Source organism: Planococcus citri, chromosome 5, assembly GCF_950023065.1.
Source record: "Planococcus citri chromosome 5, ihPlaCitr1.1, whole genome shotgun sequence".
In the NCBI taxonomy this organism is placed as follows: Eukaryota; Metazoa; Arthropoda; class Insecta; order Hemiptera; family Pseudococcidae; genus Planococcus; species Planococcus citri.
The window spans coordinates 45673748-46250463 of NC_088681.1; the positions used below are offsets into that span (position 1 = coordinate 45673748).

Genomic DNA, 576716 nt, shown 5'->3' on the forward strand with positions numbered 1-576716 from the left:
TTTCTCAAATTGCCCTGTAAAAAAAATTCACGCGATAAATTCTTCTTTGTGAAGCCGCGCGACCTTGAAGATACGTATAATCGAAGAGAAAAGGGGAGGAAAAAGGCGTCGAAAAAATCCTTCCACTTTAATGTGGAAAACATCTAAATTTCGAGTTCATTTGTAAATAAAGCCGAAGCCGAATAAGAGAGATTTTTTAACTCGTGGAGCCAACTGCCGAGACATAAAAAATTTTACGTCTGTACGAATAAATAACGCTGGGTAACAATTCACTGATAAGTTAGCATGGAGCTCTATTAAAAAAGAAGAAAATCATTGAAGGCGGCCGAAAAAAAACCTTATATTTTAGTTTGAAATCTCCGACTGGAGATTTAGACTGTGGATTTTTTTCCTTTACCGTCGCAATGTTAGGAAATTTTCATCACATGGCGAAAATTATGGTACCTAGACCTATCACGTAGAGTATGTTACTGTGTAATATGTCTTTTTTATCTGCAGCCTGGCTCTAAATGGTATACATTAGGTGCTTTTTTTACCAAAAAAATGATACCTAAGGTATTTATGTGTGCTTACGTCTTGTGAAAGGAACGAGCGAAAAATTCGTGTCGTATTTCTATAAAAATGTTCCTCGCACAATGTTGTTATGAACTTGAAAAGTTCAATTCATCACTTTTAATTTCAGCTTTTTTGGTGCCATCCGAAGTCCTTTCGGAGTGGGTAATTTTCTTCGCGAATTTTTTCGAAAACGTGGAAATTTCAAATTGAAAAAATTCATTCGTTTTTGATGGGAAAAATGAAATTTGAATATTTTGCCTCATCTATAAAAACACATTTTTGCAATTACATCTTTCTCAATTCGATTTGGTATACAATTTTTCAAAATTCATCAAAGCCAGAAATTTTTTGTAATTTCCCCCCTAACTCTTTCAACGTTGATGAAAGCTGTCTACAAAGTTTGCAGGGGTGACTGAATTTTTAGCTGAGCTATTTTAATGAGTATTTTCCAAGAAATTGAATTCAGAAATCCGTTTGAGGCTCCAGGGTGTCTCAAATTTGCCCTAATTTAGTTTGAAAAGTCTAGTATGTGACTACAAATAAATTCAAAGGGGAAATATTTTTTGCACGACGAAAAAGGGCGTCATCACGACAAGCATTTTTTTCGTTCATAAAATATGAATGAACGACAAACAATGATGAGGTTTCACGCCAGATGAAGCCCAACAAAAAAGTATTTTTGAACGACTACAATTTAAAAACGAAATAAGCAGTATTCACGCCAAAATAATTTCATACACGACAGAACATTATCAATTCGATTACGGTTAAATTAACGACTTTACAGTTATAATTTTGTACAAATTTTGACAAATAATCAACAGAGGGTTTCTTTCAAAAAAATGTTGAGTGAAATTGTAACTCAGTAGAAGAGAACCAAACTGGCCTAAGCGAAGCGAGGGCGAAAGCTTAGGGAAAAAATGAGAATTTTGAGGATAAGATCGGTGATTTTGTCGGAAAATGAACGATAATTTAATACATGATTGTGAAAAATATGAATTTTTGAAAACTGAAGCTAAAATATTGTTGGAATTTTTGTATTTTCTAAACATTCTGGAATTTCTCACAATTTCCCAAGTTTTTCCTACTTTTGCGGAACCGGAGGGGTGCTTACTGTCACCCCTTAGCGCCCTTTCGCTTCGCCCCTGAGGTCAAAAGAGGAAGAGGGGTCGCCCATCAAAATCCACAAAACATTACTTCTATAAACAGCAATTTTCTACATACCCACCTACTGACAGAAAAACTTTGTCGTGCATGGCCTTATACTTATAGCAGTTGCGAAATTATCCCCGCAGGTCAAAAGAGGAGAGGGGTCGCCCAACGAAGTCAACAAAAGCTTTACTTTCATAAACACTAAACAGAAATTTTTCTAATAGATACTTCGTTTCTTTGTATATTTTTCAATGCAATTTTTATATTTTTCAAAAATTAATTTCTGTCGGTGAAATGCCTGTTTTTGATAGAAAAATTTTGTCGTGCATTGCCTTATATAGCAGTTGAAAGTAATAAAATGTCGTGAATTTTTTAATTCGTCGTTTGATACATTATTTTGTCGTTGGAGTACCTTTTATGTCGGGGTAAGCTCTTTATAGTCGAGAATTTCCAATTTAGTCGTGGTAATGATTTTTCTGGCGTGAAAGTGGCTATATGCTTGTCGTGCTGATGCCCTTTTTTGTCGTGGTATTAAATCGGGTTTTCACCTTGATAGGGTACAACGTTTGAAATTGTTTAAAATCTAAATTATATATAGTTTAACGTTTTTGAATAATTTCAAGCCCAAACTTGGATCATCATTTTTTTTGTTTGAAATGTACCATGTGAACATGGGTATTAAATGAGCTACAAATCAAAAAAAATTATAAAAACTTTTTGGAACATTTTTGAAATATTGCAGCTCAAAACTTGGGTTGATTTTTAGAAATTATTATACTTCTTAATTACTTACAAAGAAAATTAATTTAATTTCAAACTCTAAATTTTTCAAAATTGATCTAAAAACTTTTGTATAAATATTTTTGAATTTTGCAATATTTTTACCCATTTTCATAGGTTGTGCGTATGACAATTTTTGAAAATCCCAAAAATCAAGGCTCCATTTAAGGCTCAAAATTTAAATCTATTCAAAAATGCTCAAAAAAGTTTCGTTGGAAATTTTTTCAATTTTTTGTGAAAATTTCAACACATTTTGGCCCCGAAAACATGGCCCAATTTCGAACTCAACATTCTTCGAAATCAATCAAAAAACATTGTACCTTAAATTTGAATTCTTTGAAAAATTTAATCTTGTTTCAACAGATTTCATGATTAGGACAGTTTCAAGAATTCCAAAAATTGTAAACAAATTTTAGATTCAAAATTCTTCACGAACTATCAGTAAGTATCAAAAAACATTTTCATCAAAATATTTGAATTTCTCGCGAAATTTTAACTCGCTTTGATAGATTGCATGACACTTTTTTCAAAAATCCAACAAATCATGATCCAAATTTAGACTCAAAATTCTTCAAAATTGGCCCAGAAACATTTCAGTGAAAATATTCGAATTTCTCGCAAAATTTAAATCCATTTTTTTGATCGGTAGGCTTTTTTTGAAAATCCCAAAATTCATGACCAAATTTTTCACTCAAAATTTTTCAAAATCAATCAAAAAACACTTTGGTTGAATTTGTTGAATTCTTGGAAAAATTTAAACCCATTTCAACAAATTCCATGATTCATTTTTGAAGAAGTTTCTAAAATGTTGACCCATCCAAATCCAAACCCCCCCCCCTTACGGGTGTAATAATCTTGTAATTATAAACACCCAAAAAAAACAAAAAAAAAATGTTTTTTGCAATTTTTTATTACAATTGCTCAAACAATAACTTCATCAAAAATTCAAAATATTTGAGTTTTTCCGAAAATTTCAATCTACTTTGCTGGATTGCACACTTATACACATTTTTCATCAATCAAAAAAATCATGATCCGATTTGGCTTTTGAAATTTGTCGCAAATGCTGAAAAAACATTTTAGTCGAAGCATTGAATTTCTCCTAAAACTTTATACCACTTTGACAAGTCGCATGGTACTTTTTCAAAACATCCAAAAATCATAATCCAATTTTGCACTTGGAATTTTCAAAAATTTATCAAAAAAAAATACATTAATTTATGTAAATATTTGATTTTTTTTTTCAAAACGTCAACCCATTCTGATAGGTTGCATGACACTTTGAGAGGAGCAGGATGCCCGTAACCGCCTTAGCGATTATTAGTATAACTCCCTTTTGCACAATATTACTCGATCAATTTATAGAGAGAGACTTCGTTACTTACTCTCTCTAAAATTATATCTATACTGGAAGTAAGGGGAACGTGGGGGATTCTCTGCTCGTGGATCCGGCAACTGTTGCAAGATCGCGAGCAAGGCTCTTCACTTAGCACCCGAATCTCGAGCTCTCTGGAGCTAAGTCAATGTTGTAAATATGTATTCTCGCTTGGGCACTGGAAATTCTAATGTGGTAATTAGTGTTTTCCTGAACCTATTGATTAATTCTACTTAATTAATATGGCTCTTTTGGATGCATATTTTATCACCCCGGGCATCAAAGGCATTTCTCACATTACATCGAACCTCGTGTAGTACGTACCTATCAAGTACCAGGATTTAGTGAGTACGTCGATTGGATAGGTAAAATGTACATTGTCTTTGGTAAGTATTGAGAAATACTTATTTGGGCCTGATGGTTCCCTCAATTAATTATAGTTTAGTATTAATTAATTGAGTTAGTCGAAGTAGGAATATTATGTACCCAAATTAACTCGTAATAATTGTAACTACATCTCAATTATTGGTGTTATTCTGATCAGTTAGGTATTAGGTACTCACCTAATACGTAATTGGTTAGAATTCTTATATTTATCCAGGTCGTAAGTGGCAGGTAACGCGCCTGACCATTTCATTATGTTCAATTGTGCAGTTTGTAATTTCCCTCTACGTACCTTCTTATATGTAACTAATATTTAATAAAGACATTTTAGTAGTCATCACGAATGTGTTTTATTATTATTAGAGTACATACGTGATTAGTTAGGAAGGATTATCTACCCCATATCATCTCTCGAGCTATCCAGGTAAGTGGTAATTATTCCCCACTTAGGGAATAATTATTGTCCCGATCCAGTAGGAATAAAATACAACTATTCCCACCATCTAGATAATACCTAATCAAACCATATCAACTTTTTCAAGAATCCTGAAAATCAAGACCCAATTTTACGTTTGGAATTTTTAAAAATTGATCAAAAAAAGAGAGAGAAACTGGTACCTAGGTAAATTTTATTCCTTCCAAGGTTACGGCAAATTTTCAACCAGCCCCTCTATATTGTGATCATTACTTGAGTAAATCACTGCGAATCGAGATTTTCGATCAACATAAAAAAATCACGTTGACAATTCTTAAACAAAAAATGAAAATAAAGAATGAATAAAGAAGAATCGTATTTGTTTGTTGTTGTTTTTTTTCCAACTCTCGACGACAAGTCCGTTGCTTTTTTTTAACACGACGTTTAATATCTTCGTCCTTGTTCAATTTCCCACAGTTCTTTTTGGAAACCCTGTTCGGAAAAAGGGCAAAAAAAAGGTGAAACTTTCGAATTATTTCCAAACTTAAAACTCTCGAAACATTTTTACGTATTCCAAGAAACTCGTAGCGATTTGCAGTTTTCCGCTCGACTTTTCCTAATGTACTTATAAAAATTGTTGGAAAACTAGAAAATTTTAAATATGTAGGTATTTTTCCCCTTCTTCATGGGTGATAGAATCTTAGCTTTTTTTACCAACGAAAAGTGTACGAAACGAAGGTTTCAACGTAGAGATAAAAAAAATTGTATTTTTTTCAATTTTTGTGTAAAAATTTAAAACCCTCTTGGGTAAATGGAATGTATGCTGTTTGAATCTTCTGTCTATCTATCGTCGCAAAAAATAGAATTATTTTCACAAAACTAATTAAACTGTGATAATCCTGCAGGCATTTTGAAATAGTAATTTTGGAATAATTTGCAACCCTGCATAACATAAAATTGTCTATTGTGAATTTTTTTTCGTTGCTTTGATATACGTAGGTAGGTATGCTTTTTTTCATCCAGTTTTTTTCTTTTTCTTTTTTTTTAAAATAAAAGCAGGAGTTCAATTTTTTTCTCAAAATTTACGTCATAATGACGTAGTTCTTTTCGATTTTTTTTCAATGTAGGTCTAGGTACATGAAAAAAAAAAATGTATTTTGTTTCGCTTTGCTGAATGCTGTTGAAATCATTATTGAAAATTTCAAATAGGAAAAAGATGAACAATTTTCACTCCATTTCAGTACATTTTTTCCAATAACCATTACATCGCTAAATATAGGATGAAAAGTGAGCTTTCATTTCGATAGTGAGCTTAGCTACCGAATTCATTTTCTAATTTATAAGTTTCGAACATGGCAGTAAATAAAATAGCCCCGAAGCAATCACCTTGTAAGTATTTGAAGGCCGCAAAAGTATCAAATTCGTTCCAGTATACGTCGTATACCTACCTATACACAAGGTTCATTAAGAATAAAACGTGTTCTAGAATAAAAGAATGAACAAATACCTACGCTATACCTTACATTTTCATTCAATTAGCGTTTTTTCCGCAACCTTCAAGTTTTTCGAAGTCAGCTACAGCCGCGGTATCGCTTTTTTTTTTTACATGGTCCGATGAATGAGGAGGGAAAAAAATCGCAACGGCGAAAAGGTGACAAAAAACCTCAGACAGTTACGAGTACATTTGGCATTTCGGGATTATTTCGTTGAGATGAGATGAGAAAAAAAAAGGTATACCTACGTATAAAGTTTGTGCGAGTGAGAGAAGCAAAGAAAGAAAAGTATGTCAGCGAAATTATACGAACAACAACCACGCAGCGTATACAGGACGTACGGTTAAAGAGAAAAGAGAAAAAAACCGGAAAATTTCTCTTTAGAATCGTTTACAAAAGCAGCATTTGTAAATCCCTTTTATCCTTTATGACCTCTTCTTATATAAACGTTAAAATAAGACTTGTCAACGGGATGGAATGAGAAAAGCGCGAGAAAAAAAACACCTCGGAAAAAAAATGAAACGGTGTGGGAGCTAAACGAAAATTTTCGCAGAAGTGTATTATTGTCCACCTTTGATGGTTGCTCTTTGCCGCACTGTCATCGTCGTCGTCGTTGACGTTGTTGTAGCGAAATACGAAACGTGAAAACGAGACAATGACTCATTTTTCATAATGCTTCTTAAGTCTTTATTAATTTTTCGTTTTTTAGTCACCCTCGACTTTTGCGCTTTTTTGTCGGATTTGCCGGTTTGAAAAGGAAGTGAACTATTTTAAGGTGCTATAGAGTATTATTTTTTTTGTTTCGTTTGGATTTTTTCCGCGAGTTTTCTTCCCAGTGCTAGCGATCTTTATCCAATCGTTATTTTTTAAGAGAAACAGTCAAATTTTGAAGGATTAGTACCTACCTACCTAGGCCCCTATATCAAAACTGGTCAAACTTTAGAAAATCTCTCTGCAGGATTTCTAACAGAATGGATAGAATATTCAGGATCAGTGATACTTGAATAAAATTCGACAGACTCAAATTCGATCTTTTCAAGGTGAAAATTCAACCTTTCACGATGCACATAAAAAAAGTAAAGCTGCATTTTACTTTTCGGTATTTTGACCATGTTTAAGAGCACATACAAAGTGGGGGGAGGAGTATTTTGGAATTTTTATCAATTTTAGGACCTCTTTTGCCCTCGAGAGATATTGAGATTCCATTTCAGAAATTTGTTTTTCAAAAAAACATGGAAAATTTATCTTTACCAAAATTTTATAAAAATTTTAAATAGTGGGCTTGCATTTTTCCTGTTCATTGTGAAAGGTTGAACTTTCCTTCGAAATGTTCAAATTCAAGTTTTTCCGAACTACATATTTTCAATTTCTGCGGTAAAATTCTTTTAAATACGCCAACTCCCTCTTTGGGGGGAAAAACAGGTCCCCCTGAAAATTCTGGTTTTTGTGTGTATGGAAGTCCCACCATCATACCCCCTTCCCTTTAAATTTGAAAAAATTCGAAAAATGAAATTACAATTTTTAAACGAATTCTGGATTCTTGAGTTACAACGCAACCTTCAGTAAGTACAGATACTTCAAGGCTCAAAGAAATGAAATAAGGACATTTTTTCAAAAATTTTTTTTTTGACAATTTCAGTAGAATTTTGATTTTTAAAGCATGATTTTAGAGATTTTTGAATGGGTTGGAAATTTTGTCAGAACTCTGAATATTATTAGATATTAAAATGTTTGAGGTGTCCGAGCCTCCATCGCGATTTTTCAACTTCTCCAGAAAGCGTGAACATGAAGTTGGGCAGCTAAAAATGGAGCTGTGCTTTATACTTGACCTGTTTAACGAGTTTATCCACATTTGAGCCAATTTTGAGAGGAACGTGTCAGGAGTGGTTTTTTGATTTTTATTATAGGGCTGATAAAAGCAGGTCAAAAAACCACTCTTCAGGTGTCCCTCCCACAATCGACTCAAACGTAGATAACCTCGTTAAACGGATCGAGAATAACACAAAACTCGATTTTTAGCTGCCCAGCTTCATATTGACGCCTTCTGGAGCAAAATTCTGGAGAAATTGAAAAATCGCGCTGGAGGCTCCAGAATGGCTGGAAATGGTTAAATTTGGATTTAGAGAATTATTATCAGTTTTAGGACTTGATTTGATCATTTTTACTGATCAAGTACGTACTTTAAAAAAAAAAAAACATACTTAGGTATATCACCAAAAACAGTCAATTTTGAATTTTCAAACGTTCGCCAAATATCGAGACATGAATTTGGGCAGCTGAAACATTTGGTTTGGGGGGGGGGATTATACAATGCTTTTTCCAAAAATCGCGTTCCCGTTTAAATTCTAGGCGGACAGCTCAGGCGGTTCCCTCGTAAGAAGAATTTTTAGTTCAAAATCAGGTAATGATGTTTGGGTTTTTTCGGAAAATGTGTCTTGTGACCTATCAAAGTAGCGTGAAATTTGGCGAGAATTTCTAATATTACAATATAAATCTTTTTTGAGCAATTCTGAAGAATTTTGAGTTTGAAGTTGGGTCGCTTTTTGGGGGGGGGTGGGGTTAGGGGGATTAGGATAATGTTTAAGAGCACTACTGGGGTTTTAGAAAAATACATGAACATTAAAATTTTGAGCAGTGCATCATCTTTTTGTTAGTTTATTTTTTATTAGATACCTATCCAAATTTTTAAAAAAATTGAATTTGAAAAATACAGTTGCCTACAGTAACTGAAAGTTCATGGAATACAATTATAAAGCAAACCAATGACTAAAAAAAAAAAAAAAAAAAGGATGCAGCATGAATCGCTTAGATCATTGGAAATCACGTAAAATCAATCATTCTCAAAAATTTAATGATACAATTTGTCAAAAATTCAATACGTCTTATGAAAACAATTGCAAAAATTAGCGCCTCCTGCAGTTTAAAAGTTACCATTAATGATTAAAATCGTGAAAAAAATACATAGATAGGTAAGTACCTATTGTAAAAACTGCAAAATTAGGTATAGAAATCACTTAAAAGTTAACAAAAATTTATGGAATTTCAGTGACAATAGCGTCGTAAAGCCTGAAAATCGTGAAAAAATTCTGACTTGATGGAATTTTCTCATAATTTTTTTCGTATTCAGAGCAAAAAGTTCTATTAAAGTCACCCAATATCCAAAAAAAGTAATCCAGAAGTGCCTGGAAATTTGGTCATCACAATTCTTACGTCACTGAAAGGTCATGATTTTTCACCTTATTCTATTTTCTATGGACTCCTTGAAAAACGAATTGGCGAGGCTGGAAAACATACCTACTTTCCATAGAATGAATGGTCCACGTGATAACTTGAGTTTGTAGTTGAAAGACTCAAACATCTTCTAAAGGAACCGAGAATTTCATTTTCTTGTCTCAATGAACTAGGTGATTCTAGTTATTATATTTCATTTTGACCAAGTTTTTAAAATTTAGGGGCATAAGAATTGGTCAAAATGCATCATCTAGGAATTCCCATAGTTATTTGCAGATGATGCTACTTTAAATTAGAAAAAAAAATGCACTTACCTGGTTCTTTTCGTGTACAAACCCCTCACTCCTCATATTACATTTATTATGTAATGCCAATTTTTCTTTGACCAGACCAATCAAGGAGAAAATCATCATTAAATTTTAAAAAATTGCCATTGACCTGAATTTTTTAAATGTCTTATCTGAACCTTCATTTAAGGGTGTTTCCCTTAATTAAGGTAGGTATCGTAAATTAATTTTTTATTGTTTCATTTTTCAAAAAAAAAGTTGGAATTGAAATTTTTTATCCATCTAGAATATCACTGTGAAAAATTTATAATTTTGTTTGCCTTATTTGACAGAAACTCATATTCTAAGTAATTTATTCTTGCAGCGTGAAAATTCGATCGTTTTGATACCTGCTGCGAGAGTAATTTTTTATTCTATTTATATTTTGTTTATCGTGCCAGAAATAGGAGAAAGTGTTGACAAAACGGATAAAAAAATCTCATCGTCGTGAAGAATTAATTTTTTTTCCCAACCAAGTTTTAAAAATTAAATGAAATCCTCGCTTTTTAATGTAAGTATGTGAAAAATTAAATATACGATTTCGAATAGGCTACTTGAAAATTAACAAAATTTACTCATTGTGTTTTTTTTTATTCTATGAAAAAGGTAGGTACCTAATAGCAAGGTGCAAAAACCAAGAAACGCGGAAAAAGAAAAGGGTAAGACGTGAAATCGACCAAAACGAGTATTACAAAACGGTATCTAGCTGAAATTTAATCGTTAATCTTACGCCGAATAGGTGCTTTTTTCAAAAAGTTGTTCCAGTTAAGATAAAGCACCTATCGTAGGAGAAGGCAAGTATGAGAGAAGAAAAAGCAAAGGCAAAAACTCCAAGTACTCGAATGTATTAAAATGTTTCGGTATTTTAAAACGTAGAGGTTGAAGCCTTTACCTTTTACGAGGTTTTTCGCCTTTATCCCTTGTATTTTTCTTTTAAAATCGAACTCGTGGAACATATTCGATGTATGAATAGTGCGGTACGTTCTTCTTGTCCACTTACCTTTCCTGTGCCGCATTCGTTAACTTCAAAGGCTTCTGGGTATCGGACATTAGGAGGTCTCTTCTGTAACCGGCTTTTTAAGAGTTTTTTCAAATGCTAAATTATCCTGGTACTTTCTCCACTTGGTAGCTTTCTATATAGTTTAAGGTTTTTGTTTCGAGCTGGTCATTTTTTTCAGGATCACTTTAGGTATGTACTCGATCGTCGTGCTCACATTGAAAAAAAAAATTGAACAAAAAAAATATATATATATTTGTACATTTGAGATTTGTATAACAATTGATTTAAAAAATTTCCTATCTATGGTTCCAAAAAAAAAAAAATACACGTAAAACAAGATTGTATAATACAAACGGGGAAAAAATTACATCGAAAGCCGATTATCACATACAAACAATTTCATCGTATTTACAATGGGAAAAATGTAGTACTTTTTTCATTTATACTTACTCGAAATATTCAGTACTTAAAAATTTACAATCGTTAACTATCAAATTTGGTAATGTAGAAAAAAAAATTACAATAAAAATTGAAACTTGGTATGGCAAATGCTGCTTTGTCGCATGGCATACTAATTTCTTTTTTCGTTGGTATGTTCTTTTTTATGTATTTTTTCCAATGATTGTCCTTTTAAAAGTATTACATTCATTTTTTTTTCATTCATCGCCCCAGAGAAAATAAAGAAACCATGATTGGGTTTTTTTGTACTGAAAAAAATACGATAGCAGCTTCGAATTTTTTTTTCTTTTGTTGGTTTTTTCATCCGATCGTGGTAACGCTAAACCCCACACAGTACTAGAAAATTTCGCCTACGGTGACGTCTCTCTTTCATTTTTTTTTTTCATTTAATATTCGTGTAAAATTGTATAAATAACTACTTACTCGTAATGTATTCACGTGTTGGTGTCTTTTTTTTCTTTCTTTTTCATTACTCAACTTTGGCGGTGATGATTTTATTATCTACGACGTGTGTTAACATCTCCATATATGATGGTTTTATTTGATATACACTTTTACTCGCACGAAATATACATTTATATGTTGTGTTTTTTTTGTTGTTGTTTTGAAATAATGCGCACGATGTTGCAACAAAAGCCAATTTCACGAGTTGACACGGTATTTCAACTAGCGAGGAATTTTTTTTCGTCGTCGTCGTTGTCGGGTTTATTGTACTCGATACCTATTGAGCTTTTTCTCACACTGTTGGTACGCTATCCTCCCCTCCCACTGCCATCGTTCTTTTTCCTCGTCGTTATCGTATCCTAAATCTCCCAATAGCAACAACCAGTCAGAATGATAACGTGTATGTTGATTCGTTGACGATGGTGAAATTTAAAGGGATTTTCTGTGTCTTATATGTTTTTCGCTTTCTCTCCTCTCTCCTCTGTCTGACGTTGCAATGTGACAAGTTGCTGTTGGTAAGTATCTACGATTGAAGCTTTAACCGAGGTGTGTGAAAATATGAAACATAAGAAGTTGAGACCGTGGTGATGTAGTCGTGTATCTACGATGTGAGATTGTTTTTCGGGCTGAGGGATGAGGGAGAAAGGGAAGTTAACGGTTCGGAAATGTATTGACGTTGAAATGTTTATTAGAAAAAATAAATATCTTGTTGAAAGGAGTATTTTAAATCGTCTCGTGAGAGTTTTGGTTTTTGATATTTTTACGCTTATTAGGTGTGCGAATGGGGACGACTGAGAGATGGGTTTTTCGAGTTTTTTTTTTTCGAGGAGGGAGATGGTGGATTGATGTACGAGTATTAGGATTGCTTATGAATGAGTGAGAAGTGAGTTTTTGAGTTTAATGTTTACATTTGAAAGATCTCATGTGATCGAGGTTGAAAGATCTCATGTGATCGAGGTGTTCTGTTATTGAAGGCAGACAATTTTTTTATTTTTTTCGAAAATTTCAAATAAAAATTCAAGATTTTTGGAATCACTGGAACGAAAATAATTTTTAAGTTTAATGCGTAGATACCTATTGAATATTATCTGAAGTAAGATGAGGTGATTTTTTGAAATAATTACCTACCTATGTTTTGGAACAAAAATGCATGTAGAGGAAAGGGGGAAATAGAATCACTTTCTGTGTTTATTCTCCCCCCCCCCCAATGGCCATTTTGTTATGGCTCAATCTATAAGGTGGTTTTGTGTGAAACTCTCCAGCTTGTTCATATACGCATTGTTTTTCATCGTAATTAGTTCGTTTCAAAATAGATTAGGTACTGCCCTTTCAAAAATTTTCAGGGAAAAATTCACTTTCAGACTTGGAACAAAATTCGCAAGCGCTATGAAAGAGCAAACTGGATATAAAAAAGACAGTTTGCAATTTTTCCTTACAGATCGGAAAAATAAAAAAATAATTTTCGACGAATCCTGAAAAAAAAACAGGTGGAAACAACCGTTCTCAATTCCTCCTGGCGCAGAACTCGCTTGAAAATCGCTTACAGACTGGTGAAGCAAAATACGATATTTCAAGCATCATGAACCAGTGAAAATTTGTGAAAAAGAGACAATTTGTATTTTCTCCAGGTGTTTGACTCGCTCAACACTTCATTACATGCAGGTTGGGAAAGAAGAATAAATGATTTTTTTCACACATCCTGAGAAAACAATTCGGATGAGAAAAATCAGTCTGAAATCCTCCAGGCGCAGAACTCACTCGAGAAAAAAATGATTTTTTTAAAACCAATATCGGAAAACCAAACTACATAGATAGGAAAAACTATATGATCCGTTTTTCTTGACGTATGATCACTGACCATTTCTTTACTACAGATTGTAAAATGAATTTCAAGAATCTTGAAAATGAAAACTAAATTGAAGGAAAAGTCTATTCTCAATTTCTCCTGTCGCAGAACCAATTTAAAAATTCATTCGTGGATTGGCAAAGCAAAAAAGATTTTTTTCAACGTCTTGAAACAGTGATCTCAGTGAAAAGGATGATTTGAATTTTCTCCTGGCGCAGAACCCGCTTAACATTTCTTTCAGGTTGGAAATTTTAAAAAAGAAGTTGGAAAAGATCATTCTCGATTCCTCCTGGCGCAAAACCCGCTACACATTTTTTCACAGATCGAAAAAGAAGAAAATGAATTTTCAAGCACACTACCCGATTCGCGCAGTGGCAATTTGATTGGCACTTTTTTTTGCCATTCTTGGCAAAAGAGTGGTAAAGCTCAAATTGAAATGAAAACCAGACGAAAATGCCAGTGATGGCAATTTTGAAAACTTGCTACAATACAGATTACACTCTGCTTATGCTAGTTTTGACAAAATTTTGCCAACGTTTACAATATTTTGCCAATAGTGACAAAACTTTGTCCGTTAAATTTCAAAAAATAATCTATTCGCAGAAGTGGGGAAGATAAGATGAGATTAGGCAGAGTCGAGCGCATGTTCTACTCTGCCTCGTTGGTTACTTCATACTTTGGTTCAGTTTTCAGTTGATGGTGAAGTAGTGAACACGTTGTACAGAAATTTGGTTATAATTGATGCGTGAAAATGTCGTCTGGAAGTCGAAGATGAATCGGTAAGTACCATACATCTGTATACATCTATCATGGGATAGGTTCCATGACTTTTGTTTTATCTTGGTGTGGGTATTTGTAACTTCCTATACCTATGCACGTATGTATTTTGCGAATTGATTGCAAGTGATTCAGACGTTATGTTACAGTGATCGTTGAGGAAATCACATCATCTGGTAGGTATCATAACTTGGGTGTATTTATGCTCACCATGTACCAGCCAAGTCTTTAGATTATGCAGTTTCCATAATGATAGTCTAATGAAAACAATACTGTAACAACGTCTGAATCACTTGAAAACCAAATTACATAATATGCGTGTACCTACTTACAACAAGATAAAACAAAGCATATGGTACTAATGCTACAATGAATGTATACAGGTACATATAATTAGGTACAGATTGATTTTCGACTTCAGACATTAATTGCATCATTCCCTGCAACTTTGACCGTTAAAATAAACGATTTTCAAATTTCAAATGTGTTCTTTACAGGTACCTACATCAATTGCCATAGGATTGCCACTGAGTGGCAAAATCATTGGCAAAATAATTGCCAATGAGATTGCCAGCAGTGGTAAAACAGAGGCAAAATAATTGCCAATTAAATTGTCACTAGTGGCAAAACGGTGGCAAAACATTTACCAATGAGATTGCCACCAGTGGCAATCTTATTGGCAAAATTTAATCTTTTGCCACATTGGCAAAGTTAAAATGCTGTCTTCTCATTGGTTGGAGCTTTGCCATTATATTGCCTTTTTTTTGCCATTAGTACACCTAGTGGCATTGGCAAAATATTTTGCCATTTGCGCGAATCGGGTACTTTGACAAAAAAGGCCATGACCAGCTTCTCCTGGCGCAGAACCCATTCAAAATTCACTCGTGGATTGGAAAAGCAAAAATGTTTTTCTTTTATTGTTCAACAACATAAAACAAAGATCTTGGTGAAAAGGATGATTTGAATACTCTTCTAACGCAGAACCCGCTCAACATTTCTTTACAGGTGCATGACATTGAAAAAAGTGAAAGATTGAAAAAATTATTCTCATTTCCTCCTGGCGCAAAACCCTCACCATTTTTTCACAGATTAGAAAAGAAGAAAATGATTGTTTATAAGCAGACTACTTTGACAAAAACGACCATAACCAGCTCCTCCTGGCGCTGAACCCGCTCAACATTATTTTCCAGATTGGCAAATGAATTTTTTTTCAAGTGGTGTGAAAAAGCAAGAGTTAAAGTGATAAGTGTAAAATGTTATGTTCGAAGCACATCTTCCTCTCCCCTCTTCCCGCCATATAGGACCGAATCAATTCAAATTTTAAATGGTCGAGATCAGATTTAAAAAAAATCATTTTTCCAAATTTTTATTGATTGATTTCAGCACCTATCCCCCAAATACAATGTTCCAAAATTCAAAATTTGCCCTTAGCTATCGTTGAGAATTTATGATTTTATTAAAATCAGATTTCTAGCTCTGATAGAGACCGAATGAAATTTTTCAAAGCTTTTTCGTCTTTGTTTTAATGATAAAATTATCATTTTTGTTTTTTTTTTGGAAGGGGGAATGGAATTTTATTGCGAAATTTGATCTGAATGTATAACATATGATAGATTTTTCACCATAATCATTTTCGTATGTGTGTACATAATTAGTGTTTCTCCCAAAGACATTAAATATGGACCCCTAAATTTTTGTTCATCTAATTTTGATTCAGTGGTTTTTATAGAATGCCAAGAAAAGTGTTTCAACAAAGAAGACAAAGTCCAAAGCATCGAAAAACATCTTTAAATATATTTTTGTAGAATTTTCAGCAATTTTTAGACATTTTTTGAGGGGGTCTATATTTGTACCCGCGTCAATATTTGTACCAATTTTTGCAACTTTTTTAAATTTCAAATTTCTCCGTGAGTTTTCAACATTAAAAAAAATGTATTACCCAATAAACTAGAGTCTTTGGCCTTTCGAATGATTTATTTGAAAAAAAGTTTTAATGATTTTTTCTACCCTTTAAAGCCAAAAAGCTAGAGAGAATCCATATTTGTACCTTCTTATCTATATATTTTTTAAAAGTTGAACTCAATACCTACTTTCACCCTCTCTGTAAAAAAAGTACCCACTTCTAAAAAAATCGAAAAAAATTTCATACATTCACCTATGAATTTTATTCAACATTTTTGGGGTCTTCCCTTTGCTTATCTTCTTTCCTTTCCCTTCCCTTTCAACGATGAAAAATCAGGAGTGAACAGGTTCACATAAATTTGAATCAGTTTTAATCACCAACCTTCAAAAATCACTTGAAAAATGTATAATTCAAATCATCACTAGTTATGTTTCGAATCACGAATCACTAATTTTTTCGAAAATTTTTCAGATTGAAACAATATGTTTTAAAATGTTGCCGTCAGATTTTAAATTTTTCAAGTGGGGTACACATTTTATTAAAGGTTGGATTCTTTTTTGAAAATTTGAATTTGCCAACATTGGGTTAAAAATTGGCTAAACAACAAGATTTGAATCATGAATATGAATTTTCAATATTTTTAAATCGTCGATGACGAATCGCATCCCATTTATTTGGCAATAGGCTAATTCAAATTGATTCAAAACGACCGCCATTCTTCAAAAATAACTTGAAAAATAATTTGAATCTCGTCCATTCATGTGAAGCAAATATTGAGTTTCAAGCATTTAAAACTCCATAATTTATGGTGGAGTGTAAATAAGGGGGCTGCAATTTTTTTGGGATATTTTTCATCAGGTGTGTGATTTTTGTGTCTGCAGTTAGCCACTTTTACTGGGAAAAAATCTTTTTGAAAAGTCATCAGTTAGATTGCTCGACTTGACTCGAGCATACTTCGCAGAGTTGAGAGGAGTTGAAATTACAGAAAAAATCTACTTCAATATTTCTTTATGAGGTGGAGGAATGGTCGACTTTGATGCTTGATGCGAACTTTTGAAAAGTATGAGTATAAAAATAGGTACCTCGGATGAATTCAAAGGTTTTGATTTTTGGTTAAAAAATCAATCATTTTATATGTTCTATTTTTGGAAAAATTTTATCGAAATTTGGAAAGAGCTCCTAATTAATAAATATTTCTTTTGTTTTTTTTTTAAATTTTCGATTAAATTCATTCACAAATTTGAAAGTATAAACTTTTTGAAAGGTTGATGAATCGTCAGAAAATAGTGGTCGACAAAATTCCAGCACACTAAAATTTTTCAGTTTTAGAATCCAAAACAAAACTCAATCATTTAAAAAAATGAATAATGAATCGGAGATCAGATTTTCAATGGAAATATTAAAAATGCAATTAATTTTTCAATGTTTAGAAATTCTCCCAACACCGAAAAAATCAATCACGCGGCCACTAAACCTTTTGTAAACGAAAATTGAAAACTGTATAATTTGATTTCCACGTGCAACTACATGTAAGCACGAATTTCATCATATAGTAAATTTTTTAAACTCAAAATTCGAGTCATTTATCCAACATCAGAGTTCACGCGAAAACCCCCGTTATCAAGTACGATACCATCTGAACAAAACAACAAACCAACTAATCTCATCTCATCGCTTGAAAGATAAAATTGTAAACAAGACTTTTATTTATACCGAGTTAAGAACGAAACCGAAAAAAAAACATTGTCACCAAAATACCGCGCAATTCTATAAATTATCTCACAATCTCTCTCACACGAAGCGAAAATCTAATCCCAAAGGGAAGAGGGTTGCCATGTTACGTCTTCGTATGTACGAAAGATATTAGGTACATCGCAAAAGACCGTCTCTAAATTCCCATTCTCGTTCGGTAAAAAGTTTTTAATCTACGCAAATGATACGCAGCGAGAACTATACCTCGTACCCATTCCACATGCCAACAATCTTATTATGTACTCGTTTTTCAGCTCCGAACGAATCTATGGTAAATTAAACACAGAAGGATAAAAGAACCTGTTGAAAGTGATTCGCTTTCGTTTCGTATTAAGATTAGGCCGATGTGTGTGCGCGTCTCTGTAGAATATAAGAAAATCTCGTAGAGAGGCGAGATGAGGCAATTTAGAGTGAAATATTGTGCCACATGAGATAACAACAAAGCAACAATTATTATTGGCTCGTGTACGTATATAGTTTGTTATATTCGAGAATGTTTTCACGAGCGATGAACCGAACAAGTCGCCATGCGATGGTGAAAAATATTATAAAAATGAATAGAACAAAGACGTCGTTTTTAGACACGATATTAAGTACTTAGACGAAGTGTTTTCGATGGTCCAAAAAAAAAATTGAAAAATTAATTCATCTATCGTATGAATACCTAAATAAACTTTAACGTATCTCGAGAGATTGAGCCGATCATAGGCGTCTAGTTGTCCGATGAAATTGGCGATGAGAAGAGAAGGTTTACGCGTTACCTGGATTCGCTCAGAAGATGATTTTTAGCAGTGATACGATTCCGGCGATCAGGTAAAATGGTAGGGTGAGTAAGACGGCTGCGGACGAGTCTGGCCTTTGAATGGCTGCGGTGTTATCACCTTCTGTAAAATGAGAAAATAGTTTGAAATGAGAATACGCGGTCATGTTAAGACTAAAAGCATGTAAGATTGAGCGAGAGGTATTCTACGTAATGTATAGAATATAACTTTGTATTTACCTTGCGAAACAAATACATAAGTGGTATCCGGTTCGGCATTCGATGAACGACAAGAGTAATTGCCGGAGTCTTTAGGCGTAGCGTTATTTATAATCAAACGGCTATGAGTTTTGAGTCCAGGTTCTGTGGTAACGGTTACACCGCCTCGGGTTGTTTCATAATTCATCATTTTATCGTTGTGGTACCAAAGGACATATTGCGGCGGTATCGGACTCTGTAAACACGTAGTGAATTTTTATTCGACTGCGTAGTTTTACCCTTCTCTCTTCCTCGCCGTCTTATATGCTACAATTCTAGTTATACAGTGTAGTGTACAATGTATAAATGTGTGTGTAACTTATTCTCTACTATGCTATGGTCTGGTCGCATTTCCTACCCCTGCAGTATTCGAGCTCTCTCTCTCACTCTTGGTACCGTTAACAAATTTTCATACATTTGTAACGAACATCAACCGGCGCAAATTGTGGTTTAGCTAGGTACGTATTTGGCTCGTGCATCGAGTGTCGACGTTCCTCCTTTCCCCTTCGTGCCTTTCACGTCGTTTTCATTTCACAAGGTGGTGAAAACGGTTTGTCAAATGAGCTGTTGTAGCCTACCAACCTACATATGTTAGGAGTGCATTCCTAACATACGTACATACCTATTCATATTTGAACTTTTTGCAGAGTGGAATAGGGGGGAGTTGAGGAGTTTTCTGGGATTACATGACGATATTTTTTTCGCGATTGTACCTAATGTCGTACCATAATAATTAAGTATGTTGATGATGTTTGGAATTTTTTCCTAATAAGTTGACAGTTGAAAGGGCGTTGGAAGTCATTCCACGTAAAATTCGACCAAGAAGTGGTGAAGGGAGGGGGGTCGACGATTTTTTGAAATTTATCCTGTGGAAAGACCTTCCGAAGGGATGACTAATAGCGCAAATTGCAGCCCACTAGCCCTATTTTAAAGACTTCTAGGGGGTGTCAAAGTTTTCAGTGAACTTGAAGTATCATCCATTTCAGCAGTGGATTACTCGATAACCGCAATACTTACCAAAAATGGAACTTTTTCCAATAGTTAGGGGTTTTGAAAGGCTTTTTGGTGATATCATGAATATCAGTGTTGCCACTTTTATTCGGACGGAAAATCAGTTCGAAAAGTTTCAAAACGTAGTTTTCATATCGTTCCGATTCTCAAAAATTCTGAAAACAATATTTTATGGACAACTTTTCATGCTGAACAACATACTTATTATAAAATTGGGATGGCATTATTTCGTAAAGTCGATTTTAGAAAATTGAAAGTTTTCGAAAAAATGTGATTTTTTGATTTAAAACATGAAAAAAAGTTTTGATAGGCGAAGTTGACCCATTTGACCCTTATTTTTCCGTATATCCGTTGAAAAAGTTGGAACCCCCATTTCACTCAATGAAATGAACTCATCAAAAAAAGAGTCAAAATTCGAAAAAGTTCAATTTTCAATTCCAAACATCAAAAAAAATTTGAATTTGTTCTGTTGTCTAATTTTGACCTCTTTCTAACGTATTTCAAGAAAAAGTTGATAAAAATTATACTCATACAAAAAAAATTAAAATTTGTTTTTTTTTTTTTAATCACTCACACTTTGATTTTTTTTGTGATGGGCTTTGAACTGGACAAAGCTAATATAGATCGAAAAATGCCACCAAAATATGTTTGTACATAGCCAAAATTTCAGGTGCCAACGTACCTACATTTTTCGATTTTTGGTGAGTTTTTAAAATTGTGATTTGGGCTTAAAATGAGGAAAAAGTCAAAATTCTACCAATCCTACTCGTATTTGCAACCTTCTGAATTGATTAGACGAGGTTTCAAACTGTTATTTTCAGCAGTTGTGAAGCTTCCAGCCAGTTTTAGAAAAATTGAATTTTCCACAAAATTTTACCAACTGAAGGTGAAACAGCGTTGCCAACTGATTTCTTGGAAAATCCCTATTTTCACCATTTCGAGTGAAAAAAAATTCCCTAAATTCATAAAAAATCCCTAATTTTTTAAAAATCGTTTCTGATTAGTAAAAAGGCACAATCAATTACTTTGTTTGCATTTCAAATGTATTTATATCATAAAAATGTGAGCCAGTTGCTCACTAATTAGTTAATATCAAAGTATAAAAATTGCCTGTCCAAATTTAATTTAATATTATTTTCTTCATAATTTTAGTATTCAAGAATCAGTTTTAGCTTTTAAGGCCATATTCATAGAAGTTATACTTAGGAATCACTTGGCTAATTGATGAATTTTGAAGCAATTTTTCCAGGCATGATTGAATTTTTGAATAATTTTTTATTAATGAATTGAAATATAACTCTAAAGTATCGATTCATCAGTTTAAGAAATATATGAAAATAAACACACACACCATTTGATACGAGTAGATACTTGAAATTATTGGACAAATTGAATATTACTAGGGACAAATTGAATATTACTAGGACATATTCCCTGAAAATAACAAATTCCCCAGGAAAATTCCCTTGACATTCTAAAAATCTGAAAAATCCCTTGATCTAGGGACATTTCCCTAGGGTTGGCAACACTGAGGTGAAAAGCTAAAATTCACTTTATAACTTGATTTTAACGTGCTTAGTCTATACTGAAGGTGATATTTTGAGTCATTCTGGAACCTTCAGTGGTATTTTAGGTATTCCAGTTTTCCCAAAAACGTCGACATAAAATCTATTCAAATTTACTTTAGCACGTAGGTATGCTCGAGGGCCAATATAACAAGCACTAATCGCCAGCATATTATGCGCTGAAGTCAATTTAAACCGATTTTGTGTCGTTTTTTGGAAAACTGGAAACTTCAAAAGTCACTGCGGAGGCTTCAGAATGGGTTACTACCACGTCAAATGGGCTCATCACGTTGAAATCAGCGTACAAAGTGGATTCCAGATTTACAACTTCATTTGCCAAGATTTTCTACAAATTTGAATTTTTCAAAATTCTGCTGGAGGTTTCAGAACTGCAAAAAATGGTTTGAACTCGTTTCCAATCGATTTGACGGGTCAGAAATAGAGTTTATCCCAAATTTTAGCTTTCTGAGTTAATTCGATAAAATTTTGATTTTTTCACATTTTTGGCCTTTTGATTTTCAAAAATTCAACAAAAAACAAATCTAAACTTCAATTTCTAGGTATATGCTGAGTTAACTGGAGGTGGTCTCGAGTCATTTTGGAACCTCCAGTGACATTTTGAATATTCTAGTTTTCTCCAAAACGAGATAAAAATCTGTCCAAATTCAACTTCAGCATAGTTAGATGCTCAAGATTGATTTTTCAAAATTGATGTCTGCCAATTCAAAACCGTATTTTTCTCCAGTGATTTCATGTTTTAAAATTTGTAAGATTCTTGTTTCCCGCACTATCTAACGAAAAAAGAGGAAATTATTTGGTATAGGCACTGAAAATGTGATTGCAGCTTTCCAAATTTCAATTTTGAAGTTGAATTCGAAAAATTTTTATTTTTTTTTATTTTTTAGCCCTAAATTTGATTTTTAAAAATTCATTATGAGTCGAAAAATGCGCCTGAACTCCTAAATGAGATGAGCGGGTTATGCGCCAGGAGTGCGAAAGAGCACAAGAGCACACCTCTGTGCAGTCACCCAACTGAACTTGACTGAACTAGACACAGCTATAGGTCGGAAGAGCGTGCAAAAATATATGTATCACCAGTCAAAACTTCAGGGGCTATAGTGCATTTTCAAACTTTTGGCAAGTTTCTGTAAATCTTCGGGCCAAAAATGTGGAAAAAATCAAAATTTCACCAAATTGACCTGGGAAGCTGAAATTTGGTGCATATCTTAACAAACTTTGACCCACCGAATCGATTGGAATCGCTTTCGAACCATTTTGAGTAGTTCTGGAGCCTCTGGCAGCACGCTATCAAGTAAACTGCAGGTGGTTTCATGTCATTTCAGAGCCTCCAGTTATACTTTTTGAAATCTAAATTTTCCTAAACTACATAGTTTGGAACCATATTTTTTAAACGATTTCAAACTTGAAATTTTGAAAAAATCACATATTCACCACTATTTGAAGAAAAACACTTAAATTCAGCTGACACCGAATTTTTACATTATTCAGAGTCGGTTGCAGGCAATTTCACTCCGTTTTAGAGTCTCCAGTGACTCATGATAGGTATCAGAATTTTTCAAAAAAAAACCATAGGTATAATTGTTTTGAATTAGCCTTAGCACATAGCACGCATTTTCGTGATCCATTCTTGTTAGTGACTTAGATGACTGATTACATACTAAAATATGGGTACTCATGGTTCCGAACTGGAACACACCGTTTCGGAAAAAATGACGTGTACTTACCTACCTAATCGGTCAAGTGGGACACTTACTACATATATGTATAAGCACCAATCTAGTGCATATTTGCTCAAGATAATTTGCACAAATTTTATGACTTTTTTTGGAAAACTGGGATTTCCAAAAAGTCGCTGGAGGCTTCGAAACGACTTGATACACCTGTAGTCGACATGATAGCGTGTTAAAATTGAAGCACAAAGTGAATTTTGGCTTTCCAATTTCCTTTGATAAAATTTTGTGAAATGTTCGAGTTTCAAAAATCTGCTGGAGGCTCCAGTAATTTCCAAAAAGTAGCTTGAGACTTAAAAATAATTTCGAACCACTTGCAGTCAGCTTAATACCGTGTCAAAATTACAGTGCAGAGTGAATTTCGGACTTCCAACTTCCTTTGGTGAAATTTTGTATTACGTTTCAAAGATCTACTAGAGGCTCCGGCACAACTGGAAACGGTTCGAAACCATTTTCAATCAATTTGGAAGATCTAAAATAGGATATCTCCCAAATTTCAGCTTTCTAGGTTAATTCGGTGAAATGTTGATTTTTTCACATTTGTTTGGTCTTTTAATTTTAAAAATTTCAACAAAAATCAGAAAAATTCACTTTATGTCCTGAAATTTTGGCTTGTCATACGTTATCGCACGCTCTTTTGATCTAATCTTGTCAAGTTCAGTCAATTTCGGTCAACTGCCTGCGCAGAAATGTGCTCTTGTAGATTCTTTGGTGCGCTCCTGGCGCACAACCCGCCACCCTCATCTACTCGAGTATCCGAGTCGGAGTATTTGAAAATGATGCGTGACACATTGTTTGTAAAATGTTACTCATACTGATGACTCATGCGTTCGAATCAAGATAAAATAAACTGAATAGTCAGACACGAGCCGAGCAAAAGTTTATCTGAAATGTTAAAGGAGGAGATTTGCTATAGTTCTTATGAAAACCCATACCTCGATAGGTACCTAATATGAACATCACAGTCGTAATTTTCACCACCAAAGTTGGTTTACTTGTGTAGGTAGTAATAAAACTATCTACATCTCACTAATATTTGTACAGAAATAACTCGAGTAACAAGTAATAAGATAAGCATTATAAGCATTAGCCTTATCAACTCTCAACATTTACCCAACAACGTTCGAAGGAGGCGTCGTACGTAGACTACCTACCTCTGGTAAAACTTTAAACTTACACGCGATTACGATTAAATTGCTCCAGCATCGTTTCACCTCTGATCATCGAACTGGTTAAATACACTCGGTACTACCTACTCGTACATTTGCCTCGAACAACAAATCGTCGTTTAACACACCATTCTCGTTCTTGGCGAACGAATCTTTCAAATCGACAAACAGGAAATCGCTCGAGTGGAAAAAATGTTGAAAATTATTTCCAATTCTTACAGCTGAGAAATACCTCGTATTCCGTATCTTGGCTTATCGTTTTTACGTATATCGTATACACTTATTCGTATTAAACTCGTCGTACGTACCTTTGGTGGAAGAAATCCAACAACAGAAAACCAATATCATCGTGTCATCGAATACGATACGCGTCTATACGTAAACGTATACCAAAACCGACGACAACGACGAACGAGCAAGAAAACAGAGAAGAAAATAGATTAAATAATAAGACGAGGGGTGAAAATAGGGCGCCACGCTTCTCTCCGGCACCCGATTTTTATACTATAAATGCTCGGCACACAACGATCAACTCGACGAACAACGCCAAACTTCCAACTTCCTTTTATGAGCTTTACTAGATATCGTCGCCACCACCGCCCCCTGCCCCCCTGCCCGCCACTTCCTCGATACACATTTATTATCTGTGGAAATAACGAATGCCATCACGCGTCAATTTAATAATATTATATTCTTTAGGTAGACGAACGTTCGTCCTGCGTCCCGAAAATGAACACAAGGCGAATAAAGACAAGGTGTAGGGAGGTTCGCGGAAATAGGAAATGACAATTTTTATACTCGCTAAACGGGTATCGTGTTTTATTATTTTTCTTATCCAAATCAACGCGCGCCAACTGAGAAATTTTCACACACGCGAGTTTATAGCGATAATTTTTATCTTACAGCGTTGTTTTCTTCCTAGGATTATTTTTTTTAAGTTTTGTTGCTTATTTTTACCCTGTGCTAATTTTTTTTCAGCGTCGATGATTCGATATTTTTACTGTTTTTTTTTCTCTTACTCCCCCACACTTTCAGCATTGAAAAATCTTCGTTTTCGCACCTTTTCCCGGTATTTGTACGAATTTATACCGCATAACGATAAGTGTTTTGAAGAATAAACCTTTAAGCCTTCCGAGTAATGGATTTTAAATTTACTTTCTTTTAATACCTACCAACGCGCGACAACAACAACGTAACAGAAAGATGAGGGATTTTGTTTTCCTATTGCTGCTGCTGCTGCTGCAGCCGATGTCGAATAAAGACGTAAATATACCTAATATTTAAAAATCTCTCGTATTTTTCCTTCCTTATCCCCATCTTTTTTAACCCTTCACTCTTCCATTGTAAAATCTTCCCGTTTTAATATTTTCTTTTCGTATTTTTAAATCTTCAACTCGAGCGAATTAACCATGTCGATGCGAGTGCACTTCACAAAGGTGCTTGAGCCACGTGAGAGATACAGGTGTTTTTGTAGCAGAAATTCAAAAATGAAAGAAAAATGAAAATACGTTGTTGGTAAGCCATGGTCGATGAAATTTTGAATGAAAACCGTAAAAAATATACGAAATTGATATTTTATTGTTTTCGTTGCTGTGTATCGAACGAATGAGATGACGGGAAGGGAAAGGGAAAGGGTTGTGGCGAGACCTACAGAGTAAAATATTGAGCATCAAACAAATCATTTTTTTCATCCATACAATTCTCATCTTCGTAAATATTAATTTAAACGGTTGTTTTTTTTATATGTAGGTACTTTTCTATTCTCTCAAGCCATAGAAAAAGATGCAAAATCAAAAATTATCACAGATAGGTGCCTTGTTTGTTTTTTAGGCAATATTTTTTTTTTTGCCACAGAATTAAAACCTAATCAAGTATTCAAATAGGTAGGTGTAACAGTCCTACTTTTTTACCCCCTAAGGACATTTCTTGGAATTTCTATTGATCTGATGAAGCTAGAGAAAAACTAAAAGATTGTTGAAATCAGCGTACAATTTGTAGTAAGGGTCAGTATCTATTTTTACATGTAAAAGTTTCAATTTAATCAGGTTGGTCGAAAAAAATTACCAATAATATGTAATTACTTACAAAAAAATGAGTTTACCATTTTTTCTCCCACCTTCTAATTTTTTACCCTCGCTCGTTTGCTCATTTTTTAACCCTCCTAACCATTCCCCATGTTTCGCCAACCTTATGTAAAAGGCCCGACATGATATATATTTATAAGTTTTAGCCCAACGTCTCGGAGATCATATTTCAGCCTTGGAATGAGGAGGGTCAAAGTTTGAAATTACAGAAAGATCATTTTTTTGAAAGAGAATATTTTGGCTACCAGCGGATGGAAAGGATCCAAAATCATACCATTAGTCAGTATAGCCCCTACAATCAACATATCTGAATTTCAGCTTCCTAAGTCATCCCCGCCTCACTTAAGATAGAATTCTTCTTCTTCCTCGCTTGCCCGTATCCAGACATTGCGGCTACAAAATCCCCGCAACCAGTTCCCTCCAGCTATCTCTGTCCTCGGCCTTCCTCGTGCATTCTCCCAGTGACATTTTGGCAGTTTTCTTGATTAAGTCTGCGTATTGGGTGGGCGATCTTCCCCTTCCCCTCTTGCCTTCTATGTGGCCTTGGGCTGTCAGTTTTTCCAGATTGTCTTGTCTCACAATGTGTCCGAAGTAGCATAATATTTGTCTCCTAATGATTGTGCTTAGCCTTTCCATTACACCCAGTTGTTCAAGTATTGACGTTTTTGTTCTTTTCTGGACCCAAGATATCCTTAGCATGTGGCGCTGTAGCAGTACATCTCGAATGCGTCAATTCTATCTTGATCTGCCAGCTGCCTTGCAAAATTGTCCAGCATTCTAATGCATATAGGAAGATGGAGAAGACTAGCATTTTTATGATTCTCAGTTTTGTGGCCGTCGTAATGTTGTGGCTTTTCCATATCCGATTGAGCTTTCCCACTGCTGTCTTTGCTATAGCCGACCTTCTCCTGATTTCCCCAGCTGAGCCTCCCTGATTCGTTATTAATGACCCAAGGTACACGAAGTCCTGTACAACCTCCATACCATCAATCTCCAAGATTTCAGGTATGTTCTTTTGCTCCCTGTCAATTATCATTATTTTTGTTTTTCCTTTGTTGACCCATAGACCTGCCTCATTGCTGGCCTCTTCAATGTTCTGGAGCATTTCCTTCATCTCATCTGGTGTCTCTGCTAGCAGGGTTGTATCATCCGCATATTGTAAGTTTGATAATGTCTTTCCTCCAATTCTGACTCCTTTCTCTCAATCCTCTAATAGGGCAGTTCTCATTACCCATTCTCCATATGCATTGAAGAGGATTGGGCTAAGTATGCATCCCTGTCGGCTGTCTCACTCCTTTTGCTGTATGGAAATGATTGGTGGATCTCCTCACCTGCGCCACATTGTCCTCATACAGACTCTTCATGAGACTGACCAGGTGTGCTGGTACTCCGAGCTTTTTGAGGTTTTGCCAGAGGATCTTCCACTTCACATTGTTGAATGCCTTCTTGTAGTCAATGAAGCACATGTACGCTGGCTTGTTGAATTCTCTTGCCTTTTCAATCACTTGGTGTATATTTAGGATTTGTTCTCTTGTGCCTCTTCCTGGCACAAAAACTGCCTGTTTTTGTGGGATCTGTGGAAGAATGTACGCCTTGATATGCTTGTGTACGATTGCCAGTAGTAGGTACCTTGCTTGCGTGTGCTATCAATGATATAGTTCTATAGTTCGAGCAGCAAAGTTTCATTATAATTATGTACAATGAGAGGGTGCCACTTGAGTGCTTTTTGCAGGTTTAAACCTTTCAACCCCATTTGATCCCTTTCCAGAGTCAAAAAAGCGGATTTTTTGATTATTTTAATGTTTTTCAACGTTTAGGGAAGCTTGCAGCCCCTCCAAATTGATCTAAAGAGTCCAAATTTTTACAGTACAATGAGAGGATGTGCCTGAAGCGCCTTTTGTAGGTTTCGACCTTCTAACCCCCTTTGACCCCTTTCCCGGTGTAACAACATAATTTAAGGTTTTCTCAAAAATTATTAATCAATTACCTACGCCAAAACATGCTCTTTGCATTAGCATTTGGTGTATTCATTGCTTGAAAAAGATTGCAAAATCAAATTGAGATTTTGTAAAGATTATTTGCTTGAATTTTTATCGAAAAATATTATACTTGGATGCCTTTTTGGGCTTCTAAACCCCTGACCACCCAGATGAATACGTTTTTTTTTTTTCACAAGAAAATATTTTTTGGAAATTTCTTCCAGGCGAAATTGGTCAAAAATTTCTGTGAAAGTTCTTTCCCTGATTTTTAAGTACCTACCTACGTGGGGTATTGTCTAATGATTTAGGTAGGTATCCAATTTTTTTGGACAATTGTTTACATTGATGTATATCCACTGTAGCAAGAGTGTTCTTTGGACGCCACTATTTGCAACAGTTTAAGACCATGCATTCACATACTTCCCAGAAAATTAATATGTAATATTCATTGTCACACCTTTAAACAGTCGTCAGCGAGCTAAAATTCTGAAAAAAGGTAGGAAGGGGGCAAAAAAAGTAGAAAACTGGGCTCGAATAGTTCTCTATTTGTTAACCCCCCCCCCTCCCAAGAAAAAATTACCGAGCAGCTGCATCTAATGAAAAATGACTTGCTCAAAGTTCATCGTATGGACCGTCGAACGTGTAGAATTCAGTGATGTAGATACTCACAAACTCATTTTACACTCATTTTACCTAACGGAAATTGGCAGCTGACGCGTCCAATCCATAAAATTGAACACACTTTTTAATTTCTTTTCAAAGAAATTGACTGAAATTCGTATCATATTTTTCAAAGTCTCCTGAAACATGCACATTTGAATGGGAAATAAAGATTTTCAAGAGCCTCGTTTTTCAAAAGAAGCACAAAACATATTGATATGGTTTTCAAATCAATGTGTGACTTTGGAAGCTCATTTTTCACAAAATTCCGGTAGGGGGGAGACTGAAAAAAACTAGAGAGAGTAAAAAAACTGGGCCAATACCCCTACCTTATTGCAATTCCCCTCTTTTTTTTAAAAGAATCGAATCAATTCCTGAAAATATTTTTTTATACGCATCATTAGCTTCAAGCATCTCAACATTCGGCTGATTTCATCATTTTCAAAACACAACGTAGGTACCTATCTCATGGAGGGCTGAAAGAGTGAGAGGAATACAACATGGTATATAAGCTTCGACCTCGATAACTTACTTATTTATGTACAGTTGATCCGGAGACAATATTGAGCCTCATCCGAGTAAATCAACAACCCAACAAGAAACACGTGAAACGAAACAAGAAGTAAAAAAAAATCGGCATAGAAAAGCCATAAAGAGAAAGTATTCAAAAATAAAAGCCATTTTACCTTTAGCAGAAAGTACCTATAGCATGAGGACGTTAAATCGTTTGCACGCATTTGAAATACTTATACAAAGTTTACATAAAACCGAGCTATTTAAAATCGACGTTTTATTGCTCTATGAGGAGTTTTTTGCTTATACATTCTCTATTTAAAACTATATCTTCGTTTTATTTCGTTGCAAAATCACTCGTTAAAGAACAGGAGGAAAAAAAAGTTTTCCAAGATTGAGAAAAAATTCACGGTCTTGTCGTAGTCGTCGTCGTAGGGCCATTAACTCTAAGATGAAAACTTTCTTTATTAGACTATTTTTTTGTTTGCTTTTTTTCTCTTGATTTTTTTTCTGGTTCGTAACGTGGTTAAAATTTGTAATATTTCCTTATCGTTGTAAGAGTAATACGTGCATAAAAACAAAGCAAAGAAATGGTAATGGAATAATTTGTATACAATTTTGTAATCTGTCTGTATTTACCTTGGTATAACTACGTGTTGTTAACAGCAGAGGGAAATTTAAGCTGGTTTTCAGAATTCGAATTTGTGAAAAGAGAAACGATTTTGGGACTTGTTTTTTATGTTCATATTCAGGGGAAATCCCCCCCCTCATTTTGGATAATTCCCCATTTCGAAAGTACATACTAAGGATCAGGATATCAGAACAAACCCCCCCCCCCTCCAAAAAAACCAGAAATGTTATAAAAATACATACTTATTTTTACCAATTTCTCTGAAAAGCAGAAACTAAAAAAGACCACAACCAGACTTTTAGCAACAAAGCTTTTTCAAGGTAACAATTTTCGATTCCGACCCTCTTTTCCCCTCCAATTACTTTTAAAAAAAGTGAAAAAAAATCGAGTCAAGTTTTCTTTAAGTTTTGATTGGCTGGAGATATCGAATATTTTTGAGGAAGTCGAAAACCATAAAACTAAAGGCACAGATTCGCACCAAATTTTCTGTCACGAACATTTGAAAACCGTTGGTCGATGCGTTGCAAATCTCGTTATCATAGTCTTTATTCACAAGTAGCCCTACAAACTGCATAAGAAATTACGTACTTTATTTTTATATTCGATGGCAAAAAAAAAAAAAAAGCTCATACTTAATGCACGAAAATAAATACGCTTTCAATATACGGGGAGTTTGCTATACATATATTTATTTATTTTCCTATGTAATAGACTTTTAACTCGAGATATGGTATTAGGCTGCATGCCGCTACATATGGCAGATATTTTCATATAGCTACAGCCTATAAGCTTAGGCAAAGTTCTCGGGTTTATGTTTTTAATAACGTGCCTTACCCAACAAATATCCTTCAATGAAATGATAAAATTGGATGATACGTAATTTCATCGCGTATCCTACGATATTGTTTTTTCAATACACTTTAAACCTATCCTAAACTTTAATACGAGTAGAAACCTTTCAAAAACAAGTTCAGAGAGAGATTCTGTCTTGATGGATTTTCATCCCCTCTTTGTAGAAATTCCAACGTTGAAAATATGAGTGGTTATTTGTTTGAAATTAATGCATTATGTCAAGTCTAAATGTCAACAGTCTTTTGTAAAGTTATCAACTACATACAATAAGAAGGACGACGATAAAAAAGCATAAGTTGAATTTATTGTAGGTACTTGTATGTACAAGAGATGGAAAAAAAATTTAAGCATTATTTTTAATAAATTGCTCCTTCAATTTATTCGAAGAATGGAATTTCAACTATTTTTTAATATTTTTTCATTTTTGTAGCGTCTTTTTTTTCTGTTCTTATCATTGTTTATTATTCTTCTTAGAAATTGTATTTCGAATTAATTCGAGTTTAATATGATGAAAAATTTTAAAAAGGAAAAAATTTCAAACAAATGAGTAGAATGTTTTACTGATTTATGGAAAAATTATGATAATTTATTAGCATAAATAAAGTATTAATTGTAATGACCAATTTAATAATAACGATAGTTTATTGTATTTCATTGTTTCAGATTCCGTTGAAATCGAATAAGATGTTCGTCAGAAGTAATTGGTAAGGCATTTATTTTTCAAAGGATATTTATTTTTTATTTTTTGAAAGTGGGCACTTTTCAAAGATCGAGGAGAAAAATGTAAAGAAATACTAAATCGAGAAGTATTAAATTTTCCATTTAGAGTACCTACGATGTATTTAATGCTTACAAAGAAGGTATCCCAACAGGCTCTAAAATTCTCTAACAAACAAATCTAAATCAAAAAAGGGTGCAAAAATATATAACCAACCTTAATTTCAGGTGCTGAAGTGCATTTTTCGATTTCTGTTGAAATTTTGAAAATCAAAACACCAAAAATGCGAAAAAATCTAAATCTTACCTAAGTAATTAACGTGAAAACCTTAAATTTGGAGTGTACTCTATTTTTGATCTTCCAAATCGATTGGAAACAGTTTCAAACCGTTTTGAGCAATTCTGAAGCCTCCAGCAGTTTTTTGAAAGTTCAAATTTACACAAAATCTTGGCAAATAAAGTTGGAAAGCAAAATGCTCTTTGTATTCCAATTTCAACGTGCTGAACGTGCTTCAAATATAAGTCATTTCTCAAAATAATATTTTTTGTTGTCTCAAAAATTTACGTGAGAATTCACCTTTAAAGTCAAAAAATTTCAACTTTCAAAAATTCAGAGGAGCTGGAGGTTTTTTTTCAAAAATGTGATTGCTTTACTCAACCCCTTTCTATGTGTATTTTAAAGATGAATAAATGGACTAGGTATTTTGTAAAAGAAACTTTATTGTTTGTCTAAAAAAGTTGAATCAAAAATTCTGGTAAAAAATGTCAAATTTTGTTAAAGGTAGCTGCCCTCTCAATTTCCAAAATAGTCAAGTTTCAGAGAAATCAATTGGGCGCGGGTTATCTCGACGAAGGTAAACAAGGCCGACTCTGGGGTAAAGAATTGTTCGAAGGCTGGTTCGTAATTCTTGGTTGACAATAAAATTTATTTTTAATAAAATCTATTCAGAAAGTTTCTATTTGCATTTTGATTTTTAAATGAATGATATAAGAAATTCAATTTTCCATTGAACAGATTATGGTTTCTTCATTGGGGGGGGGGGAGACAATAATGTTTAGATTTTTGTAAGTACTTTGTGCAACTGCGAAAAATCCTTACAATTAGAATACCTAGGTCCTGAAAGTTGGTTCAGTGGTCCACGAGCATATTTATGTGTTAAAGCTAATTTTGACTGATTTTATGACGATTTTGGGAGAACTGGCCCATTTAAAGTATTACTGGAGACTCCAGAATGACTTGAAACCGCCCTCAGTAGACTCAGCATGTTGAAATTATTAGGTTATAAAGTGAATTTTAGCTTTCCACTTTCATTTGGTTATTGGTAAAATTTTATGGAAATTTTAAATTTCTGAAATCGGCTGAAGGCTCCAGAACTGCTGAAAACAGTTTGAAACCGTTTGGAATCAATTTGGAAGGTTGAAAATTGAAAATATACCAAATTTCAGCTTTGTAGATCATTTTGGTAAAATTTTTATTTTTTTCACATTTTTGGACCCAAATTTAATTTTCAAAAATTCATCAAAAATACATTTAATAGCACCTGAAATTTGGACTGGTGATGTATTACTGCACTCTCTTTTGATCTAGCTTTGTTCGGTTCGGTCAAGTTTGGTTAATTCTCTGCACACAAGGGTGCTTTGTGAGGTTTTTTGGTGCTCCTGGCGCAGAACCCGCCCATCCCATCCAATCTTAGGATTGAGTTGAAATGGAAGATGATTTGATTTTTATTCGATAGAAATGCCCGCAGTAATGTCTGCAACAATTTTCTCTCTTCTTGTCGAGTAAGTTGCCTACCCTTAAACACCTGAACTTATTATCCGTCGTATTGTGTGTATTAAGTTGCCTATACACTTGATGAAAATTCAACATAATTGATAAAATTTTGCACCATCTCGTCAAGAAATTTAGCGAAACCGGGTCGTCTCACGAGTCGAGTGCGAATAAATTTAATAAATTTTCTTCGAAAGATACCAATTATACGAGTAAATTGCTCGTTGACTGCGGTGAAGGAAAATTTCAACATTGTCGTTTCGTAATTTTCATCGCCAAGAGTGCTTCGTCGTTCATCACACATACTTGAGCAGGCTGCCAGCGAGCAAAAGGTGAATTGAAAATTAAGATTAATAGAATCGTCGATAAATATATAATCACGTACGACTAGGCTGCCTTTGCAGCCTTTATAAATACATTATTTTACGATTTTACCTTGTCACTGGGTATTAACGGTGATATGTGCGTGTGGGAATGAGATAGAAAGGTGTGGAAAACACGACGACGAGCGACGCATTGCCGCGTTTCGTGCATTTTATAATACGTAGCTTTGGTGTGCTACGTGAAAATAAGTTTGACGCGATGAAAAATCTGCGCTGGGGATGAAAATGATGACGAGTGACATAGTTAATGTTACAGTGGTTGCAAGTGTTCCGATGGTTACGACAGCTGCGAAGATGAGAACGGTGGGGTACGTGCGAAAATTAACCAAATAGGTAATCCACTCGAAATTTTGGGATAAGCTCGAACGAGTGGTTTATAAATATGTACAATTTTCTTCCGTAAGATGCGGTGACTGCCAAGTTGGCGAAAAATTTGTTGACACTTTTCCTTTTGACGTATGAGGTCGTCGCGAAATCAGGGATGCGTAAAATTTTCTCGATTGTTTGTTATAGGTAGTCTTGATAGTCAAAAAAAGGGATGAATAATTTACCTGCGCTCATATCTCGAATGAATTTTAGAGTAATTTGAAATTCCACAGGCCTGCCTCTTTTTGGAGTAGGAAATGCAACAGATGTGTGCGTGTGATAACATATCTAAGGGTGTGTGGTAGGTCCAGTAAAATTGGTAGAAATCTATTTTCCAGTGAATTTCTCTTTTTGAGTGGACTTTCAAATAATTTTGAATAGATTTCGTGAGCCTCATGGCGAAGAAATTTCTAATTAGTTTTGAAGTACCTGAGTTTTTTTTTTTTTTTTTTTCATCGTGAGTTTTGGATTGCTTTTGTAAGTATATCTTCATCATTACAACTCTTTACACGATTTGAAATGCAATTTTAGGCAACATTTTTGATTTTAAATTCGTTTTCAAGTGAAAAAAATGTTCAAATTTTGGCTTTTTCAGAATATTATAAATCGAGTATGAGCCTACGTAGACAATTTTTAGCAAATGTTTCCATTATTTGAATGGTTTTCTTAAAATTTCAAGTCATTTCACTGTTTGTAATCAATTTTTAGATAATTTTAAACGGGCATCATTTTAGAAGATGGGAGGCAAAGAGAGAAAGATTCCTTATCTGTTTATATGGCAGTGCTTTCAGTCAATTTTTCAAGTTTCACCCCAATTTGTAAGTGAGTGCAGGTGATTTAGAGGAAAGTTTTGTGTTTTACAAATAAATGAATTCCCAGATTATTTGATTGAAAATCTTGATCAATTTCGAGATTTTTCTCTACTTTGAATAGGTAGGTTTTCAGACGATTTTTAGATGGTTCTCTGATTTCAAGGCAATTCTTACAATGTTGAGTGCATTTTGGGAAAAAATTCTCGTCCTGGTGGAATTCTCAGATCAATTTTTGAAAATTTCGGCAGATTTTGAGATTTGTTCCTATTCTTGATGGATGTTCTGTTGATTTCAAAACTTATCACTGATTTTAAGATCATTTCCAAAAAAAAATTCCAAAGGAATTTTTCAGTTATTTTGTTGCAAATTGTGATCGAAGGATTTTTCTCGACTGCAAATAAATTTTTAGCTGGTTTTCAAATGGTTGTCTGATCTGAAGTTGATTTTTAGAATAATATTTTGCATTTCATGTCAAATGGTTTCTTCCCTCACAGAATTTTTTGATTTTTTGCGAAAATAATGTTCAGTATCAAAATGTTTCCGATTCTAAATGGATTTTTTGTTAGCTTTGAAATGACTCTTCAATTTAATATCATTTTTACGAAAAGTTTTTTTGATTTTGGTGGGAACATTTTTTCTTTTTAAGTCGGTTTAAAGACTTTCCTCTGATCCTAAATGGATTTCCAATCAGGACTCTCATTTCAAGTTTTATTTTTGTGATTCCTGTTTTTTTTTTTCTTTTTTTTTGCAACCACCTAAATATATACCTAATTTTGTAAAGGGAACATTTTCAAATTCATCCACATTGGATTCCAAAATGATGTTTTTTTCAAGTTTGACTTTTTCTCTCTTTTTGAAATTTATTCTCAATTGAGTAGGTAATAATTTTCTGTTTCTGTGTTGATTCTTAGAACACTTTTTGCGTGAATTTCTAGTTATTCTTTGGAATGAGCTTGAAAAATATCTTGAAGAATTTCCATGTTCTAAACAGATTTTCACTCGAGGAAAAATGCATGCCAACTTTTTCGAATTTGTTAGAAGGGCTCCTGCTCCTTAAAAAATTGAATAGTTCTGATAATAACGTCAAAAAAGTGGGAAGATTTGTTTGAACTTCGGAAAAAAATCTTAAGTATCGAAATTTAAAATTTTTAAAAATCCATTAGAACGTTATTTTTATCCAAAAAAATTTCTTGTCAATATTGAGATTCATATCAAAAAAAAACTTTTTAATGAACTTCATGAAAATGGGAGAATCAAGTACCTAGGTAGTTGAATTTTTCGAACAAATGATTCAATTGTGATATGTAAATGATTTTGTGATAAAAATATGATAAAATTACATCTTTCGTACTCTTCTAAAAATTGTATCCAACACAATTGAGGAATCAGTGATTTTTTTTGGAGGGGAAGGGGGTGAAAATATTTATTCTGTGCTGGTTTTTTTCTGAATTTAGGTAATTGAAAATTTCGGGATTATTTTCCTAATTAAAAATTTAGACTGACGACTTCAAGGAAGAGACAATTTTTTAATTATTCAGATTAGCACTCACTTAGATCATTCACGTCACCAAAGATGAATTTTTGCAGAATTAAGGTTCAAAATGATGAAGAAATTTTCATTGATGTGCGATGATGAAGGTTTTATGATTCGAAGTCGAATTGTGTTATTTTCTTTGAACTCGTCCGATTCGCCCTTTGAAGTTCTCTTAAATTCTGGGTATTTTTCAGTCACAAAAATAGTCAGTTAAAAATCAAAAAAAAAAAAGATGATCAGAAAGTCATGAAAATTTATAAAGTGTGATGTAGTAGTCTAATGTAGTAGACTCTCCCCTCTCTTCAATTTATGAATACATGTAATTTTTCAATGAACTGTAAGACAATTTTCTTTGAATTTTTTCTCACGATTCAGTGATAGTTCACGGATTCTGAATTGAATTACAGACATGTGTACGAAAAAAAACTCCTAGGACGAGAATATTATTTTGTGTGCGATGAAAGGAAGAAAAGAATGTTCGAACCATGAAACAGTTGAAAATAGATCACCTAAAAAAGATTCCTCGAAACCAATTAGGTACCTCAAATTATTTCTGGGGATATGAAATGAACTCAATAATCAAAAATCATCCTACTTCTGTTCACTTTTTCACCCTCTATCCAAATTTCACTGGACCACACATCTTTTTGGCATGAATGTAATATTGTGTAATATTATGTAATGCTATTTAATGTACATGTACGAGTACTTGTATTTATGAAACATCGAACGTACGGGTATACTCACGTTTTCGATTATACAAACTAAATTAATGGTGCTTCCGACTCCGACGTGATATTCGTCGCTGCCCAATATATAGGCCTTTGGAACGAGCACGAACAGATTATACATTTGTGAAATTTTTCCTTGCGAATGCGATACCTGCAACATACATAGAAGGAAAAAAATGTATAAATCGAGCGACAACGTACTACGTCCACCATTAGAGTAATTTTTTTGCTATTTTTTTCTCACGATAAGCGAAATAGAAAGGAAACGAGTCTTTGAAACGCGTTGGCATTTCGTCGAGACCGAGGTACGAAATATATATAACGTTTCCAAAATGACCGTGCGGTAGAGGGGGTCGAGGGGGGTGGTTTTGAAAAGTTTCCAAGTATACGAAAGCATGAACGAACGCGACGAGAAGAAGGAAAAGTTATATAAGAAACGTAGATTATCTACTGTGTACATATATATGTATAGTTTAGTTTAGTTTTCTTTTATAGATAATCAAGAGACGGCATCAATTACAATGACGTATTCGGAAACGATCGGTGTATTTACTCGTAGTTTTCTTACGTACTTTGTACTTATATTTTATAAAGGGAAACGGGTTAATATCTTATATAGTCTAAAACCTCCCAATAGATGGAAAGTTTTCAGTGGGTAAGGGTATGGCTGAGGGTCGTTTGTTTTTTTTTTTCAATTCTGAAGTCGCTTTTGAATACTCGGCGAGTAGATATACTACCCTAAGGAAACGTATTCTTGGGTGTATTTGTACGCGAGCTCGAATGATCGCGATAAAAGTAATGAATTAAAGGCGAGAAAATTTTTATCTAGCTTGGTACATTTATTTTAAAGAAAATACTAAATCTTTCTACGTTTCATTGAAATTGCTGGACTGCGGCTCGTAACTTTCAATATAACCTTAGACAGCGCGTATTCGTTAAAAGTATAACTAACCGATATAATTTAACTCGTATATAACTCGACTGCGCACAAGTTTAGCCAATGAATTTTACTCGTATCGCTGACGTATTGCGTTGAGAAGATACAGAATGATGCAGAATGTTACCGCATGTACATGAACGATACAAGGTGTCTCATAAATGGTATAGTGAGGCAATTGGTGGTAAATTGGGTGATTTTTCTCAATTTTCAAAGTTTTTTTTTTGGTGGTCTCACATTTTTTTGTGAAAGGGTCTATTTCAATAGGATGTTGAAATCGGGCTTCGATTCGAATTGAGTTGAATGTGACGCACAAAGTAATCATTGGTGTGAAAATTCTCTAAGCGAATACATTTGACTTCCTATATACCCTTGCCTTTCGGAATTCCCCCTCCCACCAGTATGAGTAGGTACCTCCAAAATATTCAACTTTGATTATAATACGCAAAAATATAATATAACAGCAATATGGGTATCAATTTTCAGATTTTTAAACCACCAATTCATTGCTGCATAAATAATTATATTCTCAAGTGTTACCTACACCTACACTCAAATCAGAAATTGCATAAAATTATGATAGATGTCGAATTACATAGGTATTTTTGAATGCACTTATTTTTTGGAAAATTTAAATTTAAAAAGTACATACAAGCCAGTCGTATTGAAATTCATTTGCAGAATGGATTTCGGCTTTCCATCCATCTTCATTGATGAAATTTTGGTAAATTTCAAATTTCAAAAATCTACTGGAGGCTCCAGTAATTTTCAAAAAGTCACTGGAGGCTCCAAAATGACTCAAACCAACCTAAATTTGTCTTCAGCGGGTGTTAGAATTGGAGTGCAGAGTGAATTTTGGCTTTCCATCTCCGTTTGCGATGAAATTTTGTGGGAATTTTGAGTTTCAAAAATCTGCTAGAGACTCCAGAACTACTCAAAATGGGTTGAAACAGAGTTACCAATCGATTTGACATGTTGAAAATAGAGTATATCCCAAATTTCAGCTTTCTTGGTCAATTTGGTAAAATTTTGATTTTTTTCATCAAACGGAGATAGAAAGTCGAAATTTATTCTGAAAACTAATTTCAATAGCCTACACTACGAAGTCGACTACTGATGGATTTAAAGTAGTTTTGGAGCCTTCAGAAACTTTTTGAAACGTCGTTTGGCGTTTTTTGGAAAATTGAAACTTCCAAAAAGTAGCTGGAAGCTTCAAAACCATTTGAAACCACCATGTAGTCGAGTTCATAACGTATTGAAATTAGTTTGCGAAGTAAATTTCAGCTTGCCAACTCCATTTGGTAAAATGTTGCGGGAACTTCAAGTTTTAAAAATCTACTGGAGGCTCCAGTAATTTTCAAAAAATTGCTGGAGGCTCCAAAACGACTTGAAATCCTCCTGCAGTTGACTTCGTAGCGTATTGAAATTAGTTTGCAGAGTAAATTTCGGCTAGCCGACTCTATTTGATGAAATTTTGAGGGAATCTCGAGTTCCAAAAATCTGCTGAGAAGGCTCCGGAACTGCTCAAAACGGTTTGAAACAGTTTTCAATCGATTTGGCATGTCGGAAATATGGAGTATATCCCAAATTTCAGCTTTCTTGGTTAATTTGGTTAAATTTTGATTTTTTCGCCCATTATTCTTAGTTTTTGGTCTGAATTTGATTTTCAAAAATTCACCAAAAATCGAAAAAGGCACTTTAGCAGTTGAAATGTTGACAGGTGATAAAACTTTTGCCTGATCTTTTGATCTACCTTTGTATGGTTCAAAAAATGTCGTGCAAGTCCTACGTTGGAACGCAAAATCTGCGATTTCGGCTGACCTGTCAATCAAAATGGCCGCCATTTTGTGAGTAGGGCTACTTTTTTTGAGTACAAGGGCTATAAATGTTACTTACGACTTCCCCTTTAAGAAAAAAATGTCTTGGAGGATCGACGGGGGGAGCAATAGATCCTTATGCGGGCTCCCCGACTAATAGCAGTGTTCGTCCTCAAAATCAAAACTGAGTTCCAGAAGCGAGGCAGGCAGGCTCAAAATTATGAAAAATATATCAAGGAAGCTTAGTATTGAATTTTTCAGAATCAGAGCCCCTGAAACAATTTGATTCTAACATCACTTTTTTCATTGGTTTGGAATTTTTTCAGTTTGCTTGTTTCTGTACTTAGTTAGGGTTTTAGGGAAAATTCTCAGGATCGAAATTTCAAGCTAAAAAAGGAAAAAAAATCGAAAAAAATATCCTCATTAAGGGAAGTATTCCAAAACGACACTAATCTTTTCAAATAGAACAAAGGAGGATCAAAAGAGGACTTTCAAAATACACCACATGCAAAAATGTCAGTTGCAGATGAATTTTTGATGATTTATAGGAGTCCATTTCTCATGAAAAGAAATCAAATTACCATCAAATTGGCACAGAAGGCTAAATGTTGGTTTGTACTTAATTTTTGACTTTTTGAGTCGATTGGTGATGGTTTCAAACTGTTCTGGAGCCTCCAATGGATTTTCGGGTCTCCCGTTTTCAAAAAACTCGGCAAGCGAAGGTAGACTAGAATGAAAATGAAATTCAATATCTACCTATAAGCCCAGATTTCCTATTTTTCTGACCATTTTGTTAGGTTTTGGCACATGTTTTAAAATTTTTTTGTAGTGGTTCAGATCCAAAATTTTCTCCTTCAATCACTTTTGAGCGAACAATACTGAATTTCGAAAATTTTGAATTTTAATATTGGTAAAAAGAGGTTTTGAAAGTATGTGCCGAAATCAATCAAAAGGGCAGTCAAAAAAGATGTGGAATCCGAGCTTATAGGTGCTGAATTTCGCTTTCATCCTACTTAGGTATAGGTAGTGTTGTTCGAGACTTCTGGGGTTGAAAACAGGGTACCAACCAGATTTTCGCACCTTCTGTTGATTTGATCAAATTTTGATTTCCTTTCATGAGAAATGAACCAAGCTTAAATTCGCAAAAAAACGAAAAATCAATTTCAGCGCCTGAAATTTTTGCTGGGGGTGTATCTTAAAATCCAATTTAGATTCCTTTTTGTATTACTTGTTCAAAATTATTTGTCAAAGTTGGAATTACTTACTTATCTCGTCAGATGTTCGTAAAACTTTTCCTAAAATTATTCTATATTTTAAACTCGATCATCAAATTCATACGATGGAAATTTTCCAAACAGTTCTCAACGTACATACAAGTAACCTCATCAACATGCAGTCGATTGCACGAATAGCCCTATCAACTCTTAACTGTAACGATATCGACAACGACACTTTAAAAAAAAAAAGCAAAATACACTTGAGAAGAAACCCTCACCTTGAAATTTTATCGCATCTTATATACCTATAGGAAAAAACCTACGGACTCCTCGAAACGGTTTTTTTAATTCTCGATACACTTGAGAAATGGTTTTCGTTTATAAAACTTTGAACGCCATAGGAAAAGTAGAACTACTAAACACTCGAGTGTTATTATTTCAAAGCATAGAGAGAGTCTACCTATAAGTTATGCTTTTTTTTGCGATGAATAAACAGTGATTTCATTTCTCGTATTTCAAACGATGAAAAAGATGAAAAAAAGATTGCGCGAAATTTAATAATCTTTTATAAGCTATTTATACGCTTGTAAATACATATTTATGCGGCCAAATCGTTTTTGTCAAGCTTTTCAAATGTTAATTAGGCATTTGAAAAATTTTTTTAAAGTAAAATATGCCCGGTTAAATTATCAAAAGGGATAATTACCGCTTCGGTGGTGAATAAATTCTAAAATGTGACACTGTGACCCAAATGTTCGCTTGTTCGATGACCTGGAATTTTTCTACAATCACGTTCGTATGCCTATTATTATTATTTTTTTTTTTGAAAACTATCTCAGAATTGATTCTAACGTTGAAAAATAAAAATGTCGTACTTAAAAAATATTTTCTGAATACTTCAATGTAACGTCATCACCTCCTCCTCTCCACCGAAAAAAAAATCTTCAAATTTATCTCAGCTAGCTTCACTTTGAAAACTCCTTAATTGAAATAAACACCTGTTCATGGATATAAGGACGATGTACGTCGAAAAACATTTAAAACAGGAGAATTACGAAACAGGCGGGGTTAACCGCTTCTTCACATGCTACATTAACCTTAGTTAACCTGACACTGGAATATTATCCTTTTGATACACGTAGCCTAAGCCACCAAAGTTATTAAGAAAGTGGAAATAAAGTTATGCGGTATAATTTTCATCCTATAGTAAAACTTATAACTTGGCTCAAATAAACGGTAATTAACCCGAGCAATACCCGAGCAAGTAATAGAATTTTCACGGTCATTATAAACGAAATCGTGTGGTTACAGTTCTGGTTTCATAAACACACACACACGAACCAATCACCTTCAAAGTTTAACCCTCGACCCCTCAACGGATACAACACTATAACCTTTACTTTAACATTTTAAAAGTTCCTAGGTGTAGGTACCTACCCGAATGTAAAAGAGTAAAAAATGGTGAAAAAATTACCGAATTATATGTAACGGAAGTTAAAGTACGAAATATTTTACAACGATTTTTACCACTCCATTTTACTGCATGTTACTCGTAACTCGACTCCTCCGCACAATTTGAATATATTTCGAAGAATATTCGGATTTATTCGTAACTTTAACTCCCTATGAAAACAGAGCTCTCGTTCTCATGTATTCGCCCCGCAGACAAACGTCATACTAAAGTAGATTACATTTGAACCTTTGACTAAATCAAAAGTTGTAAGTCACTTGGTTGTTTTAGTTACTTTCTACTTAGGTAACCTTATTGTAGTACGTATTACGTTGTCGTTGTCGTTGCCTTATGGTAACACTGTTATCGGCAAGAAAAGTAAACTATATTAACTAAGATTATGCAAACTTCATGTAAAACAGTAGCACGAAAATATTCACTATTTTTCACTTTCTATCCCACAGCATCTTCTTCATCTTCCTCTCGATGATATCTTTTTATTTATTTAGGTAACCGAATTTACAGAATTGATAATAATGTACAATTCGTACAACCATAGGTAATTTTTTCCAATGCAATTGTTTCTCATTGAAAAAATATCAATCAACAAAGGTAATTAACTTGTGGGGCAAAGTGATCCTCATTCTAAATACTTTTTCACGTCGAACATTCCTCGCAAAAGTCGAAATAAATACAAGAAACGCAGGTATACATACAACACATTATCAAAAACATTTTGAAATGTATTCCCATTGTTAAAAATAAAAAATACAGAAAATGTTCGAAGCACGCGAACATCACAAGGGATCACAAATTTTGCAGAAAAGTAGTGAAAATGGTCCAAAATTCCACAATGACGCCACCCTCTCCCCTCCAAAAGATGATTCAAATGCAACCGATCTGCGATTCATATTAACTCGAAATACTCCAAAGTTCATCTCTTATGTGAAACCTCAACACATAAACTGTTGACCTCCCACTCACTCCATTTCCTCAAATATCACCTTCCATAAATAAATATCAAAATTTCAGTAGGTACCTGATTCAAAATTTTTGAGAAAGGAAAATGACGCATGAAAAATTTTAAAATTCTCAGTGATTTTGGATATTATGTGAGAGTCTTGAACAGAGCAATGTTTTGAATTTTTCTATCACATTTTTTACATTCAAGTTTTCAATTTTTCAAAAAAAATTGAAGTCGATTTTTAGATGGCCATGTTGATTTTACTCCTCATAGATAAATTTTAAAATCTCAAAGCAATCAAAAATTGTGTCGCTGGAGGCTTCAGCAAAATGCACAAAAATGATGAAATTTGGTTCAGGGGAGTTGATATTAGTTGCATGACTACTTTACATCATTTTTATAGGTACTTACTAAATAGGTGTAAAAAAAACAATCACTGAAAATAATCCATTTTGAATTCTAAGAAATTCATCAACAAATGGAAAATCAATCAATAGATCAATCAACATCCATGTGGGGCAAGAGATGAGCCTCCGCAAATGCTTTTTTTAAGAACTGAATAATAATTTTGCTCAATAAGCTGGCGCCCCCTGGAAACAGTAGTTCAACTACTGGCCAATCATCTCATCACCAGTCGATCATGCACCCTACACCCGGGTTATGACGGCCCTTCTCAGGGCCTCTGATGAGGGCTCCTCCCTTAAGGATGATGTCCATAAATATAGAGGGCCTATCAGGGCCAAAGGAAGTTATACTAGCTGAAATGGTCAAGAACCTGAGCATAGACGTGATTGCCATTCAAGAAACACATAGGCACAGAGGAAGCCAGAAGCCAAAAATCAAAGGAATGAAACTTATTATTGATAGACCTCATGAGAAATATGGAAGTTCCAAACTAGTCTAGAAAATCATGCACTGGCCAGATATTACACCTAACACAGCACATTGAAGATGGCTTTGAAAAGAAGAAAGTCATAGAGTAGTGTTTGTCAACCTCACAGTAGCTTTTAACACGCGTATTTTGACATCGCACGCAAGATGTGACACTCCGTTCATTAGGAGTGGAAATTCCGATTCTTTTTCGCTCGTATCTATTATCAGTATGTATTATCAGTTTTCTGGACTTGAAAAAAATTTTCTATCGACTATGAAAGAGTTACGACACCTGTCAATCATTAAAAAATAAAAATGTACATGGAATAATTAATCATTTTCAATTCTGAACTATGCAGAAGTAGTTTATTGTATATCAGACATTGAGGAAGTAAATTCCATGCTGTTTTGTTGCTTTGTAGTTTGTTAATTAAATAAATTTCGCCGATGAATTCTGTTCCAGTGCTACTTAATGCTGCTCTACGTAATGCATGCATATCATAATAATTGTGTATTCTCATATGATTTTTCAATTGTTGACCAGCAATCATTGATTTACACAATATTAAATTACATTTTGCTCGTAGAATGGTTGTAATTATCATTTTTGCGTTGGCAATGTTGGCATATATATGAATATCTGTCATGTGGTATTGAGGGAATCGCAAAAATAATACAGCCATTTTACGAGCAAAATATAAAACAATATGTTTAATGAATTATTACATTATTAGCGATGTGTGATCAACTGATTATAGAACAAACGTGATTTCGATTTGAAATTTGAATGGGTTGATTGTTGGGAAGGCGAAGAGCAAAGATGCTACATCACAATTTCATCATAGCGTTACTGTTTAGTGTTTTCACATTTTAATAATTATGTAGTTCTCGAACTTAATAAATAAATGTCAATGACAACATGAAAGAAATTTGAGGTAAATGAGAATAAAAATTAATAAATAAATGTCAATGACAACATGAAAGAAATTTGAGGTAAATGAGAATAAAAATTCATAATTCGGCATCGCCGTGCTTATTCCGTGTTGATAGTAAAATTTTTTCAAGTCCAGCATTCCAGCAAAACAACAGAAAGTAGATAAGGCGAATCGGTCCTCTGAACGACGCATCTGATTGGTCGAGTGTCACATCTTGCCTGCGATGTCAAAATACGCTTTTAACACAGTGTCAAGGGTGCCCCCGACTACTCCAATATAAGGTGTACCAACTTACAAATGGATTTTAAATTTACACAGATGGTCACTATGTTGATGAAAGACCAAAGATTGTATGTGACACTCAATGGTAAAAACTGCACCTGGAGGTGGTAAAAGAACTGATTGCCCCAGGGCAGTGTTCGGTCACCAATTCTTTTCAACATTTTACACCAATGACCAACCAATTGGGCCAGATACTAACCACTTTCTGTGTGCAGATGATCTTGTACCAACTGCCCAACATAATACCCAGTTGGGTGAAAATCTGCTCTTCCATGACGTAAAAACGCGGGCAGGAAATTTAACACTTTACGCCTACCTATGCTTCTTCTGCCCATTAATCGGCGCGTATTTTATTTACGCGTAAAAATCTGCCATTGATCAATATTCTTGAAAAAAATTTTGGCACCAGCAGGGATCAAACTCGAGTACCCGGATCTGTGAGCAGAATCCTTGCTACCTACGCCACCAGAGAACTTGGTAGAAATGAATAAAATATTTATATACTAGTCTAAAACACACACGCAAAATACCACATTTACGCGCGTTTTTCAGCAAATATGCGAATAAATACGCTACAAAATATTTGCGTAGCGTATTTTTGTGGCTGGTTTTTTCAACGTGCAAAAATACACCACATAATTTAGAAGCGTAGCGGCTTTAAGCAATAAAAATACGCAACAAAATATTCTTGTGGCATGTTTATCAGCAGAAATTTTCTTCTGGTGTGCAGAAAATGTAACAACCTGAAAAGTTGCTTCAAATCATGCCCATGAATTGCAGTGTGAATTTGAAAACTGTAAAATCTGCTGCATGACAGCAGTTTAAAGTTGCGTTGAAGTACATATAAAATGCCAATTAAACTGCTCTTTACCGCGTATTTATTGGCAGAAGGGCAGATTTTCACCCAACTGGGTACATTTGCAGAGGAGGAGGACACATTAAACAGGGCTATAGAGAAACTAGACACATACTATAAAGATAACCACCTCAAACCAAATCCAACAAAGAAAGAAACATGCTCTTTTCATCTCAGAAATTGTGAAGCAAAGTGACAATTGAATATCTGATGGGGTGGAACAGATCTGAAAAATGCAGATCCCAAATACTCAGGTGTAACCCTAGATAGGTAATTGACCTACAAAAGCCTCTATGAGACAACTAAAAGGAAAGTTGCAGCAAAAACAAATATAATTTGCAAACTAGCAGGCAGCAGTTTTGGGGAGCTAAGCCCTAAGTTATGAGAACATCTGTGCTGGCACTGTGTTATTCAGTGGGAGAATATGCCAATGCCTGCTCTGTTTGGAGTTGTTCAGCACCTGCAAGTAAAGTTAATATACCCTCAAACAAAACATGTACAATGGTGACAGGGTGCTTATGCCCAACACCATTGAATAATCTGTATGAGTTGAGTGGAATTGTCTCACCAGCAGTCAGATGTGAAGTTGCATCTATGACAGAGAAGACAAAGATACTAAAAAATCGGCTGAGTCCTATGTACGGATATGAAGAACTGGCAGAAACCCGCCTCAGATCAAGACACAGTTTCATGAAAACAGTTGAAGAACTAAGAGATACTCCAGCACAGATAGATGTCGCATATGGAATGCAGGTACTGAGGAAAGAACTAGGCAGGAAGCTTTATCAAGTGGAGAGTACCTGAAATATGGACTGTGGAAAACATTTACAGATTGAGGAGCGAAGTCACACAATACAGGTACAACCTTCATAGATGGCAGTTGGCTGATGATGATCTGTGTGAATGCGGCGAAGTTCAGACTGACAAACACTTCTTCAAGTGTGAATTATCAGGAAAAATCAATCCTGGAAAATTAAATAGGACACTTGACGATGAGACAGTTAAGTTCCTCAAGTACTGGCAGGAGAACGGTATTTAGATTTAGATTTAGATTGAGTGTTTTTTTTTTTTTCATGTTAAAAGTTGGGCATGTCAAAAACATCGACATCCCTACTTATTCTTAAAAGCATAATGTACAACATAGGTTTTTATGATAACCCCTTGAATGAGCATGGGTAAGCATTGGGGCGCTGAAATTTTGGTTAGGTATATAGGTGCTTCAGTCCTTGCTTTTATCATAAATTGAGGTCCCATTCAAATTGGAGATGCATACCTCAAGAGAATCCTTTGCGAGAATTTGAGCAAGATAAATAATCTTTCAAGATTTAGAAAAGATTCGCAAAACATTTTTGGAAAATGATGAAACACTATACCATTATGAAGTATCAATTTAAAATTTTATGGGTACTTATTGCATCTTCTGAGGCAAAAAAACTGAGGGGATGGAACTGTTTAAAATTTTACTGATTCATGATGATCTACTTTTCTTTCGAAGCTGCAGTCAGATTTTTGAGATTGTTTTACTTTCAGTCTGCAACTTCTTCCGGAAGAAGAGGACATATGAAATCCAACCTCAAACATATCTTCTTTTCTTCACCCATTTCGAAAATGTCAATTTTTTCAACTTGAATTAAGTAATAGACGCACACTCAATTTAGTTCAATATTTCCTACCTTCAATATCAATATAGTCCACCATAAAAAGAAACATCTGTACAACGCTTATAACATTCTAAAAAAAGAAAGAAAAAAATTCGTTCAAGTTTGACCAGCAGGTATATTACCTACATGGTATTATGATCAAAACGCAATAAAAATTCAACTTTAATTTAGCATTATTCTCAAAACAGCGGAAACGAACCCGTTTAAAAAATTCATCGCATGTTCAAACCTTAACTGTAGAAAATGAAAGTAGAAGGAAAAAAATGAATCTAATCCTCGGGGACCTGCCTCTGAAATTATAACCTCCCATAACAAGACGAATATCGATTTCGGAAAGCCCTTTTCTCTAAAATTATTCAGGTATACTTACCTATGTATTGTGTATTTACGGAAAGAGCCAAATAAAAACAAACCTCTAATATTACCTTTTGAGAGAAAAAAATTCCACTACGCCACTCTAAGTAAATGAAAATATAAAAATAAAAGAAACACGAGTTGTTTGAAAAAGTAGGTCGCGAAAGTTCCATTTTTTTTTTTTTTTGCAACTAACAAAAGACATAAAGACGCGACAATTGTTGGTCGTAAATCGTGATGAAAAAATTTGGTCATCGTGCTCGAGTGAAATTTGATCTTAAATGCAATCTTCGACGTTCGAACCTCTATGTGAAAGTCAACGACCTGCCAAATATTGTATTTTCCAAGATATAACATAGGTAGGTATATCGTACAGTCAAGTTTGGAAAAACTTGGATAATGTTTGGTAATTGGTTATTACAACGAATATTACACCATCGTGTTGGCCCTAATGTTTTATGTATGAGCCATAAATAAAACACCGTTGGTAAGGAGTAGAGCTGCAGTGGAAAAAAATACCAGTATAATCGTAGCTGAAGATTTATTACCCCTGGGGAAGCTTGTTTAAAGACCAAAAAATTATGAAAAGCTACAGTTAAAACAAATAAAACGCCACATAAAAGCTGAGTGTTCAACAATTGGAAAAATTTTTTCGCTGCGAAATTTTTGGCTCCTCGTACTATAAGCAAGAACTAACTCTTGTCTTCCTCTTCACGATGACGTCACGTTATTACTCGACAACAACGACGACATTGCGATGCTAGTACGAGAAAGATACAGACACACCCTCATCGTCGTCTCCATTTACGTGAAAAATTTTATCTAAAAATGCAAAATAACAAGCTTCAACGCTGTTGTTATGTTTTTTAAATTAAACTTCATAAATATAAGTTTAATACTGTTTATCGTCTTATTTCTTTCTTTTTCCTATCCTTTTTTCGTTTATTCGCGCTATGGCTTTTTTATTATGTCTTTATATTAGCTTTTTAGCCTTCAACACTATGGCAGCTTTAGGGTTCACTTTTGCTATTTCCACCGTGTCGCTATAAAAACCTGGTAGATATGCAGCAATAATAATATTAAGCGTCGACGTGTATGTGTAGTATGTACTTTGGCGGATTTCGAAATTCTATTCTCATGTTGTCATTTTATAGATAAAATTGAAACTGATTTTCGAAAAATTTTAAATATACATTCGATCGTCTTCATCGTCTTCGTATTCGCCGTTCGCGTTTCACCATTCTCGTATTATATTTTACCAGAATTTCTCGACTTCGACGCGGTGAAATGGATTTAAAAATATCACACATAAGTAGAAATTCAATCGACTTCAGAGGTAAAGATGATTGCTCTAATTTGGAAAAAACAGGATGGCATATCCAACCGTAGAAAGGAAAAGGGGGTAATGCCAGCATGATTTCCGATTTTTCCAGAATTTTAAAATTCACCCAAAAGACATGGAAATTATTTAAGGCTGCAAAAAATAGAGTTATTGCTTATTTTGAACTATTCTGAAGCCTCCAGCGTGGTTTTCAATTTATTCAAAGTTTTAAAATTTCTTTGATGGGTGGAAAGTGTTTCGGGCAGCTAAAAATCAAGTTGTGGCTGATTTTAAACTGTTCTGGAGCTTCTAGCGCGATTTTCAATTTCTTCAGAATTTTAAAATTTATCTGAAAGGGCGGAAAGTATTTTGAGCAGCTAAAAATCACGTTGTGGCTTATTTTTGAACTAGTACTGGAGTCTCTAGCGCGATTTTCAATTTCATTCAGAATTTTAAAATTTCATCGAAGGGGTGGAAATCTCTTTGCAAAGCTAAAAATCGATTGTGGCTTATTTTGAACTGTTCTGGAGGCTCCAGGGTGATTTTAAATTTCTCTAGAATTTTGAAATTTCTCCATGAATAAGGTCGAGGATAAGCCACAACTTGATTTACAACTCCCAAAATTGATTTCCAAACCTTCCTGGAGAAATTCCAAAATTCTGAAGAAATTGAAAATTTTGCCAAAGCACCAGAGTTTACAGGGTAAGTATCTACCTAATAAGTAGGTACACAAAAAAATCTCCAAAAATGGACAATTTTCAATTTTTAAATAGGTATTCATCAAAAAATCTGACAACCAATTTGAGCACCTGAAATTTTGGTTTTATGGGGTTTCAGATCACACTCTTCAAAAATCGTGGTTTCGTTCAAATCGAAGGAGGATATAGTCAGGGAGCCCGCTTAAGGATCAATTGCACCCCCCTCACCCCTCCGTCGATCCTCCGGTACAACTTTTCTCTTGCATATTAACAAACCCTACCCCGTTGGACTGCACATTTCTTCAAGTCATTTTGGAGCTCCAGTGGATTTTTGAAAATTGAAATTTCCCCAAAATTTCATAAAACGGAGATGTAATGTCGAAATTCATTCTAAAAACTAATTTCAATACGCTACGAAGTCGACTGCTGGTGGATTTCAAGTCGTTTTGGAGCCTTCAGCAACTTTTTGAAAGGTCGTATCGTATGTCGTTTCTAGGAAAATTGAAATTTCCAAAAAGTAGCTGGAAGCTTCAAAACCATTTGAAACCACCATAAAGTCGACTTCATATCGTATTGAAATTAGTTTGCGAAGTAAATTTCAGCTTGCCAACTCTATTTGGTAAAATGATTGCGGGAATTTCAAGTTTCAAAAATCTACTAGACGCTCCAGTAATTTTCAAAAAGTCGCTGGAGGCTCCAAAACGACTTGAAATCCACCAGTAATTGACTTCGTAGCGTATTGAAATTAGTTTGCAGAGTAAATTTCGGCTATCCGACTCCATTTGATGAAATTTTGTGGGAATTTCGAGTTCCAAAAATCTGCTGGAGGCTCCAGAACTCCTCAAAACGGTTTGAAACAGTTTCTAATCGATTTGACATGTCGAAAATAGCTTGGTCAATTTGGTAAGATTTTTATTTTTCCTTCATTTTTGGCCTATAAATTTGATTTTCAAAAATTCACCAAAAATCGAGAAGTTTCGACAGGTGATAAATTTTTGCCTGATCTTTCGATCTACCTTTGTACGGTTTGAAAAATTTTGTGCAAGTCCTATGTTGGAACGCAAAATCTGCGATTTCGGCTGACCTGTCAATCAAAATGGCCGCCATTTTGTAAGCAGGGCCACTTTTTTTGAGTACAAGGGCTAGAAATGTTCCTTAGGACTCCCTCTTTAAGAAAAAATTTGTCTCGGAGGATCGACCGAGGAGTGGTGCAATAGATCCTTATGCGGGCTCCCCGACTAATACATTGAAAGGTTCTCTGGTCATTCAAAATCTTGAATGAAAATTTCTTGAAAAAATTTTCAGGTCCAATCAAGCGGTGCAGTGGTGAGAAAAATGTATATTATCCAAACCTTAAGATTGTCTTGTGATCTGAGAACATTTCTCTTTTAAATAATCGAAGGTAAGTGCAGAAGGGATTACATAAATGTTAAAGACATTTATAACTAACTTCCTTTAGTTTCCTTTCCATGACAAGTATCTTAAATTGATCACAAAGGAGCAATTTGTGAACCATGAAACTGATTCTGAGAATATATGTTTCATTAGATTCCACACCTTCAAAACAAATCACATTTATCGATCCAATTAAAAAGCGAAGAGAAAATATTTTATTTTGGCGACAAAAAAAAGACGACCTTGAATATACCAACAATTTTTGTTCTATCGAAGCAGAATACTCATCTCAAATCTACATTCTGAACCAGCCATCTACACCCACCTTTTACAGCAATACAATACTTACTTTTAATTAAACTGTATTGATTTTAAAGCGACTGGAATCATTGTGCTTACTCTCCTATACTGGTAAATATACATGTATTCCAGCAAATTGGAATCTCCCTCATAAACGGAATAATTACGAGGAAATAATTACACAATCAAAGAACATCATATTGCTACACTGTTATCAAAGATTACATGATTGTGAATGCAGTCTACCATACTTAAATAGTAATCTAAACGGAGAAATGCAGGAGGTTTTACTTCACTACACAATCATCGACATCATCGTCGTCATCATCATGGTCGTCGTTGTTCTTGTAAAAACAATTTTACACCACGAATACCTATGTAGGGGGGATGAAGTTTTATTCAAGCACACATTGGGATAGAATTGAGCAGGTTTTAGGCACAGAGGGCTACAATGTCGCAAGGGAATGGCTCGTAGAAAGCCAGGAAACAATACAAGGTAACCTAATGATTAAAATTTCACGCCGAAGGGTTAACATGTTATCGTAGACTGTACACTAAACCTGCGACTGTGGTGTTGGTTCGGTATCGGCTTAAGTACAAAAGATGATACCATTTTACACGCGGCCAAACATCTACGACGTGATCAGTTTAGCTAAAACCTTTGACTCGAAGCCAATTTGGTTGAATTTAATTTACACGGTATCGCGAATAATAAATCTTGTACAGTACATTTTACAAGCACAAAATGCAAACCAGCAACGTCAATATGAAAAAAAAATATTGAAAACTAAACTATACGTACCTATCAAAAAATTATACGAAAATCCACCTAGGCAAATTATTTTTCAATTTTTCCAATCTTCCCACAAGTAGGTAGATAGTATTATGCTGATGTAAACGACCCAGGAAGATCGGTGAGTAAAAATCTTTGCGATTCTTTGACGTTTTTGTTTTGAAATTTCTCGTTCGTGCGTGCAGAAGAAAGCATCACAAAGTGAAAAAAAAGCAAAGAAACGAAGTAGGGATCGATGTGACGTACAACTCGAAGACGAAATTATTGAAAGAAATATTCCGGTGTCTGTGAGACAATTCGTGCGTGAAAAGGGCCTGCTAAACTGACACGAAGGTATTTTAAAATTATAATTCTTTTCGCGTTTCCAACAGTCTCGTTATCAAAGTACACGGCGAAGAAAAAATCGTATAGAAGTTGGAAACAGCTTCGCTGTCAATGTGCGAGATCTTCTTCTTACCCCATCTATAGGATTTGAGGGTGCGAATGAACATTTTATTTCTCACAAGTTACTCTTCGGCTGTGCTCGGCCACACTCTACTCTTCCTTGATGGCTGCCTACCCTGTCCTAAAATCTATCCTATTTCGCCACCGTCACTCTTCATTCCAGTTCGACTGTTGAGTTTACAAGTAGTTTGTAAAAAAAAAATAATAATAAAACTCGAAGGAAAACATCTTTTCACGTAGAGAATCTTATTGTAGCGAGATTGAATATGGTTGTGGCGTATTTTCCATATAAAAGAAACATGTCCATACGAACGTGAGTTAACCAAAGTGACGAATTCGTTTTCCTTTTTACCTACTTCTTCCCACGCTTCTGCCTGGTTCTTCTCGTTTATTCAATCGAGCCGACGAATTCGTGCTTATTTTTCCCAAAATGGTCATCGTAGTACGTCAAAAACGATGATTTTTTTTTACCACCATGAAATTCCAACCAAACGCGTATAATTCTTCGAATGTGCCGAATGGTGCGAAATTGAACTACAGCAGAGCAACAGTATAAAAACGTCTAAATCGAATCGTTCGCATTTTACAACGTCGCTCATTTATTATAAAATGGCGCGCCACAAAATCAAGAAAAAAACATAATTATGTACCGAAAGAATTAGCTTTATTATTATTTTTTTATATCCGATATGACGATAACTCTGAGAAAGGGGAATAGTCTGTAGCAAAGACGTCGGGAAAAGAAAAATGGCAGAATTAAATTCCTCGTCATAAATCAACATCGTATCGCAGTGTGCTAAAAAGATTTTACACCAAGGTTATTTAGATGCTTTATTGCTTTTCATTCGCATGACGATATCAACAGCCCCATCAAAAGGAGAGAGGAATTTGGTTATCAAATTATCATAAGCACTAAAAACTGTGATTCAAATAGGTAGGTATTCGTAAAGTTGGAATAATTCTTTCTTAATCAGGGGTCATTCCATGTCAATTCGACCAAAAAAAAATAATAATTCTCCCCTTGTGGGAATTATTCCAATCTAACTACCTTAGGAAGGGGGTCAATTAATTACTACTTCTATTATTGTTTAAGCGGTGCTAATTACAACAGCGTATTCATCCTAATTTATAACGATTCTGCCAGTTTGGATATAATGCGATTTTGAGTGTTATGTCTTATGTCTACCCACCCAATTAGTGAGAAACCCGCAATCAGTTTGGTCCCAACCCCAGCTCAGGGGGCGAATGGGGGGCTTCAGTTATTTTCACGTTGTCTCGAGGTACTCAACTTCAGCAATGCCTTTAAAGCTATGATACTTTGATCAAAACTGATTTCACAACGTTCAAAAGGACATTTCATTTTCAACTTTTCAAGTATTTTGAAACTTTCAGAAGTTGAACTTTGAAATTGAAAGTTTAAATTTCAAAATGGCGCTGTAGGCGGCAGCTACCATTTAAAACTCTGAAAACATTTCCACAGTTGTACCTTTTTTATGTTTTTTCGAAATATTAGGGGGTGGGGGGATCAGCCTTCCACTTTTCAAAATTTTGTTATCTGACCGCTTTTGGGATAATTTTCATATAATTCAACCCCGCCAGAGATAGGAATAATTGAACAATGTTTCCACCTCTGAAAAGAAATTACACAAGTTTACTTACTCACATTACCTGTGAATTACTTGCATTTCTTTTCATTTCATTGGTGTTGATAAAATTGAATAACCAGTTCGCCATAAGCTGGGAACTTCGATTGATGTTCCCAGAATGTCTCAACCAACTTTTGCTTTGTAAAATGCAACATTCTCCTCCCATGACCCTAGAATTTTTTTTTGAATGTCTGATGACTCCTTGGTGCATTCTGGTGAGTTTTTGGTGAAAGATTTACCATAACATCACCAAGTGAGTGTTCTGTCATTTGTATGGCAAATTTTTCATAAAGAAATCACCAGAATGACCTCATGGCTTTTGACAATTTTTTCGAATGTTGGGCGACTTCTCGGCGAATTCTGGTGACTTCTTGGTGGCAGATTCACCAGAAGTCACCCAAGTGGGTTTTTTGTAGCAAATTGTTGGTGAATAAATCACCAGAATGTCCTCATGTCCCTAGAAATTTTTTTCAAATGTCTGGTGACTCTTTGGTGAATTCTGGTGACTCCTTGGCGGCAGATTCACCAGAAGTCATCAAGTGTGTGTGGTAGCACCCATGCCAGTATGTGATACTATAATTGTGACTGTATATTCTCCTCCTTGGTCTGCGTGTTAACTCCCATTTAAGCCAAACCCATAAGTGACTGGGACAGTTCAAGGCTTCATGCACCAAACTGGAGCTATTCTTTCATCACTACATAAGTAGCTGTGGCAAAGAAATACAAAGGAGAATTCAGTCTGTTATGCTTGTGTATGTCCTCGCACTATAGGTGACCAAAGATGGTAATCTCGGGTACCTGATCAATACTTGAGCCCTTTGTGAGTGTCATTGTTGTTATATGTGATTCTATTAATTGCTGCAATATACCCATACAACAGTTGCTGATGTCGACATTTGCATTGACTTATGTTTTTTTCCAACATCGTGATGGAAAAGTCACCAATTAGTTATTTAGTAGGAATCTTTTGTCCATAAAGAAGTCGGGTTAGGTAATGAAAACTTTTAAAAAAATTTTATTTTGGATACCTCAACATACCATCTCGACATGTAGATGTTGATTTTGATGCTTGAAATTTGCATCTACAACTATGTTAACCAATTTTTCAGAATTGAAATTTTTGTTTTAGTGTTTAAAAGTTTGGTAAACATTTAAAAATATTATCTTGCTTAAAAAGGATAAGGTAAAGTACCAGTTGTGGATAGGGGTCCCGGTTGTGGATAATCGTTCCTATGGGCTAAAAAAAAAAATTATCGCTCGTATCTTTTTCTGTAACATTTAATCATTTCCTTGCATTCATGACAACATGAAAATTCACCCATGAAGTCTATGTACAAAAGCATTGAAGTTTCAAAATGATAAAAATGCAGATTTTAAAATTTTTTAGAAGGAAAATTTCAATGATGGAGAAAAGCGAGTCAAATATGTAATTTTTCATAACTGCGGAAGTTTTTGGATAGTAATAAGATGAAATAACCACCTCTGCATATTTTTGAGAATTTTTGATTTCATTTAGTACTATTTAGAGCAGTCTTTGTCCGCAACCGGGCCAGGGGGCCCGGTTAGCGGATAATTGGAAGTTTTTAAGATTCTCTACTAAGAAATGAAATATTCTTGATTTTTTTTTCCTCCCAAGTATTATGTAGTTCAACAGTTACACTACACAACAAAATCAAAAAAATTTGAAAAAAGTTGAAATTTGGGCTTCTCAGAGCATGTTGAAAAAAGTATAACCACAACTGGTACTTTACCTTAGTAAATTTTTAATTGCATTGATAAAAATATTCACTTTTCCCTAGTTTGGAGTTGTCAATGTTATGTCGATGTGAAAGTTGATTGTCCACAAATACATCAACACCAACATAGACCAAATTTTCAAATATTTCTCAAATTTGGAAAATCATGTTGATGTTGTGGATGTAATTGTTGATGTCAAATTCCATATCAACATTAACATTGACATGTTGTCAACATGAAAATGTATTAGTTAGTACTCTTAGATGAAGTATTGCACCTTTCTCAATATAAAGACTTTAACGATCAACTTCTAGATTGTATAGACTTTCTGTCTGTACTTCTTGGGGGTGGCCTTCTTGTCTGTGCTGTTTTCAGCACAAGCAATAACTACCTTAGAGAAATAATTTTTGGAGAAAAATTTTCAATTTTGAAACTAAAATTTCACAACTTTATGTAACAGGAGGTCGATGTAAATTTCAATGCCAATGTCAATCCATCCACATCCGTCACATTTGAATCCTACATGTTGATGTAAATATTGACCCTGTGTGTAGAGCCAATTGTTGACATGAATGCTGATCAGCATTGGTTGACAATTGCATCAACAATTGGCTCGACATAGGGTCAAAATTCACATTGACATGTGGCATCCAAAAGTGATGGATGTGGATGTGGATGGGTCGACATTCACATCAAAATTAGCATGGTCATTGTTGTTTGGGTATGTTTTTTATGTCAAGCCCTTAAATTGTTGTGATATATGTTACTATTTTGAAAGGTCTACTGCGAACACAGATTCCTTCCGATCATTGTTGTGGCATGTGTAGGTATATAGTCTCTATTACAGTGGGCCCCGCTTATTATGGTCGCATTTGTCCGAGGAAAATTGATTTTATTAAGCGGGTGATTTTATAAAGCGAACTTTTGAAAAAACACAATTTTCACATAAAAAAATTGACTACAACTTCACAATGTACATGCACACTAAAAATATGAATTAAAATTACGATAGGTACTCCCGAATTTGCGATTTAGGTACATCACACATCTATTTTTCAAATTTTCAAATGTTTAGACCTTTTTCCCTTTATCGTCACTTGAGAGAAAGTTGTTAGAAATCAAAATTTAAAAATAAGAGAATAGTAAGTGAAAAATTCCAAAATTTTTTATTCAAAGTATGAAAAAACAGGCCATTTTCCCAAAAATACCTCAATATTTTCACAAAATGATTCTGCTAAGCGGGGAATTTGATTACAATAAACGAGTGATTTTCTGTGTAATTAGGTACAAAAAATGGGGACCAAGCCATTTGATTGCATTAAACGGGTGATTTTATTAAGCAGATCCATAATAAGCGGGGCCCACTGTAATTTAGGATACAATTAGTTATAATTACCTCTAGCTAATCTGTGAGTTGTTATAAGTTGTATATTTGTAAATTTATCGCAAATATTTATGTACAAGTGTAGATATATGGTAGTAGTTTTGAGTTCTCATTTCATTGGTATAATTAAAGAGACACTCCAACTAGTACACATCAGCTTTGTGACCTCTCCAAAGCTTTCGACAGAATAAAACATAATATCCTTGTGGCTAAATTAGAACACTATGGTATTCGGGGTGTTGCCAAAAAACTCATCAAATCCTACCTAACCAATAGAACACAAAGAGTGAAACTAGTGTCTAAAGAAGGGATTGTTATATCTGACCTAGAAAACATTACCATGGGAGTACCACAAGGTTCAAACCTAGGGCCATACTTTTTTATTATGTATGTAAATGATTTTCCCCACTGTACCAAAAACAAAACTATACAATTTGCAGATGACAACACAGCAATTACAAAAGGACTCAACTGGACCCTAGCAGTTGAGGAAGCTGAAAAAACCATTCTAGAAATGCAAACTTGGTTCATAGTAAATGGAATGGAACTAAATCTAAATAAAACAACAATTATGCCATTTTGTACATCTACTACCCAACCCTCATCTTTGATCTCTTCTCTTGACCTCATCCAAACCTGTGAAAATACCACATTCCTTGGCACTATAGTTTCTAACAACCTAAGATGGACAGCACAAACTGATAAACTAGCTAATCGCCTCTCTACAATAGCTTATATCATGACCCAACTACACCATATCACATCAACTCAAACTAAAAAAATTGCTTATTTTGGGCTATTTCAATCCATTGTAACCTACAATTTGGCGTTTTGGGGAGGTACCCCCACCCTGTTAAACAGAATATTCCTAATACAAAAACGAATTCTACGGAAAATTTATGGCTTAACTTGTACTGAATCATGTAAAGATCTATTCGTTTCAGAGAAAATCCTAACCCTTCCCTCGTTATACATTCTTGAAATCGGAGTTATGGTGAAGAAAAAAACAATAAAAACATCCACAACAAGCCATCAGTACCCCACACGAAATAGAAACCAGCTTGCAATAAACTACTTTAAAACAACAACTTTGCAATCCAATATCGATACGATGGCAGTAAAAATCTACAACTCTTTATCCTCTGATCTAAAAAACATAAATTCTACAAAAACATTAAAAAAATATCTGAAAGCATGGCTAGAGACAAAAGCTTTCTACACAGTGCAGGAACTTTTAGACCCTCAAACACTGTAACCAATTATACGTCTACACCTACTATTACCTACCTGTATATTTATCTATATTTATGTATAACTTGTACAAGGCCAAAAGGCATAAATGTACTAAATAAAGAATTGAATTGAATTGAATTGAACCTATAAGTAGTAGTTCTAATAGGTGAGACTATTTTAATGCAGAGTTGAATTGGTGAAAATCCCGTAATCTATCTAGGAAAACCAAAGGGAACGATACGTCTATTCTTTGTGAATATATATTCCGACCTTAAACCACCCCTCAGACTGATAATAATAATCAACCCCAATAGCATTGTCGTCTATTTTGTCCGAGTACAAGTGGGCTTTTTTTTAGTCTTTTATATAGCGAATTGTTTGCCAAAAAAACACCGGAATGTCCTCATAGCCTTTAAAAATTTTGTTGAATGTCTGGTGACTCCTTTGATTTCTTGAAATTGTGTCTAATTTTTCTGAAAACAACAATCAAAAACCTTGGAAAAGAAATTGAATAAACGAATATTGAAATATTATGATGATTCATCTTTTTGTGTAAAAATTTAACTATTAAGCAAATTATTTATTTTTTCATGTTTTTTTTTTTTTTGCAAAATACCTACCTAGTTGAAATTATACTCATTACATATTTCAATAGTTGGTCAGTTTGGTAAATTTTGAATATTTGACTGAAATAAAATGAAAAACATTGTAAAAGAAAAAATCAAAAATACTTTTTCATGACCAAGAAATGAAAACAGAATATCACATTGTGACTATTGAACAAATCAATGAAGGTGTGATGTCACAAAAAAATTCAAAATAAGTTATGTTAATTTCAAATTTTGGTCTAGAAAAAATGTATAGAGTCCTGGCGAGTAAAATGAATTGCAGCTATCCAATTTCAATCATTTTCATCGCAAACTGTGATTTCTGTAATAAGTGTTCTCAAAAAATAAGTATAATATGCATCAAGTTTATAAAATATGTACCTTCAGAATATTATCGTTCAGTTGGAAATATGCAGCAACATCTGTATCGCGAATCACTTCCTAGTACCTACATACATTTACGTCGGTTATTTACGAGGCTTATTTTACCAATAAACGAAGCAGATAGAGCACACCACATGTCGTAGGGTACAAGTTTGACTATATTTAAGAGTATGGAAAAGTTAGAAAACGCATATTTCTCGCAGAATACTTACCGTAGTAAGTATTTATACTTACGATGGGTGTATTCGAATGAAAGTAATACGGTTATACTTTCAAGAAGACGAGAAAAAAGTTCGTAATGCATACCTAAGGAAAATCAAAAGGTCGATTGAGGAGTAGAAGGGACAGTATGCTGGCGAGAAAAGAGCACCACACATATGCAAGGAGCGAATAAAAATCGCAACTTTTGTACATCTCGTAGCATAATATAGTATATATGAAAGAAATACATCTCTCTTTCTAGTACCTATGCATTAAGTTTACTTATACGTAGGTACGAGTACAAAGATCAGTATGGGTTAAAAGGAGAAGAGGTGAAGAAGATAGGGCAAAACGAATAGAAACTCCATAATAACACACTACACGTTGTTGGGGCGAGTTCCTGTCGGACATTCTAAACGATTCGGAAAACGCGTAATGATAGCTTTAGCATCGTGATTCTTTCAAGTGAGAGGGAGAAGAAAGATGAGATTTAGAATTAAAAGTTTATCCGTATATTGTACGAATATACGAAATGTGGCGCACGTTTTTCGCTTCATTTAATATTCTCAACTCGCTTAATAAATTTTTCCACCTCAAAAATATCCCGAAAGCGGTGCGAAATATTCCGGTATAAATTAACGCGCTGCTTCGCACAGCCAACCGACCAACCGACTGAACAAGGTTTAAATTACGAGACCTGGTTCGACCCTCGTCTCTCGCCTCGTCTAACTCGGGCCTATATTTGGACGATAGATGCTTATCAATGGCTAGGTTAGGTAACTCGACTCATCTTTCGCTACTTAATTGCCAGATAAAAGTGGATGATAAAAATTTCAATTTTAAATCTTGGCCCAGCACTATGAGGCAGTCAGCATGATATTCTCGTAGACCCAAATGGCTATACCTATTTCGACCCTGAAAGATAAACGTAAAAATGACTTCGCCAAGAAAATTGAACGGTTGAGTTAAAAATCCGACTTATTTTGTACTATAAGCGAATAATCGAGAGTTTTAAAAACCCGAGATATCGTTTTGTATGGAACTTCTAGGTATTTTGGTACTTTCGTTTATTGAAAATGTTCGTGAAATTTAACGCTCGTCGTTCGTTTATTGCTTTCTATAGAATTTGCTGCATTGTGCACCCCAAAAATTTCGATAAATCCCCTCCAAAAAAAGGCGCCAAAATTTCACGAACCTTAGCAAAAAAATTTAGCTAACTATAGGTGTTGGAAAAGATTGAAAAAAATTCGACATGTTTGACAAAATTAAATCCACGTCGTAAATATCGATTTAATTGAGGTCTTTTGAGTCGTTTCCCCCTGCTCGTATGTTTCAAATCGAGAACTTCGGACCATGAAAGGATTTTACGAGTTGGATTTTTGTTCGATTCATTCGTAGAAATTGTCGTTATCCGGAGTGTTAATTTTCCTTCTCATCGTACGGGTGTGAAGTACGAAACGAAAAATATCTACTCAACGATGTAGTAGTAAACGATTTGGTGGTGGGAATTCATTTGAATAAGGGTATTCGTGTAAAGAATAGGCAAAAGCGTTTTGTTCTGTTCGAGTGAAAGTTGAATGCGAAAATGTTGATATTTGTGTTTGAGTTTCATTCTTTGCTACAAGTACCTACACGACCTAACACCGACGGAAAATTTTTGTGTGAGGTTTTGCTACTTTAACGTTCCCAGAAACGTGGGAAAGGCGACAACACGACGTTAATTTTTTATGATTATCGTTGCGCGAAACTAAATGAAAAGGACACGTTACCGGTTACGAGTTTTAATTTGAAGTGGCGTCGTTTTATAAAATTTTCGTCTCTTTTGAGATGAGACATTCTTACCACACGTAAAACCAGATGTGTGGGATTTCGAGAAACGTTCACCACGATGTGATGGATTCTCTGTGACGATAGATAACTGGAATTATGTAGTTTTCTAATGGGAAAACCACGATGTGGAAAAAAATTGCGTTTTTTTTTTGTATATTCACAAAGGGAAGAAAAGGGGAAGAACTAGGTACACCTATTTATGCTGCACTCAGAAGCATGACGAAGCAATGTGTCGTGAGGGGAGGGGGAAACTGAATTTTTTCCAACTGAATGTCCAGAAGTGGTTTGAACAAAGTTTCGAAGGGGAGATGTTGGAATCAAAAAATTATAGTGATTTTGTTGAGTATGTTACTAAAATTTCTCAAGGTAGGTACCTAATTTTTCCATGCTTGGAAATTTTTTAGAATTTGAGCAGCAGAATATTTAGATGTGGAAAATTGATAATTCGAAACATCAAAGATCATACTTCTTGATACAAAAAGTTGAGTGTCGATTTTTCATGGCTTCAACATTTTCAAATGTCGGAACAACCGGTTACTAAATAGTTTCCAGGAAGTTATAATTTTGAAAAAATGAAATAAATAAGCGTCCGAGCGAAGCGAGAGCAAGCTTTTCAAAATTCACAAGTACATAACATATTTTTCAGAACCAAAGTAAGGAACATTATTTTCGATGGCCTATCCAAATTTTTCCTCCCTCAAACTTATATCAGATAAGTAAATTTTAGCTTTTCAATCTAATTGGGCAATTCTGAGAGTGTTAGAATTGCTCAAAATGACTCGAAACCACTTCCAATCGATTTTGGAGTTTAAAAATAAGATGTACATACGTAAAATTTTATCTTCGAGCTCACTTGAATAAGATTTTTATTTTTTCCACTTTTTTTGAAAGGTTTTAAAAAATTCAGCATAAATTGAAAAATGAATTTTTATATTTGAAATTTTGGTTGATGGGGTATTTTTGCATTCTACATGCTATTTTGATTTAGCTTTGTGTCCGGTTTAAGATTTATCCTCTTGACAGAAAAATCCAACAAGCAAGAATAAAAAAACACTTTTTACGAACAAATTGAGTCACTTTTTTTGAAACATTTGTGTAGCAATAATTGATCTGTTACAATCGAATCGAATTGTATTCACGAGCGAGTTGATTAACAGTTGATGAATCATTCGCGAACAAATCGATTCATTTACTTGATTTTAGGTGAATCATTCGCGAACGAATTGATTCATATAAGTAACTCGTTAGTGAACGAATCGATTGATTTACTTGTTTAATAAATCACTCGCAAACGAATTGAATAATTTTTGGAGAATTATTCGCGAACGAATTGATTCGTATGAGTGACTCGTTTGCGAACAAATCGATTCATTTACTAGGTTTTAGACGAATCATTCACGAACGAATAGAATAATTTTTGCTGAATCATTCCCGAACTAATCGATTTGTGACTCGTTCGCGAACGAATCAATTCATTTACTTGATTTTTAATGAATCATTCGCGAACGAATCGATTCATTCGCTTGATTTTTGTTGGATCATTCACGAACGAATTGAATAATTTTCGGTGAATCATTCGCGAACGAATTGATTTGTTTAAGTGACTCGTTCGCTAACGAAAATCGATTCATCTATTTGATTTTTGATGAATCATTCGCGAACGAATGGATTCGTATAAGTGACTCGTTCACGAACGAATCGATTCATTCATTGATTTTTGGTGAATCATTCACGAACAAATTGAATGATTTTTGGTGCATTATTCGAAAATAAATTGAATAATTTTGGTGAATCATACGCGAATGAATTGATTTGTATGAGTGACTCGTTCGCGAACAAATCGATTCATTTGCTTGATTTTTGTTGAATCATTCACGAACGAATAGGATGATTTTTGGTGAACTATTCGCGAACGAATCGATTCATTTGCTTGATTTCTAATAAATCATTCGGGAACGAACCGAATCATTTACTTTATTTTTAATGAATCATTCGCAAACAAATCGATTCATTTACTTGATTTTAAGCGAATCATTCACGAACGAATAGAATAATTTTTGGTGAATCATTCGCGAACGAATTCATTCATAAATTGAAGAATTGATCAATTCGTTCGTGAATTGTTCTGGTTAATAAAAGTAAGGAAACTAGAACGATTTTCCAGTTCATTTTTTCAAATGTAGGGGGGGGGGGGGTCATTTCCCCTTTTTTCGAAAATGGTCTTGGAAAATACGAAATCCAAAAACAAGAAAACCGTGTTTCAAAAAACAATTTGAGGTCTTCCCAAAACATTACTCTCTCTGGCATTATTGGATCCACTCAATGCATAATTTATCGAATTGTTTGGGCTTTTGAAGATACATAGAAGGGTAGTTATGAATCCTGAATATTAGGATTTGAAAATTTTAAAGTAGCTAGATATTGGGAAGGTGTGAAGTAGATCTCAGAACTCAGATATTTAAAAGTTGAATATTTTAAACTTTTGGTTTATTTATTCGAGCCCAATTTGGGCAAATAAACATAGCAGAGAAAAAAAACTGAACCTGATCCCGATTGTTGTTAGATCCAGAACCGAAACTTCAGCACTGGATCCGAACTCCAACCATTGATCCTGATCCTTTATAAATTGTGAAACCGAATCCCTGACCCAACCATCCCTATCCCTACTCCCAATTTTAAATCTGGCTCATGCAGTTCACTGTGCAATTCCTTGTCAATTTTTTTCTTCAGTGGAGTCTGGAGCTGGAGAGAATCACCTTGAAGATTTTCGATTAGAGAGGAGAACATCGTAGAACATTCGCTTCATATCGAGTTCATTTTCCAACGTTGAGTACGAATAAAATTTTGATTTTATGCTCGTAACTTTTCTGAGGCATTTTTAACGAAAGAGAATCGAAGGTTGAAAGTCCTTGAACCATTTTTATGACATCGTTATCACGTAGCAATCTCAAAATGAAATGAGTGTTAACAGATGGTGCGGCAAAACAGTCTGAAAATTCATGTACCTACCTAAGTATACATGAAGCATTCTGCATTACCACCTTGTTTGTTTTATTTTCCAAATTTTTCAAACATGTTTCAAAATATTTTCTTGTATGTGATTTTTCTAGATTGAATTTTTTCCCGATAAATTGCCATCACCTTGAATTTATTTTGTTCTTTCGATATTTGTAGCCTATTTATTCGTCTGGAATTTTATTTCCCGCTGTCAAAGATAAACGGCAATGTAGGCGATATTAAATTTCGTGAAAATTGCTATTTTATTTTCGTTTTTGAAAAATACGACTCTCCATGAGTCCATGTTCCAGATCTAGTACGTTACCCTCGTAATTTTACGAGAGGAAAACGTACAAAAAAATTCCTACTACTAAAAATGTCATTTAGGTATGCAAATTGCTTGGAAATTTGGCGTTAAATTTATGTCTCTTTGGCCAACTTAGATACCCATGGTGGACATGAAATTCGACCTGGTCTGCATGATCCTTTTTCAAATACAATAGAACTGTCTGCAAATACCCAGATAGCCAACAAAAATATGGCTAACTGTACCTAGGATAGTAAGTTGGGTAGGTACAACGTGCGTGTAGATTTAGCCAAAAATTTTCGTTACATTTTCAGAATACGATAGGCCAGCTTGAACAGTATTGAAAATGAAATTACGAAAATAGATAGAATCAGATTATATTACCACTGGGTCGAATTTACGAGCATATATTTGTACGTATGCATCGATATAATATAGGGAAGGAATGGTGTCTGGGGGATGGAGAAATGGAAGCGAAGGGTGTGAAAAACTAACTCATTCAGATCCACAAACGATACGATTACTATCAAAAACGAATGGCGTATAAGTGTACGAGTTTAATGTTGTATAAAATACACTGTATAATACATAGCGTAATATAAAACAAAAGAGAGAAAAAGAGTCAACGGCGACATGACTTTTCGTTCGTATACAAAACAAAACGCCTACTTGGTTTTAGTATTAGAGAGAAACGCCAACGAACACGTCGCAAAAATGCTGTTATCGTAATACACAACATACACAGTATATGTATACTATACATTATAAACACTAATTTTCAACGTATATATACAGTATAAGCGAACACAAAACAAAGTCGGACGCGAAAAATGAAAGCAGATACTATTTTAAAGCTGCGAATAAATTTCTACTCGCGAAGCTGCTTTTAATACAAAAATTTTGCTCTCTCAAAGAGAGAGAACAGTGGCTTGGGTTTTCGGTGGGCATCTTGTTTACAGCACAACAACAGAAAACCAAAGACTTGTCTCCATTTCGGCGTTAAATAGCTTTTTGTTTAGAGTTTAATTTTTATGCTATTGTTAAATTTTGGGCGAATAAGACATGAATGCAAATACTTACGGTATGTACCTTATAAGACTTGAACATATAACACCTGTTAAAAGTTCCTTGTTAAGCGTATATATAGCATATAAACTTGACGCCGAATTTATAATTAAAGTTGAAACTTCGGCGATACCGTAGGCGCAGCAGGAGGCGGTGTTTGAGGCGTTTTAACAGAATGGGAATCCGCTTTACTAAAATCCCATCCAGCCATCAGTCATTACTCGATAATAAAACGAATTTACATATTTACCAGTTATCGTGTACCCTCTTCTCGCCACCAATCCGTTATATCGCGGTTTGGAAATTATTTTTACAGCATGCGAAAGCTTTTCGACGACAAATTGGCGCGAAAAATTTTATCGAATTGTGGCACCGTCACGTGCTACGTTCCGTATTCGTTTTTCAAATCAGCTCGTGATGATGATTCCGCGATGTGCTGAAGGTAATTTGAATAAAAAATGTTAATAGATGGTATTTTATTATTCGTATTGTGGCTTGGTTTATTGCTCCGGCGAGTATAAATACCAATTTTAGGATCGGTTTTATTATTATTACGTTTTTTGCCTCGGTTTTGTACGTATTGATTTTCAACGTGCGGTGGTGAGGATTGTGACTTTGGAAGGTTTGAGAGGAATTTTAAAAGGTCCTACGAGAACTCGTTTGGAAATGTGAATATTTTTCAGTTGCAAATTTGAATTTTGGTTTTAAAAAATTCGAAAATTGGAAAATTTTTATTTCTTTTTGAAAATTGGTCAAAAAATTATATTTTTCTCGAATTCCATCTTCGAAAATTGTAAGAGTATGGGAAAATATTCAAGCCTGTCTACCATGTTTTCTACAAGGTCAAGGATTTACAAATAATAATTCATCGTCTTCACCACACCTCTGGTATAAATTCGACCTTCGAATAGTCTCTATGTTAAAAAATCTCACATACATCTCACAATGGATGTTCAGCTCACAGCTGCACCGCGGTCCTCCTTATTATACATACAGCACTTTCCCAACCCCATACATTGTCACACATATTATAATCGTCATATGCTCACTTCACCATCTAAAACTCGCAAGTTTCAGTAAAAACAATTTGCGCAAGACGACAAAAGCGACGCGACATTTGTTTATAATGCCCAAACTCGCGTGTGTATTTTGTACATTTGCACACACTGACGCAACGTTTTCAACTCCATTAACACAAATAAAGGCCGAAGCTGAGTCTCGAGCCGAGTCTCGCCATCGCCACCGCACAAACAATTCATTGTAAAATTGCCTTCCACACGCGTTTAAAGTTTACACCATTCTTCCTCCATCCTCGTGTCTCGAATTCGTGATAAAAATTCGTTCGACATAAACAAGCATTCATATTTTTTCACATTATTTAGAAAGTTTTCGTCAGCTCGGCCCAACTCAACGAACGCACTCGCAGCACACGCCTTGAACATTTCTTGGCGAATAAAAATTTTCGTCTTTTATAAGTACATTATATATTTTCTAAAAATGATGACTTGGGCATTGATAGACCGACCGTGGTCAATGTAAATCATTAGCCATTAGGTACATTATTTTATTGTACGAATATGAACTTGGTCGTTTTCTCGCAGTTTGAGATCTTCTTTTTCACCTTAAATTGGTTTCAAATATAATTTTTTTCACTTGCCTTGGATCTAGAAAAATAAAACTTGTTTTGTAAAAATTCAATATCACGTTCGAGTAACCTATAATAATTGCTGTCAGTCAATTTTTGTTTCCTAACTGAAGAAAATTTCAAGGAAAAAAATAAGAAAATTTGAGATTTATTTGTTTTTTTACTCTTTCTTATCCCCCCCCCCCCCACAAAAAAACCGCGAAGATTTGATAATTTTCGAAAATATTTTTCCACGTTCCAATAAAACAAAATTCCAGCATAACCTACTCGCATTGTTTTGAATTTCGATATTCGAACGAAAACAAATCCGATGATTATCAATTTGATGATTCTGTTATTCCGAAAATCGTATTACATCTGAAGAAACATTTCCTTATCGTATTAAGTCATTTTCAAATATCTCGAATAGCGAATTCTGTCATCGATATTTTTTCACTATCTGAATTCCAAAGCAAAGAATGTGATGTATGTAAAAAAAATAAGGAAAGAAAGAAGAAAACAGCCAAACATTTTCGCATAGCGATTGATGACGTTATAGGTTTTTGCGTATTTGGTCGCGATTTAGGGAAAATAAAAAGAAATAAATGTTATTTATTATTTTTTTTTCAAAATATCTCTCGGTCTTGACCTTTAAAAACTAACAAATCTCATCGAATAACAAAACTGAGAAAACGTGAAAATTCAGATTTGAAATACAAAAAAAGTCGAGGAAATTTCAAATGAAATACTATAATTAACATAATAAGACTCATAATGGAATTCTTCGAACTGGCACTTTTCTATTTGAACTACACATAAACCAAGCTAGAACGAAAGAGCATTGCCTAAAAACGCCATAACTGAAAGTTCAGATCCAAAAGCCCAAGTTTGGGTTTTTGAAGAATTATTGAAAATTTTAAATAAAAACTTTTATGAGGAAAGTGAACCAACATGAATAATTCCTTCAGTTCAACTCCCACACATCAACAAGTACCTACTAAGTAGTTTTGGGACATTCTGGAGCCTCCAGCGATTTTTCGATTTTCTCCAGAAACATTAAGTTATTCTGGACAGGCCAAAACATGAGTTGACCCTTATTGCGTACTCTTTTGGTCGTTTTAGGTGATTATTCCGAAATTCTATAGGAGCACCGGTTCAAAAATGAATTTGGAGCGAATTTGTAAATTTCAGAAACAGGGGGAGGGGAGGGAATTTTTAAACAAGGAATATAAGGAGCCGGTTTCTCAGTAAACTATCAATCTGGTTTGTCTATAGAATCACATGTCTCGAAAACAATCGCTATTTTGACCTATTTGGAGTCTCCAGCGACTTTTCAAGTTTCCAATTTCTGAAATTTTCTTCTTGAACTGAGTTTATTTTTGATCCCTCCAGAGTAATTGAAATTCGTGGAGAAATTATCTAAAATTCTCTGAAGTCCTCGAAAATTCTAAATTGCAATTGCTCTCGAGTCAGGTGATAATGTGAGCATATCAAATCATCATAATTTCCCGAAAAATCTGCTTGTTGAATGCCTTTTTTGAAAATCTGACTTTTTTCCACTTTTCTAAATTGAAAGTCACGCTAAGGAGCTTTACAAAGCTCAAGAAAGGCGTTGAAAAAAGAAAAAAAAAAGTAAAAAAATCACCAAAACAAAGTGTTAGAACACCATCCTTGATACTTTTGCGACGTATTTAGCCTGTATTTTGATCAATAATACAGTAAAATGTTAATGTGCATTGCTTCACCAAAAAAAATCCAGATGCTGCCAAAAATTGCTTGAAACAGTTCAGGATGTGAACTAGAAATTGAAAAGCCGACTGCAAATAGATTTTTATTTGTAAGCCACGAGAGCTACAGCACTGTGATGAAAAATTTTGAAAATAAACGACAGTGGGTTTTGCGCCAGGAATGAAAAATTTTGACGTCAAATTGCTCTAATCAGAACAAACCGGAAAGGCTACATAGGTGGGCGGGTTCTGCGCCAGGAATGAAAAAAATCCGACACGCAATTGCCTCAATCAAAACGAGCATGGAAGGCTACAGAGGTAGCTGGGTTCTGCGCCAGAAGTTGAAAATTTGACGGTCATTTGCTTCAATCAGAACGAATTTAAAAGGCTGCAAAAGTAGGCGGGTTCTACGCCAGGAATGAGAAATTTGACGCTAGATTGCTTCAATCAGAACGAACATGAATTGCTACAGATGTAGGCGGGTTCTGCACCAGGAATAAAAAGTTTGACTCTCAATTGCTTCAATCATGAACATACAGGAATGAGTACAGAATTGGGGGGAGGCGGGTTCTGCGCCAGGAATGAAAAATTTAGCCATTTTCAGGATGGAACATTCTTTGGCCCCCTCCTATTCTAAACACAATTCTTGTCATGTTCCATGAGTGAGCAAATTGATTGAGATTATATAATTTGACTCGAAAGATGGGCGGGTTCAACTCCAGAAATCAAAAAATGTGCTAAAAACACAAGCGAGGAGCTTCTTTTTTTTATAAGGTAAATTGCCAATAGTGTGCGGAATGAGGAAAAAATTTCATTATTTGAATTTCAAAAATACTGCTGAAGCTTTTTGAACAATCGCCTACAATTACCAGTAAACTTACAAAAAAGTATTCAGAAATGAGTTTAGAGTAAACAAAATTCCATCAAAAACCATTGAAAAAAGTGAGAAAAATTATCTATTAAACCATTAAAAAAATGCTAAAAATCGTCAAAATTAGCATAATTTTTCTGAAAAAAAAAAAAAAAAAAAAAAAAAAAAAAAATAGGAATAAAACCAAAAAAAATTATTTGAAGAAACTTTTAAAGTCAACTCAACTCTATAAAAAAAATAATAAAACTGACAAAAAATTGTTTAAAAAGTCACCAAAAATTTTGTTACTTACTTTGAATTTTTCAACAAACTGAAGCTTTATGCAAATAACGAATTCCTAAAGCTAAGTAAATATTCAAGTAAGTAATCAAGAAATTTTTTCAAAATTTAAATGAAAAATAGAAAATTGAACGCATTGGCTCATTACACTTTGGGTTATTTTTTTATTCAGTTACAAGACAATTAGGTACGTAGAATTATTGGTGTATCCGCATACCTAATCAGAATTATTTCTAGCTCAGTCAAATAGAGGAAAAAATAGGTGAATCCAAACATAAATTGCGAATCTGCGACCAAAGGTTTTTTGGTGAACATTATCCAGGTTACTATGGTGAACAACATACTAAAATTTCCCGCAATTACTCTTAGAGTCAATCCCCCCCCCCCCACATAGTTGATCAAAGCCCCAAAATCATGTTTTTTCCAAAAAAAAAAGTTCTAAAATATCTACTTTTGAGTACAATGAGCTCAGTAATCATTTCATCTCCTCTTCAATACCTATAAAATGCGACCCTTCAAAATGACACGTGATTTTAATAATTGTACATTTTTAAAACTTGGGACTTGCCGACTTGGAACCTGTTCCAATTGATCAAATGAAGTCAAACTTGGGGAATGGGATTATTCGGAGAGCTGGAGTTGACCTCTGGAGTTCGGAGGGTCAAAGTTGAAAATTACAGAAAGGTCATTTTTTTGGAGTGGCATAATATGGTCTCAAATGGATGAAAAGGGTTAAAAATCATACCATATTGGTCATTATTTCCATTGTGATCAACATATCCAAATTTCAGCTTCCTATGTCATCCCCACTCCTTTTAAGGTGGAAAAACCATCTATACCACACTATATAGCAGAAAATGAAATTCAAGCAATTCTTTACATGGCCATCATTGAAGAAGGAAAAAAATCAATCACTTTCGAGCCTCTCATCTGATAAAATTTGTTTTCTGCGTTACCTGCGTTGAAATTGCATTATTCAATGATGTAAATAAATAAATAAACCAAACGAGAGAAAAAAAAATCAAATCCAGGTAAGTAAGTACTCCTTCGTTTCGTACTTCATCGTCGCAAACTTTAAACCACGAAATGGAGAAAAATCGCACACACTTGTTGGCACGTGGCGAACAAAATCCCACCAATAAAAATTCAATCTATTAAGATAAATTTTAAAAGTCAATTTCGCCAAACATCCGTGGACTTTGCGTTCGTGTTAGAAGACGAAGACGACGACGACGGACGCGACAATTCGCATCGCGCTCCTTAACAGCCTTCTTTATAGTATCCGTTGATTGCACAACATCAACACATACACAACGATAGGTACTCGGGGAAGCGAGGAGAACACCAGCGAGATGAAATTTCCACTGTAAGTATATTTGTAAGAACGATTACGTGCGGTTTTATTGCGGTCGTAAAGTCAAAAATGGCTCTATCGAAACGATGTATAAATGTATTTGAAAATTGTTAACGATGCGACTGTATGTAGTATAGCTTCGCATGCTACCGTACGTAAAAGGCATACTCGAACATGTCTGCATCGAAGGGGGGGGGGTCTAGGAGGAGGTTTCAGTTGTACTCGATGTGATACAGTATGTGTAGTAATTTTCGTCTCATTTGTCGCGAAGAATAACGCCGATGCTTATACGCTGTAGGATTTTATAATTGCCTGGCGGGTTTTTGTAAAATGCTACTGTATATCCATATAAGGTCACTTGGGAAAAAGGTCGCCTTCGTATAATATCACACGTAATCAATTTCTCATTTAAAACTTAGCGAGAAAACGTTAGACTACACTTTCAACACGATGCTGCCCTGCCTGCTCTATGTCCTATGTGTACTATACCGCAGCAGCAGATAAGTAATTGTGAAAATGAGACGTTAAAAGACGTGCCCGCCAAAGATGGTCGAAGAGGTGGCAGAGGTACGAATCGGGCAATCATTAAAGAACCGTTCTATCGCCCTCATAATGTCTTATCTTTTAGAGAACGCCGTAAATGACAACATATTGGCGGCAATAAACGTTACCGTCGTCGAGTTTAATCTGTAACTTTATCTGGGCGTTTGTCGGTTTTACTATAGATAGATTTTCTAAATCTAGCGTACTACCTACTGTGCCTCGTCCCGTCGCTCATCGTATACTATAGTCCTATGCTGTAATAACCCACTCGAGTGGGTGAAATGGTGTGCTGCGGCTTGCAAAAGTTTGCAGATGTCCAGGTAATTATACTCTAGCCAAGAGACCCGGTGCGATGGAATTGGTGAGGATGGGGGTAATGGGGGAGGAAGAGTTTGACGATGATCTCGACCAACGTAATGTATACGTAGGTAAGCATATGGCCTAGTGTAGGTGGCTAAAATTTAGCTATAAGTACTTCGAAATAGTTACATAATTTGGCCCCGATGCCTGATACGTGGCTGGGTATTGAATTGAGTATCGAGTTTTGAGTTTTCACAGCTATAAGTATCTAGGTATTTTTCACGTACCTGGCATTCGTAAGTACCGTTATCTCGCTTCGTAGCGTATTTAATTTGCAAGTCCCAATTGTCCGAATCTTCGTTGTGGACTACTTGATACCTGTCGTCAGTACTGTATGTTAATACGCCCGATGTTATGATATGCCAATCTCGTAGCCGTATCCACGTAACCTGTAATTGAATTTACTCTTGTTAATGATGGATGATCAGTTATTCTGTTTTGATGGTAGATGAAAGGGAGAGAAGTGAATGGAGGTTGCTGTAATGAGACAGGTTGATTAACATCTGGTTGAGAGGGTTTGCACGAAGGGTTCGACCTGGGTGCGAATTTACATAGATAGTTGTATTTGACTTTACAAGGTGTTCAAGTTCACAGATCTACGAAATTTTGAAAAGTACAGGAAATGATAGTTAATTTTTAATTCTTGGAAAATGGTTAAGAAAAATCAGTTTTTCTTATCCTTATGATAATATGATTTTTTGGTCATGTTTGTCTTCAGTTCTTCGATCACTTTCTTTGAATTTAAATATTCGTGTTTTTCTGATTGAAATTTCAAAATGATCGAGCAGCCAAATTCATTTTATTTTTAGCAAATTTTTTGAAAATTCAAAATACTTGAAGAAACTGTCTGTTGAAGAAGTTTAGTTGCTTTCAATTTCTTTCAAAAAGAATAGGTAAATTCATTCAATTTGAGGGTCTCAATATATATAAATTATTACCTATTTGACTTTGTGCTACTCTGTCCTCTTCCAAAGCATTTAGAAATTGTGAATTATCCTCCAGGAACATGTAAATTTCTTCAGGATTAGGTGAAGGGAAGAGGTGGTGTAGGGTATTGGTTATTGGTATTGGTAGAAAACAAATTGAATCGATCATGAGTTGTTATTGTTGCTCAAGAGTTTCTCATGCATTCAGAATTGCTTTTGAACCTTTTATTTTAAAATTTTAGATTTTTCTTTTTTAATAACACATCTGAGTACCTTAGAGTCAAACCCAGAATTCTCCACTTTTCACCATTTTGAGAAAAACGCAAAAAACTGATGAAAGGTGGGAATCAGCAGTAGCAGGTTTCTGATCTCGCCTATATATAGTGCTTCGGGTAACAATCGAATTAACAAAAAAAAAAATTTTTTCAAGTCTTTCCATAGCAGTAATTCACGATACCATTTTGGAGAATTCTGGTTTTGACTCCAAGTCTGTAAAAAATATCGAAAATACACGAAAATGCATAATAAAATGAGGGATAATTCTAGATTCAAGTCTGTTGAAAGTATCTCAAGGTTGTTTATAGTCGACTAGAATAAAAAAAAAAAATTTTTTGAAGTATTTTTTTCAAAGTTTGACTTGAACGGGGTATTTTGGACCCCCTAACCATTATGGGATCGAATGGGGTAAAATGTTGAATGGCAATTGATGCGTACCTACTAACTGTACCCAAAACGACCATAATCTCATTTTTGAAAATTTTGGACATTTTTCGGAATTTGACTCTGACCTGGTACTTTGGACCCCCCTGACTGCGTCATTGTGTCAGATAGGTAAAAACGGAGAATGGCAATCGATGCGTACCTACTAACTGTACCCAAAACGATCATAACCTCATTTTTGAAAAATTTGGAGAATTCTGGGTTTGACTCTAAGGTACTCATCTGTGGGTTGAAACGAACATTTAAAAAAAAATTGCGTGAATTTGGTTGGTTAGGACAGATGAGACAAAATTTTATCTTTTCATATTTTCAGAATTTTAGGATCCTTTTAACATGCTTAACACACAAACTCTCCTCTGCCATCTGAGGGATGGAAAAGAGGTTTCTTTCGATTTTGGCAATAAATGAAAATTTTCTAAAATAGGTATGGACAACACTTTTCATGCTGAAAAACATATCAAAAAATTAAGATGGCATCATTTCGTAAAAGCGATTTTAAAAAATTGGAAGTTTCCGAAAAATACAATTTTTTGATTAGGTAAAACATGAAAAAAAGTTTTGATTGGTGAAATTGACCCATTTGACATCGTATGCATTGAAAAATACCCTTTCACTCGATGAAATGAACTCATCACAAAAAAATCAAAATTCTGAGTGAATTGAAAAAATAAACGAATTTTAATTTTTTTGCTACGAGTGTAATTTTTATCAACTTTTTCGTGGAATACGTCAGAAAGAGATCGAAATAAGCTTCAACTTTTTCAATGGATACGTAAAAATAGAGGTCAAATGGGTCAACTTCATCAATCAAGACTTCTTTTCATGTTTATAAAAAAAATCGCACTTTTCCGCGAACTTTCAATTGTTTTAAATTGATTTTACGAAAAAACGCCATCTCAATTTTTTAATATGTTGTTTAGCATGAATAGTTGTCCATAATACATTTTTTTCAGAATTTTTGAGAGTCAGAACGATATGAAAACTACGTTTTGAAACTTTTCGAGCTAATTTGTCGTACAAAAAAAAGGGGCAACGTTGATTTTTATGATATCACCAGAAAGTCTTTCAAAACCCCTAACTATAATTGGAAAAAATTCCATTTTGGTAGGTATCGTGGTAATCGAGTAATTCCACTGCTTGAAATGGATGATATTTAAAGTTCACTGACAATTTTGACACCCCCTTAGCAGCCTTTAAAAAAGGCCTAGACGGTTGCCATTTTCGCCATTGGTCATCCCTTCAAAAGGTCTTTCCACAGGAAAAATTTCAAAAAAAAATCAACGACCCCCCTCCTTCCCATTCAACACTTTTTGGTCGAATTGGCCTGGAATGACCCTAAAAATCAGAAAAATTCAATTTAGTATTCAAAAAATTTCTTTCGCCATTGGTCATCCCTTCAAGAGGTCTTTCCACAGGAAAAACTTCAAAAAAATCGCCGACCCCCCTCCCTACCACTTCTTGGTCGAATTGACGCGGCATGACCCTAAAAATTCAGAAAAATCCAATTTAGTGTGCAAAGAATTTCTATTTATGAGCCAGAATTTTTCAAGTACCTACCTAGGTACTGTAATAATATAATCCTCTTTTTCTTCGAAAAAAGCCCTCTTGTCCACAGGTTATAATAATCTCTTTGTAAAATTAAGTCCACCTTGTAGACTTTTTTTTTGAAAATCCATTTCATACCTATCTAGAACTTTTCTAAATAACCCCCCTCTCAAGAAAAAAATCTCTCTCGATCCTTCAAACAATATCACGTTCTTAAGTGTATGAAGCTCTCAACAAAGAAAATCAAGTGTTTGAAAACATGAAAAATATTATTCTGGAGGCCGAAGTAGGTTTCTTTTTTTTCATTAAAAATGGGGTTATTTTGAAAAAATTCTATTGAAAAATGAAAAATTTTCAAAAAAACACGGGTCACTCGAATTTTTTAGCTTTTCTTTTCAATTTTTTTTCTCACAATGGGAAGTGCTGGAGCCAAAACGTTTTTGAAAGATTGAAAAAAGTTGAAGAAAAATTTTCAAAAAGAATTATCGACTTTGATTCGTTCCATTTTCAAAATAATTTTTCAATTTCTGAAGGGAGCTGTATTCAAGGGGGACCAAAAAATCTTGGAGACCAGGGGAGTTCTTTCTCTCAACAAGTGGACTATTCAGAAGAACTTTCAAGTGGAAACAGAAAATTTCTGATTGGATTGGTTTGGAGTTGAAAGTTATTCATACAGGAAAAATCCCAGGCTCGGAGGTGTCCCTGGAAGAGGGATATGGGCCTCCAAAGATGCAGAAATTCTGAAAAAGTTGTTCTACTTAATCTGTTGTGGTTAAAATGGTGCAATTTTGAAACGTAGCTACCTAATAGCTACCTAACTATTTGAGATTCTATGTTGACTTACACTATTTATACCAAAGTATCAATTTTTGAAAATTGCAGTGGTGCCGCAATCTTTTGATCATCATTGAGAATTTCAAAAAAACAAAAATTATAGACGAAAACTTATTTTTTTTAGTTTTTAGTTTTTGAAAATATGAAGATAGCAAAAACAGTGGCTGAAAATTGACGTCGTCGCTGCATTCCAAAACAGTTTTTTTTTTTTGTATTATCCTTCTATCCTTCTTTTAGAAATTATACCTATCTTTCAATTTTCGGTATTTTCAGAGTTTTCCTACAAAAATTTGGGTATTTAGTCAAAGGATTTCTTCTTTTTGAAATTGTATCATGTACTGAATTGAAAACATCCGAGTTATTAAAAAATTGACGACTAGATCCGAGAACAAAATAAATTTTCACCCCATTATACTCGACCCATTATACTCGACGTTCATATGAACGAGAGGTTTGCCAAGCATAGGTACCTACTTAGGCTAAGAAGTACCCACGTTTATAAAAATAGGCAGTCAAGCGTTCTTCTAGACTTCTAGAGCAATTAATTACACACGAGTATCCGATAAGTTGCCTATACAATACGTGCAGGTACATATTACCTATTAAGGAATCGAATTAACGGTATCGTATAGTCTTAGGCCACCGCACACTTTCGAGTAGATATACACAATATATAAACAACTCATTTAGCATACAAATGGGTGCTAATTGCATTATAGGCTACGCTACACTTTATGTGGAAGTATAGGTAAATGATGGTAGGTAATATAGATACCTATATAATATACAGTGTGTACTGAATACGCTACATGTGACAAATAAGCTAGCTCTTACCGGTCGGTCTCCGAGGTTGCGTACATGGCATGGTAACAAAGCTATACTTCCTTCTTGCGTCGTTACATTGGTAACCATATTATTTTCAAATACTGGAAAAGGATTCACGTCTTGGTTAGTCGAACCCGTGGTTTTTTTCTTAGGTGTATTCTGCTGTATCCGGTTACGATTCGAACCCGAGGTAGTCTGTTTCTTGGTGGTTATCGTCGGCGGTACTAGAATCGGTTGGTGAATTTTTAGCTCGGTTTCTATACACAAGAAAATGAAAAGAAAATGAAATTCACTAGTAAAGAAGAAAATGGAAAAGTAAACGAGAGAAAAATATATGTGTGTTGTTTTCAAGTTCAAATTACTTATTGAGTGACTACATATTTTTAGAATTAGATTATTAGTGTCAGGTTTTAAAATATGGATCCATATTTATGTATTTGGGAACAGTAGCTTGTATATGCTAATTACGATAGGTACCTACATATATGAACGAGCAGATATAGGAACTTCATTGTAAGTAAGAAGTGTACTATAATTGTGATGAGAGTTGATGGTATCGTGTATCCTATGTACTTGCAAATGTTTTATCAAATTAACAGCAAGATAATTTATTCTGATACGTCAGTGTATTCCCAACGGATTAAATATGATTCGACGAGTATAATATTAAGTGAATACATATGTATTATTCTCGCTGATATCGAAGTAACAACTCACTTTGGGGAAAGTTTCGTCAGATTTATTATAGATAGGTACAGTGATAATCGAACCCTACATCTCACCTCGGATATTCAAAAAAAATTTCATGAATATCCATTTTAATTTTTTTTTGGATGAGTCTTTGGTTCAAAATAATTATACCTATATTGTCTGAAGTCAGAAGATTGATTGTTTGTGTTTTGACATGATTATTCAATTTTCAAATTTTGAATCATATGTTTGAGCTAAGTACTAGAAGGGCTCAAAATGTACAATCTGCATGAGCTAAGTCTGTTTTAGCGATAAGTTTTTGTTGATGGCTGAATTTTTAGACTCTCTTGATTTCCTCAAAGGCGTTCAAAGTGCAATGTATAAAAATATCAGATTTGAAATTTATTGGCTGAAAAAAATCATAGCATGAGTTATTTGCAACTCGATTAAGTATCCAAATATCAAAGTTAAAGTTCGAGTTTGGGCTGATCGGAAATCTAAAAAAAATACATTCTGAGTCGAGTCTTTTTTTTAGGGATAAGATTTTGTTGATGGCTGAATTTTCAGGCCAGCTTGAAACTCTTCAAAGGTGTTCAAGAGAACGAAAAAGTGCCAGATTTGAAATTATCAATTGTTTTATGATTGGGATTGAACTTTGAGATTCATTTGAAATACCATATTTGAAACTTATCACTCGAAAAAATCATGTTCTGACTTTAGGACCCTTGAAACTGTCCAAATCAAATCTTTGAAAGATCACACACCCCTTCTCCCTCCCTTCCGCCATTCATACACATAAACCTCCAAGAGATAGGTACCAAAAAATGTCAACTTCGTTGAAGAAGGCTTCAGAAAATAAATCTAGCCCAAAATAAGGAAAATAAAATTTTTCCCAGTTTTCGTCACCCATTTCCAGAAATTTTCAGAAATAAAAAAAAGAACTCAGTTTTGGAATAAATGGTTAGATTGTTCGAAAAATTTGGCCAGTTTTGGCTCGTTTGCCTAAATGGTACGTAGTTTGAACGCGTTGATGAAGAAAAGAATCTGAAAATATCGAGGCCAAGGTCAGAATTTCCGGATCATATTTCAACCCAAAAAAACACGCATACCCCAGCGAGGCTCGAAGGGACAAAGTCAATCGATGTGCATCATTTTCCCAAAACATCAAAATTAACGATTGTTTATGTTGAAAAAATAACAATTTCCGATACGAAAAGTCCTCTCGATTTATGAATGGCCTTTTTTTTATAAAGGGTTTCTGGGACCAGGAAGAGCGTGGAAAAGCCAGCGAGAAAAACTTGTCGAAAAAAGTATCAAATTACTCGTCACGTTTGTTGTACTATAGTCGTCGAATAATGCGAATAATTTAAAAAGCTCGAAATTCAACACCCGCCGAGGCAATCCGCTCTTTTGTACAATACATTTTAGATACAGCGACGAAGACGACGTGAACTGTTTACGATAACACGTTAAATTTAGGATATCGAAGTTGCAAATTGTTTGTGTGTGTAGAGTTTTCTATTTTTTGCGACGAGCTTTGGCGAAAATAGTTCGTATTTATGCAAGGTTTTTTTTTTCTCTTAACTTTTCTTGCACTGTAGGTAGGTACTTATAAGAGTATGGCCTTTTTTTTTTATTGTGTTTTGGTTCGTGTTTTTGCATTAATTACTCGTCCGAGTCGTGGCAAATGTACAACGTACATAGTTGATTTTTAGTATTTCAAATTAACTTAGCGTTGCTGAGAAAGTTGACAGAATCGGGTTAGTTAGAATTTTTGTTCATTTATGAAACGACTGCGAGAGATATCCTGCGAATTAGAAACGAAAAATTTAAATTGTGCAGGCTGCTCGAGCGCGATGTCGTCTTAGGTACTAGACGAGTACACCTAAATGATGTTGGGTACTTTTCTTAATGATGGAATTTTTTAATTAAAGCGCCGAATTTGAATTCAATTACGAAATGTAGGTGCCGCTGGTGCAATATTCGTCGATGATTGGTATATACCGAGTGTTCTATTCAAGGTTACGAATATTTGAAATGAACCGATGAAGGAAGGTTTGCCTAATTTTTGAAATGAAGGAGCAATTTTATGAGCTTCAAAATGCTATTGTTTCAACGTGATAAAACAGCCTCATCGCCTGGTAATATATTCGAAACCTTGAACTGAACGCTCAGCATGAACAAACAAGGGCAATCTAGGTTTTTCTTTCAATAACAAATCCGAGTCATTTGTCAGACAGATAACTCGACTTAATCATCGAATAAAATTACCATCGACATAATTCATACTTATATCCCGTGAGGCCTTTTACGCTGATAGGTACGCTGACGTAACAAACGCCTAAAAAACGCCATAAAAACCATGGTAAAATTGTGGTATAATAGTCGTATACACGGCAATTTTACGTTCGCTCAAAATACTGCGATATTGCGAGTAGTATTTTTGACGTAAATTTGCACTTTTTACTATTTTGCGAGTACGTCAACTTTACGCCAAAGTTGCGAGGAGTAATTTTGATGTAAATGTGTCGTACCTACATCATCATTTTTACTCTTGAAAAATGCTTTCATTAGGATGTAGTATTTTCAACGTAAACTTATGGTACATACGGCATGGTTTTGTAAGACGTATTAACGTCGAATTTGGAGACGTAATTTTGACAAGAAATTGCTGTAAATACTACATCATCAATTAGCCTAAAATACATCGAATTCGCGCGTAGTATTTTTGTGATATTTTTATGGTTGATACGTCATGAACTGAACTCTGAAAAAACGTCTGATTTTGCATGAGGTATTTTTGACGTAAATTTGGAATTTTTACTACATCGTAAGTACGTCAATTACACGTCAAAGTTGTGAGGAGTAATATTAGCGTTTTTCAAGAGTAAAAATTATGATTTAGTTACCACACATTTACGTCAAAATTACTCGTCGCAACTTTGGCGTATAATTGACGTACTCGCAATGCAGTAAAAATTGCAAATTTACCACAAAAATACTATTATGTGCAAATTCGACGTATTTTAGGCTGATTAACGATGTCACATTTACTGCAATTTTTTGTCAGAATCACCCTGACAAATTTGACCTTACTACGTCTCAAAAACCATGGCGTACATACCACAATTTTACGTTGAAAAAACTATATCTTAATGAAAGCGTTTTTCAAGAGTAAAAGTTATGATTTAGTTACCACACATGTACGTCAAAATTACTTGTCGCAACTTTGGCGTATAATTGACGTACTCGCAATGCAGTAAAAATTGCAAATTTACCACAAAAATACTATGAGTAAATTCGACGTATTTTAGTCAGATTAACAATGTCACATTTACTGCAATTTTTTGACAGAATTACCCTGACAAATTTGACGTTACTACGTCTCAAAAACCATGGCATACATACCACAATTTTACATTGACAAAAACTACATCTAATGAAAGCGTTTTTCAAGAGTAAAACTGCCGTATTTTCGACGTAAATTCGCATCACAGGTATGTCAATTATACGCCAAAGTTGTGACGAGTAGTATTGACATAAATGTGTGGTAACTAAATCATAGTTTTTACTCTTGGAAAACGCTTTCATTAAGATGTAGTTTTTGCAACGTTAAATTGTGGTACATACGCCATGGTTGGTGAGACGTAGTAACATCGAATTTGCCAGGGTAATTCTGACAAAAAATTGCAGTAAATATGACATTGTCAATCAGCCTAAAATACGTCAAATTTACGCATATGGTATTTTTGTCGTAAATTTGCAGTTTGTACTACAGTAAATTTTGAAAATCGTTTGCCCTCGCTTCGCTCGGGCCAATTTGATTTGTTTTACACTTCACAATTCCAAGAAACTATTGATAAAATTTATGTAACTTAAATACCTTCTTTTTTCACCCAGCTTGGGAATTTTCAGTCGAATAAGTTGAGAATTTTCAGTCAAATTAGTTGAAAATCTTAGGGGTTTTGCCCCCCCCCCAACCAGAAAAGTCACTTCGCTACGTCCCTGGCCTTAAATAAGCACTAAATCACTGCATACTGACGTTTCAAAAACATCAACTTTTGTGAATGGTGATTTTGTCGTTTGAGCATATGATGTTTCCATCATAGGATCGTAGTTGAGTGCATGGTATTCATATACCTATTCTTACATGAGTACAAGTTTAGTGTCCAAATAATAATATCCAGGTGATGGCTGCATGCACAAGATTATGGTATACTAAACCAAAGGTCCTGGGTTCGATTCCCAGCCAAGGCAAGAAATTTTCGTAAGTATTTAAATTTAGAAAATTATATAAATGTGAATTTAATATCTGGTCAGCTATCTTTGAGTGGCTTATAACTGGCGTTGAAACGACAAGTGTACACTGGTTTATACGACAAAATATACAATGGCTTATGCGACAGTTATATGATCATTCTACAGTATTGGAGATCCCTTATCAAATTACGTATGTATGACGTTTCATTGGCTCATACACCAGCATACAATGATTTATGCTGAAATATACAGTAATATGGGCAAAATTTTGATGGTTTTCTGCGTGCAATGACGCTTAATTTACGTCAAAAATACGTCAATGATACGCTTGGTTTACCACAATTATACGTCAGCGTATTATCACCCATCAATTTCGCTTTTGCACGCTGAAAATATGTGGGTGAATACGTTAGTTGAACGCCCAACTTACGCTGTCGCAAAACTGTGGCTTATAAGCTTAATATTCAAGAGTAAATCTGCAGTAAAAACGTCAAAAAAACCATTGAAATTTTGCCGATGTTACTATGAAATTTCAATGGTTTTTTTGTCGTTTTTACTGCAGATTTACTCTTGAATATTAAGCTTATAAACCACTGTTTTGCGACAGCGTAAGTTGGGCGTTCAACTAACGTATTCACCCACATATTTTCAGCGTGCAAAAGCGAAATTGATGGGCGATAATACGCTGACGTATAATTGTGGTAAACCAAACGCATCATTGACGTATTATTGACGTAAATTAAGCGTTGGTGCCTCACGGGATACGACTACTTCCTAGTCAATAAAACGATATTACGACTATTTTTAAAGTCAATAAGAGTATCTAAGAATTGTATTCCAACTATCCTGCGAATCCGCCAACAGTATAATTTTTTGAAAATACCTATTATTTATTTTATAAATATACGTTCCAAGAATCGAAATAGAAAATGTGAAAAAAAAACGATCCAAACTGTACCATAAAATGTAAAAATTATATAAATGATAAATTATATGTGAAGCAATGAGCATGGAATTAAGATATACGAACAGTGTTCTCATACTCTCGTGAGCAAGTACTCGTACATATAAATAACGTGGTTGCCGAGTGCAAAGATTGAAATTTCATTTGAAAAACATTTAGTCGTAAAGTTTAGCAAAACGCAAGGTGTGCTCATGCTGCTCACTTTGCGAAAACCTTGGCAAATGAAAATAAATGCGAGAGTTAAGTTTTTATATACGAACACCGAGTATAGCAGGAAGGCTGAGTTAGATGCGCAGGGAGGTAAACTTGATCGCTGTTAGCATCATTTTTGACATTTAAATTTAAAACTTTTCTCATTTTGTAAAAATGTCTACACTGATTCGGCTTGTAATTTTTTACAAATTTATCGCCTACGAATCTTGTCAAATGAAATGGTAATCACGAAAATGGCGAAAGGGGTAGATAAGGGTATGAGAAGGGCACCGATAAATCCGCTACCTTTTTACTTCCGCGTGTATAAGTATTTTTGAATGAAATTGCTCGTACACGAGGAAGAAAATGTACACTAATACAAGTACATACATATGATGGATTTGAAATTAAAGTGAGAAATAAGTGTCAGATTGTTGTAGATGATGGGATGAGGAGAGTGAAGGCCGAGGAGAGAGGAAAGACATGATGTGAAACACGGATGCCTTTGCAAAATACGTACGTTATAGGAGGAGGATGATTATACAGACTGATAGATTGGGGAATATGAAGGAGGAGTACAAAATGGAGAATGAGTTGGAAGTATTTTAAAGACGATGAATAAGCAATTTTATAAAAATACATTAAGTTAGGTACACAGATTCTTCGGAGACGTTTTAATTTCTTTAGAAGAATCGATGTGCGACTTATTTCGCATCGTGTTGTATTGTAACATTTTGCTGACAAGAGTCGAATCGAGCGGGTTAGATTAATGATGTATGTATTTTGAATTCGGATTTTGTCTAGTGAAAAATTAACATATGAATGAGCTGTGGGATGGTTTATTTATTTTTTTCATCCTACCGGGAACTCTTTTTGGAATTTTATCTCTCCAAGGAAAGAAGAATGAAGCTGAAGGAGGCCCCACTTTCTGATATGAACTTCCTCGATGAAGTAAACAAATTGTGGAGTTGGTATTTTTTTCAATTTTTGGCGCATTTTTCCTACGATGATGGTATAATAGATCAAAAGAGCATGTGCAGTAGAGTGTACCCTATTTATATGTATGTATATGGTGATATTTTTTACATTTTGGCACCCCAACCTTGCGACAAAGCCAGAGAGCCCACATAAGAATCTATTGTACACCCCCTCCCCGTCAATTCTCCGGGACAACTTTTTTCTTAAAAGGGGAGTCCTAAGGAACATTTTTAGCCCTTGTCCTCGAAAAAAAGTGGGCTACTTACCAAATGGTTGCCATTTTGATTGACAGGTCAACCGAAATCGCAGATTTTGCGTTCCAATATAGGACTTGCATGAAATTTGTTGAACCGTACAAAGATAGATCGAAAGATCAAGCAAAAATTTATCACCTGTCAAAATTTCAAGTGCTAAAGTGCTTTTTTAAATTTTTGGTGAATTTTTGAAAATCAAATTTGAGCCAAAAAAGAGGGAAAAATCAAAATTTTACCAAATTGTTCAAGAAAGCTGAAATTTGGGATATACCCTATTTTAGACATGCCAAATCGATTGGAAACTGTTTCAAACCGTTATGAGCAGTTCTAGAGCCTCCAGCAAATTTTTGATACTCGGAATTCCCACAAAATATCATCAAATGGAGTTGGAAAGCTGTAATTCATTCAGCAAAATAATTTCAATACGCTACGAAGTCAACTTCAGGAGGATTTCATGTCGTTTTGGAGCCTCCAGCAACTTTTTGAAAATTACTGGAGCCTCCAGTAGATTTTTTCAACTTGAAATTTCTCCAAAATTTCATCAAACGGAGATGAAAAGCCAAAATTTACTCTGCACTCCAATTCTAAAACCCTCTAAGACGGTTTCAGGTGGGTTCAAGTCGTTTTCGAGCCTCCAGCGAGTTTTTGAATATTACTGGAGTCTTCACCAGATTTTTGAAACCTGAAATTCCCACAACATTTTTATCAAATGGAGTTAGCAAGGTGAAATTTACTTCGCAAACTAATTTCAATACGGTATAAAGTCGACCGCATGGTGGTTTTAAATTGATTTGACGCTTCCAGCAATGTACTTTTTGGAAATTTCAATTTTCCAAAAAACGCTATACAACCTTTAAAAAAGTCGCTGGGGGCTCCAAAACGACTTGAAATCCATCTGCAGTCGACTTCGTAGCGTATTGAAATTAGTTTGCAGAATGCATTTCGGCTTTCCATCTCCGTTTGATGAAATTTTGGGGAAATTTCAAGTTTCAGAAATCTACTGGAGGCTCCAGTAATTTTCAAAAAGTTGCTGGAGGCTCCAAAACGACATGAAATCCTTCTGAAGTTGACTTCGTAGCGTATTTAAATTAGTTTGCTGAATAAATTTCAGCTTTCCAACTCAATTTGATGAAATTTTGTGGGAATTCCGAGTATCAAAAATTTGCTGGAGGCTCTAGAACTGCTCATAACGGATTGAAACAGTTTTAAATCGATTGGGCAGATCGAAAATAGGGTATATTCAAAATTTCAGCTTTCTTGGTCAACTTGGTAAGATTTTGATTTTTTCCCTTATTTTTGGCCTAAATTTGATTTACAAAAATTCACCAAAAATCGAAATCAAAAAGTCGCTGCAGGCTCCAAAACGACTTGGAATGCACCAGAAGTCAACTTCGTAGCGTATTGAAATTAGTTTTCAGAACGAATTTCGACTTTATATCTCCGTTTGATGAAATTTTGGGGAAACTTCAAGTTTCAAAAATCTACTGGAGGCTCTAGTAATTTTCGAAAAATCGCTGGAGGCTCCAAAACGAATTGAAACCCCCCTGCAGTTGACTTCGTAGCGTATTGAAATTGGTTTGCAGAGTAAATTTCGGCTATCCGACTCTATTTGATGAAATTTTGTGGGAATTCCAATTTCCAAAAATCTGCTGGAGGCTCCAGGACTGCTCAAAACGGTTTGAAACAGTTTCCAATCAATTTGGCATGTTGGAAATAGAGTATATCCCAAATTTCAGCTTTCTTGGTCAATTTGGTAAAATTTTGATTTTTTCCCTCGTTTTTGGCCTATAAATTTGATTTTCAAAAATTCACCGAAAATCGGAAAACGCACTTTAGCACTTGAAATTTTGACAAGTGATAAACTTTTGCCTGATCTTTCGATCTACTTTTGTACGGTTTGAAAAGTTTTGTGCAAGTCCTATGTTGGAACGCAAAATCTGTGATTTTGTCTGAACTGTCAATCAAAATGGCCGCCATTTTGTGAATATAGGGCTACTTTTTTTTGGAGGACAAGGGCTAGAAATTTTCCTTAGGACTCCCCCTTTAAGAAAAAAGTTATCCTGAAGGATTGACGGGAGGGGGTGGAATAGATCCTTATGCAGGCTTCCCGACTAATAGTGGCTATTTTAGGCTGACTGGTCACATTTAGGCATTTTCCTTTGGTCGGAATCAGTCTGGGTTTCACATAATTTTTTCCTCATTTTTTTAGGGGGGGGGGGGTGTAGTAAGAATTTTACATCCGCATTCATTTATTTCATCGTACATAAAAATTTATGGAAATAAAACTAGGCCATTATCTATGATAAATAACCTCGCCAATTTCCAAATTACACAAGGCTAGCCGTAATTGCCTTGCACAACACAAAATATTTTTACTAAGTATACTCGTACATACATTCGATCCAATAAGAAACCTACACCAACCCAAAGCTGGGTGAAATTCACAGTCAGTCGTCGATTACACTACACCAACGACGCGACGATGATAGGATATAATGCTATATTATTCAATTCGGTGTTCGCAGCCCTAGTTTTTGTATTGTACTATAAACTCCAAAACTTACTGAAAGAAGGACTAGGGTAGTGGATCTAAAGGTAGGGGTGGTCGTATCGTACTACGAGTAAAAACGCAGGTGCTGACAATAGGTTTTTCTGTGAGCGAGACCGAAACGTATACTTTAAAGGAATCTGCATATAACGTTATACTATACATAGTCCTAAGTCCAAAATCCGGGCCCAAAATTTACACTAACTCATTCCTCATGATCGTAAATTACCCAGCGTACTCAAAAAGCCGGCCTATTATAAAGATATTCGTATTCGTTTCCGTTACTTCTAAATCACCATTGTAAATAGATAAAAGCCAATTTATTTTACACCCTTGGTTCGGGTTGATTTATCGAAAAATTCTCGACCAAATTAAAAATCGTATTGTTTATATCCCAACGACCGCGCCATATCCGAGCACCCATTGACGATGAGGGCCGCAAAGGGTTTATTTACCTACAGAGTCTATCTTTTACGTTTTTGAAAACATTTTGCCTCTCGTATGGTAGGCTAAATGTAGAACGAGTTATGCATGAGAGTATACGCCACAGTCTACTCGACACAATAAAATAGAGAGAACGTGTGGTGGGTAATTTGCAACGTTAGAAACCCACCTCGAGATAGGTGAAAATTCGAAAAATTCATGTTGAAAATTTATTTTTCGCTGACGGCTGTTTTGAAAAATTTTGTCCTTGGAAAACAAGAGACTTCCAACTGCGTCGACATATTTCACTTTTTTTTATGTTAGTTGGTTTTCATTTTCAATTCTCTCGTTCGTTATCGAGGCCTATGTGTAAAAACGTTTGTTTTTTTTCGAATTTTTATTTGTATTTTTACATTTTTTTTAAATTTCTGATGCGGAAAAAGAGAGGAATGGTGTTTTTTATTCTATATCTTGGAGTATTATTCGAAGTTTTGTAAACGTGCGCTCTCTCTCTTCCCTTTTTTACAATGCTAGGTGATGGTTGGGGTTGGGGTAGGCGTTTTTCTTCCTATCTTATTGCCTTACTCTACCTCTCTCGCGTGCTTTGCACAATGCAATATGTATAGTGGCACATTATCAGGCAGTTTTACGCGTTCTTTGTACAAATTGCCAAGAATGGTATCTAAACTTCATCTTGTATGTATTTACGTATCGCCATTATCATTTAATAAAATCTCAGCAGCGCGACGACTCTTTTGAGTAATTTCAACGTATTCCTGCCTGCGAATCCTGGCTTGGTTTATGCAGAGATCGGTTTTTGTGGAAATTTTCAAAAGGTTAGGCAGCGTTTAATGCGGGATACATGCACGATAATGGGGATAAATTTTATTTATACAATGACGCAATGTATTGGAGAATATCTCCTTCCATATGTACCTAATACATATACCACAATTCTCTCATGTAAGTAGCGCTGAAGATTATGCTTGTGTGTTGATTGAATGTTGGTCCATTGAGAGAGATTTGGCGATACAAAAAAACGCTCACTACCACTAATCAGTTTGGATATTTGTACTCCAGCTGGTAGGTTAAGGATTGAAGACATGAATTCATTCGAACTTATTTTGATGTCGGGTGAGTCAGTCTGAGGTCAATTTCCAAATCAACTGAGGTATTTGGGAGTTGAATTCAAGAAGTTCGTCATTTAGCTCATTCGACTCAAAGAATTGTAGTTTATAAAAAAGTTTGAGGCTTTTTGAACTTGAAAAATGTTTAAAAATCCGTCAAATATCAATACATGAACTTTAGGACAAAAATGGAATTCTCCACCTACCACCACCAAAGTTGCTACCTCGGGCGAACTTTTCCCTACCCTTCAAGCCATATTGTCCCAATTTCAGCTCTCTAGGTCAATGTGGTGCAATTTTGTTTTTTACTTTTTGAGTGACTCTTTTTGAGTACCTACCTACTTTTGGGTGGCCAATTTTGGATGTTTGCACTTTCAAAATGGCTATTTTTGAGCGAGGCTATTTTTGAGCGAAAAATTGCAATTTTCAAAGGTGTTCATATATGTAAGAATTGCAAGATGTAAAATTCTCTCTACTTTAATTTGGTATGATTTTGAAGCTAGTTGTATTATCTCTATGTCTTCCCATATTGCAGTTATCTGCAAAAAAAAAAAAAAAACTCAAGATGTATACATTTGGACACTTAACCCTTACCTCAAAAAACAAATTTTTGATTTTTTGAACCTTCCTGTAAAATTTTTAAGAATTGAAACACAACTGCAAGGGGATGTGTAGTCATTTTTTCTTCAATTGAAGAGTGATATTCCAAAACTTGCTTTGTCCATTTTTATCGAAGTTGGGTTTTCAGCAGTACCGGGTAGATGAAGTATCAACTCACATTCCTACATCATCAACTTACCAAAATGAGGTGTTAAACTCACCTAAATAGCCAATTTACTAAAATTTTTTAAAAAAATAATGTTCCAAAACGCGCTTGAAATTTTTTTCAGCAGTATTTAGTGGATGAAGTGTATACCTACACTCCTACATCATAAATCCACCAAAATAAAGTGCTAAATTCGCCTAAAAAGCCAATTTACCCGTTTAAAGGAAAATGGTTTTTCCTCTTTCCTGAAAAGTTGTGAAAATGGACAAAGCGAGTTTTGGAATATCACTCTTCAATTGTTTAATTTTTAAACAACAAATTAAAAAATAATATTATCGGGGGGGGGGGGGAGGAATACATTGTGAAATTGCTCATTCATCATCATCAGCGTCATAGTCGCAAGCGACTAGTGTGCCCCCAACAACGACCGCCACTCCTCTCTGTCTTGAGCTAGCGTGGCCGCATTCGCTACTGAACCAGCTATTTTCCAGACTGTATCAGTCCACCTTGTTGGAGATCTTCCTCTCCCTCGTGTTCTGGGGACCTTGCCAAAGAGAATTCCTTCCTTCTTATTCTTGATCACCAAATCGCGTTTCCTTTGGATTTCTGCCTTCATATTTTCCCATAAGGTATTTGGGTCCTCTTCATCTGTGTAATCAATATTTATTTGGGCAGCAAGTGTTTTCCTTTCTTGGTCAGTAAGGTACTCGTATATGTGATTTTTCTTTGTTGATTTCTTCCCACTGCAAAGACGCAATTTGAAGGAAGCCACTAGCAATTGGTGATCTGATGCAACATCTGCTCTAGGATAAGTCTTGGACTGTGTTATCACTGACTTCCACTTCTTCTGTACTAGTATGTAGTTGATTTGGTTTTTGACACCACCACCAGATTTCCATGTGTACAATGGTTGACTATGATGCTGAAAGAGCTTGTTTGTAATGACCAATCCTTGTTCAGCACAAAATTGTAACAATCTTTCACCCCGCTCATTCCTTGCACCTAATCCATGGCAGCCAACATTACCATAGAACCCATCTGAGGCGTCAGATTTTCCAACTTTTGCATTGAAATTGCCCATTACCAGTTTCACATCACATCTAGGTATGTTGCCCAACATCTCCTCCAAGTCCTTGTAAAATTCTTCAATTTCTTCATCTGTTGACTGACTTGTTAGAGCGTAAACCTGTATAACGCTTAGTGGGCTCTGAACTGCATCTATTCTTACTACAGCAATTCGGTACCGTATCACCCTCGTCCCAATAACATTGCTCATTACTGGAGGATTATTATAAAATCAACTTCACTCGACAAAATAACAGTACTTATAACTTCAGGAATTTAATAGTAGGCCCATAGCCCATGGTACAACAATTGTTGACGTCGACATTTACATCGACTACATTTTTTTTCAACATGATGATGGAAAAGTGACCAATAAGTTATTCAATAGGAATCTTCTATCTGTAAAGAAGCCAGGTTAATGAACATTTTCAAAATTTTCTCATTATTTCTTATACCTTGACATGCAATGTCGACATGTTGATGTAAAATTTGATGCTTGAAATTTACATCCACAACTATGTCCACCAATTTTTCAGAATTAAAATTTCTGTTTCAGTGTTTAAAAGTTCAGTAAACATTTAAAAATATGATCTTTATTTGAAGGGAGAAAAATTTTTCAATGACCTTGATAAAATTATTCACTTTTCCATAGTTTGGAGCTGTCGATGTTATGTCAATGTGAAAGTCAATGGTCCACAAATACATCGACACTAACATCCACCAAATTTTCAAAGATTTCTCAAATTTGAAAAATTAAGTTGATATTGTGGATGTATTTGTTGATGTCAAATTTCACATCAACATTAACATCGACATGTTGTCGACATGAAAATATTGTATTAGTTTAGTACTCTTAGATAACCTATTGCACCTTTCAGTATAAAGAGTTTAATGTTCAACTATACTGAATATGGGCTTTCTGTCTGTACTTCTCGGAAGTGGCCTCTGCGTCGATGCTGATTTCACTTTCAGCATGAGCAATGGCCACCTAAGTGTGTAAGAGAAAATGATTTTTGGAAAAAAATTTCAATTTCAAAACTAAAATTTAACAACTTTGCGTAGCTGGAAGTCGATGTAGATTTTGATGCCAATGTCGATCCATCCACATCCGTCACATTTGGATCCCACATGTCGATGTAAATGCCGATCAACATTGGTCGACAATTACATCAACAATTGGCTCGACACAAAGTCGAAATTCACATCGACATGTGGCATCCAAAAGTGACAGATGTGGATGGGTCGACATTCACATCAAAATTAGCATGGTCATTGTTGTACGGGCCCCTCCCTCTTTTAAAAAAGAAAAGGAGAAGGAACTTCAATTCAATTATATGCAGTATGACATATCATTTGTCAGGTTTTATGAGATTCTGAGCTCGAATATATCGGCTTATTTTTTCGATTCAACTTTCACATCCCTCAACATAAGGTTCCCTCCCCCCCCCCAAGATTCAAAAATGAAAAAAAAAGTGAAAATTTTCTCTCACAGCAACTCAATTTGGCCTAAAAATGAAAAAAAAAAAAACAAGATAATATTGCGTGGTAGGTTTTTGAGTACACTAAGTTCGAATGTAGACTTCGTTTTTTGAACCAGCCCTCATCAACTCCCTTCACAGACTCTTCACTGTGGTACAAAAATTTGAGAATTTGTATTGTTTTGGTGATTAGGTATGTATATCGTATGCAATTAAAAAATATAACCTTTTTAGCTCCACATTGACCATTTAACCATATCAGGTGCACTATAGGTTATAATAGGTATACGAGCATCATCAGGGGTTGTATGTATCTATTGTATGTACTTGGCCACTATAATATAGATAGAGGTAGGTACATTGCACATGTGCGCGCTATAAATTCTAAATGTTTAAATAATAAAGATATTTTCCACGCTAAATAATCGTTCAATTTATTCCATTAGAAAATGCGATCGTAAAAATGATCATTAATTTTTGCATCAGGTATGCGAATTTTTACTCCAAATACCATAATGTTACGTTAAGGTTGGTCGTGAATTAGAAATTATTACGACAATATATACATATGACGAGGAAGCCTTTTACTCGTGTAAGTAATAATACGTTGTATCTCTGTATTCATACATTGTAGACGTACTTATAATAATGGCTTTCACGTGAAACTGGCAGAAGATTATTGCAAATATGGTTCAATATGTGCATATTTTTTTTTTTTACACAATGTAGGTATATGAGTATTATGAAGAAGCCAAGGAAGAAGGGGTCGAATATTTACATGTTCAATGTATCTAGTCTACATTATGCACGATATAGGTAGGTACCTATGAACGAATATATACAATATACTTAGCAAAGTACCTAATTAAGATGAGCGAACAGAGGGAGGGGTCGATTTGAGGTCGATCCATATTTGGATAAATTTATTTTTTGGCTCATTAAAAAATTACGAGAATTTAGGTGATATGTAAGTATTTTATTAGAAGTGAAAAAGGGATCAGGGGATTTTGGGTGATTTTTCCATTTCTCATTGTCTACGATTTTAAATTATTACACAACGTAACCTATTTCTGAACAGTGATACATTGAATTGGAACACTTACCAATAAATTTAGAATGATCGAAATTTTCATATTTCGATACATCGGCCGATTCGTTAAACGTCCAAATGAGATTCTGCTCGCTGTTGGCCAACGGTAAAGCTTCGGGTTCACTGGGCGTGGAATCGTCGTTAGTTTGATTTAATTCGACGGTGATTCCTGTAAGCAAAATATACATACATGCATAATACGTACGTTTAGGTATTGTATTGTACGAGTAACTTAGCTTGTTTATGTAAACACAAAACACACTAGCGAGATGTGATGCTAAAATTACATTATATACGTTATTAGTAATTTTCAATTTGAATTTAGTAACGAATCTCGAGGCAGCCGGTATCGATATCCCGTATAAAGAGTCCACGTTTATTAAATTTGTCACATACTATGCGCACGAGAGGGTAGCCGAAGGGTGAAGGGAGAAGGTAATGAGGATACGAGTATGTGAGAGCAAGATTGGTAAATAGGTAGCAGAGGAGGAAATGGTTATAAATTGTTTCATATGCGGTATGTAGTGCCATAAAGGTATGCAGGATAGAGGTTTAGATATAGACAACTTTATACTTGTGTATGTGCTGTTTGTGCATTTTCTTGTAGGTACTACAAATATAAGCCATGGTAACTGCTAACGTATAATAACATACCCTAGGAATGGATTCTCGCACCCCTTCACTTCCACCTTGTTATCTTCCGATAACCGGAATATTTACCACACGTTAATAATAGTATTAATGCAAAAATCGAACTCGACGAGTGAATTTTAAACGAACTATATCTAGAGCAACATCCCAGTTGTATCGTTGTCGATGTCAAGCAGCCAGCATCAAGTTTCCATTGCATCTACTCGTACTTACTAAAACGTGCTCAGTTGGAATAAAATTTTCTCTATCATATAAAAAGATTCTTGGTACGAAGATGCAAGAAAGGAGAAAAAAAATAATCGTAATAAGGTATTACTATTCCGCAAGTGATGAAAAGTGTTGTTATCTTGCGTTAAATCTACTCGTAATCCGTTAAAATTCCATTGTTACGGTTTCGAATTCTCGGCTCTCATCGCGAGCAGCCGGCAAATCGCTTATGCAAATTTATCACCATTTATGTATTGCATTAAATAGACACCGATTTCGTGAACGGGATGCTAATAATTTATAAATTCAGCCTTCGCTGCCGGCGAGGCGGATGCTGTTGTTTTAATTCTATTACTGTATTAAAATGTGCATGGATGAGAGGGTGGGCTGGAGGGGGTATGGAGGGAAGATAAACCAGTGTGGGTGGGTGTGTTGTCTGTGTACTCGGGGTTGTATAGCTGTGCGTTTATTCCAAAGAATAATATTGCACTTTGCACGAAATGTCCTCCAGATACGAATTTTACACTACAAACCCGACCTTATACAGTAGCAAGATCTTTATTTATGATTTTGGAATATCGTTTGGAATGTTGAATGCGAAAGTTGGATAATTTTTTGGTAAAATTGGTAGATTTTTCTCAGTTTTTAAGAGGGGAGTGAGTTTTTGATTCAGAATTTGAGCTAACTACGTTTTTAGCATGGGTAAATTTTCTAGTGAATGAAACAAGTGCCCAGATCATTGAAGGTGAGATGAAATGTCTATTTTTTGATATTTCTTGACTAATCCAGCATTTTTTTCAAGAGTAAAAATTGAGATTTTTTTGACAATTTTTCAGAATTCTTCAATTTAACTTCAGGTTTTTATTGTACCTTTAATTTGTTATCGAACAAGGTTGTAATCCAATTGCATTTCTGGCAGGTTGATCTACATAAGTAAGTACCTACATCAAAACTACGAGTGAATGTAAGCAGTTTAAGAACGAATTAAATTGAATCATATCACTTTACTTCACTTCGTGTTCCATTCTTGGCTCATCTCTCTTACCATCTCCTACGGTTTGAATACACTGTACAAGATTTTAAAACCTTATAGGTGTATTTGCGCTGCAATGTTGAAAAGTAAGTAAGAACAGAATTTTTCACTTAATACGTCAAACTTCTCTGCGACTTCGAGCGAGGTAACTTTCAACAGATACTAGAAAATCGCATCTTATTCCGTTTTTCACCCCTCTCCCTCGCATTAGCTTTAAACTTACACCCAGGAAAAAATTGTCGTAGAAAAGTGCGAAAGAATTTTTATTTTCTCAACATCGTGTTACTTAATACACTGTCAGCTCTTTGTGGGTATCCTAATTGTACCATGATGTGTTTGAAAATAGGAAAAAATATGTACATTGTGATGCATATTTATGTGGCTGCGAATTCAAAAAAAAATCACAAAGTTTTTAATTTGCAAATTTTTTATATGTATTAGTCCAATCAAAATAGCGGAAAAAAATGGGTGAACCCAGACATAATTCCGACCAAAAGTTTTGGTGAATATTACAGGGTGGTGTACTGAATAACATACTAAAATCCCTCGCCCTTACTCCTGGAGTTAACAGTGGATCAACGCCCCCAAAAATCAGTTTTTTTGTCAAAAACTTCTAAAAAATATCAATTTTTTTGAGTAAAATGAGCTAATGATTATTTCATTTCCGCTTAAATATCCATCAAATGAGCTATCGACCAACTCCCTAGCGCCAAGAGGGTGGTGCTAAGACCCCTCAAAGTATAGTTGAAATTTAGGAGGGGGCTGAGGAGTCCGGAGGGGATGTGCGAGTGTAGCGGAAAATCTGGCGTAATATTCGTGCTCAGCAGTATCGAATCGTAAGAAAATCACACGAAAATCATCAAAGTAAGTTTATTTCTAAAATCTTAAAAATTGAGGGATGGCTGGATGGGGATGAGTAAGGAACTAAATACCAGGTATGGAAATACGCCATTTTTGTTTATGGATTTCATAGTTTTGACGGTGATGTGATTTTTTCATTTCAGTCATATAATGAAATGGAATCACAAAAATGGTGGGAAAATGTCTATTTTGCGTACCTATTAAAATGAATATGACGTAAAAAAATAACGTAAATTGGCAGTATTATTAATAAATTGAGAACTTGAAAATTTTTTTCTATAACCAAAGATGGCGTATTTCCATATCTGGTATTTAGTTCCTTAGGGTTGAGGGGTCCGGAGGGGCCGTATGGGTGTAAAACAAAATCTAACGTCATATTCGTGCTCAGTGATATCGAATCATAAGAAAACGACACTAAAATCATCGAAGTAAGTTTATTTTTAAAATCTTTGAAATTAAAGTTGGGGACTGAGGGGTCCAGAGGGGCTGTGTGAGTGCAAAACAAAATCTGACGTCATATTTGTGCTCAGCGGTATCGAATCATAAGAAAACGACACCTTCTACTCATTGATATTCATGTTTCACAAAATTCCAAAATCACCCCCACCCCCCCCCCCCTAAGACACATTTTTTTCACTTTTCAGCACGGCGCACCAAAAAAAAAATTTCGAAAGAAGTACATGATGTTTGGGAGTCAAAAATACATCCAAAAAACGTGTTTATAAAATTGTACCTCACAATCTTGATTGTTACAAATGCATAAAAAAAAATTTTAAAAACGCCGTTTTGAGGGGTAAATATGAGGGGAGGGGGTTGAAAATTTTGTGGGGATACCTACTATACATAACTTCCAGAAAAATTTTCAAAATCAGTTACAGTGGGACTGAGAAAAGTGTTATTGAAATTTCAGAAAAGGGGAGGGGGTCCCCAAAAAGGGGAGGGGGTATGGATCTGAAATTTTTCACGCAAAAGTTTCTCCATCGTACCCACCTTCCATGCTGATATCAACTCGAAAGCTTTCGGGGACCATTTCCCCCCTCTTAGGCGCCTATAGCCTTTATGTATTTTTCAGGAAACTCCCCTTTTTTGAATGGTTCTAGCCCCACCCCCTTGGGGGTAGAAGGACAGTTGTTGATATAACACTAGATAGGAAATTTGACGTAGAATACAAAAATAAAGCTATTTTCGATGTAAAATCAGCTCCTCGCGAGAAAATTGCGAAAAACTGTGCTAAGGGGCACAAAATGTGGGTCTGGGGGGAGAAGCACCACACGGATTTAGGGTGGGTTTTAGTATGTCATTTAGGACATCATCCTGAGCATTTTGGCGCAAAAAAAATTTGTCCCCAATTTATTCCAGGTTGAGTTCTCATGAGCTAATTTGACTAGATTATTAATAGTTTAACCATTTTTATGGTGATTTGTGACAAATTTTTATGGTAGGTATTTTTTTGTTTTTCCAGTAATTTTTTGATCATTTGAGTAGTTTTTTTTTCTAATTTGCCCAAATTTTATAGTTTTTAGTAGTTTTTAAGCGTGTTAATGTCGTCTTCAATATGTTTAAACCCACTTTTACAAGTTTGCTTCAGTGTTACCAACTGAAATTATTTCATGTTGATTTTGAAATTTTAATGAACCTTTTTGTAGTTTTTATAGAGGTTTTCATTCTATTTTATGATATTAATTCGTTTTTCAGCCATTTTCAATCATCTACAAAATGAGCACATCTTACGCTTGGATTCAGTCTCAAAAAGGAGCCACTTTGATTAGCATTCATTTGTTAATTGGGTACCCACCAACCTATAGGTTATGTTCTATTTTACTCATATTTTTTTGATGATGATGAGAGGTTTATTACTTGGGTCAGTCCTTTTTAGACTATAATTCACACAAAGTTCCACATTTTTTTCAAACTTTTTCAACTTTTAAAATGTTTTACAAATTTTGCAGTTTTTTTTCAAATTTACTCGAATTTTTTATTTTTAAAATTTTTGAAAACATTTCAAAATGTTATTTTCAATCTTTCAATTTGAAAATTGTTACAAACTTTTCTCAAATTTTTTCCACTTTAAAAATTTATTTACCATGATTGTTAAATTTTTTCAACAATTTTGATTTTCAATATTTTTTCAAAATTTTTCCATTTACTAAATTTTTACTGAAATTTCATCAAGTTTTTCGGTTCCTTATGCTTTGGGTACGTAATTCTCAGTGATTTCTATGTTGGTTTTACGATTCATACTGACACATTTGGTAGGTAAGTATGCATTGTGTAATTTTTGCAAAATTTCGTGGCGATCTATAAACTCCGAGCTCACAAGAATATCATTACAATCAATTTTCATAACATGTCATTTGATTTATATTTTTTTTAGAAACACAATGGTAGGTACATAGAACAAAAATAATAGGTAGAAAAAATATGGAAACCGGAAGATGAGGCTCTTCAAACAAGGCAACAATACAAATAATGAATATCGAAATTGAAAAGAATCACGCGATAGATTTTCGGATCCGGAGCTTTTTCAAACGTTTTTGTGTAAATATTTTATAAGATTCCCACACCCACATTATACTACCTATATTAATATACATGATTCACGTTGCAGTGCTGAAAGCAGCATTTTATTTTATTAAGATAAATAAAGGGAACCGCGAATTAAATATGACAGTAGGTATGATGAAAAAAGAAAAACGCCACGTGTACATTATTGTAAGTGCAATTCCAGCATGGTTAGTTTTCAGCATGTTTTTATTGCTTTTAGTTCATTAGGTATATGTGTCATTCCGTAGGTAAAGGGCCCATTTGGTCGTTTCTATTTATCGAGATAATTGTGTTTTTAGTGAAACAGTTGAAAAAATCGAAAATCGAGGTTTTGATGGATTTCAATGTAGAACATATCCGACTATCTCTTGTCGAAGTATCAAGGCCGCAGGTGCGCCCCAAGCAGAGAAAAACGGAACTTAAGTTTTTCTATAAAGGGCCCATTTGGTCGTTTTTTCTTTTTAGCAGTAAATTTGCTTCCAAAAAAATACCCTACAAATTATACTGCACCTAGTTGCCAGTGGCAACATGTATACCATTCAAAAACACGTTTTACGTTGGTGTAGCGGTAGCCCTGTGACACTGAAAACGGATTGCGGAGCAGGAAATCCGGGTTCGAGTCGCACCCGGGGAAGAAATTTTTTGAAAATTTTTTTTCACGATTTTTATTTTTACAAGTTGAATTTTGACAGAAAATGTAATTTAATCATTTTTTTCTGCTTTTGAACAGAGTAATGAATTTTTATGCAAAATTTAAATTTATTAATCATTGTTTTTCAGGCTTAAAATACTCATAAACATGAAAATATTGAGTAAAAAAAATCGCAATTGCAAGTGGGTAGTAATATTTGACATCAGAAACAATAATCTTCAATTTTAGGTATGAAGATTTTCGGATTACGTGAAATTTCAGCTTTTTTCAGAAAAAAAACTTTGAAGGCAATTTTCTCAAAAGTTGAGTTTTTCAAATTTTTAGTTCTGGATTTTTTTTGGAGGTTTTTTTTGCACTTTTTGGGCTTCTATCCAGCTCATATGATTGCTCCGGAGGTCTACTTTACCCCCCCACCCCTAACTCAATATCGACCAAATGGGCCCTTTACCTGCGGAATGACACATATGGTTTTGAGAAAAAGTTCGGTGCATATTTTTAATTTTTAGGTAGGTACTCTGCTTCTTATCTCCGTAATCGGAGCAATAATAATGTTAAAGGTACCCATTTTGGCATTTTATAAATTTAGAAGCACTTCAAATTCAAATTAAATCATTCACTTAGCTATACGATATAGTAATTTTAATTCGATTTTACGACGTAGCCCTAATTTTAGTTTATTACAATACACGTATTTTATTATTCAATTTTCTTATTAAAGTTTTTTTTCCAATACCTAATTTTACACTGTTGGTAATTTTAAAGCTGCGTGACGATTTTTAAGTCTCGCATAAAAAGTATATACTGGCAACGTGCTATAAAAATGGTAAAATTGCCTCACGATGAAGACAAAGATAACATTGGTATCCAGCGCAGTGGTTTTAATGTGCCAAAAAAAGAGAGAAAAAAGGATAAGGATACCGCCTCTAATAAAAATATGAGAAGGAAAATGATAATGAAAATAAAAATAAGGCAAAGTAAAAGCATGGTAGTGGATACCTAGAGTAGAATAAAAATGAAAAAAAAAAAAGAAAAATAGAATGAAAGTCACATAATTCATAAACGGTAGTTAAAACGTCAATAAAGTTTGCGCTTTGCTGATAGGTTGTAAATTATGGCTTCATGAAGCCGCAACCTTCTCTCTCTTTATCTTGTCTGTAATAATCAAATTTTAAATCCGGCGCACACGGCCGTAAAAATATAAATCATCGTATTTTCCATTTAGGGCTTTATATGTATAAATTTTCAAACTTGAGATGGTCATTGAGGATGGAACAGATTTTTTGGTACCGTGTATAACGACCAAGTGGTTTGTAACGAATAAATCAAGTGGAAAGATTTTTCTCTTCTTGGGTTCTTGCCCTTCTTCCCCCCCCCCACCACCCATCCATCTACCTATCATGTCTCGAGCTTTTCGATAACTTTATGTTCGATATTATGTTGTGTAACTATATAGCAAAGGGGTAAATTTTGTTTAGAAATTGCTTCTTTTTTTGGGTGTTGTAATGGGAAATGCCGAATTTCATTTTCATGTGCTTCGAATTATATACAAAAATCGCTATTTCTCTATCTCTCTAAATGACTTGTCTTTTCTTGGACGATGCCATTTGAGGTGGATGTTCTCTTTAGAACTAAACTACTCGTATATTTCCAGCTGCCTCTTTTTTTTTTTCAATACTGTTCGGTACGAAAACTCGACGTCTAACTGACGAACAAAAAAGTCGGTAGTATTTTTGAAAAATAAGCTTTCATTACGAAAAGAAACGAAATTTGGAGAAAAAAACGCACAAGTTCGTTGTGTTGCCGTTGAAAAGAACAAACTTAACGACTTACGGATCGCGCAAATATTTGAAAGATAGCGTTTCACCAGAGAGAGTCCATAAAGGCGGCCATTATAGCGAGCTTTTTGTCTATTTCTAAAATAGCTTAGACAATAAGCTCAGCGTGTGTAAGACTGTGTAAGGAGTATACGGTATCATCATCATCATCTTTACCCGGGTATCTTATTTTATCGGTATCGAGATATCGAGGTCTGCTACAGCCAACGACGAAGACGACGTCCACTTAAAACAAATTTTCACTCGTGATTGAATCTATTCGTACGAATTGTCAGTTTTTCCCTTATATAGAGTTGGTCGGTTGTCTTTTTTTTCAATATCGAGCCCAGGCCGCCTTTATCTTGTTTAGGTATTTTTCTTACGTCTCCGGATATACTCGCAGGATATTCTTTAACGACGAATTTGAGTGAGAGTCTTGATTTTTTCCTTCTTTCTTGCGCGTAACTTATTCTTTCTTTTACTCTCCTAATTCACGGGTGATTTATTCTTTACGATGGAAATTACACTAGGTTCGAGATCTGTGTCGACGTAGTAATATGACTCCTACTACGGTGATCCGAATCGAGCTATAGCTGATGGTCAAATTGCTGCTGTTATCGCCGGAGTGGTGAAATTTTCCAAAATTATTACTCTATTTTCTCTCGACAATGTGCTCTTTGACGGCATCGTTTATGTATCTATATGCGATTACCTATATCCTTGAAAAGATTACTTTGGGTAGAATGTGTTGCCTAGTTACATGGTAAAGTACCTATACTCGTTTTTGAAGACCAACCGTGGTCTTGCGAGCTATAAGCGGAGAAAAAGTTTTAATATGTATAGAGAGATGAGTTGAACACCGAGCAGCTCATGCATGTAACGAAATTCAGTGTCGTCGTCTGTATAGATAGGGTATGATACGTAGCTAAGCTGTACCTACCTATCGAATATATATGTACATAATGCTGCGAAAGTAACCCGAGTGATTGATTTTTAATACTTTTAAAACTATACGATATTAGATGGTCGCATCGAGTCGTTACGTTGATGTCTCTGGTGATACGTTTAAATTGAAGTAGGTACCTACCTATTGTACCTATCGTATAGTTTATGGTGGTCCATTTTGATGGAAATTGATTTGAAAATATAGGTATCTAAATTATGTTCGAATTTAATTCCTCCTAATTAACTTTTAATCAAAATCATAATTTATGTTTTTGTTTGTTCGCAGATGGCCAGGATTACTTTTTTAACGGAATTCTACAAACAGCAATGAAAACTTTTCAACGTAATTACCAAGTATAATTACCAAAATTTTCACTCGTATAATTTTTAAAATGCATTGCCAACCATATGAAGCATTTCAATTTAATTTCATGGAAAATTTGAGGTCGGTCATAATGCCTACTTGCACCTCTCTCCCCCTCCCCAAATTAAATTACCTACCAAAAATCCTAACATAATTATAGGTTTTTAATGAAGATACTGAATCAGAATTTAGCCTTATACATTATTTTCTTGCTGCCCCCTATAATTAGCTCCAGCCTGCTATCCTCCCTCTGATTTCATTTATTCTTTTGTCGTTGATCTTGAATCCCATTTGTTCTATTCGCGCTTCTCTCATTATTTCTTCTGCATACACATTGAACAACCTAGGTGAGAGGAGGCATTTGCCTCACACCTCACTTTATACCACATCAATTTTCCAAGTACCCAATTTCAATCTTGATGTTAGTACTCTGCTCCCAGTAGGTACAGGTTCTTGATTATTCACAGGTCTTTGTTATCAATAATGTATTTTTTTAGGATCTCCATCATCTTCTCATGGTTGACACAATCAAATGCTTTATTTATTTTCATAATCAACAAAGCAAGCAATGATTTCCCTATTTGCATTCAGTACTCTTTGAATATGTCTCTCGGTGGCATATAGTAGGTAGAGCCGCGGACCTCCGTTCACAAGGTACCTGGTTCAAACCCAGCTACAGAGGCAAGCTTGTGCGTGTAATTAAAAATCGTTCGTGCAATTATCAACATTACACGCCAAGTACCGGGGGACTACCAGTTTAGCCGAGCTAACAGATGATGCACGCCATCTGTTGGCAGAAGCAGAATCAAAAAGCTGAAACTTGTTCAAGTGTCTATCGAGGTCAACACTGAGGAGCTCAGGGTCTCTAAACTACCCGGCTAGCTCCAAGGTGCTTCTGTAGATGTCACTAGAAAGCAATGGGAAACTACTAGTGGAAGCTCGAAACAACGTCGATTCCCCAGAATAATCGCAGTGGCAATAGGCATTCACCTCACCCTGTTAGGGTACCACAAAAATGCGATTTCCAATGTCCTGTAAAGGACAAGGAACCACGACGACGACGACTCTTTGAATGATCACTTTCAGCAGGGTGATATTGCATCTCACATCCCTTTTTTCGCTACTAACCCATATTGCATTTTGCTCAGATTTTCATCTTATCTTCTTTTCAATTATTCTGGCATTTATGATGGTGAGTAGTAGCTTCAGTGAGTGGCTCATTAATGCGATGGTTCTATATTCAGAGCATTTCTGCAAGTTATTGTTTTTTAGTATTGGTACAAAATTTACCGCTTTGAAGTCATTAGGCAGTGTACGTTCATCATATTTCATTATCTTCAACAGCTCCTTTTCATACTATGGTGTTAAATGATTAATCAAGTCAACTGGTATGAGATGAGATCTTCCCCACTGCTTTGTGGTTTCTGTCTCTTGTCGCCGCGTTCCTCAGCTACCACATTTCAATTTGTGGTGCCTCCTCCATGGATGAAACTTCCATTTGAGCCTAGCATGTGTCATCTCCATAAAATTCTTATATGTATAGTTGATCCAGACCTCTTCTGTTTCTTGATTGTTAACACAATACTTTCCATATTTTCCTAGCATATATGCTATTTCACTTCTGGATCCTTTTCTTATGGGCTGCCTTCATCTGCTTCATTTTGGTATGCATTTCTCTGGAGTTGTGCATTTACTCCAGATCTTTTATTTCTTAGCACCTCTCCTCATACAACTCGTTTTTGGCCCTTCTGCACATTCCCATGATCTCTTTGTTTAACACTGTGTATTTGCTACTTGGCCTACATTAGGCAACAGCAAATTTGTGTTTGGGTTGAAAATGGGCAAAATCAATACTTAAGACCCTAAAACAGAAAAATAGAGTGGGGTTTTTCAATTTGAGTTGTTTTTGTGATCAGGAGAGATGATCAAAGTTACAAAAATGGCCGTTTTGCCCTACTTCAAGAGTTTGTAGTGACATCAGAGTTTTTTTGCGAAAAAGATTTTCGGATTATACTTACTTCTGTAAACTACTTTCCCCAATTTTTGATTTTTGAAGTTTTAAGGGTATTCTGAAGATTTTCATTTGTAGGTAGCCTACACATAATATTTTAAAACTCAGAGCGCGCGATGCTGGTTATAGCCCAGTCAAATAGCAGAAAAAAATAGATGAACCCAAACATTATTGCGATCAAAGGTTTTTTTTGGTGAATATTGTGTAGGGTGGTATGCTGAACCACATAATAAAAGTCCCCGCCCCTACCCCACGAGCTAGCCCCCCACAGTGGATCAAAGCCCCCCAAAATCAGTTTTTTGTCAAGAACTCCTGAAATATTGAATTTTGAGTAAAATGAGCTCAGTGATCATTTCATCTCCTCTCCAATACCTATCAAATGATCTATCGACCAAATCCTTAGCCTCAAGGGGGTGTCGCTACGACCCCTCAAAGTGACAAGATTTTAATAATTTTACATTTCATGACTTGGGACTTGTAGTTGTAACCTGTTCTAATTGATAAAATTAAGTAAAACTTGGGGAATGAGATTCTTTTGGGAGCTAGAGTTGACCTCTGGAGTGGGGAGGGTCAAAGTTGAAAATTACAGAACGGTCATGTTTTGGAGGGGAATAACATGACCCCAAATGGATGAAAAGGGTCCAAAATCAAACCATCAGATAGTATTCCCATTGTCATCAACATATCCAAATTTCAGCTTCCTAGGTTTTTCTCCCCCCCCCCCCCAATTTAAAGTGAAACCAAGGTGAAAATCCCCTTATTTTGCCCCTATTTTCGATTTTTTTCTATCTTAAAAGGAGTGGGAATGACCTAGGAAGCTGAAATTTGGATATGTTGATGACAATGGGAATACTATCTGATGGTTTGATTTTGGACCCTTTTCATCCATTTGGGGTCATGTTATTCCCCTCCAAAAAATGACCGTTCTGTAATTTTCAACTTTGACCCTCCCCACTCCAGAGGTCAACTCTAGCTCCCAAAAGAATCTCATTCCCCAAGTTTTACTTCATTTTATCAATTAGAACAGGTTACAAGTCCCAAGTCATATAATGTAAAATTATTAAAATCACGTCACTTTGAGGGGTCGTAGCGCCACCCCCTTGAGGCTATAGAGAGTTGGTCAATAGCTCATTTGATAGGTATTGAAGAGGAAATTAAATGATCACTGAGCTCATTTCACTCAAAATTCAATATATCAGGAGTTCTTGACGAAAAACTGATTTGGGGGGCTTTGGTCCACTGGGGGGGGGTTAGCTCGTGGGAATTAAGCCCGTTTTCAACCCAAACACCAAAAAAAAGTTCGAAATCGTTATTTGATAAACTTATCTGTAGGAACTTACATTGTCCCATTTTCAAATTCCCACTTTCGCATTTTTTAAAATCGTAGTGTATAGGTTCTATTGAGTCTATAAAATGTGTACCTACTCGTATAGTGGCAGGATAAAATGCATAAAATATATGTATTAGGATGCCATAACTTTCTTGAAACCGATTTCTTGTAATTATTGTTTTATCTTTGACCTTCCCCAATATTGTAATCACATCGATGATGTTACCCAAACTGTCGCCCCGCCTGCCTACATTTCAAACTTCTTCCATATGAAGAAAAGAAGCAAACGGAAGCTGACGCAGAAAAGCAGTCGAGCATCCGCCTTCCGAAATCTCCATAAATTTCGCGCAAATTTTGGGTCGTTCGCGTCGGTCTTTCTTGTTAAAACCACGTCTGCGTCTAACTAATTTCGAAGAAAAAGCGCACCAGATGCCTACTCATTAATAGGAAATTAAAACTATACGATAAATATCAAAACAATTCGAACATACCACGTAGTAATAATAATTTCAAAAGAACACTTCTCTTATCTAAACGTGGAATATTAATGAGTTTTCCTCGTTTTTAAAGCGTTAGTATTACAAATTTTTACAGTTTTCCTCATTCTCTCTCCTTTCTCCATCTGTCTATTTGGATGATGGAGAATCAGTAGGCACTTTTGCTTGGTACCTCTACTCATGTGCATAATGTACTTAGGTATGTACCTACTTATACAGACTGCAGATATGCAAATCATTTTATATAGGTACTATAGGGAAGTTCATTCATACAAATTTCTTTAGTTTGCCTAAGACAATCGAGTGTATAACGAGATTTTTACAGTGTTTCTTTATAATGACCCAAATGTTGTATATTTTCGTGGTGAAGGGATGTTTCGAGAAGAATTTTTTTACCCGGTGCATCACGTAGTTGGGCTGCTTCGATAAGAGAAGATTAAATGTTGCACTGTCGCATTAATTAATTGTACTTGTATTAGACGTTTATCTATTCGTAATACGAATGAAAAACTTTAAAAATTAATTACAAAATCCAATTAGTATACATCGTATCTATTCGACGCCAAAATAAAGAGTATGGTACTGAACGCGAAGAGAGATGGAATTAATGCAATGATGTGATGATGAGGTAATCAACCAATGATACTTTTTCAAGCATTTTTACCCATTTATCTCACAATAGAAACGTCAACAAAGCTCGTGCTTTTTTTAAAAAGTATAACGAGTGACCTGAATCAGTTCTGATACTGATTGAAATCGACTTTTTTTTTGCAACTGTGCTTTATATATATATACATATGTTGTAGAATAACGCTGAAACACGATATATTCACTGCTCCTTACCTAGCTAATTCACTCCACATAATGGTAACAAATTTCGCAATTTATTCTGAATTTACCAGCATTTTTGTTTCGTATACTTACTTAATTCAACTTTTATCAGTACCGATGATGCAAAGTGAAATTTTTATTTTTTCTGGTTTGTGTTTGTTTTTATTCCAAATATCTAAGCGCGAATTTAAAAATAAACACAACAAAAAATATCTCACGCCAGTTGCGAATCAAAACAAAAACTCATCGCATCGAAATCAATTAGAGAAATTGCAAAAAGTACCAGAAGGAAGAGAGAAAGGAGCCTATAAGAGACAATAGACATAAACATGGATACCTACATATCTATACAAAACAGTGATAATATGTTGAAAGAGCGTTGCAAAAATCTACGCAACAGGAAGTGTTATGATTTTTTTTTTGTTTAAATATTGGGTTGAAAATGTCGACTTTACACCTTCGTCCTTCAGGTGTACTTACCTATTACTTCTACGTCGAACAGAAAATTCAACCTATAGCTTCTCTGCAAATGATCTCATAATTTTGGAAATTTGAAAACTCATTGTTCCCCTGCCCTTTAACGTAAAAAACTTAGAACGCAGTTTAAATCATATTTTCAACATTCGAGTTTATTTCCGGTAGGTAGTTTAAAATCGTTTTGGAGCCTTTCAGCGTCATTTTTGGTAGGTAGTTTACTTTTTTTTTTTGCAACCATGAATCCGTAGGGGAAAGTCTCCCAATAGTGCGCACTTAGTACCAAAATCGCTGTCATTCCGCCGCAAAGTTACCTAGGATCGTGATTTTTTGATATGTTGTAGCTGTATCATTCAGCTACATAATTCCAGAGTTTCAAAATTTTTCATTGATAACTGACTGAGAAATCCTACCTTGAGTAAAAAATGTCAAATGCGCACTATTAGGAGCCATGGGCTCCTTCAAAGTGCGCAGTAGGGTTCCTAATAGTGCGCGATGTGTAAATTTACTTCGAAAAAATTAATTCTTGACAAAAATCGCAATAATACGTTTCATTATCACGAGAACACTGAGAACAGATATAAAAAACATGAGTATCTTGACAAAAATTGCGAAAATATGTTTTACTATGAATAGGGGTTATGTGTGAGCTTATTTCTGCAAAGAAAGCCCATTGTTCAAGTATTCTTTCACTCTTAGGAATGTTTCTTCACTGAAAACTAACACCCTGACCCTTTAGCCTTTTACAGGTATTTAACACTCCATTCTATCAAAACAAAAGTCAGGTAGTGAAAAACACAAGCGTATTTACAGATTTTCTAGGATGCGCACTATTGGGAATCCATGGTTCAAAAATATCCTCTATTTCTTTAAAAATTATTTTCAAGAAAACGAAAGGATGAATTTTCAAACTTTTACAACAATTAGTCAGGTCTCAATTGCATATCCGCTCGCTATTCGTGCTAAAATCAATTTTATGATTGATTCTTGTTCTACACACTAAAGCGAATAAATTTAGCTTGTATGCCTATTTTTCCCCCTCCCCCTTTTCCGAGGGTCCACCCCCCAACATTTGAAATTCGTGTATCTCCTAATCTATGGGTTGTACAAAAAAAATTATCGAACAAAAATTGTTCCTTGACATCAGATCTTTAATTTGAGCTCATCAAAATTTGTTTTGGAGCAACCCTTCTCCCTCAAATTTTGTAAATACCCCCCCAGAAAACATCAATATATTACGTTTTTCACATTTTTAATGAAAAGTTTCAAAATTGAAGAAAAATCTGTAATAACTAACAAAAATTGTTCAGAATTGAATTTCTTTTCCAACTAATTATATTACGACCATTTCCACCTGGCCCCGCCACCATGGTGAACCCACCTCCCCTGGTTACAAATACCAGACAACAAGGGGGAAAATCCAAAGCAAGTTGTTTTGGGTTGAAATTTGCTCGGTAGGTGAGTCTGGGTACCATCGAGAGACTTACGCGTGGAAAGTTTTGGACCACCAGACCCCTCCCTTTTTGAGAAACCTCCCCTTTTCTGAAATTACAGTAAAAATAATAAAATGAGAATTTTGAGAAAAGTAACCAGGTTCGCAGGTTCGCAACTTGCGAACTTGAAATTACTGTTGCTGTGTTCGCATGTTCGTAACTTGGACTTGTAAAAATTTTTTGGACTTGCAACAATTTTTACTTGCTAATTTGCAAACCTGCGAGCGCTTCATATACTGGTTCGCAGGTTTGCAACTTGCGAATCTACGAATACTACCATGCCTTGTTCTCAGGTTCGTAACTTGCGAACTTAAAATTACACTGTTGCTGTGTTCGCATTATCGTACTTTGGACTTGTGAAAATTTGCGCTCGCCAATTTGCAAATATGCGAACGCTTCGTGACTGGTTCGCAGGTTCGCAAGTTACGAACCTGCGAACAAGGTATGGTAGTATGTTCACAAGTTGCAAACCTGCGAACCAGTATATGAAGCGTTCGCAGGTTCGCAAATTGGCACCAAGTTACGAAGTAAAAATTTTTACGAGTCCAAAGTAGATAATGCGAACACAGCAACAGCGTAATTTCAAATTCGCAAGTTAAGAAACCTGCGAACAAGGTATGGTAGTATTCGTAGGTTCACAATTTGCGAACCTGCGAACCAGTAAATGAAGCGTTTGCGGGTTTGCAACTTGGCACCAAGTTACAAAGTAAAAATTGTTACTGGCCAATTTGCGTACCTGCGAACGCTTCATATACTGGTTCGATGGTGTCGTTTTGGCATGATTCGATACCGCTGAGTATGAATATGACGTCAGATTTTCTGCTACATTCATCTAACCTCCTCCAGAGTTCCCAGACCCCCACCACAAATTTTACCATTTTTGAAAAGAATTACCTACTTTGGTGATTGGTGATATTGGTATCGTTTTCATATGATTCGAACCCCCTGAGCACAAATATTGCGTCAGATTTTGTTTTACACTCATACAGCCCCTCCAGAGCCTCAGCCCCCTCCTCAATTTTCACTTTTCTTGAAATACGGCTACTTTTACAGTAGGGGTCAAAAATACATCCAATAATTGTGTTTAAAGAATTGTGCCTACCAATTTTTATTATTAAAATGCATAAAAAACGCCATTTGAGGGGTAAATACGTATACTCAGCGGTATCGAATCATGCGAAAACGACACCCTACTCCTTAATGATTACTTTTCTCAAAATTCTCATTTTATTATTTTTACTGTAATTTCAGAAAAGGGGAGGTTTCTCAAAAAATGAGGGGTCTGGGGGTCCAAAACTTTCCACGCGTAAGTCTCTCGATGGTACCCAGACCCACCTACAAAGCAAATTTCAACCCAAAACAACTTGCTTTGGATTTTTTCCCTTGTTGCCTGGTATTTGTAACCGGGGGAAGTGGGTTCACCATGGTGGCGGGGGGGGCGGGGTGGAAATGGTCGTAATATAATTAGTTGGAAAAGAAATTCAATTCTGAACAATTTTTGTTAGATATTATTACAGATTTTTCTTCAATTTTGAAACTTTTCATTAAAAATGTGAAAAACGTAATATACCTATTGATGTTTTCTGGAGGGGTATTTACAAAATTTGAGGGAGAAGGGTTGCTCCAAAACAAATTTTGATGAACTCAAATTAAAGATCTGATGTCAAGGAACAATTTTTGTTCGATAATTTTTTTTGTACAACCCATAGATTAGGAGATACACAAATTTCAAATGTTGGGGGGTGGACCCTCGGAAAAGGGGGAAGGGGAAAAATAGGCATACAAGCTAAATTTATTCGCTTTAGTGTGTAGAACAAGAATCAATCATAAAATTGCTTTTAGCATGAATAGCGAGCGGGAGCTTTTTTTTGTCAAATTGAGACCTGACTAAATATTAAAGAGGATAAAATTCCCTACAAAATGATATAATATAAGTTATCTCATAAATTTTTGCAATTCAACGAGAGCAATACAAATTGTCAACTTTTCACAAAAAAAAATTACATCAGAAATTGAAAATTCACATTTTTTGACTTTGCACGCATAAAATTTAGCCAAATGGCTTGTATGATACATCAAAATAATCGTCACGACACGCTCTTTCAAATGAGCTACCTCACGAATTTTTCAGTGGTGCCAATCGCGAGATATGGCGCTGCGCACTATTAGGAGACTGCGCACTTTTAGGGGACTTTCCCCTATAGGACCAAAATATAGTTTCGAACTCGCCCAGCGATCTTGGAAAAATATTTATGTAATTGGTCAAGTGGGTCATTAACAACCGTCAATCGCAAACATACGTGCTTTTGAACAGATTTCAAGAAGTTTTTTGGAAAAAATTTCCAACATGTCGATGGAGGTTATAGAACGCTTTAAAATCACCTGTAATCCACTCAAAATGTCAAGAATAGGATTTAGACTGAATTTCAGCTTTCGAACTTCATTTGGTGAAATAATGTGGCTAATTGAAACTTTGAAAAATTTTCTGGAGGCTCCAGAACTGCTCGAAATGGTTCGAAACTATTTTCAATCGATTTAGCGGGTCAAAAATAGGGTATCTTAGACATTTTTCGCTCTATTGAAAAAATTCACCACAAACCAAACAATGCTCTATTCAGAAAGTGGAAATTTGACTGATGTGATGGGGTGATACATTTTCTTCATACACTTTGCATTTAGCTTTGTCTGGGCTAAAAATTCCTGTGCCACTTGAACTGTGCTCTGAAAATTGACATTCTTCTTTTTCAGGGAGAGCTTTCAAAAACAATTAACACAAAAGGACCTTAGAAATGAATAGTTTAATATATTTTTTCACGTTTTAACCAAGAAAATATTACATAGCTAAAACAGACAAGACGAATATGAAAACAAAAAAACAACAAACTAAAATGACTGAAACAAAAGGTCTCACGAACTTTGTTTTTAAATTCAAGAGTTTCAAGCTGAAAAGTCTGTTCCTCAAAAAGTCAAATTATTGTGCTTTTTGGCATCAATTTTCACCTTTTTTTTCCTTCATCTTTTTGTTTGCACTTTTCCTCGCTAGTACCAACCTTGTATTGGTTTGGTTACCTATGTTTATTGAGTTTCTGAAGTTGAATTTTCAATTCTTGAAATTTGTTGAAAACGGTCAAAAGCTTTCAAAAAATTGATACCCAATTCAAAAAGTAAAATAACTGATGCAAAAAGTTGATTTTCGCACCTTCAACATTTTAAATTGTCAATAGTACTTAGTTTTGAGGAAATTATAATATCTTCAAAAATAGCTGGTTCCAAAAATCACAACTTAGACTTGGCACAACATTTTTCAGGACTGCCCCCAAAAAAAGTTCTGAATGAAAATTTTGATTTCCTGCAGTCAAATCTTAGAACTACTTTTTGATAGGTTTCATGATAACTTTTTCATAAATATCATAAACAGTGAACCAATTTTAGATAGGTTCCGAGGGACATTTTTTTCAAAAATCCAAAAAATCATGACCAAATTTCGGACTGAAAATTCTTCAAAAATGCTGAAAAAAAGTTTTCGTGAAAATTATTGATTTTCTTGATAAATTTCAAACTATTTCGATAGGTTACAGGGGACATTTTTGAACATTCCAATAATCAGAACCCAAGTTTGAGCTGGAAATTCTTCAAAAAAGCCCAGAAAAAAATTCCGAATGATCCTTAATTTGCGAATTTTAGACCCATTTTGATGGTTTTCATGCCACCTTTTTCCAGTAATACCAGAAACCAAGATCAGGAAAATATTTACAATTGTGATAATTCGTTAATAAAGACGCCATTCAACTAAAACATTTTCATACGAATAAATAGATATTCAAATGAAAAATTCCAAAAGTTTTCGTAAATTAATCGTCCCGCCACACAATGGAAAAAAAAGCAGTAAATTATGATGTAAACTTTTTCTGGTATAAAAATTAGTCCTCCGCCTTAATTAGTCGATTTTAAATTAAATATTAATAAAATGAAAAATTTTCGTAATAAGAATAAAAGTAAATTACGTGAAAAGTCGTCATTTCTTGTAAAGGGGGTAAAAAAAGAGAAAACAGCGGCGCGATCACAACGCTACTGGCGACTGTTCTGATAAAAGAAAAACGCCATAACACGATGAGGAAAAACTCCAACGAAAAAAAAAAACACCTTCGAATGAAATATTAAATTTATACATCGACGCAGCATCAAAACAAGAAACGAAGAAATATTTACGCCTAAAAATATTTAGTAAACAGGATAAGTAAGTAAGTTTAAAAAGCACAAGTACATAGTAGGTCTAGGTACATATCAGAGCAATGTGTTTTCATCAAATTGATGCCCAAATTTAAGTAGAAGTTGAAGAAAAAAAAAAAAAAAACCTCTAGCCATACCTAAGATATTATAAAAATAACAAATGGCTGGTTATAAAAAATAATAAACGAGTATTTCACGAAGTACTGAGTGGTTGATATTAAACCTTTACCATACTACGTGTACTTCTTACATGTACAAGAGACAAAACAGCCCTTTCGTACAGCGAATATGTACCATAATTGCTCGATGAATTTGAAACTGAGAAAGCACGAGCGAAAAAAAAGCCAAACATAGAGAAAAATGGCAACAAAAAAAACACACGTACAAAAAATAATGTCGCATCTAATTAATTCAGTGTATTTGTTAAAGGTAGTTTTATATAGTACGCGGCTAAAGGATCCGCGGCAATTACAATAAATTCTTTCCTAATCCGACTAATCTGTTTTCCGCATTAAAACTTTTCAGTTGTTTGCTTCCACGCGAAGCACCGAAAATTTATTTCGACTGGTGTTTTTATGTATGCATTTAGATGCGGCCTTTTCACCCCCTACCCGCCTCCGCAGGTTCAACCAAACCTAACCTAAGCTTCCCAACACATCGTTCACCGATTCATCGGCCCCATTAAGCTCCCATATACACACAGGGATTATTGAATTTTTTGCCGTTCATTTGATTCCGACTTTTTCACCTCCTCTTCCAGTCGTTTTACTCGACCTATCAATTGTTCGCGTATATGGTGCTGTAGAGTATAGGTCTAGATATATGAATCGCTATTAAATTGTGTAATGTTCATCGTGCCATTGTGCAGACTGCACCAATCGTCAAACATACGTTATCCTATTACTCCCTCTTATATATACCATCTGTCTGCTCTTTTATATGTCTGCAATCCTCCAGCAACGCAGGTCACCAGACGGATACCTACGTTTTTGCACTAACGACCTGAATTCTGCGGCTGACAATTCGTTATTCGATAAATTAATCGTGAACGGACATTTTTCTTTTTCACTTCTCCAAATACGCGAGTAGAAAAAAAACCAGACGTATCAGCTCATTCGGGACGTGCAGTTCAAACAATATCATCCGTAAATTAACCCAGTCGAAAGTTTTTCCCTTTCGGTGCTTGCTTTTCAACACTCATCCATATTGTTGTCAACACGTTTTGCGGATTTTTTTATTTTTTCCCATCTCTGTCTGTGTGTAGGTATCTATAGGGTGTTCTGCAAAATATCGGACTTGAAATTTTTAGAATAATCTGTCATGGAGGAATCAATGTTTATTTTATTGGACAAAACTGAGAATTGGAAGTCGCCCTGAGCATCCAGAATGAACTAGAGCTGGAGCAATCACCTCTGAGACATTCTCAAACGAGAGTATACGCTTTTTTGGGATGCAGATTATAAGATGAAAAAATATATGGTTAAATTTCTTTAAAAACCAAATTCTCATATTTATGTTTTTAGATGAACGGATTCACTTAGAATAATAATGAAAAAGTTGGCATTACTTATCGTCTTTGCGGCAGCTTTTTGTATGATTTTTTAGCATTAAGTTTTTCGCACATGATAAAGAAGGAACGCTGTGTGCTGTATACTGTATAGTGCTACTGGTGGGTAGCCTGGATCGTCGGGTCGCATTTTTCGCTCACTCCCTTCTTCGCCTCCTTGTCTCGCAACATTTATTTTTTCTTTTCTTTTGGCTCTATCGCGAAGCAAACGTTTTGAATTTATTACGGGGTTAAAAGTTATCAAGGGTGTGGGATTTTGCCTTTGCGAACAAATTATTCATGCGATGTGCTGTGGCCTGGTGTGTATGTGTGTGGGGAACGAGTGTGAGCCAAGATGAGCGCTACACTATGTAAATTATGGTAGCAGGGGGCTACGGAGTAAGCATAAAAGCCATGCTGTGAAACACAGGTACTGTACTATGCCATATCTGCGACCAAATTATTTCTCCAAAAGATACTTACTTACACGTGAAAATAGACCACGTCGCGAGTTTATAAATGATGCACATAAATGCATTCGAACAACGGTATACTTTTAGTATTTTCTATCTGCTTGTTGGCTTCTCACGTGTTTGGGTCTTTTGAACGAGAAATTCAAACGTGACAAGTCAGTTACGAATTCAATTTGCTCGAATGATTGTACTTGTAGGTGGTATTGGTTGTAAGCGTGTTCTAATGTATTTTTTGTAGTTTGAGATGAAAATAAGATATGTTAGCAAGGTATTGCAGAGTTTTTGGATTGGGGAAAAACTTTCTGGTAATCATCCCAATTGACTGTTTGAATATAAAAATATTTGCTGGGCACATTTTAAGAATGTGAAAGATTGTCTTTCACTGGAGGGTTTAACAGTATCCTGGATCTGGTCATCAAGACGAGTGCTCCACAAAGTCATATTCATATAGCATAAAAGAATTCTTTTGGAGCCCAAATTGCACCAAAGGGTGCAATCGAATTTTAAAATTTTGCCCTCCTTCAATTTTGAGTGAAAATGAATTGTTCTAGAATTGTTCAAAAGTAACCTTGGCGTGACCTATCAAAATGGTAGGTACCTATTTTGAGCAATTTTAAAGATTTTTTGCTCAAAATTGGGTCAAGTATGGTTTCTGAAAAAGTGTCATGTAATCTATCAACATAAGGTAAAATTTCATACAAAATTCAAATAGCTTGACGAAAATGTTTTTAAAACATTTCTGAAGAATTTTGAGCACAAAGTTTGGTCACGGTTTTCGGGGTTTTTGGAAACGGAGTGTTGAAACATTTCGAAATTAGATGAGATTTTGGGAAGAAAACAAAAATTTCAATTAGAATGACATTTGTTGAGGACTTTTAAATAATTTTGAGCCCAAAATTGCATCATAATTTTCAGGATTTGTGAAACAGGTGTCAAATGACCTGTCAAAACGAGTTGAAATTTTGAGATTTCTAAAAATGGTTCCATGTGGCCTACCAAAATGAGTCAAAATTTTGACTAAAAAAAAACTTTTCCATCAAAACTTTTTTTGAGCACTGTTGAAGAGTTTTGAGCTCAAAGTTGAACCATGATTTTCAGGATACGAGAAACAGGTGTCATGTGACTTTCCGAAATAAGTTAAAATCTCACGATAAATTCAAATATTCTGACAACGAAGTTTTTTGAGTATTTTTGAATATTTTTGGCTGAAAATTGGGTCACAATTATTTTTGGGATTTCTAAAGAAGGTGTAATGTGACTCGCCAATATGAGTTAAATGTTGACTGAAAAAAAAACTTTTCCATCATAACTTTTTTTAGACACTGTTGAAGAATTTTTGAAACTAATTGGGTCATGATTTTCAGGATAAGAGAAACGGATATCATGTGATCTGTCAGAATAAGTTGAAATTTTACGAGAAATTCAAATATTCTGACAAAAATGGTTTTTGAGCATTTTTGAATAATTCTTAGCCAAAAACTGGGTCACGATTTATTTGGGATTTCTAAAAAAAAAAAAGGTGCCATGTGACTCACCAAAAATGAGTTAAAATTTTGGCTGAAAAATGAACTTTTCCATTAAAACTTTTTTTGAGCATTTTGTAGAAGAATTTTGAGTCTCAAAATTGGGCCATGATTTTTGGGATTTCTGGAAAAGAAGTCGTGACCTATCAAAAAGAGCTAAGATCTCGACAGAAAATTAGGTAGTCTCACAAAAATATTTTCCAAGTATTTCTGAAGAATTTTTGAACTCAAAATTATGTCATAAACTCATCAAAAAAGGGGAAAAAGTTTTGATTAAAATTTTTGATTTTGATTTTTTTTTGGAACATTAATCCAATTTGATAGATTACAGGGCATCTTTGTCCAAAACACTAAAAATCAATTACCCAATTAAAAGTGCTTACCTAGTTAATATTTTCGTCCAAATTTTTGATTTTCTGTCAAAATTTTAACCCATTTTGATAAGTCATATGATATGATTAATTTTGCAAAAAAAAAAAGTTAGGTCATAACTCGTCAATTCGGTACTCAAAATTCGTGAAAAGTGCACAAAAATATTGATAAGTAATGGATAGATCAAATGACACTTTTTTCAAAAATTTCGGGAATCATGTGCCAACTTTGGGCTTAAAAGTATTCAAAAATGCTCAAAAAGCATTGCCGTTGGGCTGATGAGCTCTTCAACAGTGCTTCAAAATATTTTTTGGTAGAAATTTTTCACTTTTCTTTTGAATTCTATCGATTTTTTAACCCATCTTGATAAATCGCTTGACACATTATTCAGAAACTCTCAAAATTTGTGACATAATTTTGAGCAAAAAAAAAACAAAAAAATTTATCAAAAATGCTCGAAAAAAATATTTATTTTATTGGAACATTCAAATTACTAGGTACCCATTTTGATGAGTTGTATGGCGCCTCACGCCTTTTCAAAAATCTCAAATATCACGACCCAATTTCAGGCCAAAAAGTATTCAAAAATGCTCAAAAAGCATTGCCGTTGGGCTCATGAGCTCTTCAACAGTGCTTCAAAATGTTTTTTGGTAGAAATTTTTCACTTTTCTTTAGAATTCTATCGATTTTTTAACCCATCTTGATAAATCGCTTGACACATTATTCAGAAACTCTCAAAATTTGTGACATAATTTTGAGCAAAAAAAAAAAACAAAAAAATTTATCAAAAATGTTCGAAAAACATATTTATTGGAACATTTAAATTACTACCCATTTTGATGAGTTGTATGGCGCCTCGCGCCTTTTCAAAAATCTCAAATATCATGACCCAATTTCAGGCCAAAAAGTATTCAAAAATGTTTTAAAAACATTGCTGCTGGAATTTTTGATTTTCTGCCAAAATTTTATGTCATTTTAATGAATGACATATGTCTCGTTTTTTTCAAAAATCTTGAAATTCATAGTCCAACTTTGGGCTGTAATCTTTTCAGAAGTGCTCAAACATGTGTTGATAATGTTTTTGTGCTGAAGTTTTATCTCACTTTGTTAGGTCACCTGAATCCTTATTCCAAAACCTCAAGATTCATCATTATCTCTATAAATTTTAGAGATAAAAATTTTCCAAAAATGCTAAAAATATTGTCATTGAAATTTTTGATTTTCTTCCAAAATTTTAACCCATATTGACTGATCAAATAAAATATTTTTCAAGGCTCTCAAAAATCGTGACTCAATTTTCGACTGAAAGTTTTTCAAAAATGTTCAGGAAACATTTTCGTCGGCCAATTTGAAATTTTTGAAAAATTTTAATTTACTTTGATGGGTTATAAAGTTATTTTTTAATGACTCTCCAACAGTTCATTACAGGGAAGCACAACTTTAATGTCAGACATTTTCTTATTGTTCCAGCTGTTTTTCAACAATTATTTTGGTTCAATGTGTGAGTATGTGGAACGAATTCATTCGTTCATACTACACTATTACAGATATGAATTTTTTAGGTGCACTCACGAGTAACCATTTGTGTGCTGCCCAAAAATCACATACAAGAGGCATAATTTTGGGCCCCGCGAGTAACTACTTTGAAAATTGGTAATCTTTACAAGTAGACTCCATCTCTTATTTTGCAACTATGAAAATTCAAAATGGTTTCAGTTTGACATTTTAGACTCACCCAATCTATATAAAAAGATATCTGACAGGGACCTCATAATTTTTTAATCACCCTGTATATTTAGTCATCAGACCACTGGTTTTTTTATTCTTTTTGAAGGGGATCCATTCCACCACCACGTTGAAAATCAATGACGAAAGTATACATCGTATAAGGGTAACCGTTGAATATTTTTTCTCTCCGTTAATAATACCTTGTCGCTATATCCATCTAATTCCAACAGTATGTTTGTTTAAGAAAAACGTGACATTACTTTCAGTGGTCTGTCCACAAGACGACATTACGCGTTTCTTTACACACGCAACCAAAAGTTAACGAATAAAAATCGAAATGAACGTCGACGCGTCTGCCTTCTCGTTATATAGCGAAGTAATCAAAGGACATTGTGTATCCTACATAGCAGAAGAGAAGAGAAAGATAGGCAGATAGACAGACAAACTGAGTGAAAGAAGGACGCGTGTAGTATACTGTACATAGCAAACAAATCTCAATTTAAATTAAATTTCCTTTAATTTAAATTACAGCCGAAAGGGTGTGGGAGGTGGAAGTGGAGGATGCCGATTCCGGGAGCTTGGCGACGACGTTCTACTGTAGAATAAGATTTTATACGTCGGCTTGTCGCGATTCATCAATTAACATCGTACAAAGATTATGTGCGAAAAGCATTAAGAGAATTTTTACGCCAACGAATGTCTTCCTTTATTTAAAATTATACTCGCGAGAACGAATACCATAAAGGTAACAGTAGAGTATTCTTAATTCAATGCTGCCGCGCGAACTGGTATAAAAATTAAATTTGCTTTTGTTCTTTGAACACAGAGAACTCGTTAATAAACAAAAGTTTTTCGCTACAGATTCCTAAGGCATGGCAGCAGCACTACCGTATTTTTGTCAGCACTACTTACTTACCTATCTACCGAATTAAGAACTAGAATTATGCTTCGGTTAATGTGATTATCATAAAGAAAATTTTTTTATGTACTGGTACGAACTTGAAACCGTAAAAGAAACTGTGTTACGTTCTACGAGGTATAGGTACGTTTTACTCTTACGTCATACCTTTACCTACCTAACGGTTTAATTAGACTTACCTAGGTATTGTTAAGTCTCTTACTGTCGCTGACGAATTTGTTCTTATGCGTTAACCTGGATCATGATCAAACTTTTAAAGCTCTCAAAGTTTTCAAACACTGATGTATTGCGGAGGAATATTACCTATTTTTACAACAATATTTTCAAGCTTCGTGATAAAAAGTAATATTCTGCTGAAAGGAATAGGCTAAGTATTGAGTAGATGCCTATTATGTTGGAAAAAGATAGGAAACAGAGAGACGAAAGCATAAGAAAAAAACAAGTTGGTAGGTAGATCGATTTCCGGTCAAATAATAGGTAGGTATGCAAGTATTTCAGGTAAAAAGAAAAACAAACACGTATTATGCATGAGAAGACCTACTTTTCATCAAATGCAAATCTTTAACGAACAAATTGAGTCACTTTTTTTGAAATTTTTGTATAGCAAATCGAATCGAATCATTCCCAACCGATTGACGGTTGAACAAATTTATTGATTTCTAGGTGAATCACTCGCTCGCGAACAAATTGAATAACTTTCGGTAAATCATTCGCGAACGAATCGAATCATTTTTGGTGAATCATTCACGAACGAATTGAATAATTTTTGGTGAATTATTCGCGAACGAATTGATTGATAGTTGATGAATCATTCGCGAACGAAATGAATAATTGTTGGTGAATCATCCGTGAACGAATTTATTCGTATAAGTGACTCATTCACGAACGAATCGATTCATTCACTTGATTTTTGGTGAATCATTCACGAACGAATTGAATCTATTGAGCACACCAAAATCAAAAGTTGAACTTTGTAACTCAAAATGGTCCAGAAAATAATAAAAAAGGATTTTGGGAAGTGAATTGAAAAAATTTGAAATTAAAGAAGTTTGGTCTGCAATGGAAAAATTAATCTAAAATGTAGAAAATCCCACCTTAAATCGATAAAATGAGAAATTCTGGTATGAAACCTTATAATTTCCAGGAGGTACACGTCGCCCTGATCAGATTTTACGAATGAAAAAATATTCGAGATTATTTAATTCGGAATAAAAACATTCGGGATTTTGAGTTTTGGAAAAACGAATTAGAGAAATTGTGGGTGGGTGCTCAGGAAATATTCCATTCGTGAAATGTCTGTTCGGAAACTTGGATTCGGGATTTTGGGTGGTAGGTAATTGCTCAAAAGAATGACCATTTTGAAATTTCAAAAATCCAAAATTGCCACCAGAAAATCACCAAAAGGTTCAAAATAAAGAACACTATTTCATGCAATTGACCTATATGTAGCGGTAGAAATGATCACTTTTTCCTCTATAGGTGGTAGAAAATGAACGTTTCTACGTAATTCTACAAGGTAGTCGTGACGTCAGCCGCGAGAATATTTGCGACTCATCAACCCTTCCACAATACCACCACCAATTTGCTGCCGCCAATGAGACCTACGCGACGCGCGCCATTATGTCCCTACTTTCACGCCAAATATCCGTCATCCCTGCAGCTTTTACGCTGGACTTTCATCTATAAAAGCTCCTGCACAAGCGTTTTTTCCTCAGTTGTTAGTTCCAACAACTCACCACGCTAGCTGTTCCAGTTGTTGTACACATTCCTCCTCACGCTTTCGACTTCTTGCTGCCCAGTGGAATACCTTGGCGATCAAGAATTACAAATACTAATTTATGCTGTGGATACGCTTTCTAAGGACGCTTGGAACTAATCCCATTCATCATGGACCAACATATCGAGTCACGCCTTATGCCTTCTCATATCTCCACCGTATCGTGGGATATAAGTCATGAAGGATCATAAATGAGGAACCCTGGAATGTAACTAGCACTCGGGCATCGGGGTTAAAAGCTCGTCAGTAGACACGGCACTCCAGAGAACTCGATGTCCTTAACCAAGACCCCAACAGGGGTTGTATATGAGCTTTTCGGTTTTGGGCTCAATATACCACTAAAAACGTTGAAAGCCTGCCACCATATTACGCATTCGATTTATTACGTTTTCTACTAGAAGGTTATAATTATCATTTAATTATAGAAGTCTCATTAATGTATATGATTTGAGCAACCTGTGATATTACGTGTTTACGCTATCAATACATGAATTTATCATTTGGCTAATTGATGTCATAATTTCCTCATACGCTTTCTATCTGTGGGACAATTTACCATCAGGGCTTCCTACCTGGACAACTTATGACGTATTCTATTATTTTATGACTTCGCGCTTCACGATTTCAAGTTCCCGGTTAAATCGTGTATTTGTTACGGTTCATGAGGCTCCTTAGGAAAGAGTCAGAGGACATAATGTTGGTGGATAATTGTGTTTATGCGAAGAAATGCAATTATATTGAGAATCAACAAAAGTAATGTGTTCGATTTTGAGATGTGCCCCCCACATTTTGGACGCGGATGTGTGCATTTTACGAGTACAACCATAGACGAAGAGAGAAAATGCGCTTAATTACTTTCTCCCCCTACATATAAAACACTAAAAGTAGGTAAATACCGTATAGCTTTACAAACATTCCTTAGATGAGATTTTGCAAAAATTTAAACATTCAAAAGTTTTCTGAAGGTTTCTGTTCAAAACGGTTCGAAACCAATTTCCATCCGATTTGGAGAGTCGAAAATGGGGTGCATTGCATACCTATACCTCTCAAATCTCAGGTAAAATTTTGATTTTTTTTCATATTTTCTGGAACTCTGCAGATTTGATTTTTAAAAATTCAACAAAAATTGAAAAATGCATTTCGGCGTCCAAAATGTTGATTACAGGTGTTTCAGAACATGCACTTTTGATCTACTTTGGTTTCATTAAGATCAGAGATCGAAAGTTCGAAACGTTTCCCTTGTCAGTATAAGAACGTAATTTCATTAATCATAGGTATGTAAATAAGGTTAAAATCGAAAATTTGAAAACCCTGCAAAAAAAAGCGAAAGACATTGAACAGAGCATTATATATCGCAAAACGTCGACAACACGTTTGAAAAAATTATAACAACGCCAATTCGACGACGAGAATTCCAGTTTCCAAACAAATTACTTACACTAACGATGAGTTTTAGTTTTTCCTCGTAGCATTTAAAAATGATGACAATTTTTTCATTAAAAACGTAATTACGAGTAACTTCGTCTCCCTCTCAGTCGTATCGTTCGTTTTCTCCGTCTAATGAGAGAGAAACAGTAGGTAGGTACCTTCGACACTCCACAACACTCTGTTTTATATAGGTTTGATTCTGTGACACTAATTAAAAACTAATAAAATCGTTAATCGGTACTAGTTTTTTCATGCTCTCCCTCTCCTCTTCCTTTGTCTCATTCCAACGGGGAAAAAATATATCGCAATCGTCGAATCATCGTCGTCGTTAAAAGCACTAGGTACCTAGTTTGGCGTTAGCGAATCGAATTTAATTCGACGATGACGTACTGAGAAGAAAAAAAAACAACGCCATCGCCATCACCAGCCACACCAGCACCAGCTCGCTTGAATCTTATTACCTTCGTTCTCGTAGACGCAAATGGCTCTCGAATCGTTAATTAAATATCAAGCGCGAAAAATTCGCTCGTATTTGTACCTTACCTACCTCTTGTACCTATCTGTCTAGGCCTTAAGTCAAGTCGCGAGTATACGGGGACGCGTGGCTGAAATAAAATGCCAGCGTCGTAAAAACGCGTTTAGGAAAATTGACGTTGACTTTTGCCCGCCAGCACAATCATCCATCACTTTTTAGGATATTACAGGACGACGGAGAACTGTCATCCTATAAATATATATACAAGCACACTTTATAAATATACACCTCGTGTATACGTACAGGATAGACAGGCAGGTAGGCTACGTAGTATACAACACATTGAAAAAAAGAGAGAAGCCTCCATACAATATATTAAACATACTCAACTTTTATCCTTAAAATTGTATGAAATATTTCTCCACCAGCATCATCACCAGAGCAACACAGGAAAAAGAGACGAGAGCATTGGAGGGAGGGGAGGTGACGCGGATTAGCGCAACTTTTTTTTCCTATAACGACGACAAGAGCGGAGGTGCAGGTCTTTTCAGTCGCGTAGATAAGATGGTCGAACTTTGAATATAATGGAAAATAAGAAGCATTAAAAGTTTATAAGGCAGCACAGTGGCGCGACGCAGTACCTCTGAAGCAGCCGAAGAGAAATATTTCTAGCCTACGTAGTGACAGAAATTAATGATTTATGTAAGTAACAATAGAATGCTTTTTACGTATATGAACACCCGGTTCGAATTTCTTTTCGTTTGCTGCCCTTCCTTACCATATCCTGTCCTCTATGGCTCATCTACTTGATAGTATTTACTTGTTGAAAATTTCACGCTATATATCTCATCGTCAACCTCGTCCCCTTTTGTGCAGATCTTCGCCTGTATTTTCTCTCAAAAGCGCAATCAGTAATCAATTCTCATACCCGGAGTCTCCAACTCTTTTCTTCCTACCTCATCTTGCAAAGGACAGCAGCGTTCTTACGTCGAGTTTATTAAAACAGAACACCATAGGTACATACAAGGTGTCCCACAAATATCACTTAGAATCTTTTCCCAGTCTTCGCATGAATCATGGCAAACCTTTGATGGGACACCCTGTATAATTGTGATACGTTTTCTACGTTATTACTGGCGCAATATTCATTCGAGCCAAAATCTATATCGTATATCAGTGTGTAAAGATAGTAGACGTATTCGCGAACTCAGATCTTGTTTTTTCCTTTCGCTAATTATACTTAATTACTGGATTTCTTTCGTTTAAATTTACATTTTTGCCTCGATTAATTTCCACTTTAATAAATACCATCGAGTCTAGAAAGTTCTCTACGAGGCGAGTTTTCTTTCGACGTCGTCGTCTTGGTCGGACATTAATATTCATTTGGTGCTACTATGCCCGCTGCAAAGGATTCGCCAAGCTATACCAAGAAGAAACAGAAGCTGCAACGACGAGTCGAATTTCTAAACGAATCGTACTCATCGCTACAAAGTGTAAACCCGCCGCTGAGCCTTCTCCTCCTCCTCTTCCCAACTATAATCGCGAGTCTAAGGCGAAAAATTGATAGATTTGAATTTAACGAACGAACCGAATAAATAAAAAGCCGTTTGTGATAAATGGAAAAAAATTCTAATTTAATTAGAAACCGTTTAATCATTAGTAAATTTACATTAAATAAAAAGAAAGTAAAAAACCTCGCAAGGGTGTTATTGGCAGCGAGGAAGGAAGGCGAAAGAGGAAAAAGTAAGCCGAATCAATTAAAGCGGACCGCAGAGCGAACGGAATATTTCCAACTGTGCCTTTGCCTTGGCTGACTTGTGCGTCAGTAATGAAAAAAATCAACCGAACTGGAAATGTCGCCGCCGGCGCCGATCCTCGCCAACTCTCTATTCTACAATTTATTTGAAATTTGCATTTTTTTTTTGTTTTTCGTTTTTGAAGCGTAGGTAGACCTATAGTTTTTTTGCAGCGGGGGATGATCTGATCGAGATGAACCGAATGGTTATTCACAGATTCGTCATGCTCTTTTCGCAAATGGAATTTTATGTATATTAATACTTACGAATACCATCAACGAACGAGTACGTGACATTAATTCATTCAAAGGAATCATTCATGAACGAATTGATTAATTTTTTGAAACAACAATTCGCGAACAAACTGACCAATTTTTCAATTTATGAACCAATTCGTTCGCGAATGATTCGCCCAAAATTATTCAATTTGTTCGTGAATGATTCAACAAAAATCAAGTAAATGAATCAATTCGTTCGCGAACGAGTCACTCATACAAATCAATTCGTTCGCGAATGATTCACCAAAAATTATTTGATTCGTTCGCGAATGATTCACCAAAAATTATTCAATTTGTTCGTGAATGATTCATCAAAAATCAAGTAAATGAATCGATTCGTTCGCGAACGAGTCGCTTATACGAATCCATTCGTTCGCAAATGATTCACCAAAATTATTCAATTCGTTCGTGAATGATTCACCAAAAATTATTCAATTTGTTCGCGAATGATTCACCAAAAATTATTCAATTTGTTCGTGAATGATTCATCAAAAATCAAATAGATGAATCGATTCGTTCGCGAACGAGTCGCTTATACGAATCCATTCGTTTGCAAATGATTCACCAAAATTATTCATTTCGTTCGTGAATGATTCATCGAAAATCAAATAGAGGAATCGATTCGTTCGCGAACGAGTCGCTTTATACGAATCCATTCGTTCGCAAATGATTCACCAAAATTATTCAATTCGGTCGTGAATGATTCGCCAAAAATCATTAAATTTGTTCGTGAATGATTCACCAAAAATCAATGAATTAATCGATTCGTTCGCGAACGAGTCACTTATATACGAATCAATTCGTTCACGGATGATTCGCCAACAATTATTCATTTCGTTCACGAATGATTCATCACCTATCAATCAATTCGTTCGTGAACGATTCACCAAAAATTATTTGGCCCGAATTTAATTTTCGAAAAAGAAAAACTCTGTAGTCGAAATCAGAACTTTGTAGTAGGATTAGCAATAATTCTAACGCACACCTCACACTCTGCACAAAGAAATGAAACCTTTACACTTTACAGGATGAAATATTTCTGTTCGAGGGTAAAATTTGCACCTGAATGGGCTTCTTTTAGCAACAAGCGGTGTGGTGCGGCACGATGAAAATCGGCGTTAAAATTGTCACCCGTTAAATGAGCCATTTAAAAAAGTTTTATCAAAAGAGGCGCGACGCAATCTCTGGAAAAAGAGCTTTTTTCAATTTCTTCATCGACTATCTTTATCAATTACTCGACTATAATCGTCGTATTCGCTCGTCATTCTAGCACATCAAAGAGGCGAAATATACTACTAATACTACCAAACTTTTGTCGTTTATTCAAACACCCGCGAGCCTTTACGAAAAACTTCGACGATGAAAATATGCCCATAGAAAAGTCATCATCGTCGGCGACGCTGTTGTGCTTTTGTGTTGTAGGAAGTATTCGGGTAAAAAAATTCCCAAAGTAGAATACACGCACGTCAAGCGCAGAAGAGAAAAAAATTACCGAGGAAGAAATAACGGAAATAAATAAAACTATTCGAGTATCTCTGCGTGTGCCATTTTGTAAAGGCGCGGCAGCGACGACGGCGGCCTTGTATCGCCTGCTGTCGCTTGTACAATTTCGAAAAACTTTAAATTCTTTTAAACGTCTTATTCTGCCAGCACATAGATAGGAAGAGGAAGATGTAAAGAACAAGAGGTTGGGGAAAAAAAAGGTACGTCTTTAAAAAGGAAAGGTATAGCATGGTTGTTATTTTAACAGTTTTATTATTATAGGTTACGCTTCAAAGAAACCAGCATCATTTCTGCCAAAAGCCACTCGCCCCTATAACAATTGCCATTTCCTTTACAGAATCACATTTCCATTGCATCTCTTTTAGTTAGTTGCCTGTGCTCAATTTGCCTGCCTGCTTTACTACATTCGTCTTCGTTGTTGTTGCCTAGCGAAAATTCATTTTCTTTATTTGACGTTTGCTGATTTAAATCTTTCGTAAACCCCCCTTCATCTCTTCCGACCATTCCTCCGCATCGCTGTTCTCATTCTTTATGTACCGTTTTGTGCTCTGGTATGTTTAAAGTTTAAAATTACGTCAAATTACGTTTAATTTGCTAGCTGCTTTTTGCCATTTTGAAAAACGAACCTCTCTACTGGTCTTGAACCTGCTCTCCTCTCTCTTCTTGTGCCCATCTGCATCGGCGACTGTTGTACTATGCCCGGTTGGGTTTTCTTTGGACCACGACTACGCTTTACAGTTTCCAATTATTCTTTTTAAATTCTTGTAATTATGAATAAAAACCTCCTCACGTTGTCGTCGTTTTGCTGCGGATCTTGTCGCAGTAAGCGAGCTTTTTCCATTTTTTCTCCGTCTTCTTTCGTTCTCGATCTTCGAGTGTCTTGTACTACTATTTCCGTAAGGCTTGGTATTTAATTTTATTGCCGAGCGTTTCCGTTTTTTTTCTCTGCTACCAGTTTTCACCATCACCCTCTCTGTCTCTTTTTCTTTAATAACTCGGTTTGTAAAATTGTATTTTTTTGGAATGAGATGATGATTAAGAAGAAACTCGGGAGAAAAATATGCTCGTTTTTTTCCTCCGCGACGCGAAAATAAAACAGAGGGGATATCATTACTGCGAATGAAAACGACCATTTATATTTTTTTACACTGTTTTGCCGAGTTTACGATGTATTTTCGTCGACTGAATTCAAATTGCCTATTTATAGCGGTTATTTTCTCGGATACCGGGATGAACATCTTAATGTTTCGACATTATGCGAGCTTAGTAATTAGATTATTGGAAATTTTTGTCAAATTTTTTCGATACTAATTCAAGGTCAAATCCGAGTATTCATCTGACTGTAGGTTTGAACTCGTCAATATTTAATAAATTTCGATGCTCAAAAAAATAAAAATCGAGTATCCAACTTGAACTTATAAAGGTTTCCTTCCAGCTGTATTAAGTTTTTTTTTCTTCGTTAAATCTCGGTTTTCAAATTTTTTTAGGCATCGTATACTTATGTTTGAATTTGAATTTTGTTCTTTCGTGACTTTAACAAATTATTCCCCTCATCTTCTAAATTTGGACTGTTCGATTATATGGTGATTTTGATGAGAAATTTCGAACACGTTTTGACTTTTTTTTTTAAATTTTGGCCTCCAAAAGTAGGTCTACTTCAGACCCACTCGTGTCAAAATTGGGCTTCTAAATACGATTGTAATTTATTATTTGACTAGAAATGGGGTTTTCTCGGAGAATGATTTGCTTCACTTATAATTTTTTTATCAATTCGTGCAATTTTTGAGCAATTTTGAAAATTTAAACCCGCAAAACCTGGTCAATTTTTTTAGAGCTGCGCTATGGGTCCTCATCCCATGCTCTAGTTAAAAAATGAGTCAAATCGGTCATTGGGTGACCGAGGTATTCCCTTGCGAGACCTTTTTGTTCACATTCATCTGCAGAAATAAATTGTGACTTACTTATTCTCAAACAAGGGCAGGTACTGTAACTTCAATTGTAATAAACCATGCTCACCTGAAACAACACAGAAAAAAATGCAATGTCGATTAGTTAAATTTCAGCTATAATAAACTTTCAGAGAGGGGAAAACATACTTAAAATTAAGTTGTGGTTGTTCCTCTAAATTCGAGTAAAAATATCATCTTGTCCCATTCTCTTCCAACTGAATCATTATTATTCTCAAAATGGCTTTAAAATGTGACTTACCTATCTACGTTCAAAAAATGTTGAAAAAAAAAATTGGAAATCCGAAATCAATTGATTGACATTTTCACAAAAATCAAATTTTGAAAAAAAAACTGAAGGTTCCTAGTTTTTTTTTCAAACAAAATAAAAGACAAATTTGAAAAGATCAATAAGTTTGTTGGCATGTGATTGAAATTACACTTTGCAATATCTGTAAAAATGGTGTGATCTTTACTTTTCTATTATCAAAAATCAATCCGTCTAAAATATGTAATAGTGAGAGTGAGAATGACTACGAATGGGAAAGATATGGATAATACCATGATAAATGAGATATTCTAATAATGTTGTTATAGGCGAAATTCTGAGAAATATTTGTTAGAAAGGAAATATTTCTCAGGTGCCTTCTTAGTTCAAATTGGAGAGACTTCGTCAATCTACTTCACTATTCATCAACACATATCCTCAGTTTCTTTTACAATCAAAAGCGAAATGATAACTCAAGGAGCAATTATGTACAATAATATTTTAATCGGAAATATATACAATAATTGAGATGTCTGTACCAAATAATTTACAAGAGTTTAAACATAAATTATTCTGTATCGCCATGATGATACAATGGCGACAGCATAATCGGCCAAGATTATGCAGGTGTCTTAAAACGCACGTGAGAATAGCTCGGAAGATGGTTATAAAGCAGTGTAAGACAATGAGAGATGAATTACAACAGCATCTTTAAATTAAGTAGATCAATAGATAGATGACTAACACCTCGTCACCTATAGATTGATAAAATTACGCTTAATGATATAATTTACGTAATTAGGTAAATTGCAGGTGCACGCAACCCTGAATAAAAGGTTCAACAATAACCTGAGGAGATGGAGTACATTTCTAAATTAATTGTTCACATTGCCTGCCTCTCCAGTGCTAACCCCAAATATTAGTTGCTTCGGCAGGTATGATTAGTAGCTCCCATTTTGTAGGGTTATCATCCCTGATTTCCAGATAAATCAACGGATGAGCCAAAAAAGTACCATGATCTTACCAGGAAATTAACAAAGTATCGCATTATTTAAAATAGTACCATGTCGAGGGATTAACGATGCGACCCATTATAAGTTCAGAATTGCCATCTACGGATGGGTACATTGAATGTGTGGTTTCCAGAGAGCCGAGTCAGGGCTCCCTAGTCACCTATTTAGCTAGTTGAGCTTAAGAGGAAACTATTGCGAACTGTTCTGTCAGAAGACTGATTTTTTCAATACTTTGTACGAAGCTGGAGCTGGACCCCAGCTTCGACAGAATTATCACATGATAGCCTTGAACACGCCCCTACAGTAAGATTCGCATAATCTTGCCTAAGGTCGGCAAGATCATAAAACTACGTAGCGGAGGGATTATGTTATGAAACAGGCGGTCAGGGCAGTCCTGCTCATCACAAATATCCACTTTTGAAGAAAAAAGTGTAATTTTGGTGAATTTTTTCGAACAAAAATTAAGAAAAATTCTTTTTTGACAATTATATGGAAAAAATCTGAACTTTTTAGCGGTTAAGGCTTCCTGAATGCTTTAGCAAAAACAAAAAATAAACACACACTAAAAACATGGCTTTCTTGGTAATTTTGGCAAAAAATCAGGACAACAGGAAAGCATGACATGTTTGGCACCCTGTAATCACTCAGTACTCCAAGGTGCCTTCTGCCTGTACCTCTATTAAAATAAATTTATAAATTGGATACCATATTCGATAACACTGCTCGGAATAGATCGCAGTTCTGAGAGTCGGACATTCGAATGTTCACCGACCAGGGACGAGAAAATTAGAGTAAGAAAATAAGTATAGAACTTTTTACTCGATATTGTTTGGTTTTTTACTCAAAAAGAAATAACTTTTGAAGAGTAAGTCGTTGCTTTATTAGGAAAAGGTCGTAACTACATGAAAGTTCATTTCTCAGAAAACGCATTTTAATTTTCAAAGAGCATTCTATCAAGTAAGTACACTTGATAGTTTTAGATGAGGTAAGAGAACATTTGGTTATTGCAATCATTTTCCTGCTAATTTTCAAAATAAACATCTTGGTAGCACTGATTTTTCATTTTTTTATTTGAGGAACTCTGAACTGAAAAAAGTAAAATTCAACAAAGGAACTTTCACCTTAAGTCAAGCTTTTTTCATCAAAAGCCCATAAGAAATACACAGGAACGATATCCTTAAGGTGATGAGGTTAATTTTCTGCAATTAATCAGTGAAATTACGTGAAATTATGTGTTTATAAGGACTTTTCTTACCAACAAATTACAAAAATCAAAAGAAATAGGTTCAATCTGAGAAACAATATCATTTAGAACCTTTTCATTGTAACAGTTTTGAAAACGTGTATTTTAAACCATTTGTTTTTGGCTATTACGAGAACAAAAAACATTGAAATTCAATTTCAAGTGTTGCATCATGTAGAGGACAAAATTCTCTTTCCAATGATACCACTATCTCATTTTTTTTTGAAATTGTAGTTACGACCTTTTCCTAATAAAGCAACGAAGTATTAGATAACTTTCTAGCGAATAACTTGGCATATATGCTTTTTCAAAGTCAACTTTTTCTTTGAATATTTAGTTCATTTCACTACTGGTGGGTAGAGGCACCAAATATGGACCACTTTTTTTTGGAGGATTGCCACTTGAAAACTATAGGAGGTAGAAACCTCCACAAAGGCTTAAAATGAAGTTCCATCCTTCCACCAACACTGTACAAAACTTCAGGGGTGAAGGTCAACTTCAAGTATGTTTTTTTTATTGTTGAGTGATGAGTGTCAAAATGACAGCAGTTCAGGTTAATTTTGAATATTTTTTTCAAATTGTTGAATGACGAGTGTCAAAATGACAGTTCAAAATTTTGGACATCTAATATAGACCACCTAAAGAATAATTTCAAAATAAACATATTTTTACGTTTCAAAACATCATATTTATTAGTAGAAATGAACAAAAAAAAGTATTTCAAGCATTCCCCTTTTCAGCGGCTGTAAAAAATGAGTAAAAAATTCAATATCACAGGTGGTCCATATTAGCGCACCCCATAAAAAAAAAAACTTTGCACCAAAAATTTCTGTACATACCCTCATTTTTAGCAAAAACTGATCACTCCAGCAGAAAGTACATCCTTTTTTGATATTATAAACATCAATGCCATTTAGAAAATTACACCACATATATATTTTAATAAAAGTTGAAAAACACACTGAAAAATTTTTTCAGTGTCTCAAAACAGTTTTTTGTAAATTTCTCAGCGAGTTTTGACTTTACAGTTGTAATTTTTGTCTCATTCGTTTTTTTGATGAAAAATACATCAGAATACATTTTTTCCTGACACATTGCGCTAATTACCAATGAGAACGGGCGCTGGTCCATATTGCGGACTGGTCCATAATTGGTGCCCTTACCCTTACTGGTAAGATTAAACAATCCGAACACGCTGTTTAGAGTCATCTACTCTTGAAAAAATCGAATTTCTTCGCAGATTATCAAAACCCTATGAATTCAATTTCGTTCACCTTTTTTCTTCGTAGTGATTCCACCTTATTCCTGCACCATACACTTAACCCCTGTTTGAAAAGTACGCTCGATTTTCTCACAGCGTGCTCAAAAATGTGAAATAAATTGCCTATTTATTCGCAAAAGGAAAAAAAAGTGGGAAAAAAGTATAGAAAAGAGAATCAAACTTGCTCCGTTACGCGACGAAATTTTCACACCGGAGACGTGTTATCATCGTACATAATGCAAATACGTATTAACCAAGCATCTTAAACCTTTTTAAAGTACTGTTTATTTGATACCGGGCACCTCATCGTCTTCGCTGTCGTCCTGGTAGCCTACATGGATAGCGTAGCAGGAAAAAAAATATATTTAAACCTAATTCTCTACGCAGAAGAGAAAAAAAAATGAAGCTGTGATGAGCAAGAGAGAAAACCCGTGTTATAAGACTACATTATTATACAATCCGAGCGCGCCAACGAAGTAAGAAAGTAGAGAAAAAAAAATCATCGCGCGAGGTATAATAGGGTTGTATTTTTAAAAGAGATCTAGCGTAATTTCTTTAGACGACGGGTCTTCGCCCCCACCAGTCGTAATAAAGTGTCGGAATTTACGATTTTATTTAAAGGTAAAAAGCCCCCATAGTGGCGTATAAAACGTAGGATAATCCCGTAGAAAAAAGAGTATCTAGTTAGCGCTATACGCGTATATATGAGACTACCCGGTACCCAGCAGGAAAAAAAAAAGGTAAAGTCGCACAGAGTATAATTTGAGCTCGCGAGCTTGCATCGACACGACGACGATTTTTTCGCCAATTGCCCAGATTAAATAGCACCAATACGAGTCGATTATATTGTAAAAGTATTCGACATGTTCACGAAGCGAAAGCAAAAAAAAATTTAGTCGATCGGTGTGGCAAAAAAAAAATGAATACAAGTTATCCTCGCGAGACCACACGTTGATTTTTTATCCGTATAAATTCATTTTTGTTTAGGGCTTCAATTGAGGAAAAGGGGCGGAAACGGATGCCTTGTCCTCTTATTATTTCACGCCGCCGATGTAACCAATGACGCGTAAATTCCACATTGGCAAATTTATCGCGTAATTAATGCCCGCCATATCGGTTCGTGATTCATTAACTATTAACTCGTTCGTGAAAAAATTCGTACTTTTTTCCACCACCGCCGTCGCGTAGCCCTTCATAGTTTGGCCAGCAATTTGCTAGCCATCGACGAGAGAGTAAAATTGATTACGCTCCTGTAGGTACTCGTCGCGATGTTTGCTACGAAGCCCCAGGTTTTGTAATTGTACTAAATCAATTTAGTTAACTGGACTAGCGATACAAGCGAACGATTCGAAAGGTTCGGTATATGAGGTATGCGAATGCTGACCATGTCTATTCCAATATTTAGAATGATTTTTTTCCCCATGTGTTCTTTTTTTTCATATTTATGTGCAGTGGAGTAGGCTCGGTTTGTGGGTATATCGCTGTTTGACAAGATTCGAGGATAGGGAGGGTATCTGACTCTGTTGTATGCGGTCTTTCAGCGACGAGATGTTCAACATTTCAGGTATTGTAATGTTAATATTTCACGACCGGAAAATTCGTTCAATGGCGATAAAAGGAACGAGCCAGCTATGCCAGGGTGGTATAGGTAGGTACTAGGTAGGTATTCTATTGGGATACACGTTTGTTTTATGTGCGGAAAATTTTCACTCGTGTTCGAAGTAAATGACTCCGAGCAGCTTTCGTAATTCGAATTTTTGTATTTACCTATTTGTATACAGGTAAAATCTGATTTCTTTGTTCCAAACTGTTGTTCTGGGTTTGAAAGGATACTATCGAGTTCGCGTAATAAGCCTCATCTGAAAATGAAAGTAGCACATAATCAGTTCATTGAACTACGTATATTGGCATGAATATAATTTATGCGCCGAGAGTCGAATTCAAATTTTTCAAGAATTTGATCAAGAGTGACGCTAACATTTCAAAATTTTAAAAAAAATTTTTAAATTTTGAATAGTTATTGCGTTAGAGTTTGAAAAATTTGAAAAAATGTCGATCCAAGTATTTATAACAAGATTCCAGTACATTTTTTGCTTCAAAAATTAGAAATGGCCTTGTTAGGAATTAGGTGTTTTTGAGTTCCTAATAAGGCTATTTGATTAAAATTGATAGAGGAGTGGGTAAATGCAATCTGAGAAAAACATCAAGTAGGCCACTGTTAAGTATAGAGTTTGAAGTTACTTCCATAAAATATCTGTCTGCGCTTGAAACTTCAAAAATCAAAAATCGGGGAAACTGAAAATGCCCTTGTTTTTTCTCAATAAACAATACTGATATCGCTATAAACTCATAAAGTAGGACAAAACAGCAATTTTTGCGACTTTGATCATCTCTCCTGATCACAAAAATAACTCAAATTGAAAAACCTCACTCTGTTTTTTTGTTTTAGGGTCTATGGTATCGATTAAGCCCATTTTCAATAACACAGCACACTGAAGATGGCTTTGAAAATAAGAAAGTCACTGGAGTAGTGTTTGTCGACCTCACAGCAGCTTTTGACACAGTGTGCCACCGACTACTCCAGTATAAGGTGTACCAACTTACAAAGGATTTTAAATTTACACAGATAGTCACTATGTTGATGAAAGACAAAAGATTCTATGTGACACTCAATGGTAAAAACAGCACCTGGAGGCGGCAAAAGAATGGATTGCCTCAGGGCAGTGTTTTGTCACCAATTCTCTTCAACATTTACACCAATGACCAACCAATTGGACCAGATACTAACCACTTTCTGTATGCAGATGATCTTGCAACAGCTGCCCAACATCATAGGTTTACAGAGGTGGAGGACACACTACAAAGATAACCATCTCAAATCAAATCCAACAAAGACAGAAACATGCTCTTTTAATCTCAGAAATTGTGAAGCAAAGCGACAATTTTGAATATCTGATGGGGCAGAACAGATCTGAAACATGCAGATAACCCCAAATACCTAGGTGTAACCCTACATAGGTCCTTGACCTACAAAAGACACTGCGAGGCAACTAAAATGAAAGTTGCAGCAAGAACAAATATAATTGGCATACTAGCAGGCAGCATTTGGGGTGCTAAGCCCCAAGTTATGAGAACATCTGCACTAGCACTGTGCTATTCAGTGGGGGAGTATGCCTCCCCTGTTTGGAGTCGTTCCGCACATGCAAGTAAAATTGATATACCCTTAAACACAGCATGTAGTTTGGTGACATGGTGCTTATGCACAACACCATTGAATAATCTGCATGAGTTTAGTGGAATTGTCCCACCAGCAGTCAGATGTGAAGTTGCATCCATGGATTTGGGGACAATTTACTTTGCGCAATTTACCCCGCGCAATTCATCTCCAGAGACAATTTACCTCCAGAGAAAATTTACCTCGTAAGATGATTGATCTCGTGAGAAAATTTACCTTGTGAGAAAATTACCTATTTGGAACATTTAATATCTAAAAACAATCACGATAATTCAGGAACACAAAAAGGTAAAATTATCCAGTGTATAACCAAGGCTCAGTATGAGCAAACGATTGCTGGTGAACCTCCTCAGAAAAAAAAAGAAAGTTTACAGAGATGCCACCCAGAAGCATGAAAAATGTGGTTTCGAAATTTTCAGAAACAAAAGATGAAGATCTGATGGAGTACCTGTGAGGAGTTGCTCATAATATTACATATTGAGTACTACGCTTTCCCCTCCCCTTTTGACAATGGGTACCAGATTAAATATCCCTCAATCACCTGTGCAATTTTAATACTTCATTTTTAAAATATGTGATGCGATCTGGGATAGGGTACCCAAAGTCGGAAAATTTTTTTTCGTTTTTATTGTGTCATTTGAAAGCTTAAAATGTCAGCTTTTTTTAAAAAAAAAGATATTGAGTCTAGCCCTTTTTGCGGCTGAGCAATGAACAGTTGAAGTTTCTGCTTAAAAAAAGAAAATTTTGAGAAAATCAAAGTTTAAAGTGAGGAGCTTGGTTACAAAGTTAGACAAACGCCACAATGTTGATTTTGAGAAAATCTATGTTTTTTGTTTTTACAAAAATATACAGCATTGTAAAGGAGGGGGATTTTTGACAAATTGTAGTGATGATACTGAGTAACAAAAATACAAAAAATATCCTTCCACCATCACCCCCCACCACTAATAAAAAGAACCTGAAAATGCACTTGTCTGATTTTGAAACCAAGATGAAGATAATTTGAAATGGAAGCTGTCTAGATCAGTTAGGTTTTGATACGTATAGGATTTTTAACCCTCTTTCCATTTCTGAGGTCCCTCAGTTTCAAAATAGTACATAAAAGGTCAAAAAACGGGATAAAAGTTGCGCCTTAGTTTCAAACACGGACATGTAAACTTTATCTTAGTTTCAAAATGAGACATATCCTATCATCTTAGTTTCAAAAACAGACATATCCTGGATATGTCTGTTTTTGAAAGTAAGACAATTTGCACATGTCTGTGTTTGAAACTGAGGCAAAACTTTGAGCGCGTTTTTTACCGTTTTATGTACTATATTGAAAATAACAGACCTCGGCAATGAAAAGAGCGTTAAAAATCCTATAAGAATCAATATCTAACTCGATTTTTGTAGAAGTGGCGTTTGTCTAACTTTGTAACCAACCTCCTCAAGTTTTTCTTTCAAAATTTCGAAAAAAAATTATTTTCTCGACTTCTACTGCACTAAATTGGCTGAAATTTTGATATGATACTTCAAAATTATAGACAATCAAATTTTAAAAATTGTGTCAACATTTGTTGACTATTTGTTGAATCATGTTGAGGGAAACACATTTTTTGTACAGAAAATTTGAAAAAAAAAACATTAAAATGAGTAAAAAATGAAAATTTTACCGAAACTCGCGACTTTAAAAAGAAATAAGTGAAAAAAATTATAAAAAAAATTTTGGCCCGGAGGAGGACTTGAACCCACGACCACCGGCGTGATGGTCCGCTCTCTAGGCATCTAGCCACCAAAGAAGATATGTAACATTTGTTTTCTAATGGTATACAACTAATTTTATTGTGAATTTGACATAACTAACAGGAAAGAACAGAAGAACATCGATTGGGTAGTAGCAAGCGGAATGGTAGTGGAAGCGCAAGCGGGGGGAAACAACACGCCGACTTTGGGTACCTTTTGTTTTTTAACTGCGTTCGGGTATTTAATAGGGAAAAATATTTCTTTCAGAGGTAATTTTTATGCTAGATGATAGCCAACAGTGTCTAGAACAAGTTTTCAGTGTAACCTGAAAATTGACATTTCTCAATATCTCAACTGTTTTTTGCTGTAGCACGAAATTTACTTTTCCGACTTTGGGTACCCTATCCCAGATCACATCACATATAATTCTACCATTTTGTGTTCCTGAATTGTCGTGATTGTTTTTACATGTTAAATGTTTCGAATAGGTAAATTTTCTCACAAAATCAATCATCTTACGAGGTGAATTTTCGCGTGAGATAAATTTTCTCTGGAGGTAAATTGTCTCTGGAGATGAATTGCGCCAGATAAATTGCGCCGGGTAAATTGTCGAAGGTAAATTGTCCGGATACCCATCCATTAGGGTGACCCTTAAAATGCAAAAGTAAATATTTTTTCGGTCTGACCCCCTAAATTTTTTAATTATATCATAAAATTCTCGAATACAAAATTTTAGCCCATTTGGAGGTCATTAACCCGTGCCGAATTGACTAGAATGTTTAAATGGGATTTAACATGGGTTTTTAAGTGAAAATTGCATTTAAATTCCTCTTAGGCGCCTAAAAAATAATTCCGAGGGTTTTTTACAAGAAAATGCTACAAAAGCATGTCAAAAACCATATAAAACAATAACAGGTTCATGGGGACCCCCTGCCCTTCCTTCCTGCCCTAAAAATATAGGGGAAAATTCAATATTTCCAGGGCGGGAAGGAAGGGTAGGGGGTCCCCATGAACCTGTTATTGTTTTATATGGTCTTTGACATGCTTTTGTAGCATTTTCTTGTAAAAAACCCTCGGAATTATTTTTTAGGCGCCTAAGAGGAATTTAAATGCAATTTTCACTTAAAAACCCATGTTAAATCCCATTTAAACATTCTAGTCAATTCGGCACGGGTTAATGACCTCCAAATGGGCTAAAATTTTGTATTCGAGAATTTTATCATATAATTAAAAAATTTAGGGGGTCAGACCGAAAAAATATTTACTTTTGCATTTTAAGGGTCACCCTACCATCCATGACAGAGAAGACAAAGATGCTAAAAAATCAGCTGCATCCTATGTATGGATATGAAGAACTGGCAGAAACCCGCCTCAGATCAAGACACAGTTTCATGAAAACAGTTGAAGAGTTGAGAGATACTCCCAGCACCATCGACCTTGTAAATAATCTTGTTGCCTCCTCTAATAGACCAATTGTGTATATGGATTCTAACATAATGAAATGGCACCAACATCTCACCACTACTAACACAACGTTTTACACGAAGTCTAATGTACTGGGTTTGGGAATGGGAGTGCGCATGTGCGACTTGTGAAGAAGAGGTGAGAGGAGGCGCGTCATCTGGTTTGTCCTTGTTATCTTCCCCTCTCTCCGAGCGGGTAACCATGGGGAACCGGCGCATGACTATTTCCATTCCCAAACCCAGTACATTACACTTCGTGTAAACCTTTGTGTTAGTAGTGGTGAGATGTTGGTGCCATTTCATTACCATTGCACAGTTGGTCTATTAAGAAGTGAACATAAAGCGAACTGAATAAGCTGCAAGGTCGATGCCCAGCACAGATAGATGTCGCATATGGAATGCAGGTGCTGAGGGAAGAACTAGGGCGGCTATTCCCAAAATATTTTTGCCTCCGCAATCTCCGCAAACAACATAATGAGTGTTGCAAATTATTTGTGTTATCTTGAGAAAAAAAATTTAATTGTTATATTGGGCTTTATAAACATACTAGGGGGATACGCCCCCTGGCCGCTTCGCGGCCCAACCCCCATACTCGTTCCTCGGGCTTCGCCCTCGGAACTCGCTCTTGGGGGCGCAAACCCCCCTTCGCTCACTCTCAGAAGAGGTTTGCTCCCAAGTATATGCTTCGATTAAAACTTTGATTAAAATGATAGATGATAGACGCAAAAACAAAGCACGGAAGATAGACGGATTAACATTATAACATCAGCAATAATATTTCACGCTTCATCGATATGCATAAATCATAATCCTCACATTGTACTTGAGAATTCAGTTGTTGGAGGAGTGGGAGGTTTGTATGCGCGCGCATGTCGCGTGATCCTGTCTGGAATAACAACGACATGGCTTTGCGATGCGTTGTCTGGTACATTTACATTGGTGGTTGTGTGTATGCTTGTGTGGGTGTATATGTACACGCACCATCTTAACGGTTTTCTGTTTCAAGATACCATAAAAAACGATCAAAATCGCACGATCTGAGCAACTTTTTTCTAATCTGTTTTCACCATTTTACGGAGCATGAAATTTCGAACATTTCCCTCGCTGACAGTGCCCATCTAGCGTTTTTAGTTCTCGAGATAATTTAATTCAAAATTATGTAACTGAAATTCGAAATTTGAATTCAAAATAGCTCAAAAACTAAAAACCCCAGAGGGGTAATGTAATCGAGGGAAATGTTCAGAATTTAATGCTCTTTAAAATGAGGTATTAACCACCCTTCTAACCTTTTTCGTTCTTGATATATTTGAGAATAATCAAAAAAACGGCAAAAACAGCCCATTTAAACTCAAAATTTGGACCCTTTAATTTCAAAATTTTTGCCCCCGCGTATTTTTCCTATATTCTAGAGACGTTAAGCTGTCGATTAAAATAAAAATCAGCTCTCTAGGTGCCATAGATCGGGCTCAGGACTTCTTTCCGATTTTTCGGGTATTTTTTAATTAATTTTTTTCGTATTTTTCACGTATTTTTGGGGTATTTATTTTTCTTGCAGCTATAGGATAGATTTGTTGCTCAAATATTAAAATAACGCACATTATGCCGAACACGGTTGCTTTTTGGCGACACAATCTTTTACGTTCATCACATTCAATTACGTCGATTGCGGAGGAAAATTTATTTTGGGAATAGCCATCCAGGCAGGAAGCCCTACCAAGTGGAGAATATCTGAAATATGGACTGTGGAAAACACTCAACCGATTGAGGAGCGGAGTCACACAATCTAAGTACAACCTTCATAGATGGCAGTTGGCTGATGATGATCTGTGTGAATGTGATGATGTTCAGACTGACAAGCACTTATTTGAGTGTGAATTATCAGGAAAAATCAATTCTGGAAAATTAAATGGGACACTTGATGATGACGCTGTTAGATTCCTCAAGTACTGGCAGGAGAAAATTGTTCCTCAATCACCTCAAAATATTTTCCGATGCCGATTATACTCCAGAATCTTTATTTAGGTGCCAAAGAAGACCTTTTTGTGGAAAAATTTTTTTTTACTGCATCCAGCCGAATACAGGACTATGGAATATGCGTGTCGGGGAAAACACGAACAACGCCGCGCAGCTCTCGTGGAAAATACAACGGCTACGCGGTCTGTCAGTTCTAAAATTTCAGATGCTCTGCGGCACTGGTTAATATTATCCGATCCGACTAAAATTTTCAGGGATTTATTTTCTCATATAAGGGAACAACTTTGGGGGGAGGAATCAAAAAAATTGCAAAAAAAATTTTCGACCATGTAAATAAGGACCACCCTAGTATTTAGATTTAGATTTAGATTGAGTGTTTTTTCATGTTAAATTAGGCATGTCAACCGGATACGAGAAAAAAAACAAGCACAAATGTGCAGTTGCCTAGTGTAACTGACTGGCCAATTTAACATTTTTATTGGACCCCAAATTTTGAGATATTTTTTCAGCTTTCAGTCGTTTTTTAAAATTTTATTCATTTTTTGAAACTTTGGAGGATTTTTTAAAACCAGTTTCACAGTTTTTATGATACTTTATGTATCTACAAAATAGATAAATAGGTAGATATTTATTTTTCGCGCTCTATCGAACGTTGAGATCCTCAAAATTTACCTAGGTACTTACTATCCTCGTCTGCCATTCACGTTCCTTATTAATGCTTGTATTTTTCACATTTCTTTTATTTTTTTTTTCCAATTATGATTCCAATCATATTTTTGTGATTTTACCCAACTCTGGGTTTAAACAGGTACATACTTCAAGTGCTAATCTTCAGTGATAAATCCAAAAATAAAACTACTGTGTAGGCTACGAGTTGATGACAATCCGACGTAAATTACATTTAGGCTGAACATCTTTATTTAGTTTTCACCAGTTAAGTGTTGGCGTTGCGGGTACCTACCTATGAAAATACTGTGTTCGCGCTGTCGTCGAATTTCGTGGCACAAAAACCTTGAATAAAAAATTCATTTAAAAGTGTCGCTAAAGATTAACGCCGGTACAAAAGACGTGTCTTATTTTAAACGGCGACGACAAGACACGCGACAGGATGGAGAATGGAGAAGAGATAGTATACGATGCTTACGATGTCTTCTTTGTCGCAGACTCTCTAAATGATAATTTCATTAGGCCTGGTCGTTTTTATCAAATGATTTTAAATTACATTAGACAAAAGTCGAAGGAAAAAGGGAACAGAACGTCGGTATCGCGATTATTCCCCGCTAACTTTTTATTTAAATATTTACAACTTTTATTTGTCGAGAAAGTTCATTGACGATGACTATACGCGACTACAACACGAGCACACAATGTTAACACGCGAGAAAGCTGCGCTCTCCGCAGAACCCTGCTGTAAAATAGCAAATTAACCAGTAACCTATTTGAAAAGGCACGATAGAAAAGCTTCACAGTGCTCTCACATTGCACCTATTACGATTAGGTAGAAGTACATACGAGATAGTACAATTCGAAAGTCGCTTTAAAACAGTTTAGCCAAGTATTTCATTTACTAATGAAGCGCGAAAGTCAACGACATTTGTATCCTTGAAAGTAAGTATATTATTCCGACGAACGAACAAGGAAGCAGAAGATATAAACGCAGCTTTTTACAGAATGGCCTGTGGTAAAGATCGAGAGAATTTTATACGAACAACTTTCGAATTGAGTTTACATTCGGGTTTACACGTTTCCGTTTAATTGGATAGCGCGGTGTAGTTTTGAAAAGTTCTTTTCCTACTTCGTCTGCAGCTTCAGTAGTCCCGCCGAGGTTCTCGTTCTATGTACTATTTTGCAAGAGGAGAGGTACAGGATAGAGAAGAGCGTACAGGAGTTCGTTTCATGAAAAATATGCCAACTTTGCGAAAAACTATATAAAATTTCTTAATAAACTGTTCATCATGTTCTTTGCAACAAGATGCTGGTGTTCTCCCTCGTACCTTTATAAGTAAGTGAATATATTATACAGGGTGATTCACAAATGACCTAGTTCCCCTCTAGTAAGGCGAATAGACAACGCTGTCTGCAAGCAAGATGAGCTTTAAAGTCACTCGAAGAAAGGTGCCTTATAACGATGAATAAGCTCATTTGAATTTCCAGGGGTTTATGTGAACTTTTAATAAATTATGCTAGCTCGAAAAAGGCGAAAACGAATGATGGTCGTCGCAGATTACGAGTCTAGTTGCATAATATGTGAATCAGCTAATTTTTTTCTGAATTGATTCCTTGGTTTGAAAATTGATTTAGGTAGCTGTGTACATCCTCCAGAAAATCAAAAAGATCCGAAACATAAACTAATCAGCTAAGCTTAATTTCGCTGCTAAGTGAATTGTGTAGTTGAAAATTGAATCGGAAGTCTCAAAATAAATTGAAAATAAAAAATAAAATCGAAAACTGAAAATTGAATTAAACATTCAAACATTGAATCAAAAACATAAAATGGGAATGAAAACACTAAAAATAAAATATCAACTATATAACTGCAAAGAAACCGAATCTCTGAACACTTCAATTGATGGGTGTTCAAATCTTCTACCAAATTTCTCGGACTTACGTTTGATAAAAAAACTAACTTGAACCCCCCATTTTCTAAATGTAAAATCAGAACTGTTGAAACGTATCAATTTATTAATGATAATTTAAAAATCTTAAACATGACCCTTCCCGTAAATTATTAATCCATCTATATAAATCTCTCATACGCAGCAAAATTGATTATGGTAGTCCATGCTTTACAAAAATTTCCAATAAAACAGCCAATATCTTGAAAACTGTTCAAAATTCTTCTTTACAGATTTGCATTGGAACTCTTTACTCCTCACCCATTGATAGTATCTACTGTGAAGCTGCAGAACTACCCTGAAATTTCAGAAAATCACTAGTAACAATTAAATTCATTACATCAGCCTCAGCTAATCCATCACATCCTCTCCAAAATCGTATTTCAATATTCAGCATACATCATTTCCAACAAAATGACAACCCACTTGTAAACTTCATCTCTGAAATAAAAAACCTTGAAATTGATCTCAAAAATCTCATTCAAAAACCCATAACCCACCCTGCTTGGCTATTAAAACCTCTACAAATTGATTTTCAACTGAGAAATTATCCAAAAAGAAACTGTTCCCCATTAGAAATCAAAAACCACTATCTTGAACTCATATCAAACTACACAGAATTCAATTTATGCTTTACTGATGGTTCCAAAATCTTTAACCCACATACGGGATATGCTTTCTCCATAAATGAAAAAATTAAATTTTCAATTTTAAAATTCATGAGGTCTCTTCAATATACTGCCGAACTTCTTGCAATTCACCATTGTCTTTTGAACATATCCACCACACAGCTTGAAAACAAAACCTTTTTAATACAAAGTGACTCTCTTAGTTCTTTGATATCCATACAAAACATTTTTTCAGATCACCCTATTGTTCAAAATATTCACAAAATTCTGCTATATCCCAAAAATTCAAACCACACCATCCACCTTATGTATATTCCTAGTCATGTCCGCATTGAAGGAAATGAAATTGTTGACACCTATGCAAAATCAGCCACTAACTCCCCACCCTTCACCATTTTTACCCCTGACGATATAAAATCATTCTTTAAACAAAATACTCACTCTAAATGGCAAAATTTCTGGTCATCACAGACATCAAACAAACTCTTTCAACACAAAAAAAAAACAATCTACCCCTGGAAGAATCTTGATCACCTAAACAGAAGAGAAGAAATAATTATAACTCATCTAAGAATAGGTCACTCTAAAATCACACACTACCATCTATATCAAAAAATTCCGAAACCCCCTGTCAATTCTGTGAAAATGAACCTACATACATCCAAAATTTACTATTTACCTGTCCTAAATTACAGCAAACAAGACTATCTCTCCAAATAGACCCAAATTCAATGACCATCTCAGATAACCCTTCTGAAATCCAAAAATTTATAACCCTAAAGGTACAGAAAACAGATCCGAGAACAGCATGAATGTAAAATTGAAAACAGAAAATTAAACGGAATATTCTAAAAATGGAACTGACAACTCCAAAAATGATGGATATTAAAAACTGAAAATGAAATTGATATTTTTGAAAATAAATTGAAGGTTGAATTTTGAACCCTCTCCCTGAAAAAAAAAATAAGAACTAAAAATGAAACCAAAAACTGAAACTGAAAATAGAATCAAAACATGAAATTGAATGAAGAGTGATGATAAAATATCAAATTTTACTGAATCAAAATTAGAGGTAATTTTCTGAAACCTTTTGACGATGTGTGATGATTTTGTATCTTTTTTAGAAAAAATTGGTCTGAAAAATTAAACGTCTATTTTTGCATGTTTTATTTGAAATATCCGCTCGCAAGAGGAAAAACGATGGCCCCTTTCGCCCCCCTCCATTGACTACGCCACTGATTTGATATCTTGAAGAAGAATGAAAAATCATCTGCATAAACGAATCATTCTTGATTGAATTATTTTGTAAGTGAATACATGATCGCGTCGGTGAATGATTTTCAACGAAACAAGTGGAACCGTAGCATCAATTTGAGCTTAAAGAATGATTTAAGAGAAATCCGTTAGTAGGTATTCCTGAGTATGAGAAAAAACTGAAACACCTAAAGAGGAAAATTTGAATTCTAAAAATCTTATCAAAAGCTGTTGCGCACAACTGACGTTGCAATTGTTCGTAGACCAAGTCTCGAAACCTGAAACTTTCGTAGGCATACACAACGGTATAATTAAAGAGTTTTACCATTCGCCACCGTCATTCCACCCACACTCTCCTCATAATCCTTACAAAGGCAGAGAAAGAAAAAGGCCGTAATAAGCCTGTTAGTAAAGCAATTACAAAAAATAATAATTCCAACGTCCAAACGAGAAAATCCCATAATCTCGCAGTTTCAGCTGAAATCTCGTTAATAGCTTGGTAACTCGTAATTGTTAACCCTACTTCGCTATGTTGTTTTTGTTTTTTTCACTGCCGAGCGAATGCCATTAAATTACCATAAATAAATCAACGGTAACGTACCATGGGAAATTATACAATTGAGGAATTTCGCCAAATGATTCTCTTCTCCCTTCATCTATTCGTGGTCACGAACTTCGCCAATTATGTTGGGAAAGTATTGAAAAAATTGGTGGAATAATTTTATAGTTTGTTTGGGTCAGTGGTGGTTGTTTTTTTCTCCCTTCCCCTATTTCAGGAATTATTCTGGACATACGTAGAAACAAATAAATAAAATGGAAGGTATGAAAAAAACGAATTAGATAAATCATATTTTAGACTTTTTTTTTGGTGTAAGTATTACTCGTAAAATAGTATTTCATAATGGTTTACTGATTTCGTGATAGAAGAAAATAATTAGTTACTAAATGAAAGATGGTCGAGATTTTCACAAAAAAACGTATAAAATAATATTAGTTTTAAAGAACATAATTATTCATAGTAGATTTTACCTATGAGAGAAAATCTCTCATGTGATCAAAATTATCGCATTTATTGCAAAATTTTCTCATTTGCTACTCTACAAACATACTCCAAGAAACATTCGAAAACACGTAATTCCGAAAATGAAACATTCAACGCTGTCCAAATAGCAAAAATTTGATGTCTGTGAAAATAATAACCTCGATCCCATCGCACTTTCCTTTACCTATATCCGAGTTAATTATTCAAATACAAATATCCCACAGGGAAAACCTGTTGATAAAACGAGAGAGCAGTTGCATTTACCTCGTTTGAAAAAAAACTAATAAAAATACAAGCTAAATAAATGCAAAACGTAAACGCGACGAAGTCTTTTAGAAAGACGCGAGTATTTTATGCAAAGAAAAATTTCCCTTTGAATATCGAAATAATTTTTCAACTTGGAAGAAAAACGACCGACAATGTTGGTTTGTTTAGTATTTATACGCGACGAAACGCAGGCCAACATTTGCATAATAATCTTTGTGTAGAAGAGCGCAAAAAACTAAAAATTCATTTGCCGTTTGAGAATTTATTAGAAAAGCCTATGCGATCTTAGCAAAAGCCAAAAGGTAAAAGCCACAATCGTTTGATATTAAATTTAATGTATTTCAACAGGAAAACTTCTATATCGATAAAAGCTGCAATTTAATTTACGTTGTTTGGCGTTCTTAACCATCGTCGTGCAAAAGCTAAAACAATTTCATTTAAAGTTAAAAAAGTAAACTAGTTATTCGACGTTGGTTTTGCGAGCTTTCAAAAGTTGAATTATGATTTTCCAAAGTTCTTTTGCATTTTTTAGTCGATGTCTTTTTATATGTATATCTCTCGAGTTGCAATCTAATGTGTACTTTTTGTATCGTGAACTTTCTTTTTGGTTCGTTCTTTTTTATCATTTCACTTCAAAATCTACTCCCAAGTACTTTGGTCACATCACGTGAAAATGCCTTCCTTTTTTTTTGCAAGCAATTCTTCGTGAAAAAAAAATGAAAAGCATTTTCATCCATCTTACATACGAGCTTCACGTGGCAGTACCTCCTTCCACCTCCCTCCAGTACTTAGCCATCCTCTTATATATATGAAATTTCATGTCGTTTAGAAGTTTAAATCAATTGACACATTATTCTCGCGCGTGCAAAGTTTTTAACCTATACTATATTAGGTTTTTTTTTTCGCTTCGGCTTGATGCCTGCTTCGTGTTAAATCGCGCGAATTAGGCTTTATAGTAGTTTTAAAATAGTTTGACTGGTTTTTCGATTCAATATTTGGAAATTGCATCCAATAACTTGCCATTTTATAAAGTTTTGAAGCTCTTTTTCCCCCCTTCTCTACCGTCGTCTTAGTCTCCCTCTCTCTTTCTCTTATTTCTTCTGGTATGGAAACCTTTACCGTAATAAAATATCTCTCGGTAATGTTTGCGTAGGTATTATACCAGAATCGTGTAGGTACTTTTTCTGCTGTATACCATCTCTTATTCTAAACAGTTGGGATGTTATTTTTTTTCCTTGCTTTGCTTTTCTGAAACTTAGCCAATTCTCATTCGTTTTAAATGTACTGTGAATGATCACGTCAAAATCGAATCATTCGAATTCGTGCCCGTTAATGCGTTCGGTAATATACTGCGTACCTACTTATACAGGGTGACTCGAAATTAATGCGGAATTTTGAATATAGGGCACTGGGGTAACCTTGCGTCGATTTAACAGCTGTTGCATTTTTAGATGCAATAGAAGGGATATTGAAAAATTCGAGATAGCTCATTCCAAACTGATTTTATCTCTCGAGGTCCTCTCAAGATATCAGTTGCTCACATTTTTTCCAAAAGGGAGAAAATAAATATTCGAAACCAGCAAATTCAAATTTGAAGAAGGGGATATTTTCTTGTCCCATTCTCATGGGGAGCCCTTTGTTTTTTCATCAAAATTAATGTAGGTAAAATTCGTGATCGAGAGGTTCAGAAACATAATTTTGATTCCTCGCGTGATTTCTTTGAACATTTTTCATTCACTTCCCAAAGAATCCGGGGGGGGGGATGCTGATATTTTGACCAGTTTGAGAGCATTGGAAGAGGGGTCTGGAGATGATGGTCAAAAGAGACCAATATTCAAGTTCAGCATCTTCAAACAAAGTTCAATTTCGAGCTTTTCATCTGACTTAATTTCTGATCATTTCATATTTACAGCAAACTAGTTAGGCAATTTTATTAACATCTACGAATCCAGGTCCATTAGTTTGGAAGGCAGTGAATCAAAAATCAGGGGTACTCGTTGTGAACTTTTTTTTCGGCGATGAATGAAACATCCGAATAAAAGTTTCACCCACCCCCTCACCATTAACCCACCCTTATCACTTTATAATTTACTTTGAATCTGACAATATTGAAAATGTCTTTCAGAGTTTAGTGCTTTTTTATGAGTAGAAAAAATTGAGGGAAATCGCAATATTTGACTTGATTTTCTGTCCAAGTCGGTGAATTTTACTAATAATTTTCGATGATCTGAAATAACAAAATTTTTGATCCATTAGAAAAGTGTCATTGCCTAATTTATTTTAAATCCCAGCTTTCAAATTTGGACAGTTTTGAGAGAATATACTGAAGAAAACCCTCACCCTTCCACCCATTGTACAATTCGTTTGGTTTTTGGTATTGTTTTGTTACATTACAATGAAGAAAATCAGGAAAAATACACTTTCTACACATTGAGCTATTTTTTCATTTCTTTTCAAGTTCTTTTCCTTTTTTTGTGCATAGCAAACGAATGTTTCAATATTTTTGACATTCTGGAACCAAACACTTATAGAAATAACGTGATTTCTAATGGTGAAATTTTTATTTTATGTGTATTTTCTTCCATCTTTTCTATTTTTTTCATCGAGTTTATATTTTTTTTCTCACCCACGAAAAAAGTTTGAACTGACTTTCTTTGATTTAAACGGAATCAAGCTGGATCGAAAGAGAAATATATTAATCCTAAAACCCTTGTAACCAAGATTTCTGATTCTAATGCTAAAGTTCATTTCTGGATTTTTGACGAATTTTTGAAAAATTTAAGAAATTTGCTTCACAAACAATTTTTAAACTTTTTCATGATATATAAATTTTTTTGAGCAAAATGAACCAGTAGATATGAATAGTTCTTTCAATTCGATTTCCACACCTCATTCATCAACAACTTTCAGCTTTATGCTATTCGCGAGTCTCCAACGAGTTTTTAATTTTTCCAGTATACCTATGTAATTTCGGATCATTCTGGAGAAGTGAAAAATTGACTAAGATATATTTTGTTCAGAGGTTATTAGGCATTCTCTTGATCATTTTAGGTATTTTCGCCCTTTTCAGAGTGATTTGAAGTTTCTGGAGGGAACTGAAGAATCACCTAAAGGCTCCAGAATGGCCAAAAACTACTTTGAATGATGTATTGTATGTAGTTGAAAATTGAAGGAAATATTCACGTTAGTGCACTTTGCTGAAAAAAAATTGAATTTCAGGAGGAAGTTTCAAAAACACATGAAATTTTGGTTACCTACCTTCAGTTGGGTCTGTTTCAGTTTAGGTGTTTCAGTTTAGGTACCTAGTTGAAAAATGCTAGTTTTTTAAAAAAAAATTATGTGATTTCACTTTTTTATTTTGCTAGTTAGCCCTTTTTTTTTGAGTTTTTTAAAACTTTGTTCTCATACTTATTTGAGACTTTCGGCTTGAAAACCCCGCGAGAAAAATTTGTGTGAATAGTTGAAAAATATAAAACTTTGCCATCCGTTAGATCAATCTCAAACAAAATTGTTTTGTATACATCTATCAAACAATTTTTGTTTGAGATTGATCTAAAGGATGGCAAAGTTTTATATTTTTCAACTACATATTTTTTAATTATTTTTTTTGTGAAGTGGAAAATTTCATTATTTGTTTTCAATTAAGCATTTGTGTTGAATTTATACATGCATGGTTTTAATGATGCAACTAGATTACTAAATTGACTAAACCTCCTGTTTTTGTATGTACTCAGGTTAAATTCATTTTTAAAAAATGGATGAGACTTCGAACCAATTTCCAAACTATCGAAGTTTATCCTCGTTATGCTGCATTATTGGTGAGTGATGGTTTTTTGCTTTCAATTTAATTGTCAATCAAATATTATCCTTTATTCTTTATACATTCCTACCTATGCCTTCTGGAATGGAAAATTACTTAAAATTAGTATAGCAATTACTCGATAACGTGTATTGTTTGGGCATTGAAATACCCGATAAAGGTAAACCCCGTATTGGCGATATTATATAGGTGAAAATACGATACCTACCCAATGTGTAAATTCGTAGATTGTGGGAAAAAAATCGTATCCAAACTGAAATAATAACGCATCATTTTGAAATACGTACGTAAGTACATAAGATAGGTAAAGAATTCGAAATATTATATAGCACTACGTATAGTATTTGTACGTACATAAGTATAAGGAGAATAAGAAAAAAGATTGTATATTTATGAGATAAACGCAGCAGATGTTTTATGTTGGGTGAAAAGGCAAGCAGGCGCGAACACATAGTGAAAGATGAAAAGAGACAGTATATAAGCTGAAAGAGAAGAGATGTAGAAATGAGGGTGAGAAGATGCGGAGCAGACATTCGGTATGGTTTAACCTTTCAGTATTCATCCACTTGACCTTTCGCCGACACTTATTTTCATTTTATTCGCCTTTCAACTGCATATATGTGTAGTATGTTTCACGTTTGAATTTTAGCAATGCGAGCGAGTGAGCTTTGAATTATGTGTATTTTTGCACCTTTTTTCCCCTCTCTCAGCTTTCTCTTCCTCATACTTATCAACTGGAGAAGTGTGAATGTGTGGATAATGTGGGAATCGAGTATAAAGTTTGTTTTAGTATAATAGGAGCTTTTAATTTTTCAATGGTACTTGAGACTTGAGAGAGTCGAGTAATCTGAGTCGAAAGAGTTGGCTTCGTTCAAAGAGATGGGTTCCCCCTGCTTGTTTCTCGTGTCTATGGGTTTATTGCATGATTTATTACACAATAAGCAGTTTAGTGGATCGAGTCAGGCGATTGTTTTTCCCTTCCAGGAGGTACTTTCAATATTGATTGATGGGTTCGCGCTGTGTAGGTATACTTTTTTGCGCACTTATTGATATTAGTGAAACATGCGATGAATTAGCATCGAATCAAATATGTAGTACATACATAGATTAAACTATGAGGTAAATTTTAAACAAAGAGAAAAAACAACAGTTTCCGGTATCGAGCTGGATAAATATCGAAGAGTTTTAGCGGTAAGCAGATACTGAACTCGAACATACAAATTCGAATATGCTTACATAATATACTTATAAAATAATATCTCGAAGCGGTTATTTTCTATACTTATTTGAATTTCCTGTAAACAAAATTCAAACTTATTCATTTCATAAAATAGTGAGTAAGTAAAGTCTGCTAGGGAGAATATAAATACAGGTTGATCCAGGGTAGAGTTTAAAGGTCTTCCATCTAAAAACTATGAATCGTTTAATGAGTTCACGTTAGCGTGTTTACCTAATCTGCTAGCCGCAGGGATTGGGTTATGTCAACTTTGAATATTTTTAATGATGGTTTTATCGCCGATTTTTAACCTTGGGCTGTGATATAACTGGGTAGGTACTAACTTATATCAAGGATTTGGGGTAAGGAATAATTATCTTGCTGAGCGAGTAAGGAAAGCATTAGCACGTTTATACAGTTTCCTGTGTTTCCTCACAATCACAGTCGGTTTTGTGAAGGTATTTTATTGCCGGGCATGTTCAACTGCCCACAGATCCCTCTCTGTTCAACGCAGGTACTTTCTGGGAGTAGGAACGTCGACATCTGGTAGATTAGTTGGGATCATGTCCGTTGATCTTGCTGCCTGTTTCACCTATCTTACCTTGGAATACCCTTTGAATTGGTGGAAATAGTGGCGGTTTTCAGGATCATTGAAAATAAAAGGTTTCAGTTTCTGGTTTCCAAAAGGATTGTGTTCTAAAAGGGTTTTCAGCTGTTTTCAAATTCAAACGGTTTTGGTTGTTCTGGTTGTTCCCTCTGTTTCGTTATTTGCTCTGCTGGTAGTTCCACTGCCTAAGGAATTGTTTCAAACGTTTCCAATTTCCAAATAAGACAAAAAATTGAAAATTATAGAAATTCTCCCTTTTATGATATTTCACTCATTCTGACTAAAAAACTCAAGTTTGGTAAAAAAAAAATCATATGACAACCAAATAGAACAGATTCCTGAGAAGAATTTTGATAGTTCTTCCTATTAAAATCTTTTTTGGTTGTATGTGCAGGAACAATTTGTTGACATTGACGTGTATGAATTTTTTGTCCTTGAGAAGCCAGGTAAATATGTAAATATTTTCAAAATTTTCTCACTATTTCTGATACCTCAACATGACATCTCGACACGTTGATGTAAAATTTGATGCTCAAAATTTACATGTCAACAACGTGTCAATGTGAATTTAAATCCTGTGTAGCACCAATTGTTGATGTGCCTACTTAATTGTCGATCAATGTTGATCGGCATTCATGTCGACAATTGACTCGACGCAGGGTCAAAATTCACATTGATGTGTGGGATCCAAAAGTGAAGGATGTAGATAGATTGACATTTACATCAAAAATGCAATATATACACTAATGACTGGCCAATCGGAGACCAGACCAGACACTTCCTGTTTGCAGATGACATAGCAGCAAGAGCTCAGGAGGATACACACATAGAGGTACAAGAAATGTCGCAGGAAACCCTGAACAGACTACAGACCTACTATGTGGATAATGCCCTCAGACCAAATCCATCCAAAACTCGAGTGTGTAGCTTCCACCTGAAGAATGCAAAGGCAAAATGCACATTGAAGCTGGTGTGGGGAGGAGTGCAGCTGGAGAACTGTGAAAATCCCAAGTACTCAGGAATCATGCTAGATTGAACCCTGACATATTATAAATGACACTATGAGAACACAAAAATGAAGGTGGAAGCAAGAAACAACTTACTGTGGAAACTGGTATCAACTACAGTGGAGTCTCGATAACTCGAAGCTGAAGGGAGAAGGAGTTGACTTGGAGTTATCGGAGTTTTTGAGTTATCAGAGTTTGAGTTATAGAGGTTACTTTTGGTATATTTCGAGTTAGCGAAGTTTTGAATTAGATGAGTGTTTTTTTTTTTTTTTACTAGAATGAAATGGAAACACGTATTATACCTGGTAGAAAAGATTAAAGTATGGAGTATGGAATGAGATTGTACAATAGGTACCATTGAAGATAACCAATATGTGAATGTGAAAGAGTTTTGTATCAAAGTGATTTGAATTTACAAGTGTTTTCAACTAGAAATTCGATTTATAGAGGCAAAACGTTTGCAATGTTCGACTTACAGAGGTTTTTCTTGTCTTTTTCAAAAATTTTACTTCGAGTTATCGGAGTTTTTGGACTTTTTACTTCGAGGTAAAGAAGTGAATTTTACATTGAGTCTTATGGAGAGTTCAAGGGAAACAGACTCTGCTTCGAGTTATCGGAGTTTTTGAGTTAACAGAGTTTGAGTTATTGAGACTCTAGGGGAAGCCCGGGCAAGAAGAACACCCCGGGCAAGAGGAATACCTTGAATTACATTTTTTCTAATGCAGTTAGGAAGTTGGTTAAACTGTCATTTGATAGCGTTTTGATTGCGGAATATTTTGCAACTAAAAAATTTGCAATAACTAGGTTTGTTTTTTTCTGAGAACCCACTTTGTGATTTCGAGTAGTTGAATTTCATAAAAGGGGTTTTTAATTTTTCGAATGATTTCAATACCAGAGTACCTGCAAATGTAAGTAAGATCTCAAATTAAAGTGAATTTTATCTACTTTCCAAAAATGTAAACACCATTTCTATCAGTTTGACTCTTATGGATGTAATTTTGAAAAAAGTCAAGTCATGTGGTTCCGGGCAAGAGGAACAGGGCAAAAGGAATAATTAATTAGATAGGATTTTGTAATTGAAAAAATGAAAATTTCAAAAAAACAGGATTTTGATGATGTGTTACTACCAAAATTAATTTAGAAGGCTAGGGGATACTCAAAAGTTCCCTTAACAGATCCAGAGGCGATGATAATCGTATCACATGCAACTCGTTTTTTTCTGAATTATGTGATGTATTATTACTATGCAATATCCACCAAAACTTACCCACGACACACTCATAAATTTTTTTTAGGAATTTTTTTTAACACTAATGACCTTTGTTTATCACCAATGTAATCTCCTTCACAATAAATTGAGTTTATCCTCCCCCTTTTTGACCAAATTTCATTGGTTTTCCTTTTGCCCGGGGTGATTATTCCTTTTGCCCGGGTGTTTTGAAAAAAAATTGAAAAAAAGTTGTTCTGGGAAAATGGGAATTAAAGATCGAAAAATATATATTTTTGTTATTGCGAACACATTTTTGAATAGTAGAAGGTTTGAGGTTTATTTTGATACTATTACATCAAAGATTAAACAATATCAACATATGTTTTTGGCTGCTTGAAGAAAAAATTGTGCATTTTGCCCGGGCTTCCCCTACTGTAGATCGGGAGCAAAACCAGACACTGAGGACAACAGCGATGGCACTGTGCTTTCTACAGCAGAGTATGGATGTACTGCCTGGAGGTGATCAGCACATGTTAAGAAGATAAGCATTGCTCTCAACAACACCATGAGAATTGTGTCTGGCTGTCTAAGACCCAGGGCTTGCAAACTGAAGCCAAAACCAAAACTAAAATCCTCAAAAAGTGATTAAAATTGCTGAAAACTGAAACCAGGAGTGTTATTTTCCCTCAACTAAAACCAAAACCAAAACTGGGAGCTTCATTTTCTCAAATTCAAAACCAAAACCGAGAGTGTAACCGATTGAAAACTGAATTGGTTTTGGAATTTTTCAGGTAATTAGCCCAATTATTACTGCATTTTTGGTACAAATAAAGTAAAAACTGATGCTAAAGGGTAAAATGCCTGAAAACTGAAAAAGCTGACAAATTCGGCACTGCCAAAATGCCGCTTTCTAGTCACACACACAAAGTATTAAAAAAAATGATCACTTTCTTGGCCTTCTTCCCTCTAAAAAATTGAGAAAAAAAAGCCAAAACCGAAACTGATTCCTTTGAAATCAAAACCTTTAAGCAAAACAGGAATGAGAGAGATAATATTTTGAAAAACCTAAACCAAAACCAAAACCTTTACGTACATTTTCAAAAAACATAAAACCAAACCAAAACCAAGAGTGATATCTATCTGGCTTTCAAGCCCCGCTAAGACCAACCAGTGTTAAACACCTACCAAGAATATGCGGCATTGCACCCCCTGGGATAAGATAGTGTGTGGCGGCGGATGTAGAGAGAACGAAAAAAGAACAAGACCCCAGCCATGTTCTGTTCAACCAGAATGAGGTGACCCTAAGACTGAGGTCCAGGAAGAGTCTTATGAAGGGGACCCATGTGATGAAAGTGGTTCCAGTGGAGGAGAGAGAGAAAATATGGTCGGATCTGGAAAAGGCCACGTGTAACGAGAACCTGGCAAACAGACACGAACTGCTGTATGTAGAGTGGCTCACATTGAATTGGATCCGAGCTGGATGCGCCCAGACAGCAGTAAACCTTACTAGATGGGGCATTCAGGACGATGTGAAGTGTCCGGACTGCGGACAAAGACTGATGACCACCTCCTTGTATGTGGCACAGGCACTGCATATATGTATAAGAGAGGAGCTGTGGAGAGAAATGAACAATCGCACAGAGGGCCTGGTGCAGAGATGGAAGGGGAGAATTTAAAAAGATCCGAGTGTCCCGGAAACACGAAGAAGAAGAAGAAGAAGCATGGTCATTGTTGTGTAGGTAGTTCTTAGGTGGAAGATGGCATTTCTGCATTGAAACACCCTGTATTGACTACGGCGGAGTAGGTAAATAATCAGCTTATAGGGTGCGCAATAATATTGTGAACCCCAAAAAAAGTTTTTCAATAAAAATATAGGTTGGCAACGTGAAATGGATGCATATGATTGATGGAATGTTATCATCTCAGTCCAACAGCCAATCATGTGCCATCATTATTATCATTCACTGTGACCAACAAAAATATTTAGCAGGAATCTTTTTTAGGGGTACACGATATTTCTGCGCACCCTGTATGCTCTCACAGTCATACCCTCTCATATCATAAACATTAGGTACCTATAAAGTCTCTTTGTATTTTTTCTCTGACAAAAAGTGCGGTTTCAATATTAATCGACCTTTACACGAAACGATATTTTTGACAAATTGAAATTTTCCATAAAGACTCTTACCGCATTGTTTACGAATATGGTCGGCTAGTATAAAAGTGGGTGAAAGTTTCAGTGCATAACATGTCAGTCGAGTTTTAGATATCTATCCTGGGGATCATTTTTGACCGATTTGAGATGGGAATTAATCGGTGGAAAAAACCGCAATATGACGTTATGGATTCGTGTATTATGTAGGTTTGTAGGTATTACGAGTACGCTGTGAGAAAAGTTAGGCGTAGGTATGTTTTGCCTATTTTTAAAATTGAATGCGACGTGAAAGTTTCCAAGTTTGTCGTTTCTTTTTCTCGCCGGCAACGTTTCCGAGACACTTACTCGTTGTATGTAGGCGACGACTGTCGCTCGTACGTACGAGTAGAATGTGTTTTCTCGTGACAAGTAACTTTTGCGCTCGATGGATTGATTGTACCTACATGTGTGAAATGTCTCGAAGATATGTCTGCAAATCGGCTCGAAAAATATCTCTGAATTCACGTAAAAATTTCACACTGTACCTTACACTACACTTCTAATTTTTCTAGTTTTGTTGGTAATGTTGGCCAACGTCGATTATTTTTAAAATTTTCCAATATGGTCAAATTTGAGGACAACATTTTGGTCAAACACATAATCCAGGAGAAAAGTCCAACAAATGAGCGATCTAAACTGGCAGAATTTTTTTTAAACACCTGCCGAACCAAAATATATCATTAGTGAAATTTCTGATGCCAAAGCGCATTTCTCGAATTTTGGGTGAATTTTTCAAAATCTTTTGCCCCCAAATGCAAAGTGCAAAAAATCAAAATTTTACTTAATTGACATAAAAAACAGAATTTGGTATGCATGCTATTTTTGGTCTTCCAGAACGATTGAAGATAATTTCAAATCATTTTGAGTAGTGCTCGTCCTTCATCAGTCTACTGCCAGTAATTAAAAATTAGAAAAACACTGCTGAAATAAAATCTATAAAATACTTTCCGGAATTTAAGCCCGACGAAGAACTCTCATCTTATAAAATTCACAACTCCACAATTCTAAATAAGTACTCTCAGTGGTTGATTTGAATTTGTAAAATCTATTTTTCCTCTTCGTCTCGTCCTGAGACTCTGCTTTGTGCCAAAATTTACAATAAATACCAAGTACTTTGGTTAGTTTGGTCTAAAATACTGGTAGTTTTTTCCCTAATAAAAATGTATATCGTTATTTTCCTTATTCTGATTCCCTATGTTTCCATGAGACTTGCACGATACCACCAACGAGTGGATTTTTAAGATTTTCGAGGGAAAAAAACAACAACAAGAGCGGAAAAGCGAGCTGAAAAAGAGAAAAAAGATAATCGAAAGCACTCAAACGCGATACCATTAAGCTTTCTTCTGCATCAGTTGCGCCACACAAAAATTAAGCGATTAAACTAGTACACGAAATTTTCGCGACCAAAAATACCAAGAAGAAAGAATTTTAAATAAACATGGCGCGTGCTCGACGCTTCTGTGTTTTTTCCCTTTTCTTTTGCGTACCCGCAACGTCGACTCGATCAACCTGAAATGACCTTTTCCACAACCGGTGCAATAATCGTGCTCGGTATAACGACGGATAAGAAGTTTAAAAAATAACCCGAAAAAAAAACACAAGAAAAAGAAGAAACAGTTTACTTACTATTGTTTCGTATTCATAATTCGTAATTTATCGTTGTATCTTATTGCACGTTTTCAAGTGGAAAATAAGAAACGTGATATTGCGAATGGTGTAATACAACACCGCGTTTTGTGCGTCGACCAAATGTTGAGAAAAATTTTATTAAATAAGAAAAAAAAGTCGAAAAATATTATCTTCGTTTTGCTAAATAAAAAAAAAAATGAATAAATGAAAAAAAAAACCTGAAGAGGTACAAAATCGTAAATCGACAAGCCTCTTTAGTCGACTTTTCCAACTTTTCGTGAAAAAGAATCCGAGAATTTTGCCGAACGTTTTGAGAAACAAGGTGCACCACTTCCAGCCATGGCTCAATTTCTTTTCATCTTTTTGCTGTATAGATTGATTTACACGCGATCGTAACCTTTTCGGTGATTTTAATTTTGTAACGTGATTTCATTGGATGTTTCTTTTTTTTGTTTGCTGGATTTAAAGAGAGAGGGAGAGAGAGAAAAAAGGCGAAGATTTTCTTTGAAATTTGTCTGTCATATATATATATTTTTATCGAACAAACAAAAAATTAGATTTCCAGCCTTATATTTGTAGTAGGTTTTTTGAAACGCTTTTTCGCTCGACGATTTTTCAATATAACTTATAATCTGGCTAAGGAAAGATTTTCATTGTGTCTTTTTTGTCGCTTTGTTCGAGCGACGATTAATTTATCACCGAAGAACTTTCTGTCCGGTACCCGCCTCTTGTTCCTCAGCGCCAAAAACGGATTAAAAAAGTTTCGCATATTTTCAACAGCTTTCGATATCTACTTAATACTTACGATATGAAGAAATCGCGAACATTTCTTCACGCGTCAGCTGAAACTTTGTTTTTGGGTGTTCGAATAGCTCGAATTACACGGGCACGGGCAAGCCGCATTCGACGGCCCAAAAATACATAGATAGCTGATTTGCGAATCCCAAATAATTCACGATCAGTGAGTAAGAGTTTGACCTATTTTGTGGTTCAAAAACTCGTTTTTCGAGTTTTTAGTTCCCCATGTAGGCCCACTTTTGACAATTCCAGCCATAAAGTAGGACCTAGAGATCGCGTCGGCAGAAACCAGGGTTTTTTTGTTGGCAATTGTGGCAAAAATAAGACCTTTCCAACAATTTTGGTTTTGGAAGAAAATCAACACTTTTTTTGGGCAATTTTCGCCAAAAGTATGTCGAAAACAGGACTTTTTTGCCATTATTGTCAACAAACAAGACTTTTTTGGGGAAATTGAAAACATAAATCAGGATTTTTTGGAAATTTAATACCCTACATGCAGGGACGTAGCGAAGTGGTTTTGCTGGAGGGGGGGGCAAAGATTCTAAGATTCCCAACTAATTCGACTGAAAATTCCCAACTGATTCGACTGAAAATTTCCAAGTTGGATGAAAAAAGAGGGTATTCAAGTTACAAGTAGTGAGGGGATTGTATCACGACATTTGTAGCCAAAAAATTGTAACTTTGCCGACTAGGATCAAAATTTTAACGTGCTAAACACTCTGGTATTAAAAATGTTTGAAAAGCTAGTGGTTCTGTTCCGGAAGAAATGAAAAATTTGCATTTTTTATAAGCTTTGAATATCATGAGTATTTCTGGAATTTTTCTGTTTAATTTTCATATTCTTAAAATTTTTCAAAGTAGCACTTTGAATGGCCCGAGCGAAGCGAAGGCAAAAGTTTTGGAAAATTTATGATTTGAAAAGTAGAATAACATGAATTTTAATGAAAGAATTCGGTTTTTATAATCTCAACATTTTTCATATTCAATCATAGGTTTTTTAAAATGATTTAACTTTGCAGAAGAGAATCAATTTGGGCCGAGCGAAGCGAGGCCGAAAGCTTTAAAAAGTTTGTAGTTCGCAAATTAGAACTACATCAATTTTAACGTAAGAATTGTTTTTCTGATCTCAACTTTCTTTTAATTTTATCAATGGTTTTGTGAAATTCTTAGTGTGAAAAAAAAAAACTAAAATTGGCCCGAGTGAAGCATGGCAAAAGTTTTGAAAAATATGTGACTTGACGAAATGGAAAAGTAGAACATCAATTTTAATAAAATAATCCAGTTTTTCTGGTCTATATATTTTTCAAATTCAATCATATGTTTCTTAATATTGTAACTTAGTAGATGAGAATCAAATTGGCCCACGCGAATCGAGGCTAAAAGCTTTGGAAAAATTGTAATTCAAAAAATGGAAAAATATCAAAGGGTACCCCCGGATAAGATAGGCAAAATGCCCTTAACCTCGGATTTCGATGAAACTCACAGGGTATGTTTAGTACCCCCAAAAAATAATTTTGGGCCCATAACCCGCTCCCCACCCCACCCCCCTCAGGCAGGGGGGCCAAAAAACGCGTTTTTCAGGGGAAAAATTCTGCATCAGCGAGTAATTTAGATAAATTTATTCTGTAAACGAATATAGTTAGAGGATACATGGGGGTACCTCCTTGAATTTTTTCAGAATTTTTCATCGCATGGGGGGAGAAGGAGGGACAAAAGAAAACTTTAAATGGACATTACTCCGGAACGAAAAAACATACCAAAACGATTTTTTCGTCAAATATGTATTTTTAGGTCTACTTTCCATAGAAATCATCACCCGGCCATTTGGAGTGGTGGGTCAAGCTCAAAAGCTCAAAAAACTCTCAAAAAACCACGTTTTTCACGTTTTTCTCCAAAAATATAGACAAATGGCCGAAATCGAAGAGAACCAAGTTGTTCAGCGTGAAATTTTACCTCAGAATGTGTAATTGAAAATTCATTTATACCGCGCGATCGTACGGTAAAAAACTACACGCGCAGAAGTATTTTTGCTTATTTATGTAGGTACATATGTATCAAGGTAGTTGAAAGGGTATTCCTGAGTAAAATAGGTGAAATGCCCCGTCCTCAGATTTCTGAAACTTTGATGAAACATCGTTGGGTACCTCTTAAAAAAATGTTGGAGCCAAAAAAAAATTCCCCCACCCCACCCCCCTTGCTCACAATAGCGAAAAAAACGTTTTTTTGGGGAAGGGATCATGTTTCAAGGAGTTTTGAAAAAAAAAGATGTTTTAAATTCACTCAAAATGTGTACTTGAAGAAGATGTGATTCTAGCAACGTAAATTTTTTCAAAAATTGTTGGCTCCCCAGGGGGAAGAAGTTGACAAAAGAAAATTTGTAACTGCCGTATCTTCAAACCTAATTCAAGCACATGAATTTTTTTCAAAAATATATCAGCATGAGTACTATAATTGGTATTTTTTTCAGATTTTCCTTTCAGGTGGTCCATCTTCAAAAACTCAAAAAACATTCAAAATTGTGTTTTTTGGGTCACGGCACTACCATAAAAAAGCGATCTGTAATTTTGCATTCTGGCCTCCAAAAACAATAGAAAACCAACTAACTTCTTGAAACTCCAATTTTTGGGCCATAGGCACCCCCTCTCACAAATTTTGTGGCGAAAGAAGATTGACAATTTATGGGTATTGTTATTATATGAATCGAACTCGCTGAACACGAATATGAAGTTTTATTTGCAGTTGGATCCTCCTAACGGTCACATTGTGGAAAGGGGTTGACCAAAAATTAGATTTTTTTGTGAAAAATGCTTCATCATAGCGCAATTAACGCCATGCAAGTTCTTAATCAAGATTTTCTTGAATTACAAGTATGTTTCAAGTACATAGTATGTATCTAACTCAAAACTATCAGAAAGGTTTCTTTTTGGTGTCGACCATTAAATTTTTATGTGAGTTACCCACCAAGTACATTGAAAACACAATAAATATACCTACCTAGTAGATTATTGGGTGGATCGCGAAATAACGGGGAAAAACTGTGAATTTTTATCAATTACAGCAAAAACCGTCATTTTGAGTTGAAAGTTGCACAGAAAAATTCTAGCACTAGAAGTGCCCCTAAAAGGAAAACATGGGCCCTCAAAGTTGGGGGTATTTTCGAAAAACCCGTGTTTTTTCACTGAAGGACCTGTAGGTACCCAATTTGTTTTGAGAAAAATGACGACCCAGTCCCAAATGAAATTATTTGAGATTTTGCGTCCATTCTATGCTATCATTTTTGATTGTTATTGCCAATTTCGAAAAATGACCCACATTATAGGAATTTTTTGCTTTTTTGAAACCTAAAATATTGGCGTCACTGCGTCTCAAAATATTTCCTCAGTTTCAGAAATACCTATATCTTTCAATGTTTCTTCTTCATTATAGCGAAACATTTGCGAAGAAAATATTTTCAAAACACCAACTACTAATACCCCCCCCCCTAAAAAAAAACGATTTGCAAATTTTCAATCGCTCAGTAGAACTCTAAAAGTGCACTTGGATTTTGACGGTATTAGCATAGATCGACGCAGAATCTCAAATACGTATGTACTTTCATTATACTGTCTCCTCTATATATTTTGAGTGAATTTAAAACATCTTTTTTTTTCAAAACTCCTTGAAACATGATCCCTCCCCCAAAAAAACGTTTTTTTCGCTATTGTGAGCAAGGGAGGTGGGGTGGGGGAATTTTTTTTTGGCTCCAACATTTTTTTAAGAGGTACCCAACGATGTTTCATCAAAGTTTCAGAAATCTGAGGACGGGGCATTTCACCTATTTTACTCAGGAATACCCTTTCAACTACCTTGATACATATGTACATAAATAAGCAAAAATACTTCTGCGCGTATAGTTTTTTACCGTACGATCGCGCGGTATAAATGAATTTTCAATTACACATTCTGAGGTAAAATTTCACGCTGAACAACTTGGTTCTCTTCGATTTCGGCCATTTGTCTATATTTTTGGAGAAAAACGTGAAAAACGTGGTTTTTTGAGAGTTTTTTGAGCTTTTGAGCTTGACCCACCACTCCAAATGGCCGGGTGATGATTTCTATGGAAAGTAGACTTAAAAATACATATTTGACGAAAAAATCGTTTTGGTATGTTTTTTCGTTCCGGAGTAATGTCCATTTAAAGTTTTCTTTTGTCCCTCCTTCTCCCCCCATGCGATGAAAAATTCTGAAAAAATTCAAGGAGGTACCCCCATGTATCCTCTAACTATATTCGTTTACAGAATAAATTTATCTAAATTACTCGCTGATGCAGAATTTTTCCCCTGAAAAACGCGTTTTTTGGCCCCCCTGCCTGAGGGGGGTGGGGTGGGGAGCGGGTTATGGGCCCAAAATTATTTTTTGGGGGTACTAAACATACCCTGTGAGTTTCATCGAAATCCGAGGTTAAGGGCATTTTGCCTATCTTATCCGGGGGTACCCTTTAATGAAAAAATTCGGTTTTTCTGATCTCAACTTTTAAAGAAATTTATCAATAGTTTCTTGAAATTTTCAAGTGTGAAAAAAAAACAAATTGGCCCAAGCGAAGCGAGGGTAAACGATTTTTAAAATTTGTAATTTCAAGAAGCAAAACAGTTGTAATGTTGATGTGAAAAGGCACAACAATTTTGCCCAAGTAAAGCGAGGGCAAAAATTGTTGAAAAAAATGTGAATTTTAGTTGGGAAAATCATAGATTTAGAAACTGGTTTGGCTTCAAAAGTTAGAAAAGTTTTCAACTTTGATGAATGTTGGAATTTTTGTATTTTCCCAACTTTCTTGTATTTCTCACAATTTCCCAACTTTTCCCAACTTTCGCGGAACACTGGGGGGAAGACTGCCCCCTAGCCCCCCTCCCCCCTTCGCTTCGTCCCTGCCTACATAAATCAGAATTTGTTGGCAATTTGAGGCAAAAATTAGCACTTTCTGGATATTTTTCAGAGGCATTCTAAACGGGGGGAGAGGGTGTGTCCTCCCCCCTGACAGAAGAATTTAGGTAAAATGTTGAGAATTTCGGGGGGGGGGATTGTGTAAGCAGGGAAACTCAAAGAATTACCAAAAACCGCGGCTTTTCACTTCTTGAAAAATTCAAACTTTTGAAGACTTTCCTATAATTATTATAAGTCTTCAAAAGTTTTACACTTCGCTTCACTCGAGCCAGACCATTTCCTTTTTCCTGAAAAATTGACTTCTCACATCAAAAATAATGTTGTTTCACTTGAAATTTTCCACAAAAAAGTCTCTCCAATGCAATCCAGACAAAAGTGCTGGAAAGCCCTAACTTCTGCAAGAATATCAAAAAATTTCCAATTCTTCGCTAAAAACTTGAAAATTATTTTTTCCAATTTTCGTTGAAATTGGTTGTTTTTGAAAATATAAAATTGGGTCCTGAAAAAAATGAAGAATAGCCTGAGATTTATAACACACGTTTTTCAAATTAGTTTTAAGTTTGTTCAATATACCAAAGTTTTTCCAGTTTTTACTTCTTTTTTCAATATAAGAGTCACAAAGGAGGACCTGAAACTCCATGGATGAGGTTTAATTAGAAAAACTATAAGGCTATATTCGTGTTCAGCGATTTCGAAAACATATATGTCACTTGAATGAAACCATTTCTTTGACTTTTACCCAATTTGGGGAGGTGCTGGGGACCGTAGATGGCCCAATCAACAATCTGACGTCATATTCGTGTTCAGCATCACCAAAAACATACAATTCAATATATCACATGCTCCGGATTTTTTTTCGAAAATTTTGCCCAAATTTGGGGGAGAAGGTGCTTCCTCTCCATTAAAAGATCCTAATATTTCAAAAAAGCATCGAAAGGTTCATCTATGGAAATTTTTTCAGAATTTTAAATGGTAGCTTCCACTCACAGCGCTATTTTGAAATTTGAACTTTCAATTTGAGAGTTCAACTTTCAACTTTTGAAAATTTCAAAATACTTACCTGAAAAGTTCAAAATACAATGACTTTTCGAACTATGAAATCAGTTTTGATCAAAGTATCATAGCTTTGGAGCTTTTCTCTGTTGAAGTTGAGTACCTCGAGATAATGTGAAAATAATTGAAGACCCCCACCCGCTCCCTCAGGGAGCTGGGGCCAAACTGATTGCGGGTTTCTTACTACATAACTGGGTGGGTAGACATTGTAAAAAAAATTGAGCGAAATCAAAGGACATGATTCGAAAACGTTGGTTGAATTGAGGTTGAATGACCCTGGGGTGAAAAGTTGAGGAAACCTGGCGAAAAAATTAGGAAAATTTCGGAACCCCTCCCCCCTCCAATGATACTCACTTCGTCACGCCTCTGATGTTTTTCGCCAAAAAGTAGGGCTTTCTTGGCAATATTAGAAAAATACCAGAACAAAATCAGGATAGCAGGGCTTGTTGGGCACTCTGTACCACTCCTATATATGTGAGGGCGCATACGGAAAGGGTCCATTCGACCAAAAAAAAAAAAAAAAAAAAAGTTCTCTGAAATTGCTGTAGGAACTCTGTAAAGGGTTCCTACGACAATTTCAGAGAATTTTTTTTTTTTTTTTTTTGGTCATAAGGACCCTTTCCGTATGCGCCCTCACATATAATTCCAGGTGCTTTTTTGCCTATAATATGCGATTTGAAAATCCATGTTGAAATAAATTTTATAAATCGAAGATTCAGATACATTATTTTTTCAGAGGGGATAGTATCTTCGATTTCGGAGATTCGGATTCCACTTAAATATAATTTTTTTTCGCTTTGGTCAAACAAGTTTGCAAAATATTCTCACAGTTATAAAGTCATCCATGTATTGAACATGCGTAAAATACTCTTAGAAATACAATCAAAAGGAACGAGGAAATCATCATAATTCATACTAAGTACATACTAGAAATAATGGTAATCTGATACGAAGGCAAATCCGGACCAAGTATTGTTTTTGTCTATAGCGAATCTAAATGACTCGGCATCTTTATCAGATGGCAAAATCATCGTTAAAGTTTTATTTTAACTATACTCGTAAATAGCGACTCGAGTCATAAACAAGCCAGTTAAAGATTAGAATACAAAGTATACGGGGCAAAAGGGGTAAGAGAAAAGCGCGATGACGACGATTCATCGAGGACGAAAACAATAATCTTTGGCTTGGGTGGCATGTGCGGGGAAATATTATCGTTTTAAGTAGGCTATACCTCAAAGGGCTTTGCTGTATAAGTTTTCACATATAATTAAGCGAATGAAAATGTTATATCAAAAAGCCGGAAATGTGGCCGTTCGATAGAGAAATACAACTCTACGAGCGATATTATCTTCTATGTAGAGCTGACAGTCGAAATGAGTTAATGAAAAAGCGTTTCGCGAACGATTTTACGATTTTTTGTGATTAATTTGCTCCGCAGTTGAAAAGCCTCTCTACTGAGTACAATTATCGTTAAGCTGTTCGCGAATGGGTTAAAAAATCATACATGTCTGGCCCTCCTTTTTTTTTATTCAAAGGACTCCAGCAATAGATGAGTACGTAACATTTGGTGTAGATGGCCATATTTCAAAATACATATCACGTCTTAAGAAACCCATTTTGAAAAGTCATTTTTCTCCTATCCATTCATTGTATACCCTACGTATATACTATCTGAACGCATCTATCTAGGTGAGAACGGTATTTTTCGGGACATTTTGTCGTTAAGTCGAACAATACGTCAGGCTTGGTTGATTTTCCATATGTGACGGAATTTCAAGCCCGGTTAAAAGGATCATTTTTTAAAACACATACTCCCTTATTCAATTTTCCACCTTTTGATCTCGGCGTGATGTTCTTTTGCTGTGAAAATGGTACTTTTTTTTGGTGAAAAAATTATCAATAAATCATCTCACCTCTCCGCCATCTCTGGCTCGCTGCGGGCTAACTTCACCACGTACATTTATATCGACAAATGGTTCTCATTGTTTGTACATTCGAACACAAAGGAAATATAATACACCCTCGGGAACAATATTGTGCGCAGGAAATGAGTAGAAAACTTGTCGGAAGAAACGACGGAAATTCTAAACATGTAAACATACTTCTGTCATGTGATGCGACGTGGGTGCTCGGTCGTGGTACGAGTAAGATAGACGTTAAATTTTCATGTTGCACTGATATCCAGATTCTAGTTCGCTTACCTCTCGCTGCATAGTTATTGAGTTTAAACTCACAGACCAATAAGTCAACTTGCAAACCTTAGCGTCGCCTTCATCGTAACCGATCGTCGCCTTGGTTGCGAACCTTTTCCTCTCGTCTCCCCCCTCACGATCTTTCTCTGTCTACGAATAAGATATTTGACACTTGCACTCGGCTTTTAATTAATCTCGCCAATATTTTACCTAATATCTGCACGTTTGACTAGGTTTAAATAATGCCTGTCGTCGGCATTCGTTTTCAAAAAATATTTCCGTATTAATACTTAACTCGTATTTGCCCTCAGATATTCGCTTACATTTTGAATTCTCATTCGTGAAAACGTTCGCTCTCGAAAACTCGTTTCGATAGGTATCTCGAATTCGTCGTTATAATGAATGTCAATTTTCGAAGTTTTTCCAGACAATTTTTTTTCTTCATTTTAAAAAAAATTCTTCCATCGTGGAATAATTTAATATCTGAATTTTGTAATGTTAGATATTATTTTCCCAACTCGAATTTTAATATCGAAGGCTATTTTTTTATTCAACGAGAAACTTTATTTCAAGCTTCCACTCCTCGCGCTATTCCAGGTAATTTATAAATTTTCAAATGTTTTCAGATTTTTGAAGTTGCCAACAATACTTGAAAACAGTTTTATCCATCAAATTTTTCGCCACTCCTTCTACGTACTTTCTGCCCACTCTTCCAACTCCTCAAAAAGTTCAGGAAATGTCACCACACATCCGCTAAAACAAGTTTTTTCCTAAACCTTGAAACACGATCTTTTCGCTTAGTAATACTAGAAAAAATAATTAACCTCTCAGTTCTAATATCCGTCCAGTGAAGTGCATTAAATTCGCTCGGCCTGCTCATACATATCTAAAATGTATGGTTTTTATTTAGTGTTTATTTTTTTTAACACATTCGCCTCGTCGAGCAGAATTTTCGATTAAAACTTCTTACAAAGCGAGTAATATCGAAAGTTTTATCACGTTTTCGTTTTTCTTTTTTTTTTTTGCCAACTTGTCCGACCCTGTTTCCGTCGACAGCGACGGCGACGTACTAGTTTACCTAATTTTTCCTCGTGTCGATGAAATTTCACAAACTGTCACCTTTTGTGTTAAATTCAGAAACAATTTTTTTCTCTTCGTGAAAACTCGTACTTCGACCCTTCTTCAATAGGCCACCCTCGAGCCAGCCTTTTTTCTTTTACGTTAGGTAGCTTATATAATATGATCAAAAAAGTTTTTCAAGTCTAAAATATCGCGTTAATATTGTTTCATCTCGATCGGTTATTTAACGCTGGGTTCTTTTTTATTTTCTTTCAATTCAATTCGAAATACGTTTTACAGCGTACAATATTATTTATTTGACTGATATGTATTCCATCGACACTAAAACACATTGTAATTTATCAGAAAACTCTGGCGAATATGTAAAATTCAAAGCTGGTTTCATAAACAGAAAATTTTCAGTGCTCCTGGCGCACAACCCGCCCATACCATTTCCTTACATCATTGCCCAAAAACAGCCCTTGGAAAACCAAAAATGAAGCAGGAACGTAAAAAATCTTCATCTTTGCTAGAATTTTCCCTCTTTCTACCACCCCTCCCATGAATTGACCGCATGTAGGCCCAAGAGTAAAAATTCCACATCCACGCACAGAAAAAAAACGACACAAACTACAAACAACCGAATCCAATAAGACGTATAAAAAATTCTTCATCGAGTTTAATTTAGACTTGAAGAAATTTTATCTTATATTCGTGTAAGTATTAGAAAGGAACCAAATACCACAAACACGAAGGTATAGCCACAGAGAGGTACCTTTACCCCTTGTTTATACTCATACTACCTACGCACGCATTGGTATCTCTTACAACTCCGGCACATCGTATACACATTACACAGGGTGGGTAAATGTCGTACCGACGTTCTTTCCAGTCAAGATTAGAAGCACTTACGTATTTATATAAAGAATGGCGAATCTAAAGTTTCCGACTTCCATCCATCGTATAGTGAAGTATATAACTATGTCAAGGCGAATTCGCTATTTTCTCATCTTTGTAACGGTTTTAATTCATTACTTGAAATAAATAGTTGTCTCGAAGCAGATTCCTAATGCCTTTTTAGTGACAAGACAATTTAACAAAGCTTCTCGTAATAATGAAATAATATCAGGTTACCGAAGAAGTTAAGTACTTTCTCTAGACGTTCAACGTACGATAAGCAAGAATGTAGGTATAGTACCCTACGTTTCAATCCATACGACAATTACCTTTCCTATAAATATCGTTGCAGTAGATGAAAACTACTGGTGCCAGGGTTGAAAACCGTTTTAAAGGGCATTACCGAGTAAGATAGCTGAAATGCCAATGTCCTCGGATTTTTGAAATTTCGATTGAACATTGTTGGGTACCTCTAAAAAAATATGTTAGACACAAAAAAAATCCCAGTCCACAACCACACAAAAATGGGTTTCAGGGGAAAAGTATAGGACCATAGATCAACCTTGTTCGAAGAAGTTACAAGAGGTATACCTATAGGTAGCACTACTTATACAGTATGACACAAAAGTAGGGCCTGGTAGCTTTTATTTCTACGTGGAAAAAACTAGCGAGATGATCAGATGAATGCAGTGGCGTTGAGTAGGGAAAAATAAGGGCTTTCAAAAGCGACCTTGAAAATTTCAAGCCCATGGACAGGGTGTCCACAAATTGAAAAACTGGTTTGGTAAAAAATTCAAACTGATTTTTACTGGCGCAACGTATTCTACACACTAAGGTGACAAAAACGTTACATGAATTTTTTGAAACAGGTTCATTAATTTGCAACCAGTTAACAAAGAATGCTCAGAAATCGTGGATAGAGAAAAAAGCTTGCAACAAAAGTTGTAGAGCGTGAAAAATTACACATTTCTGTCTCATCACATTTTGCAACCGGTTCATTGGTTTGGATTTAGCAACCAGTTTTTGATTTTGAAACCGGTTTATTGGTTTGGATTTAGCAACCAGTTTTTGACAGTCACCTAAAAATTAGGAATAGAGAAAAAAAACATGAAACAAAAGTTGTGGAGTGTGAAAAATTGGACCATTTTCGCTGATCGGATTCTGAAACCAGTTTAATAATTTGCAACCAGTTATCAAAAAATTACCTAAGAAAAGGGAGGTCGAGAAAAAAGGTTGAAACAAAAGTTGTAGGGCGCGGGGCGTAAAAAATTACACAATTTTGTTCAATCACATTTTGAAACCGGTTCATTGGTTTGTATTTAGCAACCAGGCTTTGACAATCACCAAAAAATTGAAGATAGGGAAAAAATGAAAAAAAAAAAAAACTTGAAACAAAAATTGTAGGGCGTGAAAAATTGAACTATTTTTAGTGAAAATAGTTCAATTTTTCACACTCTACAACTCAGGTTTCAAACTTTTTTCTCTATCTCCAATTTTTAGGCGATTGTCATAAATATGATTACTGAATGCGAACCACTGAACTGGTTTCAAAATGTGGTTACACAGAATTGTGTTATTTTTCACACTCTACAACTCTTGACGTCTTGAGTAATTTTCGAGAGCTGAGCTGGCTGCGAATTAATAACAGGTTTTGAAGTCCGTTCTGCAAAAATGGTTCAATTTTTCACACTCTACAACTTTTGTTTCAAGATTTTTTTTCAACTTCAATTTTTTGGTTATTGTCGAAACCTGGTTGCTAAATGCGAACCAATGAACTGGTTTCAACATGTGATTGAACAAAATTGTGTGATTATTTTTCATGCCCTACAATTTTGTTTCGAGCTTTTTTCTCAATCTCCAATTTTTAGATAGATAATTTTTGATAACTGGTTGAAAATTAATAAACCGGTTTAAAAATCCGATCAGTGAAAATGGTCCAATTTTTCACACTCTACAACTTTTGTTTCAAGCTATTTTCCATATCTACAAGCTTGGAGTACCACAGCACCTTGTCAGTCTCATGGAGAGTCTTATGAGGACAACATGGCACATGTGAGAGTTGAAAGAGAGCTCACCAGTCGTTTCCATACAGCAAAAGGAGTAAGGCAAGGATGCATACTCAGCCCAATTCTCTTCAATGCATACGGAGCGTGGGTAATGAGAACTGCCCTAGAGGATTGGGAAAAGGAAGTCAGAATTGGAGGAAAGACATTTACAATATGCGGATGACACAACCCTGCTCACAGAGATACCAGATGAGATGAAGGAAATGCTCAGGAAAATTGAAGAAGCCAGCAATGAGGCAGGCCTGAGAGTCAGCAAAGGAAAAACGAAAATAATGATAATCAATCGGGAGCAAAAGAACAGACCTGAAATATTGGAGATTGATGGTATAGAGATTGTACAGGACTTTGTGTACCTTGGTTGATTAATAACTAATCAGGGAAGCTCAGCTGGAGAAATCAGGAGAAGGTTTACCCACCTTTAAAAGTATGAACTTTCAATACATTACCTACAACTTCAATTTAAAGTTTTTTTTTCATGCTGGAAATTTTGTATAAAATTTTGTATTTTTTTTCTTAACATCTGTATAAAAACCTAATACTCGTACATCATTCCAACTTCACACTAGCTTCAAATTGAACGTAAAATTCCCAATTTGCCTATCGCTCAGCTTCAAGCTTATACAAAAAATTTTTCAAATTTCAACTCGCATCTCGAGTAAAAAAATTTCCCATTATAGTTTTTTTTCTCTTCCAAACTAAAATATAACCATTGTTGAGCCATCTGCCCTAACGAGATCGGGATGGAAAAAGGTCAGAACATCCAGTATCCACACGCCCGAGTATACAAGAAGCGTTTAAAATGTAACTAGAAATTATGCTAACGGTTTTATTAGGTACTCGTAAATGTCTCTGTAAGTGCGGCATACTGCTCGAGAATATTTTGTCGAGAGGCATCCTCCTCCTCGTTCGCCTCACCCAACCATCATTTCAAACAACACAGACACTGCTGCTAGTGATGAACTTGTCCTTGTATATTTTGGTATAATTCGAAACAGCCTTTAAATATCTGGTACGATGCCAAAGGTCCTAAAAAAATCTATTTCATACTTTGATACTGCCTCATCTACTACCACACTTCCTTTCTCCATTTCGCGTATCGTGGGCGAATTTATTTTTTTCAAATGCCTTTCAATCTCAATTTACTATGACGAGTCTGTTTTTTAACGTACGAGTATAGAAAGCTGCTGGGTGCTATGGTCGCATATCCATTAATGTCATTTGCGTAATTTATCAACTTTTTACTCGCGAAGTGTTGACCACAACCATCCACGTATCGTTTTCGACGAAAGGTTTTCTTGTTGTGTTTTTTTTTTTCATCGTCGTGTTTTTTATTTATTTAGGTACCTAGGTGTTTTTTTTCTAAAGTTAATTTTATCGAGCTTTTTATACTACGAAATAGCGACGAGGTAATAAGCTCGGGATACGTTTAAGTGGAATATCATATAACGTCTTTTATACGTACTTGTATTTTATGTATAGTTTCAACTCCGACACGACACCATCATTATGGTATTGAGGTTGTTATTATGTAGCTACATTGTATTCTCGTTTCCATTACATACGAGAGTATGTGTATAGATACACGTTTTACATTGTACATGGTGTCGCATAGTTTTAATATTCTCGAGCACGTAATGTTCCCTTTGCAAGTTCATAAGTTGAGAGAGATGTTGTAGGGATTATTTTGAAAAAAATTCTGATTATTTGGCTCGCTGAAATTTTACATTGCCCTGGGGGGGGAGGGACCACCTAAGATAGAAAAAAAAACTCGATTTTCACTTTTCCTTTACATTTCGAAAGTTCCTAAAAATATCACTTTTTTCATTATTTCGCATAAAATGAACCGATTAGTGCTATTTTATGATATTTTTGATATAATCTTTAGCGAACATAATATTTAGTCTACATATAATCCTTTCAATGAATTATGCATGAATTTTTTATCCATTCATTAATTCATAGCACTGGTTTTCTTCTCGTTTCCCTTATTTTCTCTCTTCTTTGAGAAAGTTTTTCGCTCGAGAAAGCCTTTAAATGCTATTCAAGGTCACCAGTGTAGGCCTATTCACTGAGACGAATTACATCAAATTCAGACTATGAGAAAATTTTTGATAAAATTGCGCGTAGAAATTAACCCCGATACGATTGAGAAACGCAACATTGATAGGAGAGGGGAGGGAGGGGGAGAAAAAATTGGAATTTATCGCGTCGCGTCGCTCGCTCGACTTTGTATAATCCTGCGGCATTTAGTAGTTTGAAATATTAAATTTTTAATACATTCAATAGCAAACAATTAACCTTCGTTATGACCTTTTTCTCGCGATTGAGGCAAGAAAAAAAGCAATTAAAATAATAATTTTTCGCGAGAATTTTTTTCACTATAGTGATCTACGCGTATTGCGACTGTACATGCCAAAAACCCTTATACTTACTGTGAGAAATTATACAGAGGGAGTTCCAACAATATCGAATAATTTTCAACAGTCGAAAGGAATTCATTCGGTTGCGAGAATTCTTTATTCAAACGAAAATTTAATTTTTTAGTCGCAGATAAGTCTGTTAAAAAATTTTTCAACGTTACCTACTTTATTACATTTTTATTTACGGAGTAAAGCTATGAATATTAATTTCTAACATTGCAAAGTTATTATTAATATTTTCAACCACGTCCAGAAGCTCACCAATATCGCCTTAAATACGCTATTTTTTTATTAATTGAATTTTTGAGCTGTTTTTTTTGGGGGCAATTGAGACGAAAAATTGTGATTCTGTACTTTATTTCTGTAGTGGCAAGGACGAATGCTAGCATTCCTTCTTCTTCATTTTTTTTGTGCTTTCCGTTAGGAGAAAATAATACCCGAGATCAACAAGGACAAGGACACCGAAACAGTAAATTTTTCAACGACGAATTTCAACTAGATAAAGTTTTGATCATAAAATAACATCGAGTACAAAATGCACTCGGCTTGTTGACCGGGAATTTCATATCGATGAAAAATCTTCAAGTATGTCTGAGTCACATAAAATTGTGTTGTAAAAAATTCGCCGAAATTTTCATTTAAGCATTCATGTCGTGTATTGACTGAAGCCTTTTTTTAATAAATTGAGCGCAAATTTTTATATACTTATTACTCGCTGAAACCAAAGATACAACTTTAACGCATTCGTAATTAAATTTTTTTTTCATTGAATTTTTTTCGAGTTGAAAATGACGTTATTGACGTTGGTGGATTGGAAGTAACGTAACGAAGATAACCATGAGAGATTTTTTTTTTAATAGAAAGAAAAGAGATGAAAGATTTTGTTTCATAAAATATCGTTGAAACGACCACGTTTAAATTTTTTTCTGTGAGCGAAATTCGATCACATTTCAAGCTTGAAAAATTCATTTATTAAAAAAAAAATTGAAAATAAACGAGTAAAAGATGCTGTAATCTTAAACTAAGCAGGGGCGAAGCGTGCATGTAAGCCAGTAAGCCGGGCTTACAAGAGAAAAAGAAAAAAAAGAAAAAAGAAAATAACAAGCTGTGAAATCAAAAAGTTTTTTGCAACACTGTTTTTAATTTACAAATGTTGTTTGGTTTGGCTCATATTATTGTAATTGTTATAAATCGAACTATTATAAGTATCATAATTTTAGGGGTCATTTTTTCAAATAAAATAATTGATACTTTCAATTTTGATTCTTCTGCAGCTTTCTAGCTTACATGCCAACTTTTTCACGCTTCGCCACTGAAACTAAGCCAACTTTCTTGATTATTCAAGAACTCAGGACGAGTCAATTACCATTCAGTCAGATTATTTTACCAAAGCTTACATTTTTCATCTAAAAAAAAAAAAGATTTTGAAGAAAAATTAAAGGAAACAGAAGCCAGGTGCGAATAATTTTTTCCTAATAAAGGAACTTTTTGAACTGAATCTCTCCGATGTGAACGAAACTAAGATATTTAGATTGAAAGAGCATACCTTAAAACCCTCGTAACCAAAATTTCAGGTCTTGAAGTTCATCATTGGATTTTTTTAGACTGTTTGATTTGATTGAAACAATCACGAAGAAGATTAAGTGGGTAATTTGAGTTAATGCTGAATTCCAATTGGACTTTTTTTAAACACAATAATTTCAAAACTGGACAGTCTAAAAATCCGCTGTAGGCACCACAACTTCTCAAAACCATCGCTAATCGATGGAGAGGGTCAGGAATTAGACATGCTTACAAAAGTGGATCCCCTAAAAAAAAGTGCACTGATTTCGACCGAATTCAACAAAGACCTTCATTCTGAGTTGAAAATTACTCAGTACATTTTTCTAGTTCCGGAGGTATTCTTGGAGGGCAGAAATTAGCTCTTAGAGAGGGGGAATTTTCGACTGTCGCAACCCAGCCTGTTTTCAGGAGAAATGGTCCAGTGCCAAATGAAAATATTTGAGATTAAGTCGATCTATGCTATTGCTATTGTGGTTAAAATCCAAGACCACTTTGGAGTTCTTCTGAGCGGTTAAAATTTGGCAAATGGCTTATTTTTGGATAAATTTGTGTTTTGAAAATTTTTTCTTCGCAAATATTTCGCAGTAATTTAATAAAAATACTGAAAGATAGCATTCCTGAGATTAGGGAAATATTTTAGAACGTAGTGGTGCCGATGTATTGATCATCACTGCCAACTTGAAAAAATTGCCAAAATTTTGTAGGTTTTTGGGCTACCAACTTTTCTTAATTTTTTGAATTTGGCTAATTGGCCAAAAAAATTGGTACCACAGCATTTCAAAATATTTCCTCCGTTTCAGAAACAACATCTTCCGTGTTTTGCAATAACTATTGCAATATATTATTTGAAAAGAAAAAAATTTCAAAACACGAGTTCACCCCAAAAAAACACTCACGCATTATTCGTGAGAAGATCGACTTTTCTTCAAATAGGTACAAATCTTTTACGAACAAACTGAGTCACTTTTTTTGAAATACTCGTATAGAAATTGATCTGTTTACAATCGAATCGAATCATTTACGAACAATTGGTGATTTTATGATTTATTCGGTTTTTGTGAAACTATTGTGTAGGAACTGATCAGTTTTTGAGCGAAATGAATATCATTCACGAACAAATTGAATAATTTTTGGTGAATCATTCGTGAACGAAATGAACTTTTTAGTGAATCATTCGCAAACGAATTCAACTTTTCAATGAATCATTCGCGAACGAATTAAACTTTTTAGTGAATCATTCGCGAACGAATTGAATAATTTTTGGTGAATTGGAATCATTCGCGAACGAATTGAACTTTTCAGTGAATCATTCGCGAACGAATTAAACTTTTTAGTGAATAATTTGCGAACAAATCAAATAATTTTTGGTGGATCATTCGCGAACGAATTGATTCGTATAAGTGACTCGTTCGCGAACGAATCGATTCATTTACTTGATTTTTGGCGAATCATTCACGAACGAATTGAATAATTTCTGGTGGATAATAATTTTTAGTGAATCATTCGCGAACGAATTGATTTGTATAAATGACTCGCTCGCGAACGAATTGATTCGTATAAATGACTTGCTCGCAAACGAATTGAACTTTTCAGTGAATCATTCGCGAACGAATCGATTCATTTACTAGATTTTTGGCGAATCGTTCACGAACGAATTGAATAATTTCTGGTGAATTACTCGCGAACGAATTGATTTGTATAAATGACTCGCTCGCGAACGAATTGAATTTTTTTGGAGAATTATTCGCCGAACGAAATGATTCGTATAAGTGACTTGTTTGCGAACGAATCGATTCATTTACTTGATTTTTGGCGAAACATTCACGAATGAAATGAATGAATGGTGGTGCATTATTCACGAACAAATTGAATAATTTTTGGTGAATCATTCGCGAACGAATTGATTCGTATGAATGACTCGCTCGCGAACGAATTGAATTATTTTTGAGGAAACATTCGTCGAACGAATTAATTCGTATAAGTGACTCGTTCGCGAATGAATCAATTCATTTACTTGAATTTTGGCGAATCATTCGCAAACGCATCGTATAATTTTTGATAAATCATTCGCGAACGAATTGAATAATTTTTGGTGAATCATTCGCGAACGAATTGAACTTATTAGTGAATCATTTGCGTACACGAATTGAACTTTTTAGTGAATCATTTGCGAACGAAATAAACTTTTTAGTGAATCATTTGCGAACGAAATAAACGTTTTAGTGAATCTTTCGCAAACGAATTGAATAATTTTAGGTGAATCATTCTCGAACGAATTGATTCGTATAAGTGACTCGTTCGCGAACAAATCAATTCATTTACTTAACTTTTGGTGAATCATTCACAAACAAATTGAATAATTTCTGGGGAATCATTCGCGAACGATTTGATTCATAAATTGAAGAATTGTTCAATTCGTACGCGAATGGATCTTTCAAAAAATTAATCAATTCGTTTAAGAATGATTCCATTAAATGAATCAATATAGGTACTCTCACGAACAATTCACTGAAAAATAAATTAATTTATACGTAAGCAATTCGTTTGAAAATAGATCCACTTTTAATTAATAAACGATTCGTTAGGAATAGTGGAAGCTTTGTGAGATTTCAAGTTCAATAGAAATCGGTTCAGCCATTTTCTAGGTAATGAGTTTTTAAAAATTTTGTCGTTCGATAAGCTCGGACACTTTGAACTTTCGAAACATGATGATAATGACAAAATGTCCGGCTAGTAGCCCAGTGGTGAAATTTTAAACTTCTTCAAAATCGGTTCAAAGGTTTCTGAGAAATTTAATTTTTAATTAATTTTTTATGCAAATACATTATGCAACATCGATCATCACTAGTTTCTGTGTTCCACTTCAGCAAACGCGTACAGGTAATATTTTGAGACACCCTGGCATACGAATTCGTCGTCGTCATCACGCTGCTTTAAATCTTATGATTTATAAAAGTCAAAACTATAAGTACGCTTGTTCGAGTAAGTATAAGAGCGGATTTACAATACTCGGGCATTAAGTTCGGTATACCTAGAATTTGACGCACGACTCGCGAAATGGTATCGAAACAGCAATTTATTACCGATGAGCGTACCAAACGACTCATTTGCTAACTTTTGAACTAATTTTCAGATTGCCAATGCTGTCGTTGTTGTTATTGTTGTTCTTGGCCAAGTCTTTATCGTCGTTAGGGAATTCGCAGGTGTGTAATTTTTCACGTACCTACGAATTTCCGCAAGACTTTTCCAACCGTAGTAGTAACTTCCTCACTTACTCATCCATCCTTTTACTTGGTTTAGTGTACAACCATCTATTCTATATGAGGCGAATTTTTGACGCGAGGTTTTTGCTTAAGAAGTACGAAGATGGGCCGGAAATGAGGCGTTTGATTGTCGTACATGCTCAAAAGTCCCGAAGGCATTCACTGTAAGCGTGCATTTTGTATACCTTAGTGGATACAAGAGACCAACGGGCTATTTCTCATGTTATATGTGATGTTTCTCTCCGATCATAGACCTAATTCCAGTCTAAAAAAAGTAATTTTTTTTTACCCCATTTCTTCTCCGGCAAGTATGATATTTTTTCTTCGCAGCTGAGCAAAGCAAACCAGAACTTACTAAATGTATGCCAGGGTCAAGACGACGAGGGGATGAAAATCTCGAGCTGCACAGTCCGTTGGTATCATAATTTACACGGGGGCCGGGCATAGCATATTTTCGCTATTAAGCCATAATAAATGATGCCATAAGCGATAACTTAACCGACCAAATAACAAGCTAATTAACAAAAGTGACTTATAAAGTAAACGCCGAGCCTAGCCTGGCCCCGCCACCTCCACCTCCATCGGCTCCAAGTTGTGTACTTTAATCAAAATACCATTAAGTTTAACGAATAAAGCAACGGGTATCGTTCACTTATGCATTAGGCCGAAATTATTAAATTTCAGCCTCGGATAAGTTTCCGCATGAAATATGAGCATTTATTTAAATGGAATTCTCATTAGTAATAATCTTAAGTGCTGAATATACCTAATCGTAAGATTTAGACTGGCTGGATGCCTTCTTTCTTCGAGCAGCCGTGAAATTTCTAGATCAAAAATTCACAAGGGATATGATTCCGGTGTTATTTGGTACTTGACATGCTTTTGTTTACATCGTCTGGGGTGATTGGTCATTATGTGGGTGTATTGCTTCGTTTTATTGACAGATTTTGAAAGAGCTTATAAAAAATACATCACGAGTGGCGATGTCGTAACCTTTAAACACTTAGGTGCTGGATTATTCATTTGGAGTAGCATTAGACATAGGTAAGTACTCTCTAAATTTGAAACAGTCAATTTCACTGCTTAGCAGTCACGACATTTTGCCTTTTTAAAGCAGTAGTTTTTTTTTTACTGCAAAACAGTGAAAAATTACTGAATTGGTCAGTCAAAATGCTTTTTTACTGACCAATTCAGTAATTTTTCACTGTTTTGCAGTAAAAAAAAACTACTGCTTTAAAAAGGCAAAATGTCGTGACTGCTAAGCAGTGAAATTGACTGTTTCAAATTTAGAGAGTACCTATTTATAATCTCAGCTGACATTTTCCAACTGATTATGAACCATATTTCTCATCCTTCTTTTTTTTCTGATGCTAATTAAAAATACAATTTTTGTTATTGATTCAAAAATACTTGATCAAAATTGAACGAGCTAAAAATCAATTAATTGCAAATGGTATGTACCTTTCGCCTCCATTTCTAATACAAAAAAAATACAATTGCAACTGTAACTCACACAGCTTGATAAACATACCACGATTTTAATAAAAAGTCGACAAATTCCTACCAGCAAATTTTGAGAAACCATCCTCGCACGAAAAAATTATCAATCATCTGTAACTATATAAGCTGCTTTTTTCCAACGCGAATTCGTTTCTCGAAACGACAACGACACCGGTGTTGACAGCTCGTTTACGCAGATATACGTAGACGTACAGTAACGTACTCGCGATTCTTCGAGCATTTTTAACGCGATCTAATATTTCTTGCAAAGTGAAACCAAAAAGTGTAACTTAATAGTTTTTAAGCAGCTAATGTACTAAAATACCACCACCATCCCTTCCACCATCACCCTACATAATACCACAGTGTCATTTAAACACATCATCACACACAGCTCTCGGAATGTGTTAATTTAAATAAATCGTGTTCGTGTTATAATTAATTTGGAAGATATCCAAATAACGTGTATCACATAGTACCAAAATACTACTATACCTACTACAGCTTTTTCCCTTTTTTTCCCTCCATCATCGCACAAACCAGAAAAAAAATTAAAAAGTCTCTTATCCGGTCGAAAGCATAATATGGTAAAAGGGAAACGGGTCGGATATCGTTATCGTAAAATAGACTATTATAATCCACTTAATTACACACATCTATGCGAATGTGAACCCTTGACTTGAAACGTTCGCGCTCGCTTGTCTATTATTTACCCTAAAAATGACTACACATATCGACATTTCACTTACTAAATTATTATGTATCCTATATACACATTGTACACATATATAATTCCGAATCCCATAACCTACATATATAATTATGCACTTATGTCTGTAGAGCATGCTATATTCATTTCTGGTTTCCAGTGTTTAATGGATATTACTTTTATGGATTTTATTCAAGAGCCAGATATATTGTCCTGAAAAATCGCAGAGGAGAGAAATTAATTTTGAAAAATCTCACAGGAGATTAATACAAGTTTATAGGCATAACATTTCAATTTGGTCCTTTTTATGCGAATTTCCCTCAAATTGAAAAATCCAAAAATCCACTGGATCCTGAAGAACAACTCGAAATTTCCACCGATCAGCTTGAAAGGACAAAAATGAAAGTTGAATAAAATTTCAGCAAAGTATATCGTCTTTATGAACGACTAATTTTTCATTTTTAATTTCTGATTTTTTTTTTGGTTTTTCAAAAAGGAATCATGCTGGAGAAAATTTAGAAGACTGAGAAGATGTATTTAGAAAAATACCGAAATTGATTGAACGGCTTCCAAGAGATGGCGAACCCGATTTTACAGATACCGAATTTCATTTTAGATTTTTTGTAGGCACTGATTCTTTGCATGAAAAATGAAGAAGAGTTTTGAAACTAATACGGCCACTCATTGTTTTGTTTAAAAACTTTATTAAGGGGTATTAAGCCGGATTACAAACAATAAAATTTGCTAATATTTCGCTGGAATTACATCTAGCTTCTTCAGAGCAGATACAAAAATTTGCTGAAAATTTAAGATGACTCCAAGTCATCAGCAATCAATTTAGGAAGGAAATCAAAAAAAAAAAGAAATGAGCAAAAATTCCAGCTGTTAGCCTCATTTTAATCACTTCTTTTTTTCATGCAACTAGGGGGCTCCGCCCCCTGACTGCTTCGCGGCCCAACCCCCGGCTCGTTCCTTGGGCATGGCCCGTCAACCATTCTTCAATTCCCCCCCTTGTACTCTGATCAGCTACAGGGTGCCCAGAAATATCGAGTACCCCTAAGAAAGTTTTTCATTAAAAAAATAAGTTGGCAACGTGAAATAGATGAGTATGATTGGTGGAATGTTATCTCTCCAGTCCAACAACCAATCATGTGCTATCATTATTATCATTCACTGTGACCAACCCAAGTATTTTAGTAGAAAACTTTTTTAGGGGTACTCGATATTTCTGGGCACTCTGTATGCTCTAGAACACGCGCTCACATTCTCATTTTTTTCAGCACAACAAAACATACACAGCGTCAAAAATGCCATTGTCTAACAAAAAAAACAATTTTATGACATAGGTATAAATTCATGCAGTTTACCATTAAAAAATAACAATTTATTTTTCAAGCATAATTACGTATTACAAATCAAAGATATCCAAGTATAAGCTTCCAGTAACGAAACATCTTCAAAATCTGAAAAAAAAATTCCTTACCTCAAACACCTATGTTCTCACTCAAAATTTCGTTTGAATTGTATTTTTTTTTAAATACAAAAAAACAATTTTTTCCAAGAGTTTTACAATTCTGAGCATTTATAACTTTTTTTCCATCGCTCGGATAACTGTCAGACGTACCTAATTTTGTAGAGAATTTTACTTTTCTTGCATTTTTTTTCTTCCTTTATAAAACAAAAAAAATCAGTGCATTACGCTGTGACATCAGCTCTAACAGCCTAACATGCTTGAATGGGCTCACCACTACAAATACAGTACTATGTAATACACGTCACGTTGCAATTCCACCACTCGAACATTTTCAGTGTATTTCAACTCTCACTACCACAAACATACAGCGTCTTGTAAACGTCTTGTAAACACCTTACTAACACTTCTCCGACTTTCGAGTCCGTTTGCTCGTCCACTACCTGACAATCCTTGATTTATAGATAGGAGGGTGGGTAGAAGCACTACCACAAACACAGATTTCTGTGTAAATACAACACTAACATTTCCTTGCGCTTGAGAACCCTCTTCCAGAAGGTGTTGGATGGGTTTTGATTTTTTAATATAGAGAGAAATGGACCAAATTTTTAATGTTTTAAAATTTCATCAGAAATCGAAAAATGGAATTCCAAGTCTGAAATTCAGTGCAATGTTCGTTTATTTTTCAGTTTTTGTAGTCTTGGATACCATTGCCCATTTTCCTCTCCTGGTGCTCAGTTTTAGGGTGTCCAAAAGTCCTGCTCGTCCTGCCAGTCTTCCTTCTGTCCCACTTTTTATCAAGATATCCTGTTTTTTTTTTCAATCAAACTCTGAATTTCTCAAATCATCTTCCTCCATTATAAAATTTTTGGGGAAAAATCATTGCGAAATTCTCTATTTGCCAACTTGAAACTACCTGGTTGGCAAAACGGCATTTTTTAGACAGTACATCTGAATAGGGATATGACCACATATTAGTCAGAATGTATTTTCTGACTGCCAAAACGGCAATATCTGACTGTGGTTCTGAGTGTGGATCTGACTGCTCAGATCTCCACTCAGTCTTCTGACGAGTCAGTGCCATCCATCTGGGAATATCAAAAAAAATACTTGTTTCTATTGGTTGATTGTAGTCAGACTGCGAATCTGACTGTCAAAACGGTAATTTCTGACTGCAGAAATGAATAGTCAGATATCACCAGAAATGTGCCAATCGGGTCTAAATTCAAAATTTGCCAAGCTTGTTTAGCAAATGAAAAATTGCCAACAAAAATATTCATCAAAAATGTTTTGCCTCGCTCTGCTAGAGTGCAACACCGTGCTCATTTTCCTGTTCAGAAAAAATTTTCAAAGAATTCCTTTACTTTTTTTTTATTAGATAATATGTATTTTTTTTTTTTTTAGAACAAAATAAAGATTTACGTTGAAAAAGTATTGTAACTTCATTGAAAACACTCGAAAACTAAGTTTACAAATTTGAAAAACAAAAAATTATATACTTAGAATGGTAAAGGCATTTAATACGTCTCTCCCCCTCCTCGAAAAAAATTGAAATGTCTGAAGAAGCGAAGACACTGGGAAAATGTGATGGATAAAATGATCCCTCTGCCCTTCCTCAAAAGAAGTCGTGTACTGTGAAGTGTTCGCAAATTATCCTACCATAATAAAAAATTGAAATGGTGAAGGTTTTTTGATCCTTCCCCCTTTGAAACGTCTTGGAATATTCAATGACATCGGAAAATTGAGAAATTAACATGTAGGTAGAATTTTGAACCCCCCCCCCCCTTCCCCCACCCAGTCAAAATCCTGTGAAAGCCCTGCTTTTTCATTTAAAATTTTTGGAATGATTTTTAAAACGAAAACATTAGTAGGCCTTTGCATTATGACCTTTTTTGGGTCTTTGAAATCATTCTAAGTAATGCCACTTGACTTTTTCAAATATTTAGGTGCCTGATATTTAGGTGAGTATAATACGAGTAATTCCAAATAAATAAATAAACAAACAAACAAACAAACAAACAAACAAACAAAATTTTGTTGCGATGCCTCGAATTTTCTTATGAAATTCAGGTTTCATTTGTTATGATTAGGTATGTGATATTAAGAACATTCACTTTACGAACCTGTACAGAGTGTTACCTGGTGGGTGAGGAGGTGAAATCAAAACACCAATATTGCAATATCGTAGGTTGATTGAGATTCCGCGTCAGATTCGCTAACTCGTGGCATGAATCCCCAGATTAAGGAATTCTTGAAAGTTGAAAAAAGTGGGTTGAAATTTTTTAGAGATTCTGTAATTTTTTGGAGTTTTTCTTCATTTTTAGGAATATATAAGTTAATTTAAATGTTGGCATCGTTTTTTCTAATAATATAAAAATTTGAAAAAGTAATTGTAATAATTGATAGTTTATCGAATTTAGCACCTATTTTATTGTTGCGTGTGGTGCGCGTGCGCTCCTTACTCATGTTTGCCTATTCCAAAATTGGATTCTAAAAAGTGATTTTTAAAAAAAGCTTGAAAGAATGACTTTTCTTGCATCAAACCATTTACAAAACTTTAAAAGTGAAAAGAAAATCTAAGATTTTTGCTCCATTCTGGGATTTGCTTTTCATCAAAATTTAAGAAAACGAGGGATTTTTGAAACTCGTTTTAAATCTAGCCTTATCAATGTTTAAATGTTCAAAAATATGTACTTAAGTGGAATTTTACGTTTCAAACGCACATTGCGCTGAAAAAAATTTAGTAGATGAAGTCTCTACTAAAATCAATCAATCAATCAATATTTATTAGAACGATATTTCAAATTACAAAATACAAGATATCCCCCCCCCCAATGCGCCATTGCGCGAGCGAAGATCCACTCAGATTTATACACTTGACTGTTATCAAAGATCTGAAAAATTTTCGTGTCCATTCCAATGCAGGTAGGTACTTTGAAAAAAAAGAAAACATTCATCTTTCGTGAGTACAGAGGGGGGGGGGGAGGGTGAAAGAAACACAGGTTGAAAATTTGAATTTTGACTATGTATCGAAATTTCTTACAGATAAGTAGTAATTGACGAATACATATTTCCAATAAAGAAATGACCTTTAAAGTTTGGACTTTAACTTTGCTCGACTTGAACGATGATTAAAAACACGACCAATTTGTAACGTCTCAAAAAAGTCTACGTACTTATAGGTATAGTTTAGGTGCTATATGATTGGTTCATGTTGCTAGCTTGCTACCTTCTAGTCGTTTACATTTCATAAATTTGAATTGGAAAAAGGAACCGAGGAAAAAAAAATCGACGGATACAGACGACGACGACTTTTGTTTTGAGAATAAGTAGCTACAACGTAAGAACTACGAAATAATAGGTAGGTTACGTCGTAAGAATGGATGCGAAAAATCGTCGACGTCGTCGTCATCCTCATCCTTGCCGGGAGTGTAAAGGTTTAAATTAGCGTCGGAACGGAAACTTTATCTCTGGCGAAATTTGCGCCGAGCTCTCGTCTTCAATGAACTGGAAATTTCTATTGGTTGAGTAAAAATTAACGAAGTAGTTTATCGAAACGAGGCTTCTTTTTAACGTTAAAGTGTCTTTGAAAAGAATGCTCTCACGGTTATGGAGATTTTTTTCTCTTATTTTTTTTCTGTATACTTATTGTACTTTGTGTGCGTGCATAAAGTGGCGGAATAAGAGATACTCTTTTTTATTTCTTCTCGCTCGCTCGTTCGCCATTTTTTTGCCGCTCGTATCGTGTGGCAGTTTTACATTGGTATTTTGCTGCAGCTGCCTCGATAAAAAGAACAAAAGCAAGAAATTAAGTATTTCTCAAGGGTCCGACTATACGCCAGTTTGAGGATATAAGTTTTTGTAAATTAACTCATCTTGACGTATTTACCTAATTATCATATTTTTTTTCACTAGGATTATTCGAGGCAGTTAAGATGGTACTTTGGAGTAGTTTCATTGCCACGTTTTGTCGTCATTGGAGTCTTATTATTGGTGAGTGTGGGCGAGTTTTCTCGTTCTAGTTTCTTTCGCCGTTGATTTGTCTTTTTTTCATATTCTTGAGGTGAATTGTAGAGTATAAGGTACCATTCGGATTCTCGTTAATTAAATATTTTTTATTTCGACGATGATGCTCGTAATTATTACACAAATTGACGGATTAGAATGAGTCGAATGAGGAAATTGAAAAAAAGAGTAAATCACGTCATCGATGAGCCCTCTCGAAATCATCCCGTGCGGATATTTTCATTAAAAAAAAATTATCATTACGTTTTATTCGAAAAAGCACGACTGAAGCACTCGTGTTTTATTTATAAAATTACCTGCATTGATGAAAAAACACCATAACATGCAAAGTTTCACCATCAATAATTTGCCCATCGTAGCGACTACTCTTCCAGCACGTCGAATGCAGCAGCAATCTGAAAAAAAAGGGGAAAAAATATGAAAATTACACAATGAATTCCAACTAAAGTAGACAGATAGGTATATTTTTTAATTGAGAATTAATTTATCATCTCCTTCTCCCCCTCTTGTTGTATAATTTCGCGTTCAAAACTTTCGTAACTCGATTTTCATTCGATAATAAGTTGGAAGAAAATCACTGCCATCAAAGGCGTGCCAAGGTCGACGTCGGTTTCGGTGTCTGCGTTGTCGTTGAAATATTTGAAAAGTTTTTACTCCATACAATACCTACGAATATATAGCCTACGATAGGGTGCTATGTTTTATGTATCGTCAAATGCGTTCTATATACACCGAAGTTTCTGCTAATTTAATATACGTTTGAATAACTAAGCCTGTTCTCGGTTTCCTGCCGTATACGTAATGAGAAGAGGTTGAATTTTGCTTCAGTTTTTTTTTTTTCATCTCGCTTCCTCAACCCTTCTATTTGGTTTGAAATTTGTGATGAAACTTGGCATATTTTCTCAGGTGACGGATGACGAAAGGCTTGAAATGTGGGAGTGGAGTAGTCAGACGGTGCCAAGAGGGGGTATTTGGAGTGGAAATTTTGAAGAATTTGAATTTCAGGGGAATATTTTGTCGAATGGGATTCATTTGTGAATTAAGTGAAAATGCATATCTACCAGGGATGGTATCCCAACTGACTCGACATTTTTTTAATTGGATAAAATTACATTGATCGATAGTACGTGCAAAAGTCACCAGAAAAAAATTTCAAATACCAAAGTGTATTTCTTGGTTTTTGATAAATTTTCGTGCCAGAAGCGTAAAAAAAAGGAAAATTTTGCCAAATTTCTTAAAAAACTTGAATTTGGTATAATTTGTAGGTAGGTAAGTAGGATACGTATCTTCTACCTTCCAAATCGATTGTAAATGATTTCGAACTGTTTCAAGCAGTTCTGGAGTCTCCAGCAGATTTTTGACAGTGGAAATTTCTACAAAATTTTACCAAATGAAGTCGATTGGAGGTTTGTGGGGCAGGAACGAGAGCTGGGATGCCACAAATTGAGGTTCAAATGAAAAACAATCCTGGTCTCGTTGAATTGTTGACTTCAAAATTAGAACATTCATGTGAGGACGATGAGGTGAACTTTGTGAAATGATTTTGACCTCTCATATAATTGGATCATTTAGGATGATCTATGGACCTTGGAATGTTCTTACCGAATGATGAATTTGTTCAAAAATATTTTTTGACCAGATAATTGAAGTACCTAAAAATTCCAATCATATTTGAGCTTGAGGAAAAATAAAGAGTCTCCAAAATTTTGAAATTAGCATCACAGCGAATTTGTTGGTACATTATTTCATGTTATGGGATTGACCTCATAGGCCATAACCAGACAATATAATTTAGCTGATCCTCATTTCAAAATTTGGCATTTTTATGCTCTAATTTTCAAAATTTTATGGACTTTTTTGAGAAATAATAAGTAGCTTATAATTCCATACTTCGGATTTTTTCAAGTTGAAAAAAAAACACCACAAAATTTAATAGGTACCTACCTAAATGAATTTTATTGAAATATTTGTAATTTCCGTGATGAAAGCTTTCTTAATAACTCTTCCCCACCCCCCACCAGAGGAACACTTCTCCCAGTCTTTCGAACAGAATTATTGTTTCAACTGCTAGGTACACTGACACCCCCTTCCCCCCTCCCGAAAAAATAAATACATACTTGAAAATAGAGGTATGCAAAGAAGTTTTTTTTTCAATTCTCAATTCCTGCATCGTCGGAGATCTTTCAAGCAATCTTTTTTCAAATAAGGAACATTTCCCCTGGTTTATCAAGCAATTTTGATTTTTCTGTGCAGTTGGAACAATCAAAATCGAAAAAAAAAATGAAAGTTGATACAAATTTTTGATTCAGTGACTTTATTCCAGAGGAAAAGACCTTTCCTACTCTTTTGGAAAGTGTTTGAAAAATTTCGATTCTTTGATTTTTTTCAACTCTGAGGGTTTTTTGAAGAAGATGCAACATTGTTCAAGAGACTATGGTAGATTTGAAGGGGGAAAAAACAAAAAACTAACCGGTTAGAACACAGAAATAGGTATTTATTGAGAAAACTGGTGATTTCACAGGAATGAGGCTTTGTACAGTGGTAATTAGTGAGATCGAAAGTTTTTTTTTTTGAAATAAATGCATGGGCAATTTCTGGCACAAAAATTCATAAACTTTGAAAAATTTTCATCGACCTTTTTTTCAATTTTGTTTATTTAATTATTTTTAGCTTTGCAAAGAGGGCAGAGAGTGATTCTTTTAATGCATAAAAATTTAGAATTTTTGATACTGAAATTTTATTGCATTTCTTATTCAATTTTGGGTGCCCTTCCTGCCACTTTATTTTCAGTCAAGGGTTTACAATTTTTAAGAGAGGTTATAAGAGCAAAAAGATTGTAAAAAATCAATACATAAATATAATAAGATATTTTTATCACATTTTGTTTGGTTTTTTCGAATTTTGAGGGCTTCTGGAATCATTTAATTTCTAACGGGGAAGAGGCTGAAGTTATCAAGAATATTTCTTCAGAGAAATGATCACTTAGTGAGGAAGGAGAACAGATAGCAAAAACATTACGAAAAAATTGATGTATGAATTGAGAATTTTCAATAAGTACTATAACTAATCATTAGTTTTCAACTTTGAAGGACCTGGGCTTTGCAACACTTTGTTTTCAGTTGAGGGGACAAAAATTTCGAGGAATTTTTTCATGAAATCCAGCAATCTTTGGAGATCGAAGCAAAACATTCCAAAAAATATTTTTTAAAGTTTAAGTAGAATCAAAATTCTGAGTGAATTGAAAAAATTAACGAATTTCAATTTTTTTGCTATGAGTGTAATTTTCATCAAATTTTCATATTGATCGATATACGCAAGAAAGAGGTCAAAATATGACAACTGAATAAATTTAAACTATTTTTGATGTTTGGAATTGTCGAATTGAAAATTGAATTTTTTCGAATTTTGATTTTTTGTGATGACCATTTCATCGAATGAAAGTGATTTTTTCAACTTTTTTCAACAGATACGTAAACTTTCTATTTCCTTAAATCGACTTTACGAAATAATGCAATCCCAATTTTTTTAAATGTTATTCAGCATGGAAAGTTGTCCATAATATGAAAACTACGTTTTGAAACTTTTCGAGCTAACTTTCCATATGAAAAAAAGTGGCAACACTGATTCTCATGATATCACCAAAAACCTTTTTAAAACCATTAACTATTAGAAAAAGTTACATTTTGGTAGGTATCGCGATCATCGAGTAATCCACTGCTGAAATGGATGATATTTCAAGTTCACTGAAAACTTTGACACCCCCTAGCAGCCTTTAAAAAAAGGCTAGAGGACTGCGATTTGCACCATTGGTCATCCCTTCGGTAGGTCTTTCCACAGGAAACATTTCAAAAAAAATCGCCGACCCCCCCCCCTTACTACTTCTATGACATCATAACTTGAACAAAAATTTACCTACTTCAAATGCAACAATAAGTAATTGAATAATTTAGCTCCAGTCCTCCTTCCTTCAAAGTCTTTAAATATAGGGTATTAAAAATTCCATTTTTGAATAAACATTTTGAATTCTCCTCCCCCCTCCCACAAAAAAATACTAACTTTAAAACTGCTATAATTACATAGTATTTCTGCTGATTTTGTAATTTTATGTTAAAATACTCGTATAAGTAGGTAGATACATATAATAATCAGATAGATAGGTAATATCAATACTTGTTTGAAACTATCGATATTTTAAAATCAGAATTATCAACATCACTAGATAGTGCTTATTATGGAAGAATTTTTCGAATAAAATATTGGAATGCGTGATCTGAAGACATGTGAAGTGATATGAGAAAAGGGGGTGAATAAGTTTTATTTTTCGCTTGGAAAATCTCGAGAAATTTTCAATTATCCAAATTTATAAATTAATCCAATAACATTTCTTATGGGCGGGCTTTTATAAACTTCAGATCTTCAGCTTCGAATTTTGATATAAGTTTTTGTTTTTTTTTTTAATCCACCTCTCCTCCTCACCAACTACAAGAAGGTGAAAAATTGATTACGATAAATACGCATGTCAGAACTCAAAAGATTTTCGTTGAAAAAAATTTCCAATTTTGAAACACACCTACCTACTTATACGAAAATACCAATGCTGTAACATACGTTACTGTGATGTGCGGTGTGCGGTGCACTTTACCGTCTAATATTACTCACAGCTTCTCGCAGTGGTATTTTTCAATCTGATTCGCTCTTTCGTCTCGTATGACCTAAGACAACACGATGAAATATTTCCTCCTTCATGTCGAATATCTTGAGAATTTGCATTACACCTTTGTTTCGCGACGAGATACCACCTTCGTGTATTCGCAGATAGGTATTTTTTGTTCGTGTTACCCTCTTTCTCTCTCGTTTCGTCGCATATTCACGCGTTATATGTACTATGTGTGTAGGTATATAGGTACATTACACGTTGGCTCACCGATGTTATTCAATTTCAGCTGACAAATAATAATGGTATTTTGCAGTTCGACAATCGGTCTAACGAGTTTTCAATATATGTCGTGCATATAGCTTACGTAGACGTACCGACTGTGTAATAACACCGTTGTTTTTTTCGCCCCTTTTCCTCCTCCCAGCCACCTCATATAAGCGTACTATTCTGTCTTTCGTTGTATTTTCTCTATATGCAATGTGCAAGTGTTAGGTAGATAAGTACCCCATGAGAGAGCATCTATTTTTCATAGCGGATCGCTTTACACGTCTCGTCAAAATCGGTCCACTGATGGAAGAAAACTCGAGTTTATTTCACAGTTCACGCTTTAATGACTTGGACGCTGGTACAGGTTTTTCGATCCGTGTACACGGTCAAACAACTTGCGAGCAAATTGTCTCACCAGAACACCTGTATCGACGATAAAATGATACGAAGTATATACGAACTAGTGCATCGTAATCTACGTATTAGGGGTATGTTTAGGTAAAGAAAGTACATTGGGTGCCAATATTGATAGGTAAAACAAAAACACATGCATCATTATAAATGAAAACTTTCCAAGTCGGGGTTTTCTTCGCTCCAGAAAGTTTTCCCTTGACACACGTGTACGTATATATGAGACGTAGGTACCAATGCAGAAAACGATCACAACGGTCTGTCCAAATAGGTATGGGAAAATGGTGGATTTTTTCCCTGTATTTTGTTTACCGTTTTTTAACACATTTATTTACTTTCTTATTTGCGTGTTTTGTTTTCTTCGAATTCGATAAACGATCGAACGAGGAGAGAGATGGAGAAAGAGAACAAAAAATTTATATGGTGAAGAATAAAATTGGCGAGGACACTGAATTGCGTACGAGATCTCATTTTTGATTGGCAGTAAAAGTATATTTTAATTTTTACATTTTTGGTCGACTTTAATGAAATCTTATCGGTGAGGAATGGAAATACCTACTTACTTTGTGCCAAAGATGAATGCTGATATAGTATTTTACTACGTGTTGTTGTCGTAAATAAATATAAGTGTGAGTAGGTGTAGGAAATGAGTAGTGAAGTGATGGGTGAAGGGGAGAGCTGAGGAAGAAGAAACAGGGGATCTCTTCTCGTAACTAAACTTGTACCTATATCTCAAGGAAGAAGTTTTCTAACAAATTTTCGTATTTTCCCCTATAGTTGTACCTCTTCCCTCTTTTATCGTGTACATTCATTTCGCCTCAGTCTCGCTGTTTGGACGAATAATAAATTTGCGGTAGGTACGTAAAGAAGATGTTTTTTTTCTTTTTGGTTTTTTGGCTTTTTGGCTCTCTATCTTTCTGTCTCAGTCTGTTTTTTTTTTACCTTTGATTTTATCGGACTGCGCCATACTAAAACAAAAGTTTGAAATTTTACCGGGTCACCGCTGTGGCCGAGGATGCGACTTGATAAGCAATCGGCCAGCCTTTGTTTGCAAATGCGGTAAATTTACGACGACGACGACGATCTCGTGCAAACGATATAGTAAACTATTTCGTTTATTTTTTGTTTACTTTTATTCCTTATTTTGGATGAATTTTCCTCGAGGAATTTGGCTATTGGTGTACCTACCAGTAACCATAATGTTTTTTTTTGTTTTTTTTTTTGCAATTTTGGAACCTTGAAATCTGTTTTTCGAAGTGTCATTCTGCTACTATACCTACTCGTAATTTGGTCATTTTTTTTTTACCTGAGCATGGCGAATCATATCGGAAAGTCCAGAGAAATTATTCAGCTGCCAAATAAAAAATGAAGGTGTTGCAGGGATTTAAAATTATCAAAATGGTCCCAAAATTTCACAAATTGGGTATTATATTTCAAAAAACGAATCTATGATGGCATTAATAAAGGCCCAAGTTAGACATAAATGTGAATCGTGGCATTTTTGAAGGTCCGATTTTTTGTAAAATTGGCTCAAAATCTCGAACTGTGCGATTGCTTTTTACTACAACCGTGATAGAAATCTATTTTTTGGCATAAGTGAAAAGTAGTCATATCTACCTAACTACCTACTCATTTTCTGGGCCCAAATTTTTCTAAAAAAATACTATAAATTTTAATTAAGGATGCTGCAATTTTGAGAATTTTCTCGGTCACATTTCACCGCGTTTTGAAGGCTGGTTTCAACTCAATATTGAAAAAGAAAATGTTATTGAGCTTAATTATGTAAGAGGGTAAAAAGACCTAAAGTGGACAGTGGGACTGCTTAGATATATCGTGTTGTTTCCTGGAAATATACCTAAGAGTACTTCTAATAAATCCTCTATAGAATATAACTACCCCAGCTATGGTCGTGAGTAGGAAAGTACTGTATTTACGCTCTTAACAGATGTTCACACACACCATAAATAACAACACAGATAAATATGCAGAAATATATAATGCGTGTAATATTTACAACACAGTTAACATGTACAGTATGAATACATCAATGAATGTAATTATACTAGTTGACATGTGGATAATTGCTAAAGCTAGTACACTCGAGCGGTGTATGATGTAAAAAGGTACTCTTCAGTGAGAGTTCCCAATAGTATTCAACGATACGATCTTACCTTGGTGGAATGGATCACTGATCCATTCCTGAGATGATGTGAGTAGATCGTTAATCCTTCTCACTGGTGGAGTAGATTACTAATCTTGCTCCTTAAACCGTACCTTAAGATAAATAACACTAACTAGAACTAACTGAGGAATTAAACATAAACACTTAACAACTCGAGAGTAAAACTTATAAACTAACTGAAGAATTAACTGATTAGCAGATGAATAACATGCCCGCGTCGACTCGAACACATTACTGACATTTCCTACACTTGTAGCTCAGCTCATGCGGCTAGCTTACAAGTATAGAACGCAGTGTTGCCAGTACAACGCAGTGTTACCATGTGGGTTCCCCTAAACATCTCACGTATGGCATAGTAGTATATCACAATTATTAATCTTTCAAATAAATTCCCTGACAGCTCAAACTGTGTGATTTGAGCAGCTCGTACAAAACCGGAAATCTTCATTCTAGGTCATATTTTAATCAATACCTACACATTTGAGGATCTTTTCAACACGAGTGAGAAAAGGTGCATTTTTTGGGGCCTAAATATATTTTTTGCAAAATCATTTCCCTGTTTCAGCTACCACCATGTTTCAGCTTCTCATTCAACTCGAGTTAAAAAAATTGTACATATTTTTTTATAAGTAACTAAATTTTTTTCAAAACAATGCCTAAGAACCTAGAATGCTACTGCAAGTCTGAGAATTGCATTTCAAAGGCTTCTTCTAAGATATGAGCAAAAAAAATTTTTTTTGAGTTTAAAACTGATTTTTTTCTAGAATTGAGCCCTTCTCCCTCTTCGATACTACATATCTTTGAAAAATTTATTTGTATTTCTACTTACCTACAATAATTAAGGAGTTGCCCTACCCATGCGGAACAGTATTAGTGGTAATTTCCATTGGGCACCACTGGTACTTACTTTCGTCAAATATCAGTGGTATTTACTAGTGATGACCAGTGGTGTATTCAGATCCAAGTTAGGACCTGTGTTTGAGACAAACACTGTTTCAGCCAGTGGGTATGTTCAGACCCAAGTTAAGACCAGTGTTTGAAACAGTCACTATTTCGATCAGTGGGAGTTTTCAGATCCAAGTAAGGCCGGACCTGTGGTTGAAACAAACACAGAGAGAGTTTCAAATTCAATATTTCCAAACATTTCAAAAAACGAGCCAGAAACCTCTACCCCACATTGTGGCAAAAATCAAACGATCAGAATTGAAACAACTGTGGTTGAGACAGACACTGTTTTAATTAGTGGGTGTGTTCAGACCCAAGTAAGGACCTGCAGTTGAGACAGACACTGTTTCGATCAGTGGGTGTTTTCAGACCCAAGTAAGGCCGGACCTGTGGTTGAAACAATGAGTTTCAATTTCACCAGAAATTTCAAAAAATGGTCAAGAAACCTTCTCCACATTGTGGCCAAAATCAAACGATCAGAATTGAAAACAACTGTGGTTGAGACAGACACCGTTTCAATGAGTTGGTGTTTTCAGACCCAAGTAAGGAGGGACCTGTGGTTGAGACAGACACTGTTTTAATTAGTGGGTGTGTTCAGACCCAAGTAAGGATCTGTGGTTGAGACAGACACTGTTCTACTCAGTGGGATTGATCTTAAAATCGTATTTTGAGAGCTCAACTGCCCTGGAGAACATTTTTTTTTCAATTTGGTTCAATTTTTCGAAATTTGATATCTTGACTACCTGCTTTGTGGGTAGATATCTACATGCCTTGATTTTTTATAGAAAATGTAATCTTTGACAAAAGAGTAAAAATTGAGGTGATTTGACTCACAGTCTGAATATGGTAATAAAAAAAAATTGTTGCCCAAATGAAGCTGTCCTCAAGACTGAAAATGCTACGTATTGAAACACGTTTTCTTGATCATTTTAGGCACGTTTCACTGCTCAAAAAGTTAAGAAAATTGATTCGAAGGTGGGAAAGTTTCGAACAGAAATATTTACTTATTTGAAAAAAATGAAATTTTTCGAAACCGAACTAAGGGCTTAGAGGGGGAGGCTCGTATTGATAATTTCAAAACCATTTCCGAGACCATAAAAACTTCCAAAACAACGGGAAAACTGGAATAGGTTCTTGTACTTACTGGGAAACTCTCATCATGCCAAATTTAATACCATTTTGACCAGAAAATGACCAAAATAAAACTGAAAGTGTGAAAATGCTAATTTTTGAGGTCGTTTTACTTTTCCTTTCCTCAAGAAAGTGGCAAGATTCTAATGATGGACTCTAAATTATTTTTATCGCCACAATATATAGGACGCTGGTTTCAAAAAAAATCGAAAAAACTTACACAATAATATCGATATGGGCTACAACAAAAAAAGCATCGAAGTCACGTCGAGAAAAAAATTCGGCTCTTGAAAAGTAGTGTAGCTGGTATGTTGTTTTTCTACGTTTTTATTTTATTTTTTTATTTTGCCCTCGCGAAATACCTTTTTTCCCTTTTGTTTTTCGTTGTTCCGCATTTAAGGATGGTTCCATTTAAGCTGCGGTCTGGTATTTACATATATGGCCAAGTTCGAATTGAAAATAGGATAAAATTTATAGGTTTAGAGGTAAGACAGCTTTTAGCGTGTAGGTATGCGATATTCGAAGATTGGGTAGTGCTTTTGTATCAATTTTGCTAAAAGGAGATATTGCATGGTTTTTTTTTAAAACATTTTTTTATGAGCACTTATCAGTTCTTAATTTTTTTGGAGGAAAACTCTGTATGGATTGAAAAAAGAAATTGATTTCTTCAGCTCCTCAAATTCTAAATTCATACTTCTACAGATTTTCAATTTTTTTAAACTTTTCGGCAAAGTGTCGTTTTTTTTTTTTTTTTGTTTTTTTAATTGAACAAACTGATGAAATCTATTTTTTTAATTAACAAATTTCAGAGATTTGTACAATTGTGACAAATTTTCCACTCTTTTGAGATATTAAAAAAAAAACGAACTCAGCTACCCCCTATTTCTCCTCCCCTTTCCTCTACCTAGCTCGAAAACCAACCCCTTTGGCCCATCCTGTAGCCTTCAGTCATTTTCAGTTGCTTGAAATTGGAAAAATGAAATTTTCTCATGCATAGTATATCACAATCGATGAATTAGCTTCCCTCGGTCTTGTTAGCTTTATTTATCGTTCAGCATTATTGGAAACTATTGTGGGAAAACTCGTTTGCATTTAATTCTCTCATTTTTCTCAGAACACGATTCAATATAATATGTAGATAAGTATACAGGTATAGAATGGGTAAGTATAGTCTAGGTATTACGATACGTTTACGGTTTTTTTTTTTGCCTCCCTTCTCTTACGATACGTTTTCTCGTTCGCGAATTCGCGTCGCTTTTCTTAATATCAACACGTGATATGTAATGCTACTTCGTGCGTTGGTTGCCTTGTTATAATATGAGGTAAAACACCACGTCGAAAAGACGAACATAAAGGGATGGATGGCAGTGCAGTCGTTCGTAAACACTCCGTTAATATAATTTTTCTTCAAGCGACAAGAACGTCTCGTATTTTTGCGTGTACTCGACGATGACGACGACCACAGCACCGTATACCTAGTCGTCTTCGTATAGATTGAATATTTTTCGCTCTTCGAGAATATGTGATACTGATAGGTGTCTGGTTATACGTAAAAGTAGACGTTTATACGGTTACAGTTGAAGGGTGTGTGTGTTTTTTCATATCTGCGGCATGGCACGTCGATTTAATATTTTTTATCGATGATATTAAACAACCACCGTGTAGAATACGTAAGAATATCACAAATGTTGTCGTTTTGTCGCAGTACCCAAAGGTAGGTATTTGTCGCGTAGTGTTGTTATGTTAGGATGAGCATTGAGTTGGTGGTTGAGAGGGATGACCTTGGCCTACAGAATTGGTTTTTTTTTTAGCACGGAGTATGCCGCATTTACGATTACGACGCACCTACAACGTATGTGGAAACTGAACGCATTATTGCGAAAATTTATCAAATTCACGAGATCTTTAATTCAGCCGGTGAATAGAAAAACAGATGTAATGAAATTGCCAAGTCGAGTGTTTGAAAATTATTCGAAAAATCGAAAAGAAAAGACGAATTCGTGAGATGAATTAAAATTGCGTAGGCGTAAATGAAGGAAATTGAAAAAAAAAGGGTTCCATATGCTTGAAAATTTGAAAAAGAAAATGGAAAAATGGAAGAAAATAATCGTGAGTGAAGAGTAGAAAAAAACATTGCGATAAATTCAACATCAAATCTAACAAAAAACCGTTCTTAAAATCTGGAGATGGGTTTTGGATGATGTTTTTAGGTTAACGGAAGGAACATCATTTTACGACATTTTTTTCCCCCAAATTTTGAATCGAATCGTCCCTTATAGGTAGGTACCATAAAGAAGGTTGTATATTTTGTAGAAGAGCAGAGAGGGAGTGAAAGGGAATTGCAAAATGATCGCCTGAAGTCTCACAGAAACCCTAAATCAAATCTTGTACCTATTTCGAATTGCAATTTTTTCTAGAGATCCTGTTCACTGTATCAGATTCTCCTCCCTCCCTTCTTCTTTTAAAACTTCACCATTGCGCCATTCCACGTCAATCAGACCAAGAAATAGTAAGGGGGGGTGGACGATTTTTTTGACATTTCTACTCTGGAAAGACCTTCAGAAGGGTAGACCAATAGTGCAAATCGCAGCTCTCTAGCCCTTTTTCAAAGGCTGCAGAGTGTCAAAGTTTTCAGTGAACTTGAAATATCATTCATTTCAGCAGAGGGATTACTTGATAACCGCGACACCTACCAAAATGGAACTGTTTATTCCCATAGTTAATGGTTTTGAAAGGCTTTTTGGTGATATCATGAAAATCAGTGTTGCCATTTTTTTTCGTACGGAAAATTAGCTCGAAAAGTTTCAAAACGTAGTTTTCATGTCGTTTTGACTCTCAAAAATTCTAAAAAATATTTTATGGACAAACATGTATTAAAAAATTGGGATGGCATCATTTCATAAAGGTGACTTTAAAAAATTGAAAGTTTGCAAAAAATACAATTTTTTATGAAAAAAAGTTTTGACTGGTGAAGTTGGCCCACTTGACCCCAATTCTTATGTGTTCGTTGAAAAAGTTGAAGAAACCCATTCACTCGATGATATGAACTCATCACAAAAAAAATTAAAATTCAAAATAATTCAATTTTCAATTCCGAAGATACAGAAAAATTAATTTATTCGGTTCTCATATTTTGACTTCTTCCAGACGTATTTCATGAAAAATTTGATTAAAATTACACTCTCATAGCAAAAAAAAAATTAAAATTCGTTTAGGTATTTCTTGAATCTTTTCGAATTTTGATTCTTTTGTGATGAGTTCATTTCATCAAGTGAAAGGGTTCTTTCAACTTTTTCCACGGATATGTAAGAATAAGAGTCAAATGGGCAAACTTCTCCAATCTCCAATCAAAACCTTTTTCCATGCTTTAAATCAAAAAATTGAATTTTTTCGCAAACTTTCAATTTTTTTAAAATCGACTTTATGAAATAATGCCATCCCAATCTTTTAATATGTTGCTCAGCATGAAACGTTGTCCATAATATATTTTTTTCAGAATTTTTGAGAGTCTAAACAATATTATGAAAATTAAGTTTTGAATTTTTCGAGCTAATTTTTAGCACAAAAAAATTGGCAACACTGATTTTTATGATATCACCAAAAGCCTTTCAAAACCCCTAACTATTGGAAAAAGTTCAATTTTGAAGTTCCCTGAAAACGTTGACACCCCCTCACAGCCTCTGAAAAGGGGATAGAGGGCTTCGATTTGCCCCAGTGTGGTCATCCCTTTGGAAGATCTTTCCACAGGAAACATTTTTAAAAAAATCGCCGACCCTCCCCCTTACCACTTTGTAAAGAGGGGGCTTGGAATGACCGGAGATGGTAAGGATTATTGTAATTATTGTGTAGAGATTTTCCAAAAATTATTCCTTATAGGAAGGGAATATTTCTTTTCTACCTGACTAGCTCGGATGGGTAGGCTACAGATCACACCAAGTCTCAACTACACCAGAAATGTCTTGAAATGTAATAAAACACCTCGACAGAACAGTTTATACTCCTATAATGATAACTATAAACAGTTCAGCTATTACGAGTATACCAAATAACTATTAATACGTAATTATAATTAAAATTATTCTGTGTGTGAGCAAGGAGAATAATTCCTTGCTGCTATGGTCATATAGGCCAATCTGACTAGATCAATCAAAACGTTCACAGGAAAAACCTGGCAATTGCACAAAATGCTATGGTAGATTAATCGGAGATGCGTTAAAATCACATTTCTTGACCAGATATCGAATTAATGACTGATAAACACTCACCATTGCAATATCCTGATTAATTTAGGATGGGCGAACGCAACCTGTAGGAAAAGTGTTTCAACCTCTCCCTAACACTGTACACGTTGACTGTCTCTCCCTTACATCCTGTAACACTAGGTTCGGTGGCAGTCATTGGTAGAAAGACGACATATAAAAATTGGGTACATCTCTTCTATGTCCAGATAATAGAGAGATGGTTTGAGAAACCATAAATCAAATCGGCATTACGTTAATATACGTTAAAACAAACACTTATTAACCAATAAAATGGACTACATCACTTCTAGGTGATGAGGGGGGGTGGCCCTTGCCTGCCTTTGTATCTTCATCGTTGACGATCAGCATTGGCTTACTCGCAAGATGTCAAACCAAGAGTGATTCGTGTTGGTTTAAGATCCATGCTCGGAACCGCAGATCGTAAGAATTGAACACGTATACCTGTTTTTCCCACTCTTATGAAAGCAGTACACTAATATTTCCCATACAGGAATTACATTATGAACCACCTACAGCAGTTCAGACATAGGTACCTGCTCATCACAACTTCTTGGTTGAATTGACGTGGAATGACCCCATATGAAGAATGGAATTCTAAAAATAAAAAAAAAAAAAAAAAAAAAAAAAAAAAAAAACAGACAGAAATACTAAAACTTTGAAAATTATAGATCCAAAATTTGTTGAAATTTTTTATTTCCAACATGAAATGAAACTTTTTGAGTGGAATGTAAATTTAGAATATCTTTTTCAAGGTGAAACTTGATGTGAAGAAATCAACAAACGTTATGTTACCCCGAAAACAAACATTCAACATTCAACGTGACAATTGCATATTGAAATATGAGATGCTTTGGCATGGCTGAAATTTGCAATGCCTTTTGTCCATCCTTCTCACCTGTGTAGTGAGATACCCACATATGTTGTAAAGGATCCAACGACAACTACGAGTGTAGGTCTATGTCTATACTTACTATACCTTTTATCGTTGGACCAAAGAGTAAAAAAAATGTAAGTAAATGTTGCCTTTATAAGTGGTTTCCTCTCTATTACCTTAGAAACAACTTATTTGCGTTGGCAGTTACAAATATACTTTGGGGATCAGCTGGCTTGTTTCATGTAGTGAAAAACAACCAAATGTAACGAGGCAGCAAATGAATATTTCTTATACGGTTCACCTACGAGTATCTACAACGATTCACCAGGACACATTTATAAATAGGTAGAAGTATTTTCTTCAATAGGTAAGTACAGAATAATGCACACATGCATGCTATCTTTGCTAGATTTTTTCTGCAATAGGCACTTCTAACTATAGGTCGTTTTAGATACATAGAATAGATGATAATTTTCAAGAGCGAACTTAATTGTGAAATGAAGGTCATTTTTTTCCTGATTCGAAGTTACCTATTAAAGTAGATATGATTTTTATGCACCTCACGAAATTTGGTACAAGTTTGTTAAAGCAAAACTCTCCAGTATAAACCTCGAAATAAATCACTAATGTGGATTATTAAGAACAGAATAACTGGCTGATAAGGGAACATATATAACACGTATTGTACTACAGCAGCCCATAAAGAAAAACGTACGTGGAAAACACGAATTTATACCCCCTTGACCACCCTAAGGATATATTTTTGAAGCAGGTTCTCTTTCTGGGTCATGGTTAATCCTTTTGTTTTGTGTGTTTTTTTGTACGGTAACGAGATTGAAGATAATTTAGCTTAAGCTGCGTTTATTTCGTACGGTTTTGTAAAGCAACAAGTGCAGTTGACGAGGGTGTTTTGTAGAGTTTGTTTGAGACGTGATTCGGTAGGTTTAATAGCCAAATGGTTCCAGATGATGTGGTTTTGGAAAAAAAATAAGAAGATAGAAGAAAAAATCGTTGAATAATTTTTAATTTGAGATTGCGAATTTATTTTTCTGTTTATTACTCACATTTTCACATTTATTTTGCAACTTTTACCCACTTTAGTTCAATTGCCAAATTGAGAAAAACGACACTCACAACATCAGGTGCATTTTATAGGATGCCTTTGAGTTTATGCAAAGCAACCAAGCTCACTATCAAATCTCGGTTGTTGGGTACACCATCTGGCTCCTGCAAAAATAACAATTGATCAACTGAACCAGTCTCATGGCTTTTGACTCACATTTGATTCAATTTTCAGTGAATTTTTGACTAGCTGGCCCTGGCCAAAAAAATATTAAACCTGTTGTTTACAATACCTAACCTTTTTCATTTTTTCCATCTGCAAATCTCCGTTTCGCCTCTCGAATAGGTACTCATCTACCTGTTAAATACGAGTAAATTAAACGATCCTTTTAAACTTGAACGGTGAACTTTCTGCAGGCTAGTTTCCTTCACGGAAATCATTTACTCGAGAATTCAACGTTTAGCTTTGGCCTGAAAAATGGGAGGAATACAGGCCGCATCTTCGTCATTGAGAACAATGCGACATAATTGTCAAAACGGAAAAGGCTTTTGCGAAAGTATTTCCTCAGTTCAACAACATTCTCATTCGCTGCAAAGTCGTTATTATACGTATTATCATTTACCCACTAAAATTTAACCCACGCTTGGCCTGCGGTCAGTTTACCATTATGTAGTGATGGTCACTGGTGAAATTGAAATTACACGACTAACCCAGCTATTTATTTTTGGTATAACATAGTTACTGTCGGTGGGTAACATAGGTAGAGATAGGCAGTAAATAGACAACAGGCTGGAACCGCGTGAAAATAGACTACATCAGTCTCTCGTGTAATTGTACAAATATGTTTTTATCCAGCTGGATGTTTTTCCGGCGAATTAATGATGAGGTATGCTTTTTGATTAATTTCTCGGCAGCTTGCTCCTTTGTTCGGTTAAACGTCGGTTGGTTGCTAGCTAGCTTTGAGAAATTAAAAATCTTGTGAAATGAGACTCGAAAACGTTTTGAAATTCGAATAAATCCGCAGCCTATGTACGAGCAGGTAGGTACACTACAAAATATAGTATCGTGGAGTATTTTAGAGCATTTCTATTAGCATTTCATCTGTATTCGAATTCGAAAGAGTTAAATTGTTAATCAACTTAATACGGATCATATTAAACGAAGCAACGAGTTTTATTGTTTGTTTTACGCTTCATTTGAATTTCATTTTGTTATTCGAAGAACGTTTTCCTGGATTTACAATCATCGTACGCTACAAACACCAACACCAGCATCACAACGTGTAATTTACACTTACGTATTGCACGATGACGATGAGCTATGCCGAAAGCCTAAATCAAAAGACCACTACCGAAAACGTGATCCTATATTTGGACTTTTTACATCGCTAATTCCTACTCAGCTATAGCCTTGTTTTGGTGAGTTTAGTACGTTTTCCTTTGTTTCTCTGCGCCAAAATATTTACCTCGCTGATCTGATTTTTTTTTCCAAATGGAAAATTCAAAGCGAGAAAAATTTTGTTCGTATTTTTTGCATGTACGCTTTGTGAGCCGAAGAATAGGCAACTTTTGCTACGTGTGTGCAAAAATGAATTCTAATATTGAACTCGTATGACCATTTTCATCGAACGATGTAGCTGCTGTTGTTGTTGTTATTATTATTATTATTATGCAGTCGAACAATGTAACGGGCAGATTTTCCTACCTGCGTCGATTCAATTTTAATAACTGCATTAAGTAGGCGGTCCAAAATTTCGCCTGAATTACGAGTACTCGAACGAAACGTGCGATTATTATTTAATTCGACCCGTATTTCGTGGCGTATTCGAGGTATTAAGCGCAGCCCGGCTTCATCGAATAGAAAATATTTTAGAGGAATGCTCTGAATTATCTACGCTGATTAGATCATCGTTCGTAAATTTTTTAAAAATGTCAAAATTGGTACAATTTTAATTTATAATAATATGGGCATTTATGAGGTAGGTACACAAAAAGGATTTGTACCTGTCCTAACTGAAAGAAGAATTTTTGAACCGGGCAGAAAATCATGGAAAGAGCGTCTGATTCTGATGAATCAAAATTTCAGTGACTACATTCAATCTTTTAATTTTTGGCAGTTTCTAAAAATTTGAGCACTTTTTATTTAAAAAAAAAATCACGCCAATTCGGTTGTCCGAACTGATTACCAGTTGCAGTTTTGAGTCATCTTAAAGTCCTAATTGAATTTTTGATGTTCAAGATGGGTATCACTTCAAAAGAGCCCAAAATAGTTGAACTAAATCTCAGTTTTGATTTTAAACACTTTTGGGTCGCTCTGCTGACCTCAGAAAATTTCAAATTTTCTCAAGGAAGATGAACTTTAACGCGTAAGAGTCAAGTCAATGATTAGGAAGAATCCTCTTGATTGGTTTATGTGCAATTTTCAGATGTGTCAGTTCAACAGTCAATTTTTCACTTACAACCCACAGAACTGCTCAAGGTGCTTGCCTGTGATTTGAACAGGATCATAATTTTTGAAAATAGAGCAAACTTTCTGCTATTCCAACCAACTTGATTTTTTGATGTTTTTTTCCCCCATTAAAAATCCCTGTAGAAAATTAAAAACTTACCAGAGGTTCCAGAATGGCTAAAAAATAGTAAAGCGAAATGCTGAAGTAAATTAATATACCTGAAATAGCGTTTTCGCTTTTCGCTCTCAAAAATGCTCTGTGATAAAAACTGGCAGTAGCGTTTTCGCTATCCGCTGTCATTTCCGCCATGTGAAAAGAACTCCAGATAGCGTTTTTAATGGCGAAAAGCAAAAACGCTAGCGACTTTTTAGGACAAACTAGCTATCCGCCAGCGTTTTCGCTAGCGGATCGCGTTTTTCGTTGTCAATTGGGGAGAGTTATCCGAGTTCATTCGAGTAGAACTAGCTGAGCCCCTAGCGGACATGTTCCCTTCCAGGAGAACAATTCTGGGAGTCTCTATATACAAGGAATATCCCAGCTTCATTCCATATCCCAAACCCTCGGCCAGAGCATTAGATTATCTCTCATTGGCGCCCAACGTGAATTTCTCATTATACATAGATTACCTAAGTAGGTATAGCACCTTTTTTAATTTTTTTTAATTTTTAAGAATTCATCAAAAATCCAAAAAGATGGTTCAGCACTTGAAATTATTTTGGTTGCAGTAGTTTTGAATTAATGCTTTTTTGATCCAGTTTTGTTTTATTGAACTCTTTTCTGACCCATTCATATAATAATATAGAAAAAACGCGTTTTTAGAATGATCTGGACTCCTTCCTCGAGGATTTATTTCAACTTTTCACAGCAAATTCTGAAGCCATTTTCACAGTTGAAAATCTGGATCGAAATTGCATGAAAAAAGAACAAATTTGTGCTCTGTTTTGGTAGTTTTGAGCAGTTTTGGAGCCTTCTGCAGATTTTTGAAAGTTTAAATTTCCACAAAATTTCACGAAATGGAGTCGGAGCTAAAATTTACTCTATATACCTTACTTTTACCGCACTGAGTTGACTAAAACTGGTTTCAAGCCGCTCTGAATCCTCCAATACTTTTTTTGAAATTCCAGTTTTCCAAAAAATGCCATAAATCTCTCCTAATGAGCATATAAAATGGACCACCTGCAATCATACGTGCTAATGGTAGTTTCGACAAACTTTATTATATCTAGCGTTGTTGTTTTTTTTTTGGAAAACTTTAATTTTTAAAAATACTTTAAAACCACCTGAAATCAACTCAGTACCTATCTAAATAATTATGAAATCGCAAGAAAAAAATACGATTTTGAAGTAGCAGACACCAATTTTGGAAAAATATTGTGTAATTGGTCAAGTTGTTCACTAACAAGCACCAATCGAGAGCATATACGTGCTGAAGTCAATTTGGAGTGATCTTATGGTTTTTTTTCTTTGGAGAACTGGAATTTTAAAAATGTGCTACAGGCTCCAGAATGGCTCGAAACCAGCACCAGTTGACTCAGCGTGGTGAAATTAAGGTGTAAAGTGAATTTGAGCGTTCCAACTTCATTAATGTCAGTTTTCAAAAATCTACTGAAAGCTCCATGAACTGCTCAAAACGGTTCGAAACTGTTTCCAATCGATGTGACTGGTCGAAAATAGGGTATACAGGTACATGTGGATAGATCAAATTTCTGCTTCTCAAGTTGATTTTGTAACATTTTGATTTACCTATTCGAATTTTTGGGCCAACGGTTTTCAAAAAATTATCAAAAATTAAAAAAAGCAATTTTTGCGTGCTCTCTTGTTTAGCGTTTCGAAATTATTTCTTCCAGTTGAGCCAATTCCATTTGTAAGGAAAATCAAACCAATTGAAATATTTTAATAACCTAGGTACCTACCTAAATTTTGTCAGTCTAATCCCTGTACAATTATATTGAACTCTATTTATATCTCGAGCCCTTGCACGAACCCATTGGAAATTCAGACCCCGGGCAAACCGCTCCCGCTTCCCTTCATCCACCTCCTCTCTACATCCCTATTATTGAATACCTTCTTATTTCAATTTTTTTATGTTCTCAATCGCCTAAAAAATTTTCTCCATGAAATCAACACAAGTTTACTTGTCAAATTTCACATGAAAAAATATCGGAAATTTATTCACCTCAAAAAGACGACCCCCTCCTCCAATAATACAACAATCTATGTCAAAAACAAGCCTCTTATTCAAAAGCTTGATACGAAGTAAATTTGTCAGAAAAAAAATTGTTTACTTATATGGTATAAAAATAGGTACCCTGGTACCTACATAAACGCATATTAAGAATACCTAAACGCTATTCGCTGCTTTCCAACCAATAAGTACATCTATAATACTCGTATATTTCCACACAGCCATCACATATTTCCACACAGCCATCACATATTTCCTGTATGTGCACATGCTGCTATTTCTATTCTTAATAACGATGGCGAAAATTGAAATTTTTTTCTCGTCTACATCCAGCGCGAAAAAGAAGGAAGATCAAAGAGAGGGACGGAAGCTGAATGACGAGGAGAGCGTTAACGAAATCGCAGAAAACACTGATTTTAATACGAGGTCGCGTGCTACGGTAATGGTATTTTTCCTCATCGTCGGTCGTAAAACCATAAACGTGTTGTTCGGATCCCTTTGAGCGAAAAATTCAATCAAATGGAAAAAATTCCGCGACTCGAGTATACATATTCTAATCAGCGCCGGAATGTACCGCATAATTGCATATGCTACGTGTAAATTCGCGTTTACACGTATGTACCTACAGCTATATGGATGCTTTGATCTTGTACTCTATGATGGCTGAGTAAGAGAGACGGAGAAAGAACACAAAAAATCCATACACAGCCAGAGCACATATACCTATAAATTTGAAAATTGAAAGGGGGAAAGTAGGATCGTAAAATGAAATTTTACCTACGTGGCGTGGTGCCCGCCAGAGGAGGAAAAAAGAGGATGAGGAGTTCGATTGGTTTAAGTATAATAGGTAAAGGTACGATGATAACGGTTATCTGGCGCAATAATGGGATAAGGGGGGGGGGTGGTTGAAAATCGCCTCCCCGAATGACCCGTATTAGCGGCGGATTTTCTGGCAAAAAGAATAAATAATTTCGAGGTCAGCCATTTTCTCCTCGTATATACTTGAAAATACTGCTGCGTACACAACAAGATGAAGAGTAAGAGACGCACAATCGCAATCGTACAAATAGGATAAAACTAGGCCCTACGTTTTTATTTTATAAATCTTCGATATTGTTATGCTTTTCTGTTCTGTAGCAATCCCATATAGAAAGTTTTTGGGTTACATTCAAAATCATCTATTGTTACCACTCTCGTAACAGTATAGATAAAAATTGACGATGAAGCGTTTCGCGTGAATTGTTTTTTAACCATTCGACCTATACTACAACAAATAGGGACTTTCTCCTCCTGTCTTTTTCTTCACCATGTCGCATTTTTCAGGGGTGAAAGTAAGTGGAGGAGAGTGTGTGTTGTCGTCGCTAACGGAATTCGTTCGTTTGCGTTCTTTTGCTGTGTGCTATAAGTGTACACATTACTGGAAAGTTGTGTCTGCTTTAAACGTACGTAGACGTACCCTACGAATGTAGTTTCGCTGCGTACGAATTCAATATCTTTTAAACGTAAAAGAAAATTTTAACGATGGTAAAATTCGAGCCCTGGAATGAGATCGTTTTAATAATTTGGCTTCCTCCACCCTCTCTCTTCTTGCAGTCGGTCTTTTATACGCGTTGAAACCTAACCTATTTCAAAAAATATCCTACGAATTGAATTCAAGTTCAGCTTCTTACCCTCTGCTCCTTTTCAAACTCTTCTTTTTGGTCGAGTTTCCACGGGAAGAACATTCGAAAAAAAGTTTCGTTTGAAAATGCAAATTTTAATCAAGATTTGTAGGTCATTGAGACTAGGTACGAATTTTGTGGAAACTTCGAAATTTTCCTTTTCTCGTTGACAGAATGCACGATAAAAATTGGAAAATAATTTTACTACAAGATTGAATGAAGTTAAAGGCAAAGAGGAAATCTTTTATCTCAGTCACTTTCAGTTTTCCGGATCATAGGGACCCATAAGGTAGCTCTTCAGAAATAATCAGCTCTTGAAATAGAAAATTAAGAGCTCTTGCAGAGTTTAGAATTTTTAAGAATCGGTACTTCAAAAATTATGTGAATTGATAGGATAATTGAAGGGCCAGTCATTGCCCAAAAAATTCACAGTTTTGGCTACCTACATAATACTTGATTTCAATATTTGGGAACCTAATTTTGACATGATTGAGAGAAATAGTATCTTCGAGAAATTCAGTTTCTTCAACCAAAAAAAAAAAAAATAAAAAAAAAATAAAAAAAAACAGCAAAAACAAAAACAAGAATAAAATTTTGAAATTCACGGTTGGGCCGCTGCAGTTCTTGAAATCTTCTACCTAAGTCATATTTTGACTACCATGTGTTTCGAGAGCCATTTTCGACATGAGTAAAAAAAACTTGTATTTTCGAAACAAAAATTTTACAAAAAAGTTCCCAAACCAAAATTTTTAAATGGGCGATTGGGTGATTGAAGTTCTGGGCTGGGTCATATTATAGCTACCAATGCGTCTTGAGGGCCATTTTCAGAAAAATTGGGCTTTTTAGGAACTCATAACTTAATTGAAAAACAAAGCCCAAAATTTCGAAACCTGATTTCCAATGCATTTTAAGATCCATATTCAACCAGGGTAAAAGAAAATGTGCCTGGTTCGTTGACCCGAAATTTTTCAAAGAAATGTTCCAAAATCTAGAAATGAGCAAATGAGCAATTGAGCAGATCTAACGACAGGAATCTTTTTTCTAGGTAATATTCTAAATATCGAGGTGTTTTGGAAGAAAATTTCATTATGAGGGGAAAATATTGTAGGTAGTTTCTAAATGTTTAATTTCTTTAAAAAAGTGTCCTAAAATCTTTAAATGGCATTTTTGGACAACTACAACTCCGGAAATCATCTTTTTATGTCATATTCTGACAACCGACACGCGTTTTGAAGACCACTTTCAACATTTATGTAGGTAAAAAACAGTGTACCTGTTTTTTGAACCCAAATTTTTTCAAAAAAATGTCCCAATATCTTGAAAGGTGCAACTGAGCAGTTGAAACGCTGGGAACATATTTTGTATTATATTCTTATACCATCAGTAATATCAGCATGTTTTGAGAGACACTTTTCAATTGAGTAAAAAGTTTATTTTTGAAGTCTTGGGTTACAATCATACCTACCACTTTGAGTACCAGCACAAAATTTATCCAGAGTAATGTAAGGAATCATCATGTACAGTGTTATGGCAACGTTTGTTACTTATAAGTATATAAAAAAAGGAGGCCCAAAAATTTGAAAACCGAAAACGTGTTGAACTCTTCTTGAAACCAGCTAGCTGTATTTTTATTTATTTATTTTTATTTTTTTTTGATTCATCTAATGGGTTCTAATGTTTTTGTTCTCAAAAATGAGCGAAATTGGTAACTGCAAAATCAAAAAATGAGGGACTTTTTTGTCAGCTCAATTTTTTCAAAAAAATTATTCAATTGTTTTTTATCATAAATTCAAATTCATTGTAGTTAGCTACCTAGGTAAGGCTAGTTTTTTTTGTACCTATTTTTTCCTAATTCAAGTCATGTAATAAAATTACCTACATTTGAGGTGTCTATAGATAATGCCTACCTATCTAAAGTCACCAAAAATAGTGGATTTGGGTAATTCTCAAAAAAGGTAAAATTCGTGTACATCGAAAATTTCTCAAAGGTTTTAGCATGAATTTTTTTTTTTGATCCATGGAAGGATCATCTCCCCCCCCCCCCCACACACACACACACACACACACATTTCACATTTGGTATTGAGATTTTTAGCCCCTCCTTTCATTGGTGTACATTCGATTTTATGCCCCAAATGTCCTTCGACTTGCCTGTCATACGTCATATTTTTGAAAAAAATGTTATAAAGTGTCATGAACTTAATTTTTTTTAGAAAAATTGACACATTCTCATTATCATAGAACACAAAGGTATAGATACGTATTATTGTGTAAATTGCAATTGCAATAAGTTCATAGGAAGCTCACATTTCACATTTGATAATTGTCACACAGTTTTTGCACCAATTTTAGAGTAATTTTTAATTATTTTTGCTAGCTTTCCAATCCAAAATATTTGGCTGAAAATCCTATTTAGAGCTGCCCAATTCAATTTTGAAGCCTGAAATTTTGAAAGGATGCACTAAATTCTGCAGAAAGCTTTCGATATTAGGGTGAAATAATAAAATTTGGTATTGGTAGCCCAATCACAAGGAGGGATCTGAAATTAGTAGTGAAATTTCAAACCTCTCCCCTCCTCGCACAAACCAAACCTTCAGGTCCTTTAATTCAATTTGGGATTCTAAGAAAATTTTATAATTACCTAATAAAGTCAACCTAATGAAATTTTCTTGATTTCGCTCAAAATATACAAATTTTATATGAGAACGCACCTATAGGAACAGATTGCCTAAAATTGCACATTTTTTCACTTTTGCAAAAGCTCTCATAAAGTCAAAAGTTGCCGATGGATCTTGGTGAAAAGTAGCCAAGGAATTGAGGCTACTTTCCCCTATCGTATTTATAGCTAATCATAGGTTAATATTTTGAACTCTAGACGCAACGTGACCCTATCTAATGGTACTGGTATGTGACGAAAATGAACCGTAATTGAAGGTCTTACTTCTTACATACAAGGAAAAACATTTTTGTTTTAACAAATTGTACCTAATACACTCAAAGAAAGAAAAAAAAAACTAACCTAATTGGAATCCGCTCGAGGATTGCGTAAAGTTTTATCTATTTTTTGAAAAAATGACGTGTTTGCGACTTGCGTGTATATTGAAGAAGCGACAACGACTAGGAAACTAAAACCATTCCAATTCATCGAAAGTGTGTCTATTTTTGCGTACTTCTTAATTCAACCCACAAAAGTAATTTCTAGATTTTGAAATTTAAGTTTAAAAAAATGAATCTGCTGATGGGAGTTTTTACTTCTTTAGATGTGTTCACTTTTTTTTAAAACCAGTAATTGATTAAAAAATCTAATATAAAATAATTTCTCACCGATTTTACATGCTGACTGACGGATACTCTGCTCTGGGCGAGATATTTTCAACGTGAATCCCGAACCTGAAACAAAAATGACGATCGCCTTATTATTAGCTAGTACAATAAGCTTAAATAGAGCACAATAAGGCACCTACTCGTACCTACAAAAAATATGTTATAAAAGCCAATATGAAAAATATGTATGTATTCGGAGTAAAATTCAGAAAAAATATTTACACTGTCAAGTCGCCGCTAAAAGTAAACGTTAGCAATAAAAGTTTTTAGAAGGGTTGATGAGGTAGGTAAGAAAGGGGTGGATACTCAAAATTATAGTCGTTTCGAAGGTGAAATATAGTTACTACAGGACGAATATCTTCGTGTCTTGATTTTTACATGGCGGGTATTTGAAGTGGAAATAAGAGAAAAAAGTTGACTTGAATTATTTATTTACCTGGAGATATCTTGGCGGTCACGATTTGAAATCTTCACCGATAGCGCCAGCAGCACAGATTGAAAATCAACTCGTGAAATGTTTATTTTATCGTGTAAAATCGTCGATATAGAGTTTACATCTTTTCTTTCGCCATTCGCCAGATGAGAAATAGAATAAAATAAGAGGGGAATTCAATTATATTATTTTCTTTTTTTATTACAGGTGGGAGAAAAGTGACAAAAGTTTTTCTTTTGAAATTTTCTCGTGATAGTGACCTTGATATAGAAAGGTTATTCGAATAAAATAGAGGTTAGCTACCTCGAAAATAATTGTGTAGGTAAGTATAGCGAATACTCTGTCGTGATGGGCTTCAATGAGAAACTGAATTGGTGAATTAGCTTTTTTTTTTCGTGGAAAGTTTGGATTTTTTGCAGATATACTAGAAACTGAATTTCAATAAATTGCTGAAAATGAATTTTGAAAATTTATGACGACTCAAATAGGCTAAAAAAATTAAAATCTTCAACTTTCCTACTGGGATTAGAATTTTTTCCTTCTAAAATTAATGCCTTCAATTTACTCAACTCTCCCAAATCAACAATTACAAGTTTTGAGTCATTCTGGAGCCTCCCGCGTCTTCTCCAGACATTTGAAATGGCTCTTTTGAAAGCTGCAAACCAATTCTGAGTCTTCGAATCAAAAACCAAACATGTTTTATCAACTGTCATGGCCTCGGGAGTTTCTCGAAAAAATATCCATATGTCCAACCAAAAAGGTAAGTTAATGGTACCTTTAATTTCACTGTTTTTTGAATTGCAATTCCATCGAAAAGTGTAATTATAACGTGTCTTCTATAAATCGAACGAAAGGTAACCCTAGCTGGGTATAAAAGTAAGAATTATCAGCAGCGAGTTTTCATCAAACAATAAACAGTGAAATCTGCTGCAGCTGTAGCCATAGCCAGAGCAGAAAAGCTCAACGTATACCAATTAAGGTCGAATGGTTGTAGCATTAAAATACTCGCCAACTCGCAGCGAAGCTAAATTACAAATGTAAAACCTCACACTTTTCGTAAAAATCCACCGCTTAATTCAACTTTCTCGTAGAAAATGGTATTTTCGCGCCTTGTGAGCTTTGCTTTGAAGCGTTAAAAACATGAATGAATGTTTAATTAGTCATGTTCAACCCCTCGACTCTCGCTCCATCTCTTGCTACATAAGTACTAAGTTTTTCGTCTCGTCTCGTCGTCTCCGAGTCACTCGTTGTGTCGAATACGAGTGTACCTACTTTTTCTTTAGAAAGCAAAGGTCCCATCGCGACATTGCTCACGTTGACTTTACATCAGCATCAATTTCACGTTCAGGGATTTGAGATTAAAAACGGGTCATCTCTCGATAACTTGGAAATTAAGTTAGATGTTAGGAACTTGGCTATGGTTTTAAATTACCAGTAAGCGTAGCGACGAATATTCTTCTCTGGTTGTGTCACGACGAAGCGAGGTGATTTTTATTGCTAGGTTTTTTGCCATTCGTGCGATTGTTTGTTAGTTTTCGAGTTTACTTACTTAGTATGCTTTGTCGTCTGATTACTTGTAATTAGTTGTGTAAGCTGAAAATTAACTTCTTTAAATGTCTCGCGATAATTTAACGAATTCACGTTGGAAGATGAGATGAACTATTAAATTGGATTGAGATTTTTTATAATTCATTATTTATTTGAAGCTAATTGGTTAGCGAGATGACACATATTGAATTTTACCGTTTTTATACGTTTTTACGATGCATAAGGATGCTGAAAAAGTAAAATAAAATATAAGATAAAGGAAAACACTCGTTGGGAATTGACAAATTACGTGTTTTCGAGTTTCCAAAGCTTTGAATTTTTTATTCTCTGATTGTATTTTATGAGGTAATAATCATATTGTTTCAAGTACACGAGTGGGAAGGTATACCTACAAACATCGATAGGAATAAAAATACAATTTCGAACCTTCTTTCATTTAATAACATAAACTAAAATTCAATGAAAATTGAAATAAAACATACAATTTAATCATACGGCTCTGAAATAGGCCCGAATCAAAATACATATTGATTGCTGGTAAGCTTAGAAAATAAATGTCCATTTATTTTGAAGGAATTTCAAAATCTTGAAGAAAACTTGCAGCGTCAACGTTGCAAGCTTTAGATTACCTATTTGAGAATTATGAGAAATAGATGGGTAGGTACGAGAAGTGAGACGTGGATATTAGGTAAGTAATAGTGGAAATTGAATTTAAAATTATATTTTATTCTATACATTTTATTTGCAATCAGGTAATACAGAAGGTCACGTAAGGGGAGGGTGAAAAGAAAAAACCAAAAAATAACATTATTTTCAATTTTGTACAAATTTTGAAAATGTTGAGCTGACTTGCATTTCAGATGGATTTCGCCATCCCTATCGGTCTCACAAGGGGAAGGGGCCACTTTGAAAGGAATAGAGCATCGAAAAGAAGCAAATTAGAGCACCCAGCCCGGACTTTAGAACAACCCCCTTCTTCTCCTTTAATAAAAAAAACTTTGATAGGGCTTGCGAAAAGACAGCTCTACTAATGGAGCCAGAATCAGGAAAAATCATGTTAAAGGATAGAGTACCTATTGATAGAGCTGTTTAGAGCACTCACTCACTCAGTCCTGACGTTGGAGCATTTCTCTCTCCTCCCAGCCCGATTTTTTTTTAAATCTTCCGACAGGACTGGCGAAATGGTAGTCCTACTAATGCTGCCAAAGTCTGTGAAAATTAAGCTAAAGGATCTAGCATCGTAAGAGCTGTTGAGAGTTAGGTAGGTTCTCAGTCTCGACATTATAGAGCACTTCCCTTTCCCCTTCACCACAGAGCAATCTGATTAAAATCTCAAATTTGTGTGTACGCCTGTAAAGTCTCTCAGGAGCATTGGCACGTCTGTCTGACATGTGAAGGTCTTCAATCTGTTTCTTATTTGCTCTCTCGAGGTCATTTATCTGCGTGTCTGGCCTCTAGAAGCTGTTTGTCTGAATTTCTTGCCTCTTGGAGGTCATTATTGATCAGTGTGTCTGGACTCTCAAAGTCACTGACCTACCTGTCTAGTTTTCCAAGTGTCTGTTCTGTTCAGGTCATTGACTCATCAGTATGGCTTCACAAGGTCGTCTATCTGTCTGTCTGTCTGTCTGTCTGGTCTCTCAAGGTTGTCTGCGTGTCTGTCTGACTTTCCAAGGTTGTCTGCCTGCCCGGTCCTTCAAGGTCATTGACCTGTCTTTCTGGCTTAACATGGTCACGTCAGTTTCTCAAGATTGTATCTTTGTGTGACTTAGAAAGGTCATTGACCCGTTCGTAAGGCCTCTCAAGGTTGTCTACCCAGCTCTGTAAGGTCATTGACCTATATCGCTGGCTTTATTGCAATGTCACTTCAGCTTCTCAAGGTCATATGTCTATGTGGCCTCGAGAGGTCATTAAACCGTGCATCTGGCCTATTTAAGGTCATTGACCCATTTGTAAGGCCTCTTAAGATCGTATGTTCACCACACCTTTGGGGCCTCTCGCGGTACTCAACCCACCTATCCATCCTATTAAGGTCATTGACCCGTGTGTCTGGACTCTCATGGTTACTGAACCTCCGCAGGGTCGTTTTGTTCGCCTGTTCGCTGATTTTACAGCACCTACCTACCTATGCATAAAGCAATGTCTTGTAACTTCAACGCTCAAATGATTAAAATTTCGAAAAAATTGAGGAAAAGTTTGAAACAATTGAAAATTTAAAAAAGAAACATACTTAAATTGAACTGAAAAATGTAAAGATAAGGTGATTCGAAGCTCATAGCCCAAAATTTCGGCTCAAAATTCTTCAAAAAATTCGCTTAAACATTTTTGTGATTGTATACCTACTTTATTTTCTCGCAAAATTTACACATATTTTGATTGGTCACATTGTTATCAAGAAATTAACACCCATTTAAATTGGTCACATTGACATCTTTCTCAGAAATCTTTAAAATTATGACACAATTTTTGGCTTAAAATTTTTCAAAAATGTTCAGAAAATAATGTTCTTATGTATTACTTACATATTTCCAAAAACTCATCAAAAATCGGAGAATCAGCTTCACAAACTCAAAATTTGGTTTCAAGATGTAAACGTCATGTTCGTCCGGCGAGTTAAATTGGGAATATATATTGGCATGGCAGAAAAAGTGATATGAATGACAGGACATTGGAACAACAAAATAGGGTATCATTTCAAAAAAAGCTTCAAAAAAGCAACAAACCCGCCAAGCTAGAGAAAAAATTCAATTTGAAAAAATGGAATTGTATCCCAAAAAATGAATTTAAAGCAAAAAAATTCTCCCAGTTAAAAAAACAAGTTTTCAAAAAAAAATTTGCTTAAAAAAATAAGTGATATAAAAAAATTGCCAAGGCTCATCAACAAATTTTCATCACTTTCACACAAGTTGTAAAATTTTTGAAAAACGTTCTTTGAAGTTATGAAATTTGAACTTAGTTTTACAAGTTCAACAATAAATTTGAGGGGGGGGTGTGGGGGGGACCCGGTCCCCCCCACACCCCCCCTTGGGCTTCGCCCAAACCACTTTCTCCTTTCTTTTCCTTCTCTCTCTTCGTATCAACTCACCACACTCGCAATAACCGTAAGAAACATACAAAATACAGCCACTATACATATTCCGTCGTCAGACCTACAGCTTCTCAGAAGCAACCAATTCTTTTCAAATATTGCACAATTATGGTAAATTTATCACAGATTGTGCTTTTTCCATCAGATTTACAAAATATTTATTCAAAAATATGATGTCACGATGTTTAGTAATGAAAATAATTATGATTTAAAAATTTACTCCAAAACGCCAACTTCAGACTAACAAAATGTCGCTATTTCTAATCATGCAAAGTTCATTAATAGCTCAAACTGAAGAGCTTGAAAAGCTTAATAATATATCAAAATTTCAAACCCCTATGTTAATTGGTTAGCGATTGCGGCAGAGTCAAAATCTGTGATTTGTTGTTATTTAACTTACTCTACGGTCTCTACGTACTGCAAAAATATGCACATCATATTTCCGTTGTCAGACCTACAGCTTCTCAGAAGCAACCGATTTTCTTCAAATTTTGCACAATTATGGTAAATTTATCGTAGATTGTGCTTTTTCTATCAGATTTTCAAAATATTCATTCAATAATATGATGATGACGATTATTAGTAATGAAAATATGATCTAAAAATTTACTTCAAAACGCCAACTTCAGACCAGCAGACTGTCGCTATTTTTTATCGTACAAAGTTCATTAATAGCTCAAACTGAAGAGCTCGGCGAGGTTAATGATATATTAAAATTTCAAATCCCTATGTCAATTGGTTCGCTATTGCGGCGGAGTCAAAATCTCCGAATAGTTGTGCACAGAATATAAGCAGTAGTGGTCGGACTGTTTTGTTTTTTCGTTTTGGTATTTTTAACATTTTTTTTTATGTCATATTTTTTTTTCTCTACCTTGTCGGGCAGTCCGACCGGACTGCTTGATTTTAACGACAATTGTTAACGACGGTTCAGCACAACAATTTAGGTAATACGAACGACAATTCGATTCCATACCTACATATAACGACAAAAGAATTGTAATCCATGTCCAAATAAAATTTTGACCGCCAAGAAAAATTATTGCTCGGAAAAATAAATGATTCTCCGCCAAAAAATTTTTCCCAGAAAAAAACTCATTTTGTAATAACAATAACAAATTTTTTGGTAAAAATGAATTAATAAATTTTACGAATAGGAAGTCCTTCATTTTTCGAAAAAACTCCTTTTTCGAATTGAATTCAAAAAACTTTTGCTTTCTAAAAAAATTTGATTACTTGCAGAAATTGCTAAAAATGATTTAAAAGTTGTGTTTTTTTTTTAATTGCTAAAATTGTGAAAAAGTTTTGTTTTTTTGGTCTCAACATTTTCAAACATTTTCAAAAAGTCTTTCATTTTTCCCGAATTTTAAATAAATTTTGTTGTTTACAAAACTGCAAAAAACGTTTTTTATATAAAATTCTAAAAAAAAAAAATACTTAGTCCAAATTGCTAAAAATTGATAGAAAGTTTCATCTACTGCCTTTTTTGTTTTTTTTTTTTGTTTTCATGATTGCTAAAATTGTGAACAAGATTTGCTTTTTTAATCAAGATCACCAAAAAGATCTTGCTTTTTATCGAATCTATCAAAAAATATTGTGTGTTTTTTGAAAAAATAAACTGTCAAAATCTTACTTTTCTTTAAAACTGGCCAAAAGTGTGTTTAAAAACTCTCTGGTGACATTTTTAATCCTCCAAATTACGCCCATCTCTTCCTGTTGTCCAAAAAAGCAAAAAAAAAAACACTACTTGTGCTATGTCGATGAACTGTTTATTTTTGTATTCTTTTTTTTCTTTTTTTTGAAGTGCTATTTATCAATTTTTGTATGTTTGATTCGAATTTTTTATGTCATCCAATATTTTATTTCTTTGGCGTGGACAATTTGTCGTTGAATGTACCTATTATTTCTAAAAAAAAAAACAATAAAAAAAAACAAGTAAACCCATCGTGCAATACTGTGTCCGGATCCGAGAAATTTTATAGGTATTTCCGAATTGAATTTTGAAGGCAAAAAAATAATCATTGTGCGATTTTGTGGATTAACTACGTAGAGTAAGCTGAGAGAAAATAAGAACGATAAACAATTCCTATTTTATCAACGGGGGAAAAAATCATCAAATCAAACACATATCGAACCAGGCTTCAAAAAAATTATCACAACCTATTGGAGACTTTTGCGACACACTGTACCCTATACACCGCGTACGCAAACATGTAATAATACACGATACAGGTCGAATAGCCGGGGTTGATAAATTAATAAGCAGCATTTCTATATTCGAGTTAATTACACGGCTTACGCCAATTATCCTTTACTTCGGCCTTAATGCCTCCAAGAATTAAATCATTTTTACGATGCTATTTCGCCGGCTTTCTGGCGTAAATCTCATTAAAAATTCCCGCCATTTTGGGTTCCGTTTGAATAATACATTTATATCGAGACGTTTGCCGCGTTTATGTAAAATTCTACACGCCCAACCGCGTATACGAAAAATAATAGTATACGCTCTCGACAAAAATATGTCATCGCTGGGGCAAGAATAAGCGGCTGAAGTTAACACCACCACCGGAGCAACAATACTTAGCGAAACAGCCCAGCCAGGTGAACTTTTCGCTTCGATACCTACCCTTCACGGTACGCCAAGTGAATAAGAAGGCAGGTAGATAGTACAAGTACCTGCGAATAATTCCAAAAGGCAGGCTGAGTTAATAATTTTGACAAATCCTCTCTGCCTTCGCTCTCTGCTTTCTCTACAGTACATAGGTAGGTATACAGTCTACACACCCTAAGGATTTATTGACCTACGAATTATCTGCTGCCAACCACCGATATCTTTAAGTTTCACTGCCGGATGAACTTTTTGATTATCTTTAACACCGGCGGCGGTGGTGGTGGAGATGGCGCGGTAACCGAATAAACACCAGGTGGGTGGTGAAGGTGGTCGGGTTCCAGACCCCGAAGCTGGAAGAAAACTACATCGCCTAGATAATACATACCTACACTCGGTATTATATATATTATGTAGCCTACATAATACCTATATACATAAGTTTACATTATTTCTTGTTTCTCATTGAGCAAAGTTCCAATTCAAGAGTTAAGTCTACATCTACACGTTATATGTAGTTGAAAGTTTACTGTAGCATTATAGATTTTAATTTTCCTTCAACAACAATGGAATTAACTCGCGAAGGTGCGTGTATTTTTTTCCTCCTCTTGTTTGCCCTGTCTGCAGGCTGGTTGGTTCGGTATGCTTCACTTGTTCGGATGGTGTTCTTCAAAGCACCATAGATGTATACGTAGCAATGCCATAGCAAGGGGGTAAGGGGCTTGAAATGTGTAAGCTTGCTGGCGCGAGTCTTAGCATATATTTCTGCTCTCTTTTACTGTAAGTACGATCTCTGTGTGGGTATCTTATATGTGTATAAGGCGTCTCGAGCTTTTGTCTGCGTAATTAAACCCGAAAAGTACGAATACAGAGTTGCGAAATTTCGCTCATCAACTCGTTACACCCCGAATAGTAGCATTAGACGTTTTAATGGCCTATGCACGAGTACATAGGGTGGTGTGTACAATACTGTTGCTCAGGCTGGCTCATTTCCTCAGCCTCCTATTCCACCTTTGTTGTTTTTCGCCTTAGTTCTGGCCAAATTATATAGGACTACGAGTTATATGTACGTATCATGTCCATGTATTTTCTAAACATGGTGTACCCAGCATACACACACACATATATTTTAGTGGCTTTTTTGTTCTACTTGTAATGCTTCTTGTACAAGTACATTCGTTTAGGTACATTTAATAGCTGAGCTCTTTATTGTGTGTAGTACACATTCTTCCTCTATGCTTTTTTCCACCATAGGTATACCGTGGCATAAAGGCGTATTTTTTACACGCGCGTGGTCCACGTATAATACGCGATTAAGGCTAATGAAATAATATCATCATCGTCTAAATGGAGTGCTTTTACGTGATACGAGTACTGTAATAGTATACCTCATCGTACTACCTACCTACATAGCCTAATACGAAATGTACTCTTCTGTACTCGAATCTCGCGCTTAATATTCCAACGATGAGAAAGTGAAAATTATTTCTACGATGTGCCGCGTTGCGCCGCACATTTCTATGTATAATAATGGGCTCGTAAAATTAGACTAATGAACTTGAACCCTACGTAAGTATTAAATGCAAGCGAAAATCACGTTTATTGAACCTTCGTCGTCGCGTGAAACGGATTAGAATTTTAAAGACCTTGAATCGAGATCTAATTCGAAAAGATGGCTGAGTGAGGCGAGCAGTGAGGAAGAAGAGGTGTAGACTGCGTGAAAATTTGCTAAGCTGGAAAAATTTCAAGTCTGCTGGGAAAACTGAGGGTTGAAATTTAGATTAAAGATAGTAGAAATGAGATTATTGCAAGCTTAATAGGTACATGTTTCATACCTAAGATAGGTACATTCGTTTTTAATGATTTAAGATCACACGAGTGAAAGTAAAAATCTCTGGATTCTTTACTTGCATTTTAAAACCGTTGAACGCTTGTATGTATCTAAACCCATTAAACTATCCAGAATTGCGATATTTTTTCTTTAGAAAAAAAGGGAAATGAAAAATCACTCTCGAAAAAAATTTTTAAATACATAAAAAACGCAGCATATAAGTAAAAAATTGACCTGAAACAGTTTTCCCCTCATAGAAAATCACTACTAGCGTCATTACTAAAAAAAAACACTAGTAACTTTTTCGGCAAGTAGCGTCACTACTACTACTGACAGACGTTACTAATGACTAGTAACGTTTGTCAATAGTAGTGACACGCGCAAATTTGCGCATTTTGCACTGAAAATCATGGCAAAAACATGTTAATGGCAGCTATTTACTCGTAGACCCTCCTAGAACAACGAATTCTCCCCAAAAAAATTTTGAAAATCAAAAAAAATTTGATGCCTGGGATGGGGTTTGAACCTGCCATCCCTCACTCTCTAGTCACCTGCCTAACCAACTAGGCAACTGAGGAAGTTGGAAGGTGAGGTGTTTGAAACATTTATATGCACTTTTTAGCACTCTGGACTTTAAAAAATTTCAAGTCGGATGATTTTTTACAAAATTAAAACTGAGTTTTTGGTGTGTTGATATTTCTAGATAAAAATTAAATGGATATCATACACTCGTATTCGATATTCCTTTGCGAAAATGGACCCTTCCTCACCCCCTTACCCTCGTCCCCCCTCCGAGGGGGCTGGTACCTCGAAATTTTTTTTTTCATTTTTCGACTGGAATTTAGGCTTTATTCGCAAAAATGGACTTTTTCCGTTCCTCTCCCCTCCTCTCCCCCTCCGAGGGGGCTGGTACCTCGAATTTTTTTCATTTTTCGACTGGAATTTAGGCTTTAATTGCAAAAATCATGGACTTTTTTCCGTTCCTCTCCCCTCTCCTCCCTCTCCGAATTTTAAAAATATAAATGAGGGCCGAGCAACTGAGCAAGCCATGACAAAAGCTCTTGACAATTGACAATTCTTCATTTTTTCAGGATATAATTATTTCTATATGCAAGAAATTGAAATGTTAAATGATTGTTTCCAGATATTTGGTGAAAAATAGGGAGTTTTAGATTGAGGATTTCTGGTAGTTTGACTGAAATGCAGCAGAGGACTCTTTAAAAAAAAAAATCAAGTAAAAAAATAGCATTATTTGTGATGTGAGAAGTCAATTTTGCAAAAAAAAAACATGGTTTTTGGGAATTCTTTAATTTTCATTTTTCACTAATTGTAGGTGCCTGCCATAGCATGTTAGTAGCGTCAGTTTAATCGTTACTAGTGTCGGCTTGGTCATTAGTAGCGTTAAGTCATTCACTAGTAATGTTGAGACAGTCGCTAGTAGCGCCAAGCTGATCGCTAGTAGCGTCGAGCTGGTCGCTAGTAGCGTCGAGCTGGTCGCTAGTAGTGTCGAGCTGGTCGCTAGTAGTGTCGAGCTGGTCGCTAGTAGTGTCGAGCTGGTCGCTAGTAGTGTCGAGCTGGTCGCTAGTAGTGTCGAGCTGGTCGCTAGTAGTGTCGAGCTGGTCGCTAGTAGTGTCGAGCTGGTCGCTAGTAGTGTCGAGCTGGTCGCTAGTAGTGTCGAGCTGGTCGCTAGTAGTGTCAAGTTGGTAGCTAGTAGCGTCAGTACAGGCGTTAGTAACGTTTTTGATATCACTAGTAACTTTTTCAGAAACGCTAGTAATTTTTTGAAGTCGCTAGTAGTGATTTTCTATGAGGGTCTTATAAATTTTATCCCATTTTTTAAGGCAACATTTTTTAAAAAATTCTTTTGAGGGTGATTTTTTTAAGTCTAAATCATTATCTTTTTTCAACTAATCAAGATAGAGTAAGGGGGTTGCGCCATAAAAAAGAACACTTTTTTCTCGAAGGGTCAGTCCACGTCAATTCAACCAAGAAGTGGTAGGGGGGTCAGCAATTTTTTTGAAATTTTTTTAGTGGAAAGTTCTTTTGAAGGGATGACCAATGGCGCAAATCGCAGCCCTCTACCCTTTTTTTGAAGGCTGCTAGGGGGGTTTCAAAGTTTTCAGTGAACTACCCACTTGACAATAGATTCGCCGATAAAAAAAGCCAGTGAAAAAGCCGGCTCAAATATGACAGTAAATTTGCCATTAAAAAAACGCCATGAAAAAATTGGCTGCTGTTTAAATACCTAATGCATTAAATCGCTGAATAAAAACCTGAAATCTACAAAAAACTTCCAGCCCAAGCTGGGATCAAACCCAGGACTCTCGCTTGACAATCCAATGCTCTAACCATGCAGCTATCATTGCAAGATGAAAATTTCTGTTTTCAAGCGGTATACATGTACCGCACTTTGTACTTTTATTCAATTTTTTAAAAAGAAGTTGTGAATACCCATTGTGCATGTGCACTATAATCGGTGAATAAAAAACAGCTGATTTGTGAGAACCCTCAGTTCGGCAAATAAAAAATTCTGCCATTCACTGGTCAAAAACGGCTGTTTAAATGGCTGTTTTTATAAAAAGTAGCTTTTTCTAACCAGCGTTTTTTCTACGGCAAATACTGTCATTTTTGCGGGCCTATTAAACGGCAAATTTACAAAAATCAACCGGCATTTCGGCTTAACTGGCAAATCTCTTGTCAAGTGGGTAATTAATATCACCCATTTCAGCAGAGGAAATTTGAAAAAATTCAATTTTTAATTCCAAACTTCAAAAAAAGTTTAAATACCTACATAGATATAGGTACACATTTATTTAGTCATTGTCTTATTTTGACCTCTTTCTGACATATTTCATGAGAAACTTATTAAACTCAATCATAGCAAAAAATTAAAATTCGTTTATTTCTTGAATTTTCTCAAATGATTTTTTTGTGATGAGCTCAAAACTTTTTTTCATGTTTATGAGAGAGTGATATATGCCTTAATCGTCTTAGCAATTCTTAACATAATCTCTCTTTAAAGATGTACGTGATTTATGTACATCATAACATGACATGATTTATCTATACTGGAAGTATGAGAACGTGGGAACTATTCCACCCTCCCTGGTGTTCACTGCAAAATCTTAACTTTACTTAGCATCAATATCTCGAGCTTGTCGGTACTAATGTCACCAAAAAGTGTATTTTCTCAAATGTATAGGCAGAAGAGTTCTAACCTCTTCCCCTCTTTCCTCGTTTTTGCCCACAATTCTGTGGATAATTTGTGATAAAATAACCTTTTTGACAAATTCAATCAATTGTGGTGCAAAATGTTATACTCTGATCCTGCCAGCCATCAGTTTATATGAAACAATACAACCTAAGTCTGTTGTCACTCTTAGTATGGGTAGAGCACAGGAGAGGCAGAAGATAAGAACAGTGTGGGTAAGTGATGAAATATCATATACCTTGAGTCGAAAGACTCAAAGTTAATTAACTGCAATTTCATCGTAGTTAATTGATGAATACCTGTCTGCGACATGTGCACAAGATAAGCTCATGCCAATGATAGGTATAAAATCAATGTAAACCTTTAAATATCATTTTAATTAATGCTTGATTCACTAACTCGAGTCGTCTAGTTGGAAGCTGTCCCCCACTTAACTATAAAATATCTGCAAGTATTTTATATGGATTTCTCTTAATTGTATTTTCTATGAAGAATAAATAGGTAATATTGACATGTCTGGAGATATCTATTTATTTGTGTTTAAACCACGATTAGTAATTTTGATGTGTATACCTAGGGTGATCTGGTTTTATTCTAAAAAGCTCTCCGACTCAATCATCTGTCTGGCAGATAAATCTCACTCTCTGGGGAATGAAAATTATCTTAACCACCTTAGGCAAAAATTAAATTAATCCCACTCTATCATAATAATATTAGATTTCACTCTATCATTTTGAATCAAAAAATCACATTTTTTCATGAACTTTCAATTTTTAAAATTTATACTTTACATGATAACGCCATCCCAATCTTTTAATAGGTATGTTGTTCAGCATGAAAAGTTGTGCATAATGTATTTTTTTCAGAATTTTTGAGAGTCGGAACGATATGAAAACTACGTTTTGAAACTTTTCCAGCTAATTTTTGGTACGAAAAAAAGTGGCAATATCTACTGATTTTTATGATATATATCACCAAAAAGCCTTTCAAAACCTCCAACTATTGGAAAAAGTTTCATTTTGTTAGGTATCGCAGCTATCGAGTAAACCACTGCTGAAATGGACGATACTTCAAGTTCAGTGAAAACTTTGACACCCCCTAGTAGCCCTATAAAAAAGGCTAATGAGCTGCGATTTGCGCTATTGTTCATTTTTTCAAAAGGTCTTTCCACAGAAAAAATTTAAAAAAAATCGCCAACTCTCTTACCACTTCTTGACCAAATTGACGTGGAATGACGTTCGAGAAACAATAATAGTGATACGTGAAGAGGACTTTTTTGAGATTTTCATGAAAAAATGTAAAAATGACCAGCTTTTGAACACGTTTCTTTCAAACTTTTCATCTCCTAATCATCTAGCTTGAAGGTTAGCCACACAGAAGAATTCTAGATAAAATAAGCAATTCGATGCCACAAAAACGCAACTTTATATTCATCAAGGTTCTTGAAGGACGCAAAGTCAAAATTGCCTCGAAAAATCGAAAACAAAAATTGTTTAAGTGAGTAAAATTCAGCTCCTTCACACACCAGGGTACGGCTCGCGGCTCCTGTGTTTATTTTCTCAATTTGAATTTTTAAAAATATATCATTCAAATTTTAAGAAGTGTTCGAGTCAAAACATTGTTTTTACCTTTCGAAACCCAAATTTTTGAAGCTTTTGCCCTGCCTCAAGTTGTGTTCGTGGAATGTTGTGTGATAAATATATTTGCAGTCAATAAGTACTTTTTTGAAGTTAAAATTCACTCCAAAGTTGAAGCATTCTATTACTTCAAATCTGGTTCTTTCCCTCCACCCTTTAATCGTGTTGTTTTAGTAAAAAAATAAAAATAAAGATATTTTCTGCAAGATTTTCATAATTTTATCACCTGGTCAAAATATATTTTCATTTAAACGCCTCCTGACGCAGAAACTTTTCGTAATTTTAATTTTAAAAATTGTGTAGCAGCATTTTGGGTACCCCTGATCCTTCAGGATAGAATGGATTTAAAATACAAGTAAGTACATCGTACACGTTGCAATTTCAGAAAAATGTGAAATCTTTGAGTTTTTCCCTCTCATTTCATGAAATTTGATTATTTTTCAATTTGGAAAAATTTGTACCACAAGGGCCAACTTGCACTGGTTAATTTCAAAATCACATACCTACGGGGGCTCACTCGTCATTCTCGAGCTGCTAATGTCACAGTTTTTGGCGTCCCAAAATTCGAATTTATTCAAGTACAGCTCTAGCTGACTCAAAAGAACTACAACGAAAATGGACCAACCAAGTAAATAAATATAAATAAGTACAATCCCAGAGTGTCCTTCGCCTTCGATCTATTTGTCTCCATAACCTATAGCCTTTCAAGCCTTACTCACAGCGAATTTCTCCTATCGAGCATTTGTTTGGAAGAAAATTTACGTCCGGCGACCTTAACCAGATGAAGTAGTATATCGACGACGCGATGGTGTAAAGTGGCCGGATACAAACGGATGGGGCGATGAGAATGGTATACGAGTACGGTATTAAATAGGCTGCCATCTCTGGTGTATCGTTTCTAGATGGCTCTTCGAAGCGTAAATTTCTCTGGCTCGAAATTACACACGCCCTCGCCACCTCCCCCAACAAAATGAACTTTTCAAACTAACTGTGCCTCGATCGCGTTCACGCGTTTTAATCTAATTTACCGTGGCAAATGTTTATTTATCGAACTCGGCAAGTTTGCGGCCAAGGTATCGCGACTAGCAATGGAATCATATCTTCCTTATAAATTACCTACCTTCTTATTCTATAAGGTCACGATTCAGACAATATAGGCTCAAGAGGGGGAAAAATGCCTCGCTTTTTCATTCGCGATTTTGAAAATCTTTTCAATTATACGGTTTAGTACCGCAAGAGTCACGACTGCGGTGGCAAAACACGCAGAAAAACGAGACAAGAAAACCTTATATCTCCAGCCTATAGCCGAGATTCAACATTCTCGTAAATTGTTTTACGCCTCGGTTCGGATCCGATGTGAGATGGGATGGGTGTACATGTGGAGCATTCGTACAAACGTTTCGTTTGGTTGGTATCTGGGGACGATGGATAAGCTACATTATCTTCAAATGCTACGTATGTATGAGTATGCTTGTGTGTTTGTACTTTGTACAACACCACTGTACCCTGCGCCACCGCGCCGCTTCACTGTAAACCATATGGGAAATGTATCTACGTATCTCTCTATGTGTCTTGCCAATTTCGAAAACCTTCCTTTATTACGTGTATCGCGTGCTGCTGCTGGAATTTAATTCGTAAACCTTACGTGTAGAGGTATTTTAAAATTGCGTTGTGGTAGTGGTCGCGATGTGGAGACACATCGTCGATGATAGCATCGCTTTTAAAATATTTATCGGTGTTGTATTTTGTATATTGCTCCTCAGATCCCTTCCTCGACCACCGTATTTATACGACTTGCCTTTAAAACATATATCAGCACCAAACGGAATACCCAATTTGGTGATTAAGTATTCGTATAGGCATACGATACTTACCTATACTACATAGTTACGTATTCTGTTGAATTTCACCAAGTCCTGTGTAGACTTTACCTCGGTCGTGGAGAGTTTCAAAATGATACACTCTGACACCAAAATGCTGGGATTTTTCTATTGCACAGCTTTAAAATATACGTGGAAATTTTTTCTGATCAATTTTTCAGCTAGAAAAATTATGAGCATGCATGGAAACATCGGTTTAGTATGATCAAAATTGATCATCCATGATCATAATATGCTCAGCATTTCGCGGAAAGAAATGTGAACCCTCAGAAATTTGCTGTAGGCTTCAGAACTGCTGAAAACGGTTAAAAACCATTTCTAATTGATTTGACAAATTAAAAATGGAGTATACCAAACCAACTTTCAGCTTTCTTTTGGATTTTTTCAAATGACCACTTTGGGGGCAAAATATTACAATTTTCAATAAAAAATGTTGCCCAAAAATGGTAGGTATTAATTTTTTGAAAATATTTTGTTCAAAAGATGCGAAATTCTCTTCATTTTTAATCGATGGGCAGAGGCTATGATTCTGAAGCCAGTAAGAATGATTCTATGCCTTGCCAAGTTGTACCTAGGTAATTTTCTCTGAAAAAAAAACCTTAAGGTGGCTCATTTGGGCACTTCACCCCGAAAAATTATGTGTCATTTACGAATAATTATCAGGTAGTAATTTATATAAAAAAACAGAAATTCACAAAAATGACTATTGACGATTGAAAATAAATTTCTATAAACTTTGTACACTCGAATTTTGGCGATGAAATAACTCCTCTACATTCCACTATGAGTAATTCCACGTCAATTGGACCAAGAAGTGGTAGGTGGGTTCGGTGATTTTTTTGAAATTTTTCCTGTGGAAAGACCTTCCGAAGGGACGACCAATGGCGTAAATCGCAGCCCTCTAGCTCATTTTTAACGGCAGTCAGGGGGTGTCAAAGTTTTCAGTGAACCTAAAATATCATCCATTTCAGCAGTGGATTGCTCGATAACCGCGATACGTACCAAAATGGAACTTTTTCCCATAGTTAGAGGTTTTGAAAGGCTTTTTAGTGATATCATAAAAATCAGTGTTGCCACTTTTTTTCGTATAAAAAATTAGCTCAAAAAGTTTCAAAACGTAATTTTCATATTGTTCCGACTTTCAAAAATTCTGAAAAAAATATATTATGGACAACTGCTCATGCTGATCAACATATTAAAAAATTGGGATGGTAACTTGTAACAAAGTAGATTTAAAAAAAATTTAAACTTTGCGAAAAAATGTGATTTTTTGATTTAAATCATGAAAAAAAGTTTTGATTGGTAAAGTTGACCCATTTGATCCCTATTTTTACGTATCTGTTGAAAAAGTTGAAAAAACCCCTTCACTCGGTGAAATTAACTCATCAAAAAAAAATCACAATTCAAAAAAATTCAAAAAAAAGCAAATTTCATTTTTTTTTTTGCTGTGAGGGAGATTTTTATCAACTTTTTCATGAAATACGTCAGAAACCCTATTGACAATTTTACTAGCAGAATGCTAGCATTAGTAGCACCCACCTAGCATGAGTAGCAGGAAACTAGCATGATACTAACGTTATGCTAGCATGAAATGAACTAGCATAACATGCTAGCAAAATGCCAGCTTATTACTAGCATGATACAAACTAGCAAGAAGTATGCTAGCAATGAGCAAGCTATAAGCTAGCAACATGACTACCGAATGATGCTAGCATTTCCCGCTAGCAAAATGCTATCATATATCTAGTATGAGATGAGCTAGCACAATGCATGCTAGCAATATGCTAGTTAAACCCTTGCCCCTTAATTACCAAGTGATGCTAGCAGTTCATACTAGCATGATCCTATCATATCGCTAGCATGGGGTGAGCTAGCAAAATGTATGCGAGTAATGTGTTAGTCAAACCCTTGCCTCATAATTACCTAGTAATGCCAGTTGTCCATGCTAGCATGATGCTATCATATTGCTAATGTGAAATTATCTAGCAAAATGTATGCTAGGGATATGCTAGTTAAAACCCAGCACCATAATTATCGAGTGATCCCAGCAGCTCCTGCTAGCAAAATTCTACCATAATACTAGCCTGAGATGAGCTAGCACAATGTATGCTAGCAACATGCTAGTTATATCCTAGCATCGTAAAATTATCGAGCGATGCTGGCAGTTTCTCCTAGCATAAAGCTACCATGTTGCTAGCATGATATGAGCTAGTAAAAAGTACACTAGCCATACACTAGTTAATCCTAGCAGAATAATTATCTTATCAACAATTTTACTAGCAGAATGCTAGCATTAGTAGCAGAATACTAGCACGGTGCTAGCATGGAATCAACTAGCTGATTACCAGTTAGAATGGTTTTAACACTTAGCACTTTGCCAGTAAACATTTTATTGGAAAATTCGTCCTAGCATACAACTGGCAAAAGACAAGCCAGCAATTTGCTGGTTACATGCTAGCAGCATAACCACCGAGTAAAGCTAGCAGTCACTACTAGCCTATTGCTAGTGCATTGCTAGCACCCTGTAATGGTGCTAGCATGAGGTGAACTAGCAAAAGGCATGCTAGAAATCTGCTAGTTACATGCTAGAAATACAATCACAGGTAAACTTGCACTAGTCTACTGCTAGCGCTATTCTAACCTTGGTAAAGCTAGCAGCCAAAGTACTAGCATGGTGCTGGATTTTTGTTAAAAGACTTCTTATCCAGGTGCCAGAAGTCAAGTGCTAGCATAATGCTAGCAAATTGCTAGCGTTGTTTTTCTTTATCATGATACACTTAACTTCTCTTAGATGAAGTATGTAGTCAAGTCGAATATAAGCTCAATACAGTTTCCTGTTTAAATTAAGAAGAGTGAAGTTGGCAAACTAATCACTCAGTTTATACTAGCACAAGATGCTAGTGCAATGCTAGTTCTAAACTAGCATTGTAGGGCAATTGCCCATTTTTGGATTTTTTTGGGAAACGTACCATAATTAAAAATACCCTATTCTTTTATAAGGAAATTAATGCACTTCTAGCATTATACATATTATACACATGCTAGCATATACTAGCAAAAAGCTAGCAAGATCATGCTAGCACCAGTAGCACCATTTTGAACACCTGCACTAGCATATCTACTAGCAAACTGACGCTAGCATAATGCTAGTCCCCCTGCTAGAATTATGCCAATTGTATGCCAGCATATGCTAGAAATATGCTAGCATGACTATGCTAGCACCAATGGCACCGTTTTGAACACCGAAAAATGCTGCTAGCATGGTGCTAGTACCATTTTCCTAGCATTGTGCTGGCAACAGTTTGCTAGCAGATATGCTAGGAAAGGTGTTCAAAATGGTGCAACCAGTGCTAGCATGGTCATGCTAGCACTGTTGCTAGCATTCTGCCACTTGAAATTGTCAATAGGGAAGTGGTCAAAATAAGACAACTGCATAAATTTAAACTTTTTTTGATGTTTGAAATTGAAAATTGAATTTTTTCAAATTTTGATTTTTTTGTGATGAGTTCATTTTATTGAGTGAAAGGGGTTTTTTCAACTTTTTCAACAGATACGTGAAAATAGGGATCAAATGGGTCAACTTTACTAATCAAAACTTTTTTTCATGTTTTAAATCAGAAAATCGCATTTTTTCGCAAAGTTTAAATTTTTTTAAATCAACTTTGTTACAAGTTACCATCCCAATTTTTTAATATGCTGATCAGCATGAACAGTTGTCCATATATTTCTTTCAGAATTTTTGAAAGTCGGTACAATATGAAAATTACTTTTTGAAACTTTTTGAGCTAATTTTTTGTACGAAAAAAGTGGCAACACTGATTTTTATGATATCACTAAAAAGCCTTTCAAAACCTCTAACTATGGGAAAAAGTTCCATTTTGGTACGTATCGCGGTTATCGAGCAATCCACTGCTGAAATGGATGAAATTTTAGGTTCACTGAAAACTTTGACACCTCCTGGCTGCCATTAAAAATGAGCTAGAAGGCTGCGATTTACGCCATTGGTCTGTAGAGGGTATCCGAGGACCACAATTACTCGGCATAGCAGGGAACTTTATGCCCTTGGTCGGAGGCAGCACTGCTTAGCAGCGCGCTCTGGTCAGATTAGTTCCGCCAGAGCAGACGACGGCCGAAACGGATGGCTATGTCCGCCTCGCAGTTTTCTGATGGTTGCTTTAGGTAGCAGAAGTTATAAGTTCATTGTTGTTCTTATACAAAGTTGTAATCGAGTATTGTGCAATAAACCTCTGAAAGGAATATTGTGTTGACTTGTTTACTGTTAGTTAGTGGTGAATCCTTGTCTAGGTGTATACTAGGAAGGGTGGATGCGAGCTTACTCCAACCCATTTGTGGAAGAGTAAGTCAAAGTCAGTGTTTACCACTACAGGTCATCCCTTCGGAAGGTCTTTCCATAGGAAAAATTTCAAAAAAATCGCTGAACCCACCTACCACTTCTTGGCCCAATTGACGTGGAATGACCCCTATTTTCAAGGTGTCCCAGGACATAATAAGACCCTTTCACTTGCAGTAACATCGGCAACCCATCCTGAGTTTAAATATTCATATTTGCCACCCCCCCCCCATTTAAAGGGGTTGAATTTTACTCACATGAAAAAATTTTGTTTTCGATTTGGCGTGGCAATTTTGATGTCTCGTCATTTAAGAACCATAATGCTTAGAAAATTGCGCTTTGTTGAGACGAATTGCTCATTTTGTCTAAAATTTTTCCATGGAACAAAAGTATTTCAACGAAATATGCTCAAATTTGGTGTATTTAGGCTTAGAGTTTGACTTTTAATTGGGGCGGGGTGGGGGTCTTTTTTGAGACAAAGTAGAGAGGTCAGACGCGTACTGGGTCAGTTGGAAGCCCTTCGTGGATGCACCGAAAGAGACCCTCAAAAATTTTACCCCTTTTTCCCCAGAATATTTTCCCTCTTCTTTTTTTCTCAAGTTCGAATACTTGAATGTGAGTTGTACAATTGTTTTTTCCTGCCCTTTTCATTCAATTTTGCGAAAATAAATCACCCTGACAAAAAAACTTGAGTTTTTTTTGGAGGGAAGGGAAAGGTTGCATGAAAATTTGCAGACTGGGTATCATTAAAAAAATCCAATTTTGCCAGATGAAATGACAATTTTGCCAATTGATATAAATATTCACATTGAGTACAATCCATTAAAAAATTGTTATTTTCTCTTTTGAATTTAATGTACTTAAGTCCAAAACAGGGATTTTTTTCAGTTTAGACAAAAGAATTAGCCCGAGTGAAGCAAGGGCAAAAGCTTCCAAAAATTTGGTTTTCGAAATGTAAAAACAATGTTTTGAAAGTTTGTTTATTTTTTTTTCTACCCAAAATTTTAAAATTTTTTGAATGATGAGTTTTTATAAATTTTAATTTCGAAAATGAAAAGCAAACAGACTCGAGTAAAGCGAGGGTATTGACCTGAAAATTTCTTAAAATTTGAATTATACATATTTTTTTAAAACTTCAATTTTAAAAAAACACAGGAGTCCAAACGAAGTGAGGGTGAAAGCTTTCAAAAATTTGTATTTTGAAAAATGAAAAATAATGTTCTTTCATGATTGGTAGGTATATTTTTTTGTGGCCACAATTTAAGAATTTGAATATTTAAGTGATTAAAAATTTCAATTTTGAATCGAATGAAAAGTAAACAAGCCCGAACGAAGCGAGAGCAAATCTTACAAAAACTCAAGTCTAGAGAGAGTGAAAATAGTATAGGTGCCTATTTTAAATTTAAACATGGGGCCTTCGAGCCCCTGGGGATCGCCAGTCGATATCCTGGAAGGGAGGGGGGTTACTGTGAGAGGAGTCAAAAATAGTCAAAATAGGAAACACACTGAATTTGGTCAAAATGCTTGACTTTTTTTCAACGGTTTTCAATTTTGGGTACCTGCTGGAACCTCCCTAAATTGAGGCGAAAGACTGAAATTTACTAGGTGTGCTTTTTGGAGAAGAGGTTAATTTTTCAGCCTCTCCTCACACCTCTCCAGCAACAAAAAGTGGATTTTTGCTTATTTTTGTGCGGTTTTTGATCAGGGCGAGCCTCGAAAAGGGTGAGTCACTTGTATTAATGAAGGGGGGTTGACGATCCCAGTGAAGCGAGAAACAACTCTGGACGCATGTACAAAAATCAGGCTTATTTTTTCTCTTCATTATCTGTACTCTGTAATCCATTAAATGAGTTCATCGATTTCGAAGAATTTTTCAGTTTTGAATCAGCTTGTCATATGAAGGCTTCGCAGTACTTACTTATTAAATAAGGGTTTTAAATTATTTGCACATAGTGATACGATTGCCAATTCATTAATAAGTACTTAGTTATATTTTGTTTTTTTGTTCCAGGTGAGTACAAAATTTTATCATAGAAGTAAACAAACGAGTAGGTTAAGTCAACTGCTTTAAAATTAAATTATTCAAGTATCAACCTTATGCATAATGCACATTTATGTACACATAATAGTGAGGTACCTACTTTTTGAAACACCCTATCTGTGTAAATATACACACAACCATCGAGAAGAGAATTTCTATAGCGTATCTGCAACGACGAGGTCGAACTTTAAAATGGAAAATATTTACCTAAATGTGACATTATTGACAGTATGCGTGTTTCTATTCTGCGCTAGAAAATTTTCCACTTATCTTTTTCCTTTTTCCTCTTTGCGGGTTTGCATACTGGGTGTTTTTCTATACATAATTCTAATTGCTTTAGAGGCAAATAAAAGGGAGAAAAACGAGCGCCATTATCGTATTAATTTTTATATCCGTTATGTTAATTTTGTTCGAATTTATACCCGAGTATTATTTACAGGAGAGGAACTCTTCTCTCCTATATCGTATAATTTTTTCACCCAACTTACCCCGTTTCGCTTATTCCACCATTACATCGTGTTTTATTCGCTTTTTATCTTAAGCTCGGCTAAGAGTACATAAATTATTTTCGTGTTTTTTCTCTAAATTTTCATTTCCTCGAATTTTTTTTCTGCTTTTGCGAAGAACGCATTTCGAAGTAGTTTTTATTGCCGCTGGCTAAGTAATAAGCAACTGTCATCATTAAAAAAAATTAAATTATTAATGCGTTTTTGTGGTACGCGATGCGGTACGCGGTGGACTGTGTTGGGTTGCTACGTACAATTGTAGTATGGTACAACTACAAGAAAAGTAGGTACTATACAGTCTATGCCTGTGATGAAGAGGAAAGGGAGTGAGAGGGGCTAAAAAGTAAAGGAGGGTACATGCTGGTTAAAAATTTATAATTTTTACGTCTTGGCGAAGATAAAAAAAAAAGAACAGAAACGGGAGGGTAGAAAATAACGAAGTAACAACGATTCTTTCGAATGTGTGTATGCAATGTATAGAATTAATTTTTTCTCGTTTTTAGCAATAATTTACTGGTAAAAGACGTATATGTTGAGTTTCGCTTTTTCGTTTCTTTTATTTTTCTGTTTCTTTTTTTCTCCTTCTACTGCTTCTTCTTACAAAAGAATAGAAATCATAAGGAATTTCTTTTTGTACGTTCGCGTATTTATGGTGCTCTTTTGTCTTTTTTTCTGTATTTTTTTGCCTTGTACGTACTGCACAGAACACCTAATAAATTAAGTTACGCGAATTTCTGCACGTGCAGACTAAATGGATTTTAGGCATTATGCTATACACTGTGTTATTTGTAAGGAGGACAGTGATCTGTAAGCACTGAACAGATGACCTAGACAATGAGGTGTGTATGTGGTTTCTTTTATATATATGTATAAGAAGTAATATCGAAAGCATAAAATCCGATTTTCGAATTGAACGGAGATGATCTTCAATAATTACGAGTTATTTCTGTGCCACGACCTCCAGTATATATTTTTCTATTATTTTTCAATTTGGAACATTGCTTACTTGGATTCAATTTGCGAGTATATATTTTTTTTTGCTTCGTTATAGGTTTTTTCAGAGGTGGGTTTTCTAAAATAAGGTGCAAATAAGAAGTTATTGAAAATATAAACGGCTGAGGCTGGTCATATTTATTCAAAATTTTATTGATGTCGAAATTTTTCTCAGCATGTCGTGGATCCTCAAGTTGAAAATGATCATATTGTGAAAGACTGAATTGACTAAATTGACTAAATTCGATACTAATCTTTAGAATCAACTTTTGGTCCGATGAAAGTGTCTGTGAAAAGTGCTTTCTCGATGAGTTCAATGAAGTATTCGAAATAATCGAAATCGTTGCCTCTTCAAGTGCAATTTTTTTTTGGTGAAAGTTCGAGTTTGATTTTTTTGAGTATAGAGGGAGGGGTAAAAAAAAAACTCAGTTCTTGTAAAATGACTTTTTACTCTATTTTTTTAAATGAGGAAACAATTTAGAACAGCTAGATTGCTTTTTGAAGTAGGTAATTATTTTTCACGTGAAAACATTTGAGTTTTGGTTTTACATAGAACTTGGAAAAAAAGATCATTTCGTTTTTCATGTGACTATTTGGAATCTTAAGGTCATTGACCCGTCTGTCTAGTCACTTGAGGTCACTGACCTACTATGTCTATTTTTTTAAGTCCTTTGTTTGCCTGTCTGGCTTCTCGATGTTGTCTATGTGCCTGTCTGCCATTCAAAGGCCGTATATTTGCCTGTCTGGCCTATTGAGATCATTGACCCATCTGTCTGGCTTCTCAAGGTCGTATGTCTGCCTATATGGCCTCTTGAGGTCATTAACTCGTCTGGCTGGCTTCTCAAGGTTGTCTGCTCGTCTGCCTGACTGGATTCCTAGGGTCGTCTGTCCGCCTGTCTGACCTCTTAAGGTCATTGACCCATCAATCCGGTTTTGCAAGGTGGTCCATGTTCCTATCTGGTGTCATAAAGTCATTGACCCATCTATCTGGCTTTTCAAGGTCGTATATCTTACTACCGAGTCTCTCGAGGTTATTGACCGGTCTGCCCGGACTCTCAAGGTCACTGACCTTGGTAATTGTCAAGTCTTCCGAGGTTGTCTATCTGCTTGTCAGGTCTCTCAAGGTCAGTGACCCGTCTGTCTGGCTTCTCAAGGTCGTATGTCTTCTTGTCTGGCCTTTCAAGGTCATTGACCCATGTATCAGGCTTCTAGAGATCGTCTGTCTTACTGCCTCAATTCTTGAGGTCATTGGCCCATGTGTCTGGACTTTCAAGGTCACTGACCAACCTGTCTGACTTCTCATAGTCGTCTGCCTGCCTCTCTGGCTTGTTAAGGTCATTGACCTGTCTGTATGGCTTCCCAAACTTGTCTGTTTGCCTGACAAAGTGATAATTTTTCGCAATCCATGTTGAAAAAGCGATTTTTTTGTACTTTTTGGTTGAAAAGCGAGACTTTTGGGTGATTTTTGGAAAAAAATTAGGGTAAAAGTCTATTTTTTAAGGTAAGTAAGTTCTAAATCATGAATACTTCTGATACGTATTACTTCGGTAATATTATTATTTTAATCGATATAGCGCGATCTATGTCTTCGTAGGCGCAACTTATTACTTTTATTTCATCATCTTTTTAGTTTGGTACCTTTATACTTACGTGTGTTTTATTATTATAAAGTTTCATTCGTTTTGTAATGGTTTCTTGTTTTATTTCTCGTGTAAAGACATTACAACTGGCGACGAGGATGCTTTTTAAATATGTTCTTATGTGCGAATTGTTATGGTCGACGATGTAAGAGATAATATCTCCGATTCCGATAGTTCCTCCGAGTCCGGTGCGTCGTTTTCTTCATGCGAGATGGCGGCTAATATTCCTCCTCCGTTTGGTCGCTTCGATGCTACAAAAGAAGATTTCGAATCATGGTTGGAGCAATTTACCAGTCATCTCAATTGCTACAAGGTTCTCGATGCCGACAAAGTTAATTTTCTAATTGCGTCGGTTGGACCTGAAACTTACTCTATTATGAAGAAAATTTCAGTACCGAAAAAGCCGAAGGATATGGATTTTAACCCTTTCGCGCCGGCTGGGACAGCATATGTCCCGGGACACTAATTATTTTCTAGCGGGACATGGCGTGATGCTACGAATACGGCAATGTGTCCCAGACGTACTAGGCATCATATACTACCCATAAAAATTTTTTGTCCGGCTCAAAAGCAGCACTGATTTCGTATTTTCGTAAAAAAGTGTGTTATCCAGTACATTTTTGAAATCTCTGAAAATCACACGATTGATAAGAATTTTTTTTTGATAGTTCGGTGTTTTCGTTCAGACCGCGAATTTTTTTAGTAAAAGTAGATGAATTGAGGAATATTTTGGTGCAAAAACATTGGAGTTCGGATGAAAATTCGTGCTGCAAATGAGACCTGAAAAATTGAGTAAATTTTGGTTCAAATTTTCATGAATTTTTAGTCGTTTTTTCGATTGTTTACTCAACGTTGATGATTTTTTTCTTTCATATTAGGATCGAATAACGATCCATTGACGACGACCAAATCGAGAAATATAGTAAGGAATTAGATGAGGATGGTGATTTTACGGAAAGTGATTGTGTCGGATGTTTTGCCAAGTATCATAAAAAGTGATGTCGTTTTTTTCAATCAAATTCAGTAACTTTTTTACCAAAAACTTCTGCCAAAACTAGTAACTGAGACGTTTTTTATTCGTAATTTCATTTTTTTTAATCCAATCCAATTGGGTATTTTTTATAAGAGAAAATTGTGCCAAAAGTAAAAAAAAAGATTCGTTTCCGGTGATTTTTGTGCCAAAAAATGGTGCTAAGATTAAGAAATAAGACTAATTTTTAACTGTGTTTTTTAAAAATAAACAAAAGTGTTGTTTCTTTATTGAAATCTAGTTTATTTTACGTAAATATACGTATCACTATGAAGGGGAGTCCCATGTGTCCCATGTACCCGAAACACTGCGTGGGACATACGCTGTCCCAACAAGAAGAGTTCATCACGCCTGCTGGGACATATGCTGTCCCAGCCCCAAATTTCAATGTTGGGGGTGGGGGAAAAAATCGGGACAAAGGGATATTGTTTTGGGTGGTACAAGGAACACATTTATCAAAAAAAATCAGAATTCTGCTGTAAAATGAAAAGTCGGCGCGAAAGGGTTAAAACGTTGACTGAAGCCTTAATCGAACATTACAACCCATCACCGCTTTCAGCAGTATGTCGCTACAAATTTCGCTCCCGTGTTCAACAAGAAAACGAAGATTTCAATTCGTTTCATGCTGCTTTAAAGGAACTTACAATCGGATGCGAGTTTGATACCGATGCACGTTTAGACGAGGAGATTCGAGACCGCATTATTGCGGGAGTACGTGATACGAGTTTGCAAAATTATTACTTCTCTACCCCGAATCTTGCGTTGAAAGATGTTATTGCTCGTGCGAAAGCTGCTGAACAAGCAGGTAAGGGTGTTACTCAGTTACAATCTGCTCCGACTGGCGAAACTGCTACCAATTCGTCAAGGTCGAATAGTGATAACTCGATGAACAAAATCAACGAGACAGTGCGTAAGAAGAAAAAACCCCAATCTGCCGCTGCGTCGAATACGTCTTCTTCGAAGAGTGAAAAATCCAAATCTAATGCCTCATCGAATTCGTCATCTCAAGTCATTGTATGCTACCGTTGTGGACGAAAAGATCATAAGGCAACAGAGTGCAGGAATTGCAGTAAAAATACGAAATGCAAAAAGTGCAGTAAAACGGGTCATCTTCCTAGCGTTTGCGGTATGTCTAGATCTGAAATGATACGTGCGTTAAACGAATCTCAGTCAGCTAGATCCGTTAAAGTGGTTGATATCGCTAGTATTTCCGCCTTAAGCAGTGCTCCAATGCCGAAGATAAAACTTACTTTATCAGTAAATGGTCGTGATGTACGTTTCGAAGCGGATAGCGGTTCTGCTTACACTTTATTATCGAAGAGTGAAGCACGTCAGCTTGGTTTGTTATCAAATATGCGAGCTGAAAATATCCCACTTACTTCGTACACTGGTGGTGAACTTACTATCATCGGTATTGTACCTGTTACGGTTTCCTACAAACAAAAATCACTCGATCTCGAACTGCAAATCGTCGATGGTGATTATTCAAGTGTTGTTGGTCTCGATTGGTTGCTACCTTTAAATATCGATATTCGAGATCATTGCTACAAACCTGCTGATTCCGAGAACGCTATCAATCAGACTGTTTCTGAACATGTCGAGTTGAAAAATGGTATTTTACGTTTAACCGAAGAGTTCGCGGATATTTTTGCCAGCGGTATTGGACGAATTCCAGATGTCGAGGCTGAAATTTATTTGAAACCTGAGACTGTTCCGATATACTGTAGAGCTAGACCAGTTCCATATGCGCTTCAAGCTGCTGTTAATGCTGAAATTGATCGTTTGGTCGCCGAGGGAGTTTATACGCCGGTTACTTCTTCAGAATGGGCTACTCCAGTCGTCCCAGTGATTAAATCTGACGGTCGTGTTCGTTTAGTAGGCGATTACAGTGTTACTGTTAATCGACATATCGTCCCCGAAGATTACCCAATTCCCAACGTGGAAGAAACATTTCATGGATCTGGTAATTGTCGTTATTTTTCGAAGTTTGACATCAGTGAAGCTTATATGCACATGTGTACTACGTTGAACGCTTCGAAAATTTTAACGGTGAATACTCCAAAAGGTTTACACAACGTGAATCGTATGAATTACGGTGTTCAATGTGCCGCAGCGAAGTGGCAAAGATTTATGGAATCTATGCTGAAAGATCTTCCAGGATCGTGCGTTTTCTACGATGACGTTAAAATCGCTTCTGCTACTGCTAAAGAACATTTAATGCGAGTTCGTAAATTTTTCGAATTATGCCGTAAGTTCAACATTCGTCTGAATAAGAAAAAGTGCGATTTTCTTACTGACCGTTTAACCTACCTTGGTTACGAAATTGATTCCAATGGAGTTCATAAAACGCAAGAGAAAATTGAGGCAGTTTTAAATGCTAAACAACCTCGTACTGCTGCTGAGCTGAAATCGTTTCAAGGCTTAGTGAATTACTACGCGCGTTTTGTTCCTAATATGAGTCAATTATTTGCTCCTTTGGGTAAACTTTTGCAGAAAAATGCCAGATTTAAATGGAATAAAGCTTGCAGTGCTGCGTTCGAGAATATTAAAAAGGAGATAGCTAGTGATCGCGTTTTGACTCATTTCGATCCGAGCAAAAAATTGATTCTAGCAACCGATGCATCTCCAGAAGCGATTGGCGCCGTTTTGAGTCACGAAGATGAAAATGGTGAGCGCCCGATTGCGTTTGTTTCTCGTAAGCTTACTCCTACAGAGCAGCGTTATAGCCAGATTGATAAGGAGGCACTTTCGATCTACTGGGGAACGCGTAAGTTTTTCAATTACTTGTTTGGAAGAAAATTTACGTTAATTACTGACTGCCGTCCTCTTCAATCGATTTTCGCCGCTCATGCTGCTAAACCTTCTCTCAGTGCTACCAGACTTTTGCATTACGCCATTTTTCTTCAAGGTTTTGACTACGAAATCAAGTACCGCCGTTCCGAACAGAACGCCAATGCCGATTTTGTCAGTCGTTTTCCTTACAACGAAGTCGATGTTAACCAAATCGATACACCTACGTTTCTACAGAAAGAGTTGTTGCAGAAAATTCCAGTTACTGCTGCTCAAATTGCCGAGGAAACTTTGAAAGATCCTATCACAGCTTCTCTACTTCGTCAGCTGTCCGGTGAAGAGCAATGTTTGTTAAAGCCCAAGGAGTTGTGCGAATACTCTTTGTATAATGGCTGTATTTTTCGTAACGAACGTGTTTACATTCCTGCCAAATTTCGCGATGCGGTTCTACGCGAAATTCATTCTGGTCATCTGGGAATTGTAAAATGTAAACAACTCGCTCGGAGCTACGTTTATTGGCCGAAAATCGACCAGTGCATCGAAAAAATGGTCGCTCAGTGTGAAATTTGCGGTAAAAACGCTCGAAACGCCGATAAACTTCCGCCTCATCAGTGGGAGAATCCTAAAGCTCCGTGGCAACGTGTGCATTTCGATATTGGTACACTCGATGGTACGAATTTACTCATTTTGGTCGATGCTTACTCGAAATGGGTAGAAGTTTATCCGATGCAGTCAATTACTACTGAAAAGGTCATCGAATGTTTTGTCGAATGTTTTAGTCGTTTTGGTAATCCTACTGTGCTCATTTCGGACAACGCTCCTCAGTTTGTTTCATCGGAAATGAGTACCTACCTGCGAAGTATTGGCGTAAAGCATGTTACTTCCCCTCCGTTTCACCCTCAATCCAACGGACAAGTCGAGCGATATGTACAGACGGTGAAAAATGGTTTAAAATGCGACACCAACGGCACTTTAACTCAACGATTGGCTCGTTTTCTGCAGTCCTATCGTCGTGCGCCTAATTCTACTACAAATAAATCACCATTCGAATTAATGTTCAGTCGTTCAATGAACACAACGCTCGATCTACTGCTACCGAAGGATTCTGAGACCAAGGAGATTGCGGACGAACCTAGACGATCATTTTGTCCTAATCAAAAGGTTCAATATCGCGTCTATAATAAAAGCGAAAAATGGGCCTATGGTTTTATTCATAGTCGTCTTGGTAAAGTGCTGTATTTGATCAACGATAATGGTTCCATCGCGAAGCGACATGCCAATCAAATTCGAAGTCGTTCATTCGAGGTTGCCGGAGGTGTTTCCTCTACTCCTTATTCATTTGCGGATCAATTCGAAGATCAAGAGCTTCATGATCACGATGTTCATGAGCAATCCTTTCAAGAGGCTCCTGCTTCGCCTCCTCCGGTTCTTCGTCGTTCTACTCGTGACAGGAGATCCCCGAAACGTTTTTCCCCTTAGTGAGGGAGGTTGATACGTATTACTTCGGTAATATTATTATTTTAATCGATATAGCGCGATCTATGTCTTCGTAGGCGCAACTTATTACTTTTATTTCATCATCTTTTTAGTTTGGTACCTTTATACTTACGTGTGTTTTATTATTATAAAGTTTCATTCGTTTTGTAATGGTTTCTTGTTTTATTTCTCGTGTAAAGACATTACAACTTCTTTCACTTGAAAAGTTTCAGAAATTGACAATTTTTTCAGATTTTTTCAAAAAAGTGACAAAATGCCAAGAATTTTATGGAAATTTTTTCCAACTTCTTAAAAGTGAGACAAAATTTGTGAAACTAGATTACTTTAAATTAATCAAGTTTTTTTCCAAGTTATTATTGGTCTGACATAAAAACAATCGATAGATAAGTCAAAGACCCCCCCCCCCCCCCAACGAAAAACATATATCCATGTAAATATATTTTCACAGTTTCAGGAATGATGTGAGCAGCTGTTTAATTTGAAAAATCCTTGTAAATATTAATAAAATAAAAAAAGGCTTAATGATTGGAATTTTTATAATTTATCAAAAAAAAAAACACCTCTACCAACAGAACAAAAAATAATATATTTTAACTTTCACTAGAAATGATAAATTACCTCTAAATTAACTATCTTTAAGACGAAAATAAAATCTCGGTGTTTTTCCCTCTTTTTATTTCTTTCTCCTTTTTTAGTAGGACAAAATTGGAAAGGAAACAAGAGGAGAAAAGGTCCTTGAAAAAATACCTACACTTTTAGGCTGAAGAGTATAGTGCAGTTATACTGCGTCTTATGGTTTGTTTATGGTAACGGTATCTAGAACTAAGGAAAGGGGCGAAGAGCGGATGATAGAGCTTTCGAAACAAAAATTACGACAGGATTTCACTTTTTCGAACTTTTAATACGACCAGAAAAGCAGTTTAAAAAGTCGAAATTCGAACTAGTAAAAGTATCGACGTTGTAAATTAATAGTTCGTCCTAGTTGTGAAAAGTTCACCTACAACAAGACAAACGTCTGCTTGTGTGTGGGCTTCAGACTGTATCTGAGAAGGTGATTGGTGGTACCATAGATTAGTCCTAGTGTACGAAACAACGTACATTTTGTTATTTGGTATCCGATTGATAGGTTGTTGTAGTACATCCTAGCAAATCTACGAGTACATCCGCAATACAATATAGCCAACTAACAGATAAAGCTTATAGCACAAAATCGAGCAAGAAAACCAAGTCATCGTCAGGCTTTTACACATTATATACGAAAGCCAAATACGCACACATACGCAATTTTGAAAACAACTCTTCCTTATTATCTTTTGATAGTTGTTTCTTTTTTGTTGGTTTGTGTTGGTACGACGAAAAAAGAATTTATTGCTTTGCGAAAAAGTATTCTAAGCTAAAAACTGGGCCAAAGAATTGGGTTTTTAGCAGTTTTATTAATTGTATAAACTCACTATTCGCCGAGGAGGTAGTTTTTTTTCACAACGAAATTTGACCCGCTATCCGAAAACAGGAGGTAGGCAAACACAACACAATACTCGTATTTTTTTTCGGTCCTTAATTCGAAATGAAAAAAATTCCCGAGCGACCGGTTTGTTTGCTACGGAATTCGCTCGAGATCAACATGATTCATATTTAAATCTAAACTTTTATCAAGTTGCTCGTGAAAGAATGCGAAATAAGGATAAAAATTAAATACTTTAAATTGCGTATATTTGATTTCCGCAGTGTTTTTTTTTTCGTGTGGGGTAGCTGGGTTGGTACGAATTCTTCGTACCTACCAAATTCGTCGTTGTATTTTTCCAACAGACTATTTCGTTTCATTTTTGGGCTCGTTTTTACCGGTAACCCGAGCAGCGTGAAGATAGGTAACTATGGAAAGAGTAAACGTAAGTATATTTCGTCGAGTATTTTTAAAATTTAAAGTGTTTTTTTTTCACCGTTTGGTTTGATACTTGGAAGATTTTTGGAAACAACGTCGCAGCCAGAAAATAAGTCGACGAATTTTTGAAATTTTTCCTCACGTCGTTTCGTTCTGAAGAACTTGGCGAATTCCTCCTCGAAGTGTACTCGAGTCGAGATAACTCAAAACTCAACCGGAGACTGATTCGTTTAATTATTTGACTTCGGGATACACGAACTGTAACGAACAGAATTAGATTACCGAACTAAAAAAAAAAGTCTGTACTGTTGGGTTTTTTCTCCTTTTTTCGTAAAGAAAATTCGAATTGAACTATAAGACAAAATATCTACTTTGATTTTTTCCCTTTTTTTTTGAATTTCAAATTCTTTATAAAAAAAAAAAAAAACACGACGATACTTTTGGTAAAAAAATTTATTACCGAGACGCCATAACACGAGAAGAAAAAAACCCATCGTCATCAGTGTGATTCAGCAATCTCCTAATAGATGAAAAAAAAATCCGAACGAATGCTACAAAATCTCGGTCGTATCTGTACTATTTCGACGATAGAAAGAGAAACGCTACACTATAAACCTAATTTGAAATTTTATTCTGTACACAGAGTAAGTATAGACAACGACATCGACAGTGACAGTGGCAATGGCAATGAGGCGAGCAAATTAAATGCAAATATAGCCGAATTTGGGGATAAATTTTCATTTTTTTTTGCGCTTTCGCTCCAGCTTGGCTCGCCAGCTACAACGTTAGTTATTTCATCAAACTCGTGTCGGTCGTTTGTGGTACCACCTGCTTCCCTGCCTTTGATATAGAGCTGATGTTTTGGCTGGTTGTTCGAAGAATACACGATGACGAAGACGTGTTGTTCCATCGCTCGCTTATAATTTCCTGAGATAATTTTTCATTGTTGAGCTTTGATTACGAAAATGCTGGTAGACGAGCGATTCGCGTACAGTCGAAGATTTAAAATTATTTTACCCCGAGGACGAAGCACGAGCTGGAGAAAACACGATGACGTGGTTTACTAAATGACTTTTGAGTGAAATAGCGCAGCAACACATCTGCTATTTGCTCGAATGCTAGAATTTAAAAGTGTTGGAAATTTTTGGCAAATCATTCCTCGATGTTATTTTTGAAAACAATCATCGTTTGCGAAGGTGTGAACGAAAAAAGCTGAAATTTCGTTTGCAACTCAATTTTGACCTTTCGGGTCAATTGGTGGTGGTTTTGAACCGATTCTAGAGACTCTAGCAGATTTTAATTTTTTTCATTCACCTATTCCAAAAATAGGTTTTCACTGGAAAAAAATGGATTCGAACTGAACATTGAATAATTTCAAAATAAGTACCAAGATCGATCGAATGAGCCACAAAGATGGTAAATCTGAGTTTGGAGTCGCTGAATTTAATTTTCACCCTGTCTAGGTACCTATTTGTTTTCCAAATCAAAAATTGGAGAATCTAAAAATATGCTTGAGGCTCCCGAACAATTCGAAACTATAACCAATCGACTCGGAATTTCGAAAATAGGGTACAAACCAAATTTCAGATTTCCTGGTCAATTTGATAAAATTCTTATTCCCCCCCTTTTTGACCCAAATTTGAATTTTCAAAAAATCGCCGAAAGTCAAAAAATGAATTTCAGCACCTAAAATGTTGGTTGGTGGTGTATTTTGGAGACCTTTGTTGATTTCTTCATGCCTAGTTCAAAAAATTTTATTCCGGTTGGAATGCTTACTTCCTTATAGTTACTTTTAAAAATATTTCCTTTTGAAAAAAAATACATATGTACATTCTTCAATTTTACCAACTCTCAAACCTTTTTTCTCTTTACTATTAGAAAAATAAAAATAAAGAAATAAAGTAACCTTGCGCAGAAATTGCTTATTCTTACTTATTTATGGCGAACTGATTAGGCAATTTTATTAACACGTAGGTTCGAAAATTCGTTTTGGAAGGAACTTTTTTCTTCTGGTGTTGAGCAAAATGAAAAGGACACACTCAAGATGTGAGGGCTTTGAAACGATCGGATTTGTTAAACTACTTAAACTCATTCTCTTGAAAATTATTATTCAATCTCCAGCAAAAATTTAGAAATTTTGTTAGTGGAAGTTAGTCTTCAAAATTGTGTTTATTGGGCTCCACTATTTATGCACTAAAATCTCAAAACCTACGATTGAGCATGAGCAGCTATAACTTCGAAGATCCTCTGTTTAAATATCGTTCAAACTGTTGTCGTTTTTTTTTTTTTTTTTAATGCCACTTTTAACCTTATTGAAAAAATTAATAACCTACGTTTTGGGTCTCAATTTAAAAAAAAAAATCATCATGATATTCATGTTTAAATTTTTTATTCCTTTTGTAAATAAATTTTGCTTCAATGCATTTACATTTTTGGAACATTGGGCGAATTTCTGCAGTTTACTAGGAAATTTTCTGAGCTGACTGCACTCTCGGATTTGAACAAAATTGAGCTAGATCAAAATAGCATAAATCCTAAAACCTACGTAACTAAAATTTCAGGAGCGAGAGCTAATTTTTATATTATTAACAAATTTTTGAAAATTAAAAAAAATTGAAAATTTGAAAAAACTGTTTTTAGGTACGATTTTTGAACTTTTCCATCAAATGTGCATTTTTCAAAAGCAAACAGAACTAAGTAATGTGAGTAAAATGTTTTTGATTGAACTCTCAGACATCAACAACTACTAGTATTGGGCCATCTTGAAGCCTTCAGAAAATTTTTAATTTTCTCCAGAAATTCAAAATTGCTCTGGAGGGGTTGAAAATCAACGTTAGAATAACTTTTTCCAGGCATTTCAAATGACTCTGGAGTAGCCCAAAATAAACTTCGGAATTTTGTAATTTTGGCAAGTTCTTGTTGGACATCCTCTTGATTGTTTTAGATGGTTATCGCGAATTCTAGGAGTGTCAGCTCTCCAAAAAAAATTTAAAAATCTAAGAAATCAAATCTCAAAAAATTAGGTTTACCAAAAATTACTAGTAATTTACCAGAAATTACTGGTAATATACCAAGAATTGGTATTACTATAGTGATTTGCCAAAAAATACCAGTAATTTGTCAAAAATTACCTGTAATTTACCAAAAATTACCAATAATTTACCAGAAATTACCAGTAATTTACCAGAAATTACCGGTAATTTACCAGAAATTACCAGTAACTTACCAGAAATTACCAGTAAATTACTAGAATTTACCAGTAATTTACCAGAAATTACTAGTAACTTACCAAAAACTACCAAAAATTTACCAGAAATTACCTACAATTTACGAAAAATTACCAGTAGTTTACCAGAAATTACCAGTGAATTACCAGAAATTGAAAGTAATTTACCAAAAATTACCTGTAAGGTACCAGAAATCAACAGTAATTTATCAAAAATTACCAGTAATTTACCAAAAATTACCAGTAATTTACCAAAAATTACCAGTAATTTACCAAAAATTACCAGTAATTTACCAGAAATTACCAGTAAGTCATCAAAAATCACCCAAAGTTCACCAAAAATCAAAAATGGACTGTCACTTTAACGACTGTTTGGGTAAGATATCGTTTGACTCGAAAACAATTACAATCTCACATTTTTGGCACTTCCAAAACGATTTAAAATTCCAGGAAAGTTTTGAAAAATCGCTGTAGGCTCCAAAATGGTCCAAACGCCAAAATAGTTTTTAGTGGGAGGGAGTTGAATTAAGGAAATTGCTATTACGTTGGTTAATATCTTGCTCAAAAAATTACAGGCAACAATTTTGAACTTTTTTTTAGTGTTTGAGTAGAAAATGAGCTTAATTGATAATTCAGACCATAAAACAAAAAACACAGTGAGTTTTTTAAATATGAATTGTTTAGATGTCGCTACAAACTGTTGAAGTAACCATAGTGCAAAACCGGCCATTTTCGCAAATCTGGCCATTTATTCCCCAAACTGCAAAAACAACTCAAATTGAAAAACCTCACTCTGTTTTTTGTTTTTGGGTCTAAACTGTCATTAAAAGTTTTCGCATTAAAATTTAGGTACACTAATTCGTTCATATTCATTTGGCGTTTTAAAAGGCGTCTAAAAAATCTCACCAACGAGTGTATTATTCGTATTACCAGAAAATGAGATAAGAGAGATAAAGAAAAACTGTTATAGAAGCATTTTCCGCTGAGTAAATATTGGAGAAAGGTACCTTACTTTCACCTACTATATACTGAAAATCTCATCATTGAAATCGAAATTTTCATACAATACGAATCACACAACCATATTCGCCTGTGTCAAATTTTCCCTCGCCTATTTTCAACTCTCGTTTATTGAGTCGTCCATTTCCAATGCAAGACTGGGTTTTCCAATTTAACCTACATGTATCGACGCCAAACACATACCTAGGTTGTATGTAGATGCCTCCTACCGGTGTAAGTAGACTCGTGAATATTGAATTCAAACGTCAAACTTGACTAGTCTAAATGAAAATTTCAAATTCGTCCCTGGCTCTGTTGCTATCCTACTCTGTGCTTGACGAATAGTCGAAATTTTCCATCCATTTATTGGTACCAAATACGAGTACATTTTCGATATAGTTGTGGGCTTTCAATGAGACTTGGGACGAGAATCGTCGTATTGACGCGTGAAATTTTTATTACTACGCCTTACTGGATGACGTTGGTGGCGTCGTCGTTGTCGTTGCTGCGAATAATTATTTCGAGTTTTTTGACACGTTTCGATTGAAAAAATTTTACTCCTGTGACGAGTTCGACAGAATCGTAATTTTACTATATTATAGTTTGGAATTTGATTCGAAGTATTGGATGGTGGTTTTTTTACTCGAGCATAGTATTCGGATTACTCGACGGAAATGATTTAATGACGCGTCAGTCAGTTTTGTGATGAGGATGGTGAGACGTCAAGACGCGGTGTTATTTTTTTGAAAATGATGAATTGACGACGTTAAGATAGGAAATTTGTATCTTTGGAAGATGTCGTTGTCTTATTTTAAGGTAAATGTCTTGTTTTTTTTTGTTTTTTTTTTTTTTTTTAGGAATGAACGAATGATCTATAATGAATGGGTTGAGGGAATATCTGAGCTTCTTTTTACTCGTGTTCTGAGAAATATTTGCCAAATTTCAATTACCTATCTAGCAATGAAGCAGCAGGAGGTGAACAAAAAAATTTATAATGTGATTGTTTTTTGATTTGAAGTAGCCATGGAGGACATGGCGACTTGTTTGAATTATTATACCCTTATTATCATTTTTTTGGAGTAGAACTGTTTAAAGAATTTGTATTAAAATCAAGATTTCGATCAAAAAATATCAACTTGAGCTCTTAAAATTTTGGTCATACAGGGTTGTACACTTGTTACAGGGATTGTACTCGGTTACTTTTTTAGTAACTCGGTTACTATTAAGTTAGCAATAGTAACTTTTGGTTACTTTCTGAAAACTTTGGTTACTAAACGTTACTTTTTCCTAGTTTTTTTCACAAATTTCCTTTTTTTTTTTTCAAAAACATAACCAGAATTCTTGACGAAAAAAAGATGCTCTTACTGCTTTTTCAGCGTTTTGAATTTTATTTTTCTAGATTTTATGGTTCTTCTTTTGAAATTTTTCCAAGTTTTTCCTGATTTTAACAAAGTGTTACTCATTAGTCAATACGCATTATTTTAGAATTTCTCGATAGTTTTTAGTGGATTTTTTCCTGTTTTGATCGATTCTTACAAAATACTTATTTTTTTTATTCGAATTTTGATATTTTTTTCGCCTGAATGTTTGCTGAATCTTATCACCTCGAGTATTCGTGATTTTTTCATAAAAATGTTGTCTTAAAAGTTTGTATATTTTTATTGTTCAAATCCCCGATTTGGTGATTTTTCTTTTGAATTTTCGTAAATTCTTTTTTCTAGTTTCCCCATGATTTTTCCGGAATTTTCATTTTTTTTCCTTTAAATGTTGGCGAAGTTTCTCTCCTTTTCCCTTCCCTTCAGTTATGGGAAAGATTCTCAAAATTTCCTCTCTCTTTGAACATTTTTTTGTTTCAAGTACAAATTATTCGTTTCTCTTGAATCATCTCGAGTTTTGCTTGAAATTTTTCGATGATTTTTCTCAATTTTTTTTTTTTTTCATTTTTTCCGAATTCATGCTTTTAATTCTCGCGAGTCCTCTGTTCTGAATTTTTAGTGATTTTTCCGAAATAAATTTTTGAGAGTTTTCCATTTTTCATTCCTAACACGATTTTGTTTGAATTTTATCGATTTGTTTTTTGTTCTTAATTTCAACAAAAACCATTTTTCTTGAATTTTCGAGATTTATAGGTTTTCTCCTAATTTTTCGCCAAATTTTAGTAATTTTTTCTGCTTCAATTTTTACGGAATTCTCCTTTTTACAGTTTTTTTTAGAGTTTTTGAGAGTTTTTGGATTTCAAGACTTGATGTTTTTATTTCAAATTTTTTTTGGGGGCTTTCTTGAATTTTTTCACGTCGTATTCTTTTAAATTCTCGTAAATTCTGTTTACTAATTTTTCGACGATTTTCCCCTAATTTTCGTGTTTTATTTTGTGCCTAAATTCGTGTGAAGTTTCCGCAATTATTTATGTATTGTGAGTTTTCGTGAGTGTTTTTTTTCAATTTTTACGATGTTTTTTCTTATATTTCAGTGCTTTTATTTTGAATTTCGCTCTTGAGTTTTATTCTTGAGGATTTATGATTTTGATGTTTTCCGCATTGTTCTTTGACTAATTTTTTTTTCTCTAGATCTTGATCTTTCCACTGCTTCCTTTTTTGGTCATTTTCTCTCAATTTCAATACTCAATTTTCTTGCATTTTTCCCTTTTTTTTTTACTGTTATCAATTTTTTCCTGGTTTTGATGTCTTTTTCTCGCAAAAAAATGATTTTCACAAATCACTATTTCCCGAAATTTGGATTACAAGCTCTTCTCCCCCTTCCTTTACCCTTGATTTCAGTAAGTTTTCTCTTTTGAAGTGATTCTTCCTATTTATGAAATTTTTTACAATTAGTGTTTATTTTTTTCTCAACACTTGAATAATTTTTTTCGTCTATTGCTCGTTCGGATTACCGGACGTTTTCCCGAATCCACTTCCCCGAAAGACGTTTTCCCGAATGACAAAATCCCGATTTGTGTATTCCCGAATCCATTTACCCGAATGCCCTGTACCCGAACCAGTAACTCGAACGTCCGAAATCCCGAATGCCTACATCCCGAATGCCTCGGTGTATCCTGAATAATACATAGTACATTTACCATGGAAATAAAAATGATCAGGTGTAATAGGTACCTATACCCTGTAAGCACCTCAGGTTACTCATATGAAAATTGAATATTCCATGAGTATAAAAAAATGGCCATCAGTGACAGGAAATTATTGTTGCGAGGATGCCTATATATGTGAAATCGAAGATGAATACAGATGGAACCAAAACATATTGAGAGATCAGACAGACGGATCAAAGACTTTAAGAGGCCAGATGGGCACCTTTGGGAAGCCAGACAGACGACCATGCGAAGCTATGGAGACAGTTCAGAGATCTTATGTGGCCTGGCAGGAAGACTGATGACCTTGAGAGGTTGAACATACCGGCCAATGACCTTGAGAAGACTGATAGACAAACGACCTTTTCAAGCCAGATGGACGGGTCAATGATTTTGAGAGGCCAGACAGGAGAACATTTATGATTTTAAGAGAAGTTACTAAATTGCTAAGAGGTCCGAGAGGAAATAAACAATTTTTTAAACTCAATTTTCTTTCAATTTTCGGGTGTAGGTCTTTCGGGGAAACGGATTCGGGGAAATGGATTCGGGATTAAAAAAATCGGGATTTTGACATTCGGGAAAACGTCTTTCGGGAAAGTGGATTCGGGGAAGTGTCCGGTTACCGCTCGTTCGTGTCAAAATTTCTGCAATTTTATAATTGGTATTTTTGTGTTTGATTTTTTGAAATTATTTTAGATAAGATTAAATTTAGTTTCTCCCAATTTCGGTGGACTCCTCCCCCCTCCATACAATTTTGCAATTTTTTCATATTCCTTTATATGTTTTGAACTTTCACTATAGTTTTTATTTGAATTTTGATGATTTTTTTCTGGTTACTTTTTCCAGCTTTTTAGGGTTAGGCTACTAAAGTTACTTTTTTTGAGAAAAATTTGAGTACAATCCCTGGTTGTAAGACACGCTTTTTCGATCAACTAACTGGGTTTCGTTCAAATCAAAAAGTGCCCGTTCGAAATGTTCCCGTGTAAGTTTAACCAGTTTTGAGGTATTAGTTCTCAAAATACATAATCACCAGACTAAAAAATATTCCAAAGAAAAAATACATTCCCACATGCATTTTAACACATTTAGTACGATGACGGCATCATTTTTTTACTTCCCCGATTCGTACATACTACAAAAAAGAATAAATTCTCATCCTTTCGCATCTCTCTCTTCTCTTATAATCTCAAGTAGGTATATCTAGACCTATCTACATACTATTTTGATGATACTGGATGCATCGGGAAGAAAAATCCCCTCGTCGTAGGATTTCTGTTTTTAGTGCATTACAAAATGGTCGGGTATTAAAATGTATTATACTCTTGACAAAATATTTCGCGTTTTTGTTGGCTTTCACGCACAATTCAACAATTTACGATTGTTTATAGTTCGCTTTCTTTATACTTACTCGTGTTCGTGTATACTCGTACTTGTATTTTTGAAACCGTATTTTCTCAATGGGGAAGAAGAATTACGACAATTCGTTCGTTCTTTTTCGACGTCATCGTAGTATACTCGTCTCTATGGTAGGTAATTCTTTAAATTCGCTTGAAAATTACATCATCGTTAGCTTATTAAGCATAATATACTCGTACAAGTGAAAACATCAATCATCGTAATACTCTCTACTCGTACTCGTACATTATAATTATCGCTGACTGAAGAAAAAAAAGAGGGGAGCACGTAAAAGCAGCATTTGATGCTACTTCCTTTGCATAAATGAATTTCGGGCGCCAGCGAACGCCTTCTGCGTTCTTTCCCACATTAATAGGACATTTTATACATTTATTATTTGCATACTCGCTAGTTCGCGGTACATATAATACCTCGAAAAGTCTACCAAAACAACGCGATCCTATATTATTATTTATTAATGTTTTCAAAAGTCGTAAAACCATAACACGAAGATGACGATGAGAAGCTGACTTTCTTCATTATGCATAATATTCGATATCAATATGCGAAATTCTGAAGTTTTTCTGCCAAAAAAACGCCCCCTATACTTAGTTATGGACTCGTTAATTTCATCGTATATGGAGTAACAACAGATATCAGATACTACGTCATTGTCACTCGAAAAAAGTTCATTTTACAGTCCGACATGAACATTTCAAACTTTTTCATTTCCACGTTGTGATTTTTTTTTTTTTGCTGTCATTTCAAACGGGAAACGAGCAATTTTCTACTTCTCATGCGACCAAAGCGAGTAGATTTTCGTATGTGTGTGGGTGTAAAGACGTAAAGAGGTTATTATAGGAAATCCGTGGCGATTAAACAACAAACACCCTTATGATACTATGAAACAGGATGAAAAAGATAATTACCAAAGGGATCTGCGCTTCCTGTATCGTCTCGTGCTGGTGTTCTGAGAGGAGAAAACCTTTTTATAAAAATATAAAATTCTGCGTATATCTGCACTAGAATGAGATATTGGTTTTTTCGGTACGATGAATGACGTACCAAAGCATTAAACGTTTAATTTGACACGATGGAGCTGAAAATAGTGGGCGTTTATCGAGTTAATTTTCAATTTACTGCATGCGATGTTGTTTCGGATTTTCTTTAATTCTTATGGGAGCCAGAGATAGTCTGGTGGATGATATTCAAATATTTACCTACAAGTATGATCTCTACAGAACCATCGTAAAAATATTGAAATTTGTTCAAAAATACCTACTTTCAGAATGTGAAAGGCCTCGAAAGACTATTTTTTTCAAGGCACAAGAAAAATCCCTCAAAAAAAAAGAAGAAAAAATAGTGAAAGTTCACATGAAAGATGCAGATTTCAGAGCTAATTAAGTAATAAGAACTAAAAAATTGATTTCATGATTTTGTAGATTTGTATAAAAAGTTGAATGTTCATTTATCGATTCAACTCTCAAGGTTCCAGCCTTTTCTCCATCCAGATACGAGATAGACACCAAGAAACTCCAAATAATCCAGCAGCATATTTCGCTCTACAACCAAACCGTAGAAAAAAATGAATACAACGATTCGTTACAACGATTTTAACCTCGCTGAGATAATTTTTAAACGTGTAATAAAGAAGCAACAACACCACCAACAACAAGAACAACACCAGTAGTAAAAAACAAACGGCCTACATTAAATGAGAAAATATTTTCGTAAATAAACCTCGACGACGACGAGTACTACAGTCGTGATTTCAACATAGCGAATTTTTTTCTCTCTCGTTGGTTTCAACGTGTATAATAATCCAAATCAGCAAAAAATAAACCAAGTGGAAGCTTTAACGTTATCTGCAAACAAATTGATAAGAATCTTATTCGCTCGGTATGTAGTGTTATACTAGCGTGAAAAAAGCGCGGTAAAAAGTAAAAATAGGCTGAACAAGTGGAAACAATGGCGAAATAAGGTTAACCATTTGGTGGTAATCTTGGCGTGGTTGCGTATTTTTTCGAAAACGAAAGTTTTTTCGAAATGAACAAATTTTGGTAAGTTCATCGTCATTATGTGATCGTCATCGTCACCGCACAGTCTTTAAAGGTTATGTACTTCAGCTTTTTACTGTGTTGTAATCACACTATAGGGATTCAGATGTCCATTCGCATGGCTCAATAATGATTTTCTTGAATAAGGACCAACGCAGAATTACGTCACAATATTTCTTTCTGTGAAATGTTGACCAGCATTGGAGGAGGAGGGTGACTGAAAAAAAAGTGTACCCAATAAGTAGGTACTGCTACCTGGTTGCAAAGTTCTAAAAGAGCTGTTTTCATCTCAAAAACCCTCGAAGAAAATATGAACATTATACCTAAGAAAGAATGCCAAACTTTCAACATCTGATCAGACTCAGAACGATAAAATTGGAAAATGACGAATATTGAGAAAAAAAATCATGAAAATTTAACATTTTCGAAAATAACAAAAATAATGTCGAAGGATGGTCAGCGTGTCGTTAAGAGTTGAAAAATGTGTAATTTTGGGGTATTTTGGAGAAAAATGCGAAAACCTCACGCAGAAAATCCAATTTGAGGCCTGCCTCTTCCTCAGATTTTGAAAGTAATGGTATTTTCGAACTCAGCGGAGTTCAATCATGTGGAATTGACACCAATATCGCGCCGATAGTCCCATTTTTATAAAGGGGGGGGGGGTTGAACCCTCCTCCAACTCACCCCCTTCCCATTGGATGAGACTTGGCGACTTATCCTCCCGAGCTTAACATTTTTTTTGCTGTCCTCGTTCATCACACCAAATTTCAAAACATTATTATGATTTGTCGCCAACTCACAGTTTGCTGTGTACCTACTGATCGTATGTCGTTTTTACGGCAAACGAGTTATGCAATTTTATTAACACGAATGGTGAAAAAATGAATGCGGATAATTCGCAGGAACATAAGCACGTAAACGGTATTTTCAGGTTGTAAAGATTTCATGGCAAACGAATTGAATAATTTTTGGCGAATCGTTCGCGAACGAATTGAATCATTTTTGGTGAATCATTCGCGAATGGATTGGATAGTTTTTGATGAATCATTCGTGAACGAATTCATTAGCATAAGTGACTCGTTCGGGAACGAATCGATTCATTTACTTGATTACTGGTGAATCATTCACGAACGAATTGAATAATTTTCAGTGAATCGTTTGCGAACGAATTGAATAATTTTCGGCGAATCATTCGCGAAAGAATTGACTCTTACAAGTGACTCGTTCGGGAACGAATTGATTCATTTACTTGATTACTGGTGAATCATTCAGGAACGAATTGAATAACTTTTAGTGAATCGTTCGCGAACAAATTGAATAATTTTTGGCGAATCATTCGCGAAAGGAATAAGAATTGACTCTTACAGGTGACTCGTTCGGGAACGAATCGGTTTATTCACTTAATTATTGGTGAATCTTTCGCGAGCGAATTGGATAATTTTTGGCGAATCATTCGCGAAAGAAATAAAAATTGACTCTTACAGGTGACTCGTTCGGGAACGAATCGATTCATTTACTTGATTACTGGTGAATCATTCATGAACGAATTGAATAATTTTCAGTGAATCGTTCGCGAAATTGTATAATTTTTGGTGAATTGTTCTCGAACGAATTGAATAATTTTCGCCGAATCATTCGCGAAAGAATTGACTCTTAGAAGTGACTCGTTCAGGAACGAATCGATGTGAACTTGAAATAGACACTATCCAAGACTATGTAACACAAGCTACATTCAATTGCCTTCGAAGAGTGTTTAAACAAGATTCCTTTAAAGAACTTATCCTGAACAAACCATAAATCGACGTCTCCGTCCAAAACTAGCACAAGACTTTCTAAATTTCCCATAATTTTACTGATCGCGTGAAATAGCGTTACCGCTGAACCGCGTATTACCAGCAAAATAAAAATAAATAAAGACTTGATTACCGGTGAATCATTCACGAATGAATTCAATGATTTTTAGTGAATCGTTCGCGAACGAATTGAATGATTTTCAGTGAATCGTTCGCGAACGAATTGAATAATTTTCAGTGAATCATTCGTGAAATAAATGACTCTTACAAGTGACTCGTTCGGGAACGAATTGATTCATTTACTTGATTACTGGTGAATCATTCACGAACGAATTGAATAATTTTTTGTGAATCGTTCGTGAACGAATTGAATAATTTTTGGTGAATCGTTCGCGAAAGAAATAAGAATTGACTCTTACAGGTGACTCGTTCGGGAACGAATCGGTTTATTTACTTAATTATTGGTGAATCGTTCGCGAACGAAATGAATAATTTTTGGTGAATCATTCGCGAAAGAAATAAGAATTGACTCTTACAAGTGACTCGTTCGGGAACGAATTGGTTCATTTACTCAATTATTGGTAAATCATTCACGAATGAATTCAATAATTTTTGGTGAATGGTTCGCGAAATGTGGGAGAGTTTTGACCAAATTCAGTGTGGGCCTTCGATTTGAGTTGAAGTCATTCAAAAAAAAATGAAGGGGAAATGTGATATTTTAAAGAGGCAGCATTTTCGAAAAAAAATCGTGTTTTTTGCTCTAGACCTTACCCAACCTATTTTGGGGTCCACAAAATAGTATTATGAGATTCTGCACAGACCTCTATAGACCATTTCCATCAAAATCCAATACCACTTGTAGGGTTTTGCAAATTTTATTTTCAACATTTTTCAAAACTCATTAGGTAGGTATCTATCGAGAAAACGGCTTATTTAATTCATTTATTTAAGAGAATTATTCGTGAACGGATTGATCAATTTTTGAAAGAACCATTCGCGAATGAATTTGATCAATTCTTCAATTTATGAATCAATTTGTTCGCAAATGATTCACCAAAAATTAAAATTTCCGCTCCTCCCTCGCCCTCACCCTTTATCTCATACCTAAAAAAACAGGTTTCCGTTGTTTCATTCCTTTTCCTTAGTTTTGATTTTATAGTCAAAATGTTTCAATTGTTTTCGATTTCACGTTTACTCTCGATATCTAGTTTCACTTAGGTATAGTTTGGAGCAAGGAAAAAGTGAGCGAAAAACTGATTTTTGGAAAACTACGGAGAAAAGAGCACTGAACACATTTGTCTAAAATTCAGGAAAAAAATTGAGAAAACAAGAACCTCAAAAAAAATTGAACGAAAATTTGACCTAAAAAAAAGGTAGTAGTCGAATAATGAAAATAACACGAGGAAAAAAATCCGGACGAATTCTCTTCGGAGATGAGGAAATAATTGGAAAAACATAGGTATCCAGATACGTAGTTACGTACATGGTCGGGATAAATATAAAATCACGATTTTTACTCGAGATATTTTTATTTTTCTCGTATAGTAATCATAAGAACTGAGATACGTGATTGCGATGAGTAATGAAGGCTTGACTCGAGACACGGTGCAGTGCAAAAACGTTGTAAATATCTTATTAAAAGTTTTTTTCTTTTTTGGGAAAAAGTAAGACACTACAACCCGAACACGTGGACTTCCACGTATCTATGTAGTTGGAAACACCAGCACGGTGGAGGAGGAGGAAGAGATGCCTGTACGTGAAAATTAATAATATTCGTGTTCGGGATTTTTTCTGACGTGTAATCAAAGGGCGGATTAGCAGAAGAGAAAGTTAATTTCTAGTTAGCACCTTGGAAACGTCGAATTGTTTACCGTCGAGAATACATATAATTTTTTCATTGTACCATGAATGGTAAAACTGTAAGTAAGCTTCCAGAAAGGATTTTAGATTCTTTCTCGCGCTAACGTACACTTTAATCTTTGGATTTGGAAGCTTTTTCCAACAACGAAATACTCGTGGAAGAAAAAATTATACAAAGGAGGATTTAAAATAGTGTTCGTTAAGACTTCTTTATCATTTTAGACTTAATTTTCATCGTCGCCTACTTATCTCGGTTGAAAAAAAAAAGTTTCGGTTTTTCACTCGCTCGACGAATTTTGACGCACGAAGCGTTGAGGTTTTTTCAAGTTGAAACGTGTGGTTGAAAAAAAAACGTTGACCTGAGCACCCGAGGAGACAGGGGAAGTTGTCGTCCCGGTGTCAGAAAATCAATTGAATTTTTTAAAATTCTCGACACGAATTTTTTTCAATGGTATTTGCTTTTTGTGTCGTTGACTAAATGATGCCTCGAGTTTTAACCTTTTTTTCCCTCCTTTTTCGAAAGTGAATCAAATTCTAAACCGACGAGTTGAAAGATTCGACTTGCAGGTGGCAGTTTTTCCGGTGTAAATGTCATTTCCGCTTTAACCTATTCTGCAGCGTATAGCAAGGTATTCCAAGACGAAAAAGTAACGTCAAATGTACCCTAGTCAATTTTTAAACCATTTTCAACCATTTGGGTGATGAAAAAATAGGGTGAGATTGGAATATTCAGGCTTGGATTGGTTTACTGGAACCTCCCTGTATCGTGAAAAAATGTGGGAGGGTTTTCACCAAATTCAGTGGAGACCTTTAATTTGAGTTGAAGTCACTTGGAAAAAATTTTGGCTTCGAGGGTGCCCTGGAGGGGAGTACAGTGTCTCAGAGAGGGGGCATTGATTCATCAACTATTAATCAAATCGTTCGCGTGCGATTCACCTAGAAATCAATCAATTTGTTCAATTTCCCATCGATTGTGAATGATTCAATTCGATTCGATTCACTTCGCTTGAAAACAGATCAAATTCTTATACAATAGTTTCACAAAAACCGAATCAATCGTAAATCAATTGATCCGTTTGCAAATGATTCACCAAAAAATCAATCAATTTATTTAATCACTAATCGTTTGTAAATGATTCAATACGATTGTGAACAGATCAATTTGATAGATATACAAATGTTTCAAAAAAAGTGAATCCATTTGTTCGTAAAAGATTTTTATTTGAAGACAAGTCAAGTCGGTCTTCTAAATCCTTATTCTTCAATCTAACCCACAATTGGCTCACAGGAAGATACACAGAAAGTACACATAAACGCGGTAGTTAGAGCCATGAAAGAAACTATACGACGACAACAGTTCTACACAGCAAAGAAGAAGGAAGAAAACTGCGAGTTATAAATATAAAATATTTTTACGTCGTCGTCGCCATCGTCGCAGCCGTTGCCGCCATCTCCATCTCCACCTCCACCTTCAAACGCCGAAGAGGGTTGAAAGTGATTGTAAACTTGTTTCGGGCTCATAAAAACCGAATTATCCATGAAATACAACGTAAAATTTCGCCAGTCGTTAAATTATTTTGAATTTACGTTATTTTTGACAAGTTCAACGCGCGATTTTTTTCCTCCCCTCGTATGCCCCCTCCACCGCTCTCAGCCTTCGTACACGTATCGTTGTCGTCGTCGACATCGTCATTGTCGCCAACAAATTAAATAAACGATTCGAAACTTTATGTTGTCGCTTTTGTCGCGTGTTATTTTTCCCTCCTCTTTTATACGTCGTTTATGGGGATTTCTTTACCGAAAAAAAGGGTAAGTTTGACTGGAAGCCGAGGCAAATAGGTTTATACGCGTGAAAGAAATTATTATTATATCGAGAAAAGTGATTCTTTCTTTCTTTTTTCCCCCTGATTTTCTCAACGGATAGAACGACTAATACGATTATTTGTATTTTGTTTCGATCTTGATGGTTACACTGCTTGCGGAGAAAGTTATCGAAAACTGTGTTCAAGGGGTTGGTTATATAGTTAGATGGACGTGGTTTGTTATTTTTGGCACTTTTTTTTGTACACGAGTTATTTCTTGTGGAATGAAATGAGCGTGATTTTTTTTTCTTTACAAAATTGAAAGTAAAGAAAGAAAGCTCGACGTAATAAAATTTATGCTGCTTCATCGAGATTTTGTACGTGAAATTAAAATAGGCTGTGAGAACAAAGAAGGCAATATTTCGAACGAAAATTTTTTTACAAAATTTTTGTCTTCGCTTCGTTTGAGTTTGATACGTTACTTGATGTTTCATTCAATTTTAAATTTCAATTTATGAAAAATTCATCACAGTTTTTTTTCATTACTTCGAGTAAACATCGCTTGTGCCATTTTTTCATTTTTTTTGTGGCTGTGAATAAGCACAGGTTTATTGATTTTTTGGGAATTGGTTTTCTGCAAGAGTCTTGTAGTTACGAGGTCAAGTACCTATTGGTGAAGTATTTGAAGGAATACTGTCCTTCTAATTCAAAATAGAAAAATTCACGATTTTTATGGGAAAAAACTGTAATTTTTCATGGCTTTTTAATTAATACTAGGTATTGATATAGTGAAGATGGTAATAGATGGCAGTGGTAGAAAGTAACTAATTACTTTTGACGGTAAGAAGTTTTGTCTAGCGGCTCATAAAAAGGGAATCAAATAATTATTCCCTGGGAAGGGAATAATTGCCTGATACCTAACTAGCTCTGGAGGCAGGCTCTTTCTATTAGCGATTCACTATCATTTATAAAAGTTGAGCTTTACGTACCATTAAATAAAACTCGAAAGAACATGTATAACTCGCCTATATTGTAATTATACAATTATACATGGAAAATACGTAAATCACAGTAGCCAAAAGAGGATTTACATAGAAATACATCTCGAATGAACAAATATTCGAGTATGCGGTAAAATAAGCAACATCTGACAACACGTAAATACTTAGTTGTCAATTAAGGAAATAATAAAGTTATGAACATAGACACGGTATAATTATGTCTACTCACTATTAGTTAGTCGTAATATTAATTATGATTAATTAATAAAAGGAGTTAACCACAGCAGAGTGCCAGACTCTACGAGTAAGCTTTTTTCATTACTTACCCAGAACTATTCACTTTAAATTATCTCTCCAGTGGACTCACCAATACTAGGTCCGATCGATAATTCTGTTAAGTCTGAGGAATACATTTTGAAACTAGATCACAGCCCCAAGATCCGGATTATGGGACGTGATCCAAAATACCATAAAAACGATATAACGAGACGATGTATCTCACGATTTACATTACGTTTAAAAGACATACAAATTCACACCGAACAAGCGGGTAATAATTAGAATAAAGTGCAAGAAGGATACTGTGTAACCCATTGAACGATATGAACAATCGTTTTGGTGACGAGAAGTTCTACCCTGGCCAGACGTAAAAGATCAAGTGAGAATCGAGTGCGGTTCGCCTAGAGACGAGCCCTATGCGAAATCGGAAAAAGTCCTTGACTGACGTCAAGACTTACACACACACACACACCACAGTAGAACAATACATGAAAATATCATGTACTGGTTTTTCATAGAAAAACCAGTATAACGAAAAGATACATTAATACCCGCGAGTATAGTGGGTATAGGAATACCCACGATACGCGGTTAAGGCATTCCTGCTCCTCACAGTATAAATTTGTGATTCAAAATTAAAATCTTGGTTTGCCCAGATGAGGTTTAAATCAGAGATTCTGTCGGATGTACTATGAAATCTCTGTTCCAGAAAAACAAATCTACTCATAATTAATTCAAGTCGCCAATTAGCTAATTCCAAACTAAAAATAAACACATTTTGAGGTGATCCCTTCCAATTTCATCGGGATTACGATTTTGGAAAGAACATGGTCTGAAAATCTCATGATCATAATTTCAGCTAACTGAACAGCTGATTTTTTGTTTTTTGCTAAATTTTTAAAAATTCAAAATTGACTATTCTCCATGACCTACTTATGCTTTTCAGAAACTTAATAAGTTATACGGTATCTACCTTTAATAGATAACATTTTTAGCTATCCAAATTCATTTCTACCCTTTGAAGAAATTCAAAAATTCTATAGAAATTAAAAATCGTGCTGGAGGTTCCAAAATGGCCCAAAAGTGATGAAATTCAAGTAGAGGGTGTTGAATTTAGACAAGATACAGTCATATTCCAGCAAACTTGAAAAAATGCTCTACCAACATAAAAATGTTGACTTATTTTTGAATAATCCTAAAATATGCGGTTTAAAAAAACACACTCGAGGTGTCTGCCTAGAAATTGGCTTAAATGTGAGTAATTTTGTGAAACGAGCTGAGAATAATGCCACAACTCGATTGTTGGCCCCTCTAAGTAATTTTCACACATTTTCCTGCATAAATATATGAAATGTTTTTTCAAAATTGTAAATTGCCAAAAATGACTGATTTTGAATTTTTAATAATTCACCAAAAAATCGAAAAATCAATTTGAGTTATTGACATTTCGGTTTTGGGATTTTCAGGCCCAGTTGTTTCCTAAAATTGCATATAGTCCCGTTCAAATCTGAGACAGAAGCCTTGAGTGCCAATTTTTTGCCTCTCATCTGGTCCTTGAATTTATACTCAATCATGAATTAAAATCTCTATAATTTTCTCCACAACTCTCTTAATATTCCAGAATCACGAAAAAAAGGAGGGAAAATATGTGATTATGTTGAATTGAAAATAGCACCGTTGAAGCATTTTTCAAAATTTTGGTCTCTAGATATACTCGTAAATTTCTCATCTGAGGCTTACTTTTGAGCCCCTAGTCCTTTCTTGAGGCTTGGGGGAAGGCTAAGTTGTGATTTTGGGGTTCAAACTTATTTCGTTCAAAAGAGAAAAGGAAGAAAGAAGAATCATTTAAATTTCAATCTTTTTTTTTCAAAAATGAAGGGATGAGGAAAGAGGAGACTTGTAAAATTTGAAAAATGTCTCAAAATTCAAACTTGGCATCCTGAAAATTTAAGATACCTAATTTGTCTTTTCCTGTTATAATTTTTTCTTTGCAAAACAGTGGAATTTGAGAGTGATGGGGGGGAGAGAATTTTTAAAATTGAGACCTCTCACAAAAAAACGACCCTCGAATAAAAATTATTTTTTAGAGGGAGAAGGAGTGATTTTCATATTGGGTGATTGCTGCTTTTCTTCTTAATTTAAAAATTTGCATCTGTCTGTAGATTTTTCAAAGGTGATGGAGAACAAAGTAGAGCAGGTCGAGGTGAAATTGAGAATCATCCAACACTATCTGCTTGAGCTGAAATGTGATCACTACGAGTAATATGTACTTGGATGGAAATTTTCCCAAAAATCATTTTCGTCAATTTTTCAAATCTACTTTTCAAATCAAAATCTCAAAAAAAAAAAACAAAAAAAAACTCCGAATTTTTTAAAGATTTTGAAACGATATCGAAAATTGATCTGTGACGGATAAAAAGTGAAAATTGAGTCGTCGATTATTTTGTTTGTATGGTTTTGAGATCTGATAAGAGAGAACGAATTTCCGGATAATCATCGAAAATTTTCTCATGAATTTTCCACTTTGAGACTCCCTGAAACCATCCAACTCGACCGTTTTTGTGCCAGCAGCTTCGGACATTTTCAGGTCAAAGCTAACGAATGGTTCTTGATGCTCGAGCATTGTCCAATGATCCAAAGTAGGTCATTGAGTGCATCAAACTGAAGATTTAAATCAAACGATCCAATCCAATACAAAATACCCCCTTAAATGGCGACTTCTGGCGACTTCTGGCGACAAACAGGTGGCTTCCATAAAAGCGACGAAAGAAGAAATATGGGTGTATGGGTGATTATTGAAATACGGTTACGAGGTCTTCGTCCTCGTCTTTGTCCTTATCGCGAAAAAACCGACGACGATGGTGAAAAGTTGTACTATGTAGCAAATTGCAAGTTGAAAAAGTTTCGCGTTTCGATGACGTTATCGGAATAATCGATCTTGAAAAATGAAATATTAACGTTGCTTTTTTTTTTTTGAAGCCTGAAAAATTTGGTCTTTTTTTCTCCTTCGCTTACAACAACGTCCGTGATGTATTCTCTCGCTATAAGGTCATCGTACCTGGAGCAAGGTTGAAAAAAAAACGATTACTGCGGTACAAATTAGAAAGATTAGGCAAGTCAGAAAAGCCCTGCAATGTAAGAAATAAGAAGAAACAGTGTGAAAAAGAGCAACCTGAAGCCTGATGAACGATTTTGATCTTGAAAAGAACGCAACGAAAGCTCATTAAAAACTTTGGATGGAAAATGTTATCCCTTCTTTCCAGTCCTATTCGCGAGTTGTTTCTTTAACACCTTGAAGAATATAACAATGATAAAGAAGTTATTGGAGTATAAATTTCGAGTTTTTTTTCACTCCTCTAATATTCCTCCGATGTAAATTTTCTCTTTCGTGTTCCACTTTGTTCAATTACGAAAATTTCTTCAGTTTGAAAAATGAATTCGTCGGGGTTTTCGGAGACGAGCTAGGAGCGACGCGAGAATGGCGGCTGAACTTCTCGAAATCGCCCACTCGGAATTGGGTAAATTATCATAAAGACAAAAATTCAACGATACTACGATGAAAACTTTTCGTATAAAAAATTTTTCGTCTACGATTACGAACACAGAATCGAACGGAATTTCTTCATTCGCATGTACGATTTCGGCAAAAATATACCACACTGGTAGGGTAGTTTAAGACGAGTATTGAAAATTTGCAACTATTAACCGAGTGTAGATTTGGTCTGCACGAGATGCTGCACATAAAAATCTTTCGAAATTCGTCGATGATATAAAATACTCACGCATAAGTATAACAAGAACGACAGAGTGGGAAAAAAAAATTTACCAAAAATTGCAATAATTTAAAATTTTTGCAACTTTTTCTGACGTATTTAGCGATAAATCGCGAAATACCCCAGAATACAGCGAAATGTGTAATCTAGATAAAAACTATTTAAATTTTTTACCAGCTCGGTCGAAAATTTATACCAAGCCGGTGGAAAAATTTTATTATAAGGAGTTGCCTTCCCTCAGCTCTTCCTGCTCTACAGCATTCGCTCCTCGGAGTTTATCGATTTTCAAGTAGTATACCAAAGCCGTAAATGTGTTCGAAAGTCATTTACTCGGCAACTTTCGCTATTTAGAATGGACTAGCTGGAAATATTTTTCGAGCCAACTTTTATAATACTTAATTCATTTTGATTCGAGACTGATTTTCGTTTTTTTTTTCCTCGACATTATCGTCGAGTTTTACTATTCTAGGACACTTAAGGCGCTTTATGATGTTTGAAAATAAATCAAATACGTATAATAAAAGCGTTAAGATTTTATTGGCGATTGAAAATTCACGAGTGTGCGCTGATTCGATGGCGCAAATTTTGCTTCCAGCGTTTTACGATCCGAGCTGCCGATAGATGGATAAGATCAACTGTACGTTGAACTGATCGAAAACTGATGTATGGTTTGGCGAAGCGTATCGTCTTGTAGCTGTCAGCGAATGAGAAAAATTTACGAGAATATTTCGAGTAGAAAATTTAGAATGTTGCTGTGAGAAAATTTTTCGACAAATTTTTGTTATTTGAACAACTTGTATACCAAAGAAGTTAATTATAACGTGAAAATTTGATTAAAATGTAAAAAATTGACATAAAAGAGTGTACGAAATACAAATAGGTACCTATTACCTGCCATCCATAGGTATTAATTGAAACATTAGCCAAATCATGAAATTGTGCCATGTTTCCGTCCTTTGCCACAGGAATATTGTTCATGATTTTGAAAAATGAATCATCCTGAATTAAAACCGTCCCCTTTTAGATAAATACATAATTATTTTAAACGTGTGTCGACCCCATTTCCCTCCATTGGAGCTCCTTTAGGTAAAAGTGAACTGATTTTTCACTCCCCCCACCATTTTTCAAAATTTTATCAATTAATTTTTTCGCATATATATTGGACAAATAATATGGAGAAGAGATGACGAAACTGAGAATTAACTGAATTGCACGAAAGTTGCAAGAAACTATAATTTTTACCGCAGAGGGAGAAAGTGAGGGAACACGTTGTCTTGAAAAGTGGACAAATACTTACGAGGGAGGCATTTCAACTGGCACCACAATTTTTGAATAGGACAAAGCTATATCAAAAGAGAATGCAAAAACATATCACAAACCAAAATTTCAAACAATAAAGTGCATTTTTCGATTTTTGGTCAATTTCATTCAAAAATTTGAATTTGGGGCAAAAATACGAAAAAAATTACAATTTTGCTAAATTGACCTAAAAAGATGAAATTTGGTGATATACCTATGTAGTGTAGAGGGTAAATAAGTACCCAAAGTACTCAGCATAGCAGGTAATATATGCCTTCAGTCGTTGGTAACACTGCTGTAACAGTGCTATCTAGCGGATTACTTCTGTGAGATGCGGCGACGACTGAAAAAATCCTCTCTACATTGGCGCCCAACTTTGGACGCCAATGTAGAGAGGATTTAGGTGAGGAACTGGTTCTCCAAAGGGTGGAGAGTTGTCCTGGTACCTGTCCCAGGTGTGCTAGGCTAATCAATACCCTTCATAATCCCTCATACAGGTTGTGTGTGTCCCTAAGCCTCTTTGCAGTAACATAAAAGACAATAAATTGTTTTAACACTTTATTGGGGTTCTCCTAATGAACATACAATGCACTACTATTAGGTGATAGCTATAGCTATTAGTACACATGCGTCCGAGCAGTTCTACTCAAAGCTTGTTGTCCAGACATCTGTCTAGAGGAGTGATTACCCTAAGCAACCTATGTAAGACAACTGCGAAGCGGACACAGCCGGCTGTTTTAGTCGTTGGCGCATCTCACGGTACTAATCCGCTAGATAACACTGCTATGGCAGTGTTACCAACAAGGCAACAACCAAGGGCATATATTCCCTGGTATGCCGAGTACTTTGGGTTCTCATTTTACCCTCTACATACAGCATATTTCGACCCGCAAAATTGATTGAAACCGGTTACAAAACATTTTGAGGAGTTCTGAACCGCCAGAAGATTTTTGAAAGTTCAAATTCTCACAAAACACCAAATGAAGATGGAAATCAAAATGCAACTTATACCTACTCTAATTTACACATGCTAAAAGTGAACTAGAGGTGGTTTCAAGTCACTTTTTGAAGGCTCCAACCATTTTTGGAAATTCCAATTTTCCAAAAAAAAAATCTTAAAATCTGCCCAAACTAACTTTGGGATATGTTCTTGCAAATATAGTGTTATTTAGTGTCCCTATTGACCAATTACCCTTAATTTCAAAAAGATTGGGAAAACTACAACTTCCAAAAATGTCTTGGAGGCTCCAAAATGACTTGAAACAACCTTCTCAATTGACTTGGGCAAGTTTGAATTGGTGTATGAAGTGAATTTTAGCGTTCCAACTTTATTTGGTACAATTTTGTGAGAATTTCAAATTTTCAAAAATCTGCTGGAGGCTCCGGAACAGCTCAAATCGTTATGTAACCGTTTCCAATAAATTCGAAGAGTCAAAATGAGACATATCACCAAACTTCAGCATTCTGGGTCAATTTGGAGAAATTTTGTTTTTTTTCGCTTTTTTTTTTACCCCTTATTGATTCTCAAAAATTGGAAAATACAATTTTTTGCCTAAAATATTGACTAGCTGCTATATGTTTCATTCTCTTTCGATCTGGTTGCGTCAGGTTCAAAAATGTTTGTGTCAGTTGGGATACCTACCTACGAGTACTTTCCTTGTCAGTTATAATAAAGTGTTGTCACGAACGTACGTATGGAATGAACATTGGATGATGTAATCGTATGATAAATTGAAAGACAATTTTTGAAGAGTTCTCTTGTTGGAGGGGGCGCGGGACGGGGGTATCAAAGATCGATTTGAGAGGCAGATTCGAGTATATCGAATAATTACCTAACAAAATATTCAAACCATATCTCGACATCTTTTAAACGTGCTTTGTGGCTGTGTATTTCGCATTTCTTTCTTAGGTATGTGATTCATAACAAAAAAAAAATAAAAATATTCCTTTCATAATTTTTTTTTTTCTAGAGGCTATGAGGCATGAATACTTACATTGCATCGAATACTAGGTACTGCTGATATCGATCATAACAATCTACTCAATTAAGACTTCAACTTCACATCTGAATACCTTGATAATTATCAAAATAAACACATCATCATAACGACGCGTGTGTCTCCTGAAAGTACCCACTTGTTGAACTGCGCATTTCGTGTACCTACCTATCTTACTTATGAATTATGATTTACATATAACCACCGTACCTTCTCTTCAACGTACACTTTCTACTTTTGTTTGTTTTTTAGATACTTACTCGTAAAATGCGAACATGTGCCATTCGTCTGCTCTTCCAGACCATATCAAAATCATAAGTTACTCACTCAACTTCACCGAGTGAATTTCTTCGTAAAACATTTAATCATCCAACAAATTACGTTTTTAATATGTATACTTACTTAAGTAAGTAAAAAAAAAAAAACAAAAGTCAAAATGTACTCATAAAAAATAAATTCTTACCTTTAGATCCATCCCAATTCTGATAATAATCGTGTGAGTACTTATGAGTGCATTATGACTGCTGATGTAAGTATCTATTCCATGAACTCTCTTAATTGAGTACCCAATCATCAAAACAATATTGAAAGCTCAGTCAATTACTTTAACAATTTGGTACAAATGAATATTCTATATAATATGTTGAAGGCGGACACTTCATCCTCCAGTTGTAACGTTTAACTTGAAACTTAAGCTAGATACTTACTTAGGAATTTGAAGAATATGTTATTTGATGAAATCCGAGCTGAAATGAAAATCTTATTGTTTTTAACGTTATGTTCGTTACCAATTTCATGGTGCGTAAAAGATAAGACATGGTGGAAATACACCACTATATACGAAGTATTTTTACCATCTTTTAACGATGGTAATGGTGATGGAATGGGTGACTTGAAAGGTATGTTACTCGTACATATATTGTATCCTTTGCTTTTGTAAACGTATCTACTTGTGAGGTTTTCTATTAATATAATTATAATCTGGGTTAATCTTCAAACTACATTCTGATTTTTTTTTCAAAGGGCTGACTTCAAAACTCGATTATTTTAAGGATATAGGCGTTGAAACAATATACATAACTCCTCAATTACCAATCACCTATGGTGGATTCCGGCTATGACATAACTAACTATACTGCTGTCAACCCAATGATGGGAACAATGGAAGATTTCGAAACATTAATTAGAGAAATGAATGCTAGAGGTACTTAGACATACCTACTCGATATCCTATATATGTACAATCGTTATTTACATGCATTATGCATAGCTTTGAGAAACACTCCAATTTCTGATACTCAACTAGATATGTATTATATTATTAACATAGGTAGGTACTGTACGAGTATAATTATGTTATTTGCACTGAGAGTATGTCTGGAAAGGTTCCTAGAAATTCCTCCGAAAATATTTTACGGAATGCACAATAATTTCTAAATTGTCATTTTATCCAGTTTCCCCAAACCCAATTATCCCAAATGCACAAAAGTTGACAAAAGTTCAGTTTATTTGTTAAAATCGTAGGAAAACCTCTTTTTTTTGTGAAACTTCTCAAGAATTCTTGTTTTTTGTCAAAATTGCACAAAATGCTACTTACCTATTTTTTTTTTTTTTTTTCGAAAATTGCTAGGTAATAAAAATCTTTTTGTTGTCAAAATTATCTTTAAATTTAAAAAATAAAATCAAAATTAACAACAAAAAAACATCCTTATTTTTTGTAAAAACTTTAAAAAGAGATCGATGATTTGTCAAACTTGTCGAAAACGACTTTTTTGAATTAAATTTGCCAACTTTTTTTTCTGAAAAACTCTTTTTGTGAAAATTTTTAGAAAGTGTTGTCGCCGAGAAATAGATTCCCACCTATGTTTTTTTTTGCCAAAATTGCAAAAAAATCAGTTTGTATCAAGACTATTAATAGATCTTACTTCTTTCCCAAAATCACAAAAATTGTCATCTTTTTAATACTTATCATTTTTTTGCCAAAATTTCCAAAAAAGCCTGCTCTGTAATTGCCAAAAAGTCTAGTTTTTTTTTTTTGAATTCCGAAAAAGGTCTTTTTGCAAGAAATTTTTACTTTTATAAATTGAGTTTTTGGGGAAAATCTATGGGGCCTGAGGGAAACACCCTCTTCAAGGACCCATATCTTCCCACGAGAGGCACCTCTGAAGCTAGAAATTTTTCTAGATGATTTTCAACCTCAAAATAAGGTCTCCATTGCATTTCGTCAAAATCCTCCAACATATACTTTTCGCGAGACAGCCAAATATCCATGATTAAAATTTTTTGGAGAGGGAACTTCACGTTTCATTTTATGTTCAAGGCTTGAAGTTGATAATAGATACGGTGTTCAATCACTGCAGCGATGAACATCCTTGGTTCATCAAATCAATACACAAAGAAGACCCTTACACTGATTATTTCATATGGAAGGACCCAAAAGGATACGACAAAGATGGAAACCCATTACCACCCAATAATTGGGTAAGAGTATAGATAAACATCCTAAGAGTTGAAATCGCAAAAATAGGTACCTGATTGTTTTCTCCGTTTATGCTAATACTGAATTACCTACAGCTCAGTGTTTTCTCTGGAAGTGCTTGGAAATGGAACGACCGACGCAAGCAGTTTTATCTTCATCGATTTTCTCCCCAACAACCGGACTTCAATTTACGTAATACAGCGGTGAAAAATGAATTGAAGGTCAGTAGATGCATGAGTGACTTGTCTCAATCAAAATAGATAAATATGCGACGTTATGGACCCACTTCATCCACTCTATTTTAGATGCATAATATAGTCACACTAGTTAGAACTTATATCATTGTTTTGCAGAAAATCATGAAATTCTGGGTGGAAAAAGGAGTAGCTGGATTTAGATTCGACGCAACAAAGTTTTTATTGGAAGATGAGCATTTCAGGGATGAACCTGTTTCGTCGCCTGACGTTGAAGTGCCATACCAGTATAGTGATTTAAAACACATTTATACGGATAATTTGCCAGATTCCTATAAATTACTTCATGAATTACGTACTTTTCTGGAAAAGCTTACCCAAAAGTATCAAGATTTTGAGAGGTATACTCGTACCTACGCAGATATATGAGTGAAATCCTACTCAAGCACAGTAATCTATACCACTAATGGGTGAATTTTTCTTAAAATTTTGACTTTTCCTCCAGAATTATGGCTAATGAAGATTACATCGATGGAAGATTGCTGTACCAATATTACGGTTCTGACACGTACAGAATCATGCATTTACCTTTAAATTTCATTTTAACTCTTACCGTTCATTATCATAACTCCTCGCATTACCATAAAACAATCAATACGTATCTTAATGGCTTACCAGAAGGAGCTGTTCCCAATTGGAATGTAAGTTGTATATACACCATCAAGTTGCGTTTTTCTTTTTAATATTTTCATTCGATTTGTCTATTTTTTTTCATTTTTTTTTAGACTGAAAATCATGATAAGGGTAGAAAAGGAAATGTATTCACTGAAGAATATGGGTTCATGCTGACTGCAATGGAGATGATGTTGCCTGGTATGCTGTATCTTTACTATGGACAGGAAATAGGTCTAACTGGTTCCAAGATGAGACCGGATCAAGAGATAAATCAATTCCACGACTCGTTCACATTAGCTAATCGCGATTCTTATAGACAGCCTATGCCTTGGACTGACTCGATTAATTGAGGTAAAAAAAGGAATTTTTTGTATTGCGATCGGTTAGAATGAAATGATGAATTTGTTCGTTATGTTTAATGCTTTCGACTGATTTGTCGTTGAAGGATTTTCTACCAATGAGAACGTGTTTCTACCATTGAATCCTGGTAATTGGAAAAATAACGTGAAACGTCAGAAAGCAGAGTCTCAAAGTTACTATCAAATATTTAAAATATTAATGGATCTGAGAACTACTGAAACCGTGAAGTTAGGAGATTTCAAGTCTTACGTGATTTCCACCTGGGTTTTTGGGTTTACAAGGTAGGTTCAGGCGTGATTGACAATTATTCAGTTTCAATATAGGTACCTATTTGGTTTCTGTTCGATGTATTTTGATGAATAATTTTATGCAGGACATTGGAAGAACATTCATCTTACCTATGTCATGGTTTTCAATTTGGGAAGCGAAACTGAATTCATCGACATCTATAATAACGTTGATAATATCAAAGAACTGATGACAGTTGAAGTGGCCAGTCCGAATTCTGGTTACAAAATCGGGTTTGTAAATTTTGAAGTTCAAACTAGCCTATTATAGGTACTAGATAATTTCTAATAACCTAACTTTCAATATTTTATTCATTGCTTTATTGCAGTGATCAAGACGTATCAGCAATAGGTGCTTCAAAAATATTAATGCTGAGGCCTTCAGCATTTCTCGTGCTTAGTGAAAAATGTTCATGCGCTTAGTGTCTATCCACTCTACATCATTGGTCCGAGGTGAAGTCCACATATTCATGAACAGACAGACAACAATAAGGTAACAATTTTTTCAACACGAAATTGTCTGAAAATTATTAATAAATAAATTAAATTAAATCAGAATTCAGTATTTTTGAATTATTAAAATGGGTATGCAGTTCTTAGTTCACAAAACTTGGAAACAATCTGAAATTTGTTATTGATAAAATGCCATGATTTGTATGAAAATTGTTGAAAATGAATCAGAATCGATCACGTATTGTAACATGCTTGGTGAATCAGTACCCAGGAGGTCTCCAGACAGCCAAATATGAGTATGCTATGCTTCGGTGACGTTTTGGTGACTGATTCACCAAAAGTCAGAAAGATTCGCCAATAGTCATCAAGTAAAAAATCAATCACAACGAATATCAACTGCACATAAGCATAAAGAAACAGAACAGAAAGAATGAACTTCTTTCGGAGGCCATCAGCAGGGAATTTTAATCAGGGAAGGACTCGAGTTTTTAGTATACATTTCAGTAATTTTCGGATATTAAGACATGGACCTGACTTTTTTGAAACCAAAAACATTTTTGAAAACAGCACAAATTCAAATGGATAATCTGAAGATAATATAGGTAATTAATTAATTGAAATATGAGGGATCCCACGGAGATTAGAAACGAAGGGAAATGGGTTTGAACTATTCCAAAATCCAGGGCTGGTACCCAATTTTTTCCAAAAATAAAGTGACTTTAGTAATTAAAAAGTAATGAAAAAAAAAATTACAAGACGCGAGCAAAAAATTTTTCCTTGAAACGTTGAAAATTTCAACAAAAATCAGTACTTTTTGTACCAAAATTATTGGCAAAGAAAAGATGTATTTTTACAATTTTTAAATTTTTATCAAAAACTTGAGATCATTTCAAAAGCTTGTGGCAACAGAGGAAGCTTTTTTGGAAATTTTTTTGGGGGAGGGGGAGGAGGAAGTCAAACTTTTGGAAAATTCTTGCAAAACAGCAACATTTTTTTAAAAAAGAGTTGGAACATGTAACAGTGCGATCTGGAATAATTCAGATAGAATTTACGTGGTGAAAAGTTAAAAAGATATAAATTAATAAAATTCACCGATCAAAGACGGTACGATAGATAGTTAAAGATCGGGGGGTCTCGGGCCCCAAAGGTTTCCAAAGACGTTGCCACAGCTGGCCACTCTGTGAACCAGTGATTTAGCAGCGAAGACGATCCTCCGATCGAACCTCAGATCGTTTTGAGAATAGTTCACACGTTATCCTCTAGAGAGAGCAATTCCCTCTCGAGGTAGATACCATATTTCCTCACATACGTGATGAGTACGATATGGACCACCTCAAGGTCATATTCTTCGAATATTCCCTAAGGCGGTCAGGCCATAATTCTCCTTACAAACATTTCAATTTTGGAAAATATAAAAAATAAAAAGTAACTTTAGTACGAGCCCTGAAAATTTGAAAAATCAATAGGTACCTAGATACTTTATTTATTTTAAAATTATGCTCTTTCCTCTAAACTGATCGTACCATGCCCAAAAAGTGTAGAAAAAATTCGAGAGCATTTGAGTCTCATTTCCTAGCTTTTTTCAAGTCATTAGGTACATATTTACTATTTAAAAATCACACATTCTTGAATCAGGCTAGTTTTCAAATTTTTAGTAATTTTTTTTATCCAATTTTTGAGCAGTAAAAACTCGACGCGGTGACAAAATAATGGAGAAAATGTACTAACTTTCAAAATCCTGGGGCATGACTTTTCAGTTTCTTTCAAGGCTCTAATGGTTACCCTAAACAAATCAATGTATTCACGTCAACTTTCATTAGTGCCAAAAAAAATAATTGAGATTTCTCCTACTATTTTAGAAGGGTCGAATTACTTGGTTTTTCTCGTTTTTCCAAACACAAACTCAAATCACGCATTATTGCGAAAATTGCCGCAAAAAAAGACAAAACTTTTCTAAAATTAACATCCAAATAGCGAAACCAAGACAAATTAGGCATATTAAAAATGAACTCAAAACTCCTGAGACACAACAAAATTCGAACACTCATTTGAGAAATCAGCAACAAATTAGCAAAATTGACTCGTAAGTCGTTGAAAATAACCAAAACCCGTCACGAATAAGAATATTGAAAAAATTCATCCATCAGGTTATCCACATTGGATCCCAAAGCGAATAAATAGCACATTATAGGTACGAGTACATGTCTACTTGACACGACATCGACGTAACCTTGAGACAAATTACCTTTTATCATGATAAAAAAAATTAAATAAAAAATAACAAAGAAAAATACCTACGTAAGAAAGCCGAAAGGCTATCTTATTAAGTGGACAGTTGGACACACAATACTAGAACACATTTCCGTGTGTACTCGGAAATCGGCTCGGCACAAGAGAAAATTTTTCATCGTATTTTTTGAGTGGTGGAAAAAAATTTCAAGAATCGTTGATGGTACAGAAACGCGTTCTTTTTCTTTATTCGGCAAACTTTTGCAACAATGTATTTGGTAAGCGAGTAATAGGTATAACAACAATGCCTCGCTCGCAGGAATACGAGTTTGCAGTTTCGCAGATTTTTTATATTCTTTACTCGCATGTTACGATATATAGTGTTCTTTTGTTTAAGTCTATCAACATGAGAAAACATTAAAAGATTGAACTTTCTCGTGTAGGAAAAATAAAAACTTACCAAGGTACAAAAAAATCCTCCGAAATGGAAATATGTGTAGGTATAGGTACCTAAGTACAATGATGTAACGATGAGGTATCCGATGCCAAAGTAGAATTGCTCGTACGTTTCATTTTAAATTTTATTAATTCCCCTGGTATTTTTTTCATTTTTCAAATTTTTTATCCTAACATGTGAAATTTTCTCGACTTTTTTCTCTCTCACCAAATACCACGACGAGGAATTCGAGTCAAGAATTACGTATCATTCAATTTTTCCAAATTTTAATACAGGAAAGTTAACAGTTGCATGGAAACAAAAAATGTACATTGAATTTTGTGCTGCCTCCATTTCGTAGAACTTTATATGGGGTATCATTGCGGATCAACGATAAGCATTAATGTTTATTACGTATTTCCTAATGGAGAATGATTTTTTCCACCGTTGTAAGTAGGAAAATATTGCGCTTAGTGTATTTTGAAAAAAATAGAATAAGATCGATTGTCAATGGAAAATGTGCCATTTCAGGTGCTTTTATCGTATCATCAGCAGTATATAAAATGGATTCGGATTCGGATACGGAAAAAATAGCGAATTTTTCCAACCGACGATTGTCTTTTGATATACGTAGACGTAGTAGGTGTATAACCAGCTCATCTCACAGCCCAGCCCTGCCTTATACTTAGCTAACACACACACACACATATACGAGTAGGTATATATAGGCCTATAGAATATCCAGATTAAAAAGCCTGCCAACTTGGCGACGTTTCGAAAAAACCCATTTTCTTTTTGCGCCTTTTGTGCGGTTCTACGAGTAGGTGAAAAGACAAAAAATTAACTTTTTCTCTTCAATAGCGCCATTTTTTGTAACACGTTCGACATTATTTGTTGAGTATTTTCGACAAGTAGATATTTTACGCGTTAGAGACGATCGTTTCCGAATAATGGGTGCTTAAAATTGGCGCCAAAGTTTCGCGAAAATTTCACTCTTTTGTGCGAACAGAACGAGATGATTCGGTCGTGTGGTCTGGTTCGTATTGCAGATAAGTAATTACTGGCGATTTATATTACGAGATGGTTTGTGCAATGTACTCGTAGTCGTATTTCGTATCCTTCGTCTGTATTATAGTGATTGCTGCTGAATTTCGATATCTACGTAATTTCAATGGATTGGAGTCTGAGATGAGGTGAACGGTTTAGCCGGTCGAGAATCACCCAAGTACTTGACAATTTTCAGGGTTATTGGTGTTGAGTGTTATTTCGTGTTTTTTGGTGGCCTTCAAAAAGTTTCTTTAAGATATTTGAATTTCATGCCAAAAAAATGTGCTCGATGATTCTATGATTGATAGGTAGGTATCTACTGTACAACGTTCTTCATTAATTAGGAAAAAATTAAGAAATTTTCCCGATCTGGATTAGAAATGAAAATAATTAAAAAACTCACGAGGAGGAAAAACTCTGCTCATTAATTAAATTGTTGACAATTTTGGTAAAATACGAGTATTGGAAACTTTTTGCAAATAATTGGTAATTACTGGTTAATTAGTGGTGATTATTTGTAAATTATAGTGTTGATTTCTGGTAAATTATTGGCTATGTTGTGGTGAATTACTCGCAATTTTGTGGTAAATATCTAACTGGTAATTTTCTGGAGAATAGCTGGAAAATTTTGAATAAATTTCTGATAAATTTCTGCTAACTTTTTTCTGGTGAATACCCGGTAATTTCAAACAAATTACAAGGTTATTACAGTTGAGGTAAATTACTGGTAATTCACAAGACAATTACTGCTAATTCTCGAGTAAATTCTGGAAATTTTCTGATAAATTACTGGTGATTTTCTGGTAAATTTCTAGTAATTTTCTGGTAATTTTCTGGTAAATTACTGGTAATTTTCTGGTAAATTACTGGTAATTTTCTGATAAATGACCGGTAATTTTCTGGTGAATTACTGGTAATTTTCTGGTAAATTACTGGTAATTTTCTGGTAAATTACTGGTAATTTTCCTGTAAATTACTGGTAATTTTCTGGTAAATTACTGGTAATGAACTGGTAATTTTCTGGTAAATTACTGGAGAATTTCTGGTGAATTATAAGCAATTTTTCTGGTAAATGACGGTCAATTTTTTGGTAAATTACATGTATTGTATATTACAGGCAGTGTTCTGGTAAATTATTAGTAAATTTTTAGTGAATTTCTGATTAGGTACTGAAAAATTTTCTGGTAAATTACGGGTGATTTTATGGTGAATTAGGGTAATTTTCCTGATAAATTACTGGTTGTTTTTTGTTGAATTACATGTAATTTTCTGGTAAATCACTGGTGAATTTCTGGTAATTAATGGGTGATTCTATGGTTAATTAGGGCCAGTTTCCTGGTAAATTACGGGTTGTTGTATGGTAAATTACGGGTAATTTTCTGGTAAATTATTGGTAATTTTCTAGTAAGTTACGGGTAATTTTCAGGTATATTAACTTTTTGTTTTTTTCTTGTGTATATCTTAGGCGACCGGCCCCCGCTCGCCCAGGCATAGGGGTGTCGTTATTAATTTGTATACCTGCTGTGTAATGCTATCTCAATAAATAAATTTCAAATTCGAAATACGAGTAATTTTTTGGTAAATTACGGGTAATTTTCTGGTAAATTATCGCAGGTAAATTTGCTGGTAAATTACAGGTAATTTTCCAGTAAATTACTGCAGGTAAATTTTCTGGTTAGTTATGAGCGATTTTTCTGGTAAATGACTGGTAATTTTTTGGTAAGTTACTGATAAATTTTTGGTGAATTTCTGGTAAATTACTGGAAAATTTTTTGTTAAATTACAGGTGATTTTATGGTATATTAGGGTCAATTTCTTGGTAAATGACGGGTAATTTTCAGGTAAATGACGAGTAATTTTTGTTGATTTACGGGTAATTTTTTGTTAAATTACGGCTAAATTTTGGTAAATTACTGGTAATTTTTGGTAAATTACTGGTAATTTTTGGTAAATTACTGGTAATTTTTGGTAAATTAAGGGTAATTTTTGGTAAATTAAGGGTAGTTTTTGGTAAATTACAGGTAATTCATGAATGAATGGTACACCGAATTCTTCTCTCCTCTGGCTGATGATATTACAATACCCTGTACTTGAACTTTTTGATCTTGATGCTTCCAAAAAAAAAAAAAAAAAAATACTAGTAAATAACGGTTAAAATACAAACAGATCGAGTCAAGACTCGCGATCAAATATGAGAAGCTTAAGTTTTGCCACGAAAAACAACGCAAATATATTTTACTGTTCGTTAATTTATCCTAAATTCGATTAGATCTCGCTCTGGAAAACTTCTGAGCAAAATACGAGGCGGCAAAAAAAGCGACGAAGACAATAATAATAATAATTTATAAACGATAAAACTTTTTGTCAAGTTGAAAAAGTAGACTTTTCGCAGCGCTAAAATACCTACCAGCATGATACCATGGAAAGGGGGGAGGGGGAAATACGCGGTAAAGCATCCACTTGCAGCGATACCGGAATCGAAATTAAATTACCGAGATGTACTAATTTTAATTAAACTAATCTTCGTTAGATGTGGAATTAGTGTCGTGTAGAGTATTGTCTTTCACGAGTAACTTACTGTGCAGGCTTTCTCTTCGCGGTTGGTTTCAGTAATGGTGGTAAATGGTAAGTTTTTCCAAAAAAAAAAAAAAAAAAAAAAAAAAAAGCTCGACAGCAAAACTACGAGTATGAAATTGACTTATTTGCTAGTCGAACAATATAACTCTTTATTCGCGTCACATCTGAGCCATTTATTTCTTCGTAATTAACTTTCTACTCGATCGAGTTTTTAAACTTTGGTCATCTTTTTTTTCTGCCTCGTATCTCGCGAGAAATACAGCTAAGTTTTGGTTTCAGAGGAAGAAAAAGAGAGAAAAAAGTTTCAAAAGCAGACGAGAAATATTTTGGAAATGCGGCACGACAACGACACGGGTCCGTATTGGGGTCGTTTAAGCAAATCATAAGGATTAGGTTTAGATTAAGATGTCAGCTGTCAACGTCAGAAAGTCTCGACAATCGAGTGTACATATTTTCATCCCACGGAAGAAGGAATGAAAAAAGATGTAAAGATAGATAAAGGTAGCTTGGGTGAGCATAGCATGATATCGTCGAATGGTGGTGGAGGCGTTAGTCAACGAGAAGACGAATAAAATGAAAGTTGATATAAATAACAAAAATATTGAACGTATGAAAATTCTTTCATATTGTAATGTTATACGTATTTACTCGTATATTATACGAGAAATAATACCTACCTGTGTGCTCGGTGAACGAACGAACACGTCGAGCAATTTATCAATGTAAATGTGGGCCTGGATACACAGCAAGATAGGAGTATTTGTTCGACGACTGACTTGAGTGAAACTTGAGACGGTTTTTATTTCGACGTCAACGAGAACATTAGAATGAGGTGCTATAGGCAGGTGGATATGGTATATTTGTATATTGGAAGTTTTATAACAGGCTTATGTTGTTTTTCACCGGTGATGAGAGATTCTCCCCAAATTGCTACTCCTCAGGCGTCGTCAATTAGTACGGTTTAATGTTTTAAATGAATTTACAAGTATAATTTTGCACAACAAGTGGCTCGTTTACCTACAAATTTTGAATTTATTAAGCGCCATGGTATACGTACCTACGTTACGATTTTGAAATATTAATGGTATTACGTAGACAGCTGATTAAGATGAACAATTTGTGTTGTACGGTTACCTACCTACCCACCTGCCTTCGTAGTAGCCTATCTACCTTATTTGCAGTCTGACGTGTTATTTTGAACATGAATATTTTAGTATTTTGATAATATGAAATGATTTATATACGGCTGGAACTCAGGCTCGACACGTGAAATGGTTCGAAAAAATTTGTAACTCTTCTGTAGTGTCTAGCCCCTTTCAACGAGAGTTGATGAAAAATTATTCGAATCGATCATTACGATTTTTGTAAAGAGGGTTTTTAAAAATACTTTTACATATGAAAGAAACAATTAAGTATAGATATTATATGTATATATAGATTCCTTCCATACATTACGCAGCCCATGAAATTTCACTGACTTTTTGCTGACCAACGTTTGGTTAGCACTAGCAGGGGCGTGCTTGATTTTTTCCACGTGTTCTCACAGCAGCTTACTGCTGGGCCATGAGAAGAAGGTATATACTCCACCAGGTTGGAGAAAGACTTATATTTAGGCTTGTAATTCAATTTTAAATTTTTAAGGAGGGCTCCCCACTCAAGTGTATGTTTTTTTGATATTCCCCAGACTTTTTCCGCCATCAAAAAAATGTTTTCATTCACTTCCAGAAAGGTGAGGAACTTGAATAGCTCGTGCATGTAACACCAAGTTCATAACATCGGATAATACAAGTCTTTAGTGGTATTCTGCGAAATGTACACACTGCTTGGCTTGTTTTTGAATGGCTGTAGCGGGCGAAAACAGAACAGACTTTTTGCAGCCCGGTACTGGGCTGCAAAAAGTCCAGATGGGCCGCAAAAAGTCTGAGGTTTATCTAGTATGGGCTGCCTATAATACCACATTTCATGTGTACAACTAGAGTAAAAAGTGCATGGTTATAAACTTCGCGCTTGTCAATAATCACGCACTCCTCACTCAAGTTTTATACTAGGTATATTTTTTTCCATTCACACTCGAAAATTGATTAATTATATTCACCTGTTTAGTGTGCTAGAAATTAGAATTAATTAAAAATTGAAATTCTTAGATAGGTATAGATATCAATTTTAATCAGTTTCATAAAATTCAACATTTTTGGAAGTTGCCACAAATCGTTGGCTGTGTAAACAATTGTCAATGCTGGTATGGGAATAATTTATTATTATTCTTGATTTACAATCCATTCGATATTGCATGCGATATTGTTTCATTTTGAATTTGGTACTGTTTGTAAACAAGTAGTCTTTATTGTTTCATTATTCACAAAAATGTTATTGGAAAATGACAGTGAAGAAGAAGTACTTATTTGTAGGCAAAAATTCTACAAGTACAACTTCATATTTTGATCTAGATATTGTCGTGTCTGCAGTATTGGACGATCTTTTGCCTCCCCAATTTGTAGTCCAGTCATTTTAAATTTTTTATTCGGACTAAATCCTACAAAAGGTTTTTTTGCGGGATACTGTAGTGGAAGGGGTCCTATTTAATATACTAAAAGTCCCACCCCGTACCCCGCGTGCGTCGCGTGCTAGAGCGTGAAAAGTGTCCCACCGCGGCGTTTTTTGCGATTTTCTCGCGAGGGTTTGATTTTACGTCGAAAATGGCTTTATTTTTGTGTTCTACGTCAAATTTCCGATCTATTGATATATCAACTGCCCTTCTACCCCCAAGGGGGGTGGGGCCGGAACCATTCAAATGAGAGGGGTTTTCTAAAAAAAAAAACAAAAAAGCTATCGGCGCATATGGGGGATGAAATGGTCCCGGAGAGTGTTCGAGTTGATACCAGCATGGAAGGTGGGTACCATCGAGAAACTTCCGCGTGAAAAATTTCTGATCCACGCCCCCTCCCCTTTTTGGGGAGCCCCCTTTTCTGAAATTTCAATAACACTTTTCTCAGCCCCATTTCAATCGATTTTGAAAATTTTTCAGTATGTTATGTATATCCTTAGTAAGTACCCCCACAAAAATTTTCAACCCCCTCCCCTCATATTTACCCCTCAAAATGGCGTTTTTTAAATATTTTTTATGCCTATTAACAATCAATATTGCGAGGTAAAATTTTGGAAACACGTTTTTTGGATGTATTTTCGGCCCCCAAACATCATATACTGTTTCTGCTACACTCTCCTAGCCCACTCCAGAGCCCCTCAGCCCCCTCAATTTTCATTATTTTGGAAATAAAGTCATTTTCATATTTTGATTATCTCGCGAAATAACGCGTTTTTCGACAAAGTTGTTATACAAAAAATGTTCTCATATAATTTCCTATAAGAATGGTTCTTATCATGTTTTTGAAAAAAACGCAATTTAATCTCCCAAAAATCGTAATTTTTATTTGGCGGTTTCTATCGCGGTGCACATTCATTTTCTTATTCCATGGTACATAGCTGCACTCAACATGATGCATATTTGCGTTTTTATTTCGTCATTTCCATGTCTGGATGACGTTTTTCAAGGTCACACTCAATGGAGGGGATAAACATCACGTTCTAACTTGTTTAACGGAGTGCAGGTGGTGTTCAGTTGGTGGTCAGCTGTCCTTCAATTATGTGGTTTTTTGGAAGCCATATTCGTGCTCAGATACATCGAATCATATGAAAACGACACCAAAATAACTTCATTTCCAAAATAGTGAAAATTGAGGGGGGTGAGGGCTCTGGAGGGGCCCAGGTGAGTGTAGCAGAAAATCTGAAGTCATATTCGTTCTCAGCGGTATCGAATCATATGAAAACGATACCCTACTCGTTAATAGTTATTTTTTTCAAAATTCCCATTTCACCCCCTACCCCCCTAAAACACATTCATCCAATTTTTCACCACGGCGCACCAAAGCAAAGATTTCTTAAACAGTATATGATGTTTGGGGGCCGAAAATACATCCAAAAAACGTGTTTCCAAAATTTTACCTCGCAATATTGATTGTTAATAGGCATAAAAAATATTTAAAAAACGCCATTTTGAGGGGTAAATATGAGGGGAGGGGGTTGAAAATTTTTGTGGGGATACTTACTAAGGATATACATAACATACTGAAAAATTTTCAAAATCGGTTGAAATGGGGCTGAGAAAAGTGTTATTGAAATTTCAGAAAAGGAGGCTCCCCAAAAAGGGGAGGGGGCGTGGATCAGAAATTTTTCACGCGGAAGTTTCTCGATGGTACCCATCTTCCATGCTGGTATCAACTCGAACACTCTCCGGGACCATTTCATCCCCCATATGCGCCGATAGCTTTTTTGTTTTTTTTTAGAAAACCCCTCTCATTTGAATGGTTCCGGCCCCACCCCCCTTGGGGGTAGAAGGGCAGTTGATATATCAATAGATCGGAAATTTGACGTAGAACACAAAAATAAAGCCATTTTCGACGTAAAATCAAACCCTCGCGAGAAAATCGCAAAAAACGCCGCGGCGGGACACTTTTCACGCTCTAGCACGCGACGCACGCGGGGTACGGGGTGGGACTTTTATTATGTTAAATAAGACCCCTTCCACTACAGTATCCCGCAAAAAAACCTTTTGTAGGAATTAGTCCGAATAAATCCTCTCATTTCATCTAAAATGACTGGACTATTGCGTTATTGGTGTACTTTAAAGAAATGTTGGAAACAAAAAAGCCATCAACCTTGTGGAGCAGGTACTCTATGCTTAAATCCACAATAAATTTGAATCATGACATCAACTTATCGAAATACGGGAAGGTAGGTAATTCACTTTTAAAAAGAAAAAGCGGAGGGTTCAAAAGTAAAAAGGCAAAGATATTCACACCTGACAAAGTTACAAAATTTTTGACAAAAGCTCCAATTGATTTTCTTTTTGTCAAGGTAAATTTATGTAATATTTATAATTCAAACAGTTCCTATGTAATGGGGAAATATGCCCTGACTGCCTTAGGTAGTCCATATCATGCTCACTGCTCTAGGTGATTATTTGAAGATGAACCTTGTGAAGATCATCAAGTATCAATCGTTCTAGACTATTCTATGGTCTTTACCCCTCAGGTACCTCTCACCCTACAGTATTGGCAATGTGTGAACTCTATGACGTCACAGACAATTCGCAAACTCGAGATCTCTCGTAGATCCTCAATAAGCTCGCATCTTTACTCAGTTTTTGCTACTCGCAATGGCAAGGTCTGGGTTAGGTATGACCCTCATACCCTTTAACATAGGTTGTGTCGTGCCAGTGCCTTATGTATTCTATTCCACCTCCAGTGGCTAACGTAACTTATTTCAATGTGTTAACGTAACCCCCAAATGGGGGATTTAATAAATATCTTTATATCTCTCGGACCTTTTACCAGAATCCAGACTGGGAAAAAGGCAACCCATATGAATGTGCTTCTTCTAACTATGTAGAACCTTTGATTGAACCTAGTATTAGGGGTCTCACAGGTGAGTAGGTTTAACACGTACAGTGTTTGAGATTTTACCCCGATCAGACTCCGCATATTCTTTTCAAAAAATTACAACATTATTACTTAGTTTAGAGATGATAGGAAACTTTCCATGAAAAGGTTTTGGTAACTTTAAAATTATTAAGAAAAATTGGAAATTTATAAAGAAAAGTAGTTGTAGAACTTGTAAATGGTGGGAAAATTGTAAAAAAAAACTTGAATTTTTTGAAAAAACTCAGGATTTTTATTTTTTGAGAGAATATTCTCATAGCATTTGAGAATATTCGCGAATATGCGGTATAAAATTATGCGTATTGAGAATATTCTCAATGATCCTCAACCTTCAGTATTTGTTAGAATTCCCAAAACTAAAAATAAAAAACCTCGATCGTTTACCATACATGAACCTGAACATGGTTGCAATAGTCAAAAAGTACAATTTGTTGAGACCAAATAACCTAGATGGCAATTTTTTGTCAACTATCAAAAAGGTAAATGCACTCAAGAGTTTATTGGATGGAATAAATTTGCTTCAATGCCGATACAGACTGCTAAATTTTTAAACTTGGACAACGCTAGCGACTATACAGGTAACTTGAAGCATTCGTTTCTCAGGTATCCATATTTCGTACATCATTATTTACAATTCGTTCCAACGAACTTCTGGGACATTTCTGGCAAATGCTGGTGCAAATCAATTAGAAATAAAAAGGTATGGTGGCTGGAAAAGTTGGTCTCCTGCAGAATGGCATATTGATGATTCTTTGGAATATGGAAAGAAAACTGTACTGGTCAAATGATTGCATCTTCATTAAAGCCCAATGACAATGTCAGACCTGTTGAGATCGATGTTGAGTCGACTGTTATGGAAAGTATTTCTTTAATTCCCAATTTTTCACAGTAGGTAAGTTATAAAATATTTATCTTCATCAATTTTTTTCAATTCAACCAATTTTTTTGGTCATTTGTTACAATTTAGGGATTTTTTTCTGTGATGAACGAATCAAAATACATACTTAATTGTATACCTGAGTGCAAAAAATTCAAAAAAAATTGCTCGAGTTCACTTTTCTCATTTTTAGCATTTTTCTTACTTTTTCCCTCACAAAACTAATCTCGTCAGAATCATAGGTAGGTATAGGTAGGTACTTACTGAAATGAAAAAAATCATCATATGGCTGAATATACTTATTCGAATTCTCACCTGAAACAAACAAAAAAAAATACATTATTCACAATTAATTTTATTTGCTTAAATATTTCTCTCACAATTTTTTAAACATATTAAGTCGGGTACGTGAGTAGATATCTCATTCTGTTCGTGATACTTTTTCGGATGAAAAGACACACGCAGCTCACGTAATAGAAATTCGTGAAAGTCGCTGTCACATTAATAGAACGAAAGATAAAATCCAACAACGACGGCGGTGAATCACTTTACCGCGGATTATCGCACCCTTCTGAAGATTATGCTAAAAGCTGGCGAAAAGTACTACATTTTTCTTTCTATCTTTATAAAATAATTCTCATTTGAAATCGATATTTTTTTCACATCTGTATTTACACGTACATCTACCTACTAACCCACTACAAAGTACATCTTTTCGTATCAGGAAAATTGTGTTAGCATTGTGAAAATATCTCTTTCCTGTTATTTGAAAATAAACACCCGGAAAACAACCTTAATATCATTAACCTTACCTACCTACCCTTATATAAAGGGAGAAAATAAAGGGGCATCGTGGACGACTTATACACTATATTTCTCACCTTAACGGAAACCTCTAATTTGTTTCTATTTTTTTCCCAACCCCAGCCATTTCTTTATCGCCAATTTCTTCGCAAAAAAGGTGGCGAATAAATGAGGCAAACAGAAGGCTACGACCTGCGAAGCGGAAAAGCTAATGAAAATTCGTCGAAAAAGTAAGAAAAAAACACGTTTAAATACTCGAATAAGTTTCATCTGCGAACATTGCGAAGGAATGCCCCTATCTTGTAGCCGCATCCGTTAAACGTTTTCTGCGGCGTCCTGTGCCTCGCAATTTATAAGATTATAGTACTCTCTCTTTCTGTTTCTCTCTCTCTCTCTCTCTCTCTCTCTTTCTCGCATACCTTCGCGCACCCAGAAAGCTCGGGAAGAAGGTAAAAATGCGCAGGTGAAAGGTGAACCAGCCGGAGAAATAAAAATGCGATGTTAAAAACCCTCCTCATCTGGAAATACAAATACAAATAGGTACCAGGTAGAGGCACGTTAGAGTAATGTGCTAGGTCGTGGCACAGTCAGCCCGGACTGGCTCGATCGGGGGGCACATTCTGCTGATATTTTAAACGAGCTGCGGGGGAGGATTTTTTTTGTATTTTGTTTAGTGTGTACTATAACGTGAAAGTATTTTTTTCCTCTTGTTTTTTAGCCTATCAACACACGCGTATAGTATAAGAGGAAAAAAAGATAGTAATTTTCAAAATGGCTCTTTGTTTACGTTCAACAGTGAGAAGGGCAGAAGGGTAGGTACCTTTTGGAACAGGATACGTACGTAAATTTTACGGTTTAGTTTTCATCAAAATTCTACTCCTGAAATCGCGTTACGAGTGCAAAACGCAACACACACGTTTGTAAAACCTAACCGTGGTAAAATGCTTATAATAGGAAAAAATATGTCGTTGGTTATTTTTCCCGAGGCAGAAGGAAGAGAAGAGGGTTTCCTCTTCTCATTGCCTAGCTGGTTGCGTCAGCATTGTGATGGGCCTTCCATGTATACGTAAATGATGCACATACTCGTAACGACGAACTTGCTTGGTTAATTTACATCGTAATAGTGGCTCTATGGCCGAGCCAGTGCTACCGAGTTGACCATTTTTATTATTATTATGCTCGTGTAACCTGCGTGGGCAGGGTATAAAAACTCGACTTGCTTGCTGCGAGAAGATTAAGTTGTGGTAGGAAATTTTTCTGTGTATGAGCTAAATTCATTCTGTTTTGGATACTTCGTGAAGAGTTCTGATTTTTTTGTATTATTTGACGCGTTTTCTGATCAAATTTTCACGCAATGGGCAATTTTTAATTTTTTTTGGTATTCTGATCACGATAAGAAACACTTAGGTATGGAAAAGAAGAGGGGACTTGGAGGGGTGGTATTCCAAAAAAATAAGTCTATATTTGGGCTTAACGTCGTCGAATTAGTATATTATTCGATATGCTTCATGAATTTTACAGTGTTTTGGTGTTTTTATCAAAATTGAGTCCCTTTTTACTTCCCTTCCCCTCCCTCCTCTCAATCCATATCCCTTCCAAAAAATAAATGAGTGTTCAAATTCGTTTCCTCAGATGCTTTGCGTGACGAGCACTACATAATTTTTTTATTTTTGATATTTTGATTATTTTGAATGTATTTGTGGAGAAGGAGGGGGTTTGGAGGCAGAGGGGTTTGATTAAAAAATAAGTCTAGATTCGGATCTGCTGTTATCGAATTAGTGAAAATCGATATGCTGCATGATTCTTAGGATTCTCAAAAATTTCCATCAACATTGGAGCCTTTGAGCCTCCCCTCCCCCTCATTCAGGCGTTGATATCGTATTTTAAAAATTGGATCGCCAAAAAATATTTAAAATAAAAATACATCTCGAATGTATTTTTCATTTTCCTAAATAGTAGGATATCAACGTTATTTGCAATTATTATGAAAAGTTGAGCTTTCACCTTAAAAGTGCAGTACCTATTCTGATTTGGAAATTTCAAATTGCAATGTTTCCTCTTTCTGAAACTCTGCCAAAAAACCGAATTTCTGAGGTGAACCAGTCTTGGTAATATATGAGTGATCAATTTTTGGTAGAAAATTGCAGAATGTGGAATTACATAGCCTGATTCCCACTCTCCCTCCTTAAATTATGGTTGTTGACCTGGGATGAAGTACGGTGGATTTCCAAGCTTTGCTAATTACAGAAACTAATTTGGAAATTCTGAACAAGATCGAATTTGAAATCAAGGCGGAATGCGAACGTCTTGATAGCGTATTTACGGCAAACCGGTTATGCAATTTTATTAACACGAATACTACATACTTAATGGAGAAATTAAATCTGGAAATTTTCAGGCAAATGAGCATTAAGAAAAAAATCAAGGATTACAGCTATTATGGCACATAATATTGTGAATAGTGGTCTGCTGAATAACTTTGAGAGTTGCCCACCCCTCTCACCTTATCTCTTGATATTTATGACGATTATATGTACTTAGCTTCTTACGTAGAAATCTGAACATTGAATTTCCTGCTTATTTTCTTCTTTTGGAGTTTATTTTACGGCTGAAATAGCTCATTGATTTTTTTTGTTCATTAACAAACTTCCAATATTTCTAGTGTCCTGAATTTTTTCTCGGGCCAGGATTAAAGTGAGCCTTAAAGAGAGGGTTTTTTAAAGAATCTCATCTACTGAAAGCTGAAGACGAAAAAATTGTTTGAAAAATTCATTCATCAGTCTCTATTAAACCTATGTAGAAGCTCTTTTTTTTTCTTTTTTTTTAAATCGATAACTATTAAAGCGTTTTCCCCCCTAAAACTGTATAGTAGAGAGCTAATTTCGATTTTGAGAGACCCAAATTTGAACATAGGAGAGTCGTAAAATCTACACTTGCGAAAATTTTAAAGAAAATCCTTCTCACTAAAATTATATTTTAATATCGCAAGTCCAAAATTTAACCCTATTTAGTCTCGATGAGACCTAAGGGCCCAGATATGGACAATGAACCCGATTTTTGGAATTTTTGAACCACTTCCTCCAACAGTTTGAAACAACTGCGAGTATGTACAATATTGTACATACAACCATAACATAGATATAGAATCTAATGAAAATTGGAATCATTTGGCCTCTATTGTGGGGGGAGGGGGATGGAGGGAAAATCAAACATATTTCTATGCTCACATAAATTTACGATTTAGACAAAAAAAAGCAGATTTTCATTTGGTCTCAATTAAATCTTGAAATCTGTTTTTTTTTATCCGAAGCTTCAAATGAATAGGTATGTACTTCACGATAGCAAAAGCGCCAATTTTGATTTTAAGGGCCCCAAATTTGAGAAAAGGCGGTTCCAAAATCGACATGAGGAAATTTTGAAAGAATTTTTTCCAAAATGCATTTTATGTAACCTCGAATCCAAATTTCGAATTAATTTGGGTTTCATTGCTGGGGGCCTAGATATGCCCCAAAAACCAAATTTTTGACATTTTTAGACCCCCTTCTCAAAAGTTTCGAAAAAACTTGAAAATAATTACAACATAATATTTTAGTAAGTACTTATATGTAGGTAGTATCTTTAGTATCTACCCATCTCATTAAAGAACCATATGTGGCCCCCAAAGGAATTTTGATTTTAGTTAATGAGGGATAGGTCAAAAAAATCAAAAAAAAAAGCAACGGAAAATTTTTTCTCATTCATTTGTGCATTATTAGCGAATATATAATTTTGGGCCGAGAGTTTTATTTGAGAAAAAGACCTCAAAATATTAAGATTGAGCTAAGACAAAAACTAATAAAATAAAATAAGAGAATTGATCCCTTCGAGCATAAAAATGTGAAACCGAATTAATGTATGAGCTGGAGCAAACCAAAAACTTGGAACTTTTCCCTCCATTATCTAGAATATACATAAAAATAATTTTCTTGTACTTTCACCTTTACTAGAAAATTGTTGCAATTTACTTCGTTTTCATTGGAAAAAATTCACCTAAAACCGTATTCATTGCACAGAAGGTAGTTCATCATCATCATTACCTCGTATAGTAAGTTTTTTCTACGTCGTCGTGTCGGTTAGTTACTCGTACGTCGCGCTCATTGCGGGTTGCTTCAAATGTCATAATCGAAACCGGCGAAACTCACCTTCCAAATCCTTTTTACCTTTTCGGTACACGGGAAAAAGAGAGAAATCTGATAGATTAAATCATGCAGCCCGTGATACCCTCGCTAATCTAGTTTAATCCCAAATAAATCGGATTGCCGAGGCTGATTTTTTATTCTCCTGCGTTCGCTAGCTCGTCAAAAACTCAAACCCCTTAGCTCTAGCTGTACCTATGTATAGTCTTCAACACAACGCGCGGCTCAACGTTCCTAAACAGTACGTTTCTCGTCTCTGAAACGGTGGAACGAGCGGGAAAAAAATCCGCTATCAAGATTTTTTTATTAACAAAGATAAACTTAATTACGACGTAAAAATCACAACCCTTGGACTCGGCAAATTAAATTTATTCGCGAATTAACGAAATAAAAAAATACCGCTCGTAAAATTCGAGCCGAAAAAAAAACACCGCTCATTCATAAAAAAAAGTGATATTGCTTCGTTAAATAGAATTGCTCGTATATACGTCTCTCTAGTAAGGAAAAAAACCGTAGAACTATATACTCGATGCAATTAAAACTTCTGGAATTAAAAAAATTATATATCTTTTCGAGTTATATGGTGTAGGTGTGTAGAGTTGTACGTACTTATACCTACTCTTGGTAGTATAACGTTATGTGAGGACACGTTTTACAAAAGTTACGATACTCATCGAAAAGCCCAATAGACATTCGAAATAAATACTTATAAGCGCAAGGACTGATTGATATTTTTCTACTCAAGCTTTTCGTGTTGTAATATCTCACTGTCTCCCTCATATCCAGTTCAAAATTATACTTCTTACTAGGTCATAAAGCTGTATTAAACATTTAAGAAGGTAAAGTGAATAAGGAAAAAAATGCCCAGAAATCATTTACCAAAAATTACCAGTAATTTACCAAAAATTACCAGTAAGTTACCAAAAATTATCAGTAATTTCCCAAAAATTATCAGTAATTTACCAAAAATTACCAGTAATTTACCCGAAATTTCCAGAAATTCATCAAAAAATTACCAATAATTTACCAAAAAATACCAGCAGTTCACCAAAAATTAACAGTAATTTACCAAAACCAAAAATTACCAGTAATTTACCAAAAATTACCAGTGATTTACCAAAAATTACCAGTAATTTACCAAAAATTACCAGTAATTTACCTAAAATGACCAGTAATTTACCAAAAATTACCAGTAATTTACCAAAAATTACCAGTAATTTACCAAAAATTACCAGTAATTTACCAAAAATTACCAGTAATTTACCAAAAATTACCGGTAGGTAATTTATCAAAAAATACCAGTAGTTTACCAAAAATTACCGGTAATTTAACAAAAAAAAAATTCACACAATATTCTCAAACATAAAGTTGTTTGAAAAAAATTTCCTCCCAAAAAAATGAGCTGACATTTTTCGTCTATCTAATTATCGAACGAATTTATTCCTTTTATAATTTAAAGTCAGAGATGATAAATAGACCCGTGTGAAGTTTCGTGCTCCGGCTATCCAGGTAAGTAAGGTGCATACTAGTTTTTTATTTATAAATATGCTAATACCGGTCGTTGTAACGTAATTTCCCTGTTTTTATTTTAAGTACATCTCTAGAAAGAAAACGGTCGAGCCTAAATAATTCATTCGCGTAGCGAGCACAAGGAAGCGAACGAGAGGAAATAAGAGAAAAAGAGGAAAAATAATACTCGTTTTATTCTACGCTACGCTATGTATAGTATAACCTACGAAATAGGTAAGATAATATGAGAAACAAGCTCGCGTAAATGCTGCCTGAAATTGAACCATCTCGACGCCAATAATTCAACAAGTATAAGCTCGCGGATGAAATCCTTAAAGCTTGTATTTTTATAGAGAAATTCCTTATATTCTTATAGCATATAGCTTGACTCGATGAGCGACTAAATATAGGTATACTTTGCTGGTAACGGTGCTCCGGCAAAATACGTGTAGTAATTCGTTCTTCATTCGTATCTCTATCTAGTACGATGCTACATCTATGTATGTATGAAATTTTCGTCGATGTAAAAAGGAGAGGTTGAAATAAAAGACATTATAGCGCGTGTACGGTGTACCTCTTCCTGTCTGTATATGCTCGGTGTACCCGTACTGTTCCTATCTATGTACCATATCCTGGAGTATTTTATCTCGCGGGCAATACTCTTCTATCACGTGTTAACATATCTGCTTGTATTCGATGCGACGAGTATGGTACTTGTGTAGGTGGGTAATCGGGTTCCATGATGTTCTTTGATAAAATTTACACAGCTACAACTCTACAAGAATTTTTAAATTCGTCTTCGTTTCGTCCCGAAGCCATATCCAGGCTTTACATATGTGATAGGTATCCAACAAGTAGGTAAATTGTGCTGAAATTGCAAAAATGTTATCAACACGATTGTGAGATGTAATGTTTCGCTGTTTCATTCCATGAAGTATTTCTATAAGTGGTTTATGCTTGTTAAAGCTGAGTATTTGTTCATGTATCCTTTTCTGTAGGTTGCTCCGGGCACAAAATGCATAAATCGGACCAAAGCGAGAGTGAACTTTACACATAGTTTGAGTGCTCTGTACAAGTGGTATGTGTCTGTCTGTTGTAGTGTCCAGTCTGGTACCTAGAAATGTTTCAGCGCTGAAATCCAATACTTCGACACATGAAAAGTAGTATTACCCAGCCCATGCTATGTAAAGACAGTTATTCTCTGCACTCTCGTGCTAAAAACTTACATGGTCCAACTTTACCCTACAAACGCGTTGGACCTATACCTAGTGCTATACACAGATAGGCACTGGTGATTTACTGCCTCGTATACCTACTCTTCGGATATAATAGTATAAAATATTCATGCACACTGAATAGAATAAATAAATACTTGGACAACTATGATTTAATACTTGCTTTATTATTAATTAAGCACATGTATTCACATAGTCTAATTATTTAAGGTTACGTAATAGAATTACGATTTAATAAAGGAATCGAATACTCAGTATTCGTGTAATTGTGTAAAACACCACCCAGGGAAGAAGGGCATTTATGCCGGATAGGGCAGGTCCGTCATAGATGACTCATTGAGAGAATTTAAAGATGACTGCAGTTCATCTTGAGTAACCACGATCACAGCATCCGATCCGATTGATATCACGTAAGAGAATACTTCATATTCAAGTAATTGATAGGTGGAAAGTACACAACCCATACGCAGAATGTACTAGATAGGGCTCCGCACTTCGACCTATCTCTCGAATGGAAACCAAGCTTACGAGTCTGTGGTTGACTGACGAACTGATCGGATAACGTGAAACACTTCACTGACGCGAACTAAACCGCTAGATAGCGTGGTTACGTAAGAGAACTGGTACTACTTTAGAAAAGGAATAAATAGAGAACAATTTTCTCTCGCCTAAGCGATAGAAAATGGCGCAATTCCTCCCTTTACAGCTAGATAAACCTCAGACTTTTTGCGGCCCATTTGGACTATTTGCAGCCCAATACCAGGCTGCAAAAAAACTTTTTGTTTTTGCCCACAAAACATTCAAAACAAAGCCTAGGCAACGTGTGTATGAGGCAAAACACCACTAAAGGCCTGCATTATCCAATTTCATGAACTTGGCGCCACTTGCACAAGCTATTCGAGTTCCTCGCCTCTCCAGAATGTGCCCCTCCTCAGAAAAAGCATTTTCCCCATCTGCTTATGAATGCCATGCACCCCAGTAGTCATATTTTCAAAAGGTTCCAAGTGGATATGCGGCTCAAGTTCCCCATATTGGGTGAAAATCTGCGGATGATATGCAATAAAAAAAACAAGGCAGGAATTGCAACACTTTCCGCCAATATTTTTCTGATCATTAATCAGCGTGTGTATTTTTTTACGGGATAAATTCTGCTAATGTCCAATATTTATGAAAATTTTTTTGGCTCTGCTAGGGATCGAACCCAGGTCTCTGAGTTGGAGAGCGACTTTCCTACTTACCTAACCACTGGGACATGTGATGGGATAAATGCAAATACGAGGGACGGTCAAAAAGTAAGGTTCCCTCCCCTGGCATTTGTGTAAAAAATAAACTAAAACGAAAAGTTGAAATATGGTTTGATTCTCTGAACTTTCTAGATCATTTTGGTATGATCATCTTTTAGATTTGAGCCCTTGTCACTTTAAAAATCAGCTTCAGCATCATTCTTGTCATCTTGGCATTTTTTGCCGGAAAATTTTGTTTTTCAGATGAGAAATAAAGTGCACCTGGCCACCCGGTGCATGATCGGAGCGGTGCGGGGTGATGGAGTACTACTGACAATTTGAATTTGTTGATTAAAGCATTGGTGATGTCATTATAGAGGTTTAATCAACAAATTCAAAGTCCCTACAGCTTTGATCAACAAATTTGAATTGTCAGTCATACTCCATCACCTTACATCGCTCCATCTGATTAACAAATTTTCCGGCGAAAAATGCCAAGGTGATGAGAATGATGCTGAAAAACGAGTTCAATTGACATTTAAGAAGTTGGACAGGATATTTTATTGAGGACTATCATTACAAAGCTGACTTCAGGGCTGGTGAACAAAACAATCATAGTGTTCTGTTCTATTCTGTTAATGAGCAACAACTTTTCATAGTATTTTGTTCTGTTTTTTGTTCAAGTTAATTTGGATTCATTTGTTCTGTTCTGGTTTTGTTCAGGTTGATTTGGTTCTATTTTGTTCTGTTCTGTTCTCATTTTTGCAGTCATTTTTTCTTCACTTACATGATGAATTCTCATAATAGATAGCTTTTTACCTTAAAATTAAGCCTTAACTGCCTTTGACAGACAAAACAAAACTTAAATGAAGTCTAAAACATGAAAAATAGTGAATAATTTGAATAAAATTGAAAGATATTGTTCTGTTTTGATTATTGTTTTTTGTTCAAAATGTTGAATCATTTTGTTCAGTTAGCGTTCATTTGTTCAGAGCATTATATCGTTCTGTTTGGGTAATGTTCAGAAAATTTGAAAATTTTAGATAGTGTTTGGTTCTGTTCTGTTCTGTTCACCAGCCCTGGCTGATTTTCAAAGTAACAAAGGCTCAAATCTTAAAGATGATTACAGTAGACTCTGAATTACCCGATGTCAATTGGGGTGGAGAGGCATTGGGATAACCTAAAAAGTTGGATAATCGATGTTTGATTTCTTACTGAAATTTGATGTATAAAAGTTGGGACACAAAAACAGTATGATTAAAAACTTTAAAATTACATACAGTAAAAGCTCGTTATAACACTCTTCAAGGGACCGGAGAAAAAGAGCGTTATAAGCTGAAGCGTGTTACAACCAAAAGTCTCGTTTTAATGATGCTTAGCGTTATAGCACTAATTCTCGTTTTAAAACAAAAAAAGCATAATAAAAGGAAGTTGACTCGTGAATTCTATTTTGTATCTGAACAACTGTTTCAGTTGGAAATTAAAAAATCTGAAATTTTTCTTATAGGTAATGTTTTCTTCTGGTAAAATGTTTAGAAAGCTTTGCTTTTTTGTTCCAAATTTTCCAATTTTAATTTCACATGATTGGAAAATGAGTAGTTTCCTAGACAGTTTTGTGTTTGGAAAATACGTCTTTAACACATCTATCAAAACATGTGCGGAAAACAGTTACTTTCCTCCCTAGGGAGGAAAGTAACTGTTTTCCGCACATGTTTACAAATTCGAAATCAGCCATTTTTTTAAATTTTAGTATTTATTTTCCTCTCATATGAAATTAAAATAGTATACGCGACAGGATTGGACAGTAACGCGATTAACTTGTGCAATTTAAGTCGCTCGGCTTCGCCTCGCTCCTTAAACTTGGCACTCGTTAATCGCATACTTTCCGCTCCTGTCACGTAATATACTATTAATCAAGCTCGTATTGAAGTTTGATATCAAAAAATCTTACCTTTTTTTTGGCCAAAATTGATGATTTGAAACTGTTGAAAGTTGAAAAACAGATTTTTTGGAAAAACATTGCCAAAAAACTTTTACTTTACTTTTTTAAAAATCAAAACTGCAAAAATTGCAAAAAAAAAACTGTTTGTTGCGGCCAAAATTTTCAGAAAGTCTTGCTTTTTTGTAGTGAAAATGGGTTTTTGTTGCCAAAATTATAACAAAAATGTCATTCTTCCATAAATTTTAGAGCGTTTAAACGCGATATATAATTACATTGGTTTAAATGAGGTTGTCTAGGGACCAGATAGTAGGGGTACCATGTCGGTCTATCGTTTCAAAATCGCAAAAGAGTGGCATCGGAAAGATATAAAATTTTTGCGATATTCCTTCGAAAGGGGACCATTTCCCGACCCCGAAACCACCATTACATTTTTGAGATCGAATTGCAAAACCGATCCAGGGGTTCCCAAAGTTGTGAAAATTGAGCACCTTCGTTGTCATTTGTTTTGGCCAATAAATCCTAACCAAAAGGGGGTAGAGGGGTGTTTGTGGTCTCAAATAACTGGTATTGGATCACTCTTGAAATATCTACCCATGACCGTTCTCATTTAGTGATTCCCGACATTTCAGTGGTTCCCAAAGTTGAATTTTTGTGTTCCATGTTTTTGAAGTCACACATTCAAACGAATATTGTCAGTACATAAATTTTCAAATCAAAAAATGTTTCAGACAAAAAAGTTGCAAAATTTCATGACGAATTCAAAAATGTGTCATTTTTTTTCTTATCATTGATAGGGGCCGAGGTGAGGGGGTTGGAACGTCGAAAAACGTGATCTAACAAAGTTGCATTCAAACCTGAATTTTAATTTCTCACACGGTTTTACCGTTGAACTGTCCTCTACAGTTAAACTTAAGATTGTTCTCGATACACGCCACCACAATCCACTCCCCCATGCCTCACCCCCCTCGCTGGAGCTTCAATAACAACTAAAAGTGCACTCTGAACCTGAAATAGCTTCACTTATGAGGTTATGTTGCTAAAGTGTTGACTCTAATTAATGAACTTTACATATTTTCCGATGCACTGGGCCATGATATCCCCCTCCTCCTTCTGTTACTGCTCCATTATCATTAAAAGTAGCCTACATTTTAGAACTTGAAAGTTGTAATATTTTTACAAAAAAATTATTCTACATATGAAACAAAATGAAAAAATAAAAACGATATAGGATAGGATTAGGGGTTGAGAACTGAAATAAAATTATTTTTGGTTCTTGGTTTTGGCCGCATTTATATTTGGTTTCTGGTTTTTAGTTTTTCCGTATTTTTATTTGTTTTTGTGGGATTTTGGTTTCAGGTTTCAGTTTTTTTTTGCCAATTACAGCATTATGCAACCTTATTCTGGGTAGTATTAGTAATACATATACATGTATAGTGACAAGACAATCGGACCTTTTTTGTATTTCCTTCTTTAGGAGACGCTAAATCGTAAATTGAAGTTGCAGTTCCCCAATTTGCATAACCCCCCCGTGGCTGGCACTGTGTTTCGGGAAAAAAATCAAGTACCCAAATTATTTTTTTATTAATTAAAAAAATATTTTTGGAAATAAGTACATATAAGCTTTTTGAAATGAAAAATTTTGGTCACTTTTTTTGCTCTTCAAGTAATAATGTTCCATAGTTCAAAATTTTCAATGTGGCAAACCTGAAAGATTTTGTATTTGGATAATTGTGACCTGAAAAAAATTCAAAATTTTTTAAAAAAGTTACCAGAATTTATTTTTTTTTAATTCTTTAATTTTTTTAGTTTTGTATGCCAATTTTTCGATATTTTCAAACTCTCCTTTTGGGAAGACTGCGACACTGCGTCCCTCCACCGCGCCGCACTCCCTCACAAAATAAGCTCTGGTGGTGACAATTTATTCCACTCACTTCACCTCAAAAATAAAAGATGGATAAGATGTTCTTAAAAATATAATTTTTAATCAATTTCAATTTTTTTTCAAACTTTATTCTGCAACTTGAAAATTGAAAATTGAAATTCACATTTACAGAAAAAAATCACACTGAACATTTCATATTTTCATTATGACTTTGAAGAACTCACTTTGTCAGCACTTGGCACTTTAGCAGCTACCTCATACGATTTTGTTATTTTCAAGCACACAGGTTACAATGTTACATAACTGTTACGAACAGTCATGGGGTCAAAAAACAGAAAAAACCCAGAAACTAGCAACGATTATTTCTGGTTTTGGTTTTTGGTTCACAGTTTTCGTTGAATTTGTATTTGGTTTATAATTAATTGGTTATGATCAAATATTTTTTATTTTTGGTTTTGAGTTTTGCACGCAACCGATTTATGTTTGGCTTTTTCTTTGTTCTTAGTTTTTCAACAGTTTCAACCCCGAGAACTTACAAATGAGATGAAAAATGAAATAAAAGTTGAAAAATGACAAGGTCGATACATAGGTATTGATTTTTTCAAAGATATGCATTTATCCATAGAATCGCAAACCTGAAAATGAAATTAAAGTGTAAACTTTTTCGAAACTTGGACACCTACACAGTTGAAGAAGAACACAAATAATAGCTGAAAACTGTTCACCCACAACTTTGGGAACCCCTGAATCGGTTTTGCAATTTGATCTCAAAAATATAATAGTGGTTTCGAGGTCAGGAAATAGTCCCCTTTCGTGGAAATATCGCGAAAATTTTATATCTTTCAAATCACCAGTAGCCGTTGGTATATGTTTTCTATATCCATTTCTGGCGTGAAATATAATCTTTGGGTCAAAAGTAGACTTCGAGTGATTATAGAGGCTTAAGTGGGGGTGTGGGGGTCGATTGTGGATCCGTGCATCGGAAAATATGTAAAGTTCATTAATTAGAGTCAACACTTTAGCAACATAACCTCATAAGTGAAGCTATTTCAGGTTCAGAGTGCACTTTTAGTTGTTATTGAAGCTCCAGCGAGGGGGGTGAGGCATGGGGGAGTGGATTGTGGTGGCGTGTATCGAGAACAATCTTAAGTTTAACTGTAGAGGACAGTTCAACGGTAAAACCGTGTGAGAAATTAAAATTCAGGTTTGAATGCAACTTTGTTAGATCACGTTTTTCGACGTTCCAACCCCCTCACCTCGGCCCCTATCAATGATAAGAAAAAAAATGACACATTTTTGAATTCGTCATGAAATTTTGCAACTTTTTTGTCTGAAACATTTTTTGATTTGAAAATTTATGTACTGACAATATTCGTTTGAATGCGTGACTTCAAAAACATGGAACACAAAAATTCAACTTTGGGAACCACTGAAATGTCGGGAATCACTAAATGAGAACGGTCATGGGTAGATATTTCAAGAGTGATCCAATACCAGTTATTTGAGACCACAAACACCCCTCTACCCCCTTTTGGTTAGGATTTATTGGCCAAAACAAATGACAACGAAGGTGCTCAATTTTCACAACTTTGGGAACCCCTGGATCGGTTTTGCAATTCGATCTCAAAAATGTAATGGTGGTTTTGGGGTCGGGAAATGGTCCCCTTTCGAAGGAATATTGCAAAAATTTTATATCTTTCCGATGCCATTGTTTTGATAATTTTCACTTTGGTACCCCTACTAAGAGGAAATCAGCGTTATAACAAAATCAGCATTAAACTGAAAAATGTTATAACAAGCTTTTACTGTACCTAGGTAACAGAAAAAGTTCATACACATGTTAGGTATGAAAAAATAAACAACTCAATACAGTGGAGTCTCAATAACTCAAACTCCGTTAACTCAAAAACTCCGGTAACTTGAAGCAAAGTCTGTTTCCCTTCAACTCCCCATAAGACTCAATGTAAAATTCACTTCTTTACCTGGAAGTAAAAAATCCAAAACCTCCGACAACTTGAAGTAAGATTTTTGAAAAATATAGAAAAAACCTCTATAAGTTGATCATTGCCAATGTTTTGCCTCTATAACTCGAATTTCTAGATGAAAAAACTTACTCCTACTCTTACTCCAATCTTGCAACACTGGATTCTTCATACATTTCCTAGGTGAACAACTGTGAACAATTTACTAGCATTAAATACTTTTTCGTTGATGTATGAAATATACATTACCTGGAGTAAAATACTTTAACAGTAACATATATAATGGACGAATAATTCAACATTGAAAAATCACCCAAAGCTTATGGCTAAATTTTGGATGCAGAATCCAGGAAACCTTGAGCGCATGCGCCAGAGGCCAGACATGATATTTACATTGAGCTGAGTGATCAGGGTACCTACGTCGGGTATGGGTACGATGATGGTGGAGAGAGAGCTGGTTCAGCGTCACAACATGGTCGATGTCACTCTTAATACAACCAATCACTTTGCCACCACTAGTAAACTGGCGCATGTGCAGAACATTTCCTGGATTCTGCATCCAAAATGTAGCCGTCAAAAACAACGATTTGAATTATTTGTCCATTTAAGTATATACAGCATTGACTTTTTAGATATGGACTGCTAGCGGTGCATAAGCCAATGGCCTTGAACATAGTTCATCAGTTAGTTGAGGTTTGGCTTCTGTGCATGCCGGAACTGAAAACTGACGTTGTACCAGGTGATGATGTTATACCTCCCGTACCTCCGTGTAACCATACCTGGCCTGTGATTATGAACTATCGTTACAGTTAACGAATTCGTTAACTATTCGTTAACTTAACGAGAGATATTTTCTCACGTAAACTTAACATGGCTTAACGAAAAGTTAACGAAAAGTTAACGAAAGGTCACAGAAAAAATATGCGAGTTAACAAATTTGTTAACTGTAACGAAAGTTCATAATCGCAGCCCTGGGTGGTATAACATCACGACAGAGCTGGCGCATGCGCAGATCGCAACCTGCGACTTACTATGTTCAAGACAATAGCCGTATGTTAAGCTTATGGGCTGCTAGCAGTCCATATCTAAAAAGCCAATGATATACAGTCAACATTTAAGAGTTAAAAAAGGTCAAGTCCACAATCTTTGATGAGCCATATATCCAGAACACTTAAATATTTTTCAATTGGACCAATATTGAAAATTGTCTAAAATGAACCTCTACCACCAGCTAGGCCCAATTCTGTACTCCAATGCAAAAAGGATGGAAGTCCAATGACCTGGCATAAGGAAAGGAGGTTAGTGTGTTTAATGCAGTTTGATACAGGGATTTTAAACTTTTCAGTTCAAAATTTAAAATTCCTGTTTCTCAAAACTGCACTGAACACACTAACCTCCTTTCCTTATGCCAGGTCATTGGACTTCCATCCTTTTTGCATTGGAGTACAGAATTGACGTTTCTGACAATTTTTCAGTTTTCGAATAAATTAAGTAGTTTTTGCATTTCCTGAAAAATTGCAGTTGGGCACTTGACACCTCTTAACTCATACCGATTCTGTTGTAGGTGTAAATTTTGAGCATCACATTTTACATCAACTTGTCGAGGTGGTACGTCAAGGTATCAGAAATAATGAGAAAATTTCAAATTTTTTTATTGACGTGGCTTCTTTACAGACAGAAGATTCCTATTAAATAACTAGGTAAGTAATTGGATCATATTCCCATCAATATGATGGAAAAACACATAGGGGGAAGGCGCCTAAAAGTGCGCAGTCTCCTAATAGTGCGCAGTGCCATATCTCGTGATTGGCACCACTGAAAAATTCGTGAGTTGGCTCATTTGAAAGAGCGTGTCGTGACGATCATTTTGATGTATCATACATGCCATTTGGCTAAATTTTACGCGTGCAAAATCAAAAAGTGTGAATTTTTGATTTCTGATACAATTTTTTTTGGTGAAAAGTTAACAATTTGTTTTCATCTCGTCGGTTTGCGAAAATTTATGAGTCAAGTTAGATTATATCATTTTGTAGGGAATTTTATCCTCTTTAATATGGTTGTAAGAGTTTGAAAATTCATCTTTTCGTTTTCTTGAGAATAATTTTTAAACAAAGAGAGGATATTTCTGAACTATGGGTTCCCAATAGTGCGCATCCTAGAAAATCTGTAAATACACATGTGTTTTTCACTACATGACTTTTGTTTTGATAGAATGGAGTGTTAGATACCTGTAAAAGGCTAAAGGGTGTTAGTTTTCAGTGAAGAAACATTCCTAAGAATGAAAGAATACTTGAACAATGGGCTTTCTTTGCAGAAATGAGCTCATACATAACCCCTACTCATTATAAAACATATTTTTGCAATTTTTGTCAAGTACTCAATTTTTTATATCTGTTCTCAGTGTTCTCATAGCAATGAAACGTATTATTGGGATTTTTGTCAGGAATTAATTTTTTTGAATTAAATTTACACATCGCGCACTAATAGGAACCCTACTGCGCACTTAAAGGCGCACATGGCTCCTAAAAGTGCGCATTTGACATTTTTTACTCAAGGTAGGATTTCTCAGTCAGTTTTCAATGAAAAATTTTGAAACTCTGGTATTATGTAGCAGAATGATTGAGCTACAACATATCCAAAAATCACGATCCTAGGTGACTTTGCGGCGGAATGACAGCGATTTTGGTACTAGGTGCGCACTATAAGGCGCCTTCCCCCTAGTCGACGTCGACCATTGTTGTAAAGGTTATGGAAAATCAACGAGTCAATTTTCAGATATTTCCTGGCCTTTTTTTTTTTTTTTTTTTGAATGAATGAATGAGTACGAAGAACAAAATTTTTGATGTTTCCCGCTAAAATTTCCACATTCGAGGGAGAGTGGGTGGGAAAAGAGGGGGTTGTCAAAAAGAGCCACCATATTCGAAAAAATCAAGGACCTTGTAACTTTTGGAGGAAAGTTGGCCAAGCCATTTCAACTATTTACATAGCTTGACTTTTTCGCACTTTGCAAAGTTTACACAAAATTGCCAACGAAGTAATTCAGCCAGGTGTGTGCCTTTTTTTTAATAATGCGGTTATTCTGTTGTTTTTGTTTTTGTTGTTGCTACCGGTGGTGGTTTTTTCCGCACTCACGTCCGTATTTACACGTACCTACGTAGGTACCTTGTTTTGTACCTACTTCGTAGGCGTCGGTATTTTTTTCCGCGCAATTAATTATTCGTTGGCGGTGTGCGGTTTTCCTACTTATTTTTACTTCTCGCTAAATGCAAAAGTGACGGAGACTTTTCGACCGCAAATGTGAACCAGCCAGCGAAAAATATATCAACACGATGCAATATCTGCGCCTAATACGAGTATATTGTGTGGTATGGTGTTTTCCACTTCGGTTTTCCAGTATAGAGTCGAGTTTTCACAATAGGTTTGGGGGGCGGGGGTTTTGGTCGGAACTCGGGAATATTTTGGCGTATGTGATGCTTTTAAAACACTTATCGATTCCAGAGGCGAGTTCAGTCTGGCGTATGATTTATTTATGCATTTTATATGCATTCTTTTCAGCGTACATACCACATACGTATAGTACAATGGAAGGGGGCAAAAATCCCCATTCACCCTGTGAAAAAATGCCATATACCAACGTTATTGTTATAGACGAACATACGAAATTCGAGGTTTCATTGAAAAAGGAATAAAAAATCTACGTTCGACTAACGATAAATCAATAATAAAAATGGGAAAAAAATAACAACAACAACAACAACGGAAGAAAGCATTAAATTAAGCTAATCGTTGGCATTTTCGCATTTCGTACAGCGACCAAATAACCGATGGAGAACGACGTGAAAAGCGACGACCGACGAGGACGAGTAAGTATATAACCGCGCAGTAAACTGGGTATTTAGCCGAATAAAATGTATAAATACGAAACTTATATAGCGTAATTCGAAATACCATAAACGTCCGCAGGAATACTACTAAACCATAAATTAATTGAAATACTGGTTAACTAAACTACACTGCTATGTACCCCAAACTACACAGAGCAAGCAGGTCGAGTTGCTCGGCCCCGACTCTGTATAGAGGACGGGGGCGGGGTCGAGGACGACGTTCGTAAAGTTTTATAATTAAAAATGATGGCGCGAAAATTAAAAATTTACGCCTCGTATTAAGAAACGATTGTTATGTTATTTTAGTAAAAGCAAACGCCGCTGTCGCCTTTCTCCCTTACTTCCGCCCCTTTAAATGTATAACGAAGAACACAGCTCGTTTTATGCATAAACGAGAAATTTTCTTTTTCTTAATTTTTTCTCGCATTTTCAAGCCCCAAAAAATAAGAGCAATTTGGTTCCTTTTACTACAACTAAACCAAGACGATGACGATGACTACAACGACCTGCGAGTTGAAAAATAAATACTTTTTAATTAGGTAGTTATACTTTTTGGGCTCCGAGCGAAGAATTTTTCTTTCTCAGTCCAATAGGACGAATTTTTTCACAACCGACAACGAACCCAGAACAGAAAAAAAATTGCCATACTTTACGACGAGTATTTACTTAGCTGTTCTACGAGCAAGTAAAAACGCCTTAGACTAAGTTTACTTCGCCAAAAATATACATACCAGACTAAATGTTGACGATGGGGAGAGGCGGGAGGGGGTTTGCAAGAAAGTTCAAAATGTGACCGTTGTTTTTCCACGAGTTTCGACCGAGGACGGCTCCTCTGTCCGGGTATTATTAAAGAAGAAGCAATTTGGGGCGTTAATTCGTTTAACGTTAATATTTTAAACAACTTTTTGGTTGTATATAGCGAGAGTGTGCCGTCGAGTTTTCGTTTATTGCGTGTTTTTTAAAGGTTAGCGTAAGATTTTTTTTTAATGTTTCGCGTTTAGAAATGAGATTTTCCGGATGAATAATTTATTTTTCGTATTTCTCACTCTCTAACACATAGCTTAGCTCTTATAGGCTGGCTACATTCTCAGCTTCTTTTTCTAGAGTTGTTGTGTTTTCGAGGTCGCGAATGTTTTTTTCAAACGACTCGTGTTGAAAACTGCAATGATAAATAATTTTCAAAATAGCTGAAACTAGGTATTTGTTTACAAATACCTACTATACATACGCGGATATGGTTGGCCTATTTTGCGATATTTTTCAGCAAAACGATCTCGTAGAATTGCTCAATGCCAGAGAAAACTTTGTTTTAGTTTCGTCGAAACGAAATTTTCTGCGTGGAAAAATGACGAGAGAGAATTTTCGACAAGGCTTATAACACTTTTATAGTATATCTGTACGAGTTTCAAGAGCAGGCAATTGTTTGGTCAGAGTAGGTTCGTGATAAGTAGCCTGTCTTTCAAGTTGAAGGCGTGAAATTGACGTTTTTATACGTTTTCAACGTAGTTACGTTATTGGGAATGAAAAGCCAGTATACCTAGGTCAGCATTTGTTCACCGTTATATGAGCCCTGTGCTTCACTTATTACGAGTGAAAATTAAACACTTCGTGTTATTTGAAAGCAGTTGGACCAAGACTGAGACAGATGAACGAAGGTAGAAGGAGGAGGAATTCAGATGACGAGAAAATATTGTGTTAGGAAACAGTATATTTAGTATGTAGGTACATATAGGGAAGTTGATTAATCAAGCTCCCTTTTGTCCAATTCTCTTTTGGGTTTGAAAAATTTCTGAAAATTTTTATCTAAGTGGATTTATATGATCAGAATGATTTACCCTCGCACTTACTCTTTTTCCACTCCTAAAAACCTAAAAATTGAATTATTCCTAGAATTTTACATTTTTTTTAAATTTGGGGAGGGGAATGATAAGGTATAAGGAACTCAAAAAAGTCAAAAAAAAACTCCAACTGGCCCTAAATGAAGTCCATGAAAAAATTTTTCATAAAATTTTGACTCTTTTCATCATCTTATTGTACCTATTCCTGAATTTTCAGTCATTTTAAAAAATCCCCATTTCGGTGACAACGAAAGGAATTTTATCCATATTTTCCCCTCACAGATAAGCATTATTTCTATCTACTCATAGTTGGAACCCTTCAGTAAATCTAAAAAAAAAAACACGATTTTGGTAACTTTTGGAGGATTTTTTTTCGAATTTGAGGCTTAAAAGATTCCTTAAATGAAATTTTTATAAGAAGCAAAATATATGTGGTTGAAAAGATTTTAAAACAAATTTTGTTTTCAATTTTGTTTGTAGGTACCATGATTCATTTCAGGAAGGCAGTAACACGATTGTAATATTGAAAAGTGCTCTCCTCATCGAACTGCAAAACTCCTTACATTTTTTCGATATCATGAATAGGAATACCGGCCTCTTGGGCAATGAGGATGATGATGATGAATAGGAATACCGCCATTGTTCGAGTTTAAAATTTTGAAATGTGAATAAAACGTCCATTTTGAGTACCCCTGCAATAAAAAAATAATGTTGCAGGACACAATATCATTAAGTAGTGAGATGGTAGATCATCGCATGCGATTTGAGCCACAAAGAGACCTCATACGTATGTAGGTACTTATGCAATTTCACAACTTTGAGAGCCCCTAAAAACGATTTACGGAAATTCTTCCATCCTATTTTGTGGAAAAAAATAAGAAAATCAATTTGAGTAGTTTGATAATTTTTTTGGAAGCCTCGTACTCAATTCTTTCATAAAAAAAAAACACTAAATTTGAGTTTTGAAAAAAAAAAACAGGTGTAACTGAAAACTAACAAAACGTGAGCAAAACGTTACTTTTAGTGTAAAAAAAAATCGCAAAAAACATACCATTTCAAATTTTAAGTAGAAAGAAAAAATATACCTACTCAACCTACTTGCAGGAAAAAACACATTCCAACTAAAATTTAATAATAAAACTTAATCGAGACTTTTTGACAATTTTAGCAGAAAGGGAGACTACTTCGCTACCTCTTGGTGAAAAAATGAAACTTTTTGACAAAAATTTTGGAAAAAATTAGAATTTTTGACAACTTTTTGAAAAGAACATTGACAATTTTAAAAGAAGTGAGACTTTTCGAAATATTTTGCAAAGAAGTAGGTACCTACCTACCTAATAACTTGTGGCAATTTTTTGCGAGAAACGAGACTTTTTGACAATTTTTACAAAAGTCAAGTCTCTTTACTGTTTTGGACAGAAGGTAAGACTTGGGACACTTTTAGCAGAAATCAGAGATTTTTTAAAATTTTTGTTATTGACAGAAGAGCGAAAATTCTTGCACCAAAAAGCAAAACTTTTGGGGTAATTTTTTTTTTTTAAATAAGACTGAAATTTTTTGCAAGAAAATGACAATTTTTAGACATTTTTGGCTAGGAATGAGACTTTTTGTCAATTTTTACAGTAAGTGAGACTATGATAATTCCACCAAAAAAACTGAGTTTTTTTTTTTTAGGAATTTTGTCAAAAAAAAGTGAATCTTTTTGGAAATTTTTAGCCAAAAAATGGACTTTTTTGCAATTTTTTGTAGAAATGAAGCAGAACTGTTTAGAAATGATTGGTAAAGAAGCGGGAATTTTTGTCAGTTTTTGAGAAAAAGTCTTTCTATTTCGCTTTTTTGTCGAAAAAGTGAGAATCATTCGCATTTTTCTAGTTGAAAAGACTTTCTGGTTTTGACAGAGAGGTGTGAATTTTTGGACAAAAAAGCAAAATTTTTTGGAAAACCTTCAAATATATGAGATTTTTTGAAATTTTTGGTAAAAAAGTGACATTTTTAGCAATTTTTGGATGGGTAGGAGATTTTTTGTCAATTTGGACAAAAGTCGTGTCTTTTTGTTGTTTTTGACAGAGAGTGAGACTTTGACAATTTTAGCAATAGTTATCTAGTTATCTATAGGTATTTTTTTTTTTTTAGCAATTTTTGTCAAATCAGCGAAACTTTTTCAATAATTTTCTCAGCAAAAAGGAGGCAATTTTGGTGAAAATAAAAGCGAAAACTTTTGTAAGTTTCTCGCAAAAAAGTATTTTTTTTTTTACTTTTTTTTTGTTGAAAGAATGAGATTTTTTCGCTACTTTTTGGTGAAAAAGTGAGGCTTTTTTGTAATTTTTGGCAGAGAAGTGGGAATTTTTGGGCAAAATAGTGAGACTAGGTAACTTTTAAAAAAAGGAAATCATAGATTTTTCAAAAAAATTGATGCCTAACGTTTAGCACCCTTTTTTTTAGAGAGATATACAACATTTGTTTTAGGTATTTTTTTTTTTTTTTAGCAATTTTTGTCAAATCAGCGAAACTTTTTCAATAATTTTCTCAGCAAAAAGGAGGCAATTTTGGTGAAAATAAAAGCGAAAACTTTTGTAAGTTTCTCGCAAAAAAGTATTTTTTTTTTTACTTTTTTTTTGTTGAAAGAGTGAGATTTTTTCGCTACTTTTTGGTGAAAAAGTGAGGCTTTTTTGTAATTTTTGGCAGAGAAGTGGGAATTTTTGGGCAAAATAGTGAGACTAGGTAACTTTTAAAAAAAGGAAATCATAGATTTTTCAAAAAAATTGATGCCTAACGTTTAGCACCCTTTTTTTTAGAGAGATATACAACATTTGTTTTAGGTATTTTTTTTTTTTTTTAGCAATTTTTGTCAAATCAGCGAAACTTTTTCAATAATTTTCTCAGCAAAAAGGAGGCAATTTTGGTGAAAATAAAAGCGAAAACTTTTGTAAGTTTCTCGCAAAAAAGTATTTTTTTTTTTACTTTTTTTTTGTTGAAAGAGTGAGATTTTTTCGCTACTTTTTGGTGAAAAAGTGAGGCTTTTTTGTAATTTTTGGCAGAGAAGTGGGAATTTTTGGGCAAAATAGTGAGACTAGGTAACTTTTAAAAAAAGGAAATCATAGATTTTTCAAAAAAATTGATGCCTAACGTTTAGCACCCTTTTTTTTAGAGAGATATACAACATTTGTTTTAGGTATTTTTTTTTTTTTTTAGCAATTTTTGTCAAATCAGCGAAACTTTTTCAATAATTTTCTCAGCAAAAAGGAGGCAATTTTGGTGAAAATAAAAGCGAAAACTTTTGTAAGTTTCTCGCAAAAAAGTATTTTTTTTTTTACTTTTTTTTTGTTGAAAGAGTGAGATTTTTTCGCTACTTTTTGGTGAAAAAGTGAGGCTTTTTTGTAATTTTTGGCAGAGTAGTGGGAATTTTTGGGCAAAATAGCGAGACTAGGTAACTTTTAAAAAAAGGAGATCATAGATTTTTCAAAAAAATTGATGCCTAACTTTTAGCACCCTTTTTTTTTAGAGAGATATACAACATTTGTTGACAATTTTAACAGAATACAAGTTTTTATACTATTTTTGGGTTCGAGTACCTATATCAGACTATTGAACGATGGCGTTATTAAGACTTTGATTACACCCTTAGAAGAACAAAACTAGTACGTCTAAACGTCACAAACAACCATCAATATTATGGTTTTTGATTACACATAAGTACGTATCTAACTATAGGTGGTAGGTATGTTTTCAAATGTGCTGAACTTGAATGTCAAATATAATTTTATTTCTTCTATTCAATCCCTTCCAGGCTTCCACCCTTCTCAATGTGACCCTGGATACTGAAATTGCTATAATTATGACTCGCCTGAGTGTATACGATACTTTTAAATAGAATTTACCCTAAAAAAAAATCACCTCGAAACAAATGCCTAAGACATACAAAAGGCTACATTTTCCTTCTCAGTCATCGTAGCTGTACCCAAATCAATTATCTTAAGATATCGTTCTACGTAAGTATTGTAAAACTTTGAAAACCCATTCTTTCACGTACTTTAGGATATGGAACTATACTCACGCAATACATTATCATTTCTCTCGTATAAGCATATTATGGTGCCAAAATTTCGCCAATATTTACGTACAAAATCGAACCGATGCGTGGCCGCAAGAATATTTGTAAAATTGTCGGCAAACTATCGAGAGCGTACGAGTATAATTTTGAAAAACGAATGGTACCCAACAAATCACACGAAATGTAGTCTTTTCAAAAGCTATATCTGCTATTACTTCTATAAAGTGAATTGAAAAAGTTGAAAAATTAAAATTTCATCGCAAACTTACCACAGTACAATACGACCATGATGATAAAGCCATCGAAAAATTTCACCCTCTGTCCATCTCTCGCCACTATCGACGCTTATAGTACGTATATACTCGTATCTATTCACTATCGGCGGATAGTACAGTAAATAATATACTTACACTATATAACGTCGAAACGAGAGAATAGAAAATGAAAAAAACAGATTTCTACGTCAGAATTTTTTTCCCATTCGTCGGTCTGACAAATCGCTTAAATACATCTTACGTCGGATGTTGCAGTCCGGACGATAGGTCATTTTTCAATACTTTTTTTTCTTTCTTTTTTTTGCTCTCTTTTTCTTTTTATATTTCGTTCGAGCTAAATATCAAGTTGAAAAAACCTGCTTGGTCTTTATCATCGTACTGGTTTCTATTTTCTATACGTATATATTTTGGACGTTTACGCGAATTTCTGATTAACGATCGTTATAGCGGGCCAAGCATTTAGTTACGTGTCGATAAATGGATTTTAAAACGAGGTGAAGTTACTTTTGCCCTACGTGTGGGTAAGTTTCGCGAGAGAAATCATTTTTGATGAAAATATAAAATTAAAAAATATATATATTTTTTGATTTGATTTTGATCAAATTATACCATCTGAGACCACTTTGGCGAGCATTTAAATTGGTCAAATTTTCTAAATTCCAAACACAAGTCGAGGCTTATTACAGCAGAACGAGCGACTCGGTGAAGCATTTAATATAAAATTGGTAGATATGGCGATGTGGTGGGCACATAATCATTACAACTCGTTCGTTTATTCGTCTGTCGACCCAATTTGCGAGAATAAGTAGAGTTTTTCACACGCCAGCTTACCATAAACACGAGAGCTGAAAATTGTGTAAAAAACCCAACTAAATCAACGATTCTCCGGAGACTGTTTCCATTATGTCAAATGGATAATGACCTCGCCAATGTGAACTATTTTGCATTTGCATATGAATTTAAACTTACGAGCGCAATTACACCACGTTGTACGGTACAGTCATACTTTTCCTTTTGCGAAGATGTTCGTATACACGCACACTAGCGAGCAATTTTATCTGTACGAGAACGAGAATATGCAGCAGCCAACTTGGTAAATTTATTGCGGGGTATAATTTTGAAAACCGACAGCGAAGGGGACAGGGAAATTTGCATTGCATCGGTAAAGTTTTCTGGTGTTTTTTTTTTAGTTTCATTTTTTTTTACGTTATTTTTTTTCGCACTATTGCTAAATTAGTAGGTACGTTTGGTGAAAGGTGAAATCAAGTCGACAAACCCTTTTACATAATTAACGAGTTATTATATCTAGTCGTATTAAATTATTAAATTTTGAATAATGTTAAAAACAGTACCATTCGGAACTTTGTTGACTTGAACGAAGTTCGAGCTTTAAGCAAAAGTTTGTATGATTTTTTATGCAGATAAGTACTTACCATACTTCGGTAGGTATGTACTACCGATGTACCTTTAACGCAATTATCAAAGTTGTGAACCAACGAATTAGAAGACTAGGTGCGCTCTTTTATGAATATTTTCTAGTCGAAACGACGTGAAAACGTGATAGATTGGCGAGGATTTTTTGACTTGGCTAATTTTCGCATCGAATGTATTTTGTAATTTATGCTTAGTGCTTATGAAGCTTACCTAATTCCTATTATTAAGATCCAGATTTTTTGAACCATGAATAAAAATAGTTAAGGTACAACTTGACTTTGGGTCTTTGGAATTTGAGCACTTCTGAAAAAAAAAAATGAATTTAAATTGGGTCAGAATTTTCGAGATTTTTGAAAAAAGTGCTACGAGAATTTATCGAAAAGAGGTTGGAATTTTGGTTACAAAAAAAAAACAAAAATTTCTGTACTTGAGATTTTTTTGAACATTTTTGAAGAATTTTGAGCTGAATACTTGATTATTATTTCAGTAATTTTGGGAAAAGATGTCATCAGACCTATAAAAATTGGTTAAAATTTCGACAAAAATCAAAAAATGTTGTCAGAACTTTTTTGAGCAATTTTGAATACTGTTTAGCTCGAAATTGAGTCAAAATTTTCGAGATTTTTTTAATAAAAAGTGTCATTCAATCCATCAAAACCGGTTGAAATTTCCACAGAAAATCAAACATTTTTGTCAGAACTTTTTAAAGCACGTTTGAAAAATTTTATGCTCAAAATTGAGTTACGATTTCCAAGAGTGTTGAAAAATGTGTCATTTTCGATTCACCGAAACAGGTTAAAGTTTCGACAGAAAATCAAACATTTCGGTCAGAATTTCTTGAGTAAGGTATACTTCTGAAGAATTTTGAGCTCAAAATTAAGTAAGAATTTTTGAAATTTTCGGAAAAAGTGCAATTCGATTTATCGAAATAGGTAAGTTAAAATTTTGACAGAAAACCAAACATTTCAATGAGAACTTTATGGAGCATTTTTGAAGGATTTTGAGCTCAAAATTGAGTCACGATTGTTGAGATTTTTGAAAAAGTGTCATTTGCAGTCTATCAAAGCAGGTTGAAATTTCAACAAAATATCGAAAATTTCTGTCAGAACTTCTTTGAGCACCTCTGAAGAATTTTGAGCTCCAACAAAATATTCTATCATGAACTTTTTTAGATCAGTTTTGAAGAATATTGAGACTGAAATTGGGCCGTAATATTCAGTTTTCTGAAAAATTGTCATGCAATGAAACAAAATAAGTTCAAACCTTAACAGAAAATCAAACATTTCAATCATCATTTTGTTTGAGCAATTTCAAAGAATTTTGAGCCTAAAGTTGAGTAATCGTTCTTGAGATTTTTGAAAGATATGACATGTGCGACCTATCAAAATAATAAGCTGAAATTTCGACTGAAAATCAAAATTTTTATCAATTTTTTTTTGAGCAGCTTTCAAGAATCTGGAGTCAGAGAGAAGTTTTATGAAACAGAAACACAGTGAGCTGTACTTTGAAAACAGTGGAGAAAAACTCATTCCATTTTCATGAGATTTTGCCAAAATTTTGTCACTTATTTTATCAATTTTTGCATCACATATTTTTCTTTTTTTGTTTTTCTGTTGATTAAACAAATTTTTTGTGTACATTCAGATGTTTTTATAATGTTTTTTCAATTTCGTGAGATTTAATCAAATTTAAATCATCAATTAATCAATTTTTATACCATCTCCGAGTATTTGCATCGTAATTTTAACAACTTTTTTGCATTATTGCTGGTAATTTTGAAAACAAAATCTTCATCTAAGTATGTTTATAAAATTCTGCCAAAAAGTTGATATTTTATTATTTTTATTTTTTTTACATCATTTTTTTCTATTTTATGCTGCATTAACGCACTTTTTGTGTACTTTCAGAAACTTTTATTATATTTCCCACAATTTTAGTGAAAATTTGATCGATTTTGGTGATTGATCAATTTTTGTTCTATTTTCAATTTTGGTGTTTTCATCACATTTTACGTTAATTTCAAGAATTTTCGTCTCGAATGTCCACGTTTTGTGCTTTCCAGCAATCGATCGATTTTTAATTTACCAACACGACCTTGATAATACTTATTTCATACATTTTTACGTCACTGACAAATGTTTTCATATCAACTTGATTTTGTTGAATTTTACGAAATTTTCAACTATATTTACAAGATTTTATCAAATTCGGTTGGCTGAGTTGATTTTTAACGACTTCTCTGCTGATTGTGAGTTGAAAAACAACGATTCCAGTGTGCTCGAGAAAAACTAATTTCTTCTGGAGGATCCAGATCGTTTCGAAAATAGTTGCAATCAATTACAAAATTTCAGATTTTTATCTCGTGGTTTCCCATTTTTAGGAAAACCTTGTTAAATACCTAGAGGATTTCAATTATTTTTTAAAATTTTCCTTAATTCGAAAAATCAACGTTGGCGACTGAAAATTTGGTATTGAGGTGTAGGGGACATAGAAAACTTTCAGCGAGCCAAATTTCAGCGAAATCCGAGGTGACAAGTTGACGAAGTTCCAATTTGTAATGATTGATTTTTTTCAAAAACGATTGGAGGTTTCTTTAAAATGTATATTTTTAACACAAAATTCTTTAACATTTTTTAAAACGATTATTAAATTTTTTTCCTAATTATTTTTTATTTGAAATTTTTAAAACTACACAATACTTTGAATGATTTTTCTTGCATATATATTGGCTCTCTTTTTTCAAGTTCACTCGTCCTGGGGTAGTTGATTTCACTGATTTTCAAAAACGTGACCACCTAGTTAAAAGGTTCACTTTTTTGCTGTTTAAATATCTCATGAATTGAAAAATGAACGATACTAGGCCTTCAAACCAAATACATACTCACATTGCTGCAATCCGAAATCTATCAAAGAATAGGTACATATATCGCACTTTGTTCGAAAGAAACCTACGAGTAGATATAATAAACAATAGGGTGACAATTCGCACACTGATTTACAGAGTCGATTTATAAGTATACCTGCTATAGATCTTCGCTTCGTAGAAAGATAGATATAAGACCATAGCGTAGCAGTTTCAGCTATACAAGTACCTCGTACATTACATTTATACATCTATACGTGTATAAATAAGGAAAACGATATATTAAAACTAATTTTCACACGTTATTCGAAGACATTACTCATTCGCCCAGTGTTATACATATTCCGCATAATTGAAAATCGTGTTTGCGAAATTACAGCGAAAGCAGTTATCCGTGGTATGATAACAGTTCCATTATTTATTGGAGGAAATTGTTTTCTAACAAGGGAGTATACCTACCTCTCTACACACATATCACACAATATATACATAAATACTAGTACCAGTTTAAAGCATAGAGAGTCGGTGCACCATCCGACGAGAGTTATTTTCATTTTATAACATATTGTCTCCCATCGTCTTAAATTTTCCACCGTACGTTTGTGTTTCAAAAAGAGCAAATATATTTGCGCAAAAGACTCGTATGTACTCGTGTGCTTCAAGGACAACAATGTTAGACTGAAAAAGAATCGTGTTGACGAAATTTAAAGTAAAATGGAAAAGGCATTGGTGTGTGAGGTTGGCCCCTATGGTCTGAAAACTCACTTGTGAAATATATTTTTATTTAGCCCCCCTGCTCTTTCCCTTATCTACTCCCGCAGTGCTGAAAGCGATTAATTTTCTCGTTAAGATTTTTCGTTTTAGTTAGTTGATTTTCGACAATTTTCTTTTTTAAAATTGATAGAATAATAGGTTCACTTGAGAGAGACGTCCTTGAAATTTTTTTCAACATTCTCAGTAACTTTTTCCCATTGAAATATGTACCTATACCTATGATAATTTTAAGATAGGTAGCTACTTATTTACTTTCAAAGGGTGTTTGAAAATAGGCTATGTTTATGTAGGCAGGTATTGTAAGTCATATTCGTGCCTTTAAAAAATTTTCATTCATTTTTTGGATCCACTTCCCCCCTTCTAAAAAAACAATAAATCATATTTTTAGCTTCGAAATTTTGGAATGTACTTTTCAAAAAAATCCGAAAATGTCCAATAATCTGAGTAATAAACTTGGAAGAGTCAATTATCCCCCCCCCCCCTCAAGCCTTCATGATCAAGAAAACTCGAGATTGAAAATTTCAAAACAATACAAATTTTGAACGAAAACAAAATTTCAAAGCCATCACACAGGGCACAAAAGGCTGCAGATTTCACCAACGAGTTTTCAATCTACGAAGATCAACTTCCCTTTATCATTTTCTTATAAAATTATTAAATTCTCTTCGGCCTAATTTACATTATCGAGCGAGTACCATCGCGACTCTTCATACTTCGGCCTCTTTATCTATTCTCTTCGCAGTATTTATTTTTCGAAAACACCTAAAGTGCGCCTAAATTAATGATAAATGCAATATGCACCTTAATTATACGACGAAGACGACGAACAGACGAACACTACGACGACGTTGAATCCGGAATCCGTATAAATTATCAATTTAAGCCGCCAGATATGCTTCAAACGCAGCCTCTTAAGGCATATATCTACCGATTATTATTATTCAACTCATACAAAAATCATTAATTAATTTCGTCCTTTATCGCGTCGTATCGATGATTGCTGCTTTCTCTTCGAGTCAGCGAGAAGACGACGGGTACTCCCCTCCCGAAATTATTCACAACTTTTCCAACAACGAAGATGACTGACGTGAAATTCATCGCGCTGCTGAATTTTCTCTTTCGTGTAAGTATAGGTATTTGCAAATTTTCTATTCTCGAAGGATGGATGAGTGAAACAATAGCCTTATGGCAATGGTCTTGGTCGACGTAGAATCTCAAATACGTACTTTTTTTTTAAATGTGGAATTTTCCCTAAAATTGATGTTACTCGGCGATCGCCAGGGACCCTGAGACACCAAGGAACCCCCAGAGCCCTAAGTTCAACTTTACTTAATGGATCTGATTTCAAAGTAATTGTTTACCTATGTATAAATTGATTCATCTCTCAGTGATTTGTTCGTGAGAGTATAAATTCATTTAAAGGGAATCATTTATGAACGAACTGATTAATTTTTTGAAAGAACCATTCGCGAACGAATTGATCAATTCGTTCGCGAATACTTAATTCATCAAAAATTAGTTAATTCCTTCGTGAATGATTCAGCGAAAATTAAGTGAATGAATCGATTCGCTCGCAAACGAGTCACTTATACAAGTCAAATTACCAAAAATCATTCAATTCGTTCACGAATGATTCACTAAAAAATCCAGTTCATTCGCGAATGATTCACAAATATTGATCAATTCGTTCGCGAATGATTCACCAAAAATTAAGTAAATGAATCGATTCACTCGCAAACGAGTGACTTATACGAATCAAATTCACCAAAAATCATTCAATTCGTTCACGAATGATTTACTAAAAAATCCAGTTCATTCGCGAATGATTCACAAATATTGATCGATTCGTTCGCGAATAATTCACCAAAAATAGTTCAATTCTTTTTTGAATGATTCACCAAAAATTAAGTAAATGAATCGATTCACTCGCGAACGAGTCACTTATACGAATCAAATTCACTAACAATTATTCAATTCGTTCACGAATGATTCACTTAAAATTATTCAATTCCTCCGTAAATGATTCGTCAAAAATTAAGTAACTGAATCAATTCGTTCACGAACGAGTCTTTTAAACGAATCAAATTCACCAACAATTATTCAATTCGTTCACGAATAATTCACTAAAAATCATTCAATTCCTTCGTAAATGATTCATCAAAAACTAAGAAGGTAACTGAATCGATTCGCTCGCGAACGAGTCACTTATACGAATCAAATTCACTAAATTCAATTTGTTCACGAATGATTCACAAATATCAATCAATTCGTTCGCGAAAGATTCACCTAAAAATGAATTTATTTGTTCAATCGTCAATCGGTTGTGAATGATTCGATTCACTTTGCTTGAAAACAGATCAAATTCTTATACAATAGTTTCACAAAAACCGAATAAATCGTAAATTAATTGATCCGCTTGCGAATGATTCACCAAAAAATCAATCAATTTATTCAATTCAATAATTGGTACACAAATGTTTCAAAAAAAGTGAATCGATTCGTTCGTAAAAGATTTTTATTTGAAGAAAAGACGGTCTTTGTTTTTTTTTAAATTCTCATACAGAACTACAAATTTTCAGTCACCCCCTCCCCCCCTCCTCCCAAAAAACCCCTTTGGTTTTGTTCCTGTCAATCTGAAATCTGATTTATTTTTTGCGAAATTGAATGAAAAAATCAAAAACAAAAACAATTCGCACAACTATGGCGTTCAAGTATCCAAACCTGAGAAAAAACAAGAGGAGGAAGATTCTGAAAGGGAGGGGATAAAATCCTTGGAACCCCATTCGGTGCATCCGCCAGGGGCTCCCAACCAGCCCAGCCCGGGCTTAGTTTGAATTTCCTTTTCAAAAGTTTTACTATCTTAATTTAGGAAATTGATATTTTGGTCGATTTCTCATCCTTTTGGAATTTTGCGATTTCTAAAATTTTCCACGCATTAGCTTCGTATTGGCGTCGAATAAGGCAAAGGTATACCTATCTACGTGTTGCTTCTCTCACACACGTTCTCCAAAGCTCTGCGAGTAATTTCAAATTAAAAATATGTATACTTAGTGAACTTTCACACCAGGCAACCAAAACACAGTACTTGAAATTATACATCTGCAACATTTTAAAATTCTCCCAAGTATACCTATTGTTCTCAAAATGAACAATACCTACCTCACCTATCTATACACATTTATGTAGGTACCTACCTACATAATACGTACTCGCGTAATTTTTCATATTTTTTATTATTCTTTTTGTTTTTCACATCTCATCTCAGTACTTTTATTATTTTCACTAACCCGTTGACACTCTCTGGTACACATAGTTTATTTAAATACTTGATATTTCGTCGCGTTTTCGACCTCTACGTACAACAATTTCGTCACGTTTTTATTTACATTACGAGATGCCATTTCAGTAAGATATCGTACCCATTTTATATCCAGAGCGTATTTACTCGACACGAGCGATACACGGTTATATTATGTTGACTCGTCGAGAAAAGAACAAACGCCGAAATTAAAACTACTTTCGTAGTACTACGTACTAGATAGATGCCCCTTAAAGTTGAGCTTTCTCTCCCCCCCTGTCATTCATCTCTACTTGCTCCAATTCAGTCGTCGCAATCGTCACGAGATAGGTACGTTTCAGCCCGCCTGGCAACGTACTATACATATAAGTTGCTGCATCTATCATCTGTATTCTGTAGGTATATGCACTAGAGAGCACCTTGAGTGGAAGGTTAACTCGACGACGTGTCGACTACACTTACTCTTAATTTAAACGTTAAAGGATACCTTGTAATTGAAATCGTGTCGAGAGGAGAAAAATTCATTTCGAGTAAAAATTCGTAGGTAGGTAAATTCGTTTCGTCAAAATGATGAATAGTAAAATTTTCTTTAAACTAGTGTTCGTATTTATATAGGTAGGTACCTCTACCTTACTTTCAACAACACAAGTTGATGCAAAGGTGGGTAGGGTTTTATTCTACGTAAGTATAATGCAAGCGACATCGCTCGTTGCTTTATTTTCCACCATTCGAACGAGCAAGGTGAAGGCGCAGCGATGAGAATGAAATGTTCAAAGACAACGTTTGTTTGGTATTTTGACCTGCGATGTAAGTATTCGTTAAGTCAACGTGGTAGGTAGTTTTATTTTAAATTTTAGTTTGCCCTTGTACTATAAATGAAGTTCACTTCATCATTATCAAGCGTAAATTTGTGCCTGAAAGTCCTCGCCAGTTCATATTGGAAGCTTGCAAAGAGAATATTTTTTGCATTCAAGATCTATCGACGGGTCATTCCACGTCAATTTGACCAAGAAGTGGTAGGAGGGGGGTATCAAAGTTTTCAGTGAACTTGAAATATCATTCATTTCAGTAGTAGAGGTTACTCGTCGATAACCGCAATACCTACCAAAATGGAACCTTTTGAAATATGTAGTTAGGGGTTTTGAAAGACTTTTTGGTGATATCATGAAAATCAGTGTTGCCACTTTTTTTTTGAACGACAAATTAGCTCGAAAAGTTTCAAAACTAGTTTTCATATCGTTACGACTCTCAAAAATTCTGAAAATAATATTATGGACAACTTTTTATGCTGAACAACATACCAAAAAATTGGGATGGCGTTATTTCGTAAAGTTGATTTTAAAAAATTGAAAATTTGCGAAAAAATATACAATTTTTTGATTTACCTAAAGCATAAAGAAAAGTTTTGACAGGTAAAGTTGACTCATTTGACCCCTATTTTTACGTATTTGTTGAAAAAATTGAAAAACCTCTTTCACTCGATGAAGAAGTAAACTCTCGCGTAGCACAAGCGATGCCAACGTCGATGGAAAAGACGAGATCTCTAATCCGTCACTTGTTGACACGACATTTTGTTGACACTAATGTCGATAAATGACGAGTGAGAAGTTGATATCAAAATTGACTGTCGTCTCCCTTCATTTTTTGTCTCGACAAGGTCTCGACATTGGTGTAATTTCTTTGAGTCTAAAATAAGCAAATTTTGATTGAAAAATATGCGAAATGTGCCCAAACCTCTTTTTTTGATTCAAGTAAAATTATTCTCAAAAGTAGGTATTTCCTCCAAAAAAATTTTTTTGAAAGAAAAAAAGTTGCCCTGGGTAGGGATCGAACCTAGGTTGCCATCACTACTGTCACGTTCTCTAACCACTAGACCATTGCCGCTGTTGAGTGGAGAAGCCTCAAAAGAATATTCAGTCCATCTTATTCTGGACTTAGAAAATTTTTCTTATTGTATTGTCGACTCTGACACCACAAATGAGTCGGAAACACTTCGAAATTTCTAAAAAAAATTTATAGATCTTGTAATCGACATCAACTTCCTCATCAATATTAACCAGATGATTGATGCCGATTACAAGATCTACAGAAGTATCTACTCGATGACAACATTTTGTAGATACTTTTGTAGACCCTATAATCGATATTGAAATTCAGGTCCTCTTGCTGATGCCAAAGTTGATGACAATTATTAGATCGACAAAAGTAACTATACAAGATCAAAATTTTGTAGATGCTTTTGTCGATCTTATAGTCAACATCAACTTCGGATCGACAAGACGACCTGAATTTCGATATCGATCATGGGTCTACAAAGGTATCTACAATGTATCGAAATCTTGCACATGACTGTAGATACAAATGTAGACAGCAATGACGACCATCAGCATTTTCATCATAATTTTTGAAAAAAGTGTCAATTTTTAATTAATCATCTTAAACGTAGTTAGATTAAACCCTTTGTGGATAATGTTTGGACTTTTTTCAATCAACAATCATGTAAAATCATGTTGATACTTTTGTCGAGGCCACTGACTATCTCATCAGTGCTACGCGGGCTCATCACAAAAAAATCAAAATTCGAAAAAATTCAAAAAATAAACAAATTTCAATTTTTTTGATATGAGTGTGGTTTTTATCAGAAAATTTTGAGGCAGAGGTGGAAAATCGTTCTATGGTGGAAATTCGTTCAATGGTGGAAATTTGTTCAGTTCAGAGGAGGTCGAGGTCAAGGTCGCAATCCCAATTTTTTCAAACCAAGAGGATCGAATCATGGCTATGGAAATTCTCGTCATTCAATGTTTTGTACCTGCTGCAAAAAATTGGGTCATGTGGAAAGAGAGTGCAGATATTGTTCAAATGATCCAAAATCAAATCACTACTTTTCAAAGAATTTCAAATGACTGACCTTGGACCACTGAAATATTATTTGGGTATGAGTATAAATCAAACAAGTGATTATATTATCTCTCTAGATCAGCATACCTATTTAGAGAATGTTTTATCAAAATTCAACATGAGTGAATGCAATTCTGCAAGTACTCCTATTGAAAATAAAATTGATCTTGAGCTTTTGAGCACTTCTGAAATTGATCCAAAATACGAAACGTTGTGCCGAAGTTTAATTGGGAGCTTGATGTATGCCATGCTCTGTACACGTCCTGATCTTTGCTATGCTGTTAGTCTGTTGAGTTGTTTTCAATCAAAGTGAAAGGTACCATTGATTATAGATTGATTCACCATGAAAATGCAAATTTAAAATATCCGTTAATTTGTTACACTGATGCAAGTTTTGCAACAAACGATCTCAAAGCTCACTCTACTAGTGGAATTTTGATCAAAAGTTTTGGAACTCATTTAATTACTTGGTCATCTTGTCGCCAACCTAATGTTGCTCCAAGTACAATGTTGGCAGAATATTAAGCATTATGTGAAGCAACAAGAGATATAATGTGGCTTCGCGAATTGTTCAATTTCTTAGGGGTAAATATTGAAAAGCCAACCATGATTTTTGAAGATAATAAAAGTTGCATTGATATTGCCAAAAATCCAGTAAATCATAAAGGTACAAGGCAAATGAGAACTAAATATTTCTTCGTAAGAGAAGAATTAGAAATTGGAACCATAATTTTACGAAAAATCGAATCTACTAATAATGAATCTGATATATTAACGAAACCATTACCAAAAGAAAGATTCAACTGTATACTAGAAAAATTACATTTAACCAAATTGTAATTAATTTGTACATTTTATTTTATGTTTGTTTAGATTCAGCTTTTAAATCAGAGTAATCGGATTACCAAGTGCGGGGGAGTGAAGAAATATTGATAATTATATTTTAAATGCACATACCTATTTCTTAAGATTACGTATATTTGTATACTTGGTACCCGCCTACACAAAGCCACTCCTCCAGGCACATATGTCAAACATGACGACTATATTATTCATATAGAGGAGAAGGTACAAATATGGACCCCCTCTAGCTTTTTGGCTTTAAAGGGTAGAAAAAATTATCAAATTTGTTTTTTGAATATACCATTCAAAAGGCCAAAGACTCTAGTATATTGTGTAAAAAAAATTTTTTTTTGGTTGAAAACTCACGGAGAAATTTGAATTTTACAAAAGTGACATAAATTGGTACAAATATGGACCCCCTAAAAAAATGTCTAAAAATTGCAGAAAATGATGCGAAAATATATTTAAAGACGTTTTTTAACTTAAGTATATGAAAAAAACATCGAATGCATGACAATAAACATCATATACATGAAAAAAATCGAAATTAAAAAAAATCGATTTTCATAAGAAAAAACCGAACTTTCTGGATTTTACTATTTTTACTTCTAAAATGGCCCGTACTATACTTTCTTCGTCCCATTTCCGTCTTTTAGGACTTCTCTTATTTGTTGATTGCTTTTTTCTCAGCATTCTAGGAAAAATTATATGAAAAAATTTAGGGGTCCATATTTATACCAACGTAAAAAAACTTGTCAGTTTATGAAAAATGGAAAAAAATATGAAAATCGAGTAAAGTAATGACAAGTACCTATGAAAGCATATTCTGAAAGTATACACTGAGAGCTACTTATTTCGCTAATAATTTTTTTTTTGAACGTTATTGGAAGTACATCAATTATTAAAAGAAAACAGAGTAAAATGTTCCAATGGCAACAAAAAATCACGAAAAAAAAATCAAATGCTGATTGCAGACACAGAATTTTGCATCGATCCAAAATATGTAACTAGATCGTCAGTACTACACTACTAGAACAATTTTTAGTACAGACCGTGACCGCAGCGCTAGTAGTATTCTCTAAACAGAGGGGGGTCCATATTTGTACCTGGGTCCATAATTGTACCTTCTCCTCTACTGAAAATAAAGTTAGTTCTCCAGTGATTGTCTACATGTTATTTTCTACAAATTCCCCCCCCCCCTTGGGGGAACGAAGTTGGTTCGTAGGTCATCTGATTGGTAATTTGACGTAGAACAACTTGTAAACCCCATTTTTGGGCTAGGGCCGAAATTTGGGGCGGTAGAGGTGAAACATGTCTGAAAACTCTCATTTGGGGGGCTAAAATCCACAATTGGGGGAAAATTCACTTGGGAATGGTCGGGACTCCTCGGATTCACGTTCAGGGTACAAAAAAAAAACCAGTATACCAAAATTCAGCTCAGCCCCGCGCATTTCCCCATTCAATGCTAATTTTCTTATTATTGACTGTAGATCCACCCCCCTTAAGGGGACGAAGTTGGTTCGTAGCTCATGTGATAAGAAATTTGATTTAGAACAACTTTTATAAACCTCATTTTTGGGCTAGGACCATAATTTGGGGACATAGTGGCGAAAAACCTCATTTGGGGGGCTAATATGCATGCTAAAATTAACAATTTGTTAATAATATTCAAAATTTCAAACGTTTGGAATTTTTAAACAATTTCACATGATTTTGTTGTAGGTAAAATGAATTTCCTTACTCCGTGCATTAATTTTTTTAGTGAACTAATTTATGTTGGTTTAACCAAAATTCTTCCATTATTGTTCCTTTTTTTTCGCTGGTGTAATCAACTTCCATCCAGAAAAAATATAATTTTCGACCTCATACCCATCTATACAGATACTTACAAATAATAATCAGAATCAGTTTCAAATAAATTGACTAATTTTTAGAATCAAATGAGAAAAATTTCCAATCGACTCGAAACTTTTCTTTTTTGAAAAAAAAAAAATATAGCACGAATAAAAAAAAATTTGTCTCATTTTTTTCTTTTTTATTACATCCCACCCCCTCTCCTTCTCCTCTTCCTCATAGAAATGTAGGTAAGTACCCGTTCATCGATCCATATTTGAAGCACTTGCGAAGTATGGAAAAAATAAAAAAATTTCCAGCGGAGGATTGCGATTGTTATGTTTATATTTCAAAATTTTAATAACCTAAAAATTCCCTGTTTTGACAACTTTGAGTGGATAGTTGAAAATTCACGACCTTTTTCACGACTTTCGCTGTTTTTACAGATGATAAAAAGCCAGTTCACGAATTTATTACCTTCTTTTTTTTTAGTCGCGTTGTTTTTCAAATTGAAAGACTTTGGGGAATTCTATGGCTCTCTTATATTTCTTCTTCAAGTTCGCCTACATTACAATCTTGGCATTGTTGTTTTTTTTTTGTTTTTTTTTTGGTATTTTATTAGGGCATAGGTACAAGTAATAGGTATTCATTTCAATAAGCACAATTGGACGTTTCTGAGTCACGCTCACGTCAACTTTGAAGATGTACATAAATAAGTATGTATGTGCGATCTTTAATGTAAATCTTTAGAGAAAAGTCCAGCTCAAAGTGTTGGCCAAATATTCAAATCAAACTTAACCGAGCCAACGAAATCAGAAAAAAAAACAAGGGCATAGTCATACGTTACCCTTACAACAACAACAACAACGATGGTGACGTAAGATAGATTATAAAATACACGACAAGAGAAAAAATATCAAGTACACGAGATCGTTTATTCGATCGTTTAGAAATAACTACATAATTTTTACGCGTATGTCGAATTCGTATCGGTCGAAAAAAATTTACATATCAAAAGGAAAAGAGACCTATACGCTACACCGGAGAGATCAGCGAAGAAATAAGAGAGAGAGAAAAAAAGAAAAACAAGGAAAAAGAATACGTAAGAAATACCTCTATAAAAATGATAATCGTGGCATAAAATACAAAAATGTCGCATGTACGTATCCTATAAAGAGTCACGTCGCATACGAAACAATTTTGTGGGCTTCATTTAGAAGAAAAGTATCTTTGGTTTTTTTCCACGTGGGTTGGCTTAGCCATACTTTTGTGGTTTTTTCCGCCTGCTGTCGTTGGAAAAAGTTCAAATTGAAAGGTCAAGATGGATAGATGGTAAAATTACCTCAAGGTTAGATAATGTCTTTGAATCGCTAACAAATCCACTTGACGAGAGTGATTCGAGTAAATTGATTATATTAGATAGTTGGTTGATTTTTTTGAAATTTTTTTTTCGCCTCGTAATCTAAAAATTTCGCAAATTTTCCACTATGGAAAATATTTCCTTCGCCTGTACAGCTCATTAAGGATTGTGAACGTAGGTCGTGTAAAATTCACAGCATCCTGCATTGGAAAAAATTCCAAGAGAGGATTTTTTCCTTGGCTGAGTCAGAGTATAGTATCACAAAAACGAACACACTCGTTCTTAATGTAAGTACATGGGAAAGATATGTGCGGTGTTTAACGATAATGAAAAAGAATGATAGTACGTTAAGTGAAGAAAAATCATGGTATAATGTGAGAAAGTACACGGTAAATTAGTGCGGAACGTTTTCCCCCTGCTCCTGTGCCCCTTTCAGCCACGACAGACACGTCTTTTAAAGGCGCACAGAGCAGGCAAAACGCAGCACTGAGACGTGATATAATTGCGGTGGCGCCTGTCGTGTTGTGCTAGAGCGCGCTCTGATTAAAGCCATCTTCCGGCTTTCTTGTCGCATTTACCGGGCTTTATGAGTTTTAACCGGTGACCTATACATAAGTATTATACTGGCATCCGTTCAAAAACTGCTAATGCTCGGTTTCGTCTAAATGAATCTTCTTATAACGTGCTAGCGAAGCTGTTAAATACGCGTAAAACGTATAAATCTTACCGCATGATTTGCCAATGATTTATCGATATGCAGGGTCTTTGGTTGTACGTATACTTAGATGTGAAATGTGATTTATTAGAGTCGATAGGATGAGTAGATAGGTGAATAGATTCGTGTAAAGGTACATGTATCTAATTAACGTTATGTACGCGTTATCTTTTGCAACGATGAACAAATTTTGGCAACGTGATTTCGTCCAGTTGGAAAAAGTGCTTCGAAACCAAAATGTCCTCTTGTCATGGTTCCAATAGGTATCTGTGGTACTGATAAACATCGCTACCCATCAAAGGTAAGTATCATCATCTGTTTAATGGTGACGTTTCCAAACGAGTACCTCATCGTAACTTATATTATAGTTTTTGCAACGTCAAATTGTCTCGTTTGGACGAATGCAATTTCCTAAAATTTAGTCCATATTGATAACAAAAGTATCGTAACTTTTTGACGACTCGTTGTACTCGTATACCGATGTTTAGTACGCGATTTAAAATAACCATTTTGCTCGAATCGACGAGAACTAGACACAGACGTAATGTCAACGACTTTGCAATAATGATTGGCGTATTGTTCACGTGCTGATTTTCTCCCTTCTACTGGCGCGTGTCTGATTGATACGTTTAATAAAGAAAAAAAGCTTCGAGTAGTGACTGGAGTGTGGGTGAGTTCGACGTTTGTATGGTTACAGAAAGAGAGAAGAGTATTGAGTACTCCTAAAGAAGACAGCGTATTGATGTAGAAAGTCTTTCCATGTTTCGAGGAAATGAAAGTGTCGTGATTTTGACAAGATACTGTTATTTTACCTGCGTTTTATTTTCAACTAAACGTTCCACTTTTTTTTTGGCTCCACGTGCAAGAGGTTGGAAATTTCATGAATGCAGTGAATTCAGCTGCTGATGTAGTCATGTCATTGTAAAAAGGTATCAGTAGATTTCAGACTTGAAGGGGTCTTGTCCTTTGTGAGAGAAATTACTCAACAGTCTAGACTCCTTTGTGCCTTCACCAATCAAATTTGTTGAATTTTGATTGCTCCTGGCGCAGAAGTAACCGCATCCATTTTGACCAAAATATAAATCAAAATAAACTATTCTTTTTTATTTTTTGTAGGGAAAATTCCATTGAAAACATTAATTTAAAAAAAGCAACTTCACCCGACGAAATCTCGCGAGTATTCATTGTGCTTCGTAAACAATACACCGGGAGATGAAGAAAAACAAATGGTGAAATTTGTTGAACTGCTTAAGAAAACTTGCGCAAGAAAAAACTTCCCTAGACAAATAAGAACTTATATCTCTTTAAATCCTGGGGATAGGCAAATACTAAAAAACAGCGCGCACAACTTATGGTGTACACAAGGCGATGCAATTTTCGTTACTGGGATAGGTACTGCGATTCTCATAGTGTGGTGCGGTGGTGTTGAAAGTGAGCAAACATTTGTACACCGATGTATAATTTGTGTTGCCGAATCATCGTTTATATGTACTACTGACGAATGGATAGGCAAACATTCCTACATTCCAGCTAATTATGCTGCAGTATCGTTGATGGTCGATAGGTGAACCGCAAATATGTGTAGAACTGTGTTGATTGGGTTATGAATGTTTGTGTTGTGTACGATTTATAGATGTGTGATTGTATACCTACATGTACACTGTATGAGGATGGAAATGGGTATGAAAGAAATAAGCTGTGTACGAATAAGTATGAGCAATTTGAATGGAATTTTGGCAAAGATAGTTCTTCGTTTTAATTTTTAGTAGCGGAGAATTGAAAACGAGAATTGATTGGATGGGGAATGGGGTTGATAAAAGAGATATGATGAGAGTGACAGTGAGTTGAAAAAAATCCATATTTTTTTAGCCCCCCCCCCCCATGCACCTCTCCAATGGTCTTCATGTTCTCATTTCTCAGTTTGGATTGCAGAAGGGGGAAATTCTTTTCCTTTTCCACCCATGAAAACTTAAGAATTTCTAATTATGATATTCTAACGTTACATTTAAGCCCTCAATGAGCAAAAAATACTCATTTAGGTGAAAAGTTATGAGAGATAAATCTAAGATGGTCCATTTTACTAGGCTACCACTTACTCTGCCAATTTTCAATCCCACCCTTCCAAGTTTTGAATTGAAAAATACTGAGTAAGAAAACTTTTCATCATGTGAAATTGTTTTTTGTTAAATTTTTGATTAAATCGAGAGCTTCTTCTTTTAATAGAGTCGATAAATAACTGTGTTTTCTCTCAGGCAGAATCTTAGTATTATAATGGTTGTTCTTCACTTCACTTCAACATTTTGGAAATTTAGCCAATCTTTATCATTGCTGTTGAATTCAGGTATGTTGAGCTTTGGTAATTTTAAGTCTTGAAGATGGTCATGTTTTTTCTAAATTAACGCATTTCTTATATTTCGATATAATGCATTGAAGTTGGATAGAGTATTTCCAATGTTATTGTCTTCACCGGAGCGTGCTAATAAATTTCTGGCGACTTTATCAAATTATCAAATTTGATTTTCAAGTCGTTTATGTCGCACAGTTCCGCATTGATGATTTCTGGGATTGGTATAACTGAATCAATGTCAAGCTTTCAAAGATTGCCGAGTAAGATGTTCAATATGTTTCAATTATTTGTATTCGTTGAAGTCGAAGTCGAGGAACTACTTGTACCATCATCATTGGTTAAAATGTCATCATTGAGAAAAACATTGTTGTTGTCATCATTATTGGGAGAATTTCTGTGTATTTCAGCAGATTCAGACATTGCTACTGATTTTATCTGGTTTGTAGAGGAGAGGACAATGAAAATAATGATAACTTGTGGACTGTATATTAAGATTTATTCTATAAGAATACAGTAGCGCTATTTCCAAAAGTTTGTTATCCACTTTACAATATTTACATGCGATGCCAATTATAATTACGATTTTGCTGATAAAAATAATGATTGCGCCGTAATAAGGTAAGTGCAGCTAATTACGCCACGTTGGCAATCACACCACTACCGCAGTTCTCATAGTAAAGGGGTAGATGGCGTCGTGTGACGATTTTTAGGTGATTGTAGTGATTGTACTGTTAAAGCCAAGGTAGGAAAACCAAAAATATCACCAGACCGGATAATTTTCTGATCTGTTGCTTGCTTTTTTGTAAATTTGATGCCAAAAAAAAACGTCATGTTAAATTGACCACAGTTTGGAAACGTACTGTAATTCGTAATAAGGGCAAAACAAATTTTGAAGATATGTTTCCTGTAGTAAATTTAATGACAATTTCAATGCGATAAACAGTTTTTTGTTATTTCTCAATGTAAGTATCTAAATGTTGAAAAATATACAAAAGTACCAATGTTGAAAATTACGCCACTTTAACAAAACTCTTTCAGGACTTTCACATATTTGACCAAAAAGCTAATAAATAATTTTTTGCGATGTTTTTATCAATAATTTTAAATAATTTTTTTGGTGGTGGGGGGTGAGTGGCGGAATTACCTGCATATATTGATGAATACACCACTTTGGTGAATAATTTTCAGAAATGGAGGGGTGGGATGGGGGGAGGGTGATGGAAAACATTTTTTTTAGGGAAAGGTGGCCAATAAGATGCCCAAAATGTCAAATGATTTTTACCAATGTTTTCATAGATTTTAAATAGTTTTTTGGGGGTGGTGGCGTAATTACCTGCACCTGTTGATAATTACATACGCCACTTTTGTTAAACATTTTCAGGAGGAGATTGGTGGTATTGGGGGAGGGGTAAGAAAACAATTTTTTTCGTGAAAGGTAGCTAATAAGATGCACTTTGAGGTGGATCATTCACATTTTTGCCAAAGATGCATTTTAACCCCACTAAATGACCTCAAACCTTAGGGTGGCGTAATTACCTGCGCTTACCTTATGCCGCCATTTAATGTGATCTACTGTAATTTTTGGAAATCTATGACTCTACCAGTCTACCTTTTCAACTGTATGTTCTTTAAATAACGCGACTACCTAAAGTTATGTGTGTTATGTGATGCGTGTAAATATTGTAAAGTGGATAACAAAATTTCGGGAATAGCGCTCCAGAGTAACTACAAGGGATAGTCAGAAAGTAAGTTTCACATGGCTGAAACAGTATGAACGCATGGATGTTTCTGGACCAAAATTTGAGGAAATATAGTTCAAACATTTGACTAGATCTGACAAAATTTATTTTGCATTTGGGTGCGTTGTTTGTATTTTACAGTGTTATTAGTAAAGTACTGATAAAAACATTCCATCCAAATGTGGTATTTGGTCAAAAAAAAAAAATGTTGTGGTTGTAATAATAATTATGACTAAAATTCATCGAGAATTACTCAAAACATATCATACTAATGTTATTTCAAGTTGGGGCGTTAATTGGTGCTGTAAATTGTTCATGTGATGGTTGCAAAATTTCTGGTGCTGAGTGACTCTCGACAATGCCAACATTCAGCAGATTATCACTGAACAATCTTCTTCATTTGGATTTTTCAAAATGATGTTAGTATGTTATGTCTTGAGTAGTTCTCAATAAATTTTCCAATGAATTTTTCTTTTGTTAGCTTGAAAAATTAATTTTTTTTTAAAATATAATTTTTGGACGGAATGTTTTTATCATTACTTTACTAATAACGCTGTAAAATACAAACAACGCACCCAAAGGCAAAATAAATTTCGTCAGATCTAGTTGAATGTTTGAACTATATTTCCTCAAATTTTGATCAAAAAATATCCACGCGTTCATACTTTTTCAGCCATGTGAAACTTACTTTCCGACTACCTATCCCTTGTACATTCCTAATGTGCCTTTATACATGGTTTTATAAAATTGCTTAGAAATAGTTAAGTATATGCAATTTGAAAGTAATTCACCGTATATGTGCTATAAGGGTGTTAAATTAGTTATCTACATACATAGATATAAAATTATTAGATTATTGGCCAATTAAATGATTAGGTATAGTATTAAGAAGATTAAAAGGAAGCAAGCTGAATAGAGAAATTAAATCGATTATACAGACTGGTCTCGGTATACCTACAACCCATCAAATATGCGACACATGAGTAAAAAATATATGAATCAAAATTCGCAATTCTCTTCAACTTTTTTAGCAAAGCATTTTAACCCTTAATATACACAGAGATGGGTAGAAGATGCAAATACGATATGCACGATGAATGATGCACTAAGCATACCAAAAATCTACCTAGCCATATTAGTGATATTCATTGGCGGTTTAAATCCATTAATCCGATTTCAACGGTTCGTTAATACATAAAAAGGCGATTCACTGAAAGAGCGAAGAAGACGAGGTGAGCAGAAGAGCAAAAGAAAGGATGAACCTTTCGCATGTATATTTGAATTGCAGGATTGTGAACGACGAGGCTTTTGCAACAACGCACACATACAACAACAGACGGCGCAATAGTACAATTAGCCGCGTCTTTACGCTGACTAATTGGTTTTAATTTCGTTGCGTTTGCCATATTGCCACCACCGCCAACTGTAGGCAAAGTACATACGTACTACATATACGTAGGTACCTTTACCAGGCACTTTATTACGCCTTTACTCTCTGTAATTATGTCGCTGTAGAAATCAAGAGTGCCATTTTTTGGTGGTTTTACGCCTTGTGTAAGGGAAAAATGGAGATGGAAAGATGGATAGAGATAGAAGAGGAAAGCAAGAGAGAGCTTTTTCGTTGATAACTCGTCGTAAATAACACACGCTGTAAATATTAATTAAACTTTGAACTGCGAGCTTATGGGAGGAGATGGCAAAAGTACGGGAGAAAGACTGAAAGAGGCAGCCTAGTACACGGTTTAATGTTTTTCTAACTTTAATCGCACTTGTTCGTATGAGGTTCGAGGGTAGCTGGGTAATTTAAAGGACGTAGACCTTGAATTTTCACACGAATCAATATGCGTAAATTGCGAAGGCCCGTGTAATTTTTTAATTGGATTTTTTTTCGTAGAGGACTAAATATTAAATACTTATAGGTACCGTACTCTATATACCTACCCTTGTGAATCGATGTTGAAGGAAATTTCTATTTTATAGCGATAAATTTTTTACATCTTTTTTTATTTCAGGGCAATTTGCGATGTGTTTGAATTCTTTTTTTTTCAAATATGGCTTTTGTATCCCACCCCCTCCACTTCTAACGAAGAAACCCGTTTGAACTGGCGCTGCCCGATTCGAACAAAACCGAACTGAACTGAATGAGCATGTCCTAAAACCTCTTTCATCAAAATTTCAGATCCCAAAGTTCATTTTTGGATTCTTGGTGAATTAAAAAAATTCAAAAAATCAGTTTTAAGGGTGATTCTCGTGCTATTTCATGTGATATAAATTTTTTGACCAGAGTGAACCAATTTTAAAAATAGAGCAAAATTCTAAGAGGGCCAGTTCAAAAGGAGAATTTTTGACCAATTTGTAAATTCCAGAAAACGTGAGAAGTACATAATTGAGGCCACTAGAATCAAATCTCTACTTCTCCATTTTCGAACTTTTTGAAAAAAACGCAAAAAACCTCCCTAGCATTTATCATAACATAAAATACCGAGGTAATATGTCTAATATTTTTGTACCAACAAGACGATAGTGACCCACATGTTTGTTTTACCCTACGCGTTGCCGTAAGAGTTCCTGGGCAGTTTGAAGTTAGGAGAAGTTAAGTTTTGTCTCCAACCGTACACTTTTTACATCGTTTTAGGGCACTTAATCAAAAAATTTTCTAGTAATATGGTGCTAAAAGTTGAAGAAAGCTTGGAAAGTTTGAGAAATTAAAATAATATTGCATTTTTGACCATTCATTTGGAAATTGAAATTATTTTCCTTTTTTTTCAAAGTAAAAAAAAATAATTTTTGTTAATAAAAATGAAAGGTGTTTTTTGGGGGAAGGGTCCTCACTTGATGAATTTATTCAATTTCAAGCCTAATTTCAAGGCATAACACTAGTGTTTCATTCGAAATCCGCCAGGTTCGTTTGAAAACTCGACTTCTCCATTAAAAAAGTAGAGTTTTGATTCTAACCCCTAACTTTACACGCTGTTTTACCATACTTCCTTGACCGAAATTCAAATGTTGACATCAGCGTTGCCAATTTAGCGATTTTCCCGCCATTCCTAGCGATTTTGAACATAGAAAACCGCCAAAAATTGTTGATCTAGCGGCTAGCGGGAAGTCTAGCGTTTTTGACTTCATGGCCACTTTTACCATTTTAATTCACAAATTCAGCATTTCAGCTAAAAAATATTGAATTTTTGAAAAAAAAAATCAATGAAATTCAATTTTTGTAAAAGCCATCCACTCAATTTCATCAATTCTTTGGTAATTTTTGAATGAGTTCACTGTTTTTTAATTTTTAGTTATTTTTGAACAGTTTTAAAATTTCAACAAATTGAATCTTCATCAGTTTTGTATTTTTTACATGACTTGAGGTTTTAAAAAAATGATGAAAATCTAGCGGGAAGTCTAGCGATTTTGCTATAGGGAATTTAGCGGTTTTTAGCGGTTTTTTAGGATCAATCTGGCGGGATTTTTCAATATGGCATTGGCAACACTGGTTGACATTTTCATCAGATGCGGGACATGTTGTAGTATACCAAACCATGCTTAACTCATTTTCGAAAAAAAGTGGAGAAGTAGGCATTTGATTCTATAGGCCTCAATTATTAATGTAAGAACGAACTCCATTTTATTATTGAAGTTTTCAACTTACGGTTTCTTACAGAACTGATGATGGCAAGATAAGTATCAGATTCTTCTACTTACTAAAATGAAGAAAAAAATAATCGTTGAAATTTCGTTGCTCACCTGAAACAAAATAAAAATATTACACGTTACTTAGTGGAGTACTTAAATAAAACAATAATAAAAATCGAGTAAAATTTACATTGGTGGCCTTTCGTTTAAAGATTTTCATTTAATCGTGCAGAATAGGGTATAGTCATATTCCCCCCGCCCCTCCTCGAATCTCCAATTAGGTGAGCAAAATCACTTCAAAATCTCTCAACTTGATTTGTGTTGGTTTTGAGACATCCTGATGCCTTCAAAAAAGATTATCAACATTTATGGTTTGTATTGGTCAGAAAAATATGTTTTCTATTTTGAAAAATTGAACTCAAACTGATCTAAATTGATAGAAAAGAATAGCTGATTCATGTTTGGATCTTTTTTGACCATTTTTTGAGAATTGGAAAATTCAAAAAATTGACTAGGTTTAGGCACTTTAAAACGTCTCGTAGCCATCACCATTCGATTCTCGAGGTCGAAAATTGGAGATAATCCCAATTTTATAGCTTTCGATCACAATTTTGATCAAGTTCTGATTTTTCTCGATGGTAACGAGCAAAATTTTAATGTTTTAAAATTCCTTAAATATAAAAAATGAAATTCAATCTCTAAAATTTTGCGTTGAGCTTTTGTGTGCTACATCAATTATTCTAGTAGGATGTTTATGTTGACTGGAGAAATTTCTTCGTTTAAAGGCGTCTCAAAATTACGATTAATTGAACTTTCAATTCATATCCATTTTATTTATTTATTTATTTTAATAAGATGATGCTAGATTTTTCAACGTTAAGTAAATGATTTTTCAAATTGATCAAACCAAGAAACGGAGGGAAGGGGAGGGGTGTCACAAAAAAATCATTCAATTTTTACCCTAGGCATTTTTTTTCTTAAAAATTTTTTTAAAAAATTGAGACTCATTTTCAAATAATTTTTAAGTTTTTAATGTTGATTTTTTTTTTTGAAATGTTGCCTCAAATTGGAAAGAATTAGTGGGGGGAGGGAAGGGTTTCAAGAGCCAAGTTAAGAAACAGATAGTTAAAATAAGAACCCAGCGTCTCTAAAACAAAAAAATTATAGCAAAATGGCTTGTACTTAATACAGTCTTTTTCATTTTTTTTTCAAGTCTTGCGTCTACTAATTTGGAACTCTGGTAGATTCATTTTAAAGAGTGAGAAAAATATTAGTAGTTTCGAATTGGTTTTAAAAAAGTGTTGATCCAAAATCGAAAAACATGAGAATGTTTTCTGCCAACTATTAACATAATCTGAAAACCCATCTACCCATAGAATGATCAGAAATATGAATTTAGCTCGTTGGATAATAAAATTGATGTGAATTTTCCAACATTATATTTCCTTCATCAATTTCTGTTCTAGCTTAATAGACCCCATATCTATGAGGAAAAGAGTTGAATTTCAGAAATCTGACTTCATTTTGGTGCAAAAAGGTTTTTGGAATTGATAGGAAATCAACTTGTCATTAGTTTTTGGTTTACTTTATTTTCTGATAAATAAAAATATCCTCACCCCATTTTCAAAATTTCATTTGCCAAAGTTGAATTTTTTATTGTTGGAAAATTTTCAAAATTTTTCTTGTGATATACATAAATATTGCAAAATTTCACACATCAAAATCGATGAAAATCCACTAATATCCAACTAAATCGCCCGAGGACATACTTAAATGTAACTCCATCATTACTCTCTGGAAACAATTTGTTCGCAATTGAGCTCCTGGAAAGCTTCTTAAATTCTCCTCAAATCGGACGAAATTCAAGTCACAATTTGAAAAATAAAGAAAACTAACAGCAAGAAACCCCCCCCCCCTCCTTCCTCACCATTACCAAACTCTTCTCCCAGCCGATTCAATCGAAACTGTCTGTACGAGTAGAAAAACTAAATCCCATTATTCGGTAATTGCGCCACAAAATTTCTCTCTTTTCTTCTGCCCCCTCCTCCTCCTCCTCCTCAGCCATTTTATATTCTATTTTTCGTCTACGAAAATCACAACAAAGCCTGCTCCCCTCCGTGTGTGTGTGGCATAAAAACCTCAACTCTTTGTCTCATAAACACGAAACAACATCTCCGAAGCAATTTGAAACCTCATAAAGAGCGCATTTCATTTCATTTCGCAACGCACAAATCCTAACTAGGTCATTTTTTCGTTCACATCGAGACATCTATACCTACTCTAATATGAGAGAATGGAGAAAATCCACCACCGTTGTCGAATTTATTGCGCCTTCAATACATGGATAAATTTTATTACCAGTTCCTTTGCCAAAACTACACTCTATTATGAAACTTAAAAAAATGAAGAAAAAAAATGAAAAAGGGAAAAAAATTCTTGCAAAAAAAAATCTATCCTACGCACCACTTAAGTGGTATCTAGTCGATGCAAGAATATTCGTGCAAAAAACACGACGATTCATCGAGCGTATCCTTCATCTTTGTATCATAATCCTTGCTCGGTGAATTCAAGGGTGATACGAGAAGGAGCGGAGGTGGAAAGATGGGAACACTCTGGTTGGTTAAAAGTTAGCTTTTTCTTAACTTTTAAAAGGCGCGTACTATGCACATTGAGAGAGAAAGGCCGAAACCGAGAAAGGCTGGTTCGTATCTTAAAATATATAAATAATTTTTAAAGGTCATAATAGTCTTATGACGAAAGAAGAATAAGAACACGCAGACGAAGGCCATCCCGACGTAAAAATTTTTAACGCGTAAAGTTTTCAGATTTTTGGATAATTACGAAGAAACGAGAACGACTGAGAGATGGTGAAGAGGAGGGGGTTACGAGAAGAGGCAAAATATTGTACGTAGTAATAGCGTATAGGAGGCAGAGTGAGTGAGAGAGAAAAAAAAACAACAAAAACAACGATGAAGCTGCTGCTGAAAACTATGGGCTTAGAAATATAATGTCGTACGTAACGAAAATTTCCTTCCTCGACTGTACGTAAATTATTACAATTTTTACAAAGAAGTAGAAAGAAGAAGGTTGGGATGGTATAGTATTGCATTGTGCTCGCTGGGTATATTTTTTTCAACCCCCCTTTCCTCTGTTCGCTGCTTCGTTTTGTATTTTATTTTAAAAATTCGTATAACGTTTCTTAAGTCTCATTATAGCAGGTTTTTAGGTATTTTATTAAAAGAATACGTTTTATAAACGACGAGTATTTTTTCATTTAGAGAAGCTTTTTAGCATGTCTGCAGCTATGATCGATATCGTTGTAATTGATGCGAATAATTCGACGATAAATCGAGTACATCCTGGTACCTGTCTGCTCGTTGTTTCGTGCTCGTTAATAAACTAAAGAGAACCGGAGACGATAAAAAAGCTCGTACCTGCTGAAAATGAAATAACAACGAAAAAAAAAAACTAAACCGAACGCGAAGCACAGTAACGTATCTACATGTGTATAAAAAAGGGAAAGCTCTTCTGTCAACAAAAATAATTTGTGTAAACGAGCTATTAAATAATGCAATGGTCAGACAAATTGATTATTCTGCATTCGAGTGGCACTAGGACCTTCATCGTTGCATTACCTATACTTTTTGCAAGTTTGGTATCTACTTTTCACCCTAAAGAAGGAGAAACTTTTATTAGACTCTTTCATGTACATGTAGATTATATGTAAAGCGGCAGCAGTCTAATTACTGCACCGAGAATCATCTCACGATAGTTCCCCGCCTTTCGTTATTTATCACTGGGATACACACTCATACGTTAACACATTCGTAAAGGTTTTAAAAATTAATTTTTATGCTCTCTCTTCAAACAAAATCGAATAGAAAATAACAGGTTAGCTGAATAACCCAACGATTCTACGTTGTCGTTCACTTCGACGTTGATATATATAATTAATTATCGTACGTTAACTATAGGTAGGTCTAGGTATATGTAGCATGCATATGTAGGTACCTATATCGAGTAATTAAATCGCATTTATAATAGGTAAGTATGCTCTTAACAGTTTTCATGAGGGAAATGTCTGTGAAATCGTACTTGAATATTTAATGTACCTTTTTCTCGATTCGAATGTGTCTCTGCGTGAGAAGGGAGAGAAAAGGACTTCGCATTTCAAGGTACATGTAGCTTCACTTAAAAACTAACTAAAAATGACTCATTTGAAGAAAAAAAATGAAAGCATATGATTTGAAGAATTTTAAACGAACAAATTGTACTTAAAAAAATCGAAACCACGAGCAAGACTCACATTTGGAATTTGAAAATTCATCGTGAAATCATTATACGCGAATCAAATCAGAAGTCTTCTTTTATTATGCAAAATTTAATTAATTTCCAAAAAATCTAATTTTTTGAAAAGATCTGATAAATACCTCAACATATTTTTATAAAATTTTACATTACCTCACGAATTGAGTAAACTGAAACGTGTTTAAAAGTCCGCAGTTTGTAAACAGAAGAAAATGTGGCAGAAAGAAAGAGGGGAGACGAAGAAAAATAAGAATATTACTAACACTTTTTTTTAAATCAGTTTTTAATTCAAAAAGGTTAAAATAATACGAGAAAATGAATAATCATTAAGCCTTTATGCCCGTGAAAGTGGAGCTTAAAGTGTTCAATAAAATAGAATAATTGTTGGTGGAAACATTTGAAATTATTTTTCGTTTTGTTTTGTGTGTGTGTGTGTGTGTGTGTGTGTGTGTGTGTGTGAGGGAGAGAGATTTACATTGCACAAAATTTCAAAAAAAAAATTACATCTAGAGAAATCTGCAATCCTAGATTTTTCTATATTTTGAAGATTTTGTTTTCAAATCTCGAGTTTTCGAGATTTTTTTTTCGGATGAGGTGTCTTCATTTTGAGATTTTTTGAAGCAGAAAATATTTTCAAGATGTTTTGGGATGTATAGATTTTTCTGTTTCTTGATTTCAAGACTTTTGCACTTGGTTTTTTATGTCTCAAGGTTTTTCTGAAGATTTTTTGTGTCGTGATTTCAAGTTTTTTTCCCCATAGATCTTTCGATTTTCACATCTTGAGAAAAATGTTTTCTAAAACATTTTTTCAATTTGAAATTTTTTTATTTCGCGATTTTTCGATTTTTAAGATTTCTTTATCTTTTATTGGCTTTGAAATCTTTACGTCTGGATTTTTCTGTCACGAGATTTCTCATATATTTTCCGTTCCGAGATTTTACTTAAAATTTTTCAAGAGTTTTTTTTAGGTTTTAAAATTTTTGCATCTTCAGACTCCTCCGTATCTAGATTTTTCTGTCATGATATTGAGAGTTTTTTTTTAAATCTTGAGCTTTCAATGCGCTTTCAAGATTTTGTTGAAGTTTTTTTCATTTTGAGATTTTTAAATTTTGAAAAGATTTTTTTGGTTTTAGGAATGCAGATTTCATGATTTTTCTGTATTTTGATTTCGTGACTTTTACATTTTGATTTTTCTGTCTCAAAATTTTGTCTTGATAGTTTTTTGTGTCGAAATTTCAGGATCTCTCGTTCTCTTACAATAAATTTCGATATTTTTACATTTTGAGATTTCTTTCTCTAAATTTTTCTGTCTTTATATTTCTTTTTTCTTTTTTTAAATCATAAACTTTCAAAGAGCAATTACGATTTTGTTGAAGCATATTTTTTCGTCTTTTGATTTCGAAATTTTTCCATCTAGATTTTTCTTGAGATTTTTTTCATGTCAAAATTTCAGGATTTTTCATTCTTTAGATTTCAATGTTTTTACATTATGAGGTTTCTCCATATCTGAATTTTTCTGTCTTGATATTTCAAGTTTTTTTTTTTTTTTTTTTAAATCTCGAACTTTCAAGGAGCTATCAAGATTTTGTTTGGAGCATATTTTTTTGTCTTTTATTGATTTCAAGATTTTTACATCTAGATTTTGCTGTCTCGAGATTATCTTTGGTTTTTTTTTGGTATGATCTCAAGATCTTTCAGCCGCCAGATTTCAATTTTTTTACATTTTGAAATTTCTCCATTTAATCTGCTTTAGCTAGGTAATATTTCAAGATATTTTAAAATCTCGAATTTCAAGGAACTACTAAGATTATGTTGGAGCATATTTTTTGTCTTTTATTGATTACAAAATTTTTACATATAGATTTTTCGGTCTCAAGATTTTTCTTGAAATTTTTTGCACCGTGATTTCAGGATCTTTCATCTTCCAGATCTCAATATTTTACATCTGGAAATTTCTCCATTAATCTGCTTTAATTTTCCAACTTTTTTTTTCAAATCACGAGCTATAAATTTTTTGAAACTTTTTCAGTTTGAAAATTTTTCGCTCCATTTGGAAACTTTTCTCAAAATTTGTCTCTTGATTTAAAGATTTATCTGTCTCGAAATTTTTTCAAGATTCTTTAGATCTCGAAAATTTCATGCCTGGAGATTTATCCATCTTTGGATTTTTCAGCCTCAAGATCTTAAGATTTTTCTGATATCGAGTTTTCAAAAAAAAATTTCCTCAGATTCTCATTTCGAAAATTTTTCATCGGTAGATTTTCTCACCTTCAGAGTTTTTCATTTTTGAGATTTTTTCAACTCTATAGATTTCTCTGTTGGTATTTTTCTCAAAATTTTTCTGCCTCAAGATTTCCAGTTTTTTTTTGTCTTCTGATCTCAAAATTTTAACGTTTTATAGATTTTTTATCTGTGGAATGTGATGTTTCATTATGGGCAGGAGAATACAAAATTCTCGAATGTTCTGACTCAGGATGGTATCCCAACGGGTGAAAAAAATTCGAACCAAAAAAAGCTGAATCAAAGAAGCATGCAGAAAACTTCACCCGCCAGATGTCAGGGTGCATTTTTCGATTTTTGGTGGTTTTTTGGAAACCAAAAAGTTGAAATTTTGTTTTTAATCTATTTTCGAACCCCTCTTTCCTCCAATGTGAATCAGTTGGAAACTCTTTTGGACCGTTTTGAATAATTCTGGAGCTTCCAGCATATTTTTGAGTATTGAAATTTTCTCAATAAAATTGTAAATCTGAAATTTACTTCCCAACACATAATTGCAACATGATAGGTCGATTGGAAGTACATAATTTAAACTGTTCTGGAGCCTACAAGAGCAAAATTGTGAAATCGGGTAGCCAATTTTATGTACACGAGAACAACTTTTGGATGAAAAATAGTTCGAAACTGGATGAAAACTTGTGTACGAAACATGCTTATAGGTATTCTAATTTTTGAAACACCCTGTACGTAGACATCAAGGGCATTTTTGACGCCACTATAGAGCAATAGGTTGTGAAAAAAAAAGTCTCGTTAGAATCGTACCACCATCTCTTTTCGCAATTTATATTTAAAATACCAATCAGTCAGTATTTTCGGATCATACTGTACACCGAGGTAGCTTTGTTTTAGAGCTGGGCTGTTTATTTAACTAAATTGGATAAATGGGGCCATTACTTTAACAGCTATAATTCTAAACGCGAATGATTTCACAGCAGCAGAAAAGGTGAAGTAGTACCATACGAGCACGGAGCACCTCACTCTGTACACAATCGTTGCATACTACAAATACCTACACGAAAGCACACACACACCATACCATACCTATAAGGCCATTTCACCCTTCCGTTCGGCAAGCAATTCGCGCCCAAGGCGGTGAAAAAAAAAAGTATAAAAAATTCCCAACCCTTATTCGATGAAGATATTTAAATGCTGTTATAGCCTAATACGTGGTCGAGCTCTAACCTTAAATCGTAAACAATTACGAGCACCACAGCTATAGAAAGAGGAGGAGAGAGAGATTGTAATCGAATGACCCTATATTATTTAAACGCGGGTAATTTACGAAAGCCAAAAAAAAAAATAACACGAAACAACTCGAAAAATTTACTGTACGAGAAAAAAAGACCACACTGCTGTGCTGCTGGCTCGCGACAGAATCATTAGTATGGTTTTTTTGTTTGCCAGATAGACAGAGAGAGATACTGTGCTAATAGTATTGTACTAATTTTCATATATAGGACGATGATCGTTATATCCTCACGTTTATGGAGCAGTTCGTTGTTCGCTGGCTGGATTTTACGACGAAGACCTAGAGCGAGAACGAAAGAAGAGAGAAGAAAACTATGCGATACATATAACGATTAGTAATAAAAATAAAAATTTAGCTACATCTGGGATAATGTTCGACTCGAGTGGTAAAATGTCGGGGCGCGAATTTTAATTTAAAATTTTATAAGCCTTAAATGAAACGATGCTATCTTTTGGGTTATTTTCGTCGAAAGCCTCGAACCGAATACCCCGAATATAACTCGAATATAGTCGTAGGGTCAACGTGAAGGTAAGGGGGAGGAGAAGGGTGAGCATAGATATCAAAGCGCTGGATGTATAGTTCGTATATGTATTTTAATTACAATCTAAAAATTTATAGCACGCGAATGAAGTGAAAGCTGGAGTTGGGAGGGGTGAAAGAGGTGGAAAAAATTTCTACAGCGTTTTATAGCTCGAGTGAAATTTAACCGCGAAGATAGCATATTAGTAAGCGTGGATAGTAAATCATCGAATCGTGGCACGAAATTTATTACGAAAACAATCAAGAACGTATTTACGGCATAGTCTTTGCCCTTGCAGCGTACGAGAATCAAGGGGTGAAGGGGAGTACCACTGGTTAAACTAATGAAGTTTTAAATCACGATTAAAATCTATGCTGCGTCGCGTCCAAGTCTGAAGCGTGGTTTTCTTGACTCCACAAACTCACGAAGAAGAGTAAAGGGGCAGGGGCTCGTACCCCTTTACAATTTTAATCTATTAACACGTAATCGCGTATTGAAAATTTTATGGCGAGCGACGTGATCTTGTCGCCAGCATGTATACCGCAGTATCACTGTATCAGCTTAGCTCGTGTGTAATTCTAATTACGTAGTAATTACCTACTCGTTTTAAATTAACAACGACGAGTTTCTCTCAGCAATGAAGAATTTACATGGCACGTACCTATATAGTTTGTATTTATCTCCCTCAGAAATTCACATACGATAAGTAGGATGGTAGGGGGCAACACCGATGCTTTTATACGTCTACGTAGATTATGAAAAACTCGTAAACAATCCGCATTTGTGTACTTAGATATCCGCTTAATAAAATCTAATAGATACCTCGGAAAAAGATTTACCCCTCGATGTTCCCTCTCCGACTCTCAGCCACCGTTTCTTCCCTTTACAGAGAGGATAGATAAAATTTTATCGAAAATCTAAATATGCTATGACGCCAAATTTCATGTTATTCGTATCGAGAGAAAGTTCTTCAAAGTTTGAATACTATTTCCAAGCATCGAGGAGACGATGCATGGTGGTGGTGGTGGTGGTTTGGGTAGAGCTTGCCCTGTATAGTGGACGTCGTCGTTGTCGTCGTCATCGTTGTTTTTTGCTTCTGTGTAGATTAGCAGCCACGTATGGTAAAAGTTTACCTTATTGGATTCCAGCTCGGTGGTTTTACGATCGAGTGGATGGAATTATACGTATGCAGAGACCATTTTTAGCTATAGTGGATATTAGATACGTAATAGTGTCCGCGTATAAACCATCGAAGGTATCGCGAAATCGTAATCTTCGATATGGTAAATTGTATGCCTTATCGAATGCAATGAAATTATACTTGGTTTTTTCTATTTTTATCTTTTCCAACAGTTTGTATCTTCTGCGGATTTTTCAACGTGCGAGCCGTCATAATAAAGTGAAATTGCTGAGGAAATTTTGCTCGGGGTGGCCTGGAAGCCTGAAGTTAATATTTTGGTGAATATCATTCGAACCATAACTGAGTAGAGAGAGTCCTTCATTCAAACTTACAAAAAAAAATTGAATAAGACCAAAGACTTTAATTTTGGCACAGCTTGTATCAGTCCAGTGGTTACCCCTCCTCATTCATTTCGTCAAAAATTCCCCCTAGGCCCTAATGGCCCGTTCTCCGTAGCTCCCTCCTACCGGCTGTTCGGTCAAATTGTAAAATTGACATCATATTCGAAACCATCTCCCTCAAAAACCGCGATTTCAATTTGCATAGGTATCGATTTTATGTCAAAATTTCATGTCCTACCTCCACCTTACTCTTTTGAATTTTACAAAAAAAAAACTGATACCAGATTAAAATTCAAGGATATCGAAAGTTGCATTATCCGATTATTCGATATAAAAATAAGTGCTACCTACTTGATTAAAATTGTCAAATTATTTAAGGTCGACGATATATTGGTCAAATGTCACCCCTACCCCTTTAGAAGAGAGGTACAGGAAGTGCCTCTTACATTAAAACATGGGTTGGCCAAAATTTCGCCGTGTATCCTTAAAAATTCGTGAAATTTATGCAAAAATGCTTAAAATATGTCTATTTTCGGCAACATTGCAGTTTGCACCCCCTCCCTTTCATTGTACTCTCAGGGTAAGCGTATGGGAGACTGCAATGAGAACTACTAACGTTGTACATACATCAAACGTCACCCGTAGAATCCAAAAATCATCATGAAAATTTCGTTCGAAGGTAAGTCGTATAAGTCCAAAAAACTGCATTTCTGGAATGTTTTTGAGAAAAGAGACCACATTACAAGTTGAAAAATATCAAATTTAAGACACTCCTTCCCCTCAGATCTTGAAAGTAATGAAATTTGTGGGTTCAGCGATTTGAATTAAATGAAAATAGACCCAACACGGCTCTAGATAATCAAATTTTGAGACCCCCCCCCTGCCCCTCTCATGAGGTTTGGCGAATGCCTCCAGTACTTGAAAATTTTGTTTTGAGTTTCATTAAATGCAGGTTGTTCCAAGAAAATTAGTTATTTTTTCGGTAAAATACGGGTAATTTTTTGGTAAATTACTGGGGACTCAGAAAGCTAGCTAACTGTGGTATCTGTGGGTTCATGCTGGCCTGGTTCAAGTCCTATCTAAGTGGCAGAAAGCAAAGAATTAAAATTGGTAACATTCGGAGTAGTTGGAGAGATATAAAAGCAGGAGTTCCGCAGGGAAGTCTATTGGGACCAATTCTTTTTCTTATTTTATGTTAATGATCTCGACTTAAAATTGACTTTGCATGCTACCTTGTACTCTTTCACTGATGACACTGCACTCGTTTGTGCTAGAAAGATGAGAGGGGAACTGAAGAGAGTGTTGGAGGAAGATTTAATAAAAATTGTCCGTTGGTTATGGTGTCATAAACTGAAATTGAACATGCTTTTAAAATAGGGTATGCATGGAGACTCCCAATTATTGTACACACTTGTGAAAATGAGGAAGTAGACTGCTTGTGCTTACCTTTAGAAACAGTCTCAAATTACAAATACTTGGGAGTTGTAGTCAATGAAACACTCTCATGGATGGATCATTGATTCCCAAGGGGTAGAATGAGAAGTCTAAATTATCTTTTATATTACTTGTCAAATTTTTTAGGGAAATATCATTTGAGGAGGATGTATAGGGCTCTTGTGGAGCCAGTGCTATGTTATGCGCTACCTATCTGGGGAGGACATGCTGATTGTTATCTTCAGCCTATTAGGGTTTTACAGCATAGGGCTATCAAGACATTGGTGGGTTTAGATAGCTGTGCATCAGCCACAGAGGCATTTCAGAAAGCAAAGGTACCTGCCTTGATTGATATATTAAAAGTAGAAACATGTAGGCTAATTGGAAAAATGGGTGGGACAGTTGGCAGGAGAGAGATGCGTTCAGGCCTGCGTGGAGCTGGTGAAATGTGGCTCAGGGTACCTAGTTGGATTAAGGTGCACTCTCAGGCACAGTTTGGCTTCAGGGGGCCACAAATATACATACAATTTGCTACTGGCAACAATTAGGGGGATAGCTAGTGGAAGATTGAGAGACGGGGCCATAAAGAAATACCTCTTGCAATAGGTAGTCTAGTTTTTGTTGTGTTGGCTTATCTAATTTTAGTTTATTTTTGTTTTTTTGAGAGCATTTACTCTCGGCCACCTCCCCTCTGATATTATATTGTGTACTATGTTTTTGTTGGTTTTTTTTCTCTCTCTCTCTCTTTACCATTACTTTGTAGTTTGTCAACTCTTTTCCATGGTTTTGTTGAAACATCTGTTTTTTTTTTTGTTTTTTGTTTTTGTTACCTTTGATTATCTATTGTTTACCGGCCCCTGCTCACCCTTGGCGTAGGGGTGTCGTTAATTTGTGTTACCTATGTTGCTGTGTAATATTAATACAAAATAAATTTAAATTAGAAAAAACAAAAAAAATACCGGTAATTTTTTGGTAAATTACTGGTAATTTTTTCAGTAATTACTGGTAATTTTTCCGGTAATTAGGTACTGGTAATTTTTTATGGTAAATTACTGGTATTTTTTATGGTAAATTACAGGTAATTTCTTACGGTAAATTACTGGTAATTTTTTACGGTAAATTACTGGTAATTTTTTACGGTAAATTACTGGTAATTTTTTACGGTAAATTACTGGTAATTTTTTACGGTAAATTACTGGTAATTTTTTACGGTAAATTACTGGTAATTTTTTACGGTAAATTACTGGTAATTTTTTACGGTAAATTACTGGTAATTTTTTACGGTAAATTACTGGTAATTTTTTACGGTAAATTACTGGTAATTTTTTACGGTAAATTACTGATAAATTTTTACGGTAAATTACTGGTAATTTTTACGGTAAATAACTGGTAATTTTTTCAGTAAATTACTGGTATTTTTTTTGGTAAACGTAAACTACTGGTATTTTTCAGTAAATTACTGGTACTGGTGCAGTTTTGGTAAATCACTGGTAATTTTTTGATGAATTACTTCCACTGGCAACTTTTCATGAATTACTACTTTACAGAAATCCCGATAAACTTTCGTTGAAAAGTACGTAGGAAAAAATAATTCCCAGCTTTGATTTTTAAATTCAAACTCACTTCAATTGCCACAACTTTAAATAGAATTCACTTTTTAAAAAAAACTCTCGCAGCTAAAATTTTCAAATCCTCAGACGAAAACAGATTAATCAGCGTTTAATTGTATTCTACAACACGTAGTCTAGCTAATTTACCAACTCCGCAATTCATCTGCTCAACGCGACGACAACGACGCTTCTCGCAGTATTTATTTCTCGGTAATAAATTAGCAAAAAGCAAAAAGTACGTACGAATGGAACAAATGTAAAAAGGAAAACAGTCATAAAATTTTCTTCTTTATTCTTATTACGTTTGAACAGTTACACGAGTGCTTCATTTGCCAACATTATTCCATTTTCTTACTCCTGCTCGGTGGCAAAATGGGGATGGTAGTTTATTCAACGAATGAAACCCTACTACACAAGACACAATTCAGTTTACGTAAAAGTTCGTTCGCCACACTGAGTTTTTCTTCAAGAAGACGTCGACGTCGACGAATTAAAAAACTAATTCTTTTTAAAATTCTGCCCTTCTAACTCTTCTTTCTGCACTTTCAGAATTCTGTCGTGTTTTTTTTTTCTCCCTGAAAAAAACACAACTACGGTGATGGAAAACTTTTTTCAATGTTTTGTAGTTGTTGATTCATTTCGCAGATAATTGTAGAAAATGCACAAAAGGGTTCATTTGACAACAACCAACAACGTTTCAACAGAGAGTACCTAAAACGTTTCCACAAGCGAGCGCTGGCTGCTGCGACATGACAGAATACGATATGTTAAGGGTACACTTTACAGGCCGATTTTAAGGTTCCACCTATGCAACCTTCAATGCTGTGAAAACATCTACGTCACTATGTGCAAGGGAATCATTATGTGAACGACTTGAAATCACGAACTGGTGGTGCATAGTGTTTTTTCATCCACCCAAAAAAAATGTATTGTTCTCCTAGTAACTATTCTATTATACCCCGTCGATGTCTATACCTAACCAGGGATACAATGGTGAGGTTTTTTTTGTATGTATTTTAGAAAATGATCTCGTAGTAACATCTATACACACTATACACGGACATTCGCTTACTCCTATGTTACATTTTTGCTCACTGCACAAGAACTGGTTTCCGTACGTTCTACCGCTTCAACCCTCTACACTGTCTTCAATTACGAGCCTGCAGATAATGTATACTGTAGGTCGGTATAACACATTCACCCACATGACTGCATCATAGGGTATTTCCTATGTCTGGAAACTCAGCTGATTGAGAGTCTACCTTGTCTTTCAGAGTCGAAAGCACCCGAAGAAATAATTATTTTCATATGTACATACAGGGCTAATTTTATTATCTTGCTCTTGGAGGTAATATTTGTCTCAGGGTGGTTATTATTTATGCTTGTGACAAATTTTTTGATTTTTTTTGGCTCACACCACCAAGGTAATATAAGTAGGTAGGTAGGTAGGTAGGTAGTTGAGTTTTATGAAAAACAGTGAGTGGTGCCAGAGGTCCCCTCCCTAGTTGAAAAATGATCAAAAATAAAAAATTTGAACTTTTTTCATAGGAATACTTTATTTTTACAGTAAAATTGTTACAGATAACTGCTGCAATTTTCCAAAAATGTCATATCAATTAAACAAGGAAAGAAAGTACTTTTTGGTTTAATCAAAGAATTTCAGTTTTTCAAAACGTTTCTTTTGCTTAGCTCTATCTCCAGTACAAAGTAAGGTTTGGTTGAATTCGAAAAATTGAAAATTGTGTAAATTGGTCATAAACTCCCAAAAAGCTCTGATATTACCCAAAAATCGTAACTGTGGAGATTCAGAATATACCTAACCTTGAGGTGTCCGCCTCCAATTTGAACGGGACCGTGATTTTTGGGAAGAGCATGTTCTGAAACCCTCAAATCCAAATTTTCAGCTACCCAAGTTCATTTTTCGATTTTTGGCGAATTTTTGAAAATCCAAAATTGACTATTTTGGTGAATTTATGCTTTTTTAAAAAAAAGTACGTACTTGATCTGTAAAAATGTTCAAAATAAGTCCTAAAACTGATATTAACCCCCCAAATCCAAATTTCGCCATTTCCAGCAATTTTTCAATTTCTCCAGAATTTTGAATTTGCTCCAGAAGGCGCAAATATGAAGTTGGGCAGCTAAAAATCGAGTTGTGTGTTATACTCGAACTGTTTTTAACGAATTTATTCACATTTGAGCCGATTCTGGAGGGGACATCTCAAGAGTGGGTTTTTGACCAGCTTTTTTCATAATAAAAATATCCAAAAATTAAAGGGAGGCCCAAGAGAGGCTGGAAATGGTGAAATTCGCTCTCAAGTGGTTAATTAATGACGAAATACAGCAATTCGCGCAAATTTCAAAAATTTTCTCATAAACGAGGAATTTTTTCGTTATTTGGATATTTTTATTTTGAAAAAAAGCTGGTCAAAAAACCACTTTTAAGGTGTCCCCTCCAGAATCGGCTCAAATGTGAATAAATTCATTAAACAGTTCGAGCATAACACACAACTCGATTTTTAGCAGCCCAACTTCATATTCACGCCTTCTGGAGCAAATTAAAATTCTGGAGAAATTGAAAAATCGCGCTGGAGCCTCCAGAATAGCTGGAATTGGCGAAATTCGCCCTCGTGGTATTAGTTCATGACAAAATACTGCGATTCGCGCAAATTTCGAAAATTTTCTCGCAAACGAGAAATTTTTGATTATTTTTATTTTGAAAAAAAGCTGGTTCAGAAAATTTCATGGGTATTCATGTATTCAATATTCATCACGGTTTAAAAAATATGAATAAACGCCCGAGTGAAGCGAGGGCAAAAGCTTTCGAAGATTCACAATTCCTGAGTGGTAAAACACCATTATTTTTGATTTGAGGAGTCATAATTTTCTACCCTTTAACTTCGATCAGAGAAAAAAAAACTGACATAGGTAATGTCAAGAATTCATTATGATTTTTTCAAAGTTTTCAAAATGGTAACATAGACATACCTAATATGAAAAATACAATAATTTTTTTTCAAGGTTTCAAAAGTCAGCATAATAATGCTTGATCAACGTTTCACAATTTTTGAAAATTTTGGAAATCCCACCGGCGCAAAAAACATGCTTAATCCATGTCAAAATTACATCCCCTTAGCCTAAACATTCAAAAAATAGGTACCTAATCTCAATAATTGTCAAATGAAACTTGAAAATTGCTAAAAAAAAAAAAAAAAAAACTCAGGTTTCTTACCAAAATTGTTAAAGTTTTATTTTTGTAAACATTATCAAAATGCTCCAAGTTTTTTTAAATCGTGAGAAAGTCACATTTTTTGACAAAATTGTTAAAGAGGTCCTGCTTTTTTGGCAAAGTTGATAGAAAACAAAGTTTCATCATTTTTTGTCAAAATCGTCGATAAGTTTAATTTTTTTTTTTGGAAAAATTGTAAAAAATACCCATTTTGTCCAAAATTGGTAAAAAGTTGAATTTTGATGCCAAAGTTGTCAAGATGCTCCAAGTTTTTCCAAAATCGTGAAAAATCTCATTTTTGGACAGCTCCTGTTTTTTTTATGAAGGAATTTTTTGCGAAAAAACAAAAAGATTTTGTCAATAAGAAGTAAGACATAGACATAATTGTAGCAGAAGGCCGGACTTTTTGGAAATTATTGGCGCAAACCAGAGGCGGACCGAATGCATGTTAGTTGGGAGGGGGGGGGGGTGTCATGTCATTTTGCCGACAAAAAATTGTGATTTTTCCGACAAAAATCAAAATTTTATACATTTTTATTTGGAATGGTGGAGGGGGGAGGAGGGAGAGCAAACCCAGATTTTTAGGCATGAAACATCAAAATTTCAAGTAATTTTCCGAAAAGCTTTCATGATGATTCATGAGAGCAAAAATTTTTCGAGATAATTTGTTCAGAAAACAAAAAGACGACCGTCCATTCTTAATGTTTTATTATACATTTTTCATCAGAGCACAGTGGCATCAAATATTTTGAAAAGTTGGTGGTTCTGTTCAGAAAAAATGAAAAATTCAGTTTTTAAATGGTTTGGGTATTACGAGAATTCCTGGAATTTTCCTATATTCAATTTTTGAATTCTATAATTGCCCAAGGGGATGATCTCGAATGCCCCAAGCGAAACGAGGGCAAAAGCTTTGGAAAATTTGTAATTCAAAAAGTAGAACAACGTCAATTTTAATGAAAGGATTCACTTTTTCTGATCTCAACATTTCTTAAAATTAATCAATGGTTTCTTGAAATTTCAAAATAGAAGAAAAAATCTCAATTGACCCGAGCGGAGTGAGGGCAAATGCCGTTTGAAATTTGCAATTTCAAAACGCATAACAGCAGTAATTTTGGTTTGAAAAGTGAATTTTTTCACCCTTGACATTTTCAAAAGTTTGAACTAATAGGTATAGGGAAGTATTTTCCAAGCATCATATGGATAATTTGAGAAGAAAAAAACAATTTAGCGAGGGCGAAAATTTTTGAAAAAATGTAATAATTTTGTGGATAGATCAGTGATTTTGTCGGCAAACTGATAATTTTGCCTATGCCGACGAATTGACGATGTGTTGATTTCATTCTCGTTGATAATTTCTAAAAATGATAATTTTATTGTTGGTACGGAAATAAATTTAAGTACAATTTTGCCGACAGGCGACGATTTTGCCGACAAATACGAATTTTTATAAATATTGGGGGCTGTGACATCCCTCCTACCCCCCGCTAAATCGCCCTCTGGCGCAAACGCAAAATTGGAAAATTACTTAGTTTTGCGGTTTTTATTCTAGAAAATACGACTTTTTCGAAAATTGAAATTTTGGCTCAATAATTTTTTTCAAGTAGGTACCTACTTAAACATCAAGTTTTGATATCTTGGTCTATATTAATGCCAGTAAAATGATCAAAATTTGGTTTGATTTTCGCATTGTTTTGATGAGAGAATAAAAATGAATTCAAAGTTTTTTGCACTCCTAATAATTTTGAAATTTGAGGGAATTGAGGACTTAAAATCAAAGTTTTTCTAATAACTAAAAATATTCTAGAGCTTTCAACGCATAACATCTTTTGTTCAAACAATTTTTCATTAGGAACCTTACTTATGTAAAGTCATGTCAAGGAATAATCAAAGACATTAGACCTCTTACAGAAACGATGCCAACGACGGGTAAAAATCAGGTAAAAATGCGAAAATACGGTATAAATACAAATAATTGAGTAAGGAACGATGTTGCACAAACTCAACTGGAATTCCTATAACCATGCGCTCTACATATTTTTGCCTGAACTGCGTGCCCGCAAACAACGTCGTCACTCATACCTCCTTCTTCCGCGCCCGCCCATCAAGTATCAAAACTTACAAAGTAAATCTCTCGTTGAGTATTGAATTTTCTTAAATTTTTTTTTCACCAACGTTTTTAGGGTAAAAAACTGAACACATGACTTTTTTGATTTTTTCAATATTGTGATCCGATTGTAAGTTATGCTTGAAAACGGATTCCTTCAGAAATGCCATTTTCATGAATTTCCTGATCGATTAATACGAAAAATCTCGAAAGTCATGTGTTAAGAAATGGATCATCTTTCAAATAAAAAAAAAAATAGCAAAATCCATCAAATATTCGCCGAGATATTTACTTTGTAACTTGGCGTAAAAAACGGTACTGATCACAGCTGTAAAGTGTACCCTTAATAAAATTGCCTATTCTGTTCGCCGTAAATCAATCTTCAGCAGCGACGCGATGTGACACGATTCCAGGCAGTGTTGTTATGTTACCTCTGTCGCTGTCGTCATGGAATTCAGTAAGCTATGCAGGAAGGTTACATAGAGGAGTGGAGAAAGGAGTGCTCTTCATGCGTTATTGAATCTGTGAAATTTGGAATCACTTCGACGAGTAATAATTTCACTACGAGCGAGTGCAAAAAAATATATAAATTGAAAAAATGAACGATGAAATGGGCATAAAAAAATTAATAATCATGTGATATTGCTCGAGTGAAATGAGACAGGATAGAATGAAAAACTAAGTGAAGAAAATTAAATTTCATTACCTAATAAGAGAAATTGGGCAAAGGTTTGAGAATCGTTGCCAAAATTGAAATTTATTAGGAACATTTTAAACGAGATAATTTCAAGAAAAGCCTGCTTCAAAAAATTTTCGTACGAAGTTAATTTGGTAAAATTTTCTTAATGATATTAAAATTTGTTCAGAGAATGGCAGTGTTGTAGAATAATGCAACGAATAAAAAATTTGAAAACGTAAAAAAAATACATATTAAAGAAAACTTATACATTGGAAACATTATTCAAATTCATTGAATTTTTTTTCTTTTCTTAACCATTCTGTTTATTCCAAGAACAATGAACATACATATATACACTTTTGAATCATTTTAGAGCTCCCTGTGAGTTTTCAATTTTTTACAGAAATTTCAAATCACTCTGAGAAGATCAAAACCAGATGATTTTTGGCCCTTTTAGAGCAATTAAAAATTTGTGGAAAATTTACTCGTTGGAGCTGCTCCACAATTAATGGCTCAAAAATAGTTTCTTGGAGTTCTGGTTAAAATTTAAATCCAGGATGATGAAATTGATCGAAATGGATACCCATTACCCAGTACACGAAAAATAACCAACCCCCCCCCCCCCATTTTTCACTTCAGGATACTCTCCGAAGTGGCCATCGTTTCCATCCCTCAATAAATTCTCTTCAATCTCTTCAACCATAAACCCATCGACTCACAAACAACCATATAGAATAGGAGTATAGTAAAGTAGAAAGACGGGGGGGGGTGGGTGGCGTGGATTACACCACAACGACCATCAAAACAGCCTCGAAGTCCACCCCATTTGACATCGATACTGGTATATTGAAAAATTTGCATACAATTCGAATTAAAGGAGGGTGCAACTATCATCTTTCATTTAGTTGTCTCTGGCGTGGCTGAGCAATCTCTGCAACTTCGGCGTAAAATGAATTGCATATCCGGGGGTTTGTGAATGATGGCGCAAGATATTTCACCGTCCAAAATGTAGGCACAACTCACGATCACTCATTCGACACCAGTGGGCTATTAAAATTACATAGTAGGTATAAAATTAACGACATCTCTGCTCACCGGAATACTATATTGCATATTTTCAGCCCTTCGTCTCTTTCCAGCCTTCTGCCACGAATCAGGGAGATAAACTTTTACACACGTTGATAACTATCGCCCCCTTCACCACTACCAATACCATCAAACCGTGGTGATATTTTATCGAAAAGAGAAATTCCCAGGATACGAGTATTTTTCAATTGAATTGTACTCGTACGTACTGGAAATAGGCAAAATTTAAAAATATTGCGAATACCTTTCTTATTGTTTTATTTTTATTTCTGCATTCTCGTAAATTACATCAATAAGGTTAAAATACCCATTCAAGGAACATTTATAATGTACAGTGTGACCTGAAAATCATGATATCGGATGTACTCTAGTGTACACAGTTCAACTGGATAAGAATGCTCTAGAAATCGAATTTGGTTGACTTTTTTGCATCCTAAAAAATCAGTTGGATATTTTGTAGATAAGTTATGGGCTCAACAAAAAAACCTGATTTTCAAAATGGCTCTAGCCCACAAAATTTTTCTACGGGTGAGTACTGGACTCATCCTTACTCAGACTACATGTTTACTTCAGCTTGTGGTAGTTGCAGAATGGGACGCTATGGTCCCTTAAGTGTGATTTTTTGGGCAATTTTCGCACAAAAATGGTTACGTAGGAGATATTATGTCGGGGTTCAAAAAAATTAATATCCATAGCTTTGAAGAATGCATTGTTGTCCTTTTAGCCAAATTTCGCAAAAAACGGCTCGCACAATAAGCCACAGTCAAATTTTAAAGTCACACCCCCCCCCCCCCCCATTTCAATAAAAATGAGCCGTTGTAGAATTATTTTAAACTGACCATGCGACCTATCAGAATAGATTGAAATTTCGCGAGAAATTCAAATATTTCGATGAAGGTGTTTTTGAGCCTTTTGTGACAATTTTGAGCCCAAAATTGGGTCACGATTTTTTGGACTTTTGAAAAAGCCATTAAAAGTGCTTATCGAAATGTGTTAAAATTTCGCCATAATCTCAAATGTCTCGACGAAAATGTATTTTGGGCAATTTTGAAGAATTTTGAGTCACAAAATCGAGTGATGATTTTTGAGATTTTTGAAAAAGTGTCATGCAGCTGATCAAAATGTGTTGAATCTCGTCAAAAATTCTAATATTCTATTAAACTGTACATATTTTGAAACTTTTTGAAGAATTCGGAGCCCCAAAATGTCGTCACAGTTTTTGGAATCTTTGAAGAAGTCTCAACCTTCTTTGAATACGTTGAAATTTTGCCAGAAATTGAAATAATTCGACGAAAATGTATTTTGAAATTGAGATTTTTTGAAGAATTTCCTGTCACAAAATCAAGTCATGATTTTTTGGATTTTTTCAAAATGTTGCATGTGATTCGTCAAAATAGTAGATATACCTACACCTAGGCGGGAGGATCGCGAAACAAAAATATCGAAGGATTTTGACCAAATTCAGTGGAGACCTTTATTTTGAGTTCAAAGTCACTCAAGAAAAAGCGTTGACTTTGAAAGTGTACTGGAGGGGAGTCATTGGTCCTCAAAGAGGACATTTTCGAAAAAATCGGGGCTGTTCCAAAATATGGTAGGCATCTGAGATTTTGCGTCGACTTAGGTCATTGCCATCAAAATCCAGGACGACTTTTAGGGTTCTACTGAAGGGTTGAAAATTTGCAAATCGTTTATTTTTTCAGTAAATAAATTCGTGTTTTGAACATTTTTTCTTCACAAATATTTCGCATTAATAACCTTAAAACATGAAATGATATCATTTCTGAGTAAAAACTAATCCAGGTTTCCAAATAATTTTGTCCAATTGGATCAGAATAATTATACCTGATGAAATCTGAATTGGATTAGATTGGATCTGAGTAGGTACAATATTAAACTAAAAAAAAAAAATTACCAAACCAGACTTAATCCAAAAAAACACTCACGCATTATGCGTGAGAAGACCGACTTTTCTTCAAATAAAAATATTTTACGAACGAATTGATTCACTTTTTTTAAAAACATTTGTATAGCAATTGATCTATTTACAATCGAATCGAATCGAATCATTTACGAAGCATTGGTGATTAAATAAATTGATTGATTTCTAGGTGAATTATTCGCAAGCGAATTGATCAATAGTTGGTAAATCATTCGCGAACGAATTGATTAATAGGAGGCGAATCATTCGCAAACGAATTGAATAATTTTTGGTGAATCATTCGCGAATGAATCGAATAATTTTTGGTGAATCATTTGCGAACGAATCGATTCATTGACTTAATTTTTGATGAATCATTCACGAACGAATAATATAATTTTCGGTGAATCATTCGTGAACGAATTCATTCGTATAAGTGACTCGTTCGCGAACGAATCGATTCATTTACTTGATTTTTGGTGAATTATTCACGAACAAAATAGATAATTTTTGGTGAATCATTCGTGAACGAATTCATTCGTATAAGTGACTCGTTCGCGAACGAATCGATTCATTTACTTGATTTTTGGTGAATTATTCACGAACGAAATAGGTAATTTTTGGTGAATCATTCGCGAACGAAATAAATAATTTTTGGTGACTCATTCGCGAACGAATTGATTTGTATATGTGACTCGTTCGCGAGCGAAACGATTCATTTACCTAATTTTTGGACTTGGTGAATCATTCACGAAGGAATTCAATAATTTTTGGTGAATCATTCGCGAACGAATTGGATAATTTTTGTGATTCGTTCGCGAACCAATTGATTTGTATAAGTGACTCGTTCGCGAACGAAACGATTCATTTTCCTAATTTTTTTGGACTTGGTGAATCATTCACGAGGTAAATGAATAATTTTTGGTGAATCATTCGCGAACGAATTAAATAATTTTTGGAAAATCATTCGCGAACAAATTGATTCATAAATTGAAGAATTGATGAATTCGTTCGCGAATGGTTCATTCAAAAAATTAATCAAGTCGATAAAGTGGTTCAATTCAAACAAATCTGAACGCAGCCCTTTCACTTTCTTTGGATTCAATCCTATACAAATAACATCTGATCCTATCTAAACATTAGATCTGATTTGATTCTCTTGGATACAATTGTAGATCCTGTCAAGTCCAATTTAATCCAATCGCGATTCAATTGGATGAACATTTTTTTTTTTTTAACACAGATTTGTATTCAGATCCAATTGGATTCAAAACTTTTTTCTTGGTTAATGAATAAAATAAGCTCATTAGTCATTAGTGATTTTTATCTTCAGAACGAGTAAGTAATTTTTTAAATATTTTATTATTTAAGTAAGTAAGTATAGGTACATACGACCTTAGGTTTAAAAACGTTAATACAGTTGCAATTTTTCCAGGTTTGTGGCTTTGCAAAAACGTGCACCAGACAAAAAAAAGTTGGAAAGCTTGGGAAAGGTACATTCATAAAGGTGAGTAAACTGCTTATTTTTCAAATTAAAATCAACTTAAGTTACTCCGTTCGTACTTCGTAGCAATTAAGCTATTCATTTTTCAAACCTAGAACTTCGAAACACGAGGAATTTTGTTCTCGGCTTTTTTTTGGCCTCCAGAGGTAAACATCGAAACATCGTAATAACTTCTTAAATTTTAACTAAAAACTTGAATCGACTCGTTTCACGTGACGGAATTACGATTATAGTAACAAGCTTAAGACACCAAGAGGTTTTCTGAAAACTTGAAAATAACTCACGTACCTAGGTACCTAGCTCCTTCAATACCTACCATACTAAAAGATGAGCAAATTAGTAATTTTTCAAACTCATTTCTACTCTGTACAATTCCCTCCATACCTCTCTTGTTCATTGGGTTTTTCTTTGACATAAAATGATATTCTACTCTGTCGTACCGTGGTTACGAAGATCGCTGCTAACCCACAGCGTTCCTTCATCTAAAAGGTTATGCAACTTATTCGACACGTATGAAGAAACATTTGCATGCAATTTGTATGCGCGCAAGTTGAGCTAAATAGTACAAGTACACCCAGTATATATTATATGAAGAGTAGTACGCTGGCAAAACGCTGTTATTATTAAAACGTGTAATTAAACGTAATTTGTAAACGCGAACCTCGGGGCGGATTTGTACTTGCGGTGGCGTAGAGGAGCGATTTTTCAATTAGAAATTTCCTCAACGAGCCAAGGTTACTGGAATAATAATATTAATTAAACGCGAGTTCACGGTGTAATCGTTTTTATAAAAGACCAAAGACACTGTATAATATAGTTTGAAAGATGCTGCTGATGAAAACGAGGATTCTCGTAATTATGTTTATTTTTATTTCACCGAGAAATTACAATTTTGGAATTTTGTTTTATCATTTTTATATGGGTGGGTATTTTCCATTCTTGTTTTTTATGTTATTTTTTCGAATGTGGAACAAAACTGAAAAAAAAAGGCCATGAACACAATACCAGCGAGCGAAGAAAGCATTGTGTAAAGTTTAATGATCCTTTGCAACGAATCATTATATACGGAAAAAAGCTACTGAGAAAATGTGTTGCCAAAAAATAACGAAATATAAAAATCACGTTACGTTACGCGTTACGTGTGTTGCGAATTGTTGAAATGGGTTTTACAGTGGAATGATTTTTTTTCCTGTGTTGGTAAAAACAAAATTCCTTTTTGTGCTTGAAGATAAAGGGTGAGAGGATGCTTGGATTGTGTAAAAGAGAGAAAGAGAAGGGTGAACCTGTGAAATATCACGATACTGGTATAAAGTGTATTATGAAAGACGATACATCTAATAAAATTCGATAAGTCTTGCAAAAGTTATACTTCCTACTTATATATGTACTTATATCTACTCGCAGTTTAGAAAGTAAAGAGAAGAAGAATATGAATAGAGAGAGCTTGAGAGAAAAAAAGCACCAGATAACTAACAAGTACACAGCAGCATACTCTTGCAGACTTGTGGAGTTGGAAGCTCTAAATAATTCGCAAACTAATTTCGACGCGTTATTATTTCGAAATTTAATTTCAAAGCTTGGCTTATACTTATATCAACTTTGGTGCATTTCATTCGACAAGGTTCGAAGAAAATTGCCAACTTTTCGACGTTAATTACCCAACCATCCGGCGTGAGAAAATTCACTATGTATACGAAAGAAAAATGGCCGATAATGCGAATATCGTACATCCCCCCTTCCCCTCCCCTTAGTGGGTTACTCGTCACTTGGATGATGTGTGTATTGGTGTGTGATTATAGTTTGGCTGCTTCTTGAGGCGTTCTTGTATGATAGGGTAGAGGACTAGAGGTGTATCTGGTTGTTCGCTCTAGTGTAAGAATATCAACTCGAAGGTGTTAATTGAAAAGAGCTTGATTGACAGACACGTTCTCGACAAGTGCGAATTTGATGGCATAGTCTAGCTCTAGAGAGCCGTGCTCTGTGTTGTTCGCGAGATCGAGGTTCACGTGCTGCTGGAGTGTGAGAGTGAGAAGGGTTGATTTGTCGTGTGTGTGGTGTATGGAAGGAGGAGGAGGTGTCGTGTGTTTGCGAATTGCGTTGCTCAGTTTAATAGTTAAATGTTACTGTACCATGCATCGATAGGATGAGATGATTTTGGTTAGTGTGGGGTAAGTGACCTTGAAAGATTAAAGGATATGTTATTACGATTGGTTTAGATTGGATGAATGAATGAATGAATGAATGAATGAATATGCGAAATCGATACGAATTAAGTGAAACTGAATGAAAAAGCAATGACCTTCTTCCAGTCGGAAGTCCAAAAAAGTTGCCAGACTATGTGTTGTTTCCATTCGAGGGAGATACTCGTAAAAAGAAAACTTACTTATACTTTTCTATCAGTTCTACATTATGGTGGAAATCTTATTTTCTATAGTTGATGTTTCAAAAAACCTACATAGATATGGAAATTGGTAATTTTTTCAAGTGTGACGAGTTTAATTGTTTATGTTTTTGAAATTTGAAGGGAGTTATGACTTCAGGAAGCATGGGAGAAGAAAGGATCGTTGAAAAAAATTAGGTAAATATTTGTTTATTAATCAAGACTTAGGTAATCTAATTACATCAAACCCTCGTTGAAATTTTCAGCTTTATTAGGTACGAATTTTACCAGGGGGAGGGGTAGTCTTATAATACGAACCATTTTTGGCCTTCAGTCTCCAAATTTTCGGCAACTTTTTTTATGCAATCTTCATGCTGAGTATGTGAGAAAAACGTCGTATTTTGATCTGTAAACCCTCGCTCCTTTCCTTCCTCCCTCCCTCCCTCTCTCCTGCTGTAGGCTGAAAAAAATGTCTAAAATTTTTCGTTTCAGTATACGTGACTTTGGAAGTTTGGAATCATGTGAAATGAAATCGAACAGTAACGTTGAAAAAAGATTCATAACAGGTAAAATTTTGAAAACTTCAAAGTTGAACATTTTCTGCAAAAACTCAAGTTTCAAAATGAGCATTGACACCACCAAAAATTCAAGAACCACAAAATATTTGGGAAAAATGTAGCTAGTCTATGTTAAATTTCTTCACAAGTAAACTGGATTTCGTTCTGAGGTCTTCGGTAGGTCTAGGTACCCTAAAGAAGGACGCTCTCTCCGGATTTTGATTAAATTTTGGGGCGGGGGGGGGGAATTGACACCTTGTTAGTCATTGTTTGACTGTTTGTTGTGTTTTCCATATAGTCAATTTTGAACTTCGGCTTACTTTTTTGAACCATTATTACCTACTCCTGGACCCACCAATAAGCCCACACTTCATTTCAAGAAAAAAAATTAAAATTCGTGTGACTAAATTTTTTTTGGGGTTTTGGAAGGTGCTTATTTCAAATTTAAAGTAATTTTTTTGATTCGAGTAGTCCCCCTTATCTTCACATAATATTAAGCTCCCAACTTCCAAAAAAATGAAAAAATTCATGTGGCACTTGTGGTTTTCCAGGTTTCTATAAGAGTGTTGATCTCGAATTTCAAGGTATTTTTTTCGGTATAAGGTCTTTGAGCCCCACATTGAGCTTCCAAATTTTAAAAAAATTGAAAAATTCTTGTGGTCTTTAGTTTTCCAGGTTTTCAAGAGCGCTGATCTCGAATTTCAAGTCATTTTCTTGATATATACGAGCCTCCTAAGCTTCATAATAAACTCCCAAATTCAAAAAAAAATCGAAAATTCGTGTGACTTTTGGATTTTTGAATTTTTAGAAGCGCTGATATTGAATTTCAAATTACTGTTTTGATCAGAGCTCCCTAAACTTGACATTAAGTTCTCAAATTTCCAAAAAGAAAAAACAAATGCAGAATTTGCCTGACTTATGGGTACCTTTTGGGTTTTTAGAGATGCTGATTTTAAATGAGTCACTTTTTTAATGAAAAACTCCCATTTTTTATAATTTTTAGAAGGTGCAAATTTCGAATTCCAATTGGTTTTGATACGAGTCCCTCCCCCCCTTCCGAGATTCCAAATATGTACCAAAAAAATTGGAAAAATTTTCGTGACCCATTATTGCTATTTTTTTTTAGAAGTGTTGATTTTGAATTTTGAATTCATATTTGGATTCTTCCTTCCCTTGCATCTTTTTCTTATACTTTTGCTTTTGATCTGAAAAAATTGAAAGGAAATCCCATAAAGACGATTTGCAGTTGGAGTTTTTTATGACAAAGACTTGTCACGTAAGTCCTTTTTTGAGTACTCAATTGGTTAAGATAACAATAATTTTTTATTGAATTGGAATTTTTTCATTTTTTAGCCATAAAAATAGGAGAGAGGTGTAACTTTCCGCTGCCCTCTTTCTGTTTCGAAGGAGGGGGAGGGGGTGTAAAAATGTGTCATTTTCTTGAATTTAATGAAACGTTGAATGAAATGAAGGGCGCAGAATCGAGCTCATCTTGCCCCTTAATTTTAATTTTTGTACAAAATCTCAAATATTCTACCCCTTTCACTGTACATATATACCAATAAGTAAATGTATCCATGGTTGTTCATAACTTCGAAAAATTTCAAATTTGATATTATTTTAAGATTCACTGTTTTCAATCCTTCAAAAAAAAAAAGTAACTAAACTCAACCCCCTCCCCCTACTAAATGCAAAACTATTAATGTTCAGCTTATTTTAATTAAATCATTTAGAGTCTCAGATTCATTTATGGGAATCCAGAAGCGATATTTACATCAGAGTTTGCATTTACCTATTTATCTTATCCAGTTTTAATGAGAAAATGCTAAAATCGACTTAAATTGTTGAGAATGTTTAAAAAAACAAACAACAACAAAAAACAAAGAGAAACGAATCGAAGAAATAAGCTGAACTGAGAATAAATCATGGAAAAAGTCATAAAACGGAAAATTATCAGTTTTCAATCCTCTTTGTTGTTTTTGTCTTGTTTATTCGAATAAATGCGAGATGATGAAGAATTGCGATGAAAATGCATTCCAACCATTTATCTACTTTACCGTAATTTTAAATCGAGTAAGCTGTGTTGCAAAGTCAAAGAGCAAAGGACAAGTGAAACGAGCTGAGCGTATCTTTTTCGCAGCAGCAGCAGCAAAAGCTGTGTAGCATTCGGACGTAATAATCGACGTGAACTAAACGCCGCGTAATACCTTTAAAATAATGATATTAGAAATATCACGAGTACTCTGCATAGGTAAGTAGTGTTGGTTGAGGTCGAAATAACGAAATAACAAGATTTTCTACGATACGAAATAAATGTAGGTGAGGTAAGTAGGTACCTATATACGAAGAGAATATAAATTCAAAACGCTGCATAGTTAGTCTGTGTGTATGTGTAATGGTTGTAATTAAAGAAGGCAGGAGATTGCAAATCGACGTGTTAGGAGTAAGTGAGACCCGATGGACTGGAAACGGTAGATACCGGGTAGATGAAAATTATGAAATGATCTTCGCTGGGAAAGACACACACGAACAAGGTGTGGGTATATTAATACATACCAGAATCAGCGATAAAATCAGTGCCATAATTCCAAAATCAGAGAGGATACTACTCGTGAGATTGGAGGTCAAGCCAAAACCAATGGTGATAAGAAATCAAATCACGGATTGGAATGGCAAAGACTGCTTTCAACAACCTTGCCAATGTGCTGGGAAATCGAACGATGAGTATTGATCTGAGGAAGAGAATTATGCGATGCTACGTATGGACCGTTCTGAAGTATTCCTGCGAAACATGGACCATGAGTGCAGAATGCGAGAAGAAAGTATCCGCTTTTGAGATGTGGTGCTATCGAAGGCTACTACGGATCTCATGGAAGGACTTCGTTACCAACAAGGAAGTACTAGCAAGAATAGGAGAGGAGCGGAAAGTCGTAGGTGAAGACATCAAAAACAGAAAGCTAAAGTATTTAGCTCATAAAATACGAGAAAACGGTATTTTCATGCTAGCGGTACAGGGGAAAATCCAAGGAAGATCGACGAGAGGCAGGAAACGATCGGAACTGTTAACAACAAACTCACCGGCCAACTCCCCCTGCAAGACCCTGAAAGAAACAATTAGATACGCTAGATACCGGCTAATATAGATGGACATATACGCTATCTCCTGTAAAGGAGCGCGACTACGACGACGACGACGACGAATCTAAAGAGCCCGTATTTACTCAAAGTAAAAGAAGACAAGATACGATGACGACCATCTCGTACGTATTTCGAACTAATTGGTAGTCCATATTACGTTATAAACGATGACGAGTGGCTATACAGCTACGAATGAGATGACAAGCAGATGCAGGGAGATAAAAATGCCATGAAAGAAGTACTAAAAGAACGGGTGGGGGGAGGTAAAAGAAAAATAAATAATGTAAGGAATATTATATCCCTGTTTTGAAATAGTACTCATCACTTCAAAGGACAATCAATTTGTCTCCATTAACGAATCGTGTATAAAAGCGAACATAGGATAGTATTTTCTTCGAAATGATTAAATTGAAAGAGTAAATACTCTTTTTCTCTGCTCACTTAACTGTCTCAAAAGGAAATTATTCAAATTTTTCTTCGTCAGACTTCATTATATGAAGCGATGAACGATGGCAGGTGACTTCGTGGTACTGCCTACCTGCACCATGCCGGAGTAAAATTACGTATTTGAAAAAAAAAATGTCTATCTTCGTCGAAAGCAAAACTTGATTAAATTTTTCCCGCTGATCTCGAGTCGTTGTACTCGTTTTATTTTTGGCCTCTCAGGCGAAAATTTTCCAATTAAGATAGAACCAGGTACAAAATTTTACGAAATGAAGAGTTTTCGAAGTTGTGTCCCTCCAAGGCCTGCAAACGGTGTGATTTTTCTTGCTATCGTTCGTGTAATAGTTCAATTTTATCTATCGGTTCGAGGATCCCCAAACGTGAGAGGTAGTTTGGAAATTTAATCGTTGGAATGCACGTCGAAGATGTTCAGATTTGGTGTAGGGTGTAGTTAATTTACACGAATAGTTTGCCCGGATTAGTTTAGAAACTGGAATGTGTTAATATGTTGCCAAGAGATGGGTGATGAAATATTCGAAGGGCTTTCTCATTATACAAATACATATTATAGGAGATGAGCTTGTTGGTGTGGTAAGATTTACTTAATCTACAACTTTAATCATAAACTTTTTTTCAAAATTTTTTTACAATTTTTGAAAATAAATTACTTAAGGATTGAAAAAATCAATGTCAGGTCAGGTATTCAGATTTAGGCAACAGATGATGGTGAAATTCAACTTTGTCAAGTTTTCTAAATGAATTATTAAACGTGTACGAATATTTTTATATTATAATATAATATGTATATTTTTTTGTATTCCTCAATGTTTCAGTTTTTGTTATAAACATTGAAGTTTGTGTGTTATTCTTCTTGATGATCTTTAATACTTACCAAATTTTTTTTTGGAACTGAAAGGCGTGACCTTGAAATCAACTCAGAAAGCAATTTTGTCCAAACTTTCAGTTTTTCAAAATGTGTTTTCTGTGTTCATTTTTTTTTTAAACAAAATTCTTTCCGCACCAAAAAAATGAATTAAAGAAAATAATTCTTCAAGAGCTGGATTTTGAGCAATTTCAGTTATTAAAATATTAAAAAGTCATCCAACGAAATATTCCAGCCTGCTCTCGAAAACGTGATTTTTGCCACTCCCCATCCCCCCTCCTCCAAATAAGTTTAAGCCCCACCTGTGAAAAAACTAGTTTTCTTGGACATAATTTTATTTCTTTAGGTAAATCAAAGTTTTCCTAAGAAAAAAAAAATGTTATTCTACGTGCGATATGACGAGAGTCGTTTAAATGACAAACAATTCCCCCCTTCCCCACTCTACCAAAATTGAATAATTCACGTTCGTATTTTTCTCGCTCTGGCGTTTACTGTTTTTCTCTTCATCTCCCTTTCTCTCCTTTCCTACAATCTTCACCACGTCATTCATATAGGTACTGGGTAGGAAATTTTTCAATTTTTAAATTAGGCACGAATTAACAAACTACAAATAAATATTGTGAAAGTGGTTTCAAAAAATTTCCACTGATTCGTGTTCGTTGTCTGGGTTTATGAAAAATTCATGAAAAGTTTATCTCAAACTTGTGTTTTTCGTCTTTTAACCCTCTTTTTTTCTTTCTTATAGTTTTTTTTTGTAAATTTTTAATTTTTACGTCACTTTTTACGAGACAAATGTCAACTGTCGGCTTAGATATGAATTATCTTAATTGGACATACTTATTTTAGGGTTACTTTTTTTTGAATGAGCAAATTATTTACGTAAAGCGAGGTCATTTTGGAATTAAATATTAATATGTCGTTTTGATAACGAAACGGAGGTGGTGATTGGCGGTTGGGAGGGGAGAGGGGGGTAAGTCACCCTTGAAGATATGTAAAATTCGAGTGTTTGCTTTAGAAGTACGAGTATTAGATAAAATGATTGTATGAGAGAAGCTTTGGTTGAAAAGTTCATTAAACAGGAGGATTTTCTGTCTCCTTTTTCAGCAGGAATTTGGCTGTGTTGTTTTTTTCAATTGTTTATCTTAAAATGAACTTATTCTCCTTCTAGTTGCGAAAAAAACGAAGACGGTCCCGAATTTTTAATTTAAAAAAATTAACAAATTAAAATTTTACCGAACAAGATGAATCTTTTAAAAAAAATTCTCAAAAATGATGGATAAAGCAGGTGAGTGAAGAGCTCCAATTCTCAAATTTAAAAGTTTCTCGTTAAATTTTGAGAACTAAGTAAGGCAATGAAATGAATGTTTAATATGTAGGCTACGTGTGTGGCGTTGAAGCTCCCTCATCTTTGTATCAAAAAAAATATCTACTCGTAAATCGTTATTTTTCATCAGTGTGTCGAGTATTTGAAAAATGGGACAGCGAGCTAGGTGAGAAGGAGGGAGGAGGCAGTCTAAATAAAGTTCATATTTCGATTGTTTATATTTAAATATTTATTAATGATTCTTAATTATTGCAAAAAAATGTGGTATTCTATCTCCTCTCTCGTGAATTTTTTTTTCATGTTGAAGTCTATTTGAATAAATCATCTTAAAAGGACTAAATTTTCTCGAGGAAATTGATTTTCATCATTGGTTTTCTCTGCAGATAAATAATTTTTTTTTTGAATTCGAGCAATTTTTTCAATATGATGTCATTATTTTGATAAGCAGATGCTTCGAAAGTTTTAAAAAGTTATTGGTTTTTTCCTGGATATGTTTTGAAGATATGTACTCGTAGCTGCGTATGTTTTAAAGGACAGAAGAGCGAAGAGGAGAGAGTTTTTGTTTATGACTTTTATGATGATATATTTATTTTTTTAAATTTTAGATGAATTGTAATTGTGGTTTGGCTACGTACAAGTGAAAATATTGAACTTATATGTACTACCTATCTAATTTGAACACAGCGAGGTGTATTGAATAAAGAGTATTATCTGTGACCCTCGTGACAAAAACTCCATAAGTAATTGTGTTGAAATTCAGTTTTGGATTTGTGGCGAATTTTTGAGAATTGAAAATATTCAAAAAAAAAACTGCTATATGGCGATCTTTCAACTTTTTCATAATCCCCTTCCTCCCAACATTTCGAAAATCATCAGTTTTAGACCATTCAAAAGCTTCCAGCAAGTTTTCAATTTTCTGTAGAAATTTTAAAATGGTTCAAAGGTTCTGAAATAGGGTAAAAACAAAGTTCATTTTTGCCTTTCTTTCCCCAAACAATTTTTAAATTTTCAAAGAAATCTAGTAGTTTTTGAACAGGAGAAGTTGAAATGGGAAAAAAATGCATGAAAATGTTCAAAAAACCTTCATAAAAACAGCTTCCTTCTTACCAAGTTTTCAAAAATTCACCAGAATTCAAAAAAGAACTTTGTTAGGTACCTGAAATTTTGGGTAAGGGGATTTCAGGCTATCCTGTTTTGATGAAGCTTGGTTTTGATTGCTTGAATTGGAAAATGTGAGTTTGAAATGTTCGCAAAATATGCATAATTGCATACCTACTTATTTAGGTAAGTAATTAATTGACCTTTTATCTGAACTCAGATTTTGCAAAAGACGATTTTTATTCATGAATCAATGTTTCTTGCGATATTAGAAAAATCGAAGTTGCAATTTAAAAAAAAAAATCCAGGCGATTAAACATTTTTTTCTTTATTTTAATGACTTTTTCAAAAAAAAAAAAACTGAAAAAGTACCCCTCTCCATTCTTTTTGAAAAATTTTTCTCCGGTGAACATCTCTAAAAAGGATCGTCAAAATATGATTCGTTGGATTTTAAAATGTACCACTTCTGGCTGAAATTTTCTAGAAACTGGTGAAATAAGTATGAATTGATAGCATATCGATTTTGAATTTTTTAAAAAATCTAAATCTCCAGATTAGGTACTTATTTTATTCTAAACCGGTTGTATTTGCATTTGAATATTTATAGGTTTGGTATTTAAATCATGAGGGGAGGAAACGGGGATACAAAAAAGGCTTCAAAAATTGAAAATAATTACTCGATTGATGAAACTGAAGCGAATAAAAATCAAATTCGATGAAAATTACCTGTTATGTAATCGTCAAAGTGGAGGACATTCCGCCTCCGAGACACAGTAGAAGTTCACGATCATAACGCAAAAAATTGAACCAAAACTTTTCGAAAATCAGGCAAATACCATCGAACGATAAAAATTTTCAAACTATACGAACAAAATCACCGATTAAAATACCGCAAATGGCACAAAAACCGATTCGATAAGATATCCGAATTAATTAATATTATACTCTTATGGTAATTAGCTCGCGCACCAAACTTAAAATTACACCTATTTTGACGAAAAAAAAGAAGTAAGAAGTAAAATCATTGTTCTCCGAACAGCACAAATTCATTCAGGAATCCGAAATAATTGAATAATTTTTAAAAAAATAGGTATGTATGTAAATGAAAAAAAAAAAAAAAAAAAAAATGATAAACAAAATTGAACGAAACTTCTGCAAAAATAACAGAGGGAAAAAACGAATTGAATCGCTTTCGCACGATATTTACGTATATTTACGTAATAAAAATCGTATTCGACGAGTCCCGATGATACGTACGTGTTTGTGAAACGAACGACGATACGAGCCGAAAATCCAGCTGGAAGTGATTCGTGCCGCGGCGAAAGTTTACATCACGATGGTTTTGAAAAGTGGTTGGAAAAATTTTCGCGCCTCGAGTCTGCGTAGTAAATGAGACAATTAGACGCTAGCCTCTTAAAAACTATATAATGTACATATACGCTCGTTTGTAGTTTGTATTCGTATATAAATACTTAGACGAAAATATGAACGAGCACGAGTCGATTCGCAAGCAACTACACGTATAAAAGTACGAGTGTACGAGTATTATTAAAAAGATGAAATTTCCACTGACATGTGGCGATTAGAGTTTGAAAAATAATTCCTTCATACGTCGAACTGGAAATTTGCTCGCGCGAAAGGCTACGACTCTTGATTCTCTGTTCTGCCTTTTCTTCAGTCTTCTTAGATTCTCACTGTGTAGAAATGTCTGTGAATTTGGCCCCCAAGAATATAGTCGTCTGGCATGACAATGGCTTTCTTGCTATGCAACGAAAATGTGGAATGGTAGATGCCTCGTATTATGTAATCGTTTATATGGGATTTTTATGTACCTTCGAATGTATCTACATAGGAGAAAAATGTAAAAGTTTTGCTGCTCGTATTTGAAAAAACCACCGTCAGATTTATAGTTTACCAAATACATCTGCGTTTCATCGTTTTTGTAGATGCTCGTGGATCTTTTGTACGATTACATTACTGTATAGTCTGTGTAGTGTGTATATGTATTTTGTATTAGCTAGAGCTACATGTACATTTGGTATGTGTTAGGAATAGATGTAAAAATACTTTTTTGCTCGAATGGTATAGGTACGAGAAGGTATTTGTGGAATTGTATAAATGTCTAAAAATATGTATACTTACTTATACGTCTTCGAATCGAAAAAAATGACGTTACTACCAAAGAGTTTTCCTAACTCGAATCATAATCTCTTCAAACCTTGAATTTTGTGGCAATTCGAACGATCCATCGTATCCTTTTCTACCTAAACCTATACTTCAAATCAACCTTGAAAAGATTAATTTCATATCAAGAGACGTGGTGGTTGAATTTCAAGAATTTAGCTCTTTTCTGTCATTTGAATAGTTGAGGAAGCTAAAGAGAAGCTATTCTGACAATGCATTTGGAAAACTTTTTGTCGTTGGCGAACTGGTGATTTTTTCAATCTGAAGTCTAAAATCACGTTGTTTAATGTGGAACGGAACGGGTTTCGCGAGCAATGCAGTTTTGGAGCCAAAATTGTACCTGATTTGTTTTATAAAATAGAATCTACCTGCATTTTTTTAATTTTCCGCCAAAGCCAGTAGAGTGCATGATTGTTGAATGGAGAAGGGGTGGCGCAAAATTAATTTGTGGACCTTGGAACGACTTGATAAATGATCAAATTCGGCTCAGAACCCTGATCTACTAGCTTCTAAATCACCTTGAAATCTGACTAATGTATTTTGTTTATACCTTTGAAAACTTGAAAAAAATTTCCCAATTTTTGACATTTTGAGTACCTAAAACTGGAAGTGCCCTTTGAATCGGTTGTCTGACTTCTACAAATTTAGGTGGAAATGAAAAACGAGTGAATCAATAAATTGCCATGCCAAGCATTCAATAATTACTTTCTGATATTTTGTCAAACTTTTTGAAAATCTAAAATTCCTGTAGACGTAGAGTTTCTATCAATGATACATACCAGTGCCTATTTAATTTTAAAATAGCAAAAAAAACATAGATGACTTAAAACTATCCTGGCACAAGAAACTGGCCCTACTTTTGACAAACCTACCTAGTGATGAGTTTTGATAAATTATGATTTTTTTTTTAAATTCAATAGCCCACCTAATTGTTAGTGAAGGTAATTTTTGGTAAATTACTGGTAAGTAATTTTTGAAATAACAACTGATCATTTTTGGTAAATTACTGGTAATTTTTGGCAAAAAATAACAACTGGTAATTTTTGTTAAATTACTGCTGGTTTTTAATAAATTGCTGGCTATATTCAATGAATTTTTAGTGAGTAACTTTCTAATTTTTTTGTGAATTACTGTAGTAATTTTTTTAGCAAATGACCCGTCTGTCTGGCTTTCCAAGGTCGTCTGTCTGTCTGGCCTCTAAAGGTCATTGACCCAACTGTCTGGCCTCTGAAGGTGCTTTGTCTGCCTGTCGAGCCTCTCGAGGACATTGACCTGCCTGTCTAGTATGTCGGGGTGGCGTATTTTCCTGCCTGTACCCTTTTCTCTAGTGTAATAATATAATAAAGGGTAACCATTATAAGTATAGTTAGGTTATGAATTACTACCTGGGGGGTGAGGATAAGAAATACCACTTAGATGGAATAATATACCACTTCGGTGGACTTACCTGTTCGGATAGCTCAGGGGATTGACTGGTTATGCGATACGATATTATTGCAGAAATATGATCAATAAACACATATAGGTACTTACACAAGCACATTATTTATTGTTCATGATTACACTGTCTTATACTTAGGTTTCGGGATAAAGACTTAATACAGTAAAAGCCTCTTATTATTATAACGGTTAATGTTATAAATCGCTTTATGTTATTAAAATTGCTCAGTCCCGATCTTTTATATCTCATTACATTGAAATTCCATCGGTTATTATAATTAAAGCATCGGATAATGTTATAACTTTCAACTGATTTTATGCGTTTTTTCGCATTTTTATGTAGTTTTTATATGTTTTTAACACCTTTTCACTCATTTTTTGCTAATTTTTTTTTGAAATTTCAGATATTTTTTGTGATTGACATCATTTCAAACACTGTTTTCATAACTTTTTGAAGTTTCAACCTATTTTCAATAGTTTTTCTCGAAATTTTTGCGAAATTTTAGTTCAAAGACTACATATTTAATATAAAATTGAGCATGTAAAAATTTCTTACAAAAAAAGTCACATTTTTTTCCACGGTTTGTGTTATAAGTCGCTTAATGTTATTAAATTGGGCTGGGACAAACGTTATAACATTAAGCGGCTTTTACTGTACTATAAAAGAACACACGCAGACGGATATAAACACACGCGGATGACACACTCAGACATTCTCCCATAACAGGTAAATTAACCTAATTATAAGTGAGATCTCCCATAAAGGGTTTATTAACAACACTCCCATAAATGGTACATTATGACCAGGCGTACTCCATACCGAGGGAGACAATAGCTTTGCTGCACTTTCATATCCCATGCTGCGGGCACAATCCGCTGGATCACGCCTTATGTGAACGGACCGAGGGAGACAACAGACAAGCTACGCTCTCGTATACAGGGAAACAACTGGCAATGTTCCATAGCGCGTAACTCCATCGGAGCTCCGCTTACGAGGACAGATGCAGTGTTACCATAAGAAGTAGACCCTGCTGCACTTTTGTATCCCATGCTGCGGGCACAATCCGCTGGATCACGCCTTATGTGAACGGACCAAGGGAGACAACAGACAAGCTACGCTCTCGTATACAGGGAAACAACTGGCAATGTTCCATAGTGCGTAGCTCCGTCAGAGCTCCGCTTACGAGGACAGATGCAGTGTTACCATAAGAAGTAGACCCTAATTGTATGCACTATCACACAAGGTCATTAACCCATCTGATCGGCTTCTGAAAATTCTTTGTTTTTCTGTCCGACTTCCAAAGGTCATTGACCCAGCTGTATAGCACCTCAAGGTCGACTGTCTGCCTGTAAGGTCTCTCAATAGGTCACTGATCTACCTATATATTCCCCCATGGCCGTCTGTTTGCCTGGCTGACCTCTAAGTGTCATTGACCCATCTGATTGGCTTCTGAAGGTTGTTTGTTTTTCTGTATGGCTACCAAAGGTCATTCACCTGTCTGAATGACCTCTCAAGGTCATTGACCCATCTGGTCGGCTTCTGAAGGTTGTTTGGTTTTCTGCCAGGCCTCCAAAAGTCATTCACCTCTGTCTGAATGGCCTCTCAAGGTCATCTGTCCACCTGTCAGGCTTCTCAATGTCACTGACTCATCTGTCTAGCCTCTTCATGTCGTATGTTCATCGACCCATCGTCTGGCTTCCCGAGGTCGTTTGTATTGCTGTCTGATCTCTTAAGGTCGTTGACTCCTCTCTCCGGGCTTTTCTGTTGGATCTTTCAGGGTCACCCGATCATTGACTCATCTGTCTGGCTTCTCAAAATCGTCCGTCTGTTTTTGTCCTCTCAGGGTCATTGGCTCGTCTAACGGATTTTTCAAGGTCGTCTGTCTTTTTGTCTGGCTTCTTGTAAAAATTTATTCACTTTTCTATAGTTAGGGAGACCATGCGAATTTCTAAATAAAGAAAAATAATATATCCTGGGCTAGAGACAGATATCCCTAATCCAAAAAAAACTCTAAATATACCTTTAAAAATGTCAAAAATACTCCAAAATGTAAAAACATTTTTTTAAAAATGTCAGAAATGCTCTAGTTAAGTAAATGTGAAAATATTCTCTAATGATATCGATATTGTTTTACAGGAAAAATCATCTAAACGATTTTAATAATAAGTACTTATTGTAAAGTACAATACCTATAACTCTAAATACTGAGTGAGAATTTGCACACAAAAATGCAAAACAGAGTGTTTTTTTCTATTATTACTTAAATTTGAAAAATAAACAAATAAGAACATTTTAAATCCTTGACAATTTGATTTTTTGAAAACTTTGCTTTTCGTCGGTGGCTCCGTTGATACCTCGTATGTGCAACTTTTTACCCAAACCATGTTTTTATATCATTGGATTCGTCTCTTCAAGACGAATCGAATGAAATTCCTCGTATGTGCTTAAATACATACAACGTTGTCCGATAGAGCGCGCTAAAACATATCTCCGTCTCCAAACACCTCCTATGTGTATGAATGATACCTCTTATGTGTATGATAATACCTCGTATGTGCATCAAAATACCTCTTATGTGTATGAATGATACCACTTATGTGTATAAAATTTTGAAATATTATTGATTTATTCAGTTATACATTGAGTAAAATGCAATGTAAGTACTCAAACACACTTCAGGGTCACCATGGTATCTAACTGCAACAAGCAGACACCTTCATCAACTTTATTTTGCCTCCAAACAGTTTTTCGCTTCTCCTGAAAAAAATAGTTCTTTTCACATACGAGGTATCAACGGAGCCACCGACGTTTTGTTTTTACTTACTCTGATTATCTTTAGAAAATTTTGTTAAAAATGAAAAATGGGCCCAATACAGTAGGTACAAAATTTTTAAATTGTATGAAATACCTATTTCCTAAATACTTACGTTAAAAATTTTCTAAAAATCTGGAAATTTCCCTTATAAAGACCTAGGTACAGTATGTTTTTCAAATGCTATTATAGGTAGAATATGCAAAAAAAAAGTGCTCCAACAAATTAAGCTCATTTTACTGAAGATTAATAGGTAAGTTTTACTAAAGAAAACCCATTGTAAGATTTCAAAAAATGTATATTAACCATTTCATGGTACATATAAGTATTTCTGTTGTGGCTGTTGTGTTATGATGTTTTTTATTCAATTATTTTTGAATAAAAGTATTGAAATCTTGATAAAAAAAAATCATATCTGCTAATTGCATCAGTTAGGTACGTTTTTATTTTATTTTGAATGAAATTCTTTCCATTATTGAGAGAATTTTCTGCCCGTTCCCTCCTATACTTACATCCGAATACCTGTTTATCAATTCCAGAATTTTTATGCGAAATTCGCGCTAAAAAATAAAGACACAGTAGTAATAAAGCATCGCCATTGTTTCAAGTTGAATTAAAACTTTTATATACAGCTCTGCTTAAATGTACTTACTAGTAGATACGTCTACGTCTTCTTCGCAGCATAAATCAGCGCAATCAGTTAAACACTGCAATACACAATTTAATACAGTGTTCAGTGTTCACTTTAATTTGCAATATTCGCCAAGTTTGTTTAATTTATTTTCGCTAAACAGTATAGTTGTATGCTCGTAGCAGTGGTGCTTTTTTCTCTTCTTGCGTATCCAATCCACTACAGAGTAGACGGATTCGGTAAATAGTCATTTTTCTACGCTTCATCGTCAAATATTCGCAATTCGAACGAGTAAAGGGAGACCGAATCGGCGAACGAGTGAGAAAGAAAGAGTAAGAGTTAAAAGCTAAGTAAACTACCTTTAAAATTTGATTTGAAAATGAATTTTACAAAACGAGCTTGTTAAATTAATCAAGAAACCCGACACAAAGGAGTTCGTCTCTACCTCCGGCATATACCCAGCTGTACTCGTACTCGTACATTAGTGCTGAGGTAGGTATACTCTTTCTTAAGATGACGAAGAGATGGCGATGAAAGGAGAATAGTTAACATGAAATTACTGTAGATGTAGTATAGGTACCTACGATGAAAACTTATCAACGAAAAAGAAAAAAAAATGTAAAACGAAATTTTACGTCACCTACTATTTGCGCTGATTTACTTCCTGTTAGTCTTGCAAATATGCACAGGTACCAAATACACCTTGGTAGGTAGGTAGTAGTTTACCGAGTAGGTACCGTACACTTGTGAAATTTCTCATTCTTTCGGAAACGTGTGACGCTATGAACAATGTTTTTGTACGTACCGAAGTTTCCGGCAACAACAAACAGTCAAGAAACAGGTAATTTGTTGGCGGCGTCTTCTAACTTATAAACGCGACCTATTATTCTGGAATTATACGTAGGTACCTGAGTGTATGTCCTCGTCATCGTTGTTGTCGCTTTCGTACCTTATACTAATCGTAGATACGCTCGGGGATATGTTTTTATTATTAGTTTTTTTGAAATGCGACTAGGCGACAAATGTCTACAAATAATACAACTTGTACGTCCCTATGGAGTAAAGATTCCACGTGTATGAACCAGTGCCACTGAATGCATTGTGAAATTGTATTTAGAAAGATAAACTTGAAAAGATTGGGTGCTTGAGGGTGACATGATAGTACAAAGCGAAGATGGAATATTTTGATGCAGTAGGTACTGGTTGATAAGGTAACTGTGCTTATAGTTGAAAATTTTTCGTTTGAAGTGAAATACAAAATATTAAAGAAGCTGTGTGACCGCTTGTAGATAGTTTATCAATAATCGTATCCGAATTAACTGCATTACTTAGGTAATAAAACCCACAAAGTTTATTATTACAAATTCTTGATTCTCTCATCTCGTAAGTAACCGTTTTTTGGGCTCGTAGATACGTAATATGAAGTCATTTTTTGTGCTGAATAAAACAAAATTGAAGTGATTGACAAAACATAAAAACTCGAAACGAAGGCGGTGGACTTGACCTTGATTTTGGTCTCAGTTAATGTAGAACAGATTTTTTAAAACAATCCGGCGGTGTTAATAAAGTTGCATATTTTAACTCAGTTTACCGTAAATCCTTGTTTGCTCGTATTTACGGCGAACCGAGTATGCAACTTTATTAACATCATTTTCCATGTTCGATTTCTTAGTTCAACTGCCTAAATTGAAAGTGTTACTTACGAGTATATCTTCAAAGTAAAATGATTTGGATATGATCGTTTCAAATGCATTGATTCTTCCATATTATTTGGCTTTTTCTTGGTGATAACATTTCAATTTCCCAACGCCTGACCAAAAAAAAAGCTGCCTGAGATGCTACCATTCTATTTGGACGAAACCAAGCTGGAGAAAAAGAACACGTCCCACAGTGGGCTGTGAGCACCCTCAAAACTCCTGTAATTCAAAAACTTACTATGAATCCTAAAACAATGGTACAACAATATCCTCCCTCATGATTTTGGGGTCGTAGAATATGAATTTGACAATACATATTTTTTTGTAGGGGTGGGGGGTGAAGGGGGTGAAAAATTCAAAATTGGACAATAATGATGTGTGATACGTCGAAATGCATATTTTTGAGGGTGTATATCACGAATCTGACAATATTTTTTTCGTAGGGGTGAATGGTGAGGGGTGAAGGGGGTAAAAACGGCGAAAATTCAAAATTTGACTATAATAATGTGTGATATGTCGAAATGTATGTTTTTGAGGTCGCAGAATACGAATTTGACATTATTTTTGTCGTAGGGGTGTAGGGGTGAATAGTGGGGGATGAAGGGGGTGAAAAATTCAAAATTTGACCATAATAATGTGTGATATGTCGAAATGTATGTTTTTGAGGGTGTAGATCACGAATCTGACCATATTTTTTTCGTAGGGGTGAATGGTGGGGGATAAAGGGGGTGAAAACGGTGAGAAATTCAAAATTTGACCATGATGTGTGATATGTCAAAATGTACGTTTTCGAAGGTGAAGGAAGGGTGAAGGGTGGGGCATGCAGAATTTTATGTTGGGGAGCCACCAAAGCCCCAGTAAGAAAAAATTTGTAACATTTTAACCAAATTCACTATGATTTTTCACTACAATTGACTGTAGAGGTCGTTGGGTCACTTTCGGTCAAGAATGGCAATTGACATCTTGAAATACACTATCTCAAGTATTACCAGCCACTGGAGTTTCCCATGCATGTACGTGCAAAAAATTTTTCTATTCCAATTTATGCAAAAAACGGAGTCTTAAGATGAATTTTATCTCGATAATCACTTTATAAAAACTAAAATCCAGTGAATTGATGAAAAGAACTTACTTTTAGTTGAATTATTCATACTTGGTACATTTCGACAATCGACATATCACACATCATTATAGTCAAATTTTGAATTTCTCGCCGTTTTTACCCCTTTCATCCCCCACCATTCACCCCTACGAAAAAATATGGTCAAATTCGTATTCTGCGACCTCAAAAACACACATTTCGACACATCACACATTATTATGGTCAAATTTTGAATTTTTCACCCCCTTCATCCCCACTATTAACTCTTACGACAAAAATATTGTCAAATTCGTATTCTGCGACCCCAAAAACATAAGGGAGGATATTATTGTACCATTGTTTTAGGATTAATTGTAAGTTTTTGAATTACAGGCGTTTTGAGGGTGCTCACAGCTCCCACTGTGCGTCCTAAAACTATCGTAACCAATATGTATGGCCCCCGTAGTTCATTTTTGGATTTTTGAAAAAATTTTGGAAAGGGTACCTTGGGTTATTGAAAAGATTTACAAAGTGTCGTATCCTTAGAGGACGAAAAAAGAATTTGTGATGTGAAAAAATTTCACCCCAACCTCTTCTCCTCCACACTATTTGAAAAAAATGGATATTTCCTGTATTCTATGCGCTCGCAAAATTAAAGAAAAACCCCTCAACAAATTGTTGTTTTTTTAGATTTTTGATCCTAGTTCCCCACATTATATATATTTTTTAAATACCAAAAATGCTATGGCTCGAGGTCGACATTTTATCGGAAAAAATATATACAACAGCGGTTTTACTCGTAGTTTCAAAGTAAGAGCAGTTTAAAATTCTCTTTTGGATTTTTGGGTAGATAACAGTGCAAAAAATTGAAAAAGGTCCTCTGTACACCGCAGGGATTTTGAAATGTTTTGGTGAAGAATAGGAATTTCTGCTTGAAAAAGACGATTTTTTTGCTCAAGAGGAGGGGAGGATGAGGGTGTGCTGAAATTTTCAATGCTCTAAAATTTGGGGAAGGGGGTTTCCAAAATATACCCGGCGAATTCAAATATTTTCAAAATCTGAGCCATTCGTCCTATTTAATCGGAGGTAGGTATACCTTTTAACAATTTTTAAAAAAAACTGTTTCAAAGACAATTTTAACATTTTTTTTTTGTACAAAAGTGAACCAATATGAATAATTATTTCAATTCAACTCCCATACATCAACAAGTACTTGCCTAGGTACCAGTTTCAGACTGTTCTGAAAACTTCAGCAATTTTTCGATTTTTTCTTGAAATTTTAAATCGTTTTGGAGGGTCTAAAAATGAACTTCAGAACCTATAATTTTGGTCATTGAACTTACTTGTTTCAATAATTCTAAATACGCTTCCTTGATTTCTTTCTGGGTTGCATTTGGCTGTACATTCAAAACTTCATAATCTTTAGGTCATTTTGAATGGTTACCGCGAAATTCCAGGCGTGCCACTTCAAAAGTGAATTTCAATTTTATGGAAATTTCGAGCATAGAAAAATCTGCTGGAGCTGGGCTCCAGTCGTTGAAGGCTCCAAAACCACTTAAAATCTACATGCAGTCGACTTCATAACCATCTGAAATTAGTTTACAGAATGAATTTCGGCTTTCCAACTGCATTTGATGAGATTTTGTGGAAATTTCAAGTTTCGAAAATCTACTGGAGACTCCAAAATGACTTGATCTCGCCAGCGGCAGTCGACTTCATAGCGTGTTTAAAATTGAAGTGCAGCGTGAATCAAAGATTTCCCACTTCATTTTATGAGATTTTGTGAAAATTTCAAGTTTATAAAAAAAATCTGCTGAAGACTCCAAGAACTGCTCAAAACAGTTTGAAATCGTTTTCAATCAATTTGGCAACTCGAAAATAGGGTAATCTTCAAATTTCAGATTTCTAGGTCAATTTGGCAAAATTTTGATTTTTTCTCGTTTTTGGCATTTTGATTTTTAAAAATTCACGAAAAATCCACTTCAGCACTTGAAATTGTGGTGGTGATGAATTTTTGCATGCTCTTTTGATGTAGCTTCATCCAGTGCGAGTTCTATGTTGGAAAGCAAAATCTGCAATTTCGGCTCATTTGTCAATCAAAATGGACGCCATTTTGTTAGTTAGGGCCAGATATATTTTTGGCAAGTTCGCTTTAAATGTTTTTTAGGATGTCCCCTTTTAAAAAATTGTCACAGAGGGTCTGAGGGGGTGTAATTATTCCTACTGGCATAGTATGACGATTTCAAAAAACGTAAAAAAAATCAAATCTTCAAACTGATTTTTGATCCCTCCATAGTGATATGAAATTTCTGGAGAAAATTGAAAAATTTCAGAAGGCCTCAATAAAAAGGTCCAGAACTACATATATGTTGATGTGTGGGAGTTAAATCAAAGGATTATTCACATCTGTTCACTTTACTCAAAAAAAATTATATTTTCTATAACAAAAATCACCCTTAAAAACTGCTTTTCAAAATGTTTGAAATTTTCAAAAATTCACTCAAATTTAAAAAATTTATGATACACTTTGGAGCTGAAATGATGTCGAATATAGGTATACCTTTAATAAGACGTGTTTTCAAATGAAAAAATTCACAGCTCGTGTACACTGTTGAAATTTCAAAGTAGGTATACCTACCTGCATATAAAAATGTCTTTCCTTTTGAAATTGAAATGAAATTTCCCCTAGGTAACAGAAATTTTTCTCTGCCAGGGAAACATGATTAGAAAAGTACTTACAAGTGCTAAATTTCCAAATACTCAACTATGTACTCGAATTTAATGGATAGGTTCAGGAAAACGTTATTTAGCATAAATTTAAATTTACTGCCACATTTTGACTGTTCTCGAGCTATAAATTATTTGTAGCCGTTCAATGTACGAGTAAAAACCTCGTACTCATTCGTATATTTGCTGATTGATCGATTCAAGCTCCACACTAATACCATGTTCGTATCTTACATAAATGGATAAGAAAAGTTTCGAACTGGAATATCTAATTGCATTAAAAAATTTTCACAATGAAGAGTCATCATGAAAGGAGGGTGGAAAACTACCGATGATTCTGAAACCTGGTAAAAAATTGTAAATCAAAAATGATAAAACCAATTTTTCCCTTTTTTTCACCCCTCTTTAATCTTTCTGTCAAAACATTTGACTCGATTTTAAGATGCTACATAGGTACAAGGATACAGGTAGCTAGAAGAAATAATACACGAAATTAAATAGTTTCTCGACTTCTCTATACGATGTGGAATTCATTCGTTACAAAACGTTCGCGTATATTTTAGACAAAGTAACTATTACACTCGCTACTGTATGTACGAAGAAAAAGAAAGGCAAAAAGGCGAACAAGAGAAAACGAAAAGAAAGTACAAACGGAAAGGTTTAAATTTTCTTAATGAACAGTTAAACTTTTTGTTCCCTGGTGTTTCTTTATTTAAGAAGAAAAAAGTGTTTCCATGTTGTAATTTCGTTGTAAAATACGCTTAGAAAAATACTCGCAGAATTCTAATTGGAAAACGTACACTTTGGCTTGATCGAAATTCAGTTTGCGAAAGTGTAAATTTATATGAGATTAGGTCGAGGTGTGGCGTGGCTTCGCGTTGCGATGGCGTATTAATTGGGTACAAGAGGTACCTTTACCTTACCTACCTATACTTAACGAGGATAACGTAATTTTAATATTTGTATAGTTGCTTGGCCAAAGAAACACCGAAAAATTTCCAAACTTTCGAGAAGATTATATACCTATCTTGGGAGAAATTCTCGACGAGCTTTGTAGCGCTGAAATTTTATTCAATTTTTTATCGTCGGGTTTTCTACAACGTTTTGATGATCTCTTATTTGTAATTGTCTTATATTATTTCAAGCTTTAGATACACTTCGATAAAATTTTATGGTGTTGAAAATTCGATTATTTTTTTTCAGAAATACATACATTACCTAATTTACAACTTGATCTGAAAAATTGAATTTTTTTGTGTTTTGGCTTTTTTTCCTTTGTAATTTGAGATAGAAAATGTTAATTCTTCTCTTATATCTACACAAACTTTTTGAATTGAAAAATAAATGGACAATTTTCGGTGATTTTGAAACATCTTATAATGGTACCTTCATTTTCACTTTCCACAACTTTTTAGAAAGTTTGTCGGAATTTTAAATCTACTTTGACTCGTTTTTAACGAATTTCATATTTAAAATGAAGCAAAAAACAGCACCTTTTGGTCTAGTTACATTTAACGTCGATTATCGGGTGTAATACCTACAATTTGCACAAAATGTGTTCCCTTAATGGCTCCTCATTTCCTAAGCTGTGTCCAAGTAGGCAACATAGGTAAGTCATTAAAATGATGATGCAATTCACAAATCGTAATTATAGGCATGATTTGAGAAAAACTTTTAAACACGAGGTACGAATAAAAAGTACTCGTACTACACAATATTGCTCGGCTCGAATTATACTTAGGTACATGTTCTGCAGTAACCTCTTTTGATCATAGCTCGCACCTGTCTAGTGAAATGTATACCTACCTCAATTTTGAGAAAATATCTGGTAAAATTACCTCTCTAATCTGTGCAGCGCCAAAGACAAGAAATGTTTGGAAATTATTAAGAAGTTGAAGTTGGTGTTTGTCAGAAACTTTTATTAATTCAACCCGGTAAATAAAATGAAAGAATGATACAAATCGAAGAAATTGAAATTATCGAACGGTTGCAATTTTTAACGACAAAAACTTACAATTACCTATTGTACTTATTTTGTTTACTTTTGCTGATCCTATTTCAATCATAATAGATATGTACCTACTTGAAAAGTCAGAACAGAAATTTGTCATTTTTTTTTCAAGTTTTAAAGCCTTATATATCATAATGTCGAGAATTCAGCACAAATTTTTTCCAAGTACTTAAAACAGAAAATTTTGCAAAGTTTTTACAACAAGTGATTACCAAACGTATCCCAGCTATAATTTAGTCACGTGAAATTACCAGTAAATTTCATAATTATCAGTAATTTAATAAAAATTATTGTTAGAATCAAATGTTAACCTGCAAAATTCATACTGGTTATTTACCAAAAATTACCAGTAATTCAATTCACCGAAAATTAATAGTAATTTACCAAAATTACCAGAATGGCCAAAAACAAGTGGTATGAGGAGAAGTGCCAAGAAATAGAAGAGCTGGAGAAAAGGCACAACTCTAGAGAAATGCATACCAAAGTGAAGCAGATGATGGCCACCCACAAGAAAAGGAGAAGCGGAATAGCATATATGCGAGGAAAAGACGGAAAGTACTGTGTCAACAATCAAGAAACTGAAGAGGTCTGGATCAGCTACATACAAGAATTGTATGGAGATGATACACGTCCGGCTCAAATTGAAGTTTCATCCACAGAAGAGGCACCACAAATTGAAATGTGGGAGCTGAGGAATGCGGTGAAGCGAGCCAGAAACCACAAAGCAGTGGGGGAAGATCTCATACCAGCAGACTTGATTAAACATCTAACACCAGAGTATGAAAAAGAGCTGCTGAAGATAATAAACAAAATATATGATGAAGGCACGCTGCCTAAGGACCTCAAAGCAGTAAACTTCGTACCAATACCAAAAAAGAACAACTCGCAAAAATGCTCTGAATATAGAACTATCGCACTGATGAGCCACTCACTGAAGCTACTACTCTCCATCATAAATGCCAGAATTGAAAAGAAGATAGATGAAAATCTAAGTGAAACACAATATGGCTTTGTAGCAAAAAAAGGGACGAGAGATGCAATTGCCCTGCTGAAAGTAATCATTCAAAGAGCACTGAATGCAAATAGGGAAATCATTGCTTGCTTTGTCGATTATGAAAAAGCATTTGATCGTGTCAACCATGAGAAGATGTTGGAGATCCTGAAGAAATACAATATCGATGACAAAGACCTGCAAATAATCAAGAGCCTGTACTGGGAGCAAAGCGCTAACATCAAGATTGGAACTGAGTACTCAGAGAACGGATGTGGAATAAAGAGAGGTGTGAGGCAAGGATGCCCCCTTTCACCCAGATTGTTCAATGTGTATGCAGAAGAAATAATGAGGGAAGCGCGAATCGAATGAATGGGATTCAAGATCAACGGCAAGAGAATAAATGAAATAAGCTATGCAGATGACAAAGTGATCCTTGCTGGGACAGAAGCAGAGATGCAGAAAATGATCGACCGAATCAACAGTGCAGGATTAAAATACGGAATGAAAATAAATGCAGGCAAGACCAAGGTGATGAGATTTACAAAAGGAGATGATAAAGTGGTCAAAATCAACATCGGATCACAAGAAATTGAAAATGTAAACCAATTCAGATACCTTGGAGCAGGGCTGGTGGAACGGAACAGAACGGAACAAATAAACGGAACAATAAACAAATCAGGAAAAAATCTTATTGAGAACGGAACAGAACGGAACGGAACGGAACAGAACAAAATGAACAAAACCAGAACAGAACAAATAAGATAACGAAGTGCTCTTGAACAGAACAGAACAGAACAAAACAGAAAAAAAATTGGAACGGAACAGAACAGAACAGAACAAATTACCTACAGTATTAGTCCATAGTCCGGCACAAGACAATAGGAGTAATTGCACCTCCCCCCCCCCGCCGATCCTCCGGGACAACTTTTTTCTTAAAGGGGACATCCCAAGGAACATTTTAAAGCAAACTTGCCCAAAAAAAAGTTGGCCTTACTTACAAAATGGCGGCCATTTTGATTGACAGGTCAGCCGAAATCGCAGATTTTGAGTTCCAACATAGGACTTGCACGAAATTTTTCAAACCTTACAAAGGTAGATCGAAAGATCATGCAAAAATTTATCACCTGTCAAAATTTCAAGTGCTAAAGTGCGTTTTTCGATTCTTGGTGAATTTTTGAAAATCCAATTCAGACCGAAAATGAGGGACAAAAACCAAAATTATACAAAATTGACCAAGAAAACTGAAATTTGGGATATACTCTATTTTCGACATGCAAAATCGATTGGAAACGGTTTCAACCAGTTTTGAGCAGTTCTGGAGCCTCCAGCAGATTTTTAAAACTCGAAATTCCCACAAAATTCCATCAGATTGGAGTTGTAAAGCTGAAATTTATTCTAAAAACTAATTTCAATATGCTACGAAGTACTGCAGGTGAATTTCAAGTCGTTTTGGAGCCTCCAGCAGATTTTTGAAACTTAAAATTTTCACAAAATTTTCATCAAATGGAGATTGAAAGCTGAATTTTACTCTACACTCCAATTTTAACACCCTCTGAAGACGACTTCAGGTAGGTTCAAGTCATTTTAGAGCCTCCAGCGACTTTTTTGAAAATTACTCGAGCCTCCAGTAGATATTTGAAACTTGAAATTTCCAAAATTTCATTAAACTGAGATGGAGAGTCGAAATTCATTCTGCAAACTAATTTCAATACACTACGAAGTTTACTGCTGGTGGATTTCAAGTCGTTTTGGAGCCTCCAGCGACTTTTTGAACGGTTGTATGGCGTTTTTTGGCAAATTGAAATTTTCTAAAAGTAGCTGGAAGCTTCAAAACCATTTGAAACCAGCATGTAGTCTGCGAAGTAAATTTCAGCTTGCAAACTCCATTTGTAAAATTAATGTTGCGGGAATTTCAAGTTTCAAAAATCTACTGCAGGCTCCAGTAATTTTCAAAAAAGTCGCTGGAGGCTCTAATATGACTTGAACCCACCTGAAGTCGTCTTCGGAGAGTGTTATAAAATTGGAAGAAGTATAGAGTAAATTTCAGCTTTCCATCTCCATTTTTGATGAAATTTTGTGAAAATTTAAAGTTTCAAAAATCTGCTGGAGGCTTTAAGAACTTTCAAAAAGTCGCTGGAGGCTTGAAAACGACTTGAAATTCACCTGCAGTAGCTCCAATTCGATGGAATTTTGAGTTTCAAAAATCTGCTGGAGGCTCCAGAACTGCTCAAAACTGGTTGAAACCGTTTCCAATCGATTTGGCATGTCGAAAATAGGGTATATCCCAAATTTCAGTTTTCTTGGTCAATTTGGTATAATTTTGATTTTTTCCCTCATTTTCGGTCTGAATTGGATTTTCAAAAATTCACCAAGAATCGAAAAACGCACTTTAGCACTTGAAATTTTGACAGGTGATAAATTTTTGCATGATCTTTCGATCTACCTTTGTAAGGTTTGAAAATTTTCGTGCAAGTCCTATGTTGGAACGCAAAATCTGCGATTTCGGCTGACCTGTCAATCAAAATGGCCGCCATTTTGTAAGTAAGGCCAACTTTTTTTTGGGCAAGTTTGCTTTAAAATGTTCCTTGGGATGTCCCCTTTAAGAAAAAAGTTGTCCCGGAGGATCGGTGGGAGGGGGGTGCAATTACTCCTATTGTCATATGCCGGACTATATACAGTATCAGCCAACTCAGCAGGTTGCAATTGGGGGGGGGGGATAATGTGAATTTCAGCTTTCCAAATTCCATCTTCATTTGGTAAAATTTAGTGGGAATTTCGATTCTTGAAAGGTCAAAAATCTGCTGGAAGGTTGCAGAAAATGCAGAATTGCTTAAAATGACTTAAAATCATTTTCAATTGATTCGGTGGGACAAGATTACCTATAGCACATTCCACATTCCAAATTTCGGTTTTCTAGATGAATTTAGTAACATTTTAATTTTTTTTCTCATTTTGGGACCAAATTTTAGTTTGAAAAATTCATCAAAAATTGAGAAACAAAATGCACTTGGGTTCTTGAAATTTTCAGAATTTTGGATGGTGTCAAATTTTGTATATTAATTCGATGATTCGATCATTTGTCTAGTTCAAAAATTTTTCTGCCATGTGGGATCCCCCCTCCCTATTAGAACTGAAAGGAACGGAACGGAACAGAACAGAACAGAACAGAACGGAACGGAACAGAACAGAACAGAACAGAACAGAACAGAACAGAACAGAACAAATGGAACAGAACGGAACGAAACGGAACAGAACAGAACAAAAAAATGATGAACAAAACGGAACAGAACAGTAAAAGTGCAAAGTGATTTGTTCATGAACGGAACGGAACAAAACGATCGTTTCGGTCACCACCCCTGCCTTGGAGCGCTGATAAACAATGATGGCAGAGATAATAAAGAAATTAAATCACGGATTGGAATGGCAAAAACCGCTTTCAATAACCTTGCCAATGTGCTGGGAAATCGAACGATGAGTGTAGATCTGAGGAAGAGAATTATGCGATGCTACGTATGGACTGTTCTGAAATATTCCTGCGAAACATGGACCATGAGTGCAGAATGCGAGAACAAAGTATCCGCTTTCGAGATGTGGTGCTATCGAAGGCTACTACGAATCTCATGGAAGGACTTCATTACCAACAAGGAAGTATTAGCAAGAATAGGAGAGGAGCGGAAAGTCGTAGTTGAAGATATCAAAACTAGAAAGCTAAAGTATTTAGCTCATAAAATATGAGAAAACGGTATTTTCATGCTAGTGGTACAGGGGAAAATTCAAGGAAGAACTACAAGAGGGAGGAAACGATCGGAGCTGTTAACAACAAACTCACCAGCCAACTCTCCCTGTAAGACCCTGAAAGAAACGATCAGATACGCTAGATACCGGCTAATATAGATGGACATATACGCTATCTCCTGTAAAGGAGCGCGACTACGACGACGACGACCAGTTATTCACTAAAAATTACATCAAATACATATTACCGGTAATTCATCAAAAATTACCAGTCTTTTCAAAAATTATCTACAATTTACCAAAAATTACCAGTAATTCACCAAAAATTACCAGTGATTTACCAAAAATTACCAGTGATTTACCAAAAATTACCAGTGATTTACCAAAAATTACCAGTAATTTACCAACAATTACCAGCAATTGACCAAAAATTACCAGCAATTTACCAAAAAATACCAGTAAGTAATTTACCAAAAGCTACCAGCAAGTAAGTAATTTACTAAACATTATCGCTATATTTAACACAAAATTGCCATAAAGTAATTTACCAAAAATTACCTCCAATTCACCAAAAATGTCCATAAAGTAATTTACCAATAATTGCTAAAAATCCAAAATTGTGAAAAAATTGCAAGAAATTACTTCACAGTAATTTACTACAAATTACCTATTAATACTTTGATACCAATTTGTCAACAATTTACCAAAAATATCTGTGAGAAGTTGGAAGGGGCTCTGAGGTATGTAGGTAGGTACCATTTTCATAAAATGAATCGAGTACATTATAGATATTAATTCAAGTTTTTCACGGGTGTTCCGGGAGAGGTGTCAATCCCTTCGACTGGTAATACACCAACCCAAACCACGCAGATGTAAGTTGGTTTGCCGACCTCAAAAATTGAAGGGGCTAAATTACAGGCCATTTATTGTCGATTCTTTGAGGTAGTGCTATTCCTCAACCATCATAGATAGCTTCAATCTGATTTTCACCATGTTGTAGAACTCTTCAAGGAGTGTAAAAAGGTTGTTTTCAATTTTTGCCTATCTTCAAAATTGAGGGAGCTGTGATCGCTTCAAATTTTCAATGTGCTCTAGCTCCTTCAATTTTAGATCTAGGCAAAATGTAGTTATGTTCTTTTTTGAAGAATATTCAAAGTTCTACAACTTAAGTTATGTCACTTGTTGGTCTATCTTCAAAATTGAAGGAGCTATGATCGCTCAAAATATTCGAAATGCTCTGACGCCTTCAATTTTGAGTTTAGGCCAACAATTGATGCAGCGTGAGTTGTAGAACATCCATTGTTCTTCAAAAAAGAACATAACTACATTTTGCCTAAATCTAAAATTTAAGGCGCTAGAGCACATTGAAAATTTGAAGTGATCACAGCTCCTTCGATTTTGAAGATAGGCAAAAATTTAAAATAACCCGTTTCATACTCCTTGAGGAGTTCTACAAAATGGCTAAATCAGATTGAAGCTATCTATAATAGTCGAGGAATTACAATACATGACACGTAAATTTGCCCCTTCAATTTTTAGGGTCGGCAAACCAACTTACATCTGTGTAGTTTGGGTTGGTGTATTATCAGTCGAAGGGGTTGACACCTGTCCCAGTACACCCGTATTTGGAGGAGGAGCCAATAACCCAAAATTGGGATTCACTTCCTTCGAACTAATAACGTGGGTAATGATCAATGTGATCAAAATTGAATACTTACTCGTACCTCGATTTTGAATATTATTGTTTATTGAGAATAGGGGCAAAATGACTTTACAAAGGGTAACCGGCGCCAAATTTTTTGAACCTGACAGAGGGGAATCGAAAAAGGAACCCAAAATATACTGAAAATATCTTTTTCTTCTAGGTGCCGTCTCACCCCTCTGGGGGTATTGTGATTATGATGCAACGGCAGCCGTTTCCATGACACAATACACCGGTTCCTAGTCAGCTGTCTTAAGCATCGACTTTTTTCCATTTTTTTCCAAAAATTATCTCTGGAGAAAAATTTGAATTTGAACCAGCACAAAAAGATTTTGATAATACGTGCCAAAATCGGTCGAAAGATGAGTAGCAAAGATGGTAAAATAGATAGGTACTGAATTTCATTTTTACCCAGTTTGCAGCGTTTTTTCAAAAACTGGAGAAACCGAGAATTTGATGAAGGCTCCAGAGCGGTTTGAAACCGTCATTGATCGACTCAGGAGTTCAAAAATATAGCATTTAAACACCAAATTCTGAGTTTTCCGGGTCAATTTTCTGGGATTTTGATTTATTCCATTTCTGGCCCTTTGAACTTTCAAAAATCTGTCAAAAATCGAAAAATAAATTTCAGAACCTAAAACGTTGGCGGGTGGTATATTTTAGGATCCTTTTTTTCGATCGCCTTTTATCCGGGTACAGAAACTTTTGTGTCCGTTGGGATACTATAATATGGTGATGGGATAACCGATTAATGAGCCAATCAGAAATCCAAACATCTACACTCATGCTCATCTTAAAATTACCTATTCGCTAAATAGACACTATTTTGACACTCACGGTGTAAGTGCTAAGTATGTAGGTCTAGAAACGATGTACCTGGGAAAATAAACTTTATTATAATAGTTTAGTTACCTTAAATACCTACGTACGTACATTACATTTCAGTTTTAAAACAACGAACTGACTCTGCTTCTGTACGTACTATTCTTCATCTTCTACACAGCTTTTCAGTTTATTTCGAAATATTACAAAATTACAAACATGCACGGCGTTTAAGATTTAAAGCAAAACTTCGGTACCTAAGCAGAAAATATATTTAATTAAATTTAAGAGAATATAATGCCACTTCAACAACCTTAAGTATCTCTCTCATACCTACGACCATTATTAATGTAATTTTCGGTTCGCTTCTTTATTATACAACTCACCGTAAGCACCTATTTATTTTAAATATGAGTATCTTCTCGGTCGCTGTACAAGTTGATACTTGGAATTTATTTACTAAAATTTTTGGCAAAGCAAAAAAAAAAAAAAAACTTCAGTTGTTTAGGCAGTTGAAGCGTAGGCTGGAATCTTTGAACATTTGAACAAGGTAGGAATAAAAGTTGAGGTTAGCTTTCGCGAATATCTTGTTAATTCTGTTTTTCTCAAAGTACATGATATTACGTAACTATCAGCGAAATACATATAAATCGCAGTCGGGTGTTTTAAAAGTGTTACCTACCTATAAGTTTAGTTCATATTTATTTTGAATTGTAAAGAAGCCAACGAAATGACGCAGAAGACACACACAGCGATGCTCGTTTTCATCGTGTACGTCTTTCGCGATTATGTGCTGGAATTTTGTGTCATCGTCAGCGAAATTTTACTCAAATAGGTACCTACCTCGTGTGATACAGCACGACCACGATGAGACGTTTTCAATAATCATCCTAATGATATACATATACTCGTACATAGTACACGTATAACGCATCGTACATCATGTTTTATTCTCGCTGTCTTCTCATTCACTTGATAAGTTTCGTTCTTTGATGCTATACTGTACCTACGAGAAACGTGCGAAAGTTGAAACTTTTTAAAACGATTTTTCACACATTTTTCCACCTTGAAAATTCTGCGTCAATTCAAGTCTACGAAAACCACTCGAGTGTGCTGTGATTGTTTCTCAGGTGGGTGGGATGGAAAGTATACTTAGATTACTTACATAGTACCTACCTATCTATATGTCCCGGTGCGAATCAATTATGCAGCAAAGCTGGAAAACTTTTCCTATCTCAAGTTATCAGAATATATTAATCAAGTTAATTATATCTAGTGACAGGCTATGAGTAAAAAGAAGAAAAACATCATACCTGAAATAATTATTGTAATTAGGTAATAGGTATCTTAAATTTTGCTCTCTTTGTATGTTTGTAGAGATTGGTAAACAGAGCCAGTCGTCGTCGGTCGGTGGTGCACAGCTGTTCATTACATTTGATGTATTTCTCTACTCTACTCGCCTTATCTCGCCTCAACTTTATTAAAAGTACTTCCGAACTTGGAAATATTATCAAAAGCATTTCGTATTACGATTATTATTGAAAAAACTGATCACTCGATTTCATAACACTGAAACCGGAAATCAAAAATCGATTGATCAAAACATCGATTTTTGAAAAAAAAAAAAAAAAAAAAGGTCAGTTTGGATTTCGGTCAATTTTTTTAACGTAAATTACGAAGACAGATTTAAAAATGATATTATGTATCAAAAATCGAAAAATCGATTTTCGATTACCTACCTTGAAGATCGAAAATAAATCGATTTTGATAATTCGATAAATTATTTTTCGATCATGTTTGATTTTTGATCGTAAGCTTATTTTTGACACTAAAATTAATTTTTTCAATTTCAATATTCAATATTTCAAACATGATCGATCGCATGAGATCGAAGATCGCAAATTAATCGATTTTTGTATAATTCAACTAATCAATTTTTGAACATAATTGATTTTTAATCGGGAAGCCAATTTCGGACGCTAAGATCAATTTTTCATTTCGAACACGATCGACTATGCAAAATCGAAAATCGCAGACGAATCGATTTTTACGATTGGATTATTCGATTTTTTTTTATCAAGATCGATTTTTGATTTACCGAAAAAGCATCTTTAGAGCTAAAGGTTTGTTTTCAAAAATTCATAAAAAATCGAAAAATGCACGCCAGCTTCTGTACATATAACTTTGGCTGTTAAAGTAATATATTTGCATGGTTTTTTGATTTATGTAGTCCGTCTAGTTCAAAACTTAGGCATTTCTGTTGGAATAAAAAAGGCAGAAAAAAATCTTGAAATCTTGAAACAAAAATTTCAAAACAAAAAAGTTTGGAGGCAACAAAATATGTATTATAGACAAACAAATTTTTTAAATGAAAGAATTTATAAATTTTGAGACAATAATCTCAAAATGAAAAACTGTCAAGCAAAACGAATAGACTTGGAATATTTTTAAAATTAAATAATCTAGAAAAATAAAAAAATTAAAGGCTGAATGCAAAAAAAAAAAATTGAAAAACTCATTTGAAATTTTGAGACAAAAACATCTCGAGATGGAGAAAAAAACGAAGAAAAATCTCAATACCAAGCTCGAGATTTAAAAAAAATCTTTACATATGCATTCAAACAGAAAAATTTAGATATGGAGAGATCTCAAAATGCAAAATCTTGAAACCTAGAGAACGAAAGATCTTGAAATCACGTTATAAAATCATCAAAAGAAAATTCTCGAGACTGAAATGAAATCATTTGGGCTAAAAAAAAGGAAAAATCAAAATATCGATTTTTCCTATTTTTAGCCCAAATTTGATTTTTAAAAATTCACCAAAAATCGAAAAATGGGCTTCTCAATCAGATGTTTCACGTTTTTTCGACCTCTAGCTTCATCCGCTTTAAAAAATTTACTGCCAATTGGGATAATTGTATCTCTCCTGTAAGGAAGTTAAGATCCTGTTCTAGAAATTCGTTTGTTGGAAAGAAGGAGGGGAAGACTTCGCTGTAATTTTTTATATTTCAAAAATACGTAGCTTTCAACTTTTCAATTCAGGCAATTTCGTATTTTCAAAATGGCAAAGAGTAGTCCAGTATCATTTAAGAAGATGAGGTTAGTATTTTGTACATTTTAGAATAATTCTTCACTGCGTCGACTTTCTTAGCTCTAAAATGAAATTGGAGATTGGGTACCCGAGAATTTTTGAAAATTATAACATTTTTCCCAATATCAGAATATATTTAAATAATTTTTCCTAATTTAGAACTTGAGAAACTAGGAATGGGAAGGGGGCTTGAAAAGTTCGTCAATAAAACAAATATTTTTAAAACACTCTAAACGTCGCTTCGAATTCGGCTTAAAGAAAAAATTCTTTTATCGAGGATATTCTCCATTGCTTTGAAAGGTTTCATAAAAAATGAACACGCGAATTGCACCTAATAAAAATTTTCCGTAGGGTAAAATTTTAAAATTGGGACTGTCTAGTGTTTATTCGTGCAAAAATTGTCACCCATGAGACGAAAAATTTCCATTTCAAAAAAAATCTCCTCAAGCGAGTCAGCTCGTTGATAACATTTCGATTGGTTTCTTAGGTTTTGGCGGTATAATTTAAATGCGGAACATAAAATCGAATAATTTCTGGTCACGAGGCCGAGGAGGAAAAAAATTTTGAATGAGAAATCGAATTTTTGATAAACATCTTGGAGTATTGATAGGTCTCCGACGCGTCGTATAAGAATATTTTGTTGTTCATTCGCATAATTTTTTTTCTTTTATAACACTAGTGAGAAAGAAAACACGTAGAATTAAAATGATGCCGATGCGAGAATCAGATAGATGAAACGTGAAAAGATTTTTTGTTCAATAAATTCGTTCGAGATATTTTTTCAACAAAAATTTACGTTGAAATGATACAAATATTTTGCTATCAACTTGGTGTATTGTTTTGCGAATTATTATATTGCCATTTTTTACCTTTAATTTTCCTAAATCTACGAGCAGATAAAAGATTTCTTTTCGTCAACACGATTAAATAAATTACTTATCTCGTTTTCCGTTCTATTCAATTGATTTAGCTATAAAAAATAAGCACTCGGAGCTCGGATTGAAAAAATAAACCCCTCAAAATTGTTTGTTCATCGAAATCACGGCGATGGTAGATCTAGATACCATTCAGCGATAGGTAAAGATACATGTACACGTACATTCCACGTAGTATGTAGTCTACAATACCCATCGTATATTGCTAAAATGATAACTATTCAGCTTTTGTGGGAAAACCGACTACTGTATAAAGTTTTTGCTTGCTTAAACCAAACGTTGGAAACGTGCCAATGGCTACCAGCAGTTTGTAGCGCCAATGGTGCCAAATAGTATGTAATAGTGATTTTTATCAGCTGAAATACTTTCGACTATCTTAATTCTTTTACATTGATTGAAACAGGACATGCGTATAGGGTTTTTACGCGAAACTTCTACGAAATCAAACTGTTATTTTTTTTTTGCTGGTCTTGCAATCGTAATCACTCAGCGGATTAGAACACTATAATTTTTGTAATGAGGATTACTCAGCGAATTATACACTATTTTAGTTTACCTGCGTTGTTCCCTTTCTATGCAGAGAATTTCATTTATGTTTATTCTACACTGATAATTCTGAATTGACGACTAGTGAGATGAAAACCTCCTTGACCAATGCTCCTTCATCTTGTCTCATACGTAATGCTTTCTTAAACATAAAAACGAAGCTATTAGTGATATTTCGAAACTATGTTTTATTTCGAAGATACAAAAAGTAAATTAGAAGCAACAAACATGATAAAAAAAGGTTCCTACGAGTAATTTGATAAATAACGCATTTTGTATGAAATTTTCGGTGCAATCGACTACTCGCACCATTTTCCTGATCTTTTGATTATATTTTTTGCGCAAACTTGAGCAATTCTTCTTCTTAGGAACGAAATTATATCCGTACAAGATACAGCACCTTCTCTACTCAAAGGTATAAAATACACGTTCACTGGAACACTCGACGATAATTCGAAATGAATGAGGAATAAAATCCTAAACAACTCGACACTGCTGGCAGAACTTTTACAAATTATTCAAAGGATTAGCTGGCGATTTCATCCATTCTTTTCGTAACATTTGTTTGAGTTGAGATAAACGCAAAGTAGGGTATTCTTTTTTCAGTCTTTCCATATTTTCAGCTTCGAATGCTGTGAACGCTGCTTTCATCCTTTTCTCCGGATGTTTATCTATTTCTTTTTCAGCAGCACTGAAACACAATACAGCGTAAAAAGTTAAAATTAATAACTCAAATGAACGGCTACAAGTACGTAATAGTAATAGATTGTAGAAATTACCCTAAAACTCGTAGAGCTTCGTCCACAGTACGTGCTTCTTCGCCATCGATTTGCAGTCTGTTTAAATTCTCTATGATTGGTTCATCTACAACAACTTTTGGATCCGAAGGAGCTTCTTTCTTCTCAGTAGTTAACTTTGCCTAGTGTAAAATTCATTATTGATTAAGGAATTTTTTACATTTACGACGAAGATAACTCAAGTTAGCTGTTGAACGTACCGTTATTTGCAATCGAGTAAGCTTCGGTTCTGGTTTAGCTGATTTTATAGAACTCATTTCACTCTCTAGAAGAGCTTTAACTGCTTGTTTCTTTTCCATTAGTTCTTGCTTCTTTTTCTCTTTCTCATCCTTTGAAAATAGATCAAAAATCAATGTAAGTGAGAATGTTGGCAAACGAATGATAATTTTTACTTTCAAGGCTTACTTTACGTTGCTGTTTTTTCACTATCTGTTTATCATCGTCTCGCCAATACTCGTCTTCTTCCTGTTGCTTTTTTTTCTGCTGTTCTTCTTTTCGAACTGCTTCTTTACGAGCTCTGGCTACCACTGCCTTTGAATTTTCGCCTACGAATTTTTTCGGCATTGTAGGATCTGGACGGGCGAGTCCTGGAAAGTGGAGTGAATGTAGAGTATTTATAAATGTGTAAGGATGATTTAAACGATCTCCAAGTGTACTTACGGACTCAAATTCTGAATTTTTGAGACGAACAACAGCAGAAGCACGACTGAAAAAATTTCAAAACAACTTTACTGATAACTTGTTATCACCATCTAAAAAAATTATCAAGTTCACTCCACTTACAACACTGTTTTTTCGGAAATCAACGAAAACGACACATATTCGAATTCAATTTTGCATTTCAAACTTTTAAGAATTTTCATTTATTTTTTGCATAATATGATATTTTTAAAGTGAAATTTTATTGAAAAAATCATTTTGTATCATTGAAATTTCAAAACAATATCGAATAAATGGAAAAAAAGAAAAACTGGAAAAAGTCATTTCACAAGAAAGTCAGAGATTCTTCTCACCAGTGTTACCACACCATGTTTTTTTCAACAAGAAAATTGTTCATCAGTGCTGTCGAAAAACGAATCAGTCGCAAGCCCAAAAGTGTAATTTTGTTTATTTTTTCAAAGTTTCTGAATTTTTTGAAAGTTGTAGGAATTTTTTCAAATTTTTGCGTTAAAAAGTTGAATTTAGCTCGAACTTTGATTAAAATATCATCCACAAGGATCACTTCTCCAGTTTCCAGTATTTCCAGCGTATTCGGTCCAGCGGAAGAGTAAGCATCGCACATCATACAAGGAACGCCTTCGCAATCGCGCGCTTTTTTACATCATATTCACACAACTGTGTCTGCTTCGTCTGCGAAGTAAATGCTCGAAGCTCATTACGTTACATTGGAACTCGCAAGCTCTACACCGTACACTCCTTGTTGAATAGTGTAACACAGCTTCAGACCACCACCTACTTTGGGAATTTTACGCGTTGGTATTGGATTGGTTAGTATACGTAATAATAATTAGATTGCCTGTATATTCGTCGAGCTTACAATTCAAGTGTTTCAGGAATTTCTCGAACCGTTATTCTGAGAATGTAGTCGTTGATGACGGAGTGGCGGACGTCGTTTAGTGGATTTCGTTTCGTTGTATGTGCGCTCGAAACCTTGAATAATCTTATAGCTATTTCGCGTATCATATCACATTCGACTTAAATGTAGTGTGCAATAATTTTTCTAACGTAAGTTGCGTTAATGGTGAATAAAATCATCGTCGCGATAGACCCAATGTTCGAATATTCGTTTGTGAAAGTGAATATGTGCTCGATGTGTATACGAATTTGTGTTATCATGGGTGTAAACGACAATATGATGAAGGTAAAAACTTGATAATTGTTTTCTGTGGTACATAACACCCAGAGTATTGCGAGATATTATGAAGAAAAAGCATGAATTTCACGACACGAGTTTCTTTTCTTCTCATGGGTTTTTAAAAGATGTGAGATGAACAAACCAAGCATGGCGTTGAGTCACGTAGTCGCGGAAATGTCGACAGATGAGTTTTTATCAGAGCGTAGGATTATTATTATAGTTTGTTTGGTGCTGCTGAGTTACAATATGCACCAGTATGCATTTGAAAACAATATACGTTTAGCTCCAATTAGCGAGACGAATGTACATTGTTTGATTGCTAAAGTTGCATACGCTTATTGCTGTTTAATTAGTAACCTTCTAATCGTTATGGTGTGTGATAAAAAGTTGTCCATGTGCCCTATCAATGACGTCAATTGTATGGTAGTGTTTTTCTCTACGTGTATGGTTATTTTTATATATTCAAAGCTCGGTTCGAGTTACCAAAAATTCTGAGTACTCGGTAGTAAAACGATCCCAAATCGATATGACAAGCTTTGTTAATGAGTTTGGTAATTTTGGCGGGTAATCGACGAACTGACCTTTATCATGTTATAGATGAAATACGTTTTGATTTAATTTACTAACTACCAGATCGTATCGATTAATTATTTGATTATTCTGTTTACAGGCTAACATGTTGTGTTCGAAGCATTGTTTGCGGGGTTTTTGTTAACCGTACTTTTGAGTATTGATCGTGATCGTGCTGGTGGTTTCAATCATGACTTCGGATATATTAACCGTACATGATCGAACGGAGTTGATCAAATTGCTGAAAACGTTGATTTTGAAATCTGCGTACGTAATCGTAGGTTCGCGAGATGGTATCAAAACGAACACAAAATGTAATCCTGATACTTCTGGATATGGCACTGTAAGTATTCTCCAATAAGATTTCGTCGAAGCTTTAAAAAGCTCTTCGAAGTAAATTTACTCATATTCTGTTTCGTTTTTCAGTTCAACGTGGCCGTTCGTGAGATAGCAGAAGTAGAACGAGATGTGAAGAAAGTAATGGGATCGTTTCAAAGTGACCGATGGTCGATGTGTGTCGAAGTATATCTTAAAACCGTCGACGGTGACATGATGACATTAGAAACGTGGAACATATCACTAGCTTCCGATTACTTCGATAATTCTACCTCGTACGTCGTCTATAACCGATTGGGTATCCTGTTGAGATCCTTATTAGCGATCACTCGAGTAGTACCAGCGTACAGGTACTCTCGTAGACAGAGTCCCGATTCGTACAATATTGGATACAGAATTTACCCCGGTGAACCGCAGTACAACTCGTTGGGTAAGTTGAGAACTCAGTCAAATATACGTAAATAATATTTAAAACGCTTCTGTTTCGTTTATATTTGAAATGGAGCGATAATCTAACTTAATTTTGGCGCGATAATTTAACCCAATAGGAAACCTTCCGGCAGCACTTGCCTCTGCCTGGTATGAGATAACCGAGCAGTCGATTCGTGCTATACTTGTCTTGTCATTTATTTTAAACGTTAGACAGCAGGGTTAATTTATGGTCGAGATGATTTCTTAAAAAAAGATATCGTTTATCAGCTCTTAGGATCATTTATGCCGCGATTGATCAGATTATGTACGGTTCAAAGTATAATTTGCGACGTACTACTCGTACTGTCGAGACTAGACACATATTGCATACTCATTCGTAAAAATCATGATTCATTCGGAAAAATGCAAGTGTGCATTATGATGTAGGTACTTATTCGTACGAGTATAATTATGATTATTATCTCTCAAGTTTTTCAATTTAATTTGTCCGTGAAGTGAGTCGAAAATGAAGAGCTGTGTGAGCTGTGTTCCGATGGCAGGAATTTATTGATTGGGTAGAGAATAGAGAATTTCTTATTTTTTGCTTTGTAAGGTGTGGTGATTTTGTTATGTGGGGTCAGATTTTTTGTTGAGATTCTCTTTTGACCTGAATTTGATCGAGAGTCGTGTTTTTTATCTCCTATTATTCGATGTTTTTGAGAAGATCGTGTCCATTTTTTGCACGTTCTGTTGTGATAAATTGGATAAAAATCTTTTCGTTTCCATATTCTGAGCAATATTTTAAAAATTGGGGGTTCTAAGATGAGCAAAATGATGGCTTAAATATTGTTATTAGCTGATTGTTAACTCAGATGAATTTTGAAAGTTCGAGAATTTTTTAATCAATAATTTGAAAACTGGGGAAAATGTGAATTTTTTCTAAATCCAACGAGTTTAGTTTTTCTCCCTTCTTTTTCACTGTGAACAAATGGGATTGCGATTGGTCAGATGAGGGAGCAAGAGAATGAGAGGGATGATGCTATGACTTCAGAAAAAGGCTTGAAAGATCAAAAAATGTATGTTCTAATACCTATGAAACGACTATTTTGAAAAATGTTGAACTTGACTTACCCCTCCCTCCTCTCTCTCTTATAAACTTAGCCTCCTGTGTGTTTCAAGGTGAAGGAAAACGAAAATGAAAAATGGAATAATTAATGTTAATAGCTTCTAAAGTTTTTTCAGATTGTTCGTTTTAATTATTTCCCAAAAAAAATCTATGCATTTGCATTGGCTCATTACGTGGTTATTTTCATTATCAGTTCACATTCTCATTTCCCTTCCAAATAATGTTGACCTCCCTCCCCCCTCTATACTGAACCCCATAAAGTAAAATAATATCTAAATGAAAAACGAATTTAAAGAATTTTGTCAAAAAATTTCCGTATCCGTGCCAGAATTATTTCAAGCTTTAAAATAACTCCATTTTCGAAAAAAAAATCCTGGTTCCCGAGCAATATGTTGGTCAATTTGTGTGGACGAAAAAAGAATATTAAAAATTAATACATGAAGGGTGGGAAAAAATTTCAAAGCATTTTTTGTCACGGAAAAAAATAATTGAGCGAACCAGAAGATGATTTTTTGGAGGAGGGGGAGGGGGGATTTCAAAGTATTTTCACGTAGAAACAACAAATTTTTAGATTTTTATCTGTAAATCTTCTGCTGTTTCCCACATTTTTGAGAGCTTTGTAGAAGGAGGGGGGACCTAGAGTGTTTTATTTTATTATTATCATTTTTTTATTTTATTTTATTTTTTTTTTGAATGGAGAGTCATTGAGAAGAATTTTGACGCATGAATTGATAATTTTTTATTGCAAATTTTGATTACTTTTTTAAAATTACATACTTATTTTAAATTTTAGAAGGTGTTGAGCACCATTTACTCAATCAACAACCTCATTAGATGAAATCACTCTTCAAAATTAAAAAAAAATAAAACTGGTTCAAGTACAGGCAAACACCCAAATATTGACTGAAAGTTCGAAGTAAAAATGATCCAAATACTACCTATTCCATTTTTTGAGAAAATATATTTATTGTTGGTACTCATTTCAAATCTTTGTTGAAGTATAACGTCTTGAATTTCATGTATTATTTCCCTGATTTGTTTTTTTTGGGGAGGGGGGGGAATAGTTGACAGTTGATTACATTTAGGACAAAACGAAATCCAAATTTCTTTTTTTGAACGGTTCAAAATGACATGAAGTGTAATGAAATTTCACGAAAGTCGTGTTAAATGCGAGTGAAAATTATTTTTTTGCGCGATAAGAAAAAAATGCGAGAAAATTTACTGTTGTAAAATTGACCTAAAATGATTACAAATGACGTAAACAAAAACACATAATGGTTTAGAATTTATAGGTACCTACCAAAAAAGTCAGTTTTTTATTCATTTTGTTTTTTTCAAATTACACAACAATTTTTTATTGCATTTTAAACTGCATTTTGTGATAGTTTCGAAGCTAATTTAACTCAAAAAATCAAATATGATTTGAATCACGATTCACTGCAGTTAGGGGTTGAGATTTAAATTAAGGCTCATTTATAATGGTAATAGAAATTCATGAAAAAAATAAATGAAAAAGTTGAATCTGTGATTTTCAATAGTACCATTTATAATGGTAATTGAAATTCTCCTATTAAAAACCATAGATTTAACTTTTTCATTTGAAGAGTGATATTCCAAAACTCGCTTTGTCCATTTTTATCGAAGTGCGTTTTTCAGCGGTACCTGGTAGATGAAGTATTAACTCACATTCCTACATCATCAACTTACCAAAATGAGGTGTTAAACTCGTCTAAGTAGCCAATTCACTAAAAATTAAAAAAAAAAAAAAATAATGTTCCAAAACGCGCTTTGTCCATTTTTATTGACATTTTTTTCAGCAGTATTTAGTGAATGGAGTGTATACCTACACTCCTACATCATAAATCCACCCAAATAAAGTGCTAAACTCGCCTAAAAAGCCAATTTACCCGTTTAAAGGGAAACTGTTTTTCCTCTTTCCTGAAAAGTTGTGAAAATGGACAAAGCGAGTTTTGGAATATCACTCTTCATTTATTTTTTTTTTTTTTGTGAATTTCTATTACCATTAGATATAAATGAGCCTTTAATTTTTCCATTCAATAGAAGTAATTCGAAATAGAACAATTCAAGACACCCTCCCCTCTGCTCTTCCTTCCTTTTTTGAAAAATTCGTAATTTTTTTGTCATACTCTAGATCGTTGCCATTTTCTGATCAATTTTAAAGTAGTTGTTGAAACTGAAAAAAAAACTATACAATTCACCCCTCCCCTTCCATTTTAAAGCCAAAAAAATATTTAATTTTTTTACATACATTATAGATCTTTTTTATGGGGGGGGGGGGGGGGTATTGGAGAATGGTATTTGTGTCACAAAAAAAATAAATATGCTGACTGTTTGTTGGAAATTTGAACCAAAATTTCAACTTTCGGACCAAGTTATTCGTTACATGATTCGCATTGCTCGAAATTAGGCTCCTAATTCGACGAAGTGATCGTTTTCGATTGTGGTTTTGTCCGTTTCGTCTGTGATTTGTGATTATGGCCTCTTCTACAGTATTTTTCCATTATTGTCTTAATGTTGTGAAATCTGTTGAAAAGTTTTTGAAAATCGTCAATTTTTTGGCCAGATTTTCTTCTTGAAAAATAAATCATATGAGTTTTTGCTGCTTGTGTCGAAAGAATGCATCTAGAATGCCTATTTAGAACCACGAATGAGTCACGATTTAGTTTCAAAGACTTGAGTATCCGTTTTGTGTATTTTTGAGAAATACTACTTATGCCTCCGCTTAAATAAATGCCTCTGGATAATACATAAATTTGAAAGCTAATCTTTAGCATTAAATATCCCGTTAAATTCGGTTTTGAAAACCCAGTACGTTATAATGATTGATTAATGATCATTCGGGGAATTCTTTCTGAGGTTATTGTGCACGCCTCACGCCTGTCTGTGCAGTGTAATTGTATTCATTCGCGAATAATCTCGCGTTCGTTCATTACTATTCATTGGTATTTCGGCAAAACGACTGTCAAGTGTCAACTCGATGGGAACGGTTTGTGTTTTTGCTGCATTGTTTTTCAACTCATTAGAGAAAAGTCTGCTTATTCTCAAAGAAACTCGATATAGCTAGATATAAGAATTTAAACACGAGTTGAGAATTTTATACCCACGAATAGGAAAAGGAAATACTACACAACACGACACGTGAAAATATCAAACGAGAAGACGAGACCGAGAAACGTCGAGTCAGCGAATTTTTCATTTGTCGTATGTGTCTTTTTTACTGCAAGTATACAAACAAGGAAACTATTTAGGTCTTGCCTTCTTCTCCTCATGTACTCGTCGAGTACCGCGATCAATTTAATTATTAATGGAACACGTTCGTATATGCGAGTAATATTCGTATATCCGCAACCGCAATATACGGGAATTTGTTTACGTCGAATATGACGATTGTAGGCTCAGGGCTGTAGAGGGGTAGAGGGCAATGTCAAGCAGCTATGCTACAATGACCGCGTGGAATTCTATACGAATCCATTGCCTATCATGTGTGTATGGTGTCACGTAGTGTTTATAAAGTCTTTACACGGTCAAAAGTGTATTATAAATTGGTGTATATGGTTTTCCATCCCCCTTCCCCTCCCTCTCGATGTTAGTTTCGACTTACCCTTTCGTCCTCTTTTTTGTATTTCTTTTGCTGCTTTCTTGGAACGTATATGTGATGTAGGTAGTAGTATAGCTTGCTAGATAGGTAGGTAGGTAAGCAAATGTGTACGTGAACGCGAACTCGTAATACGATGGAACAATTAAGCAAATTAGATTTGGTTGGCGTTGATGATGTTGTTGTTGTTATTGTTGTAATTTTCATTCTCGTTTCGATTATACAACTTTACTTGCATATTGTATATGTAGTATGTCGGCCTGCTTATAAATAATTTTCAATTTATAATTTATAATTCTCGAAATTATTATTCGACTATAGGTATACTATAACGCTGCAGCGGTAATTGTTAATTATTAGGGTCGATGCGGGGGTAAGAGAGGCTGAGAAGCGAGCTATAGCCGGGGCAAGTTCTAATTACATGCTTAATTAAGCGTAAGCCGATTACGTATTCCCACGAAATGGCCTTATAATAGAAACCAGCGAAGGGTGAGAGGTTTTGTGCGGTATGGTGATCGACGTGGGTGCTATTTTCGGCATTGCGAGTCGAGTCTCGTGTTGGGAAATTATCGTATATACTTAGTAAGAGTATTAAAGTTCAAGTACAGGGTGACCGGAAAGTCATGCAACCCAATTTTTTTTTTAAAATAAAAAATACGTTTTTGAACAGGCCTTTTCAATTGCGTTGTTATTAATAGTAGAAGGGTACTCCCCCAAGTAATTAAAGTTTCACCCCCCATTCAAATTGCATAGCGAACATTTTGCAGGGGCAGACCAGGCATACTTGAATAATGAGTACCAAGCAGACAATTAGCATAGGTGTAAGAAAGGTTGCCTACGTCGGATTATTTTAAGGTGGCTTATGCAACGCTACACGATGGTCTTCACCAGATGATGCACCTACCGCCATTCGCTGATCGTTATTTAATTTTCCAGGAAAAAAAACTTTAAAAATTTTTTGGTGAAAAATCAAAAATTTTTACTTATTACTAAAAATGTTGTGGAAGAATCATTACAAGGGAACAAGTTTATTAGCTGCGAATCACTTGGAGTCTCTGCTATGCAACGACTGCCATTTCATTTCTTTTTGGCTGTTGATATTTTTTTAAGGAACCAATTTTTTGGTTGCTGGAATTTCCAGTCACCCTGTATATAGTCGACTCGTATGGCAGGCAGATCGAATCCGTGTCTTATAAATAGAACGATTCGATTCTCGAACATATGCAAAAATATGTTAAGCGGAAGGAAATCGGTGCTGTTTGAAAGGCGATGAAAGAAAAACCGATGTAAATGATCACTTTCGTTTGTTTGCTTAACCCTTCCCTTTGGTGGCCTGGAAATAGAATGATACGATGGATGGAATTTGGAAACTTTTGTTGTATTACATATTTAGAAATTAGTGCACGAGATCGATAAGAATTTAATTCATACAGGAAGTATAGGGTCAACTTATGATCACCTAGTTTTGATTTTCTGCAGTGTGGAATTTTATGCCTGGCTAGAAAAAAAAAGTCGTGGAGCCTTTCATCCCTAAATATAGAAACTGACCTGCATCAAATCTTCGGGGAAATTAACTACGATATTGTGCTAATGTGGTTTAATCGAATAACAAAAGCATATACGGGTTTGGATTTGAAATAGAAATAGTCATCACCCTTCTTTAGCCAATTTTGTCCAATAATAATTATACGGGTGGTCACGAGGGATCTGTTTTTGAATGTGTTTTATTCGAATTGGTGCTCTGCCTACTGCCTGATGTTTTGTAATATGATTGCCTCATTTTTTTCTATTTCTGTCTGTCTTTTTTTTTATTTTAAAAGTGTTCCCAAAATATTGACTTAATTGTGCAGTTGATCATTATTGTTTGAAAACCTTGATACTCGAACATAATCTTCAGTTGAAAGAAATTGATAATGCTCCTCTCCCTTTCCCCGCCCATCTTGCCTGCAGAGAAAATTGTACTGAATATCGTCAAAACGATGAAAATGTAGTGAAAATGTCTCAAAATCTGGCGAGGAAAATTGATGAAATACCATCAAAATTGTGCTCAAAAGTTCGAATTATTTTGCAAATAGTGAAAAAGTAATTGAAAAAATGCAAATATTTCACTAACGTTGAAAACATTGGCTAAAATATCGAATAGATTCCTACATTAATAGAAAATTGACTAAATCGATACACGAGTAAAAAAGGCTAGAAATTGTAAAAAAAAAAAAAAAAAAAAAAAATGGTTTGTATGAATAAAAAAATGATGGAAAATTATCCTAATTTTTTTCCTGGTTCTTTCGTCTGAATTTTGTACATTTTTCTTCAACCATTGTTCGTGTAATTCGATCATACAGATCATTGTTTTTTTTTTTTTTTTTTATCTCGATTCACACCAATTCCGCAGAGGTGTGGAACGTTCGTTCTACTCCTTTTCATCTTTTTTTTCCTGTTTTTGTTTCCAATCCGTTGCGTTTCTATACGCTCAACAGCAGCGTCAAGGTCATACCAATGCCTATACCTCTTTGGTGTGTGGGTAATTCCGCTCATATTCGGTGTAACTGACCTGGGGCAATTTTCTTTATGTAATCGTATGCCCACTGTCCATACAACAATACAGGATATCATAATAAATAGTGAAATGTGATGACCTGATGGCGATTTTGTCATCGGTTGTGATTCATGAAAGGGGGTTTCAAAAATGAATTTCTGCTCTAACCTCCCGTTACCATGACTTGGCTTGTCCTTTGGATAAAATATCATCGAGTCGTCTTGGAAATATCCTCATTTCCCATCTTTATACGAAAAGGCTCGTCCTTGTTTTTGTTTTCTTGATCGCTGACTATACTTGTTTAACCTTTTCAGTTTATCTTGCCACCTTTGATGAAAAACAAAACCAACACTTTCCATTTCTATGCGAATAATTAATGCAGCTATTATCAGTGTTGCGAAGTTGAATTTGCAAATAAAACAAGAGAGATATTTGTAGAATGATGGAGAAAGGTCGAGTGTACTCTACATATATGTAAATGGGTCGTGATAGGATGTGTTATCGCTGTTATCGGCGTATCAAAATAGGAAATTTAATGCTTCATGGTGTATTTTTTGCCAAAGAAAAATGGTGATGAGAGATGAAAGGAGGTATAATTTTATCACCGGACGGACGTGCTGTTATTTATTCTTTTATCGCGCCCACCTTCGCTATATGATGAAGTAAACAACTTTGGAGAGACGAAAGCACACGAAAGCGGGATGCGATAATAAATGAGCTTGAAGTTCGAAAAATTGTGTGGTGATTTTTGTTGAGTAGTTTGAAGCTGAAAAATAGTGAGAGTGAAAATTCACGAGAATGTGGTATTTCCCTCTTCATTTTATTGAAGAATTTCTTCGATAAATTTTTCCAGAATTATTTTAAATTGAGGATTTTTGGAGTTTTTGATGTTTGATTTGAGTGTCGAGTCAAGGAAGAAACACCTTGAGATTTTTATTTCATTCTTTTTTCCACTTTTCATTTGAGCATTTTTCGTATTGATTTTTGCATTTCTCATGTTTTTCTTTGAGCACCTATGTTAAATGTCTTGAAAATTACAGAAATGGTTGATGAATAGTGTAAGAATTACTATGAAATTACTCGAGATAACTGAACTTATCGCTAATGTAAATATTTGCATAGCGATTCCTAAAATTAACTGTAATTTGAGTTTTTGGTGATTTGTTTCGCATGTGTTGGGCTAAAATAAATATTTTTGCATAGTTCAAGCGTTCAAAGAGCATATTTCATCACATTGCACTTAGTATTTAGACATGTTTGGCTTGTTTTGATTCTGGTTTTTAGTTGAACTTTTCATTTGGAAAAAAAAATTCTCACTGTGTGTGAAATAATTTTATTCTGCAGTTGAAATTTTTTAAATAGGTAAAAACATGTTGTTGAGGAAGATTTTATCCATGTCGCTATACGAAATCTTTTTCTTAAATTTTTTTTTTCAGACATTGATTAGGTATATGTACCATACTTATATCGATTCAAACGTGACTAATTTTGGCCAATTTTAGCTAATTTTAGCTATTTTTATTTGATTTTTCATCTTCTTACGCCAGAGAAATATCTTCAATACGATTTGATTGATTCGGTACAATTATTGTGTGCTCAACAGATCTTTTTCATGTAGGCCAATTATTTCTGTAGTTAAAATTGGATCAATATCGTTCGATTCATTAAATTGGGATCATTATTGATTCATGAAGTTATTTGATGTTTTTGAAGATAAAATGCATTAAATAAATTTTATTTTGATCAAATTATAAGCAAAAGATATTTGAAATGTTATTTATTTTGATAATGTTTACTAAAAATAGATAATTAGATGATTTTTTTTTTTATCGATTAAGATTTTTTTGGCTGAAGAAGAACGACATTGGTCGTTTATGAAAACTACAAGGTCGCACATTTGACTGAAATCAACAGCCTCTTTTTTTTTGAAAAATTTTCAACTGTTTATTTTTGTCGATTTTTTGGATGCTAAAGTACCAAGCACACCTTTAATTTTCAAATTTTATTGGTACACAGCTAATTGAACTAGGTAGTAGGTTTTTACATCGAAATTAAAGGAAGAAAAGATTGAACAGAATCTTTTTTTTTTTTTATGTAAGATTGTTCATACAATTAGGTATTTGAATAGAAAGCAAATTTTGAAAAGTTGTAGAATTGAAAAATAACTTTCTGGCAGAATTGAAAAAAATTGCATAATTTAGCAAATTGATTAAACTTTGCAGACGTGAGAAAAATATTAAGCATTTTCTCGATGTTAGGTTAACCTGTCACTATCTGGATATAAAATTGAGGATGCTGGAAAATAATTTAAAATCCCAAAAAGTCCTTTGAAAAGACGTTCCTAAAAAAAAAAATAAGCAAGAAGGAAAAAGATTTTGATGCAGCATTTTAAAAAATTTTTAGATTTCTGCTTTTACAAAAAAAAAATTGACTTGAAAAGCTCAAGTTTTTACATCATTACATAATACATATTTAAAAGATGTTTTAATAACAGTAATGCTTTGTTAGATTTCATTAAATTTTTAAAAAAAATTGAACTTTCTATTAACCTACTCAACTTTTAAATTTTTTCAAGTTGTTTTTTTTTCAATGTAAAAAGAAAATGGAAATTTGAAATGAGAGGGGTGTTTAAAATTTTTTTGGAAATTTTGGTGGCAAATTTTTTGTAAAAATTATCACATGAAATTTGCTAAAAATGAGCTGATTTTTCTCGTGAAAAGAGCTATAAGGAACGTCGCAGAATTGATCCTTTTTCAACAAATATTTTCTTTATAATTTTCATGACTTTCTAGCATCGCCCTCTCCCCCCACCACCCATCATTCGGATGTTTCATCTTTTTTCGAAAAAGTTGGCAAAAAACTTTTCAGAATGAAAGGTAGATAATATTATTTTCTGGTGCGTATTTTTAGATCGAATTAAATACCATAAATTACGTATTTTTAGTATTTTCATTTAGTTTTCGTTTGGTAAAAATTATTAAAATTTTCAGTTTCAGTTTTCAAGTGCATGTTGTATAATTTGGAGAAAATGAAATATTTGAATTACAAAATCCTAGAATTATTGGAAATTTGTCAAGGGGCAAATGAAAAATTTCCCACAACGTCTATTATTAGTGGTGAGAGGTTCCCCGAGGCGAACGGTTATTTTATACTTGGCAAGAAAATTCATTTCTTGACAAATTTTCGAAACCAGGTGTTTATTATTTCGTTCTCTAATGAAGATTTTGGGGATTTTCGAGAACTCGAGCTTCAGTCGAGCTTTTCGTTGTGCATTACGAGTAACTTTTAATTTCTTCTGCAATTAAAAGTCTTTCTGGTTTACTCTGACTCGATGTAGCAGATTGATTGTGACGTTAATCCTCACCAATGTCGTCGATGGTTTTCCCTGAAAATAACCAACTGCCAATACGTGAGCCTGAGGAATGAAATTGAAAGAAGGTCGTGCCTGTGTTCAGTTTATTTTATCTATGTTTAATGCTTGTACTACGAGTATCTTCTACATGGCAAAAAATATAGAGATGTTTTCCGAGAAGAAATTACTTCTGAAAAAAAAAATCTACATGATAGATACTGGTCAGCGAGGAGAGACATTGTGAAATTCCCTAGTGTGTACGTGTGGTACTCGGTGACGAAGATGAAAATCCTCAAAAACAACTAATTATCATCACCCTGCCTCTCAGCATCTCGTCCATCTAGTATTTTGTCGTGTTTACAACAACGTGCTCATCTCTCTTCTCTTCTCTTCGTCTGAAAATTACTTTTATCCTCTCGTGTCACTCTCTTAATCTGTTGAAAAAGTGGCATCTGTGCCAAAAAAATATGTGTGAAGTTTTTTTTTCATGTTATCAATAAAGGAAAAATAAAAATTGCCCCTTCTGTCCCTTTACCATCTACTGACCGGGTCTGTCTGGTTCTGGTATCCAAAGCAAATAATATAAGTGAGCTCGTATACAAGTTCACTCGATTCACACACATCACCTTACGTGTGTAAATATACGTTATGCTATGTACATACGAGCATATATTTTGGAAATGTCAAGGACGTTGTCACGACGCCACTATGGTAAAAACAAACCAATCTGTTACTCGTCTTCCATCATTATCTACGTCATTAAAACTCCTCCTGCTCCTTTCCATCCATCGTTTATGGACTGTAGTCGCGTCGAGTTTGTGTTTTTCTCCTTATTGATTACTTCTCTTTTCCCTGGGGTTTACTTTTGTCCGAGTTTCGCTCGACTGAGGTATTTTTTCGGAGAAGAAATAGCGTAAGATATGGTTGATTTTATTGTATTGTGTTGTGGTATGCTATTGTGTGAGGTTTGGGTCAATGTGAAGGGACCCTGCGTGAGTTTAAAGATGTTAATGAATGTGTTTGTTATCAATGAATGGCGTTCTGTGGAAAAAATGTGACGTTGGCTGTGGATGGGATGGCTGCTGGGTTACCCTGTTTGTTTTTTTCGTGGTGATTGGTGAGCTGAAGAATGTCTGGAATGATCTGTGTGCATGTCTGATGAAATATTTTTGTATGGTTCGAGCATCTGTTGATAAAGGGTGCTTGAGAGATTATATGGGGCGGTTTAGTGAGTCGTCATGTGGAAAGATTTTTTTTTTTAATTTCAGAACTGACTTGACTCGTGTGTGAAGACAAATTTTGTTACATTTTTTTGACCTTTTGGTTCATCGAAATTTTTTTCTGCTCAAAATTTGAGAAAGGAATATTGAAAATTTTGAGGGTTTGCTTGAATTTGGATTGGCTGTTGAATGTCTCTTCGAACAAGTTTCTCTGCTTCAAAGTTGGGCTCCTGCGTGGAGCTCATTTAACACTTGAAAGTTGACTTAAACTTAAGTCCCGTAATCGTTGACATGGCGGCTGACAGCCGCCATGTCTACAACTACGGGGGAATTTTTTCAAAAAAATCCAGGCTGGCGGCTGTCAGCCGCCATGTCAACGATTACGTGTTAAATAATTCATCATTCCCTCACCAAAAAAATGAAAATAAAAAAAATTAACAGTTGACAATTCTGCTTGGAAAATGTCTATGTCCCACATCTATTTCGAGGGCAGGTTCTGCAACCACATTATCATCATACATATGTATGATCAAGGTCAAGACCTACATTTTTTTCTCTTCCTAACCGCTCCAGGAAGCTTGAATTCAAAGATGTTGTGCAATTAATTCTGCCTGTATAATATTTGGGATTTCAATTTTTTCCATTGCTCAGCTTTCTGTATTTTCTCCTTCCATTCTTCTTTTGAAAATTGAATCAAATAAGATTTTAGTCTGTGGTTTGGCTTACTCCCAATCATTTCAATTTGTTTTTGTGCCTGTAATTCTTCCTGAAACAGGAAGAGAAAATCATAATGAATTGATTGGCGCGTATGTCGAACTGATTGTGATGTGAATTTATTTGAATGATGACATTGATTAGACGATTTTGTATTTTCATTTATTTTTGTAAGAAGTAGGTAGTGACACGTTTCATTCATTATTAGAAAAAAATAAACTACCAACCGTCTAAAATTTTTCCCTTTTTCTGTATTCCTTCTCGAGACTGCGTATTGTTTGGAAATACTTAGGATTCAGATGAATTAATCTGTCATCTTAGCTGTAATATAATTAGACCATTAATTAGGTATTGTACGTATAATGGGTTGAAAACCAGTGGAAGAGGGAAAAAATGGAGAGTATTGAGAAAAAAATCTCGTCACCTGAGACATTCAAGGTTTTTCCTGGTGTATTATTCATATAAGCATGAAATAGACTTCGTTTTTTTTTTTTCAATTAATTGAAGTGTAATAATTACTGTAAAGATTTTCATATTTTTAATTCGAATTTCGTTATTTTTTTTATGTCTACAGGTGAAAAATGCCAACAGTTGAAAGTGGGCACTGTGACGACACCGATGGGTACCGTGAACTTGGTGGTGCATTATCGTACAGTGATGACGATATCGCCTCAGCCATCCGGAATAGATACGTCCATTATGGTAAAAAGTGATCATTTTCGACCGGATTTGAGTCCTAAACATAATCGCAATCAAACCAGGTAATTAAACGAAAATTTAAATAGTTCGTTTACCGGTTTTCCTCCCCTCTTCGAAAATGCAACATTATAATAAGAATGTGCGAGAAGAGAGAAATGGAAAATTTTATTATGAGGTTGTTTTTTCAAATATTGCCCAATTCTTGGTAATTTGGTCGTACTGGAGGGAGGTTATCTGTTCGTTGATTTTATTAGTCACGGTCCATTTGTTGAAATTCAACATCATCTAATGCAAAGGATGTGAAAATTCTTCGCTTATCTAACAAACGATGCAATTATCGCGGTATTCGTATTGACGTATGTGTTGCTAATCAAATTCTCTAACCGTGTGTTATCAATAGAAATGAGCTCATTTATTTTAGCTTATGTATTGCGATCTGAAGCAGAAGCTAAATGATGGCTGGGAAAAAGTCATGCTTATCGATTAAGTATAAATGACTGTTTCCTCGAAGCAATCGAATTACGTGTTCTTAATGGTACATATATTGAACTATATCGAGGAGGTTTTTTCTTGAGTAAAATTGGATGTTGGATTTTATATGTGTATCTGACGTGAGAGCACGTGGAATCGATTCTGATTATTGATCATGATCAAGACTATAATGGTATTAGTTTTTCTGAGAAGTATGCAATATTTTCGAGAAGGAGGACTCAAGTGAGATTAGATGTGTGATGGACTGACTTGGTGTTGGGTTTCGTATTTTCATGTTTGGTGTAAAGTTGAGATAAATCGTGTCTATTAATGTGAATTGAGGTGTAAATCAATCCGAGTTTTTAAACGATTAAGTTGAAAAAATTTTGAAAAAAAAACTCGAAAATAATCTTTTTAAACAATTTTTGAATTGGTTGAAAATTTTTCAGTTTTTAAAAAAAATTCACGTAGGTAATACATACCTTATAGATAAAAAAATCGATGAATTTTTTATTGCTAAAAAGTTGTGATTATGATGCTGAAATTTCATTACCTACAAGACTGCTCAAAATTTTCAAATCGTCATCAGTCGATGAAAAATCATTTGAAAAATTGAAAATGAGCTTTTCATCTCAATTTGTAAAAATTGGAAAATTAACGGTGAAAAATATTCTCTCTTCCTCTCTCTCCCCTGCCCTGAAATAATTTTTCTGGGGGTCCAAAATGCCCGAGAAAAATTTCTCATCCTTTGGGCTTGGTTTTGTTTATTGATAAGCAAAGCTCTCAAAGGCCTATTTGACTATCCTGACCTTTTGTGCCTTTTCTATGCCAGATTCGTTATCAAATTGATTTTCAACTTTGATGTCTTCGTATCGATTGAAATTTTAAACTATATTTTGAAGCCTATTTACTTTTCTTAGTAAATTACACAAAACGAAATTTAAAAAAAAAATGATAGGAAATGATCTGGCATGTTTTTCAGAGGACTTGGAAAATCATGAAATTTGTTTTTTTCAACTTGAAAAATTTTATCTACAGTCAAGGTATTTATTCTCTGGAGAACTTGGATAGTCAGAAAAAATCAGAGAATTTCGCCCTCCTGGAAATGTAGTCAAAATGTCACAAAAAAATTCAAAATTTTCACTCCAAAATCAGAAAATTTTATAAAATTACCTACCCATTTATGATCAAAAAATATTCTTCTTATTTAACTTCGAATTTTACTTCATTTTTTCCCCGTAAACTTTCGTAACAAAAACTGATGGTAATTGAACCCTTGCCCCCCCCCCCACTCACGTTAAATACTGTATCTATTAAATCGAACTTCCATCACTCATGTCTTTGAAAAAGTTCGTGGATTGATTGATAACGTTTTTAAAAAATTGATGACCCCCCCCCCCACCCCATTTGAGCGTAGGTCTATTTCTGTTTGTTCCCAAAAATGCTCATCAGCATATCATCTATCTAATCGAAAAATCCGAGAAATATTTTGAGCTTTGTCAGTATAACAACCCAATAGTTATGAAAATTGTTCAAAGATTTTTTCAAAAAAAAAAAAATCTATTTATAATTTTTTGATTTTTTTTGATAGTAAGTACTACAATCAAAAATCATTGAATTCTTTCATTTTTTTTTTTAAGAAAATGGGGAGTTATGCATGAAAAATTCCTGGTTTTTTTTTCAAATTTCGATAAATTTTACCATTTTTCTTCGTCTTTTTGTCAGTAGTTTAGTACACAAAAATTTAATTTTTTAGAAATGTTTTTTTTTTTGGTCCCTCAGGAGAGGAAGGTCCAAGGGGGTAATAATTAATCAAAATGAAAACTGTACTCGTACTTACTTGAATTATTCAAATTCTAGATTATTTTTTTGAACGAATATTTTGCTCGATTTCGGTTGAAAATCAGCTCACGTTTATCGACCCTCTGTCCATAAAATCATTGCAATCATCCCACCAAATTTTTTGCTGCCCTCGTAAAAGTGTTTCGAGTCGACCAAATCCAGTGGGACTGTGAGTGATAAGGATCCACTCTGGCTCTGAAAAAAATCCCCTTTGTACATAATTCGTTGATTTATTTGTATCAATAAACTCTTATTTATTTTTAAAGTATTCTACATTGGTCCCAAGTGATGTGAATTCATCATCTTAGTTCTAAATTTCAGAAACTAAGTACACTAGGCGTAATTTTGATTCGAATTATTGTCTCAAAAAAAAATTTGAGGTTATTGGGCCATTAAATAAAGTTATTCCAAATTCAACAATGTTCTTAAAGTATTCATCTTAGGCAAAGATGCCTTTTCAATTATAATACCAGTCCCAAAATTATCCGCATTAAGCAATACAGTGGCCTTAATAATGACCTTGGATGTTTCATGTGTCATTGCGATCTTGATATTGACCCCGAAATATTTGAAAGTACCTACTATAGTTTCTGGTATTACGATGAAAGTAATAATCATCTCGAGTTTGGAACCATCGAACACAAGATAGATACTTACTCGAAATTTAGAACACAACGAGTAGATTGGTTGGAACCGTCTCCCTTTCCCCTCTTAATGAAAAACAAAAGAATTTTGGTGATAAAGATATGGAAAAGATTTTGACTAGATTTTTCAAAAATGATAACACTATCATCACTATCAGTGGATGAATGAGTTCGGGGACTCATAATTGTGCTGTGTCGTTCCATCTGCTCGCACCCCCCTCCCTCTTCCCTGACTTTATGGCCTCATCTCTTTTGCTGTGCCTTAATTCTCCCATCTTCCGACTCTTCAAATTCAGATTTTCTGTAACCTTGTCCCTAGTTATATGTATGCAAATCTCATCTAATCACGTCGTGTTTACTTCGATGATTTCAGCGATGAAAACAACACCTCGTTGAGCGACGAATCCAGCTACAAAGTCGGCGCATTCGTCGAGTCGAGACGAGAATCACTAATACCGTTGGATTCGGATCAACTTCTACCCGACGTACCCTTTGGCAGTCTGTTGAATAACAACCGAACGATAGCGGCTTCTCCGCCGCCTACAGCCACAGCAGCTCCAGTGACGCAGCATCCCACGAACGAAGATCGAGATGCAACGACCACGATCACCGCAGCTGCTCCGAATACCGGAGGAGGTGTGAATACGAACGTCGGCGTCGACGAAAATGAACTAAGCAACAGATTGAAAGCGATCGAGACCAATGATAAAGAGGATCCGAATGCTAATAACGTCGTCAGCACCCCAGTAGCCAAATCTACGACGTCGTATAACGACGATTTCATCGTCGTCGATCTTGTGGTGAGTTATGGTTTTCATTTTCAGGCTTTTCTGCGAGCTTTTAAGACCCGCAGCAACATTAGGTAGTCGGTACACGTGTATTTTTCAACGTTATCATCATCGTCGAGTCGAGCTAGTAAACTCGCCATTATCTGCTACCGAATACAATGTGAGAACAACTTCAAGGTGAAATGAGGAAAGTTTTCGCTGTCAGAAGGGGCAGAAGAGGGTATTTGATGCGTCGAGTTTTTCGAAAAATTTATAACCCATCTTGTTAACTAAGGCGGCGCCACTGTCGCGATAATGAAATCGTTATTTTTAAATTAATAATTCGAATTTAAAAAGCGTTATCATCGGTGTAACTAAATGGTGTAATCGATAAGTTCAAAGTTATCGCTTTTCGTGCTTTGTTTTTTTTTTCTTTTCTTCTCCGATAGTAGCTAATATGGGGACTGTACGATGGGAACGGTGAGAGGAGGGAGGAAAAGCGAACTTTTGTTGAAAGCTTTTTTTGTCCTTGGAGGAAAGTTATAATAATATTACGCCAAAATACGACGACGTGTTTACGGTTACGCTCGATCGCCGGGTAGATTTCCATTATAGGATATGAAATGCCTGATACCCAACTAGGCCTCTCAGCGAGTACATTTCCATTACCAGGTGCGAGTTTGTTGTTCTCGAAGAAAGGCCAAGAGCCGAAAGGTTTGTTTCTGACAGAGAGGTAAAAGGTAGAAGAGAGGGAAGAGCGAGAGAAAAGATGGTATAATATGAGCCTGTGGTGAAATAGTAAATACGAGTATTACGTGTGTTTAACTTGACGATCGAAATCTGGCCATTGATAAGCTGCCATGAGAAAGTTGACTCCACGCGATACGAGTACGTCGAAATTTACAGTAACTGCTTAGAGAGTTGTTTTTACCGTACCATTATGGCTAAGTAAACCTATGGCCAAAGTACTTATTGCAAATGATGTGCTGATGTTGCTGCTGCTGTTGTTGTTGTAGCCGGTAGAAGAGGTTTATTTATTTATATTTTTTCTGAAGTGGATGAAAAAAAAAAGATGATCGATGAATGGCTGGATTTTGTTATTATTTCGAGGTGTGATTCGAAATGGTCAAATCGCACGTCTCGAACGTGAAGTACCTACTGTGTATTTGTATATTCGGTTTTATCTTACGTAAAGAGTGTATTGTGTGATATGATAAGGTAGCGTGAAGTGTGAGGGCAGTTTGCATACTTAGCTTATTACAGAGGTAGTGTACTTCGCTCATTATGGCATGGTTTATGCTTATGCGGCGATAATGAGATGGAATTTATTTACGATGAGCTAATGAAATTAAAATAACTTCGTTCGAAGAACATACTGGTATAAGAAAGAGGTAATTGAAAAAAGCTGAGCCCCGCACCGTGGTTATTTTCCATTCGAATTCGATTGTATTTATACTAGTATAGTGTACGAGTATGCTTGTGTGAATATATTACACGTTGTAGTCATCAGCTGTGAGATTTTTCAGTCTGCATTGTATGTAAAATTAATACCTAAGCATCGCCGTAATATTGTGGTTTGGAAAAATGGTCGTTGACGGTTTTTGTTCGTGGAAAATTGCTATTAGTATTTTCTTCGCAGCTGGCGCGAGTAATTAGTGAATTATGATCGGGCATTTAAAATCTGAAATGAATGCTAGAATTTATCATTTACTCGTATAAGAAAAAAATTCCAGGATTAGAATACGTCGTCATGGCGCATAAATTACCATTTTTACAGTAATTACTAATTACAGATGAGAAATGATGGCTTAGTGCTGTATTCAGTTGATTTGCAGTGTGCTGTAGCATTAAGGTGACCTTTTTTTTATTGTTGCAAAATGAAAGTTGTTAGGAAAAATACCAGAATTAATTATCGTCGGTTGGAAATTATCGAATTACGGTAATTACTGAAAAATATCAGTTTTTGGTTTTATTCTTACGAGTTCCATTTTTACAACGAATTCGACTTTTAGTCTCAGTTTGAGGAATGTGATTTTTTTGCACCTGAATGCCCATCTAAAATATCCAACTGTTTGTTATGAAAATAATTGAACGGAATGGAATATGGGAATCATTGAGGTGGAAGAAATGGATTTGGTAGTTTTCATTCAATTTTTGTGGATAATTGTTGAGCGAATTGTTGCAATCGTATTCTATTATTTCAGTGAATAATTTCTTTATAGAGAGAAAATTTTTTTCAGGAAGTTTGAAAAAGTTGAAAACAAGGTTGTAAACATTTTTGTACGTAGGAGAGCTGTTATCTTGACTACTCGTATTTTTGTGAATTCTTCTGACTGAACTTATTTGATTCTTTTCTTGAAACTTCAACCAATTTCTTCTGAAGAAATTGTGTCTGTATATTTTAATTTTTGTTTTACTTCATCAAGTTGTTTCTGCAAGTCTTTCTTCTCCAGTCAGGGGCTATTAACCCTTTGGGGGCTCTGTAGGTTTCCATTTTGAGGAAAGAAATTGCTTTAAAGAATGCAAATAGGATACCCTGTTCAATTGGCTAAATCACAAAAAGTTGAGCTTTAAAAGAAAAATATTATTTTGGAAAATGAAAGTTTTGAAAAAGCTAAAATTCTGCATGATTTTTTCATAAGAATTTTCCCTCGAGTTTGTGTGATTTTATTGTTTAAAAAGTCGGGATTTCTCCTTGAGTATTTCGGTTCGATGGATTTTTGTGAATTTTTTAAATTTTTTTCTTCGTCGATTTGGTGAGTTTTCTTTTGAATTTTTGTAGATTTTTCTCTATTGTGAGGGGTATGATTTTTTTTTTTTTTTGAATTATCGCGAGTTCTCTTTTTTCAAGTTTTTCGGTGATTTTCTCGAAGTTTCCATTTTTTTTCTCTTTTTAAATTTTGGCGAAGTTTTCCCAGTTTTTACAGACTTTTTTAACTTTGAATTTTCACGATTCTATAGTTTTTTGCCTAAATTTTGACTGCATGTTTTTTATTTCAACAAGTTTTTTGAGTTTTGTGCTTTAAAAAAAAAAAACAAGTGATTTTTTTGCTCACATTTTTGTTAAAGTGTGATTTTTTTCTTCCAAAAATCATGGTTTCCTGATTTTTTTCGAGAAGGGAGGGAAGCTTCTTCAAGATAATTTGAACAATATTTTTTTTCATGTTCGAATTATAATTTTTCTCTGTTGAATCCTCTTCATTTTTGCCAGAAATCTTTCGATGATTTTTCTCAAAAATTTTTCGATTTACATATTTCCGAATTTATACCTGCCTAATTTTAATTCTCGTAATTTTTCTGTTCTGAAATTCTTAATGATTGTTGCTGAACTGAATTTTCAAGAGTTTTCTATTTTCATCATTTCTATAAATTTTGTTTGTTTTGAATTTTATTGATTGGTTTTTCTGCCTAAATTTTTGTTCTTAATTTCGGCGAACCCTTCTTCTTGAATTTTCAAGATTTTTCGTAAAATTTTATCCTCATTTAGCCTCAATTTTTATTATTTTTTTTCTGCTTAAATATTTTGTCAAATTTCCCTGTTTATAGATTTTTTTCAAGTTTTTGAGAGTTTTTTTGGACTTTGAGACTTGATGGTTTTATTTAGAATTTTTTTTGAGAATTTTTGTGAGGTTTTCGCAATTTTGTCGTTGAATGTCGTGAGTTTTTTTTTCAATTTTTGCAATGTTTTTTTTCCAAATTTTAGTACATACTTTCTACCTTAATTTTTTCGGTAGAGGTTTCGAATTTTTATTCTGGAATCCTCGTGATTTTTTTTCAACTTCTTAAATTTTGACAAAACTCTGTTTTTTGGTTCATTTTGAATTTCGCTATTGAGTTTTATTCTTAGGGGCTTATGATTTTGATTTATTAAAAGAAGATCACGAAGAGGCTTTTCAATATTATTTTTTGACTATTTTTTTTCTCTCCAGATCTTCATCTTTGCTCTGCTTCCTGTTTTAGTTATTTTCTCTCAATTTCAATAATTTTTTCCATTTTTTTTTTTGAATCGTGTCAATTTTTGACAGTTTCGATGGAGGATTTTTGTTTTTTTTGAAGCAAAGTGTATTTTTTTTTTTTTTTTTTTTTTTTTTTGAAACTCGAAATTTCCCAAAATTTCATCAAATGGAGATGGAAAGCCGATATTCATTCCTCAAACTAATTTCGGTACGCCACGAAGTCGACTGCGTGGTTTCAAATGGTTTTGAAGCTTCCAGCTACTTTTTGAAATTTTAATTTTTCAAAAAACGCCATACAACCTTTCAAAAAATCACTGGAGGCTCCAAAACGACTTTAAACCCACCAGCAGTTGACTTCGTAGCGTATTGAAATTAGTTTACAGAGTGAATTTCGGCTTTCCATCTCTATTTGATGAAATTTTGGGAAAGTTCAAGTTTCAAAAATCTACTGGAGGCTCCAGTAATTTTCAAAAATTCGCTGGTGTCTCCAGAACGACTTGAAATCCACCTGCAATCGACTTCGTGGCGTATCGAAATTAGTTTGCGGAATAAATATCGGCTTTCCATCTCCATTTGATGAAATTTCGAGTTTCAAAAATCTGCTGGAGGCTCCAGTTATTTTCAAATAGTCGCTGGAGGCTCCAGAACGAGTTGAAATCTACCTGCAGTCGACTTTGTAACGTATTGAAATTAATTCGCAGAATGAATTTCGGATTTCCATCTCCATTTGATGAAATTTCGAGTTTCAAAAATCTGCTGGAGGCTCCAGAACTGCTCAAAACGGGTTGAAACAGTTTCCAATCGATTTGGTGTGTCGAAAATAGGGTATATCCCAAATTTCAGCTTTCTTGGTCAATTTGATAAAATTTTCAAAAATTCACCAATAATCGAAAAGCGCACTTGAGCACTTGAAATTTTGACAGGTGACATTTTTGCCTGATCTTTCGATCTACCTTTGTACGGTTTAAAAAATTTCGTGCAAGTCCCATGTTGGAACTCAAAATCTGCGGTTTTGGCAGACCTGTCAATCAAAATGGCCGCCATTTTGTAAGTAAGGCCCCCCTTTTTTTTTGAGGACAAGGGCTTGAAATGTTACTTAGAACTCTCCTGTTAAGAAAAAAGTTGTCCTGGAGGATCGACCGGGGGGGGGCTGCAATAGATCCTTGTGCGGGCTCCCCGACCAACATAAAATATACTTTGCTCTCATTTCTTAAAATTTTGGTAACTTTTTTTCATATTTTGGGTCACTTTTTTGCTATTTTTCAGTCACTAGTCTACAGTCACTATAAAAATTAAATAGTTGATTTCATGCCTGCTGGACTAGTAATTTTCTGAGTACGGATTGCCTAACAATGGGATTTTTCCCCCAATATTCGCAATAATTCATTCCAACAGTCTTTTATTCTGAGATGGTAATCTTGGTAAATATCGGTAATTGACGGTATTTGTTGGTAATTTTTGGTTATTTTCTGTCCGCTGTCTTGTTGAATGCAATTCCTCTCGAATATTGGTTGGCGTTACATTATTCGGGATGCGATCTGTGTGGGTGGTTGAATTAACCTGGAAAAATGAATTCCTATGATCGATGAGCTCAGACATCCAGCGTTGGCGAAAATTTAAATTTGGTGGACTCGGGATGCGATGAATCATTGTATCAGCCAGCCACCATTTTATCTGTGTGAGTGTTTTAAGTAGGCGTATAGAGAAGAGTGAACAATGAACGTGTATGCATATTGATAATGGCTCGACGACGACAACGACAACGGCAACGGCGCGACGTACTAGCTCAATGATGTTAATGACCGTTTAAACGGCGCGTAATTTTATCCGCTTGCTCGGCTCATAGGTCGGTCGCTTTCGTTATAGACAGTAAATAGAGTGAGAAAAATTGCTGACGATGGCGACCACAACTAACTACGACGATGACGATAATAATTGCAGTAAAAATATATATATTAATATCGCCTGCAAATTTAATATTAATACTGGTTCGCGACTGTCATGCGTCATGAACGCCTATAGGTCGTGTGATTGGGTTTCCCTCGAGAGGCAGTTCTCTCTGCTGTAGCTCTATATAGTGTTATTTTACTCGTATTTAGCACATCGCATTGCTATAATTGAATACTAATACGTATTGTGACATTTTTGCAGAAACCGCCATTCGCCGAATCGACCGGAAACATCGAGCTGGGCACGTTTTACCAAGAATGGAAATCGGCGCCGCCTTTGCAAACGTGTCCGACCGATCCGAAAGTTATAGATCAGGTTGGCGACTTGACGTCACAGCTGGCTACGTACGAAACCAGTCTAAAGGAATTCGACAGCGTGGTGACGTCGTTATGCAACGGCGGCGCCGACTGCGACGAAGACGAAGAAGAAGACGACGACGACGAAGCGAATCGTACCCTTACACCGGCCACTTTTGTAACGTCATCGCCAAAGGCCGTAACGACCGTGACGACCGTTCCGGTCACCAGCGAAACGAGCAGACCTAGACGATTCAGCGAAAATGCAACCACACCGCAGCATTTCGTGTTTTGAGAGATGAGAGAATTTCCCAAACAGAAAAAAAAGGCCTACAGCCTGCGCCTGGTTTTGTCTTAAAGTCGAAAATTTATCAGAGTTCGAATTCGCTTCGATAGTGTATATTTTTTCGTATGTTTTGGTTACCTGTGTTTTATTTTCTTATATTTTTGTTCGTTTTGTGTGTGTTAGATTCGCATGTCGCGTTACTTTCCGGGCACCCGGTCGGCGATCGGGTCAGAAAGAGCGTGTAATCGAAAGCCTAAAATAGACGATTAGAATGGGGCCGGAATTCGTTCAACGACGAGGACGGATTTTCGGATTTTTCGGCGGAAAAATATTGAAAAAAGACTGATTTTGAAGTATTTTTTAAATTATTTACACTGTCCCTTTTCTTCCTTCTTCCAAACGATGAAAGTACGTATGTATTTGGAGAAAACGAATCGAGTGTGGTAGGAAAATTGGTAGGGAACTCCCAAGTCGACATCTGGATCACGTGATACGGACTTGGGATCGTCATCGTCGTACTATAAATTTGCGAAAATTTTTATACTCGATTATAGGAAATTTTTCAATATCAAGAACGAGTGATTTTTTTCCTTATTTTTGGTACTGTATTTTGTAATAATATAGGCAATTTTTACGGGTATTTTTTTACATTTATGCTGGTCGCTTAGGTCGCGAGATGTTAATTTTTTTTCTATTTATCCAGTTTATTTCTTTTTTTTTTGTTTTAGTCGTTATTTTATGTGTACTATTTTTTTTTATTTGCTGCGTTGCGTTTCATCTTATTTTTTTTCTAAGACGTTTGGCCAAAGAGTTGGTGGTGAGCTTTTGATTTATTTTTTTAAATCGATGTTGCGAACGCTTACGAAGCTGTGTAGACGATGAAGTGGTGTTAGAGAAAGCGGAATTGAGTGAGTTTTGATTTTCGAGCATGCGTATTGAAATGTAAAGCAGTAGCCAGTTTAGTTCTGTGATACTTGATAATTTGATAATAAAACGAATTTTTTTTTTTTTGTAAAACGATGAATTTTAATAATGAAAAAAATGCGGAAATAATCGACGAGAAAGTGTTTTTTTTTTTAAATTTTATTTCAAATTAAAAATGGAAGATGAATTAATTGTTACGTATCGATGTTTTTACTTTTTAATTTTTTTCTCTCCTTTTTTCGTTCATTCGTATTTTGTTTATTTTTATCATAAATGTATAAGTTGTACTACGCGTTAATTTATTATCGAAAAAAAGGTACAGTGTGCCTTTTTTGACGATCGATCGTTCCTAAAGAGATGTAAATTTTTTGTACTCGAATGGACACGTGTCATCATTTCATATGCGGCTTCGCAGCGCTTTCATTATCATTGGAATTATTTTGTGAATATCCGCCTGATACTTGTACTTGAAAATGTGTTTTTTTTTTCTCTATCTCTTCTTTCTCTGTTATTTATTAATATACGATTTCGTAATATTAAAACAAGGTGTTCGTTGTTTGTATGTGTACTTTGGGAGTGGTCGAAACGAGGTAGTGGGTTTGTGGGCTCCTCGAGGCTTGGTTATATCGGCTACGAACATACGTGATGGTGTTTTATGACGATTTACATACTCAATATGAATCATTTTATGTAGGTGATTGATTAATATGGTAATTAAATAAATGAGGATGGTTATTCAGGTCGATTAGAAATGGTCGAGTGGCGTTTGTAGACCATTTTCACCGATAAAGAAATGGTTTTCTCGATGATTCAGTTGGAATTGCTCCATTTGAAGTGATAATATTCGATTATGGTGCAAATAACTATCGCCTTGGGTTTCCCGTTTCAAGAACCCCTCACTTTGAATTCTAGTTCGACCGATTTGGCTTCAAAATTGATGAAAATGTCGAAATCTGAATTCTTTCTTCCCTAAGCCTCACTTCCATCGAAAAATGGATGCCAAATTTAGTTAGAATCTACGACATCGATAACCTAACAATTGATTGGTTCAATTTCAAATTCTCCCCTACACCAGCCCAGCCTCACCTACCCTAATCGAAAAATGGATGCCAAACTTGGAATCTACGACATGGAGATGGTGTCTCTGTACAGCCCAATGCTGTTGTTAATATAGTTGCCTATAGGATTATTTGCAGGCGTAGAGTTGAGCCACTTTCTATTTTCTCGTCTTTTTATTTACATAACAGCCAAGTGCCCATTGGTAACTTGTTAATATAGTTGCCCATACGAAAATTTGCTGGCAGTAGTTAATTTTTCATCAGGAATTCAATTTTGAAAAGGATTTTTAAAAATAATCAGCAGATTTATACTAATTTGAGGTCGCTGATCATTTTGATATCATAATAAAATACAAAACTTTTATTAATGATTGAATAATGGTTTTATTTTCAAGAATCGAATCAGTGTACCTATTTCACTTTATGGTGTTGAAATCTCTAATCTTGACCGTTTCAATTGCCTGACTAATTCATGATTAAATCTTGAATTTGTTGAAATATTTTTCTCATTATGAAATTTATAATGTTCAATTCTCATCCCTTCAATTCTACTTCGCTAATATAGATTATGAATCATGAATTTCCTCATATTATTTTTTTATACTTCAAGTTTTCAATTATTTTGGGACTTACCTTCCACTTACCTTGATTTGTTTGATTTCTAGTCACAATGTGATATTTTGTTTTCATTTCTTGGTCATAAAAAAAGGTGGTTTTGATTTTTTTACGATGTTTTTCATTTTATTTCAGTTATTCAAAATTTACTAAACATATGTACCATTGAAATAATACGTAAGTAATATTTTCAATTATTTTGCAAAAAAAAAATTTTTTAACGAAGAAAATAAATTATTAAGTTATTTTACTTATACTGTAAAATTTTTAATTAAGTACAAAATAATTTTAATTCAATTTTTTTTGTTTGAAAAAAAAAACTTATCTTTGAATGGGAACATTAAAATTTTTATTCTTTTGCAGAACTTTGAACCGTATGCTTTTTTAATAGCAAACAAATGAAGGAAAAAAAATGGAATTTTCTTGTAGTAGTTGGTAAAAATCTGTACTCATCCATCATTCAATGTACCTACTTTGTTAGATGATAGGTTTGATTTTATTTTGACGTTTTAACTTCATTGATGAAGTTTCAATTTGTAATTTATTTATTCTTATTTGCTACTAGGTTTTGATACAAAATTTTTTGGGTGAAAAATGGCAGATATGAGTGACAATAATGTAATTTATTATACATTCTTGTTAATTTGTAATCACACTGTGATATTCTGTCTTCATTTCTTGGTCATAAAAAAGTGTTTTTGATTTTTTTACGATGTTTTTCATGTTATTTCAGTAGGTAATTTAAAATTTACTTAACTTACAATTGAAATAATAAGACGTAGGTACATAAGTAATATTTTCAATTATTTTGTAAAAAAAAAAAAAAAAAAAAAAAAAAAAAACTGAAGGAAATGATTAGATACTTATCATTTTTTTTTACAAATAATAATTCTAATTCGATTATTGCTTTGTTTGAAAAAATTCTTCTTTTTTTGAGTATGAACATTAAAATTTTTGTTCTTTTGTAGACTTTTGGACCATATGCTTTTTTAATAGCAAACAATTAATAAAGGAAAAAAATAAAATTTGTTTGTTGAATGTTGATAGTAAAAATCTGTACTCCATCATTCCATTTATGTATGTACTTCGTATTTTCATATTACTAAACACGAGTTCTATCTGTATTCTGTGTGATGGAAAAACGTATTTATGTAAGGTACATAGCTGAACACTTAAAGAGGTTCTTTAAGGAAAGGTTTGATAGCAGGATTTATTTGATTTTGCCGGGTTTCAATTAGGTACCTATCTATTGATGAAGTTTCAATTTGTGATTTTATTGTTAGGGTAAAACAGAGGGTTCTTATGGTTTAGGGGAAAAGTCTCACTTATGCCACCTGGTACCTTAACCCTAAAACAACCCAGTTCGTATAGAACACTGAACCCACAAGGTATAAATACCTATCTCAGTCTACCCAACTACTACTCTCTACAACTCGTCGTAAATCAATGATCAACACAAATACATACGTTTCACCATATATTTATATCTCTCATTTGATGTACAGTGAATAAGAACGTTACTACGATAACTATTCAATACCATTCGTTTACACGAAAGATTCTGCTGGTGATGAGGCGTTTCCTAACAGACAGAGTTGGCATAAGCCAGCGTTAAACTTATTACTACTCTTTATGAAGATGGTTAGAAAACTGCAAGGCGGCTCGCTTCGGCAATCTCGGCCGTCGTCTCCACTGAACCAGTACACCAGATGGCGCTGTACCGGTTGCAGTGTTGCCGCCTGCCTGGGCATCAAATTACCACTGTAGAGTGGTAACATGGAGTCCCAAGTACCCTCTACATAATGCCCCGGCTGGGTATAGCTCGGGGGCCCGTCTGGATACGCAGCCTAAAGAGGCCTACTCAGCGTCTCGTAGAGTACTTGGGCTCCCCCTGCCCCGCCTCGTATCACAGATGTGGCCTACTCGTCCTAAGACCCTATCAGACCCTATCTGGCTACTCGTGCAGAATCTTATAACAATACGCGAACTTAAGATTAACATATCTAAACATGTTTACATGCAATCATAATCTAATTACATTACTATGTTAACCTTAATTCTACACCATCCTTGGATTGGAATCTTGTCTGGAGCTCTGGATTGCTTCATTAATCTGACCTGGAACCTGTGACACTACTCAGGTGAGCTTCTCACTAATCTTGCTCTTTTTCTGCTTTATGTTTCAGATTCTCGCTGGAATTCTTCTCACTGGAGTCAGACTCAGGTAACTACTCATATCTCTACTCATAATTTACCTCCGAGTGCTAACTCTTTATTTTCACAGATGCTGGCACTCGACCCGTCTGGACCAGTTTAAACGTCTCAATTCCAGCTACTCACGTGATTACTCCCAGTTACTCGTACGATTGCTTGAAGCTGCTCATCGATACCTATCACGGGACGTAATATTTTTACTTCTTTATTGCTTAAATTAAAGAAAAACTTTGTACTTTGTTCTTCGTTTTTCTTTTCGCAGGTACCTCTGAGGTATTTTCGAGCTACTCAAGATCGTTATTCCAATACTCAATTTCTCGAATGGTGATATTCACAACAAATAAAAACACCGTCTATTCCAACACGTAAGTTTTTATTTTATCACAGAACATAACTAATTTCGCCTCGTATATTTGGTTACTCAATGATCTTAATTAATTCCAAAAAACAATTCACAAACAACATTGCTTTCGTAAACTAAACTACTCATTTGCCTGCACAAATTCACACACAAATTCACACTTATTTACATTTCGGCATACTCTACTTATTAGCACGCCTCAAAATTCAATAAACAAAACTTCATCTTTTAATTTGGCAAATGGTAGAAACAAAAAACAACAAAACAATAGTATAAACAACAAATACCAAAAAAAACTGCTCTACTCGAAAAATTCTCTTTTCCTCGAGGAGCTTACTCGTAATTACATCAGAAAATAAACAACAATAATAATAAAAAAAAAATTTGAGACCACGATCGAGAAAAATAAAAATACAACATCAGAGGGAAAAAAAATTTACAATTTTTGGAACTACTTTCGTTCACTACTCGTAATACTGCCACGAATCGCGCATGAGACAAATTTTACATCGAGAAAACAAAACTAAATAGACAGAGGCGACTCTTCGAAAAATTTTCACCGCATTTTAGCGTGCTTCTCTGCCATCATTCTGGTTCTGTTCGTTCTGAGGGTTTTGTCTTTCTTCCTCCGCCTCCAATCGCATTCGCTCGCGTCTCTCCGCCAGCCTGCCACGACCTCGTCCAAATCCGGCCAATCCAGGTGCTCGTGGTATAGCCACCTGTAACTGTCTTCCTTCTTGTGCCGGCTGCTGGCGACTCGGTCCAGCTTGCGGCTGCTGCGGCGGCTCAGGCATCTGTCGGTTCACCTCGTTGACCAACTGCGCGGCTCGCTCGGGCAGTAATTGACGATCGGCGCCAGGAAGGTGTCTCATCTGTCGCTGCACTCTTTCGATCAGCTCTCTCTCGTGTACTTCTCGTTCCAGCTGCTCGCGGACGTTCCTTCGTTCATGTGCCGCCAAGGCTGCACGGTCTTGCCTCAACATCTCCTCGATACGTTGAAGTTGGTTTGCTTGGAGCTGCTCCACCGGACGCGGCGGATCCTGCTCCCGCGGAAACTGACCGTACCCCCATCTCCGCTCGACCGTTGCGTATTCAAATATCCTGACTAACGCCTCCGACGCTTGGTGCTCGTTCAAATACGGCGTCTCACCACGGAACGTCGCTGGAGGGCATCTCTCGATCGTTTCTTCTAATGCCTCCATATATACGTATCTACCATCGAACTCTGCTCTCGTCGGTCCTTGCCGTAGAAAATCCCGTATTCGGACGCGTATTTCCGGGCAGTGCGGCCACGTCAGCGGAGGCACCATCAAAATGTGTCGCGTACCCCGCCGATGCATCGCGCGCCAAAGTTCGAGGATTCTCTCGGTTACAATTTCGAACGTCTGTGACTCCATGCAAAACTGCCCCGCCGACATCACCACTCGCTGCGGCGCCCGCTGGACCAAGCTTCGTAGGTTTCTGCACATGGTGGTAATTGGAATTCGTGAGCCCGCGAGCGGGTGCACACTCCACGCTCGCCTCGCCGCTACGTTTTGGTAGATCACCTCACTTACCACCGCATGCGCGAGAGCATCTCCGATGACGACGAACGAGTTTATTACGTAGTACGTAGCGCCTCCACGGTATACTCGGCCCAGAATCCAAGCCCCGCCGTCTCTCTGATAATACAAGTCATCTCGTACCGTTAACTCATTGTTGATCAAAATTCCTCGGCTCTGCATCGACTGTTGAATCGTGTCGCGCGTGACCGGGAAAAACATACCTCGAACGTATCTCTCACCGCGCGGCTCGTACCGAAACTCGGCCATCAGCCATACTGGCGCTGGTGGCGGCGGGCAATTTTCCAGCGGCTCGAAATAATCTTCTATTGGTCCGAGATCCATTCTTCCTTCACGTACTCTAGCGGCTTCTCGGTCGTGATGTCGCAACGCTATTTCCATGTTTCGTCTACACTCGCGCTCTCGTTCTTGAAAGGCGCGCTGCGCCCGTTCGCCCGGCGTTAACTGCGCTAGACCAGGCTGCTGGTCCTGGAGAACTCGCTCTGGGCTCGGGGGCGGCGGCTGCTCGGGTGCCGGTACGTTCGGTAACGGTGGTCTTGATTCGGGCTGCTCCTCAAATTCACTCGCATCTGCCGCAAGCTCGAGCGTTTCTTGGCTAGATTGGGTAACTTCACCTTCCTCCACCGATTTCGACTCGCTTCGCGTCTGGCTACGAGTTTTCACTCCTTCCGGCGGTATTTCCGGCGTCTCGTCTTTCGCTACTGGGAGTTTACGCTTTACCGCCGGTTTCGTCGTCGCCGGTTTACGTTTTGTCGCCGGTTTCTTTTTTGTCGACGTAATCTTTTTCTTCTTCGGTGACGCTTTATTTTTCGAAGTCGACTTGCGTTTCGTCGCTGCTCGCTTTCTTGACGATTTCGACTTTCTAGACTTCTTCGGTGGCGTTGACTCGGACGAATCTGACTCCGAATCGCTGGACGAGCTCCTCGATGGCGACCGCTTCTTTTCGATCGACTCGACGCCGCTTACTCTCGATCCACGCGAGCTACTCGATACATCCGTCTTCTTGGACGAGGAGTCACCCGTGCTCGTATCGCGCCTCCGTGACTCGCTCGTGCTTCGCTGCGATCGACTCGCTGAATCGGACGCCGGAGTATTCGGCGTGGCGTACCGCGGCCGTTGTTGCTGCGTCGTAATCGGCGTGCGTTCTTGATCTTTCACCCGCGCCTCGAGTATCGATTTTTTGACTACGTTTTCGGAATCTTGAGGCGTCTCAGTCTTTACCGTTGACGTTTCGCTGTATGAGTCGAGTATCCCTTGAATTCTTTCTTTAAGGTCTCCACGCGCTGCTCTTTCTAAACAGATTTTTAGCGAAGCATAAATAACCGAATCAGGTATAACATCCTCTAGCTTAGGGCTTTTTGGCGAAGAGCTCTCTTTAGACGACTCTGTACTCGTTCTTTTACGTGACTCTCTTTTCGCACGCTCATCGTCAGGTCGAGGGCTTTCACCGTCGTTACTCTTACCGTCCGTCTCGATTCCGTCCAGGTTTACGTCTGGTGTGTTCGGGACCGAGGACCGCTTCTCTTTCGACGTCGATGGTTTCTCTTCGGTCTTTTGAGGCTTCTCAACTACCGCTTTCGCCGCTGGTTTCGTAGTTTCTTTCTTTTGCAGCGACTTCCTCGCTTCTAAGCGAGCTCGTTCCGCCTCGTCGTTGACTACCTCGAACACGTCATCATAGCTAATTTCGAGCTGCTCGAGACGTCTATTGAGTTCAATCATCCTTTGCATCGTCGGCTGCTCGATACCTAAAAAAGAAATACCCAGCGTGATATATCGACTACTCATATTTTGCGACTCAGCGTTACTCAAACTCATACCTGTCAATGACGGTAGCACGCTAATTCCATCGAGAACCTCTGATAATCTAACTTCTTTGTCCAACGCCTCTCTGTCGATGTCGATTAAAACCATCATCCGTGCACTGTCGACCTGCGTGAATACTCTTTGTCGGTCTATCGCTTGCAGCGCCTCGTCGAAGTTCATGTTATTTTCTTCGATTTTCTCCGTAAACTGCCGGTAGCGCCGGTCGCGTTCTTCTCGGTTCACTATTGAAACAAAAGACACGAAAAAATGAACGTAAATAATCTACTCATCGCGACCGCATTCACGTATGCGCTACTCAAATTTTACACTTACGTCTGTCTAGCGATGACTCAAAACCACGTCTCTCCGCCTCGGCTGCAAAAGCCTCCTCAGAGAGTTCCTCGACTGACCAATCTCTTGGACCTTGACTCGCGAGCAACAGCGCATCGTTCTGTACCACCAACGTCGCAGCTCTTTGCTGTACCTCTGCTAATTCCGCCTTGAGCTGCTCTATTTCGGTCTTTGCGCAGTTTAACTCAACTCGAATTTGCTCGGCTTCAGCACGCGGCGACTCTCTCGACGACTGAATCAGCGACTCGTTTTGCTCAATCAGCAAGGTATTTTGCCGCATTTCTTTTACTAACCGCTCGCGCAAGGAATCCTTTTCTTCTTCAGCGCATTTCGACACCTCGGTAGTACCGCCGCGTAATTTCCGCCATGTCTCGGGATCGACTCTGCCATTTTTCTGGCAGCCATTCACGAAGCAATCGCACGGTAACTCTGCTTTCTTTTTCTTCAGGCACTTTTTGTGAAACTGGTGCCCACACGAGACCGCGAACGCCGTTGTATTCGATTTTTTCTTTTTTGGCCCTTCACCAATCGGCTTACCACATATCTGACACCGAAAAATTCTATAATGTGTGGCTTCCGTCTCCGAATCGCTAAACATAATACAAAACGACCGAAATTTTACTACTCAACTCTCACTCGTGTATTTCTACTTTATTTTTAAATAGGTACTCAAAATCTTTACCTTTCAGAATCGCTACTCTCGTCGGTATCATCCCAATCAGGTTGCTGCGGCTTATCGCCTTTCATCGCCATCTTCTTAAGTCAAAAAATAGCTGCGAACAGTTGGACAAGTGTAGGTAAGTTTTCTTCTCACGAAAAATGCACCAAGTTAACTACTCGAAAACTAATACATGTATATATCTACTACGCTACTCATAATTCTAAATATCGTGCTCGTAATATTCCAACTCAACTCACCTATTTTTCAGCGTCAAAAAACTTCGTCACACGAATCGACTTCAATTACCACGTCGAATTCTTCAGCTGAAACAGGCAATCGAGACAAGTTACTACCTGAGCAGTTCACTTTCAACATGATTACAAAAAAGCTACTCGACGTGACACGAAACACATTGGCTTATGCTAAGTTCTACTCACCTTTTTTCCAGCGTCAATAATTCTCATCAAACGATCAAAAAATAACACTCCGTCCAATAATCAGCTGAAACCGGTGACCAAATGAAATTAACACCAATCTCTCTCGTATTACACCTCGCTACTCAACATGCACATTTATGGTAACGTATTATTGTTAAAAAGCTACTCAATCGCTTCTCTTACCTTTCCAATAAAAGCTTCGTCCAATCGAGATCGCACCTACTAGTCGAGAAAAGCTTTCTGGCAACTCAAAGGAATTTCCAACCTCAGCTTTCACCACGTTGCTGCTCGTTTTGTTCTTTTAGCTACGCAAAAAAAACACATTGAATCACTATTTCACGGCACCGAGCTTAATTCTTTACACACGTGGTCATGTACTTTCAACCTACCAGACACACGCGACGAGAGCTTCTCGATTTTTGAAATTCCCACGATTTTCCGCTAATTACACGCTCCAGATGTACGAAACACAATACTTCTCGGCTATGAACATAGAAAATCGCGTATTAATATTATTTTAAACTGGACTTACTCAAATTTCGGCAAGAATATTTCTGCTACAAAATTTTCCAACACCAAACATGCACGAAGCTGCTCATTTCGCGAAAAATCACCGTAATTCAAAATTTCTCACCTTAATCGAACCGCAAATACGATCACGAACACGAAAAATTACTTTTTATTCACCACCGATCGCAATTTACCGTAATAATTGCCAAAAAATCACGAAAAAAATTCACATTTCAACAATCAAGCACATTTCAACATATTTCACAACTCAACGCAAAGCACAATAGCCAAACCATCTGCCTTTTCATTCGATCGAAATATTTTTCTTATCAGTTGGTTGCCTGTTACAATGCAACCGGCTCGTCGTATTCGGCCCGTAACCACTCCCCGCCTACTCGCTTACACGCAAAACGACTCTTTGCTTCGTTGCAATGGTACGAGGGGAGCCGTTCCTTTTCGTTCTCGTTGCGTTCGGTTTACCTCTACCCCGCGCCTACTCGCTAGTACGCATAAATGCTGGCTGCTCATAATAACACGGTGCGGAGAGCCGTTCTCGCTTCGTTCTCGTTGTGCGGCGTGTCTAACCACCCCCCGCCTACTCGCTTACCGTACTCTTTTCCTATAGCTCGTAGGCTGCTCGGGTAAAAACACTCTCGCTTTCGTTCGCCCAATTCTCATGTAATAAAACCGATTAAAACATTTCCACGAGTAATTTTTGAATAAAATAAATTGTTTACAGGTTAAAAAAAAATTTTACAGGTTTTGACACTGCAGAGCAATGTCTGGAACTCCAGCTACTCAATCAACGACTCTACCTCGCAATATCATCGTAATTTAAATACAGCTCGACGAAATTTATCCGGTGATGCGACTCCAATTTTTCTAACGCAATAAAATTGGCTGTTTTCTTTTTTCGCCTTTTCATACTCGTTGGAGGTACGTAATCAGGATCAGCTGATCCTGGTGGCGTCTCACCTGGCTTTAAAATTTTCGTACGTTTTCTCTCTTTATCTTTCTTTTTCGCATTTTCAATAATTTCTCCAGCCTTTTTACTCAAATTTACCGCTCTTTTTATACAGTCTTCGATTTTTTCATTCTCTTTATCATCCAACTTGCGTCTCGCATGTTTTTTGAGTCTCTGGAATTCCTGCAGTTTCTTACTTTTATTTCTCTCAACTTCTTCGAGTTCTTTTTTACGCATTTCTCTAGCCAGTAGCCTAGCTGCTCTTTCCGCGACTTGATCATGTATTTTAAGGTCAGTGACCTCTTCTTCAACCTCTTCCTCAATTTCTGACTTCTCGATTTCCTTCGGCGTTACTTTTTCTCTTATTTTCTCAATTAGGGGCCTATTATCGGTTTTTGACTGTAACTTAGGGTCATTTTTGAGCTTCTCTTGTTGTTCTAAACTCAAATAGATCGTCATTTGTCTGGCATTCACAATTTGTTCATCAGACTCATTAGCGATGCTTCTCACTCGGTACGCGTTATCACCAACGTGTTTCATGACCATGTAAGGTCCAAAACGCTTGGGAAACAGCTTTTTCGAGACCCCTTTGTCGTAGGAGCTCTGCCGGTGCTCTGTGAGCATAACTAGTTCCCCCTCCTCGTAACAAATGGGGTCACCCTTAAGTTTGTAAAATGCTACTTCGTCTCTAGATCTCTGTAGCTTTCTTCTCTCCCTAATGTACGAAATTAACACCTGCTGCTCAGTCATTTCATCAACTCGTAAGTCTACTAATTCTTGGGTATACACTGCCTTACGTGCAAGCTTATCAGCTGCATGATTATTACGATCAAAGCTTCTCGCGGGGGTGTGCTTTAATTCAAACTTCTCAAATTTTTCTTTCAATTCTAAAATTTCTTGAAAAATTTCGCGGTGCACAACTGGTTTTCGACTCGCATTCTTCCAGCTGTTGATTTTCCACTTCTCAACGTTATAATTAATCGCGGTTGTTAAATAGCACGAATCATAAAAAATTTTCGCGCGTCTCGCACCTAACTTAAGCAACACCTTCATAGCTTTACTCAGAGCTACCGCCTCAGCTAAATTGTTGGTATTTCGGTACCTAGGGTGGTCAATTCTTTCAGAAATGTTGAATTCTCCATTAGGAGTCCAAGCCACCCCTATACCTGCGATGGCATCACTGGAGCCATTGTTAGAGCAAGCTCCGTCAACAGCAGCCCAATAATAACCATCTTCGTCTCTTATCAGGTTTGAGAGCTCAATGGGTTTTTCCATGAGCGTCTCGCTAGTCACAGATTTAGGATTCTTTTCTAACATATCCTGCTGCAGCTTCTTGAGCAGGTATTTCGAATTTAACTTAGCCAACTTGGTTGGCATGTTGGCAGAAAACTCATCTTCGATGCCCCATACCTCATTCGGTTTTATGCCATACTCAGTAGGGGTGTTGTTTATCTCCGACTCAATTTTCTTAACATGTACGTGCCAACCATGGTGAGTATACTCATCATTCTCCGGCTCATTGTTCAATTTTGCTCGCAATCTATCACCAATTATGCGCATGGTGCGCTCAACCAGTGATGACTGCGGATTGTACGTCGTCGTATGGCCTACTTTTACGCCATTAGCTTTGAGCATCTCATTCCAGCTTTCGCTTCTAAACTGAGTGCCATTGTCCGTGATCACTTTACGAACTTTATGACCGAGCTTCTCGATATCTTCTAGTACTAACTCCATAGCGTGCACAACTGTCTCAGCTGGAATCGACTCCAATGGAATTATCCAAACTTTGCCAGTAAAAACGCACTTAGCTACAAACATGTACTTTGGTTCTCCTTGCTCATTCGCGATTGGTCCACATAGGTCCGCCGAGATGACGTCCGCTATGTTGAACGCCTCGATTTGAGAAAATTGCAAGCGCTTCTTCTCGCTATAGCCTTTAGTTTTTCGACAAGTAATACACTCACTTGTAATAATCCGTGTGGTTTTTACGATGTTTGGCGAGTAATAAAGTCTCTTAAATACTGCCTCCAATTTGTGGGCTCCAATATGACCATACATCTCATGCAGGTATACAATGGTATCCCTGAATAACTCGTCAGGCATCACTGGAATTCTCGAGCCATCTTTGAACTTTCTGTAGAGCAACTCTTTATCCTTCTCTTTGATCACTGCATACTTCGCCTGAATTCTTCTCTTCGACTCTAACTGCTTTGCAGTCATATCAAGCTCAAGAGCGTTCAGTTTGCGCACAATCTTTGTACACATCCTATCACGACTCTGGAAGATGTCCAAGCGTCTCAAGTGATCCAAGATCTCATCTTTGACCAACTCTACGAATGATACATTTAACGGTATCATGTTGGACCAATTTGTATCGTAAATTGTCAACTCAGGCGCCTGAATTCCATACCATTGACCACGTACTTTGTGTTTCAAATCGTACGTGAGATCGTAACAATTCAACTCTGTTATCCAGCCAGCCGCCTTTCTATGCACCTTAGCCAGAGTTGTAAACTTGTGCACGACTGACTGGAGGTCTCCTCTCACATGGATGCGTCTCCCATGAAGCCACAACTGCAGCTTATTTATTACTCGAACCAAAGCATACATTTCGCGCTCAATTAACGTGTAATTTTGTTGGTGTTGTTTAAACGCGCTACTCACGAACATTACAATTTTATCTTCTCCTTTGATGTTTTGATACAAAACACCATTGATCGAATGCTCAGTGGAGACTGTGTCCAAGTACATGTCTTCTCCATCTACCGGTGTCATAAGCTCAAATTCTTTGGTAAACTCCTCAGTTAATTTGTCTACCGCCTCTTCTTGAGCGGTGCCCCATATAAATGGTACACCTTTTCGAGTTAAGTCATAAAGAGGCCTCACTATGTCTTGGTAATTAGGAATGAAGCGACTATAAATACCAGTTAAGCCAATCAATGCCAACACTTCTCGTACATTTCTTAATTTTACTTTACCAGTTCTAACGTTTGTTTTCTTTTTCAAATACTCCAAGTAACCTTCAATTTTCTTTTTTTGTTTTTTTATGCTTCTCGTTGAAATGTTGAAGCCAAGATGGTCCGTGGAGCTTGCAAAGAACTTACACTTGTTGGCATTCAGTCTCAATCCGTTATCACGCAAGATGCCAAATATATAAATCATCAACTTCAGCATCTCGCGAAAGGTGAGTGACCTCAGTAGCAAATCATCTACGTATTTTGTCACTCCCTCCATATCCGGTATAATTAAATTAATAACTTTTACAAATTCCGCAGACGATATCTTCAGACCGTATGGCAACCTAATCATTTGATATACTCGGCCATCGACCTTGAAACCACAATATTTGCGCGACTCTGGGTGCAACACCAGCTGCCAAAAGGCTGTAGTAAAATCCAACGTTGTGAAAAAACGAGCGTCTCCATCCGAGGTAATAATTCTATCTAGGAGGCCCGCCTCATTATAATTAATCTGTAGTATAGGATTTAACTCTACTGGGTTTAAACAAAGTCTAACGCTACCGTCCTTCTTCTCGTTAGGCACCAAAGGGTTAATGTAAGTTGTGTCAGACGGCTCTGCTACTTCCTGCTCGATCATATCAGCTAATGCACGCCTAACTTTTTCTAACTGTTTGTTTGAAGGTGTATACTTTGGGCCTACGAAGTTCGGAATTTTGTTGGGGTCAACGAACTTTAATTTGACCATTGCCCCAGTGTATTTTCCAGGAAAACGGCTAAAAACATCTTTAAATTGGAGTAGCTCCTCCAGCGCCTCTTCCGACTCAGCTTTCGTGATTCTCCCTTCTCGTACCGCCTCACCCAAATACCTCTTAAGATTTCTCTCAAAGATATCTGGACCATCATCCTTAGGCCTACCGTCTCTTCTAAAAAAGCTATGTAGGTCTGCTCGAGATACAATCTCAATGGACTCAGGTTCGTACTCGTCTACAATCTGAATTTGGTTTGCAGAAACATCCTCCTCCCTGTACTCACTTCTCTTGACAAAAGCTACTTCTTCCGCTCTGTTCGTACCTGGGGGCTTACATTTAGCAGTACCGGTTTTCATGTTTGTAGTTATTTCGAGCTTCTCGAGTGATTTGGAACCAATCAGTAACAACTTGTTGTCACCAGGCATCACGAAAAATGGCACCTTAATCTTGTGCTTACCGAACTTTAGAGGCACTACTATCGCTTTCTTCCAAGTTCTCACCGTTTGATTGTTCGCCAGTCTGCATTGCAATACTCTTTTCAAATGAATAAACTCGATTTTATCTTTATAATTATTTATTAACATATTTGCACATGACTCAGACATTATATTAGGTGTAGCACCGGAATCCAATTGTACGTACAATTTTAAATCAGCGAACCATAATGGCACCACGCAAGACTTCGCTTCTTCAAAGTTCTCGATCTGGCTTCTCACTAGTGGCTCGACAGTACTTGGATCCGTACGCTTCTCATCAATTACGTCATTTTCCAGCGGGCTGCTCTGAACTGCATCCGCCTGATTGACCGTAACTGCTTCTTGATTGACTCTTGCCCCATCCGATTGCGTTGATTCTTCTTCTCCAGAACTTTCTTCGATGGCTTCACCTTTTTTGTTCTTCCAGGCTTTACACACCATTTTCACCTTCTTCTGCCAATCAGGTGACAGCTTAACTTCCATCTTGGTGAGGTCTTCAATGATTTGTGCCAATGGCCGGCTACTCTCTGGCATTTTTGCTTTTGTTTTTTCAACCGACTCTTTGGTGGTTACCAAGTAATCACCATCCGACTCAGTAACAACTTCCGCAGACAAGTTCGTGCTTGTTTCGACACATAAATTCTCAGAATTAAAAACTGACTCTTTTGGCTTAAACTTGTAATTGTAGCACTTTTTCAACTCGAATAATAGGTCTTTCTCGCCAGTTTCATTAGGCATGTATCGACTCCCTTTCTTTTGAAGTCTGTTATCTCGCGGAATAATCTTGCCATCTTTGTCAGGTTGAAACTTCAACCTGCCATCTTCGAGCTTGTTCAGTCTAATGAACACTGCTGCCGGCGACCACCACAATGTGACGGTTTCATTATCACAAACCTCCTCAAAGATCCTCCTCCAAGCATAATAACGTTTCGCCGTCACTCCTCGATTGTTTTTTCCAGCTGGAAAAATCATAGGAAAAAGCAACTTAATATCTTCAATGCCTTTCTCCTTCAGAGTGAAAATTACTTCTCGTAGTATGCGTCTCATATGGCTATCTCGAATACTACCTTTATTTATTTCATACGTGCCCAATGACAAAATTACTCTTTTTTTAGTAAATTCTCTTTTTTTGACATGTTCACGCACGGTTGCCATCGTACAGTTCTCAGAAATTTTTTCAACGCTACTCTTGCTTTCTTTTTTAGCATCGTCTCCGCTACCGTTGTTTTTAGCTCTAGCTTTTGTAATTTCGATTAATAATTGCGCGAATGCGTCGCCAACTAAGTCAAACTCTTCGTAGGGGAGATCGGGCTCGGGGGGGCTGTGGCTCTTTTCTTTTTTAAGCCTGCGTCACGTCGTCGTTTAAAGACGACGTCTGAGAACTGTCATCAGACACCTCATCCTCAGAGTAAGGTGGATCATCCGGATTCATCTCAGAATAGCCTGCATCAGCCTCATTGGTGGTACCACCGTCTCTCGCTCTACGATCACGTCTGGCATTTCCTTTGTTGTCGTCTCTTTTCGAGTTTGAGCCAGAAGCTGCGGCTCCGGTGTCGTTAGTACGTCTTCGCGAATCTTCTCTGTTATCGCGGCTATCTCGGGAGTTGCGAGTATCATCGCGATTGCGCGTTCGGTTGTCACGGTTATCCCGTGAGTCGCGGTTATCACGTGTATCGCGGTTGTCACGTGAGTCTCGATTGTCACGCGTATTTCGAGCGTCTCGGTTGTCAGATCTAGCTCTGTCGTCTCTACGGCCATTGTTGTCATTTGACCTATAACCACCGCCATTGTTACGTCTCGTATCCGCCGAGTTTGCTCTAGCGCCGTTGTTGTTACTAGCACCTCTCTGCCAGTTATCGTTCGTACGATTTCTACGATTAACTTGAGGTTGAGCATTATCTTGAACTCTGAGCTGCAAGTTCGGTACTCCTTCAATGAACTCCTCGTTTTGAGTCATTTCTATGAGACGTCTCGCAAACAATACAATATCGTTACGCTCCTCATTCGTAATCCTAGTTCTTAAAATTGGATTAATTCGCGGATAGACGGCATTTATCATCTGCCATTCGGTGGTTTGCACATTCGAGACTACTCGCAACCAGCGCAGCGCAACTGTTGCCATATCAGTAGAACGTGTAGCAGGAAGTACTACTGCTCTAACGTGACTCATTGCATCTTCCTGACGCTGCTGGCTCCACATTGCTTGCAAGAACGATTGTCTCAACGCTTTGTACGATTTTTCGGTACCGGTGTTCGCTTTCCAGGTGGCCGCTTTCGGGTGTGTTACTAGTTGCCTAAACATACTAATATACATCGTCTCATTCGCATACATGCTCTCCATTGCCTCTTCAAATTGGCGCACGAAGAGATGCGGCTCAAACTCATTACTCTCATCGTAAATAATTTTTAATACTTGCAGCGTGCCTAACTTTGCTGCACAATTTCCCGCACCGTAGTTGATATTCTCGTTTAGCGGCTCATATGCAATTCTCAGCCCTAAGGCATTGCATTGCATAGATCTTATCAATTCAGCTTCGCTTCTGTGAGGCTGCGCATCGTTACTCAAACTTCCAAACGAATCTCCTCGACCCTCAGGTCTCGATTGCGCACTGTTCGATCGCGCATTGTTGGATTGCGCGTTATTCTGCTCAAATCTCACATCTTGTTGCGAAGCTTGTCGCGTTCTCATTTGGGGACCCTGCTGCCATCTTGCAGGAATGTCCTGCCACTGAAAGTGGTTGTCAACCCCGAATCTTCGGCCATCGGGTGGTACAGGGTCACTTTGGGGAATGTTAGAGCCAGTTTGAGCTTGTGAGAGTGGCCTCCCGCCTTGCGGCGCCTCAGCCTGACGCTCATTTTCCAACTCAACGACTCTTTGCGTCAATAATCGAATTAAACCGGCGTCTCGCTGTCTCGCTTGCCTCTCAACACGAATCTCATCGGCCAGCACCGCAACCGCGTCCATCGTTTGCGTCATTCTCAGACCTTCATTGTGAATCTCATCACCGATACGATTTATAAGCCTAGAGTGATTGGTACCCCATGCCTGTGCCATTTGGCGCATTCGAGCGGTACTCGCTGTATCTCTATCAATTATATTATTTTGAATCTCACGGTATATTGTTTCCAAATCAACACGAGTACGCGATAATTCAGTCTCAATACATTCGGTTCTATGGTCTAAGATTTCGCAATTATCGCGCAAATTAGGTATTTGCGCATTAACGTACGCGTCTGTAGCAGTTTCCGGTCGTCTACTTTCTACTCGGATAAGCTGGTGCTCAACGCCTAAATTCACCGGCCTAAAATCAAATCTTCGAATAGCTACGTTCACGCTCGGACGTGCGCGTGTAACTGCTGGTCTAGTCATTGTTTCAACTTCCTGTTGAAAATTATTTTGAGCTCGTCGCGACTCGTCTCTAGTGCCTACTGGTGGCTGAACATTTGCGAGGGGGTCTACAGCAGAGTAGGGAGGAGGTGCACTCGGATCCCTAGGTCTATTCTCGGATGGTAAAAAACCACCAAATAACGTCTCCAGGGGCCTAGTTCTTACGTTATTTAGGCTCAACTCCCTAAATCTACTCGCCATTTGCGCTTGCGCTTCTTCCTCGATGCTCATGGTGACATTTTCGACTGTCACCCCATAGACCGGTTCGCTACTCGCTCTCACACTTCGAGGGGGTGGTAGGGGGCTGATGCGCCTCGCGGTAGGCCTTTGCACCGCACTTTGGCTACCACTGGATCCACGACGCGATTCGGGGTTGTCTGAGACAGTAACTGTTCGTCCAGACTCCCTAGAACTCGATCGCCTCGGATTTATCGTCCTATTTAGTAAGTCTTCAGCTTGCAGGTTTTGACCTGCAGCCGAATCGACATTATCTTGGTTTAAAGCTTGCTGTACATCAGCGTCGAGGCTATCCAACAGGCTTTGCATTGGGTTTGGCTCAGGTCTACTCACGACAGGTTCAGACTCAGCTTCATTTTGCACATCTGGAGCAGGTTCGTTCCTGCTCGAATTTGCCAAATTGGACATTGCTTGATGCATGTTCAATTCTGCTTGCGCCTCAGCTTCGTCTCTGTTCGTCTCACTACTCTCACTTTCAAGCCTCGCTTGCTTTCTAGGTGCTTCCGGGCCTGCACTACTCTCATTTCTTCTCCTCGGAAAAGTTTCGTGAATTCTTTGGGTACAGGCCACTGCCGCATCTCTCGGTTGTCTTTGAGGGATTTGGGAAGCACTGGGAGTAGCTACACGATTACCATTAACGTTAGAGCCTATATTACGACGATAATCCTCTAATGATTCTAAATTATTTCCAGAATTCGATCTACTCAAAGAATTAGAGGAGCCACGCCCACCTCTGTTGGAACTCATTTTACTCAAAAATTAGGTAAATAATACTCAAATTAGGTAAGAAAACTTTCGTTTACTTCAAGAAAAATCCGGCTAAACAACGTCTACTTTCTTTGTTGCAGGACAGAACTGCACACAAATCAAGCAGGAATGGACTTGACCAGGTTAGTACAATCTTGCACAAAAGTGCAAATTTTCAGTTTTTCACTACCAAAAAACACTTCGCGAATTACGAACGATCGCGAATAAACGAATAACTTAACGAAATAATAAAACGTTCACCACTAACCTGGTTACACATGGGTTTGTCCGATCCGTATCCGAGCAACTTCGTTCCACTTTGCACAGTTATGCAAACTTTCACTTCTCAACCTGCTCAGAACTTCTCAGAAAGAAACACCACGTTTATGGCGCCAATGTTAGGGTAAAACAGAGGGTTCTTATGGTTTAGGGGAAAAGTCTCACTTATGCCACCTGGTACCTTAACCCTAAAACAACCCAGTTCGTATAGAACACTGAACCCACAAGGTATAAATACCTATCTCAGTCTACCCAACTACTACTCTCTACAACTCGTCGTAAATCAATGATCAACACAAATACATACGTTTCACCATATATTTATATCTCTCATTTGATGTACAGTGAATAAGAACGTTACTACGATAACTATTCAATACCATTCGTTTACACGAAAGATTCTGCTGGTGATGAGGCGTTTCCTAACAGACAGAGTTGGCATAAGCCAGCGTTAAACTTATTACTACTCTTTATGAAGATGGTTAGAAAACTGCAAGGCGGCTCGCTTCGGCAATCTCGGCCGTCGTCTCCACTGAACCAGTACACCAGATGGCGCTGTACCGGTTGCAGTGTTGCCGCCTGCCTGGGCATCAAATTACCACTGTAGAGTGGTAACATGGAGTCCCAAGTACCCTCTACATTATTTATTCTTATTTGTCAAGTTTTGGTACATTTTTTTTTTTTTTGGAATTCTTGATTTTTCAGAGGTGCTAAATGTTGAAAGACCATCAACCAAATAGTCTACTTAAAGCATGTTCTACAATACAACCCCTAATTTTATCTAAGAGAAACTATTGAAAAACGATGATTAATTTTTTTAAAATGTAATTTATTCCAAAATAATAATTTCTAAATTAAAAATTTTAATTTTAATTAAGTAGGTAAGATAAATATTTTTTGTCAACTTTTTCAGAACATTTTTCAATTTTTACATCACATTGTTGAAGTTCAAATTTTTGTCTCCCAGAAAAACACCAAGTAAATTAAAATTCCAATTTACTTTTCAAGTAGCAGGCATTCAATTCTTAAAGGTTAATTTTTTCTAGGAAAAAAAAAACTAAATTGTAACATTTACGTGATTGTTTTAAAATTGTTTCTAGATCAGAAATGTTTGCTGTCGAAATAAATATTCTCATTTATATATTTTCAAGATTTTTTCAAATGATTACCTACTTACCTACCTAGTTGTTTTTTTGTTTTTTTTAAAGGAGAACATGCAGAAAAAAATTCAATTAAATTCAAAATATTTAAAATTGAATAATTCTTATTTTTGTTTTCGATTAAGTATACCTACTTGATTCCTATAAAGTATAATCATTGTTTTTTTAAAAAACATGAAATACTTTTTCTTTCCTACCTAGACAAAAATTGCGATTCCAGACTTTTAAATTATAACTAGTACATCAATTTAAAATCTGAAATACTCTGTCGTCATGAAAGTAAATTGTACCTAGGTCTAGGTAATTAAAATATATCATTGAGAAACCGTTCTCTTCTCTTTCTCTTTTCCCATGGTTTTAAGCAGTTTCTGCCACTACCACCAGTTTTAAACAGTATCTGTCACAACCACTGGTTTTAAACAGTGTATGTCACTACCACTGGTTATAAACAGTGTTTGTCACTACCACTGGTTTCAAACAGTGTTTGTCACTACCACTAGTTTAAAACAGTTTCTGCATCTACCACTGGTTTTTAACAGTGTTGGTCACAACCACTGGTTATAAACAGTGTCTGTCACAACCACTGGTTTTAAACAAAGTCTGTCACAACCACTGGTTTCAAACAGTGTTTGTCACTACCACTGGTTTTAAACAGTGTCTGTCACAACCACTGGTTTTAAACAAAGTCTGTCACAACCACTGGTTTAAAACAGTGTCCGTCACTACCACTGGTTTTGAACAGTGTTGGTCACAACCACTGGTTATAAACAGTGTCTGTCACAACCACTGGTTTTAAACAAAGTCTGTCACAACCACTGGTTTCAAACAGTGTTTGTCACTACCACTGGTTTTAAACAGTGTCTGTCACTACCACTGGTTTTGAACAGTGTCTGTCACAACCACTGGTCTTAAACAGTGTTTGTCACTATACCACTGGTTTTAAGCAGTTTCTGCCACTACCACCGGTTTTAAACTGTATCTGTCACTACCACTGGTATTGAACACTGTCCGTCACTACCACTGGTTTTGAGCAGTGTTGGTCACAACCACTGGTTTTAAACAATGTCTGTCACAACCACTGGTTTTGAACAAAGTCTGTCACAACCACTGGTTTCAAACAGTGTTTGTCACTACTACTGGTTTTTAACAGTGTTTGTCACTACCACTGGTTTTAAGCAGTTTCTGCCACTACCACTGGTTTTAAACAAAGTCTGTCACAATCACTGGTTTTAAACAGTGTTTGTCACAACCACTGGTTATAAACAGTGTTTGTCACAACCACTAGTTATAAACAGTGTTTGTCACAACCACTAGTTATAAACAGTGTTTGTCACAACCACTGGTTTTGAACAGTGTCTGCATCTACCACTGGTTTTTAACGGTGTTTGTCACTATCACTGGTTTAAAACAGTGTTGGTCACAACCACTGGTTTTAAACAGTGTCTGTCACAACCACTGGTTTTGAACAGTGTTGGTCACAACCACTGGTTATAAACAGCGTATGTCACTACCACTGGTTATAAACAGTGTTTGTCACTACCACTGGTTTCAAACAGTGTTTGTCACTACCACTGGTTTAAAACAGTTTCTGCATCTACCACTGGTTTTTAACAGTGTTGGTCACAACCACTGGTTATAAACAGTGTCTGTCACAACCACTGGTTTTAAACAGTGTCTGTCACAACCACTGGTTTTAAACAAAGTCTGTCACAACCACTGGTTTCAAACAGTGTTTGTCACTACCACTGGTTTTGAACAGTGTTTGTCACTATACCACTGGTTTTAAGCAGTTTCTGCCACTACCACCGGTTTTAAACTGTATCTGTCACTACCACTGGTATTAAACACTGTCCGTCACTACCACTGGTTTTGAGCAGTGTTGGTCACAACCACTGGTTTTAAACAATGTCTGTCACAACCACTGGTTTTGAACAAAGTCTGTCACAACCACTGGTTTCAAACAGTGTTTGTCACTACTACTGGTTTTTAACAGTGTTTGTCACTATCACTGGTTTAAAACAGTGTTGGTCACAACCACTGGTTTTAAACAGTGTCTGTCACAACCACTGGTTTTGAACAGTGTTGGTCACAACCACTGGTTATAAACAGCGTTTGTCACTACCACTGGTTTTGAACAGTGTCCGCATCTACCACTGGTTTCAAACAGTGTTTGTCACTACCACTGGTTTTTAACAGTGTCCATCACTACGACTGGTTTTGAACAGTGTTGGTCACAACCACTGGTTTTAAACAGTGTCTGTCACAACCACTGGTTTTAAACAGTGACTGTCACAACCACTGGTTTTAAACATTGTCTGTCACAACCACTGGTTTCAAACAGTGTTTGTCACTACCACTGGTTTTTAACAGTGTTTGTCACTACCACTGGTTTTAAACAGTGTCTGTCACAACCAATGGTTTTAAACAAATGTCTGTCACAACCACTGGTTATAAACAGTGTCTGTCACTACCACTGGTTTTGAACAGTGTCTGTCACAACCACTGGTTTTAAACTGTGTTTGTCACTACCACTGGTTTTAAGCAGTTTCTGCCACTACCACCGGTTTTAAACAGTGTCTGTGACTACCACTGGTTTTAAGCTGTTTCTGCCACTACCACCAGCTTTAAACAGTATCTGTCACTACCACTGGTTTCAGGGGCGGATTGGCCATAAGAGCTACCGTGGAAATCCCGTTAGGCTCCGGGAAGAAAGTTGGCCCTTGAGTAGAAAGTGGGCTCTTTTTGTGAAAAATGGGTATAAATTTTTGATAAAATTCAAAAGTATGCAACTTTTTTTGGTAATGAGTGAGAGTTTGGGGGCCCAATGATTGGAAAGACTATGGAAAATGCACCCTTTATGTACCAATATGCCCCAATTTCTATCTTTTCGCGGTGGGCTCTTTTGGGCCAGTCCGCCCCTGCTTTTCCCCTTTCTCTTTCCTCCTCTTGTTACTCACTTCTGCAATTTATAATCAAAGCAAGCTGATCCTGATCGAAGAAGTGACCTAAAATTAAAATGTAAGTCTAACTTTCAAAATTGTAGAATACTTCAACTTGAACAAAAAAAACAAAAACAGATCAGCTATTTTAATTTTTTTGTTGTTGAAATTTTTCATTTACTAATACCTAAGTACAATTCCCAAGAGGTGAGCGTTATCAGGTGCACTTACCTCAATTTTACTGATTGTGAGTAGAATGCAATAGTAGAATAATATGTAGTGTCACAACACATTAAGCAACCTGATAAGCACCATCAATAAACACATGTGGGTATGTAAGTACATATAAAAAGAAAGAGGTTATTCAATAATCAAACTAAAATCAGTAAAAGACAATTGGAAGGCGTTCAATAGGACACTTTTGAAATCAATAACTACGTAGCAAAATCTTCCTCTCGCCCCTACCTTGGATGGGTATTTACACAAAGTGAACTTCTACTATCTGTTCAAAATTGATTCTGCTGATTGAGAAGGCTAAACAATAAAATTTATTTTTTACATCAAATAATTTTCGTTACCTACTTAATTAAATTCTCATAGCCTGGTTATTAATCCATTTGAAGTGATAAAAATGTAGTCCAAGGTTGAAGGGTCTCTAAAATAAAGAAAAACATTCTGAATGTAATAAAAAAAAACTGCATTTATCACATCTTAGAATAAAAATAAGTATTTTACCTGAAAATCATTTGATGATTAAGAATGAAAATTGTCAAAGTATTTAAAGATGATTTAGTCACTTACCAAATTATAAGGGGCATTCGAATTTCATAATTTGGAAATAATTGTCTTCTTCCCACGGTTTTTCCCACACTTCAGTATCGCAAATTTTGCATTCGCTCACCTGGACATTCACATTGACGGTAATAATAGTAGTATTATGAGATCGCAAGGATATGTAATTTGTAGTTTTTGTCTGAGCAATTGAGGAAAATACAAAGCCACTGTAAATTAAGATAGGTCTACGAGTAGACACACATAATATCTACCTACCTATGATACATATCTAATCATGCAATAAAGAGACTAAAAGTAAGAAAATACTCACATTGATCACGCCATTGGCACAAATATCTGGACATATTTCCAGTTCCATTCTGGTTTTTATTCCAGCTACAACCTATAGGAAGTGAACAGTTCGAAATACAATGATGTAGGTAGGTACACTAAATTGAAAATGACTAAGTATAGGCTATAGGTATTCTATGTAAACACTCACCTGTCTTTTTACGCTAACTACTCGAAGCAGCCTTCGTTTACACTTTGCACCAGATTCGGAATCGAATTTATCCAATAACTTTTTTGCCAATTGGTCAATTTCTAATGAGTTAGGGTCGATGGGTTTTTCATAGCCAACTTTTTGGTCGGAATCTGGTGTGTCGAAATCCAAATCATTCTCTCGTTTGAAATTCAGCTGATCGTCAGACTGGAACCCCAGTAATGGAGAATTATTAAAGCGATTAGGTAAACGCAAGCAGGTAATCTACATTTCAGTACCTACTTACTTATCAACGTCTATATTAAATTACGTTGTTTGATGTAGAAAAGTAGGTAACTACTCTCAATTCATATCGACAATTCTTCGAATTTCTATTTATAATATTATCTATAGGTAAAAATGTACTAGTGAATTAGGTACCCATACTCACTTCAGGGAATGCTAATACAACCGCTGAAAATATCAATATTAACGAAATAGAAGCGATCAAATTCATAATTACTTGATTACAGAAAAACACAATAAACACAACCGAAGCCGATTTATCGTAAATTATCGTTTAGCCAAACACGAACACGCAGTAAATCAAAGGGCAACTGGCAACTGTTCAAAAATATAAGCATTATTTCAATATTGTTCCAATTACGAATTGCTTTCAGTGCAAACTGTTTGTATTACACTTATCTTGTAGTCTCAACAAACCAAAGCAGAGGAAAGAAGCAACGAGGAGGGAAATTCAATAAATGCGCAACAAGCATATTTCAGATTCCATTCGTTTAATTCATACGAGTAGGTAGGTACCTACTTGACCAATTTTTCGTCAAATTGAAAGTTTTCCTGACAAAGAGAAATTTCCCAATCGTGGTAAGAAAATCTTTAGAACAGGAAGAGCATTTTGAAATTACTTAAGTAGGTAGGTACTCAGAATTCAGAACCAATTTTTGGGAAATTTTTGAAAATTGAAATGCTAATTTTCCTCGAATTACTCAAAATTTGACCACTTTGAGATAGAAGGAAGCTTTAATCTAAACCGTCCTTATTTTCGACCCTTCGAAGCATTGGAGATTATACCTACTTAAGTAGTTTAAAAAAATATCCAAAAATCCAAAATTTCCCGTTTGCAAGAAAATTTTTGAAATTTGTACGAATCGCTGTATTTCGTCATTAACAGGGCTCGGATTTTTATGCTGGAGCATATTTTTTGTATGCATAGAGGATAGGGAATTTTTCAATTATCTCCACGATTCATGAAATTTCAAGTAAAATGAGCCTAATTCGTTTGAGCATATTTTGGCATATTTCACCATAAAAGCATATTTTGGCATTTTTTAGGGAATATTTTGCGTTTATAGAGCATATTTTACGTTTTTAGCGGTTTTTACGGAATATTTTACTCAATTAAAAAAATTTGCATCAAATTAGTATTTGGCTATTTTTCACTTTTTCCCCGCAAAATTTGTGAAACTGGCAATAGCTCTCTTATACCTACTTATTTTTTTTGTTCATTTTACTTGGATGCTTTTTGTTCCTTTGATAATGGAATTAGAGTTTCCTTTTTGTGATTTTAAAACGCTCTTTTTTTCATTTTTGATCGTGAAATTCTTGGTATTACAAAACAATATTAATAAAATATTATGGGAATTAATTTTTCCTGTAAAACAATGCCCATATCGTTAAGGAATATTTTTACTTTTTAGAGCATATTTTGGCATTTTTTAGGGAATATTTAAGCGCATATTTTGGGTTTTTTAGGGAAAGAATATCCGAGCCCTGGTCATTAACTAGCCCCACGATGGCAAATTTTGCCATTTCCAGCCATTCTGGAGCCTCCCGTGCGATTTTTCAATTTCTCCAGAAGACGCGAATATGAATTTGGGCAGCTGAAAAACAAATTGTGTGTTATACTCGACCTGTTTAACGAATTTATCCGCATTTGAGCCGAATTTAGAGAGGAATACCTCAAGAGTGGTTTTTTGACCAGCTTTTTTCACTTAATAAAAATGTCCAAAAATCAAAAATTTCCTGAATGCGAGGAAATTTTAGAAATTTGTGCGAATCGCTGTATTTCATCCAGAACTAACCCCCCGAGGGCGAATTTCATCATTTCCAGCCATTCTGAAGCCTCCAGCACAATTTTCAATTTCTCCAGAATTTTGAATTTGCTCCAGAAGGCGTGAATATGAAGTTAGGGCAGCTGAAAATCGAGTTGTGTGTTATACTTAACCTGTTTGACAAGTTTATTCACATTTGAGCCATTTCGGGAGTGGCACCTCAAGAGTGGTTTTTTGACCATCTTTTTTCATGATAAAAATATCCAAAAAAATCAAAAATTTCCCGTTTGCGAGGAAATTTTAGAAATTGGCACGAATCGCTGTATCGAGTTCAGCTCGAACCCTCCTCCTCCCCCCCCGTCCAAATTTCGTTGTTTCGAGCCGTTTTTGGAGCTTCCAGCGCGATTTTCTGAATTCGTCGTGTTTTATTACCTACGTCATGCAATGACCCCATCATCATCTTGAAGTGTGCCCTTCAGAATCGGCTCAAATGTCGATAAACTCGTTAAACAGGTAGAGTATAACACACAACTCGATTTTTAGCTGGCCAACTTCATATTCACGCCTTCTGGAGCATATTCAAAATCCTGGAGAAATTGAAAAATCGCGCTGGAGGCTCCAGATGACTGGAAATGGTGAAATTTGGATGATGGGGTATTAATATCAGTTGTAGGATTTATTTTGATCATTTTTACTCATCAAGTATGTATACTTTTTCTTAAAAAAAGCATAAATCACCAAAAACAGTCAATTTTGAATTTTCAAACGTTCGCCAAAAATCGAAAAATGAAGTTGAGCAGCTGAAATTTTGTTTTTGGGGGCTTTAGATCGTGCTATTTCCAAAAATCGTGGTCATGTTCAAATCGAAGGGTTGACACCTCAAGAGGTCCGAGGTCCCCTTGTTAGTTTCACCAACCACATTATTATTTTAGAAAAAAAAATATATAAAGTTCCTTTCATATTTTTCAACTTTTCAAAATATGTATATTGACGCTTATTTTAGAGCTATTTGGAGCCTCCAGCAGATTTTCGAATGGTTCACTTCTTGAAAAAAGAAAAACGAATTTGAAAATTCGTTCTCCAATTTTTATCAGAAAATTCAAGGAATGTAAATCAAAGTTAATGGATACTGCATTTCATTTTATCCCTTTTCGTGGCAACTTTTCTAAAATTGAAAAATAAAAATATTCGCTGGAAGCTCCAGAACAGTTTCAAACTACCACAAATCCATTCGAGAGGTTGGAAATTGGTAAAAATTGGGTAAATTTCTGCATTCTACCTCAATTCGAACAAATTGAGAATTTTTTCAAAAAAAACTACGAGTATGTTTTAAATTTTTTAAAATTTCCCTGAAATCGAAAAATGAAATTTACCTATATTGCTTGAAATTGAGCCTGGTGGTGGATTTTTTTTCACCTGGTCCAAAAATTAATCTGTTAGCGTAATCATTTTTTGATTTTGTCTGAGATTTACCTACCTTCTATTTTTTTTCAGGAAAAATACAATAAGTCTATATGATATATTTTCAAAATGAAATAATTTTTCAGTAGGAAAATAGATTAAAACAGCAATTTTTTATTTGAAAATACGCAGAAGCCACCTGTAGGAAGTCAGGGGCAGACAGATATCAAAAATTGGATACAAATATACAAATGATTCGAACAGTGAACAAAGGTGTGGATAGGTATTGAAAATTTACTGTGATCCAATGATCAGTAACTTTGGGAATACGAGTAATTTATAATGCATTTTCATAATCATGTTTGTTACTTAATTAAATAAATTAATATGATATCAGAAATAATGTACTGCTTGGCCTGACTTGAATTATATTTTTCATCTACAGCTATGTACATTGACAGTTGGATACTGCGCAGCCTAATTATCGATTAAAAATGATAAAAGGTTGTCCGATGCCCTTGGTCAATGATCTCTGTAATTAGGCAAAACATGAATAAAAATACGTACATTATAGGTCAAAATATTCTGTTCTATTTCGAGTCAAGTACCTATTAGTATTTTATTAAATAAACAAATAGGTAGGTAGGTATTTAATAATACTTTAAAAAAAAAATAAAATAGATAAAACTTCGTTACGTACCAAATTATTGTTGGCACTCAAATTTAGTGACTTGAGAGAAGTTTTCCCAAGATTTTTCCCAAATCCTAGTATCACAAATTTTGCATTTGCTCGCCTGAAAAATTTTACAAATAAGTAAGTCTTACGCTCAACCAAGTAAATTATTGAAAATAAGTGCCCTGCGAAAAACACGAGTAGGTGCAAAATGGGCTTAAGCCATAATATCAACATCAGGTACTCACATTTGCGCCACAATTATCTGGGCATATTTCCATCTGAATATCAACATTTCTTCCAGCCACAGTCTGAAAAGAAACGAATAATTCAAAATAATTATCCGTACATCAGCTCAAAATAAGCATTTTTTTTTCACTTCAGACAATTATTGCGAACACTTACTTGCGATTTTGCGCTCAGAATTTTATTTATTTTTTGTTTACAGCTGGAATTGTCAGAACCGGAGGTGGAAACGAAATGATCCAATGCTTGATTCGCCAGTTTATTAATCTCCGGTGTGTTATGGTCGATGGTACTAAAACTGCCAGGCGCCCCCGTCTGAGGTAAGGCTAATACAATTGTTGAAAATATCAACGACACCGAAATAAAAACGACGAAATTCATGGTTACTGGATTTTAGTAGAAAAACACGTCAACTCGCGAATAAGTATAAAGTAGGTAGGTAGGTACAAACAGAACCGATTAATCGTACGGGTATGCTTCACAAAACACGAACAGGCAATGACGAATCAAGCAGCAGCGATACGATATTATAAGTACCTAGGAAAATATTTTCATTCAGATTAGCTCAGTGAGTACAAACTGCAAGCGTTATCTTATATACCTACTCATACTTAGTAGGACAACAAATCAATATAACATGAGGAGAATGAGAGGAAAGAGGAGAGGAATTCGATGAATAATGCAACGAGTGAACTCCGAATTCTTGCCAATTTAATTCCCGATAAATTCTCGTCAAACTGGAAAATTCTTCTAAAAAAACACAAAATATAAGTTGTTACGTCTTCTTAGCACTATTTTTATACTCATAGTTGATTTTAGAGAACACTGAAGTCAGCTATAAAAATATTGACCTTCGGATAAAATCGTGATGTTTCATTACCCATGCATTTTGTAGGTATAGGTACTTGTGCTGAACCATTTAGTTTCGCTTGTTGTATGCTCATTTGATTCTCAATTAAATAAATTAATAAAATACTCGTAAACGGAAATACGAGTATGTAAGTACCTGTACGTAAACATTCACTAAAATTAAAAAGAACGCGAAAATTGACAACAAAAAAAACGTGTTAAAATTATACATGCATTCACTATAGCCAACTGGTTGACATCTCTGTTGTTTTTGCGCGTTTTTATTCGTAATTTGAATGGTTACCTACATGTAAATACAATGAATTGGAATTTTTCAGTAAGACATTATTCTATTTTTTTATTCGTAATTAATTTAAACAAGGCGCAATTTACTTACTCATGAATACAGAAATGTTTCAAATTGGGATCCGGGTATAAAAAGTAATCAAGGTCAACCCCCCCCCCCCCACCCCAAAAAATAGATACTTATTTGAGATTCTGCGTCGATCTATGCTTTTGCTGTCAAAATTTAAGATCACTTTTAGTTACTTACCTATAAGGTTCTAACTGAGCGGTTAGAAATCTGCAAATCACTCATTTATGGATAAGTAACTTCATATTTTGAAAATTTTTTTGCAAATATTTCGCATTAATCATGTGAATTGTGAATATATTGAAAGATAAATGATTCCTGAAACTGAGGAAATATTTTGGAACGCAATAATGCTGAATTTTTGACCATTTTTGCCAATTTCGAAAAATCGAAAAAAAGTCATGCTCTTGGCTATTTTTTGTGAAAAGACAAAAGTGTCTCCTCTTTGGGGGCCCATATATCTCTCCTCCAGAGGCACCTCCGGAGCTAAAAAATTTTATGTATAACTTTCAACTCAACATGAAGGTTTGTGGTGAATTTGGTTAAAATCCATCGATTCTTCTTTTATGGCGATCCACCCTAATCAGCACCTTTTCAAAACAGTTGAGGGTCATTCCATCACGTCAATTCTACCAAAAAGTGGTAAGGAGGGTCGGCAATTTTTTTGAAATTTTTCCAGAGGAAAGACCTTCTGAAGGGATGACCAATGGCGCAAATCGCAGCCCTTTAGCCCTTTTTTTAAAGGATGCTAGGGGGTGTCAAAGTTTTCAGTGAACTTGGAATATCATCCATTTCAGCAGTGAATGACTGGATAACCGCGATACCTACCAAAATGGAACTTTTTCCAATAGTTAGGGGTTTTGAAAGGCTTTTTGGTGATATCATAAAAATCAGTGTTGCCACTTTATTACATATAAAAATTAGCTCGAAAAGTTTAAAAACGCAGTTTTCATATCGTTTCGACTCTCAAAAATTATGAAAAAAATATATTATGGACAACTTTTCATGCTGAACAACATATTAGAGAATTGAGATGGCGTTATTTCGTGAAGTTGATTTTTAATAACATTGAAATGCTGCAAAAAAATGTGATTTTCGTTGAAAAAGTTGAAAACCCCCTTCACTCGATGAAATGAACTCTTCACAAAAAAAAAATCAAAATTCTGAGAGTGAATTGAAAAAATGAACGAATTTTAATTTTCATGATATCAGTATAATTTTTATCAACTTTTTCATGAAATATGTCAGAATAGAGGTGAAAATAAGACAACTGAATAAATTTAAACTTTTTCTGATGTTTAGAATTGAAAATTTAATTTTTTTCGAATTTTGATTTTCTTGTGATGAGTTCATTTCATCAAGTGTGTTGGTAAAGACGAATGATTTACTTCCAACCATAGTAAGTAAGCACATTTTAAATAGCGGTGAAGTTATGTTCTCGTAATTTAAAAAAAAAAAAAAATCTGAACAATTGAAACCTTATACGTTTGTATAAAATTTTCCCATGGGAATGATAAATTTCATATACCTAATGTAGTTGATTAAAAAAAGAAATCATATACTAAAATGTTTTCTTTAGTAGGTACTTACCTATTTACACACCCGATAACTCATCTCTATCAGAATAAACATGTAGGATGCAAACAAATTAAACCCACAAGGGTCAACAAATATCAAACAGTTCATTCAAAGTTTATTATGCTCATTTATAGTTAGGTACATTATAACAAACGTAGATACGTAAATTACATCACCTATACTTTTACCTAATATACGAATATATTTTGATCATACATATTTCCTAATTACTGCATGGTAGAAAATGATAAAGTACAGTAAGTTCGACACCCAAATTCAACGGATTTCTGCAATGAGGCAAAACAGATAGCAAAATACATAAGATTGGGAATAAATCAAAATACCTTGAAATAAACAGGTTCCAAGTACACTTTTGGCGAAATTGAGAAATACACCCAAATGTGAACACTGAATTTGGAACGAAATGTTGATTTAAATTCAAATACTTATACCTAGTTAGTTATTGTAATTGATACGTGATTGGACTCGAAAAGGAACCTTCCAAACTCACACTCTGCAATTTGAACGAATACCTACTAAGGTACAGACATCGAAATTAATCAAAATTTCAAAGGTAATTTTTTGGATTTTTTTGCGAATTTTTGAAGATTGAAAAAATGGAAAAAAAACTGTTTCAAAGACGATTTTAAAGCTTAAATTCATAAAACAGGTACATACCTACCTACCTATCAAATTTTGGTCAACAAATCGAATCAACGGCACTCTTCGATTTGAACGAAACCAAGCCACATCAAAACAGCATGTTCTAAAACCCTCCTAACCAAAATTTCAGATGCTATGAAGATAACTTTTGAATTTTCGACGAACTGAAAAATTGAAAGATTTGAAAAAATTGTTTTAAGAATGTTTTTTAAACTTTTTCGTACAACATCCATCTGTTTCAGCAAAATGAACTATAAGAGAATAATTCCTTCAATTCAACTACATATTACCATACACATCGACAACTAAGTACTAATTTTGAGAGCCGTTCTGAAGCCTCCAGCAAACCTTTGAAAGTTGAAATTTCCTTAAAATTTTAGTTCAAAAACTAAAATTTACTTTGTAATACTCCGATTTTAACTTACCAAGATGATTGGAGGTAGTTTCCAGTTGTTTGGAGTCTTTCATTTTTACCGCTGGAGGCTTCAGAACAGCCTGAAACTACCTCCAATCTTCTTGGCATGATTACTGGACTGGATTGCGAAAAAGAAAATTAAGCTGATTTTAACCAGATTAGACAATAACCTTAATTTGAGTTGAAAGTTACTTAGAAAAAATTTCAGCTTCGGAGTTTCTTCTAGAGGGGAGAAATAAGCTCTCAAAGAGAGGGCATTTTTTTTGAAAAAAATCGTAGGTAGTTTTTCCGCTCCTGTCGCTACTCAACCTGTTTAACCTGTTTAGGGAAAAATGTCCCAGTCCCAAATTATAGTACGAGTAGGTACTTGAGGTTCTGTATTGATCTATGCTATTGTGGTCAAAATCCAGACCACTTTTAGGGTTCTATTCAGCGATTGAAAAATTTTATTTTTTGATAAATACGTGTTTTAAAAAAAATTTCTTCACGAGTACCTTATTTCGCATTAATTACGCCAAAATATTCCAGAAACTGAGGAAATCTTTTGGAACACAGTGGTACCAATTTTTTTGTAATTAAAGCCAACTTGGGAAAATCAAAAGTAGACGTATTTTGTAAGTTTTTAGCTATATTTTTCTCGATTTTTTAGAATTTGCAGCAATACCAAAAATTTTACACCACTGCGTTCCAGAATATTTCCCTAGTTTCAGGGATGATATCTTTCAATATTTTTGATAAATTAATACAAAATATTGCGAAGAAAAAAATTCCAGAAAACGAATTTCCCCCAAAATTGAGCAATTTACAAATTTTTCAACCGCTCAGTACAACCTTAAAAATGGCCTTGGATTTCGACGAAAACATGCAACATAGATCGACACAAAATCTCAAATACTTACATTTTTGAGACCAAGCAATTTTCTCAAAAACAGGCTAGGTAGCGATAGGAACGAAAAACTATCATTTTTTCAAAAATGCCCCCTTTCTGAGGACCCATTTCTTCCCTATAGGGACGCTATACCGGAGCAAAACAATTCTGAGAGTAGTTTTCCACTTAAAATGGGGGTCTCTGCTGATTTTGGTCAAAATCCTTCGACTTTTTTTAGAGGAGGGGGGTCCACTCTAATGATAAGATCAAGGCATAAAGTAAATTTCAGCTTTCTATCTTCTTTATGTAAAATCTTGTGAAAATTTCAACTCTCAAAAATCTGCTATAGAAGCTGAACAGCTCGAAAAAGGCTTTAAATTGCTCCCATTAAATTTTTGGGGGGGGGAGAGGGGTCCAAATTTGTGTGTATATAAAATTTGAGCTTTATTATGTCAATTTGATGAAATTTTGATTGTTTGACATTTGTACAGCTCACATTTGGATTTTCAAAAATTCACAAGTGGTTGATTTGATACGTACCTACCAAATTATGACGGGCATTTGATTGACTTCAGAGTGAAATCATCTTTCACAGGAAAATACGTCAGGTCTGTATTACAGATCTTGCAGCCATCAGTCGTCTGAAAATTCATATTTGTGATAAAGTAATAGGTATTAGCAAAAATGTGCATTTCGAGTAAAAATTCACAACTAGATACAGGTAGGCTCATGCAAGAAATTTGAAATAAAAAAGCAGTGAAGTACTAACATTATTCACACCGCTGGCACAAGTACCCGGGCATATTTCCAGTTCCAAATCAAATCTCCATTTAGCTGCACTCGCAATATCCTGAAAACGAAAAAGTTGAATTAGGAAATTACTCGGCGCTTTAATTAATCTCAACATAATGATCGAACTCTGTTTCAACTTTTAAATAGGTAGGCTATATAATATTTACATACAAATAAGTACAATTATAAGCAGATAGGTTACACTTACTGTTGATACTGATCGTTTAGCACTGATCACTTGATTCACTTTACGCGTACAGTCAGCACCAGAATCGGAATCAGATTTATTCAACGCTCTTTTTGCCAATAGCTGAAGTAGCGTTGAATTACGATCAAAGGGTTCATAAACGCCATCATGAATACCAAAGCCTAATACAACCGTTGAAAAAACTATCGTCGATAAAAGCGAAATAAAAACGACGAAATTCATGATTTTTCGACTACCTATAAAAAACACGTTGATTCGGAAACACACAACCAGAGCCAATTAAGAACCTAATCATAGGATTTTAGTCTGCCAAATGCGAACTTGCAATTAATCAAAGGGCAATGATATAATGCATCCGATATAGGTAATCATTATAGATAGGTATTTCAATGTTATTCCGGTCACAATTGTAATTCACTACAAAGATGCAAAATACATTGGTAATTTTAGTGAATTTGACCCATCATAATTCATTGGAAGTTGGAACAGAGGATGTTTTTTGGAGGAAGGGGATTCACGAGTCAGCCACATTCCTTCACTGCCGGGGTGGTCTTAATGCATTTTCAAATCAAATAGCTTTCGAGGTATAGATGAATTTCAATTTGGTCTCTCTTACTCTTTCGTCACCCCGGAGGGGGGGGGGATGAATCTGAAATATTTCACATGGCTCTTACACATTTATAAATCAAATGGTTTCCGATGGATGGAAATTCACAAAGTGACTCACCTTCAAAATATTTTCAATAATAGACTACATTTCCAATAGGTTCAAATAAACATAGGTTAAAATACGAAAATTATTTTCAATGGTAGGCAGGGATGTGCCTTTACCGTAAAGTATTATTTTTTACATAGTTTACTTTACATGTAAAGTAAAATGTAATGTAAATTGAATATGTAAAGTAAAAGTAAAGTAAACTATTCTTTGTTTTTTTCGTTGGAAAATCAAAATTTGGATTAATTTCTCTTGATTTTTGCGTTCTCAGCGTTTTTCTTTGCTTTGTTTTGGTTCTAATGATGGCATAATTACCTATTTTGTGTGAGTATTGTTATTTTAACTTTAAATTGAGTGTCAGTGAGTCAAAATTGAAATCTGACAGTACTTTGTTTACATTGTTTTTTACAAAATTTTCATTTGTTTCCTCTTTTGTGCAAATTTATTTAATTTTTCATTGATTATGAACACAGAGATATTCAAAATGTGTTTTTAGGAACTCAAAACGTCAAAACAGTACAAAAACAGACCAAAAACACGAAAATTTACAAAGTTTACCTATTAGTTTACTTTACAGTAGAATAAAAATATTTTACTTTACAAGTTTACATTACATTTTACAGTAAACTATGTAAAGTATTTAGTTTACGGCCAACCCTGATGGTAGGTAGACCTATCTATTTTCGTATAGAATAAAATACTATTTCCTGTAAAATGAAATATTCATAGAAAAGTACACAATAGGTAGGTAGTTATACTTCTTACTAAGATACCTAATTTTCTTTTTTTCGGCTTCTCAAGGAAATATCATTCGATGTTCATCAAACATACGACAAAATCTGTATTTATTTACCTAATTTGGAAATCGATTTCGATATAAGTAAGTAAACAAAGCGAATGTGTAAAAGCTCGAATTCAAATTGACTTCTGAATTACTTAATTAAATTTTAATACGAAATATTTCAAAGTACAGTACACGTAAAAAATATATGTATTGAGATTTTTGAAAAAATACACAACATTCACGTTTTCAGTCAATTTTCCTGAAGTGTTGTGTAAGTTCATGTTGGTCTTATTTATTAATCATTATCATTGACTAGATGAAAGTGAAAATGAAACGAAAATTGATTCATTACGCAGCCTCATTCCTGGACAATTCCGGTATTCGTATTTTATATCAAAGCAGCGACAGTTGTACGTATAAAACTGGCATAATATTAGGTGCAGCTTTCAACTACTTTCTGGTCATAATATCGACGAGCATTTATGCAGTAAAAAACCGTCACGATTTTCAAAAATTTATAAACCCGATACCTTACATATCGATAACATCGTTTACTTTGAGTTGTTTCTTTACAATATTTTTCCATAAACGATCCCTGAGCAAGATGTTGCATCAAATGGACGACAACTTGTACCTATACCCAGACGAAGACCAGCTTCAAACCAAAATCGTCTACAAATGGTACCAGCGAGAAGACAATATCGTGATTATATTGAAATCGATTCCGTATTTTTATTTACTGGGTCTGTCTTCGAGAATCATTCCGACGTTTATTCAGTTATGGTACTTTGGCTCGATTGAATCGTATCTTTATTTGGCTTGGACACCTTGGTCACTGGAGGATGGAAAGTGGCAATATTTCACGTTGTTTTTTCAAAGTAGTCAAGCGGTGTGTGGCATTTGGTGTTTTTATTTAGTCGTCGTATCGATCATGACGACCGTATTCGAGTTCTCTAGACAATACAAAAGGCTCGATGTGGCTATTGGGTCGATTGATAGTCGGAGCAAGATGATGAGTCGAAAAAGCGAGGGAAAAGTTGTACAGAGAGCGATGCGTGAAAATATCGTTCATTGCATCAGGCATCATCAGAAATTACATCAGTAAGTGTGGGTAAAAATAATTCAATTTAGATCTAGGTATACATAAATATATTATTCGATATTTTTTCTGAAATAGAAATTTCCGACTGTTCAAAATGTGGATGGAGGTATTGCTGTCCTATGTTCTTTTCATTTGCATGTTATCTCTGGCTTTAGGAGTGTACATTGTCAAAAATGTGTGTATAACTTGTTAGCATTGTAGGGAGATTCTTCAATTCTTCATAGAAGGTTAGTCACGTGATATGTACGTAAATCTAATATGGATATTTCATCATCGACAGGCTTCAAATTTACTACGAATGTTCAGTTGTTTTGAAATAATCGTTGTCGTAATCATGAATCTTCTCGCTGTATGCATCATTGGCGAAATTTTTTCAGATTTGGTGAGTAAAAAATTCATTTTCTCAATAACAATGTAAGTAGGTACATAGTAGGATGAACATAGAATTTTATGATGTTTCTAGAATGAAGACATTACGAGTACACTACTGTGGGAAGTGGCTTGGTACAAAATGAACGACGATAACAGAAAACTTCTTACAATTTTTCATCAATTAAGCAAACAACCCCTGGATCTATCTGCGTTCAAAATTTTTCAAGCGAACAGATATATTTTTAGTAAAATTCTGCGAGCAACGTATTCCATTTTTAATGTATTGAACGCAACGATTAGAAAATAAACAGATACTTACCTAGGTACCTACTCAGAAGCAGTGAATTTTTGAATCTGACAAAGAAAAATTAAAAGTGAGTTCAAGAATACACCACTAGGCCAAATATTTAAAAAAATTCGAAGGTCCATTCTCCATTAACAACCCGCATAAAATTAGCGCAGAAAGCTGAAATCGATTTAATGTTCTTCTAAAAAATCTGGTGTATTTTGAGATTTTTCTCGTTATGAAAAAACTTGTCACAACAGAGACAAAAAGGGTTGAAATGAAATTCGTCCCCTTTGTGAGCTCAAATTAATTTAATTCATGGCTACAAATTGTCAAGTGCAAAAATCTACTAAAGACTCCAAATTTCACCAAATTTTGATTTTTTAAAATTGAAATTAAAAAATTTTTTACCCTGGAAAAAAGTCAAATGTGGTTGGAAGGTCGAAACCAGCAAAAAGCATTCAAGTGGCACCATCTCATTGTATGCTGGACATTGGGGCTGCGTAGGTCAATTTTCGAGGTAGGGTGGAGTCAAAAATTGGGTAAAATAGGGCTAATAATAAGTTTTTTTCCACTTTAAATGTGGTGAGGATGACCTAGGAATCTGAAATTCGGGTATGTTGATTACAATGGCGGTACTCACCGATGGTATGATTTTGGACCCTTTTCATAAACTTTGGGCCAAATTATGCTTCTCAAAAAAAATGGACTTTCTGTAATTTTCCAACTTTGATCCTTCCATTTCCAGGGGTCAAATATACTTTGCGAGAAAACCCTATTTCCCAAGTTTGACTTTATTTGATCAATAAAAACAGGTTCCAGGTCATAAAATGTGGTGCTGAAACGTATAAATAGGTATATTGGTACCTGTTTGGCCTACCACAAATAGCCATAATTTTTTTTTTTCAATTTGGCTAATATTTTTCCACACAAAATAATTTAATCAATTTTTTGAAATATAAAATTGGTACTTGATTTTAAGTGCAGAAAAAATTTTGAACATAGCTTTAAAAAAGTAAATAATAACATCATCATCATAATGTATCACGCCTGCAATCCATTAGATAAGCATGTGTCACTGTTCCCTGTCCTGTTGGCGTCCCATACTCAAAAATTGCCTTCTTGCTCTAGCTCCTTCTATTCTGCCTTGTACAAAAATTGTCTCCATGGCATCTACTCTTGTGACCCCTTCGAATTACATACTTGCATATCCGGCCAAGGATCACTGCAGATGATCATTTGGTCACACTAATTCCTATCAGTATGGAGGCATTAGTTCTTTTCGTTGTACAAGGAACTCTCAGCAGTTGTCTCCAGCACCACATTTCCATTGTGTTGAACCATCAACAATTCACCATTCCCTATTGCAAATGGCCCAAGTTTCTGATGTGTACAGTAGAGGTCTGCACAGGTTTGTCAGAAAGCCTGTGGGCCGAGTCTGATACAAAATGGGTTGGGTCGGGCTCGTCGGGTCTATCAAGTTTTCTTGGGCTCAGTACACAATGGCATTCAACGCAATGCAACGCTAAACTGAGGATTGCTGTATTCATATTGGGTGGGTTTGGCCAAATACTATCAACTGACAATATTGACAACTCCATTGAAAAATGGCGTTTTATCCTCCTAGCGGCCTGGGGTGAAACTGAATTATACCACATGCATCTGATTTGCTGATTCAACTTTTGTGGATGCGCGAGATTCAAACCAGTTATAAACCAACCAATCAGATAATTTTTGATAAGAATTAGTTTCAATCCACACCATTCAGATCGCGCTATTCTTGCAACAAAAATGCTCAATGTGTTTTAAATGGAGTTGCCAGTATTGTTAGTTGATAGTATTCCCAGTTGGGTGAAAATCTGCTCTTACGCGACATGAAAACGTGGACAGGAGATTTAACACTTTACGCCAATGCTTTTTCTGCCCATTAATCGGCGCGTATTTTATTTACACGTAAAAATCTGCCATTGATCAATATTCTTGAAAAAATTTTTGGCACCAGCGGGGATCGAACTCGAGTCCCCAGATCTCCCAGCTGGCAAAGTGCTGCTAAATTTAAAGGAATGCTGCTATTCGTGCTGCTAGAAGCACAAATAGGAGCGCGCGAACTGCTTTCATAGCTGTACCACTATTCTTGCTACCATTCGTGCTACCATTCGTGCTACCATTCGTGCTGCTATTGCACTACCAGATGCGCTTCCATTTATACTGCCAAGGTGCAGCCAAGTGTGCTGCTAGATGCGTTATTAGCGTCGTATGGGTGTGCATGCTACCCTAATTTCAAGGGATTGAAAAAAAAAGAATAATAAAACCGGTTGTGTACAAGCAGAGAGTGGGAGGTTGTATGTATCCCATGCAATCACTTAAATCACACAGCTCTTTATATTATATGTACTATACAGACTCTAGACTATCCTACAGAAAATATTTCAGGCGGTCACCCATCCGAGCTCCAGCCAGGCCCGATGCTGCTTAACTTCTTGACAAGAGCGGATGAAGGAACTGTAACATGCTAAATGATCATTATATTTTTATAGTGCACTTCTGAAGTATATTGTACGTAGGTACCAAGTTGTACAAATAGTATTTATCATGGCAAACAAAATGAGAATATAGGCCTATGCCCACATTCTTCAACTTCTAGGTATTTTTTATTTTTTATTTTTTTTGCTTCATGCAAACATGATGATTTTGTATAATTTTTGTAGTACCTACGGAAAATACCTAAGTTAAATCTTCATATTTGCGTTGAAATTATTGGTAGGTAGGTATTTTATTTCAAAATTTTTTAAACATTGATTCATGATTAATACTTTATGGTTGTTTTCCTTGTTAAAAAAAAAATTATTTATCACACGAAATTGAATTTACTAAAAAGAAATTTGAATTTTTCTATTGCGTAATGTTTTTAAAAAATTTCAAATTAATTATTTCATCCTGGAAAATTTATAAGTCAATTCTGGAAGTAATACAACATTATTTTTGGTTTAAAAAGTTGATTTTTCTGACTTGTAAATTGTGGGGGTTTTGGAAACATTTTTCTAAATTTTTCAAACTTGGACTTCTGCTGATTTTTTTTAAAAATTCCAAATTTAGGAAATTGAAAGTCAAGTGACTCGAGTGAAATAAATTTGTAGGAGGGGATCCACTTCTAGTGATAACTTGGCAAGTCATAATAATTTTAGAGGTAATTTCTTGGAGTTTGATTACGATTTCTAGAAAAAAAAACATCCCCCTCCCTCAAAAAAATCTGTTTGAAAACTTGGTCTTCAATAATATGCCATCTCAGCATCCCTTTCACAGATTCATGAAATTTCTAGTAAAATGAGCACAATTTGTTGAAGTTTTTCACTTTTTTTTTTACCAATAACAACATGAAAAAGCAGTTTTAGGTAAGTATTCTTCATTTTTTTTAGGGAATTTAATACAAAACAAAATCCATAGAAGAAACAAATACCTAAATGTTTGAAATTTTTCAACAATGTTGCAAAGAAAGCATCAATTCTTGAAAATAACCCCCAAAAAAACAAAAATAAAGAAATTATGTATGTAGGTACTTCAGTTTGAGTAGATAATAAGTATGATTAAATTTTTGAAAATTGAAAAAAAAACACGAAAGAATAGGTGAGTTGAGGTGAGTTGGAGTCAGTTTTAGAAATTTTGTGAAAAAATACTCCAATACAGTATAAAAGTTTTGAATTGAAATATTTCCCAGCAGTAAAAATGAAAACGAGAACAATTCCCTTAAAAATATCTAAAAATACTTTTTTATGCTGATACATATTGGTAAAAAATCTGAAAAAAATTGAGTTCATCTTACTGGAAATTTCATAAATGCTGAAGATTGAGAAAAATATATTAGTCTTGATTACTGATTAATCAGAAAATATTCAAAACAACAAAAACAAAACCACCAGTGACAAAACTATCGAATTTTATGATTATTAATTTAAATGCAAAAGTTTTGGAAACATCATGATTTGAAAAGTAGAACAATGTCAGTTTTAATGAAAGAATTTGGTTTTTCTGATCTCAGCAAAATTTTATCAATGGTTTCTTGAAATATGTACCTAGTAAGTGTGAAGTAAAATTAGCCAGAACAAAGCGAGGGTAAAAGCTTTTCATAATTTATGGTTTCAAGAAGCAAAACAGCAGTAATTTCGATGTGAAAAGTCAGTTTTTCTACCACTGACATTTTCAAAGTTAGAACAAAAACACAATTTGTGACCAGTAGCGCGAATGGAAGCGTAGATAGCTGCACCACTAGCTGCGCTACTGCTGATGCCGCTAAATTCTATAGAGGTGCGACGCCGCTGTACGCTTCTATTTGCACTACTAGGTGTGTGATTGGGAGCAAACAGGGGTATTCACTACCATAGCATAAATGGAAGCATAAATAGCAGCACTACTAGTTGCGCTACCGTAGCAAGTCTTTTTTTTCTTTAGTGGTGAGCGCTGCTAAACGCTTCTATTTTTGCCACTAGCAGTGTGGTTGGCAGTATTAAGCAACAACGCTTCTAGCTGGGTGAATAGCAGCAGAGATAGCTGCACTACTAGTAGCGCAACCGTAGCACGGCATAATTACGCCATGGTAGTGAGCACAGCTATACACTGCCAATTCCACCGCCACTTCTCATACTACAACATTTCAAGTAACAATGTATTTTACTTGAAATTTGTGAATGTATTGGTAATAGTAGCGGCGCTACCATACGCTTCTAGTAGCACAGCTAATTCTTTGCCAGCTGGGCTGTGAGCAGAATCCTTACTACCTACGCCACCAGAGCACTTGGTAGAAGTAACTAAAGATTTATATACTAAGCTGAAACACACGCGCAAAATACCACATTTACGCGCGTTTTTCATCAAATATGCGAATAAATATACACTACGAAATATTTGCGTAGCATATTTTTGTGCCTGTTTTTTTCAATGTGCAAAAATATGTAACATAATTAGAAGTATAGCGGCTTTACGCGATAAAAATATGCTACAAAATATTCTTGTGGCGTGTTTATCAGCAGAAATTTTTTTCTGCTGTGCAGAAAATGTGACAACCTAAAAAGTCGCTTCAAATTACGCCCCTGAATTGAAGTGAGATTTTGAAAACTGTAAAATCTGCTGCATGGCAGCAGTTTAAAGTCGCGTTGAAGTATAAAACGCCAATTAAACTGCTCTTTACCGCGTATTTATTCGCAGAAGGGCAGATTTTCACCCAACTGGGTTTGGTTTGACATCATCATACTCCTTTTGGGTTTTTGGGCCAGGTTGGGCTTTTTGCCTGGGAATCTCCGGTCGGGTTAGCCCACAGGCTTACCTGGCCCATGCAAGGGTCCTGCTTATCACAGCATTGCTCCATATTCATTTCAAACAAGTCATCACAGTGCGCCAACGTATCTCAGCTTCACACCCACTGGTGTTCTCTATAATGGATCCAAGGTAGGAGAATTGCTTCACAACTTCAATTCCATCAACTTCCCAGATCTCTGGTGGATTGTAGGTTGGCCTGTCAATTATCATCATCTTTGTTTTTGTCCTGCTGATCAGTAGACCGTATCTTGCACTGACATCCTCCAGTCACTGGAGTAGCACAGACATATACTCCACACTAGAGACCACCAAAGTTGTGTCATCACTGTCATCAGCATACTGGAGGTTGGTGATCCATCAGCCACCTATCAGGACACCTCCCTGCCATTCATCAGCTCCATCTGAGTCATCTATGATCTTTTGCAGTGTTTCCTAGATGATGTAGGTACAGATAGCATTTTATCAACAAAATCAACTCTTGATTTGAATCTTATCCTAATGAAAAAAGTGATCAAATACCAGGAAAGTACAATTAAGTATGTACCTATCTTGAACAACTGAAAATTTTTTGATCAAACTCGCCAAATCTAAAATTGGAAAAACATGTAAAATGACATCTCCACCCAAACTTTCATGCACCAAAGTTCATTATCAAGTTTTTTGTGAATTTTAGAAACTAAAATTTGAGCTTAAAATGTCAAAATTTGAGATTTTATGAAATACAAAATACAAGAAACTTTAGTACGTATTTCAATGGTATTTTCAGGAAGTTGGCTTTCAGACATGCAATTTTGAAAAAAAAAAGAAGACATTTCTACTATTTTTGAGGAGTTAGAAGTGAAGTAGAGATCTGAAAATTTCATCACAGTAAGCTTTTGATCTTAAGGAATTATTTCCAGTAAGGTGCACCAGAATCGTAGAAAATAATTTCTTTTGGAATTTTCAGAAATGAGCTAAAAATCGAAAAAACAATTTGTGCGACTAAAATGTTGTTTATGGTGATGGTTTTATGTACTCTTTCCGAAAATTGTGGTTCAGTTCGATCAGACGGTGGACACCTATTAAAGAGGTTCTTTTATGAGCATAAAAATCGGTGCAAGTACGAACTACCTTCTTCCAAGCAGTTGATAATAAATTTTGCTAGGTAGGCAAAAGAATCAGCGGAGGAGCCTCAAAGGACGACATTTATGTACATAGGTAGCCATTTTCGTAATGAAATCCCATCCCAGTTTATGGAATTTAAAGTAAAAAACTTTATTCGTTCTAATAGGAAGGAAAACGCTTTAGAAATTTAAATTCGCATCTAAAATAGTTTCAATAATAGGGACACATTTTGAAGAAATGAATAGGCTCGAAATTGAATATAAAATACATATAAAAATTTTTATGTGAACCCATCTATTTTTACAGTACCTATAGACAGGAAACTACTATTTTCTATAAAATGAATTATGAATTGAAAGGGTAGTACCTCAATCTACTCTTACTAAAATGCCAGCTCTTTCTCATGGAAAATCATCAAATATTCATTGAACACACGGGACAAGATTTGTTTTCATTTCTCCTAATTTGTAAATCAATTTCGATATAAATAAGTAAACAGGACAAACGTGTAAAAACCCGAATTCAAATTAACTTTCAAAATTACTTAAATTTGAACACGAAATGTTTCTTGGTACAGTATATGAATAAGAACACGTAGAATAAGATTTCAAAAAATATTAGGAAAAACAACGCAACAAAATTCATATTTTCAGTGGATTTTTCGCAATAATTATAAAGCAAGTTGATCAAATTTATCATCATTGATCATGAAACGAAAATTGATTCGTTACGCGGCCTCATTTATCGACAATTCGGGCATTCGTATTCTACAAAAAGACAATGGTAGCAGTACGTATAAAACTAACCTAATATTAGGCGCAGCTTTCAATTACTTTCTAATCACAATATCCACAAGCACATATTCCATAAAAAACCGTCACGATTTTCAAAAATTTATCAAGCCGATACCTTATGTATCGATTACATCGTTCGTCTTGAGTTGTTTCTTTACAATATTTCTTCATAAACGATCCTTGAGCAAGATGTTGCATCAAATGGACGACCACTTGTACCTATACCCAGACGAAGACCATATCCAAACCAAATTCATCTACAAATGGTACCAACGAGAAGACAATATCGTAATTATTTTGAAATCGATTCTGTATTTTTATTTAATCGCTTCAGCATCTCGAATTATTCAAGCGTTAATTCATGTATGGTATTTTGGTTCAAATGAATTGTATCTTTATGTGGCTTGGATACCGTGGCCATTGGAGGATAGAAAGTGGCAATATTTTACGTTGTTTTTTCAAAGTATTCAAGCGTTGTGTGGCGTTTGGTGTTTTTATTTAGTCGTCGTATCGATCATGACGACCGTATTCGAGTTCTCTAGACAATACAAAAGGCTCGATGTGGCTATTGGGTCGATTGATAGTCGAAGCAAGATGATGAGTCGAAAAAGTGAGGGAGATGTTGTGCAGAGAGCGTTACGTGAGAATATAATTCACTGCATAAGACATCATCAGAAATTACATCAGTAAGTGTGGGTAAAAATTTATTCAATTTAGAGAATCTATGAATATATTATTCGATATTTTTTGAAATAGAAATTTCCGACTGTTCAAAATGTGGATGGAGGTATTGCTGTCCTGTGTTCTATTCGTTTGCATGTTATCTCTGGCCTTTGGATTGTACATGGTTAAAAATGTGGGTAATTTTCAAAAATACTTCTGATGAATTTCACCTTTAAAATGTTAATAGGTATCGTGATAAGTACATATATGTATCGATATTTCATTATCAACAGGCATCGAATTTATGGAGAATGGTTAATTATTTTGAAATAGTCGGAGTCGTAACCGTGAATCTTCTCGGTGTATGCCTCATTAGCGAAGTTTTCTCAAATCTGGTGAGTAAAAAGTATTCATAGGGAGCTTCGAATAGTATGCCATACTTATTTGTAAGTAAACGAATTGATTTTCTGTGAGTAATAATTCATTTTAGAAATGTTTGCTCTGAATTTCATTAGAATGAAGATATTACAAGTACACTACTTTGGGAAGTTGCCTGGTACGAAATGGACCACGACAACAGAAAACTACTAACAATTTTTCATCAGCTTAGCAAACAACCACTGGATCTATCTGCGTTCAAAATTTTTCAAGTGAATAGATATATTTTTAGCAAAATTATACGAACAACGTATTCTATTTTCAATGTATTAAACGCGTCGATCAGAAAATAAATAGGTAGGTACTTCCTCACAAGGGAGGTAGGTAGGTATCTAATCCAACTAGCACATACATTTTTGGGATTGACAAAAAATCGCACCTCGGGAGTTATAAGGTCACATCTCAAAAAAGTGAAATTTTACAGGAGAGTGATTTTCTTTTTTTTTAAAACTTGATTCATTATTTTCATCAACTTATAATCAATTGTGAGGAATGAATAGCATGTCATTTTGAAGATTGGGTATCCTACCTTCATTTAGCATAAGAATATTTTGAAAAATAAACTCTTAAAGAGGAAATATTTCAATGTTTGGAAAACATTTTGAGTTATAACCTTTCATAATAAGTGATCTGGAGGCGGAAATAAGCGTCCAAAAAAAATTTCATGATAACAAAGTTGTAGAGAATTAAATTTCCAATCGACATAATGTCGTTAGTTTTTTTCTAGAGTGCTTAGTTTTTGAGTTTTTCTCAAAAAACTAACATTTCATGATATGTGCAAATTCATTTTTCTGTAAAGTGATCAATTTAAAAAAAAATTTCCATTTGGTACAAACCAATAAAAAATGCACTCCTTGTGACTATTTCTAACTGACAAACATTCAAAACAATCAAAACTATTTGTTAACACTTTGTATGTAAGAAATTTGCTCAAAAAAGGTGGAGTTTTTTGAGATGTGACCTTATAACTCCAAACAACTTGCAATGTTGTAGAAATTTTGAGTTAGGCCCTTTGCATTTTTTACATGATCTAAGCAGCATACCCGACTCAAAGTGTTATTTTTGGTTGCAGGGGGTCATGCAAACCCCAAAAATGCAAAAACATCAAAATCGATTTTTTTTGAGATGTGACCTTATTACTCCCGAGGTGCGAAATAATCAAGGGGGGAATATACCACCAGTAAAAATCTCATTTTTTAAAATTTTATGATGGAGTAAGTGTAAACGATAGGTTGGAGCCTTTCCAATACATCCAGCGATTTTCACAATTTCCCATTTCAAAGGTTGTTGAGAGGGGGGTACCAAAGAGGGCTGTTTTGGAGGGTTCAGCAAAAGAAGGACCTTCGATAAAAGAAATACATTGTATTTTTACTTCTCAAAAAACAGATTTTCGAAAACTTTTGGAATTGTTTCGCTCGGGCCTGTTTTAATTTTTTTTTTGTTGTTCAAAACTGAAAAGTCTAAAAACAAAAACAAAAACATTCCACTTCAGAAGCCAAAAAAATAAACTTATCGCATGAAAACACAAAAAACAAAAAAAAACGTCGTTTTTAATGGTTCTTGAAATACAAATTTTTAAAAGCTTTTGCCCTCATTTTACTCAGAGCCATTCATTTCTCATGTGCATGACATTTTTTTTTTGAAAAATGAAAAATTCACATTTAAGGCTTCCAAAAATCCAAAAAGGAAAATTGAAATGTTTATAAGTTGTGTATCATGAATCGACAAAATTGATATTTTTTCCTCATATCAGTCGACAAATTTTCAAAGACATCTTCAGACAATTTTGGAAATTTTTTTATGAGGAAATGAAATTATCGAAGAAATTAATAACATCAATGTGAAAAATACTGGAAATATTTATGAAAAAATTGATACAATGTAACACCATTTCAGCATATTTATCTAGATCTTCAATCATTTTTTAAAGAATTGTTTCCTATTTTCTAGCAATTTTTTATGGAATTTCGTAATTTTTAAAAAATGTCATGTTAGGTAATTAGCAACTTTTTAATAAGTACAATTTTTGCATTTCGCGAAATTTATGCATAATTTACTACAAAATTGCCCTTACTTTTTAAAGTTTTGTTGATATTTCGTGAAACTTTGCAAAGTTTTATGAACATTTCGATGATTTTCAAGCAAATTATTTAGTTGATTTTTCAATTATTTGGTGGTTTACCTGATTTTAATATGAATTTATCGACTTTTTTTCTTCATGTAGGTACGTAAGTTTTTTTTTCAGTTTTTGGGGATGTTCAGGTACATGATTCTGTTCAAACATTTTTTTTTTCAATTTTAGCTTATTGGTTTTCTAACTAAGTATTTTGTCCATTCATTGAATGAAAAATCTTTGCAATATCCTAAGAAATAATTTACTTTATTTTTAATACGTAGGTACCTACGTCTTTTCATGGTATGTAGATTTGGCGAATTAATCATTCATAAATTTTATAAAATTTTTGCATAAATTCAATACCTAGAGTAATTACTTATTAAATTATTTTGCTAATTTTAATTCGTTTTTTTTTTTTTTTTTTTTTTTTTAAATCAAATACATAAATAATTATTTTAAAAAGATGTGTTCAAAAAAATGATACCGATAACCTATAGGTGACTTAATTTTTCCTCTCATATTTTGAGAAGAATTCGACGAGTAATTTATCATTAAGTAACTCATTTCATCTATACTCGTATGATTTAAAACTCATCTACAAAAACTTCTAGTAGGTAGGTACCTAAAGATAAACTTTTCAAAGAAATTGGTGAAGCGATTCAGAAATATCAACTTGAAATTCTTAGGTAGGTAATTATAAAAATTCCAACCTCAATACATCAGTAGGTAGGTACTACATATAAATGTACGCAATTAAATAGCAGAAGTATATTAAGTAAACTTTATAATTGATGGCTGAAAAAAGCTTTTTAAAAAAGTTTCACGAAAGTATTTGTTGATTTTTCTTTTCTACATCACTACTCGTTCATCTGAGTAAATAAACAATTATGAGGTGGTTTCTTCCAGTCAAAGTTGTAAATTCTTATTTACCCAATTGACTTTGTTCAATTCTGTTTTCTCCTTCCCAATTCCATTTCAAATTCTGTAAATATGAATACAATTTTCCATAGACTATTTGGCAATCAAGTTGATCTTTATCCGCATAGTTATTTTGAAAAAGAAAATCAACGAAAATGTGATGATGAATGCATAAATTTGCATTTTGACGAGTTCCATTACCTCAAAGTAGGTAGCACAATTTTAAGGAAAAATCTAGGTAAGTAAGTTGATATTTGCACACATTTTAAACCACTGGTAAAGTAGCGAAAGAAGAGTACCTACTTGATGAATTTCCAACGTTAAAAATGCGATTAAAAATGCAAAGAGGACTCCTCCAATTCGTGGCAACTTTACTCACTGATACAGGAGTAAACATTCTGCAAGAAAACGATCACTGGAACTTTTGGCGATTTATAATACCCTTCACGATGATCCTCTGTGCTGAACTTTCTACTACCGTGTTCTGTTTAACTAACACCGATAATTTCTACGCTTTCGCCAATCCTTCTCCTTATATCGCCGCAGCCACCAACCTTCTCAGCAGCTTCTACCTTCTATTCCATCATAAAAGCATCGTCGGCGAGTTATTGTTCGAAATGGATCGGAATTGTTACACGTATCCGGACGAGTATCTGCTGAAAATCGAGTTTCCTTGGTATTTACAAGAGGATAATATCAAAATAATGCTGAAGGTTATCAAATACGCTTTGTTCAACTGTATTCTTATGGTTTGTATACCAATTTTTGGAGAATTGGCGTATTACGGTAGGATTAAAACGTTCATATATCCTTTTTGGACGCCTTGGAAAGTGGAAGGTCTGAGGATCGAGTTGTTGACGTTTGGATTCCAATTATCACAAGGGTTATGCGCCGCTTGGCTGAATTATGTCGTTTCGACTTTTTTGCTTTTCACAGTCGTCGAATTCATGAGGCAGTATCAGAGATTGATTGCTGCTGTATCATCTCTTGAACATCGAACAATTGCATCAAGTTGAGAAGGAAGAAGGTTTTGATCGCATATTGCGAAAAAATATCATTCACTGTGTTAGACATCATCAAATACTGTACAAGTGAGTCGAAAATTGAATCATTTTTCCAACTGTTGAGGGAATTTCTCAGATAGGTATACTTAGTTAATAATTTAGCTTATGAGGCGATCCACAATCTACATAGAAGCCTACAAAAATTTTGGAAAATTTCTGCTCTTCAAATAAAGAGGGTTTGGAATTTTCCACGAGGGAGGGGGCACAAAAATTGCATAAGTTCATGAAAAAAGTCGAAGAGAATATTTTAAATTTGGTCATATTTTGACTATCATTGTATTTTGAGGGTCATTTTCCAACGTTAATAAAGCTGAATGTGAGTCAGATATGCAATTCTTCGCCCTGTTCTTGTAAATGTTAGATGGCTTACAGAACAGTAAAAACACACTTTTGGTTTAATTGAACACTTTGAACTCCAAAAGGATAGGTACCTATTTTTCCCCATTTCCATCAAAATTAGACTTCGAAATGTTATTTGCAGTCAAAAAATGTGACTGGAAACAATATTTTTGAATTTTTTTCAGTCGAAGTCATACCTGAAAGTAAACTTTCTTGCCAGACATCAAAGGAGCTACCATTTCAAAATTTTGGGAAGATTTTTTCGCAGGAGGGAAAGCTTACAAGGACTTGAACTTTTAATAAATTTGACCTCCTTGGTCCTTAATTGTATGGGCAAGATTAATGACTGAATGACGAAGGGGTTCTTTCGTTATTCGTTTGCATCCATTCAAGTAATAACTATGTACTTAGGTACTTTCCTAATCATGTTCTTAATGTTTCCGTTTCGCAGAAATTTTCAATTGTTCAGGATTTGGTTTTCGGCACTTTTTTCAGTAAATCTCGCCATATCAGCTGTGACTTTCGCACTTGCATTGTACGTCGCAATAAACGTAAGATAAGACGTTGAAATGCGTCTTTTTACTCCGAGTTTGATTCTTTGAATAATATACGCAACCTATACTTATAAGTAAGTTATTATTCTTAAGCATGGAATTTTGTTTGCAGGCTTCAAGTCTTGGTCAAGTTTTGAATTATTTCACGGTTGTATTCTTCATTTGGATAACTCTTCTGATTACATGCCTGATCAGCGAAATATTTTCAAGTTTGGTAAAAATAAGCTTCTTTCACTCTTTGTAGTAAAATCACAAAATGAATAAAAAGCACTTGAAGAGTATAAAAGGAAATCAATAGGGAAACATTTCAAAATTTGGATTTTTTGCAAGAAATATCTTAAAAACGGAGTCCTCTAGTAGAAAAAAAGTAATGACTGGAAAGTTATTTCTCATATCTATCTTTAGTCCTCAGCATTTTAATCTTGAATTTCCTCCACCTCCACTCCCACTCAGCCTACAGAACGCCTCAACATTTTAAGTAGGTACCTCGTATTAGATTTCTGAACTCGCAGCTCTTTAGAATGTCTAGAAAATCCTATTCGAAGAACTGATTGATGTTGCAACAGCGATCGGAAATTCAATTTTCTAAATTTCATTGTCAGCTTAAAATCCTTTGTTCAGCCTCCAAAAGCGCTTCAAAATTTCAAACATCTCATTCTAGGGTTAAGAATTTGAAGTTTTTTGCAAATACCTCGAAAGTGAAGCCGCTTGAAAAAAAATGATACCGGTAGCACTTCAAAATTTCAAGTAAGTAAGTATCTCATTTCGGATCTTACAATTAGAATTTGGATTTCGGGGTTCGGAGTTTATTGCAAATATCTCAATAAAGAATAATTTGCAAACCCCCTTATTTAGCTCCCAGAGCGCGTCAAAGTTTCAAGTACCTCTATACTTACTTATCTTATCTCATTTCAGATTTAAGAATATTCAATTTTTGCAATTACATGTCTCAAAAGTGAAAGCCTCCTGAAAAAAAATTGATAATGCTTCAAAATTTCAAGTGTCTAAAAAATCACTAAAAAATACATTTTGAATAATCAGAGCAAAATGATTGCTAGTATCCTCTGAACACGATTTCATGATATGTAGTTGAATAAGTAGGCACCTACCTATTTTGAAACAACTATTCAATCGCTACAAAATTGGACTTGAAAGAGAAAATGAATTTTCTAATGGACATGAAGGGATGAATTTCTCAAATATAGCCACATCGTACAGCACCTCTATCTATCTACCTACAGTACATAGGTACCTATTTATAATAGGTGATGGTTTGCAATAATGAATAAATTCTTTCAACAGAACGACAAACTATCCGAGACCCTAATTTGGGACGCACCTTGGTACAAAGCAAACAGAGAAAATAAAAGGCTAATTTTATTATTCCATTCAACGGCTTGCCAGCCATTGCGTCTGTATGGATTTTCAGTTTTTGAAGCTACTCGAGAGACATTTACTAGACTAGTTCGAACTACGTATTCATTCTTTAATGTATTAAATATTTCTTTAAAAAACTAATACTTAAGTATGTAGATCGCACAATAAATATTCAATTGTGTATGAATTGTGTACGTACAATCAGGTAGACCATACATTGGACAAAAGGTACATAATACCGTAGTTTAAATTTATATACCAAGGTATGTACCACTGGGTTTTTTGTTTGTTTTTTTTTTTCATTTCTTAATAAAAATAATAATACTCGTATGTAACTAATAACTAAATAAATACCCACATTCAGTCAACAATAAAAATTGATCCCTACCTGAATAATGTTTCAAAAAAGTTTAGGGTAGGTATTTTACAAGTTTTTTTTTTTTTTCATTTCTTATATTTTGACAAAAACAAATAAAATACATAGGTAGCGATTCCAGCCCCATTCAGCTGGGTTTCATCTGGGTACATAGGTAGATATATTCACAACTCGAATAATGTTGACCAAAATAAGTAATTCATGGAAGTAGAAAAACATTCACTGGAAATATTATTAGCTAATTTTTCGCCAATTTAAAAGAAAAATGAAGAAAAATTTTGCGATGAAGTTACAGATGTGAATTTTAACCAGTTTCACCAACACCGAGTAAGTTATTTGAAATGTAGGTATGTTTAAGTACCTGAGTAGGTTATATTACATACATACATATATCGTTCGAATACAATTCAAGTCTTGTAGGTACATCTCAGTGATAGAATTGATTTTCCAGCATTCGAGATACGTTTAAAAATGCAAAGAGACCTCCTTCAGTTCGTGGCAACCTTACTCACAAATACAGGAATAAACATTCTGCACGAAAACGATCACTGGAGCATTTGGCGATTCATTATACTCTTTACTCCATTACTTACAGCAGGATTGTCAACCGCTATATTCTGCTTAATCAATACAAATGACTTCTACGCTTTTGTCAACCCTGCCCCTTATATCGCCGCAGCCAACAACATTCTAAGCAGCGTTTACCTTTTACTGCATTACAAAAACATCATCAGCGAAATCTTATTCGAGATGGATCAGAATTGTTACACGTATCCGGACGAGCATCTGCTTCGAATCGAATACCCTTGGTATTTGCAAGAGTCCAACATCAAACGCGTAATGGGAGTGATGAAATACGCCATCTTCAACATCGTAATAATGGTCAGTTTACCAGTTTTTGGAGAATTGGCGTATTACGGTAGGATTAAAACGTTCATATATCCTTTTTGGGTGCCTTGGAAAGTGGACAGTCTGAGAAGCGAGTTGATGACGGTCGCATTTCAAATTATACAGGCGTGTGACGCCGTTTGGTTGAGTTACGTCGTGTCAATTTTTTTATTCTTCGTCGTGATTGAATTCATGAGACAGTATCAGAGATTGATTGCTGCTGTTTCATCTTTGGAACATCGAACATTGCAGCAAGATGTGAAGGAAGAATGCTTTGATCGAGCATTGCGTGAAAATATCATTCACTGTGTTAGGCATCATCAAATACTGCATAAGTGAGTCCTCAAGTTGATTGACGAGTCATTTTTCTGTGTACTTAAGTGAGTAACTCGTGTTCTTCTGTTTTGCAGAAACTTCGAACGATTCAAGATCTGGTTTTCAATGTTTTTCTCAGTAGAACTTCTCATGTCCTTTGTAACTTTCGCGCTTGCCTTGTTCGTCATGATTAGGGTGCGGCATTATATGTGAGTAAAAAGACCGAAATATGCATTAAATATGCGACCTTTTTTACCCCAAATATGGCCAAAATATGCGTTTTTGTTGAAATATGTAAAAAATATGCAACTTTAATATGGGTATCATTTCGTAGCTGTTCGAAAACTGTGTTCAAAATTGTTGTCCAAATTTTACTCCAAGTCTAAACACCAAAGAAAAATGAAAAAAAAGAACAAAAATTCAAATTTCGCAGAATAAACATTTGTTTTTAAATTTTTTTTATACAAAATTTTCTTTTCTATACGATTTTTTACGAGAATAAAAAACGTAAAATGACTGTTTTTTGAGCAATTTTTCAATTTGGCAAAATATGTGAAAATATGTGTGAAAAATGTGTAAAAAATACTCAAAATATGTAAAAATACGCGTTTTTTCCCAAAATATGTAAAATATGTAAAATGAAATTGGGCTCAAAATGCAGGGATTTCCCTGAAACGTAAAATGCTTTCATTACTTTTAGAATCCGAGATCACCTGCAAAATATGCATTTGCATATAATGCCGCACCCTAGTCATGATAAATGTACGGTATATTGTCCACATTTCCATTGATTTAATCATTATTGCAAGAATGACTCGTTTACTTTTACAGGCTTCAAGTCTGGGCCAAGTTTTAAACTACTTCACGATTGTATTCTTCATCTGGATTAATCTACTGATCAGATGCCTAATCAGCGAAATATTCTCATATTTGGTAAAAAAAAAATATTTCATTTCCATAGATGATAGAATAGTTTTTATTACCCACTTAGAAGGGAATCTCACAAGTGTGCAGAAACCGATTTGACCCATTTTATTCAAAGTAAGAGGATCGACCCCTTAATTAGTTATAAAATTTTTAGCTCCCCAATTTCAAAACTACAGGTCCCTCAAGAGTCCAAAAATGTCAACATTTTGATTTTTTGGAGATTCCACAAAAAAAAAGGTGACTAAAACAGCAAAATATTAATTCACATCGTACATCGAGCATCAAAAAGACATCGGGTCTGGTATTTTAAAAGGCCGGAATTTTTGAAATATTCTCCAAAAATGTTCGAAAACTGATCTATGATCGTGTCTAATCGCATCAAAACTTCAATCTGATTAAGTCTATACTCAGTTCAAATTATAGGCACAGGGAATGTTAGCTGCAAAACAAACATCTGGATTCGTCTTGACAGTTTGCTTAATTTTGACTATTTTATACCGTATGAACTTTTTCAACAGAACGAAAAACTTGCTGACACACTTATTTGGGATGTAACTTGGTACAAAACAAACAAAGAAAACAAAACGCTGCTTTTAATGTTCCACTTGACGGCCTGCAAGCCATTGCGTTTATATGGATTATCAATTTTCGAAGCCACTCGAGTTACGTTTGCTAAATTAGTTCGCACAACGTATTCTTTCTTCAATGTATTGAATCTTTCTTTGAAAAAGTAGCCAATATGTAGATAGAGTAATGGATAGATCATGTACACATGTAATGAATATATTGTATTTCATGGGGAGCAATCCGTCAAGCGACGGGGTTCCATAGAAAATTATTGCTTTGGCAGATCTCCACTCAGACTAAAGTAATTCAATTCAGTTCCTTGCCTACAACTGCCTCCTGGCGCAGAAACAATGAGAGCAATCTGAGCTGAATTTTGGTTCACCGAAAGAGTATCTCATGTAAACATCGAACCGAATCTTAGCTCCTTCGCTAGTCAATTTATTGAAGGGCCTGTGATGAAAGAAAACATTGTTTTTTTACTTCTCAAAACACAGATTTTCGAAAACTTTTGCCCTTGTTTCGCTCGGGCCTCTTTTCTCTTTTTTGTTCAAAATTTAAATTTAAAACAAAAACATTTACCTAACTTGTATTACAGTTACAAAGCCAAAAAATAAACTTCTCACATTAAAAAATTGTTTCTCTACCTCTGAGATGTTGAGATTTCATTTTAAAAAATTACTTTGCAAAAAAAGAAAAGAAAAAGGCTTTACTAAAATTTTTTAATTTTTAAAATAGGTAGTAGATTTCAATTTTTGTACCTACTCACTATCGTAAAAAGTTTAGCTTTCACCTTGAAAAGTACGCTGATTTATTTCTCATCTCATTATTAAAAAATTTCACATTTGAGACCTCCAAAAATCCAAAAAAGGAAAATTAAAATGTTTAGGTAGGCCGAGGTACCTATAAGAGGTATGAGTTTTCCTTAACTACCTACATAAGACGGAAAATTTTCAAGGATACCTTCAGACAGATTCGAAATTTTTTAATGAGAAGATCAAATTATCAGAGAAATTATTGATAACACTTCACACAAAAAATACTGGATATACTTATGAAAAAATTGATACAGTAGACTGATAGGCGCTGTTTAAAAATAGTGTTTGTGACGAACACTGTTTAAAACCAGTGTTTGTGACAGACACTGTTTAAAACCAATGTTTGAAATAGATAATGTTTGAAACCCGTGTTTGAAACAGATATTGTTTGAACCCGTGTTTGTGATGGACACTGTTTGAAACCAGTGTTTGTGACAGACACTTATTAAAACCAATGTTTGAAATGGGTACTGTTTGAAACTAATGTTTGAAATGGGTACTGTTTGAAACCAGTGTTTGAAACAGACACCGTTTAAAACCAGTGTTTGTGACAGACACTGTTTGAAACAGACACTGTTTAAATCCAGTGTTTGTGACGAACACTGCTTAAAAACAGTGTTTGTGACGAACACTGTTTAAAACCAGTGCTTGAGACCGACACTGCATAAAACCAGTGTTTGTGACAGACACGGTGTAAACCCCATACTTGAAATAGACACTGTTTGAAACCAGTGTTTGAAACAGATATTGTTTGAAACCAGTGTTTGTGACAGACACAGTTTAAAACCCATAATATTTGAAATAGATACTGTTTGAAACCAGTGTTTGAAACAGATATTGTTTGAAACCAGTGTTTGTGATGGACACTGTTTGAAATCAGTGTTTGTGACAGACACTGTTTGAAATCAGTGTTTGTGACAGACACTGTTTGAAACCAGTTTTTGTGACAGACACTGTTTGAAACCAGTGTTTGTGACAGACACTGTTTTAAACCAATGTTTGAAATAGATAATGTTTGAAACCCGTGTTTGAAACAGACACCGTTTAAATCCAGTGTTTGTGACAGACACTAATTAAAACCAATGTTTGTAATGGGTACTGTTTGAAACCAATGTTTGAAATGGGTACTGTTTGAAACCAGTGTTTGAAACAGACACCATTTAAAACCAGTGTTTGTGACAGACACTGTTTCAAATCAATGTTTGAAATAGATACTGTTTGAAACCAGTGTTTGAAACATACACTGTTTAAATCCAGTGTTTGTGACGAACACTGCTTAGAAACAGTGTTTGGGACGAACACTGTTTAAAACCAGTGTTTGTGACAGACACTGTTTTGAACCAATGTTTGAAATAGATAATGTTTGAAACCCATGTTTGAAACCCATGTTTGAAACCCGTGTTTGAAACAGATACTGTTTAAAACCAGTGTTTGTGACTGACACTGCATAAAACCAGTGTTTGTGACAGACACTGTTTAAAACCCATATTTGATGAAGACACTGCTTAAAACCAGTGTTTGTGACAGGCACTGTTTAAAACCAATGTTTGAAATAAGTACTGTTTGAAACCGGTGTTTGCGACAGACACTGTTTGAAACCCATGTTCTTAACAGACACTGTTGAAAAGCAGTGTTTGTGACAGACAGTGCTTAAAACCAGTGCAGTGTTTGTGACAGACACTGTTTTAAACCAATGTTTGAAATAGATACTGATTGAAACCCGTGTTTGAAACAGACACTGTTTAAAACCAGTGGTTCCAGAAAATTAAGTTAATTATTCATTAATTTGGGGGGTTACTGAATTTTAATAAGAATTTTATTTAAGTAGGTATCATCTTTTTCTTTATACAAGTATACCTAACGTTTTTTTTTTCCAGTTCAAAGAGGTGTTCAAGTAGGTACGTACCTATAATTCTATTGATTTTCTCACTATTTTGTTCTTTCCTTGAATAAATAATCTTTACAAGGTATGTACTATGAAATAATTTACTTCATTTTCAATGGATAGGTACGCCTTTTCCTATCTATGTAAATTCGGCAAATCAATCATTTATGAATTTTATAAATTTTTTGCAAAAACCTAAAACTGAGCCTTTATTTAGAGTATTTATGTAACTTATCTTTTTTGTCCTCAATTCAAATTGTAAACCTCAAATTCAAAATTTAAAATTTTATAACTTCAGCAACCCCCTCAGCTCTAAAACTCCCTCTTACAATCTGATCCTTGAGACGCGTTGGGGACCTGGCTACACAGAGGAAAAGTGCAGCGCTTCTCTAGGCACGTGCTGGATAATAATTAACAGGTGGAGTTGGTAGTTGGGGTCCTTAACAATCGCCTATGGGGTATGGGTTACAACCTGTCTCACCCCCTCCCCCCCTATCAACGATTAAGATTATAAACATGTAAATATAACATACATAAATAAGTAGTTTTAATCTTAGATTTAAAAAAAAATGTTTTCATTGATATTGAGTAGATATAAAATTGGACAAAAGGTATACCAACGTGTAGGTACCGTACTTTAAATTAATATACCTACTTAGCTACCTACCAGTGCGTTTTTTTAGTTTTCTTTTTATTTCTTAGTAAAACTTAATACGTACTCGTTTAACCAAATAAATACCCACATTCAGTCAAGAATAAAGTTAATCCCTACTCCCTAGCCCTACATAAACAATGCTTTGAAAAAGTTTAGGGTGTTTTACAAACATTTTTTTTTTGTCTTTCTTATATTTTGACCCAAAAAAATAAAATACATAACCTTATTAATGATTTAATTCGTTGTTTTCGCCCCTTCCACATTCATCACCGCTGGTTTTCATTTAAGGATAGGAATTCGCAACTCGAATAATGTTGACCAAAACAAATAGTTTCATGAAAGTAGAAATACATTCGCTGAAAATATTTTTACTTTTAGCATAATAAAACAAATTTTTCTGGAATTAAAAAAAAAACCAGCACAACATCGAGTAAGTTATTATTACGAACATAAGTAGTGTAAGTACCTGAGTATAATTATGTCGTTCAAATGCAATTTCAAGTCCTATTAAGGTACCTACGAACATCTCAACGATAAAATTGATTTTCAGCATTCGAAATGCGTTTAAAAATGCGAAGAGACCTTCTTCAGCTCGTGGCAACTTTACTCACAGATACAGGAGTAAACATTTTGCATGAAAACGATCAATGGAGCATTTGGCGATTCATTATACTCTTCACTTCATTCCTTTCAGCAGGATTGTCAACCACCGCGTTCTGCTTAATCAATACCAATGATTTCTACGCCTTCGCCAACCCTGCCCCATATATCGCCGCAGCCACCAACGTTCTAAACAGCGCCTACCTTTTATTACATTACAAAAACATCATCAGCGAAATCTTATTCGAAATGGATCAGAATTGTTACACGTATCCGGACGAGCATCTGCTTCAAATCGAATACCCTTGGTATTTGCAAGAGTCCAACATCAAGCTCATAATGGGAGTCATGAAATACGCCATCTTCAACGTCGTATTAATGGTCAGTTTACCAGTTTTTGGAGAATTGGTGTATTACGGTAGGATTAAAACGTTCATATATCCTTTTTGGGCGCCTTGGAAAGTGGACAGTTTAAGAAGCGAGTTGATGACGTTTGTACTACAATTTACTCAGGCGTGTAGCGCCGTTTGGTTGAATTACGTCGTGTCGATTTTTTTATTCTTCATCGTGATTGAGTTCATGAGACAGTACCAAAGATTGATTTCTGCTGTTTCATCTTTGGAACATCGAACATTGCAGCAAGTTGTGAAGGAAGAATGCTTTGATCGAGCATTGCGAGAAAACATCATGCATTGTGTTAGGCATCATCAAATACTGCACAAGTAAGTCTTGAGTTGATCGAGTCATTTTTCTAAGTACCTGAGTAATTAAATATAGGTACTTACCTAACTTATAGAAAATCTTAATTGAGGGTTTCTCGTGCTTTCTTGTTTCGTAGGAATTTCGAACGATTCAAGATCTGGTTCTCAATGCTTTTCTCGGTAGAACTCGCCATGTCCTTCATAACTTTCGCGCTTGCTTTGCTCGTCATGATAAATGTACGGTCTATTATTTTAATTTCGACTGATTTAATAATTTATTGCAAGAATGACTCGTTTACTTTTACAGGCTTCAAGTCTGGGTCAAGTTTTAAATTATTTCACGGTGGTATTCTTCATCTGGATTAATCTACTGATCAGATGCTTGATTAGCGAGATATTCTCATATTTGGTAACAAATATTTCATTTCCGTAGATAGGTAGTAGAATTGTTTTGAGAGTTTGCTTAATTTTGACTATGTTATACCACATGAATTTTTTCAACAGAACGAAAACCTTGCTGACACGCTTATTTGGGATGTAACATGGTACAAGACAAACAAAGAAAACAGAACACTGCTTTTAATGTTCCACTTGACAGCCTGCAAGCCATTACGTTTATATGGACTATCAGTTTTTGAAGCTACTCGGGTCACGTTTGCTAAATTAGTTCGCACAACGTATTCTTTCTTCAATGTATTGAACCTTTCTTTGAAAAAGTAGCCAATAGTTAGTTTAATGGATGGATCATGTACTTATGTAATGAATATGTAATTATATTGTATTTTATCGGGAGCATTACTTATTTACAGGAATTCCTCAAGCGACGGGGTTCCATTGAAGATTATTCCTTTGGCAGTTCTCCGCTCAGACTAAAGTACATAATTCGGTTCAGTTCCTTGTCTACAATTGCCTCCTGGCGCAGAAGTGACCTAAACAAATCTCGGATTTTTCAGAGAATTTTTGAAACTTGGACAAAGGCTCGTTGTCTGCAAATTGTCTCTTGACGCAAAAACAATGTAAGAAAATGTTACCCTGTTGGGTAATTTTTGAAAACCAGTTGAGTTTCAAGAAAAATTCATGAAATATTTTTTTTAGACATTGAAGTAAGCCACTGAAACTCTTTATTTGAACCTTGTAGCTTCACTAGGTTCTGAGAAAAGCTCGAAAAACTGATTTTTCCCATGTAAATTTTGCTTTCTACCCCCTCCCCCTTCCCTAAAAGATGTAAACAAATCTTCTACCGGTTGTCGTGATGTAAGCACTTGGTAGCCCTATGAGACTAGGGTTCTGACTGCGGGGATATGACTACTGTAATTAATTAGCGAAATAAAGAAATTTTTGAGACTACAATAACAGATATTTTAGCTAAAACTACTAACATATCGTTTAGGTAAGTCCACAGCTTGTAAATACATACACAGTTCATTTGAATCATTAATTTACCACTTCACGTGTTTTTCTCTAGATGGTCGCTAGAAAAGAAAAAAGTGACTGGTGATTTGACTGGTCCAAAAATTGAAGTAGCTATATTTGATTTTATTGTTTTGTGATTGATTGTTGTTTTTTTTTATGTAGTCAGAACTGAGGTTATGACCAAAGAAATGATATGTCGTGATTTTCAACAGATTTTGCCAATCTGAGACTTTTGTTTGTTATTAGGTATTATTTTTGATTTTCGGTCTGGTTTTTAAATTTAGTTTGAAATTAATTAAATTTTGAATATCATAGGTTGCATATGCAGCAAAAAGGCCAAAAAATACTTAGTGGTAAGTTAAGCCAATGAGTGGTGGCAAGCCAAGCCAAGCTAATAAATGTAGAGGCGATATTAAAGCCAATAAGTAGTGGCAAAAAGTACCTATTTGAGTGAAAAATTCTGAGAAACATAAGAAGAAGAAACAAAGTTTCTGAAAAATGATTTGCAATTTCGTCAATTATTAGACACAATGTGAATTTCAAAAATTTATTAAAGGTTCTGTATGTAATTTGTGGTCAATGTGAACTTGAAAGTTGAGATTTATTAATTTGAAAAATATGCAATCTCTGAAAAACAATTTATAATGAAGAGGGAACATGAATTAAGAAAATAATTGAAAATTTCATAATTTAGAATCAATGCAGAATTCTGATAATTGATTTAAAATCGTGTAAGGACGATGAAATTTCAGAAAAATAATTAGAAGTAGGTATTGTCATTTTTGGGCATGTGAACTATGAAAACTGATTGAAAATTTCATAATTTGAAAGCATTGGGGAATTCTGATAATTGATTTGAAATTGTGCCCAGGGTAGGGGGACTAGGTTGGGGGAAAACCTGTCTCGCTAACCCCCCTCCCCATCCTTGTAAAAATCAATTATACAGATTGGCAGTTTTAATAATAGGTATTAAATCAATAAATAAACTCCACCATCTGGTGCGGAGTGGAGTAATTTTTTTCAACCTTGAAAATTGAATATTGTCCAGCCCTGTTCTATTATTTGATCTCGCAAAATCCAATATCTACCGCTTTGTAGAAGGGTAGGGTATGGTGCATCAATCCACCAATCACCCTTTCAAGAATAAATGTTTCTATTGGTATTGAGTATAAAATTGGGCAAAAGGTATACTGTAGTTTAAGTTTATGTAGGTACATACTTATTAGTGCGCCAAATTCTCCCCTCCCCCCCCCCCATTACTTAATAAAAATAAATAGGTATCCACTACCCACATTCGGTCAACAGTAAAATTGACCCTTAGGTATCTTAAATAATGCTTTGAAAAAGAGCAAGTTGTTTTACATCCCCTTTTTTCTTTTCTTTTTCTTTTTTTGCATTTTTTATATTTTGACCCAAGCAAATGAAATAAGTATGTGGCGATCCCAGCTGAATTGTATTAATATTTTAATTTGTTGATTTGGCCCCTTCCCCATTCATCACTGCTGGTTTTTATTTGGGTAGGTAATCGTAGCTTGAATAATGTTGACCGAAAAAATTTATTCATGAACGTAGAAAAACATTCTCTGGAAATATTTTTAATAGTAATAAAAGTAATTTTTCTGCCATTTTGGGGGAAAAAATTAAGAAAAATTTTGCGATGAAATTACAAATTTAAATTTTAACCGGTTTTATCAGCATAAAACAGCACGGAATCGAGTAAATTAATTCAGGTATGTAAGTACCCGAGTAAGTATAATATTGTGTGGTTCAAATACAATTCAAGTCCTATAGGCAAGGTATAAACTGTACTAACCTGCCAGTGATAAAATTGCTTTTCAGCATTCGAGATGCGTTTAAAAATGCAAAGAGACCTCCTTCAGTTCGTAGCAACTTTACTCACGAATACAGGAATAAACATTCTGCACATAAACGATCACCGGAACATTTGGCGGTTCATTATTCCCTTTACTTTACTCCTTTTAGCAGAATTGTCAACCACCATGTTCTGCTTAATCAATACTGACGATATCTACGCCTTCGCCAACCCTGCCCCTTATATCGCCGCACTCAATAACATTCTAAGCAGCACCTATTTTTTATTGCATTACAAAAACATCATCAGCGTGATCTTATTCGAAATGGATCTGAATTGTTACACGTATCCCGACGAGCATCTGCTTCAAATCGAATATCCTTGGTATTTGCAAGAGTCCAACATCCAGCTCATAATGGGAGTCATGAAATACGCCATTTTCAACATCGTACTTGTGGTTTGCTTGCCAATTCTTGGAGAATTGGCGTATTATGGTAGGATTAAAACGTTCATATATCCTTTTTGGGGGCCTTGGAAAGTGGACAGTCTAAGAAGCGAATTGTTGACGTTTGCTCTTCAATTTACACAGGCGTGTAGCGCCGTTTGGTTGAATTACGTCATGTCGATTTTTTTATTCTTCATCGTGATTGAGTTCATGAGACAGTACCAAAGATTGATTTCTGCTGTTTCATCTTTGGAACATCGAACATTGCAGCAAGATGTGAAGGAAGAATGCTTTGATCGAGCATTGCGAGAAAACATCATTCATTGTGTTAGGCATCATCAAATACTGTACAAGTAAGTCTGAAGTTGATTGAATCATTTTTCTGTGTGAGTAATTAAATAAGTACATACACAGAAAATCTTCATTGCGAGTTTCTTATGCTCTTCTTGTTTTGCAGAAATTTCGAACGGTTCAAGATCTGGTTTTCAATGTTTTTTTCAGTAGAGCTCGCCTCCTCTTTCGTAACTTTTGCGCTTGCTTTGCTCGTCGTGACAGATGTACGGTCTACTATTTTAATTTCGATTGATTTAATCATAATTGCAATAATGACTCGTTTATTTTTACAGGCTTCAAGTCTGGGCCAAATTTTAAATTATTTCACAGTGGTATTCTTCATCTGGACTAATCTACTGATCAGATGTCTGATCAGCGAAATATTCTCATATTTGGTAAAAAGATATTTCATTTCCATTTATAATAGAATTATTTTTATTAGATAGGTACCTACTTAGAAGAGAACCTCACAAGTGAGCAGAAACCGATTTGTCCCGATTCCAATCACAAAAGTACAGATCTCTCAAGAGTCCAAAGGTGTGAAAATTATAATTTTTTGATGATCCCCCCCCCCCCCCGGTAAAAATGAAAAATATCAAACTAAAACAGCAAAATACCAGTAATGTACATACTTACATCATAAAGTCAACAAACGTCTACAAAACATCGGGTATGGTATTTTTAAAAACCAGAATTATTTTTGAAAAATTTTCCTAATATGTTCTAAAATTTGGCGGCTACAATTTTGATTATATTAGATACCGAATTTCAAATCATGCTCTTTCCAAAAATCGCAGACTGATCTTCTAATCATGTCTAATCTTATAAAACTTGAATCTTATTAAATCTACTCAGTTCAAATTAGGCTCAGGGAATGATCAGATCTGATGTAATCTGATCAACAGACCCAATCATTTTCCTCAATTTAAAATGAGTAGGTGTTGATAATTGCAAAACATATCTACATCTTGATTCACCTCGAGAGTTAACTTAATTTTGACTATTTTATACCACATGAACTTTTTCAACAGAACGAAAAACTTGCTGACACACTTATTTGGGATGTAACTTGGTACAAGACGAACAAAGAAAACAAAACACTGCTTTTAATGTTCCACTTGATAGCCTGTAAGCCGTGACGTTTATATGGATTATCAATTTTCGAAGCTACTCGGGTTACGTTTGCTAAATTAGTTCGCACAACGTATTCATTCTTCAATGTGTTGAATGTTTCTTTGAAAAAGTAGCCAATAGGTACAGTAATAGATGGATCATGTATTTGTAATGAATATGTAATTATATTGTATGCATTTGATTGGGAGCATTACTTACAAGGATCCCTCAAGCGACGGGGTTCTATATAAGATCTTTTTGGCAATTCAGACGAAAGTAATTTAGTTCAGTTCTTTGTCTACAACTACCTCCTGGCGCAGAAATGACCTGACCAAATCTCGGCCTTTTCAGAGTAATTTTGAAACATGAACGAAGGCTCGTTGTTTACAAATTGTCTCCCAATGCAGAAACAATGTGAAAATTTTTAACCATTTGGGTAATTTTTGAATTGATAGCACATGGCGTATAATTGCCTCCTGGCGCAGAAATGACCTGAACAAATCTAGGCCTTTTCAGAGAATTTTTGAAACTCCAACGAAGCTCGAAGGATCGTTGCCATTAACTTATCATTGATCAATGATCATTTCTTCAGCAAATGATGATAAGCATTCAAGGTTGAGTGTGAAAATATTGATAATATTATTGGAATTCCACCCCAGTCATGCAAGTCACCATTTCATTTAAAATCCACAATATTGATCAGTAAAATTCAAAACAAATAAATCAACAATCAATAAAAATAAAATGCAAAAGGATTTCATTAGTTCATACTATGTCACTTAAAAAAGAACCTGATACCCAAATAAACAAGTATTGGGTCGGTTTTAAAATTGATAGGAAGGCCTGGCAAAATAACGCTTTTGGAAAAGTTCCAAGTACGTATTCCGTATCTTTATTTTAGACAGGTAGCCTATATCATATTTTTATTTGAATAAATTAGTAATTTTGTAAAGGTGCCTGCAAAGTTGTAGTTTACTTTTCCTTTTTTTCCTCATTAATTTTTCAATTCGTAAAAAACTGGCACAATTATTCGATTACTGGTTTATCAAGACATATGTTCCCCTAAAAATTTGGAAATTATTTTCAAACTTAATCCGTTTTTGGAATAAATTACACAACACGATCCATCAACAGAAACTATATAACTGCATCGAGAAGATAAAACAACTACACAGCCACATTTTCCATTTCAAATTCGAAAAAAAATCTAGGTAAGTTTTTACTCAAGTTTACAACTTTTTAAACATTTAAATAATTGAAAAAAAAACAAGAGCGAAAATTGCCGGATTTATTTTCAGAATTTGCGAGAGATGCGTTTAAAAATGCAAAGAGGACTCATCCAGTACTTGGCGACGTTACTCACAGATACAGGAATAGATATTCTACACGAAAACGACACCAGGAACGTTTGGCGATTTGTAATTCCCTTCACTCTATTCCTCTTGGCAGGATTATCTACTAGTATGCTCTGCCTAACGAATACACATGATTTCTACGCTTTCGCCAACCCTTCCCCTTACATAGCTGCAGCTAGCAACATTTTAAGCAGCGTCTACCTTCTATTCCACTACAAAAATTACATCAAAGAGATGCTATTCGAGATGGATCAGAATTGTTACACTTATCCTGACGAGAATCTGCTTCAAATCAAGTATCCTTGGTATTTGAAAGAGGATAATATCAAGATCGTAATGAAGGTTCTCAAATTCGCAATCTTCAACATTTTGGTCATAATCTCCATACCTGTGTGTGGAGAATTGGTATATTATGGGAGAATCAAAACATTCATGTATCCTTGCTGGACGCCTTGGGAAATGAACAGTCTGAAGGTGGAGTTGTTGACGTTTGGATTCGAATTATTACAGGGATTTTGCGCCGCTTGGTTGAGTTACATTGTGTCAATTTTCTTACTCTTTGTAGTAACTGAATTCATGAGACAGTATCATAGATTGATTGCAGCTGTTTCGTCTCTTGAATACCGAACATTGCAGCAAGATGTGAAGGAAGCGCATTTAGACCACGTTTTTCGAGAAAATATCGTTCACTGCGTTAGACATTATCAAATACTGCACAAGTAAGTTAGCATCTAAGCCATTTTTTCGACCACGTATTCAGACATAAACACGAGTAGGTACCAAAATAATAAAAACTGCAAGATTTTCTTATTGACTTCTTCATATTTTGCAGAAATTTTCAATTGTTCAAGATTTGGTTTTCGGTGTTTTTCTCCATAGAACTCGTCGTTTCCTTTGTTACTTTTGCTCTTGCGCTATTCGTCATGATAAATGTAAGATCGAGTGGTGAAATTTATGCCTAAACTTCAATTATTATCTATAAGATTACTCATGGTGGTCATTTTTTGTTGGCAGGTATCGAGTCTAGGTAAAGTTTTAAACTATTTCACGATCGTATTATTTATCTGGATTAATCTACTGATCAGATGCCTAATCAGCGAAATATTTTCGAATTTGGTAAAAATACGTTCACGAATAATCAACATCCCATGTTCCCTGAACATTTTTTTCTGAACACCTAGGGATCATTCTAAGCCAATTCGACCAAGAAGTGGTAAGGGGTGTTGACGATTTTTTTTCAAATTTTTCCAGTGGAAAGACCTTCTAAAGGGATGACCAATGGCGCAAATCGCAGCCATCTGGCCCTTTTTTAAAGGCTGCTAAGGGGTGTCAACTTTCAGTGAACTTGAAATATCATCTATTTCAGCAGTGGACTACTCGATAACCGCGATACCTACCAAAATTGAACTTTTTCCAATAGTTAGGGGTTTTGAAAGGCTTTTTGTTGATATCATAAAAATCAGTGTTGCCACTTTTTTTGTACGAAAAATGAGCTCGAAAATTTTCAAAAAGTAGTTTTCATATCGTTCCAACTTTCAAAAATTCGGAAAAAAATATATTGTGGACAACTTTCCATGCTGAACAACATATTAAAAATTTGGGATGGCATTATTCCGTAAAGTCGATTTAAAAAAATTGAAAGTTTGCGAAAAAATGCAATTTTTTTAATTCAAAACATGAAAAAAAGTTTCAATTGGTAAAGTTGACCCATTTGACCTCTATTTTCACGTATCCGTTGAGAAATTTGAAAAAATCCTTTCAATCCATGAAATGAAAAGATCAAAATTTGAAAGATTCCACAAATAAACGAATTTTAATTTTTTTGCTATGAGTGTAATTTTCATCAACTTTTTCATGAAATACGTCAGAAAGAGGTCGAAATGAGACAACTGAATAAATTTGAACTTTTTTGAGGTTTGGAATAGAAAATTGAATTTTTTCGTTTTTTGTGAGGAGTTCATTTCATCGAGTGAAAGGGGTTTTTCAACTTTTTCAACAGATACGTAAAAATAGGGGTCATTCAAAAAAATCGCCGACATCCCTTACCACCTCTTGGTCGAATTGACGTGGAATGACCCCTAGGTAAGTATCTTCGAGAATTGTTTTGAGAAAAATCTGATATTTTTTTCAACAGAATGACAAGCTTGCTGAGACACTTTTTTGGGAGATGACTTGGTGCCAGGCAAACAAGGAAAACAGAGCACTACTTTTGATGTTCCATTCAACGGCTTCCCAGCCCTTGCGTTTATATGGATTATCAATTTTCGAAGCAACTCGTGTTACATTTGGTAAATTGGTTCGAACAACGTATTCATTCTTCAATGTGTTAAATCTATCTGTGAAAAATTAATTTTTCAAAAATTCGTAATTTGAGAGGTAAAAAACAATATTTTTTGTAATGTGTATTATTTTTTTCACAATTCAATTTTAGAATTTGAATGATGTATACTTATGTAATTTAAAAATGTGGATTTTGAAAAAAAAAATAAAAGAAAAGCAAATTGATTCGAGTTTGCGAAAATGTAGTATGTCGACGAAAATGAAAATAGCAGGTATATATTTTTTGTTTAAATATGCCCCCGTGGTGGGGGGGTGTCACTTTGGTGTCTCGAGGCCTCTGGTGATCACCAGGTAACATCACAGGACAGATAAGATCGGTTTCAAAATTGATAGGTACCTGCAAATTGAATAACTGATTAATGAATTTAGATGAAACTTGATATCAATTTACTAATCTGTTGGAATGATAATTTTGAATACTTCATTCACGAAATGGGACAGGCGGCCAACCACTGTCCGTGTCTACTAAGCTACTCATTTCAGTTAATTTATTGATTGAGAAAAAATAAAAATAAATCATTGGTTTCAAAAACCTGGAACATTTTCTCTTAGATCCCAACAAAAATTCAAAAAAAGTACATATTTTTAAAAAAATGTGCAAACAAAAAAGTTGAAAAATTATTCCAAAAAGCCTTCAAATTATGAAAACTTCCTTTCCCCGTAACAACACATTCGCACGTACACTGAATCAAACTTTCAAGTACCTAACCAAAATTCGATTATTTCATTAAAAATGAAGATAACTAAACACAAATAAGAGTAAAGTCAACTTTAACAAGTAGACTAAACGCTTTTTGCAAAGTTTTAGGCTTTTGACATTTTTATTTTCACACATTACAGCCTATCTAAATAAATAAATAACCACTAACGAGGCGGTTCCAGTCAAAATTGTAAATAATTCAGGTACTTGGATTTCTATATTTCCTCATGGTTTCCATTCGAAATATGAGCAGGAGTAAGGTACAGTCAGCGACAAAAATGATCAACTTTTTTACAACAGTTGATTAAAGTGATTAGTAGATGCTCTGAAGAAAAATTGTAGAATACATAGAATTATTTCAACTCAATCTACATATGTAGTAGAAAAGTTACGTATTCGGTACCAATTTCATTTAGAAAATTCCCAAAATCTTAAATCTATAGGTAAGTCGGTACAGGTATGTATAATCTATTGGTAGGTACATTTCAGACTTCCTATCAGCAGAGTGAAAAAAAAGTTTTTATCAATTTTCAGCATTCCAGATATTTACGTCTGAAAATGCAAAGAGAACTCGTCCAATCCGTGGCAATATTACTTACAAATGCTGGAATAAACATTCTGCAAGAGAACAATACTGGAAACATTGGGAGATTTGTAATACCCTTCGCTATGACCTTCTTGGCAGGATTGTCGACCAGCGGATTCTGCTTAACGAATACTGCTGACTTCATTGCTTTCGCTCAACCTTCCCCATACATCGCTCACGCAACCAACATTTTAAGCAGCACTTACCTTTTATTTCATTACAAAAATATCATCGGACAGATGTTGTTCGAAATGGATCAGAATTGTTACACGTATCCGGACGAACATTTACTTCGATACGAATATCCTTGGTATTTAAAAGAGGCTAATGTCATGTTTATGATGCAGATTCTCAAATACGTCATGGTTAGCTGTGTTGTTATGGTCGCATTGCCAGTTTTCGGACAATTAGCGTATTATGGTAGAATTACAACGTTCATGTATCCTAGTTGGACGCCTTGGAAAGTGGACAGTCTGAGGATTGAGTTATTGATGTTTGGATTTCAATTTTTACAAGCGTGTTGTTGCGCTTGGTCGTGTTACATCTTGTCGATATTCTTACTGTTTATATTGATTGAATTCACGAGACAATATCGGAGATTGATTGCTGCTGTTTCATCTTTGGAACATCGAACATTGCAGCAAGATGTGAGGGTAACGCACTTCGATCGTGTGTTACGAAAGAATATCATTCACTGTGTCAGGCATCATCAGATACTTCATAAGTGAGTGAGATAAATTGAGTCCACTTTGCCAACTAATGAGGCTGGAGGCGTTCCTTGTTCATTCAGTCATCGATTTTGTTCAATTTTTAAGAAATTGATGCATAACGACTCCTGATAGCAATGGCATGCTTTGGGAAAATATGTAAATATGAAACAAACCAAATCAATGACACGAATGACCAACAAATTTCCTAAAAAATATTCAGGCAAATAATAGATGACTTCTTAATTCTATTCGGGTCCATGTTTGTTTGCAGAAATTTTCAATTATTCAAGATCTGGTTTTCGATGTTTTTCTCAATAAATCTGGCCGTATCCGTTGTAACTTTTGGCCTAGTATTGTACATCATGATAAATGTAAGATCGAATAATGAACTTCATGTCGTATTACGCCAATTTTAATGAATGAACTATTATATGTATCCTAAAAGTGATTTTTTATCTGCAGGCTCCAAGTCTGGGCCCGGTCCTAATTTATTTCACGGTTGTACTCCTCATCTGGATTACTCTCTTGATAACTTGCCTCATCAGTGAAATATTCTCAAGTTTGGTAAAAAATTATTTTCATGCAGAATTCCAACTCAAAATGATTAAATCTGATCAGATCATGAGATCAGATCTGTGCATTTTCCAAACCCAATTTTATTCGACTAAATTTGACTATCTGTTCGGGTATTATCCAGATTAAATTTCATCTGACTAAATGTAATCTGATCAATATTTTGATCGGATCAAGTCCACATAGATCCGACTAGATCTAATCATTTTTTAATTGATTAAATTTCATAAATTTTAGTACCTAATTTTATGCACAAAAAGAACAAAAATTGGTATGTATTGAGCACTTTTTCACCTACACTCATTTCATCAAAATAAAATTTGTGTCAAGAGCCTACACTTCCATATGTACATAATACCTAATTACATTCCTATGTCCACATAAATAAATGATTTTTTCCCAACAGGATGACCAGCTGGCCGAGGCTCTGATCTGGGAAGCACCTTGGTACAAAGTAAATAAAGAAAACAGAACACTACTTTTATTGTACCACTCGACCGCTTGCCAACCATTACGTTTGTATGGATTATCAATTTTCGAGGCGACTCGAGTTACATTTGGCAAATTAATTCGAACAACGTATTCATTCTTTAATGTACTTAATCTTTCTTTGAAACCTCAATAAGTAGATTACTCAATAAATATGTAATTAAATTTTGTAAGTACTCTTTACTGACGAGTGACGGAGAAGGGGTAGATCGCTTTTAGGTAGTGCATAAGTGACTCAACCATGTCACAATGATGAGAAATAATAATATTTTCGAAACTCTCATTGCTTCAAAATGATAATTTGTTTTTCAGTGTGTTCATATCTTCCAAATTACAACATTTCAGAATAATTTCTAAGCTTTCATTGCTTCTAAATTGAGAAATTTCTATAGTTGTTTTTCATAGTTTGCATTGTTTTAAAATTTACAAAATTTCAAATCAATTTCCCGAATTCTCCATTGCTACAATTTCATAAAGTTTTCAATAAATTTTCAGAATTTTGCATTGCTGCTGAGTTAGAAAACTTCTAATCAATTTTAAGAATTCACATTGTCTCTAAATGACCAAACTTTGAATAATTTTTCAGAATTGTTATTGTCTTCAAATTACAAAATTTCAAATTCAATTTTCAAGTTCATATTTTCCACAAATTGCAAAACGTTTACTCAATTTTTGCCTTTTTGGAATTCACATTTGCCTCTAATTTTTCAAAATTCTCATTATGTTCATAAATATTACATACCTACAATAATTCGTATCATTTACAAGAGTTCACATCATCAATTTTTGGAATTCTCAGTGTCTCTAAATGGAGAATTTTCATATTGAGAGGTAAAGAACAATGCTTTTTGTGATGCGTTTATTTTTTGACAAGAATTTTAGAATTTGAATCTAGGTAGGTAGGTGTGATATACTACTATGCCGTACGTGGTATGTATAGGGCTCGCCCACATGGTAACACTGCGTTGCACTAAGGCAACACTGCGTTGTATTCTCGTCAGCTAGCCATACGAGCCAAGCGACGAGAGTACAGAACGCCAGTAATGTATCCGAGTGCACGCGGGTATGTTATTCACGGTTAATGGGTTAATGCAGTCATTTAATTATAAGTTTTACTCTCGAGTGTTAAGTGTTATATTTAGTGCTTTAGTTTTAATTAGTGTTTAGTATATTCATTGAATAGACGAGAAGGAGTGATGATCTACTCGTCGCCACTCTGGGTAAGTACTTGCACATATCAGTGTGAATAAGTTAGATCTCCTTGCCAGAGGAGATCACTTATCCAAACCTACACCACAGTGTGTAACACCGACGTGTGTATATTTAGTTTAAGAAAGTGTCATGTTAACTAGTACATTTGCTTATGTGCTATTCATGTAACGTGTTGTTAATATTGCACACATTAAATATTATTCTCGTGTATAACTTGTTATTATTTATGGTGTGTATGATCATATGTTAAGAGTGTAAAAGCAACCATTTCCTACTCACGCCCTAGCCGAGCATGTGAGGTATTCCGGTGAGTATTTAGTAGAAATACTCTAAGGGATATTTCTTGGAAACAACACAATAGCAACCATCGTAATTCACATTACCAATCATGCTTTAAGTCCATTTACCCTCTTACATTGGCGCCCTTCCGAGTGTCCAAAAAGCACAGATTCGTCGTAATCTGAGCTTGGAGGAAGTAAATCGTTATGAGTACAAAGTTTAGATCGCGACCAAACTTTGGAAAATAATACTTGCAGTATGATTTCATTGTACTTACGATTCACTTCTTGACTATTCTCAGACCAACGTGTCCGAAAATAGGAAAGGAAAGAATACTTGTGAATATTTCATAGTAAATAATCACGAAAGTATTAAGTTGCTTTCACTCATACACACACACACCTAGTCAAATTTGCCAGAATTTGACGAAAACGTGTTTATTTTTACATGTGTATGTGTGGTGGTAGATGATGAAATCCATCGATGGATAAAAAATCCGTTGAGAATTTCTCAGAACTCAATCCGTTCGTCGAAACGTGAAAAGCGAGTTCCAGCTTGTCCGCCGCATTGTTGCGTGACCCCTACCACCACCCAAGGACAGACACACACGTCGCACTAGCCGCCATCTTTTGATGTCGCTGCTGCAGCTGCGTAGCCACCAACCGACGAGTTGATAGCTACCGCGGCTCGCATTATATATTTTTCTTTTCAAGTGTGACGACGGTTATAGCCACGCTCCTCCAGAGAAGCAGCTTGACTGTCATTGTGTTATTTTTTCGCGCGCATTTTTTGCGTCCTCAGTGTGTGTCTTGTCCGGTATCTTTTCACGTTTTATTTTTTAAAGTGAATTTTGATACTAAGCAATTTATTTGCATAATTTTATTTCTTTCTTCGCGTTTGTTTTTCAACCACGCGATCAGCAGCAGTAGAACTTCTGTTCGAAGCTACATTTTGCAGCAGTATTGGTAAGTAATATCGTAGAATATTACAGTACATTTCGCGAGTGGCTTTTCAATCAAAGCAAACACATCGCAAGCATTTTTCGCGTATTTTTCAAACCAGCACTCAAAGCTGAGTGATAATTCAGTGTCCTTGTATTTTTTCAGAAATACCCAAGGTGGTATTTTGGCACCTGAATTTTTTCTCCAGCAATTCGTGTTCGTGTTCGCGATTCATTCGAAGCTAATTTTTTAGCTGAGATCTAGTGCTCTTTATCTTGTCCGAGTCACCTCTGAAGTGACTTTGCACTCGAATCCCGCTAAGAAACACGTTTCGAGCACGTGTGAAACAGTTCGTCCTGACTCAGCGCTTTTTATCTTGTCCGGATTACTCGCCGTAGTAATCTAGCGACTTGAGTCAACCGACTGTATAGCTCAGTGCTAGTGAAGCGCAATTTACGTGATAGAATATTTTTGTGTACCAGAACCAACTCGCGAATTAAAACCAGCATTGCACGTGAATTTGTGTTCGAAATTTAATAGAAATTTCACACAAAAAAGGGAAAATATTCGTCGTAATATTACCCCAGCTGTAGTTGAATTCGAACGAAATGGCATTTACTGGACCAGCTGCAGGCACCCGAAGTAAAGCGGTAGCCCTTACGCAACACCAAGTACATTGCTTATGTATTGGTGAAACGCACGAAGAATCGTGCGTTACGTTGAAAAATTCGGATAACAAATCCAAACGGAAAAATCGAAAAAATCCACCTACGCAGGATTTAAACGTAGAACAACCTGAACAACAATCGAGTCCGCAGAACCTTGTGGAATCATTGTTCAGCAGTCATCCGCCATCAAACAATTCTGACGAAGAATATGACGAGGATGATGATGAGGATGACGAAGATTACGTACCTACCAAAGAAAATAACATGGTACATGGATCAGATCTCCCTGACCCGCCCCCAGCGAGGACACGTCACCTGCAAAATTACAGGGACTCAAAAAGGGAAGAATGCAGATCCAAAACTGAACCAAAACGACCTGAAATCGCCACCAATGCTGAAATAAATGATCCGTTGAGATCGTTGTTTCAGCAAACATGGGATTTCACTGAAGGTGCCATAGAGAACCTACAGATTGGTCAAGCAGTTCAAGAACACAGCCTTATCCGAATAGAAGACTGTCTAATTAATCTTGTGGACCATGCAGGTAGTACGAACCGCAACATTGACGGATACAGAAACGACGTAAAAGACGTTCGTGAACACTGTACCCAATGGGCCACTGGCATGAAAGAATATGTAGGTCAAACTACCGGTGCAGCTTTACAAAAAGCTGACAGCGCGATGCAAAAGGCAACGCAATGTGAAACCAAATTTGACCAAGCGACTAATTTATTCAAAGTCGAAATGACTAAACACAAAGCAGAATGCAGCCAGTTAGCTCATGCAGTTGCGGATATGAGAAAGGAAGGTGGATGTAGACCCAACAGTGGTCTTAATTCCACCCCAACCTTGAAAATAAATGCCAACTTAGTCAGAAGTGCTGGCATTTATTATGACGAATCGAAACGTTACTTCCCTCATGAATTTGTACGTCAGTTCGAAGACTACGTAAACAAAAGCAATGCCGCCGAAACTCAGAAAATTTACGCATTCCAAGGAGTAATTGAGACTCAAGATGCGACAGAGTGGAAAGGCGACATGGTGGGAATAACGGACTACGAAGACCTAAAACAGAGATTCCTTCAACATTATTGGAACAGTCAGTGTCAAAACGATGCATGGGAATACTTCCAGAAATATTTTTGCGAAACCAAAACGGAGAAACGTCTGTTCTTGGAGATAAAGAGATGGGTCCTATCTCTAATCAAACGCAAACATCCAAATATTTCCAAAGTATTGGAAGTAGCAGCTGAAAAGGTGCCTTACCCATACGATAAGAAATTAGCGAAACAAACTACAGTGGAAGGTTTCATAAAAAAACTTGACGAATTCGCTAACTATGACTCTGACCCGAAGAATAATGTACGCATTGCAGTTCGCAACAGCGCGATGACACCTATTCAATGGCAACAAACACCATCATTCGAATGGAATAGAATGCCTAACAACAATTGGAATAACGGAAATGGTTTACCACAGTCCACGTATTGGATACTCAATGCGAATGGACAATGGACTCAAATTCCCGGTAACCCGAATAATAACTGGAATTTGAATCAATGGGGTAATCAGACTCCGATGACTTCAAACCAGAATTTCGGTCCGCAAATAAGTTGGAATCAAAACTCCAACTCGAATTGGAATATGGGTAACAATCAAAACTTCCAGAATACCAACCTTAATGGAGGATGGAATTCACAGAAGAATGCGAAGAATTCTAATTCTGACAGGAATAGGAATTCTACGCAAGGTCCTACTCCAACAGGGAACTGGACGAACCAACCCATGATCACGAATTCACCGCATAATGCGCCGGAACCTCCGAAGAAATCGTATCTAGCTGTTACGAACAAAAATGTAAACGAAGGACAACTACAAATGGCATACCAAAAGCTACAAAAGGCTTTAGGTAACAATTTCAAAGGGAATCAGAAAATTAATTTCTATCCCAACTCGAACAAAACTAGTAATAGTAATGGCGTTAAACAGAACACCCATTCTAATACCAATTCGAACAATTCTGGTGGTAATAACAACAGCAACGATAATGCAAAACCCCAGAACAGCGACAATCGTGGTGAAAAACCGCATGAAGCCAGAAAACCCTCGACTTTCCAACCGAAAGTGTCTAGTCAGATACCTTTACCAGTACATTTCTTCGTAATAAACGAGGATGGTACGGTAGGAGAAGGTACTCCGGACAACGCCGATTTCTGCGCAGAAATCGAAGAAATCGACCTAGATCACGATTCCAACGAGAGTCAAGACCAAGGAAACGATGACAATTCGGAAAACTAAAAGGACTAGACACTACAGGGGCACGGTCTAGTAACATCAAAGTCCCCGGTAAATCGATTTTTACGGAATTCATTTGGGTAGGCGACGGTATAGCGCACTTCCTAAAAAGAGGAGACACGCCATTACCGGTAGCGGTGCCACCATATTTACGTGATCAATTACCAATTGAAGAATTATACAGACGTATAGAGAAAACGGAATTCCCCGAAGGAGAGAAATTCGTTCTATCAGCTCTGCAATTCGAATTGAATCACTCACCTCAACCTTATGACAAAATAAAGAAAAGTCTAAACAAACTCTTAGATCTACTAGTCAAAGATAAAGGGGCGGAATTGATTATATTAATCTTCCCAATAGTAAAACCCTGCATTCCAGGTGACCCCAAAAGCATTGGCGTTAAACTAGATCGATATATCGAATACCGTAAAATATTCCAAAACGCGGCGGACGACCAAATTGTAATATTCTGGAAAGAACCGCCCATGTATTATTTGCAGACGCAAAAATTGATAACGGCCTCCGGTGTCGAAGCGATTGGCGTCATGGCAGATAAAAACCAACGAATAATTCCTTGTGAACGAAAGTTCAAATTCGAAAAGGATAGGAACAAGTATTACCCTGCTATACCTACGTACCGTGTGATTTACGACATGGTTTGTACAGGTATATACAGACTATTCGAAGAATGGAAACGAGTACGTTTAAGCAGAAACGCGCTCAAATCTCCATAAGACGAAATGCAAAAGATTCTCCAACAACGTCCGCAACCTCCGTACACGTACATGGCTCCGCCTGAACAGCAACCTAAGCAGGAGGAAGTAACAAAGGACGAACCATTAAAAGGTAGTCAGGTCGTCGAACCTAGAAAGAAAACCTTATTTATGGAATATCGAACCTCGTGCAATAATCCTAATTGCCAACGAGATCCAACGTGTTGCATGTTACCAGAGGAGTACTATGAAACATTCACGGACAAGTACATCCGTCCTGCTCAGTTAACAGAACTTGACGACGACGGTTCAGTACAAGAAAATCAAACTAAAAAATCCATCAGAGAGATGGATGTCAAATGTTTGATAATGGAGGATCCAGAACTCGTACTAGACGAGTTTCCGGAACTTGATTACTCCCCAACTCCGTTTGAAGTCTTGAACATTCACCATAGAGCGAAAGATCGAAGACCAATCGGAGATTTTGGAGTTAAAAATGCAATAATCAAGAAACCTCCCAAAGACAGATTGCTCAGATTGTTGACAAGGGATGGCATTAAGACATTTCCGTGTAATAGTGATACGACTACAACACGCGTGAAATTCATAAGAGGCCTACCTGCCGACAAGAAATGGAGACATCATGCACTTCGAAAACGAATAATTAAAGAAGCTCGAGCACTCGAAGCGATTGACAACGCACACCTTGATGAAACTCAGCTGAAAGAAAAAGCTAAACCATTAGTGGTAAACGAAGGTACCGATGACCCAACTTGCGTCGTTCCAATCACAGTAGGTGATAAGATCGTCGCCATTCAGTTGGACTCGGGAGCACTTCCCAATGTTATCTCAAGGAATGTGCTGAAACAACTTAAGTTGAAAGTGCCACATGCAGTACGCGAAATCGCTATGGATCGCATCGTGCAGCTACGTATGGCCAATAACGCAATTGAACGAGCGTCACAAATTCTGGCCGAAATTACATTCAATTTTGGTCCGAAGGAATTTGTAGTACCATTCTACATAATGGACACCATTGGCAACACTTTCATACTGGGAAGAGTAGCCATGGAGCATTTGGATCTACACTTACATTTCCGCCAGAGATGCGTAAGTCATGAACCTAAGGATGATGATCATTTTACAATTGCATTTATAAACCCAGATGTGTATAAAGATGCGCTCTCTTTATTTAAGATTGAGCAAATCCCTGAACACACTACTATAACTATTGATTTAATGGCCACAAGCATGTCTACAAGAGACAAGCTAAAAGAGCCTGAAGAAGACCGAATTAAAGCAGTACGTATTATGCAGAAAAATCTCATCGAAGATTTAGCTGAAATACGAGAGCTTGGCATTGCACCTCAAAAGGAGGTAGACGATGCCATGCATAAGATCAATGCTTATCAAGACATATTTAGTCTGAATCCGGGATGTTACAAAGGTGAAAAAGTACATTTCAACTTTATCCCCGGTGAGGGGCACCTAGCAGTGCCACGAGGTGAAAAATATAGACCTCCAGCTCGGTTAAAACAAGCCCTCGATATGACGACTCAAAAGATGTTAGATTTGCGAATAATTCGGCCATCTCGTTCAGTTTTTATAAATACACTCGCACCCGTCATTAAAAAGAATGGCGATATACGACTGTGTTTGGCAGCTGACGAGTTGAACAACTTTTTACAATGCGTACTAACTGAACCCGCTACAATCGATAGCGTAATATTCAGTGGTTCACCTGATGGTCTATTTTGTACGCTAGACTTTACGTCCGGATTCTGGCAATTAGAGCTAGATGAAGAATCGAAAAAGTATACAGCGTTCATAATAAACGGCCAAGTATACGAATTTAACAGACTACCGTACGGATTGAAGATCTCGAGCGGTGAGTTTGTTCATATGATAAACCAAGTGCTAAAAGACGAAGAAGGTATCTCCAAGTTTGTGGATGACATCAAAGTCTCTGGCACTACGTTTAAAGAAACACTCGATAGATTACTCAGTGTATTCGAGAAAATAAGACAGGCCGGATTAAAATTGAATCCAACCAAAACCCATTTTTTCAAGAGGCGTACAGACCACTTGGGGTTCGTCTTATCCAAAGAAAACATTGATAAACAGGACCTTAAAAAGGAAAAATTCCTGAAATTTGAGAAAGACCATACGAAACATGGCAAATTCGTACTTAAGAACAACAAAGAAGTGTTAGCTCTTGTTGGGAACACCGTGCTGTACAAGCCGTTTATTCCCCGATACATGCAAATCCTGAGCCCAATATACGAACTGACAAAGGGCGACGACCCTATAGTCTGGACGGATGCTCAACAGAAGGCCTTCGACATACTCAAATCGGAGTACTTGAAGGAATTCACGTTGAAACAACCTCCACGTGAGGGCGACTTATTCTTGGATACGCATTATACAGACGATGCAATGAATGCAGTTCTCTTCTACAAGGAAGATGAACAAAAGCAAATCATTATGTTCATTTCTGTTGGCTTCAAGGAGCACCAGAAAAACTTTACGCTGTATGACAAAGAAATGCTAACACTCTACTCAGTCATTAAAAAGATTTGGATGTGGATTTTCAGCAGGAGAGTCCACGTGCGTGCCAATTTGCTCCCAATTTACAAAGAATTTGAGAGTCTGGCGAAAACGCACCGAAAAGCTGCAAAATGGGTTACAACCATATGCAATTTCGATCTAGTCTATGACATGAAATTGTCCAATAAAGCTTTATATGACATTAAAGCACCAGAACTGGTAGTTGGAAATATCGTCATAGAAGAGCTAACAGAGCTCGATCTATTGATGATTAACCAAGTGGTACCCAGGTTCACGAAAGGTTTTCACAAGGAAGACAATCATGAACTAACAGGTGCCAGTAAAAAGACCGCTCTACCACCTCTGGATTGCAAATTTATGGACGAAAACGTACCCAGATTGTTCGACCTACTATCCAATATAGAAGACGAACAAGCTAGAGATAAACATTGCAAAAAGATAATGGATGTCTTAGAAGAAGACGTACCAGCAAATAATAAGAAGCAACAGGGTACGTCACTCCGTAAAAAACAAATTTATGACATAATGTACACACGCGATGGTAAAAAACGTCTGATGAAAATTTTGCCAGATAAATCGCAAGTACCATATTTACCTGATCGTTTGCTTTACGACACTGTCGACTACCTACACTGTGCCTATGGGCATACTGGGGCAAATCGATTAGACATGATTTTTAGACAACTATACTACCATCCTAGTTCACTCGCGTATATACGCGATATTACAAACACCTGCATTATATGCAAAGTGAACAAGAACTACGCGAAGCACAAAGTCCTGGAATACGCTCAAATAGAGGCGTACGCCATTGGCGACGTGCTATCGGTAGACATATATGGACCAGTTCCAGCATTAAAGAACGATCCGAAATACTTGCTAGTTGCAAAAGAAATCTTCACCAGTCGTGTCTGGCTTCGAGACATGCACCGGATTCAGAAGAAAGTAGTTTGCAACGCAATGGAATCAATTTTATTTGAAATTGAAATCCACGAAGTCAAGATCAAGAAAGTGATCACTGACAACGGTACGCAATTTATTTCTGATTCATGGTACAATTTGCTGGAAAAATGCGGGATCAAAGTCGCACATACGACAGCTTACAACCCTCAGAGTTCTTCAGTGGAACGAACAATGAGAGTCATAGGCGATAAGTTACGTGTCAAACTCAATGAAGTTTATGATCCATATCGCACTCACCTTGGTTGGAGTAAATTCGTTGGAGAAATCCAAAACGAAATTAACAACACACCAACGTCGTTTGGTTTCAAGCCCAACGAGGCTTGGTTTATACCAGACACGACGATTCCAGGTTTTCCAACTGAAATACGAACCTTCAATTTTCGAGATGCGTTAGCAAGATTACACGATCAGAACGAAAACAACCAAATTCCATCAATAACCATTGAGGAATGTCGAAGCCGCGAACTCAAGATATTTGACATCCCGTCCGATGAACAGGAAGTCTTTATCGACAACAATGGCTATGCCAGAGTTACAGCCGACGGCGCCTGTTCCAAAAACGGCTCACCCGAAGCTATTGCTGGAATAGGAATTTGTTTCAAACCGGGTTCAACTGCTAACATATCTGACAGGATTGTGAGCACAGAATTCCAGGTTACGAACAATTATGCCGAGTTAATGGCAATAATCATTGCGCTAGAAATATTACGAGATAACGGTGTGAAGAAGATAAAGTTGTTATCAGACTCGAATTACGTAATCAAAGCGCTAACGAACACATGCTCGATTTGGAAAACCAATAATTGGAAGAATTCCCGAAACAAGCCAGTTCATCATGCTGAACTATTTCAACGTATTCTTGCTATCAGGCAAGAGCTCGAAGATGTAGAATTTCAGCACGTATACGCACGCAAAGTAGAATACACTAATATCATAGCAGATATGTTGGCCAAAAAAGCTGTGTATACGAGTGAATGGCAAGAAGACAGAAGCGGAAATTTGACTGATCGCCAAGCTGTTGAAGCATTTATTAGAGAAAAAAGACGTCAAAAGCGTATTGAAGAAGAATATTGCTTCAACAAAACGCACGTTGATCCTACATATTTGCAACCTGGCGATATGGTACTAATTACCAACCACAAACAGTCAAGTTTCGAAAAACGAACAGCGGCGAAACTCTATCAAAAGAAACATGGACCTTTTATAGTAATAAAATGGTCAGGTTTCAACAGTTACCTTCTGAAACCTACAGATGGAACAACTGTAGATAGAATTTCGAACATAAGACAGTTAACGCTATTCCTAACTAGTAAAAACATCGAAGACATGGAAAAAAGCGACTGTCTCAAATCATTATTAGACCAGCGTTCGATTGAAGAAAAAATCAAAGAATTTTTGTTCAAAGCTCGCGAAGCAATGTCTGACAGTGAGGAAGACGTTGACGATCCGCCAACTCGTGCACCGCAAGGTGTCGGTATTAATGAGCGTGACATTACAGAAGCATCACCTGCTATTTTACGACAGCTTGAGAATACAGCACGCGACCTTCGAGCACAACAAAGAGCTGAAAAACGCGATCAAGCCAGTACTTCAACAGTTACCGAACTACAAGTAGAAGTTGAAGTGCACAACCCACCGATTACTGAAACTGCAGTAAATGGTGAAGTGCCAACTGAACAACAGTCTACGGAATCAACATCCTTTGATTTACGAGAGGAAATTGATCCAAATGACTCAGCTCAGAATACCAGTGTCACTAAGGAAACTCCAACGAGTGCAGAGGATCAACCAGAATCCTCAGCCTCAACTGGGGCATCCGCAGCCACACCCAAACAAAGTGCACAACTCGCTCCTTCTGTTAGGAAGCCGCGAGGTCGACCTCCAAAGACGCCCAAAATTGTGACAAACGCCGCGGAGCCGCAACCTTCAATGTCGCAATCTCAAACAGGAGATTTGACGACAGAAGGAAGCGCACAACCGGCAACAGATCCAAATAAATTGACTAAATCTCAAAGGAAATCTGAGAGAATCAAGGCACGCCTAATGCGTATGGGTCAAGACCCACTTAGAACCTACGATTTCCACCAGATTGTCCCATATCATTACTCTGAGAAAAGTCTATATAAAAGTTACTTTATTGAAGACTCAGAACTTTCGCTCACAGAAGACTTACAAGAAGTTTTTACTGTGGAACCAAGAAACTTAGAGATCAATAAAGTCACAGTTGAGATTAATCCTGAGGAAAATGAAATTAACATTTTCATTTCTCTCCCACCAGAATATAAACTGGAAGGGGAAATCATAAAGGTTGAAATTCCACCTCAGTGTGAAATACCTAGAAATGAAAATGCAATTGCTCAATTCCTAAAGAGTACAATTACCAACGCCATGAATGGCTGGTTACTTAATAAAATCTGAAATTAGTCAATTTATTTTGTAAAATCGTAACTGAAAATTTTGAACACTATAACCAGATAGTGACCAAAATACACCACAGACCAGGATTCGCCGAAATCCAAGTCACAATGTAAATTTATTTTGATTGGCAAAATTTCAAACAGGAAATTAAAACAACCAGAATGAATCACAAATACGAGAAAAAGTTTTAAATTTCAAATAATTTGACTAGAAAATACAACCAAACATACGTAAACGCGGACTGGGGCATTTCAAATGATCAATTTCGAAAATAATTAGATTTTTGAATAATCACAAATCACGTAAGCTCCAGTACAAGTCTCAACAAGTTAAAATTCGGTAAAAGACTGAAATTTAACTACAATATTGGCTGAGTTTGGAATTTTTCAAAGTTGAAATTCGGTAAAAAACTGAAATCCAACTTTGAGAATCACTAGACACGTAAATATTCCACAAGGGAATAACCACGTAACAGCCAATACTCGGTTTAGATAGCTAAAACGCAAAATTTGAGTAAAATTTCAGATTTTTGAAAAATAACGCTATTCAAAGCGTTACGCGTTACGTTACGGGCAAAAAACGTGAGCCACCGCATCCGCATGTACTCAGACGGAATAACACCGGCGAAAATGTGCTCTTATCACCATTTCATTACTTCGAAGGAAAATTTGACTGACTTATAAGTTGTTCCAAGTAAAATTGCGATCTTTTTGAATAATTGAAGCTGTTTTAAGGTTCATCTACGTATTAAATTACTGTTCATCGAGTTCTACAGTGCCAGCTGTATTGAAAACGAGTAAGTAAACCTTCTATTACGCAATATTCAGTTCAAACTAACATCGAGTAATCTCATTAATTTCGCTTCAATTTTTTAACAGAAAAATGGAAGCCCAACCGAATATTGTCCACCACGAGCACACTATATCGACGCAACGTATTCGTCAGACGTGTCGTATTAGAAAAATCAACGGCGAAATCTTCAGAAAATGTTACGTTAGAAATAACAACGGTAATGAAACGCCGAAATGGATTCAGTTGTCCTACCTGGAGTGGTGGGATAATCTCACGGAAAATACCAACCACTATCAGGTATATATTTTTTCGTTAACACTCTGAATAATCATCACCATTAATAAATCTAACCAATGACATGTGATTTATTTGTTGAATCAAGGAGTAATTAATTAATACGATAACGACGGCGCAGAAATTCCAGCGAATCGACGTATTTGCGGGTGAATCAGCGCACCAGATTGCGACAATGAAACACATACAAGATGTGATCATCGTCGTGATTAATTTAGTCATATCGTATCAATTTGCATTTCCGTACTTGTTTCCTATACCTTAAATATAAATGTATTTCGTACCGCTTGCTTTAATTAGTCATTCACACTCTCATTGCACAGCTTAACATTGCATACTTCGCCGAAAGTAAACAATGTACGCTCTCACACAGCTCAATTACACGCAAATGAACAAATGGATACTTCGTAGGAAGTAACCTAACGTTCAACACACGCCTCATAAAATTAACAACTCAAACGCTTGAGAGTATTTTAATCAAACTCGATACTAATATCGTTCTCAATCGATTATTTAGCGCTCAAGAGAAATGGAAGCTGCAATTAAGCAATGATGAAGGCTGAAATGAAAAATACATCGAATAACTACAAATACAAATTCAGGTAACAACTCGAAGTTTATTTGTATACTAAATTATTCGATGATAAAAGCAAGCAACGTGAATATTACACATCAATGGCAAAGTGAATCTCTACAATGAATTCATCGCATTCGGTTTTCGTTTCAAAATAGTTAGCAACAAGCTACGTGAGTTGAAAATTACTCTAATAAGAGTTGGTTTCGAACTTATGATTAGATTTTGAAAGTTAGCATTACATCTACGATCAATTCACCGGCGAGTGAAATGATTCCAACGTAAAAGAGCTACGAAGATGAAACCGAACGCTGATGCAAAATTTTCTTGATGGCAAAATAAAATATCACGTAAGTACCAATTACATACTTCAATGTAAGTAAGTAATGAGTACCAGACGATCTCTCAGAGTACAGATTATTCAGATAGTGTTTATTTCCAAATTATAAAATGAGCTACGTAGACGAAACCGAACGTTACAGTAATTATCTTTCAGAATAATGATCGCTGAGTAAAAACTGCGTACTTCAACGTAAGTAAAACAGTAGGTACTTGGTGATTTGGTTTCAAACGCTAATTCTCCGGTTTAGTATTTTGAAAAATATTCCAAAGTGAGTAAAATTCAAAATTACAAATTAGCAGCGAACCAAATCAAATCATTCATAACTAGCGAATAATTTAGTCAATTCAGATACGCAAATGAAAGATAATTTTAACGAACGATCATTAGCAGAATACCTACGGTCAATTTACCGGTGAGTAAAGTGATTGTAGCTAGGAAGAGCTACGTAGACGTAACCGGTCTCAATTAATAATGATTCTGCGAAATAAATTAGCTAGGAGAAGCCACGTAGAAAATACCGATGGTCTCTTAGTTTAAAATTTCAAAAACAGCTAAAAGAGCTACGAAACGGAAACCGATTATACTAAGACCAAATAATAGTACTAAATCAACCTAGATTTATGAATAATTAGCAGTAATGATTTATTTAGAAATTATGATCGCTAATAACGTTCACGTATTTTCATACAGATTCCAGATCGTATACGAAGGGCGAGCAAATTTTATCGTAGTATAAAATACCGCCAGCGGTACAAATGGAATATAGCAACGTTGCCAGACGTAGCATTTAGAAGTAGAAAATACAGGTACAGTGACTAATTATGTAGTCGTTTGAAATTGCCAGTATCAGTGTTAAGTAATACAATGTTTGTTTTTTCTCGATGAAACAACTACGAGTATGATGAAAATAATCAGATTTTCGCAACAGAAAGTAGCAGTTAAAAAGTAATCAGAAAAAATAGAATTCGAATTGGAATAAATCAACAACTTGGCAACTTTATTCAGAAAGTTACCTTTGGAACTATTCGTACAGGTAAAACTTAGTTAGCATACTGAGATTAATGTACAAATCCATACACCCTTTCTTAACACTGCAACTCAAAATCCGAAAAAACAAAATTACGAAAACGCAATTTTTTAACGCAGACAAGTTCGAAATTTTTTTTTCGAAATAATAGATTTTGAAATTCATTTTTCACATACATATGCCCTCATGTTTGCGAGAAAATCAGATTCGTGCATTGCAAAGCGTTTTCGAGGCAATGAGAAATTTTTGAAATCAATTAAGAGCCCAAAATAAATAAAATTTTGTTGACTCGAAATTATTTCAAATCTCAAAATGTAATTTTGAAAATTCCAAAACGTGAATAAAATGACCGAAATAATAGATTTTGGATATTTTTTCACGAAATTTTTGCAATACAGTAAAAGACTGTGACGCAAATTTCTTCGAACAAATACCTGAAAAAGACATAAATAAAAACCACAGGAGTAGTAATATTTAATTGATGACAAATAAAAATTTGAATAATTAGAAGTTCGAGGTGATAATAACAAAAACCACCAGCACGCAAATTTCAACCATCGAATCCGATAAAAGATTGGAATCGATGATGAAATCTGACGCAATAATTTCGAGACAAAGAAAAACGTGCAGTTAGCAAAAGGCAGATGTTTTCTTTCAACGAAAAGAAAGCGACGTGACTTGTAGCGATATCAAAATGGCTGACAGGCCGTTAAAAAATTCGATCTAAATGCGACGTAGTTTTATCTTAACAATAAAGACCGCCGAACTGCGCATTTAGGCGCACATTTTTGACAAACCCGTTCCAGGAAAATCGGCGCCGTCTGATATTTTCTGCTTAGAACATTCTAGAAGGTTATAGTCAAAACCTGCCGTTCGAGCGCATCGCTACCAACACAACACCGAGTTCGACCAATCCCGTTCGCCGCCGCCGAGTAGCGAAGTGGGGGAAAGACTCGGCAGTTGGAAGCAACGACGAACCTGATCCAACTATCGAAATCATTATTTCGTTTCACGTGCTACCGAGTACATGCCTTTGCTCTTGCTATATGTTTTGCTAATGCGTTTTTGAATCTTCGTATTCTGTCTTCGCGTCTTATTTTTGCGTTGCTATCGTAAGTAATTATTACTTATTTCGAGTATAGTATTTTCGTTTCTCGTTTCAATTTTAAATATTTGTCATCAGCTCCTGTGGTAAGTACAAACTCGTACGATTATTATGCTTTCACATTACTAAGCAGTGTTAACGTAAAAAACAATAGGCCCACCATGCCGATTTGTTTTCTAATCAATATTCAGAACTTATTTTGTCGCTAAATCGGTATTGCCTTACAACTTCGTTTAACACCTCGTCGCATTTCTGTTCACAGTGATGGCAGAATCTACGCATCTCGCATGCGATAAATGCGGTTTGGTGATTACATCACACGGCAAACAATATGGAGGCGATAAAAAGGTTCCCGAATCAATCTACATAACCAAATGCCAGCATCTTTACCATAAGAGCTGCATCATGAAAGCGATCAAAGACTCCGAACTCCGAGATCCTGCCGGCGTGCAGTTGACTCGGTGTACACATATCGGTTGTGAACGAGACGTGAAGGAGAACATCTGCTACAAGGTAGAGGTAACTCGTATTCAGATCTCAACACCTGAACCTACGGGAGCCGCAACCGGCGAGTTGCAAGCTCTACGTAGGGAAATCGCTCAGCTGCATACCGACAAAGAACTACAACAAGATTTGTCCGAAGACATGTACAAGAAAATGTCAGATTTCGAGGTACAATTAACTGATGCGAATAATATGATCGCGAGTTTAAAAGCTCAATTGGAAACTACCACGGCGAAATACGAGGCACTTCGTAAAGCCAAAATGTCATCGCTATTCCCGAGCTCCACAGCGATAGCCAGTCACTTGAACCAGCAATCTGCAACCAGCTCGAATGCGACGACGCCAGCTTCGCTGCCAGCGGTTACGGCCACCTTACCGACGAATACGACGCCGATTTCGACGAACACGGCATCCACCACGGCGACAAACGAACCCTGCCAGGGGTTTGTACCGTCACCGTTTCCGCCACCACCTCCGGTCAACAACGGCACACCAGAGGTCACGCCGAAAATTCCGAAGCCGTCAAAAAACGCGGAAAGAGGTATCCCCTCGCCCACGCCGGTGGACGCAGGGATACCTCAAACAAACGCCGCTACCGCGAGCAACCTTACGCAAGGCCTCCACCGCCCGCCGCCCGGTTTCCCGACCATAACAGGCGCCGCAGCGAACGCCGCGACGAACGCTACGACGAACGCCGCGATGACCGCTACGACGAACGCTACGACAACCGGTACTACGATGAATACGAGCACCATCACGACGAACGCCGCCACGACAACCGCCACACGGACACTCGCTCACGTCGAGGACGCGGCCGACGGGGCGCTCATTAGTTTCAAAATCCCGTTCGTGCAACCGGGTACAGCGCCGACTGTACCGGATGCAAGTTTCCACTCGCCGATTTCATCTTACTGGGATTTCCCGCAAAAGAAGGAAACAGACTACTGGGGAAGACCACTCGCTCAAAGTGGCGAGCAGTCGAACTCTAGCGCGCCTGATACCGCCAACACGCAGAATTCCGTTGATCCGAACGCGAATTTGAACGTACCGAATCAAGCCGAACGCGCTCAACCAACGGCGAACCAGTCTCCGGCGGTTGTACCAAAGAAGAAAAAGCGGGCAAAACCGGGAAAACAGTCCAATACGAAAGCAAATCGAGACACCTTCGATTCACGATACCCGGAGGTAACGCACGAAGTGTTAGCGCCATTCTACCCAACGAATGCCTACCCGCAACACTTTTCGGTCTGCGGTTTGAAAATCGGCGAAGCAAAACCCGTTATGGCGCTGTTCGCATACAAATATTGGATTGTAGGCGACATCCATGCCCATGGTATCATGCATGCGATTACGGAAGGCAAACCATATCATGACAACATAGATAAACGCATGTATAAGCGCGACATGAAAATTTCGGAATTAATTGAATTAATCGTCGAATTAAAACAAATTCCGAAAAATCTCATGATATCTATTGGCACGTTCGATATCTTCTCATTTACGCCACCGAATACCTTCGACTTAAATTTCCGGAAACTCATCGAAGTTTTAGGAGATAAAAAAGTCGAACAGGTAATCATGTTGCCTCCGAACGCAAGCGGCCGACTGCACAACAACACGTTCCGGCAAATTACACAAACATTCTCGTACAATTGGGGAACTGGAAAATTCCAGTATATGGTTGCGAGCCACTTACTCAACGACTTGAACCTGGAATTGGCATCAGTGGACGAGCTTGGCCCGAAATATACGAAAGCTACATACCAAAAAGTAGCAAACTGTATCGCAGCCGTATTTATTCCGGAACCAATCATCGAAAAAAGCGATTCAACCGTCGAGTTGAATAACGCTAATAGCGCCGCATCATCACCTGCAACGCCCCCAACATCAAAAGCGAAGCTTGATACGAACGTCGATTCGCAACAAACTTCCGCACCAGTGATGCCGCAGTTCAATCTGCCAAAATCGTCGTTCCAGCAAAGCCCGAATGACATCGTAACCGATACCCTGTCACCATCCTACGTAAACCCGCAGTTGCAGCAGGCAACAGCGAATTACCTGGGAAATAAAGCAGTGGGCACGCCGCCATACCCCAAAGTGAGTACAGCGACACCTGGATGTCATCCGCTAGATCCGCGCAACCAAAAGGCGAAATCAACAACTTCAACAAAAGTTGAGATTTCACCATACAGTGGCTTGCACCTAACAAATGTAGGTTTTTCTGACGACGAACAGAAACCGCTTACCGACAAAGAGGTGATCGAACGCGCCAAAGTCCTCACTAAAATTCAAGCCGACGTAAAAGCTAGTAAAGCGAAAGAGCAGGAGCGACTAGCCGCAGATGCCAAATCGCGCGAATCGCTGAAGGAAAAGATGGAGTGGAAAAAAGAGGCCGACAATGCGCAAGCTGGCATCTCCTCGTCGAAGGAGAAACCAGCCCGCAATGTTTCTGAACAATCCGGGAACTCGTCGGAAGATTCAAGAAACAAGTCTAAGCAAAGCTCGTCTAAAACTCCATCCCGCGCAACCTCCAAAGCAAGAGAACGCTCCCGCTCAGAGCACCGATCGTCGAATAAATCAAAAGATCGCAAGGTAAAATCGGGAGATGAGTCGTCCGTACTCAACACCGGTCTTAAACCTAACCCGACTATCGATAACGACAAATACATTGGGTTCATGGTAAAAACTCCACCATCGGGTAAACCTCCTACCGAAACGGAGCGACGAATGTACGAGATATTCGGCAATACCGAGGGTGTACCTGAACCTACCGACTCAACGACCTCTGCTTCTGCATCGGAAAGCGACACAACGAAAGTCGTTAAGTCAAAACCGCGCAAGTCACGCAGCTCGATAAAAACTAAGCTCTCGCCACCGCAAACGTTACTGACGTACATTCCGAGACAGCAACGTGCAAAGCAGTTGCGGGTAAACGCAGCGCTTAAGCGCGACTTAGTCCTCAAAAAGGTATTCGGTAAACAGTCGCAACCGAAGGTGCAAACTGAAGCTGAACATCCTGCAACGGAAGGAACAGTCGGCACTCAGCCAAAGGTACTCGTGCCGAAGCTTGATTTAACAGAATCAACGCCGCATGAGAAACCAGTGAAAACGGTCGACTTAACCGAATCAGCGGAACTTGATAAACCGCTCAAAACTATCGATCTCACCAAGACGGTAGATCCTTCCGCCGAGGAGGAACTACCTCGAGGAGCGCAGTCAATCGAACAGCGCACTCTAACAAAGGTTGATACAGCGGTACAGGATACGACTTTAACTCTACATTCCGTCGAAAATGATGAGTTTACTACCATCCGACAAGTAGTAACCACCGTAGTTACTACTGAAGCGATTGAAACTACCGAGCCGGCTCATCTCGTTGGTACTTATGATCTGACTAATGAGAGTCCTCGCAACGACGAAGAATCTCAACAGCCAGTATCACCACGCACCGAAGCAGCGCTCCTCGACGAAGGAGTACAGCAAACGGGTGTACCGGCAATTGAACCTTCAAACGACGATGAAGGTGAAGACGACGAGGAGGATGAAGACGACGAAGATCTTTAAACCAACTCGCGTTTTCTTTGCAAATAGTTAATAATTTTTTTATCATTATCATTTCTCGTTCTCTTATATTTGCCAAAATGCAGTGTTGTAGTAGTAATAAGCAGTTTTGTACAATTTTGATATCAGAATACAAGATTTTGAATCAATGTATCTCATTTACTTTGTCGATATTATTTTGATTACAGCAATAATGAATATTCAAGAACGCTGGTGTGCCTTCAACGAGATTTATTATATATTGCGCTTTGTCGACAGATTGGTGCACGCATTCACAGTAACGTATGCCTTATCTGAAAAAACTGCGCACATAAGCATTAGATGTCATAATCAAGATGACTGCTTCTATGTATCGACAACAACTCGTTCAATTGAACTCGACAAAGAGTATTTCATACTGTGGTTTGCACTGCTGTTACTCTACACAGACTTAATTTGGCAAATCTACCAGATTGAAAGCTCACAATCGTCGAATTGTTGAAAACTTTCAATATATTTAAATTTCGAACTCTTCTAATAGGAACCGATCGAAATTTACCTTTTTATCCCAATCGTCGAATTGGTGGTCTTTTCTCTTTTTACAAACTCGCCGTAGTTTGTTGAGTTTTTTACTACCAATTCTAATACTATAACTTTGTTCAACAGTGTTGAGAAAATGGTCTGCGTATTGAAAATGCCGGTAAGGCACTCGTTCCGAAAACCGTCGTTGGACGTGTTAAACGAGCCAGTCCGAAACAACGAAGTTCCTGTCCGGCCGTGGCCAATTATACCACCGTGGCACCCAGAGTTGAGACGTTTACTCGCACAGAACGATGACACCGTCGAGCGTCGTCAAAGGTTCCAGCCGAATATTCTCACTCGCCGGTCGCCAACTCCGGAAGTAACCGACATTATCACGCTAATGCCAAGCGGCGAAGAGCGGCGATATTATGAGATCACCCGCAATGCCAACGAAGAGCCACAACTTCAACCAATCCAGGGACCGGCAAATTCTACCGATCAGCGACAAATCACCTGGACTCAGGTTCATCGGCAATCAACGGCACGTCCCCTCAACCGATATGATTCCATCGTCGATGAGATACTCCAGTCGCGGTATGAGCCCGAGCCGAACACGGAATTCAATCGTCTACCGCTCAACGAAGCGCCGACGGCACATCCGTTCACAATCCTATTGGAACGCGTCACTCCGCCGCTCACTTACGTCGATGATATTCGGATTTCTCCGCAATGACCAGTTTTTTCAATACTACTCCTGTAAATATTTCCTTTTAAATTTTTTTTTTTTTTTTTTTGTGTTTTTTGTTTTTTCTCTTTTCTTTGTTAAGTCTGCCTGCGTGCAGATATTTCAAAGTTTTTATTGTTTTTATTCTCATCATGGCTGTTATGTAAATATCATGTTAAAATTACTTTTTCTTTTGTTTTCAAATTACATACCTTCGTGTATGAATTTTCTGTTACTTGTATTTTCGTTTTGAACTAATTTTTAGAAGACTTAAATTTTTGTGATTGATGTATCACGGTGATGACGTTTTTGTTCCTTTGATTAGTATTAATTCTCGTTTGTAACATTTCGTATTATTTCTTGTTTGAATTTTCACCCAGTGATGTGTTTGTCACCTTAACGTGTTAGTTGTTTTGTATTTTTTTACTTTTTTATGTTCTAGTATTAATTTTCGTTAATTTGTACATAGTTCCTACAAGCCGTTACTACCTCGTCGAAGGTAGAAACGACTTTATTATTAGTAACATCTTTGTTTGCATTTTCGAAGAGTTTTTTGCTTTATATTTTCTCTCTTGTGTTTTGCAAACCCTTAATGCGATATCGTCGTATATTGCAACTGGTTAAGCGTGATGAATACTCGGCGAAGTAATCTCACATGAAAACCAATCGTTGAATTGGTATTCCATACCCCGTGCAAACTCGAAGAATTGATTTGCTAGAATCGATTGTCACGCAGTCTGATATTTTACCACCTCAGGATAAGATGGCGCATGAATCGACAAACAGGTTGATACTGTAAGCCGCAAAGTCTCTTTGAACGATATATGCAACACAGTAGGTGTAGCTAGTTTGAAGAGCACTCTTTTTTGTCCTGGTTGACATAGGATGCGTCGTCGAACGCAACCATTTATTTATTTATTGGACCGCAGCCCTCAACAAGCAACAACGAGTCAGTTGAATGCGCATTATCCGACATTCAGGTTGGAAATGTAAGTCGCTCGCTCTCACAAGAACATTAAAATAAGAGGTACTCTGCCAAGGCACGAATCGGATACGCGATACCTATCGAGCCTCTCTCTTTCTAGAGTCTTAGATTGAGGCGAGCTCACGTCATCCGATCGTGACCTAAAATGAGGTATCAGCAAGGCTTGCACATCCGCTCGAGATGAAGCAAAACCACTGGACTCAGTTCCAGTAACACCTTGTTGGTACTGCTTTGAAGAAGTAACGCAAGAACGTTACAAATGTTCAGAGAGCTAAATGAATTACCGCGATGGTATTCGGGATTACCGCGGTGTAGTCCCTTTAAAAGCTAAACTGACTTTCCTCTCAAATAAAACGATCAGTTGCAAAGCGCCTTCTCCGACATTCAGGTTGGAAATGTAAGCCGCAAGTCTCCTAGAAGAACATTAATTTAATAGGTACTCTGCCCTGGTATCGCAGGATATAAAGAAGCGACGGATTCGCGTTGTTTTCCTCGTGTTTTGTCGATACCTAAAACGACAACAGGTGCTCTGCCTGGGTAATACCGAAGTGGCTGTTAAAATTCTGCACGATTTTTTCGGAAACTTTGGGCCATTACCAAAAAGACAACAGGTACTCTGCCTGGGTAAACACCCACTATTTTTTCAACGCTGGGTGTTATTACCTAAAAAATGACAGATAGTATCTCCACGAGGTGATACAATGTTCAGGGAGCACAATTACCGCGATGGTAATTAGAACTACCGCGGTGTAGTTCTCACACGATAAACTGATCGAGTCTTTCGAGCCATCGGAAAACGATCGTCGAATCGTATCTGAAAGCTCATTTCGGCCTTGTCACCTTGCTTGTAATGACAACCAGTTGAAGTATGCGCTTTAATCGACTATCAGGTCGGATTTTGTAAGCCGCTCGTAACACCTCCACTAGGAGCATATTAATAATTGGTTCTCTGCCACGGTACATCTATGCGCCAAGATGTTGAGAACTTGGGACATGTCTCCACCAAATCGCGAGATATTGGGGAGACTAGTGCTCAGGACTTCTTCACCGGCTGTGTAGATGATATTACCGAAAATAGACTGTAACACACCAGGTGTTATATTGGTATGCTCGGAGAGCTTATTTTTACCGTGTTGGTAAATGCAACTACCGCCGAGTAGATGCAAGGTATTATTCGAACTGGTTCACAATTACAGCAAGCTCAAAATTGGTAAATTAGTGGTCGAGGTTTACGAACCCATAACACCCTGAAAAAAGGACATGCTATTAATTGGTCCTCTGCCATGGAGGCATACCATGCCGACAACCCTGCGCTACTGCAGCTTGTTCGAGAGCACGGTATTGCCATCTCCATTGCCAATGGAAAGAACCGTCTGACAGGGCGATTGTTACCTTGATCATTGGCGATGTGAGCCAAAAATGAACTGTAACACATAAGGTGTTATATACGCATGTTCAAATCAGGAAGACCGCTGATCAGCACTCTTGGTCGTCGAACCAATTGAAACCCATCCAAAGGACATGCACTATTTCGGTTCTCTGCCTCGGTGTTTTCCACCTTGATCTGGAGTCGGTCAGGTTCCCGGCCAGACGACTCACAAGTGGTGAAATCACCGAAAAAGATGGTGCTCTGCCTCGGTACTCACCTACCTAGTCAGCAAGCGGATACTTGTAACGTTACTCGAAGAAACAGACTCGGACAGTAACAGTTTACGGTTTCGCAGAAGACGAAGTAGTGAAGTTACCGAAAATGACCACGCGCCCATTCGCTGGAAAATAAATCGTTGTATTTGTCCCAGCGACTTGGCGATTGGAATCGAAAAGTAACATAGAAGATGTTGCAAGTATGTCCGAATGGGATGCTGACACCTAGGGAATTGAGAGGAACTTGGTAGCATGGTTTACGAACCATTTTTAAGAACCGCATAAGAACATCGCTGCAAGAAGGATATACTATAATCACAGGTTTCCCAGCCTGCGAATCCTCTGCGAGAATTGCAGAAATCGCTATGTCATTATTTTGCATATCGATAATCGCGATCCGGCAGGCACGTGCCATTTTTCGCATTATCAACCTCAAAAAATGACAGATTTCTTGCAGATGTCGCAGCGAGTGATTTTGAAAAATGGAAGTAACATACAAGATGTTACATATATATATATCCAATGCAGCGAGGCTACCAAGCACAAAATTTAAAATTTGAATACCATTCTTTGATTATTACGCGGTACTACCCCTACATGAATTTGTTGTTGGGCCTTGATGGTCAAATTAATTTATTTTTCTTTTCTAAGTTATTCTTTACCGTATGCCTCTGCCATTCTCATCGTAGAAACGCAGGGGGGCAGGGGGACAGCTCCGCTGCCACGTACATGCATAGTATATCATGTTTTTATCCGTGCTTTTCTCCGCTGGTTACGCCATCGAGCAAACCTCAGAGGGGCATATGTGATATACTACTATGCCGTACGTGGTATGTATAGGGCTCGCCCACATGGTAACACTGCGTTGCACTAAGGCAACACTGCGTTGTATTCTCGTCAGCTAGCCATACGAGCCAAGCGACGAGAGTACAGAACGCCAGTAATGTATCCGAGTGCACGCGGGTATGTTATTCACGGTTAATGGGTTAATGCAGTCATTTAATTATAAGTTTTACTCTCGAGTGTTAAGTGTTATATTTAGTGCTTTAGTTTTAATTAGTGTTTAGTATATTCATTGAATAGACGAGAAGGAGTGATGATCTACTCGTCGCCACTCTGGGTAAGTACTTGCACATATCAGTGTGAATAAGTTAGATCTCCTTGCCAGAGGAGATCACTTATCCAAACCTACACCACAGTGTGTAACACCGACGTGTGTATATTTAGTTTAAGAAAGTGTCATGTTAACTAGTACATTTGCTTATGTGCTATTCATGTAACGTGTTGTTAATATTGCACACATTAAATATTATTCTCGTGTATAACTTGTTATTATTTATGGTGTGTATGATCATATGTTAAGAGTGTAAAAGCAACCATTTCCTACTCACGCCCTAGCCGAGCATGTGAGGTATTCCGGTGAGTATTTAGTAGAAATACTCTAAGGGATATTTCTTGGAAACAACACAATAGCAACCATCGTAATTCACATTACCAATCATGCTTTAAGTCCATTTACCCTCTTACATAGGTAAGGTACCTACACTTAATTGAAAATTTTGATTTTGAAAAAAAAAAAGAAAAGCAAACTGGCTCGAGCTCCCAAAAATTTATGTTTTGAAAAGTGAAAATAGTAGGCAAGTTGACAGAGGGCAGATTGGCCCCACTGCTGAAGGTAGTGCTTATATTACAAACCCCTTATAATGAAATGTTGGCAACGTGTGTAAATTCTTTAAAGATAGGCTAAGTACTCCAGGTACTCGCGATCTACTCTCGCATGTAAGGCCGCACCCTTGAGTCGGCGAATGTAAAAGAGAAAGGGTTCGCGAGCCTTTGACAGCCTTTGATGTTTATAGCCCGAGATAGGGATTTTGGTCATAAATAAGCAAAATCACATAAATTAGACAGTTTGGACAACTCGCGACAGTCAGTTCTCACGTCATCGTTAATAAAATCTACGCCATGGTAAAATGTCTTAGGAGACCATGGCAAAAGTCTTCTTGTTTTCTCCATCTCATCCTTGATGGTCGATACTTTAACTCAACCCAGATTAACCGAAATATTCACGGTTAATAACTAGTGTACCTTTTTGATATTTTGGGATGCACTCAGGCATCACCGAAATAGGTAAAGAATTAAAATGTGTCTCATTTGGTTAAGTTACATCAACAGCTCGTAGTATTAGGTGAGCCCAGGAAAGAGATGGAAAAAGTGTACAGTTTATGGTAAGTTGGATACACTTACTTTATTTTAAATTGTATATCCATTTCGCATAGATTACGAGTAGGGCGTCGTACTCTATGATGACTAATTTAAATGTTGTTTTCTCGTGTAAATAATATTTTAAGCAAAATTTATCCATTCTACACCTTAGGAGATGGGGTAGGATGAAGTCTTATAAATTCGGACTGTGATTAAAAATACATATGTTGATCTACTTCATCACACGTATGGTGAGATCTATCTTTGTTTTTAAATTCATTTAGAACCTCAGTAACAAACAAATGTAGAATCATGTAGGTCAATGAATTTATGTAAAAATTGTAAATAAACCTTGTAAATAGAACAAAATCGTAGGTACTCTCTTTTAAATGAAAATGATGTATAGGGCAGTTTATAGGAAGACTACACCCTTCTGAGCTATCTAGGTATTTGCAAATATTCCCTGCCTAAGGAATATTTCTAAATTCTCCCCCAATGGTATTAATTATCACCTATATCACCTTCAAGTAGTAATTCTAATCCCCCCTAAGTATATCAAAGTATATTTTTTTTGTTTACCTAAATACAGTCCCACAAAATAAATCATTGGTTTCAATAGAGTTCTGAAACATTTTTTTTTTTTTTTTTTTTTTAGATCCTATTAAAAAATTTTAAAAAGTAGGGATACAAAAAAGTTTACAAATTAATCAGAAAATCCTTCAAATTATAAAAACCTCCTTTCCCCTCAAGAACACATTCGCACGTAGGTACAGTGAATCAAACTTTTAAGTAACCAACATTCGATTATTTTATTAAAAAATGAAGATAACTAAACACAAACAAGTGTAAAGGTAACTTTAAAATTGATACTTTGACAAAGTAGACCCTAACTAACGCTTTTTGAAAAGTTTTAGGCATTTGACATTTTTATTTTCACACTATTACAACCTACATATTTGAATAAAAATAAACAACCACTCACGAGGCGGTTCCAGCCGAAATGGTAAACAATTTACTTGGTTTACTATATTGTTTCCTCATCTATTCATTGGTGAACAGTTGATCAAAGTGACCAGTAGATGTTCGAAAGAAAAAAAATTGAGGAATACTTACAACTATTTCAACTCAAACTACCACGAAATTGAGCAGATACCTACATACCCTCCTATGTATTCGGTATGGTACATATTTCATTTAGAAAATTTCCAAAAGTCCAGGTAAGTTGGTAGGAATAGACCTACCTATTAGTAAAATTCAAACTTCCTATAAGCAGAATGGAAAAATTAATTTTCATCATTCCAGATACCTTAAGTCTGAAAATGCAAAGAGAACTCGTCCGATTCGTGGCAAGCTTACTTACAGATGCAGGAATAAATATTCTGCGCGAAAACAATACTGGAAACGTTTGGAGATTTGCGATACCCTTCGCTATGATCTTCTTGGCGGGATTGTCGACCAGCGGATTCTGCTTAACGAATACTGCTGACTTCATTGCTTTCGCTCAACCTTCCCCATACATCGCTCACGCAACCAACATTCTAAGCAGCACCTACCTTTTATTTTATCACAAAATTGTCATCGGACAGATGTTGTTCGAAATGGATCAGAATTGTTATACGTATCCGGACGAGAATTTACTTCGATACGAATATCCTTGGTATTTAAAAGAGGCTAATGTCATGTTTATGATGCAGATTCTCAAATACGCCATGGTTAGTTGTGTTATTATGGTCTCATTGCCTGTTTTTGGAGAACTAGCGTATTATGGTAGAATTACAACATTCATGTATCCTAGTTGGACGCCTTGGAAAATGGATAGTCTGAGGATCGAGTTATTGATATTTGGATTCCAGTTTTTACAAGGGTGCTGCTGCGCTTGGTCTTGTTATATTGTGTCGATATTCTTACTCTTTGTATTGATTGAATTTACGAGACAATATTATAGATTGATTGCTGCTGTATCATCTTTGGAACATCGAACATTGCAGCGAGATGTGAAGGCGGTGCACTTCGATAGTGCGTTACGAGAGAATATCATTCACTGTGTCAGGCATCATCAGATACTTCATAAGTGAGTCAGAAAATGAGCATGCTTTGCCAACTAATGAGGCTGAAGGCGTTTCTTGGTCATTCGTGTCATCGATTTTGTTCGTTTTTTAAACATTGAACATTGAATGTACGAAGACTCCCGACAGCAGTCCCTAAAATATATTCAAACAGATAATAGATGACTTCTTAATTCTACTTGTCTTCTTGTTTGTTTGCAGAAATATTCAATTATTCAAGATCTGGTTTTCGATGTTTTTCTCAATAAACCTGACCATATCCGTCGTAACTTTTGGCCTAGTATTGTACATTATGATAAATGTAAGACAGAATAATGAAATTCATCTCGTATACGTACGCATATTTTAAAATGAATGAACAATTATAGGTATCCTAAAAATGTGGTTTCATTTGCAGGCTCCAAGTCTGGGCCCGGTCCTAATTTATTTCACGGTTGTAATCCTCATCTGGGTTACTCTCTTGATCAGTTGCCTCATCAGTGAAATATTTTCAAGTTTGGTAAACGATTATTTGTGTCAAGAGCCTACACTTCCATTTGTTCATAATATTTAATTACATTCCAACGTCTACATAAATAAATGATTTTTTTTCAACAGGATGACCAGCTGGCCGAGACTCTGATCTGGGATGTACCTTGGTACAAAGTGAACAGAGAAAACAGAACGCTACTTTTATTGTACCACTCGACGGCTTGCCAGCCTTTGCGTTTATATGGATTATCAGTTTTCGAGGCGACTCGAGTTACATTTGGGAAATTAATTCGAACAACGTATTCATTTTTCAATGTACTTAATCTTTCTTTGAAACCTTAATAAGTAGATTACACAATAAATAATTATATTTTGTATTGTATATTGATGGAGAAAGAAGAGATTTGTCGTTTGTTGCTTTCTTATCATTGCACATCACTTTTAACAAGAGGACTTTGGAGGAAAATATGAATGAAGGATCACAATTGGGTCTAAATAATGAAGCCATTTTCATGTGCAGTACCTTTGAGAACATTCCACCCATTTGTGTAAGTATGTAAAACTGCCTCCTGGCGCAGAAATGACCTGAAAAAGTCTCGGTTTTTTCAGATATAGTTTTTTAAACTTGAACGAAGACTCGTTGTCTAATGTCTACAACAAACTGACATAATCATGTGAAAAAACCTCACACCCAACTTATTGGTAATTTTAGAAGTTTGCAGGCACTTCCTTACGGGTGTAATAATCTTGTAATTATAAATGTTACCGTTAAAGTATTTACTCCAGGTAATGTATGAAATAACTAGTTATTTCATACATTAACGAAAAAGTGTGAAATAGAATTTTTTCTACACTTTACCTAGTTTTTTCATACATACACGAGGTGTGTTTAGTTAAAGTGTGAATCCAACGAATGAACTGCGATAAAGTAAGAAATGAAGGTTATTTCAAAGCTAGAACATACATGAAGTGTGATTCCTTGCCAATTCGACCAAGAAAGGGTGAGGTGGGTCGACGATCTTCGAAATTTTTCCTGTGTAAAGACCTTCCGAAGGGATGACCAATGGTACAAATCGCAGCCCTCTAGCCTTTTTTCAAATGCTGCTAGGGGGTGTTAAAGTTTACAGTGAACACTTGAAATATCATCTGTTTCAGCAGTGGATTACTCGATAACCGAGATACCTACCAAAATGGAACCTTTTCCAGTAGATAGAGGTTTTGAAAGGCTTTTCGGCGATATCATAAAAATCAGTGTTGCCTGTTTTTTTCGTACGAAAAATCAGCTCGAAAAGTTTCAAAACATAGTTTTCATATCGTTCCGACTTTCAAAAATGCTGAAAAAAATATATTATGGACGACTTTTCATGCTGAACAACATACTAAAAAATTAAAATTGCATTATGTCGTAATATCGATTCAAAAAAATTGAAAGTTTGCGAAAAAAAATACGATTTTTTTATTTAAAACATGAAAAAAAGTTTTTACTGATGAAATTGACTCATTTGACTCCTATTTTTACGTATCCGTTGAAAAAGTTGAAAAAACCCCTTCACTCGATGAAATAAACTCACCACAAAAACATTTTCAACAGCTCATTTCATGATTTAACTGATCACACATAGCTATTTCATAGAATAACTAGTTTCTTCATACATTACCTAGGTAAACTGTGAACAATTTACTAGCATTAAAATACTTTTTCGTTAATGTATGAAATAACTAGTTATTTCATACATTAACTGGAGTAAATACTTTAACGGTAACATAAACACACCAAAAAAAAAAACTTTGTATAAAATTTCCTCCTGGCGCAGAAATTACTTGACCAAACCATGGCTTTTTCAGAGAATTTTCGAAACTTGAACAAAGGCTCGTTGTTTACAACTGACTGCTGGCTCAGAAACAATGTGAAAAAATGTCACCCTTTAGTGTAATTTCTGAAACTTGAAAGCACATTCGCGTAGAATTGCTTCCTGGCGCAGAAATCACGTGAACAAATCTTAGCCTTTTCACAGAATTACTTGGAACTCGAACAAAGGCTCACCGTCTATAATGATCGTATTCTAGCGCAGAAACAGTGAGAGCAACCTTAGATGAAGTTTGACTCACTGGAAGAGAATGTCAAATAAACCTTAAGCGAAATTTTGAGCTACTGAAGTCAATTTTTCGATTTTTGGCAAATTTTTGCAAATGCCCGAAGTAATCTATTGGCATATCAATTGTCTACAAAAATATTATGTTGGGGGATGAGAATTGAATTTGTACCTAGTCTTCCCCTCCCCCTCACCCCGAAATCAATTTACACCATTTTCGATCCGACCTCGGGAGCCTTCAACAAAAACTAGCTGTATTGCAAATCCGATGTGACGAGTTGAAAAGTGCGTTTTTTAGAAGTTGAAAAATCTCAAATTGAAAGTAAGATCCAAAATTGTCAATTTTTGAAAAGAAAATGTAGTAGTTCCTTTTACTATCTATTATAGTATGTAGAATCCTACCTGGTGGAACTCGTCTCAACATTTCTTCAGCAAAAGATGATGAGTACTTCAAGGTTAGAGCACGGAAATATTGATCATTTTTTTGAAATTCCGCCTCAGTCATGCTATCCGCCAGCTCATTTAAAATCTACAATATTGAGCTGATACCTAAATAAACCAGTATAAGGTCGATTTCAAAATTAAAAGGTAGGCCTTTAAAAAACGCCATTGAAAAAGTTCTAAGTAAGTTCCGTGTCCTTTATTTTAGGAAGGTAAAGGTAGGTATATCATATTTTTATTTGAATAAATTGGCAAGGTTTCGTAAAAGTGCCTGCAAAGTTATACATACATTTTCAATTTTTCCCCCAAAATTTTTTTTCGTTTGTCAATTCGTAGGTATCTACTCGTATTTCCAACAAAAAATAATAATAATGCAAAAATGGTACAATATATAATTGCTTGATTATCTGAAAAATTTTCAAATTATTTTCAAAATTCGTCCAATTTTGGAATAAATCACACAACACGATCCAAGAACAAAAACTATAGAACTGCATCGAGAGAATAAAACCAAAAAAAAGAATCTAGGTGGGTAAGTTTTTACTCAACTTTACATTGTTTTATACACTCGAATGTTTACAAAAAATATAAGTTCGAGAATCGCGGATTTATTTTCAGAATCTGCGAACGATGCGTTTAAAAATGCAAAGAGAACTCTCCAAGTATGTGGCAACCTTACTCACAGATACAGGAATCGATATTCTACACGAAAACGATACCAGGAACGTTTGGCGATTTGTAATTTCCTTCACTCTAGCCCTTTCAGCAGGATTATCTACTGGTGTGGTCTGCCTAACAAATACACATGATTTCTACGCTTTCGCCAACCCTTCGTCTTACATAGCTGCAGCTAGCAACATTCTAAGCGGCGTCTACCTTCTATTTCACTACAAAAATTTCATCGGAGAGATGCTTTTCGAGATGGATCGAAATTTTTTCACTTATCCTGACGAGCATCTGCTTCAAATCAATTATCCTTGGTACTTGAAAGAGGTTAATATCAAGATCGTAGTGAAGGTTCTCACATTCGCAAGCATCTACTTTTTGGTTATGATCTGTGTACCTGCTTTTGGAGAATTTGTGTATTATGGGAGAATCAAAACGTTCATGTATCCTTGCTGGACGCCTTGGGAGATGGGCAGTCCGAGGGTCGAGTTGTTGACATTTGGATTTCAAGTTTTACAAGGGATTTGCGCCATTCGTTTGAGTTACATTGTGTCAATTTTCTTACTCATTACGGTGACCGAATTCATGAGACAGTATCATAGATTAATTGCAGCTGTTTCGTCTCTTCAATGTCGAACATTGCAACAAGATGTAAAGAAAGTGCGGTTAGATCAAGTTTTGCGAGAAAATATCGTTCACTGCGTTAGACATTATCAAATAATACACAAGTAAGTAAGTCAGAGGCTGAGACAATTTTTCAATCAAGTATTCAGCCTCAGACACAGGCCCTGACATGAACACAGTACTTACCTACTTGATAAATGCTCTTCACATGTACTTTGCAGAAATTTTCAATTGTTCAAGATTTGGTTTTCGGTATTTTTCTCCATAGAACTCGCCGTGTCCTTCGTTACTTTCGCTCTAGCGCTATTCGTCATGATAAATGTAAGAACGAATTGTAAAATTGGTCCTTAAACTTGGGTTTTGCCTATTTATGAATCCTTACAGTAAAGTCATTTTTTGTTGGCAGGTTTCCAGTCTAGGTGAAGTTTTAAACTATTTCACTGTTGTATTATTTATCTGGATTAATCTACTGATCAGATGCGTAATCAGTGAAATATTATCGAATATGGTAAAAATTACGTTCAAGAATCGACATCCCCTGTTCCCTGATGATTTTTTTCTGAATACCTAGGAATTGTTTTGAGAAGAATCTGTTATTTTTTTCACAGAATGACAAGCTTGCTGAGACACTGTTTTGGGAGGTAATCTGGTGCCAGGCAAACAAGGAAAACAGGACACTGCTTTTGATGTTCCACTCAACGGCTTCCCAGCCTTTGCGTTTATATGGATTAGCAGTTTTCGAGGCGACTCGAGTTACATTTGGCAAATTAATTCGTACAACGTATTCATTTTTCAATGTACTCAATCTTTCTTTGAAATCTTAATAAGTATATAGATTACTAAATAAATAATTATAATATTTTGTATTTCATTGACTGGGAAGTGAGAGATATGTCGTTTATTGCCTTCTGCTCATCGCATATCGCTTTATTGTCTTTATTGGGCAATGAGCCGAATGATAGAGGACTTTGGATTGGAGGAGAATATGAAGCCATATTCATGCGTAATACTTACAAAAATATGTAAAACTGCCTCCTGGCGCAGAAATTACCTGAAAATGTCTCAGCTTTTTCATATAGTTTTTGAAACTTGAAGGAAGACTCGTTGTCTAATGTCTACAACAAACTGACTAATACCATCATGTGAAAAAATTTCACATCCAAGTTACGGATAATTTTTGAAACTTGAAGGCACTTTGTGTGAAATTTCCTCCTGGCGCAGAAATGATTTAACCAAACCGTGGCCTTTTCAGAGAACTTTCGAAACTTGAACAAAGGTTCGTTGTTTATAACTGTCTCATGGCTTGGAAACAATGCAAAAAAATGTTACCCTTTCGTGCAATTTATGAAACTTGAAAGCACTTTCGCGTAGAACTGCCTCCTGGCGCAGAAATAACGTGAACAAATCTTTGCCTTTTCATGGAATTATTTGAAACTTGAACAAAGGCTCATTGTCAATAATGATTGTCTCCTTGTGGAGATAGATTCTGCACATTACGATGTACTTACATAGAATAAAGCACATCTCCATGTATAAGATTGTCACATGCGCTAGTTACCTACTAAAGGCCTAGCAGTACCTAGCTTCTGAGAGCTTCGTGGGTACCTGGCGACTTACCGCCTCGTTACTTATTTTTCGGACACTGAGTGTATTTACATATTACAACACAGACATTCATCTTAATGATAATTATCTTATTACGAAATAAGAAGGATCTTCAGTTGTTATTTGAGTAGCAGAACGCAATAACTCCAAAATTACGAAAATTGAGTTAGATATCTATCCTTATGTAAAATTCAACGGGGAATCCATTCCCGGTGTCAGATTTTGTCCATCAGTTGGACATCATAGCGCAATCGAGGAAAACAAGTCTGATTTTAGAGCAAAATGCATTAAAAAATGAGATTTTGTTTGCAAAACGCAATAACTCCACTACTTTTTATACATTTCAGTTGCGCAGATGTGGTAACACTGTTTTTTTTTCCATCGGGTAGATACTGAAACTCATTGAGTAGGAGTAACTAAAAAAAATCGTGCTTTTGTTCGCACTCTCTGAATGCTATATCACAGACAGGAATTGTTCGAATTTCGCATTCCAGTTTTTTATTGACAATTTTCGATTAAACATACTTTTTTCTATAATTTTTCAATTTTTTCAAATAAGAAATACGTTTTTTTTTGCAGAAAAACGCCCCAAAAAAAATTTGCGTTCAAAACGCAATAACTTATTTTTCTTATCCTCTCTGTGCTTACCCAGGTGACCAAAATTTTGAAATTGAGTGGAAATTTTATTTATGGCACCCTCCCCTTTCATTTGACACCAATTTTAGAACTCGACCCCCCACCCTTCCCCTCCTGACCATTTTTCCTAATTTCCCAAAAAAACCAAAAATGGAGTTATTGCGTTCTGCTATCCACCTCCTCATTTGTATTGTTTATTTATCAAGTACAAAGTAACAACTTATTCAAGCTAATTATTATACTGGCCTGTACAGTGTTACGTAAGGAGAGATGGCATTTCATGCCTTAGAAAGTGCAAAGCACATCACCAAGGGGAATGGGAACAATAAACGGATGTGGGAAGGTCCATCTATGTTACTCTTTAAGACGAGATTTACAATAAGGATCAACAGTCGTTTTACGTAATAACTCCTGGACCCGAGTCCATCTGGTCAACTCAATCAGTCTAACTGGAACCATATCTATTTCGAAATAGATCACTTGTGAATATCTTCACCAGTTCATATTTCGAAATATGACTGGGCTTACACGACTTGTTTGACTACAAGATTTACGCAAACAGAAATAGGTAAACTATTTATCTCCGGAACACTGATATACCATAGCTTACACTATGGGAGTCGTCAAATGACTGGTTTCTCTAGCGTTTCTCTTCCAACACGAAGTTGTGAGAGAATTAATCCGCTAGATGTCGTATTACGGAACTATTTCTAATGTTGACTAGAGGTAGAACGAATTTCTCTCGCTTACGCGACCAAAAATACTGTACAATCTGTCTCTACATCCTAACGCAGAGAAAATGAGAGTAACTTGAGATGAATTTTGACTCACTGAAAGAGCATGTCATTAAAACTTTAGTCGGAATCTTGAGCTACTGAAGTCAATTTTTTGATTTTTGGCAAATTTTCGCAAATGGCGGAAATATATTGTAGTCTATTGGCATAATACATACTTATTAATTGTCTACAAAAAGAGTAAGTTGGGGAATGAGAATTTGTAGTCTCCCCCCCCCCCCCTTCCCTCGGAATTAATTTCCACCATTTTCGAGCCAACCTGGGGAGTCTCCAGCAAAAATTAGCCGAACTGCAAATCCGAAGTTATGACTTGAAAAATGCATCATCTCTTCACAAGTTGAAAAATCTCTCAAAGTAGATATTTCTACTATCACATCTAGAATCCTACCATTCCTACCTGGTGAAACTCGTCTCATCATTTCTTCAGCAAATTATGATGGGTGTTTAAGGTTGAGCACGGAAATGTTGATAATTTTATTGAAATTCCGGCTCATGTCATGCTATCCGCCATTTCCTTTAAAATCCACAATATTGATCTGTAACATTCAAAATAAATAAACAAACAATCGATAAAAATAAAGATGGAAAACATTTTCATTAGTTCAAATGGCACTCGAAACAGAACCTGATACCCAAATAAACAGGTAAAGGTCGGTTTCAAAATTGATAGATAGGCCGACCTAAACAAAGCTTCTGAAAAGTTCCAAGTAGGTAAGTATTCCGTATTCTTTGCTTTAGGTAGGTAAAGGTATATCATATTTTTATTTCAATGGTAATTATATAAAGGTGCCTGCAAAGTTATAGTTTACTTTACCTTTTCATTTTTCCCCATCTTTTTCATTCATTTTTCAATTCGTATCTATTTTGAATGAAAAAAATAACACAATTATTTAGGCCTAACTATTTGTTTATCTATCTAAAAAATTTGCAAATGTTTTTCAAAATTCGTCCAATTTTGGAATAAATAGCACGACACCATCCATGAACACAAACTGTAGAACTGCATAGAGAGAATAAAACATAACTAGGTAAGTACCTATTTAATTTAAAATTCGAAAAAATCTAGGTAAGTCTTTACTCAACTTTACATTGTTTTAAACACGTGTTGAACATTTACAAAAAAATATTAGAGCGAGAATCGCGGATTTGTTTTCAGAATTTGCGAGAGATGCGTTTAAAAATGCAAAGAGGACTCATCCAGTATTTGGCAACCTTACTCACAGATACAGGAATCGATATTCTACACGAAAACGATACCAGGAACGTTTGGCGATTTGTAATTTCCTTCACTCTATCCCTTTCAGCAGGATTATCTACTGGCGTGGTCTGCCTAACGAATACACATGATTTCTACGCTTTCGCCAACCCTTCCTCTTACATAGCTGCAGCTAGCAACATTCTGAGCGGCGTCTACCTTCTATTCCATTACAAAAATTTCATCGGAGAGATGCTTTTTGAGATGGATCGGAATTGTTACACTTATCCTGACGAGCATCTGCTTCAAATCACATACCCTTGGTACTTGAAAGAGGATAATATCAAGATCGTAGTGAAGGTTCTCAAATTCGCAATCATCTACGTTTTGGTTATAATCTGTGTACCTGCTTTTGGAGAATTGGTGTATTATGGGAGAATCAAAACGTTCATGTATCCTTTCTGGACGCCTTGGGAAATGGACAGTCCGAGGGTCGAGTTGTTGACATTTGGATTCCAATTATTACAAGGACTTTGCGCGATTCGTTTCAGTTTCATTGTGTCAATTTTCTTACTCTTTACAGTAACTGAATTCATGAGACAGTATCATAGATTGATTGCAGCTGTTTCGTCTCTTGAATGTCGAACATTGCAACAAAATGTAAAGAAAGTGCGGTTAGATCAAGCATTGCGAGAAAATATCGTTCACTGTGTTAGACATTATCAAATACTACACAAGTAAGTCAGAGGCTGCGCCATTTTTTCGTCCAGGTATTCAGAAACAGACACGTTTCAGATTTACTAATTATGCACTTCATACTTCTCAGAAACTTTCAATTGTTCAGGATTTGGTTTTCGGTATTTTTCTCCATAGAACTCGCCGTGTCCTTTGTTACTTTTGCTCTTGCGCTATTCGTCATGATAAATGTAAGATCGAATTGTGAAATTCGTCCTTAAACTTGGGTTTTGCCTATTATGAATCCTTATGGTAGTCATTTTTTGTTGGCAGGTTTCCAGTTTAGGTGAAGTCTTAATATATTTCACGATTGTATTGTACATTTGGATTAATCTACTGATCAGATGCCTAATCAGCGAAATATTTTCAAATTTGGTAAAAATTACGTTCACGAATCGATACCGCCTGTCCCCTGATAATTTTTTTCTGAATACCTAGATAATTGTCTCGAGAATGGTTCTGTAAAGAATCTGTTATTTTTTTTCACAGAATGACAAGCTTGCTGAGACACTGTTTTGGGAAGTAACTTGGTGCCAGGCAAACAAGGAAAACAGAACACTGCTTTTGATGTTCCACGCAACAGCTTCCCAGCCATTGCGTTTATATGGATTATCAATTTTCGAAGCAACTCGAGTTACATTTAGTAAATTGGTTCGAACAACGTACTCATTCTTCAATGTATTAAAGCTTTCTGTCAAAAAGTAATTAATTGGTTACCTACTTGCATAAATGTATTGAATATGTACATAATTGATTTATTATACCCCACTTTCAATTCAAAAGACTGGTACCTGTTGTACTTTGAATGGCTCTGAGGTGGCATACAAATATATCAGAGGGTAGCCATTTTCACGCTTGAATTCTTCGCTAACTAATATTCTGCATTTTTAAAAGGACTCTCGGTGATAATCAAATAACCATATCTGAGACTTTGACACTAATTCCACATCACTTTTTACTTATTTGATTCAAAACACAATTTTTTATTTTTTATTTAAAAAATTTAGTGTTATCTAGTTTTTTAAAAAAGGCAGATAGGTACTCAATATGAAATTGGACGGGTATCATAAAAACCGTTTTTTTTTTGTCATTTTGTTGTAAAAAAATTCCATTTTTCATAAATGAAATGAGAATTTTGTGCAACTTTATAAACATACCTACCTACTTCACCTAATTATTTGACATCAGGGATATGCTGATAGGGTGATAGGCGAACCTTACCTCCCAAGTTATGCAAATTTACATTTCAATTGAAAATTCAAGTCAAGGTGATTAATTTTCAAAGTTCAATGATTTTGTCAGAAAATCAGCGTTTTTTAAAGGAAAAAATTAAATTTAAATTTGGCACAATTGGGAAAATTTGATTTCAACTTCAAACGATGCTCATTTGATCGGCTAGAAACCAGAAATTTGAGGCGAAAAATATCAAAATAACGTTGTAAAAAATAGCATGTTGCGGGTGAAAAAATCAATTTCAAGTAAAGAATTGTGACTTATTTCAGTAGCAAATTTTAGACTTATCTCTATTAAGAAAAATCTATTCTCTGGTAGATAATTCCTGTATGTGAATCCTAAATTTATCAAAATTATTTCCATATTTTCTTTCTTCTAAAAATATACAAAATTTGCATTGATTTTTTGGTGGGAGGGGGGGGGAGGTTGTCCTCTAAAATGAATCTCAAAAAAATTTAGTTTGCTTAGTGTAACGTCAAAAATTCCTTGAATTGGGACCTGCTCAAAACAGATATGATATGTAATGAACAAATAAGAGGGAGGGAGGCTTAAACTGCTCAAAGTTCCAACAATAATTCTATTCAATTCGATCCTTTTCACAAAAAAAAAACTAAGCTTAGCTGCAAAGTGTGCGTAGCTAGCTGCCTTTTCTACAGCTATAACCATTATTACATCTACGTAGTGTAAGAGGGTAAATGACTTAAAGCATTGATTGGTAATGTGACTTACGATGGTTGCTATTGTGTTGTTTCCAAGAAATATCCCTTAGAGTATTTCTACTAAATACTCACCAGAATACCTCACATGCTCGGCTAGGGCGTGAGTAGGAAATGGTTGCTTTTACACTCTTAACATATGATCATACACACCATAAATAATAACAAGTTATACACGAGAATAATATTTAATGTGTGCAATATTAACAACACGTTACATGAATAGCACATAAGCAAATGTACTAGTTAACATGACACTTTCTTAAACTAAATATACACACGTCGGTGTTACACACTGTGGTGTAGGTTTGGATAAGTGATCTCCTCTGGCAAGGAGATCTAACTTATTCACACTGATATGTGCAAGTACTTACCCAGAGTGGCGACGAGTAGATCATCACTCCTTCTCGTCTATTCAATGAATATACTAAACACTAATTAAAACTAAAGCACTAAATATAACACTTAACACTCGAGAGTAAAACTTATAATTAAATGACTGCATTAACCCATTAACCGTGAATAACATACCCGCGTGCACTCGAATACATTACTGGCGTTCTGTACTCTCGTCGCTTGGCTCGTATGGCTAGCTGACGAGAATACAACGCAGTGTTGCCTTAGTGCAACGCAGTGTTACCATGTGGGCGAGCCCTATACATACCACGTACGGCATAGTAGTATATCACATATGCCCCTCTGAGGTTTGCTCGATGGCGTAACCAGCGGAGAAAAGCACGGATAAAAACATGATATACTATGCATGTACGTGGCAGCGGAGCTGTCCCCCTGCCCCCCTGCGTTTCTACGATGAGAATGGCAGAGGCATACGGTAAAGAATAACTTAGAAAAGAAAAATAAATTAATTTGACCATCAAGGCCCAACAACAAATTCATGTAGGGGTAGTACCGCGTAATAATCAAAGAATGGTATTCAAATTTTAAATTTTGTGCTTGGTAGCCTCGCTGCATTGGATATATATATATGTAACATCTTGTATGTTACTTCCATTTTTCAAAATCACTCGCTGCGACATCTGCAAGAAATCTGTCATTTTTTGAGGTTGATAATGCGAAAAATGGCACGTGCCTGCCGGATCGCGATTATCGATATGCAAAATAATGACATAGCGATTTCTGCAATTCTCGCAGAGGATTCGCAGGCTGGGAAACCTGTGATTATAGTATATCCTTCTTGCAGCGATGTTCTTATGCGGTTCTTAAAAATGGTTCGTAAACCATGCTACCAAGTTCCTCTCAATTCCCTAGGTGTCAGCATCCCATTCGGACATACTTGCAACATCTTCTATGTTACTTTTCGATTCCAATCGCCAAGTCGCTGGGACAAATACAACGATTTATTTTCCAGCGAATGGGCGCGTGGTCATTTTCGGTAACTTCACTACTTCGTCTTCTGCGAAACCGTAAACTGTTACTGTCCGAGTCTGTTTCTTCGAGTAACGTTACAAGTATCCGCTTGCTGACTAGGTAGGTGAGTACCGAGGCAGAGCACCATCTTTTTCGGTGATTTCACCACTTGTGAGTCGTCTGGCCGGGAACCTGACCGACTCCAGATCAAGGTGGAAAACACCGAGGCAGAGAACCGAAATAGTGCATGTCCTTTGGATGGGTTTCAATTGGTTCGACGACCAAGAGTGCTGATCAGCGGTCTTCCTGATTTGAACATGCGTATATAACACCTTATGTGTTACAGTTCATTTTTGGCTCACATCGCCAATGATCAAGGTAACAATCGCCCTGTCAGACGGTTCTTTCCATTGGCAATGGAGATGGCAATACCGTGCTCTCGAACAAGCTGCAGTAGCGCAGGGTTGTCGGCATGGTATGCCTCCATGGCAGAGGACCAATTAATAGCATGTCCTTTTTTCAGGGTGTTATGGGTTCGTAAACCTCGACCACTAATTTACCAATTTTGAGCTTGCTGTAATTGTGAACCAGTTCGAATAATACCTTGCATCTACTCGGCGGTAGTTGCATTTACCAACACGGTAAAAATAAGCTCTCCGAGCATACCAATATAACACCTGGTGTGTTACAGTCTATTTTCGGTAATATCATCTACACAGCCGGTGAAGAAGTCCTGAGCACTAGTCTCCCCAATATCTCGCGATTTGGTGGAGACATGTCCCAAGTTCTCAACATCTTGGCGCATAGATGTACCGTGGCAGAGAACCAATTATTAATATGCTCCTAGTGGAGGTGTTACGAGCGGCTTACAAAATCCGACCTGATAGTCGATTAAAGCGCATACTTCAACTGGTTGTCATTACAAGCAAGGTGACAAGGCCGAAATGAGCTTTCAGATACGATTCGACGATCGTTTTCCGATGGCTCGAAAGACTCGATCAGTTTATCGTGTGAGAACTACACCGCGGTAGTTCTAATTACCATCGCGGTAATTGTGCTCCCTGAACATTGTATCACCTCGTGGAGATACTATCTGTCATTTTTTAGGTAATAACACCCAGCGTTGAAAAAATAGTGGGTGTTTACCCAGGCAGAGTACCTGTTGTCTTTTTGGTAATGGCCCAAAGTTTCCGAAAAAATCGTGCAGAATTTTAACAGCCACTTCGGTATTACCCAGGCAGAGCACCTGTTGTCGTTTTAGGTATCGACAAAACACGAGGAAAACAACGCGAATCCGTCGCTTCTTTATATCCTGCGATACCAGGGCAGAGTACCTATTAAATTAATGTTCTTCTAGGAGACTTGCGGCTTACATTTCCAACCTGAATGTCGGAGAAGGCGCTTTGCAACTGATCGTTTTATTTGAGAGGAAAGTCAGTTTAGCTTTTAAAGGGACTACACCGCGGTAATCCCGAATACCATCGCGGTAATTCATTTAGCTCTCTGAACATTTGTAACGTTCTTGCGTTACTTCTTCAAAGCAGTACCAACAAGGTGTTACTGGAACTGAGTCCAGTGGTTTTGCTTCATCTCGAGCGGATGTGCAAGCCTTGCTGATACCTCATTTTAGGTCACGATCGGATGACGTGAGCTCGCCTCAATCTAAGACTCTAGAAAGAGAGAGGCTCGATAGGTATCGCGTATCCGATTCGTGCCTTGGCAGAGTACCTCTTATTTTAATGTTCTTGTGAGAGCGAGCGACTTACATTTCCAACCTGAATGTCGGATAATGCGCATTCAACTGACTCGTTGTTGCTTGTTGAGGGCTGCGGTCCAATAAATAAATAAATGGTTGCGTTCGACGACGCATCCTATGTCAACCAGGACAAAAAAGAGTGCTCTTCAAACTAGCTACACCTACTGTGTTGCATATATCGTTCAAAGAGACTTTGCGGCTTACAGTATCAACCTGTTTGTCGATTCATGCGCCATCTTATCCTGAGGTGGTAAAATATCAGACTGCGTGACAATCGATTCTAGCAAATCAATTCTTCGAGTTTGCACGGGGTATGGAATACCAATTCAACGATTGGTTTTCATGTGAGATTACTTCGCCGAGTATTCATCACGCTTAACCAGTTGCAATATACGACGATATCGCATTAAGGGTTTGCAAAACACAAGAGAGAAAATATAAAGCAAAAAACTCTTCGAAAATGCAAACAAAGATGTTACTAATAATAAAGTCGTTTCTACCTTCGACGAGGTAGTAACGGCTTGTAGGAACTATGTACAAATTAACGAAAATTAATACTAGAACATAAAAAAGTAAAAAAATACAAAACAACTAACACGTTAAGGTGACAAACACATCACTGGGTGAAAATTCAAACAAGAAATAATACGAAATGTTACAAAAGAGAATTAATACTAATCAAAGGAACAAAAACGTCATCACCGTGATACATCAATCACAAAAAATTAAGTCTTCTAAAAATTAGTTCAAAACGAAAATACAAGTAACAGAAAATTCATATACGTAGGTATGTAATTTGAAAACAAAAGAAAAAGTAATTTTAACATGATATTTACATAACAGCCATGATGAGAATAAAAACAATAAAAACTTTGAAATATCTGCACGCAGGCAGACTTAACAAAGAAAAGAGAAAAAACAAAAAACACAAAAAAAAAAAAAATTTAAAAGGAAATATTTACAGGAGTAGTATTGAAAAAACTGGTCATTGCGGAGAAATCCGAATATCATCGACGTAAGTGAGCGGCGGAGTGACGCGTTCCAATAGGATTGTGAACGGATGTGCCGTCGGCGCTTCGTTGAGCGGTAGACGATTGAATTCCGTGTTCGGCTCGGGCTCATACCGCGACTGGAGTATCTCATCGACGATGGAATCATATCGGTTGAGGGGACGTGCCGTTGATTGCCGATGAACCTGAGTCCAGGTGATTTGTCGCTGATCGGTAGAATTTGCCGGTCCCTGGATTGGTTGAAGTTGTGGCTCTTCGTTGGCATTGCGGGTGATCTCATAATATCGCCGCTCTTCGCCGCTTGGCATTAGCGTGATAATGTCGGTTACTTCCGGAGTTGGCGACCGGCGAGTGAGAATATTCGGCTGGAACCTTTGACGACGCTCGACGGTGTCATCGTTCTGTGCGAGTAAACGTCTCAACTCTGGGTGCCACGGTGGTATAATTGGCCACGGCCGGACAGGAACTTCGTTGTTTCGGACTGGCTCGTTTAACACGTCCAACGACGGTTTTCGGAACGAGTGCCTTACCGGCATTTTCAATACGCAGACCATTTTCTCAACACTGTTGAACAAAGTTATAGTATTAGAATTGGTAGTAAAAAACTCAACAAACTACGGCGAGTTTGTAAAAAGAGAAAAGACCACCAATTCGACGATTGGGATAAAAAGGTAAATTTCGATCGGTTCCTATTAGAAGAGTTCGAAATTTAAATATATTGAAAGTTTTCAACAATTCGACGATTGTGAGCTTTCAATCTGGTAGATTTGCCAAATTAAGTCTGTGTAGAGTAACAGCAGTGCAAACCACAGTATGAAATACTCTTTGTCGAGTTCAATTGAACGAGTTGTTGTCGATACATAGAAGCAGTCATCTTGATTATGACATCTAATGCTTATGTGCGCAGTTTTTTCAGATAAGGCATACGTTACTGTGAATGCGTGCACCAATCTGTCGACAAAGCGCAATATATAATAAATCTCGTTGAAGGCACACCAGCGTTCTTGAATATTCATTATTGCTGTAATCAAAATAATATCGACAAAGTAAATGAGATACATTGATTCAAAATCTTGTATTCTGATATCAAAATTGTACAAAACTGCTTATTACTACTACAACACTGCATTTTGGCAAATATAAGAGAACGAGAAATGATAATGATAAAAAAATTATTAACTATTTGCAAAGAAAACGCGAGTTGGTTTAAAGATCTTCGTCGTCTTCATCCTCCTCGTCGTCTTCACCTTCATCGTCGTTTGAAGGTTCAATTGCCGGTACACCCGTTTGCTGTACTCCTTCGTCGAGGAGCGCTGCTTCGGTGCGTGGTGATACTGGCTGTTGAGATTCTTCGTCGTTGCGAGGACTCTCATTAGTCAGATCATAAGTACCAACGAGATGAGCCGGCTCGGTAGTTTCAATCGCTTCAGTAGTAACTACGGTGGTTACTACTTGTCGGATGGTAGTAAACTCATCATTTTCGACGGAATGTAGAGTTAAAGTCGTATCCTGTACCGCTGTATCAACCTTTGTTAGAGTGCGCTGTTCGATTGACTGCGCTCCTCGAGGTAGTTCCTCCTCGGCGGAAGGATCTACCGTCTTGGTGAGATCGATAGTTTTGAGCGGTTTATCAAGTTCCGCTGATTCGGTTAAGTCGACCGTTTTCACTGGTTTCTCATGCGGCGTTGATTCTGTTAAATCAAGCTTCGGCACGAGTACCTTTGGCTGAGTGCCGACTGTTCCTTCCGTTGCAGGATGTTCAGCTTCAGTTTGCACCTTCGGTTGCGACTGTTTACCGAATACCTTTTTGAGGACTAAGTCGCGCTTAAGCGCTGCGTTTACCCGCAACTGCTTTGCACGTTGCTGTCTCGGAATGTACGTCAGTAACGTTTGCGGTGGCGAGAGCTTAGTTTTTATCGAGCTGCGTGACTTGCGCGGTTTTGACTTAACGACTTTCGTTGTGTCGCTTTCCGATGCAGAAGCAGAGGTCGTTGAGTCGGTAGGTTCAGGTACACCCTCGGTATTGCCGAATATCTCGTACATTCGTCGCTCCGTTTCGGTAGGAGGTTTACCCGATGGTGGAGTTTTTACCATGAACCCAATGTATTTGTCGTTATCGATAGTCGGGTTAGGTTTAAGACCGGTGTTGAGTACGGACGACTCATCTCCCGATTTTACCTTGCGATCTTTTGATTTATTCGACGATCGGTGCTCTGAGCGGGAGCGTTCTCTTGCTTTGGAGGTTGCGCGGGATGGAGTTTTAGACGAGCTTTGCTTAGACTTGTTTCTTGAATCTTCCGACGAGTTCCCGGATTGTTCAGAAACATTGCGGGCTGGTTTCTCCTTCGACGAGGAGATGCCAGCTTGCGCATTGTCGGCCTCTTTTTTCCACTCCATCTTTTCCTTCAGCGATTCGCGCGATTTGGCATCTGCGGCTAGTCGCTCCTGCTCTTTCGCTTTACTAGCTTTTACGTCGGCTTGAATTTTAGTGAGGACTTTGGCGCGTTCGATCACCTCTTTGTCGGTAAGCGGTTTCTGTTCGTCGTCAGAAAAACCTACATTTGTTAGGTGCAAGCCACTGTATGGTGAAATCTCAACTTTCGTTGAAGTTGTTGATTTCGCCTTTTGGTTGCGCGGATCTAGCGGATGACATCCAGGTGTCGCTGTACTCACTTTGGGGTATGGCGGCGTGCCCACTGCTTTATTTCCCAGGTAATTCGCTGTTGCCTGCTGCAACTGCGGGTTTACGTAGGATGGTGACAGGGTATCGGTTACGATGTCATTCGGGCTTTGCTGGAACGACGATTTTGGCAGATTGAACTGCGGCATCACTGGTGCGGAAGTTTGTTGCGAATCGACGTTCGTATCAAGCTTCGCTTTTGATGTTGGGGGCGTTGCAGGTGATGATGCGGCGCTATTAGCGTTATTCAACTCGACGGTTGAATCGCTTTTTTCGATGATTGGTTCCGGAATAAATACGGCTGCGATACAGTTTGCTACTTTTTGGTATGTAGCTTTCGTATATTTCGGGCCAAGCTCGTCCACTGATGCCAATTCCAGGTTCAAGTCGTTGAGTAAGTGGCTCGCAACCATATACTGGAATTTTCCAGTTCCCCAATTGTACGAGAATGTTTGTGTAATTTGCCGGAACGTGTTGTTGTGCAGTCGGCCGCTTGCGTTCGGAGGCAACATGATTACCTGTTCGACTTTTTTATCTCCTAAAACTTCGATGAGTTTCCGGAAATTTAAGTCGAAGGTATTCGGTGGCGTAAATGAGAAGATATCGAACGTGCCAATAGATATCATGAGATTTTTCGGAATTTGTTTTAATTCGACGATTAATTCAATTAATTCCGAAATTTTCATGTCGCGCTTATACATGCGTTTATCTATGTTGTCATGATATGGTTTGCCTTCCGTAATCGCATGCATGATACCATGGGCATGGATGTCGCCTACAATCCAATATTTGTATGCGAACAGCGCCATAACGGGTTTTGCTTCGCCGATTTTCAAACCGCAGACCGAAAAGTGTTGCGGGTAGGCATTCGTTGGGTAGAATGGCGCTAACACTTCGTGCGTTACCTCCGGGTATCGTGAATCGAAGGTGTCTCGATTTGCTTTCGTATTGGACTGTTTTCCCGGTTTTGCCCGCTTTTTCTTCTTTGGTACAACCGCCGGAGACTGGTTCGCCGTTGGTTGAGCGCGTTCGGCTTGATTCGGTACGTTCAAATTCGCGTTCGGATCAACGGAATTCTGCGTGTTGGCGGTATCAGGCGCGCTAGAGTTCGACTGCTCGCCACTTTGAGCGAGTGGTCTTCCCCAGTAGTCTGTTTCCTTCTTTTGCGGGAAATCCCAGTAAGATGAAATCGGCGAGTGGAAACTTGCATCCGGTACAGTCGGCGCTGTACCCGGTTGCACGAACGGGATTTTGAAACTAATGAGCGCCCCGTCGGCCGCGTCCTCGACGTGAGCGAGTGTCCGTGTGGCGGTTGTCGTGGCGGCGTTCGTCGTGATGGTGCTCGTATTCATCGTAGTACCGGTTGTCGTAGCGTTCGTCGTAGCGGTCATCGCGGCGTTCGTCGTAGCGTTCGTCGCGGCGTTCGCTGCGGCGCCTGTTATGGTCGGGAAACCGGGCGGCGGGCGGTGGAGGCCTTGCGTAAGGTTGCTCGCGGTAGCGGCGTTTGTTTGAGGTATCCCTGCGTCCACCGGCGTGGGCGCGGGGATACCTCTTTCCGCGTTTTTTGACGGCTTCGGAATTTTCGGCGTGACCTCTGGTGAGCCGTTGTTGACCGGAGGTGGTGGCGGAAACGGTGACGGTACAAACCCCTGGCAGGGTTCGTTTGTCGCCGTGGTGGATGCCGTGTTCGTCGAAATCGGCGTCGTATTCGTCGGTAAGGTGGCCGTAACCGCCGGCAGCGAAGCTGGCGTCGTCGCATTCGAGCTGGTTGCAGATTGCTGGTTCAAGTGACTGGCTATCGCTGTGGAGCTCGGGAATAGCGATGACATTTTGGCTTTACGAAGTGCCTCGTATTTCGCCGTGGTAGTTTCCAATTGAGCTTTTAAACTCGCGATCATATTATTCGCATCAGTTAATTGTACCTCGAAATCTGACATTTTCTTGTACATGTCTTCGGACAAATCTTGTTGTAGTTCTTTGTCGGTATGCAGCTGAGCGATTTCCCTACGTAGAGCTTGCAACTCGCCGGTTGCGGCTCCCGTAGGTTCAGGTGTTGAGATCTGAATACGAGTTACCTCTACCTTGTAGCAGATGTTCTCCTTCACGTCTCGTTCACAACCGATATGTGTACACCGAGTCAACTGCACGCCGGCAGGATCTCGGAGTTCGGAGTCTTTGATCGCTTTCATGATGCAGCTCTTATGGTAAAGATGCTGGCATTTGGTTATGTAGATTGATTCGGGAACCTTTTTATCGCCTCCATATTGTTTGCCGTGTGATGTAATCACCAAACCGCATTTATCGCATGCGAGATGCGTAGATTCTGCCATCACTGTGAACAGAAATGCGACGAGGTGTTAAACGAAGTTGTAAGGCAATACCGATTTAGCGACAAAATAAGTTCTGAATATTGATTAGAAAACAAATCGGCATGGTGGGCCTATTGTTTTTTACGTTAACACTGCTTAGTAATGTGAAAGCATAATAATCGTACGAGTTTGTACTTACCACAGGAGCTGATGACAAATATTTAAAATTGAAACGAGAAACGAAAATACTATACTCGAAATAAGTAATAATTACTTACGATAGCAACGCAAAAATAAGACGCGAAGACAGAATACGAAGATTCAAAAACGCATTAGCAAAACATATAGCAAGAGCAAAGGCATGTACTCGGTAGCACGTGAAACGAAATAATGATTTCGATAGTTGGATCAGGTTCGTCGTTGCTTCCAACTGCCGAGTCTTTCCCCCACTTCGCTACTCGGCGGCGGCGAACGGGATTGGTCGAACTCGGCGTTGTGTTGGTAGCGATGCGCTCGAACGGCAGGTTTTGACTATAACCTTCTAGAATGTTCTAAGCAGAAAATATCAGACGGCGCCGATTTTCCTGGAACGGGTTTGTCAAAATGTGCGCCTAAATGCGCAGTTCGGCGGTCTTTATTGTTATGATAAACTACGTCGCAATTAAATCGAATTTTTTAACGGCCTGTCAGCCATTTTGCTATCACTACGAGTCACGTCGCTTTCTTTTCGTTGAAAGAAAACATCTGCCTTTTGCTAACTGCACGTTTTTCTTTGTCTCGAAATTATTGCGTCAGATTTCATCATCGATTCCAATCTTTTATCGGATTCGATGGTTGAAATTTGCGTGCTGGTGGTTTTTGTTATTATCACTTCGAAATTCTAATTATTCAAATTTTTATTTGTCATCAATTAAATATTATTACTCCTGTGGTTTTTATTTATGTCTTTTTCAGGTATTTGTTCGAAGAAATTTGCGTCACAGTCTTTTACTGTATTGCAAAAATTTCGTGAAAAAATATCCAAAATCTATTATTTCGGTCATTTTATTCACGTTTGGAATTTTCAAAATTACATTTTGAGATTTGAAATGATTTCGAGTCAACAAAATTTTATTTATTTTGGGCTCTTAATGAATTTCAAAAATTTCTCATTGCCTCGAAAACGCTTTGCAATGCACGAATCTAATTTTCTCGCAAACATGAGGGCATATGTATGTGAAAAATGAATTTCAAAATCTATTATTTCGAAAAAATTTTCGAACTTGTCTGCGTTAGAAAATTGCGTTTTCGTAATTTTGTTTTTTTCGAATTTTGAGTTGCAGTGTTAAGAAAGGGCATATGGATTTGTACATTAATCTCAGTATGCTAACTAAGTTTTACCTGTACGTTTAGCTCCAAAAGCAACTTTCTGAATAGAGTTTGCTATGTTGTCGATTTATTCCAGTTTGAATTCAATTTTTTCTGATTACTTTTCAACTGCTACTTTCTGTTGTGAAAATCTGATTATTTTCATCATACTCGTAGTTGTTTCACCGAGAAAAAACAAACATTGTATTACTTAACACTGATACTGGCAATTTCAAACGACTACATAATTAGTCACTGTACCTGTATTTTCTACTTCTATATGCTACGTCTGGCAATGTTGCTATATTCCATTTGTACCGCTGGCGGTATTTTATACTACGATAAAATTTGCTCGCCCTTCGTATACGATCTGGAATTTGTATGAAAATACGTGAACGTTATTAGCGATCATAATTTCTAAATAAATCATTACTGCTAATTATTCATAAATCTAGGTTGATTTAGTACTATTATTTGGTCTTAGTATAATCGGTTTCAGTTTCGTAGCTCTTTTAGCTGTTTTTGAAATTTTAAACTAAGAGACCATCGGTATTTTCTACGTGGCTTCTCCTAGCTAATTTATTTCGCAGAATCATTATTAATTGAGACCGGTTACGTCTACGTAGCTCTTCCTAGCTACAATCACTTTACTCACCGGTAAATTGACCGTAGGTATTCTGCTAATGATCGTTCGTTAAAATTATCTTTCATTTGCGTATCTGAATTGACTAAATTATTCGCTAGTTATGAATGATTTGATTTGGTTCGCTGCTAATTTGTAATTTTGAATTTTACTCACTTTGGAATATTTTTCAAAATACTAAACCGGAGAATTAGCGTTTGAAACCAAATCACCAAGTACCTACTGTTTTACTTACGTTGAAGTACGCAGTTTTTACTCAGCGATCATTATTCTGAAAGATAATTACTGTAACGTTCGGTTTCGTCTACGTAGCTCATTTTATAATTTGGAAATAAACACTATCTGAATAATCTGTACTCTGAGAGATCGTCTGGTACTCATTACTTACTTACATTGAAGTATGTAATTGGTACTTACGTGATATTTTATTTTGCCATCAAGAAAATTTTGCATCAGCGTTCGGTTTCATCTTCGTAGCTCTTTTACGTTGGAATCATTTCACTCGCCGGTGAATTGATCGTAGATGTAATGCTAACTTTCAAAATCTAATCATAAGTTCGAAACCAACTCTTATTAGAGTAATTTTCAACTCACGTAGCTTGTTGCTAACTATTTTGAAACGAAAACCGAATGCGATGAATTCATTGTAGAGATTCACTTTGCCATTGATGTGTAATATTCACGTTGCTTGCTTTTATCATCGAATAATTTAGTATACAAATAAACTTCGAGTTGTTACCTGAATTTGTATTTGTAGTTATTCGATGTATTTTTCATTTCAGCCTTCATCATTGCTTAATTGCAGCTTCCATTTCTCTTGAGCGCTAAATAATCGATTGAGAACGATATTAGTATCGAGTTTGATTAAAATACTCTCAAGCGTTTGAGTTGTTAATTTTATGAGGCGTGTGTTGAACGTTAGGTTACTTCCTACGAAGTATCCATTTGTTCATTTGCGTGTAATTGAGCTGTGTGAGAGCGTACATTGTTTACTTTCGGCGAAGTATGCAATGTTAAGCTGTGCAATGAGAGTGTGAATGACTAATTAAAGCAAGCGGTACGAAATACATTTATATTTAAGGTATAGGAAACAAGTACGGAAATGCAAATTGATACGATATGACTAAATTAATCACGACGATGATCACATCTTGTATGTGTTTCATTGTCGCAATCTGGTGCGCTGATTCACCCGCAAATACGTCGATTCGCTGGAATTTCTGCGCCGTCGTTATCGTATTAATTAATTACTCCTTGATTCAACAAATAAATCACATGTCATTGGTTAGATTTATTAATGGTGATGATTATTCAGAGTGTTAACGAAAAAATATATACCTGATAGTGGTTGGTATTTTCCGTGAGATTATCCCACCACTCCAGGTAGGACAACTGAATCCATTTCGGCGTTTCATTACCGTTGTTATTTCTAACGTAACATTTTCTGAAGATTTCGCCGTTGATTTTTCTAATACGACACGTCTGACGAATACGTTGCGTCGATATAGTGTGCTCGTGGTGGACAATATTCGGTTGGGCTTCCATTTTTCTGTTAAAAAATTGAAGCGAAATTAATGAGATTACTCGATGTTAGTTTGAACTGAATATTGCGTAATAGAAGGTTTACTTACTCGTTTTCAATACAGCTGGCACTGTAGAACTCGATGAACAGTAATTTAATACGTAGATGAACCTTAAAACAGCTTCAATTATTCAAAAAGATCGCAATTTTACTTGGAACAACTTATAAGTCAGTCAAATTTTCCTTCGAAGTAATGAAATGGTGATAAGAGCACATTTTCGCCGGTGTTATTTCGTCAGAGTACATGCGGATGCGGTGGCTCACGTTTTTGCCCGTAACGTAACGCGTAACGTTTCACGTAGCGTTATTTTTTCGAAAATTTCAGATTTTACTCAAATTTTCGCGTTTTAGCTATCTAAATCGAGTATTGGCTATTACGTGACTATTCCCTTGTGGAATATTTACGTATTTAGTGGTTCTCAAAGTTAAACTTCAGTTTTTTACCGAATTTCAACTTAGAAAGAAATCCAAACTTGGTCAATACTGTAGTTAAATTTCAGTCTTTTACCGAATTTTAACTTGTCGAGACTTGTAATAGAGCATACGTGATTTGTGATTATTCAAAAATCTAATTATTTTCGAAATTGATCATTTTAAATGCCCCAGTCCGCGTTTACGTATGTTTGGTTGTATTTTCAAAACTAATTATTTGAAATTTAAAACTTTTTCTCGTATTTGTGATTCATTCTGGTTGTTTTAATTTCCTGTTTGAAATTTTGCCAATCAAAATAAATTTACATTGTGACTTGGATTTCGGCGAATCCTGGTCCGTGACGTATTTTGGTCACTATCTGGTTATAGTATTCCAAATTTGCAATTACGAGTTTATGAAATAAAATGACTAATCTCAAATTTTATTTAGTAACCAGCCACTCATGGCATTAGTTATAGTACTCTTTAAGAATTGAGCAATTGCATTTTCATTTCTAGGTATTTCACACTGAGGTGGAATTTCAACCTTTATGATTTCCCCTTCCAGTTTATATTCTGGTGGGAGAGAAATGAAAATGTTAATTTCATTTTCCTCAGGATTAATCTCAACTGTGACTTTATTGATCTCTAAGTTTCTTGGTTCCACAGTAAAAACTTCTTGTAAGTCTTCTGTGAGCGAAAGTTCTGAGTCTTCAATAAAGTAACTTTTATATAGACTTTTCTCAGAGTAATGATATGGGACAATCTGGTGGAAATCGTAGGTTCTAAGTGGGTCTTGACCCATACGCATTAGGCGTGCCTTGATTCTCTCAGATTTCCTTTGAGATTTAGTCAATTTATTTGGATCTGTTGCCGGTTGTGCGCTTCCTTCTGTCGTCAAATCTCCTGTTTGAGATTGCGACATTGAAGGTTGCGGCTCCGCGGCGTTTGTCACAATTTTGGGCGTCTTTGGAGGTCGACCTCGCGGCTTCCTAACAGAAGGAGCGAGTTGTGCACTTTGTTTGGGTGTGGCTGCGGATGCCCCAGTTGAGGCTGAGGATTCTGGTTGATCCTCTGCACTCGTTGGAGTTTCCTTAGTGACACTGGTATTCTGAGCTGAGTCATTTGGATCAATTTCCTCTCGTAAATCAAAGGATGTTGATTCCGTAGACTGTTGTTCAGTTGGCACTTCACCATTTACTGCAGTTTCAGTAATCGGTGGGTTGTGCACTTCAACTTCTACTTGTAGTTCGGTAGCTGTTGAAGTACTGGCTTGATCGCGTTTTTCAGCTCTTTGTTGTGCTCGAAGGTCGCGTGCTGTATTCTCAAGCTGTCGTAAAATAGCAGGTGATGCTTCTGTAATGTCACGCTCATTAATACCGACACCTTGCGGTGCACGAGTTGGCGGATCGTCAACGTCTTCCTCACTGTCAGACATTGCTTCGCGAGCTTTGAACAAAAATTCTTTGATTTTTTCTTCAATCGAACGCTGGTCTAATAATGATTTGAGACAGTCGCTTTTTTCCATGTCTTTGATGTTTTTACTAGTTAGGAATAGCGTTAACTGTCTTATGTTCGAAATTCTATCTACAGTTGTTCCATCTGTAGGTTTCAGAAGGTAACTGTTGAAACCTGACCATTTTATTACTATAAAAGGTCCATGTTTCTTTTGATAGAGTTTCGCCGCTGTTCGTTTTTCGAAACTTGACTGTTTGTGGTTGGTAATTAGTACCATATCGCCAGGTTGCAAATATGTAGGATCAACGTGCGTTTTGTTGAAGCAATATTCTTCTTCAATACGCTTTTGACGTCTTTTTTCTCTAATAAATGCTTCAACAGCTTGGCGATCAGTCAAATTTCCGCTTCTGTCTTCTTGCCATTTACTCGTATACACAGCTTTTTTGGCCAACATATCTGCTATGATATTAGTGTATTCTACTTTGCGTGCGTATACGTGCTGAAATTCTACATCTTCGAGCTCTTGCCTGATAGCAAGAATACGTTGAAATAGTTCAGCATGATGAACTGGCTTGTTTCGGGAATTCTTCCAATTATTGGTTTTCCAAATCGAGCATGTGTTCGTTAGCGCTTTGATTACGTAATTCGAGTCTGATAACAACTTTATCTTCTTCACACCGTTATCTCGTAATATTTCTAGCGCAATGATTATTGCCATTAACTCGGCATAATTGTTCGTAACCTGGAATTCTGTGCTCACAATCCTGTCAGATATGTTAGCAGTTGAACCCGGTTTGAAACAAATTCCTATTCCAGCAATAGCTTCGGGTGAGCCGTTTTTGGAACAGGCGCCGTCGGCTGTAACTCTGGCATAGCCATTGTTGTCGATAAAGACTTCCTGTTCATCGGACGGGATGTCAAATATCTTGAGTTCGCGGCTTCGACATTCCTCAATGGTTATTGATGGAATTTGGTTGTTTTCGTTCTGATCGTGTAATCTTGCTAACGCATCTCGAAAATTGAAGGTTCGTATTTCAGTTGGAAAACCTGGAATCGTCGTGTCTGGTATAAACCAAGCCTCGTTGGGCTTGAAACCAAACGACGTTGGTGTGTTGTTAATTTCGTTTTGGATTTCTCCAACGAATTTACTCCAACCAAGGTGAGTGCGATATGGATCATAAACTTCATTGAGTTTGACACGTAACTTATCGCCTATGACTCTCATTGTTCGTTCCACTGAAGAACTCTGAGGGTTGTAAGCTGTCGTATGTGCGACTTTGATCCCGCATTTTTCCAGCAAATTGTACCATGAATCAGAAATAAATTGCGTACCGTTGTCAGTGATCACTTTCTTGATCTTGACTTCGTGGATTTCAATTTCAAATAAAATTGATTCCATTGCGTTGCAAACTACTTTCTTCTGAATCCGGTGCATGTCTCGAAGCCAGACACGACTGGTGAAGATTTCTTTTGCAACTAGCAAGTATTTCGGATCGTTCTTTAATGCTGGAACTGGTCCATATATGTCTACCGATAGCACGTCGCCAATGGCGTACGCCTCTATTTGAGCGTATTCCAGGACTTTGTGCTTCGCGTAGTTCTTGTTCACTTTGCATATAATGCAGGTGTTTGTAATATCGCGTATATACGCGAGTGAACTAGGATGGTAGTATAGTTGTCTAAAAATCATGTCTAATCGATTTGCCCCAGTATGCCCATAGGCACAGTGTAGGTAGTCGACAGTGTCGTAAAGCAAACGATCAGGTAAATATGGTACTTGCGATTTATCTGGCAAAATTTTCATCAGACGTTTTTTACCATCGCGTGTGTACATTATGTCATAAATTTGTTTTTTACGGAGTGACGTACCCTGTTGCTTCTTATTATTTGCTGGTACGTCTTCTTCTAAGACATCCATTATCTTTTTGCAATGTTTATCTCTAGCTTGTTCGTCTTCTATATTGGATAGTAGGTCGAACAATCTGGGTACGTTTTCGTCCATAAATTTGCAATCCAGAGGTGGTAGAGCGGTCTTTTTACTGGCACCTGTTAGTTCATGATTGTCTTCCTTGTGAAAACCTTTCGTGAACCTGGGTACCACTTGGTTAATCATCAATAGATCGAGCTCTGTTAGCTCTTCTATGACGATATTTCCAACTACCAGTTCTGGTGCTTTAATGTCATATAAAGCTTTATTGGACAATTTCATGTCATAGACTAGATCGAAATTGCATATGGTTGTAACCCATTTTGCAGCTTTTCGGTGCGTTTTCGCCAGACTCTCAAATTCTTTGTAAATTGGGAGCAAATTGGCACGCACGTGGACTCTCCTGCTGAAAATCCACATCCAAATCTTTTTAATGACTGAGTAGAGTGTTAGCATTTCTTTGTCATACAGCGTAAAGTTTTTCTGGTGCTCCTTGAAGCCAACAGAAATGAACATAATGATTTGCTTTTGTTCATCTTCCTTGTAGAAGAGAACTGCATTCATTGCATCGTCTGTATAATGCGTATCCAAGAATAAGTCGCCCTCACGTGGAGGTTGTTTCAACGTGAATTCCTTCAAGTACTCCGATTTGAGTATGTCGAAGGCCTTCTGTTGAGCATCCGTCCAGACTATAGGGTCGTCGCCCTTTGTCAGTTCGTATATTGGGCTCAGGATTTGCATGTATCGGGGAATAAACGGCTTGTACAGCACGGTGTTCCCAACAAGAGCTAACACTTCTTTGTTGTTCTTAAGTACGAATTTGCCATGTTTCGTATGGTCTTTCTCAAATTTCAGGAATTTTTCCTTTTTAAGGTCCTGTTTATCAATGTTTTCTTTGGATAAGACGAACCCCAAGTGGTCTGTACGCCTCTTGAAAAAGTGGGTTTTGGTCGGATTCAGTTTTAATCCAGCCCGTCTTATTTTTTCGAATACACTGAGTAGTCTATCAAGTGTTTCTTTAAACGTAGTACCAGAGACTTTGACGTCATCCACAAACTTGGAGATGCCTTCTTCGTCCTTTAGCACTTGGTTTATCATATGAACAAACTCACCGCTCGAGATCTTCAATCCGTACGGTAGTCTGTTAAATTCGTATACTTGGCCGTTTATTATGAACGCTGTATACTTTTTCGATTCTTCATCTAGCTCTAATTGCCAGAATCCGGACGTAAAGTCCAGCGTACAAAATAGACCATCAGGTGAACCACTGAATATTACGCTATCGATTGTAGCGGGTTCAGTTAGTACGCATTGTAAAAAGTTGTTCAACTCGTCAGCTGCCAAACACAGTCGTATATCGCCATTCTTTTTAATGACTGGTGCGAGTGTGTTTATAAAAACTGAACGAGATGGCCGAATTATTCGCAAATCTAACATCTTTTGAGTCGTCATATCGAGGGCTTGTTTTAACCGAGCTGGAGGTCTGTATTTTTCACCTCGTGGCACCGCTAGATGCCCCTCACCGGGGATAAAGTTGAAATGTACTTTTTCACCTTTGTAACATCCCGGATTCAGACTAAATATGTCTTGATAAGCATTGATCTTGTGCATGGCATCGTCTACCTCCTTTTGAGGTGCAATGCCAAGCTCTCGTATTTCAGCTAAATCTTCGATGAGATTTTTCTGCATAATACGTACTGCTTTAATTCGGTCTTCTTCAGGCTCTTTTAGCTTGTCTCTTGTAGACATGCTTGTGGCCATTAAATCAATAGTTATAGTAGTGTGTTCAGGGATTTGCTCAATCTTAAATAAAGAGAGCGCATCTTTATACACATCTGGGTTTATAAATGCAATTGTAAAATGATCATCATCCTTAGGTTCATGACTTACGCATCTCTGGCGGAAATGTAAGTGTAGATCCAAATGCTCCATGGCTACTCTTCCCAGTATGAAAGTGTTGCCAATGGTGTCCATTATGTAGAATGGTACTACAAATTCCTTCGGACCAAAATTGAATGTAATTTCGGCCAGAATTTGTGACGCTCGTTCAATTGCGTTATTGGCCATACGTAGCTGCACGATGCGATCCATAGCGATTTCGCGTACTGCATGTGGCACTTTCAACTTAAGTTGTTTCAGCACATTCCTTGAGATAACATTGGGAAGTGCTCCCGAGTCCAACTGAATGGCGACGATCTTATCACCTACTGTGATTGGAACGACGCAAGTTGGGTCATCGGTACCTTCGTTTACCACTAATGGTTTAGCTTTTTCTTTCAGCTGAGTTTCATCAAGGTGTGCGTTGTCAATCGCTTCGAGTGCTCGAGCTTCTTTAATTATTCGTTTTCGAAGTGCATGATGTCTCCATTTCTTGTCGGCAGGTAGGCCTCTTATGAATTTCACGCGTGTTGTAGTCGTATCACTATTACACGGAAATGTCTTAATGCCATCCCTTGTCAACAATCTGAGCAATCTGTCTTTGGGAGGTTTCTTGATTATTGCATTTTTAACTCCAAAATCTCCGATTGGTCTTCGATCCTTCGCTCTATGGTGAATGTACAAAACTTCAAAAGGAGTTGGAGAATAATCAAGTTCCGGAAACTCGTCTAATACGAGTTCTGGGTCCTCCATTATCAAACATTTGACATCCATCTCTCTTATGGATTTCTTAGTTTGATTTCCTTGTACTAAACCGTCGTCGTCAAGTTCTGTTAACTGAGCAGGACGGGTGTACTTGTCCGTGAATGTTTCATAGTACTCCTCTGGTAACATGCAACACGTTGGATCTCGTTGGCAATTAGGATTATTGCACGAGGTTCGATATTCCATAAATAAGGTTTTCTTTCTAGGTTCGACGACCTGACTACCTTTTAATGGTTCGTCCTTTGTTTCTTCCTCCTGCTTAGGTTGCTGTTCAGGCGGAGCCATGTACGTGTACGGAGGTTGTGGACGTTGTTGGAGAATCTTTTGCATTTCGTCGTATGGAGATTTGAGCGCGTTTCTGCTTAAACGTACTCGTTTCCATTCTTCGAATAGTCTGTATATACCTGTACAAACCATGTCGTAAATCACACGGTACGTAGGTATAGCAGGGTAATACTTGTTCCTATCCTTTTCGAATTTGAACTTTCGTTCACAAGGAATTATTCGTTGGTTTTTATCTGCCATGACGCCAATCGCTTCGACACCGGAGGCCGTTATCAATTTTTGCGTCTGCAAATAATACATGGGCGGTTCTTTCCAGAATATTACAATTTGGTCATCCGCCGCATTTTGAAATATTTTACGGTATTCGATATATCGATCTAGTTTAACGCCAATGCTTTTGGGGTCACCTGGAATGCAGGGTTTTACTATTGGGAAGATTAATATAATCAATTCCGCCCCTTTATCTTTGACTAGTAGATCTAAGAGTTTGTTTAGACTTTTCTTTATTTTGTCATAAGGTTGAGGTGAGTGATTCAATTCGAATTGCAGAGCTGATAGAACGAATTTCTCTCCTTCGGGGAATTCCGTTTTCTCTATACGTCTGTATAATTCTTCAATTGGTAATTGATCACGTAAATATGGTGGCACCGCTACCGGTAATGGCGTGTCTCCTCTTTTTAGGAAGTGCGCTATACCGTCGCCTACCCAAATGAATTCCGTAAAGATTGACTTCATGGGGACTTTGATGTTACTAGACCGTGCCCCTGTAGTGTCTAGTCCTTTTAGTTTTCCGAATTGTCATCGTTTCCTTGGTCTTGACTCTCGTTGGAATCTTGACTCAGGTCGATTTCTTCGATTTCTGCACAGAAATCGGCATTGTCCGGAGTACCTTCTCCTACCGTACCATCCTCGTTTATTACGAAGAAGTGTACCGGTAGAGGTATCTGACTAGACACTTTCGGTTGGAAAGTCGAGGGTTTTCTGGCTTCATGCGGTTTTTCACCACGATTGTCGCTGTTCTGGGGTTTTGCATTATCGTTACTGTTGTTATTACCACCAGAATTGTTCGAATTAGTATTAGTATGAGTGTTCTGTTTAACGCCATTACTATTACTAGTTTTGTTCGAGTTGGGATAGAAATTAATTTTCTGATTCCCTTTGAAATTGTTACCTAAAGCCTTTTGTAGCTTTTGGTATGCCATTTGTAGTTGTCCTTCGTTTACATTTTTGTTCGTAACAGCTAGATACGATTTCTTCGGAGGTTCCGGCGCATTATGCGGTGAATTCGTGATCATGGGTTGGTTCGTCCAGTTCCCTGTTGGAGTAGGACCTTGCGTAGAATTCCTATTCCTGTCAGAATTAGAATTCTTCGCATTCTTCTGTGAATTCCATCCTCCATTAAGGTTGGTATTCTGGAAGTTTTGATTGTTACCCATATTCCAATTCGAGTTGGAGTTTTGATTCCAACTTATTTGCGGACCGAAATTCTGGTTTGAAGTCATCGGAGTCTGATTACCCCATTGATTCAAATTCCAGTTATTCGGATTGCCGGGTATTTGAGCCCACTGTCCATTTGCGGTGAGCATCCAGTACGTTGACTGAGGCAAACCATTTCCGTTATTCCAATTGTTGTTAGGCATTCTATTCCATTCGAATGATGGAGTTTGTTGCCATTGAACGGGCGTCATCGCGCTGTTGCGAACTGCAATGCGTACATTATTCTTTGGATCAGAGTCGTAATTAGCAAATTCGTCGAGCTTTCTTATAAAGCCGTCTACTGTGGTGTGTTTTGCTAATTTCTTGTCGTATGGATATGGCAGTTTTTCAGCTGCCACTTCCAGCACTTTGGAAATATTTGGATGTTTGCGTTTGATTAGAGATAGGACCCATCTCTTTATCTCCAAGAACAGACGTTTCTCCGTTTTGGTTTCGCAAAAATATTTCTGGAAGTATTCCCATGCATCGTTTTGACACTGACTGTTCCAATAATGTTGAAGGAATCTCTGTTTTAGGTCTTCGTAATCCGTTATTCCCACCATGTCGCCTTTCCACTCTGTCGCATCTTGAGTCTCAATTACTCCTTGGAATGCGTAAATTTTCTGAGTTTCGGCGGCATTGCTTTTGTTTACGTAGTCTTCGAACTGACGTACAAATTCATGAGGGAAGTAACGTTTCGATTCGTCATAATAAATGCCAGCACTTCTGACTAAGTTGGCATTTATTTTCAAGGTTGGGGTGGAATTAAGACCACTGTTGGGTCTACATCCACCTTCCTTTCTCATATCCGCAACTGCATGAGCTAACTGGCTGCATTCTGCTTTGTGTTTAGTCATTTCGACTTTGAATAAATTAGTCGCTTGGTCAAATTTGGTTTCACATTGCGTTGCCTTTTGCATCGCGCTGTCAGCTTTTTGTAAAGCTGCACCGGTAGTTTGACCTACATATTCTTTCATGCCAGTGGCCCATTGGGTACAGTGTTCACGAACGTCTTTTACGTCGTTTCTGTATCCGTCAATGTTGCGGTTCGTACTACCTGCATGGTCCACAAGATTAATTAGACAGTCTTCTATTCGGATAAGGCTGTGTTCTTGAACTGCTTGACCAATCTGTAGGTTCTCTATGGCACCTTCAGTGAAATCCCATGTTTGCTGAAACAACGATCTCAACGGATCATTTATTTCAGCATCGGTGGCGATTTCAGGTCGTTTCGGTTCAGTTTTGGATCTGCATTCTTCCCTTTTTGAGTCCCTGTAATTTTGCAGGTGACGTGTCCTCGCTGGGGGCGGGTCAGGGAGATCTGATCCATGTACCATGTTATTTTCTTCGGTAGGTACGTAATCTTCGTCATCCTCATCATCATCCTCGTCATATTCTTCGTCAGAATTGTTTGATGGCGGATGACTGCTGAACAATGATTCCACAAGGTTCTGCGGACTCGATTGTTGTTCAGGTTGTTCTACGTTTAAATCCTGCGTAGGTGGATTTTTTCGATTTTTCCGTTTGGATTTGTTATCCGAATTTTTCAACGTAACGCACGATTCTTCGTGCGTTTCACCAATACATAAGCAATGTACTTGGTGTTGCGTAAGGGCTACCGCTTTACTTCGGGTGCCTGCAGCTGGTCCAGTAAATGCCATTTCGTTCGAATTCAACTACAGCTGGGGTAATATTACGACGAATATTTTCCCTTTTTTGTGTGAAATTTCTATTAAATTTCGAACACAAATTCACGTGCAATGCTGGTTTTAATTCGCGAGTTGGTTCTGGTACACAAAAATATTCTATCACGTAAATTGCGCTTCACTAGCACTGAGCTATACAGTCGGTTGACTCAAGTCGCTAGATTACTACGGCGAGTAATCCGGACAAGATAAAAAGCGCTGAGTCAGGACGAACTGTTTCACACGTGCTCGAAACGTGTTTCTTAGCGGGATTCGAGTGCAAAGTCACTTCAGAGGTGACTCGGACAAGATAAAGAGCACTAGATCTCAGCTAAAAAATTAGCTTCGAATGAATCGCGAACACGAACACGAATTGCTGGAGAAAAAATTCAGGTGCCAAAATACCACCTTGGGTATTTCTGAAAAAATACAAGGACACTGAATTATCACTCAGCTTTGAGTGCTGGTTTGAAAAATACGCGAAAAATGCTTGCGATGTGTTTGCTTTGATTGAAAAGCCACTCGCGAAATGTACTGTAATATTCTACGATATTACTTACCAATACTGCTGCAAAATGTAGCTTCGAACAGAAGTTCTACTGCTGCTGATCGCGTGGTTGAAAAACAAACGCGAAGAAAGAAATAAAATTATGCAAATAAATTGCTTAGTATCAAAATTCACTTTAAAAAATAAAACGTGAAAAGATACCGGACAAGACACACACTGAGGACGCAAAAAATGCGCGCGAAAAAATAACACAATGACAGTCAAGCTGCTTCTCTGGAGGAGCGTGGCTATAACCGTCGTCACACTTGAAAAGAAAAATATATAATGCGAGCCGCAGTAGCTATCAACTCGTCGGTTGGTGGCTACGCAGCTGCAGCAGCGACATCAAAAGATGGCGGCTAGTGCGACGTGTGTGTCTGTCCTTGGGTGGTGGTAGGGGTCACGCAACAATGCGGCGGACAAGCTGGAACTCGCTTTTCACGTTTCGACGAACGGATTGAGTTCTGAGAAATTCTCAACGGATTTTTTATCCATCGATGGATTTCATCATCTACCACCACACATACACATGTAAAAATAAACACGTTTTCGTCAAATTCTGGCAAATTTGACTAGGTGTGTGTGTGTATGAGTGAAAGCAACTTAATACTTTCGTGATTATTTACTATGAAATATTCACAAGTATTCTTTCCTTTCCTATTTTCGGACACGTTGGTCTGAGAATAGTCAAGAAGTGAATCGTAAGTACAATGAAATCATACTGCAAGTATTATTTTCCAAAGTTTGGTCGCGATCTAAACTTTGTACTCATAACGATTTACTTCCTCCAAGCTCAGATTACGACGAATCTGTGCTTTTTGGACACTCGGAAGGGCGCCAATGTAAGAGGGTAAATGACTTAAAGCATTGATTGGTAATGTGACTTACGATGGTTGCTATTGTGTTGTTTCCAAGAAATATCCCTTAGAGTATTTCTACTAAATACTCACCAGAATACCTCACATGCTCGGCTAGGGCGTGAGTAGGAAATGGTTGCTTTTACACTCTTAACATATGATCATACACACCATAAATAATAACAAGTTATACACGAGAATAATATTTAATGTGTGCAATATTAACAACACGTTACATGAATAGCACATAAGCAAATGTACTAGTTAACATGACACTTTCTTAAACTAAATATACACACGTCGGTGTTACACACTGTGGTGTAGGTTTGGATAAGTGATCTCCTCTGGCAAGGAGATCTAACTTATTCACACTGATATGTGCAAGTACTTACCCAGAGTGGCGACGAGTAGATCATCACTCCTTCTCGTCTATTCAATGAATATACTAAACACTAATTAAAACTAAAGCACTAAATATAACACTTAACACTCGAGAGTAAAACTTATAATTAAATGACTGCATTAACCCATTAACCGTGAATAACATACCCGCGTGCACTCGAATACATTACTGGCGTTCTGTACTCTCGTCGCTTGGCTCGTATGGCTAGCTGACGAGAATACAACGCAGTGTTGCCTTAGTGCAACGCAGTGTTACCATGTGGGCGAGCCCTATACATACCACGTACGGCATAGTAGTATATCACAGTAGGTAGTGCATAAGTGAATCAACCATGTCACAGTAATGAGTATTTTTGAAACTCTCACTGCTTCAAAATAATAATTGTTTTTCAGTGTTTTCATATTTTCCAAATTACAATAGGTATTTCAGAATAATTTATAAGCTTGTATTGCTTCTAAATTAAGAAATTTCTAGTTGTTTTTCATAGTTTGCATTGTTTTAAAATTTACAAAATTTCAAATCAATTTCCCAAATTCCCCATCGCTACAATTTCATAAAGTTTTCAATAAATTTTCAGAATTTTGCATTGCTGCTGAGTTAGGAAATTTGCAATCAATTTTTAGAATTCACATTGCCTCTAAATAGTCAAATTTTGAATAATTTTTCAGAATTCTTATTGTCTTTAAATTAAAAAATTTCAAATTCAATTTTCAAGTTCATATTGTCCACAAATTGTAAAACGTTTACTCAATTTTTGGAATTTACATTGCCTCCGATTTTTCAGAATTCTCATCTTCTTCATAAATATTACAATACTTATTTCATATAATTTTCAAGTTCACATTATCTGCAACTTACAGAACTTTTAATCAATTTTTGGAATTCTCAGCGTCTCTAAATAAGTACAAATTTTCATATTATTTTTTTTAGAATTTCCATTGTCTTTAAATTTATAAATTTTCAAACCAATTTTCAGAACTTGCTTTTTATTCTAAATTAAGAATTAAATCTTATAAAATATGTTAAGAATTTGAATTGCCTCTGAATCACACAAAAAAAAATATGGGTAATTTTTACAAAAAAATCTAACTAAATAGGTACTGGTATTTAGCACAATCAAGTACCAGATCCCATTCAATAATTTTTACTGTAAGTAATCGTATAGTAAAAATTATCATTTTAATAAATTTTGCTATAGGTACCAATAGTAAAAATCATTTTGTTTTAATAATTTTTACTAAATCATGATAATAAAAATTACATGTTTCAATTGTACAAAAATTAGTTTAATTACTCATTTTGAAGTAATTTTAAAATTATAAGTAAAAAGTTAAAAATTATTCATGTCAAGGTAATTCTTACTATACTTATGGCTATAGGTAGACAAAAAATTAATGAAATGAATTTTTAGTTAGCAAATGATATCATAATTCATAACTCAATTTCAGCATTATTTTTGCCCCATTATCATGTACTACATAGGTAACTCCAAAGCATTTACCTATCCAATTTTCCTACGAAAAATCTGTCACCTACCTACTTACCTCACAGGGATTTGAACCTGGGTCCCTAAATTTCCTATTCCTACCTACATGCCCTAACCACTCAGCCACGAATTCACTACCAGGGTTAGGGCATTAAAATAATAATTATATTTGTTTGGTAAACACCCCACCAAACCACTCCCACTTGGAATTTACAGCTAACAGACCGGGGGTGTAACAGGGTACAATGAAACACAGCTGGCGATGGAATAGACTGGTGGTATAGCAGGGTACAATGAGCGGCAGGTGTTCTACAAGTCCCCTTTTCCCTTTTTTAGGATTTAATGCATTAAAATAATGAACTAAAATTGCAATTACTCAGCAATTACCCATCCGAATTGAATGAAAATAAACCTATACCCTCCGCCTTAATGATTCTCAAATGGTGTCCAATAGGTACGAAAAACGGTTGGATAGCTTAAGAGAACATTCATTGTAATTGAAATTTCAATTTCTCAAAGCGAAACCAATAGTGTGCTACGCACACTAAAAACCCCCTCTCTAGGAAAAAGTCCAAATACGTAAACAGAAGATATAAGATTGATATCCTTTATTTTGTAGGTACTTATATTTCAATAATAAATATTTGATATGATAGTTCCCTTTACAAAGTAGGTACTATATAATCCACTTCATTTTTTAATTTTGTTTTTCCGTCTTTCCCATTAATTTTTAATTTTAATTTGAAATTCGAAAAGAAAGCAAACTGATATAATTGGTATAGCTGCCTGCCCATGGAAAAATAATCCTATATGTAAACCTCCTGTGGAAATACATTAAAAAATTCTCTGTAGAATTTCATGTTCAGAATGTGCTTATAAAATTTTATCAAAGTTCATGTAGATATGATCTGCTTGGATAACATTTTATCAAGTTCGTATACTCTTGTTTGAAAAAAAAAAATTATATTTAATTTGTAAAAATGCTCTAATTAATGTTAAAATGTAATTTGCGTTTAAAATGTGAAGTAGAGTAGTAAATTTTTTCAAAAAAGTGAAAAAGGAAATGTTTTTAAGAATGGCTGCCGATGATGGGGTTTGAACTTTCAATCCCCCACACCTCAATCCACTTCCTTATTCCACTATACCATCCAATTTCATGAGAGACGAGGTATAAAATTCTCGGTACCTAAGTTGACAGCAATATCTACTCGTATTTGTACATTTCTACCACTTATCAGCAGAGCAATTTTTTTCAAGTTTTAATTACATAATTTGCAGCATTTCCATGATGTATTCAAAAGTTCAGAGAGAGCTCCTCCAATCCGTGGTAACTTTACTTACGAATGCAGGAATAAACATTCTACACGAAAAATATACCTGGAAAGTTTGGAGGTTTGTAGTGCCATTTGCTATGGTATTTTTGGCAGGATTGTCGACCACTATATTCTGCCTAATGAATACTAATGATATCTTCGCTTTCGCCAATCCTTCCCCATATATCGCCCACATAACCAACCTTCTAAGCAGCGTGTACCTTTTATTCCATTGCAAAAATAGCATCGGCAAAATGTTGTTCGAAATGGATCGGAATTGTTACACATATCCGGACGAGCATCTGCTTCGAATTGGATATCCTTGGTATTTACAAGAGGCTAATAATATGCTTATGATAAAGATTCTCAAATTCGGCCTGTGCATTGCTGTTGTTACGATCACATTACTGGTTTTCATAGAATTGGTGTATTATGGTAGAATTACAACGTTCATGTATCCTTGTTGGACACCTTGGAAATTGGACAGTCTGAGAAGCCAGTTATTGACGTTTGGATTACAATTTGTACAAGGGTGTTGTAGCGCTTGGTTAACTCATGTCGTGTCGATTTACGTACTGTTCACAATAACTGAATTCATGAGACAATACCAGAGGTTAATTGCTGCTGTTTCATCTTTGGAGCATCGAACATTGCAGCAAGATGTAAATTTAGTGAGCTTCGATCGGGTGTTACGAGAGAATATCATTCACTGTGTTAGACATCATCAGGTACTTCATAAGTGAGTGGATTTTCCAAACAAACCACCTACCTACCTACACTGTAGAGTATTAATGTTTTTGGTTGTTTTTTTTAGAAATTTTCAAATATTCAAGATGTGGTTTTCGATATTTTTTTCAATAAATCTCGCCATATCCGGAGTTACTTTTGCACTTGTATTGTACATCTTACTAAATGTACGACAAAATAATGAAATTCATCGGGAGCCCCAGTTTTGATGAATGAATAATCGTGCTAAAAATGATTCTCTGTTTGCAGGCTACAAGTGTAGGTCAAGTTCTAATTTATTTCTTAGTTGCACTGCTCGTCTGGATTACACTCTTGGTCATGTGCCTCATCAGCGAAATATTCTCAAGTTTGGTAAAAAATATTTTTACTAAGCATACTTCCTGCACGAATAAATAATCAACTTTTTTAACAGGATGACAAGCTGGCCGAGACTCTCATCTGGAATGTACCTTGGTACAAACTGAGCAGAGAAAACAGAACATTACTTTTGTTATTCCACTCGAAGGCTTGCCACCCACTACGGTTGTATGGATTATCAATTTTTGAAGCTACTCGAGTTACTTTTGGCAAATTAATTAGAGCAACTTATTCATATTTTAATGTATTGAATCTTTCTTTTAAAAAATAACAGACTTGAGTGTGCTGCATATACAGTATTAATTGATAGATATTTGTTTAAATTCAATAATTACTAAGTACCTAATTTTATAATTCATCAAATATTTCGAAATAGCCTATTTTGGAAATTTTTACATTTCGAGTATCGCAACCCTGCAAACATTTTTATTTGTTTGTTTTAATATGAACTTCCTATTATATTGAAATAAATTTCGTTTTTGAGTACCTACTTGGAGTGGTTTTTCACGATCAAAATAAAATTTTAATTCGAGCATTTCGTTCTATTTTCCGAATAGTGTGTGTATTTTAGGAAATAAAACTCAACGATCCTATTGACAATTTCAAGTGGCAGAATGCTAGCAACAGTGCTAGCATGACCATGCTAGCACTGGTTGCACCATTTTGAACACCTTTCCTAGCATATCTGCTAGCAAACTGTTGCCAGCACAATGCTAGGAAAATGGTACTAGCACCACGCTAGCAGCATTTTTCTGGCATTATGCTAGCGATGGTTTGCTAGCAGATATGCTAGTACAGGTGTTCAAAATGGTGCCATTGGTGCTAGCATAGTGATGCTAGCATATTTCTAGCATATTCTGGCATACAATTGGCATAATTCTAGCAGGGGGACTAGCATTATGCTAGCGTCAGTTTGCTAGCAGATATGCTAGTGCAGGTGTTCAAAATGGTGCTACTGGTGCTAGCATGATCTTGCTAGCTTTTTGCTAGCATGTGTATAATATGTATAATGCTAGAAGTGCATTAATTTCCGTATAAAAGAATAGGGTATTTTTAATCATGGTACGTTTCCCAAAAATATCCAAAAATAGGCAATTGCCCTACAATGCTAGTTTAGAACTAGCATTGCACTAGCATCTTGTGCTAGTATAAACTGAGTGATTAGTTTGCCAACTGCACTCTTCTTAATTTAAACAGGAAACTGTATTGAGCTTATATTCGACTTGACTACATATGTACTTCATCTAAGAGAAGTTAAGTGTATCATGAAAAGAACAACGCTAGCAATTTGCTAGCATTATGCTAGCACTTGACTGCTAGCACCTGGATAAGAAGTCTTTTAACAAAAATCCAGCACCATGCAAGTACTTTGAATGCTAGCTTTACCAAGGTTAGAATAGCGCTAGCAGTGGACTAGTGCAAGTTTACCTGTGATTGTATTTCTAGCATGTAACTAGCAGATTGCTAGCATGCCTTTTGCTAGTTCATCTCATGCTAGCACCATTACAGGGTGCTAGCAATGCACTAGCAATATGCTAGTAGTGACTGCTAGCTTTACTCGGTGGTTATGCTGCTAGCATGTAACCAGCAAATTGCTGGCCTGTCTTTTGCTAGTTCACTGCATGCTAGCATCATACCAGTTCTATGCTAGGATGAATTTTGCAATAAAATGTCTGCTGGCAAAGTGCTAAGTGCTAACACCATTCTAACTGGTAATCTGCTAGTTGATTCCATGCTAGCACCGTGCTAGTATTCTGCTAGTAAAATTTGTTGATAAGATAATTATTCTGCTAGGATTAAATAGTGTATGGCTAGTGTACTTTTTACTAGCTCATATCATGCTAGCAACATGGTAGCTTTATGCTAGGAGAAACTGCCAGCATTGCTCGATAATTATGATGCTAGGATATAATTAGCATGTTGCTAGCATACATTGTGCTAGCTCATCTCAGGGTAGTATTATGGTAGAACTTTGTTTAGCAGGAGCTGCTGGGATCACTCGATAATTATGGTGCTGGGTTTTAACTAGCATATCCCTAGCATACATTTTGCTAGTTATAATCTCACATTAGCAATATGATAGCATCATGCTAGCAGGGACAACTGGCATTACTAGGTAATTTATGAGGCAAGGGTTTGACTAGCACATTGCTCGCATACATTTTGCTAGCTCATCCCATGCTAGCGATATGATAGCATCATGCTAGTATGAACTGCTAGCATCACTTGGTAATTAAGGGGCAAGGGTTTAACTAGCATATTGCTAGCATGCATTGTGCTAGCTCATCTCATACTAGATACATATATGATAGCATTTTGCTAGTGGGAAATGCTAGCTTCATTCGGTAGTTATGTTGCTAGCATGTAGCTAGCTCATTGCTAACATACTTCTTGCTAGTTTGTATCATGCTAGTAATAAGCTGGCATTTTGCTAGCATGTTATGCTAGTTCATTTCATGCTAGCATAACGCTAGTATCATGCTAGTTTCCTGCTACTCATGCTAGGTGGGTGCTACTAATGCTAGCATTCTGCTAGTAAAATTGTCAATAGGCGATATTGCAATTTTTGGAATGTGCTTGATATGTGCGCGAACGAGTTACGATTTTTAGAAATGTGCGTAAACCACTCTCAACCAAATGTGATCCATTTAGAATTTGAAAAAATTGATTGTTTGTAATAAAAATGGCCTTTAAAAAATAGGGGAAGGGAGAGAAATGAGCTGAGACCGAATCTGAGACAAATGGAAGAAAATTTCAACGTTAACTTATTAACTATTTAGAATGCAAAAATGCTTCATTATGTCAAATTTTTAATAGGTAATCGATTTTTGTAAAATTCGAATGGTAAACATCAATTTTTCGGATTTTTCTCCTACATTTTGAAATTATGTCTTCAATTTTTAATGATACCTATTTTTACTCTTCCATGAACGATGTTGCAATGTTTTACGGTGATAACAAGGTCGTATCTAGGGAGGGAGCAAGGAAGGTCACCTGCCCCTCATTGCTGAAAATTTGACTCATGAATTGGGAAAAAATAATGAGCATGACTAGCATGAGTTGGAAAAATTGTGATCTTTTGATAAATTACAAAACTGGTTGGTGAACAATAAATAGGTAATTATAGTAGAAAATTTTCAATTTAAATTGGAAATTTTTTTCTTTGACCAATTAAAATTTGCAAGATTTATACTCGACAAGTCAGCAAAGAGAAAACTTTTTTTAGAACTTGAATTACGTATTCTTGAAAGTTTTTGCCCTAACTTTTGTCGGGTCTAAAAAATGGTTTAATTATGAATTTCTGCATTAAGAACATATCAGCTGTTTTGAATTTTGAAAATGTCAAAGGAAAAAGAGTTTACCTACTCGTGTTCTTGTAAAAAAAATAATAGGTAATTCATTTCTTGATAAATAAAATTTTCATAAACTTCAGCCCTCGCTTATTTTTTCGCGTCTTTTTGTTTTTCAAAATTAAACTTTCTCAATATCCATAGAAAAATATTTAAACCAATAAACTCCTCTAATTTTTTTTCTCAAAACACGAATTCCTGGGAGCTTTAGCCTCAGAAATTTATGGAAAAAAGTTATTCAAATTCTAAAATTTCAACGCCCTTACCAAAAAACTTCTTGCTGAAAAATCATTGCCTTAAACATTGTTTTTTCACTCCTCAAAATACAAATTTTCGAAAGGTTTAGTCCTCGTATCGATCAAGCCTGTTTATTGTTTCTTTTCGAAAATGGAAAAAAATAGAAAATAGGGAATTATTTTCTCATCTGAGGTTACCACTTTTGGGCTTGGGAGAGGGTAAAATCACAACTTTGAAAATAAGGTCCACCCTACTGTACATACATCGCGTCGTCATAATGTAATGCAAACGATGCTAATTACTGTGTATACCTAAGGTACATAATATTATAACGTAGCAATATTGGTAATTACCTATTGAAATTCTATGAATCATACCATACCTACGAATAGAATTTTCCCCAAATATCACCCAAAACCAAACCTGTAGTGCCCAAATAAGCCTAAATAAACAAAAGATATAACATCAGTTTCAAAATTGATAGGTAGGTAGGTAGTAGGTACCTGCATACTTGAGTGATGTTTTTCAAAAAGTTGCAGGTACGTATTTACAAATAGTTGATATAGGTATCATTCGTACATTTTTATTTGAATAATAAATAATGTATACATGACTGACTGTCTGTCCCTACAAAAGTATACGATAATCCACTTTACCTTTTCCATTCTTTTTTTTTTTTTTTTTTTTTTCTCCTTAATATTTGACTTTAATTCGAAATTCAAAAAAAGTAAACTGATATATCTAGTTACCTACACTTGCTCGACTAAAGAAAAATTTTCTCAAATATTTACAAATTATATTCAAATTTCTTTGATTTCGGAAAAAATTAAACGAGCAATGAGATCTAAAATCTAGGTAAGTTTTTATAACAGTTTGCATTACCCGAGTAGATACATATTTCAAACAGTGGAATAGGTATGTAAAAATAAAAAAGGAATTAATTAATTTTCAGCTAGTGAACGATGCGTTTAGAAATGCAAAGAGGACTCCTTCAGTACGTGGCAACCTTACTCACAGATACAGGAATAAATATTCTACACGAAAACGATACCAGGAACCTTTGGCGATTTGTAATTCCATTCGGTCTATCTCTTTTGGCAGGATTATGCACCAGCGCGTTCTGCCTAACAAATACACACGATTTCTACGCTTTTGCCAACCCTTCTTCTTACATAGCTGCATCCAACAACGTTTTGAGCAGCGCATACCTACTATTTCATCATAAAACTATCATTAGGCAGATATTGATCGAAATGGATCAGAATTGTTACACTTATCCTGACGAGCATCTGCTTCAAATCAAATACCCTTGGTACTTGAAAGAGGTTAATATTGAGATCGGAATGAAGGTTCTCAAATTCGCCATCTTTAACGTTCTGGTCATGATGTCTATACCGGTTTGTGGAGAATTGGTGTATTATGGGAGAATCAAAACGTCCATGTATCCTTGCTGGACACCTTGGGAAATGGATAGTCTGAGGGTCGAGTTGTTGACATTTGGATTCGAATTATTACAAGGGTTTTGCGCCGCTTGGTTGAGTTACATTGTGTCAATTTTCTTACTGTTTACAGTAACTGAATTCATGAGACAGTACCATAGATTGATTGCAGCTGTTTCGTCTCTTGAATATCGAACATTGCAACAAGATACGAAGGAAGGGCAGTTCGATCAAGTTTTGCGAGAAAATATCGTTCACTGCGTTAGACATCATCAAATACTGCATAAGTGAGTCGGTCTTCGAGCATTTTTTTCAACCAGTTTGACATCCGAGTAGATATTAGGTACCTTAACTTTATGCTCTTTATGCTTTATAGAAATTTTCAATCATTCAAGGTCTGGTTTTCGGTGTTTTTCTCCATAGAACTCGCTGTGTCATTCGTTACTTTCGCTCTAGCTTTGTTCGTCATGATAAATGTAGGTACCTAGCTAATATAAAATAATTAAAATTCGTCCTGTTCGCTTCCGTTTTGATTTATGAATCCATATCGTAAAACCATTTTTGCTTGCAGATATCAAGTCTAGGCCAAGTTTTAAATTATTTCACGATGATATTATTTATCTGGATTAATCTTCTGATCAGATGCCTAATTAGCGAAATATTTTCGAATTTGGTAGGTGAGAATTATTTTCACAAATTGTAACTGCTTCATCGTTGCTATACATCGTTGCTAATATATAATTTTTTTCTGAACTTGAGAATCAACTTAATTTTTACTATTTTTTGAGTACCTACTTACGTCAACTGCTGCAGGTATTATTATTATTATTATTTTTCAACAGAATGACCAGCTCGCCGAGACACTGTTTTGGGAAGTAACTTGGTGTAAGGCAAGTAAAGAAAACAGAACGCTGCTTTTGATGTTCCACTCAACGGCTTCCCAGCCCTTACGTTTATATGGATTATCAGTTTTCGAAGCAACTCGAGTTACATTTGGTAAATTAGTTCGAACAACGTATTCATTCTTCAATGTGTTAAATCTGTCCGTGAAAAAGTGATTAAATCACGAAACAAAATAATATGTAAATTACTGAGTGTATTTAATAATAAATATGTAGTTCAACATTGAGCTACTGGTAATCTCTATACGTACCTACCTAATTATTACTTCTCAAATGGGTTTCAAACCTAGAGAAAAATTTTGAGCGCAATCGTAATGTCCTTACGTTCAATGTTGGGACTGCCACAATGCTCCTGTTTTTAATTTTGTAGATTACAAATCTGACAATAAGGTCTTATTTTTTCGATTGAAGTAAAGGAGGAAGGGGCCACTCAGCATAAGTGGTCAAATATTATGTATTTTCGTTCTCTCCACCCTTCTACCTTTGCCCCAGTTGAATAATAATATCAGATTCGTAATCTAACAAGCTCAAACACATATCTTACACTTACGTCTAGACATCAAGGCGGATCGCGACGATAAAAATGTCGGAGGATTTTGACCAAATTCAGTGAAGATCATTATTTCAAGTTGAAAGCTAAAACTCAGAAAAAATTTTAAATGCGATGGTGCCACTGAAAGTATCTAGATATGAGTTCTCAAGAACAAGCCTGTTTAAAAAAAAATAACGTGATTTTTTTTCCCAACCCAACCTGTTTTTGGAGAGATAGCCCTGCTTCAAAAGATAGTACATGTGTAAGGTGGCATTATGGCCTCACTGTCCTCTCAGTGCATCTCGTAACGATTCTTAAGTTGGGGAAGATCCTATAGGACTTGGTAAATCCATCCTTTAGGTCTTGACAACTTAGGGATCGTTTGATTTATTAAGGTAAAGTGTAGGTACTTGCGAATTTGAATATTATCGAATACCAGCAGGGGGTTCCGGATAATATTCCATCACACCGGGGGTCCGCGCCGATATTATTTATATGGGCGGAGAATTCACACAATTACATCTATTTTATGATTGGTTAGAACATTTCCCCCATCTTTTGGTAAAAGTAGCGCGAGCCTATCAGCTTTCGAGATCGATTTAGGAACTTTTAGGTGCTTTAGGTATAACTTTAGCTAGGTTCGATCTCGAAATCACTTCTTGTTCGTTCGTCAAGTCGTAGATACGTGAGTGTAGTATAGACCAATACTTAGGCGATCTATGAATCAGTAGACTTGAGCATTTGGTCCGTTTTCCTTCGACTTAATCGTTTGAAAATGTATTCCTTTTCCCAGTCTACCCTTTTTAGGGTTCTGTTAATTAGTATCTTCATTGGTGAATTCGAGGCTTAATAAAGCAATCAACCGCGTCATCTTAGTTGCCCTGTCGTGGAATTGTGTAGTTAATAAGTTAAGTACTCTTTGGTGAATCTAACGTGATTAGGTGGTCGAGCATAGTGTCTCTGGTAAAATCGTAAATTGGCGAATGTATATATTTGAAGAAAACCTTATAATTAAGAGAATGTAATTTGTTACACCGATTACATTGGAGAAACTAAGGAATGTGTTGTTATTCCGCAAAAGTGGACCTAATTTATACATTGGTTAGTATTTATGTTGACGTATCCGACAATATAGTAATAGACGCAGAGCTAGCAAGGGGTAAGTGCGAATAGTTCCTTCTTGATATTACAAAGAGCCGTATAAGGCTTCTGGTAATCTTTCACCCGCTAAGGAATATTTCTCATCCTCATCACTATTACCATACGTGATTGTACTTTTACAGTCTAACACATGGAGATTCTGAGTCAACCTAGAGGTCATTTCCATCAAAATCTTAGAGTTCTGCAGAACAGTTGAAAATTTATAAATCGCTTATTCTTGGCTAGAGGTAAATTTGTATTTGCACATTCGAAATAGCAATCAATCAATAAAAAAAACTCAAGTTATAAATTCTGCGCTAGACAGTTTTCTTTAAAATGAATAACAACCAAATAAATGCATATGAACGTAAATCAACTTTGAATGGATAGACTTATTTGATCAGATAATACGTATGGTGCTTCTTATTATACTTACCTACAGTATGACACAAAAGTAGTGCCCGGTGGCTTATATTTCCAAGTGGAAAGAGCTAGCGAGATGAATGAAGCGGCGTTGAGCGGGGAATAAAAATAAGGGCTTTCAAATCGACCTTGAAAATTTCGGGCCCATGCACAGGGTGTCCACAAATTGAAAAACCAGTTTGGTCAAAAAATTCAAACTAGTTTTTATCGGCGCAATGTATTCTACACACTGAGGTGACAAAAACGTGATATGAATTTTTGAAACCAGTTCATTAATTTGCAACCAGTTACCTATCTAACAAAAGATACCCAAAAATTGTAGTTAGAGAAAAAAGCTTGAAACAAAAGTTGTAGAGCGTGAAAAATTACACAATTCTGTCTAATCACATTTTGAAACCGGTTCATTGGTTCGCATTTATCAACCAGTTTTTGACAATCACTTAAAAATTGAAGATATAGAGAAAAAAAACTTGAAACAAAAGTTGTAGAGTGTGAAAAATTGAATCATTTTTGCTGATCGGATTTTGAAAGTGGCTAATTAATTTGCAACCCAGTATCTTTTCGATGGCTTGCTGCGAATTAATGAACTGGTTTCAATATCTGATCAGCAAAAATGATTCAATTTTTCCCACTTTACAACTTATGTTTCAAACTTTTTTCGTTATCTCCAATTTTTAGGCGATTCGGGCGATTGTCAAAAACAAGGTTACTAAATGCGAACCGATGAACCGGTTTCAAAATGTAATTAGATACACAAAATTGTTTTTTTTTACACTCTACAACTTTTGTTTCAAGCTTTTTTCACTATCTACAATTTTTGGGTGATTTTTGATAACTGGTTGCGAATTAATGAACCGGTTTCAAAATCCGATCATTAAAAACAGTTCAATTTTTCACGCTCCACAACTTTTGTTCCAAAATTTCTTCTCTATCTACAATTTTTGGGTATCTTTTGTTAACTGGTTGCAAATTAATGAACCGGTTTCAAAAAATTCCTATCACGTTTTTCTCGTTTTAGTGTGTAGAATACACTGCGCCAATAAAAACCAGCTCGAATTTTTTGACCGAACCGGTTTTTCAATTTGTGGACACCCTGTGCATGGGCCTGAAATTTTCAAGGTCGCTTTTGAAAGCCCTTATTTTTCCCCGTTCAAAGTCGCTTCATTCATAGCTCTTTTCATTCAGAAATAAATGCCACCCGGCACTACTTTTGTGTCATACTGTAGAAAGTTTCAGGCATTTGGCATTTATGTTTTCACGCGTCACCGCCTATCAGAGTAAATAAATAATTACCTAAAAGGCGGTTCCCGCCACCAAGATAAATATCTGATAACATAATTAAGTACCTACTTGAATTTCTTCGTTATTATGTACATACTTTCTCTTCACTTTATACTCTTACGAGTAAGTACTAGATACTTACTATCGCAGTTTTCAATTCGATAGGTACTAGGAGAAATTAACATTTCACAAAAATTTTATAATTTTTCACAACATTTGATCAGATATATCTGCATTTTGCAAAAAAAAAAATACCAATTTTAATTCAAATCAGTATGGAATCGAGTAAATAATTAACTTACGTAGAAATTCCATTGAAAAAGAAAAGACTCGGTAAGTTGGCAGCAGTACCTACATATTTGTACATCCCTACCTATCAGCAATGCAATTTTTTTAAAGTTTAAATAATTTACATTTTCCAGCATTCCATGATGGGTTCAAAAGTGCAAAGAGAGCTCCTCCAATTCGTGGTAACTTTACTTACGAATGCAGGAATAAATATTCAACACGAAAAAGATCCCTGGAACGTTTGGAGATTTGTAGTGTCATTTACTATGGTCTTTTTGGGAGGATTGTCAACCACTATAATCGGCTTAATGAATACTAATGATTTCTTTGCATTCGCCATGTCTTCCCCATATATTGCTCACTCAACCAACCTTATAAGCAGCGTGTACCTCTTATTCCATTCCAAAAATATCATCGGCGAAATGTTGTTCGTAATGGATCGGAATTGTTACACGTATCCGGATGAGCATCTGCTTCAAATTGGATATCCTTGGTATTTACAAGACGCTAATGTCATGTTTGTGATGCAGATTCCCAAATATGTTATGGCTGTTGGTGCGACTATGGTCATATTGCCAGTTGTTGGAGAATTGGCGTATTATGGTAGAATTACAACGTTCATATATCCTTGTTGGACGCCTTGGAAATTGGATAGTCTGAGGAACCAGTCATTGACGTTGGGATTTCAAATTTTACAAACGTGTTGTAGCGCTTGGTTAACTTGTGTCGTGGCGACTTTCTTACTCCTTACAGTAGTTGAGTTCACGAGACAGTATCATAGATTGATTTCTGCTGTTTCATCTTTGGAACATCGAACATTGCAGCAAGACGTGAAGGCAGTACACTTTGATCGCGGGTTACGAGAGAATATCATTCACTGTGTTAGACATCATCAGATACTTCATAGGTGAGTGGATTTTCTCAACTGAGTGAGAAATGTGTCTTAGTTACTCAGATATTTATTTCGCTTGTTCCTTTGAAAACTGAAGCATGAAGATCTATTTTTGTGGCTCAGAAAAATGCCATTTTGAGCCCATTCCTACTAAAAGTCACCCATGCTGACATGCTTTAGGTAGATAAACAAACGAAATCGATGACAGGAATGACCGAGAATTTCTGCTGGAAGTACATAGGTGTACTCAGGCAAGTAATTGGACCTTCCTAGTATTACTAATGTTTTTCGTTGTTTTTAGAAATTTTCAAACATTCAAGATCTGGTTTTCGTTATTTTTTTCAATAAATCTCACCATATCCGCAGTAACTTTTGCCCTTGTATTGTACATCATGATAAATGTAAGACAGAATAATTAAAATCATGCCCATCTCCAATTTTATTGAATGAACAATCGTCCTAAAAATGACTCTCTGTTTTTAGGCTACAAGTGTAGTTCAAGTTTTTTTTTATTATGAGATTGTACTGGTCGTCTGGATCACTCTGTTGGGTACATGCCTTATCAGCGAAGCATTCTCAACTTTGGTAAAAATCATTTTCATTCAGAATCCCATGAAAAAATGACTGGATTTGATCAGATCATATCCGGATACTCTTTGAATTAAATTTCATCAGACCAGATTTGAGTATGATCAGATCCAATGGGGAAGACCTGATTGGATCTCGATTCTCTGACGATTTGTTTGATTAGATGTGGACATTTCCCAGATCCAATTTCATCCGAGCACTTAAAATTTTCGATCCGGCGTCTGTTCAGACCTGATCAAATCCAATTTTTTTTTCATGGGATTAGCTAGCTGCTATGTACTTCACATTGGTACGTATTTCAATAAGTTTATAAAAAAAATAGGTACCTACCTGCAAAAATTGTCATTAGCTATCAATTCATCTTCACTTATTTTCATTATGAGTAGATTGAAATCATGTACTTATCTCCTTATACTTAATTGATTTTTGTTGAAAGCCTAGTCCCTAAATGAATAAAATTACCTAAACCTTTTCCAACAGGATCACAAGCTAGCCGAGACTCTCATCTGGGATGTGCCTTGGTACAAAATGAGCAGAGAAAACAGAACACTTCTTCTGTTATTCCACTCGAAGGCTGGCCATCCATTACGTTTATATGGATTATCAATTTTCGAAGCTACTCTAGTTACTTTTGGCCAGTTAATTAGAACGACTTATTCATTTTTTAATGTATTGAATCTTTCTTTTAAAAAATAACACCTCAAGTGCACTGCACTAAATACCTACCTAAAGATTAATAGGTAGGTAACTTGTTTTTAATCAATGGGCAAGGAGGAAGGGAGTGCCTAAACGTAATGTCCAATTATAGAACTCTGTTTGTTGCATGAAACTATATTATTACTGATGAGACAGGTTTCAATTCTAGAGATGGG

The 576716-nt window shown here is 35.6% G+C and overlaps 11 protein-coding genes and 1 long non-coding RNA gene across 20 annotated transcripts; 5 read left to right on the plus strand and 7 right to left on the minus strand.

The window, feature by feature from the left end:
- Positions 1-10939: 10939 nt before the first annotated feature.
- On the minus strand, positions 10940-371028 carry LOC135846459 (hemicentin-2-like). Its single transcript, XM_065365557.1, has 9 exons — positions 370445-371028; positions 213293-213358; positions 188178-188276; positions 94585-94740; positions 78746-78993; positions 74114-74275; positions 37456-37590; positions 18893-19106; positions 10940-18776 (listed from the first exon to the last, which is right to left on the minus strand). The coding sequence occupies exons 3-9, from the start codon at positions 188233-188235 to the stop codon at positions 18664-18666; spliced, it is 1086 nt and encodes a 361-aa protein (XP_065221629.1). The 5' UTR covers positions 188236-188276; positions 213293-213358; positions 370445-371028; the 3' UTR covers positions 10940-18663.
- LOC135848374 (uncharacterized protein K02A2.6-like) lies at positions 240567-244352 on the plus strand. The gene has a single exon (XM_065368273.1). It carries the CDS (start codon positions 240567-240569, stop codon positions 244350-244352), a length of 3786 nt encoding a protein of 1261 aa, XP_065224345.1.
- LOC135848375 (maltase 1-like) lies at positions 271540-274278 on the plus strand. The gene is made up of 6 exons (XM_065368274.1): positions 271540-271714; positions 273136-273296; positions 273390-273515; positions 273648-273889; positions 273994-274196; positions 274274-274278. The coding sequence occupies exons 1-6, from the start codon at positions 271540-271542 to the stop codon at positions 274276-274278; spliced, it is 912 nt and encodes a 303-aa protein (XP_065224346.1).
- A 25267-nt stretch (positions 371029-396295) lies between the features above and the next one.
- On the minus strand, positions 396296-397740 carry LOC135847097 (coiled-coil domain-containing protein 124-B). Its single transcript, XM_065366511.1, has 5 exons — positions 397585-397740; positions 397330-397511; positions 397125-397253; positions 396907-397046; positions 396296-396818 (listed from the first exon to the last, which is right to left on the minus strand). The coding sequence occupies exons 2-5, from the start codon at positions 397486-397488 to the stop codon at positions 396635-396637; spliced, it is 612 nt and encodes a 203-aa protein (XP_065222583.1). The 5' UTR covers positions 397489-397511; positions 397585-397740; the 3' UTR covers positions 396296-396634.
- A 376-nt stretch (positions 397741-398116) lies between these two features.
- Positions 398117-425040, plus strand: Atg13 (Autophagy-related 13). Of its 2 annotated transcripts, XM_065366509.1 has the most exons (7): positions 398117-398411; positions 398478-398785; positions 399450-399692; positions 399776-400115; positions 413235-413421; positions 416690-417116; positions 423191-425040. In XM_065366509.1, the coding sequence occupies exons 3-7, from the start codon at positions 399540-399542 to the stop codon at positions 423578-423580; spliced, it is 1497 nt and encodes a 498-aa protein (XP_065222581.1). In that variant the 5' UTR covers positions 398117-398411; positions 398478-398785; positions 399450-399539; the 3' UTR covers positions 423581-425040. The 2 variants fall into 2 exon arrangements, with proteins under 2 accessions (XP_065222581.1, XP_065222580.1); XM_065366508.1 differs by lacking the exon at positions 398117-398411 and having other exon boundaries at positions 398441-398785.
- A 2592-nt stretch (positions 425041-427632) lies between these two features.
- Positions 427633-434882, minus strand: LOC135847093 (centrosome-associated protein Alms1a-like). 3 transcript variants are annotated; one of them, XM_065366503.1, is made up of 9 exons: positions 433947-434882; positions 433741-433862; positions 433558-433621; positions 433378-433443; positions 433142-433232; positions 432442-433049; positions 432123-432350; positions 431769-432050; positions 427633-431597 (listed from the first exon to the last, which is right to left on the minus strand). In XM_065366503.1, the coding sequence occupies exons 5-9, from the start codon at positions 433210-433212 to the stop codon at positions 429310-429312; spliced, it is 3477 nt and encodes a 1158-aa protein (XP_065222575.1). In that variant the 5' UTR covers positions 433213-433232; positions 433378-433443; positions 433558-433621; positions 433741-433862; positions 433947-434882; the 3' UTR covers positions 427633-429309. The 3 variants fall into 3 exon arrangements, with proteins under 3 accessions (XP_065222575.1, XP_065222574.1, XP_065222573.1); XM_065366502.1 differs by having other exon boundaries at positions 427633-432050; positions 432123-432338; XM_065366501.1 differs by having other exon boundaries at positions 427633-432050.
- A 5487-nt stretch (positions 434883-440369) lies between these two features.
- On the minus strand, positions 440370-451634 carry LOC135847094 (uncharacterized). 4 transcript variants are annotated; one of them, XM_065366507.1, is made up of 5 exons: positions 449673-451634; positions 449243-449449; positions 449072-449143; positions 448768-448967; positions 440370-448621 (listed from the first exon to the last, which is right to left on the minus strand). In XM_065366507.1, exon 5 carries the CDS (start codon positions 443586-443588, stop codon positions 440556-440558), a length of 3033 nt encoding a protein of 1010 aa, XP_065222579.1. In that variant the 5' UTR covers positions 443589-448621; positions 448768-448967; positions 449072-449143; positions 449243-449449; positions 449673-451634; the 3' UTR covers positions 440370-440555. The 4 variants fall into 4 exon arrangements, with proteins under 4 accessions (XP_065222579.1, XP_065222578.1, XP_065222576.1 ...); XM_065366506.1 differs by having other exon boundaries at positions 448768-448939; positions 449673-451633; XM_065366504.1 differs by having other exon boundaries at positions 448768-448867; positions 449673-451630.
- Positions 448772-453994, minus strand: LOC135848376 (uncharacterized). The gene is made up of 5 exons (XM_065368275.1): positions 453773-453994; positions 453616-453678; positions 449243-449449; positions 449072-449143; positions 448772-448867 (listed from the first exon to the last, which is right to left on the minus strand). The coding sequence occupies exons 1-5, from the start codon at positions 453992-453994 to the stop codon at positions 448772-448774; spliced, it is 660 nt and encodes a 219-aa protein (XP_065224347.1).
- LOC135847098 (uncharacterized) lies at positions 452849-459687 on the minus strand. 3 transcript variants are annotated; one of them, XM_065366514.1, is made up of 9 exons: positions 459360-459687; positions 459129-459209; positions 458904-459000; positions 456426-456700; positions 454219-454363; positions 453773-454150; positions 453616-453678; positions 453395-453488; positions 452849-453226 (listed from the first exon to the last, which is right to left on the minus strand). In XM_065366514.1, exons 1-3 carry the CDS (start codon positions 459579-459581, stop codon positions 458908-458910), a joined length of 396 nt encoding a protein of 131 aa, XP_065222586.1. In that variant the 5' UTR covers positions 459582-459687; the 3' UTR covers positions 452849-453226; positions 453395-453488; positions 453616-453678; positions 453773-454150; positions 454219-454363; positions 456426-456700; positions 458904-458907. The 3 variants fall into 3 exon arrangements, with proteins under 3 accessions (XP_065222586.1, XP_065222585.1, XP_065222584.1); XM_065366513.1 differs by having other exon boundaries at positions 454225-454363; positions 458900-459000; positions 459360-459686; XM_065366512.1 differs by having other exon boundaries at positions 458900-459000; positions 459360-459686.
- Positions 459688-460925: 1238 nt separating this feature from the next.
- On the plus strand, positions 460926-462669 carry LOC135847099 (uncharacterized). Its single transcript, XR_010559084.1, has 3 exons — positions 460926-462135; positions 462241-462342; positions 462424-462669. It is a non-coding gene; the product is annotated as an uncharacterized LOC135847099 (long non-coding RNA).
- Positions 462670-484281: 21612 nt separating this feature from the next.
- On the plus strand, positions 484282-485744 carry LOC135848377 (uncharacterized). Its single transcript, XM_065368277.1, has 4 exons — positions 484282-485045; positions 485162-485261; positions 485332-485433; positions 485529-485744. Exons 1-4 carry the CDS (start codon positions 484282-484284, stop codon positions 485742-485744), a joined length of 1182 nt encoding a protein of 393 aa, XP_065224349.1.
- Positions 485745-541445: 55701 nt separating this feature from the next.
- On the minus strand, positions 541446-547122 carry LOC135847551 (uncharacterized). Its single transcript, XM_065367114.1, has 2 exons — positions 546986-547122; positions 541446-545628 (listed from the first exon to the last, which is right to left on the minus strand). The coding sequence occupies exon 2, from the start codon at positions 545624-545626 to the stop codon at positions 541823-541825; it is 3804 nt and encodes a 1267-aa protein (XP_065223186.1). The 5' UTR covers positions 545627-545628; positions 546986-547122; the 3' UTR covers positions 541446-541822.
- Positions 547123-576716: the final 29594 nt, after the last annotated feature.

What these genes read in the sequence shown, in the direction of transcription:
- Atg13 (XM_065366509.1), top strand. Translation starts at nt 399,540, where the DNA reads ATGACTTCGGATATATTAACCGTACATGATCGAACGGAGTTGATCAAA. An exon ending in CATAATCGCAATCAAACCAG is followed by an intron (nt 413,422 to 416,689) that starts GTAATTAAACGA and finishes CGATGATTTCAG; the next exon opens with CGATGAAAACAACACCTCGT. An exon ending in TCATCGTCGTCGATCTTGTG is followed by an intron (nt 417,117 to 423,190) that starts GTGAGTTATGGT and finishes ACATTTTTGCAG; the next exon opens with AAACCGCCATTCGCCGAATC.
- LOC135847094 (XM_065366507.1), bottom strand. Translation starts at nt 443,588, where the DNA reads ATGAGTTCCAACAGAGGTGGGCGTGGCTCCTCTAATTCTTTGAGTAGA.
- LOC135848376 (XM_065368275.1), bottom strand. Translation starts at nt 453,994, where the DNA reads ATGAATTTCGTCGTTTTTATTTCGGTGTCGTTGATATTTTCAACAATT. An exon ending in CAGATAATTGTGGCGCAAAT is followed by an intron (nt 449,450 to 453,615) that starts GTGAGTACCTGA and finishes CTGGGGTTCCAG; the next exon opens with TCTGACGATCAGCTGAATTT. An exon ending in TAGTTAGCGTAAAAAGACAG is followed by an intron (nt 449,144 to 449,242) that starts GTGAGTGTTTAC and finishes CACTTCCTATAG; the next exon opens with GTTGTAGCTGGAATAAAAAC.
- LOC135846459 (XM_065365557.1), bottom strand. Translation starts at nt 188,235, where the DNA reads ATGGGCAAATTATTGATGGTGAAACTTTGCATGTTATGGTGTTTTTTC. An exon ending in GTGTTTTTTCATCAATGCAG is followed by an intron (nt 94,741 to 188,177) that starts GTAATTTTATAA and finishes TTTTGCTTACAG; the next exon opens with GAATCACCGTCGAATTAAAT. An exon ending in GCAACCTCGGAGACCGACCG is followed by an intron (nt 74,276 to 78,745) that starts GTAAGAGCTAGC and finishes ATTCAATTACAG; the next exon opens with GTTACGTGGATACGGCTACG.
- LOC135847098 (XM_065366514.1), bottom strand. Translation starts at nt 459,581, where the DNA reads ATGAATTTCGTCGTTTTTATTTCGCTTTTATCGACGATAGTTTTTTCA. An exon ending in CTAAACGATCAGTATCAACA is followed by an intron (nt 459,210 to 459,359) that starts GTAAGTGTAACC and finishes TTTCGTTTTCAG; the next exon opens with GATATTGCGAGTGCAGCTAA. An exon ending in GTGCCAGCGGTGTGAATAAT is followed by an intron (nt 459,001 to 459,128) that starts GTTAGTACTTCA and finishes ATGAATTTTCAG; the next exon opens with ACGACTGATGGCTGCAAGAT.
- LOC135847093 (XM_065366501.1), bottom strand. Translation starts at nt 433,212, where the DNA reads ATGGCGATGAAAGGCGATAAGCCGCAGCAACCTGATTGGGATGATACC. An exon ending in GAGAGTAGCGATTCTGAAAG is followed by an intron (nt 433,050 to 433,141) that starts GTAAAGATTTTG and finishes TATTATGTTTAG; the next exon opens with CGATTCGGAGACGGAAGCCA. An exon ending in TGAGTCATCGCTAGACAGAC is followed by an intron (nt 432,351 to 432,441) that starts GTAAGTGTAAAA and finishes TTGTTTCAATAG; the next exon opens with TGAACCGAGAAGAACGCGAC.
- LOC135847551 (XM_065367114.1), bottom strand. Translation starts at nt 545,626, where the DNA reads ATGGCAGAATCTACGCATCTCGCATGCGATAAATGCGGTTTGGTGATT.
- LOC135848374 (XM_065368273.1), top strand. Translation starts at nt 240,567, where the DNA reads ATGAAAAGTCGGCGCGAAAGGGTTAAAACGTTGACTGAAGCCTTAATC.
- LOC135847097 (XM_065366511.1), bottom strand. Translation starts at nt 397,488, where the DNA reads ATGCCGAAAAAATTCGTAGGCGAAAATTCAAAGGCAGTGGTAGCCAGA. An exon ending in TTACTCGATTGCAAATAACG is followed by an intron (nt 397,047 to 397,124) that starts GTACGTTCAACA and finishes ATTTTACACTAG; the next exon opens with GCAAAGTTAACTACTGAGAA. An exon ending in GAAGCTCTACGAGTTTTAGG is followed by an intron (nt 396,819 to 396,906) that starts GTAATTTCTACA and finishes ATTGTGTTTCAG; the next exon opens with TGCTGCTGAAAAAGAAATAG.
- LOC135848375 (XM_065368274.1), top strand. Translation starts at nt 271,540, where the DNA reads ATGTTATTTGATGAAATCCGAGCTGAAATGAAAATCTTATTGTTTTTA. An exon ending in CATTACCACCCAATAATTGG is followed by an intron (nt 273,297 to 273,389) that starts GTAAGAGTATAG and finishes AATTACCTACAG; the next exon opens with CTCAGTGTTTTCTCTGGAAG. An exon ending in AAGTATCAAGATTTTGAGAG is followed by an intron (nt 273,890 to 273,993) that starts GTATACTCGTAC and finishes CTTTTCCTCCAG; the next exon opens with AATTATGGCTAATGAAGATT.
- LOC135848377 (XM_065368277.1), top strand. Translation starts at nt 484,282, where the DNA reads ATGCGTTTAAAAATGCGAAGAGACCTTCTTCAGCTCGTGGCAACTTTA. An exon ending in CATCATCAAATACTGCACAA is followed by an intron (nt 485,046 to 485,161) that starts GTAAGTCTTGAG and finishes CTTGTTTCGTAG; the next exon opens with GAATTTCGAACGATTCAAGA. An exon ending in GCGAGATATTCTCATATTTG is followed by an intron (nt 485,434 to 485,528) that starts GTAACAAATATT and finishes TTTTTTCAACAG; the next exon opens with AACGAAAACCTTGCTGACAC.